The following is a 521,463-nucleotide window of genomic DNA, read 5'->3' on the forward strand; positions in this document are numbered from 1 at the left end:
ATGTTGAATAGAAATGGTGAGAGTTGGGGCACCTGGATGGCTCAGTTGGTTAAGTGTCTGACTCTTGATTTCGGCCCAGATCAGGATCTCACAGTTCATGAGATTGAACCTCGTGTTGATTCTCTCTCTTGCTCTCTGCCCCTCCCCAGCTCACTCACTCTCTCTCTCTCTCTCTCTCTCTCTCTCTCTCTCTCAAAGTAAATTCATAAACTTAAAAAAAAAAAAAGAAGTGTGAGAGTGGACATTCCTGTCTTATTCCTGATCTTAGAGGAAGAGCTCTCAGTTTTCACCATGGAGTATGATGTTGGCTGTGGGTTTGACATACGTAACCTTTATTACATTGAGGTACGTTTCCTCTATATCAGCTTTGTTGAGTTTTTATCATAAATGGATGTTGAATTTTGTCAAATGCTTTTTCTACATTTGTTGAGGTGATCATATGATTTTTATCCTTCGTTTTGTATCCTGTGAACTGATTTGCGGATGTTGAAACATCTTTGGATCCCTGGAATAAACCCTACTGGACGATGGCGTATGACCCTCTTAATGTATTGTTAAATTCAATTTGCTAATATTTTGCTGAGGATTTTTGCATCTATGTTCATCATGGATATTGGCCTGTAAAAATTCCCTTTTTTTTTTTGTAGCGTCCTTATCTGGTTTTGCTATCAGGGTAATGCTGGTGTTGTAAAATATGTTTGGAAGAGTTCCCCCCCACCTTCTCTTTTTTAGAAGAATTTGTGAAGGGCTGGTATTAATTATTTTTTGAACGTTTGGTGGAATTCATTGTGAAGCTGTCTGGTACTGGACTTTTGTTAGAAGGTTTTTGATTACTAATTCAATCTCCTTGCTAGCAGTTGACCTGTTCAGATTTTCTGTTTAATTGTGTGTATTTATAATAATGTCTGTAATGGTAGGAAATTATATGCGAACCTGGCTATTATACTTTTCAATTAAAACCTTATGAACCAGGGGCGCCTGGGTGGCACAGTTGGTTAAGCGTCTGACTTCAGCCAGGTCACGATCTCGCGGTCCGTGAGTTCGAGCCCCGCGTCGGGCTCTGGGCTGATGGCTCAGAGCCTGGAGCCTGTTTCCGATTCTGTGTCTCCCTCTCTCTCTGACCCTCCCCCGTTCATGCTCTGTCTCTCTCTGTCCCAAAAATAAATTTAAAAAAATGAAAAAAAAAAAAAAAAACCTTATGAACTGGCCACAAAACATATGCAAAGATATATAATGCCACTAATAGTACAAATATACATATTAAAACAATGTATCATTATGTGACAAACATATTGGCCAAATTAAAAATTGATAATACCAAGTTTGATGAAGATGCACAAAAACAGGCACTTTCACAAACTTGGTAGACAGTGAAATTGAAGGAGCCTTTTGGAATGTGATTTAGCAGAATTTACCAATATTTTATTTTATTATTATTGTTGTTTTCCATGTTTATTTTTCAAGGAGAGAGAGAGACAGAGCATGAGCAGGAGAAGAGCAGAGAGAGAGGGAGACACAGAATCCGAAGCAGGCTCCAGGCTCCGAGCTGTCAGTACAGAGCCCAACATGGGGCTTGAACTCATGAACCACGAGATCATGACCTGAGCTGAAGTCAGACACTTAACCAACTGAGCCACCCAGGCGCCCCAGAATTTATCAGTGTTTTAAATGGGCACACCCTTTGAATCAGCTTTGTACTTCTGGATACCTATCCTAGAGAAAATTCATGCATATGCAATATAGAGACACGTACCCACTGGATGTAATATTTAAAAAATGGAATCAACCGGGGGCACCTTGGTGGCACAGTCGGTTAAGCATCTGACTCAGGTCTGGCTCAGATCATGATCTCGTGTTTTTTTGTTTTGGTTTTTTTTTTAACGTTTTATTTATTTTTAAGACAGAGAGAGACAGAGCATGAGTGGGGATGGGGCAGAGAGAGAGGGAGACACCGAATCTGAAGCAGGGTCCAGACTCTGAGCTCTCAGCACAGAGCCCCATGTGGGGCTCGAACTCACAAACTGTGAGATCATGACCTGGGCCGAAGTCGGACACTCAACCGACTGAGCCCCCCGGGTGCCCCGCATGATCTCGTGGTTTGTGGATTCAAGCCTTGCGTCGGGCTTTGTGCTGACAGCTTGGAACCTGGAGCCTGCTTCAGATTCTGTGTCTCCCTCTTTCTCTGGCCCTCCGCTCTTGCACATGCTCTCTCGCTCTCTCGCTCTCTCTCTCTCTCTCTCAAAAATAAATAAACATGAAAAAAAAATGGCATCAACCTAAATATTGATAAATAACAGAGTGGCTAAACAGAAGTACAATTGATTCGGGGCGCCTGGGTGGCACAGTCGGTTCAGCGTCCGACTTCAGCCAGGTCACAATCTCGCGGTCCAGGAGTTCGAGCCCCGCCTCGGGCTCTGGGCTGATGGCTCAGAGCCTGGAGCCTGTTTCCGATTCTGTGTCTCCCTCTCTCTCTGCCCCTCCCCCGTTCATGCTCTGTCTCTCTCTGTCCCAAAAATAAATAAACGTTGAAAAAAAAATTAAAAAAAAGAAGTACAGTTGATTCTCATTATTCACAGTATTCACAGTAGTCACGTTCTGTAAAGTACTGTGAACACTGAATTAGCAAATACAGAACCAGTGCTCTTAAAGGAAATACGGGTTAGTTTCCTGGGAGCCTCCGCTCACATTTTCTTTCTTTTTCTTATTTTCAGATTTTTTTAAAAAGATTTTTTTTAAGTAATCTCCACACCCAACCTGGGGCTCGAACTCACAGTCCCAAGATCAGGAGTTGCACGCTCCACCGACTGAACCAGCCAGGCGCCCCATGTGTGTTTCTGTTTAAAGACACTTGACTTATTACACATTGCTTAAAAATAATTAATAGCAAGGTCTTTCAATGACTGAAAGCCAAGGGCTTTGGAGGCTAGTTGCCTTAAGTAGGTTCATTTGCCAACATCCTTGTAAAACAAGCCAGTCTAACCAGTGTTGCAAACCTCGTCCAGGTAACCCTTTTCCTGTATGACATTTAGCAGGTAGTCTTTTAAAACCCTTCTTCAGCAGACCTGTCTTGCCTGCAAAATTAACTAGGTGGACGGTGTCACTGATTCATTAACACAGAACGCACAGCCAGTGGGCACTGACTGGAGCCTGAATGAAGCGTATCTGACACATGTATTTTCTCCATAAGGCACATCACAGCCTTCTTCTTTTTTTCAGTTTTACTGAGAAATAATTGTCATACGTCACCACGTGAGTTTAAGGGGCACACAGGATGCATTGATTGACACGTGTTGTCAAATGATTATTGCAATAGGTTCAGCCCCCGTACAGCCTTCTTGATCCTGGGAACGCTGGACACCACTCCAGCCCTACTGGTTTTCATGGAAGAAGTGAAATCAACAGCAGAGGCACAAAAAGACAGGGGCGCCTGGGTGACTTGGTCGGTTAAGCATCTGACTCCTGATTTCAGCTTCGGTCATGAGCCTGCTTAAGACTCTCCCTCTCCCTCTCGCCCTGTGCCTCCCCCGCTTGCATGCGTGCTCTCTCTGTCTCTAAAAAAAAGAAAAAAAGGGCACAGAAATACAAAACTCATGGCATTAAAAAGACTGCCAAAATTTGCGGGCTCTTGTTTGCGGTGTGAAAGCTGAAACAAGGAAGTAGGGCCTCACCTCATTCAGCCTCAGCGGGAGACATGCCCATCAAGCGACTGAAATTGTCCAGTGCTCTGCCCACGTCTCCGTGTGACCCCGGAAGCGCTGGGACTATTAACTTGGAGACTACAAATAAATTTTAGAGAGTAGCCGCAAATTTGCAAACAGAGAATCCGCAAATAGTGAGTACGGGCTGTACCTGTGAAAAGGACTAAGGTAGGTCAGTTTGTGCTTCCAGAAGGACGCCCACGATAGGTTTTTAAGTGAAAAAAGAGAGCCGCGGAACACTACGTACAGAGGTTGAAAAAGCACATCCTTCAGAGGGCCAGAGAGGCGACGTAAACCGATGAGGCTGAGGCGGGCCGGTGGGAGACCTCTGGGAAGAGTGGGTGCCGGAGAAGAGAAGGGCTCGTCCCGCCTGCAGGGGGCAGTCCGCTGCTGGGTGCTACTCCGCGGTTTCCAGGCAGAAGTGAGAGCCCCTGTCGCCTTGTCTTCCAAGTTTCCAAGACTTTCACGAAATATCCCAATTTAAAATGTTGCCAACTAACTTAGAGATTTTCAAAAATGCTCTGTGGGTCAAGCCAACCCTGCTATAAGCCTACAGGCTGCCAGATTGTGGCCCCCCGCGTGCAGTGGCGTTTAGGAGAAAAGTACACATGTGAATAGAAATGTAGGGGAAAGGTCTGGAAGGATACACATCCACCAGACCTTTAACAGTGGTTTCCTCGGGGCAGAGGAAAAGAATGGGATTGTTGAAGACGGAGGTAGGTCTTCATCTTTTCTGTATTATTTGAGACCTTGACCGTGAAAATACAAGTAACTATTAGTACTTACCTACTTTAAAACGAAGAAAAGAACCTGTGAATTGAAGGACCAAAGAAATTGTCCTCTGTCCCCCTACATTGGGCAATGTCAGTGTTCTCTGCCTTGGATTGCCAGCCCTCAGGAAGCAAAGATTATATATATACACACAGTATACATACATATGCACACACACACACACACACACACACGTGTGTGCGTGTATTCTTTTTTCTAGATTTTATTTTTAATTTTTTTTAATGTTTATTTGCTTTTGAAAGAAAGGGGAGGGGCAGAGAGAAAGAGACCCAAAATCTGAAGCAGGCTCCAGGCTTTGAGCTGTCAGCACAGAGCCCCACGCGGGGCTCAAACTCGTGGACTGCGAGATTGTGACCTGAGCTGAAGTCAGACACTCAATCGACTGAGCCACCCAGGGGCCCCTTTAAGATTTTATTCTTAAGTGATCTCTACTCCCAACGTGGGGCTCAAACCTATCACCCCAAGGTGAAAAGTTGCATGCCGGGTGCCCCAGCAGAGATTACATTTTTAATTAGCATTGTTTTCGTTGTTTAGGGAATGTTTGTCTTCAAGGGATGGAAACCCATGGAGAATAGCTCCAGACCAAAAGGGAGATCGGGTGGGAAGGTACAGGGCGACACAGTAGTGTCCAGGAGAAGCAACGAGACCAAGCCCGCAGGGTACTCTGACCCAGTTCGAGAAGCCACGTGGCCCCGGGGCCCAGAGGCGGCCCCGTGACCTCCCGCGTCCGCTGCTGTCCGACATGGGATTCATTCTTCTGCTTGGCGAGTCTGCCTCCAGCGCACGGCCCCAGTGGCGCCTCAGGCCAGGGTTACCGGGCCCTCACGGGGCTTGCAGCCTCAAGTAGGGAGTCTCCAGAGTGCCAGGGCCGCACTCCTGGGAGAGAGAATCTGTGACCGCTGGGTTTTTGACCTGGATCAAAAGTGCCCTCACGCTGCAACCGTTTGTGCAGGAAAAAGTAGAGTCCCGTGGTGTGTACTGGCCCCAGGGACCCGCACCAGCAGGGAGGGCGTTTCTCCCAGATGATGGTGTGGCCCGGGGAGGGACCTCAGAAGGTGTCCACAGGTGCGGCTCCAAATTCCCGGTTTATAGGTATTTGTCAACGCTGGATCGGATAGAACACGCGAGTTCGTCGGGAAGGTAGCAGAGCAAAGTGGCCGAGATCTGGGATTTCGGTAGGGTGACCAGCCATCCTGCTTTGTCCAGGCCCAAGGAAGTGTCCAGGATGCGGGCTTTCCGTCTGAAAACCAGGGCAGGGGCGCCTGGGTGGCTCAGTCGGTTGGGCGTCTGACTTCGGCTCAGGTCTTGTTCTCACGGTTCATGGTTCGAGCCCCGCGTCGGGCTCTGTGCTGATGGCTCGGAGCCTGGAGCCTGCTTCAGATTCTGGGTCTCCGTCTCTCTGACCCTCCCGTGCTCACGCTGTGTCTCACTCTCTTTCTCAAAAATAAGCATAAAAAAGAAAACCAGGACAGTTTTTAAGCATTTCCCGGGGTGAGGGACAGTCACTGCTAAACCAGGAGAATCCCAGCAAATCAGGATGAGTTGATCCCCCTGGATTTTGGAGTTAGATCCAGTTTTGAATCCCGGCTCAGCTGCCATAGCCGCGTGTGACCCTGGGCAAGTCATTTCACCTCTTCCACCTTGGTGTCCTCCTTGTGGAATGAGGACACTAAGAGTTGCCACCTCACAGAAGAAGAGAAACACCCGGCCAGTGCTCAAAAACACGTTTAGGTGATTGAAGAGTACACACCGTTAAAAAATGGCAGTAAAACGAACAGGTCTCACTCCCACCTCTGTCCCTCAGGCCACACGACCCCAGTTGCCCTCTTCAGAAGTAACCAGTCTTAGTGGTCTCTACTTTTACAGAGAAAGTCTATGAATGATAGAAACGTGTTTACAGATATATATTTTTTTAATGCTTATTTATTTATTTATTCATTCATTCATTCATTTTGAGGCGGGAGGAGCAGAGAGAGGGAGAGAGAGAATCCCAAACAGGGTCCACACTTTCAGCGCAGAGCCCGACGTGGGGCTCGATCCCACGAATCCTGAGATCATAACCTGAGCCGAAACCAGGAGTCGGGCGCTCAACTGACTGAACCACCCAGGCTCCCTGGTATATGGATCTTTTTCACTCCAATGTTGGTCGGCGGGACGTACTGCTTTGGTGTTGGCTTTTTTTTTTTTTTTTCATGCTGTACTATATCTTGGAAGGCAGTCCACACCAGAACGTTTAGATTTTCCTCACTGTTGAATGGCCGCATAGTGTTTCGTGGCCTAGGGATGTCCTAATTCATTTAGCCCGTCTCGTACTGACTGACGTTTGAGATGCTTCCAGTTATAAGCAACAATATGATACTATCTTTATATACGGTGCACGCACAGAAGTGCGTCTGTAGGATTAATTCCTAGAAGTGATGCTGGGTCGAAGGAGCTGCTGTTACCCTTAGTGTCAGTCTCTAAGAAGTCACATACTGAATCCACTCTTCCCATCTATCTTTATTTATTTTTTGAGAGAGAGAGACAAAGTACAAGTAGGGAAGGGGCAGAGAGAGAGGGAGACACAGAACCTGAAGCAGGCTCCAGGTTCTGAGCTGTCAGCACAGAGCCCGACGCGGGGCTCAAACTCACGCGCCGTGAGATCATGACCTGAGCCCGAGTCAGACGCTTAACCGACTGAGCCCCCCAGGCGCCCCTCCACCCTCCCTTCTGCAGGCAGATACTAGCTATTCACCTGATCATAGAGATCTATGTCCAGTGTGTTTTGTGTGTAAGAAATCAGTTAAGCCCTGGTACTGACAACTTGGAAAATTCTAGAACACCTCTGCTACTTCTCCTCTCCTTTCAACACCGCCCCTTCTTTCCCCATCCACATCGGCATGTGACTTCATTCCCGCGACGTGCGTCGGTGGAGATGATGTCTGAGCCTGGGTTCCTTAGAGAACAGAATCTGAGGCGAGGTTTTTATACCAGGCTGTGTGGGAGCATCTGTTCCCAGGGCCGCAGGAGTGATGAGGAAAAGGGAGCACAGCAAGGGAAGGAGAGGAGCAAATGTGAGAGCATGCATCACTGTACTGGCCACAGCTTTTGCAAACACGATTGCTTCCTGTGTCTCACAGGATGTCTTTGAGAAGCCGAAAAAAAAAAAGCTGTATCATCTCTGAGCCTGGGGCGGGGTGGGGGGTGGGGGGCCGGTGTGGGGAAGGGGCACAGAAGGGAGGATCCAGCCATCTCCAGGCTGCTCAAGTCCCTCATTAGTCAACGTTTGCCCCTGCAGGGTATTAACCTCTTCTCTCTTAGGAGTTGAGCAACCTTCCTCCTCCAGGAGTTACAGCAAATGCTAGAACCCAAGGCAGCCCCCATTGAGGCTAGAACCCGCGAGGCAGAACCAAATGCTAGAACCCACGAGGCAGAGGGCGGAAGCACGGATGCTGGTGCGAGGCCGGGCACGGTGGGTTCGGTGGGTTCGTGCCCTCCGGTGACTCGGAGCCTGCGGCAGCCACAGACCAGGTTGCTGCTCGCATCCTGGCCGGAAAGCAAGGCCAGTACGGGATTTCAGTGACACATAAAGTGAGTTTGGGGCCCACGGGGGCGTTGCCATATTTCGCTGCCCCTGATTACCTTATGGTGGCATCACTGAAGTCAGGATGCACCTTACAAGTGACAGCATGCCAGAGTTTAACAGGCAGTTTTGTTCCCTCTCTTAGCGGCACGTAGTGGCGTTTTAGATGAAAGACGGTAATTCATTTGGGCTGCCGCGTATCAGCGTGTCTCTTGATATCCCGGGCGCAGAAATGTTCTCACAAAAGAGGCACTCCCATCTCCTGTGGGAACGACCCATAAAAGGAAGAACGATGAGCAAATTCATAAATCAGGGACCTCGGATCTCCGTCGTTGGTAATAAACATTCACTCTAAGTAATATGACCATTTGTGGCTTACAGGTATCAGTGCTTGATAACGTTTGTCAAGGTCAAGTCCGGGCTGTGAAAGGAAAGTTCTTCCCTGCATTCATGGTGAGTAAAGGCTTTAATGAAGGCAGAGCTCCATGCTGAAGATTGACGCCTCATTCACCTTAACAAAAGTACGCTAACAGCAGGAGTCTGTCCTTCTTTTAAAAAGTGTGTATTTACCCAGTATGCTTCAGGTTTGTACTCATATTAGTATCCTAAATTGTGATGCTCTAAAATGCGTGTTTAGAGTCTAAATCCTTTATATTCCTTTTTTTTTTTTTTTTTTTTTTTTTTACGTTTTGAAAGACAGAGAGCACAAGTGGGAGGAGGGCAGGGGGACAGAGGATCCTAAGCGGCTTCCACACCGACAGCAGCGAGCCTGATGCAGGGCTTGAACTCACGAACCGTGAGATCAGGACCTGAGCCGAAGCTGGACACTTAACCGACTCTGCCACCCAGGTGCCCCTAAATCCTTTATATTCCAAGCGTGGTGTTTGAACTAGCAGTGTGGGACAACAACCTGGGAACTTGCTAGAAATGCAGACTCTCAGACCCCGTCCTAGCCCCGTCTGCTGAATCAGAATACGTATTTAATATACAGGCTCCCACATCAGCTGATGAGTGGATAAGCAAATAAAGTCTGTCCACACAATGGAATATTACTGAGCCATAAAAAGGCATGAAATACTGATATGTGGTATGGCATAGATAAGCCCTGAAAACATTATGTTAAATGAAAGAAGTCAGACACAGAAGAGCACATATCATATGATTCCATTCATTTGAATTGTCCTGGATAAAGCAGATCTATAGAGACAAAAAGAAGATTATTGTCTGCCTAGGGTATGGGCGAAAGGGGGCATCGGAGTCACTGATGATGGGTGAGGGATTTCTTTTGAGGAATGATGGAAATGTTCTGGAATTAGATAGTGGTGGCGTTTGCCCAACATTGTGAATATACTAACCACCACTGAATTTTTGAATTTATGCTATATGAATTTTATTTCAAAAACATTTTTTAGGGGCGCCTGGGTGGCTCAGTCGGTTGAGCATCTGACTTCGGCTCAGGTCATGATCTCACAGTCTGTGGGTTCAAGCCCCGTGTCGGGCTCTGTGCTGACAGCTCAGAGCCTGGAGCCTGCTTCCGATCCTGTGTCTCCCTCCCTCTCTGCCCCTCCCCCACTCTCACTTCATCTCACTCTGTCTCTCAAAAATAAATAAATGTAAAAACAAAAATAAAAAAAAACAAAAAACATTTTTTAAATGAAGCCAACCTAACATATTGCCTGCAACCTTTAACAAATCTTAGATTTCTTTTGTTCCCACAGGACAGGAAGAGAAAATGCTGCTTAAGTCACTTTAGTAGAGGGGCACCTGGGTGGCTCAGTCAGTTAAGTGTCCAACTTTAGCTCAGGTCATGATCTCGAGGTTTGTGAGTTCGAGCCCCGCGTCGGGCTCTGTGCTGGCAGCTCGGAGCCTGGAGCCTGCTTCGGGTTCTGTGTCTCCCTCTCTCTCTCTGCCCCTCCCCTGCTCATGCTCTGCCGTTCTCTCAAAAATAAGTAATCATTAAAAAAAAATTTTTTTTAATTATTCCATTAGAAAGAAATGTTCCCCGAGTAATACAACATGAAAATCTTATGGCTTTATTTTGGATCATCTATGGAAGTAATGTAAAGTAAAAGGTTCCCAGTAAATAAAGTGCTATGTTAACATCATTAAAAGTGGGGGGAGGAAAAAAGCCAAAAATTTAAAAGGCATTTAAAAATAGAAACAGGGGCGCCTGGGTGGCGCAGTCGGTTAAGCATCCGACTTCAGCCAGGTCACGATCTCACGGTCCAGGAGTTCGAGCCCCGCGTCGGGCTCTGTGCTGATGGCTCAGAGCCTGGAGCCTGTTTCTGATTCTGTGTCTCCCTCTCTCTCTGCTCCTCCCCCGTTCATGCTCTGTCTCTCTCTGTCCCAAAAATAAATAAACGTTGAAAAAATAAAAATAAAAAATAAAAATAGAAACAAACAAACAAAAAAACCAAAACAAAACACAAGCCTTCCCCCCACCCCAGGTGATTCACGTAGCTATTAAGATTTGGGAAGTGCTGCTCTACATATCATGCCCTTGACTGCAAGACCCCCATGTCCTTCCTCACCCTCGCTCGGAAAACTCTTCCCTTTCCTTAGAGGCATCCCCAGATGTGACACTACTCCAGTTGTTAGCTTGGCCAGCCCACACCCTTCTCCGGCTGCCTGTGCGGTAGAGGCTGTTGGCCAGGTAGTGCCACCCCCCGGGTTAGGAGGGGGCCCCTCTCCAGTCCTGGGTTGCGAGGCATCCCTGCTCCCCGGAGAGCACGGGGCTCCAGCTGGCCCCGTGGCTGGGGCCCCAGCCGGCCCCTGCTGAGCACAGCTCTCTGAGTTTCTCGGTCTGCCTTCATAAGTGGCTGAAAAACACACCAGGCACCAAACTGTTCCCCGCCTTGTCCTCATCGCTTCTTCTCACCAGGTACCTCTGCCCCCAAATCTCCACTCTCCTTCTTGAAACAAAAAAGTAAAGGACCTCGGATACCGACACATATAAGAACATCAAATGGAATGAGGAAAGAAGGGAAGGATTTCCCCTTCTCCCCAGAGATATCTCAACTGTAGCTTCTGCTTGGGCAAAATTTTCTAGCACGCATGCACAGACACACACACACACACACACACACACACACACACACACATACACAGAGAGAGGAAAGATATGTAGCGAAATATTAACAGTGATTTTTTTTAGTGGGTGGTAGGATTTATCTATTTCTCTGTATTTCTGACTTTTTAAATTTTTTTAAAATGTTTTTATTTATTTGTGAAGGAGAGAGAGACAGAGCATGAGCAGGGGAGGGGCAGAGAGAGAGGGAGACATAGAATTCAAAGCAGGCTCCAGGCTCTAAGCTGTCAGCACAGAGCCCGATGTGGGGCTCGAACTCAGGAACTGTGAGATCATGACCCGAGCCGAAGTCGGACGCTTCACCGATCGAGCCACCCAGGCGCCCCTGTATTTCTAATTTTTTTAAAAAATGAATGCATCTTACTTACATAATCATAAAAATAAAAGATTTTTTGTTAGAGGAAGTAAGAAACTCCCCATGGTGATGGAATATGTGATTTCAACATGCGTTTTCAAATAGAGAATTTCTGTCTTGCAAAAATTAACTTTAGGGTCACAAAGTCTTCCTCATACGATTCACAGTACACAAAAAAGTCTTTTATGAGTGATGTCGGGTTACCAGAGACAGGAAACAAAGTTGGTTCCCGGATCCTGGAAGGAGGTTGTGCGGAAGCCCTCTGGAAATTTCAGGCCCTCCTCCAAATGAGAACACATCTTTACAGAAGATATACTGTCTCCTCTGTAAAGAAGGAGTTTAGGAGAATTACCTCATTATCATACCAGTTGGTCATAATCCCCGCCTGATCCTTTTTATCACATTAGGTATAGATACTTTGTTTTGAATCTCTACCAAGAAGGAGTTGAATTGGTTAATTCTCCTGGAAGTGGTTCAGTTTAAAAGGGTTTCAAGTAATTTTGCTCGTTTGTTATTATCGGCAAGATCAAAGCTGCACATTTTGTTTCTAATTGTATTCTCTTTTAGGTGAATTATCTGAACGCTTTACAGAAAGTACATTTAACTGGATAATTCTAAAACACGGCATTAAAAACTGAATAGGGTCATTGAGAGAGATTTGAAATTCAGATGAGCAAAAGCTCTTCTTAGGTTTGTGTACACGTCCATGGATTTTTTTAAGCAGAAATGGTGCGTTATTGGGGAATTTTTAAATTTCGAGTGTCTGACCTTTGCCACTCAAACTAGCTTAGGCAAGAAAGGAATGTGCATTGACTCATAAAACAAACTTAAGGAGAAGTCAGGGTTATTTCTGGCCTCAGTGACCAAAGACTCGAAGGCTCTCAGGACTGTCCCCCAGTTTTTGCTCTCTGCTTCCAGCTCTCTGTGGTCCATTCATGCACTCAGACTGCAGTTCACCCGGCAGGAAACATGGCGGCCCCTTCCCCCAGCCTCCCGGCCTCCTGGCCTCCCATCTTCCCCTGTGGGAAAAGGTCTTTTTTCTTTGGTTCCAGATTAAGAAGTGCCAGGGAAGGTTCCTGACAGGCTCTGCTCGATACACCAGCACACTCTGACAAACTGTCATCGCAAGGTGGCACAGGGCTGTGACTGGCTCAGTCTGGATCAAGTACCCACTTCTGTTTTTTAGTATAGAGTGTAATGTTTATTTATTTATTTTGAGAGAGAGAGAGAGAGAGAGAGAGAGAGTACAAACAGGGGAGGGGCAGAGAAAGAGGGAGAGAGAGAGTCCCAAACAGGCTCTGCGATATCAGCGCAGAGCCCGACGTGGGGCTCGATCCCACGGACCGCGAGATCATGACCTGAGCCGAAATCCAGAGTGGGACACTTAACCGACTGAGCCGCCCAGCCGCCCCTCGAGTACCCGCTTCTAAACCAAACCCTGTGACGGAGGGGAGGGTCATGCAAGGAGAGGCCAGCTCATGTCTGAACCATGGGTGCTGTTTCCTCAAGAAAGATCGGGTGCTATTTCTTGTAATACCCGGGACCAGTGAGCTAGTAGACAAATGACAAGTGTTCACCACATACAAGTGGGATCATATTTGATGCACCTGTTTTGCCACATTTTTTTTTTTACACATCTTTCATTTTTCCACGTTCTGCATTAGTTCAATGCTGACAGCATTTAATGGTGGAACAATATTCTATTCTGGAACCCGGACGTGATGACTGGAAGCGACCAAGACAAGGGCCTCCCACTAAGGTAGGCAGAGCAGAGAGACAGAGGTCATCTGACTCCTTGCTGGCCCTCCCAGAGTGGCTGGACCGGTGCTATTTCCACGCTTCTTGATACCTGAGAAAAATAGCCCCTACAGGCTGAACGACAGTAGTCCCTTACACACAGCCAGGCGCAGTTCCTTAGAGAGGGGCTCCAGGCAGGCTGGAGCCATTAAAAGGAGGCCAGGGAGTTTATCACCAATGGGAACAGACACAGGACAGTGCTAAGAACCCCAAAGAGACTGAAAGGGAAACTGAAATGAAAGAAATTGCAGCCGGGGAAGGGGGGGGAGCCTCCGACTTCGGCTCAGGTCATGATCTCACGACTGGTGAGTTCAAGCCCAGCATCGGGCTCTGTGCGGTCAGCCTGGAGCCTGCTTTGGACCCTTTGTCCCCCCATCCCCCCACTCCTCCCCCACTCTCTCAAAAATAAACATTAAAAAAAATTTTTTTAATGAAGGAAACCTATTAAAAAAAGAAAGAAAGAAATTGCAGCCTGTTTCTTTTTTGAACTGTTAAAGGAGACCGACCCATAGAGCATCCCCGAGTCAACGCGACGTAGTTACAGTAGTGTGGAAATGGCAGCCATGGATGAGTCGGGCAGAAAGAGGGTCAGAAGTAGCACCCTGAGGCTTATGCTGTGTACCATGGAGGGTTTCAGAAATCTCCAAGTGCTCCCAGTAAGGGTGATGGGACAGGCTGAAACTGAGAGCCGGGAAGCCTCCCGAAGGGTCACCCTGTGGCTGAAGACCCGTGGCCAGGACTCCAGGGCAGCGGCCTAAGCAGGCACCGGAGAGAACAGGCCCCCGGAATTGGACGGGTCAGTGGCGATGAAATGAGTAGAGAGGCCAGGAGAGATCTGGTGAGTGAGCTGTGCGTGGGGTGAGCCGGAGTCGGTGGAGAAGGTCAGCTGGAGAACTGGGGTCCCTTCCCCCTGTGCGCCCCCTGCTCCCCAATAACATCTTGGGAATGAGTAAGTGGAGAGGACGCCGTTGGGGGAGACAGACAGCTTTCAGAGGGAGTTTGAACTTTAAATGGACTACGATTTGCCCAAATTTAACTATTTCAAACCCGAAAGAGAATGTTCTTTTTAACCAGTAAGCTGAAGAGCTGCCCAGTAATGAGAATCTTCTGAGGAATCTTAGTGCTGTCATGAAGACTTAAAAAAAAAAAAAATGTGTACTAGGGCGCCTGGGTGGCTCAGTCAGTTGAGCATCCTACTCTTGATTTCGGCCCAGGTCATGATTCCGGGGTTGTGGGATCGAGCCCCACGTTGGGCCCCATGCTGAGTGTGGGGCCTGCTTGAGATTCTCTCTCTCTCTCTCTCTCTCTCTCTCTGTCTCTCTGTCCCTCTCTCTCCCCTGCTCATACTCTCTCTCTCTCTAAAATAAAAAAAAATTCTTTTTTAATTTGTACCTCTGGGTCGTGCCGTGTACATTGTGACTGTCCCTCCCCGCTTCCCCATACGTGTAGATCTCTATTACAAGTTTCCTTAAAGAGGTGCCACAGGAGTTTGACAGAGTGTCACAAGGAAAATGTCCTAAAGGCCACTTTAGTCCTGTGGTAGCCGGTCTCCAAGGTGGCCCACTGATCCATGCTTCCTAGTATTCATGTCCTTGTCCCACACCGTACCAGGGGCGGTCTGCATGACCAAGGGCATTTGGCAGAAGGGACGGTATATCACTTCCAAGATTAGGTGAGCCTCTGCTTCTGTCAGATCGCTCATTCTGGGGAAACTGGCCACCATGTTGTGAGGAGAGGCCTACGTGTGAGGAGACAGCCTGTGTATGTGTGAGCTCGGAAGCAGATCCTCCAGCCCCAGTCAGGCCTTCAGATCATCTGCAGCCCCAGTCAGCACCTGGATGCAGCCTCATGACAGACCCTCAATTAGAGACAGCCAGCTAAGCTGCTCGGATTCGCGAGCCACAGAAACCATAATAAATGTTGTTGTAACCCACGACGTTTGAGGGGTAATTTATTATGCACCAATAGATGATATACTCCCTCCCTTAGAGGGAGTTAAAGCACCTGCTAAAACTCTCTTTTCATCCTCCATGAAGTCTTTTCAGCTTCCCTCCCCTCCTCCATTTCCATGCTGCCACACCTGTAAGCACCCAACTCCTAATAGGTCATGGGCCTGCTCCAAGTAGCCACCCGGGGTACATGGCCTCATTTCTCTATAGGCTGATTTTCTCATGAGGCCGAGCTTCTCCTCTCCTTCTTCTCCCCACACATCTGATAACGATGAATAAAATGCTAAGAGAGCGAGGCTGGGGCAGAAGGAACGAGGCCGGAGGGAGAGGCAAGGGATAGCCATCAGCCAGATTCAGTGACTCTTCATTTACCTGCCCTCCACACGCCCTGATGATCGGTTGAAGAGCCATAGAATCTTCCTGATGGCAGAATACCAGAAAGACCCCTGAGGGGTCTGGAGATGCCTCTGATTATCCAGGTCCTGAACTGTGTTCTGTTTATGGGAGCCTGGCACTCCCTAGGTTTCCAGGGTGTTCCTTGCTGTTTCTGGGTTCCCATGAGATTTCAGTTTATCCCATTTCCATCTAACTAAAATATATCTGCTGAGCAAAACCAGATGTTTGTTTATGGTGGGCAGAATTCCCCAAAATGCTATTGTGGTCATTTTGCAGCTGACTACAGTTATATAGCAAAACAATTGAGATGCACTAGCTATATGGAAAAAAAAAAAAAAAAAGAAAACATTATTTGGTATTTGGTGTATCTTCTATGGTTTCTCGCCTCTGTTGGCCTGTGAGCTTCAGGAAGGCAATGGTCACATGTGATTCCTGTGGGTAACCACAATGCGCAGAACAGTCTGGAATGTAGAACGTTCCCAGTAAATATTTGTTGGAAGATACACCGTACACATTGAAGGAATGGTTGAACTAGCGCTTAAGGAGGCCTTCACATTGCCCCTTGAGCTGGTAATTCTAAGAATTTTACAGTCCACCACAAAATGTTCTTCTTCTTCTTCTTATTATTTTTAATAATATTTTTAATTTCTTCTTTATTATTATTATTCTTTTATTATTATTTATTTATTTTGAGAGAGAGAGAGAGAGAGAAAGAGAGAGAGACAGAGCACGAGCGGGTGAGGGGCAGAGAGAGGGAAACCGCATCCAAAGCAGGCTCCAGGCTCTGAGCTGTCAGCACAGAGCCCCACTCAGGGCTCAAAGAACCATGAGACCATGACCTGAGCCAAAGTTGGACGCTTAACCAACTGAGCCACCCAAGTGGTCCCAAAATGTTTCGGGTTTTTGTTTGTTTGTTTGTTTTTAACGGCACTGAATGAATCAACAAATCGGGTAGACAGGTGCGTTTTCTTCGTTGTAAAGAAAGGCTTCTATTATTTTTTAGGTAGGGGCTTGCCCCAAGTGAGCACTGGTTCTCACATAAGGTCCAGGAGGCTCCACAGTTTGGAACCCAGGACACCTTTCCTAGGCGATAAGACACCCAGGCCAGCCTCCTCTGGCTATGAACAGGTGTGGTAACCGATGGAGAGGAAATTGCGATGCTAATGGAAGGGGGCAAAACGTCTGTTTTCCGCTAAAGGCTTCTGCTTGGGGTTTCTTAATGCACAGCCTCAGTTGCCCAGGGATCTGTTGGTGGCAGACACCAGGCAGGCTCGGCCCCCCAGGATGGGGAACCCGGCACAGGAGGATCCACAAGGCCGCGGCGATGAGCTGCCCCTCGCTTGGCAAGGGCGAGGTGCCAGAGCGCGGGAGACGCCGCCGTTGGTACAAGGCTGCTCGGCGGCAGTCGGGTGAGGCCGGGTGGTTCGCATCTGCAGATCCCTCTCCGGGCGTGCAGTCTCCGGACCCCGCCCTCTCACCTCGGGAGAAGCAGTTCCCGCGGTAGGGAGAACTGGGTTTTGCACTTGGCACCGCTGGGACCTGGGCATCCCCGGACTCCGAGTCCTTTGAAGCGGTCTTGTTCGAGACTACATTTCCCAGAAGGCCGCGCGGAGATTGAAAGCTGCACCAGCCTATGGACGGACAAGGCTTCTGGTCGCCGAAACTGAACAGCCAATGGCAATGAGACAGGGGCGGTGTCTTCCGGCTGCGAGCGGTCGAGCGCAGAGTCCCACCTGTGTCCCCACAGCCCTGTCACGAATCCCGGTCGGGTTCGAGAAGGGACCGCCTCGGCTTTGTGGGCCGGGAGCGGCTCGGCGGTGGAGGACTCTCACTTTCTGCTCCATCCCGGAGCCGGGCCGGTGAGTGATGCGGGGAAGGAGACTGCGGCGGTCGCCAGGGAGCTGCAGAGGGGCGTGGAGGGGACTCGCCCGCAGCCGCGCTGTGGCCCCTGCCAGGTCGCCGCGCTCGCCTTTCGGAGCCCGCGGGTGTCGCTGAAGAGTGAGGAGAGGTGGCTGCGGCTTTCTGTGCCGTCGTCGGGATAGCCCATCCTCTTGATCAGTCTTCCCGCTCCTCGGTCGTGGTCCCCGGGCTTCGGCGTGCCTTGTGACCCTGTGACCGCGGCGCCCTGATTAGGGCCTGCAGCACCGCGAGGGGGGTGGGGGTGGGGGACGAGTGCCGGTCCCACCCGTGCCGTCATGTCCCTATTAATAAACCCAGCGAACAAACCGGTGCCGCTCACGATGGCACTTAGTCACAGCACCTCGGCGCTCCGGGAGCCTGCGGGGTCACCTGCGGGGGGTGGGGGTGGGGGGACGGGAGACCGGGTGGGAAACAATGTTTCCGTGACCGTGGCTGTGAACTCTCCTCCCCTCAGTCCCGCTGTCTCCTGCAAGTGGGCCCGGCAGTTGTGTCTCCTCATGGATGCCGAAATAAAATGTATGCTCAAAACTTATTTTCAGTTTTTACCTCCTAATGACATTCCTTTCATTTGTTGGGGTTTTAAAGCAGAGAGATGAAATGTTTCCTTACGGTTTTTAGGTCTTTAAAAACTCAGTACTTTATAAAGGACCGAGAGCAATGTGTGTAAATGCATGAGTATTTCCACGGAAAGTGCAAGAATATTCTAGTAGTAGCCAGGTGCTTCGATTGGTGTGACAAAAGACGAGAAAGAGGAAAGCTTCCTCGTTCCAGTCTGGTCCATCCTCCACTGAAACGCAGGAGTTTTTGTAGTAGATTCAGCTGGCTGACTTTTTTCTATTGGAAACTCTTTAAGCCACCCCTCCCCCCCCCCCCCCCCCCCCCGCAAACACACACACGCGCGCACACACACGCACACACACATCAAAACAAAACAAAATTCCATTTCTTTGTGACTCCTACTGCCTTTTACAGCACATTACTGTAAAAATGGTACCCAGAACTTTTCATGTTCTGTCTGATCTGTTCCTTGAGGTTGACACCAAATCTGCAAGCCAGGAAAAGTCAGCTGTTCTCATAGCTAATACGGGTATAATTAAATCCACAATTTCCTAGCTTGCCGAGGAAGATGTAGCTGGAGAGCTTTTCGCAAGATCAAGTCCCTCCCCCCAACACCTGCCTACTCTATCCTTTGTTTATCTTGTCCATCGTGGACAATTTGTTCCTCAAAAGGTTCATGTTTCTTGTAGCTGCGTTTGGGAGCTCCAGGCCTCACTTAGTGATGTGAATGTTGGCCAAGGGAAGGATTATGTAAAAACAGTAAGGAAAGCAGCCCTTCTATGATTGACAGAATTTATCTCCGAACTAGTCTATTCCGGGGTGGGGGAGGGGCTGGGGTCTTTGGGTATACTGGTGGCACCGGGGCGGTCTTTTGGTTTTGAGACAATGGTTAGACTATCCAGAGAGCTTTTGATGCATACTGAGTTCTCCTGCTTTAGGAACTGATGACTCTCAATGATGTGGCTGGGGACTTCAGGGAAGAATGGGTTACCCGGACCCTGCTTAGAGAATGCTCTTCAGGGATACCACCCAGCACAGTTACAAGAATGGGCTCTCCCAGGGTAAGGATGCTACTACTCTCCTTTAGGTTTAAGACTTAGATCACGTGAGGGGCACCTGAGTGGCTCAGTCGGACAAGCGTCTGACTTCGGCTCAGGTCATGTTCTCACGGTTTGTGAGTTTGAGCCCCACGTCAGGCTCTGGGCTGACAGCTGACGGCTCGGAGCCTGGAGCCTGCTTTGGATTCTGTGTCTCCCTCTGTCTCCCCCTCCACTGCCTGCATTCTGTCTCTCGCATTATCTCAAAAATAAATAAACTTCAAAAAAAAATTTTTTTAAAGACTTAGATCATGTGAGAGGGCCCAGGTCTGAGTGGTCTCTAGGGACGTTGATCTCTTAGAGCTAAAGATCTCTGTGAGATCTTTAATAATTGTTGCCTCCCTAGCAGAAAAAAAAATAACTTCCTTTTTTTTAATGACTTACATTTTTATGGCACTTTATGGTTTGCAGATATCTTTGATATTTATTGTTTAATTAGTATCTCACCATAGGGGTCCCTGAGTGGCTCAGTCGGTCAGGCGTCCGACTTCGGCTCAGGTCATGATCTCACGGTTTGTGGGCTTGAGCCCCGCATCAGGCTCTGTGCTGACAGCTCAGAGCCTGGAGCCTACTTCGGATTCTGTGTCTTCCCTCTCTCTCTTTCTCTCACTCTCTCTCTCTGCCCTTTCCCTGCTTAAGCTCTGTCTTTCTCTGTCTCTCAAAAATAAATAAATGTTAAAAAACATTAAAAAAAATAAAAGTGTACTAATATATACTCATTGAAGAAAAAGACAAACAAAATGAAACCAAAAGTCCCACTCTATCCCACTTCTGAAGAGTTACTGTCCTTCCAGCCGTTGTCCTAAGCACAGATATAATTAACAAAAACAAAAGAGAAAAAATTGGGATCATACTGTAAATTCCGTTGTGCACCTTACTTTTTTATACAATACATTGTATTGTAATACATTCCAACAACAATAACTGTTTTTCTATACATTGCTTCAGAATAATCACTTAGTATTTTATTGTATGGAATACAATAATTTACATTAGATTGAACCATATATTTGACCACTTTTAAGCCGCTTTTTAACTTATACAATGGCAATTAAAAAAAATTGTTTTTGAAGTTTATTTATTTATTTTGAGACAGAGAGAGAGCACACTCAGGGGAGGGGCAGAGAGAGGGAGAGACAGAATTTCAAGCAGGCTGCACGCTGTCAGCACAGAGCCCGACTCAAGGCAGGAATTCACTGTGAGATCGTGACCTGAGCCGAGATTAAGAGTTGGACGCTTAACCGACTGAGTCACCCAGGCGCCCCTACACTGGCAATTTCATATGGCTTAATCAAATATAATTATTCCTTTGTCATAGGACATTTAGGTCCTTTCCAGATCTTTACCAGTATTGTGATGAACATCTTTTAGCTGTCTTTTTTTGGGGGGGGGGGGGCGGGGAATATGGTTTCTTAAAGTATAATTAGTTAATAATTAGGTAATAGATCTCTTGCACAACTTTATTTTTTAACTTTTTTTTTTCATTTCCTTAGAATTCCCAGAACTAGAATTGCTGGGCCAAAGAATAGATATCTTTCTATAGTATTTGATATTTTTGCCAAATGCCTTCCAAAAAGATTGAATTCTTTATTCCTACAAGCATTATATGAAAGCGTCCATTTCTATACATCCTACCTATCATGGTAGGATAATTTAAGAGTCTGGGTTAAATACTAGTGATAGCTAACATTGAAGAGTTCCCACTTAATCCTTACAACAATACTAGAAGGTAGGTCTTATCATTATCCCTATTTTATAGATGATGACCCTGAGACAGAGAGTTTAAGTAACTTTCCTGAGGTCACACAGCTAGTAAGAGGAAGGGTTAAGATTGACTCGTGGACAATATAACTGAAACTTGCACTCTTTTCCTCTACATTGTATTGCCTAACTGTATCATTGTTTTAATTTGAATTTTTCCGGTTAATGGTAAGGTTAAAGATTTTTCATATATTTATAGATTGCGTGTATTTGTGTGTGTGTGTGTGTGCGCGTGTGAATTGCCTATTTATGACCTTTGCCCATTTTTTTTTTTCTTACAAGTGTTTGTCTTTTTCTCATGGTTGTATCTACTGCTGCCTTTCTGGGAAAAGTTTAAAGCCCGACATTAGAGTTAACTTCCTTGATTCTTTCTAAGGGTGAGGTCTTGGCGGCATTGTTTCTGAGAAAATTCTCTCTCTATCTGAATTTAGCCTTGTGCCTTCAGAGGTGAATTATTGTGCTCACTCTAGAGTTTCTGTCACCCAAGTCTGGTGTCTGTGTGTGTGTGTGTGTGTGTGTGTGTGTGTGATGAGAGGAAAGGAGCTTTTTTCACAGCCCCTTGGGGAGATAATCTGTTTTATTATTCCATCTCATTCTTTCACTGAGACCAAACATACATTAGCATCTCCCTGGGTGTTGTCCTCTGCTTAGGGAAGAAGGAGGGCTTGCCTTTTGGTCAGGCTTTGTATGGCTGGTTCCGATTAATATGCTGTGTTCACCTTCCTGTATAGGATTTCCAGACCAAGTGTGATTTCCCAGCTGGAGCAGAAAGAAGAACCGTGGACGCTACCGCTCCAAAATTTCGAGGCAAGAAAGATCCTACGGGAAAGTCACACAGGTGAGATGTGACTATTACGAGGTGGGAAGAAATCTAGCCCTTGCTTAGATGAAGAATTTGGAATGCTGCCATAGACATCTGTTCTCACTTTTACAGGTTTAAGTTGGACTTCTTGGGCAGTCAGTAACGGACCAAATAAAGTCTTCATTTTGTTCATTTATTTAAAAAAAAAATTGTTTTAGGGGCGCCTGGGTGGCTCAGTCGGTTAAGCGGCCGACTTCGGCTCAGGTCACGATCTCACGGTCCGTGGGTTCGAGCCCTGCGTCGGGCTCTGTGCTGACTGCTCAGAGCCTGGAGCCTGTTTCAGATTCTGTGTCTCCCTCTCTCTCTGCCCCTCCCCCATTCATGCTCTGTCTCTCTCTGTCTCAAAAATAAATAAACGTTAAAAAAAAAAAAGAAAATTACATTTATTTATTTTTGAGAGACACAGAGAGACAGAGCACAAGTGGGGGAGGGGCAGAGAGAGAAGGAGACAGAGTCAGAAGCAGGCTCCAGGCTCTGAGCTGTCAGCACAGAGCCCGACATGGGGCTCGAACTCATGAACCGTGAGATCATGACCTGAGCCGAAGTCGGACGCTTCACCGACTGAGCCACCCAGGCACCCCCCCCTTTTTTTTTAATTAAAAAAAGTTTATTTTTGAGAGAGCGTGAGTGGGGGAGGGGCAGAGAGAGGGGGACAGAGGATCCGAAGCAGGCTAGGCGCTGACAGCAGCGAGCCGGACGTTGGGCTTGAACTCACGAAGCACAAGATCGTGACCTGAGCTGAAGTCCCTTCATTTTATTTTTTTTAAGTAAACTCTTTGCTCAACATGGAATTTGAATTCACAACCCCAAGATCAAGAGTCGCAGGCTCTACTGACTGAGCTGCGCAGACGCCCCTGAAGTCTTCATTTTATTTTTTTTTTTTATTTTTTTTTTCAACGTTTATTTATTTTGGGGACAGAGAGAGACAGAGCATGAACGGGGGAGGGGCAGAGAGAGAGGGAGACACAGAATCGGAAACAGGCTCCAGGCCCTGAGCCATCAGCCCAGAGCCTGACGCGGGGCTCGAACTCCCGGACCGCGAGATCGTGACCTGGCTGAAGTCGGACGCTTAACCGACTGCGCCACCCAGGCGCCCCTGAAGTCTTCATTTTAAATAAGCATTTCACTTTTGTCTATACTATAACATCTTTGAAAGGAGTCGCCGGATTTGGACAATACGTGGCATATACTCTTGAAGGATATCAAGGTTACTTCAAGAGTCATCTTAAGGGGCACCTGGGTGGCTCAGTCGGTCAAGTGTCTGACTTTGGCTCAGGTCATGATCTCGTGGTCTGTGAGTTCGAGTCCCACGTCGGGCTCTGTGCTGACAGCTCAGAGCCTGGAGCCCACTTGGAATTCTGTGTGTGTCTCTCTCTCTCTGCACTTCTTCCGCTCACACTCTGTCTCTCTCTCTCCCTCAAAAATAAACATTGTAAAAAAAGGATTCATCTTAAAAAGGGTTTAGGAATTTAGGTTTTGTAAGCTTGATAAACTTCACCGAGTTCATCTGGCTGGTTCAGTCAGTATAGCCCATGAGTCTTGATCTTGGGGTTGTGGGTTCAAGCCCCACATTGGGTATAGAGACTACTTAAAAATAAAATCTTTGCACCAGCAAAAGCGGCTGTATAATATAGATATGATAAAATAGATGGGATACGCCAGCCTATAGTATAAAAATAAAATAAAATCTTTAAAAAAGTAAATAAAACTTTTCACAAGGTTTAAAATCAGAGTAGTCAAATTAAGTGTAGTCTGTTGCAAAACCACTAATCTCAGTCTTCCTCGCTGCTTTCTGATGTTTTTCCCGATAATTGGTTAACTTGTGTTAATTTTTCAGACTTTGAGAATCAGGTGACCAAACTCAGTCGGGACATTTCAGAAGCAGCAGAACGGTGTGGAACATCCTCAGAAAGGGCCAATAAGGATATTTCTCCTCCTCCTAGTTGGGGAGGAAACTGGGAGAGGGACCTTGAGTTAGAAGGGGAACATGGGACCCGCCCGGGAGAGGGCCAGCCGGAGCCCTTTCCACAAGGGAAGGATTTAAATGAGCTCCTGGACGGATACACAGGAAAGAAGCCCGTGTGTGCAGAGTGCGGGAAAAGCTTTAACCAGAGCTCCTATCTCATAAGACACCTACGAACCCACACTGGCGAGAGGCCTTATAAGTGCATCGAATGTGGGAAAGGCTTCAAGCAGAGTTCAGACCTTGTCACCCATCGCAGAACGCACACGGGAGAGAAACCCTACCAATGCAGCGGCTGTGAGAAAAAATTCAGCGACAGCTCTACGCTCATCAAACATCAGAGAACCCACACAGGCGAGAGACCCTACGAGTGCCCCGAGTGTGGGAAGACCTTTGGGCGGAAGCCACACCTCGTCATGCACCAAAGAACCCACACGGGAGAGAAGCCCTACACGTGTCTCAAATGCCATAAAAGCTTTAGCCGAAGCTCAAACTTCATCACCCATCAGAGGACCCACACGGGCGTGAAGCCTTACAGGTGCAGCGACTGTGGGGAGAGTTTTAGCCAGAGCTCAGACCTGGTGAAGCACCAGCGAACTCACACGGGAGAGCGGCCCTTCAAATGCGCAGAGTGCGGAAAGGACTTCCGAGATAGTTCTCACTTTGTAGCGCACATGAGTACCCACTCGGGGGAAAGGCCTTTCAGCTGTCCTCACTGCCGCAAAAGCTTCAGTCAGAGTTCACACCTGGTCACGCACCAGAGGACACACACAGGTGAGAGGCCGTTCCAGTGTGACAACTGCGGGAAGGGATTCGCCGACGGCTCTGCCCTCATAAAGCACCAAAGGATCCACACGGGGGAAAGACCCTATAAATGTGGCGAGTGTGGGAAGAGCTTCAACCAGAGCTCCCACTTCATTACCCATCAACGAATCCACGCAGGAGACAGGCCCTATCGCTGTCCCGAGTGCGGCAAAACCTTCAGTCAGCGTTCCCATTTCCTCACACACCAGAGAACCCACACAGGGGAAAAACCTTTCCACTGCAGTAGGTGTGACAAGAGCTTCCGCCAAAAAGCACATCTCTTATGCCATCAAAACACCCATTTGATCTAGGAAATGATCCGCTGCCCCTGCCAGATTTTCATTTCTCTTGTCTCCAAGTGCTCCATGTAGAGAAAACCTGAACCTGGGCATCAGAGGCTCAGGTTGGGCCCCGGTCTGTCCTCTGTCTTCTTCCCCGCTTTAATGGCAGAGATAAACTCATAGGCACCAAATAATATCCTGAACACAAAAGGCATTCCTTCAGTGTTTTTGACTGACCTTAGGGGTGAGTTTGACGGTTGATGCTTGGTAAGTAAAAGAGAAGTGAGATAAATGTGGCCACATTATCACCGTTAGTGAATAATATTTGAGATCTTATCATAAGCCCTTAATACCGTATAATGGCTGGCCCTTAAAAGTCTCTCGGTACGAAGTTGGTTGCGTTTAACTAGCCTTATCACTTGATAAAGAATCCGTTAGTGCAGCCCCGCAAGCCCAGAACTTGCCAGAAATGAGATTGCCACTAGAAGATTTGGGGTGTGAACACAGAAAACAGAAAACACTCTCCCAATCCAGGGCTGTGCAGGCATTAGTCACCAGATGTCTCATTGCCATGACGAGGCAGAATTCTTGAAGAGGATGTTTGTGGTCCTGTCATTTAGAGGCTGAAAGAATTTCAGAAGCTCTTTGTACAGCCGTGTATGAGGTACTCCCACTGGAGGTTTGCTGTCATCTGAGGCACAAATATCCCGTGATGAACAAGCCCAAGGGACCTGGAAGGGGACTATAAAACTATGGAAGCAACATTGCTGTTAAATATTACCGGGATCCTTCCTGGCATTTAGCTGAAGGAAACAACTCCTGTCTTTGAATCGCCTGGGTCATTGGCCCGTGAGTTTTAAGTTACTGTGACTCCCTAATTTTTTTTTAAGAGTCATTCATTCGATGCACCAGTACATTTCTGTATTTAACTGAAATAAATTGAGGGAAGGCAGTGTGTTGGAAAGAACACTGACTTCCTTGAGAAGGTGAGGTGTTTGAGACCCGGCCCTGACATTTAATTTGGCCGGACTTTACCTTCTCTCAGCCTCTACCTTACCTACCTCACAAGATTGTTGTGAGGCTCTAATGCGCACACATGCACACACACACAAGCACTTTGTTGTTAAATTATAAAGTAATAATGTGTCTAAAGTTCAGTGTTGCAAATGTCTTCCCTCCAAGGAACTCTGGCTAATATTTCCCAGGCGTCCCATTTTCTCTCATAGTAACAGACTTCTTTCTCTACCTGTTGAAAACCTAAGGCCCGAAAATGCTAAGCAACTCCTCGTGGGTCACCTAGGCGACACAGAGCCAGGATCTGGCTGCGAGTCTCTTCTTTAACAACACAGAACAGACCAGTTCTGACATTTGTTAGAGTGTCTCTGAGACATTACGTGTAGGACTGGCCGCCCCATGTTATCTGCATCAAACCGTTTTGAATTTGGAAACGATGGAAGGATGTAGCCTAAGTTCCAGGGAACTTTACAGGACCCTGTGCTGGAGGTCCTTGATCGTCATGGAGTGAGAGTGGAAAGGCAAGGACAGGCACACGTGGCTTGGGGCGGGGGGCGGGGGGGGAGTGGTTCACACTCTTAAGGTTAAAGTGGTGAGCCAAAGGTAGTCTTCTGAGGCTCCCTATGGCGATACGGACTAAATTATTACATGAGCCTTGGGACACGAGTTCATTCCCTTCCGTTATATGGAATGCTGCCTGAGTGCTGTCACTCGGGGCTAGGACAGCTGATAACAGAAGCTCTTTCTTTGAAAGAATAATTAGATAATCGACCAGAAATAAAAACTCCGGTGAATCCAGTGCAGCGGTTCTCAAAATGTGAGCCCAGACCCGTAGCGTTACTGTCACCTGGGAACTTGCTAGAAATGCACATTCTAAGCTCCCACCCCAGACCTGCTGAATCAGAAACTCTAGGGCTGGGGCTCAGCAATATTGTTTTCATAAGCCCTCCAGGCGATGGTGATGCATGCTCGGGTTTGAGAACCTCCTTTAAAAGGTGTCTCTTCTATTACACACAGCCACAATACTGGAAAAAAAAATTAACAGTGATTCACAGTATCATCAAATATTTCAGTCAACGTTCACATGTCCCTAACTATCTTATGTTGTTTTGTGTTTTTTATTGTTTTGTTGTTGCTGCTGTTGTTTGTTTGAATCAAAATCCAAATAAGGTCTCCATAGCGATTGAGGTGGTATTTTCCTTACAAGCCTTGATCCGAAGTTCTCCCCTTTCTTCCTCCCTCTCTCTGTTCTTGTAACTTCCTTGTTGAACAAACCTGGTTGTCCCGTGGTGCCTCCCACAGCTCTGCGTTTTTGCTGATTCCATCCTCTGGGCCCTTTAAAGCGCTCCTCCAGCCTCCTAATATTGGCATTCGGATCTGTAAACATGATCAGATTCAGATTTGAGGGGGGGCGGGGGCAGGCAGGAATACTCCAGAGTGATCTCGTGTCTTCTACCAGGAGGTACACAGTGCTGTTTTGTCTCAGATATTAGCAGCCATCAACACGCCCTTGATTCATTTGGGTTTGCCAAATGGTGAGGCTTTATTTATTTCTATCACTTATTCCTTCTTCGTTTATTAGCGGGAATGCTTCCATCAACAGCACTCCCTCCTCTCAACTCTCTGGTTTCCCTGAGGTACAGTTTGTATAGCAACAGCACACCCACTGTTTTATTAGAATTCCTTCACTCTTTAAATATCGCTACCTGCATATCAGCCTCCGTGCCCTAGATTTCGAAGCTCCTTCCGTGAGAGGCTGTTTCTGACAGGACATTTATACACGCATAAATCTCACTTTTCCAGTGGACTCCTTTGGTTTTTTTCCAGCCTTCTTCCCCGCCAGTTTGTCTGGTTCCCCGTGAAACAGTGCGCTAAAGAGTTCAGTAAATACGTGAATGATTCCTTAGGGACGGACTGTAACTTGCCAATTCATACTTCCCATCACTATCCTGGCCTGAAGCAGGAGAGGCAGCCACGTCCCCGTTAGCAGGGAATGATTTTACATCCCTTTTATGGTACTATGAGAGTATAGCATCTTCGCTCATTTTATCTGCCATTTTATCACTCGTTGTATCTATCTACCCAAGTTTTATCCTGAATCCAATACGATCCGTTGTTAAACAACAGTAATAATTTGTAAAATTGCGATGGGAAGGTAAGGGAAAGCCTGGCTGGCGGAGGTAACGGGTAATTTATGTGAAGTCCAGGGGTACATCCCTCCAGGGGGAGAGTGCTTTGTCCAGGGTAGGCTGTAGAATGAGGTATACAGAGGTGAGCATCATATCCCTCAGAAGTGACATCCTGAGAATTTTGCACTGAGTTTATGGAAGGTGTCTTGGAAGGGTAATCCCACAAGAAGGAGCCAATTAGGGACTCAGAGGGACGCAAAAGCTACATTATTAAACACAAGCAGCATAACCCTGAACCCTGCCAGAACTGCGATGGGCACACATTGTCTGCAAATGACACGTAGGGGGCAGGATGTAGAGGCGACACAGCACCAGGGGGCACAAGAACCAGTTTCTGGTTTGGGTGCAGTTAGTTACCAGCCGACGGTCCTTGGACAGGTCAGCTGATCACCGTCGGCTTCAGTCCATCAGTTCAAGCAGAGAAAGATCCTTCCGGCTGCTGCACTTCACACACCCGGGGCTCTCGGAGTGCCCAGCACCGTCCACCGCGGGGCACGGGCTCTTCTGTGAGTGCTTCTTCGTGCTCTGGGAGGAGGAGAGCTAGGGGCCATGGCCTGGGTCTTTCTCCATCTCCCACGCCTCAGCCCTGCCCCGGTCTGGCTGGCTCAGTCGGTGGAACTTGCAACTCTTACTGGTGAGTTGCAGCCCCACGTGGGGCTGAGCAGAGCGCATCCAGAAAAACAACAAGCAACCCCCCCCCCCCATTGCCGCCAGTAGTTAGCACATTACCTCCAAACCAAAGAGCTCTGCAGGCTCCAGCCTCTCCTATCTCTACTTCCTCCCAACGGTGTTTGGTGGACACCACTGGCTTGTCACATATTAAGTCTTTTTCTAGTACCTTGTTTCTGATGATGTGTATCTACAAATGTCCTGTCCAGTAAGATGTGAGCTCTTGAGGGGCAACATGTGACTTGCTTTGTGGCTCTGCCCCCCTCCCCCCCCACAGAGCCATGAGCAGGAAGACTCAAATACTATTGGTGAGAGTTGAGGTAAGTGACCTTCCGTATTTTCCCTTTGTTTCTACCCTATTATTACTGGGCCATTAGCTTCTTGCACACACTCCATACGTCCTCCCTCCATCACTTCAAAATGCACAACTCCCTACGTCAGACCTCCATCTCTCCTGCCACCTCTCAGCTCCAAACGACCACCACTCTCTTTTCTGAATTCCTGCCCTAGGCTCCTACTGATCTCCCCGATTTTGTTTTTGCTCTAATTCCTTCTCACAGAAACCAAAGTGATTGTTTAAAATCCTAAATCAGGGGTGCCTGGGTGGTTCAGTTGGTTAAAGCATCTGACTCTTGATTTTGGCTCAGGTCACGATCCCCCAGTTCGTGGGCTTGAGCCCCACGTCGGGCTCTGTGCTGACAGCGCAGAGCCTGCTTGGGATTCTCTCTCTCCCTCTCTCTGCCCCTCTCCTGCTTGCTCTCTCTCTCTCTCAAAATTAAAAAAAAAAAAAAACTTAAAAAATAAAATCCTAAGTCTAATCACATCACCTATCTGCTTAAATAAAGCCCACAGCTTCCCGTTGCTTTTAGTATAAAGACCCAAATCTTTAACCAGACCTACAAGCCCCCCCTTGGTCTGACACCCCCAGCCTCTTCTGATATCACCTTCCTTCTCACCCACTGTGCTTTCGCCTGCCCACGTTCCCTCCATTCCTTGATCACAACAAGGTTGTGTACGTCTTAGAGCCTTGGTCCTAACTGATCCCTCTGCCTAGAATGTTCCTCACCCAAATCTTTGCTTGGATTCCTATTTGCCAACCAGCTTTCAGCCTGAAACTCACCTTCTTGCAGAGACTTTCCCTGACTGTCCCTATCTAGTCAGTCTTCCTCTCCCAGTGCCCACTATCCCATTGCCCTCTCTCATTTTCATCAAAGTCCTTACACCTGTCTGATATCTTCTCATTTATTGTTCTGGTAAAACTCCATATTAGGAGGGAGCCACTTCTCTTGTTTCCCCGTCTATTGCCCGCACCTAAAAGAGTGCCTGACATGTGGTAGGCGGTCAATAAATGCTCACTGGTTGGATGGATGGATGCACACTCACAGGCAGGGATCTCACTGTGTTGGAAAAGTAACAGCACGAGACGAAGGTGGACAGAGAAGGTAAGTGCAGGTCACACCGAGAAAGCTCTTAGTTGCCAAATTGAAGATTTCAGATGTTATTCTCTGGAGAAGGGAGTGCTGCTAATGGTCCGGTAGAGGCCAAGCAAGATCAGCAGCTGAGGAAGTTTGATTTGACAGCTATCTGTAATTTACATTACCGAGAGAGAAACTAAAGGCATTGCCGGAATCTATGGTATAAAGTGTTTATAGCACAATGCCCAGCCCACACCAAGTCATCGTAGGTGGTTATCATCATGACTGAGCACCATGGCAGGCGCTGGGAGACACCAAAACAATAAAGCAAGATCATTAAATCTTCTTCCTACCTCAAAATGAACTCTCCTAGACCCTATTATATTTCTTTCTTCTTCTTCTTCTTCTTCTTCTTCTTCTTCTTTAATCAAACTTCTACTCACATGTAGTTATTCTCAGGCTCTTTTAATAAGGTTTCCCAGCCCCACCATGCCTTTGGCTTAGATTCCTCTTTCTCCCTTATTTGCTCTATTTTGTTGGTGCCAAGTTACATAGCCACTGCCTCTACCCTGCTTTTTCTCTGTTTAAATTTGTAAAAGCACCATGAGCTTTCTTTAAAATTTTCCAGAAATACAGAACTACCCAAAATAATAAATAAATAAATAAATAAATAAATAAAACAGGAGGGGCGCCCGGCTGGCTCAGTTGGAAGAGCGTGCAACTCTTGTTCTCATGGGTGTGAGCCCCACGTTTGGTGTAGAGGTTATTAAAAATAAATAAACCTAAAAAAATAAAATTACTGGTCCCTGAGCATTAAAAAAAAAAAAAAGGAAATCCCTTGTCTCTTCCTCATTCCCTCCCCCAATTTCACCACCCAGATTTCAACTCTGTAATAGCCCCACATGCCACATCCTGTTTCTAGCTCCTCTTCTCCAACCCTACTGCCATCATCTGAACTAACAGGATGGTTTTCCATCTGGTCTCTTTAACTTTTCCCTTCACTTCGGCTCAGCAAACATTTACTGAGGGCTTACCACACACCAAAGCCTACACTAGACCCTGGAGGTATAAAGACAAGACAGTGAAAGAGGTCCATGTTGAAGAGCTCTTGAACTTCAGGAAGTTACTGACTCTTTCTGACCCTTATCTCCTTATCTGCAGAATGAGGATAATCCCAGTGCCTTCTTCATGGGGTTGAGTGCTGATCAACGGGATGACACACAGAAAACTGTCTATACAGTATCCGCTTTCGTCTGCCCCATAAATGTCAATGACAACAACGATAAGGATGATAATCTTTGCCTTGGAGGAGTTTATCATTTAATGGGGAGACTTGAAGAATAAGAATTTTCTAGGGGCACCTGGCTGGCTCAGTGGGAGGAACGTGCAACTCTTGATCTTGGGGTTGTGAGTTTAAGCCCCATGTTGGGTGTAGCAATTACTTACGAAAAAAAAAAAAAGGAAATTAAAAGGTAGGAGTAGAGAGCTGAGCGACTGAAGTGTAGGAGCTTGGACTCATCCTCTAAGAATACGTTTCAAAGCATGAGCCAAGGGCACCTGGGTGGCTCAGTCAGTTAAGCGTCTGACTTTGGCTCAGGTCATAATCTCATGGTCTGTGAGTTCAAGCCCCACGTCAGGCTCTGTGCTGACAGCTCAGAGCCTGGGGCCTGCTTCAGATTCTGTGTCTCCCTCTCTCTCTGCCCCTCTGCCACTTGCACTCTGTCTCTCTCAAAAATAAACATTAAAAAGAATTTGTTTAAATAAAACAAAAAGCATGAGCCAAGGCTCACTTGCATTAGTAACATTGGGGGTGCTTGTTCAAAATACAGATTTAGTGGCCCCATCTCTGACCAACTTGGTAAATTCACACTATGGAATACTGTACATCAGAGAAAATGAACAAACTGCAGTTACATGCATCAACACAATGAGCCTCAGAAACTCACTAGTGAACACAAAAATAGGACAAAAATACACATAGAAGAGTCAAAAAGCCATAAAGATGAACACAGGAAATATTAAACAATATATTGCTTGAGCAGTAGGGATAAACATAAGTTATAATGAACAGCAAAAGGTTTATGAATACAAAATCCAGGGTAGAGGTTAACTGGAATGGGAAAAAGAATGTTATATTTCTATTTCTTTTTTTTTTTAAGTTTTTTCAATGTTTATTTATTTTTGAGAGAGAGAGACAGAGCATGAGGGGGGGAGGGGCAGAGAGAGGAGACACAGAATCTGAAGCAGGCTCCAGGCTCGGAGCTGGCAGCACAGAATTTGATGCGGGGTGGAACTCACGAACTGAGAGATCATGACCTGAGCCGAAGTCGGACACTTAACAGACAGCCACCTAGGTGCCCCTAAGTTTCTATTTCTTAAGCTGGGTACCGAGCACACAGATTTTCTTTTTATCATAATTCCTCAAATTAATATGCATCACTTACATACTTTTTATTTATATTTCACAAGGGGGGAAGAAAAAAGAAACAGGAAAACAGAACAGTTTTCCAGAGACTGACCTTTTCCACTTAAATCTCATAAAGTTAAGTTATAGTATGAGGGAAAAAAAATAAAAATAAAAAAAGGGCATTCCAAGCACCAAAGGCTAAATAGACACTAGGCCAATCCCCACCATTCTTTCCCAATCACACCCTCATAATTTCCCATTTTTCTTTCAGCTAAAAAAAAAAAAAAAAAAAAAAAAAAAAAAAAAAAAAATTTCCTATATGTATAAATTAGTGAAAATAAATGTCCAGAAGTTTCTAGGCCCACCTTCTATAAACAGCCAAATGTGTACCCCTGTCTAAATGAAGATACCCTGCTACATTGGTAGTGCTCTTCCGAACAACTTTTTTCCCCCAGAAAAAAATGTTCCCACCTTTTAGATTATTTCCACAGGGTGTGAATATTTTTACAGCTCTGATTAATTGCTGCCAAATAATTTTCTGAGCAAATTGTACCAATTTACAATGCTATCAGCAATAAATGACTAACAGTTTTACTACACCCTTATCCTTGAGAAACATTTTGCTAATTTAATAGACATGATTCTCACATATTGTTTTCATTTGCATGCATGTCTTTGATTGCTAGTGAAGTTATGCCTGTGTTTCACATGTTAACTTCTTTCTTGTATTTCTTCTGTTGTCTGTCATTTGTATACTTGGGGTATGGGATCAGGATCAAAAACTTGACTACTGGGGCGTCTGGGTGGCGCAGTCGGTTAAGCCTCCGACTTCAGCCAGGTCATGATCTCGCGGTCCGTGAGTTCGAGCCCCGCGTCAGGCTCTGGGCTGATGGCTCAGAGCCTGGAGCCTGTTTCCGATTCTGGGTCTCCCTCTCTCTCTGCCCCTCCCCCCGTTCATGCTCTGTCTCTCTCTGTCCCAAAAATAAATAAACGTTGAAAAAAAAAAATTAAAAAAAAAAAAAAAAAAAAACTTGACTACTGAAGGGGTACCAGGCTGGCTCAGTTGGTAAAGTATGAGCCTCTTAATCTTGGGTGGTGAGTTTGAGCCTCATGTTGAAGGCAGGGTTTTCTTTTTTTTATTTTTAAAAAAAAAATTTTTTTTTTCAACGTTTTTTTTATTTTTTGGACAGAGAGAGACAGAGCATGAACAGGGGAGAGGCAGAGAGAGAGGGAGACACAGAATCGGAAACAGGCTCCAGGCTCCGAGCCGTCAGCCCAGAGCCCGACGCGGGGCTCGAACTCCCGGACCGCGAGATCGTGACCTGGCTGAAGTCGGACGCTTAACCGACTGCGCCACCCAGGCGCCCCGGCAGGGTTTTCTTAAAAACAAAACAAAACAAAACAAAACAAAAACTTGACTATGTGAATTTGAGAAAATCACTTTTTTTTTTTTAAGTTCATGTATTTATTTTGAGAAAGCGGGAGAGAGACAGAGCCTGTGAGTAGAGGAGGGGCAGAGAAAGGGGGAGAGTGGGCTCGATCCCACAAGTCACTGATTTTTTTTTCCTGTCTTCTTCCCTCCCTCTCTCTACTATACTATTTTTTTTCCACTTGATATGTTATACATGTTCATTTTAGAAATATCAGAAAATACAATTAAGCAAACAAAACAGGTAAAATCACCCATTATTCCGCCTTCTAGAGATCAATACCATTTAATACATATCTTTTTAAACCTTGCTGTAACAAAAGTAGTCACAAATGTATCACCTAACCTTTCTGAGCCTGTTTCCTCTTCCGTAAAAAAGGAATGAATACTTGCCTCTCAAGTTGATGATTACATGAGCTGGTGTACGTGAAAATGATTGATAAAGTTCAGGATGTTATATAAATTCAAGTTGCTGCTATTAGGACATTAAATACTCTTTGCTAAGCAGAAGAAAGACACTTCGTTCCCTGAACGCAGCCCGCCCAGCCAGCGCAGTTTTTTCTCTCCCTAGAATAACTTCCTGATGCAAGTATTCACTCTATTTTTCAAAAAGTTCAATATGTGAGATCTAGAAAAAATATAAAGGGTGGTGCAAAGAACAACAATGTACTTACCACACAAATTAATAAATAAAATTTTAGGGGTGCCTAGGTGGCTCAGTTGGTTAAGCATCCGACTTCGGTTCAGGTCATGATCTCAAGGTTGGTGGGTTTGAGCCCCAAGTCAGGCTCTGTGCTGACAGCTCGGAGCCTGGAGCCTGCTTTGGATTATGTGTCTTCCTCTCTATCTGCCCCTCCCCCGCTTGTGCTGAAATAAAAACGTTAAAAATTAAAAGAAAAGAAAGAAAGAAAGAAGAAAGAAAGAAAGAAAGAAAGAAGAAAGAAAATTTTACCCATACACATACACATAACGGTTTCTGTGAACATCTCCTCAATTACAGTCTTTCCTTCCCTGAACCTCATTCCACTCTTCTGAATTTGGTATTTCTTATTCTGTGATATTGTGATTTATAATAAGAAATAAATATTTAGTCTTCATCCCCATTTCAGGCACAGAGCTTCCAAAACTCATGAATTTCCTAAGCAAGCTTGAAGAGTGATAAATGTGTCTTTTCTAATGTTAATGAATGACCTTTGGAAAGCAAGTCCCTTTGGGGGCTGGTTGCCAATGGAGCCAACCACGTGGTCAGAGAGTTGGAATTTTCAGTCCCACCCCCCTGAGCTCTGGGGAGGGAGAGGTGCTTGAGTTGAAGCCACAGGTGACTACCAACAATTTAATCAACCGTGCCCACATAATGAAGCCTCCATAAAAAATTAAAAAAAAAAAAAAGTGGGGTTTGGAGAACTTCTGGGTTGGTAAATGCAGGGAGAGGGCAGGAAGAGGGCACGGAAGCTCCACGCCCCCTCCCCAAGCCTTTCCCTCTTGCCTCTGTTCCGTCTGGCTGTTCCTAAGTTATACCTTTTTATAATAAACCATTAATCTACCAAGCAAAATGTTTGAGCAAGCCACTCTAGCAAGTTGACTGAATTTGCTAGAGGAGATCCCAGGAGGTCCTAGCTGATTTATAGCTAGTCGTTCAGAGAGGCACAGGTAAACAACCTAGGCTTACTGGTCTAAAGTGGGGATGGGGTGGGGCAGTCTTGTAGATCTGAGTCCTTTACCTTGTGGAATCTGATGTTGTCTCCAGGTAGATAGTGTCAGAATTGAGTTGAATTCTCAGGCATCCTGCTGGAGTCCAGAGAATTGTTTGATGGTGTAAGAATGCCATATGCATATATATATATATATATACACATATATATATATGCATATATATATTTACATAGATTTTTTAGCTTTTTTTTTTGCTTATTTATTTATTCTTGAGAGATAGAAATCATGCAAGTGGGGTACGGGTAGAGACAGAGAGACAGAATCCCAAGTAGGCTCCACACTGTCAGTGCAGAGCCTAATGCAGGGCTCAAACTCACGAACCATGAGATCATGACCTGAGCCAAAGTCAGACACTCAACTGATTGAGCCACCCAGGGGTAAAATCATATATACATTGGTTAAAAAAAATTTTTTTTTTATTAAGTAAACTCTACACCCAACATGAGACTCAAACTCATGACCGTGAGATCAAGAGTCACATGTTCTCCCGACTGATCCAGCCAGGCACCTCTACATAGAGATACTGATATAAATCCCTAAGCAACATATAAACTTGTTTAAACTGGTTTGTATAAACCAATGTGTAAACTCAGTTTGCATAAATTTGCTTAAGTTGTATATGAATGGCTATCCCCCCAGGTAAGTATTCTGTACTTTCTCCCTCTTCAATATTGTATTTGTGAGATTCATCCACGTTGGTACATGTACTTCATTCATTTCCCTGATGAGCATTTTGGTATGTCTCCTTGTGTACATATATAAGAATTCCAGAGAAATATATATATATATATATATATATATATACATACCTAGAAGTGGAATTCTGAGGTCATATGGTAAGCGCACATCACATCTTTAAATAGATATTGCCAAATTACCATATTCTCCAAAGTGGTTGTACTAATTTCCATTCTCACCAATAATGTATAAAAATTTCTTTCACCATTCTTCCTTGTCAACCCTTAGTTTTGTCAGACATTAAAATTTTTCTGGTCTGATGGGTATGAAAAAACATCTCATTGTGTGTGTCTATGTGTGTGAGAGAGAGAGAGTGCAGGAGTGGTGGAGAGGGGCAGAGAGAGAAAGAGAGAGAGAGAGAGAGAGAGAGAGAGAGAGAGAGAGAGAATCTCAAGCAGGCTTCATGCTCAGCACAGAGCCCAATGCAGGGCTTGATTCTATGACCTTGGGATCATGACCTGAGCCAAAATAAAGAGTCAGATGCTCAACCGACTGAGCCACCCAGGCACCTTGACATCTCATTGTGGTTTTAACATGCATCTCCCTAATTAGTAGGGAAGTTGAACAGCTTTTACAAGTTTTTTGAGTATTGGGGTGCCTGGGTGGCTCAGTCAGTAGAGCATGTGAGTCTTGTTCTTGGGTTTATGAGTACAAGCCCCACATTGGGCATAGAGCTTACTTAAAAATTGAAAAGAAAAAAAACCCCATAAAACAAGTTTATTGATTGTTCATGTTTCCTCTTTAGTGAATTCTATGTTCATAAATTCTATGTTCATAAATTTAGGGCCCCTTTGAAGCACTCCCTTTCTATGAAATATTTCCAGATCTTCTCCATCTGGCAGACAGGATCTCCTTTCGATCTCTCTAACCCTTTGTATATCTTGGGTTTCACTTACTTTATTTCATCGTGTGTACTTGTCTAAAGGACAGAGACTACCTTTAACTCAACTTTATGTCCTTGTTAGTACCTAGTGCAAAGTAAACATTTCATGAATCTTTGTTGAACCAAATCACACTCCTCCCCTGCTTATAAAGTCTTAAATAATTCCCTATTGTCTACAGGAGAGCACTGGATCTCCTCATTGTAGAACTGAAGACCCTTACGTGAGCTCTGGCATTGACTCTCCTTTCTTGTCTCTTCTGGTATGACCCTGCCTTTTGCCCCAGATACTGGAGTCTTCATCCACAATGAGGCCCCTGTCTACAGATGTTCAGCTTCTCTCCCTGCAGCCAGGATGACATATGGATCCCACCTGTTTTAGCCACCCATCAGATTATCTAAAACACAATCTGGGAAGTCTGAAGCCAGAAGCTTGCTTTTACTCCTGAGCATGGCTCTTGCTCTGAATCTATCATTTGTGTACTGAGTACATACATCTCTTTATCTAGGTGACTTGGGTTCAACTGATGGAAACCCAAAACACTTAACTTCAGCATCTAAGCCTTGAATTAGCACAGCCTGTCCTACCTCTTCAGAGTCCGAGGTGTATCACAAATAGAATATATGAATACATGCCCATCCCCACATTGTATCTCTCCACCTTATTCAATTTAATTCACTAAACACTCATTGCACACCTGTTACATCCAGACCCAGCCCAAGGTGCTGGGGATACGGCATAAACATGACAATTCTCTCAAGAAGCATATGGAAGAATGCCTGGATGGCTGAGTTGGTAGAGCCTGAGACTCTTGATCTGGGGGTCGTGAGTGTGAGCCCCGCATTGTGTATAAAGTTTAATTAAAATAAATAAGATCTCTTAAAAAGTTTTTAAAAAAAAAGAAACACATAGAATAGTTGGGGGAAACAGACCTACAGACACATCGTTTTCAATGCAAAGAAGAATATGAGTGGCACCTGGGTGGCTCAGCTGGTTGAGCATCCGACTCTTGATTTCAGGTCAGGTCATGATCCCAGTGTTGTGGGCTCTGAGCTGAGCCTGGAGCCTGCTTAAGGTTCTCTCTCTCTTCCTCTGCCCCTCTCCCCTGCTTGTGCTCTCTCTCTTTCTCTAAAGAAGGAGCAGAAGGAGGAGGAAGGAGGAGGAGAGGAGGAAGAAGAAGAAGAAGAAGAAGAAGAAGAAGAAGAAGAAGAAGAATCTGAAACCAGAGATGGGCTATACTCCTGAGCATCAAGGAAGGCTCCATGAAGGAAGTAAGTGTCACTTAGGGCAGTTGGTATATAAACGAGTAGGTGAATACAAGGCCTGATCTTGAAATTTAAGCTTTGTTTGAGCTTCACATGCGAATTCTGCTACATCATAAGACACTCTGATACATGAGGGTGCTGCCAATGAGTCCACTGAACTGAACAACACGATTGGTACTTATGGTTCAGAGAACCCAGTTCTATACTGTGAGGAACAAGCTGGAACTTGGCCATTTTCTCAACAGGCTGGATGTGGGTCAGTTAATTAGTGTCTGAGGGAGGAACATGGCTACATGTGTCTGTGTCTCATTTTTTTCCGTGACAGTCTTTATCTATGTTTCAAGTCTCATGGTACTTTACATTGCTCTATTCTAGCAATATAAGTGGTGGTAGAAATGTTGCCGGTTTGCCCATAATCTCACGAAAAGGCCTTGTAAGATTTTCTGTACTCTGCTTCTGGAGGGGTCCATAGCAAATCAGCATTCCTCCAAGAATGTGAGCATTCTGCCACCTGAATACCAAACTTGAATGGGGAGTGAAAAAGGGAGAGGTGATTTATAGCCCTTCTCACCCAAAATATCCACTGATTACCCAACCAACAACCCATGGTCTCTGAGGAAAGAGGAGGTCACAGCCTCTACAAAGATTGGGCATATTTCCAAAGAGGTTCCACTTGGACTTCTTGAAGCATCATGTTGGCTTCTGCTCTTTGGGAAGAGTGAGGCATCTAGGAGGTAAGTGGGGCACATATGCACAAACACATGGCCATACACAATACATTTTTATAATTCCCTGGCTTTGTTTACAGTTTTTCCAACTTGTGCTTTAACTTTCCACTGGTTATTCCTTGGAAGACTTGCTTAAATAACACCTCTTCTAGGAAACCTTCCAACATCTAGTAAAAATCAACTGCTCTCAGGGCTCTTGGCTGGCTCAGTTGGTAAAGCATGTGACTTTTGACCTCGGGGTTCTGAGTTCAAGCCCCACATTGGGTGTAGAGCTTACTGTAAAAAAAAAAAAAAAAGGCAACTATTCTGTGCTTAGCACTCCTCAAATGACAATTTTTTCCCTCCTTCCTCCCTCCCTCCCTCTTTTTAAAGTAGGCTCCATCCCCAGCGTGGGGCTTGACCTCACCACCCTGAGATCAAGACCTGAGCTGAAATCATGAGTCAGATGCTTAACCAACTGAGCCACCCAGGCACCCTCAAATGATTTCTTGATGTCCAAAAGCTCCACGAGAGTACTCTGTCATGGCAGTGCTCATGATGTTCTTGGTGGATGTGGCCTCACAAATCTTTCAACTCAGTTCTCTAGGTAGCTACTGCCACAGACAGGGGTTGGCACATCAGCAGATGAGTGTTCACATACATGGGCTTCGGGTCAAGTGCAGTTTGAATTCTGGGTATGTCACTGTAAGTGTAATCTTTGGAAAATAAGGTAAACTCTTTTTTTTCTTTTTTTAGTTTATTTATTTATTTTGAGAGAGAGAGAGACAGAGCACATGAGAGGAGACAGAGAGAGAGAGGGAAAGGGAATCCCAAGCAGGTTCCACACTGCCAGCATGGAGCCCGATGTGGGGTTCGAACCTCCGAACTGTGAGATCATGACCTGAGCAGAAGTCAAGAGCCAAATGCTTAACTGACTGAGTCATCCAGGTGCCCCAAATTAGTTAACCTTTCTGAGTCTGTTTCCGTATCCTTAAACTGTCTTGTAGGCCTGTTGTGACGATCCAAAAAGATGATTCATGTTAAACATTTAGAATTGGACCTGGATGGCACTATTACAAGTTCACTGTTGTACCTAGTGACCTACTGTCATCGCATCGATGTTTAAAAGGCAGGCCACGAGAGAACCCTGCCCGTGCAGGCTTGTCTCAGGATCCAGGCCTGTGAGGAGGGGGCTCCTGTTTCAATGACCTCTTTTCTCCATACTTTGATCTGGGTACCTTCTGAGCTCATGGTTCCTATGTCTCTTGGTAGGTCCTTATAGTTATCCTTTGTCTTTAGCCTTGAGACAGCAACAGTAATGTCTTGCGTCCTATTCTAACCCCAACCCGGAAACCAATGCCCCAACTCCATTCTGGGCTGACTTCCTGTCTTCCTCCCACAACGTCCGGGTCTCTCTTGTCAGTTGTCCCTCGGCCAGGACACAGATGTTCACGAATGTTTCTCAAAGGGTTTCCAGAGGGAATGAGGCATGTGCAAAAAGTGAACAAACAACTTCTCAGTGAGATGTTGTTTGTAACTGGGAGGTGGAGTGAATGGTAATTTGCCAGAGATTTTAGAATCAGAAAGACCTAGACCACTGGATTCCTAACTCTGAATCTTACAACGTTGAGCAAAATAGCTAACCTATTTGTAGCTGCTTCCTCATTTATAATATGAAGATAATAATATCTTTCTCATAGAGTTATGAAGATTATATAAGAATATATATATATACATACACACACACACACACACACGGCCTAGAACATTCTGGAACATAGTAAGTTGGTAAATGGCCTCAATTATAAACAGGTAGTTAAAACATTTTGCTCCTGGGGCACCTGGGTGGCTCAGTTGGTTAAGCGTCCAACTTCCGCTCAGGTCATGATCTCACAGTACGTGGGTTCAAGTCCCGTGTCATGCTCTGTGCTGACAGCTCAGAGTCTGGTGCCTGCTTTGGATTCTGTGTCTCCCTCTCTCTCTGCCCCTCCCCAACTTGGGCTTTTTTATCTCTCTCAAAATAAATAAACTTAAAAAAATTAAAAAAAACACAAAGACCCGCTTGATGCTATAGTGCAATTTGCTGCATATGATTCCTTTTGCATTTCTACCCTTAGTTTACCCAAGTTGTTTAGGCTATAAGAAGACAAAGAAATCAGGTCAGTCAGAGATCAGATTGAATACCCATTTATTATTGGATACATCTGTGCAAAAGACTCATTGAATATATGGAGTCAGTCCTGTTGGAGAGGAATAGGGTGCCCAGCTAGCTCACGGTCCATTTTATGCAAGATTTTGTCATCAGCATATTTAGTAAGACCACCTCATTCCCCTCCACATACACCCAATGTCTTTGGGCATATGCGTTAGTTTTCTATTTGTTTTTTTCTTTAATCTTTATTCTTTTTTTTTAATGCTTATTTATTTATGAGAGAGAGAGAGAGACAGAGACAGAGACAGAGACAGAGACAGAGTGTGAGCAGGGGAGGGACAGAGAGCAAGGGAGACACAGAATCCAAAGCAGGCTCCAGGCTCTGAGCAGTCAACACAGAGCCTGACACGGAGCTTGAACTTGTGAACAGTGAGATCATGACCTGAGCAGAAGTCAGACGTTTGACTAAGCCACCCAGATGCCCTATAATGTTTATTTATTCCTAAGAGAGTGCAAGCATGTGAGGGGCAGAGAGAAGGGGAGACAGAGAGAGAGGGGGACAGAGGATCCGAAGTGAGCTCTGTGCTGACAGCAGAGAGTCCGATGTGGGGCTTGAACTCATGAACTGCAAGATCATGACTTGAGAGCCAAAGTCAGACACTTAACTGCCTGAGCCACCCAGGCATCCTGTGACACGTGACCTTTAAAAGTGTTGAGGAGCTATAGCCTCAGATTTCCAGCCTCTTTCAGAAGATGCTGGTATCTAAAACCCTGTGAGCTCTCACACAACATAAGGGACCAAAGCAGTTAAAAGTGTTCCTGTCTGTCCCTGGGAATCCATCAATAAATGAATAAAAAGCAAATCTTAAAATTCCGACAGTAAAGATGTCACGTTTGTTAACTATTCATGCTGAGTTTAGTTACCCAAATGTCTGTCTTTGAGGAGTTAATGGTCTGTTTGGGAAGACGGATAAGTAAATAATTAATTGTAATTCCATGAACTAAGTGCTATAATGGACTCATATAAGGTTGCAGACTTCCTGGAATCAAAGACACCTTTGCTTGTGGGATTGCATCATCAAATTCCAACAGCCTTTTGGGACATTTAGAATATCCTAGGGGTGCCTAGGGGCGTTGGTAGAGCATGTGACTCTTGATCTGGGGGTCATGATTTTTGAGCCCCACCTTGGGGGTAGAGTTTATATCATCATCATCAGACTATCCTATCAAATGTATGTTTTAAAAAACTTGATCCACAACAGCATACATTTATCCCTGGAATTACTTACTTAGCCTCTTCTCTAAACCAAAGTTGGAGCCAAGCTTTTTGTGAAGAGTCTAACTTTATTTGGATCCATTTAACTATTCCGAAAGAGTGGATCTGTCATTAATTCTGGCGTTGACAGTTCTTTGATCTTTTCTGAGAAATTAATTAAGATTGCACATCTGCAAGCAATGATAATTATGTTACTTTCTCATCCACTTCTTATACTGGTAGCTGGCTAGTTTTTTGTTGTTGTTTTGTTTTTTATTATTTTTTTAAATGTTTAGTTATTTTTGAGAGAGACAGCATGGGCTGGGGGAGAGAGAGAGAGAGACTGAGAATCCAAAGCGGGCTGTGTACTGTCACTGCAAAGCCCAGTGTGGGGCTCAAACTCACGAACTGTGGGATCATGGCTTGAGCCGAAGTCAGTCACTTAACCGACGGAGCCACCCAGGTGTCCCTGTGTTTTGGTTTTTTAAATGACTGATTGTAAGTCCTATCCTAATTTCAGAAGTATTAAAATGTGAAAAACTTGGAAGTTCTTTGTGAAGACGTGTGGTTTCTAGAGTCCTTCTGGGAAATGAATGAGGAAGTGATTAATTTTGCCTGGGGGGAGGAGGTGACATGTAAGTTAGGTCTGGGAAGTTGAGTAGCAGTTTCCCAGGCAGATAAGGGGGTTAAAGGTATTCCAGGTCAAGAGAAACTTCTATTATGGTGCTTATCTGAATCTGTCCTGTTAATATTACTCCATTCCCAGGAGTCTATAAATTCCTTGAGCTTATGAACCAATTTTATCTCCCAAAATGGCCATTTGGCTAATTATTTTGTAATTTATTATTTTTTAAAATTTGAATTCAAGTTAGTTAACATACCACGTAGTATTGGTTTCAGGAGTAGAACCCGGTGATTCATCACTTACATACAACACGCAGTGCTCATCCCAACAGGTGCCCTCCTTCGTGCCCATCAGCCACCTGTCCTCAGTGCCCATCCCCTGTCCTCCTATCTGCCTCCACTGCAGCAACCCTCAATTTGTTCTCTGTATTTGAGTCTCTTATGGTTTGCCTCCCTCTCTGTTCTTATCTTAGTTTTCCTCCCCTTCCCCTACGTTCATCTGTTGTGTTTCTTAAATTCCACACAGGAGTGAAATCTATTTGTCTTTCTCTGCATGACGTATTTCACTCAGCATGATACACTCTGGTTCCATCCACGTTCTTGTAGATGGCAAGATCTCATTCTTTTTGATCGCCGAGCAGTATTCCATTTGCATATATACCACATCTTCTTTATCCACTTGTCAGTCGATGGACGTTTGGGCTCTTTCCATAAATTGGCTATTGTCGATAATGCTGCTATAAAATGGGGGTGCATGTGTCCCTTCAAATCAGCATTTTTGTATCCTTTGGATCAATACCTAATAGCGTAATTGCTGGGTTGTAGGGTCGTTCTATTTTTAATTTTTTGAGGAACCTCCATCCTGTTTCCAGAGTGGCTGCACCAGTTCGCATTCCCACCAGAAGTGCACAAGGCTTCCCTTTCTCTGCATCCTCACCAACATCTGTGGTAATTTAATTTTTTTTTAATGTTTATGTATTTTTGAGACAGAGACAGAGCGTGAGCAGGGGAGGGGCAGAGAGAGAGGGAGACACAGAATCCGAAGCAGGCTCCAGGCTCCGGGCTGTCAGCACATAGCCCGATGCGGGGCTCAAACCCACGAACTGTGAGATCATGACCTGAGCTGAAGTCGGATGCTTAACCGACAGAGCCACCCAGGTGCCCCTGTGGTAATTTAATTTTAATTCATTTATTTCATAGCTACTAACTTTATTCATATTTATTCTTACTGACAAAAGAGTATTTTGAGTACCTCATCATAGAAAACTTGGTTAATAGAAAAAAGCAAATAAACAAATTCCACAAAATCCATTGTAACTCCACTACCTGGAGAAACTACTGTTAATATATTGATGTGTATGCTTCAAGGCTCTTTTTTTCTATTCATATGCACATCTATATGTATTTATTTCTATACTTAAAAAAAATTTTTTTTTAACGTTTATTTACTTTTGAGACAGAGAGAGACAGAGGATGAACTGGGGAGGGTCAGAGAGAGAGAGGGAGACACAGAATCTGAAACAGGCTCCAGGCTCTGAGCTGTCAGCACAGAGCCCGACGCAGGGCTCGAACTCACGAGCTGTGAGATCATGACCTGAGCCGAAGTCGGACGCTTAACCGACTGAGCCACCCAGGCGCCCCTATTTCTATACTTTAAAAAAAAATATTTTAATGTTTTATTTATCTTTGAGAGAGAGAGACAGAGTGTGAGCAGGGAGGGGCAGAGAGAGAGGGAGACAGAATTCGGAGTAGGTTCCAGGCTCTGAGCTGTCAGCACAGAGCCCAATGTGGGGCTTGAACTCACCGATGGTGAGATCATGACCTGAGCTGAAGTCAGACACTTAACTGAGCCACCCAGGTGCTCTTATTTCTATGCTTCTAAAGCAAAAATGGTATCATAATATATTTATTGGTTTGCAATTTGTTATTTTCATTTAGGCATCATATTAGAAATATTAGAAATACCCACCATCAGGGGCACCTGGGTGGCTCAGTTGGTCAAACATCAGACTCCATGTTGTTTCAGATCATGATCTCACTGTTCGTGAGATCAAGCCCTGTTATCAGGCTCTGTGCTGACAGTGCTGAACCTGCTTGGGATACTCTCTCTCTCTGTCTTCTGTCTCCGACCCTCCAAAGCATGTGGGCACGCACACTGTCTGTCTCCACAATACACAAACATTAAAAAAAAAGAAGAAGAATTAAAAAAAATACGAGTCACCAAAAGATTGACAGCATTGCCTAGCCAGCCTCCCATTGAAGGAAACATTGCCCAGCTCTTAGTTTTCTATCCTTACTTGGCTGTATTTCCCGACCGCAGCTAAATGAACCAAAGGATTGGCATCTGATTGAAGGGCAGGCTACCTGTGGGCGATCAGAGGCATACCTGGGAGGTGGAAAGATGAGCTGGGCCAATCATGCCACTGGGTTATGGAATTGGGCAACTGAGACTATGCTCAAAGGAGCTGATGCCGTAAGGATGTCATGGCTTTGAATTAAGGCCATGAGAAGCCAAACAAATAGAAGTCATAGTTGTGAAGGAGCAGAAAAAACTAGAATGGAGGAGGCTGGTTGTCAAAAAGAGGAGGGGGGGGTGGTAAGAGCAGACCTGTAGAGAAGCAGAGATGCTCAGAGGAACAGAGCCATGCCTTCAGCCTTCCACGAGTCCTGTTTTTCTCTTGCTGCAGTTCTAGTCCATATATATATTCCTGGTAGCCAGTCAAACGTGACCGGAACCACAGGTTTTCGCTGTTAGGGGTGTCTAGCATTTCATTGTGTGGAGGTGCCATTGCTGATTTCAAAGCCTAATGATGGGCATTTAAGACATTTCCATAAGCGTATTTATTGCTAATTTTTGCACCTTAAAAGTATTTTCACTATGGGGCATCTGGCTGGCTGAGTCAGTAGAGCACGTGACTCTTGATCTTGGGGTTGTGAGTACCAGTCCCGTATTGGGGCAGAGCTTACTTAAAAAGAGCAGGAAAGAAAGAAAATAGTTTCATTTTGATAAATTTCAAGAGAGGAATTCCTTGGTTGAAGGGTAGCTGCCTAATGCCAATTTGGACTTCAGAAAGATTGTATCAATTTACAGCCCAAGCAGCTGTGTAGGAGAGTGGTTGCTTTGTCACTTTTTGTCAACAGTATCAATGAAAACAAATAAAATATTGCTACTCTGATAGGTGAGAAGTACTAAGTGGCCAAGGATGGTCTTCATGTGCATTTCCCTGAATCTCAGGTTTATTGACCAGGCATGGGGGCTTTGTCATTAGACTTGGGGTTTGAGTTCCAGCTCTGCCTCTTCCTACGTGGCTTCAGTTGAATTACTTAGTTCTCCACTTCTCATCTGTAAATTAGAGATAATAATAGTTCTTTCCTTTCCTTTTCTTTCTTTCTTTCTTCCTTTTTTTTTTTTTTTTTTTTTTTTTAAAGTAAGTTCTACTCCACTGACTGAGCCAGCTGGCACCCCTAGGAGTTCTTTGTAGAATTATGAGGAAGTTCAGAAAAGAAAATAAATACAAAATACTTAGTCTCAAAGCCTCAGTAGCTTTCAGTTAGTATAATTATGAAGAATGGCTTAATTTGTGAACATCAGATAAAGCTATGTGAGATATCTGAAATTCAATGGGAGATTGATTTAAATACCTGTTAGAATTGCATGTTTCTAGGAATAAGAAAGGACTCACAGGGGGTGTCTTGTTGGCTCAGTGGGTAGAGCATGCAATTCTTGGTTTTTGGGGTCATGAATTCGAGCCCCACCTGGACCTAGAGCTTACTTAAAAAAAAAATGCCTGAGCGTATTAGGTTCATAACCTTTATCATTAGAGATAAAACACATTTATGTATTTGGATTCCATCCATTCCAAAGGTCTTTAGGATTAAAATGAAAACATAGGTAAGTGTTTTAAAAGCCAAGACATAGAAAATAAAATCCAAAGGTAAACTGGATAGGACTTGCTGGTTTCTAAGGGTAGTCAGAGGAATAGATAACAAGTTTTCAAATCTATAATATAGAAAACAGCTCAGAGTGACAGTTGGCACAATGAGAAAAATGGTTCTGAAAGTCTGAAGCTCCAGGAGTTATATCTAATGGAAATCTCTGATCAAAAGTAATCTTGGGGCTCCTGGGGTGACTCAGCCGGTTGAGCGATCAACTCTTGATTTCGGCTCAGGTCGTGATCCTACGGTTGTGGGATCCAGCCCCTCGAGGGGCTCTGAGCTGGGTGGGGAGCCTGCTTGGGATTCTCTCTCTCTCTCTCTCTCTCTCTCTCTCTCTCTGCCCCTTCCTTGCTCGCAGGCCTGGGTGGTGCACTCTTTCACTAAAATAAAATAAAATAGGGGTGCCTGGGTGACTCAGCAGGTTAAGTGCCCAACACTTGATTTTGGCTCAGGTCATGATCTAAGGTTTGTGAGTTCAAGCCCCGTGTCAGGCTCTGTGCTCACAGTGGAGTCTGCTTGGGATTATCTTTCTCTACCCCTCCTCTGCTCATTCTCTCTCTCTCTCTCTTTTTCTCTCTCAAAAATAAAATAAAATAAAATAAATTTAAAAAGTAATCTTAATTAACTAGGTTGGAAACTTTCTTAGCAGCTATGTACCTTTCAACTCAGAGAAGCTTTCAAATTAGTACAGAAAAGCTTAGTGGGGTAAAAACTATGGGACTAATATGTTGGGGTTAAGAAGAAATATGTGCAGGGGCACCTGGGTGTCTTAGTCGGTTGAGTGTCTGACTTCAGCTCAAATCATGATCTCACAGTTTGTGAGTTCAAGCCCTGCATCAGGTTCTGTGCTGACAGCTCAGAGCCTGGAGCCTGCTTCAGATACTGTCTCCCTTTCTCTCTGTCTCTCTCCATCTCACGCTCTTTCTCTCTCTCTCTCAAAAAAAGTAAACATTAAAGAAGAAATATGTGCATATTTCACATTTTATGCACTTGGAATGTTTAAGAAAATTTGGCTTATTACAGTGACAGTCTTATATGTCTACTGGATTAGTTTTAGACTTAAGATTGTGAGTTGATATCTTACTAAGTTTGCACGTGGAACTGGGCTATTTAAGAGAAATTTAGATTCATTTTTTTGTAAGTTTATTTAATTTATAAGAATTGCTAAGCATTGACAATTTTCTAGGTTAGAAAACTGAATAAATTAAATGGGAAACCAAATAAATTAAGTTTATAGACATAATTTTAAATGATCGGAGATGTTGAATTAACTAAGTTTGTAAATGGGACCAAAAAGTATTCAAAGTTTCTGAAAAGTGATTGGTAAAATATGCTAGGTTTAGAATAATAAAATTTGTAAGCTGAACTTGACAATTTTAGAAAGAACTAACTTTTGAATTTGTAATAATTAAACCTTTGCCTGTTTTTTTAATTTTTTATTTATTTTCTTAAGTTTATTTTGAAAGAGAGAGAGAGCATGAGTGGGGGTGGGGGGAGGAGAGAGAGAGAGGGAGAGAGAGGGAATCCCAAGCAGGCTTCTCGTTGTCAGAGCAGAGCCTGATGCTGGGCTCATCTCCCAAACCCATGAGATCATGATGCTAGCCAAAATCAAGAGTCCAGCGCTCAACCAACTGAGCCACCCAGGCACCACCCTTTGCTTGTTTTTTTAATGGAAAGTGTTTTGTTCTAGGTTTTCAAGGTCCTCGCTTTAATATTTTGAAGGAAGAGCAAATAGATGAAAAAAAGGCTAGACCAAAAAGCCTGGAGTCAGGTTATGAAGGGGCTTATTCGGCATGCTAAGGAACTTGGACCATATCCTGAAGGGAATAATGAGAAAAATGTAAAAAGGAGGCATGCAAAGGCATTTGCACTTTAGGAAGGACACGCTGGTGACAGTGAGGAGTGAGTTGGCCAAAGAGAAAACAGAGATGGTGACAATCTAAACAGTATAATCACAATGGGGATAGAGACAAAAGCAAGACACTTCAGAACACTGGCTGGATGTGCGGTGTGAGGCAGGGAGGCTGGGGTGTCCTGATGGCCAACAGAGCACTTCTATTAACAAAGACTATCGTAGGAACAGAGTCAGTGTTCAACACGTTAAATTTGAAGTGTCTGCAGGATTCACAGGGGAACATGTCCATTACACAGCTGAAAATACTGAGTCGGGTCTTTTACAGAGCCTGGTCTGGAAATGTACATTTAAAGCTCTTCAGCAGTTGAAGGTGAGTAAGAATAAAAATACCCAGAAAGAGTGCGTAAAATGGGGGGGAAAAAAACCCAGAAGGAGTGGGCAAAAAACAGAAGAGGCTAAGAACAGAATTCCAATGAATACCAATATTTTAAGGGCAGGCCACAAGCTGCAAGGGGAAGAGGCATCCTAAAAAAGGGCAAAGAATCCCCTGAGAAAAGAGGAACTTAGGAAGAACAGAGGCAGGGGAAACTAAGAGAAGGAGGCTTGGACAGTCTCCTGTTTTAGCATTCACTTCTCAAGTACGCGGTGTGTGTGTGTGTTGAGGGGGGGGGGGGTGTTAAGCAGTTCTAATCTGGTGACGAGGGGCGAATCTGGAGAGAAGACTGAGGCCAGGCTGCAGGGCTGTGCCTCCCTTATGGCAGTTTGGGTCTTGCTTCTGTTCCTCAAGAACACTTCGGGTCCCTGCAAAGGACGCCTTCCTGGAGCGCTTTGGTGCAAAGGAGTTTAGCTCCACCGGCAGGGGAAAGAGGAGGGGCCATGGTTTTTATTTCAAGCCTTTTTTTCTTTTTTTAACTTTTATGTGCTTTTATTTAACGCTGAATTTAATCCCGGTCCATAAGCTTTTGTTTCTTCTGGAATATCTTTTTCTTCTGCGCAACCTCCTCTTCTAGTTTAGGAACAATATGCTCTGTTTCAGTTAGGCGGCGTTTTCTGTCCCCGAGGTGCGGTCGGGGCGGTGGCCGGCAGGGCAGGGCTCCAGGGCGGGGGACGCCTTTCCAGCGGAGCGAGGAGGACCGCGAGCGCCGGGGACGGGTGGGCTCCGCCCCCTTCCTTCCGCCTCCAGAGGGTGTTACCGCCAGGGGCGGGGATTGGGCGGGGCTGAGCGGCTCGGGCTCCGCCCCCACCCCAGCTCCCTTCGGCGCGGCAGGGCGAGGCGCGGCAGGGCGGGGCCGGAGGGGAGGGGTCGGATGGGGCGGGGCCGACGGGGCGGGGCGGGGCCTCGGGGAGCAAGGCAGCCCGCGCACTCTGCAGGAGCCGCAGCTGCCGTCGGCCGCGCCTTCAAGGTCTCACCGCTTCCTCAGCAGAGACCCGGGCTCGGCCGCCATGTCCGCCACGGAAGATGTTGACGGACTGGGCGTGGTCCGGCCGCACTATGGCTGTGAGTGCGGGGCTCTGCGGCGCGGGGGCTTCGGGGCCGGGCTCGCTGCCTCCCAGGCGCCGTTTTCCCGGGGGGCTCGGGCGGGCGGGCGGGCGCGGCAGGGCGGCTGCGGGCCGCGCGGACCCGGAAGAGCCGGCCGGGCCGGGCCGGGCGGCGGGCGGGAGGGGCGGCGAGGCGCGCGACCTGGGCTCGGAGGCGGTGGCGGCGGGGACGCAGGCGGCCCTCTTCGCCTGAGCCCGGGCGCCGCGACGCGAGGGGCCCCACCCAGAGCCTCCCGCCTCGCAGCGCCGCCGAGATTTGGGGGAGACGGCCTAGGGTGAGGTGGCAGGAGGCCGGGGCAGGGCGTGTCCCGGAGCGCTGGGCTCCGCTCGCGCTTCGCGGGAAGGCGCTGCCCCGGGTGCCGGCTGCGACGTGGACCGGGGGTCGGGACCTGCGGGGGGCCCCGGGCCAGCGGAGACGTGCGGCCCGGGGCGGGCCACTTCACCTTGCTCGGGCTTCGTTCCCTGGTCAGACTTTCAAAAATTAAAACAGAGAGAGAGAAGAAAAAAAAAAAAAAAAAAGAAAGAAAAAAAGAAAAGAAAAAAAGAACCCCTGTGACTTCCTCATTTTTCCGAACCTCGTTTTCTGTAGCCGTCCAGGGGACGGCACTGAACTTGTAGGCGGCACAGCTACCGCTGGCCGCAGGAGGGTCCTTTGGAATCCCGAGATTTCGTTTTTATTTTCTCTTGTGAGAGTAATGGTCCGTTTTTAGGATAAGTTCACTCAACAGTTATGTGTGAGGGATTGTGTCACGTTTGTGAAATTAGTGAGTAAGAGCTGGCCCTGCCTGCCAAGAGCGTCTCAATCAGAGAAGGACAGGTGTACAAGCTAATGATAGTGAGGTGTAATAGAGATAAAAGATGCTGAGCCAGCCGGGCAAAAGCAGGAAGGTGGATGTGGAGGAGGGGTGGGGGGCAGGCAGTAAGAACACAGGTGGTGACACGTGAACGGAGCTCTGGCGGAGGCTGCGTGAGGTTGGGCAGCGTGGGGTCACAGACAGTACACGGTGGTGGGGGGAGGAGGGTCGGGCAGAGGGAGAAGAGTTTCCAGAAGTAGTTGGGGCCAAATTGGAAAAGGCCTTGAATGCCATCCCAAGGAGTCAGGAGTCGATGCCATACCCCGGGTGCCCATGAAGTTGGCAGATTTGAGACAGACTGCCTGGGTTGGAATCCAGGCCCGGCAACCGCTTATTAGCGGTAGAGCTAAGGGCACCCAGCCTCAGTTTCCTCATCTGTAAAATGGGAGTGATAATCAGAGGATTGTTGTGGGACTTCCGTGAGAGAATGCATGTAAGGCGTTGAACATAATTACCGCCACTTAGTTCTCAATGACTGCTGCCTTGGGTTATTAATAAACAAGGGGAAAACAACACTCTCAGCTCTGTATTGGGAGAGAGTCTGGTAGATAGACCAGAACAGAGTTGGGCCAAAATCTCAACTCAGTATTTGTCAAGTGACAACAAACTTGTACTAAAATTTCGTACAAGTCTATACGATGACACTTTTAACAAAAGGGTAAGACGAATGTAGTTGAAACTCCCTAGTTCCTGTTTTAGGAAAGTCCTCGTAGTACATCTGGCCATCCACACGTCCACAGGTTACCCTGACCTGCTGGGTGACTAACAGGAATTTGATGCCGTGGCTTTCTTTTATCTGTCAGAAAGGTTACAGATTCTTGTGTTTACATTCTTCCTTTCATGTTTTAGCTGTCCTGGATAATGAGAGACTCACTGCAGAGGAGATGGACGAAAGGAGACGTCAGAATGTGGCTTATGAGTACCTTTGTCATTTGGAAGAAGCGAAGAGGTAACGATTGGCCGGCTGCAGAGAAGGGAGCTGTTGTGAACAGATAAAGATCTCTTTGAATATGTCCTAGGTGTGACTGTCGGAGGCTGGTAGTTTGAAGGAATAAGTATAGGTAGGGTATTTATTCACGGGAACAAGTGGCCTTGATAGCAGCTTATCGTGAAACTCTGATGGGCGCTTATGTATTCTGAAAAATTCCCAGATCTGTGTTTGGTTTTATGCGTATCGTGCGTGTTTTGGGGCACTACGAGCTGTAGGGGAGAATAGCAGTTTGTGGGGTTTTTTTCCCCAAACTTTTCTTTTGTGTGTGTCTTTTTAAGCAGGCTCCATACCCAACACGGGGCTTGAACTCAGGACCCTGAGATCAAGAATCACAGGCTTTATGCTTGAGCCAGCCAGGCGGCCCAGAAATAGCATTTTGGTTTTTTTTTGAAATAGCATTTTTTGAAGTTTAAAGTTCTTAGCCTGGTGTTTCACTGGTTTTGATTTATATATGAATTGGATTCATTTTCCTCTTGGTAGGACTCTGGGGAAAGGTCCACCGGTTTGGCAGTATTCAAAGTTTACCGGAGTCCCCATCCTCTGCATTTTTTGAGAAGTGAACGTATAAGGGCGGTTTTCCCTTTTCAGATGCTGGGACACCTGGTGGTCTTACTCTTAGAGTGTCTATTTGCTATCAGTGGTTCAGTTTTGTTTTGGTGCTGGTATTCCTTTGCAAGGCCCCAGGGCAGATAGATATAATTACAGATCTTGTTTCCTACATGTGAGCTTTGGTGGAAAAGGCCAGCATGGGGTAATGAAAGGTATTTGTGAGCAAAGTCCAATGAAAATCAAGGATGTTTCAGTAGTGTTAATAAACAAGAGTATTTTTGTTTTGTTAATTCTGAGGCTCTTAAAACACTTTTAGGAAAGTCCAGAGAACAATACAACAAACATCCATGTGTTCCTGAAGTTACAAGTGTTAGCCTTTCAGCTCTTTTCCTTTTCCTCTCAAAAGACATGGTCCCTTTTGTGCCCCTCCCTGGTTCCGTTGTCCTTCTTCCGTCCCTGGGACTCTCTAACAGCATTCTGAAGACATCTGAATCCAGGCTTCTTTGCTGAGCTTAAACCTCTTCCTTTAGACTGGGTACAGGGGGGCGGTTAGTGGGATTTAGGTGGGGAGAATGATAATAACACTTGTTTTTCTAAATAGAAGGTTAGACAGCAGGAAGTGAATATGTGATTAGAAAAGAGGAGGGGCGCCTGGGGGCTCAGTCGGTTAAAGGACCCACTCTTGATTTTGGCTCAGGTCATGATCTCGGTCCCGAGATAGAGCCCCACGTCAGCTCTAAGCTGAGCGTGGAGGCTCCTTGAGATCCTCTCTGCCCCTGCCCTGCTCGCTCGCTTGCTCTCTCTCTCTCAAAATAAATAAACTTAAAAAAAAAGAAAAGGGGATGTTTCTCATATGAAGTGTGTAAGGGCCCCATGGAAAAAAAAGATTAGGTCCCTGTTACTTAAACTGCGCACTAGATCTAGTTTTGGAAAGTCAAAGAATTTGAAAGCCACAGCTGGAATGAGAGACCATCCTGTGTCTCTGTTGCGGTGACCTGGGGATGAGAGGGAAGAACCCCAGCTCCCTTCCTTCCTCCATCCGAAGCAGTTCTGCTTTTGTTTTAAACTTGGGTTTCCACAGTAAAATTCCCTTTTTACAGAGCGTCTTGGCTACCACCCCCTTGCCACCGCTACTCTAGTTCAACGCCTCTTCCACTTTAACCATTTCATGTCAGTGAGGAAGCTGAAGCCTGAGTCTGCATGGTCTACTTGTAGTTTTCTTGACTGAAGATTAGTTTTTTGAAAGTCAGTCGTGCAGTGGTTCTCAACCAAGTGTGTGCATTAGGTCACCCGGGGAACTTAAAAATACAGATATCTCGGCCTTACCATAGAGACTCTGATTCTGTAGGTCTGGAAGGTCCAGATACCTGTATATCTTATTTAAGGTTTATTTATTTTTTGAGAGAGAGAGCGAGCAGTGAGCATGGGGTGGGGGCAGAGAGAGAGGGAGAGAAAGAATCCCAAGCAGGCTCTGCACTGATAGCACAGAGCCTGATGCAGGGCTCGAACCCATGAACTGTGAGATCATGACCTGAGCCAAAATCAAGAGTCGGACACTCAACCGACCGAGCCACCAGGTGCCCCTACACCTATATATTTTAAATGGTTCTGGTGGTTCTGATGGGCTCCCCCTTAGTTGAGAAGCAAGATTTTTTTTTTTAATTTTTTTTTTTTAACGTTTATTTATTTTTGAGACAGAGACAGCATGAACGGGGGAGGGTCAGAGAGAGAGGGAGACACAGAATCGGAAGCAGGCTCCAGGCTCTGAGCCATCAGCCCAGAGCCCGACGCGGGGCTTGAACTCATGGACCGTGAGATCGTGACCTGAGCTGAAGTCGGACGCTCAACCGACTGAGCCACCCAGGCGCCCGAGAAGCAAGATTTAAAATAGTTTTAGAGCTCTGCGTTATGATAGCCTGACGAGAATGGTGCTTTCTATCACATTTCCTTCTTTGCGTATTCTGTCTGCTCATTTCCATCTGCTCTAGGGCCGTTCTTTTCTGTCGGGAGTTTTCCCTCAACCCTGAGATCCAGAGTCAGACGTTTAACCGACTGAGCCGCTCAGGTGTCCCTCTGAGGTGTTTTTTCCAGAATAGAAAAGTAGCCCATTTCCTTTAACATCCATGATCACCTGCAGTGTTTTTTAGTTGGCTACTTTTGCATACTTAGGAAGTGACCGAGGAAGTGAGACATTGGTGATACTCTTTATTTTTTATGCTTCGGGTTATAAGGGAGGGTATAATCGTGGCGTATTGTCCTATTGGCCTGGCATCGTGGAAGTGTGCCTGATTTATTTTAGGGAGGCAATCCCAGGATGCGGTGGTGGTTGTTGTTGAAAGCTTTGATTAGAAAATCAAGTTGGGAGCATGTATTTATTTAGATTTTACTACCAGAGGGGGCTAGGAAGAAGCCTGGGGTGCTCTGCAGAGAATAGAAGACTGGGATCCCTACTGGCCGTATGAAGCGGCTGCTGCCACCCTTAAAAAGTGTTTGAGGTAAACCACGGACAAATCACATGCTCTCCCGTCGTAGCTGGGGCTTTAGCTCCCGTTGTGTTTTCTACCCTGGTGAGCTGGGCTGTCCCCGTGTGCTGTTGGCGCCCCACTTTCCCCTCTAGCGCAAGCCCAGTTTTCCTTTTTGGATCGGCCCCCATCCTGTTTCCTTCATAACCTCCACCCCTCCTGAGTTGGAGGAGCCCCAAGGTCTGGAATTTACACCCCTTCCAAGTCCAGGAAGAAAGATCAGAGAGATCCAGGAGAGAAAAGGTTTCCCTCTTCGGTTCTATTTCTAGTACTGATACTCCTCCCCCTGGAAGCTCCACCTTCAAGTACAGTGGCTCCATTGTGTATCCCAGGGCACTCCATTTTCTCCCGTACCTGTAACAGAGCTCTTCCCTGGGAAGAGAGGAGATTGTGTAGAGAGGGTGAAGATGAATGTGTGGAGACAGGGAGTGTAGGGGTGTTTGTAGAGAAATGAGGGTGTGCCGTGGGTTTATGTTTCCCTGAAAGGTTAAGTGGGAAAATTTAGGAGTGATTCCGTAAAAGTGTGCACCTAGAGTGATTGGGAGTAAGAAAATAGATTCTGCTTTTCCCTATTTTTTGGAGAGTAGCTTTAATATGGAAATTAAGTTACTATTTTAATGAAATATCTGAGGATTCAGGGCTTTTTGTTACGAGCTGCAGAACAGACCAAGGACTTGAAATGTAGGTTTATTTTTTAATTTTTATTTTTAAAACAATTTTTGATGTTTTTATTTATTTCTGAGACAGAGCATGAGCAGGGGAGGGGCAGAGAGAGAGGGAGACACAGAATCCGAAGCAGGCTCCAGACTCTGAGCTGTCAGTACAGAGCCCGACGCGGGGCTCGAACTCACAGTCAGATCATGACCCCACCTGAAGTCGGACGCTTAACCGACTGAGCCACCCAGGCGCCCCAAAATGGGGGTTTATTTTGATCTTTTGCCTGTTCTGATTGTCTTCACATTTGTTTGGTCTGTGGAATAGCTGTATGGTAGAGACGACTAGCATTTTCACTTAGTTGAGAGAGGCGAAGTGTAAATATGTGAGCTACACTAGGCGCTCAGGTCTTGGAGAGGAGAAAGTGATACAGAGAAGGATCAGAATGTTCACGTGAACAGACCCAGGAAGAGAACATATCAGGCCGGGCAGGACGCGTAGTCTGCAGTGAGGAGAATGTATAAATGGAAACAGGAGAAAATTCAGTTAGTTTAAAGGTCACAGGAAGAAAGTTAATCCCAGCACTCTCTGGGGTTGAAGGTTAAGGGTCCCTTCTTTCAGAGGCTTGCTGTAATGCCCTTTCAAGACCTGTCATGGGCCACCTTTCTCTTGCTGTGTCCATACCCTACCTGAAGGGGCAGGGCCTGCCCCCCCCCCCCCCCCAAAACATACCCCCAGCCCCGTGTAGAAGGGAAAGCAGGGCTCTGGCTGGTTGGAGACTGGCAGAGACTTCGCGTTGTTAACAAGAGCATGGCACTAAACAGGCACTCTTCCTTCTGTAATTTAGGGGAATTGAAACAGTGTCTTGGAAAAAAATCAGTTCTTGAGAACAAATTCTCTTTTGTGCATATGACTTTGTTGTTGGGATTGAACATTTTCTAGGATGGGCTCTTTAGATCTCTACCTGGGAGCAGAATTCAGTAACATCTGGATATATCCAGGCTGGCACACCATGATCATGAACGCAAGTTAAAGATATTTAAGATTGGGCAAGAAAAAAAAAAAAGGGTAGGTGAGGGGATTCAGAAGAACAACACCTTGCCCATCAGCCTCTACAATTCTCAAGTGGAGGAATATCCCTTCATTTTTTAGGAGGTTGGCCTATGTTTTCCTTTTACAGATGGGAAAACTAATTTAATTGCCTCATGAGACCCTCTGTGAGTCAGAGGGTCACATAGATATAGCTGCTTAATGGCACATTGGGACTACAAGCCGGGTACATTCATGTATTCATAATTAGCAAGGTGAAGTATGGGGTGGGATTTAGTCTTGACTCTGAAAATGATGATACAGTTGGAAAACCTCACTTCTATTTTCTGAAACTTACCTTGGTGTACCTGCCTTGGATAGACTCAGAGGTAAGAAGTTGGTTGCATTTAAAAGTGCCTTTGTTAAAGTTGTTCAAACTAAGAGTGCTTTTTGCACACACGGAAGGATTAGTTCCTACTGTGGTCAGAAAAGCATTTTACTGCTTTTTACCCTCTGGTGTAGCTGAGACACTCAGCAAAATTTACAATGAAGAAATATGGAGAGTAATCTGGTATGTATTAGGCAGTCAGCTATCTTTGGTACTAAGAAAAGTCATACTACTGTAATCTCATAATACTTATAATTAATTAAAACAGACATTTAAAAAACCTGAAACATTTGGGGCACCTGGGTGGCTCAGTCTGTTAAGCGTCCAAACTTCAGCTCAGGTCATGATCTCATGGTTTGTGAGTTCAAGCCCCGCGACGGGCTCTGTGCTGACAGCTCGGAGCCTGGAGCCTGCTTCAGCTTCTGTATGTCTCCCTCTCTCACTGCCCCTCCCCTGCTCATGCTCTGTCTTTCTCTCTGTCTCTCTCTCTCTCAAAAATAAACATTAAAAAAAATAAAACAAACAAACAAACCTGAAATGTTTTAAAAAACTTGGCTGTTGGGATACGCGAAGTGAAAAGAGTGAGGATTTTCAGTTTGGGCAGGTGTGATTTCTGATTCTGGTTTAGCAAGTTGTTTAACTTGAGGGAGTGAGCCTAAATTTGTGCTTTGCAGAATGGAGATACTACTCATCTTCTGGAGGTGCTGTGAGGGCTTAAGTGCCTGGCATAGTGGCCGAAATGCAGTGGACACTGGGTAAATGTATTCTTTATCCTGGCCCTTGGGGCAAAAGCAGATTTAACATAAAGGTGATGAGGCATTAGTAAACTTTTCTGGAGAATTTTCTGGGCACTTTCAAAGTCCTAAAGGTTTGTAGCCTTAGTTTTTTCACTTCAGATTTAAGCTTGTGTTTCACAGGAAACTCCAGAAATAAGAAGATACCTCTAGGGAGTCAGGGTGGAGGGTGTGAGAAGACTTTTCCTTTTTTTTTTTTTTTTTTCCATTAAATGTTTATTTATTTGAGAGAGAGGGAGGAAGAGAGAGAATCTCAAGCAGGCTTGAACTCGGGGCTCGAACCCACCAATGGTGAGATCATGACCTGAGCCAAAACCAAGAGATACTTAACTGACTAAGCCACCCAGGCACCCCAAGACGTTTCCTTTTTATTTTAGTGCTCTTCGGTAGATTTAAAATGCTTTTTACGATGATCATGAATTTTATAATAAAGAAAAAAGAAAGGGCCTGAGTAAAAGGAAAAGTTGTAGATAATTTTTAGATAGTTGTATTCACAAATTTAGATCTTTTAATTGCTATATCTTAATTACTATTTTCAGTGGTTACATAACATTCATAATTTATTTAGGCTTATTCCAGTTTAAAATGATATTGCTTTGATTGCTGGAAAGTTTAAACATTTTTCCCATGTACTTGTTTATCAATTTTATTCACATTGTGGATGAGGTTGTCTAATAGAGTCATGATGTTAACTTTCATAAGCTCTCTTGTAATATGGTCAACCTCCTGTTGCATTTGCTACCAATATTTTCTCTTGATTTGCCATTTTGGTTTTTCACTGTACAGAAGTTTTATTTTTTAATTTTGTTAAATTTCTTTAAGATTTTATTTTTAAGTAATCTCCACATTCAACGCGGGCCTCAAATCTACAACCGTGAGATCAAGAGTCACACACAATACCAACTGAGCCAGCCAAGTGCCCCTGTACAGCAGTTTTCAATTTTATGCAATTCAAATGTTAGTCTTTCTCTTTGCAATTTCTTTGATCAATTCAAAGCCATAGTTCAAATTCTCCAAAGCCGTGCTAAAATGTGAAGTCTTATATTGTTAGCTTTTTTCAATTTAATGCTTAATTTTTGTTAGGAATCTAAGTCTTTAAATCTCATGGTGTTTGTAAATTATTCTGTCATTTTAGGGGTGCCTGAATGGCTCAGTCAGTTAAGCATCTGACTCTTGATTTGGGCTCATGATCTGATGGGTCATGGGCTCGTGAAATCGGCCCCTCATTGGGCTCTGTGCCAATAGCACGAGTCTGCTTGGGATTCTCTCTCTCTCTCTCTCTCTCTCTCTTTCTCTCTCTCTCTCTCCCTCCCCTCCCTTTCTCCCCCTCTCTTTCTGCCCCTCTCTCTCTGCCCTTCCCCTGCTTGCACCCTCACACTCAAAATAAATAAATTTTATGCAAATTATTCTGTCATTTAAAAAAAAATCCCTCTTGTTGCCTTTTTAAAAAAATACTTATCTTTTTTTTTTATTAAAAAAAAATTTTTTTAATGTTTATTTATTTTTGAGACAGAGCATGAATGGGGAAGGTCAGAGAGAGAGGGAGACACAGAATCCGAAGCAGGCTCCAGGCTCCTAGCTGTCAGCACAGAGCCCGACGTGGGGCTCCAACCCACAAATGAGGTTGTGACCTGAGCCAAAGTCGGACGCTTAGCCGACTGAGCCACCCAGGCACCCCCAAAAATACTTATTTTTGAGAAAGAGAGCACGAGCTCACACAGGTGAGGGAGGAGCAGAGAGAGAGGGGAGATACAGAATCTGAAGCAGGCTTCAGGCTCCCAGCTGTTAGCACAGAGCCCCACGTGGGGCTGGAACCCACAAACCTCGAGATCATGACCTGAGCTGAAGCTGGGTGCTTAACCAACTGAGTCACCCAGGAGCCCCTAAGTTATTCTGTCACCTAAAAATAATCTTTTTACAACCTGTTAGCAATCGATGTCTACTTTGTCAAATATTAAATTAAGTACAGTTCTATTTCTACACTCTTTATTCTTTTATGGTAAACTATATTTCATTTTTCTTGAGAAAATGTGTAGAACTTAGGAACATCTAAAGCTGGCTTGATTTTAGCTCCATGACAAATGACTTTTTTCTGTTTTGTTTTGGCCTCACAATTTTCCATGATTTGAAACTTGTGGAGTTCTTCTTTCTTAAAGTTTCCTCGAGTTATATGTTAGAGTTGATGTTGGCTTAGTAATTTTGCCTGTAATGTGAAGACTCTTGATTTATATTATCTTTCTGGTTTGTTTGTTTTTGTTTTGTGTTTTGTTTGTTTTAGCTCTAAGGAGTTGTACCTTTAATAATTAGTTCTGACTCATTAGTTCCGTCTTGGGGTACCTGTTGGTAGGTTAGATCTCTGTAGTTTGTTTTATGGCTATTCTCCATTTTGTCTGTTTATGTTAAATCAGGACTAGATACGTGTCCCACATCTATCTTTTGATTTACTGGATTTTTCTACTGTCTTGGTTTTTTCCCCTTTGGTTCTGTTAATGGTAGTTTCTTTGTCTTATTGCAGTTTTCATTTTGGATTGTTCATTTCTTTTCCCTCTCTATTCTTGTTAATAGATTTAATGGTCTCTAGTTCATGGAGAATAGTGTGACACATATAGCATTCTTTTCAGGTGGAAAAAAGGAGGCTGGAGCCAAGAGTTGGGTTGAATACTTTAGCAGTTCCCCTTAGTTTCAGTAAGTCTCAGAGTGGGTGTGACCACAGGAAACCAGTGTTAAGAGGCCAGCTAACTGTATAGATTGCTCCCCCATCAAGATTGGGAAAGTCTAATTGGGCTAAGTGGGCTATTTATTTGACTGAATTTGGCATTTATTTCTTCTAGTCTTAGAGTCAGAGTAACAATCGTGTTTGTATATTTTAATGTTTCCAGTGAAAGAATAGGAAAAATGTATTTGGGGGCCTAAGTTGGCATGTTCTAGGAATTTAATTTTCTGGCTTTGCATGATGACCCGTCTCTGATTTCTGCAGAATTTCTTCTGCTTCACAGTTTAGCGATTTGGGGATATCTGTTGGTAGCAGGACCTATTCTGAACATTTTTAAGCCATGTGGTATTTGATGGCTTCTGGTTATTTCCAATTGAGACTGCTAAATAACCCCCTCGCAGGAAGTATTTGTGTAAGAAAGTGCTGGTAGGCAAAGTGAGACCATTCGGAAGTGATTCATATGACTGGGACTGTTTGTTTAAAATTTGGGACCTGGTTGCTTAGAGACCATATCTTTGAGCAAACTGAGTGAAGTGCCACTCGAGTGCACAAGTTCTGTGTCCCACCTGATCCAGTCAGGACTGTGCCGCTTGGTTTTTCTTCGAGATGAGCTCCTGCTATTCCGATTGATCCCTGTGCTTTGACAGAACATGAATCAAAAATCTTAAACATATAAATGAAAGATCTGGTTAATGTTTTATTTTGAAGAGAAAGTTTGCTTGCTTAAGCTTGAATGTTGTTTTGAAATTTTTTTCTTAAAATTCTATGTTGGGAAGAATTGTTATTTTACAATAAGGCATTTTATTATAGAAATCTCAATACTTCAAATACTTTTACAACAGTTAAAGGGAAACAAACACCCCCCTCCCCCCCCAAAAAAAACCCAAAAAAGCAAAACCAACCCAAAACTCAAGCCTGCAATTTGCCAGGAGATCATGATATAAAATATTTTGTCTGGGGCATCTGAGTGGCTTATTCGGTTAGACCTCCAACTCTTGATCTCCGCTCAGGTCACAATTTTGTGGCTCCTTTGGTCGAGCCCCACGTCGGACTCTGCACTGACAGTGCAGTGCCTGCTTGGGATTCTCTGCCTCTCTCTGCCCCTCCCCTGTTCGAGCTCTGTCTCTCTTCTGTCAAAATAAGTAAATAGACATTAAAAAAAAAAAGATGAAGAACATTGTTCTGTCTGCCCCGAGATCGAGATCGTGGTGTTCCTCTGCCTTTTCACTGTCATTATCAATACCGTGTATTGAGCACTTATATGCGAGGCGCTGTGCTAAGCACTTGGTATGCATTAGCTGATTAGCTGATTCGGGTGATTAGCTCTTCTTAAAGAGGTGCTTATTCTTATCTGCATTTAACAGAAAAGAAAGCAAAGCTTGGAGAGGCTGACTTGCCCGTCTAGTGAGTGGCAGAGCCGGATTTCAGTTCTGGCAAGTGCCCAGACCTGGCAAGTTTGCTGCTGCAGTACCACTGCTTCTAAAAATAATGACAGCGGCAGTAACTGCCTGTAATTAAGTACTTTACACACAACATTACTGCGAGATGGGCATTATTTTTATTTTGAAGAGGGGAAAAAATGAATTAGTATCGCTTGTCTGCTGGCCTTGTAACTGTCTGTGGGGTTCAAGCCCAACTCGACACTAGTGCTGTTGACCTCTATAGGCACAGAAGGGGCGACATTGAAGTCCACCATTAAGTCAGCTGGTTCCCACAGGTGTTAATTGCCTACCTGTCTGATGGGCAAGCCTGCCCACTTACTGCAGAGTCTTTTGCCTGCCACTCTGACTGTGTGAGGACCGTTCTCTGATTTGTCCCGTAGCTTTGTGTCTAACTAGTGTTGGACTTTTTTATTTTTTTTACTTTGTCTTATACTTGTTTTATTTACTGAAGAGCTAAAGATAGTGATGGACGTACATAAGTAGCTGTTAAATGTTTGTTGATTGGTGAAAGATTTATTCATGCTAATAAGAAATGTAGTGGGGCGCCTGGGTGGCTCAGTCGGTTAAGCGGCCAACTTTGGCTCAGGTCACGATCTCACACTCCGTGAGTTCGAGCCCCGCGTCAGGCTCTGTGCTGACCGCTCAGAGCCTGGAGCCTGTTTCAGATTCTGTGTCTCCCTCTCTCTCTGACCCTCCCCCGTTCATGCTCTGTCTCTCTCTGTCTCAAAAATAAATAAACATTAAAAAAAATAAATTAAAAAAAAAAAAAAGAAATGTAGTAAACATAGGGGTGCCTGGCTGGCTCAGTCGGTGGAGCGTGCAACTCTTGAATTTGGGGTCGTGGGTTGGAGCCCCACGGTAGGTGCAGAGATTACTTAAAGTAAAATCTTAAATACAGCAAATGTAAAATCTTAGCTAAGTGATTTTTATAGGTATCTGTGATAAATGTGTATGTTTAACTTTTTTGACCTAACTCCCGCTCGGTAAGATGATTTCTTTGGAAGGGGGAGCGGTTACAGCAGAGGTGATGTAGTTGAATACGGTGACTCTGGGGAGGCCAGAGAGTTCTGGTTTGGCTTTCATGTTCATAACCTGGGATTTGCTTGTGATTCCGCCTAGAAAGGCATGTCTTCTTCCCCATTGCTTGTTTTTTACATAATGACCTCATGCAGACAGGAGTGGCAAATTGGATTGGAAATTGCCTCGGATCGTTTGGCAAGAACTGTATTTTTTGGTGTTGTGGGTGGAGGAAAGTCCTGTCTAAAGGCCTCTATTTCTTCTTTACTCAGAATACCTTCCTGTTGACTCATTGGAAATCATAACGAAAAGCAGAAGGAGCATTGGAGAGGCAGCTGCCAGCCCAGGGCTTGGCTTCTGTTGGGGCAGATGTTTGGGAACTAAGAGGACTCTGGCTTTAGGAAAAATTGTGAGACTTTTATAGTAGAAGGGAAGTAACTATTATTGTGATAGGTATTATCCATAAGGTAGAAATTATCCACCTGCTTCTAGGGATTATTAATCTGCAACATAAAAAACAAGGTATATATTTTAAAAATTATTTATTTTTGACAGGGGGAGGGAGGCTTGGTTGGGGAGGGGCAGAGAGAGAAGGAGATAGAGAATCCCAAGCAGGCTCCATGCAGTCAGCACAGAGCCCAATGTGGAGCTCAAATCCACGAACCGTAAGATCATGACCCGAGCTGAAACCAAAAGTCGACACTCAACCGACTGAGCCACCTAGGAGCCCCAAGATATTTTCTTGAATAGGGTTAGTGTTCCTACAAACTGAAGCAGAAGGAACTAAAGTACAAAGGAGGGAATGAGACAAAATTAGAAGAGGAAAAATTGAAAAGAAGGAGGAAAAAACCTGTGATTATTGAAGATAGAAAAATGATATAAAAATAAAATTTAAATACAAAAAAGCCTTACAGAAGAGCAGATCATTTCATTACAGATAACACATACATATCAGATGACCTCTAGATAAGCTAAAAGGAAACAAAAGTTACTTACTACTTGCCAGGACTATTGTAACAAAATGTTTTTCTGCTCTGAAGGCATACTGTTATGTCATTAGTTTGGACAATGCTTCTTAATCATTGATTGAAAAGGTGGTGCCCAGCAGTGGTTTGACCTTGGGGATTTCCTTTAAAAACTTGAGAAGTCCCACAAAAATATTCTTAGCCAGATTTTAGTTTTTTTAATTAAAATTTTATTTTTAATCATTAAAAAAAATCAATAATACATGAACATGATACTTAGAGGCTATGCTAGGATATATAGTGAAAAAAAAGTCTGTGTCCCAGCCATTCCGTTTTTCCCCAGTTGGAACCACAGTTATGAATATGTGTCTTTCATTATTCAATGCATATAAATCCTAGTCACTTATTTCCTTGTCATATTCTGCTTTCCATCTCATAACTGACTCCACATGAGTACCTCATTTTTGTCTTCACAGTTGCATACTTTTTCAGTGTATAGATTGAACCTACCAGTGCATATTTTACCCCAGCTTTTGCTATTATAGTGTTGTAGTTAGCAACTTTGTATGTATGTCATCTCGCACTTGGGGGTATTGTAGGATAAATTTCTAAAAGTGGGATTTTTAAGTCAAAGGGAATGTGTGCATTTAGTTTTTTTTTTTTTTAATTAAAAAAAAATTTATTTTTGAGAGACAGAATGTGAGCCAGTGAGGGGTAGAGAGAGAGGGAGACACAGAATCTGAAGCAGGTTCCAGGCTCTGAGCTGACAGCACAGAGTCTGACGGAGGGCTCGAACTCACAGACCGTGAGATCTTGACCTAAGGTGAAGTTGGATGCTTAACCGACTGAGCCACCCAGGTGCCCCAGTTTTGATAAATATTGTCAATTTGGTCTGGAAGTTGTACCATCCGTAATGTATAAGAGGGCTGCTTTACCCATAATTTCATCAACCTGCAGTATTATAGTTTTTTTAATATTTGAGAATTTCATAGGTGAAAATGGTGTTTCATTGTAGTTTCATTTTCAGATTATCTAATTCTGAGTGAAGCTGAACAACTTTTTTGTTAATTTAACTTTTTTTTAAATTTATTTTTTTAAGTAAGCTCCACACCCAGTGTAGGACTTGAACTTACTACCCTGAGATCAAGAGTTGCATGCTCTACTGACAGAGGCAGCCAGGTTTCCTGAGGATCTTTGTTTAAGAGCCATTTGTATTTCCTTTTCTGCCAACTGTTTTGGTAGAACCCTTTGCTCATTTTTCTGTTGAGTTTTTTCTTACTGATTTGTAAGAGCTGTTTATATATTGAGGGGATTGATGCTTTGGATGCTACATGTGCTGAAAAGAATCCAGTTTGTCCTTTAAGTTTGACTTTAAGGTTTTTAAAATAATTTAGAATTTCATTTTATTATTATTTTTAACAATTTAGAATTTTAAAACATGTTTGATTTTATTAATTTTTTTTTTTTTAACGTTTATTTATTTTTGGGACAGAGAGAGACAGAGCATGAACGGGGGAGGGGCAGAGAGAGAGGGAGACACAGAATTGGAAGCAGGCTCCAGGCTCTGAGCCATCAGCCCAGAGCCCGACGCGGGGCTCGAACCCACGGACTGCGAGATCGTGACCCGGGCCCAAGTCGGACGCTTAACCGACTGAGCCACCCAGGCGCCCCAATTTTTTTTTATTTTTAGATTTTTGGCTTTATGTCCTTTTTAGAGTCATTTATACCAGTGCCATACAAAAACATTCCTCTGTGTTTTCTTCTAGTATTTTTAGGATGTAAAGAGTTTTAACATGTAACCCCTTGATCCATTTTGAATTTTTTTGGTATGAGGACTAAAGTAGAGATCCTGCTTTATTTACTTATTTTCTCTAGATGTTTGGATAATACATATTGAGCATCAACAATGACTCTCTGATGAGATGTTATGTGTAGTTTGCCTTGCTGTCTAGTCTTTGAATTGAGATCTTAATTTTTTTTCAGAACAAGGCAGGTTCAGCTGTTGAGACTTATTTATTTACTTTAAAATTTTTTGAGATTTAAAAAAAATGTTTATTTTTTGAGAGCGCAGGTGGGTGAGGAGCAGAGAGAGGAGACAGAGGATCCAGTGTAGGCTCTGTGCTGACAGTAGAGAGCCCGATGTGGGGCTCGAACTCATGAACTGGAAGACCATGACCTGAGCCGAAGTCGGATGCTTAACCGAAGGAGCCACCCAGGCTCTTCCAACTGTTGCGATTTTTGAAACATAAAAATACCATTTTAGAGAAACTGGCTAGAATTTTCCAGAGTACTTTGAAGCAGGTTGTATTATGCCATAAACGACTAATCAGTGTGTAATGAAGTTGGCATTGAGAAAACAGGTTTTGGATTAACAGCTTTGGCATACAGACTGTGATGAGATGAATCAGCTTGCCAAAGTAACGCAGTTTATTCTTTGTGTTAAAGGAGAATACAGTTTGGGATTTGGAAACTGTGGCTGACTAGATTTGACTGGTGGGTTCTATAGGCTTTTTATCGTGGGTTGTAAGTTCCGAATCTCAAAGGGAGAAGAGAGTGTAAGCAGGATTTCTCACCCCTCGTTTCCTCTCAGACTCTTCTCACAGACTTTCTTGCTTAGAACTAGTGTTCCAGAGTACACTGGTTTGGGAAGCACTCTTTTTGTTTCAGAATAATGGATTTGAGGGACTATTTCAAGTGAAAATTTGGAACATGTTCCTGGTTAGTTCTCAACTGTTATAGGTTTTATCTGTAGTTTCTTTCTGTTCTTTGAGTTCTAATGTTGTCAGCTTAGAGAGCTTAAATTGAAGCCATTACTGTACTAACTGGGTAGGTATAATTGCTAAACTGTCATCAGTGATCTTTAAGGCATTGTGCAGAACTGGAGTGTGGTTTTTAAAAGTGGAGGAGGGTGGGGCACCTGGGGTGGCTCAGTTGATGGAGCATCTGATTATTGGTTTTGGTTCAGGTCGTGATCTCATGTTGGGCCCTGTGCAAACATTACAGGGCCTGCTTGGGATTCTCTCTCTCTCTGCCCTGCCCTCGTGAGTGCATGTGTGCATGTGCATTTGAGCTTTCTCTCTCTCTCAAAATAAATAAACTTAAAAAAGTAGAGGAGGGCAAATGTATTAATTATTAAAAAGGAAAAGAAGATAATCATAAATTCTAGTCTAACGAATTAGTCTGGGGCAGAATTCCTAGCATATTGTCAAGTAGATGAGCACTTAGGAAACAAGTGATGCTTAGGAGTCAACCAGGGCTTTCTGAGACAAGCTCTGTCACATTAAGATCATTTCCTCTTTGACGACAGCGTCACCAGATTGGTGAATCAGAGAAACACAGTAATGTCTAGATTTCAGTAAGGCATTTGCAAGTGTGTCTTGTGATACATTAGTGACAGGTTTGACAAATGTGGACTAGATTGTAAGGTAATTAAGATTTGTAGCCAGTTGAATAAACCATATTCAAAAAGAGCTGCTAGATGAGGAGTAATTGCTTAATGGGCGCGAGCTTTCTCTTTGGGTGGTGAAAATCTTCTGGAATTAAAGTCATGGTGGTTGCACAACATTTTGAGTATATTAAAAAACACTGAATTGCATACTTTAAAATGGTTAAAAGTGGTGAATTTATGTTATATGAATTTTATCTCAATGATAAAAGGAGCTGCTAGGTTTTAAGTTCAAAGAAAGCTCTCTAGGGCATGTTACAGATAAAACATTTTTCTTGGGGCTTATCAGTGATGTGTATTGATTAAATTTGAGTTTGGCTTGTTGCTGGAGGGATGGTTAATACACTTCGTGACAAGTTCTGCATTCAAAATACCCTGAATCTAATGAGATTTAATAGTAATAAATGTGACATCCTATATTGGGGTTCAAAAATGGAGTGTTTAGGTACAGGATAGAGTAGCAGCATTTATGGCAATAGCATTAGTAGGAAAAAAGAACACAATGAAACAAATCTGTGTTGTTTACCAGTTCATTAATAGAAATGTGGTATATGTCCCTTTGTCCTCTGTACTCATCAGAGGCTAACAAGTTCATCTTCAGGTCTGGAGGCCATACCTTAAAAGGGACCTTGATAGTCTAGAGCAAGGGTGATAGTTGTGTGATGGGATTCTTTCACACCCACAGCAGGCATTGCTGATAGATCAGAATCCTTAGAGAGTGAGGAACCCCATCAGTGGGTGTTGGTGCATTGGTTGAGACATGGTTATTGTTCAAGGACTCGTGCATGTTGAATCAGCTTGACCAGGATGGTAAAAGGTCTATAAATTATGATGTATGAGAAATCCTTGAAAGGACTGAGAGTATTTAATATGGAGACAAGATTCAGGGGGACTATAGAAACATAGAATCTCAGAAGTGCAATCTTTCACCCAGTATAGGAATTCATTCAACTGTTAACACTTTGCCTATTATTATTAAAAGATCTGAAATATGGAAGAGGGGTTCAATTTATCATGTGTGGTACCAGAGGAACAGAACCAGGCAATGGAAATCTGCATAATTTGAGGAAGAACTTTATAGCAATAAGAAATTTCAAAAAAATAAAAGATCTGCTTTGGAAAAATCCATGTTGCAGAAGATTTTCAAGCATAGACTATGTAACAGTTGATGGAAGATTATGTTCTAACCTAAGTACTTTCTCGAGTTACTTCAAACAATTTTTATTTTCATCTCCTGTGTTATTCAAAGGTTTTGGTTTTTTTTTTAATGTTTATTTTTGAGAGAGAAAGAGAGAGAGAGTGTTTGAGCAGGGGAGGGGCAGAGAGGGAGACACAGAATCTGAAGCAGTCTCCAGGCTCTGAGCTGTCAGCACACAGCCTGATGTGGGGCTCGAACTCACAGACTGTGAGATCATGACCTGAGCCGAAGTCAGATGCTTAACCTACTGAGCCACCCGGGTGCCCCAAAGGTATTTTTATTTTAAGTGATAACATTCTATTGCTCAATTTTTTTTTTTTTCCCTTGGCATGGTTAAACCAGTTGGGAAAAGCACTTCCAATAAAATAAAACAGGTAGAAAGCATTTGTGGTTCCTCATTGTGCAGGACTCTCTAATATAGAACTGGAGAAGATGGCAAATGGCAAATGCTTATTAACCCAGTCCTGTCCATAGGGGCGTTACAGATTAATTGGACAGATAGGGCATCACCATTTGAAAAAAAAAAAAAAAGTTACCTAACATCAAAGGTTGGAAGGTCTAACTAATGTCGCAAGACAATATAAGATTGCCAGTGAAACGATGCAGTTAAATGTGTGAGAGTTTAGATGAGGGAAAGATTATTTTATGGCTGAGCTTTGCAAGATAAGCTGAAATCAGATAGGCAAGAAGGGAAAGCAGAAATATACACATTTTTTGTGTTCCTTTAGAGGTGAGACTGCCTTTTTCTACTTTTCGGTACCCAGGAGCACTCCTTCCACAGTGCTTTTCACAAAGTAGCTGCTCAGTAATATTCAGTTAAGTTGGTGCAAAGCTGTGTGGAGCGTGGGGTTGGGGTGGTTAAGAGAATTTCAGCATTGTGGGATGAGAGCTTAGGATGATTTTTTTTATTATTACTTGGTTATAATTGAGACCAGTGCTATGGTCCTTAAGCAAGAGGGAAAGAACAGTTTGTTATTCAGCAGTTATTTTTTGAGCACTGTACTTGAAAGGTAAATCAGAAAAGGATTCCACCCTTAGGTACTTAAATAACTATATTAAGAGATAAAGAGGTACAAAGTGCCAGTGGAAAGTTTAGAGGAAGTTTGGAGGAAGGAGAGATTATTTCCAAGGGTAGATCATGGAAGAGTGCATGGAGGAGGTGACTTTTGAAAGTAACATTTGAATTGTCAGATGGGGAAGGCCAATCAAAAAGCTCTTACCAAATCTTTATTCTTAGTAGTCGTCTCCATCCTTAGCTTCCCATATTACAGCTTGATGACCCCTCTTTACGAACTCTCTCAATTTCTCTGGCCCTAACAAATTTATCCCATCTTATTTAACATGGCAGCTTGACCTTCCCTGTAGCAATGGGAGAAATATCTTTCTTCCTAAGACTCCATCTTCTATGTGTGGTCTGGATCATATTCCTTTTTGTCCTCTAGGGTTCATATTCCAGGATTGTTTTCTTTTCTTTTCTTTTTAATGTTTATTTATTTTTGAGGGGGGGAGGGGCAGAGAGAGAGGAAGACACAGAATCTGAAGCAGGCTCCAGGCTCTGAGCTGTCAGCACAGAGCCCGACGCGGGGCTCAAACTCACAAGCGTGGGATCATGACCTGAGCTGAAGTCATTCGCCTAACCAACTGAGCCACCCGGGCACCCTTTCCAGGATGGTTTTCTTAACTATAACTTAAACTTTTTCCTGTTGATTCTTTTCTCCGAAGCACATAAACATCCTCACCCACTCCAGATCTATTCCCTTAATACTAGACCCTCCTCTGATTATTGTATTATCCCTTCTTTTGTTCCTTCAGGAAGAACTTGTCTTTACTCCCCGTACCCACTTCTTTATCCTAACTTGTGTGGGTGTGGTTTGTGTACCCTTCTTTCCCCTACCGGATTTCTCTTGCTGGAATGACTGATGACCTAATTGTTGTGTCCATTATAAAATTTTCAGTACTTCTCTTAATCTCTGTGGCATATGACACTCTTGTCCATTTCATGAAATTTTCTTCCTTTTAAATGGGTATCTTTTTATACTTTTTGAATTTTGACTTATGTATATATATTGCCTATCTATGAGTAAATTCAGGGGCCCCTGGGTGGCTCAGTCGGTTGAGTGCCCAACTCTTGATTTTGGCTCAGGTCACGATCTCACAGTTGTGGGATGGAACCCTGCCTTGGGGCTCCACACTGTGTGTGGAGCCTGCTTGGGATATATTCATCCCCTCTCTCTCCTGCTCTCTCTCCTTCCCTCTTCCCCACACCTTCTCACCCTCCCCCAACCCCCACAGTCGATCTTTCTCTCTAAAATAAAAAATTAAAAAAAAGAAAAGAAAGTAAATTCAGGTAGCATCCACCTCCTCCAGGAAGCACCCACCACCCTTACCCTAGGTCTGAGTCAGGTACTCCTCTCTTGTGTTTCTACCTGTCCCTCCCCACCCCTGTCTTTATAATATGTTATAAATGCCTTATACTTTTCTCTTCCCTAACATACTGTGAGCCTCAGAGGGCAAGGATTATGTCCTTAATGATTAAGACAGTTAACCCGTTCTCCTGACATGTTCTCACTAAGTACTAGGTCTGAAAATTAAGTTTCAGACCTAGTACTTGCTCTACAGGCTCTCCTTGGTCTCCGGGGCTCTAGCAGCTGCGGCAGTAGGCTGAGATGGCTGGCTCAGAGCCTCGAGTTTGCAAGGAAATGGGTACCTGTCTTCCGCCTCCTAGAGGACTCTCACCTGTGTCTTTCCCCAAGTTCTGCTCACGGCCGGCCGGCAATGACTAGGCTGCAGCCGGTGAGACTTAGTATCATCTAACTCAGTTTGAAGATTTTGTGTTCATTTAAGGTTAAAAGGTCTTTCACGCTTTGTGATACGTGGCAGAGATGGATGGGTAGATCGAACATGGTAATGTTTCGCCAGGCTCTGCATCTGAGGGTGTGGTCTGGGAGTCAGCAGTTAATCCTGTTAGTGCAGGGACTTTTTAGAAAAACTTCTTTGAAGTAATAATTTACATGCCATAAAGGTCTCCCATTTTTTAATGTACAACTTAATGAGTTTTAGTAACTTTATCGAATGGTGCAACTGTTACCATAGTGTAGTTTCCATCACCCCAGTAAGAATGGGGACTCTTGAAATATAACAGTTAGACGTCTAATTTTGACAAGTAGACTTTACATAACTTATCCAATTTAGCAAAGACTAAAATTATTTGCTCAGAGATGTTTAGGTTAAATAAGTTATTACTGAAGAAGAATGGCCTCCTGGGTAGCTCAGTCGGTTAAGCATCTGACTCTTGATACCAGCTCAGGTCATGATCTCACAGTTCATGGGTTTGAGCCCTGAGTCTGGCTCTGTGCTCTGAGTGCAAAGTCTGCTTGGAATTCTTCCATCCCCTCCCCCCCCCCCCCTTTCCCCTGCTTGTGCACTCATTCACTCTCTAAATAAATGAATAAGAGAAGGAGGAGGAGGAGAAGAAAAAGTTTCTTTTCTGTTTCTCATTCATTCCTATAGCTATTCAGATTGGCTTAATTTATACTCAGAAGTTTCTTTTAAAGCAGATACTATCAAGGTTTCTCACGTGCTTGCGTGGCTTGGCAAACAAGCCTTTATAAATCTTTCTTGCCTGGATTACTGCCAGTACTTCTTAGGACTGTGTATCCTTACCCATTCCTCCTCCTCACCCTACTGCTTAGAGTGATCTGTCAAGTTATATCTGATCATTTCATTCCTGTTTCAGATCCTTCAGAAGGTTTGTGTATTCTCTTCCCTTGGCCTATGACTTGTTCTCCCCACCTAAACACTACCCCCCCCCCCACCCCCCAGTCATTCAAGACCTAAATGTCATTTTCTCTGGGAAACTAGCCCTAATTCCCTTCCTCTTCAGGTGGTGAGTTCTTTATCGAATACATTAGTTTCTCTCAAGACTTGTTCCTGCCACACTGTATTATAATTACTAGGTATTTCCAGTGCCTGGATGGTGCTTAGATAAGTTAGGGTCTTAGTAGAATCCTAATTGCAAGGAAAGACTGCCCAGCTTGGGAGGTTTTCAGCCGCGAGTAACCCTGGCATGAGGGAGCATCTGCTCTGCACGCCGGGTGTGGTAACCGGAGGAGCGGAGGAGCGGCTCCTGGAGGAACTGAATCTCAATGGTGTGGAGCGTCAGTTCCGGCATTGGTCTGTTCCCCTTCTGTATTGCACAGAGCTGGGAAACCGCTGAAGTCACGTGCTCTGCAGAACTTGTTCAACTCGTTTCCTCCTCACAGACCCCTAATTCTGAGTCCCACCCTGATTCTTGCCTCCATATGCTCTAGGTCTGGGCTTGTTTTAGGGCTTACCACACTAAGAATTCTCTGAATAGTGATTTCTTTGTCTTGCTGCAGGGGTGGAATGGGTAGGGCCAAGTATGAGGTTCCTGTGACAGTGCGATCATAGGACAAGGTAGGCAGGTATTAGGCAGGTTACTAGGTGTCAGACTCTAGAAGCAGGTTTATTTCTGCAATCTAGCTAATTCGTGCATGTACTTGTAACACAGATACACGGCTACCGTTACTTAGAGTCTGTGCTCTCATTTGATCTTCAGAACAGTCTTATGAGACTAGGTGTTTTTGCAGACAGGAACCCGAAACTCAGAGAGGTTAGTTAGATTACTAGTCATTCTTGCTCATTCTTATTTCCTTCCTTCATTTCTCACGGAAGAAGTGGGTATGTTCCTGTCTATAACGAGCTGCCCCCTGTACTGTTCAGAACCTTGCCTTCTTTATTTCTTGTGTCTTTAGTCCCCTGTGCACTTGTTCCTTTCTTGCGGCCTGCAAATAACTGCCTCTTCGTGAGTCATCAACAGAGAGGGGATGCCACCACCTCAGATCTACCCTTTCTCCATTCCTCCGATTTCTCTTACTTCTTCAACTTCCCGAAAAAGAAATGTACTTTGGCTGTTTCTAGTTCCCCACTTCTACTTACTTTCCTAGTGTAATCTCACTCTTCATGCTCCACCACTCCACCGAGGTCCCCGTGAGGATGGGGCCTGCTTCCTTGTTTGCCGCGTCCTTTTCTCTGCCGTTCACCTCTCTGCAGCTTCCTGACAAGTTGTCCTTCCTTGCTTGCCATCATGTGATTCTGCCACGGTTCTCATTTTAGTGACTGTTCTCTCTTTGTAATAGTGCTGGTGTTCTCTGAGGCACAGTCGTGACCATTTATTTACTTTTTAAGTTATTTACTTAGTTAAGTAATCTCTACTCCCAACACGGGACTCGAACTCATGACCTTGAGATTAAGAGTCACATGCCCCTCTGACTGAGCCATCCAGGCAGGCGTCCCTTGACCATATTTTATTTTGCTCAACGTCTGATTCTCTCGTGAGCTCTTCCACTCCCGTGGTGCCCCTCTTCACACTGGGGTCTCCAGCTGGGCCTCTGTCCTGAGTCTTTCAGACTTTCCACTGCCTGTAGGATGTCACCACCTGATGTCCCGTTCTTGTTTCAAGCTGAACATGTTTCCGGCATGAATTTATCATTCTGGTCTTGTGTCCCAGCCTCGTCGGCTGGCAGCCTCTTTCACTTAGCCATCCGCGCCACAGGTCACCAAGTCATATCTTAAAGTGAAGCAACCCTTTGCCTTTTATGGAAGTTTCTCAAAGTTTACTAATGATGGTACACGTTGCCAGATTTCCTTCTGGAACAGTGCAAGAATGTGGGGTTTCCCCATGTATTGGATGATAAGTTGCTATTGTCCCTTTTTATCTTTGCCAGTCTGATAGCCGAATACGGCATTATTGTTACTTTAATTTGATTAGTAGTGAGATTAAGAATTTTTCCTATAATTACTGGCCATTTGCATTCTTTTTTTTAATTTTATTTTTAATTTTTAAAAATTTACATCCAAATTAGTTAGCATATAGTGCAACAATGATTTCAGGAATAAATTCCTTAGTGCCCCTGACCCATTTAGCCCATCCCCCCTCCCACAACCCCTCCAGTAACCCTCAGTTTATTCTCCATATTTATGAATCTCTTCTGTTTTGTCCCCCTCCCTGTTTTTATTTATTTTTGTTTCCCTTCCCTTATGTTCATCTGTTTTGTCTCGTAAAGTCCTCATATGAGTGAAGTCATATGATTTTTGTCTTTCTCTGACTAATTTCACTTAGCATAATACCCTCCAGTTCCATCCACGTAGTTGCAAATGGCAAGATTTCATTCTTTTTGATTGCCAAGTAATACTCCGTTGTGTGTGGTGTGTGTGTGTGGTGTGTGTATACATATATATGTATATATGTGCGTATACATGTATATATATATACATATACATATATGTCTATACATACATGTGTATATATATACATGTATACACACCACATTTTTCTTTTTTCTTTTTAAATTTTTTTTTTTAACGTTTTATTCATTTTTGAGACAGAGAGAGACAGAGCATGAACGGGGGAGGGGCAGAGAGAGAGGGAGACACAGAACTGGAAGCAGGCTCCAGGCTCCGAGCCATCAGCCCAGAGCCCGATGCGGGGCTTGAACTCACGGACCACGAGATCGTGACCTGAGCCGAAGTCAGCTGCCCAACCGACTGAGCCACCCAGGCGCCCCCACACCACATTTTCTTTATCCTTTCATCCACCGATGGACATTTGGGTCTTTCCATACTTTGGCTATTGTCGATAGCGCTGCTATAAACATGGGGGTGCATGTGTCCTTCAAAACAGCACACCTGTATCCCATGGGTAAATGCCTAGTAGTGCAATTGCTGGGTCGTAGGGTAGTTCCATTTTTAGCTTTTTGAGGAACCTCCATACTGTTTTCCAGAGTGGCTGCACCAGCTGGCCTTCCCACATTTACATTCTCTTATGAGTTGCCTGTTTGTGTTTCTAGTCCATTTCTCTGGAGGAAATATTTGTTATTTTATTTATTTCAAGCATTTAAAATGTACATATGCAAAAAAAATGTACATATGCATGTAAAGATTATAGATTATTAATTCCTTGTAAAGATTATAGGAGGTTATTAATTCCTTGTTATGTGTTGCAGATTTTTCCTCCAGTTTATCTTTTCTTTAAGAAAATACTTTATTGCCTTATAGACGTTTAACTGTCTTTTTTTTTTTAATTAAAAAACATTTTTTAATGTTTATTTTTGACAGAGAGACAGAGACAGAGCGGGGGAGGGGCAGAGAGAGAGGGAGACACAGAATCTCAAGCAGGCTCCAGGCTCCGCTCTGTCAGCACAGAGCCTGACACAGGGCTTGAACTCACAAACCGTGAGATCATGACCTGAGCCGAAGTTGGACGCCTAACTGACCAAGCCACCCAGGCACCCTTGAATTCTTTATGTTTTGGATATTGACCTTTAAAAAAATGTTTATTTATTTTGAGAGAGAAAGAGAGAGCATGCAAGCAGCAGGGAGGGGCAGAGAGAGAGGAGAGAGAGACTCCCAAGCAGGCTCCACGTCGCCACTGCAGAGCCTGATGCTGGGCTTGAACTCACAAAACTGTGAGATCATGACCTGAGCCAAAACCAAGAGTCGGTCACTTAACCAACTGAGCCACCCAGGCGCCCCCGGATATTAACCTTCTATCAGTTACTTTCTTCAGTTTCATAGGTTGTCTTTTCATTTTGTTGATGGTTTCTTTTGCCTCTGCAGAAGCTTTTAGTTTGGTGTAGTCCCACTTTTGTTTATTTTTGCTTTTGATGCCTTTGCTTTTGGTGTCAAATCCAAAAAAAAATCATTGCCAAGACTGATGTCAAGGAGCTTAGATCCAATATTTTCTTCTAGAAGTTTATGGTTTCAGGTCTTAGGTTTCAATCTTTGACCCATTTTGAGTTGATTTTTGTGTGCAGTGTAAGGGATCTATATGTAGATTTATTTAAAAAATTTTTAAAACAAAGGGCACTGGGCTGGCTCCGTCGGTAGAACATGTGACTTGATCTCAGGGTTTTAAGTTTGAGCCCCCACATTGGGTGTAGAGATTACTTAAAAATAAACTCTTAAAAAAAAAAATAAAATGTACTTATTAAGCCAAATTAAATGCTTATGTTTTATAAGAAAACTCTATCTGAGTTGAGAATCAGTGGTGGGTTAGAGTTAAACTGAAATACTTAAAACCCTATTTAGTGGACAGGAGGTGGAGAGATACCAGCCTTTTTCCTGGGAGGGTTATCTGACACTTTGCCGTGTTAGGCTGTCCTGTGGAGCTCAGCCCTGTTAGGCTCTTGGAGTGACGTGGTAAAAGCAGTCGTTTACTGAGGGAGGATTCTTAGCTAGGAATCAGGGTCTGGTTATTCTGCCTTTGCTGCTAGCTAGCAGGTGACCTTGGGTAGGCCTTTCTCTACCTTGTAAAATGAGGGGCCTGTGCAAATATGTATAGCCTTTGGGTAAGCTTTTGGACGATAAAAAAACGTTTCTTTAATGTTTATAATTTTTTATTTTGGAGTTATACTTCTAAAGTCCTTTCCTTTGGAATTAATTGTAAATACAGGAGAACTTGTGTACAAACATGTTCCTTGGAGGATTATTTAATAGTTGAAAATATTTGGAAGTGACTAAGTGTTCAACATAGGTGACCAATTAAGCACTTGGTAGAATTTTTATGTAACTTAGTCTTCAGAAATTATATAATAACATGGAAAATATTCATAAAATATTAAGAAATGTCTAATAAGTTTTTCTAATAGATATGTATTATTATATTAAAAAAAAAAACACCCAAAGGGATTTGCCCTAGAAGTGCTTTAAGTTCCTGGCTCTCGTCTTGTGATTCTGTGGTTTAGTGGCAGAGGGGGAAATGTCTCAGATGGCTGTGGAGGGCAGACAGGAGAGTTTGTGGTATATTCTTGGGACCATGGTAGAATCTAGACTTCTGCTGATACTGAAAATGGCAGAGTAACGTAGCACCCTGCTTCGGGCTCTTAACTTTTCAAAGCGGTTTGGTCCTGATTCAACTTACTTTATTCTCAGCCACGAACCACGTGGTACTGTCGCGAAGCAGAGTCCACCCCACGTGTGGTGACTTGGAGGGCAGTGTTGGTTTGGGGCCGGTGGAGAGACGCACTGCGTTTTGCCCTCCTTTACCCCTTTTCACCAGCTCACCGTCGGCTCTTCCGGCCTGGCATCATGTGATGCGCACCGTGTCCTTGACCGCACAGAACTTCTGAGCCTTCCTGTGACTCAGGACTGTCCCCCAGGGAGGGGCCGGGGTGAAGGCTTGGGGGGGACCTTGCGGTGGTCCTCCTTTCACTCTGATTTTGGTGTGGTCGTCTCAGGGGACAACCAGAACACCTTTGGAAACTGGCTCCGATTCGAGGCAAAAGCACACACTGTGCTCTTCGTCTGTAGTCTTGTATGTGTTTACTGTGTTTGGAGGAGAAAATTAAGTACTTTTTTCCTCGGCCCATTACATGGTGAAGGGCTGGTTTTGGCTTAGACTACCATTGTTCTAGGTTTGTTTCTGTTAATGAGAACGCAAGTTAGACTGTCCCCTGAGAGCGGGGGCTGCCAGGAGGCATTTGCCACGAGCTTTTTAGCAGTAAAATATCGGAGGGCCGATGCTATGAGATGTGTCCTTGGGCTACAGCTGCTTTCCACACCGGCGACCCGCATTCTTTTTCCACATTGCCCTTCTGGTCTTGGGGCTCTTGCGGAGGTGTAGTTTGGGTTTTGCAACGGTTACCAGTTGGTATCTAGTTTTAGTTACTGTGACAACTCTTCTGGAAAACTCATTTGTTCCCCCTGCCCCCGACCCCATGACCTTTAAGTTCTACTACCTGAAAGAAAAGCCAGAGGTGAAAACTTATTATCATCGAGTAGGGGGAATAATCACAAAATTCCCCGGCCATTCCTATACCCAGCCAGTATTTATTTACTTAAGCACATATGACTATTTATAGAACCTGAGAAAAACAAGGAAATTGTTGCTTTTCCTTGTCATTTTGTAAAAATTCTGAGCAATAATCTCAGTTTGGAAAGATAGAATTAATACAAGAAAGCTTATTCTGAATTATAAAAGGAACAGTTTATTTAAAAAGCAACAATTTACAGAAGTATGATAAATCTAAGTGTTGTATATCCTTGAAACAATTTTATTAATACAAAGAATTATATAAAAATACATAGATACATGTACATATTATGTGGCCTGTTTTTCTATTGGTACATTAGTGTTTTCATGTAAATTTTCACGGGTATGTGTGTGTGTCTATAAAGTATGGGATAGTTAAATGTTTCTTCCAATTTTACTTGGCTTTTAATTTAAACTTCTGTATGTCAGTGAACATTATAAATGCTTCATTTTTATGTTGTCCTGCTTGGCAGTAAATGTAGTTTTTACTTCAGTTGGCTATGTCTTTCAATATTTTTTTTTGTCTTTTCACAATTTAACACTAGTAAAATAGACCAGGCAACAGCCAGTGTCTGGGGAGTTTTTTACCAGTATGTGGGGATACCAGAATGTGGGGATAACATTGGCTGTGTAAAATTTGAGTAGAATAATTTTACACACACACACACACACACACACACACACACAAATAAAAGTAAGCTCTATGGCCATTGTGGGGCTTGAACTCAGGACCCAGGTGCCCCAAGTAGAGTAATTTTAAATTAGGGGTTTTTAATCTGGAGTCTGTGAAATCTCTGAAATGACGTATTAAATTTAAGTACATGGCAAGGTAGACTCCATTTTTTTCTGGGGAGGGATTTCCTTAGATATTCAAAGGATTCTGTGACTTAAAAATGGTTTAAAAAAACCATTGCCTTAAATGATTTTTAGTTACCTACATTTCTGTTGGCAGAAAATATATGCAGATGTGCTTTATTTTATCTTGGGCCTGTCTGACATCTCTGGAGAGGTCTTCTAGGGGAAATGTAACTTTCTTTTCCTTTCCCCTTGACAGCTTCCTCCCCCCATCCTCTGAAAAACACGAATTAATTTTTGCTGCTTCCATTGGCATTTCCTTCCCTATTTTAGCTGAGATGATTGGCTATTCATGTAACCCCAAAACAACCTCAAAATCTGAACCTAGAAATTCACTGTGGATTCTGAAACTGGAAAAGAACATCAATAAATTTAAATTTCTGAACAGTTGACATCATGGCTTCAGTTATAAATGATTTTTCTTAGGAGTTCTGCAGGAATACCTTAGGGACTGAGGGTTAGAGCCCGAGGTTCCTGGGCAGTTGGGGTGTGAGGAGCCAGGTGTCTGCTGTGATGGGAGAGGGGAGCCGTGTGGAGAAGAAGGTGGCCGTGATGCTTGGGGTTTTTCGCAGTTTCCTCGCCTCTGAGATCTGACTGGGTCAGGACAAAGATGTGGGTGCAATTGGATCTTAAAGGAGTATTGCTTATGTTGAACTTAAACTCCTCCAACAAGAAGGGAAATGAGGCTCAGAGTCTCTTAAGGAAGAGCTCAGACCTTCCCTCTCTTCTCATGTCCTCTCCCCTTTTGTGCAGGTGGATGGAAGCATGCCTCGGGGAAGACCTGCCTCCCACCACAGAGCTGGAGGAGGGCCTTAGGAATGGGGTCTACCTTGCCAAACTAGGAAACTTCTTCTCTCCCAAAGTGGTGTCCCTGAAGAAAATCTACGATCGAGAGCAGACCAGATACAGGGTGAGTCCTTCTTCGCTCGGTGCTTTAATTTCCATAAACTTAGGAGAGAAGGTTAGTGGACTTTATCCTGTGTAAGAGTTATTGAGAAATATGTGTAGGTGTGTTTATTCCGACAAAATAAAGCATCTGGCAGAGTGGAGAAAAGGGTGCAAAGTCGGAGTAGTAAAAGATGGCTATCTGTATTTCTGATATAATTCTTATGATGGTGTGTACCTAGAAATCTTCATGGTCCTTGATGGATTTTTCATTTCTTAAAAAGTAGAGGAAGTAACTAGGGGGGGATTACTACTTTAATCTTCACCAAGCACTGAGATTTGTTGGCAAACTGAAAGCAATAGCAACTTTAGGAAGAAAAGGTCCCCCTGGAGTTCAAGGTAAATTGGGAAAGCAATCCAATTTCAGGAAATTGAGGTACATGAAAGGGTTTGATTCCTGTGGCCCAGGGCTCTGAAAAAGAAGACTGCTTGGTTAAGTTGGAGTGTTGACAAGGACCAAAATCTGTTGTGGGGGAGCTTTCCCATGAGCTCCTCTTTGGAAAAGGATGAGCATAAAAGGTGGAGGACTGAAAAACCAAGAGCAGATGGAAGCAGGGCAATGATAGGAATTGGGCCAGAACCTGGAATGAACCAAGGATGAAGACAGAATCAAAAGAGATTTTTACGTTTTATGTTTAAATTCAAAGGACGACAGGAGTGTAGGCAGACCAAAATTGACATCCCAAAGAGAAACTTTCCTTTTCTGAAGGCAACTCTGTTGAGCGGCGTACAGTGTGGGACAGAGCAAGAAGACACTTAAAGAAGAGTAGAGACTGTATAGCAATAAAAATAATAGTCCTGCCCCTCCTCCCGTCTGGAGAGTGAATCTTGCTGAAAAATAGCAGACATAGAGGTTTAGAGGGGGATATTTGTATGTGTAGTATCCAAACCCTGATTAATATGTTTAATATGTCAGTCTGTAAGTATTTTCTCTCTGCCAGCCACCACACTGAGTGCCTTATGTACATTTTCCCCTTGTGTGTTTACACCAAACACATACAGTGGGTGTTACAGATGGGGAAACTCAACAGGGTGAAGTGACTTGCCTAGTGTCACCAGTAGACGGCCAAGCCGGGAGGCGAATCCAATATAATTGGACTCCAAAGATCATGTTCTGTAAGGCTCAACTCTACAGGAAGATTCCCTAGATGGTTCTATTTTTTTTTTAAGATTTTATTTTTTTTAAATAAATCTGTACACCCCATGTGGGGGTCAAACTCACAACCCTGAGATCAAGAGTCATATGTATGCTCTACCAACTGAGTCAGCCTGGCTTGGCTCCAGGTAGTTCTTAAGTGAGGGGAGCTGAGATTTGGGTTTTGGGGAGTAGAATCTTAACACAGTGCTTTAGACAGACCTTAAATGTAAGGGGACCTTGCAAAGAGTCTTTATTTAGTATTTGCTTCAACATTGCCAACAGTGCCTAATTGTCTCTTGTTTGTTCTAGGCAACTGGCCTGCACTTTAGACACACTGATAATGTGATTCAGTGGTTGAATGCCATGGATGACATTGGATTGCCAAAGGTAATTTATGTGATATTCAAGTTCGGGCTTAGATAAGGTTGTTTTGGCATGTAGTTGTCATTCTACCTGTAAAATTATTCTCAATTGGATCTTTGGTGATTTTCTTTCTTTCTTTCTTACTTTCTTTCTTTCTTTCTTTTTTTTTTAAGTACTAAAGGATCTCTTTCTTCTGTTTGTTTTAGGAAATAGTTTTGTTTTTTTTTTCTTTCGTTCTTTTTCTTTATTATTACTCATTCCTGCTTTACCTTACCCTAGAGAAATTCCCTATGATGTCATTTACTTTTACTATATCAAATTGTAGACTTAGATTAAAATTCATGTACCATGAAATCTACCTTAAAAAAATTTTTTTTAATATTTATTTATTTTTGGGGCGCCTGGGTGGCGCAGTCGGTTAAGCGTCCGACTTCAGCCAGGTCACGATCTCGCGGTCCGTGGGTTCGAGCCCCGCGTCGGGCTCTGGGCTGATGGCTCAGAGCCTGGAGCCTGTTTCCGATTCTGTGTCTCCCTCTCTCTCTGCCCCTCCCCCGTTCATGCTCTGTCTCTCTTTGTCCCAAAAATAAATAAACGTTGAAAAAAAAAAATTTATTTATTTTTGAGAGACAGAGCACAAGTCGGGGAGGGGCAGAGAGAGGGGGACACAGAATCTAAAGCAGGCTCTAGGCTCTGAGGTGTCAGCACAGAGCCTGACGCAGGGCTTGAATTCACGAACTGTGAGATCATGACCTGAGCCAAAGGCAGATGCTTAACCGACTGAGCCACCCAGGAGCCCCCAAATCTACCTATCTACCTTTTTAAAGTATATAATTCAGTGTTTTTTTTTTTTTCCCACAAAGTTGTTAAATTAAAATTTGACTTTAGGAAATATTTTAGAAATGTCATTTTCCAGATGCAGAATAATCATATCTGCAAGAGAACATAATGGGTTATTATTTTATGTTTCAAATTGTAGAGGCAATATAATAACATGTACTTCTTATATCTTGTTTTGGTGATTTTTTTTAAACATTTTTCTTGAGGTATAATTGCTAGACAGGAACTGCACATATTTAATGTGTATAGTGGATGAGTTTGGAGTAAGTGTACATCCTTGAGTGTTCTGCTCAGGAGTTTATTTAGCATTGCTGTTAGATTGCTGTCTGCTGTCTCTAGACCCCCCCCCCCCCCCCCCCTTCCGTGTTGAATCCATAAAGCCATGCTGTATTGTCAACTCTTAGAGGTGTGGACATCTTTTTTTTTTTTTTTTTTTTCTTTTTCTCTTCCATATCTTTTGACCTAAGAATTCTACTTCTAGGAATTTATCCTTCTAGTAAATCAGACAAGCCCAAAGAGATGGATATGTAAGATTTTTTTTCAGCGTTGCTTAGGATAGGAAAAATTGATAGCACCCACATATTCCTTCACTAGAGGTATTAATTGTATTGCAGCCAATCATACACTAATACAGCCATTAGAAAGCATGATGTCAATCTGTATTGGCAAAGGAAGTTGTCTGTGATGTGTTAAGTTGGGGGGAAAACAAAACAGGCTAAGGTAAGAGTTTGTGTTTTGGCTAAAGTGAGATTGCTATTTTTATGGAAAAGTTAATATTCTTGGGAAAAGTCTATAAGGAGATAGTAGTTTTCATTTCTGTGAATGGGATTAAGGGGTGGTTTTTATTTTCTTTATAATTTCCTATAGAGTCTAAATTGTTGTAACCAGAGAAAGATGAAGAAAAAACGGGAGATGGGGAGTACCAGAGAGTGACTAGAACCACTCAGGAATGAACATTTGATATTTAGCGTTGTTTTGCACATCTGTGTCTTGAATTGAGCTCAATCCAGAGGCAAATCTTTGTAGAAGACTAGCTTTTGTCCTCTTTTTTTCAGAGCCAGATACTGAACTTCTGTTCCTCACACTGGTGGGTTTGAGAATTAGGCCCCACAAATGTCAGGAAAGGCAGTATGTCAAGTTCTTACACCTACTTTGCCTTTCTGTGCACTTGTATCTTCTTGTGTCTGTTTTTTATGTGGTATGCCCCATTGGCAATGATGACTTAACCTTTATAAACACTATTAAAAGCTTTGTTAATATGTGCTATTATGAGTAGTATTGTTACTACAAAATGCTTTTTTTAATGATTTAATTTTACTACTTTTTTTTGTTTACTAATGGTAGTATGTTATCCTGGACCACAATTGCACCAAACATAGAATTCCCCAAAGGCTTTCAAGGACAACAGGGTTAACCATGGCTATCAGCCTTGAAATGTCCACCCTACATGATTTAGGTCCAGAAGACTTGAGTAATGTGGACTAATGATACTTAGCCTAAAAATTGTTGTCCATAATAAAAGGTATGATATATAGTTGACAATACATACATAGAGTGATTTGGGGGATGTTCTTTCCTAATCTCTTCATATGGTATAAGTAGGCTAAATATAGAAACTTAAGGTGATAAAGCTTTTGGTTCTTATCCCTTTTGTCTCTTTATTATGATTGGTCCTCTTGGCTACCTCCTCCAGGAAGTATTTTGTGGTTTTGACTTTGATTTTTAAATTGTTTTAAATCTGTTCAACTAGTGCTGTCTTCCTTATGTGTTCTATCCTAATGGTGGGCGTCCATTGCCCAATGGTGGGTGAGATGCAATCCTTATTTTAGCTACATTCTTTCATTCTCATGGTTTCAGTTATTTTGAGGACTTTGCTATAAGGTAAACACACTGTCTTCAAATGGCTGCTGGACAGTTCTCCTTGGATAGCTTTTTACTAGCTAGAATTCCTCCTATCTGAAAGTAAACCTTGCTTTTTCCCCAAGTGAACCTCCCTCCTCTATACTAAATGGTAGCCTGTCTTCATTTCCCCAGTCATCCCGTCTCAAAATCTTAAGGTTACCTTGGACTCCTAAATGCAGTTATTCCCCAAACCTTCCTCATGTATTTGAAATGTTTCTTTTATCCGTTCAAACTGCTTATCAGCCTGCCTCCTTAGCTTCAGTTTCTCCACTATTCAATATATCCTGTATCCTGTCTCCAGTCAGATCTTACAGAGACTCTGTTTTTATCCTTGGCTCCAGAGCTAGGACTTCTCTGTGGCCCGCATATCAAGTTCAAACTCGTCTGACGTTCAAGGTCTTCTTAATCTGATATATCCTACCCTACCCAACTGTATTGTTCTATTACTTTCTAAAATATGGTCTGTACTTTTTTTGGGAAGGGTGTCTCACCGTGACCGTAATGTTCACCTTTCAGGAGAAGACATCTCAGTCTTGGGAGGTGAGCATGTAGAACTTGAGAAATTATCAAAAAAGAGGATTCTGCTACATCCTATGTCTCAAGGGGGGTGGTTCTTTCTAGTTGAGAGCCATAGGTATTGTGAGAAAAGCATGAAAACAAACACCATGTGTTAAGGACTCTAATATAGATACAAGGTGCTGCAGTACTCTTCCTATTGCCTTAGTTAAGCCCTTTTACTCTTATCCAGATTCTTCTCATTGCCTCATAATTCAGTCTTTCACTTCTCCAAACCACTATTACTCCTTCTCCCCCTAAGTTATAGAACGAATTATATGGTGCCACATCACCATGAAGATAGGTCTTGAAATTGAAGATTACTCCCAATCTAAACTTGCCATGTTCCTATTCAACCTCATTCATTAATTCATTAAATATAGAGCCACTCCCATGACCTTGGCTCTGGGGTTGGCATTGAACAACATAGACCTGACCCTTGCCTTTCATGTAGCTTGTAGTCTGTTGGAGGAGTGAAACATAATAACACAAGTAACTGATTATTTGTGGTAAGTGCTACCAAGGAGAACCACCTATCTTCCACATTCCCGTACGTGTCCTCTGTTCCAGATACTTCGTCTGTGTATCTTTTCACTTCTCCCAAGCATATAACACATTTTTAAAAAGATTTTATTTTTAAGTAATTTCTACGCCCAACATGGTGCTTGAACTCACAACCCTGAGATCAATCAGTCGCACGTTATGCCAACTGAGCCAGCCAGGTGCCCCACATACAACACATTTTAATTTTTTGTAGTTTTTTTCAATGTCTAAATGTAGTAGTTTGCATAATTGAAAGCACCTAAGGAAATGTTCATTGGTTAGCTACTACTCAGTCTAGGCATGGTGTATAGTAACTGGGAAGATGGTAGTCCTTCAGAGCTTCCTACATTTGCCAGTGATTGCAACTGGATGAGAGCTTGGTGTCATCTGCTTGTAGCTGAGTCGGCAGTAAACAAATCACTTTCACATACCTGGTGAAATTCATTGGGTTGACCAGATGAGGCTTTTCCAACTAGTGCTTTTTCTGTTTTATAGGATTTTGTTCCTTGTATGACTTGTGATGAATTAATTGTCTGTTCCCCCTAACGAAATTACTTGCTGAATGGCAATAATGTTTGCTAACTGTTCTGTTTGTATTGTTGATGATTGGTGAATGATCCAGTAGATGGATACCTTACTCTGCTTCTTTTATTTCTCCTTAGATTTTTTACCCAGAAACTACAGATATCTACGATCGAAAAAATATGCCAAGATGTATCTACTGTATTCATGCACTCAGGTAATCAGATTTTCTTGGTAAAATGAACAGTGTATGTGGATACAGAGAACAGATTGCTGAATTGCCAGAGGTGGGGATTAGGGGGTAGGCGAAATGGACGAAGGGGGTCAAAAATTACAAACTTCCAGTTATAAAATAAGTAAGTCCCGAGGATGTGACGTACCACACAGAGATTATAGTTAATAATAGTGTATTGTATATCTGAAAGTTGCTAAGAGGGTAGATCTTAAAAGTTCTCAGTACAAGGAAAAAACGTCAGTAACTGTGGTGGTGGCTGTTAGTGGCACTTATTGTGGTGAACATTTCACGGTATATGCATCTATTGAAGCATTGTGTTGTATAACCTGAAACTAGTATTATATGTCAGTTCTCTCTCAGTAAAAGAAAGCAGTTTAGGAACAACATCTGAATAGAAGATACAGCTTTTTGTCCATGGTGTGATGAAAAAGTTTTGCATCAGCTTCAGAATTTTCAAATAGCATAGGATACAGTTGTCTTAACGAAATGGTGAGAAACAGCTGTGTTTTTCTAGGAAGTAGAGAGAAGGGATTTATTCCCATAATAGCAGATAATTTGGCTCTGAAAACATAGGATAGTGTTTCATTATTGATCTACTGTTTCTGTGAGCTGTGCATTTTAGTTGAGATGCAGTTCCTTTCCTTCTCATTAAAATTTATTTAAAAAATTTCTTGAAAATTGCAAAAAGTATATACATTTCAAAACTTTCATTGTTTACTATTTCGTTGCAGGCCAATAGCTGAATTAAAAAATGCCCTGTGTTAATACTTTAGTAGTATAACTAAATTTTGTCAACATCTTCAAATAATGCCAGCAAATATCAAATGGCTGATTTTTAATTTAGTTTTCTAGGTCCTCACCGAGCCATTTGTTCAGTAATTTTTATGTCAAACAAATATGATAAATAGGAACTGAAACTAAGTATATTTTTTTCATAATTTCATAATAAATTTGGAAGATGATTTAATTTCAGGTCCTTGGCTCTTGGAATCAACAGAGTACTGTATTGGAAGGAAGAGGTGGTTTGCGTGGAGAGAGGGGTGCGGTTGGGTGGGAATTGGAGGCAGTAGTGTGGTGAGTCAGAGGGCTACAAATTTACGTGATGGCCATAGGGCTAAAGTAGAAGGTGGAAGAAGTAAGTGGGCCATGAGTATGGGGTTTCTTTGCTTGGGCTGCCCATTTTATTTTATTTATTTTATTTTATTTTATTATTTTTAAGATAAAGTTTATGTATTTTGAGAAGAGAGAGCAAGTGAGCAGGGAAGGGGCAGAGAGAAACAGAGAGAGAGAATCCCAAGTAGGCTTTGCACTGCCAGTGCAGAGCCCGACATGGGGCTTGAACTCACGAACCACAAGATCGTGACCTGAGATGACATCAAGAGTCGTGTGCTTGGGGCGCCTGGGTGGCGCAGTCGGTTAAGCGTCCGACTTCAGCCAGGTCACGATCTTGCGGTCCGTGAGTTTGAGCCCCGCGTCGGGCTCAGGGCTGATGGCTCAGAGCCTGGAGCCTGTTTCGGATTCTGTGTCTCCCTCTCTTTCTGCCCCTCCCCCGTTCATGCTCTGTCTCTCTCTGTCCCCAAAATAAATAAACGTTGAAAAAAAAAAAATTAAAAAAAAAAAGAGTCGTGTGCTTAACTGACTGAGCCACCCAGGCGCTCCAGTGGGCTGCCCATTTTATAAAGCATCCTGTATGTGTGCTTAATAAATACTAATGATGTATATAATACATGTATAATATTGACCCATGAGAAGCCTATTGTCTCCAGTTTGATTGAACATGGGCCAGACCCTTGGTATCTCTGGAATAGTCTGAAAACTACAAAAGAAAGACTATAGCTGAGGACTGGTCGACGTGCCACACACTCTTGTGCCTTAGGTTATTCTGTTTCCGTTGCCTGACTGCCCTTTACTCCCTGGTATAACCCATGCTCCTCTCCAGCTGCCACTGTGGAATGCCACTGTTCGTTGATACCTTCTTTTCCTTTTTCTCCCTCAGATGGAATTAGCTCCTTCCCATCTTTGTGCTCTTCTAGCATCTGCACATACCTCCTCCTTCAAGTATAGGGCTTTTATACTGTACTCTGGTTATTTGTTCTTGTAGCTGACTTTCAGAGGACTCCTTGGGGACAAGGACTATTTCTGTTATTCTTTATCTTTGTGTCTCTAGTACTTAGATGCCTAGCATATAGTAGGTAGCCAATAAATGCTTGTGGTCACAATCCTACGTTATAAAAAATCTCCCTTCCCCCTGTTCTGGCTCAAGGGGATATTTTATACCCATAAATGAAAAAAGGAAATGGTTCTTTCTTTTTATCAGATGACTCTTCATGTTTATCTCAGTGTATCCAGTCACATTTTAATTGAATTCCCACCTTCTTGGTGATGTTTTGGATTTCCAGTGACTCCAGCTCATTCCTTTGTCTAAACTCCTGTGTTTCTTGGTTTCTAAGTTATATATTGTTTCTTTCATGTGTTTACTGTCTTTCTCTCTCTTAGGTATTAGCATCTTAGAGACAGGGGTCATGCTTTATATTTCTTCCCCACCCCCACCCCCGCAAGGTACATAGCATAATATTGGACAAACAAGAACAACATGAGAATTTTTAAAAAATGTTTAGGAATGGGTGGGATCTAGGGGAATGTTCAGATTGCAGTGATTTCAAATGTACGGGTCTGAGCCAAAATCAGATTAACTCTGAGTACTGTGACTGGCTGTGAGTTACGTGAGGTCTGTGTTGATAACCTTGTGAAGGTTGTACCTACAATGGGTATCTGAACTTGGCAGGCAAGAGGCTGAGCTGGCGGAACTCTCTGCGAGTTCTGCAGCCATGGCCTTCTGCAGCATAACCTGGGTCCTCAGCCCTCAAATTCTCTGAACTAGAGATGAAGAAGTAACTCTGCCTTTCTCATGATGGAGTCAGAATCGGGAAGGAAGGAAGTCTGCTCTTGTTTTTCATTTCTCTTCAGTTTGCAGCCCATGCTTGGGAAGTATACACAGAGCAATGTGTTCTGGTTGGTGATTTACGATTTCTTTCCTCCCTAGAGTGTTTTTCCTGAAGTGCCGTCAGCCCTTGCTATATAGGCACTTAACACCTGCCGGGAGCCTCTTCTTTACCATATAGGACAACAGTATCGAGGCAGATTCCTTGCCTCACTGTGAGGGGTGAGGCACTATCTCCCTTTTGTATCAGTAGCAACAAAGAAGCATTATCTCCTTGTTTCTTGACTAGCGTTATTCCAGAGATAGTCCCTGTATTTAGTCCTGCTAAATTACTTTTCTGGATTACATTCCACCCTCAGATAAGACCCTAATTCATTATTATTTTGCATAGGTTTGTATACTTCATTTCCATTTCCTCTGGTGTTTTATCTTTCTAAGAACTGATTTGGAGGTTAAATGGGCCCATAGTCATATATCCTAAATTCAAAAGAGATGTAAAAGCTGAAAGTTACATTTAAGTTTGGTTCAAACAGATTTGTTGGTGAAATCTGATCAGAATTAATTGAGGTTATTTAGAATATGTATCTACTGACTGTGATTATGTGTATGTTTCTCTTCAGAATAGTAGTGTTTTTGTTTAGGGGTGCTGCCTCAAGGCTTGCTGGGGATGTCTTCTAATACTGTATATACTTACATAAGCAAACATTACATGATACTATATATACTATAAAACATTTCTAGTATCAGAGAAATTCTAATCAGAGATCAGGGATCGTGCTGCACTAGATTCTGTTTCCTGTCAACTGCTGTGTTTGTATTTAAGATCTCTGCGATCAGCCTAGTGACTTCCTCCAGGTTACTCTGTAGTCAGCAAAGATAATAGGAATCCCAGTAGGCTAACATAATCTCCTTCCCCCTATTGCTGTAAAGTAGAGCTTAAATAGGAAAAAAGAAAAGAAAAATAAACCTGAGCTCAGTACAAACTAAACATTGTAGGTGCCTAACAGTTATTTGTAAAAGTAGGCATGGGAGAATAGGAGCAAAGATTGGAAAAGGGGTGTTTACTGGTAGGACTTTAAAGGTTCAGCTTTTAGGTTGAATATTCTCTGTTCTGTGCAAGAGGATCTGAGTGGTCCTTGTGATTATATTCATAGCTCCACCATCTCCTTAAAATATTCCTAATCATTGAAATGAGATAAAAGAAAAGATGATGCCTATGTCTTAGCTTCTCCTCTACTTTATTTGTAGCAGCTAGCGACATCGTAACTTTAATTTACTGTTGGAAGACCTTAAAAACGAATTCGCTCCTTGAGGCTGTTAAAATGACACTCTTGCAATTTCTTTTTTTTTTAATTTTATTTATTTTTGAGAGAGAGAGCACGCGCGTGAGTGAGCAGAGGAGGGGCAAAGAGAGGGAGACACAGAATCCGAAGCAGGCTCCAGGCTCTGAGCTGTTAGCACAGGGCCCGATGTGGGGCTCAAACTCACGAACTACGAGACAGTGACCTGAGCCAAGGTCGGATGCTTAACCAACTGAGCCACCCAGGCGCCCCAGACGTTTGCAGTTTCTTAAAGTATGGCAGCCTCTTTCCTCTTTCAAAGTAGAAATAAAAGAGGAAGAAACTCCTCAAGAAACGTATTCTTACTAATTTGGAATGCAGGTGGGACATATGTGGGAGAAACAATACATATAATGAGGACATATTACAGGTGTAGAATGTTATTGGCTAATTGGGTTTGGAAAATTTGTTAAATAGAGTTAAAATCTTCTGAGAGAGGAACTTTGTATAGTTCTATTTTGAGCATTTTACTCTAAAGAAAGGACTTAATCATATACGTATGGTTCATACTTGTATTTATCTTAGAAAATTATTAGCTACTCTGAATGCATAAATTTGAATGTGTTTTCAGAATGCTTGACTTGTTTTTTTTTTTTTTTTTTTAGATTATACATGTGAGTTTATTATATATAATTTAAATTCTGGTCAGTTATGTGAATGCAATGTGTATGATCCATATTTGTGTTCAGATAATACTGAGCTTTATGGATTTTTTGCAAAAACTGGAGATTGTTCTATTGTGTTTATGATTTGTTTCTCAGGGTGTTATATTTATTCCCTTATTGCTAGGCTGTCAGTGTCTTGCCCATGTCCATCCCTGTCAAGCACCCTTCTGATTTACTGATTCTGATCTGCTGGGTCCTTAGAATCCACTTAGGCTAACTCAGGCTTATAAACATTTACTTATCCAGCTATCCGTCTATGAAATATAAATATTTATTAAGAGGTTCTGGGTAGACATTGGTGAACAACTTACTGTTCCTGCCTTCATGAAATTTGAAGTCTACTAGATTTTTTTAAATTTAAACAGTAAATATATATAATATTTACTGTAAGACTCATAAATTACCTGAATGAAACTTTTCCATCAGTGATATAAATTCAGTTAATTTATTAAAAAAATTTTTTTTGATGTTTGTTTTTGAGAGAGAGAGAGAGAGACAGTGTGAGCAGGAGAGGGGTAGAGAGAGAGGGAGACACAGAATCTGAAGCAGGCTCCAAGCTCTGGACTGTCAGCACAGAGCCCAATGCGGGGCTCGAACCCATGAACCGTGAGATCATGACCTGAGCTGAAGTCGGACGGTTAATCGACTGAGCCACCCAGGCGCCCCTGAATTCAGTTTAACTAAGACTTTCTATTTGAATCATTTTCATGGGACTTTTCTCAAATATCTTATTTTACTTAAAGCTTATTGATCACAGGAAGGTAAACAAAAGTGAAGATTCTCCACTTAGATTAATTACATCCACATGTATGTCAACATCTAATTATACACTAGATTTGTACCAGGACTGGGACTTGAACCTGTGTCTTCTGACTCCCAGTCTGGTGCTTTTTGCATTGCATTATGTGACTTTCTAGGACAATGTTATGTAAAACTGAAAAAAGGTTCTGAGGTAAAGCATGGTAACTGCAAAGGGGACTATGGTAGCATGCAAGGAGTCTGTGTTCAGAATGTTTCTGTTCTTTATGTTTGCTACCTTTCCCCTTCAGTCTAAGAGCAGCAGCTAGATGCAGTGGGAGGCCTAACTCTTTTCTGCATATCGTGTCTTCTAGTTTGTACCTGTTCAAACTAGGCCTGGCTCCTCAGATTCAAGACCTATATGGAAAGGTTGACTTCACAGGTAAGGAGTTGCAAACTTGGCAGGAAATGCTTGATTTATGTAGAAATAGCCTGGAGAGTCAACAGTACCAATCTTAAAGACATAGGGCTTTAAAAACACTCTGGCAACAGAGATCAAAGAAGGATAAGTAACTTATTTCTCCTGGTGTGCTGAGAAGAATGCTAAAGTTGGAATTTTAAACTCTGTTCTCTCGTTTCTGACGTGAGTATGATTAGTGAGTGTCCATTTTCCTATATGTAAAGTGGGAATAGTATTAATATATAACACAGAAAATACATAATACCGTATTAGCATCTAACATGAAATATCCATGCATGGTGAAAACAGTCTTTTCCTTTGCTTCTCGCAAGTCCCTACTGTGGGCAAAGCAAGGGGTATGCTATGGGGACTGAGGTAATGCAGAGGTGACAATTAAGTAATTAAAAAATTTACCTTATTTACCTTATTCTTTGTGTATTTGCTCTAGTAGATGCTTGCTTGAAGAGATGGGGGCCTGGGGAGAAAAAGAACATTGGTCATATTGGTTAGGGGCAATATAGATTCAAATCTTTTGAATTGGTCATTATTTTGTAGGCTTGGGAATTTTAAATTGAATAAAACTTTTATCTATGATATTTTTCCTTCTAGGGAAGTTGTTCACCAGACCTAGGGCAAAGGGCCAAACCTCACATGTTGTTTCCTTTATCATTTGGTTTCCTGCCTTGGAAGGAAAATTGTTTAATAGCAGTAGTGACTTGGTGTGTGAAGACCGAGAAGGCTGGCTGGCCTGTGGGTCACTTGTTGTTGAGCTCCTTTTAAAGCTGCTCCATTCATAAGTTCATTGTAGAAATGCCACAAGTAGCAGTTTTGAAAAACTATTTTCTGTAGGGCTGTTCTCATGTTCTAGTTATTTTTGATGTTCTTGATAATAGTAATAACAGTATCTACTCAATGTACGTTATGTGCCGGATGCTCTGTTAAGTGCTTTCCATAATTATCTCATTAAGTCATCGTATCAACCCTATGAGGTAGCTACCACTTTATCCCATTTTGTAGTTGGGGATGCGCCTTCCTTCTCTGAGTTATGGAAAGGTGCTCAACTTGCTCACCTGGGTCTTTATCCCTTCCTGCAGAAGAGGAAATCAACAACATGAAGATTGAACTGGAGAAGTATGGGATCCAGATGCCCGCCTTCAGCAAGATTGGGGGCATCCTGGCTAATGAACTCTCAGTGGATGAAGCTGCATGTAAGAAGAGAGAAATTTTGTGGGTTCAAATGGGATTGTTGCTACCACTTTCAGTAATGAATACTATTGTGATGGTCTTGGAATTAGGAATTTTGCTAGCAAGTCAGTAGATGTAGCTTTTTTTTTTTTTAAGTTTGAGAGAGAGCACGAGTCGGGGAGGGGCAGCAAGCCAGAAAGGAAGAGAGAATCCCACTGTCTGTGGGTCTTAAACCCATGAACCATGAGATCATGACCTGAGCCGATGTTGGATGCTTAATCGACTGGGCCACTCAGGCGCCCCAGTAGATGTGGTTTTAACACTGCTGCCATCTTCTGTGCTGTTATTTGGGAGTAAGTGCTTGGTTCTGATGAAAATGAAAGCATTTAGAAATTGAGTTCTACATTTCAGCCCCTCTTTGAGTGTCTTATTTTTTTTAATGGTACTTACATGATGATTAAGGGTGAACATTTCCATAACGTACACTCCTTGCAAGGCTCTTTTATGAATATTTCCCTGTGGGATTCCAAACTCAGCCTCCCAGACATGGATCACAGGCAGAGCTGTGACTTTGTGCATCCGAAGGAAGAGACGAGGCTTACGGGATTCAGGGCGCCATTCCTTCAGCCCCAGTCATTGTTTCTATCGTAACGAGCCTTTCTCTGCAATAGGGGGTTGTAATGTTTTGTATGTGTCGTGTACGTCCCTTGCTGTATATAACTTCTGTGTTCTATGTTTTGAAATTTTTTTTTTTTTTTTTTTTTTAGTGCATGCTGCTGTTATTGCTATTAATGAAGCTATTGACCATAGAATTCCAGCTGACACGTTTGCAGCTCTGAGAAACCCCAACGCCATGCTTGTAAATCTTGAAGATCCCTTGGCTTCCACTTACCAGGATGTGCTTTATCAGGCCAAACAGGAGAAAATGACAAATGCTAAAAACAGGGTAAAAATGGAACGTCTGTTCTTTCTAGTTGATCGATATTGTTTCATTGTTCTCTATAACTCCATTTTTAAAATCAGTTTTCTTAAAGTATGATTTACATACAATAAGATTCGCTCATTTTACATGCATGGTTTGACGAGTTTTGACAAATGTATATGGTTACAAAACCATCATCCCCAAAGTCCCCAGGTCCCTCTTCATAGTCCGCCTCCACTACTCCTTACCCCTTGCCCTTGACCCCAAGCAACCTCCAATCTGAACAGATCACTGTATTTGCCTTTTTAGAATTACATATAAATGATAATGGATTCACACAGTATGCAGTCTTTTGGTATTCGGTTCCATTTTGACTTTTAATCTTGAATTTTGTACAAACTGATGAGAAGTTCTGACATCTGGTCTTAGGGTGTGCCCGTTCTGCTCGGGTCTGAGGCAAGGATGCAGGCTCACAAGGGGGCAGGACGGGCTTCACCCGTGCTTCCTGCTCAGGCTCGTGTTCTCCAACTCTGGGAGAACCTTCGGGCTTGTCATTAACAAGCAGATCTGCTTTTTACGTTTTTAGTTGATATTTCTGTAGCGTCCCACAACTTAATGAAGTTGTGCTTCATTAAGGATTGCAAGCCACACCCTTACTCTTTGTTGTCTTTTGGTGGGGGAGAAGTGCAAGTATGTTGCTGTGGGTCTTCTTAGAGACCTGAACTGATCTGTGACTTTTTTACTCATCTTCAGACAGAAAACTCTGAGAGAGAAAGGGATGTTTATGAGGAGCTGCTCACTCAAGCTGAAATTCAAGGCAATATCAACAAAGTCAATAGTAAGTATGTCCCTGACTCAGGTACCTGGAGAGACGTTACAGAACAATAGGAGTGTTGATCTGTTCTTGTACCGATGACATGGTTTGAGTTTATTTATCAGTGGATTTGTTTAGGAACTATTGCTTATTACTGTTTTTTTGTGTTTGTATATCTTCTGTTTTAGCTACTGTTGTCCTCAGGTGGGCCCTCGCTATTCTGTTTGCTCATCTGTCTGCTGTAGCTTCTGGACTTGCCTTGTTGGCTAATTTCACTCTCTCACCCTGTGTTAATACACTTTTTAAAAAATCGAAATAGTGACTTTTCCTATTTTTAAAGTAATATTTTTATTTTCTTTTCAGAGAGTAATACAAGCTATCCAGAAGTAAACAAAAAATACACAGAAAATTAACCCCTCATCCCCTAGAAATAACCACTATTAGCATTTTTTATGAATATCCTTTTCAAAACATTTTTAAACAAAAATGAGATTAAAAAATGATTTTTGTATATATGTGTTACATTCTTTTGAGAAACTAATTTCTTGAAAGTGTCACTTTCACTTTATCACTCTTCTGCTAAAGAACCTACATTATTATTTGCTGGACAAAATGTAGACCCCTAGTCTAGTGGAGTTCTGTATTTTGTATTTTATGCATACTACTCTGTACAAACTCATCTGCCTAATTGTCTCCCATATTCACTCCGTCCATTTCATGACTCATGAAGGAGTCCTGTTCTGGAGTGGCTCAGACCTGGGACTTGGTCTCTTGGCCTCTTACTTAAATTTTTTTAACGTTTGTTTATTTTTGAGAGACAGACAGACACACACACACACACACACACACACACACATACAATCTGAAGCAGACTCCAGGAGAGAGAGAGAGAGAGAGAGACATGCACATGCACACACACACACACACACACACACACACACACACACACAATCTGAAGCAGACTCCAGGCTCTGAGCTGTCAGCACAGAGCCTGATGAGGGGCTCGAACTCAAAAACTGAGATCGTGATCTGAGCCAAAGTTGGACACTTAACCGACTGAGTCACCCAGGTGCCCCTCCTGGCCTCATTAATAGCACCTGTGGCATAAGTCGTTATGCAGATGATGAGATAATGTGTGTAAATTACATGGCATTTAGTAAGTCCTCAGTAAACATTAACATTATTATAGCTTTTGCTAATGGGGTAGTCTCCTCACTCTAATGGCCTCATACCTTATCTCTTAATCTGATTCAAATTATACCCATCATTCAGGGTCCAGCTCGATTCTCACCTGCACCCATTCCATCTCTCCCACAGCATTTATAGACCACACGATTTTGTACTCAATTACATATTGTCTTATATTGCTTGCCTTTGTTTCTGACATCTCCGTAAATTCCTTAAAGTACAGATTACTTATGAGTTATGCTTCTTTTGAGATCCCTGTAATTCCTAGCATAATGGTTACATTTGATTTCAACCAGACTTGACCTTGTTTTGCTAAAGATAATAATAATAGTAATAGTAATTCGTGTCCTCTTTGTTCATTGGGAGGCCCTAATTTCTCTCTTGAACCAATACTCTGAATAACTAGAGAGACTTTATTTATTTATTTATTTATTTATTTATTTATTTATTTATTTATTTATAATTTGAGAGAGAGAGAGCACAAGCTGGGGAGGGGAAGAGAGACAGAGAGAGAGAATCCCAAGCAGGCTCCGTGCTGTCAATGCAGAGCCCTATGCAGGGCTTGAACTCACGGACTGTGAGATCGTGACCTGAGCCATAATCAGGAGTTGGTTGCTTAACTGACTGAGCCACCCGGGCGCTTCTAGAGAGCCTTTAGAAGTTTTTAGCAATTCCATATGATCAGAAACTCTTAAATCCTGACCAGGAGTATTTGTATTCTGTTGCATTCTAGTTCATTTGAGATAATGGTTTTCTGAACAGAGTAATAGTTCCATGCACGTATGAGTGATGTGTTGTCCTGTATCTATATGAATATTTAGGCCAGCAAATTGAACTAGAGTGTCCTTTTATACTTAGTTGTGTGAGAAGAAAGCGCAGCATGTTTCCTGCTGCACACGGTGCATAACAGTCTTTGTGTCACTAAGTTTTTTTTTTCTGTATTGTTTAGGATTTTATAACTGTGGTAGCTTGACTTGGCAAAGTGTATGAGAGTCTATTATAAACCTGTGAGGGAAGAGCCACAGTATATGTTTTTAAAGTGTTCCATTCAGGGCCGCCTGGGTGGCGCAGTCGGTTAAGCGTCCGACTTCAGCCAGGTCACGATCTCGCGGTCCGGGAGTTCGAGCCCCGCGTCGGGCTCTGGGCTGATGGCTCAGAGCCTGGAGCCTGTTTCCGATTCTGGGTCTCCCTCTCTCTCTGCCCCTCCCCCGTTCATGCTCTGTCTCTCTCTGTCCCAAAAATAAATAAAAACGTTGAAAAAAAAAATTAAAAAAAAAAAATAAAGTGTTCCATTCATATTCTCATGTGGTCAGAGGAGCAAAATAATACGAATTCCTTCAAATAGCTTTCAACGTGGTACGGATGATAAATGTGCAAATGAGTAATTTCAGGGCAACTTGCTTAGAACAAAATATCAAAGCTTGTATGAGATGCATCATAAAATAAAGAAGGGAATGATGACTTCTCGTTGGAGGTTTGTATGGGAAACTTCTCTGGATAAATAAGGCAGGATTCCTCATAGAGGCACAATCTTTTCTAGTCGTAGAACCAGTCTGAAGCAAGAGAAAGTTGTATGCTAGGAAGATACAGGAACTTTAGGTCCAGAATTATCTTAACATAATTTATAGATAAGATTCTTCCCCTAAGGCTGTGAGAACCAGCAGTGAAGTCAATGCCCCAGGAGAAAGCTGCAGGCCAAATACTTAAAAATGAGAAAAAGTTTTTGAATAAGGAAAAGTGATTAAAGCTTAGTGGAAGAAAATATTTAAATAATGTTCTAAACTTTATCATCTTTATAGTATAAATGTTAGTAAATGTTTATTTAAATATTTACATATTTATGTAGTAAGTTTATGCTTCCAGTAAAAGCATAAGTGACTAGATGCGTTTGTAGATAGGTAATCTGAGATTCTACTTTGCAGACCTAGAGAAAGCCTGGTAGTTACCTGATTTTGTTTATTTTCTGTCTCCATTCCTGTAAAAGTTCCACAAAGATAGAGATAACTTGTTTTGTTCAAAACTGTATTTGCAGCATAGAGCAGGTGCTCAGTAAGGGTTGAAGGAATGGATGGTTAATTGGCTAATGGTCACATAGACCTGTAGCCATGACTGAAAGAGCCATCACCTTGGTGTGGTAATGAATTACTGAATTGCAGGTGTATTCATTGGGAAGAAGTGGATAGTCTCTTAGGAGTCTACAGTGAGACCACAAATCCATTGAAATTTAAAATCTTTTTCTTTTTGACACCTTATATTAATTTTTTATAATGAAAACATTAAAAATTTATAAGTGCTGCTATGTCCCAAATATTTTGATTTTTAGGATGTTATTATTGATTTGTTTTGCTACTTCGGTGATAAAATCAGTTCAACTGCATGGAGGGAGAATTCTTCTCTCTTTTAAAAATAAGGAAACTGAAAATCGTACAGTAATTATCATTTTCCAGTGGTTATTATTTCTGAAATCAGAAAGTACTGTATTCTGACTTCCAACCTAATACCTTATCTATTTTACAATATGCAGAGTGCTTTTGTGTACATTGATTTTATTTAATCTGAACAATAACACTATGGGGAAGGTGTCTTTATTATTTTCAGGTAAAGGAACATCTAGGTTTTCACTGCCAGATGTAAAAGACCTTATGTGACCTCAGGTTCTGTGACTAGAAGTAGAGAATATCGAGAGGGTGTAGACAGCGCCTTCCATTCCACATGGTCAGACCACCTTTGCTCTCTGGGCTCTGACTCCTGGGTGGAGTGTGTTTAGGAGATGGGGGATAATGAAGGGATTCGGACTGATGCTATAAAGAGGAACTAAGGCTGTTTCTCCTGGAGTAGACTGTCATGGGGAAAGAGGGACTGGATGTATTCAAGTGTCAACACTAGGGTGAAAACTTTAATAGTTTTTGTTTTGTTTTGTTTCTTAAAACAAAATTGCCCAAAGATGTAGTAAGTTGCCATGGGAGAAACTTTCTCCTGTGTGGTAGTTTAGGCAACAATTTGGCATTTAGAGGGAATTTAGACACGAATTGGTTTGTACTGATGCCTCTGTTAGTGCTACCCGTAGTGGTGCCAGGGTGTCTACATCTGGAAGCTTTTAAGTAGGCCTGAGGCGTGGTCCAGGAATCTGTTAACTCTGATGAACAGCCCGGCTGGGGCCCCTGGACTTGATGCCTTTAAGGTTCTCTTCCAATGCCAAGATCCTGTGCTTCTGTGATATTCCAGAATAAAGGCCATCTGAACTATATTTCCCTCATCTGAAATTGAGATTGGTTTGGGGGAGGGAAAAATACTCTAGACCGATGTTTACAAAGTGTTTTCTTAAGCTTTGGTCTTTTTTCTTCCTCAGCTTCTTCTGCATTAGCAAATGTGGATCTGGCCTTGGAGCAGGGCGCTGCACTGGCCTTGTTCAAGGCTCTGCAGTCCCCCGCGCTGGGCCTTCGAGGGCTCCAGCAGCAGAACGGTGACTGGTACCTCAAGCAGCTCCTGGGTGATAGACAGCAGAAGAGACAGGTAAAAGTGTCCTGGGTCGAACCCGCAAGCTTTCACATGTAGCCATTCGAATCCTGTATTCGATCCTGTATCGTTTAAAGATATTTATGGAGGCTTTTTCCCCTATATAGTATCACCCATAGTTTTTAGTATAACTTTTTCTCCCGCATATAAATGAAGGATTTTATTTATTGAAAAAAAAATTTTTTTTTTAATGTGTATTTATTTTTGAGAGAGAAAGAGTGTGTGAGCAGGGAAGGGGCAGAGAGAGAGAGAGAGAGAGAGAGAGAGAGAGAGAGAGAAAATCCAAAGCAGGCTCCAGGCTCCGAGCTGTCAGCACAGAGCCTGATGTGGGGCTCGAACTCACGACCCGGGAGATCATGCCCTGAGCCAAAGTTAGATGCTTAACCAACTGAGCCACCCAGGTGCCCCTAAATGTAGGTTTTTAAAATATCCTCAAGTGGGGTGTCTGGGTGGTTCAGTTGGTTGAGAGTCCGGCTCTTGATCTCAGCTTGACTCTTGATCTCAAGGTCCTGAGTTCAAGCCCCGTGGTGGGCATAAAGCCTACTTAAAAAAAAAAAAAGTCCTCGGGGGCGCCTGGGTGGCTAGGTCGGTTGGGCATCCAACTTCCACTCAGGTCATGATCTCACAGTTTGTGAGTTCAAGCCCCGCATTGGACTCTGGGCTGACAGCTCAGAGCCTGGAGCCTGCTTTGGATTCTGTGTCTCCCTCTCTCTCTCTTCCCTTCCCCAACTTGTGCTCCGTCTCTAAAAAAAAAAAAAAAAAAAAAAAAAAAAAAAAAAGTCCTCAGGTAAAATACACATTGTTTTTAGCTGTCTTTTGCTTTTAGAGTTGTAAATCTTCTTAAACACACCCACCCTCCGAACCTGACCACCCTTTCACTGAAGCATCCTTCTTAATCCCCCAGCTAAATGCCATTGGGGAAAACTTGAATCTTTTTTACATTCTTACTTCAGGAATTTCTACTTAAAAGAAAACACACGTCACTAGTTTCCTCTGGCCAACACTGGGAAAGTACTTAACGTGCAGTAAAAGTACACTGTGGAATTGTACTTAGTGGGTTTTTAGAACAAATATGAGTGGCTTTCTTTTTGTCTGAATGAGGACAGTGTACATTATACAGATTCCCAGCATATATCAGCCAAAGTCAATAGCATTAATGTGCTAAGGAGTCTATAAACATCTCATCTCAATATTTTGATGCTTCTCACAAACTATTCTTTTTTACATGTACTGGTGTCTGGAAAGTCACTCTACCCCAGATTTGGCAAGGGCTTTGGCTCTACCCAGGGATGCTACTTTGCACGTAGCCTGAAGCTGTCACTTAGGCCTCTGGTTCTTTGTCCCTGTGACTGCTGTTGAGATACGACAATTATAAGACCTGGAGGCATAGGCATGAGAATCCTTATATAAATGTTCTTTGCTTGGGGCGCCTGGGTGGCTCAGTCGCTGAGAGTCGGTGACTCTTGATTTCGGCTCGGGTCATGATCTCGCAGTTTTGAGATTGAGATTGAGCCGTATCAGGCTCTACCCTGACGGCTTGGAGCCCGCTTGGGATTCTCTCTCCCTCCATCCCTCTCTTTGCACCTCCCCCATGTGTTTGTGCACTCCCCCTCCCTCTCTCTCTCTCCCTCTTTCTCTCAAAATAAGTAAATAAACTTAAAAGAAAAACCAAGTTGTTTGCTTTTCTTAGGGTGGCCAGGCGGATCCCCTGCAGAAGGAGGAACTGCAGTCTGGAGTGGATGCTGCCAACAGTGCTGCCCAGCAGTATCAGAGAAGTAAGAGCCCCCCCTGAGAGGCCGAGTGGGGCTGATGTCACAAGGGGCGTCTGAGGTCAGATTCCGTCACTCCTCGCCCCCTCCCCAGGCCTGCTCGCCATCCACCACCGGGTGCCTCTGGCGGCGGCGGCTCCCCTGGTTTTCAAAGCAGAGCTGAGCCCGTGGAGGCTCACTCGGGCCGGGAGGCACCTGACGGTTGGGGGAGGTGAGACTTAGGGGCTTGATCGGTAAGATCTGGACGGTGGAGGAGGGAGGAGAAGGAGAAGGACGCTCCTAACGTGAGAGAGGAAGGAAGGACACGCGAGTAGAGGTATAGAAGGTGAGAGAGGTCTGGAAACAACGGTGGTTCGAATAACATTTTTGTACGTGTTTGGAGCCGAGCTGTGTAAGATTAAGGCTTGGAAAGACCGGAAACCTTTGCGTGGCAGCTTAAGGAGCTGGTCCTCTACTTGCCGGGCTGCAGGGGATGGAAGAGACGTTTTAGAAAGATGTTTTATAAATTGGAGTGGAGGGAAGATATGGGTGAGGGAGAAGGGAGGCCACCCTTTGAAACAGCTTCGTGGAGATACAGTCGGCCTGGCCTCCGGTTCACCTTCATACAAAGGGGGAGCCTGTTCCGTAAAGATGAAATTTCCACTTCAAACATTAGGGCTGATAGTTTATCCACAGAATGTAACTTTCTTCTGTGAAGACGACTCTCCTTCCCCTTGGGGCTTCCCACGCCAGCTGCATTTCTCACCTGTTTTCTACCAGGATTGACAGCCGTGGCAGCGATCAACGCCGCCATCCAGAAGGGTGTTGCTGAGAAGACGGTTCTGGAGCTCATGAATCCCGAGGCCCAGCTGCCCCAGGTGTTTCCATTTGCTGCTGGTCTTTATCAGAAAGAGCTGGCTACCCTGCAGCAACAGAGTCCTGAGGTAAGTCAGCTGAACCTGTCCTGCTTGTGAGCAAAATGGAGTGGCCATGAACTTGATACCTGCCCCTTGGAGTCGTTGGCAGAGCCTTTTTTTTTTTTTTTTTAAATTAAATAAACCAGAAGCTTAGACTTCTTATGCCTTTATTAAACTTGTAACCTTGCTTGGTGTCCAAGAATGTCTGTCCTCCCCTTCTCCCCCTCCCCCTCTCTGTACAGCATAACCTCACCCATCCTGAGCTCTCTGTCGCAGTGGAGATGTTGTCATCAGTGGCCCTAATCAACAGGGCGTTGGAGTCGGGGGACATGAACACCGTGTGGAAACAGTTGAGCAGTTCCGTGACAGGCCTTACCAATATTGAAGAAGAAAACTGTCAGAGGTGGGTGCCCAGAGTGGCAGCTTGAGTCCATCAGACGGCTCTTACTCTGTTGCTGGTCAGCACCACTCCCGTTTTCAGGCATTGTGACCTTAGTGTGATCTTTTCTTTTCTTTTTTTTTCCTGTTTTGATTCACTTTATTAACTGTTATGCTGGACGACTTATTGTAAATTACCTATTATCATGACATTCGACTCCTAAATATATAGATATGCTTATCTGGAACAATGAAGGTACTTATTTTGTAGCCACAATAGTGCTGTCTTCTACGCTGACAAAAGCAGCACTTCATCTTTAGTATCTTCTAAGCCTAGTCCGTTTTCATGCTTCTTCACTTGTTCCAAAACTGTCCTTTTCTCCTGGTCTCTTCAAACCAGGATCGAGTGCAGGACCATGTGCTACATCTGACTGTTGTATCCCTTAGGTATCTTCTAATCTAGCGTGGTTCCTGTCTTCATGATGCCGAGTGGTTAAAGAGCTGGGACCAATTTGTATTAAATGTTCTGTCTTCGGGTTCTGGTTGCTTCCTGATATTTGGCTTATTCCTGGAAATTGGAAATTACATCCAAAGGGTTGTCAAGATTCAAGTCAACATTTTTGGTGATGTGTGTTTCATATCTCTTAACTAGAGGCATATAAAATCTATTTGTGTCACCGTTAGAAATACTAAGATTGATCATTGAACTGGGGAGACAACTTATCCCTCTAATGTATATTTATGTTTTCCCTTAGCATAATCTCTTTTTGTACCTTTGCACCATCAAAATATCCAGTTCCCCTTTAACCATCACCTAGTGTTTTTAACTCTGGTTGATAGTTCTTGTTTAAATCAGTACTTAATATTCAGTAAGAGTTGCTTAATGGTGATATCCTTTTTTTTTTTTTTTTTTTAAAGTAAGCTCTACACCCAACGCAGGGCTTGAACTCACGACCCCAAGATCAAGAGACACACACCATACTGACTGAGCCAGCCAGAGACCCTTAATGATATTTTGTTAGCTGGTGTATGGTCTTTAGGAATTGGTTGAGACACTGCCTCTGGTTATTAGTTGGTGATACCTGGAATTTAGAACATGTAACAGACTGTTAAGAATGAATGATATCCTGGGGCGCCTTGATGGCTCGTTTGCTAGAGCGTGGGCTCAATCTTGGGGTTATGATTTTAAGTACCACATTGGGTGTAGAGATTACAAAAAGAAAAAAATAAACTTAAAAAAAAAAAAGGGAAGAAGTAGTGATGCCTTTACATTTTCACATTTTGTTGAAGGTAACTCCTCAGTCCCAAAGTTTTCCTCCAGAGTATGTCAAACTGTTGGGATACATTAGCTGTCTTTGTTCCTTGGATAATTTGTTCCCAGTCTTCTCATTCCTGTCATCTGTGACAATCCTGAAGATTCCTTTTACTTTTCTTTTCTTTTTTTTTTTAATGTTATTTATTTTCAAAGAGAGAGAGAGAGCAAGCAAACATGCATACACACAAGGGAAGGGCAGAGAGAATCCCAAGCAGGTCCCCATGCTGACAGCACAGAGCCCAATGTGGGGCTCGATCCCATAAGCCATGAGATTACGACCTGAATTGAAACTAAGAGTTGGACGCTTGACTGACTGAGCCACTCCTGAAGGTCCCTTTTCTTATGTTGTCCTTCATTGTCTTTTTTGTTGGGGGAATGAGGCAGGTATCTCGACGAGCTGATGAAACTGAAAACTCAGGCACATGCAGAAAATAATGGATTTATTACATGGAATGACATTCAGGCTTGTGTGGACCATGTGAATCTGGTGGTGCAGGAGGAACATGAGAGTGAGTAATCTATTTAATTATCCCCTCAAATAATGACACAATTAAAGATGGTGTGATTCCACGACCTGATTCTGAACACTAGTCCTAGAAAGATTTTTGGAAATTGGATGTGTGTGTGTGTGTGTATCTCAAAAAGCTAAGGTTAGATGTTGTTTTCAAAACCTCAGGCAACTGCTACAATTAGGTGTGTGTGTAACAAAAACTAAAATATTCAGGTCGTCCCTTGAACATGATCTTTTATTTTTAAACGTTTTGTAACAAGTAGTTCTGACGCTAACTAACTACCTGGAGTTAGGTCATCTTGCGTGGGTGCAGGGGACAGTCCTCCTTAAGACTCCTCTCATTTCAGACACCAGTCACAAACTCTAAGGAGTTCCCAGGTCACCACGCTTCTGAACAACTGGCTATAAATTCAGAGGTTCCCTCAATCTCCCCCCCCCCCCCCCCCACAGGTTCAATAATTTGCTAGAGTGCCTTGCAGAACTCAGGGTAAAGCCTATGTTTATGATGATAGTTTTATTATAGAGTATACAAATCAGAAGTGGTCAGAAAAGGAGACCTGTAGGGGGATGTCTGGTAGGGTCCCAAATGTGAAGCTTATGTGTCCTTAGGATGTGTGTCACAACCAGGGAGGCTCACCTGAGTGTGGGGTGTCCAGAGTTCTTAAGGGGCTTCGTTACCTGTGAAGGATTGGTTGTTGGCCATGTAACTGAACTCGGTTTCTAGTCTGCCTCCCCTCCCTGGAGATAGGCAGGCTGGGCTGATACCACGATATCACACGGCTCAAAGCCCCAGTATTTTGATCGCGGGCTTGGTCTTGCCGGCATGACCAGCCCCCGTCCTGAGACCATCCAGCGGGCCCGCCTGGTTCGCATAGAAAGACTCAGGTGTGGTCCTAGAAGCCCGGCAAGAATAACACAGATAATCCTACCATTTAGGAAATTCCAAGGGGTTCAGAGGCTTCATCTCAGAGACTCAGGTCAAAGGTCAACCACATTTTTCTTCTACCACCGAGCCTTTACAGAAGTAGTACAGCTGCCTGAGATACCTAAGGAATGAATGTTTTTAGTTTTAATTCGTTCAGTTTGTATTTCCTGTAAGAAAAATGCCGTTGGTTAGTGAGAAGAGCCTTGCTTTGGGGTGGGGAGCCCTCGGGTTGGATCTGCCGTCGGCCACCTGTTTGCGGTGTGATCTTGAAGAAATCTCTAAGCCTAGTCTTTTCTTACATAAAGATGTTGATCAGGTGACTTTTTAGGATTCTTTGAACTCTGACGTGCTGTGAATCAAAAATGGTTTTGATTACACATTGCAAAGTACTTGAAAGCTAGATTATTAAAGCCAGTTTCGTGAAAATTCTCTCAACTTTTCAGGTAGAGCAATTAAAAATAAAACAGAAAGACTTGAGGTTTCAGTGGCAATATGGATACCAGGGAGTTTACTTTAAATGAAACAAATACTAAAAAAAAATTAAATGCTGCTTAATATTATAGGTGTCAAGTTATGATTTGAATCATAATGCTTGGGTGGATTTATGATTAATTAGATTTGTTTAAATAATTTGTTAATTAAAAGAAAATAACCTTTGTCCCTTCATATTTAGGGATTTTAGCCATTGGTTTAATTAACGAAGCCCTGGATGAAGGTGATGCCCAAAAGACTCTGCAGGCCCTGCAGATTCCTGCCGCTAAACTTGAGGGAGTTCTCGCAGAAGTGGCCCAGCATTACCAAGACACGCTGATCAGAGCAAAGAGAGAGAAGGCCCAGGTGAGTGGCACTGAAATTGTTCTTTTCCCTTCAGAGCACTTCATCCCTCATCCCTTCAGAGACAGAGAAAATCTCTCCCTTCATTTCCTCAATGACTGTTTTCTGGCACCTTTGCACTCAGAGCACTGGAGGGACACGAGACGTGACAGTGCATATTTGGGTGTTTTTGTGGTTCTCTGTTGTTGTAGACACATCTCTTGTGTCTCTTTAAGTAAATTCTGTGTTGAAACGTAATGCCAAAATTGTGTAAGTTACGTAAGTTGCGTTAGTATATATGAGAATTAAAAGTGGCATAAATTTTCAAGAGCATACCTGTGTAATTGGTACTCAGATTATGAAAAGCTTAACGGAACTGTCCACCCCATCCTTTTCTGTCCTTGTCCACCCCCCACTCACCCACCTGCTGGTAACCACTATCTTGATTTTTAATGCCACGGTTGATTTTTGCCTGTATTTGAATTGTATTTGAACTGCCTGTAAGTAGCATTTTATACTTTCTTGTATCTGGTTTCTTTTGCCCAACATAATGTTAGTGAAATTCATCTGTGTAGCTGCAAGACGTATGAATTTGTTCATTCTCATTGTTGTGTGCTATTCCATCACGGGGTTATATATTCATCGTTGGTAAATTTGGGGTTGTTTCCCATTCTTTGGCTATTGCAAATAGTGCTTCTATGAATATTTTAGTACATGTCTCTTGGTAAATATATGTATCATTTCTATTAATTAGGTGTACATTTAGAAGTAGAATGGATGGGTCATAGGGAATACACATAAGCTTTAGTAGATAAATGCCATGTTTTTTATAATGGCTTTACTGAGATGTAACTCTCCTACCATAGATCTCACCATTTCAAAGTGTACAATTCAGCGGTTTTTGTTCTGTTCACAGAGTTGTGCAACCCTCTCCTCAATCAATTTTAGAAGATTTTTGTCACCCCAGAGAGAAACCTGGCACTCATTAGTCACTTCTCATTTTCCCTTAGTCTCTCCAGCTTGAGGCAACCAGCAGTCTGCTTCTGTTGGTGGATTTGCCTCTTCTGGTCATTTCGTCTACATGGACTCATACAATATGTGGTCCTTTGTGATTGGCTTCTTTCATTTAGCTTGGTTTACCCAAGTTGTAGCATGTGTTGGGAGTACATTTCTTTTTACTGTCAAATTATGTTCCACTGTATGGCTGTACCACATTTTACTTATCCATTCATGAGCTGATGGACACATAGATTGTTTCTACTTTGTGGCTATTAGGAGTAATACTGCTATGAACATAAAAGTTTTTGTGGGTGATTATAACACACCTTTTAAAAAGTTTGTCTTACCTCTCAGCTAGGTTGTTGACGGAAATGGACAAGATTTGTACCTCTTTTTATCATGTTGCTGAGTAGGAAGTTTCTTTGTATATAGTAGGCCCTCAGATGTTAGTTGCATGATTAAGACATAATTACTTCTGTTTTTCTAATTGTGATGGATCTCCTTTTAGGTTCTTCCTAAGTAATAACAGTTACATAGGGGGGACCACACCTTTCTTTTCTGACTGAGAGGATCCCTACCGTGAGGTCTGGTAGCAAGCAGAAGAACTAAAAGAAAAATCTTTTTTTTTTTTTTTAATTTTATTTTTAAGTAATCTCTACACCTAATGGGTGTCTCGAACTCACAACCCTGAGATCAAGGGTCTCTCTACTGACAGGGTCAGCCAGGTACCGCCTCCCCCCCGCCACCCCAAAATAAATTTTTAATTTAGGGGGTCACATTCTTTCTGGGAAACCAAAGGTGGAAAAACAGACCAGAACTTTTGTGTTATTGAGGCTTTTGTATGCTCCCGCTGATGGAGGCTCTGTAAGCGTGGGCTGGGATGAGGGGTCGTGGCTAACACTGTAATGTTGATTGACCCCCTTTGATTGCATTGTCAGGAGAGTAGTTGGCATTACCGTGTCCTAATCATATAAATACGGCAAGTACCAGATTTCACTTAAGAGGCACATCATGGTGCAGAATGTCAGTGATCTGAAACACAAGTCCTATTTTGTAGTCAGGAAACTGAGAAAAAGGGATCGGATCTAATGTGATAATTACTTGGGTGAGAAGCGGTTGTAAATGGAGTTCTCTGTCTTTGATATTAATTTTGGACCATTTGGACCAGAGCTTCCCAAACTTGGCTGATTGTGAAAACACTTGAAAAGTCATTTTATTTTATTAAAAAAATTTTTTTTAATGTTTATTTATTTGTGTGAGAGAGAGGGAGACACAGAATCCGAAGAAGGCTTCAGGCTCTGAGCTGTCAGCACAGAGCCTGACACGAATGAAGCATGAAATCATGACCTGAGCCAAAGTCGGATGCTTAACCGACTGAGCCACCCAGGTGCCCTGAAAAGTCATTTTAAAAATACAGATTCCTAAGCTTTAACTCTATTCCTGATTCAGAATATCTAACCCGGGGCCTGGCTGCCCTGATTTTGTGAGGGCCAGTGGTGGTGGCGTTTCTTTTTGCTACCATATAAGTCCAGAAGGAATCTTAGATCTGCCTGACAGAGGAGTGGGCTTTGAGAGAATGAGCTAGGGCTGGTTCCCTAAAAAAGGAAACCTCTAAAAAAGGAAAGTCACTGGAGCACCCAACTTGTACCTGCTCTCACATGCTGTGAGCCTGACTGCTCCTTTTGTTTGGGTCGTGGGAGTTAAAGTTTTAGAGGATGTGACTAGAGTTTGAAGCATTTCCTTTTGCAGGGGAGTAACTTTCAGGATCCATCAAAAGGGGAGGAAGGGGGGCGGAGTTAGGGGAAAATTTGCTTGATAGTGCCAGGCCCAGCTGTGTAGACAAGTATTTGGTGGAATTGGCTTTTTTTAGGCCTCAGCTTAGCAGTTCCTCTGAGCCATTTTTGGGAGTGGTTTTAAAAATAATCATCTGGGTTCTAAAATTAGCGAACAAAAATCTTCATTTAAATTTGGTCTGTAGTTCTCTTGTGATATCTTTGTGTCTGGTTTTGGTATCAGGGTAATACCGGCCTCAAAGAATGAACTGGGAAGTATAACTTCCTCTTCTAGGTTTTAGAAGAGTTTCTAAAGGACTGCTGTGATTGTTCTTTAAACGTTTGGTAGAATTCACCAGCGAAGCCATATGGCCGTATGTTTTTGTTTGTTTGTTTTTGTAGAATGTGTTTCCACGTCTGTGTTTGTTATAGGCCTATTCGGATTTTTTTTCCAGTATTCTTTATTCCTCCTTCCCTTTCTTGTTGCCCTCTGGGAATTCTGTTTTGCATATATTGATATTATTAATGGTGTCCACAGGTTTCTGAGGCTTGATTCATTTTTTCTCATTCTTTTTTCATAACTGTTCCTTAGACTGGATATTGTTCCTCAGACTGTAAATTTAAATTGACCTATCTTCGGGCGCCTGGGTGGATGCCCAAATGGTTAAGCATTTGACTCTCGGTTGTAGCTCATGTCATGATTTCATGGTTCGTGGGTTTGAACCCTGAGCTGGGCTCTGTGTTGACAGCGCAGAGCCTGCTGGGGGTTCTCTCTCTCTCCTCTCTCTCTCTCTCTCTCTCTCTCTCTCTCTCTCTCTCAAAATAAGTAAAATAAATAAACTTTAAAATAAATACACAAACAGACCTGTCATCTTCAAGTTCGCTGACTCTTTCTTTTGTGTGATCAAATCTGCTGAGTCCCTCCAGTAAATTTTTCGTCTCAGTTATTGTACTTTTCAACTCCAGAATTTCATTTTTTAAAAAATAATTTGTTTCTTTATTGCTATTCTCTGGTAAGATACTGTTCTTATACTTTAAGTTCTTTAGACATGGTTTCCTTTAATTCTTTGAACATATTTAAAATAGATAATTTAAGTCTGTTTGCTTTTTTCCCCTGTTTGAACCATGCTTTCCTGTTTCTTTCTTCTTTTCACTTTGGTAGTTTCATAGAATTTTATTTTTTTCTTGTTATTCCCTTTTTAAATTTTAATTCCAGTATAATTATATTATATTATATTATATTATATTATATTAGTTTCAGGCATATGATACAATGATTCAACAGTTCTGTACATTACTCAGTGCTCATCATGGTAAGTGTACTCTTTAATCCCCATCATCTATTTCACCCATACCCTCCACCCATCTCCCCTCTGGTAACCATCTGGTGTAGTTAAGAGTCTTTTTTTCTTTTTATTCATTTGTTTTGTTTCTTTTTTTTTTTTTTTTTTTTTTTTAAATTTTTTTCAACGTTTATTTATTTTTGGGACAGAGAGAGACAGAGCATGAACGGGGGAGGGGCAGAGAGAGAGGGAGACACAGAATCGGAAACAGGCTCCAGGCTCCGAGCCATCAGCCCAGAGCCTGACGCGGGGCTCGAACTCACGGACCGCGAGATCGTGACCTGGCTGAAGTCAGACGCTTAACCGACTGCGCCACCCAGGCGCCCCTCATTTGTTTTGTTTCTTAAATTCCACATATGAGTGAAATCATATGGTATTTGTCTTTCTCTGAGTGACTTCACTTAGCATAATACTCTTTAGCTCTATCGATGTCATTGCATATGGCAAGATTTCTTTTTTTTTTTTTTAATTTTTTTAATCTTTATTTATTTTTGAGAGAAAGAGAGTAAGAGAACAAGCAGGGAAGCAACAGAGAGAGAAGGAGACACAGGATCCGAAGCAGGCTCCAGGCTCTAAGCTATTAGTACAGAGCCTGATGCGGGGCTCGAACTCATGATCTGCAAGTTCATGATCTGAGCCAAAGTCGGATGTGCAACCAATTGAGCCACCCAGGTGCCCCAGTTTCATTCTTTTGTGTGTGTGTGTGTGTGATTTTTTAAATTTATTTTTGAGACAGAGCATGAGCAGGGGAGGGGCAGAGAGGGAGGGAGACACAGAATCTGAAGCAGGCTCCAGGCTCTGAGCTGTCAGCACAGAGCCCGACACGGGGCTGAACTCACAGACCGTGAGATCATGACCTGAGCCAAAGTCAGACGTTTAACTGACTGAGCCGCCCAGGCACCGCACCACCCCCCCCCCCAACTGATTTCATTCTTTTTTATAGCTGAGTAGTATTCCATTTTATGAGAATACCACATCTTCTGTATCCATTCATCTATTGATGGGCAGTTAGGCTGCTTCCATTATTTGGCTATTGTAAATAATGCTGCTAGAAACATAAGGGTGCATATGTCTTTTCAAATTAGTGTTTTTTGTATTCTTTGGATAAATACCCAGTAGTTGGAATTATTGGATCATATGGTAGTTGTATTTTTAATTTTTTTCAAGCAAAACATCTCACATCTTTATTACTGAACCAACCTACTGGTGCAGAAGCAAAGTAACAGAAGAATCATTTCCTGGGTAAAACATGTCTATTGTTCAGGTAGTAATGATGCTTATAGAGTGACAGGATATGAGCAGCATAAATATGTATGCCATCTCATGTGGAATTCCTTACAGACCCAGCTTGGTTCTTCTCCAGTGCCTCCTCTGGGAGTTGTACCTGATTTTATTACCAGTTTTCATCCATCCTGGAAAAATGGGGAATGGAATGATTCTGCATTTGTCTCTTGGCCAGGAATTGCTTTATCCTGAGAGTCTTTGAGAAGACATGGTGAGGAACTGTCAACTGCACATACCATGATGGTGGAGAAAAGGAGAGAGCTATTTTTAATTTTTGAGGAACCCCCATACTCTTTTCCACAGTGACTGTATCAGTGTGCACTCCCACCAACAGTGCACAAGGGTTCCTTTTTTTTCCATATCCTTGCCAACACTTGTTTCTTGTGCTTTTGATTTTAACCATTCTGACAGGTGTGAGGTGATATCTTATTTTGGTTTTGATTTGCATTTCCCTGATGATTAGTGATATTGAACATTTTTTCATGTGTCGGCCATCTGTATGTCTTTGGGGAAATGTGTCTTCCTGTCTTCTGCCCATTTTTAATTGGATTGTTTTTTGGGTGTTGAGTTGTATAAGTTGTTTACATATTTTGGATACTAATGCTTTATCAGATATGTCATTTGCAAATATCTTCTTCCATTCAGTAGGTTGTCTTTTAGTTTTGTTGATCATTTCCTCTGCTGTGCATAAGCTTTTTATTTTGATGTAGTCCCTTGCCTGTTGTTTCCCTTGCCTCAGGAGCCATATCTAGAAAAATGTTGGCTATGGCCAGCCCCTGTCAGAGAAATTACTGCCTGGGCTCTCTTATAGGATTTTTGTGGTTTCAGGTCTCACATTTAGGTTCTTAATCCATTTTGAGTTTACTTTTGTGGATGGTGTAAGAAAGTGGTCCAGTTTCGTTCTTTTGCATGTAGTTGTCCAGTTTTCCCATCAGCATTTGTTGAAGAGACTTTTTCCCATTGCATATTCTTGCCTCCTTTATTGAAGATTATTGACCGTGTAATCGTGGGTTTATTCCTGGACTGTCTATTCTGCTCCATTGTCCATGTGTCTTTTTTTGTGCTAGTACCATACAGTTTTGATTCCAACAGCTTTGTAGTATAACTTGAAATCCTGGGTTTGTGATACCTCCAGTTTTGTTTTTCTTTTTGAAGATTGCTTTGGGTATTCAGCATCTTTTATGGTTCCATATAAATTTTAGGATTATATTAGTTCTGTGAAAAATGTTGTTGGTATTTTGATGAGGATTGCGTTAAATCTGTAGGTTGCTTTGGGTAGTATGGACATTTTGACAATATTAATTCTTCCAATCCATGAGCATGGAATGTCTTTCCATTTGTGTCATCTTCAATTTCTTTCATCGGTAGTTTTTGAGTTTTCAGAGTTCAGGTCTTTTATCTCTTTGGTTAAGTTTATTCCCAGGTATTTTATTATTTTTGGTGCAATTGTAAATGGGATTGTTTCCTTAATTTCTCTTTCTGCTACCTCATTATTAGTGTATAGAAACGCAATGGATTTCTCTATGTTGATCTTGTATCCTGTGATGTTACTGAATTCATTTATCAGTTCCAGCAGTGTTTTGGTGGAGACTTCAGGGTTTTCAATATATGATACCATGTCATCTGCAAATAGTGAAAGTTTTACTTTTTCCATATCAATTTGGATGCCTTTTATTTCTTTTTCTTTCTCATTGCTATACTATGTTGAATAAAAGTGGTGAGAGTGGACATCCTTGTCTTGTTCCTGACCTTAGGGGGAAAGCTCTCAGTTTTTCACCATTGAGGATGATGTTAGCTGTGAGTTCTTCATATATGGCCTTTATTATGTTGACACATGTTCCCTCTAAACTTACTTTTTTTTTTAACAGTATGTACTTTTAAGTTTTTATTTATTTTTGAAAGAGAGAGAGAATGAATGGGGAAGGGGTAGAGAGAGAGGGAGACAGAGGATCTGAAGCGGGCTCTGCTCTGAGCCCGATATGGTACTCGAACTCCTAAACCATGAGATCATAAACTGAACCACAGTCAGATCCTTAACCAACTGAGCCACCCAGGCACCCCCCTCTCAACCTACTTTGTTGAGGATTTTTATCATGAATGGATGTTGTACTTTGTCAAATCTTGCTTTCTTGTTTCTTTGCATGTCTTGTAGTTTTTTTGTTGAAAACTGGACATATTATAATGGGGCAACTCTGGAAATCAGAGTCTATCCCTTCCTCAAGGTTTATTGTTGTCTTTTGTTAATGTTGTCTGTTTAGTGACTTTCAATCCTGTTGCGTCATAAGTGGCCACTGAAGTCTCTGCTTAATTAGCTAGAAGTCATCTAATGGTTAGGCAGAGTATTTTTTTTTTAAGTTTATTTATTTTGAGAGAGAGAGAGGGACAGAGAGTGAGGGACAGAGAGAATCCCAAGAAAGCTCCACACTGTCACCACAGAGCCTTACGTGGGGCTCAAACTCACAAACTGTGAGATCATGACCTGAGCCAAAATCAACAGTCAGACGCTCAACTGACTAAGCCACCCAGGGGCCCATAGGCAGAGTATTTTTAAATGCCTAGAACCAATAAAGCTCCCAGCTTTTGCTGAGGGCCAGTGTGCATGTTGGGGTGCATCTTCAACACTCAGCCAGGTACTTTGCAATTCTGTCTTACCCTTCACTTCATGCTTGCCCAAAACTTCAAGGTTGGCCAGAGGTGAGCCCTTACAGCCTTATCGGATCTTTTCTGAGCATGTGCACAACTCACAGATGTATTATGGCCTTCTGGATTCCCATCTCAGGAGTATGTCAGAGGCTTCCAAAGCTCTCTGTGGACATCTCGTTCTCAAATTTTCCTTTTTAAGCTTTTTGGTTAGCTTACTGTTTGCCTTAATTTTTATCCACTGCTCTAGACATTTGTGATGTTAAACAAGTGCCTCTTACTGTTTTTGATAAATGCCCCTGGAGAAAAGGCTGTTTGCACAGGGCATGCTCTAAGTCAGTTCAGATGAAGACAGCCTTGCTTGGTCTTCTAGGGATCTACCTACCAGGTCAGCTAGTGACAGTTCTCTGGGAATAGAAGGGGCTCTGAGGGAGGTGTGTGTGTGTGTGGTGGGGGAGACAGATGGAAATGGGGCCATTTGAAATGCCACAAAGCTCACAGTTGTTAATGAAATTCAGCGGTTATTCTTGAACAAACTGATTACTGCAAGCATTTGGTCAATTTACGTAGTTTTGAAAAAGTTGCCTCTGATGATTTTTGCCAGTGTTTTTGTTGCTTTTATGGAGGAGAGGATTTTCAGAAGTCCTTACTGTACTATTTTCACTGATGGTCACTTCTCTCTCCATTTAAATTTAGTGTTTTTGGAATACTTGTTAAAGTAGATTCCTAGTCATTGGGTAGTAATATCTGCATGCTAAGACATGGACATCAGGGAGTCTCCAGGGCTCCTTTTATAATTACAGGTGTGAATGACTTGTAACTCTCTGTTCTGCTCCCCCCGCTACGGTGTGTGTACATACATACGTGCACGTGGCTAAAAATCAGCTGGTGTGCACCAGCGCAACTGTACCAGTTGTTGGAATATTGAGATACTTTTGTTTGGTCCGCTGCTGCTGCCCCGACAATGTGTGCCACCCCCTGTTCTTGCTCTTTCCCTGGACTTTGGCTGTGCAGCAACTAAAGGATTAATACCCAGTCCAGCGGGCCATAGGACTGCTCTTCGGATTGTTGAGTGCTTGTGTTGCGTTGTTGATGCGTGTGTTGTATAGATGCATGTATGTGTGTGTTGATGTGTCTATATATGTATGGCGTAGTTTGTGTGTGTGTGTGTGTGTGTGTATATGTGGCATGGTTTGCATGTATGATGATAAGTAATATCTCAATGTTATTTAATATTAAATTAATATTCGTTAATAATTTAATAATATTTTATTTGTCGTCACACATGCAAATCATGCCCCATGTAACAGGAGAGACTTAAGGGGTAAGAAGTGCCCTATGGAGGTGTGTGAGTTTGTGCTGTGCACACACACACAGAATGGCCACTCTTTGCCCCTTCTCCCTTTCCTTTCCCCATATTTACCTACAATCATTGCCCACTCTTTTTGGTTCTTATTTCTGGTTTCTGTCTCTTTACCTCTTCTGAATGCAGCCAGTGTGCAAGTGTCAGCCTTGTTAAGGGGCAGAATTTCAGTATATTTTATGTAGTATTTTCACATTAAGTCTTTTATCTCGGTATTCTCCACGGTATCTAGCCTAGAGTTTTAACTCTCTGCTCAATGATTTGTGTTAATCTTGGATGGTCTCTTTAGAGTGTGTGGGGGCATCTGGGTTTTTTGTCATCTTATTTGATCTGATGGGAGCTGAGAGAACCTGTCCTTTCCTTACACTGGGATGAGGTGGTGTGTGTCTCTTTCCTCCTTCAGTCCGGTGACGGCCATTCCTACACCATCTTTCCCTGCCACACCCGACACACCCATCTGTTCCCTTCTCTCGCTTCCGCTTCCGCTGCTCTCGCTTCCGCTTCTCTCGCCCGCCCGCCCGCTTCTTAGGGGAGTTGATTGTTTTGCCTTAGTCTGCCTGGGGCAGAGAAGGCACAACTCGGAATGGTCAGAATTCTTGGTAAGTTGGGCCTTTCTCTGAATGCAGGAAACATTGTGCCAAACCTCCCAGCTCTGTGTACAGTAGATTTCTGCTCAGGGGTATCTGATGTGCGATTAACCTAAAAGTGAACCAAAAAGGACCTGGTTCTGTGGGAATACTTTTGTTTTTATGTGCGACGACTTTCAGGCTACCTCTTCTGGAGATCACGCCTCCAGCCCTCTAGTGTGTGATTTCTCAGTTTACGTTGTCACAGACCTGGAGCTGACTCACCATATTGTCTCCCGTTGAGACTATTGCTTAGCATTTCCAGTATTTATTGATATGATTTTAGGGGGATCGTGTGCGGCCGTTTTGTTTTCAGTACCAGAAAGTGACTAGTGGAGGGAACGTACTAACTTCTGAAGCTCTTAGGTGATATGTTCATGCATTCTATTTGTCCGTGTACTCATTTCCTTTCCCCAGTGTCAGTTTCTGAAAATTGGGACAGCGCCTCTTAAGATTCTAAGCCCAGCATTTACCTTAATTTGCTTAAATGACCCTTCTTCCTAAAACTCTGCATTTGAAAGGAATACATCACAGCTTTCAATGTCCCATGGCTTCCTTTGGCTTTCTCCTGTCACCAAGGTGCTTTGGCCACTGCCTCCGCTCTGCTGATTGAAACATTGTGTCTCTCTCCACAATAATGTGGGAGGAAAGGGAAGCTTCCTCTGAGGTTTTGCTAGACTGTTGGGCCTCCTGAGGACACTGAAAAGGTCTGCTTTGCCCTGCTTCATCTGGCAGCGTAATTGTAGTTCCTGCTCCCAGTTGTCTCATTGGTGCCTTGACAGGTTATATTTACACCAAGCACTTAGAATGGAGTTTTGATCTGCTATTTACCCCAAATGCTGTTAGCTCAAGCCTGAGAAACAGTTAATTTTATTGGATCTGCCAGGATCACCTCAAACATGACTCTCTCAGCCTGGCCACTGAGAAGTGTCTTGCCTTTTCTGGAGAAGACTGCTGTATTAATCTTCAGTATTGGTGCTTTCTATTAAGACTTTTGGAGACATTAACAAACAGAGGACCCTCACTGTTGGGAGACGGTTGAAACTTCTGTAACCTCAGTATGACCACTGAAATCTAAGTTGGTATCAGAGGTTTCCAGTTCTGACTCTGACACTGACACAGGTGGATATGGTAGAATCTGTCCCCTCACAGCAGTGAGTACCTGGGGCTAATCCCTAGTGACTTGCCCAAGTCACAGAGTGTTAGCCAGATTCTTGGAAATTAGAAGATACTGGAGGACATTTCTGCCAACCCCAGTCTGTTTGACATGTCTTTCAGCGCAAACGATTGCCAATAAGCTACTTAAAAAAAATGTCTAAGACTTACTTAGAAAGAGGGAAGCAAGCCACCGGTTTTATTTCCTATCAATCCCCAGTATTCAACCTGGACTGCACTGTGGACCAGTGAGACTTTTGTTGGCCATGCTGAGCAAACTAATCACTGTTTATTATGTTTCTGTGTGGAAATGTGTTTTTAAGTTTCCAACAACTGACGTAACGTTCAAGGTTTAGAATATAAGCTGGGGATAAGTTTAGATTGCCTGTAATGACTCCTGGCTTTACCTGTGGTGAAGTCTGGCAATCTTAAAAACAGCAGTCATAGAGAATATTAACTTCCTTTCAATACTGATGTCAAAGGAGCCTTCTAAAAAAGTACCACATGTTCCTATTCGTGCCGTGGCCCTCGTCGCACTAACGAAGTCCCAGGTCCCTTCCCAGTTTGGTCCTTTGCCGCTCCTAGCTGCTCGTGACTTCCTGAGCCCCTTGCATCCATGTTCATGTAATCCGTCCCCTGCATCTGAGGCATGTCTCATAAGCTTTGACCAGGTTTCGATGCCCAGCCTCTTCCAGTTGGCCGTTCGATGTGTCTTGTATGTTTGGAACTTCTTCTGCCTCTAATTGAGTCTCAGAAGTCCGCTTGATCTCTTGTACCCTAATGTCATGACTCTGATACTGTTTTGCTTTAATGGTGTGTAGGAAACCCAGGATGAGTCAGCGGTGTTATGGTTGGATGAGATTCAAGGTGGAATCTGGCAGTCCAACAAAGACACCCAGGAAGCACAGAGGTGTACGTATGGGTGTTTTATTTCTGTTTCTGTGGCGGGGGGCGGGGGGGGAGGTGCGGTGTCCCCTATCCCAGTCTTCCAGCTTGATAGAGAGCCGGAGCGGAGCAGGGGACAGTCTGCCATGGTGACGTAGTGTGTGCATTTAGACACTTCTGAACTATTCTTGTGACCCTTGTCTTCTGGGATAGTTGCCCTCGGAATCTATGCCATCAATGAGGCGGTGGACAGTGGTGATGTTGGCAAAACACTGAGCGCCCTTCGTTCCCCTGATGTCGGCTTGTATGGAGTCATCCCTGAGTGTGGTGACACTTACCAGAGTGACCTTGCTGAGGCCAAGAAGAAAAAACTGGCAGCAGGTGAGTTATTGGGAAAGAAATCTGTGCCCTGAAAGGAAGAGCTCGAGTCTCTGGGGGCAACTGTAGGGAAAGGTGTCTTAGTCCAGAAGCTTGGAAGGTAGGCTTGTTTTAAAGTCCCTGAGGAGGTAATGTCTCTATTTAAAAAACAAAAAAACACCCCCTCCCCTGCAAAGGCAGCTGTGTTAAAAAGGTCAGTTTCTGAAAAGGCAAGCAAGAAGGATCAAAATATTTGACTAGTTGTCTTTCATAGGGTGTCATTAGTTCTGATTACCTAATCCAATAGATGCTAGTTAAAAGTAGTTAATCTTCAGAAGGAGGGGGAATAAAGGTAAGATTTTTCATCCCATTGCATGGCCTTTTTTTTTTTTTATTAACTGGAGAGGCTGAATGGTTGCAAATCTTTTTATCAGATTAGTTTTCTGACGTGCCAAGTTCTTACATGCAGGCTTTAGAAGGAATAAAGTTAGTCAAGGTTAGTTCCACAATTGGACTTCATATTTTCTTTTTATGACGTTGAAATGAATGAGCTGAGACATTACAAAGCCATCATTTTGGAGGGACTCAGGATGCCCCTTTACTCTTAGAGATATAAGAAACAGGGTTTTGGAATGGTTCTATTTAGACTGTTAATGCAGCCAGAATAACCCTGCTGTTTTAGACGTAGGAGTGTGGGAAGTGTGGCTCTGGGTTTCTTTTATCTTTCCTTTATTTTCTGTCAGGAGATAACAACAGCAAATGGGTGAAGCATTGGGTGAAGGGTGGATACTATTACTACCACAACCTGGAGACCCAGGAAGGAGGATGGGAGGAACCCCCAGACTTCGTGCAGAACTCAATGCAGCTTTCTCGGGAGGAGATCCAGGTAGGTCACATTTTTTCCCAAGAGAAGAAGCTGAGAGAATGTGTTCTAGAGCGAATATTAATGAGGAGGATGGGACCTGTGGTTAGAAGCCCTAGACTGAAATTAAGGCTGTGGAATGAACTATTTGGAGTAGGTTTTTTTTTTTTTTTTTTCTAGTGGTTGGGAATGACTAAAGGCCTAAATTAGTAAGACCTCTGAATTGTAGAATTAAGTCAGATAAATTGTGTGCTCACTAAAGAAAACTTGGATGATCAGGGAAAAAAAAAAATGAATAGTTGCTCTGACTCCTCATTAAATGCAGTAAATATTTTTATTATTATTTAAAAAATTTTTTTTTCAACGTTTATTTATTTTTGGGACAGAGAGAGACAGAGCATGAACGGGGGAGGGGCAGAGAGAGAGGGAGACACAGAATCGGAAACAGGCTCCAGGCTCTGAGCCATCAGCCCAGAGCCTGACGTGGGGCTCGAACTCACGGGCCGCGAGATCGTGACCTGGCTGAAGTCGGACGCTTAACCGACTGCGCCACCCAGGCGCCCCAATATTTTTATTATTAAAAAAAATTTTTTTTAATGTTTATTTTTGAGAAAGAGCATGAGCAGGAGAGGAGCATAGAGAGAGGGAGATGTGGAATCTGAAGCAGGCTCCAGGCTCTGAGCTGTCAGCACAGAGCCTGACGCAGGATTCGAGCTCAAGAATTGCGAGATCATGGGGCGCCTGGGTGGCGCAGTCGGTTAAGCGTCCGACTTCAGCCAGGTCACGATCTCGCGGTCCGGGAGTTCGAGCCCCGCGTCAGGCTCTGGGCTGATGGCTCAGAGCCTGGAGCCTGTTTCCGATTCTGTGTCTCCCTCTCTCTCTGCCCCTTCCCCGTTCATGCTCTGTCTCTCTCTGTCCCAAAAATAAAATAAACGTTGAAAAAAAAAATTTAAAAAAAAAAAAAGAATTGCGAGATCATGACCTGAGCCAAAGTTGGAGGTTTAACCGACTGAGCCATCCAGGCACTCCGTCTACTTCTAGTTTTTAAAGTGAGCCGATGGGGCGCCTGGGTGGCTCAGTCGGTTGAGCGTCTGGCCTTGGCTCGGGTCATGATCTCACGGTTCATGGGTTTGAGCCCCTCATCGGGCTCTGTGCTGGCAGCTCAGAGCCTGGAGCCTGCTTTGGGTTCTGTGCCTCCCTCTCTCTCTGCCCCTCCCCTGCTCATGCTCTGTCTCTCTCTCAAAAATAAATAAACATTAAAAATTATTAAAGTGAGCCGCTAAGTTTGTGGTGCTTGTGTGTAGGAGCCACGTATCTTGTCCTTGATGAGCTGTTGAGCACTTGTGACATTACTTGGTTCTGAGCTCATGCTCATTAAATTGGAATTGTCTAACGAACATTAGAGAGGACAAGGTATTGAAGGGAGATGTTCTGAGCTCCTATAGGTCATAGTTAGACATATTTTTCCCCCTCCTTATTTGATTATTTTCTTTTACAGATTTAAATTTTTTTTTTTTTTTTTTTTTAATAATCTCTACCCCCAACATGGGGCTCGAATTCACGATCTCACAATCAAGAGTCAGACGCTGTACTGACTGAGCCAGCCAGGCACCCTGATACACTTATTAACAGGCACAAAGATTCCTGGAGAGAGAGGATGGTAAAGGCCATCTGTTTCTGTTGGGCAGTATTTCCCAGGTCCTGTGTAGAATACTAGTATATCTACATGTGTAAAAAGCGAAATGGTCCTGTTATTCAGAACGCCTGTCAGAAGGATGAGTTTCTGTCTTGTGTTTGAAGTTCTCCTCTTACCTCCCTGATGTGTGACCTTTTCTGTTAATGATTTCACCGTGATGGAATGTAATGAAATCCCTTGAACTCTGTGTCAAGTGGGATATAAAGTTGTATCAGAGACTGTCCCTTCCTAACGTTCCCAGTGTGTGCACGCAGCTGGGAACCGAGTACTGACTGCAGGGGGAGGCAGACAGACGCGGATGCTCTAGAAACAGTAACATAGAGACTACGTAAGGAAGCAGTTAATTGTGCTCTGGACAAAGAAGGCACAGATAACATTTCAGCGGGTGCGGAAAAGAGGAAAGGACTGTGTGGGGAAAGGCATCGAGGACTGGAGGAACATGGTCCATTTTACAGGAGGATGAGTGGTCCTCGTCCCGTTAAGCAGCCTGTGGCCAGGGTGGGGGTGCAGGTCAGGTCAAGTTTCAAAGCCCTAACGTGTTGTGTTAAGGAGGCCAGACTGCATCTTAACTTTTTTTGAGTCATGCGCCTTTGATTATTATATATATTGTTGTTATATATATAATCATATTACATATGATTATATTGTATTATCATTAACCTCCACAGAGACACGCCTATGTAGTGTTTTGTAGATGGACCTAACTAGAATTTTTTTTTTTTTTAAATTTTTTTTTTCAACGTTTATTTATTTTTGGGACAGAGAGAGACAGAGCATGAACGGGGGAGGGGCAGAGAGAGAGGGAGACACAGAATTGGAAACAGGCTCCAGGCTCTGAGCCATCAGCCCAGAGCCTGACGCGGGGCTCGAACTCCCGGACCGCGAGATCGTGACCTGGCTGAAGTCGGACGCTTAACCGACTGCACCACCCAGGTGCCTCCCTAACTAGAATTTTAAACCAGGAGGGATGTTGCTTCACTTTAGTGCATGACCTAGCCTCCCTAAAAAAACCCAGAAACATAGTGACCATCAAATTGGATTCTCCCGCTCTCCATTTCCTGCACTTTCAGTGAATCTGGTTTCTTTTCTAAAGCTTATTGTTCATCCTGTCCCTGATTTCATTCTCCCCGTTCCTCACACACCTTGTACTCCTTCTCCTCTCTCAGTGCTGATTATTCTGACATGTAACCTGGATCTGTGCTTTTCTGAATTCAGTGTGTGTGAGTGAGAGAGGGAGAGACGGGCGGGAATTCCCCAGGGATCTTGCGTAAAGTGGAGACCGATTCTGTGGGTGTGAGATGGGGCCTGAGAATCTGCATTTATGACCAACTCCCAGTGATGCTGATGCCATCGGTCCAGGGGTATGCTTCTAAGTAGGAGCCCGCATACATAATCGTGGCGTTTTCACTCTAACAAAACAAAACAAAACAAAACAAAACAAAAAAACCACAATATTTTTAAAGCCTATGGAATATTCCTGATTTGGTCTTGCCTATACATTTTTCATGTTTCTTCTTGCTGAATGCCTTCCGACTGAAGGTCATTCTGCCTCTCGCTAATTCATTCTCCATCACCATTCACTTCTTTGCGCACAGCAATACAGTTTCCTATCCAGCTTTTACTTTAGTAAAAGCTTTAGAGCATATCGATAACCTTTTCGTTGCCGAGTTCAGTTAGGAGCTGTCCTCGTATTTGACCTCTTACTCCGTTCTCTTCCTTGAACTCACAACCCCCTGGGCTTCTTCACTACGCTTCTGTTCTGCTTCTCCCACTTCTGAGGGCCCGTCTTCATCTCCCTTGCTGCTGCCTTTTCTGTCCCTCCACTTGAATCACATCTGAATTCCACTGGCTTCCTTCTCTTCGTCTGCGTGTTCTTCCTCAATGGCCTCATTCGAGCCCGTGGCTCCAGCTCTCTCCATTGTGCTTGTGAACCCCAGGTCTTGTACTTCCAGACTGCAGTCCTCACCGCCTGCTCTACCTTTCCATTTCCAATCCAGAAGTCCAGCAGACACCTCTAACATAGTCTCACAGAAAAACAGGCTGAAATGGTAAATAAAGGTATATTTTAGGGGTACCTGGCTGGCTCAGTTGGAAGAGTGTGTGACTCTTGATCTCCGGGTTGTGAGTTTGAGCCCTGCGTTGGGTGTAGAGGTTACTTAAAAATAAAAAAATCTTTAATGTTTATTTTTAAAACTTTTTAAGAGAGAGAAAGAATGAGCAGGGGAGGCACAGAGAAGAGGGGGACAGAGGATCCACAGTGGGCTCTGTGCTGACAGCAGACAGCCTGCTGCAGGGCTTGAACTCATGAACCATGAGATCATGACCTGAGCCAAAGTCAGACGCTCAACCGACAGAGCCACTCGGGTGCCCCCAAAATAAAAAACTTCTAAAAAAAACCAAAAACCAAAAAGTGTTTTTTTTCCTCACATAAAATAATTCTGGAGTCAGGTAGTCCAGCAAAGGTGTGGCGACTCCCGCATGCCATCTGTTCCCAGGGTCTGTCTTTCTCCTCTGTCATTCTCAGCACGTGGTTTCCACTCTCAAGGACCCTGTCATCTGGAATGATGGCTTGGAGCTCCAGCCATCCAGTTACCAGTTCAGGCAGGAAGTAGGAAGGGAGAGAGAGCAAAAAAGGCCTGATGCCAGCTGTCTGTCTCTCTCTCTCTTTTTTAATGTTTATTCTTGAGAGAGCGAGCAAGCACAAGCAGGGGAGGGGCAGAGAGAGAGGGGAACACAGAATTCGAAGCAGGCTCCAGGCTCCGAGCTGTCAGCACAGAGCCCATCGCGGGGCTCCAACTCACGGACTGCCAGGTCATGACCTGAGCCGAAGTTAGACGCTTAACTGGCTGAGCCATCGAGGTGCCCCTCTCTGTCTCTCTCTTAAGGAACTTTTCCAAAGGTCTTCACAGACTACTGCTAACACCACATGCACTGCCTACACCCCCAGCTCGTGTAGTCTTTTAGCTGCACATGTTGTTGGCCAGAGAAAACATGCCGAGGCTCTAAGATCAAGGAGAAGGGGAACGTGGATTAGGCAGGTCACCAGGTGTCCTCATCGTTCCTGCTGCTGCTGCCCCCACTCAGAGCCGGGCCGCCTCTCACTTGCATCGCAGCAGCAGTGTCCTCAGTCACCCGCTCACGCGGCCCTGCCAGCTCCTCTGATAACAGTGCTGCTTGTCTAAAAATAAGTCTGATGGGGGCGCCAGGCTGGCTCAGTCGGAAGAGCACGCGGCTCTTTATCTGGGGGTCATGAGTTTGAGCCCCACATTGGGTGTAGAGTTTACTGAAATAAATATTTTTTACAAGTCTGATGGCTTTATTCCTCTTTTGAAAGTTTGCTGGTTCTCTGCTTGTGGTCACAGTCCATACACTCCAGGCTACCTTTCTAGACCATTTGCAATCCGGACATTCCCCTGGTGTCCTTCCTCTGCTCTGGCATTCCAGGGGCCTCTGGGACTTGGTACCCAGCCCTGTGTTAGCACCTGCACTCCGTCTTCTTGTTAGCAAGCACAGTTACCGGCAGTCAGTGCTGGGTGGGTGAGTGAGTGAAGGAGATCACATAGGAGGAAGCAAGATCATATGTTTGTGACTTTTATTTTTTGGATGGGAGAACAACTCGGCCTTTCGTTCCCACTGCCACTTAAAGATCTAGGACAGACTTAGAAAGCCGTGAGGGTTGGCGTGTATGCTGTGGATGAGAGTTTGTGTCCATTTTCTCCTATGTATGTCTTCCCCTGTGACCAAATGTTTTTCAGAGCTCCATCTCTGGGGTGACTGCTGCATATAACCGAGAACAGCTTTGGCTAGCCAACGAAGGCTTGATCACCAAGCTGCAGGCTTGTTGCCGCGGGTACTTGGTTCGACAGGAATTCCGATCCAGGATGAATTTCCTGAAGAAACAAATCCCTGCCATCACCTGCATTCAGGTATCCCAGCGTCTGTTATACAGATGGCAAGTGGGCTTCTAGAGCAGGGGTAATGAGTGGTCAGCTCTTGAGATCAAGTGGGCTTTTTGCCCCCTGACCTCTTCCTGGTCTCTCCCTTTTTTGACAAGTATTTTCTCTTTGTTACTGCTACAGTCAGAACGTTCGGAACTTGCTGGGTGGTTTTAGGGGTGAGCGGTCCAGTCCAAAAGCCGTTCTTGGGCACCTCAGTATCTTCTAACACTGTTCCTTTGTGTGAGATTTGAGTATTGAGCAAAACAGCTGTGGTATTACTGCAGTGACAGGGCAGCCTGGTGTCCTGGGAAGAATTCGGAATTACGAGTTAAGGCCCCAGCATTTCCGGTAGTGGTGAACCCTGCTAAGTTTATTTCCTTGTTCGTAGATGGGAATACTAAAACTTCTCTTCCTCACCTGATTTGTTGTAAAGAGCCAGTATGGGGACCTGTGGGGGTGCCCTTCAAAGGTGTGAAGTGCTGCACTAACGTTAGGAGCGTGGAAGTTAGCGTGCTGTCCCGGCGGAGGCACGACCCACACCCTCATTCCCCAGCACTGGAGGGCGTGGGCCTTTTTAAAGCTTCATCGTGAATCGCACACGGGTAGTCTATCAAGATGAGATTTGAACATCCGCTGATTCTTGGGAAGTAATATGTCAACTGTAATGTTTGATGGTTTCAGTCGCAGTGGAGGGGATACAAGCAGAAGAAGGCGTACCAAGATCGCTTAGCTTACCTGCGTGCCCACAAAGATGAAGTTGTAAAGGTATGGTAGCCCGACAGGGATTCTCAGTGTGGGGCATGAGTGATAGGTGTTGAGAAGAAGGACTGTTCTCATTTCCAGGATCTCTTTTCCACAGATTCAGTCCCTGGCAAGGATGCACCAGGCCAGAAAGCGCTATAGAGATCGCCTGCAGTATTTCCAAGACCACGTGAGTACCCTCGGTGTGAGGACCGGTAGAATTAGTTTTGCTGTATTATTGGTGGACAAGCGAACAAAGGAATTTCTTCTTCTTTGTTCCTTAGATAAATGACATTATCAAAATCCAGGCTTTTATTCGGGCAAACAAAGCTCGTGATGACTACAAGACTCTCAGTGAGTAACTGTGCTCAGCAGACAAGAGTTGAGGCAGTGGTTGAGAGCCATCGGGTTCTGGGTATTCTCCGCGGATCTCTTTTCTGGTCTTACAGGCAAGGCTTGGGGGTGGGGTGCTGCTTGTGACATAAGCCCCTTTGCTAACCCCGTGGCTTGATGTTTTGTTGCTTGCTGTGTCAGCCTCTGTCATGGCGTAGCGGTAGCATGACCAAGAACACTGTACTTGCTGACTGTCCTTGCACATCTCACAAATAAATAACTTAAGTGTGAATAGAGTTGTTTTTTTCCAAACAATGCTGACATTTCCTCAAGATTTAGAACTTTTGCTGGTAAATCTGTCCCGTGTCTGACACATATTTTCTTTCTGTCAGTCAATGCTGAGGATCCTCCTATGATTGTGGTCCGAAAATTTGTGCACCTGCTTGACCAAAGTGACCAGGATTTCCAGGAGGAGCTCGATCTGATGAAGATGCGAGAAGAGGTCATTACCCTCATTCGTTCTAACCAGCAGCTGGAGAATGACCTCAATCTCATGGATATCAAAATCGGGCTGCTCGTGAAGAATAAAATCACACTGCAGGTAGGCCCAGCGCCATCCATGGCCTTGCCCCCCCTGCCTCCCCCATTCTGACTTGCAGAAGGGTGGACGCTGGCTTTCTTCTCAGCTAATGCCATACATTCTTTAAAGTTACATGAGAAATGAAATGATTCTTTAGCAGAATTTAAATAGAGAAAAGAAGATAAAAACCATCCCATGATTCCACCACCCAGTAATCATTTTGTATCCTACATTTTCACTTAATATTAGAGCATAAGATGCTTCCCATGTGATAAGTAGTCATAAATAATTTTTTAATGTTTATTTAAAATAATTTTTTTAATGTTTATTTTTGAGGGAGAGAGAGAGAGACAGGGAGAGGGAAAGAGCGTGAGTGGGGGAGGGTCAGAGAGCCAGAGACACAGAATCTGAAACAGGCTCCAGGATCTGAGCTGTCAGCACAGAGCCCGACATGGGGCTCGAACTCCAGAACTGTGAGATCATGACCTGAGCCAAAGTTAGACGGTTAACCAACTGAGCCACCTGGGTGCCCTTAAAATGTTTTATTTTTGAGAGAGAGGGAGAGAGCGAGTGAAGGAGTGGCAATGAGTGAGGGGGCAGAGGAGCCAAAGTGGGCTCTGCTGACAGCAGCAAGCCCAGTGTGGGGCACAAACTCACAAACTGTGAGATCATGACCTAAGTCAAAGTCAGATGCTCAACTAACTGAGCCACCCAAGCGCCCCATCATAAATATTTTTAATGGCAACAGCTATTTAACATTTAGGTTGTTTTTCTAGTTTGTAGTACAAATAACCTTACAGTTAATGTCTCCGTGAATACGTAGCTTTTATGGTATTTGATGCTTTCCTTTAAGGTAGATTTCCAGAAGGGCGCCTGGGTGGCTCAGTCGGTTAAGCATCCGACTTCAGCTCAGGTCATGATCTTATGGCTCATGGGTTTGAGTCCCAGGTTGGGCTCTGTGTGACAGCTCAGAGCCTGAAGCCTGCTTTTGATTCTGTCTCCCCTTCTCTCGCTGCCCGCAGCCCCCCCCCCCCCCCCCGCCCCAGCTCATGCTCTGTTTCTCTCTCCTTCAAAATTAAAAATAAACATTAAAAAAAAAAAATTTCCCAGATGTTGGGTTTCCTGAGCCAGTGGATATTTTTATGGCTCAGGTTCTCTTCTCTTCTCTTCTCTTCTCTTCTCTTCTCTTCTCTTCTCTTCTCTTCTCTTCTCTTCTCTTTTCAAGATTTTAAGTAATCTCCACACCCAACATGGGGCTTGAACTCACGATCCCAAGAACAAGAGTCGCAGGCTCTACTGACTGAGCCTTCCAGGTGCCCCTATGGTGTAGGTTAATAGGGAGGTGGAGGTAGGAGTAGATTGACTGGTGTGATGAAAGCAGGGTACAGTGTCGTGATTCTAAAATAGTTGATGGCATCTGCCAATGCAGCAGACCTTCCTGCAAGTGTTTTGGGGGCTTTAGTTTTTTGATTTACATGTATGTTTTTGTTTACAGGATGTGGTTTCCCACAGTAAAAAACTTACTAAAAAAAATAAAGAACAGTTATCTGATATGATGATGCTAAATAAGCAGAAAGGAGGTCTCAAGGCTTTGAGCAAGGAGAAGAGAGAGAAACTGGAAGCTTATCAACATCTGTTTTATTTATTACAGGTGAGTGGTCCCTGGAGTTGGTATTGTAGGCTTTGGCTTACTTTCCCACAAGAAAACCTTAGCCATAAATCTCAGAGTATTTCTCATTTCCACTGAGGGGTGAGCAAAAGGCTGTCTTCTTTGTTCCTTATGTACACTCTAAACCTTTAAGTTTAAAAGAACATGAATATTTCTGTCAGCCTTTATATTATCTAGAGATTACTTATCTCTTGGTTTTATTTCAGACCAACCCCACCTATTTGGCGAAGCTGATCTTTCAGATGCCCCAGAATAAGTCCACCAAGTTCATGGACTCTGTAATCTTCACCCTGTACAACTATGCGTCCAACCAGCGAGAGGAGTACCTGCTCTTACGGCTCTTTAAGACAGCCCTCCAGGAGGAGATCAAGTATGAACAGACTGCTGCTGGGCATGGAACCCTGTCCCACTGCCATCCATACTCATACTTTGGGATTCAGGCCTCCCCGTACCTTTGCTTTGAACTCAGTTAACATTATGATCTGTGTGAAATACTCCAGAGAAGCTCCCCCCGACCCCTGCTTTTTTTTAAAGTTTATTTTGAGAAAGAAAGAGTGTGAGCAGAAGGGCAGAGAGAGAGAGGGAGAGAGGATCCCAAGCAGGCTCCGCGCTGTCAGCACAGAGCCTGATGTAGAGTTTCAACTCACAAACCATGAGATCATGACCTGAGCCGAAACCAAGAGTAAGAGGCAGATGCTTAACCAACAGAGCCACCCAGGCGCCTCGAGAAGGTTCTACTTTTTAAGTCACTAATATAAAGTGTTGCTGCTTTGAGGAAGTGTAGAATAAGAGACTTGCTAAAGCGATTTTAGGAAGATTCTATATTAAAAAAATTTTTTTTAATGTTTATTTTTGAGAGAGAGAGAGAAACAGTGCAAGTGGGGAAGGGGCAGACAGAGAGGGAGACACAGAATCCCACGTAGGCTCCAGGCTCTGAGTTGTCAGCATGGAGCCCAATGTGGGGCTCAATCCCATGAACCATGAGATCATGACCTGAGCCGAAGTCGGATGCTCAACCGACTGAGCCACCTGGGCACCCCGGATGATTTTATATTAAGATATGATTTTTCAAAAGCTGATCCGAACATGAAGATTTCACATTTTTATCTAAAAAAGTACCCGTTCATGTTCCCATGATTGAGTTTGCAAGCAGCAGGCTTTCCTGGGTTTAGGTCAGTGTCAGTAAATGTTTCTAGAGAAAGAGCACATACCTCTTTCCTTCCAACTATTTCTTGGAGATGGGGTCTCTAAGTAGGAACTTGATCTTTACATTGATAAAGTCTGTGATTATTTTAAAATGAATTTGTATTTGATGTTTTATAGGTCAAAAGTAGATCAGATTCAGGAGATCGTGACAGGAAATCCTACAGTTATTAAGATGGTTGTGAGTTTCAACAGAGGTGCCCGGGGCCAGAACGCCCTACGACAGATCTTGGCCCCTGTTGTGAAGGAGATTATGGATGACAAATCTCTCAACATCAAAACTGACCCTGTGGATATATACAAATCTTGGGTTAATCAGATGGAATCTCAGACAGGAGAGGCAAGGTATGGTAACCATAACACCTTTTTCTTTTGTTTCCATTATTTTGTTTTTTTAAGCAGCTAACTTTTGATTTATAAACTGATAATTATTCAGGTAGTTTTTCCCTAGAAACTGCTTAAAATGTTGACCTCATAATTGATTCACTTACTTGGCAAATATTTACTGAGTGCTTACTATGTGCCAGGCACTGTGTTAGACATACACACAATAATGGATGAAACAGGCAAGCTCTCTGCCCTCTGTTCATTGTTACTGTGTGGGAGAGACAGGTACATAGAAATGAAATCACAAATTGAGAGTTTTACATTACATTCAACTATAATGGAGGGTACAAGACAGAGCTAACTTGGGTAGAGTGGTTGGGGAAAGCCTCTCTGAGAAGGTGAAATTTCACTTAGCTCAGGCCTAAAGGCTAAGATCGTGTCAGTCTTGCCGAGAGCTGGCTGCAGAGTGTTCACGTCTGAACGCTCTGAGGTGGAAGGAGCTTGGGGGTCTGGGACCTGAAGGGACACTGGCCGGACTAGAGACGCAGTCAGATGGGACGCCTTATCGGAGGGAGATCAGTGGGTCTGGTTAAAGTGGGGGAGCTTGGCGTGGGGCTGCCTTGGAGTACTGGGAGTGGGCTGGACTAGCTATGTCAGCGTAACTCAGGGGACTTCTCTGCTGGGGCAGTAGTTTGACCACCAACAGCAGTGCCTCCAAAGAAAGGTGTGCCAGTAGAATGTGGGTCATGCTGGAAAAGTACAGTTCAGAGAGGCAGCATGTTTCTGGTTTTATCTGGTTTGGGTGAGCACTTTGGTCCAGGGTGCTTCTTCCTGGTGGTCGTGGAGTCAGGTTAGATCGTGTGCAAAGATCTCTGGAGCTTAGGAGGGGCTGTCTGTATCCTCGCTATCCAGAGTGTGGTCTGTGGACCAGAAACCGGAAAGCACCTACGGCTCTCTCTCAGCACACTGTTTAGTTCAGCCGGTGTTGTTCCTAGCCAGACTTCCTCAGTGAGGGGAGCAGTGTGTCGATTATATCCTGGCCCAGGCTCCTTCCCTTCTTGGACTGATTTGTACACTGGCACCAGCTCGCACTTTGAATGGTGCTGCTCGGTATGCCACTACTTTCCGGGGACCTGGCCCCCAGGCAGAGAGGAAGGTGCGCTCTGGATAGAGAACTGAACGCTTTGCTGACTCCGAGAAAGGGCTTATCCCCTATTGGGATCATTTGGCACCTGATCTGTGTCTCAGTGCTGTGCCAGTCTGTCACCAGGAGGCAAGTTATTGCTGGGTGTGATGAAAAGTCCATTTGTGTTTGGCCCTGGGCACCTGAGGCTCAAATCTTGGAATGTGGTTGGCCGACCATAGGGCTGGACTGGGAAGCTTTGCCTGCCGCTCGGGCCACCCCTAGAGGACAGGCCACCCCTAGAGGACAGCCCCGTGGACACTGGCTTGGGGGTACTGAGCTACCCCTTCTCACAGTGCAGGAGGCAGTCCATTTCAGGCCAGAGCTCCACGAGGCGTGTCTGAGGGTTTTTCCCTTGTGAGTACCTGGGAGAAACTGGTGTCTTATTTTGTTTTTCCAATGGAAATTGATTTCAACATACTTTTGTGCTGCTGCTAACTGGGGGGTATAAAGGTGCAATGGGAGCCCGTCCTGTCTGCAGGTCTCCTGGATCCTTGAGCTTCGGCCAAATATGTAGCAGGCTGGGACCTTGCCCCTCTTGGGAGTGTTCGCCTCTGAAATCTCAGAAATTTAGTATTCTCTTCTCTGCCCACACTCATTGTGTTGAGCACCTTTATTCCGTTTGCTCATTACTACGTTTTATAAATGTCATCTGCACATAAAGTTACAAATTTTACTGATATAAAAGATGTATAGAACATATAATTTACAAATAATAAAACCTACGATACTCATATAAATTCCACATAGCCAGTTGTTTCAAACACAATGTTTTTTTATTGATTTTTTGCTCAATTCTTTTGTTGGTAGTCTATTTATATTTGTAATTCAGCCACAATTTGACAAATGGTGTTGTATCCCTATATGCTTGTATCTGTTTGTTATTGCTCCTGTGACAAATTCCTACAAACTTAGTGGCTTAAAATGATAGAAATGTATTCATTCCCTAGTGGTTCTGGAGACCAGAAATCCAAAATCCATATCTGTGGGCTGAAAGCAGGGTGTCGGCAGGGGTGTGCTCCCCCTGGCCGCTCTGGTGGGAAATCCGTTTCCTGTCTCTTCAGTTTCCAGTGGCTGTTGCCATCCTTGACTTGTGGCCGGACGGATCGCTGTGGTCTACCCCTGCGGTCACGTGGCCTCCTCTTCTGTGTGTACGAAATCTGCCCCTGCCTCTCTCTTGTTAGGACACTTGGGATTGGATATAGACCACCCATATAATCCAGGACAATCATTACTACCCTTTGACCTCACTGACGGCACCGGGACCTTGACTCCCACATTTCATTCTTTTGTCTTTCAGCCCCTCCTGTCCTTCCCAGTTAAGCCTAGCACGTCTATTTTCCTGCCGCTTTGTTCGGACTCGGTGCCCTCCCCTGAGGGATCTTGTCAGCTCCTCAGGCTCCAGTTCCTATATGTAACTGTCACTTCCTTCACCAGTACCTAGGACGTCACCAGGTGCCACTGGTTGTGTCTCCCTAGTATCTCTCATATCTGTTCCCTTGGTCTGCACTGCTGCCTCCTTGCTCATGACCTCATGATTTCTTGATCGGGCTGTGGCACTAACCCATCTCTTTCATCAGTGGCTGTCCATCTTTAATTCATTCTTCACGGTGGGTCAGAGAAATCTTCCTCAAATTCAGATCGCCTGTCTTTCAATGGCCCTCAGTGACTTCTAGGAAAGTGCAGACCTCTTAGTGTTACGTATATTATGTACAGCGCCCTCCACAACCTGGACTCTCTTCACCTGCTCACTTCTCCTTCTCTTCCTTTGCTTTGCATTTGATCTTCTTTCCTGGAAGACAAGTTTTTCTCCCGTTTTCCTGAGTTCAGGTGTCCCTTCCTGTTGGTATGTGTCTCCCACCAAACTAAGAGCCTTGGGAAGCTGTCGTGTCTCATACCCTTTTTTTTTTTTTTTTTTACCCTAAGGGCATATCATAGCGCATGGCACATAGTTCTAGACACTCAGTTCACGGCTAGGACCTGGGTTCAAATTCTGGCCCCACTATTTATCAGCTCTATGAGCATGAGCAGCTTCACCTGATCTCTCTGGGTCTGTGAAAGACACAGTCCTGCCTCAGGCTGTTCCTGGCTGTTGGTCTAACGCATTTGGGGATGATTTTTGCTTTCCTAGCAAACTACCCTATGATGTGACCCCTGAGCAGGCTTTGGCTCACGAAGAGGTCAAGACACGGCTAGACAACTCCATCAGGAACATGCGGGCGGTGACGGACAAGTTCCTCTCAGCCATCATTAGCTCTGTGGACAAAATCCCGTGAGTGCCATCAGTTCTGACCCACATAGGTCGCGTGTTACTGCCCTTCTGCTCCCCAGCTGCTCTCATTAAGTTTTGTCCATCCCACAGTTACGGCATGCGCTTCATTGCCAAGGTGCTGAAGGACTCGTTACATGAGAAGTTCCCAGATGCCGGTGAGGATGAGCTGCTGAAGGTAAGAATCTGAACGCTGGCACCGTCCTTGCCCGTTCAGGAGTCCTTTGAGGTAAAAGGACTTTGAGGCCCAACCTTAGACCTTCAGGAAGTGCGTGAGCATAGTTTCTGGCAATAGCTCGCATCGGTTGTGAGCTCTTGAAAGTAATTTTAAATAGTAAATGATACCTCTCTCAGTACCTGTAGAGTTGCTCTATTGTTTGGCACATAGACCTCAAACAGGTAGACAAGGTGGATTTTCCTGTCTTCAGATCAATTTCTCCAAGTCCTGTCTTTTCGCTGAAGAGTTGCTCCCTCTGCTGGTAGCTGGGCGAATGGCAGCAAGCACCATGGTTTCTGCTAAGGCTGTTACTGAGAACTCTTTCTTAACTTGGCTGTGCTCCTCCTTCCCCACCTCCCCCCACCTTAATCTGAACGCTTTTTTCTTCTCTCTCCTAGTTCTGTGCTTTCCTACAGTGAGGCCTCGATTCTAGACTTTCTATTCAGGTGAATTAAAATTTTTTTTTCTTTGAATGAAACTCCAGGGGAAGTGCTGTGACTGTCCTTGAATCCTTCTGTGGAGGAGATGTGTGTTGAGTGACTTTAATTTCAGAGGCATGAACTTGTCCACCATTGAAGTCTGCAGCATGAGGCTGATGGGGTTGGGCAGACTGCACTGTGCTCACTGGGTCGTTAGCTACGTCTGTCAGTTTCTCTGAATGAAAGCCCGTCTATGTGAAAATAAGCAGTAGTGCACGTGGGTGACAGCAGCCTGTTTGCTGCCATGATATGTGAACAAAGGATATCCTAGATCCCTTAGCAATAGACTTTAAGTCTGTCGTTTTTACCTTCTGAGTCTGCTCTTCCGTTGTAGTGATTGTCAGCTCTGTCCTTATTTTCTTTTTCTCTGCATCCAACCAAGGGATGTGCGGTTGTTTTAGGTTCAGACCTTGAAAGAAAGTGTGTGTGCGTGCATGCGTGTGTGTGTGTGTGTGTGTGTGTGTGTGCATGGTGTTTATTTTTCCTTACAGGACTGCCTTTTCTGGTTTTCTTTGCTAGCAAAATCATTTGTGCCTTACTGGGTGGAGTGGTTTTTAACACCCGTCTTTCTTCTTCGTCTGTTCCCAGATTATTGGTAACTTGCTTTACTATCGATACATGAATCCAGCCATTGTTGCTCCTGATGCCTTTGACATCATTGACCTATCGGCAGGAGGCCAGCTTACCACAGACCAACGCCGGAACCTTGGCTCCATTGCAAAGATGCTCCAGCATGCGGCGTCCAATAAGATGTTTCTGGGAGATAATGCTCACTTAAGCATCATTAATGAGTATCTCTCCCAGTCCTACCAGAAATTCAGGTAGGGGGAAAGGAACAGGGTACTTGAAAGGTCCCGTGGGCATGTTTCTCTCTGTGAGTGTCCGGACAAGATTAAATACCAGAACTTAGCTTCCCCGGGACTCTGCCATATCGAGGGATACATGTTTGATGTGCTCAGAGCCCTTGGAGGTGATGAAGAGGGTTTTGAGCTGTTAAAATGTATTCCGCTGACATAGACTGCACTTAACATAAAAGCAGTAAATCCTCATTTGGCACGGGTTACTTTGCACTCAGAGAAGAAGCGGAGAGTGCCTTTAATATTTGTAAGTTAAACAGCCAGTTGTGAGTTCAGGGCATCGTCTCAGAGATAAATCTGGTTTGCCTAACAGCCTGGGTGTTTTCAAACTGCTTTAAATTATGGTTGAGCGGTTCTTGTGGGTGGAATTAAATTGGGTGGAGGGAGAAGTTGTTAAAACCACCCGCCCCAAGGCTGTGAAGCGGAGCGGACGTGTGCAAGCTTCTCTACAGTCCTCGGCCTTGACTGGCTTCTCTTTGAACTCGTCGTTGTAAAGGTTTGTGGGATGTCCTCTCGCCAGCTTCTCACGTATGCGTCACTCGGGGGTCTGCCTCTCGCATTTATTTTCAGACGGTTTTTCCAAACTGCTTGTGATGTCCCAGAGCTTCAGGATAAGTTTAATGTGGATGAATATTCTGATTTAGTCACCGTCACCAAACCAGTGATCTACATTTCCATTGGTGAAATCATCAACACCCACACTGTAAGTATTTTTTCTTTAATTACTTAATTTCATCGCTCTGTCCTTAATTTTAATTGCCTTCCCTAGATGCTGCTTACCATCTCTGGAGAGCCAGATAACTCGCCTTCCTTTGATCTTACTGACTTCACATCTTCCTTATTTCTCTTTTCTTTGCATACTAACTGTATCTACTGAGTGTCTCAAAGTGACCCCAGGCCCCCTGCGTCAGAGTCATCTGGGCTGATGGTCACAAATGGAGTTCCTGGTCCCCACCACAGGCCTGCTGAAGCAGTCCCCATGGGTGGGCTCCAGAGTCTCCACTGTGAGCGCCGATCTAGGGACTTGATAAAAAACTGTGTTCACTGTTCCTTTGGTTTATCCTGGCCCTCTGTGTTATTTTTCTAACATCTAAAATACCCACTTTTTCCTCTGTGTCCCTTAGGTGCTCCTTTTATTCCCCCCAGATTTTTATAATTCGTTCCTTTCCCCATTGAGGGTATATAGAACAGGAAATGAGAAAATACATAAAATGTAAAGGAAATTTCAGGTGATATCCCTGGGGCATCCCCGAGGGTGATAGCGTCTTGAAGGCTTTGCTTGAGTGTCTGTGAGATGATGACAACATTGATCTGATGCACTTTTCTCTGAATTAAGAGATACTGTCTGCTGGACACATTAAGAGTGTGAATGGGAGTCATTTGCACTGGCTGTACGGTACATTGATGCCTTTGGATATTAAAGTCGATGGGGTTTGTTACTCTCTTCCTGTGCAGGGTACATTTAAGTCCCTTCTATCCACAAGGTTAAGAGAGTGCCAGTATTTCCTTTCCATGCATTATCCATAAGTCATTCAGCAGAGGCCTGTGTGATGCTTTATATGTTATAGTTTACTTGGGTTAGTTTGCTGAGGATTGGCCTGTCAGTTCTTTGAATGGGGGAGCTTTGTTATCTGACCCCTTCTGTGCTGTTTGGCATTGTTGGTGAGGCTGAGGGCTGAGGGGCTGATGTTGTAAATGGACTTGACTCCTGGGTGTTCCACACAGCTCCTGTTAGACCATCAGGATGCCATTGCTCCGGAGCACAACGACCCGATCCACGAGCTGCTGGATGACCTGGGCGAGGTGCCCACCATCGAGTCCCTGATAGGTAAAGCTCTGACCTAACTGCCCAGAAGGTGACAGGGAGGGTGACGGAGGGGTGCTATAATTGCCACCTCGTCCGTTTCTGTACTGTTCCTGCTCCGAATGTACATTCAGGAAGAAAACAGATATGATCGATCCCTGTCTTTGAGGACCTGAAGTCTAGTGGAAGAGAGAATTTTAAATGTATATATTATACACATAATCCTATAATTATAAGTCCTATAAAGGAAATGAGCAGAATATTTTGAGAGGGAATTACCGTATCATAATTACTGAAATGAGGGGTGCCTGGGTGGCTCAGTCGGTTAAGCCTCTGACTTTGGCTCAGGCCATGATCTCGCGGTTTGCGGGTTCAGGCCCCACATCGGGCCCTGTGCTGACGGCTCAGAGCCTGGAGGCTTCTTCGGATTCTGTGTCTCCCTCTCTCTGCCCCTCCCCCCTCACTCTCTGTCTCTCTCTCCTTCAAAAATAAATAAACATCAAAAAAAATTTTTTTTTTTAATAATAATTACTGAAACGATTTGTCAAATATTTATGAAATTATTTTATTAGGGATCCTTTGCTTTTATCATTTGGCATACATTTCCTTTTATTTTTCAAAGGTATCCTTGCCACAGTGTACGTGTTGGCTTATTCAAGTATCTTCTTAGACCCACATTCTCTTTTCTTTGTATTCGTGTCTCCTCTCCACTATCTCCTCCTTTGTTATACTGATCCTCTCTACTCCCCCCAAAACCACAGGAGAGAGCGCTGGCAATTTAAATGACCCCAATAAGGAGGTGCTGGCCAAGACAGAAGTGTCTCTTACGCTGACCAACAAGTTTGATGTGCCTGGGGACGAGAATGCAGAAATGGACGCTCGGACTATCCTGCTGAAGTGAGTATTGGAAGTGGGAAGAATGAGGTAAATATAATGCGGTGATCCCTTGACCTTGCCCTGGTGAACATGTCTGCTTGCTCATACCGGAAACCATCGTCTTGGCCTTTTAAGCCTGTCGTAATTATGGTCACCTTATCTATTATACATGGCACAGGACTTACCTGCCTCATTTCCTCAGTAGTAAGACGCTGAAGTGACATTTATACCTTCGAAATCCTGACCCTGGTACCCACGCCATCATTGTCACGTAGATAAGCCTGAGGCCTCGGGTGCCTTGTGTTCACGGCGGCCCAGCGGGACCTGTCTGAGGTGGTGTGTGTGCTGCCGCTGCTCAGGGCCATTGGAGAGGAAGTAGGACATTTGGTGACGTTTCAACCCTTCCCCCGTCTCCTTTCAGCACGAAACGTTTAATTGTGGACGTCATCCGGTTCCAGCCAGGCGAGACCTTGACTGAAATCCTAGAAACCCCAGCCACCACCGAACAGGTAAAACTTAGGGGTTTCACATACGACGACAAGGCACACAGATGCTCCCGTGACGGGTGCGTGCCAGGGTTGAGGAGGTGGGGAGCCAGGGGCTGGCAACGCGGGGCTGGACTGGAGGGCGGTGGTGGTGTGGGCCTGCTCAGAAAGTCGTTGGCTCCTAAACTGGCACGCAGATGCTCTGAGGGCATAAGGCTCGTGGCATGTATGTGCGGCCTTGTGTGTGGCTTTGTGTTTTAATTTAACTGAGGCTGAGTCAGTGAGTCTGCCTAGTAATCAAGTGAATATTACATCCTTAGAATTTTGTTAAGTGCCTTAGTAGATAAAGTACAGAATGTGGTTCTTAAACTCAGTGAACTCATGATCTACTTGGGGAAATGTGGTGTATATACCTGAAATAATTAGAAAACTATTAAAAATTGACTGTGCTGTTGGCTATAAAAATGGCAGAAATTGAGGAAAGTGGCCAGTGAGGAGCAAGCCGTGAGGAAGAAGGGGAACTGGAGCCACACTTGGGAGGCGTGGATAGGATCTGGGTGTGCACGTAAGAGAAGAGGCATCTTGGGCCAGGGAGTCCACACAAACAGAGGCACGACGTGACCTGATGGACAGGATGGGACCAGACCGACTTATCTAGAATGCAGGTGTGGGTGAGGGTGAGTGGTGAGGAGTAAGACATGAGAACAAACTGTGTAGAGCCCGTGTTTGTCACTGGAGAGACACGGAGTAGAGAGCTTTTGTCACTCTGGGACCATTTGATACTGATCACTTAGGCAGTGCTAGCCAAGCAAACAGGACTTGAGTAATCTAGGTCCGGGATGGACTCCCAGGCCCACGTGGTTGGGGGGGCGGTGGGGGCGGATGGCTCGGCATCGGGAGGGGATGATGGGGCACTTCGTGCTTAAGACCCCTCTTTTGTGTTTGTAAGATGCGACAAGTCAAGCCATTTGTTTCAAATTTTGAGCATATGAATTCTTTTTGATAAACGACAGTTTACTCAGAAGCCCAAATATAAAGTAGGAAAAATTGGAGCTACTCAGCACCAGGAATAGGGCTGGGGCTCTGGGTTCCTGCAGGAATCCCTTAAAGCTGCACATAGGACTGTTTGAAAACCATTGTTTTTAATGAAGTCTCAGCTTTTTGATACTGTGATTGATTACTGACTAGCTGTGTGTGAGGGGCAATAAAGAATCATAACCAACACCTGCGCCTTGTTTAACCTGGAAGGAAGTTTCAAGTAGGGAAGGTGGAACCAGCCTTCAATGAGAGCCTACTGGTAGTTTGGTGGTTTCACCTGGGTTCTTTCATTTACTCCTCCCACTGTCCCTGTGAGGGGAGTCTTTTCATCCTTATCTTACAGAAGAGGCTAAGACCCTTGAGGTCACATAACTTGTCCAAGATTGTCTGCTTGTGGTGGCGGAACCAGTTTGGATCAGGTTCTTTCTGACGCCAGGGTTTATGTTCTTCACGTTGTGTGATGCGGGGTGGTCTTGACGTTAGCAAGAAAGGGCATACCCGGAGAGGGGATCGCTCCAGTTTGGGAGGAATTACAAGCCATTCCAAATGTGAGCATCCTGGCACAAACAGTTCAAAATGCAGCACCAGAACCTTAGCCACAAAGATGTGGGATCCGTAGCATAGGGACGGTCACTCAAGTATTGAGAATGAACAGTCACCGAGAAACTACCAGGGGTCACTTAGAGGTACCAAACTTGTGCCCGGGGCAAGGAGAGAACGTGCAGGGTACAAGCAAGGCGACAGCTAAGAAAAGGCACTGGATTCGGAGGAGGGGTGGCGAATTGGCCACGAGGGCAGAGCTGTAGAGCCACACTGCAAGGAGCTAGAGAAGGAGGAAGACACCAAAAGAATGGGCCAGCGGTGTGAGCCATGTCAGGCAGGGACGTAATGGGCAAACGCTGAATGTCAACTGGGAAAGAAGAATCATCGGAAGGACTGCTCCAGATACTGGCATTCGTACCATGCTTGAAAGCGAAAGGAAGCCTTCAGCATGATCCAGCCTGGACAAGGTGGCAAAAAGAGTCGGCAAGAATTTACCAAACGCTGGTGTTGCATGGGTGTGTTTTTAACATTCACCAATGAATGAAGCTGTGTTTCAAGTCAAATTCAATGGCTCCCATGTCTCAAAATGTGATAGGAAAAAAACGAGGGATCTTGGAGCCACTTGGAGCCCAGTCTCCTAACCGTATGTGAGAATCCAGGGAAGAAGCGCTACGAGACCGTGTGACTTCATCGACGCGATCTCTTCTAGGTGTGCTCTGTGCAGGTTCTCTGTCAGTTGTCAGAGGGCAAGTTTGTTCCCTCCGTTTCCAGAATGGAGTTTCAGGGCTATGTAAATTCAGGTGTGGATATGCTGTATAAATTCAGGTTTGGGATTAGTGTGGTCAACATGCCAGCAACTTCTTTTTCTTCTCTGTATCTGTAGGAAGCAGAACATCAGAGGGCCATGCAGAGACGCGCTATTCGTGATGCCAAGACTCCTGACAAGATGAAAAAGTCACAATTTGTAAAGGAAGACAGCAACCTCACTCTTCAGGAGAAGAAGGAGAAGATCCAGTCAGGTTTGAAGAAGCTAACGGAGCTCGGGACGGTGGACCCGAAGAACAGATATCAGGAGCTGATCAACGACATTGCCAGGGTACTGCTTGTGGGGGCAGTGATGGGCTGGCCGTGGACAAAGCTGTCTCGGGAGCTTGTGAAGAGACAGCAGCTGTTCAGATGACAATATGCCTTCAGGGCACAGGCAGATTAGTGTCCCCTGCGCTGGGGAATTGGTTCTGAGTTTCCCAACATGAGGACCTTGCTGCCCTTTGATGATTTACTCCATGGCCTAAATCAAAAGGGAGAAGGCCCTAATTAGAGCTGCCTGTGTGTTAATTTGTCTTTGGCCTTAAAGAATTCCTCCAGATCTTTTTAATGATTACTATGAAATATAAATTCACATCACGTTGGTCATGCAATTCTTGATTTGTGTGAATCTTCACAAGTAAGGGGCTCTGGTGTAGGCTGAGAGCGTAGGTGTTTGCTGCTGGTAGAAATACCGTGCACATCGGGGAGCTTGATCATTGACACGGTAAAATTATCTTTTCTTCCCTCTCCTGCCAACATACTTAAGAGGTTTAAGTCAGCTTCACAGGTAAATTCAAAGAATGTGGAAGTCTGTAAAAGTAACACATCTCCCAGGCGCCTGGGTGGCTCAGTCGGTAAAGTGTCCAACTCGTCAACGTTTATTTATTTTTTGGGGACAGAGAGAGACAGAGCATGAACGGGGGAGGGGCAGAGAGAGAGGGAGACACAGAATCGGAAACAGGCTCCAGGCTCCGAGCCATCAGCCCAGAGCCCGACGCGGGGCTCGAACTCCCGGACCGCGAGATCGTGACCTGGCTGAAGTCGGACGCTTAACCGACTGCGCCACCCAGGCGCCCCTACAACTCTTGATTTCACCTCAGGTCATGATCTCGCAGTTCATGAGTTCGAGCCTCGCATTGGGCTCTGTGCTAACAGTGAGGAGTCTGGTTAGGATTTTCTCTTTTCCTCTCACTCTCTGCCCCTCCCCTGCTCATACACACATGGACATTCTCTCCCTCTCTCTCTCAAAATAAATAAACTTAAAAAAAAAAAAAAGTAACATGTTTCCGTACCTCTAGGTACGGGAGAAAAAAATTGACGGGATCTGAATTTCTTTACTAATTTTTGAACTTCAGTTGCTTCCTGTTAAAGCCTGGTCATGCAAAATGGGGTTAAGCACTAGTGTGGATGACTCAAGAAGAATACGATACTGATCATTATTGTCCTAACTTTAACAACTGTGTCTTAGGATATTCGGAACCAGCGGAGGTATCGACAGAGGAGGAAGGCCGAGCTGGTGAAATTACAGCAAACATACGCTGCCCTGAACTCGAAGGCCACTTTCTATGGAGAGCAGGTGGATTACTACAAAAGCTATATCAAAACCTGCTTGGATAACTTGGCCAGCAAGGGCAAGTGAGTATGTTTTGTAAAGAGTCAACGTCAGTGGGGAAGGAAGGAGAGGCAGCTCGAGTGACCTTGGAAGGTTTTACCTTAAAACACGCTGGGTCTATTTATTGCTCTCATTCTTTTATCTTGTTTCTAATTGTTGGCATGATTTCCTAGATCCGTTTGTTGTTGTGTGACGTAAATAAATAACGTAGGGGGTATTTCAAGGATGCTTACTTCTAAGCATCCCTTGTTCCAAAATATCTTCGTGGCCCTAGAAATGAAAGAATCATGGAAGGAGTTTAGTTACTGCTCCCCAAACCCGCATGTGCCTTCAGATCACTCAAGGAATATGATGGACATTTCGATCCTCTGGTCTCTCTCTACACCTCTTGGGGACAGGATCCCAGACCCCAGCTTTCTTCCCAGCTGCCAGGGAGGATCTGATGCAGCCTTCCTGGCGCGGCCACAGCCAGCATCATGCCCATTTTATAGGGAGGGAAACTGAGAACCCAGAGGCGTGAGGTGGTAGTTGCAGGCTCTATCTGTAGGGTTGGTTTACTTTGGACTTCTCACTCTTCAGTGTAAGAATTTTCAAACCTAAGAAAGGTTGAGTGAACAGAACAATAAACACACACCCTTCACCCAGATTGACCTGTTTTTTTTTTTTTTAATTTTTTTTTTTTTTTCAACGTTTATTTATTTTTGGGACAGAGAGAGACAGAGCATGAACCGGGGAGGGGCAGAGAGAGAGGGAGACACAGAATCGGAAGCAGGCTCCAGGCTCTGAGCCATCAGCCCAGAGCCTGACGCGGGGCTCGAACTCCCGGACCGCGAGATCGTGACCTGGCTGAAGTCGGACGCTCAACCGACTGCGCCACCCAGGCGCCCCCAGATTGACCTGTTTTTAACATTTTGCCATACCAGCCTCCCTTCTCTGGCTTGCTTACTCTTCTCCCTGCCCTCTGGCTGTCTCTTTCTTTCCCTCCCTGGAAGACCAAGGTGAGGCAGGGCTGATGTGCTGGGGTGAAAATCAGACCCACCTGACCCAGCTTGCAAAGCTGGCTCTTGTGACCTTTGGACATGTCCCCATCGTTCTTCAAGCACTTACTGACTTTCTATTGTACAGTTGTAATTTCTATACGTGTTGTAGTTCCTTCCATAGCAGTTACTCCCTTTTATGCCGGTACCAGCGTTCCTGCCCATTTCTTGAGACCCTTCCTTTGGGAGTCCCAAATCCCTGGTTCTCATATAGATCTCTATTCTTCCCTCACTTACTTTTGAAAATCCCTTTTATCTTGATTGTCCTGATCAAGAAAAGGTCTTAAGGTCTGTTTCTTTCTCCTTGTTCCCACTCCTCTGTATTTGCTACACTGGTTTAAAGTCTTTATAAAATTACTTATTCTGAGATATGTTTATTTTTTCCCTGCACAGCTGAGGGCCTTACAGGGACTCCTTTGGGGTTCAGTACAGTTCCTTTAGGCTAGCGTTAGAGTGCTTCACACTTGTAGGTACTGAGGTGTTGAGAGGAACCTGGACAGATGACATGGCCTGTCAAATTTACATGGGTTTTCAAATACAGTTAAATTAAAGGCCAAAGCAATTTAGTGATGTTTCCACTGTTTTGCAAAAATATTACTCAGGCTAATCCTAACACTTACTGGCCATTTTAGAATCCATATGTTACTTAGGCTAGTGTAGGGGAAGTCTGTTTTCTGGCCTCCAATCCATGAATTACCAACAGACTTGTAGTTACTGATAGAAAGTGACGGGATGTGATTTTTTTGCAGGGTCTCCAAGAAGCCTGGGGAAATGAAAGGAAAGAAGAGTAAAAAGATTTCTCTGAAATACACAGCAGCCAGACTGCATGAAAAAGGAGTCCTTCTGGAAATTGAGGACCTGCAAGTGAACCAGTGAGTAGTTTTTACTCTGTTCTGTATCTTGATTTTGTCTCTACATTGATCACACCTGATTCCCTTTATTTCTGGATGGTTGTTTTCATATCTTCTATTTACTTATATATCTATTTGGGTGCAGCATTCCCAATGCTCAGAGTTAATTTGTCTGTCAGAGAAGGGAAAGTGTTACTTCTCCTTTGTTGTGGAATATTTGCCCCAAGCCATGTTTGCACCTACTTATGTTAGCCCCATCTTAATTTTTTTGCTCTTTACCTTTTTTCTTTTCTTTTTCTTTTAAATGTTTACTTATTCATTTTGGGAAGGGGGATCCCCAAGCAGGCTCCGCACCGTCAGCACAGAGCCCGACGTGGGGCTGAATCCCATGAACTGTGAGATAACGACCCGAGCCAAAATCAAGAACCCGATGCTTAACCAACAGTCCCCCAGACACCCCAGTTTTTCCTCTTTAAAGCAGGAAAACATTTTGTATTTCTCCTGTGTCTCAACCAAGAATAAATAAGAACAAGAAGAGGAGTTTACTTTATTCCACCTGAGGCTAGGAATCAGGGCCTTCCCCTCATTCTCCTTCCTGGGAAGGGCCAGCTCGCTTTGTACAAGGTTCCTGGATCTGGCCTGGCTGTCATTAGCGGGCATTTATGGAGTACCTGTTCAGTCAGCCCTGTGACCGTACATAGCTGAGCTTTCTGATTTTGTGTCTGTTAAAACAATAACAACTTTGTTTAAAAAGAAAAATTTTTCTGATCCTAAGGTGATATGTATTCATTATTGAACTTTGGAAATTGCTAAAGCATAAAGAAAAAGAAAAAAAGCATTTATCATTTCACAAGCCAAAGATAGCCACTGAAATAATTAGTGTATGTTCTGTGCCTCTGTTCACAGCAGATTATCTAACTTCCCACTTATTTATCTACCTATTATTTTTTTAACATATGTTGTGAAAATAGTCACATATCCAACTTTTTTCCCATTATATTTTGAGAAATTTTCACATTCTTTGAAAGCATCCTTTTTAATGGCCACACAATGTTTCATATTGTAGTTGAAATTTAACCATTCACCTGTACGACGTTTAAGTTGATTTTACTTTTTACGTTATTACACTTGCGGTATGTCTGTCTTTATATGTAAATCTTTGGTTTTACCTCTAATTATTTTTTTATCATAGATGTCTAAAAATGGAATTTCTGGTCAAAGTATTAAAATTATTAAGTTATTATTATAAAAAGTACAAGACTTAAACTTTACCATCGTAACCGTTTTTAAGTGTGTAGTTCAGTAGCGTTAAGTGTGTTCACGTTGCTGTACAACAGCTATCCAGAATCTTTTCATCTTACCAGACTGAGACTGTACCCACTGGACAACAGCTCTCCATTTGCCCCTCCCCCAGCCCTGGACAACCACCCTTCTACTCCCTGTTTTCATGTATTCGACGCCTCCAGGCATCTCATATAAGCCATTGTCTTTTCGTAACTGGCTTGTTTCACTTAGCTCAGTGACCTCATGGTTCATCCATGTTGTGGCGTGTGACAGATTTCTTTTTAAGGCTGAATAAAATTCCACTGTACATATACGCACCGCATTCTGTTTATACGTCCGTCGGGGGACTTGTGGGCTGCTTCCACCTCTTGGCTACTGCGAACAATGCTGCTGTGAACATAGAAGTGTAAACGTCTCTTTGGGATCCTGCTCTCCGTTCTTTTGAATCTATACCCCAAAGCAGGATTGCTGGATCACATGGTAGTTTTAAGTTTTTGAAGAACTGCCATACGATTTTCCATAGCAGATGAAAAAATTTATATATATATATACATGTATGTATATATGTATATCGCCAAAGAATCTGCAGTAGTGTCAGAAATGTATATGGAAGCGCTTACTTGCCTATTTCTTTCCCATTATTGAATAGTAAAGTAATTTTCAATGGTTTTGAATTCAGTAGTTAAAAGATAGTATCTGATTTGATTTGATTTTTTAATTTTTTAAAACATTTATTTTTGAGAGAGAGAGAGCATGAGTAGGGGAGGGACAGAGAGACAGACAGATGGACAAATTCCAAAGCAGGCTCCAGGCTCTAAGCTGTCAGCACATAGCCTTGCGGGGCTCGAACCCACGAACCATGAGATCATAACCTGAGCCGAAGTCGGACGTTTAACCCACTGAACCACCCAGGTGCCCGATTTTAATTTTTTAAAGAGAGCTTTTTTTGAGAGAGAGAGAGAGCGTGTGCGCAAGCAGGGGAGAGGCAGAGAGACAGACAGACAGACAGACACACTCCTAAGCAGCCTCCATGCCTAGCAGAGCCCAACTTGGGGCTGGATCCCACAACCCTGGGATCATGACCTGAGCTGAAATCAAGAGTTGGACGCTCAATTGACTGAGTCACCAGGTGCCCCTAGTACTCATTTTAAAACTTGACATTTCTTAGAGTCTAGTTGAGAGTGTGTGTGTGTGTGTGTGTGTGTGTGTGTGTGTGTGTGTGTGAGAATCGTGGCTTATTTGTATTTTCTCTGGTCGCTTTTCAGTTGGGGACCTTGGTGTTTTTGAGGTTTTTTATGTGAGCACTTTATGCACCTTTCAAGTTTGTCTCACATTTATTGTCTTTTCTCTTCTTTTTGTCATTATTTTCTACTGTTCAAATGCCAGCCATTTTTTTTGCCTGCCTTCTTTTCAATTTGCTATGATAGGCTTGGAAACCAAATAACAAAGCAAACTGGCTAAAATAAAATTGTTTATCACGTGAAGTACCTTTAAGGAATGACCCCAGAGGACCTCCTGTCGAGTAAGATGTGCACGTTCTAGTGTGTGGATTTCATGACCTCTCTTACAGCTTCTCCGTGGCCTGTTTTGCATCATTCATGATTCTCGGCTCTGTTCCTAGTAGATGGGTTTGCTTCATAGTTGAATTCTAGAAATCTGGGCTGATGTACTTTGATCACCCAGGGAACAACACATTCCCGCCTTCTTCCACTGCCATAAAATTTCTGGGCATGTAACATGTTGAGAGTGAGTGACACCTTAAGAATTTTCAGCAGTAGCAGGTGTATCTTTGGCAACACTCGGTTCATTTATATCTATAGCACCTCCTGTCATGGTTCTTTTTGTCCCGACCCCTTTTTCTTACATACTTCTTGTAATCCTCAAACATGCCTGCATTGATACACACACCTTTCATCCCTCTCCTTCCAGGCCAGTTTTCTGTTGATTTTCCTTTTACCGTTAGATTTCAGCAGTGGCCACAATGAAGGCCAAGAATTCCTATGACATCATGCCTTCAGAGACCATCGTGGCATTCCTCACTGGTTCCTCTTCTGTGGTGTGCGAGGGCTGCAGGGAGAGATTGCCGGCCTCTCCCCAGGTCTCTGAGCAGGTGGCACGTAGAGTAGCAGCCCTGCGCTCCTCCACCCGCAGGAGTACTTGGACCTTTATGCTATACCCCTTTTCACTCTTGAAGATTGTCACTCTCCTTTCTACATTTCGTGGAATACTGTTCCCGAGAACGTAAAAATATACCCTTATGATGTTATGTTTCAACAGGTTTAAAAATGTTATCTTTGAAATCAGTCCAACAGAAGAAGTTGGAGACTTTGAGGTGAAAGCCAAGTTCATGGGCGTTCAAATGGAGACGTTTATGCTACATTACCAGGTGGGTGTGCGCCCGGCAGAACCGAGAACTCTGTAGGTGAGGTGGTTGTGCTCTCGTCAAGGCAGGGAACCCGTGTGGGGACGGCCGTGCACTGCAGCACTGAGCTGGGCTCCACGCGGGAGGGAAGGAGCCCAGGGGCCCTGTGCTCTGGTGCCCCTGGTCTGTAGTCCCCAGAAAGGTCTGGCGGGTACGTACGTCTCCCAAAAGCTTTTACCTCAAGCTTCTATTTGTGTTGCCACTAAATCCAACTGGTACCTTGACCTTGAACAAAATGCTTAAGTGTTGATAGTAGAAAATTGTAAGCCTACTCAGTAGCTTGAACTCTTTTCTCTCATTTTGACTTGATACAGGTGCTTACATGTGTATTTCTGACAAGGCATGTGTAAATTAGATCTTTGTAAACAATCCCATTTTAAATTCGGAAAGAACTTTGCAGTGAATCATTTTATAACATAATTTTACCTAATTTTTATGTTGAAATATCTCCAGTTTTTACGCGTGAGAAAAGCACCAGGCGCCACGAGGCCTCCTGGGCGCCGCCCTGAGTCCCGCAGCTTTGTGTGTGTCCCGGTCGGTTCCGGCCCCTTCCCTCCTCCCGCCGGCCCCTTCCCTCCTCCCGCCGCCCGCTGCTGCGCTCCGTCGGCCTGGCAGGCGCCATCTCTGCACGCGCTGACCCTGCGTCCGCTCCTTTATTCCCCGTCATTTACACGAGTGGGGTGGGGGGGCTTTCACATGTGTTCCCACCTCCGAGCCGCAGCAGCCCCAGCCGGTTCCTCCTCCGCCTCCATTGCCCACAGAGATGCCTCCGTTGACTCGGTCGGCTCTTACCTCCCACCCCCCCAAACTGCGAGCTCCCCAAGGGCCCGTAGCGTGTCTTTGTTTCCTTCTCAATGCTGAGAGGCCCTCTGAACACGTTAGCTGAGCAGAAGTGCGAGGGTCCTGGGAGGCACGCGCTCTAGTGCTTACACAAACGGACATCCTGTCGTGCCTTCAGTCTCACCAGACCTGTGCGCGCCTCAGGTAGCGCGTTCACTCGCGCACATTCACAAAGTATGGAGTGAGTGCTGGGTGCGAGGTGTCACGCCGGGTGGGTGACGCGCCAGGGCCTTCGTTCTCATGGAGCCGCTAGGGTTTTTCCAAAAGATGAGTACGTTGATCTTTTGGGCGCTTCTGAGCTCTTTGACTCTTGCTTTCTCATCACCTCTGTTCTGAAGTTTATGGGCAAGACCCCTCAGGTTTCCTAAATTTGCTCTGGACAGAGGAGGGTGCTGGAAAAAGGGGCTTTGCACTCAGATCTGCCTCACTCCGGCCAACTCTGTACTGTGGGTGAATCATTGAGCATCTCTGAGCCTCATCTTTAAACTCGGGATAATCACACCTATAGGATTTTTATCAGGACTTAAAAAGACATTAACGTGTTTACGTGATGATGAGCGCATAGTAGGCACAGTGCACATTTTGCCCTTTTCCCTCTTGCCTTCAGAATTTAAAAGCTTTCTCATGTGAAATAGAAATTAGGACTCTACCATTGAGATGGCCATTGGTGGCCTTACCTTGTTTTCAATGATTATTTTATCAGAGACTGAAATGCCTTCACCCTCTCCAGGTGACCCATCGCTTAGACAAACTAGAGACACGTTATTGTAACTTTGAAAGAAGTATGTGTGATCAATGAGCCTGCTGCTTTTTCTTTCCATGTTTTGTGCGTTTGGATATGAACCACACGAGTTCTTACCTCCAGTTGTACCAGAAAGTTCTGTGGACCAGTGTGCCCTGTTCCTCGAGCTCTTGGGGTGGTTGTGCAGTGAACAGGCCCGTCGTGGGGCACTTCTTTCTCTCACCATTTCACACCTGTCATTCCTCATTCCTTCTGGATCCCTCCCTGCGCCGTGGCGTTTCTTGTTCCACAGACTTGATTAACTGTCAGAGTGTTTTTCCAAACAGGACCTGCTGCAGCTACAGTACGAGGGCGTTGCGGTCATGAAATTATTTAATAGAGCTAAAGTAAATGTCAACCTCCTGATCTTCCTTCTCAACAAAAAGTTCTACGGGAAGTAACCAGTCGTTGCCGCCAGCCCAGAGGGAGGAAGGGAGAAGCTCCTCACGGCCGCCTTCCTCGGGTCCTTCTTTACTCAGTGGAAGCAGAGGCCAGCCCTCAACAAAGCCTCAACTCGATGCGCTCCCGACACCGCGTTTTTAGCTCTTCCCGCTCTCGTGGGACGCCTGCTGCCCATTTTTCATAGTGAAATTGTATTTCAGGCTTAGTCTGACCCTCCTGTTCCTTCATTTTCCTCTGTCACGTAGGAAAGAGTGGAACCCCCGCTAAAATCTCTCTCCATCGCTACGGTCCTCGAGGCTGCATTGCTATATCGTAAGCTTTGGTGTTTGTCTGAATCAGCAACAGGGTTGGTGGGATTTGATTTCTTGTTATTTGGAAGCGGGAGCATCAGCGCTGGTGATGCACATGCTTATAAGGCACACAAGTAAGATGTCGGGTCATCTAGAATTAGTAGGTTGTCGTTTAACGGTGAAGTTCCTTTACATTTATTTCCATCCCGACGGTCACGTGGAAGGACACAGGGGCTCACTGGTCCTCCTCTTGTTGTCCTGTGTGTGCAAGAGCTAACAGAAGTCACTGTTCTATGTTGAAAGGAAAATTTCTAGCAAAGAGGAGATACGGTTTTTAAATTTCACCATTAAATTGGAGCAGTGCTGTTGGCATAGCTCTCTCATCGGTGGATGGGACACTCCCACTGATAAAACCCAGCTCTCTAGGCAAATTCACAGTGCTCTGTGGTGCCCGCTCGACTCTGTTTGTGCACAGAGGTGGGCTCCGTTCTGGAAGGCATCCGTTCTGTCCCTATGGCCAAGGGATGGGCGAGCCCTAGTGTAGAATGTAATTGTCTTCAAAACTGTTTTCTATCTTGAGTGCCTTATTAAAGTGTAGATTTATTTCTTAAAATGTGGGTGATAGGAATTTTGAAGATTTATATAATGCTTTAAAAGCCTTTAGAATACTGTAAGAGAAGGGTTTTTTTAAAAATTGGCTTATCTGTATATCTGAACTCTTAAAACTTATAGCTAAAACACTAGGATTCATCTACAGGGTTGCAGGGAGATAATCCTGCTTTAGACAGACTGAGTCAAAAACGAAACCAGCCAACTGATGTTAACTGGGTATTAACATCTTCTTCCCATTTCTTTCTCTTGTCCTGCTGCCCACACTGTGCCTTTATTTTAAGAGCTCCCATTTTCTGGGTTTAGTCAGAAATAATTCAATTCTAAACGTTGAATTTAGGAAACTTTTGTTATCAGATAAAATGTCATATACTTAAAGCAACAACAACAACAAATTGTTTATCCGGGAAAATATATTAGAAATCATGCTACTACACCTCCATTTACCCCGATGTTTCGGTTCAGTATTCTTTTATCATAAAACATAAAGTTTAACAAAATAAACTTACATGAGAAAATTTACTGCTGTATATTGAAAGCCAATAAACTGTTTCGTTAATAACAAATTATGTGATGTGTCCCTGTTACAAATGGAAGCGTTGGAGATGTGTTTTTCACGGGAGACTGTGTACCCGGTCAGGCCCACCGTTGTGCAAATCTAAGTCGTCCGATTCTCCGCACGCTGCAGGCGGGGGAGAGGTGCCGTGGCCGGAGACTCCACACCAGCCTGACCTTGTTTTCTACTGTATTCTGGAAGATCAGTTTTTAGGAGACCTTCTCCTCAGATCAAAAGCAGATACTATTACAAGTAACGTCACCTCAAAAACTGGGACCAAAGTGTCAAGTCTTTTACCTTAAAAGGATGCCCATCCCAAATGCTTGTTGGGCCTCAAAGGCCACATGCATGACAGACCGCGAGCAAAGTTTACAACTCCCGTGATGAAATACGATGCGTCAACTATTCGTAAGGATTACAGGGCCCTTGATGCAACTTCTAATGCAAAATGGCACAAAATGCACTTGCAGATTTTGCTGGCGGCCGTGTAGAATTACGGTTGCAACAGCATCGAGAGTGCCCCGGCTGAACTCAAGTCAGGCTCTGAAACCTTGTAGCTCTTCCTATTATTTCTGCTTATTAGCTGTGGCGCTCTCTGCCCCGTCCCTCCTCCTCCCACCTTGTCTTCCACCGGCTGTCGTGACATTTATCATGAATTTACTTCCAACGATTTGGACTGCCCATCAGATTGCTGCACACAATTGCCTTTGTATCTCTGTACGAAATAAAAGGTCATTTGTTCATGTTTGTGTTTATTTTTCTCAGTTTCATTGTTAGTAGTTCCTGTTCGACAGCGTTGACTAGAGCAAGATGTAATGATTGAAAACCACCACGGTCTCTCTGGGGGAGCCAACCCAGGTTATCTATCAGATGTCTTTCAGAATTATCTGAAAGTGGTGTTTAACATGGGAGTTGAGCCTTTTTTAAGTAATAACTGCTTACAGTGGCCTGGACCTGAGGAGATCTGGGGGCGGGGAGAACACACCGTGTACCGCCTCTGATCGGCTGACGCTCAGAATCACTGGAGCCTTTGCCACTATCCTGTGAACCCCGCACACCGGGTGTGGGCACGCAGTCACAGGAGACCCCTCAGGGGCCTTCTCTGCTCCATCTGAGTGCCAGAGGGGACTGGGGGAAGTCGCGTCCGGACAAAGTAAATAGCAAAAGGGGAATCACTTAAAAATACAAATATGTATATACGCATCCTGTTGTGTTTATAAACTGTGGCCAGACTCTATTGGGAAATTAGGGACTAGGAAAGAAGAGGAAAAACAGAATCATTCTCCAGTAAACCAGTGAAAAATGGGAGATGATGGCGTGTGGGGGACGGTGATGCCAGAGCAGGGCACCCCAGCCAGCGGCCTCCGGGGGCGCCCCTGAGCCTCCACTGTCTCAGCCTCTGTCCTTGAAACAGCTTCAGCTCTACCGTCCTCCTGCCAAGAAACCAAGGGAGCTAGGTGCTTATCAAGACATAAGATGTTAAATAAGGAAACCACACAAAGGGAAATAGTAGGAAGGGAAGCGGGTACCCCAAGCGACACAGGTAGACGACGCGTGTCCCCGGAGGCCTCTGCAAACCCACGAAGAATTTGGCACAGCTGCATCCCTCTGCAAATTTCAAACTTGACAGTTCCTTTTTTTTTTTAATGTTTAAATTACGAAGTATATAATTGTCAACATACTGTGAGTTTCAAGATACAAATTATTTCGCTTTTAAACCTATAGAACAGAACCCCCGGTCCTTTTTTTTTTTTTTTTTTACACTCCATGCTCACCACAGTGAGTGTGGTCACATCTGTCACCATACCCTATTACAATCTGTTCCCCACGCTGTACTTTCCGTCTCCATGACGGACTCTAGCAAGTTTGTACCTCTTAATCCCCTTCATTTCCCCCCCCTCCCGCCACCAATCTGTTCCCTGTAAAAGTCTGATTTTTTTTCTTTTCTTTATTCATTTGTTTTCTTTAGACTTCACATGAGTAAAATCATAGGGTATTGGTCTTTCTCTGATTTATTTCACTTTGCATAATACCCTGTAGGTCCATCCATCTTGTCTCAAATGGCAAGGTGTCATTCTTTTTATGACTGAGTAATATTCCTTTGTATATACACAGTATCTTCTTTATCCATTCGGTGGACACTTGGGTTGCTTCCATAGCTTGGGTATTGAAATAATGCTGAATAATTGAATAATGAATTCTGGGTTCTCTATTCTGTTTCATTGATCTATGTGTCTATTTTTGTCCCCCTATCCATTTTTTAAACTTTTTTTAAAAGTTTATTTTTGAGAGAGAGAATGGGGGAAGGGCAGAGAGAGGGGGACAGAGGATCTGAAGCGGGCTCTACGCTGACAGCAGAGAGCCCCATGTGGGGCTCAGACACATCATGACCTGAGCCAAAGTCAGATGTTTAACCAACTGAGCCACCCAGGTGCCCCCCCTATCCATTTTTAAAGGTACAAAAAAAAGTTTAATTTTTTTTATGTTTATTTTTGAGAGAGAGAGAGCGAGTGAGGAGGGGGAGAGAGAGAGGGAGACAGAAAATCTGAATCAGGCTCCAGGCTCTGAGCTGTCAGCACAGAGCCCGCTGACATGAATTCATGAACTCATGAGGGGCTCGAACTCATGAACCATGAGATCATGACCTGACCTCCTTGTCAATTCAGACCTTCCATGTTTTTCCTCTTTAGACTCATGTTTCCATTGCACTTCCCTCAGATTTTTATCCTAACATTTAAAGCATAAGTCTTACTTTTTATTATTCTGTCACAATTATCTAAAAAAATAAAAATGTGTCTTATCTAAGGCTGTTAATGCAATCCAGGAAAATGTTTTGTCATTATAGTTCTTGTTAGTGTACATTCGATCCAAGTCATGTATTGTCTTGACTGTTGTAAAAGTAAGATATTTGAAATGCACTTCTTAGATAAATAAAGAATTAAAAAAAATTTTTTTTTTAATGTTTATTCATTTTTGAGAGACAGAGCATGAGCAGGGAAGGGGCAGAGAGAGAGAGAGAGGGACACACAGAATCCAAAGTGGGTTCCAGGCTCCGAGCCGTCAGCACAGAGCCTGACGCGGGGCTCGAACCCACAAACTGCAAGATCATGACCTGAGCCGAAGTTGGACGCTCAACCGACTGAGCCACCCAGGTGCTCCTAAATGAAGAATTTTTAAATGAAAGTTTAAGAAACTTATGGATAAATGTTACTACTTGTCAGAATGAGATAGAGGTCATGACCAACTCTCTTCCTATTTTTTATTTTTATAAATGTAAGCTCTGAGACTCTTTGCTGTCATAATAAGCATATGAAAATGGAAGGTGTTTTGTTACAGCGATGTTATCTATTTGGGGGGACTCCTTAGTTTATCCTAAGAGTCTCAATGATTTGTAATAGATAATTAGAACATGATTAGGTCTTCCAATTTTGTTAAAAGCCAAAAAATTTTACCTGGTGTGGAAAAGAATTTATTATTCAGTCATGAGACACATCATCCACTTTCTCCAGACTTGGGAAGTAGACAAGGAGCTTTACTAAGACTTTTTAATAACTATGAATTAAACTCTTAACCTTTTGACTTAGAGACAACTTATTTAACCTAATATGCTAAAGATGCTTGGGGAAAATGGAAGTATTTTAATTTTCCTTTACACTATAATTTTTTAAACTTTTTATTAGGGGCGCCTGTGTGGCTCAATTGGTTAAGCATCCAACTTCCACTCAGGTCATGATCTCATGGTTCATGAATTCGAGCCCCATGTCCAGCTCTGTGCTGACAGCTCAGAGCCGGGAGCCTGCTTCAGATTCTCTGTCTCCCACTCTCTCTCCCCCTCTTCTCTCTCTCCCTCTCTCTCTCTCTCTCAAAAATAAACATTAAAAAAATTAAACTTTTTTGGGGCACAAAAACAGATCAGTAGAACAGAACAGAAAACCCAGAAATGGACCCACAAACATATGGCCAACTAATCTTTGACAAAGCAGGAAAGAATATCCAAAGGAATAAAGACAGTCTCTTCAGCAAGTGGTGCTGGGAAACTGGACAGCGACATGCAGAAGAATGAACCTGGACCACTTTCTTACACCAGACACAAAAATAAACTCAAAATAGATGAAAGAACTCAATGTAAGATGGGAAGCCATCAAAATCCTCTAGGAGAAAGCAGCCAAAAACCTCTTTGACCTCAGCCGCAGCAACTTCTTACTCAACACATTTCTGGAAGCAAGGGAAACAAAAGCAAAAATGAACTACTGGGACCTCATCAAAATAAAAAGCTTCTGCACAGAGAAGGAAACAATCAGCAAAACTGAAAGGCAACTGACAGATGGGAGAAGATATTTGCAAATGACATCAGTAAAGGGTTAGTATCCAAAATCTGCAAAGAACTTATCAAACTCAACACCCAAAATACAAATAATCCAGTGACGAAATGGGCAAAAGACATGAATAGACACTTCTCCAAAGAAGACATGCAGATGGCCAACCGACACATGAAAAAATGCTCCACATGACTCATCATCAGGGAAATACAAATCAAAACTGCAATGAGATACCACCTCACACCTTTCAGAATGGCTAACATGAACAACTCAGGCAACAACAGATGTTGGCGAGGATGCAGAGAAAGAGGATCTCTTTTTGCGCTGCTGGTGGGAATGCAAGCTGGTGCAGCCAGTCTGGAAAACCGTATGGAGGTTCCTCAAAAAATTAAAAATAGAACTACCCTACGACCCAGCAATTGCACTGCTAGGTATTTATCCAAGGGATACAGGTGTGCTGTTTCTAAGGGGCACATGCACCCCAATGTTTATAGCAGCACTATCGACAATAGCCAAAGTTGGAAAGAGCCCAAATGTCCATCAATGGATGAACGGATAAAGAAAATGTGGTATATATATACAATGGAGTATTACTCGGCAATCAAAAAGAATGAAATCTTGCCATTTGCAACTACGTAGATGGAACTGGAGGGTATTGTGCTAAGTGAAATTAGAGAAAGACAAAAATCGTAAGGCTTCACTCATATGAGGACTTTAAGATACAAAACAGATGAACATAAGGGAAGAGAAGGAAAAATAATGTAAAAACAAGGAGGGGGACCAAACATAAGAAACTCTCAAATGCAGAGAACAAACTGAGGGTTACTGGAGGGGTTGTGGGAGGGGGGATGGGCTAAATGGGTAAGGGGCATTAAGGAATCTTCTCCTGAAATAGTTGCACTATATGCTAACTAACTTGGATGTAGATGAAAAAAAAAATTAAATTAAACTTTTTTTAATTAGGGAAAAGTAACATACAAAGAGGGAATAGTATGATGAACTCCAATGTGTCCCCTAGGTAGCCTCAATGATTGTCCACACATAGTCAAACCATTTTCCTCTCTAACCTCCCCCTAAATTCCCCTGGTGTTATTTAAATCCCAGATACAGCATCATTTCAACCACAAATACTTCAGTATGTATCTCCACATACATACATAGTAGGTATCTCTAACATATCTCTAACATATTGTTTCTAATTAGGGAGCCATTGTGTCTGCAGGAGACATTTGGCAATATTTGGAGATATTTTTTGTCCTAACTAAGGGGATGCTACTGACATTTATTGGGTAGATGCCAGGGATCCCGACTAATATCTTAACAATGCACAGGACAGCTTCCCTCAACAAAGAGTTATCCAGTCCAAAATGTCAATAGTACCGGGGTGAGAAATCTCAATCTTTACATGTAAGGACTTTTGAAAAAAATCCCCAAACCATTATCATACTTAAATAATTTAAAAAATCAGACATGGAATGCTTCCGTTTCCCCATCTTGTACTTGCTCAAATAGTTCATATGTTTGAATCAGGTGCCTAACAATGTATACATATTACATTTACTTGACAAGTCTTTTAAATCTTTCATCTATAAATTCTCTCTTTTCATTTTTGAGAGACAGAGAGAGACAGACCGTGAGCGGGGGAGGGGCAGAGAGAGAGGGAGACACAGAATCCGAAGCAGGCTCCAGGCTCTGAGCTGTCAGCACAGAGCCCAACGCAGGGCTCGAACCCACGAACCATGAGATCTTGACCTGAGCTGAAGTCGGACGCTTAACTGACTGAGCCCCCCAGGCGCCCCACTCGCTCTCTTTTTTAAAATCTTATAGTTTAGTTGATGTTGCTCCTGTAGAATTTATACATTCTGGATTTCTTATATCTTTGTGGACCTCACTCAGTTTCAACCTTTTGGCAAGAATATTTCAGAGTTTTTATTACATCACACCACCGACTTACCTTTTCATGATGTAAATAAAGACCGGTCAGTGGGTTCAAAGTTGCCCATTTGACATATTTTTTTAAATAACTTTCCCATCAGCTTTTCATCACATACCCATGGATTCAGCAGCCACTGATAATGACGGCCTAGATTTCTTATTTTACTGGGGGTTGCAAAATGGTGATATTCCAAATCTATCATTCCTTCTTCATTTATCAGTCAGAATTCTTCTAAAAATAATTTCCTGTCATCAACTATTTGGTTACCTTGAGGAATATTCATACAGGAAAAGATGATAAATACTTGTTTCTCTCTCTTTATTTACTGGTTTCCCCTGACACCTTCCAAAGATGACCGCTGAGGGTTTTTTGGGTTGTTGGGTTTTTTGGGTTTTTTTTTTTGTATTTTTAAAGTCTTTATGACTCCTGGAGTTTTTATAAGATTATTTTTATGTTTATTTATTTTGAGAGTGACAGATACAGCGCAAATCGGGGAGGGGCAGAGAGAGAGGGAGACAGAGAGTCCAAAGTAGTGTGGAGCCCGACGCGGGGTTTGAACCCATGAAACCGTGACGGATGCCCAACCAATTGAGCCTCCCAGGTGCCCCGAGTTTTTATAGATTTGATGTCTTTCAATCCACTGTAGGTTTTTTGTTTGTTTTAATATTTATTTTTGACAGAGAGACAGAGCATGAGTGGAGGAGGGGCAGAGAGAGAGGGAGACAGAATCCAAAGCAGGCTCCAGGCTCTGAGCTGTCAGCACAGAGCCCGACGCGGGGCTTGAACTCACAGACCGCGAGATCATGACCTGAGCCGCAGCTGGACGCTCAACCGACTGAGCCACCCAGGTGCCCCTGTTCGTTTGTTTTTTAAATGCTCAAATTGTCTCCTTTGCTGGTGGAAGTAACTTCACGGTGACAGCGATTGTTGTCACTTTTGGCATGACCCCAGTAGCCTTTGGTAGCGCCTTGCTTTCTGGGATATGTTTCACTTTCATCTTGTTTTTCTCACCACAGACCTGGAATCAACCGTTTCTCCAGGGAGCCCTGGCAACTTTTAGTGGGAAACAGAAGTAGGGAATACGGTCTTGGTGCTGGGAAGGCTTATGGCCCTTAGGTTGCCGTTGTTTCTAAGCTTTTTCAATGAAGTAGTTACTTTTGTTTGTTTTGTTTGAATAATCTCTCTGTTCAACGTGGGGCTTGAACTCACGATTGTGAGAACAAGAATTGCATGCTCTACAACTAAGCCAGCCCGGTGCTCCAATGAAGTAATTAATTTGTTTATTTTTAAAAAAAATTTTAATGTTTATTTTTGAAAGAGAGAGAGAGAGAGAGTGTGTGTGAGCAGGGGAGGGGGAGAGAGGGAGACAGAGAACCCAAAGCAGGGTCCAGGCTCTGAGCTGTCAGCACAGAGCCCAACTTGGGGCTCAAACTTGTGAACCACGAGATCATGACCTGAGCCAAAGTTGGACCTTAACAAACTGAGCCACCCAAGTGCCCCTGAAGTAGTTACTTTTAAGAGAACATTTCCTGGGGCACCTGGGTGGCTCAGTCAGTTGTGCATCCAGCTCTTGGTTTCGGCTCAGGTCCGAGATCTCAAGGTCATGATCTCTCCTGGTCGTGAGTTCTGCCCGGCCTCAGGCTCTGTACTGACAGTGCACAGCTCGCCTGGGATTCTCTCTCTGTCCCTCTCTCCCTGTTTGTCTCCCCCTGGCATGTGTGTGTGCTCTCTCTCTCTCTCTCTCTCTCTCAAAATAAATAAACTTTAAAAAAAGAGAACATTTCCTGAGTTCATAACAAGTTTTTAAATAAAACACTTTATATATATATATATATATACAGCCTTCTGAAAGGGAAAAATTAATGCCCTGATTAGTAGCATTTGCCAATTCCGTGGGGTCAGTGCTTCCCCGTCACTGATTTCAAGCTTGTTGACACTGGTCACTGAACGCAGACTTTGGAAGAGAGGCTGACCTCAGTTCTAATGAGCTAGGACTAAACCACCAATCTTATTCCAGGAATAATTGGGAGTAGTTATGGATTTTAAGAAGAATGAGAAGTATTCAGATGTGGACTTGAGACCCACGGAGGAGGAATGGGGCTAAGAAGGTAAGACTCAAGACAGCGTGGGTGAGGTATGTTTCGTGTGGCCCTGCAGACCCACTCTCCGCCCTCACTTTCCTCTGTGCCCTGGGAAGCTGGCCACATGGTCTGGGGCACTGTTTCCCTCCAGCTTCTGCTTGTGTTTGGCCCACAGCGGGCATCCCAAGGAGACTGGAGGTCTGGGGGAAGGCAGGGTTAGTTAGGACTTCTTCTGGGTTACCACCAGGGCCTGCCTCTCCCTACCAAAGGCCAAACACCCACCCTCTGCCCTCGGCAGTAAGCAATCCCTCCCCAGGGCCCTTAGGGCACAGAGTGCTAATGGTTCCTGCTCTAAATAGCAGCAGGGGAGCCTGATCCCTAAACCCTGCCCGCTGTCTTTATTAACTTTTCTCCAAATTACCAGTTTGTGTGTGCCATCTGTTTCCTGCTGGGACCCTGCTACACAAGTGGACCAATTAAGGCCTCAATCAGCGAGAGATTGGGTGGCCTGAATTGGATAATGAGCGTTAGTATGGACAGATGTGAGTGAATTCTGGGGATAGTTAGGAAGTAGAGGTGACTTACTGGCGGTCGGGCACATGAACCCTGTGGGACGGGGCCAGGCAGCCCTCCGCCTGAGTTATTCACCATCAGGAGTGTTGGGGAATGGGGAAGCACTGTGTTCCATCATCCCACCGGGCGGGCAAGTCACAACGGACGTCGGCATATCAAAACCACGGGAAACCTGCTTAACTTCTTGTTACCGAGCTCCCCGCAATGTATTTGACATCGCAATCCGACCCCTTACGTTGCAGGAAACTTCTGTGAAACTCGTGTTCCTTGGGCCACACTCTGAAACGCTAAGCTTTTAAGAACTAGTAAATATTACTTAGGAAACAAAAAAGCAAAGACGTGAATTTGTGTCTCACGTTTGCTAAGGAGTTTTAGATTCCATTCTATATCTCAAGTTTGGTAAAATTATTGCTTGGACATCGTTGACCTTAAATTGTACATATTGATTCTCTATTTTGCCCCAAATTGCCTAGGAAATAACTCTGATATGAGTATGTAAGCATGTGTACTTGAGAAAGATTGTACTTATTCATAGCCACTGGCCTTTGCCTCTGGAGAAACACATTCCCAATTCCAGACGCAGAGATCTGGAGGGCGAAGGAAAAATCTGGAGGAAGGTGTTGAACAGACACATAATAGAAAGGATGACACGATAGGAGTTGAAGGGTCGCTCCTCTTATAAAAAAGCCAGCTAAGAAAGAATGACCTTTGGAAAACAGAGCTGGTGCTCAAACACCTGTTTCCATGAAAAGAAACTGATATTCCTTAGGAAAATGGCTGATTCTGGGGCTGAGCAGAGAAGTGCTAGATAAGCCTAGGTCATCTGGCTGTGTCCAGAAGAAAAACAACAACGACAACTAAAAAATGGATGGGGACATGTTAAAAGGACACAGAAGCCAGCTTGAAGGTCAAATCTGGGATAATTTAAGTACAAAAATAGTAACAGCAATGGATCATATCCTATTGGATAAAGTGAGAATTCATGAGCCCATTCTAAGATAAACAAATAGGGAAAGGGCAAGAATCATCAATGGAGGCTAAAACTAGTGGGTGCAAGTTGGATAGTGAGGTATTTATCTATTCTCAAAGTCTCTCCCTTCAAGAGTCTTATTGATTACAGAGGGAAAAATTAAACTTGACAGTGGAGGAAACTGGCAGACCCCACCTTCATCAAATGATCCAAGCTTAACATCAGTAATGGGACAACTTGACATCATCTGCCTCCTGATGGACAAATTGAGAAGAACACAACATTGTCCCTGTGGTATTCCTGCCAAAAATGCATAATCTGAAACAAACCATGAGAACATGCAAGATGAACCCTAATTAACAGACATTCTACACAATAATGGACTCGTCACTTCAAAAATTTCCAAAGTCATGAAAGACATAAAAATTGAACAACTGTTCCAGATGAAAGATGCCAAGAAACATAACTGAATATAGGGAATGATCTTAGATTTCCATTTCCCATAAAGAATATTACTGGGAGGGGAACCTGGGTGGCTCAGTCAATTAAGCATCTGACTCTTGGTTTCAGCTTCGAGCCCCATGTCTGGCTCGGTGCTGACAATGTGGGGTCTGATTGGGATTCTCTCTCCCCCCCACCACATAAATAAATAAACTTTAAAAAATAAATTTATAAAAAGGAATATTAGTGGGTAGTTGGTAAGCATTCCAATAACATCTGTAGATTAGATAACAGTACTATATCGATGTCAATTTCCTGATTTTGATAATGACACTGTGATTATGTAAGAGAATATCCTTGTTTTTGTGAAATAAACAATGAAGTATTTAGGGATAAAGGGGCACATACCAACTTACTCTCAAATGGTTTAGAAAAAACTATAGAGAGAGAAAGAAATGATAAAGTAAGTGCAGAAAAATACTTAGAGGATCTGGGTAAAGAATATATGAGGGTTTTTTTTTAATTTTATTAAGTAATATCTGCAGCCAAGATGGGGCTCAAGCTCACAACCCCAAGACCAAGAGCCGCATGCTCTACTGACTGAGCCAGCGGGCGCCCTAAGAATTCTTTATTTTATTGCAATTTTTTTTTCTTTCTTTCTTTCTTTTTATAATGTTTGTTCATTTTTGAGAGAGGGAGAGATAGAGGCATGAGCAGGAGAGGGGCAGAGAGAGAGGGAGTCGCAGAATCCGAAGCAGGCTCCAGGCTCTGAGCTGTCCGCACAGAGCCTGATGTGGGGCTCGAACTCACGGACCACGAGATCATGACCTGAGCCAAAGTCGGACGCTCAATTGACTGAGCCACCCAGATGCCCCTATTGCAACTTAAAAAAAAGAAAGTTTATTTATTTTGAGAGAGAGATCACGCATGAGCAGGGGAGGGGGCAAAGAGAGGGAGAGAGAGAATCCCAAGCAGGCTTTGCACTGACAGTGCAGAGCCTGATGTGGGGCTCAAACCCATTAACCATGAGATCACCACCTGAGCTGAAACCAAGAGTCGGATGCCTCACCGAGTGAGCCACTCAGGCGCCCCTGCAACTTTTTTATAAATCTGAAATTATGTAAAATATAAAAAGTTTTAAAGAAATGAGGATCTTTACGTGCATCAGGAATGATTTTGGCTGCAAGAAAGGAAAGCTGACGTCTAGTGATTTCAACAAATTTATTTCACATAAATCCAGAGGAAAACTAGGTGCTGGTTAAGCTATCCAACAATGGCAAAGTTGTTTTTTGTCTTTCTGAATGCTGAATTTGTTCTTATGCTTTCTCTTTCCATGGTGGCAAGATGGCTCCAGAGCTCCAGGCATCACCTCTGTGTTCAAAGTATATAGAAAAAGGGGTTAGCGGTGGCTAAATGTGTTCCTAGTATCTGAAAACCCAAAGTTTACCTATAAGCTTTCCACGAGGTTTGCCCTTACGTCTCAATAACCAAACTGGACATGTTGCTGACCCCCCAGATGAGGGAGGCTGGGAAGGGGCATCTGCCGCTCTGGTCTCTGCAATAGAAGATTGGAGGGAATGTCTGCCAAACTAAGAAGCTGAATGCTTTCAATTTGAAAACTATAGACCATATTAATTCTTGGACCCATCCTATGATTCCATTCTTAACGGCAGCATTTCTTAAGGTTTGACCCCCAAACCACCTGTAACAGAATCATTTGTTACAAAGGCAGAATCCTGGGCTACAGTCCAGTCTGTAAAAGTCATAATCTCTGGGGATGGGATATAGGAATATAAATTTTAAACAGACACCTGGGTTCCAACAGAGTCATAGACAAAGGCAAACAGAAAACAGTAACATACCTAGAAATACTGGGTAAAACATAACAAAATCTGTAATGCATACTTGAACTCACAAGAAAAGAACATTCTCAAGTGACTAAAATAGTAAGCATGTGGTTATCTCTTCCAGCAATCTAGGAGTTTCGAGTTAAAAAAAAAAAATCCACACTTTATTCAGATTTCCCCAGTTTTTTCCTATTATCCTTTTTCTGATCCAGGACTTCACATGACATTTAGTTATCACATCACCTTAGGATCTTCTTGGCTGTGAAAATAGGAGTTTCGGGTTTTAATGCCCAGAGAGTCCCAAGCCAGGACCCTCAGGTCCTCAGGTGTGTTGGGAGAAGCAATCTTCCTGAGCATCCTCGGACATTCTGGTTGGTCATGCCACAAATGCAAACCTCTGATCCTTCTTTACTGGGCATTTCTCAGGGATGTGTTTGCAGCTAGCAACTCTGAGAGATCAAGTAATGCCTTCTTCCGGCACAAAGAACAGGCTCGTTCTGTTGTAACAGAACCCACTGTATGTGCATCACCCCAGTGGGACTTGATGGGTAAGGGGAATTGACACAAAAATGATGCTCATGCTGCTTGCTGTGTGGTGTCTCTCACTCAGGAATCTCATGCCTGCTGTCAGAATCCATGAAACAGTAACAGATTACTGCATTAGCTTGTAAGCAGGGTAAAATTTCAGCCCAAAAGAGTGAAATCTATCCACTGGCAAAGTTAACAAAGAAGTTTGGCTATTTCTGGCTGGGCTCCAGGGGAAAACAATCCCCTTAAGAAACCAAAAACTTGGATCTATATGGGCTTAGGGTCTGCATTTATAGTATCCATGTAATGAAATTCCCATGTCTAGTAACTGATTCTCCTATAGCTAATGGAACAAAGCAAAACTACATTTCGGTCATATCCCCACTCCCCAGGATTCCCACAGGAAAAAAATAAAGCCCCCTAAAGATGAAAGCATAGCTAAAAACTTTAGGAAACAATTCATCATAAGCAAGAGTGAGAGGATATAACAAATAGAATCAGAGGTCCCCACACTTGTGCTAATAGAACTACATGCTGAAAGAGAATATAAAACTAGCATAAAGGCATGAAAGAAGGAATGAAAAATAAGAAAAGAACGGACTCTAAATAAAGATCAGCCAGATTTGAAAAGATTAGATGGGAAAACATAGTTCTTAAAGAAGATAAAACTCAATAGACAGGTTAAGCAGCAGGTTAGACAGAGCTGAAGAGAGGAGTCAATAAAGTGGAAGATAGATCTAAGGAAATTACCCAGAATGTAGCACAGAAATAGAGTGGGAAAATATGAAAGGGAGGTAAAAAGATATGAAAAATAGAATGAGAAAGTTTGATATACATCTAACTGAACTTCGAGAGGGAAAGAATAGAGAATATAGAGAAGAAGCAGTGTTTGAAGAGATTTTTAGAAAAATTTCTAGAACATTTGAAAGGTGTGTAGCAGAGTCTTCCAGTTGTTCTTCAGTATATGTTCTCCCCTCATCTAATGCTATGGTCCTTGGAGTGAGGTCCCAGAGCAGGCAGCATCAGCATCACCTGATAGCTTGTTAGAAATGCACATTCTCAGCCCTATCCAAGATCTACTGAATCATACATTCAAAAGTGGGGCTCAGGAATCTGTGTTTTAATAAGCTCTTCAGTGATTCTGATGAATGCTAGTTTGAGATCCACTGTTCCATTATAATAGATTCCTGATTTTTAGCTGGGCAAATGGCTTTCTTGTATTTAGGTGTGGCCATGTAAGTTCTGTTCAATGGGATGGATATAAAAAGACGTTAATGTAGCAGCCTCTGAGAACCTGCCTCAAGAGACACAGTGCATATGCCCTTTTCCCCATTCTCACGTTCCTCTATCTTGTTCTTAGAATGTTGGTGCCACCATCTTGCACCATGAAGTTGGCAAAGCAATAAGATAAATACCTTGACTTCCTTCCTTCCTTTCATTTTCTTTCTTTCTTTCCTTCCTTTTCGTTTCTTTTTTTTCTTTTCTTTTCAAGTGAGCTCCATGCCCAATGTGGGGCTTGAACTTGCAACCTCAAGATCAAGGGTCACATGCTCTACTGACTGGGTCAGGCCAGTGCCCTAATAATACCTTGAGTTCTACATGGGAGAGAAATAATCTTTCATTCTGTTTAAAGTCACTTTTTGGGAGATTTTCTGTTAGAGCAAAATCAAATCCTTATACAGGTCTTCAGACCGAAATATATTGAGTTCTAAACAAGATAAATAAAACAAAATCCACAACTCAGCATCTTGTAACAAAACTATAAAGTAACCAAGACAAAGAGAAAGATTATCTACAGAGGAACAGAAATGAAGGTAACAGCACCAGCCCTGGCACCAAAAGAAGCCAGAAGACTTTTTTTAAAGTCTTCGAAGTTCTGAACCTTCAAATAACTGATACCATAAATCCTGAGCAATTCTCTTACAAACTTTATCAAACATGAAAAGGTATGAGAATAACTTAGACCAGGTTCAGCAATCTACAGTCACTGGGCCAAATCTGATCCACTCTCTGTTTTTATAAATGAAGTTTCATTGGAATCCTGCCCTGTGAATTTATTTATGTGTTGTTTATGGCTGCTTTCCTTCTTCAATGGCAAAGGTGAATAGTTCCAAGGAGATAAGACCCTATGGTCTGCAAAACTTACAATACTTACTGTCTGGCCCTCTGCGACGAGAAGTTTGCTGATGCCTGACTTAGACAAAGGAGACATCTTAATGACTGTGAATTCCCAGTGTTTTCCTTCTGTTCTTCATAGGGAGATGCCCAGGTGGCTGTGGTCAGCAGGCCTGAGGAGCTTCAAAATAAAGCTCCCAGGTTTGTAATTCCACTTCTGCTGGAGCAGCCACGTGAGCATCCGGAAACAACTTGGCTTACGGCAGCACACGCCGTCTAGGTCCTGATTCTGGGTCCAGGTTCGGGTCTTGAAATTACTTTTTTTTTAGGTTTATTTATTTATTTTGAGACAGAGACAGAGAGCATGAGCAGAGGAGGGACAGAGAGAAAGACACAGGATCTGAAGCAGGCCCCAGGCTCTGAGCTGTCAGCACAGAGCCCAATGAGGGGGCTCGAACTCATGAACCGCAAGATCATGACCTGAGCTGAAGTCAGATGCCTAACTGACTGAGCCAGCCAGGCACCCCCAGGTCTTGAAATTATTGGGGTGTCCAACTTATGCCCCCTTTCCTTGCCTGTGCCTTAGCTTTGCACTTTTGTCCAGGTAGGGGCTTTCTGCTGGAAGACCTGGCCATGGCCCATCACACATACATCAGTTGTGAGTGACAAAGGGGAACAAAGAAAGCTGAAACCAAATGCCTGAGAGTCATGATTTACATCAAAGAATCTCAGAGAGTGGACCAGAGGCACTAGAGGAAGGGAGGGACAGGGCTGAAAACACAAATATTGCTTGAAAGCGTGTGCAAGGAGTAATTAGACACCCAGATCCCCTCCCTGATTGCTCAAAGCTAAGTGATGACTCCTTTCCTCCGTGACCGTGGACAGGAGGTTATACTTCTAGGGAAACTGAGCCAAAGAGATTCTGAACTTTGGGTAAGGCAAAGAAAAAGCTGGGAGTGAGGTGCCATCTGAAAATGGGTAAAGAGCAAGCCACATCAAATGGTGAGACACTTAGGTCTTTTTTCCCACTTGGCGCTCAGAATGCAGCAGCCAGGCTTATTGTCCTGCAGGGTAGACTGGAAGATTCCTCAGGTGGGAGGAACTGAGTGTGTAAGACAAAACAGAACAAGACAAAACCGATCCTAGGGATACTGTTATCTGGGGGACAAGCAATGAAAACTCTGGGTTTCTCTCAATACCCTACAGCGAATTCACAAGTCAAGAAGCCCAGCACATGCACACAGAGCTTACAGTCAGTTGTTTAAAACTAAATGGCATTCATTCCTTTTTATTTTTTCCTGATGTTAATAGAAATACATACTTCTTTTTAAAAATGCATATCATTTAGGGCCACCTGGGTAGCTCAGTCGGTTGAGCGTCCGACTTCGGCTCAGGTCATGATCTCATGGTTTGTGAGTTCGAGCCCTGCGGCAGGCTCTGTGTTGACAGCTCAGAGCCTGGAGACTGCTTTGGATTCTGTGTCTCCCTCTCTCTCTGTCCTTCCCCCATTCATGCTCTGTGTCTCTCAAAAATAAAAATAACCATTAAAAAATATTTAAAAATGCATATCATTTAGAAATGTGTAGAACAGGGGTGTCTGGGTGGCTCAGTCAGTTAAGCATCTGACTCTTGATTTTGACTCAGGTCATGATCTCATGGTTCATGAGTTCAAGCACCAAATCGGGCTGTGTGCTGACAGCACGGGGCCTGCTTGGGATTCTCTCGCTCTTCTCTCTGCCCCTCCCTGCTTTCTCTCTCTCTCAAAAATAAACAAACCAAAAAAAAAAAAAAAAAGAGAGAGAGAGAGAGAGAGAAAGAAATGTGTAGATCAGAAGATAATTTTCCCAGTAGTCTCTACATCCCCAAAGGCAACCATTGTTAACCATATGTTGATATGTTTAGACGAATTTTTTTTCATTTAAATATAACTGGTCCTGGTTTGATTCCTGTGACAAAGGCCAAAATAACAAGGCTTTAAACAAAATTGATTGTTATCTTTCAGTCACATAATGCTCTAGAAGGAGTCCAGAGCTAATAATTGTGGTTCCACAGTGCTGGGGTCCCAGGTCCCTTTGCTACCATTGTTCTGTCATTCTCAACACATAGTTTTTATCTAATGGTCTAAGATAGCTCCTCCCAATGTAGTTACTGCAACCATATTCCAGCCAGTGAGAAGTGGAAAGAGTCCACTCTCCTTTTATCAAGTAACTGCTAGAGAAAGTTGCCTGTATTACTTCTGCTCACCCTCTATTGGGTGAAACATAATCACATGACCACACCTATTTGCTAGGGCCACCCTATTGGGTGGAACATAATCACATGACCACACCTATTTGCAGGGGAGAGTGGGAAATGTAGTCTTTAACTGGCTTTAGTTGGGTGAAGCTGTGCCCAGCTAAAGGTCAGGGTTTCTTTTAATAAAGGAAGCAGGGGAGACTGAGTATTGGGAGATAACTAGCAATCTCTGCTACAGAATACTTAAAAATACATATTCTAGGGGCGCCTGGGTGGCGCAGTCGGTTAGGCGTCCGACTTCAGCCAGGTCACGATCTCGCGGTCCGTGAGTTCGAGCCCCGCGTCGGGCTCTGGGCTGATGGCTCAGAGCCTGAAGCCTGTTTCCGATTCTGTGTCTCCCTCTCTCTCTGCCCCTCCCCCGTTCATGCTCTGTCTCTCTCTGTCCCCCCAAAAATAAATAAACGTTGAAAAAAAAAAAAATTTAAAAAAATACATATTCTAAAACATTTTTATTTCCAGAAACAAGGAATTATACATATTTAGCATCTCTGTCTAAATTATGAATTTAGAGTAAAGGATCACCAGAGATTTGGGGAAAGCCTCTCGATCGAGATCAAAGTGAACAAACTACAAAACTGACCTCCGACAAGACAGAGGCAGACAATGTAAGGAGTAGAAGAAAATGTAAAAGCAGAAACAAACAACCTGTAATTAATAGCACGTCTATGAAATGAGTACAGGATGCTGTTAGAAAAGAAACATTCGGAAACCAGGAAAAAGCTCTTAGAAATTAAAGAGATAATCACAGAAATAAAAGTTGAATAGAAGGGTCAGAGGATAAAGTTGAGAAACCGTATCAGGAGACAGAACAACAACAACGAGATGAAAAGAAATAGAAAATAGAAGAAAATTGGAAGAGCATTGTAGAAGACCTGTTAGCTGACTGATAGATATTCCAGAAAGAGAGAGCAAAGTAAGTGAAAATTACCAAACAATAAGACAGGTTTTCAGAACTGAAGGGTGAGGTGTCCGGTTTCTGCACACGTATCGCCGCCCTGCACGGCGGACAACGAAAGCTCCACACCAAGGCACATCGTCATAAAACATCAGCACACTAAGCCTGCAGAGAATGGGGAGGGAGACAAAACAAAAATAAACAAACAATACCGGCCCTCAAAAACCAGGTCAGCCACAAAGAAAACAGAATGTGAGTGGCCTTCTCAAAAGCAACCTGAGAAGCGAGAAAACAGTGAAGCAATACATTCAGAGATCTAAGTGAACAAGACTTCCCCCGAACCAGACTATTCTTAGCCAAACTGTCAATCAAATAGGAGAGTAAAATGAACACACACTCGGTTGCAAGGATTTTATCTTTTCTGTACTCTTTTTCTCCCCCCCGCCCCCCTCAGGAAACTATGGGAGAATGTTCTCCACTAAAATGAAGGAGGATGTGAAGCAGACCACAACCCGGGGTGTAGGAAGCAGGTCAGAGGACGGGGGATGACGGGATGGAGGTGAGGACAGGGCCAGCACGACAGCACTCAGTAGGCCCGTAGAGCAAGCAGTCCGGGCGGAACAAGAGATCAAAGTACTCCGGGAGAGAAGTTCCCCCCCAGCTGACCATTCACACCCACAGTGATGTCTTCCACTGCTCTGTTGGAGAGTTTGGGAAAGAGTCTGCAATGGGTTGATAGAAATGTAAGCAAATAAAAAGCAGAGGCCGTGATTACCCCCCCCCCCAAAGTATAAAAATGGAACTATAGTACACTATGTAAGCACTTAGTGACTTACCAAAAATGATCATATAACCACATTGAAGGAATGGGAGCAGGGAAGATCATATTTTTGTTGAGCATACAAAATAGCCAGGGCATCCTTTTCCATAACAGAAAATAAATACTTAATATCTAAAACTGAAAACAAAAATCACAAAACAGCAGGACAAATTTATTTCCAGTGGGAATTGGGAATTGCTTCTTTTTAAAATTATGGGCCTTGTTAAACTATTGCTAAACAACTCACGTGTATTTATTTGATTAAGGGATTAAAAATGATCAGGCTAACCATAATAAGGATAGAAATGGAATAGGATATCTTCCAAATCAGATAGGAGAAATATGGAAATAAAAACCAGTCATTCAGGGCAATAAAAGGGAGCTATGGTGGACAACTGCCTTGGTGAATCGGTGATGAACATTGTGGAATTAGTTCAATACCCATTCCGACGTCCAACTGTGCCTTGCTGTATTTCGAAAGCTGGGATTCTGGATGCCATTTTGGCTCTTCCAATCAGATTTTCTCTCTGATTTGGTTTGTAAGGCGCAAGTGAAGCAGGGTCTGGGTGTGTGCTGTTTCTGTTTGTGAGGACAGCCGGGGAGGTGTCTGATTTCTCTTCAGTGGAGTCTTATCATCACAATAGCTGTACAGGTTCAGAAGCTGGCAGCCGTAGGGACAGCTTTCCAATTCAGTAAGTAGCTTCCAGATTTCAGACGGGGCAGTGGCTCTTCTGGTGGCCTGGTTCTGCTCTCAGAGACTCAAAGTGGCTCCCAAAGTCACTCCTGAATGGCCAACCTAGAATCTTCACCCTCCAGAGAAATCCTTAAGCCATTTTATACCCTAGAGTAAATCCTTTTGTACTTAAAGTTTCCAGAATGAATTCTGTTCTCTGAAACTGAACCCAGACAACATTAACAGGAAAGCAGAAAGTAAGAAGAAAAAGTACGGTAAATACCACAAAATAAAACCGAAGAATTCAGTTACAATTAAAATTAATCCAATCATAACAAAACAAGCTAAGCTCTAGCTAGCAGAGATATAGTCTCATACTAAAAATTCTAAGCAATCCAGCTATATGCTCTGAGACACGTGAAAAACAATGAAATACTACTACACAGCAGTTAAATCATAAACGAATCTCAAAAACATAATAGGAAACGACAAAGGTTGCAAAAGACTATATTCAGCATGATGTCATTTTTGTAAAACTAAAAAACAGAAGTTGGTACTCAGTGCAGTTGGCAGATTCACGTATCATACGTAATAAAACTATAAAAACATGAGTAGAATGATACGCACAACAGCGACTAGGGAGGAAAGAGAAAGAATAAGGGTGGGGCTTTAGTTAGGGCTAAATTTATCTTTCTTTAATAAACACCAAGCAAGTGGAGCAGAGTGTTTTAGGTTTGATCTCGAGTGGGGGGCGTGGGTGTCGTCAATACTATTTTCTGTACTCGTCCGCGTGTCTCCAGTGTTGCCTGATTTACAAAACACAGCCCCACTCAGCGCTGCCCATATTCTGCAGGGCGACGTCGCGGGAGAGCAGCTGCTGGACGGCAGCAGAGCGGGGACAGCGGGGAGGCCGGCACCTGGCTGGGGGCGGGGAGACTCGGAGGGAACCTGGAAGAGGGGCGCGGAGTTTGCACGCGGGCGGGGACGGCGGCACCAGGGTGCGCACGTCGCCAGGTGGTTTTACAAACTGAGGTGCGGAGTTGGTGGCTGTCCCTGCGCGCGCCCGGGGGGACCGCGAGCGGAGCCCACCGAGGGCGGGCGTAGGCCCCGCGGCGCCGGAGCCGCTGGAGGGAACGCTCGGGCTTCGGGCGCCCAGTCGTCTCTCCCCACCCCACCTCGGGGGGGCGGCGGCGGCGGCGGCGGGCAGGAGGGAGGCAAAGCGGCGGAACCGGGGTGGGGGTGGGGGGGCAAAGGGTGCTGGAAGCCGGTTCCCAGCCAGGATGGGAGGCCAGGCTGCCCCCCTCCCCCCACCCCCCGCGCTGCAGCCCGCCAGTCACGCCGCTGCTCGCACGCGTCGGCGCGGGTGTGCTTTGCAGACGGGGTTCGCTCCGGGGCGCCGCGGGCCGCGGGCCCGGGCCCGGCCGGGAGCGCCGGCTGCAGCCCTCGGGCGGCGGGGCGGCGGGGCGGCGGGGCGGCGGGGCGGCGGGGCGGCGGGCGGGCCGCGGCGAGGGCGGGGCCGGCCGCGCGGGGGCGGACCTCGGCGCGCTCCCGGCCGCTCGCTGGCTGTGGGGCCGCGGCGGCTCCTCTGCCGGGTCGCGCCGGAGGACGGGCCTTCGGGCGGCGGCTCGGGCGGCCTGCGGACGGACGCGCGGGCCGAGGCGCAGGCCCCGCGCCCGCCGTCTCCCCCTCCCGCCGGGCCCCGGGCCCGCGCCATGGCCGCCTCGCCGGGCTCCGGCAGCGCCAACCCGCGGAAGTTCAGTGAGAAGATCGCGCTGCACACGCAGCGGCAGGCCGAGGAGACGCGGGCCTTCGAGCAGCTCATGACCGACCTCACCCTGTCGCGGGTGAGGGCCCCGGGGCCCCGGGGGCGCGGGCGGCGGCGGCGGCGGCGGGGCCGCGCGGGGGAGCGGGGCCGGCGGGGCCGGCGCGGCCGCGGCCTCGGCGCTTCCCCCGCCCGCCGGCCCCTGGCGCGGCCCCGCGGAGGCGGGAGGGCGGCGGCGCGAGGGCGGCCTGAGGGGGAGGGCGAACGGAGCCCCGGGAGGAAATCACCAACGGCTCGGAGGCGGGCGGCGCGGCTTCGCGGGGCTCCGCACATCCTCCGCCAGCCAGCGCCTGTGGCCGGCGGGGCGGGGAGGGCCGCGGGGCCCGGGGAGGGGTGGGGGAGCCGCGGGGGTGGGCCCCGGGGAGGGGGGGGGCGCATCGCGTGCGAGGGAGGCTTTCCTCTCCGCTCCGCGGAGGTGCCTTCTCGGTCCGCTGTACTGCGCTCGGCCCGGATGTGTTAGGAGGACTGGCAAGGTGCACGGCGTCGCTGGTGACGGAGGAGGGTCCAGGAGGAATGAGTAAGGCGCGAGCCGGGACAAACACCCGGAGGTTGGGAAACTGCGGAGTGAGGCAGTGGAGGATGGAGAGCCAAGAGGAGTGTCCGCGCAGGGCCGCGGGGAGGAGGGTCCGCGGGAGCCGGCCAGGCCTTGAGGCCCCCGAATGCTGACCTTGAAGGACCATCGCGAGCACCGCGGAGGATCTACAGATGCGGGGCGGGCTGGACGCCGAGCTGGGGGCCGAGCGGCTGCGCTGCGGGTCCCCCGCTCACTTCAGCTGCAGACACGTTGTTTTTTTGGCCAGTACGCTGTTTGGGAAAACTTCTTGAATCTGTTGCCAGAAGTTTTTAATTGGGACGTTTTCATATCGAACCAATCTTTCTTTTCTTTTTCTTCCTTTCTCTCTCTTTTTCTTTCTCTTCCTTCCTTTTTCTTTCTTTCACTCTTTTTCTTTTTTCTCTTCCTTTCTCTTTTTTTCTATCTCTTCCTTTCTTTTTCTTTTCCTTTCTCTTTCTTTTTTTCTTCCTTCCTCTCTTTTTTCCTTTCTTTCTTTCTCTTCCTTTCTCTCTCTTTTTCTCTTTCTTTTTCTTCCTTTCTCTTTCCCTTCCCTTCCTTCCTTCCTTCCTTCCTTCCTTCCTTCCTTCCTTCCTTCCTTCTTCCCTCCCCAGTCTCTCCCCTCTTTTTCTTCTTTCCATTTCTGTGTATATTTCTATTTCTTAAAAAATTTTTTTTAAAACATTTATTCATTTTTGAGAGAGAGAGAGACAGAGCTTGAGTAGGGGAGGGGCAGAGAGAGAGGGAGACACAGAATCTGAAGCAGGCTCCAGGCTCTGAGCTGGCAGCACAGAGCCCAACACGGGGCTCGAGCTCATGGGGCTCGAACTCATGGACCGTGAGATCACGACCTGAGCTGAAATTGGACGCTTAACCAACTGAGCCACTCAGGTGCCCCTCTGTGTCTGTCTGTGTCTATGTCAATTTAAAATTAGGAGACCTGGTAGCAGTTATCCTGAATCCCCATATGACATCTATCGGCTGGAGCTGGGTGGTGGTTGCCCCTCAACTGGGGCACAAATTCTCGAGTTGGTCAGGTTCACACCACACCCTGTCATGAGCTCCCACACCAAAGCTGGGTGTCATTTGCCACTTACCATATTTTTTATGGTGTTTTCTTTTAGTGAGGCGAAAGGGAAATGAAATATTTCTTATACTTACATTTTTATGCTAAGAAAAATATGCAAAGAGAGAAAGAAGGCCGAGGGTTTCAATAATTTTTTTTCTCATGCCCTGGCCAGCTTCCCTCGTTTATTATCTGCCTGGTTTCCACAGGCGTATACATGTGTGACCTTGGTTAGACTCAGGAGTGAGCATGATGAACTCAGAGCCCGTGGAGAATGGTTGGGTGAAAGCTGAGGTTTACTGCTGGGATGTGTGTGTTATGTGTTGTTTAGATACATAAAGTGTGTGCACAAATACATGCCCTCTGCATGTCTGTAGAGCTAGAGTTGGTCCAGTCTCTCACCCAGTTCATGAATCCTCTTTAAAGCACTCCTGATAGGGGTGCCTGGCTGGCTCAGTTGGAGCCTGCGACTCTTGAACTCAAGGTTGTTAGTTCCGGCCTCACATTGGGTGTGAAGGTTACATTAAAAAAATAAAAATAATAAAAATAAAGGGTTCCTGATAGATGAAGCCATGAGTAATGTATAGACTCTTTTTTTAAAAATGTATTTATTTACATATTCACGTATTTATGTATTTATCTACATATTTACAAGTTTATGTATTTATTTTGAGAGAGAATGTGCATGCACGAGCAGGGGAGAGGCAGAGACAGAGACAGAGAGAGAGAGAGAGAGAGAGAGAGAGAGAGAGAATATCCCAAGCAGGCTGTTTGCTGTCATCCCAGACCAGACCGTGAGATCATGACCTGAGCTGAAACCAGGAGTCGGATAGTCAACCAACCGAGCCACCAAGGCATCCCTGTATAGAGTTTTTAAGGCAAATATTTTTTCAAAGGACCTCCATGTTCATTTAAATGAGTTTGGTTATGTTACTTAAAAATAATTCAAACATAAACTTGTACATAAAGTCCTTTGATTATAGTTGTGGTTCAATCATAACTAAAAGATGTGCACAGAACAGATTCACTCAGTGTTAAAAATGCAATAAATTCAAATTAACATCATTAATTTGATGTGATAAATTCTAATTTGCCAAACTCACTTGAAGCTCTCAGTATGAATATGATGCTAACCCCTAATAATTCAGATTTTCTTGGGTTAAACGAGGCTGGTCAGGTGTGCTCCATGGGATAGCTCAGTTCACCCACTACTTTCCTCTGTTCTGATCACTACAAAATTATGATGTCACTTTTCCCTTTACCTGGGACAGTACATCATGTACATGTTAGTTCCTCCTGTGTTCTTTCTCTGCTATCAGTTTTCACATAAAGTAATACTACTTGGGTTCACCATGTTTATTTTTTTTGTATATTAAAAAAAAAATTATAAGTAATCTCTATGCCAACCTGGGGCTTGAACTCACAACCCTGAGATCAAGAGTTGCCTGCTGTACAGACTGAGCCAGACAGCCGTCTCAGGTCCAATGTGTTTATAACACAAAGGCAAATGATAACACTGGATTTGCTGGGGGATATTTGCTTATTTAAAAACTTTAAGGATTATTTTCATAATGAAATTCACAAAACTGAACACTTCTCATAGGGAACTCTTAGATTCCCGAAGTATATGTCTATAAACCTTCAAGGGTCCAAAGAGCCCAGGTGAAGAAGAATCCATCTAGTTCATTATCGGTCACTGGATGACAGATGTACTGACTTTCCCATGGCATGGCATTTCCCATTTTTCCATCAGCCCATGGCAGAATGGATAATCGATGGAGGTACTCTTTCCTCTCTGAGCCTGGGCTGCTCTTCAAGGCATTCTCTGCACAATCAGAGCCAGTCCTTCAGAGTTGGAGTTAAGTCTTAATTTGCCTCGTCGGTGGGATAGACTAGATTATGGAGTGTTTTTCACTCTAGCTGTAGGGGCTCGGCCTTACTAGGAAGCAATGGGAATATTTGGAGAAGAGAATGCTATGGGAGGGTTGCTTTAGTCGCAGCCCTTGGGATGGTAGGAAGGATTCACACGTGGATCCTGGTATGCCTGGAAAGAGACCGTTCCTTTTTTCATTCATTCGTCAGTACTGGAGTACCCGCCGTGGCTGATGGGGTGGGGGGTGGAGGCTAAGACTTGGCACCTTGCTTCAAAGGTCTTATTAATTTGTTCATCAGATGCTTATCGGATCCCTGGTGTGTGCCAGAGATTAGGATGGACACAGGGCATATCATGGCCAGCAAGCAAAACACAGTCTCCTCATGGATTTTAGGGTTTAATGGAGAAGATATTCCTGTGACAAGTCAGGACACGTTTTGATGAATATGGCAGAAAGGGAAGCAGGCGTAGCTGTGGGAATGGATGGTAGGGAGTCCTCACCTCTTCTAGTGGCCTAAAGGATTAGTGGGGTTGGGGTAGCCATTTGAGGGTATGTGCTTGTGTGTTGAGGGAGAGAGAATGTTTCAGGTGTAGGGAACAGAGGCCCAGCGAGGGGACAAAGATGGTGATCTGAGCTGAGGCATTCACAGGGAACAGATTGTAGAGACAGGACATGAGACTTGATCCTAAGGACAATGGAGAGTCAAGGAAGGGGTTGACGTAGGGGCGATTTGCGATGCCTCTAGCTCCAGGATCGTGGGTAGGACAGCGGAGAAGGTGGCAGAGAAAGCATTTGGAGGTCATGATAGTCCAGGAGATGTGATGATGGCCTTGACACTAGGGGAGAGCAAGAGGAAGGCAGAGAGGTGAACAGATCGATACTTTATAGGAGCTAGAAATGACCAGATTTGGCAAATGGACGATCCCCAGCTTTCAGACTTGAGCCATTTCCGGGTATCCTCTAGAAAGGGGGTCAGCACTGGTGGGAGCAGACGCTTCACTGTCAGGAGATGGTGAGCGTGAGGTGCCTATGAAGCACGTAAGTAGAGATGGCCCCGCAGGCCGTTGTTTACATGGTCCTGAAGCCACATGAGGAGCTCCGAATAAGGGGGGGAAGTCTGGACCAGTGACTGAAGTATGGGGACCTTTGGTGTGTAGTCGTAGGAGTAGATTCAGCCGCCTGGGAAGAATTTCAAGAACACTTCTTGCAAATTGGTGAACTAAACTCTAATTTGACCCTTGCAAGGGTAGAAAGGTGTACATGTGCCCAAATGTGTCTTTTTTTTTTTTTTTTTTTTTTTTGAGACAGAGAGAGACAGAGCATGAACAGGGGAGGGGAAGAGAGAGAGGGAGACACAGAATCTGAAACGGGCTCCAGGCTCTGAGCCGTCAGCACAGAGCCCGACGCGGGGCTCGAACCCACGGACCGTGAGATCATGACCTGAGCTGAAGTCGGACGCTTAACCGACTGAGCCACCCGGTGCCCCATCTTTTTTTTTTTTTAAGTTTATTTATTTATTTTGAGAGGGAGAGAGTGTGTGCACAAATGGGGGAGGGGCAGAGAGCAAGGGAGAGAGAGAGAATCCCAAGCAGGCTGTGCCCCAACGGTCAGTGCTGAGCCCAATGTGGGGCTCGAACTCAGGAACCGTGAGATCGTGACCTGAGCCAAAGTCGGATGCTTAGCCAACCAAGCCACCCGGGTGCCCCCAAGTGTGTTTTAAAAAAAAATAGTAATCAGGAGCAACAGTGAATATTGGCATTTGACATCAAAGTCAGGATGTTGGCTTCTTTTGAAAAATGAAATCATCTAATGACACTCCCCCTACGTTTCTGCCTGGAGCCCCGCCCGCAGTGGCTTCCCCCAGCAGAAGGGGCATGTGACGTACGTGCTCCTCAGTTTGCCACCATCCGCACTGCTCCCTGCGGTGCCCCTCCCAGTGACCCCTGCCGCTTCACCTCTCTTCCGCACTTGGCACCTGCAGGCGTTTGGGGTTGTGAGGCCTGCTGTGGAGGGAGACGTGGACAGGCCCAGAGAAGCCCAAGGAGCTTAAAGGGAAGGTGGGGGAGGGGAGCCAGCAAAGAAGACGGAAGAGCAGCCAGAGGGGGAAAAGCGAGAATGTCAACCAGCTGAGCCCGGTGCTGCTGCCTCGGTCTGACATGATGAGGGACGCGTCGTTTGGTCCAGTCAAGCGGGGCGGTCGCTGGTAATCTTGGCGAGGGGCCCTGCATTCACGGGGTGCTGGTTGGAAAGGAGGCTGGGAGACACTGAGGACCAAACGGAAGGAAAGAGGCCTGCAGACTTGTTCCAGAAGGTTGACTTTGAAGGACAACTTGTAGTTTTGACACACCGCAGGGTAAACACAGCCCATCAGCCTGGAGCGCTCGTTTAGTTTGAATGTTGGGGGAGAATCATCTTTGTGTTGAAAGCAAACAAATATTGGACGTGTTCTGTAAGCAGTGAGGCCTCTAAGGCGGAGTAAAGACTAGACATACTGGATTGGGGCTAAATATTGAGCGCTGTCTGTTTGCCAGGTACTGACCGTGCTGACGCCTTTACATTCGTTATCTCGGATGGTTTTCGCAAAGACCCTATGGGGTGCGTATCCAGAATATCCTTTATTTTACAGATGAGCAAGCAGGCTCGAGAGGTGCGGTTGCACGGCTGGTTAGTGGCAGGGCTGGGGTTTGGATGTGGCCGCTCCGCTGAGTGTGTCCTCGACTGCTTTCGTCCCCCATCCGGAGATGTCATTGCACTGGCAGCCTGTGTCGAAAACACTTTCCCCATTGAACTGCCATGATCCTTTTGTCAAAAATCAACTGGGAAAAAAAAAAAATCCGACTGGCCAGATACCGTGTGGGTCTGTTTTCGGACTCCCTCTTCTGTGTCGTTGACCCGCACATCTCTCTTCTTGATAGTAGCACTCCGCCTGGGTGACTGCGGCTTTGTAGTGAGTCTTGAAGTGAGGTAACTTCAGTCTTCCAACTTTGCTCTTTACAAAAATTTTTTTTAATGTTCATTTATTTTTGAGAGAGAGAGAGAGAGACAGAGCGTGAGTGAAGGAGGGGCAGAGAGACACGTGCACACACACAGAATCCAAAGCAGGATCGGGGCTCTGAGCCATCAGCGCAGAGCCTGACATGGGGCTCAAACCCACGAACCGTGAGATCGTGACCTGAGCGGTAGGATGCATAACTGACGGAGCCACCCAGGCGCCCCTACTTTGCTCTTTTGAAAAATTGCTTTGGGGTGCCTGGGTGGCTCCGTCGGTTAAGCGTCCGACTTCGCCTCAAGTCATGATCTCACATTTCATGAGTTCGAGCCCCGCATTGGGCTCTGTGCTGACAGCTCAGAGCCTAGAGCCTGCTTTGGATTCTGTGTCTCCCTCTGTCTCTGCCCCTCCCCTGCCCATGCTCTGTCTCTCTCTGTCTCAGAAATAAACATTACAAAACTTTTTTTAAATCGCTTTGACTACTGTAGGTTGGTCATTTGCACATCCATAAGTTTTCGGATTCTTTTGTCAGTTTCTATAAAAAGGCCTGCTGGGCTTGTGTTTGGGATCGATTGTTGGGAGACTTGGATCTCATTTCATGTAGACATTGAAGGGTAGTCCACCCAAGTGTGTGACTGTAGGCTAAGGGTCGCTGACTTAAGTTACAGGGTGAGGCATGTAGGGAAAAGGAGTGGAGGAGCCAGGAATGAGGTAAGTGGTAGCCGATCTCGGGCCACAGTCGAGGAATGGTAGGGTGCCATGAGGTCTTGGGCAAACAGGATAACCCAAGCCCTGTGCGGGGGGAGCAGCCACTTCTCAGCTGCATGCATTGTGGCCACGCAAGAACGTACACTCAGCGTTGTTTGATCTTCCAATCAAGAGAAGTTGGGAATCCAGATTTTTAAACAGTCTTCCAATGGGAAAATGAAAGTTTAAAGCATCGAGTGGGTCAGTATCCTGTGGGTCAGCCAGAACTCCCTAGGCTCAACGTGGCCTCTGGCCTGCCAGTCTGTGACCTCTGCCTTAGGCTACTCATTCTTTGGTGCTCACTTTCGTTATTAGTAAGCATTATGGTGTCGAAGACCGTCTCGAAGGTTCTTTCTAGGTCACTGACTCTATATTTCAAAAGAGGAAAATAGTCAAGTTACTCAAGGGTTTAGGAGGTAGTTGAGAACGTCAACAATGATAATACTTTGAGAGGTTGTCCGTGGCTTTACATTTTCTATCCCCCGTCACCTCTCTTTTCTCTCTGTGAAGGAGACAGCAGAATAATTTACCCAGCCAAGTGGGGGCTTCAGGTCACACAGGTCTTTCAACTCCAACCCCGGTACTCTCTTTACTGTGGCGCAAGTCTCTGAAGACCCTAGAATAGGCACTTGGGGATGGAGCCCACCCATGGGAGGCTGTGAGAAGGCCTTCAGCTCAGTGGAAGGCAGGTCTCCAGCTAGATTCAGAACTTAGCCTGTCGCAGTGCTAAGGCTTTCGTGTAAGAGTCAAAGCCTTTGTGAGAACTCTCTGGAGGCAAGGACTTTGGCATGTGTTCATCTTAGTAGGACAGTGCCTGGCATGGTGACCCACACAGTGAAAAGTTTTTGTGTAAGCGAATAAGTGGATGGATTGATGGAAGAAGGAATCAAAGGCTTTAGATCAAGGGGTCCGAGAGTTTTGTCTAGAGAATATCAAGGAGAGAGAGTCACGTGCTTCTGGTAAGAGTTTCGAGAACGTTAAGATCAAAAGCAGAGACTTTATTCTTGTAACTCAGCTGATGGATGGAAAAGGCTCACTATGTCCTTCCTCCTCCTCATATTTGGCTCTCAGATCTGGGTTTTGATGAAAAGATTGCAACTGCTTCCCAGTGCAGTATGTTTGAGAAGGCAGATACTGTGGGTTTAAGGAAGTTAAGGCCACCAAGGGGTTTTGTATGCCTTTAAAACTTCCAACCAGATACAGGCTTTTATCTTTTGGGGATGCATATTGAAATATGGAGCGATACGACGTCTGGATTTCTTTCCGTGAGGGGCGGCACGGGTAGTGGAGCTGGCAAAGATAAATCAAGACTGGACATAAGATAATCGTGGAAGCTGGATAGGTGGGGTTTCATTGTACCCATCTCTATTTTGTATATATTTGAAATTTTTTATAATAAATATGAAAACCAAACAAAATCAGAGAGCTTCATAGGGCCAGTGATGCTTTTTTTTTTTTTTTAATCTTATTTATTTTCAGAGAGAGAGAGAAGAGAGTGAGCGAGCAGGGGAGGGGCGGAGACAGAGGGAGACAGAGAATCCCAAGTGGGCTCCACACTGTCAGCTCAGAGCCTGACGCGGGGCTCGAACTCATGAAATTGCGAGATCGTGACCTGAGCCAAAATCAAGAACCAGACTCTTACCTGACTGAGCCATCCCGGCGACCCCCCAGTGGTGCTTTTGATCCATCAAACTTCACTTTTCTCTGAGCTTGTAAATAGTATGATCATCGAGAGAAATGAACAATGGAAGGGACCACAGCACCTAGAAAAATGTGGGTTTTGAGATAGCTATAGCTTGGCCTCTTCTAGCTGTGTGCCCTCAGGCAAATGGTGAACTTTCCTAAGTCTGGGTCTCCAGGTCTGTAAGAGCAGGATAATACGAGCTTGGTGGTTGTGGGGAGCGTTAGGGATGAAAGGAGCAGAGCACCTGACGACAGCATCTGGCTCATCGCAAGGGCTCTTATCTGGCTCTTTTCATTATTATCAAAGGGCCTAATAATGAAAGGGTAAAAAACCTGCTTGGGGGTTCCCACCTACTGTTTCTTCCCTATGTGAATTCTACGTGCCGAGGGTTCTACAACCTCAAAGGTCATTTATTATTTTAGAAACAGAACCTTAAAGACCAAATGGGACCACCTTGGGGTTTCCAAGAACTGTAACCAGTTCACTGCCTTTGGATATGAAGCAAGGAAGAGCTCGCAGAAGGAAGTGAAAACAGTGGGGTGCCATTTGATAGCTGTCGAATTTGCCTTCATCTTTGCCCCAGTTAATGACGATCTTCAGTGTTAGTGAGTTTTCTTTGTGATAACCTGTTTCCTCACATATACATGGGTACACCCCTTGGGAAATCATTGTGGCATTATGTATCGAGAGCCAGCTAAAGGCCCATACCCAGAGACTTAGTACTCACTCTTTGGCATGTGTTCTAAAGAAATGATGCAGAAGAAGAAATTCTATATGGCTGTTCAAAAAGATTAATATCGCAGAAAAGGGGTGCCTGGGTGGCTCAGTCGGTTGAGCGGCCGACTTCGGCTCAGGTCATGGTCTCGCGGTTCGTGAGTTCGAGCCCCGCGTCGGGCTCTGTGCTAACAAACACCTCGGAGCCTGGAGCCTGTTCGGATTCTGTGTCTCCCTCTCTCTCTGCCCCTCCCCTGCTCATGCTCTGTCTCTCAAAAATAGATAAATGTAAAAAAATTTTTTTTTAAATATCACAGAAAAAAGTTAAGATGTAGGCATGAAAGATTGTGGCTATGATTACCGCTGTGCAGCTATTATACATGTAGAAGGGAAAACAGCTAATGAGTTAGAGTCACTGAGTGTGGCTTAGATTTCCTTTAAGAAATTCTTTTATTGCCGTTAAAGATTGTGCCTGCACACCTACACACGTACTCAAAGGCCTTGCAGAGACCTCACTATCACGGTGCATGGGACATTTGGAACGTGGGTAAATTCTTCCCCCAAAATAGGCTAATCAAAAACCGGAAAGTGGGGTACCTGGGTGGTTCAGTCGGTTAAGCGTCCAACTTCAGCTCAGGCCATGATCTCACAGTTTGTGGGTTCGAGCTCCGCATTGAGCTCTTCTGCTGTCGGCACAGATCCCCCCCCCCCCTCTGTGTGTGCCCCTCTCTGGCTTGCTCTCTCTCAAAAATAAATAAACATTAAAAAAAAAAAGAATTTTTTTAGCGGAATTTAGTGGAATAATATTTAAAAAGAATCAGAAAGCACTGGAAACCTGAAGATTTCAGGTAGGAAAAGGTAGAAGAGGAATCGAAACCAAGACTTTCACTCTTGAACCGTTTTACTACAAAACACCGCACGTCGATGCTCCTCTCAGATCTTTGCTGTCCTGTCTCACCCGTCTTGAAATCTCTTTGTTTCCAGGTCCAATTTCAGAAGCTTCAGCAGCTCCGCCTTACGCAGTACCACGGAGGATCCTTACCAAACGTGAGCCAGCTGCGGAGCAGCGTGCCAGAGTTCCAGGTACCTCCAGATACTTCCTTTCTTCAGGCTGAAGCGAGTGTGTAAAAAAAAAAAAAAAAAAAAGATAGATAGAGGTTGTCCTTACAAAGATGAGATCTTGAAGGATGCAGTTCAGTGTTCTTCTGGGAAGTCGACCATTCTTTTTCCTAGTTCCTGCAGCATGAGATAGTGTTATCTCACGGGCCAGCGGTCTGAGGCTGCCCTGTCCGGTAGAGACATGCTGTGAGCCACATGCGTAATTCAAACCTTTCTAGGAGCCACGGTAAAGAACAAGAAACAGGTGTCATTAATTTCAGTATTGTTTAAATGACTTAGTTATTTAACCAGTATATCAGAAATGTCACGTCAACATAGAAGCAGCACAACAAACACAAAGGAGATATCTCACGTTCTTTTTGAAATCGGTCTTTGAATCTGGCGGGTGCTGTATGCTTACAGCCCATCTCTGTTCAGACTCGCCATAGTTCACTGCTTTCATGTGGTGGTTTTCGGCCGTCTTGGACGGTACGGATCTAAGGCACAGATACGTGGTGTCTTTTGCACTTAGATTAGTGCGAGGTCATAGGGTGCTTCAATCACTCATATCCAGTGGAGAGTCTTGTACAGAACAACGTGGAATTGATACTTCAGACAGTGGTGTGGGATGCTGTTGTTAAGATCCAAGTGAGAATTACTTAGGTACCCTAGTCTCTGAGAAACCAGAAGCCTGTCGTTCCAATTAGACAATTTAAGATTTGGTGTTCAAGTTGGGATCTAAACTTTAAGACAGAGCATACGTTGATTTATTTGAGCGACTCCCATTTTCAAAGTGCTGTCGTCTTTCTTTGTTGTAAAAGCCGGGCTCACTGGTTTGATGATGTCCCATAAGGCAAAAGTATTCTTTAAAATGGAGACTTCCATTTGATCAAATGGGAGTCCTAATAGGAGTTCTTAAATATAATGGTTATTAGAAAAAGTATAATATGACCGTATTTGTGCCTTATTACACTGGAGTCTTGTCTTTACCATATTGATATGGAATCTCACTGTAGTGTTGCCTGTATTTGGGGATCTGCCTCTATAGATCACATGCTCTTCTACATGGGCCTACTGGATCATTCGGTATCCAGATAAAGCAGATCTCTGCTTTATGCTGGATTTCTGGCTCCTGAAATCGTCTTTGTCGAGGTTTGCTGTGTTTGAGATCCTGATTTTGTGGTACTTTGTAGTCAACTTAAGAGGAATATAGAACTTCCCATCCTGCCCCTGCCCTGTTGCAAAGGGGAATGAATGGGATGAACTAACAGCCCTTGACCCTCTCAGGATTCTTTCTTTGGATACTTTCATTGCTTTGAAACAATCACAAATTTACAGAAAAATTGGAAGTTCAGTACAAATAACAAAAAAAATTTTTTTTCATGTTTTTATTTTATTTTTGATATATATATATAGAGAGAGAGAGCGAGTGTGTGCACAAGCAGGGGAGGGGCAGAGAGGGAGAGGGAGACACAGAATCCGAAGCAGGTTCCAGGCCCCGAGCTGTCCGCACAGAGCTCGATGCGGGGCTCAAACTCATGAACCGTGAGATCATGACCTGAGCCGAAGTCCGAGATTCAACCCACGGAGCCACCCAGGCGCCCGCACTTTTTTATTTTCTTTTTTTTACCCCTTGAGAGACTAAGTTGTGAACCTGATGCTCTATCAGCCCAGAGTATTTCACTGTGTATTTTCCTGTAAGCAAGGACGTCGTCACTCATAACCCAAACAGAGCCATCAAAATCAGAAAATTAACAGTGGAATGTTATTACCGCCTGATCCATAGACCCCGTTCACATGTGGTTTCACTGCATGGCCTATTACGGCCCTTCCTAGCAGAAGGATCCAGTCCAGAATCACATGTGTGTAGTTATTGTCCTCAGTCTCCTTCAGTCTAGAACGGTTTTTCAGTCAGTCTTTTATCTTTGACATTAAAAATACGTTGTTTTTTTTTTTTGACTTTTGTGATCTGGCCACTTTTGAAGACCATTAGCCAGGAATTTCGTAGCATGTCCCTCATTTGGGGCTTGTCTGATGTTTCTTTGTGATCCAAGTCAGGTTATGTGTCTTTGGCAGGAGTGGCACAGAATGATGCTGTTACTGTGTCCCCTTGAGTGGGTGATTTTCTTTCGTCCTACCACTGATGGTGTTCACTTCTATCAGTTAAGGTGGAGTTTGTCCCATGCCTCTTTGCATTAAAGTTACTCGTTCCCTTTGTAATGAACAGACGCTTTGTGAGGAGATACCATGTCCTCCTTATCAGGCTTCCTTACATCTTTTTATTTATTTCTGAATATCCAGTTTTGTGGCTTCTTTAATTCAGTGGGTTAGTCCGTAACTATTAGTTACTTTGATGCCCGTATCATCCCCGGTTAGCCCAGTAGGAGCCTTCTTCCCAGGATTCTTGACAAATTGAGAAGAAAAAGGAATCCTAGGAATACAGATTTCAAAAGAAAACAGGTTTGTTTTAAGTAGGCTCCACACCCAGTGTGGGGCTTGAACTCATGGCCAGGAGATCAAGAGTCACGTGCCAACCAGGTGCCCCCAGATTTTTTTTTAAGTAAGCTTTTTTGAGGTGTAATTTGCCTACAATACGATTGGCCTGTCTCAGGCATACAGGTCTGTGTTGTATAATCACCACCGTAGTCAAGATACAGAAGAGTTCCATCATCCCCCAGAAGTTCCTTCATGTCCCTTTGTAATCTGGCTCCACCCCCCACCTCCAGCCCCTGGAAACCACTGCTCTGTCGTTTAGCCTGTCCCAGCGTGTCCTATAAAGGGAATCAAAAGTGTGTAATTTTACAAGCTCTTCTTTCGCTGAGCAGATCGCATTTGGGAAGCATCCACATTGTTGCATGAATGAGTTTCCTAGAGCTGCCATGAGCTGGGGGGCTTACGACAGCAGAAGTCTAGTCTCTGAGTCTGGAAGTCTGAGATCAGGGTGGTCGGTTGGGCCCTGCTCTCGGAAGGCTCCAGGGGAGAATCCTGCCTTGCCTCTTCCTAGCTTCTGTTGGTTCCTTGGTGTCCCTTGGCTTGCAGCTGCTCACTCCAGCCTCTGTCTCCTTCCCTCTGACCTTCCTGTTTGTAGGTGTCTCTGTGTCCAAAGCTCCCTCCCCCTTCTCTTTTAAAGACACCAGTCCCTGGATCAAGGGCCCACTCTAATCCAGCATGATCCCATTGTAGTCTGATTTTATCTGCGAAGATTCTGTTTCCAAATAAGATCACATTCACAGGTACTGGGGATTCGGGCTTGAGCATATCTTTTCAGGGGAACATAATTAACTCCCTGCATTGCGTTTATCTGGAGTTTATTCCTTTTTATTGCTTTCTATTCCATTATATGGGGGCGCTAGGGTTCCGTTATCCTCTCATCGGTTAACGGGCGTTTGGATTATTTCCACACTTTGGCACTTGTGAATAAAGGTATTCACGTATAGTTTTTGTGTAAATACCTAGGAGTGGAACTGCTGGGTGACATGGCACGTGCAGCTTCAACCTTATAAGAAGCTGCCAAACCGTCTTACAACGCGCCTGTGCTGTTTCACATTCCCACCAGGAGGTACAAGAGAGAGCCCCAGTGGTTCTGCCCTGCTTTCCAGCACTTCGTACTCCAATATTTCAGGGGGTTGTTTTTTGATTGTGGGAAAAACCCAACATAAAATTTACCATCTTAACCATTTTTAAGTGTCCAGTTCGAGTACAGTGTCATATATACAGTGTCAAGTATATTCACATGGTTGTGCAGCCAATCTCCAGAACGTTTTCATGTTACACAACTGAAGCTCTGTCCCCATTAAACCACCACTGCCCACTCCCTCCTCCCCGGGGCCCCCGTAACCACCACTGTCCTTTCAGCCTCTGAATTTGAGTGCTCCGGGCGCTTCGTGTCAGTGGAATCCTACAGTACTTGTCTTCTCCCGACTGGCTTATTTCACTTAGCAGGTGTCCTCAAGGCTCATCCGTATGGTAGCACGTGACAAGACTTCCGTCTTATTCAAGGCACGGTAGCATTCCATCGTATGTATAGACACGTTTTGTTTATCCGCTCACCCGTCACGGACATTCGGGTTGCTTCTACCTCTTGGCTACTGTGAATAACGCCACTGCGAACATTGGTGTGAAAATGTCCCTTAAAGACCCTGATTTCACTTCTTCCGGGTGTGTCCTCAGAAGTGACCTTGCTGGATCAGATGGTAATTGGATTTTAAATATCTTGAGTAACAGCCATACCATTTTCCACCGTGTCCGCACCATTTTGCGTTCTGCCCAGCAGTACACGAGGGGCCAGTTTGTCCACATCCTCGCCAACACTTGTCCTTTTCTGTTTTTGTTTGTTTGTTTAATAGCGGTCGTCCTAATGGGTGTGAGGTGATGGAAGTTCAGTTTAAAAGATTTTTGTCGTTCTAGTGCATGTGTTGTGCTATCTTCTTCTTATTATTTCTTAATGTTTATTTTTGAGAGAGAGACAGAGTGCAAGCTGGGGAGGGGCAGACAGAGGAGGGGACAGAGGATCTGAAGAAGGCTCCCTGGGCTGACAGCACAGAGCCCGCCACTGGGCTTGAACTCGCCAACCATAAGATCGCGACCTGAGCTGAAGCCAGATGCTCAACCAACTGAGCCGCGCAGGCACCCCAAACTTTTGCCTAATTTTTAACTTGAGTTGCTCATTTCCCTATTACTGAGTTGTGAGAGTTCTTCGTGTTTGGATGCCGTTTCCTTGGGAGATACGCATTTGCAGCTATTTTCTCCCTGTCTGTGGCTTATCTTCTTTTCCCAACAAAGTCTTGAAAAGCAGAAGTTTGTTTTTTGTTTTTTTTTTTAATGTTTATTTGTTTTTGAGAGAGAGGCAGAGGCCGAGCAGGGGAGGGGCAGAGAGAGGGAGACACAGAATCCAAAGCGGGCTCCAGGCTCTGAGCCGTCAGCACAGAGCCCAACACGGGGCTTGAACCCGCGAACTGTGAGATCGTGACCTGAGCCGAAGTTGGACGCTTAACCGACCGAGCCCCCCAGGCGCCCCAGAAGTTTTTAATTTTGATGAAGTCCAGTTTATCAGTTCTGTCGTTTTATGACTTATGCCTTTCGTGTCTTATCTAAGAATTATTTGCTTAACTCAAGGTCACAAAGATGTTTTCCCTGTGTGTGCTTCTGGAAGTGTTATGGTTTTGGGTTGTACACCTAGATATTTCAAGTTAATTTTTTTTTTAACATAGTACAAAGTACGGTTGAAGACCACTCTCTTTGCCCGTGGGTGTTGAATTGCGCCGGCATCATTTGTGAGAAGACTTTTCTTTCCCTATCGAATTGCCTTGGCATCTTTGTTGAAAATCGATGGACCATATATGTGTGGGTCTCTGTTTCTAGACTCTATCTTCTGTTCCATTCATCTTCATATTCCTCATTTTGCTAATGCCATACTTTTTAAAAAATTAATACTGTAAAGATTTTATTTTTGAGTAATCTCTACGCCCAGTATGGGGCTTGAACCCACAGCCCCACGATCAAGAGTTGCATGCTCTACTGACTGAGCCAGCCAGGCCCCTAATACCACGTGTTCTTAAAAAATTGAGGTATAATTGACATGTAGCGTTATATTAGTTTTAGGAGTAGAATGTAGTGATTTGATATATGTATGTGTTGTAAAATGATCACTACAGTAAGACTAGTTCATTTCTGTCACCAAACAGAAACAAAATTTTTTTTATAATGAGAAATTAAGATTTACTCTCTTTAGCAACCTTCAAATCAGCAATACAGTTTTATTAACTGTAGTCACCATGCTGTACATCATGTCTTCATGACTTTATTTTACAACTAGAAATTTATACCCCTTGAGCTCCTTTACCCATCTTATCCCCTCCTTCCCCTTTTTAAGATTCCGTGTATAAGTGGGATCCTCATACCACACTCTTTTTGTTTTTTTTTTTAATGTTTTTATTTTTGAGAGAGAGACAGAGCATGAGTGGGGGAGGGCCAGAGAGAGGGGGAGACACAGAATCCGAGGAGGCTCCAGGCTCCGAGCCGTCGGCACAGAGCCCGACACGGGGCTTGAACTCCCAAACCGTGAGATCATGACCTGAGCCGAAGTCGGACGCTCAACCGACTGCGCCACCCAGGCACCCCCATACCACACATCGTCTGGATTGAAAGCCTTACCTTTACAGGCAGGCTTGGAATCAGGTAGTGAGACTCCTACAAGGGTGGTTTTTTTTTTTTCCCCCAGTGTTGTGTGGTTTATTGTAGTTCTTTTATCCACACAACTTCAGAGTCAGTGTGTCGATTTCTACAAAGAAAGCCTGCTGCGATTTTAGACGGGATTGCATGCGATCTGTATAGCAGGTTGGGGGGAGGGGGGAAGTGACGTCTCAATAATAATGAGTCTCCCAATCCATAAACGCGGTACAGAAGCACAGATTTTGATTCAAGTTAAGTTGCTTATAATTATTTATTTAGACACAGTCCTCTCCCTCTTATGTTTATAGATCACTTTGGAGTTTCCCAAATGTTTTCACATCCATTTTTTTACTTGACCTTCACTGCATTAGTTTGGTAACCACAGTACTATTTTAATATTGGTGACAGACCAATTTTCTGTCCTAATGGAAGATCTAAAAGCACATTCTTTTCCTTTAGCCCATTGGGCCCTTTTGCAGGGGACAGAAACTTATCAGATGAGTAAAGCAAACCTAGCTTCTCAGGCTGCCTTCTGATGATCCTCAGCGAGGGGTGGGCCATCAGTCGGGGGGTGGGGGGCTGGCTAGAGTTACAGCTCTGGGCAGGGCCTGTCGTCTGTGCACTGAGGGCAGAGAGAAGGAGGTGGCATCTCTGAAGGCTCGGGATGTGTCTCCGGGTTAGGGGAGAGCCAGCCATACTTCAGCCTTGAGCCAGCCTAGCCTGCCTCACAGCTAAGGCACCTGCTGGTGTGTGGCCCGATTGTCAGGCAGCTGCAGAGAGAGAGCTGGCTATCCGGGCGTAGTTATAGCCTCTCCCAGCCTCCATGCAACCTGCCTCGTCCTTTCAAACTGTATCACTAAAAACTCATGGCGCTTTTTACGTTCCTGATCACTACATTTTAACAAAATTGCGTCATCTTGTTGATAACTGAGGGTCTGTAAGTTCTAGCTAATTTAGGGAACAATCTGGTAGCCAAAGGGAGAAAGCCATGCCGCGTGGCAGGAGAGATGTGGAAGGCCAGGTCCGCGCTGGTGATTTTCTTGAGGCCTGCTGCCCATGTGAGAGCATATAATGAGGCCCAGAATGTGCACAGTAAGTGTGGGAGAAGACCAGAACTTAAACACTCTTTGGCTCTTAGTTCCATTTTTAAGGCTTTCTTTTCTAATTTTTATAAGATTCTTTAAAAAAAAAAATGACTGGCAAAAGATACTATTATCAAATTCCAACAAATGGAAAACATTAGTAGTAATCTTAGTCCAAAAATACTGTTGATAATAGCCAGCATTTATTGAGGGTATGCTCTGGACCATACACTTCATTAAACTCTGCCTAGATAATTTAATCTTCACAAAACCCTTTGGGGCTATTGTTGTCTGGGGGCTCATCTCATTTTTCTAGGAGTTTTTGCTTTTCTGTTTTTTAATGTTTATTTACTTTTGAGAGAGAGCAAGAGGAACAGAGGATGAGCGGGTGAGGGGCAGAGAGAGAGGGAGACACAGAATCCGAGGCAGGTTCCAGGCTCTGAGCTGTCAGCACAGAGCCCATTGCAGGGCTCGAACCCCTGAACCGTGAGATCATGACCTGAGCTGAAGTCGGACGCTCAACCGACTGAGCCACCTACGTGCCCCAGGTTCACTTTCTTTTTTTTTTTTTTTTTTTAATTTTTTTTTTCAACATTTATTTATTTTTGGGACAGAGAGAGACAGAGCATGAACGGGGGAGGGGCAGAGAGAGAGGGAGACACAGAATCGGAAACAGGCTCCAGGCTCTGAGCCATCAGCCCAGAGCCTGACGTGGGGCTCGAACTCAAGGACCATGAGATCGTGACCAGGTTCACTTTCTTAAAACACTTCCATTAGGGGGGCGCCTGGGTGGCTCAGTCGGTTGAGCGTCCGACTTCGCCTCAGGTCACGATCTCATGGTCTGTGAGTTCAAGCCCCGCGTAGGGCTCTGTGCTGACAGCTCGGAGCCTGGAGCCTGTTTCAGATTCTGTGTCTCCCTCTCTCTCTGACCCTCCCCTGTTCATGCTCTGTCTCTCTCTGCCTCAAAAATAAATAAACGTTAAAAAAAAATTTTTTTAAACACTTCCATTAGGGAAGATTTCAATCATATTAAACAGTCATATTTGCATGTATCTTGATCCCATGTGAAGAGCTGTTGGCCTGAGATGATTTATACTTATTTATAAGCTTGTATTAAATATAAAAAAGAAATGGTTGCCTCAACTTCCTATGGCTGGTTTTCTGAATCTGTAGAATGTATCCAAATGAAATTGTGGACAGTGTTTCAGTAACTTGGTATTAGTTTGGACAGGCAGACAGGGAGTTATTTGAAACCTTTGCATCGCTCCCTTTAGCAGTCTTGTAGCAGCTTTTGAATCCTCCTGTGTCCTCATGTAGAAAATCCAGTCCTGTCCACGTATTTGAATTCCAGACCTCGAGAGCCGCTTCTTGGAATTTCAGAGTAATACCATAAGTAGGGTATAGGCGTCAGCATGTAGCATCTGAAACACCATCACTTTCTACAGCCAGACTCAGCTCTCAGCTCTGCTGGCTCTTGTCCTCCACACTGAAGGCTGTGAGGGCCTGAGAGGACCCAGGGGGGCAGAAGCGGGTTTGCATGGAGCACTGAGCTCTGCCTGCCCACCCCATGGCACGAGGGACTCTCCCAGCCTCCGGAGCTGAACTCCAAGCAGGTGAGAAGCTAGGTGGTGAAATAAGACGGATTGATGCTGAGTCTCCTCGCAGATAGCGGAGGGCGGGACGGGTAGGTGCACATCTTGTAGTCCTTCGTTCCGAAGGGAAGAGCTGAGGTTCCTCGATGCCACCTTGAAAGCTCTGGAGGGGCTGCAGACCACCGTCCCCGAGTCCCCCTAGGCACATCATACAATTCCCTGAACCCTGTGATGGTAATGACAGTCACTTGATAAGAGTTGGTACAAGGATTCGATGAATGCAGAATGAAAGCAGAAGGGCTTTGGAAACTGGTGTCCAAAGCTCCCGTCGGTCATTGACACAAGTAGTGCTTAGGGGCACTTTTGAAGGAGGAAGTTTGTACTTACGGCTTTCTACTCTTTTTGTTCAGACCTCTTCTTACTTCCTCTCCCCACACCCCCAGGGCCCACGCTCTCCAGGTATGGTGGCTCTTTACCTTTCAATTAATGAAGATGAGATAACATTCAGAGTCCAGTTTCTCGGTCACACAGCCCCATGGCTGGTGGCTGCCGGGGTGGTGGGAGTGTCCTCACGCTGAGCTCTGGGCCCCAGTCTCGGCCCAGCCCAGCCCAGGCTTCCCCTTCCCCTCCCAGCCCAGCTTCAGAACCATCCTCCCGCCCTCCTTCCCTTCACCAGCCAGTCAGATTTCTGTGTCCTGACTCAAGTGCTTACTTGGATCGTAAGAAAAGCATTCTGATTAAGTTGCATACCAAAACAAACTCAGCCTCCTCTGAGTCTCAGAGGCACATGCGTTTCAAAAGAGGATGCTTGCGGGGGCGCCTGGTGGTCCGGTCTCGTAAGCGTCCCACTCTTGATTTCGGCTCAGGTTGTGATCTCATGGTTTGTGGGTTCGATCCCCGGGTCGGGTTCTGTGCTGACAGCATGGAGCCTGCTTGGGGTTCTCTCTCCTTCTCCCTCTCTCACTGCCCCTCCCCTGCTTGATCTCTCTCCCTCAAAGTAAACAAATAGACCCACCCGGGACGGCTTTGTGTTCTCCTGTCCCCTCTCCCCTCCAAGAGAGGCGTTCACTACTCTTCCTTTTCACTTCTCGTTAACTGACAGGCCGATAAATGGTAAATAAGTTCAGCACGTATTTCTTAAGTACCTGCTACGGGGGCGGAAATAGAACACGTTCTGTTTGAGGTGCAGGAAACCAGCTTTGTGTCCTGAGGGCTGGTGGCCTGCACGGGGCCACCGCCCCTCCCCCCAGGCAGGCCGCCTGGCCTCGGCCGTGAGTGGTCCACGTAGGGTGAGGTCTTGAGTCACAGATGAGGGGGTGTCCACGGAAGCCTCGACGCTGCCCCTTGTACCGCCTCTCCTTCTTTAGACAGTCTGTCTGTGTCTGCCTTCAGCCCCCAGCGCCTCGTAGTTCCTGAGGGTCCCTCATCGGTTCTTTTGCCCCCTGGAGCTTTGGCAGCGACACGAGGCGTGAATGGGGCCGCCCGCCGGCCTCTGCCTCCACTGGGTGCTCCCCAGGAGAAGGCTCCGGTGGCGGGAGGGGCCTGCGTGCTGGGCTGTGACCCTGGGCACGTCCTCAACCTCTCTCAGCCTGCTTGTTCACGTGGAAAATAGGGACAGTCATGTTTACCTGTAGATAACGGGGGGCACGGAGGAGACACCAAGGGATTTGGGAGCTGGAGTGAGCTAAGGATGTAGAGATAAGTGATTCCTTCCCAAGCCACTCACCAACCTGTTCGTCACAGCCCCGTGGCTTCTGTGGCACAGTCATCAGCTCCAAAGTTAAAAGTGAGAGGCAGTTTTGTTCCCAAGGTCATAAACCTTAGCCAGTGCTGCTCTTGGGTACAGCATGCTCTCTACCAGCCATGAAACAATACCCTTTTATCCCAATACCAGCAGATATGACAAGATAGGGCAGTGACCTTCTGCATGAGAGTTAGGAGACATTCACACGTTATTTTAGCGTGTTTTATTCCCAGGAAAGATTTTCACTGATGACCAATATCTGTTTTATGTTATGTCTTAGTTTCTTTTTTGGAGAATGGCAATTTTCTGACCTGGTCCCTAAATTCTGCTTAGGAGTCCGTACCTCAAACTACATGCATTTTGCAACCATGATTTTTGTTTGTTTGTTTGTTTTTTTAACTATCTCCGTGTTGGATTTGCTCACTGGTTTACCTTTGACTTCTGACTCCCAAAAGCATGTTCGCCTCTTCTGCTTGAGGAAATAGTGAGACACACAGAAAGGGGCTTGTTTAATAGCTTCGGAATGCGCATCTGCCCCAAAATAGGAACTGTGACCAAGAATATAGTAGCTGTATTTTTAATACAGATTTGGGCAATACTTTTCCCTTCCTTTTAATCTAACGCTACGTATTGAATAGTGGACTTAGGAAGTGAAAGAGGAAAGTAGACAACTCATGAATCTCTAGCTGTCGGGAACGGAGGTCTCTGAAACCGTGCACGGGGCTGGGAACCACCCACCGAATTACAAACATCTGCATCCACAGGCACTCGAACAAGGAGTCTGGAGCAGTGCCACGTTCATTCCGCCTCTCATATGCTCCCGGTTATGCACGGCCGGGAGGGTCAAGCATAGCACGGGGGCTCCAAATAGCCCCTTTAGAATGCACTTGTATACCAGTAATTTAAAGTTTCCATGCCAGAAAAGTTGCAAGAGATGAGAACTTCTGAGAATCCATCTGTCGGATGAAACCAATGAAAAGCTCAGTGAGGACTAAACGTGCCAACATGAGGTTTGTTTACAAATTCAAGCTTTAGGGCAGGGCTGCCTGGGTGGCTCAGTCAGCTGAGCATCTGACTCTTGATTTTTGCTCAGGTCATGATCTCATGGCTCACGGGTTCGAGCCCTGCATCGGGTTCTGTACTGACAGCTTGGAGCCTACTTGGGATATTCTCTCTCTCTCTCTCTCTCTCTCTCTCTCTCTCTCTCTTTCTCTGCCCCTCTCCCGCTCATGTGCACCATGCTTTCTCTTTCTCAAAATAAATAAGTAAACATTAAAAAAAAACTTTAAAAAAAAAAAAAAAGGCTTTAGGGCAATACAGAGGCTACACGGTACGATGGCCGGAAGGCCAGACTCTGACTTTCAAATCTGGCCTCTGCTGCTTCCCAGCTGTGTGGCCTCGGGTGGATCATTTAACATCCCCCCCCAACTCCCCCCCCGCTCCGCCTCAGTTTCCTCAGCTGTGCAGGGGGGATGGCAGCAATGCTAACATCAGAGTTTTGCTGTGAGGAATAAATGAGTCAATGTATCTAACAGTCTTAGAGCAGAGCCCAGCGCACGGGGACCGTGTGGGGGAGTCTGACTCTCAGGATTGTCCCTGCCACCACCACCACCACCCCCGCCTCGCCCCCGCCCCGCTGTCCTCGCCTCTGGAGCTGCTCCTGTACCATGGGTGTGACTTCCGGTCCTGCCACCTGCCAGTCCTGTTCCAGCCTCCTCTCCGTTTCTGCGCAGGGGGAGTGGGGGTGGGTGTGATAGGACCTCCCTCAGCGGGTGATGCTGAGCCTGGAATGTGCCCCTGTCACTGTTGCTGTTGCTCGGGTGGCTCCCGGCCTGGGCGGCTCTCCGCACTGCGAGATGTGTCACAGGTTAACTTGTTCTTACTAACAGCTAAAACTTACAGGTTTAATTTGAGTCGGGAAAACGTATTTTTAGAAAGCCATTAGAGCTATGTCCAGGTTATCCCCACTGTATCGTTATTGCTGTTCATTCCCGTTTTGGGAGGTGGAGAGTGCCCACAGGAGGCTGCACTGCGCCCCCAGGGTTGGGCACGGCCCGGGGACACCGGTTGGAACACGGGTCCCTCATCCAAACACTGAGTGTCCCGTGTGGGGGCAGAAAATGTGTTTGAGAACCGCCGGTCACGGGGTGCTGTGCCTTCTGCCACTCTCATGTTTCTGCTGTTCCATGCGGCAAAACTCTGTTCCCGTTGCTTGCCAGACTACAACCCCCACAGCCAAGCCTTCTTATCCTGTGCAGACATACCTCCGTGCAAGGAAAATACGTGTTTGACTGTTGAAATCACTTTTCCATTATAGTAAACAGCTGCTGTAACTTGCCCTGACTTTATTCATTAATTAATATTTACCGAGTGCCTGTTATGAATGAGGTATTATCGAGTTTATGAGGATAATTGAGAAAATGTCCATTTAAGCAGCTTATAACTAACTAAGCTTGATGGACAGATCACAGATGCAAGGACTACAGCTGAAAAACATTGATTCTGGGCTTCCTTTTCTTCTTTAGCTTCCATTTTTAAACTTTCACATTCAGGAAAAGTAATACATTGTATCCATTTACAGCCTGTTAGTCTTTGTTGTTCATTATAAAAGTAATACATGCTCACTGCACACAATTTGGACAATATGTAAAAATTAAAAGGGAACAGAAAACATATTTCATCAACAAAAATTACCACTTTAATGTGGTTTTTTATTTTTTATTATTATTCTTTTCTTTAATGTTTATTTATTTTTGAGAGAGACAGAGACAGAATGTGAGTGGGTTAGGGGCAGAGAGAGAGAGGGAGACACAGAATCCGAAGCAGGCTCCAGGCTCTGAGCTGTCAGCACAGAGCCTGACGCGGGGCTCAAACCCATGAACCGTGAGATCATGACCTGAGCAGAAGTGGGACACTCAACCGACTGAGCCATCCAGGCTCTCCTTAATGTGGTTTTTTTAAGTTATTTTCAGGGGCGCCTAGATGGCTCAGTTGGTTAAGTGTCCGATTTCTGTTCAGGTCATGGTCTCGCCGTTCCTGAGTTTGAGCCCCATGTCCGAGCCTGAAGCCTGCTGCATATTCCGTGTCTCCCTCTCTCTCTGCGTCTCCCCGCTTGTGCTCTGTCTCTGTCTCTCAAAAATAAATAAACGTTAAAAAAAAAAAAAAAAGTTACTTTCATGCAACTTGTACATAGGTAATATTCTCTATATTTATATCCTGTTGGGTTTTTTTTTTCATTTCAGCCATTATGTAATCATTATTTCCCTATGTTATTAGAATACTTTATAATTTTAATAGCAAAATATTTCATCATATATGACTTACGACCACTCCCCCTATATGTTGGGCATTTGGGTTGATTCCAGTTTTTCTTTGTTATAAGCAATATAATAATAAACACCTTGGTGTATGAGTCATCTGTATTTGTGATCGTAGATTTCCAAGGGGGAATTACTCAGCCAGGGTAGAAATATTTGTAAGGTTATTAATATATGTGGCTTTGTTGCTTTTTGGCACAGAAATTTAACCTGACAGTTTTTTTTTTTATTTTGCTTTGAATATTCATTACCTTAACTGTAAGAGATCCTAAGCCTTTGCACATGCTGCATTCCACGTGTTGACTGTTCCACAATGACTCCAAAGTTCACGACATAAAGTAGTTTGCATATTTACTGAAGCACAGAGTTAATCACATGGGCCTTGGGGCTGGTGTGGCCCAGTCGAGTCCCTTGGCTGTGAGTGACTGAGGCTGCCTGGCTCCTGTTTGATCAGGGCTTCATGGTTCTTTGCAAGTGCTCTTGTACATTGCTTTGTAAATTTATTTATTTTTTCATATGGAGAACTTTTGTGAAAACTGAGATGGCTGTTCACTTATGGCATACAAATGTGCATAGACTATCTGTATCAGAGATACGTGACCCAAGGCAACACCCAGGAGTTTGCACAGATATTTCCATATTAACAAGTGTGAAGTTTTGCAAAGGCCACTCCTTTCTAGTTGGTTGGTATAGTAAGTACGAACCTCTCATTTCCGGGAAAGAAGTGTGATTTCATCTTCAGTGCAAGCTGAAGAAACTATGCTCTCTGTAATAACTCACGAAGTGATTCTATGTATCTTTATAAGAAAACGTGAGGGGCGCCTGGGTGGCGCAGTCGGTTAAGCGTCCGACTTCAGCCAGGTCACGATCTCGCGGTCCGTGAGTTCGAGCCCCGCGTCAGGCTCTGGGCTGATGGCTCAGAGCCTGGAGCCTGTTTCCGATTCTGTGTCTCCCTCTCCCTCTGCCCCTCCCCCGTTCATGCTCTGTCTCTCTCTGTCCCAAAAATAAATAAAAAACGTTGAAAAAAAAAAAAAAAAAAAAAAAAAGAAAACGTGAAAGTAAATACACAGACGAAATCCTCAGACAAGGAGCCGCTTCGGAGATTGTCCCCTTCCTTGCTTTAACTTTAGAAGAAGTTCTTTCTTTGTGTTTGGGTGGGAATATCTTATCGTCCAGCTAGGAAAGAGAGCGTGTGGAAAACAATTTCATCAACGTCGAGGACTCTGAGAACAAGCGCAGCGAAAGAGACCTCGCTCAGGCCAATCACGCTAATCTCTGCTTAACCTTGCACTGGTAAGCGCCAGCCTCCCAGGCCGCGGGCCAAGAGCGGCCTCCCCCTCACCCCTCTGTCTGGGCTCTTGCTCCCTGAGGTCGCTTCCACCCCCCACCCCGCCCCTCCCGTCTGGCTCCCACAACACTTCTGGCGTTTGTTTAGCAGGCTGCTGAAAAACTGGCACCCCTCACCCTTCTCCTCCTGGGACCTACCTTTCGCCCCTCCCCATGCGGGTCCCAGGCACATGCAATGTGGGACCTCCTTTTGGAGAGACTTGGGTTTTTGCCCCCCTGGACCTTTCACAGAGGGATTGGCCTGGTGGCCTGCCCATGTTCAAGGTCTCGAATCGGTGTGTCCTACCCCAGTGTCACCTGATGATGTGGCTGTTGATGCAGGTGGAGTCGGGTCTGTCTGCGTTCTGGCTTCGGTCCCAGGCTCCCGGGCCACCTGCCCCCTGACTAGCCAGCCTGTCCGCCGTCTCTAGGACCCAGCCCCATCTGAGGCAGAGGGACTGAGGCCGCCTCCCACTCAGTAATTTGGCTTCTAGTCACCATGTTGGCCTCGTGCCTCAGCTCGGATCACTGGACTCTTGTCTGGTTCCTGGGTGCCAGAATCCCATGGTAACCTGCTCATATCCCTGTGCCTTGTTTTTTATCAGCTTCCCTCCCGGGGACTGAAGTCCTGCCCTGAAACACAGTGAGCGATGCACTTTCCTGATTCTGTCTCTCTGACTGGATTCCAGAGCGCCCCGGATCTCTCATTGCTCTGCAGGGCCTGTGGTCAGGAAGCCTCCGTTCTGGACACTTGCCCCAGCAAATGGCAACTCCATTCTTCCAGTTCCTTAGGCCAAAGCCTTGGAGTCATCCTTAACTCCTCCTGGCGCGTCCCATCCCACATCTGAGCCTTTGGCAAGTTCTTGGTTCCACGTGGAAAATATATCCAGACTCTGACTACCTTTGGTCTAAGCCACTGTCATCTCTGCCCTGGGTGCCTGCAAAGAGCCTCCTGCCTGCCTTCCTGGCTTCCGTCCTCGTCCCCTTCCACTTCTTCTCGACAGTGCCATCTGAGTGGCCTGTGTAAAATAGGGGCCGGGGCGCCTGGGGGGTGCTCAGTCAGTTAAGCCTCCAACTTCGGCTCAGGTCATGATCTCACCGTTCATGGGTTCGAGCCCTTCATCGGGCTCTACGCGGACAGCTCAGAGCCTGGAGTCCGCTTCGGATTCTGTGTCTCCCTCTGTCTCTGGCCCTCCCCTGCTCACGCTCGTGCGCTCTCTCTCTCTCTCTCTCTCTCTCTCTCTCTAAAATAAACATTAAAAAAATTCTTAAAATTGGAGCGAGACCCTATCACTTGTCTTTCTAGAGCCCTCCGATGGCTTCTCCCCTCACTTGGTGTAGAGCCAAAGAGCTGAGTGCAGCAGGGCCCTGAAGGGCCCGCTCACCTCTCTGCCTTTACCCCCTGCACATCTGTGTAGCTCCTTCCTCGCACTCTCCTCTCGAGCCACACTCACCTTTTCCTCGGCTCCTTGAAGCCTCTCTGGGATCTCTCTGCCAGGAACACTCCCCCCCCCCCCCCCCCCCCCCCGCAGCGGCATGGCTCCCTCCCTCCCATCTCGGTCTTTTGGCGCTTTGCTGTGGCACCTCCCATCCTCCCATCCACATCCGCCCATCCACGAGGCCTCCTCTCTAAAATCACAGCCCCCTCCCCGCCCCTCCCGCTCAGCCTTTTCTCCTTCTTACTCTCCAACATACTGTGTGTTTCTGACATTTTACCTTCCAGATATCCTGTCTCCTCACCAGTCTGCAGCAGAGCGTAAGCTCCGTGCGGGCAGGGCACTTCGGTTCACTGTCTGATTTCCAGAGTCTGGAACGGTGCCTGGCCAGGGGACGAGCTCACTGACTGTCTGTGGAATGAATGCGTCCGAGAGTTGAAGATTTGCCAAGCGGCAGCACCAACCCCTCCGCTCCGCCTTGCATCTGATATGCGTTATCCCATCCCGGCTCACCGTACCCTTGGGCGACGGTCCTTTTGTGACCCCCATTTTGCCAATGAGGAAAGCTGAGTCTTAGGCTAACTGGCCTGACTTAAGAGGAGCCAAGCTGTGACACAACTCTCCGGGTGGGGGCAGCACGTCGGAACAAACACAGACTGTTGTTAGAACTGTGTTCGAGTCCCAGCTCTGTCCATTACTGGTCGAGGTAGAAGCTCCTCAAGCTTGAGTCCAGTTATGACATATGGACAGTGGTTCTGTCTGTTCGGGAGAACGGTTGAGTGAGATCCGGGTATCTTCATAGGCACTTTCTCGATTGGTGGCCGAGGTTGATATTTTTTTCGTGTATTTATTGGCCATTCGTTCTTCCTGGAGCTTTCTGCCCATCATGTTTGCCAACCTTTCTTTCTCTCTCTCTCTCTCTCTCTCTCTTCCTTGTCAGGTTGCAGTCGTTTGTACGTTAGAGATACATGTTGTCCTCTGTGTTACGAAGAGTTTCCCTCCCACTAGCGTTAGTCTTTTAATAATGTTTTTGGAATACTCCTTTTATTCATATAGTTACAAGTCCAGTGTTAGTGATTGGGCCAGTCAGTGAGAATACAGATTATTCATTCAACAAATATTTACAGAGTGCTAGAAGCTTGGGGGCTGCTCTTTCAGCTGGGACAGCTGTAAATCCTTTCAGTTTTCAGTCTGCGTCACTGACGGTGGCTCTCAGCTTGGGTTTTAGCAGATTCTTGAAAGAGAATGTGTTTTCTCCGAGTCGAGGAGACCCAAACATTTCCCAGACTCGGGCCGCATAATCAGAAATTTCAAAAGAGTTCTGGAATTTATGGGCTGGGCTCCAACGGGTCAGGCATACGTTGTCTTCTCTGTGGGCTCTCCCCCGCCCTCCGTGCCACCAGACGGCGTGAACCGGGCGGCTGATGAATACCTCAGACGTCCCCCCTGTGGGCCGGACCGCAAGGCAGCCTCAGAAGCTGGACGCACGATTCACACAGTCTGAACCCCAGCGGCTCTCGTGCAGTCGTGTGACGTTAACGGCCGGACGTCCACGCCGCCCACGCACATCCTCGCGGGCCTGGCTGCCCGCCCTGCAGACCTACTGTGAGTCTGAATCGCGAAAACACCTCGACGGTCACCTGGGCCCCGGCTCCAGCTTCCGTTTGTGGGGATGTCGGCCCCTCCGCGAGACCTGTCCTGTCAGCTGCCTGCGGGCTCAGCACAGCGGGTCCCTCGCAGACCTTCAACACCACGCGAGCCCTTGCTCTGAAGAAGCGGCTTCGGGAAGGCTCCTCCGCGAATCTCGACAGCCTGCCGCCCAGCGTGGCACAGCAACCGCGGTGCTCGCGTTCACGCCGTGTCCCAGCACGGGCGTCCAGGAGTCAGGCCGTGGGGACCTGGCTGCCGGGGGCGCCGCCGGCCTAGCCTCGGGACCGCAGACGAGCTCCCAGACCTGACCCTGCCTCAGCGCGCTCGTCTGCCACGTAGCCGCTCCGTGGTACCTCCTAGAAAGTTGGCGTGAGGATTAAGTGAGTTAACGCGTGCGTGTCCCTAGAACCACACCCAGCACGTGGTTATTGCTCGATAAACGGCGCACAGTTCCCTCTGCGCATCCTCCCGTCGGGCCAAGTTCTGGTGGCCGGGCCTACTGGCCTTCTCATTCCACTCCGGCACATTGTTGGTACCACGTTCCTCTGTCTCCCTGCAGGCACCCTGCCTGGGGCCGGAGACCTAAGCTTTAGCTATTTTTGTCAAGCTTCTTAAATTCCAGACAGACTGGTTAGATCCTACCCATTCTCTGCCGCCTAGATGAAAACACATTTACTGAAAGTCTTCCCTGGGCCCGTCCTGGGGTCAGCCGGGCTGTGTATCGATGAGGGAATCCCCGGAGAGAAGGCAGGCCTGAGGGGGTGGGGGTCTGAAGGGGGGGGGTGCAGAGCTGGGGCCAGGACACGGCCCCCTTACCTGGATTCCCTCGCGCTTTGGCTCCACGTGAAGTTCAGGTCGGATTGATTCCCTCTCCTCTCCAGCCTGCCCTTGGACCCCAGGTCGTGACAGAGGGGGGGAAATGCCGTGTGTAGAGCAGCGCTGTCTCTAACTAAACTTACACGTTCTCCCATCTTTGGAGGGGCGCTTCGGTGGCTCAGTCGGTTGAGCGTCCGACTCTTGGTTTTGGCTCTGGTCATGATCCCAAGGGTCTTGAGATCAAGTCCCGTGTCGGGCTCTGTGCTGAGCGTGGAACCTGCTTGGGATTCTCTCTCTCTTTCTCTGTGCCCACCCCCGCACCCTCTCTTGCGCATATACACACATTCTCTCTCTGGGAAAAAAAAAAAATTATAAAATAAAATAAAAGAATAAAAAATTAAGTTCTCCCTTTTTTTTGTTTTGGCTGTGGAGCCCGCCAGAGTTTTGTCCCAGTTCCCTGCAGTTTCACAATCGGGAGCCAGCATCAGCCCCTCTGTTATGAAACAACCAGTTTTCGTACTTAAAAATGAGGCCTTACTTGTTTATGGTTACTTTGGACGTTTTCCAGGAGTCACGATAACATCTGTGGAAGATTCTACACCGCCCATGATGCCAGACACCGAAGTGGTTTCCCTGTTCAAAGGCAACAGTCTGTGCTTCAGGGAACTCCCCGGGAATGGGACTCGGCTGCCTGGACAGCAGCGAGCTGGCTAAGGCCTGAGCCCTCTTCGGTCTTTCTACCCCCAGCCTCCTGGGGGTGTCACGACCGCAGAAAGCGCTGTCTCCGCCCGTTTTCCCCTGCGGCCTCTTCCCCGCGGCAACCGCTCGCTCTCACGCCTGTTTGTTGGGGTGCAGGGGAGACCCTCCCGCGCCGGCCGTGATGCGCCTGGTTCGCCGGGGTGGCGGTGGGCGGGAGGAGAGGACCCACGGCCACCGAGTGCCCGACCAGGCGTTGTGTGCCCTGTCTCGCTTAACCCTCCCGCCGGCCCTCTGGCATAAGCGTTACTGTCCCCGTTTTACCGCTACTTAGACAGTAATGTGCCCAAGGTCACACAGAAGCTCCATGACAAGAGTCGGGATTCAAACCCGGATTCACCTTTCCCAGGCTTGTGGTCTTTTTGCAGATTAAACACAGACAGACACACAAAATCGCTCTGTGTTCAGTTAGGCAAAGTGGCCTATTCTCTCCTTTTCTCTCCCTGGACGGACGCCCTTTCCTAGTTGCCTGGGGCTATCAGATGTGCAGGTCAGCGTGACCCTTGCTTGGCTCCCCCCTTTGTTCGCTCCCTCGGCCACCTGACACGTCTTTTTGCTACTCTAATCCCGCTTCCAGGGCTTCCCTGACTATCGAGGAAACCTCTCCTCAGGTTAGCCTTGCTCCCTGCTGAACTAGGATTTTCACCCTGGAAATTGGTCAGGAAAGGCCAGTACTGGGGCATTAAAACCAGGGTGGGGGCGGTCGGCGGTTGACAAAGAGTAGGCAAGTGGGGCCCAAAAGATTGGAGTCCGTGGGGGGGGGGGGCGGGGGGTGGCCAGTAGAGCAGACGTGGCCCCACAGGTTGTGACTCGCAGTCCGCTGAGCCTGCCAGGATGCCTGTGGCCTCAGGAGCGCAGGGACCTGAAGTTGAACTAGAGGTTGTGTTACGTCTTCTTAGTATCTCTCGCCCACCATCTTGTCTCTGCGGAATTGCCCAAGAGAGGCTTTCAACTAGTCTGTGCCTGTTGGGTCTCTAAGTGGTTTTGGGGGGCGTTAATTTAGCATTAATGAAGTTAGAGCCATCATTTAAAAGGTTTGAGCCAGCTTGTAAGTTAAAACGTCACTCAGAACAAAGCAGCGAGAATATTAAAGGACAAACGTTCATGAGAAGCCACTCCTGCCCGTAACGGACGGCTCGAATTCGGAACAGAGATGGACTGCTGGTCCCGGCAGATGAATCAGAGTTCTCAGGACCAGGATAGACCCTGTCTCTCTCTTGACGCAGTACTCGGACTTCATAGGTCAGAAAGACTGACAAGCGAGAAAAATTAGGTAATTAGTGTAGTGTTACTCGGTTCGTATAGTAAGTGCCTGGTGCTAGACTCAAAATCTGCTTACTCAGTGGTAAGTTTTTCAACCACTTGATACCATTTCACTGACACATTTGCCCCTTGTTTGTTTCTTTTTTTTTTTTTTTAATGTTTTTAATTTATTTTTGAGAGATAGAGAGCAAGTGGGGGAGGAGCAGAGAAAGAGGGAGGCACAGAATCCGAAGCAGGCTCCAGGCTCCGAGCCGTCAGCACAGAGCCCGACGCGGGGCTTAAACTCGCAAACCATGAGATCATGACCTGAGCCAAAGTCAGATGCCACCCAGGTGCCCCTGCCCTTTGTTTCTGAATGTAATGGAAAAGGAAACTTACTTCTTCTGTCCCTTTCACCCTCTCCCCCCCTCCTTCCCTTCCTCCCTCCCTCCTTCTCTCCTTCCTTCCTTCCTTCCTTCCTTCCTTCCTTCCTTCCTTCCTTCCTTCCAAACGGAATTACCACTGTTAGTATTGGTGCTGCTCCCAGTCCCACTGTTGATGAAAATGTACCGAATTTGTACCATATGCACCAGGTACTATGACTAAGTGCTTTTACACACGTTATTTAATCTTCCTGGTACCACCCCCTCCCCCAGAGGTAGGTTCTGTTACTTTCCCTGTGTATGGGGGACACAATGAGGCTAAGAAGGATTAAGCAACTTCCTTAGATCACACAGCCGGACTAGAGCCAGATTTCAAGTCTGGGCTCTTTGATTCCGGAGTTCACGCTTGTAACCACTAGCTATCCTGGCAGTTTTTGTTGTGTCGTTCTTTCGTTGAATCAGTAAAACAGAACACTTTTTGTCTGAATGCAGAAGTTAAAACCTGTTGAGGAAATTCAACTAGAGTTATTTCTTGAAGAAAAAAGAAATCATTTCCTGATTTCTTCGTTTGTTAGCCCCATGACCCCATTAGGGCCGGGCCTAGTGGCTCTCTCGCCTTCGCAGACCAGAGGCAGTGGGAATCCTTCTGTGGGAACTTCTGAAGCTCTATGCAGGGCCAGGCTCTTGACCATCCTCTTTGGTTCTCTCTGCTCCACATCTGGCCTTTAAGCCTGTGGAGCTGACCGTCCCAGCTGCTGAGTAAAGACGGGCTCCAAAGGCCCCAAGACTCGTCTCCGCAGATACCGCGGGCGTCCTTTCCTTGATCCCGATCTGCTTTTACTACAAAGTCTGTCCTGTCCGTTGTCAAAACTTTGGCTTGGAAACGGCAGCTCTCAAGCTGTCTCTGACCCTTTGGACTTGTTCGTATTTGCCATGGGTAGAAAAACCAGGAGGTAGGAAATTCAGCCAGCAAAGAAATCTTCGGGAGTACGTTTGTTGTCGCTATAAGCCGTGACACGTGGCTTAAAACATGAATGACGTACCCGAGACAGGAGTGGTTAGCAGATGGACAGAGGGGCTAGACGGCTTGGGGTCGAAGCCTCCTCTGCACCCTCCATGAGCTTTGCACCATTTCACAGGGTCGTTGTACCGTTTAAATAAGATGGCACATACGAAGTGCCTTGTACCCTACCTGGGACATTGTAGGTGCTAATAAAAGTTAATTGCTATCGAAGGCATAATTTAGCCTTTTTGCTCCTTACGTCAGGGAGAAATTTTGAGTTAATACTCAGGGCTGGTGAAGGAATTCGCCCTTGTGTGCAGTCCCACAGCCATCGTCAGTTGGTAGATGCCTTTTTGAAAGCAGTTCAGGAAGGAAGAGTGAAGATATCCAGCATGCAGAGTGTTAAGATAGCCTCACTCTTTGATGAATTCTGCTTATGGGACGCCATCCTGAGGAAGTATTCCAAGGTAGGGAAAGAAAACTTTAGGCCTCACGATGTTGCAGGATTACTTTTCATTGTGAATCACGGATCTGAGTAGCGTATCGTGCACCTGCTCAGTACAGTTTAAAATTTTTCCTGGAAAGGATGGAAAGGCTCTGCAGCTACGTAGGAGCAGGTTAAGCAAAAAATGTAAAAGGAGGTAGAAAATTGTACACACCCGTGGCTACAGGAGACCACGGAGTTTTCTTTCTTTTTTAAAAAAAAATATTTCCCAATTTTTATTCCTAGTTGTACGTGTTAGTGTTCCTCTTCAATATTTGGAATTAACAGAACATTTCTTCAATGTTTTTAATGTCTTTTTGGGGAGAGGGAGAGACAGTGCGAGCGGGGGAGGGGCAGAGAGAGAGGGAGACACAGAAGCGGAAGCAGGCTCCAGGCTCCGAGCCATCAGCCCAGAGCCTGACGCGGGGCTCGAACTCACGGACCGCGAGATCGTGACCTGGCTGAAGTCGGACGCTTAACCGACGGCGCCACCCAGGCGCCCCTTAGGGGGGTTTTTAATAGCAAAACTTACTTTGTAAAGTTTTGAGTGAGGGGCACCTGGGTGGCTCAGTCCGCTGAGCAGCCAGCTTTGGCTCTGGCCATGGTCTCATGGTTCACGGGTTGGAGCCCAGAATTGGGCTCTCTACTGTCAGCGTGGAGCCCGCTTCAGATCCTCTGTCCCTCTCTCTCTGCCCCTCTCCTGCTAATGCTCGCTCTCTCTCTCTCTCTCTCTCTCACAAAAATAAACATTTTGGGGAGCGCCTGAGTGACTCAGTCGGTTAAGCATCCAGCTCTTGATTTTAGCTCAGGTCATGATCCCTGGGTTTGTGGGAAACCCCCCCCCCGGGGGTACTCTGTGCCCACAGCCTGGAGCCTGCTTCAGAGCCTCTGCCTCCCTCTCTCCGCCCCTCCCCCACTCTCACCTGCTCCCTCTCTCAAAAATAAATAAACGTTAAAAAAATTAAGATAAATAAACGTTTTTAAAAAATAAATAAAATAAAAAATTTTGAATGCAATATTTGAGGAACCCCTGCAGGCCCCGGGGAACACAGTTGGAGAATCACTGAAGCAGCCTGCCCTTCCTTCCTATTTTAGACTGGAGGGTCGAGGCCAGGAGGCCCCAAGGCAACAGACATGACAGAAATACAGAGGGTTTCCTTTCTCCTTGTAATTACAAAAGTGTATCAAAACCTGTGCCTTCCCTTTAGGAAAAGTTTAATTATCTTTTTCTTTCTTTCTTTCTTTCTTTCTTTCTTTCTTTCTTTCTTTCTTTCTTTCTTAGTTTATTTATTTTGAGAGCAACAGAGACAGCATGAGTGGGGGAGGGGCAGAGAGAGAGGGAGACACAGAAGCGGAAGCGGGCTCCAGGCGCCGAGCCGTCGGCACTGAGCCCCCTTTTTTTAACCCCATGAAAAGAAAGAGCAGTCTCAGAATGGCACCTGTCAGAAAGACCCTGGAGACAAATCAGCTATGTCCCAGCAGCTGTATGAAAACTCTGTAGGCTGGGGGCATCTGAGGGGCTCAGTCGGTTAAGAGTCCCACTCTGGCTCAGGTCATGATCTCAGGATTCATGAGTTGGAGCCCCGCGTCGGGCTCTGTGCTGACGGCTCAGAGCCTGGAGCCTGCTTCCGATTCTGTGTCTCCCTCTCTCTTTTCCCTTCCCGTGCTCCTCCCTCCCTCCCTCCCTCCCTCCCTCCCTCTCTCTCTCGCTCAAAAATAAACGTTAAAAAAAATTTTTTTTTAAATGTAATAATGAGCAAAACAGACACTAATCCCATGCATGGGTCTCATCCTCTCAAGCTCTAATCTTGGGCCGGGGGTAGTGAGCCATGAGGCAGGGCTCTGAGGATTCACTGGCGTCTTCTGTGGGTTTCTCTTCAAACTCAACCTTCTCTGGGAAGACCCTCTATGGGGAGGCAGGGGAGGGGTGTGTGGGCATCACTGTGATCTCTTACTCTTGACCTCACTGCTGTTAAGGGGCGTCCTCAATGAAATGCTTCGCAGTTTCCTCCGGAACACATACGTGCATTACATTAATGTTCTAACGCTTCTTTATAATGGGAGGTTAGGGAGTAGAACAGTAAGTTTTCGAAAGGAACCCAGTCGGCTGTAAACCAGTCAGTAAGTGCAGAGCGAAAGTCCCCAGGGAGGAGAGGTGGGTGAGTCACAAGAGATGATCTGGGATGTCTGTGGTCTGTTGTACACAGTGCTTGATTACCAAAACAGTAATCTTTACTTTGGCTTATAAAAGCCTCATGTTTTCACAGGGTGCAGCGAAACGTTCTCTACCCAAAACAACTGTGTCCCGGGGGTCTTGTCAAAAGGTCTGGCTTGGGAATACAGCTACGAGAAAACACGCCCGGGGAACGTAACTACTAGAGGGATGCTGTGGTTGTGTTTGGACGGCAGGACTGTAATTCCCCCTTCGCTCTTCTGTGCTAACTTGTCTGTGATGTGGTTATGTTTCCTTTGCAGTAAAAGGCCAATTTGACAAGTACTTACCGAATACCATCTATGTGTCAGACTTGATGCTGGAGATGGGACAGTGACCCAGACAGGCATGGTCACTGCGTGGCCAAGCTTCAGCCCAGTGGGAGAGGTAGATTGTGAGACCGTGTGAGGAACCCAGGGTGGAGGAGTTCACAGAGTGGGCCGGACGCATCTGAGTGGTGCCCTAAACCCAGGCGGGGGGTCGGGGGGAGCACCAGGGAAGGCTTCCTGGAGGAAGAGAGGTCTGAGCTGGGACCTGAAGGCCCTGGAACTCATAGACAGGGTGGGCGGTGTTCCAAGCAAAAGCAGGAGCGTCTGGCAAAGCTGAGAGGCAAGAGAAAGTGTATCCTGTGTGGCAAACTGGCAGGTGGGGAGACTGGAACAGAGATTGTGAGAGCAGGAACCATATCATGAAGGACCTTTCTTTGCCTTTTTTTTCTTTTTTTAACTTTGAGAGAGTGCATGCTAGAGCGGGGGAGGGGCAGAGAGAGGGAGAGAGAGAGAGAATCCCAAGCAGGCTCCCTGCTGTCAGCCCAGAGCCCGCTGCGGGCCTCAGACTCACCAACGCAAGATCATGACCTGAGCCGGCATCAGGAGTCAGAGGCTTAAACGACTGAGCCCCCCAGGTGCCCCCGAGACCAGTTTCTTATTGACACATTTAGACTGTATCCACCTTTTCACTCTTAGGAAGGAACACTGCAGTCAGCTTTCTTTTTTTTTTTTTTTTTTAACGTTTACTTATTTTTGAGACAGAGAGAGACCGAGCATGAACGGGGGAGGGGCAGAGAGAGAGGGAGACACAGAATCGGAAGCAGCCTCCAGGCTCCGAGCAGTCAGCCCAGAGCCCGACGCGGGGCTTGAACTCACGGACCGCGAGATCGTGACCCGGGCTGAAGTCGGACGCTTAGCCGACTGAGCCACCCAGGCGCCCCTGCAGTGAGCTTTCTTAAGAGTTACATGTCTCTTCGGGTATTTATATAAGGGTGTCTATAGGATACATTCCTCGAAGTAAAATAGCTGGGGAAGGAGTGTTTGCACATTTAAAGTTGAGGTAGATGTTGGAAAAGTATTCCCTGTACAGATAACATGTTTTGCTCCCACCAATGTCACGAGAGCGTTTCTTCATAGCCTCTTCACCACGGAACGTACCCATTTTTACACTCGTAAGAAACACATGAGATTTCTTGTCTTTACTATTTTGTTTTACATTTTTTAACATTTATTTTTGAGAGAGAGGAACAGAGCGCGCGTGGGGGAGGGGCAGAGAGTGAGGAGACCCAGAATCCGAAGCAGGCTCCAGGCTCCGAGCTGTCAGCACAGAGCCTGACGTGGGGCTCGAACTCACGAACCGTGACATCATGACCTCAGCTGAAGTCGGACGCTTAACCGACTGAGCTCCCCAGGCGCCCCTCATTTTTACTGTTTTTAAGTGTACAATCCAGTAGTGGTTAAGTATGTCCTATGGTTGTAGAGCGGATCTCCAGACTGCAGACTGTCATCTTGCAGGACACTTTGTACCCGTTAAACAACCGCACAACCGCTCCCTGTTTACCCCTCCCCACCCCCACAGCCACCAATCTATTTGTTGCCTTTTGAATTGGCCTCCTCCAGGTAACTCACAGAAGTGAAATTCTACAGCACTTGTCGTTCGGTGCCTGGCTTTCTTCACTTAGCACGTCCTCAAGGCCCATCCAGGTTGAAGCGTGTGACAGGAGCTCGCTCCTTTTGAAAGCTGAATAGTATTCCTTTGTACGTACGTGTCCCACCTTGTTTCTCTGTTCATCCATCCGTGAATGTCTGAGTTGCTTCCCCCTCTTGGTCTTTGTGACTGCTGCTCCCGTCAACCCAGGCATGCAAATAGCTCTTCAAAATCCTGCTTTTAATTCTCCTGGATATAGACCCAGAAGCAGGAGTGCCGGATCATGTGAGGATTGTATTTTACATTTTTTGAGGAGTGACCGTGCTGTTTTCTGCACTACCTTTTATAGTCCCACCAACGGTGCAGAAGGGGTTGAATTTCTCCGTATCCTCACTGATACTCATTATTTTTCGGTGTGTTTTTTGGGGGGGGGGCGGTGAGGCGGGGGCGTCGGAGCCGTCCGAATGTGTGTGAGGCGCTCCCTCCCTGTGGGTACCCGCTACGATTTGTAGTTCTTTAATCATCAGCGATGCTCCGCTTCCCTCCATGTGCTTGTTGGCCGTGTGAGTATCGTCTTTAAGGAAATGTCTGTTGCCTGTTCAAGCTGTATCCGTCTTTTCAGTCTTTGTCAGCCTCATGGGTAAAAAATGGTATCTTGTTTTATTTGGCATTTCCTTGATTATGAGTGAAATTTATTCATTTATTCAGCAAATAATATCGAGTGGCCCCCCCTGTGTGTCCGGCACTGTTCTAAGGACGTAACACAAAAGCCAGGTTGGCCGTCTCTTTACGTTTCTTTGGCCGTTTGTATTTCCTGTTCTGTAGGCTGTGTTTTTAAGTCTTTGCCTGTTTTTCTGTTGAGTACTTTATTTTTTTATCAGCTTCTAAAAACTCTTTGTTATATATTAAGGAAATCGGCTCTTTGTGTATTCGTTTTCTATTACTTTGTAACACATTACCACAAAATAAAAATTGCCTTTTATGGGGCGCCTGGGTGGGGGGGCTCAGTCAGTTAAGCATCTGACTTCAGCTCAGGTCATGATCTCACCATTTGTGGGTTCGAGTCCCGCGTCGGGCTCTGTGCTGACAGCTCAGAGCCTGGAGCCTGCTTCAGATTCTGTGTCTCCCTCTCTCTCTGCCCCTCCCCTACTCATTCTCTGTCTCTCTCTGTCTCAAAAATAAATAAAAACATTAAAAAAAATTTTTTTTAAATTGTCTTTTATTATCTGACAGTTTCTGTAGGTCAGAAGTCTGGTTACAGCTTATTTGGACTTTCTGCTTTTGGGTCTCCCCAGGCTGCAATGCAGATGCTCACTGGGGCTGCGGTCTTATCAGGGGCCGATCGGGGAGTGTGCTTCCGTACTCCTTCAGGTGGTTGGCAGAATTCATTTCCTTGTGGTTGCAAGACAATAGCATCACTTTAAAAAAGTTTTTTTTAAGTTTATTTATTTTTGAGAGAGAGAGGGGGGAGGAGGAGCAGAGAGAGAGGGAGACGGAGGATCTGAAGCCGGCTCTGTGCTGACAGCAGAGAGCCCAGTGCGGGGCTCACACTCATGAACTGTCAGATCATGACCTGGGCCAAAGTCAGACACTTAACCAACTGCACCACCCAGGTGCTGTACTCATATTTTGTTTCAATGCTATTTTTACTTTGGAGTTAATTTTGATGTGAGATTTGAGACAGAGGTCCCCCGTCTTTTCCTCTATGATTAGTCTCTTGCCTCAATTCTTGAATAACTTATTCTTATATGGTTCTTCCTGTTTCCTTGCTTTGTTCCACTGATATGGCTCGTTATTCCTCCTCCATTCCACATCAGTATAGTTACTGTGGCTTTATAATATGGTTTTAATTTTAATATTTTTTTAATAGATATATTCATAGGGTGCAAGATTAAAGATGATCGAAAGAGTGTGCAAGAAAAATAGTCCTTCTGTCTCTTTTCTAGACAGTTCATTCCCCAAAGGCAGTCAGTGTTGTCATGTCTGTTTATTCTTGCAGGGATATTTTTAGACATCAGCAAATGTGAATGCGTAATCTACTTTATCCCACCCTTTTACCCAGAAGGTAGCTAACCTACACATTTCTGTACCTTGCTTTGTTCAGCTAATATGTCTTGGAGAGCTTTCCATATCAGTTCACAAAGGACATCCTTATTCTTATTATTTTTTTTAATACTCTTGTTTATGGATCTGTTTATGGGTCTACCGTAATTTCTTCTACTAGTTCCCTAATTATAAACATTTAAGTTATTTACATACTTTTTTTTTTAACGTTTATTTATTTTTGAGACAGAGAGAGACAGAGCATGAACGGGGGAGGGTCAGAGAGAGGGAGACATAAAATCTGAAACAGGCTCCAGGCTCTGAGCTGTCAGCACAGAGCCTGACGCGGGGCTTGAACTCACTGACCGCGAGATCATGACCTGAGCCGAAGTTGGCCGCTCAACCGACTGAGCCACCCAGGCGCCCCATTTACATACTTTTATCAAATATATACACTGTGTTTCAGTGAACAACTTAAATTTTTTTTTTAATATTTTTTGAGAGAGAGAGAGAGAGAGAGAGAGAGAGAGAGAGAGACTGTGAGCAGGGAAGGGGCAGAGAGAGAGGGACACACAGAATCCAAAGCAGGCTCCAGGCTCCAAGCTGTCAGCACAGAGACTGATACAGGGCTTGAGCCCATGAACCGTGAGATCATGGCCTGAGCCGAAGTCGGATGATTAACCGACTGAGCCACCCAGGCGCCCCAGAATCTCACTGTTTTAACTGATTTTTGCAGCTTTATATTACATTAAAAAAAAAAAAAAAAACCTGGTAGGGTTAACTCACTCTCATGCTTTTTTTCAATGATTTTTTTTTTTTCCGGGCTATTCTTGCATGTTTATTTTTCCGGGTGAACTTTAAAATCAACTTGCTGGGATCTTTTTTTTAAAAAAATCCTGTCATTAAGGGGTTTTTACACAGCCGAATAATTTTATCAGATTTGTATTGTAGGAAGATTACTCTGACAGCCAGGTGGAAAACTGGCTTGGAGGAACCAAGATTAGAGACAAAAAGCCCAAGTGCAAGGTTGTTGCAGGAATCCCGACCGACTGACCGGAGTGGAGGGACAGGGCATTGAGGAGAGTGGTGGGCTTGGAGGCGTCGAGAAGGCCGGAGTGGCCGGACTCGGAGATGCCTGGGATGGGAAGGTTTGGGGGAGGTGGGGGGAGGATGAGCCCAAGCGTCGTCCTGGGTCAGACAGCTGGGTGGTGCCATTTCCAGAGATTCAAAACAGATGAAATAGGGCTGGTTTGGGAGGAAGATGACGAATTCACTTCTAAACATGTTGAGTTCGAAGTGCCTGTCCCCGGGGCTGTGGAATACACACTTCCGAAGCCGTGCAGAGTGCTCTGGGCCAGAGAGGCAGAGCTGTAGGACAGCCGTGAAGAGTCCCCAGCACCTAGACGATGGTCAGGAAACTGCAGAGAAACTGCCAGAGAGCCAGGAGGAGTCACAGGGAGCCCGAAGAATGTTTTTAAAAGAGAGTAAATTGTCACTAATTTCAGACACCACTGAGAGGTTGAGCAGCTTAGGAGCTGAACGTCTAGTTGGATTTAGCAACAAGGAAAGCCCACGGATATGTGGGGAAGAGGAATGTCAGCGGAGTTGGGGCTGCGGGGTGAGTGGGAGTTGAGGAAGTCCTGGGGGTGACCCCTTCATCTTGAAGCTTGGCTGCAGAGAGGAGACACGGGCGGGCAAGCCAGTAGAGGGGCGGAGGGGTGGCATCCTCTCTGAGGACCAGGTAACACTGAGATGGTTGTAAGGACCGAGGGAAATCAGCCAACAAGAATGGTCTGAGAGAGAGTGATCCCGGTACAGCGTTGGAATATGTTCTCTGACAGTTTTGACTTTTAATTTTGTGGGGTTTTCTAATATTTTTGTTTGGCTCCTATTCTTACATTTTTAGAGTGTAGACAAAGAGCTCAGAAATAGGAATCGGGTTTAGAAATGTAATTGGAGGTGGGGGCACCTGGGTGGCTCAGGTCGGTCCGTGAGTTTGAGCCCCTGCGTCGGGCTCTGTGCTGACAGCTCGGAGCCTGGGGCCTGCTTCGGATTCTGTGTCTCCCTCTCTCTCTGCCCCTCCCCTCCTCACACTCTGTCTCTCCGTCTCTCAAAAGTAAATAAGCATTAAAAAAAAAATGTAAGTGGAGATTAAGTTTAAAAGCGAAGTACAGAAAAGCGTACAAGTATGCCATTTATGTAAAAAAGGAGCAGAAGTGATATGTATTCCTATTCGCTCTGCGTGCGTAATCCGTATTTGGAAGGAGTCACAGGAAACTAATCAAGTTACCCATTGGGCGGTGGGAACTGGATAGAAAGGCATCTTCACTGTCCATCTTCATATTTCTTATTTAAGAATGTGAACATATTACTTAAGTCATTTCATCTAAGCTGGTTGATTTCTTTAAAAACAACGGTTCTGGCAGAGCCTGAATTTTTAGTGAGTGATGGCTCTAATTGTCTGTGATTCAACTGTTCGTCCACATCCGCAAACCACTAAGAAGCAAACTCTTGCTTTGTGCTGTGAGGTGTGGATCTTTGCTCTTTCTCCACTCTTCCCCACAGGAAACCAGCACCCTTGGGGAAGTGGACAGTCCCGGCCCTTGGGTCAGGAAAGAGGACTATGGCCTGTCACCGCCTGGCCCTCTTAGCCACAGCTTGACCAAATGCACTATTAAGGTCTTGCGCCCAATTCCACCGTGGGCAGCAGGGAGCAGCTCTCCTAGAATTCAATCAATTCTGACACTGCCTACCTGGAGACAGCATCAGATCCCACAAGATAGGGGCTCATTCCCACCGGACCGCCCCCCTCCCCCCCGTCCCCTGCACACCCTTCAGACGCCAGCTACAGGTTCGGGTCCCCAAGTTACCTACAACTTCTGTCCAACTTGGCCACCAGTCAGAGGTTCTTACGACCTCCTCCCTCTTTGGATTCAGTTAACTTGCTAGAGCGGCTCCCAGAACTCAGAGAAACGGTACTTACGCTTGCCGGCTTTATTGTAAAAGGGTATGGTAAAAGATACAGATGAACGTCCAGAGGGAAGAGAGGCACAGGGCCAGGTGTGTGGGAAGGGGCACCTTCTCAGAGCGCTTCACTCTCCCCAGGTCTCTGTGTATTGAGCCCCATCCTTTGGGGTGTGTACGGCAGGTTCCTTACTAGGTACGATTGATTAAATCATTGGCCGCCCGTGACTGATTCGACCCCCAGTCCCTCTCGGCTCCAGGGAGATGTGGGAGAGCGCTGAAATTGCCAGCCTTGTAACCAACCACCTGGTTGATTCTCTGGACAACCAGCCCTCACCCTCGGGTGTGTTCCAGAAGTCACCTAATTAACATAATAAAAGACACCTTTGTTGCTCTCATCAGTTAGGAAATTCCAGGGAGCTCTGTGTCAGGAACAGGGATGAAGACCAAATATTTATTATAAATCACAATATCGGTTATAAACCTGGCTGGTAGGGAGAGGAAAGGAGAAAGGGGGTCAGTCATTATCCTCATTATGCTGATACAGGCAAAAGTCTCACACTGGCTCTCCCCCTTCCCAGCCGTAGCACATCCAGGGACAGTCCTGTGACTCTCCGTCTCTCGGTGATCATTCTAAAACTATTCCAGGAGAAATGAAAACAGAATTTTTAACGAGATATGTGCACCCCCCCCCCCATGTTAATTGCAACATTATTCGCAATAGCCACGATGTGAACACAGCCCTAATGCCCATTCACAGATGGATAAAAAGATGTGGTCCATATGCATAATAGAATATCGTTATGCTAAGTGGCATAAGTCGGAGAAAAACAAGTACATACTATACCACTTCTATGTGGAATCTAAAATAATTAAACTTGTGAAAAACAATTAAATGGTGGTGCCCAGGGGCTGGGCGTGGGGAGGCAAGAGTGATGGTGTTTAAGCCTGTGAGCTGTGACAAGTGGTACATAAGCCATGGAGCTATACCTGCAGCATAATGAAGGTTGACAATATTATACTGCAGTTATTATTAATATGACAGATACCGCCATAGCAGCGGTCATGTTACAATGTATAAAATGTATCAAAGTAACACGCTGTATGCTTTAAACTTACACAATGTTAGGTATCACATTTATTCAATAAAAAAATAAAAAGTAAGCGTAGAAAAGAAAAGAAAGTTTTACCTGGAACTCCAAAAATTTTCAAAAGATCTCAGAAAACTTCCCAAGAACAAACAAATAAAATACACAGAAAATGGAAGAAGAAGAAGAAAAAAAAAACCTGTAGCTCTGCTGAGTACATTTCATTGTAGTTTTATAGCAAATATCTGAATTAGTGCACTGGTTAAACATATTTTACTTTTAATCTCTAGTTTTATAGTCCATGCTGATTGCACACCCCCCACTATAAAACATAAGATGAAATACAAAAAAAAAATCTCAAAATGTTGAACCCCCACAGAAATAACCAAGTTCACTGCTAGTTTTCCTAATCCACTTTTTAGGGTACCAGATACCGAAGGATATGTTTATTTATTTATTTTTAATGTTTATTTATTTTTGAGAGAGAGAGAGAGAGAGAGAGAGACAGAGCGTGAGTGGGGGAGGGGCAGAGAGAGGGAGACCCAGAATTCGAAGCAGGCTTCAGGCTCCGAGCTGTCAGCCCAGAGCCCGACGCGGGGCTCGAACCCACGAACCAAGAGATTATGACCTGAGCTGAAGTCGGACACTCGACTGAGCCACCCAGGCGCCCCACCGAGGGATACGTTTAGTTAGGGCTGTGTTAATGGTGCCTAATCTGAGTCAGTGGACCCCACACTGGATCGAATCATTAGCTTTATTAGCTTCATGGCTGGCCACTCAGTAGCTCCCCAGGCTCCCTTGGGTTGGGCTCTGGGAACAAAATGGGACGTCCATCCCGCCTCTTCCCAGAAGTGAGGCCATCTGAGCCTGCATGGGCAGGGCCAACCTGGCTGGGGCCTCCAGTCCCAGGCCAGCGCTGGAGGAAGGCCCACCTTCCCTGTAGGGGACAGACCCTGTGCGCTAAGGTTGGAAGCTGTGGGCTGTGGGTGCTGCCGCAGGCGGGGAGCGCTGGGCCCTGTCCAGAGCCGGGGAGAGCGCCTCTCCGGCAGTGGGGGGTTTCCCTCCCCTGTCTGTAGGCAGAGGCGGGCAGTTGCACAGAGGAAAAGCCTTCTTTTTACGAGCCCTGCCAAGCTTTCTGTTCGGTTGACAAAGGGAACGCCAAACCAAGTTAACTCAGTGTCTCCCAACACTCCGCCCAACTCACTTGCGGTTCTAACTCACATTAAGTGAAGAACTTGCCCGCCACCCCCACCCCGGATGTTCTCTTCCACTTTTGTGGCTTGCTTCCTCCTGGAGAAGAAAACAGCCCTACGATGATGAATGTTTGGAAGCCTCTCCTCTGGGCCGATTCCCTGCAGAGAGTCCCCCAGGGACGGTTCGCAGCTCAGCCTACGGGGAAACATACCAGAGCCCCGAGGCCTGAGCGGGAGTGGCTGGCCTGGGAAAGTGGGGGTGCCAGACTCCCGAGGGGCCGGTAGTGGCTGCGGCTGACCTTCCCCAGCGCCCCTAACTCTTGTGACTGAGAGTGCGGACGGACGGACGGACGGACGGACGGACAGGACACTGCGGGTGCCTCTTCGTGAACAAGTGCCCAGATGAGGAAAAGTACCCTGCGCTCTTTGAAATCGAAAACAGGATGTCTTTTTTTTTTTTTTAATCCGTATGCTTTATTTAGAATTGCCATGTGCTGTTAGAGCTAACTAAATATACCAGATTGTTTTATTCCCCCCCATTTTCTCATGATACTTTTCTAGTTCCTTTGTGAAATTATAGACCTATTTTGTCTTTTTAAAGTCATGTAAAAACAGTATTTTAGTAGTCATTTTTGCTGGCTGCGTGGTCGAAAACCTAGCCTCTTGCATGCATAGAAGCTCTTGGAGGTAAAGGTAAAAAAGGCACCCTTAATGTATTACAGGCCCACAATATCGACTTTTAAACAATTGAACTTTTAATTTGGAAGTTTTTTTTTTTTTTTTTTTAATTTTTTTTTTTTTTTCAACGTTTATTTATTTTTGGGACAGAGAGAGACAGAGCATGAACGGGGAAGGGGCAGAGAGAGAGGGAGACACAGAATCGGAAACAGGCTCCAGGCTCTGAGCCATCAGCCCAGAGCCTGACGCGGGGCTCGAACTCACGGACCGCGAGATCGTGACCTGGCTGAAGTCGGACGCTTAACCGACTGCGCCACCCAGGCGCCCCTAATTTGGAAGTTTTAAATGTACCCAAAGTAGGAAATAGAGTCATGAAGCCTCCCCCTCCCCCCCCCGTGTGTATACTCATCACCACTTTCATCGTTCTGTCCAGTTTTACGGAGATACAGCTGACATGTCACATTACAGTAATTTCAGTGTGCAACGTAATTTGCTGTCCATATACGTTGCGAAATGGTTGCCACGGTAAGTTTAGTAAACATCCATCACTTCACAACATTTTGTCAACTTTGTTTTATTTATACCCCCCCCACACACGCACACTTTTTTTTTTTTTTAAATTCCAAATAACAGATTTCTTCTAGGCTCAGGGATGTGTCTCACCAGGTTCAGTCACAGTGGGGTGTGTGGTGTGGCTCAGGGCGCAGCTGACTGAAGGGGGAGGGGAGGAGGGTGGTGGGTAGGGGCAGGTAACGGTCTACTTGTCACCTCCTTTCCCTGAGGCAGAAAGAGGCCCCTGATGGGCTGCAGCTAGGCTCAGGCACCTTGACCCCTTTCCTGCTTGATCTGAAGCACCCACCTGACCAGTCTGGCCACCGAGGACCCCTGTGGCCTCCCTCTGCTGGCCAGCTGCTCTGTCTCCCGTGTAACCTGCCTCTAGGCCGGCCTCCTTTGCCCCGTCCCTGCTCACGTCTTAGCTCGCAGAAATAATTCTTCGTATCGTTGTTGTCCTCAGAAGAGGCAAACCCGCTTTTTCTGGAGGAAATAAATGGGCAGACCCAGTTTACCTAGAACTTCCCTCTTGGGTCGTGATCGCATCAGCAGCAGAGTTCAAGGTCAGACTGCACTCAACAGAAGCCCTCCCCCCACCCCCATCTCCACCAAACACGCCACACCAGGCAGGAGGGTGGGGTGGGAACGGGCAGTGTAAGACCTCTCCCTTTGTGGGGGCTGGTGGGGCATTTCCTGGAGAGATAGGAAGGTGCCTTTAGAGGCTTGGCATCTGGTTAGCCCTTGCCATGCCCGTGCTCATCCCTGAGGGTCTGAGGGGGGCGGGGGGATGCTTCACCTTATTCTGGAAGATTGTAGCCATCCACAAAAGCAGAAAGGACAGAATAACAGGCTCCCGTACAGCTGTCACCAGTTTCAGTAGCTTTCAACATTCTGTCACTGAAACTTTCTGATCGTGCACCCTAGCAGTAAGAGTGTTGTAGCCCCAGTCTGGGTGTCTTTGTTTGTTTGTGAGTTACATACACATACACACGTTTGCAGAAAGCAGAGTGGAAACAGCTTCCAGTGTCTTCTCTCTCCCCTGTGCACATCCTCTATACCCCACCCCCACCCCCCACCGAGAGGCACACACTCTGGTCTGGAGCCCAGTTATTTGGAAACATAATGACAAACAGAGCAGACATGTATTGGACCCCACTGTCACGGACACTGGGAACTGAGAGGGAAGACGCTGGGGCGGGGGGGGGGGGTGGACGGCAGGATGACGGGGCTCAGTGCATCTGTGGGACGTCATCCCCCCCCCCCCCCAGATGAGGCGCGTGCGCAGCCGGGCCAGGACCCTGACCCATCTGTCCCTTCCTGAGCAGGAGCCCCCAGCGCGAGCCCCGGGCTCCACACTCTGGGTGTGTTCTAGGCTTTGCTGTTTCGACAGATTATTTTGCCTGAGGTCACTTTGGTTGGTTTCCTTTTCTGTGTGTGTTTGGACCTTTGCCGCCTTAAAAAAAGGTTTTGTTTCTGTCGTTTTTTTTAGAGTAATCCTTTAGCTTAGTTTATCTTAATAATTTCACTCCCCTTTTACCTTTCACTTCACAATAAGGACGAGGAAGGGGCCACACGAGGGCCTCGGGTACAGCGGCAGGTCAGGCGTCCGGCTCTGCCCCTTCGTAGCTTCCTTTCCCCTGCGCCGCGGGGTTCACTTCTTCCTTCGGAGATTGCATCCCAAATTTGTGTGGTCAAAAAAGGCACAGTCTGCATGTTACAAAACAAACACACACCAAAAAAACCCCAACAGTGATTCAGGGGCTCTGAGGGTCAAGTGACCCTTCCAGACTGGATAAGACCAGCCCGAAGACGGTGCAGAGCTGGCCGACTGCTGAAGTGACCGTGTTCCCAGAAGCTAGGACCTTCACAGCTTGGTGGACTCGGGACCTCGGCCTCTGGCACGTTTCTAAGCGTCAGCTCCTGCCCGTCACCATGGAGGGCGAAGGAAGGGGGTGGGGGCTGCTGTGAGGCAAGGCGAGCGCAGGTCTGACCCTGCAGATTTGTAAACCATTTTGATTTGCTCTGTAAGGAGTGTGGGGTTTTTTTGCTTGTTTTTTGGGTTTGGTTGGTTGGTTGGTTTTTCGATGGTGATATAATAGAGTCTCTAATCCAGCCATGAAATCCCTTTTATTCTCTTCAGCTTATAAGGTAGAATGAAAACGGTCCATTTAACCCCAAGGCAGTGAATTCATAGTCTCTTCTCTGTTGTGGGCAGGCCTTCAGGGCTCCCTCTCCTCCTCATGAGAACCAAGGGGGGTGCGGGCTCCAATTGTCCCCCGCTGGGTTCCCAGGAGAGGCGCGGTTGTCCTTTTGAAAAGAAGAGGCCGGTCACGTCTTCCATTATCGGCATCGAAAAGCCCCGCCAGCCCAAGGAACCTTCCTCACCCCCACACTCCCCAAGTCTCCACTCTTCCCAGGGCAGCAGTCTGTTCAGGCCCAGGGGCCAGTCTTACGTGCGTTTACCACGAAGCGACGTGAACTCACAGACGGAGGAATTTAGAAGGACTAAGGAAGCATTTCATCCTATCGGAGGAAGCTGTGGGATGGTCGGTAGAGAGCCTTGGGACTTTCAGCTAACCTCTTAGCCCACGGGAAGTTAGACACCTGCCCCAAACACCTGCCCCAAACGTGCTGGTCCCATGAGCCAGGTGTACGTGTTCTTTATGCTGCAAGATGGTCAGATATCTTAGCAGTGTTGTCATTCTTAGCTCTTCAGTAGATTTACAAGAACATAATTTTGTCTGGAAAATCTCTCAACAAAATCTTTTTTACTTTTGGGGCACCGGGGTGGCAGTCAGTTAAGCGTCTGACTCTTGATTTCGGCTCAGGTCATGATCTCGTGGTTCGTGGGGTCGAGCCCCACATCAGGCTTCACTGTTGTCAGCACAGAGCCTGCTTGGGATTCTTTCTCTCTCCCTCTCTCTGCCCCTCCCCTGTTTCTCTCTCTCGCTCTCTCGCTGTCTCTCAAAATAAACATTTGGAAAAAAATCTTTAACTTCTTTTCTGTAGTATGCCACACTCGCAAACCTGATTTCACGTAGGCTACTTAGCAGAGGAGGCAAAATGGCGAGATGTGGATCAGGATCCTGAGTTCAGGCTTCCAGCTAGTTTGTCACTAGCTGCATCACCTTGAGAAAAATCACTCCTCCTTCTGGATGCTGGTGTCTCCCATGGAGAAGGAATGTGTGGAGTTGGGGTGCACTGTGGCCAGCACCCATTGGTTCTTACCTGTGAAGCTCACCCTAATGAGCTGTCAGCCATACACCACCTCCCCTCCTTGGGCTCCTCCCACCCTGCTCCCGAGAGCGGGTGGCCCCACATATCAGGGTCAGGTGTGATGCAAGACCTGAGGGGCCCCCTCGGGCTGCTCCCCTCGAGGGTTCCTGTTTCTGCCACTGAGATGGGTGAGGTTGCCACCGAGTAACCCCTGGTTTAGGCAAGCGGACTGTCCTCGTCCTTGTCCGTGTCTGTGTCATCGGAGCTGCCGGCCCGGACGTGTTTCTAGTGTTGACAGTGGTGTTCTAGAAAAATCCATGCTGCTCTTGTGGGAGTTTTACCTTTTTTCCCTTCGAGCTGTCGAACCGAAAGCTGTCTTACGTAGCCTTGTTTGTGTGTGAGTACCGATGGTGCAGCCCTTTGTAACGATGCTGAGTTACAGGATCCTGGATCAGGCTTGTCGAAGGAACCACATACGCTTCATCCTGGGACTCTGCATGTTTTAAATACATTTTTTTAAAACGTTTATTTCTGAGAGAGAGACAGAGTGTGAGCAGGGGAGGGTCAGAGAGAGAGGGAGACCCAGAATCCGAAGCAGGCTCCAGGCTCCAGGCTCCAAGCTGCCAGCACAGAGCCCGACGCAGGGCTCGAACTCACAGACCGTGAGATCTTGACCTGAGCCGAAGCCACCCAGGTGCCCCTTCAGTACATTTTTTTTAAATGTATTAACACTTCTGACAATGCAAGAGCATACAAGAACATACTTGCATTTAGAGTCATCCAGCATTTAGAAATTCCTGTTTCACTAGAGAAAATTGGCAAATTCCAATTCTCCTGCTTTTAATAACATTGTGTAGAAATACAGCCGTAAGCTAGGATTGATCTTTGTTGCAAGAAAAAAAGAAAAAAAAAAAGCGTGGCTTGGTCTTTCACACATAAAGAATATACTGTAACATATATAGAACATGTGTGTATATAGAATATAACGTAGGATACTTTTAATAATGATCATCCCCTTGAGGGGACAGTGAACAGCTCTCCAGCTCTCAGACTTGAGCTCAGGTCACGACGAAACAAGGGCTTAGTAGGAGTCTGCTTGTGGTTTATTAGTCACGTGGAAAGATCTGGGGTTTGTGATTAACCACAAGCTCCACGCTGTGCCAACAATACGGTACATCTGCTAAAAGAGTTAATGCAAATATAGGTCACGCTGATAGGTCAATGGTGCCTACTGACAGGAAGTAATTTTCCTCCTAGGAAAGGTAAGGAAATTCACCTGCAACTGCTCAGCCAGTCATCTCTGGCTGCAGCTTTCAGAGGCGATGTGGGCAGCAGGTGGGCGCCCACACCCACGAAAAGACACCTAAATGAGCTCTTGGTCCCGGGGGGGGGGGGGGGGGGGCGGTGGTGCACTGAGCCCGCCGTACTGTCTGCCATTGGCCCTGGATTTCTGCCCAGAAACGCGCAACTCTGCTTCCTCTGGAAGATTCACACGTTCTGTTTCATCTCAGCCAGCCTCGACCCCCCCAGCAGCCATCCTAATACCTGCGTCCCTGATCTAATTTGCCATCCACATAGAGGTACTTTCACAAGCAATCGGGGAGCCTACAATCCTGCAAAGGGAGGAGGCCTGAGGGCGAGACTCTCTGTAAGTGGACGTCCCGTTCTCAGCAGCACCTTGAACTGCTTGGGGTCTGCCTCCTTCCCCCCACCCCCCCACAAAAGGCCCAACGACAGAAAGTAGGCAAGAGTCGACTGTAGCTGGTCTCCTTGCCGACTCAGGAGTCACCTTTACCCCCGACCCCCAACGCAAACCCACCTCGTTGCCCTTCGCTGTCGAGGTCCGTGGAACCTTGGAGCTTGGGCTGTGCTCCACCCTCAGTCTGCCTTCTGTCAAATTTGGCGACTTAAGCCCAGAATCCACCTTTCCCCTGCCTTGTGTTACCGCTCGGTCCTTCCCTCTCACGCTCAGCCTCTGCCAGTTAGGTCCCAACGTGGAATGGAATTTGATAGCTGGCCCCATCGCTGCTAAGGTTCCCGTGTGACCCTCCCGGTGCCGAACCTCATCGTCGGGCCATTGACACCAGCCCCACTGCATTGTCTCAGGCTGCCACCAAGAACGTGGCCACCCACAGTGTGCCCTCTCCACCTGCTTCCTAGTGCCTAGAAAGGGGTGGGGGGAGCGTGGTAAGGCGTGTGCTGGTGCAGGCCCTGGAGAGGTGACCGGACCCCCCTTCTGTGTGTGTGTGTTCCTGAATAAAAACCACCAAGCTGTCCCCAAACAAACAAAAAGGCAAGGAAGCCCAGCTAAATTTTGAATTTTCCCACCACGAATACTTGAAACGTTTTTGGACATCGGCTCAACACCCTCTTGGGTGTTGCCCTGGCCTTGCTGGGGCCCTCAGCACGCACTCGGTCTGCCTGCGGGTAGTGTGGCCCTGGGGCCCCCGCGGCAGGGGGAGGGGCGGTTGAATGCGGAGGCACAGAAACCTTCTCTCCTTCGTTTAGTGTCTGGGTCCCGTGTCCTGAAACAGGATGGTGTTTGTCAGAGCCCAAACCCGGGTCCATCCTCAAAACAGGTGCCAATTTCCCAGGTTCTTCTGACTTGAAGGAAAATCGGACTCTGCACATCACTGTAGCCTCTCTCTGCTGTCACTGTCATATTAGCTTTGTTGTGCTAACAACCACTCCCAAAACTTTGGGATTGGGGCAAGCTTTTTTTTTTTTTTTTTTTTTTAACTCCTCTTTGTTGCTGGGGGCTCTCCTGGATAACTGAGGCTGAGGGAGCATCCCTCTTTGGGTCATGGAATTCTCAGGGCAGAAGGAAGAGAGTAGGAGAGTTTCTATTTGGACAAATGTATATCACGTCTGCTCCCGAACCGTGGGCCGGAGCCAGTCACACAGAGCCCTGCCAGCATTCTGTCTGTCCAGCCATTCATCCCAGGCTGTAGCTTTTAGAGGTGACCCGGCATGGGCAGCAGATGGGTGCCTAACAAAGATCTAGGTCCTTTAGGGATACTTTGGGAGGCTCAGAGTAGTGGGAAGGCCCCTACCAATGGTGTTGCCCGTGCTGTCCATAAAAGGACTCTGTGGGGTGGCCTCACCTTTAACAAGATGCTTCCCAACACCCAACCACCTAGACATCCATCCTCCTTCTAATGCCCAGTGTTCTTAGTCTGCTCGGGCTGCCCTAACAGGATGCCACAGACTTGGGGGGGGGGGGGGAGGGCCACTGACACAGCAGAAATCTCTTTTCCCACAGTTCTGGAGGCTGGACGTCCAAGATCGAGATGTGGGCAGGGCGGGTTTCTGGTCAGGCCTCTCTTCCTGCCCTCACACGGCCTTTCCTCTGTGTGTGTGTGTTCCTGTGGTCTCTTCCCCTTAACAGGACACCAGTGCTATTAGATGAGAGCCCACCTGTAGGACCTCACTTAACCTACATTTCCTTCTGGGTCCACATACAGTCCCTCTGGGGGTTAGGGCTTCAACCTGTGCACTGAAGCAGGTGGGGGAGCAGTTCGGCCGGTAAGCCCCAGTGCCCCTGGGATAAGGCAGCTTTCACGTGCATCATCTAATTTCGTTTTTCTCAGCAAGCCTGTGAGGAAGTTATCAGCAGCATCACGTCCACTTTACAGATAAGAGAGAGGGGATGACTGGCTGTTAAGTAAACGATTCTGGACTGGAACTGTTTCTTTGACTCCAAAGCACATGTTCTTGAATTGCAGCATGGGGTGTGGGCCTCCTCAACATTGGAAGTGAAATACTGTGCACCTGCTGAATTAATAGCTCTAAGGGTTACATACACAGAAAATAGGTACAGGAAATAGACCACAAGAATGTATGTGCTGTGTGGGTACAACCCACGAAAAAAAAAAAACTATGGATAAAACTTGAAAAGGAACTGAAAGCACGAAGCCCTTGGCCTTCAGGTTCTTTTTTGTGTTAGAGTCCACCTAAGAGATACATTGTTAAATAACAGACTCTTAGCTCTCAGCAGGCACAAGGCCATAGTGTTTCACAGGCTTCCTCTTCTTGAGTCTGCTCAGCAACCCGCCCCCCCCCCCCCAGCTTCCCACACAGAACACCCGCTGAGCTCATGTCATGAGCAAGGCAGGTGCCTGTGAGTCCAGAAGGCCGAAAAGCTCAGTGTAGTTTGGAAGAAGACGAGCTGCTATAGGGGCAGGGGGCTTCAGTAGTGTCACGCTGAGCACGAGAAGAAAATATCCAATGTTGGCAGAGACCATCCCCTGCCCCCAAGCTGAGTCTAGGTAGCAATACAGGATTTGGGCCCATGCATTTGGTGACTGCAAAAGAGGCGAGTATGAACAGCAAGTATGTGTGTAAGGAAGTCTGCCAGACGTTCCAAGAACTCTCTGCTTTTTTGGAACCCCTTCTAGAGGCCCTCAGCCCCACCTCTGTGGGCTGGTCTCCGTACTCCGAGACTCCTAGATGAAAGTGTGTTTCCAAGGACATGTAACACCACTCAGGTGAATATTGGTCCTATTACCAGAGAATCCTCCCTTTTACCCTGGAACAAAGTCATCTGTCCCTCGTGTTCCTGTGTAAACAGGTTTTGAAAACCGTGTGATGTGGGTGTGCGTCCTCTTGATTAACAAGGTATTTCAATTTGTCACTCCCTGGAAGATTATGCTGTGTTGTCTGAGATCAGCACCCAGCTTACCCATCACAATGGCTGTTTTTCATGCCCTCAGAAGTTGTTCCTCACAAAGATCTCTTTGTTTTAGGAGATGACAGATTTGGGTTGAAAAAGAGATTAGACGGGACACCTGGGTGGCTCAGTCAGTTGAACGGCTGACTTCGGCTCAGGTCATGATCTCGCGGTTTGTGGGTTCGAGCCCCGCGTTGGGCTCTGTGCTGACAGCTCGGAGCCTGGAGCCTGCTTCGGATTCTGTGTCTCCCTCTCTCTCTCTCTGCACCTCACGCTCTCTCTCTCTCTCAAAAATAAACAGAGAGAGAGATTAGAACTCTTAGACTCAATTAATTTAGACATTGTATCAGCCTGCTCTGGAGAAATAGGAGGCTTTCCCAAGTCCAGTGTGAGAAAATCCATGTTTAACAAAGAAAAAGTAACCACCAATTCTTAGCTAAAAGAAACAGCTCCCCTATAAAAACACCCTCTGTTATAGGATTCCTTTCAGAGCAAGCTATTTATACATGATTCAGTTTAGATAAAGAAAACCTGCTTTCGTATATTTCACAAACACATCCATCCCTTGTGTAACGTTATATATACACTACGCGCACATCATATATGTGATACAGTGGTCCAGCCTAGTGTTTGGCCTTTGACAACCAAAAAGATTGCCTTTTATGATGCCAGTCTCAAAAATGTTAAGAATGTACCCCCACGGCACCTGGGTGGTTCACTTGGTTAAGTGTCCGACTCTTGATTTCAGCTCAGGTCATGATCTCTCATGGTTCATGAGTTTGAGCCCTGCGTCGAGCTCTGTGCTAACAGTGTGGAGCTTGCTTGGGATTCTCTCTCTCTCTCTCTCTCTCTCTCTCTCTCTCTCTCTCTCTCTGTACCTCTCCTGCTTGTCTGTCTCTCTCAAAATAAATAAACTTAAGAAGAATGTACCCCAGCCTCCCTTAAGAAAGGATTTCGGATTTATTGACCACGGGTTTATCTTGAATCTGTTTATATTTTCATTTGTGCCATTTTGGGGAATAATGAGTTGCGCATTTTCAACTTGTGTTGAGGTAGCATTCTTTTCTCTTTCCTTAACTGAGGGGTTACAGACTCAAACGTCTAACGTAGTCAGTCAGTCGGTGGTCTGGTGTAAGCATTAAAAGCACGAGAACGGGTGTCCCGCCTACAGAGAGCAGCCACTCTCGATTTCAGTCCATTCTGCCACATGGGAACGTGGGACTGGCGTGGCCTGGGTGTTCAGATTTTTCCCTAGAAGCCTCAGACCTGAATTTTTAAACATTGTCAATTCAATTGGAAATTTAAAGACCCTGTGCAAAACAAATAACCCACAGTCTGTAGGTATTCCGGTTTATTTCTGGATACTGTATATCTGTATTTCTGGATACTATGTATATATATTTCTGGATGCTGTATCTGTATTTCTGGATACTATGTATATATATTTCTGGATGCTGTATCTGTATTTCTGGATACTGTGTGTGTGTGTACACACATTTCTGGATACTGTATCTGTATTTCTAGATACTATAGGTATCCAGCTCACCTCTGTCTGAAATAGACCTCTTGCGTTTCAAGCATACTTCTGAGTGTCTGGGATGTGATGTATGAACCTGTGGTCCTGCCTCGTAACTGTGACAGCTTTTAACATATCATCAATTTGGCCTCTATCTTAACACACTAAAGACCGTTTTCAGTTATTCTGCACCCCTACAGAAACAGCCCCACGTGCTCCGTGACTGTGTTTACCTTGACTCGAGGCACAGTCCTAAACACTCGTAAAAATCCGAATCTGCATTTCATCTGCCACCGCTGCTGAGGGTGAGTGTGGCGATTTCATGGTCACAGGCCGACTCCTCTCCCTTCTTTCCGCAGCCGTCCCTGCACCAGGCTGATAGCGCCCGGGGGACCCGCCACCATGGGCTGGTGGAGAGGCCGGCCAGGACCCGCTTCCACGCGCTCCACCGACGGTCTGGGGACAAGCCGGGACGACAAATATCCTTTCTCGTTGTCTGAGGGCAGTATGACTTCTGAAATGTTTGAAAGGTTTTCAAGGTTTCTCTTCCCTACAGTTCCCCTTTGGCCTCCAAGCCTTCGTTTTATCTGATGAAGGGAGGCAATAAAAACAAACGAGTTGGAAACTAGAAACATCTCTGCAGCTGAAAATTGGAAAGATCATCGCGGGTGTTTACTTGATGAAAACGGTGATAAAGCGGAGTCGGGTGACGTAACTGGACATAAGCAGAACCTGTAACCCGGCCCTGTTGCAAGGCCGCCTCAGGATTTTCTTCCGAGGTCAGCCAAGGCACAGTTAAACCTGACTTTGAACCAGGTTAGAGAGACCTGGTCTATCTAGCTAAAACAGACATGTGGGAATCTGGCTGATTTTTATTTCTGCTGACCTGGGGACCCTGCTGTGAGAACTTACAGAAGAAAGTTCATACGATCTCCTATTTATGCAGTTCCAAGCTCAGTAAATGACGCCTTACGGTATAAAGTTAGGAAAATTCTTATGCAGCACTTACGCCAAGACCTATGCTGTTAAGTAGGAATGAAGAAGAGGAGATTTCAAAGTCCCCTGATAGCTTTGTTTTTCAGGGGCCGGGGCTTAGGCAGTGGGCGGGGTGGTCACCGCCGGGCCACCGGCGTTGTGCTCAGGGCTTCGAGGACACAGTTTTGTGGGAGAGGACATGGAAGCAGCGTGCTGGGAGGCCCTGTGCCCTCCCTACGCTCCCCCCTCTGGGGTGGAGGAAGGCACAGGAAGGCGGGGTGCGTGTCACTGCACAGCTGGTTCCTGGCAGTGATGGTAGAGCTGGCTTCTCGAGAAACCAGGAAGTGGGGGGAGGGCACGCGTGTTTGCTGAGCACCTACCCATGCCAGGCACTGCGCCGGGCCATTTCTGTGTCATTCCGTCCTCAAAACTCACTGAGTAGTTCATGCGTTTTAACCCGCATTTTCCAAGGAGGAAGCTGAGCGTCGAAGTCACTTGTCCCAGATTCCCGCTGTCGAGGTTGGATTCAGCCCGGGTCAAGCGGACTCCGGGCCTGGGCCTCTCCCCTGCCTCCAGCACTCGGTGGGTTGGCCCCCGGACCCCCTCCTGCTGTCAAGAGAGGCCCTGTAGGGGGGGTTGTAGGACACACACAGGGGACACGCTTCTCCTGCCCCCGGGCTTCCTCCAGCTTCCTATCTGGAGGCAGGGATAGCGACCCCAGGGAACGTTCCCGTCTCCCCTCTCTTCTGCCCCCAAGGGACACACCGCGGACACAGGGTCCACAACAGACCCTGACTTCTAGTTTTATGTATTATGTGACTGCTGTCAGGGAGGGTGACGGTGACAGCTGATTCTGCGGGTTCCCTTCTGGAACACGTAATAGCCCTTACGCAGAACGCAAAAGGGAGAGGAGAATCCAGACGAGTCTTCGGCTCATGTGCTCACGTGTGGGAGGAGCATGTACACCAAACCCTCATCGAGACTGCTGAGAATTTTCAAGCCAAAGACTTCTGAGTGTTTCTTTGCTTGATTTAACAATATGTCTTTTTCCAAAGTCTTGATTCTCTTTTTCTCCTATAGGTGTTCTCTGTAAATAGTATAATACATACATGACATATTCATAGCCATATATATAAATACCTGTATGCTTGCAACTATCTCAGAGCCTTTTTACAGCAAGTATGGTCTAAGTATATACACATGCTCACAGCTCTTTTAACCAAGGGAATAACTTAGAAGAGGAGGGGATTGAAGGAAAGTGACAGAGGACAATGTTCATTCACTTAAAAACAATGAGGGGCTCCTGGGTGGCTCAGTCAGTTAAGCGTCCGACTTCGGCTCAGGTCATGATCTCACAGTTCGTGAGTTTGAGCCCTGCGTCGGGCTCTGTGCTGACAGCTCGGAGCCTGGAGCCTGCTTTGGTTTCTGTATCTCCGTCTCTCTCTGCCCCTCCCCTTCTCTCTCTCTCTCTCTCTCTCTCTCTCAAAAAAGTAATAAACATTAAAAAAAATTATTTACTAGTGTCAGGCCCCGCTGAGACACTGCAGGCATAATGGCGAACATAATTTGGTCCCTGTCCTCATGTTGCTTAAAGTGGTCACAGTGCAGTGTGGTGAGCTATCGTCGAGGCAGCTCATAGGAGGGGCGGCCAGGACCAGTGATGGGAGGCTGGAAAAGGCATCCTTGCGGTACGTCTGAGGCTTGCAGGATGAGCCACCAGTAAGGGGATGATGTATTTGTGTACTCAGCAGAGATCTACAGAGTCCCTTTTCTGTACAAGTACTGTCCACGCGCAGGGGACTGGGTGGTGGAACAAGGCGTGTCCCCGCGTTGGTGAGGTTTTGGTCTGGGGGAGGTGGTGGACAGCAAACAGGTAAAGAAATGATTAAGGAAGATAATGGCAGAAGGTGGTAGGTGATGCAGAAAGAGGGAGGCAGCTGGAGAGGGAATGTTCCAGGAAGACGGTGTATCTTGTGCAGAGTCACAGAAGGGGAGACCACACCATGTGCTCAGGGGACTCGGTCTCCTCCCAGGTGATTTACCACGGGGTGTCACTTGACCCCATCTATGGGTCCCCTTGTGAAAACAGCAGCAAATACAGGTCACCTTCAGAGGGGAAGGGAAGCAAAAACTAAATTAGTGCACAGATAGATTAAAGTTCATCACACAGTACATGTCTGATCCACAGGTCGTGAGACCCCTCTCTCTGTTCTCTTCTTAAGCACAACCTAACTGGGGTCTGGGGACTGGGCATCTGCTGATACAAAAAAATTTTTGAGCTCAGGCCGGTCCGTTAATGGACAGCGTGTCTCTTCTGCGGAACCAAGGGGCCGTGAGCTCCTAGTGAAATACAAGAGAGGGATAATTATATGTCGAAGGTACTGACATAAATCAGAAGAACTTGGGAGAAAGATTTCATCTTTCCTTTCGTGGCCACATTCAGTTGATTTTGAAATAACTTGCTTAAAACAGTGGCCTTTCACACAGGGTCTTCTGTTATCTCCTTAATGTCTGTCTCCCACTTCTGTCATTTGAAAGTGTTCACACCAGTTTGAACCTTTGTTAGGACAAAAAGAAAAGGAGAAAAACGTATCCAGAATTCTCTTCCTGCAGCTGTTTCTTGGCTTGGAAGTTACTTCAGCGCGGCAGACTGGCCTAGACAGGGGTTCAGTCCTATGATACAGGGATCTCACGTGAAACGGACATTGTTTAACGAATATTCTGGCTTCCTCCCCGAGTGGGTAGCAAGCAGGGCACCGGCCTGGGGACGTTCCTCGTGCAGTGGGCAGCTGTGGCTGGGGCCTGGGCTTGCGCACTCAGCTTAGGGGCTCTTCTGCGTGTCCGCGGCCGCTGGTTTCTGCAGCAGCCCTCTTCCCTCCTCAAGGGCAGCGGACGTGGGTCCCACTCGCCGTCCGGTCACGTTTCTGAACAACTAACGTGAATTTGCGGCACATATGATCTTATCTTAGACTTGTGGGTAACACATCGAGAACGCAGGGGACATGCTGGAGAATCATGGTAAACGCCTTCCTCTAAAGGTGCTTTTAGAAAGAGAGAAAAATAAGTGTGTGGAAAATTTCTGATTTATGTTCCCAACAAGGCGCAGGAGTGCATCGCATCTGGGAAACTAGCGTGAGTGGTCGCGAAGGGATGCCTCAAGACCTGCCAAAGTTAGGAATGGCTTTCCTCTTTGGAACAGGCCTTGCTTTGAGTCTGTTCGTACAACGAGATGAAAGTTTTAGGACATTGGCGTATAGAACACGGTTTCTTTGACATACTCGGCCTGTTACATTTGAGGAAACGCTACTCCGCTCCGCCCCGCACCGGCCCCCAGGGCTCTGAGAAGGCTTGCAGCTAAAAAACTTTTTCTCTTCACCCGGGACTAACAAAATGCATTTGATCTGATCACAAAACCCAACTTTTACCTAACACCCACTAGCGATTTCCATCTTAAAGGACAAGGAACGGGCTGATGTTTAGAGCTTCTCAGGAGAAAATGTTCAGACTTCAAAATTCCACATGCGACCTGTCTGTCGCTCGTGTGCCAAGGAGAGCAGCAGAAAGATGTTCCCACGCACGCAAGGACTCAGAAAGATCCCACTCGGATTCTCTCTGTGACGTTGGACTCCAAGATGTTTTCTAGCAGGACGTAGTTGGAGGCAAAACAGGACGAGAGGAAGTAACATGATGGCGAAGACGTGGTTGAGAAAATAGGAAGGAACCAGACTGGGACCGGCTCTGTGTGTTCGGTCTGACCCTGGGAGTCGTCTTGCGGGCGGGTTCCAGGAAAGCAGACTCAGAGTCCACTCGCCCGGCCGGCTGCATGGGAGGTCCTGGGCCTGCCCCACAAACCGCCCCCTGGTAGAACCCTGAGCTCCAGAGGCTCGGAGACAAGATGGCCAGCCTCCAGACTGCCTCTAGAAGGCTCTTCCTGAGCCCTGCCCCAGGTGCGCTTACCACACGGGAACAGGAAGCCGAAAGGAGAAGCTGGGCTGTGCTCTCCAGCCACAAGGCCAGCAGCACAGCAGAGACAGGGTGGATGCCGTGTGGAGCTTCTGAGGCTCAGTGACCCCACCCATGGGTAGATGGGCCACCAGATGTCCTGTCTTATCAGCAGAAGAGCTACTCCCCTTCCTTTGGGGAAGAGTGAGTAAGAAGCTTCCCTGTGACACTGCCCATGTGGAGGAGGAGGAGGGGAGGCCTTTGGTCAGCGGACTGAGGCAGGGACACGAGGAGCTTCCTCTCCAGATCCACAGGCATGTGGGGAGCATGTCGGTGGGTTAAACACGGTGGATGGGCGAGAAAAGGAGCAGACGCGAGGGAGGAGCGGGAGTTAGTGTCCAGGTGGAATTTGAACATGCTTTTGGTGGCAAAGCCGAGCAGGCGGTGGGAAACTGGGGCTTGGCACGAACTGTCGGCGGCGGGTTTGGGGGGGGGGTCCCTGGACTACAGGTGCCCAATGCCGGTTGGAGTCAGAGGCCGGGGCAGGACTGACGACCCCCCCCCCGCCCCGCCCCCGGTGGGCTTGGGTGGGCCCGGCTCTGTGTCCTTGGGCACTCCTCCCCGAGTGTCTCCAGCCTCCCACGCTGCCCCCATGGCGTGATGCCCAGCAATTCCGAGGCCCTTGTCCCCGTCCTGTCCCTTTGTGAGCAACATGGGCTGAGAGGCTGTGAGGCCATGGGGCTCAGGGAGCATCAGGATTGGAGGAGGAGGAGGAGTAGGAGGAGGAGGAGGGAGCAAAGGACCTGAAAAGGAGTGCGTGGGGCGGGTGTGCCAATAAAAAGGGGCACACTAATGTGGGGACCTTTTAACCTAGGCTCACCAGGGGTGATGGCCGAGGAGCTGGTCTGGCTCGTTAAAAACCCTGCTGCTGGCTGCTTCTCCGTTGGCAGCTGGTAGGCACCACGGTCGCTTGTTGAATTAATGGTAAATTCAAGTTGACCAATAAGGGTATTTCCCCATCTTTAGGTTGTCCTGTAGGACATGTCGGTGTGGTGGACTAGTCAAAGCCACCTGAATGAAAGCTCCTGAAATCTTAAGAAGACTTTTCTGGGCTTGCCTTCGGTTGACTGCAGCTTCGTGAGCCAGTGACGTTAGCGTTTCTCCTGATGCCCAGCAGCTCTTGCGTTTTTAAACGGCCAATAAATGACATGTGCCAGGGAGAGCTAAGAATGCTCAGCGGTCACATCGTTTGAGTTTTGCTGGCCCAGCCTCATCGCATCAAGAACCCCAGCCGGGCCCGGTGGTGGTGTGCCTGGGCCCTGGCCCCTTGGGAGGCCGAGGAGGGCACGGCCGGAGCCCAGGGCGGCCGACCGGTGGGGCGTCCACGCGGACTTCTGCATCAGGGTGGCGTGGGGCTGGTGGGTGGGGGATCACCTGTCAGCAGCCGCCGCACCCCAGCCTGGGCGATGCGGTGAGAACCCCTGAAAGTTAATTTCAGGAAACCACTACACGTCCATGCTGTTAACATGCATCAGAAAGGTTAACGTGCTGACTCGAACCTCACCATTGAGGTAATGCGCGCTTGGTCATTCTGTTACCCTTAAGCCTCCACGTGCTAAGTTGTGTTAGCGGCACTGCCTCGGGGACTTAGGACGGCAGGGTACTGAGAGAAACGGGAACCTTCTGCTTCCTGACGTTCCGCTTCTCCCCACGGAGATCCATTGAAGTCTGCAGGAAGCGGAAAGACAGATGCCTGCAGGTGGGGAGACTCGGTGCCTCCTGGCCGATGGCTCGGTCCACCAAGGCTCTGGTGGTTTTCATCGGTCAGGGGGCCTGCCTCCTTTGTGCTCGCCTCCTGTGGCGTATTCTAGCCTGCACTTCACAGGCACGAAGCCCCATCGTTGAGGAAGTGTCTCCCTTTTGAAAATCATCTCTTACCGTGTGGACTTAGGTTCAGATTAAGAAATAAGCTAGCTGCAGATGACAAAACAAATACAGAGAGTGGACCTTGTGATCATAACGCCCCTCCCGGCCACAGGGGCCTTTCACACCCAGTCGTTCATCGGGGACGCCCAGGCCAGGCCTGCGTGATGGGGGCCCCCTCCCCTTCCTCCTGAGCCCACGCATGTGGTGGCTGCTGTATAGAATCATTACAGTTTGTAGCAGGAGGTTATTATGATTAAAGATGTTTTGAAGAGACTGTTCTATGGGTGTAAATGAACTAAATTAACTAAACGCCTCTACTGCCCTCGGTGTGGATATTGTCGCATCACATCCGTTTCTCTCTGCGTCTGGAATATGTCCCAGGGCACCATCCCTGGAAGAGTACAGAATTTAGAAAACGGAGCCCCCGACAGCCCAAGGAACTTACCATTTCTCCATAAATCTAGTGCAGCTCTCTTCTGGTTGTAAGTGACAGGAACCCTCAGCTTGAAAAAAGGAAACTTACTGACTTATGTCCCTGAAAACCCAAGGGCACTATCCAGGGGTTCGCACAACAGCCCTGAGACTGTATCTGCTACGTGTCCCCTGGTGGGTAGGGGGATCCCACCTGTCAGTCTGTGTTGACTTCCTGGGTGGATGGGCTTTGTCTCCTTGCAGACTGACGCGGCTCTTGGGCTCATCACCCCAACTGAGGGCACCCTTTTTTTCTCCTCCGAGGCACTCTCTGGCTTTGTTTATGTCAGGAGCCCATCCCTGACCAATCACTGTGGCCGGGGGTATAAGGTACCTTGACTGGAAATACTGAGCCTTGGGACAGAGGGGCTTCCAAAGAATGGCAGCCTTACCAGGTTTGGGGTGAAGGGTGGAGGCAGTTCTTGAAAACAAAAGACGCTATGCCAGCCAGAAAAAAAAAGACAGACCCCACACATGAACCATACAGAGACAGCACTTTCCAGAGGCAGTTGTGGAGGGAAGGCCTGGAGGAAGAGCGATGGGTGTAGAGAAACAGATGAGAAGCAGAAACCCTGTTGTCTGACTCTCCATGATTCTGGCGTCTTCTTTCTGCTTCAACTTTCCATTAATTTTATTTTCCTTTATTAAAAATTCCACTTTGATGGTAGTACTTTCGGAGCCAGTTACTCCTCACAGCCTCTGGATGAGAGTTGGCCAAGGTAAGCAAGCCGTATTTAAAAAATGTCTTTACTGTTTATTTATTTTTGAGAGAGAGAGACAGACAGCAAGCCGGGGAGGGGCAGAGAGAGAGGGAGACACAGAATCCGAAACAGGCTCCAAGGCTCTGAGCCGTCAGCACGGAGCCAGACACGGGGCTCGAACCCACGAACCATGAGATCATGACCTGAGCCGAAGTCGGACGCTTAACTTACTGAGCCACCCAGATGCCCCAGCAAGCCGTATTTTAAAAAGATATGATGGGCACGTGTTTGTCGATGGCTCCACTTAATTTTATCCACCTTGAATGTTGTTGTAGAGATTTCTAGTATAAATCATGGAATTTTGTTTTCTCTTACAAAACTTAGGTCCTCCACGAACAATCATAGGCTTATATGGAAGTCTAAGATGAAAAGTAATTTAAAATAAACCTAGATCTTCATATTTTTTTAAATTTTTTTTTTCAACGTTTTATTTATTTTTGGGACAGAGAGAGACAGAGCATGAACGGGGGAGGGGCAGAGAGAGAGGGAGACACAGAATCGGAAACAGGCTCCAGGCTCTGAGCCATCAGCCCAGAGCCTGACGCGGGGCTCGAACTCCCGGACCGCGAGATCGTGACCTGGCTGAAGTCGGACGCTTAACCGACTGCGCCACTCAGGCGCCCCTAGATCTTCATATTTAAACAGAAACGCACTTGGAACACATCTACCAATGGAATGCTCTGATTTGGTATTCTTCTATTGAAGACACGGAAAAATAGGAAAAATAAACACCTTTGCTTGGGGTGTCCTCGTAAGCCATTGGAAGGAAAGAAAGATTTAAGAAGCTTCTAAAACTGTAATTTACACAGTGGATTTGATTTAGACTCTCTGAGTATTTTCATATACAAAGGGCATATACAAAACAGAATTGAGTATTTTCGAGTATAGCAGGCAACAGAATATAAAACCAACTGAAAAGATTGGCGTATCCACTGTGTATGCGATATCATTTTCAGGTCACCGGGTCAGATTTAGGAGACACTTGAAGTGTACATATCAAAAAAAAAAAAAAAAAATCAGCTCTCTGTGTTGAGGTCGACTCTCCATCTGCTCTCCGGGCAAATCCCGACTGAGCACTTCACCGTGAATAACATAGTCAGGACCTGGGAACTCCGCTAAAGATGAGTGATGGCGGGCCCCTGCCTCCTTGGGTTGTCACCTGCCCTCAAGAATTCTGGGATGCAAGTCGTGGGATAAATACAATACTGCGTTTTAAATCATAAAAAGGTGTCTCTAAACTGATTATTTTGCAAACTTGGATCCAAGAAAAAATGTCTTCAGCTTCCCAGAGCCCTGGGATTAGTTGGATTGACGTTTTCATAAACTGGGCAATTACAACAGTTAACGTGTTCCTCCTCATGGCCGTCTACACGGGAATAGCATTTTTGCATCCAGGACGGCCAGGGCGCCCCCTCTGCAGACACGCGGGATGTGTGCTGGGCAAGACCTCATTTCCCCCAGAGAGGAGTCGGCCATAGAATCTAGAATCGAACTATCTCAAAGGTGCTTATAAATCCCCTTTTTAAAACAAAACCAAACCTCCTTATGTGCCCAGCCAGCTAACCCTGTTCTCGTGGATTTGTGGTAGTTTTTATCATGGAGATCAGGGATCCTAGGAGGTGGAGAGATCACTCAGTCTGACCTCCTTTTAACACCGTTGAGCAAAATGACCAAGTCATGGAGCGTTTGAAGTGACTTTCCCTCAGGTTGTGCGGCCAGGTGAGAAGAGCCAGTTCTCAAACTCAGGCCCCGGGCTCCCCTTTGCTCCTGTGGATTGAACATCTTTTCTTTTTCTGTCACTCTGGTTTTTAAAGGCAGCAGCATCCTTGGAAAGAAGAGAAGCACCCTGGGTTCAGGCTGACATCTGCACTTAACAGGTACCTGGGTTCATTGCTAGTAGAAATAAATTTCCGAGACCAATCAATTCGATTGTCCTGCTGCCCTTGATATATTATCCGGTGGCCAGAGGATATTCATATCAGATGTGTTTATATGAAGTATTAAAAAAATGTCAAAGGCCTAAATCTCCCACCATTTATCGAATGTCTGCACAGACAGCACAGGGTACGTAGACAGTATGAGAGCCCGAGGTCCAAGGCGGGGCCGCGAGATTGGCTCTTACTGTGCGACCTCGAGTAAGTTATTTAACTTCTCCGTGCCTCAGCTTACTCACCTGGAAAAGGGAGATAATAATACCTGTATCAAGGGATGGTTGTGGGGATTGAATAAGGTACAAGAAACACGGGGGACATTAGCATTCAGCCAGAGTTGGCTTGGCATCGCGATCACTTTGGGCTGGACTCCAGCGGTAAGTGCTCTCCGGGGGTCATTTTTTTTTTTTTTCAATCCTGACAGCATTCTTCAAGAATGAATATTATTTTCTGTTTTAAGAGATTAAGTGACTTGTCCAAGGCAGTTTAGCTAATGTGCGGTGGTACTGGGATTTAAAAAAAAAAAAAAGTTTCCAGTGCAAAATACAAAACATACACCAAAGAGAAAAGAGTGATGGGAAGTCCCTGTGCCCACCCTTCGGCTTCGGCCCTCATCGGCCCGGCTCCTTTCTTCGGAACCCCCTCCTCCCACCCCCGTCCCGCCACCCACTAGACAGAGTATCACACAGGTAAATATCTCTGAGAGGAAAGGTTGGTAAGAACCTCTTTTAAAGAAAACACAACCACAATGTCATTGACAAAATTAACAGTGATTGTAATACCCAGGCTACCTTCACACTTGCCCAGTTGTCTCTCTGCATTTGACTGATGTTCTCTTGAGCCTCTTTGACTCTGTAAAGGAGCCAGAATCCAAACCGAGGGGTCTCTGACCCCGGGGGGCACGCTCTTCCTGATGCATCATGCAGCCTCCGAATCTCCTGTACCCCCGTCTGAGCACGGCACCGCCACGGTGCCCAGTCAGGCCACACGGCTTTACTGGCCATGTGAGGCTCTCACCTGGAACAGACCACAAGGAAACATCTTAGGCTAATTGGAGGTCTCTCACAAAAGGCAGGTAGTTTGACAGTTGGATAAGTAAATAATTGTCTCTTAAGAGTTAAGCTTATGCAGCCCCTGGAACCGTCTGGGAGCATTTCAGAAATTCACTCCAGATCAGTGGTTACCAAACTTTCTGCCTTAGGACTCCTTTACAGTCTCCAAGACGTTAAGGCCCTCAAAGAGTGTTTGCATAAGTGGCTGTGTCTGTTGACATCAGCCTATCGCTACTAGACGTTAAATTGGGAGATTTATAAAAGATACTTGTGCACTTAAAAATAACAAAGTAGCAATCACAAACTCATCACGTGTCTATGTAAAAAGATGCCTTCTTCTAAGAAGCACAGTTACATTTTCTAAACCACAGAAGAGTCCGCTGAGAAGAGTGGCAGTGCTGTGCCTTTTACAAACCTCCCCGAAGATAGAGATAGCGGGTCCTCGGCCTGACCCCACAGCTGCCATGTTCCTGACGAGAGCAAGGGCAGAAGGGCAAAGAACATGTAGTATTATTTTCAAAGTCGTCTTGGCCTTGCATTCTCCCTGGAAGGGCCGGAGGAGCCCTGTGGTAGGTGGCCCTTCACACAGGAGTTATTCTCAGATGGAGAGACTCTGGTGCAGAGAATGCACAGGTCCCAGCGGTCTTCTGAGTTGCAAGGGGGAACAGGAAGCCCCTTAGGAGAGGCGGTGAGTCCAAGGTCTGCGTTGTCGGAGTAGACGATTACGCCATTAGCCTCTAAGCGCAAGACTGTGCAGGCACAGACTGCCATCTTTTTGGGCGTGGGAGATCCTCAGAGGCTGTGGTTTGATGTGAGGGACTTCAGGTAGGTTCCAACTCCTCATCTTAACAGATGATTGTAAATTCCTCATTCCTGCCTTCTCTCCTGTGGGTAATTTTCAGCAAAGAATATTGCCTTCTTACTAAAGACAAATGGATTTTCAGCCAGACTCTCTCCTCCTCCCCTTAGGACCAATTCTGATTCCGCCCTTCACACGAGTGCCCTGAGCGCCAAGCCCCAGGACCCTTATGGAGGAGGGGGCCAGTCGGCCTGGCCTGCCCCATACATGGGTAAGACACAAAGGCCCCTGCTAACAGCCTCTGTGCTTTCTCACTGTTTGGAATGACACGAGCTCCGGGCTTTGGCCTTCATTCACCTTCCTCCACCACTTGAACCACTCTGATGCGTCTTCCTGTTCCCGTCTCTTCCTCTCTCACCTGCCCTGGCCTACCTGGACCAACACCCTTGGCTCTGTCGCCATTTCTGTGGAGCCGTCCTTGATCTTCCTCCCTCCGCCGACCCACAGCTACCCATGTCCTTCCACCCCAAGTTCCTCCCTGCACATGCCTGTCTTGGCACCTGTCACCTGACTGTCTTTCTCATGGGTGTGCCTCTCCCCCTCTGCTCAGTGTGGATTTCCTGAAGTCGGCATTTTAATGGTCTTACCTCCAGCAGGGTGCCCAGCACACGGGAGCCCTCGGTGTTGGAGAACTGTGGAGAAGTTACACAGTGGCTCGCGTGCATGGAGCACTGGGCTAGAAAGGACTCTAGGTGCTGACATCCAACCTGCGGGCTTCACTAAGACACTTTCCAAGCCTGCCTTTCCCTCTGCGGTTGATAATCTAGTAGGAAAAATGGTGTTGAATTACCTGTTCCCTGTGCAGATTGGCTCTTGTCCACAAACGGTTAGGGCCGCGTGTTTGGTCTTAAAACAGGAGCATGAGCATAAGTAAATCTTGGTCAAGATAATAGCAGCTTTTCTGGTTTTCTTTATTTTTGAGGCCATTTAAGCCCTAGATAGTCTCTGTTCCTTCCAAGGAGAATGTCCAAGGTCTTACTTCCTTGCACACGGTAGGGATGGGATTAAGTTAGTAATAATCGTTGCTGTATTTGCTCCCTTGGTGCAGTTCAGAGATGGCTGCATTTGCCCAAACGTTCATTTACGTTTCAAGTGTCAGGTGGTTGAGAGGTGGTCTGGGCCACGAGGCTGTGTCTCCACCCATGGGAGTGTGAGCGTCAGGCTGGCGGTATGGTGGGAACTGGACGGGAGTCCGGTGCTCACTGCCGAGGGAAGTGGGGTGCACGGGAGATGCGGTAGTTTGGCTTCAGGAGAGGCATTGATGGGAGCAAAGAGAGGAACCCCAGAAAGGCAGAGGCTGTGATCAGTGGAGGTGCCAGGAAGTACAGCAGGATCCTGGTCTCCCTGAACCGAGAGGGAACCAGATTGATGGATTTTCGCCCCGGAACCGTGAATAACGAGCTGCATCTCTGCCCCTGCCGTTCCTTCATTTGTGTTGTCGTCCTCTCTGCAAAGTTTATGCTTCCGCAGAAAGGGCCAGAATCCTCGAGACAAGAAGGAAATCGTGGGTAATTTTAAGGAAGGAGCCTTTCAGGCCTGCGTGCAGAGAGGAAAGAAAGTAAGTGAAGGAGGCCATTAACTGAGTGAGGTAGCCCTGGGGGGGGGGGGGGGAGAGGTTGTCCAGGTCGGTCGGAGGGCAGAAAGGCAACAGAATGGAAACATTGATCGTGGGAGACAGACCAAGAAAGAGCAGAATTTCTGGGTTGACCTGAGAATCAAGGTGGTCACTCGTTTGCAGATCAGCAGGTAAAGATTGTTGGGCCCTCGTGGCTGACAGCTAGGGAAGGTGGGCTGACCTCCCAGCTCGAACCTCCGAGCTGTTTGCCTGCTTCTCTGCAGCAGCCTTGCAAGAATAGCATAGCTCAGAAACACATCCAAATAAGGATGTGTTTACATGGGAAAGCCAGCGTGTTTAAAGTATTCTTCAAGTCTCCAAGGATGGGGCTTATTTCTGGAGAATTCTGTTTGTTGGTGGGAGCTATTTTAAATAGTTTCGTGTATTTTCCCCCTGTAATTCATTAAAGTTTTTTTCATTCTCTTTTCCTTTTGGATTTTAAAAATATCAATTAGCTTTGCAAAAAGGTATTTCTTATTATAGGACCAACCAAATAAAGTAAAGGTTTAAAAAGTGATGGGAAACTATAATTGAAGCCCAGGATTTAGGCTCTGCAGCAGACACAGTAATAAGTGCTCTTTCCCTGGGAATCTTCCCCGAGCATAATGATGTAGCCTCAGTCCATGTTTTTCTTTGTTGGTTTGCTTTGCAAGCTGATAAGGGAGCATCTGCTCTTACGTAACTACATAAGCAATAAACTGTGATCCATCCACGAGCAGGAGTCTGTGTCCCCAGAGGAAGAAGCCATTAGTCTGATACATGGCTTTGCAATTTTCATAATGGTTATTGAGTTGCGTGACAATTAGGCGTCAACAGTAAGTGGTTGATGCGAATGACAGAAATAAACTTACACAACCAGACAAGGTTCTTACAGTTTCTCTCTTCTTACTTAATTATCCAGAACCTACGAAGAGAAGCGTTGACCATTTCCCTGGCAGCAGGTGCACTTGGCCATTTCACACGCACACAGCCCGGCAAGCAGAAGGGCTCCGTGTGAGCCTGGCTCGGTCTCCTAGCCTAGGACTGTCCCCTAACTGCCCTCTGCTCCCTCGCTCCCACGTTGCCGTGGAGGAGGGGGCTGGAGCGGTCCCTGTCCTTTCCGGGACCCAAGAGTGTGTGGGAATCATCTTCCGTGCACCCACAGCTATAGATAGATGCTGAGTTGTACCAGCTTTGGGAACTGCAGCCCTGAGCCCCTCCCCTGGGAAAGAGGCATGGCTTGGACCTCCGGTGGCCTTTCAGCAGGCAGATGCTGTGACCCGCTCAGTTAAGGAGAAGGTCTCAAATGCAAATAACCCTGAAGGAAGTGAGCCCCTTAATGACCCTTTGTGTACGCAGAGGAGGGAGAGGGGGAGGGCACAAGCATCCCAGATCTTAAGAGGGTCAGAAGGTGTCACCCAGGCAGCAAGAGGGCCAGGACGGGGAGGCTGAAGGGACCCACCTCCTGCTGCACCTGCCACATCCCTGCTCAGCAAACACAGCCGGTGCCAGGAGTTTAGATTTGTCCGGCATGGGAGCGGGCAGAGGGGACGTGGTCTGGGTTGCATTTGGGAGGTCAGCCCTCCGTGGCTCCGAGGCCTTGAGGGTTCCCGGAACACAGATGGAGCCGTGGTCGTTGCCGTCCCCTGTGGGACCGATGTGGGTGAGTGTCCTCTGTTTCCAGATGTTCAGTCACAGCGCGTTCCCTTTTTTAGCGTTAGCGCTTTATTTATAGTTGTATCCTAGGGCAATTTTTTAATCCAGTAATAAAAAATCCAGGCTTGGATATTTTGGTTCTGTGTTGGGTTGGCGCTAACATCCATTACCGCCACCCCCGTTCTTGCTGTTACCTGAAGCCGCGAGCCTGTCGCCCGTGATTTCCCCCATTCCCACACCCCTCGCACCGTTCAGCAGCCAAGTCCGGGCCGTTCCGTCCTGCAGTGAGCCTCAGAGCCACCTCCTTCTGTCCTCGCTGCCCGGGCCCACTTCCTGCTTGCCTGGACCGGTCTGCTGGTTTCCCGCCCGCTCTCCCTGCCTTGGGGCTTTCTCCTTCCCAGCCGTCCCGCTCTCCCGCTGCTAGAACCCTCTCTCCAAAGCCCGGCTGTGATCCCGTCACTTCTGATCGCTGCATCACGCCCGTAACTGGCAGGCTCCTTCAGTCCAGCCTCATCCGCCACTCCTCCCACCTTGTGCTCCGGCCATTCTGGCCCCTGCTGTACACACTGGCCTTGCCTCTCCTTCCCACTCTTCCCTTCTTCCCCGTCTCTTCCCCACCCTCCCCTCCTTCCCCTCCTCGTCCCGTCTTCACACTGGGGCATCCCCTTCACCCTCACTCCCCAGTGTCTAAATCCCTACACAGAGTCCCAGAATTTGCAGGCAGCGTGATCTTGGGGCTGCTAATAGTGACTGCCTCATAGGGCCGCTGTGAGGACGGCATAGGGTGCCTCACAGAGCTGGGGAGCCTGGCACATAGTAAATGAACAGTAATGTTGGCTCTTAATATCATCATCCTTGTCATTATCCTTCATGGGCCTAACTCAGATGCCTCCTCCTCCAGGAAGGCTTCCTTCTGTTTCAGTGGTACCAACGGGATAGCAGAGGGGTGATGTCTGCTTGCCACTCCGTCTCACAAGGTAGCCCTCAGCTCCTCATGTACGAGGGGGAGGTCAGCCTTCCTAACGGAGCCCAGGGTGGCTGGGGTCTTGATGACGAAGAGATGTTGCAACGTAGCTCGCCAGATTGCCGATTCAAGCTTAGCTTATTATTTGTAATGGGATAGTCACTGCTTCCCGGTCAGAATGGTCAAGTTACCGGCCCTTTCTCAAGATGAGGGTCCCCAAGGAAGCCAAAGTATGAATCAGAAGTTTCTCTCCCCTCCTCCTGACGCTGCTGATTGAGAGCCACACCCTTTGTCTGTCTGCACCTCATTTCCCAGTGCTCTCTGCTCACCTTGCTTTCCTTGGACATGTCACATGGAGCTTAGTCCAGCTCTAGCCTCGTCCGAGTCCCTAAGAGAGCAGGCGAGGACTGTCTGTGGAGGGTCCTCGGAGGTGATCTTTAAAACGAGATTCCTGGGCCCATCCTCACACCCTCTGCATCAGTCTTCGAGACAGGCCCAGGAACCTGCATTTTAACGGGCTTACCCAACTCTTGGCGTGCACCAAAGTAAAGTCCTGGGTCACTAACCTAGATTCTGTTTGCGTGGGCTGAGAGGGGTTCTGTCTTTATGAGTGAGCTTAATTTATCCACCTGTTAGCGCTCCTGGGGATTCTCAGCGTTGCCCCCCTGCCTTGGGCCCCACCACGATGGGCCGTCTTCTACCTGTTTTGGAGAACTTGCCTCCTTGTTCCGACTTCTCCCCTCTGCCCTACCATCTGGCCACGCCTAGCGCTCGCCAGTGCAGGAACTTGATGAATGCAGGTTGAATGAATGACCGTCAGACATTTCCTTGAAGCTGCAGAGGCTCATCAGGTTAACTGATAGGTTGAGCTTTCTCCAGAAACTTAACTAAACTTCACGCATGTAAGCCTCTTTAAAGACTTAGCACTTAAAACTTTGTCCCGATTTTATACCAAAAACTCAGCGTGTTTCATTACTCCAAGGAGCATGGTAACGTATCATTCTTGGCATAGTTCGTGGGTTTTCACTTAGAGCAATGGGAAATACTGTATTTTGTCATCTGCACTGTATTTTATGGGTTAAAAATGCTGGATTAGCCAGAATATATTCCCAGTCAAATTTTTTTAAAACTTTGTGAATAGTTGTCACATACACTACTTAAATTGACTGAGACTCCAGGTAAATTTCTTTTTAAAATAACTTGACCCCCTTGTAAGCAATACTTATATATGTATGTAAAAATATATAAAATATATATATAACAAGGCACAACATGGAACTTCCAGTTTGTCCCTCTAGATACATGTGGTAAGTGTGGAACAGTCATGTGGATTTTTGGATTTACCTGCCCTTCCCCCACCGCACCCCACACGTGGCAACATTTTGATCTTTATTTCTTTGTGATTTGAATAGAGGTTCTCAGTCTTTGTACATTGTCTTTCTTTCAGGATAGAGGCAGTTAAAAACAATTAAGACGGAGATAATTTTAAAGGAAAAGGAAAGTAGAAAGGAGCCAGCTTTAGACTTAAATAAATCCTGTCTATTTTAATTTTAGTATAAATGCTAATGCACCTTGGGAAGAGCATCCGTGTACCAAAACCACCTTTTTCTATTTCAAAATTCTATTTTCTATTTCTATTTTCTATTTCTATTTTCAAAATTCTATTTCAAATCAGAAAGAGTCACTGATTCTTGGCTAAATAAAATTGGAAGTACCACATAAAAAAAATTTTTTTTTTTTCCTTCCTCTCCCACTAGGTTTCTGTGATGGTGAGAACGACGTACACGGGGAAGGTATGAACTGATTTCACCTACCGGTGCCGAGCGAGATGCTAACCGCAATATCTATAGCCTCCTTTCCACTCTGAACTCTTCACAGTCCTGTGTCCAGGACTTCCCCAAATGCTGACACGAGCCACGATCAAGGGCAGGAGAGAGGAACCATGTAGTAGTTAGGTCACAGAAGTTGTAACCACATGAAAATATTAATGAATCAGTCACTGAAACCACTAGTTGTCTAAACACTTTGTTTCTCAGCTGTCTCTTCGTATCTAGAAAGTTTTGCAAGTTAAGGCACCCGGCTGGTGCCTTAACTTAAGGCCCACATTCAGGGTAGAGATTACTTAAAAATAAAATCTAGAGGGGCGCCTGGGTAGCTCAGTCAGCTGACTGTCCGACTTCGGCTCGGGTCATGATCTCACAGTTCGTGAGTTCAAGCCCCGCGTCGGGCTCTGTGCTGACAGCTTGGAGCCTGGAGCCTGCTTCAGATTCTGTGTCCCCCTCTCTCTCTCCCCCTTCCCCCTCACCCCGAGGCTGTGTCTCTCCCTGTCTCTGAAAAATGAATAAACCTTAAAAAAAAAACCCACTTTTTTAAATAATAAAATAAAATCTAAAAAGAAAAAGAAAAGAAAGTTTTCAACAGATGCAAATAACAATGGGAGGAAAGACAAACTGATTGCAAAGTGAAATTGCCAGTTTTGCAGAAGATACTGAGTTTCATAAAGCCATTTGGAGCTGGCAACCTGACGGAGGAGGGCGTGACCCAGTTCATTTATTCACTGAGCACCAGGCGCGGTTTTCTTTCTCTAAATCTTTATAACCTGAACCTTAATTTGACCAAATAAGCTTTTCAAAAGAGAGTGGCTCGAATAACAGGATTAAGAGGGACACCCTCCCACCCCACCCCCAGCCCCCACCAGGAACGGTGGTTCACCCTGGAATATCCAAGCCGAAATGGCAGCTGTGTCCTCATTCTCAGGATTTATTCTGCAAGTTTGGTCTCTGTTTCAAGTGACTTCTTTCTGGGGCCTCTTATCCTCGGGTGCACAGACTGTCCTGGTGTGGGGCCACGACAGTCACGCCAGAGCCCCTGTAGCCACGGAGACCCAACAGCAGTTGTAGCTCTGAGCTGTCGCCAGGGCCTCTCGGGTCGAATCCCCTTCCTGACATCAGATCCCCCAACCCCCGGTCTCCCCTGGCCAGACCCAGGACGTTAACATCCTCCCTGGTGTGGAGCTGGCTGTTCAGTGGCTCTGCTTCAAACCATCTGGATTCTCAGTTCCCGTCCACCTGCCGCCCCCACCCACCAGGGAGCAGCCTCCCTGCCGCCTTCCATGCTGGGTCCCTCTTCTCTTTACTGCCCTCATTTCGTCCCTCCTGGGCCACTGTGGCCTCTCCTCACCCCGCCAGCTTCCATGCTCTCCTTGCCCAGCTTTCAGGGCCTCCCCTCCCCCAATGTGGCCTCAACCTTCTGAACTTTATTTCCCGCCACTCTTTTCTTACACCGTGCTCTGTTGAGAAGCGTATCTCCATTCCGCAGTTGCCCGCCATTTCCTTGCTTCTGGGCCTTTTTTCCTCATCTCATCTCTCGGGAATGTGTTTTCCTGTGCCCCCAAAGGGCTCCACCGGGTGCCCGGCTGCAGAGGCCCGCACTGTCTGTTCCCTGTCTGCACGGCAGCCCCCCGACGCCCTGGTTCTCACGGGCGGCCCCTCGCTGCACCTTACAGTCCAGGGCCGAATCCACGTCTCCCCAGGGCTGCCCCACAGCAACGCGCAAAACCCCTTCTTCAGTAGCGAGTCAATACATAACGTGTCCTATAAAATCACTTTTTTTGCAAAGATGATGAATTTGGCCGAGGGTGGGATGGCCACCTTCTAAACATCGTGAATATGCTTTTTCCCCCCCTTTAGTGCTTTCTTTCCCTGGCCCGCTGAAAGAAGAGAATCTGCTAAATGTTCCCAAGCCTCTGCCAAAACAGCTGTGGGAGGCCAAGGAGGTAAGCGACCGTCCTCAGCCGTGTGTGTTGTCCCCGGGTATTTGCACGCCCGGCGTCGGTGTGAAGTCCTGCAGTAGGGAAAATAGGAGGAATTGAGACAAAAGAAGAGAGGGTGTCAGGGGACAGAGATGGACAACCGTTGGGGATGATGGTTTAAACGAAACTTACAGTTGTGTTGGTGACCTGGTACAGTGATCTCCTGGCTTACGGTTTTCCTGTGAATGTACTCATTCCGAAAAGCCTATCCGTCCTTCTCACCTCAGTCCTGTTCCTAAAAGCACAGACACCTCGTTGCTGCTAGTCATGGGCACATTTTCTGTTTTATAGCCAAACCTCTTCCCTGTCACCAGCTTCGGCCCCCTTTCTTGAATTCAGGGTATTTGACCTGAGTTCTCAGGGGAGTCAGTGAACAAGTCCTCTGTTTTGTGATTTCTGTGAGCCTCTGAGTATTTGCATGCACAGCTGTGCTAGCTGACGTCCCGCCGTGGCGCTCGCTGTAAACCTCACTGCGGAAGCAGGGCGTCCCCGGGTACTTGACTTGGCCTTTCTTCCCGCAGGGAGGCTGTGTTGCCTTTGAAAGAAAACAGTTTGTCTGTGCTGGCCACGGGCGAGACTCTGTTACCACTGCCTGTGCTGACTTAACTCTCCCCACCTGTTCAGGGTCCCCTGGTCCAGTTTTAGTTTCTTCTGCCAAATGTATCGAAGTCATCGTTAGCATTAAGGGTGGGCTAGAAAGGGCTTTTTTTTTTTTTTTTTTTTTTTTTTTTGGTAAAAGCAAGATGTATGTGATGTTTCACCTTTTTTTGGATGGAATTTAAAATTCACATACTTAAACATAGGAGAAGCATCCGCACTGTCTTTGTGGCTGTGGGAGGCACAGGCGGGTTTGGAGCCTTTTTTCAGAGGACACGCGTGGCTTCTCCAGCGGAGGGGTGGCGATACCCACTCTTCCCTGAGCCCCGGGGACTGCTCTCTCTGGAGCGCCGTCCTCACCATGGTTCTTGTGGCCATGTAGCACTCTGTAGATCGTTTCTGGGACAAGAGTGAGTCAACGGCACATTCGGTTTTTTTTCCCCCAACATCTGTTTATCAAGCCCCTACTGCCAGGCATCCTAGCTGCCGGGATAGATGCTACAATGAACAAATAAAAATCCCTGCCCCCTCTCCCCAAGCTTCTACTGTAGTTAAAATATGTATTTTTTCTGATATTAATTTCCTCCTTCTTCACCCTGTTTTGTTTTCTTTCTTCTTTTCTTGTGAGGCCAGTTGGAAAAGTAATGTTTATTTAAAAGCTCTCTATAGAAAACATAGGGTTTTTAAAAAAAAAAATTATTTATTTTTGAGAGCGATAGAACATGAGTTGGGGAGGGGGAGGGGCATAGAGAGAGGGAGCCACAGACTCTGAAGCAGGCTCCAGGGTCTGAGCTGTCAGCACAGAGCCCGACGCAGGGCTCGAACCTGTAGACCGCGAGATCTTGACCTGAGCCGAAGTCGGACGCTTAAGCAACTGCGCCACTCAGGTGCCCCAACATTGGCCTTTTTGAAGGAAATAATACTCCTCTAGAAGATAAATTAACAAGTGAAAAATCAAGAAACTTGGCTGTGGGGCGCCTGGGTGGCTCAGTGGGTTAAGCATCCGACTTTATCTCAGGTCATGATCTCACGGTGGTTTGGTTCGTGAGTTTGAGCCCCGCCTCGGGCTCTGTGCTGCCAGCTCGGAGCCTGGAGCCTGCTTCAGAGTCTGTGTCTCCCTCTCTCTCTGCCCCTCCCTCGCTCATGCTCTGTCTCTCAAAAATAAATAAACATTAAAAAAACTGTTTTTTTAAAAAAAAGGAAGAAAGTTTACTCATGTTCTGCCTCCCCCCGTGCCGGGAAAAGTCTAGTCAGAACAGAAACGTGTGCCGTGCGTGCGAGGATGCTCCCCAAAGCGCTGGCTCTCCCTGCACTGACTGGGGCCCCAGGACACTGACAAAGACTCTTTTAAAAAACTGGCATCTGACTTCGCAGTGCGTAAGCCCCAATTACTGTTGTCTCTCCCCAGATTCAGTCCCTGTCAGGGCGCCCTCGGTCCTGTGATGTTGGAAGCGGCGGGTAAGTAACGTTCTGCCCGTTCACGGCTCAGAGACTGTACCCTAGGTTCTGCCGGAAGGAGAGCCTCATTGCTTTGTCACAAAACCCTGGAAAACTTCACTTACCATGTGTAAATGGGAAGTCTACTGAATTTGGTTTTTTTTTAGGAACAGCAGCTCCCTTTGGTACTCACGTTTCCTTTGTTTAAAGTCATCAAGTTGCATAACTGCAGTAACAAGTAAAACCGCCCTAGATGCGCACGAGAGTAACACAGCCGAGCGTTCGTTGGTCAGTACCCGGCTCCGCTGTAGAAGCAGAAGCCGAAGGCCCGTGGCATTGGGGACCGTGGCCAGGGAGGGCGACAGCGTCCGTCAGCCTGGGGGCTTCCTTGCGCAGAAGGCGATTGAGAGTGTGTCCCTGAGCACCCTTCGTGCCACTGAAAGACACGGTTACGAGTGATCCGTTTCACGTGAGGCGCATTTTACCGCGGTTTAAAAAACTAAGCGGAAGATGAACACGTAGGAGAAATTTGCAACTACGAAAAGAGTGTTTTTGAAACCACTGATTCGCTGGTGCGTTTAGGGGCGTACAGCTTTACTCCCTAAAAGATTTGAGACAGCTCTCAAAAATAGGTATGGTACCAACATTAATGCAGGAAGTTCATGAGGAGATCGGGGCTGCGGACGAGCGGGGAGCTGGGAGGGATAATGAAGCCCCCACGTCAACAGGCGCCCCTCGAACTGGCCCGCGAGGTGGGGTACAGGGTGCACACCGACGGAGCCCTGGGGACCCGAGGGGCAGGGTCCTCACAGAGCCCCCCAGGGCTGTCCCACCGCTTCGAACCAAAATCAGCTGAGAAGCAGCGACTCTTTCCGGGTCTCGAAATAATGTGGTGTGAAAATGGGACCCTTGCATGATCTACCTGAGGACGAGCACACATTTCAGAGTCTGTGGACGGAGTTAATCAACCTCAGGCCATCCTTGCATGTTATTTCCCCAACAAAGCTTTCTATGTGTTTTTCACGGCAGTTCATTCAGGGAACTCCCTACGGAGTCCCCGGAGTGCGGACTTTATTTCTTTCTCCCCTTTTCTTTTTTGGCTAAACCTAAACTCGTGCAATTAACAGTCCACCGAGCTGAGCTGAGGATTGACCTTCTCTTCAAAAAGTCAAAAAGCCTGGCAGGACACATACCTGGACGGAAGACCAGCACACCTGGGGTGCAGGACGTCCCTGCAGATAGGGGGCGATGTGGTTTTTATGGAAAGGGCTAAGATTTTCTTCAAGAGCCAGTTTTGGCTCACCCCTCAGACAACTGAGGGATCAAGACTCCAAAGGCCCGCGTTCCGGGAACGAGGCTGCGAATTGTTGGCCGCCTCCCCTCCCCCCCCACCAGAGCTTTAGAGCCGGCGTTTCGCAGATAAAGAGTGTTGTTTTCTTGCTCTTGTGTTAGAGGCGGGGTTCTATTCAGTGACTCTTAGTCATTCAAGTATTTATTGGCCCCCTAATTGTAGGTGCTGGGGTAGAGCAGTGAACAAAGCACATCAAGTCCCTGCTTCTCAAGGAGCCGATGCTCTAGAGGAGACAGACGGGCAGGGACAGTTAGGCAGATAAATATGTCATGTGTTGGTAGGCGCCAGGAGGAAGAAGGCAAAGGCAGATCGGCAAGCCCCTCCTTGGCCGAGATGCTGTGTGACCCCAACCTGGGAGGAGCCGAAGGGGGACGTGTTCCAGGCAGAGGGGACAGCAAGTCAGAGACCCTGAGGCAGGCGTGTGCCTGGAGAATGCGGAGGCTGGCGTAGCTTGCGTGGGACTTGAAGTCAGAGTGGAATCATCAGAGGGTTTTGAACTAGGGATACTGTCACATGCCTCATATCAGATTCAGGAGAGAACTCGGGCCGGGAGTAAGTGTATTTGGAAAGTTACAGCTTGTATTTCTCTCAGCCAGAGAGAAACTGTTTTGAATGTCACCAGTGACCTGCTTCACACTGGCCAGTGATTTTCCCCATCCCTGTTACGAGCCGCGGGACCCTGCCTTCCGCCCTTCCTCCCACTGCAGTCCCTCCCCACCCACCCCCACCCCCACCCCACGGGTCTCTCTTCTCTCAGCCCGAGAGCCCGTCTGCTCTCAGGGTGATCAGCTCTGGGTTCCCAAGCTCCTTTTCCTAGACCTTGACCTTTAACCCTACGACCGGTGTCCTGCATCCAGCCCCCCGAAAGACAAGGTTTCCCATTCAGTTTCTCTACCACCAAAATTACCTTTCCCCCTCATCCGTCACATCGGACACCTTTCCTTCTTCCCCATTTCTTTCCAAGTCTCCACAGTTAACCCCCCTACCTGTCCCCAGAAAGGGAGGCCACCCAGAAGGAACGCTCAGCTCCCCTCCTGCCCGATTCCCCTCACCAGTCTGTTCTCGTGGGATCAGAGCCGTAGGTGCCCCCTCCTGTTCAAGGTGATCACCTTACCCATGCCCTGGCCCTCGTCCCCACTGGGCTCTCCGAGGCCTCTCCCGCCTGCTTGCCCTTCCCTCTCCTGAGTGTTTGGCCCTTCCCAGCCCTTCTACTAAGGTTTTCGGTCTACATTTCAATGTACTTACTAAGGAAGCTACACTGAAAAAGCCCTTCCTTAGCCCCGAGTTCCCTTTCCGTTCCTTCCCTCCCTCCCTTCCTTCCTTCCTTCCTTCCTTCCTTCCTTCCTTCCTTCCTTCCTTCCTTCCCATTTCCAGAATTCTTAGCCACACTTTTGGAAGAGTATTTACTGTTGAGTCTTCCTTACGGCCTGTCCATTCCTCAGCCTACTGTGGCCTGGCCTCTGCCGCCGCTGTTCCTCAAGAGACATCCCTAGTACACATCCTCTTGCACTGTGGGGACTCCGTGTCTAAGACAGAATTCGTTATCGTCCCCCGAGCACCTACCCTTACCCCCGGTGTGCTCATGCACCCCAGTGTCCCTAGGCCGGCATCCCCGGGCTGGAAAATCCGGAGTCCTTCTCGAGGACTGCTGCAGGTGTCTCCAGACTTCATCCATGTCTCTCCATTCCCACATGCTCTCCCTTTGTCACCTGGGACTACTCAGCAGCGGCCACCACTGACCTTGCTGCCCCCAGGCTCTGCTCCCTGTGCGTCCTCCCTCCCCCGTCTATTAGCCACACTGTCCTCAGAATGATTAGGTCTCCCCCTGCCCCCCCACCGAGCCTTCCACTGGCTTCTTGTCTGTCTGAGCCTTGTGCGCTCTCTGCCTACCTATCCAGTCCCGCCTCCTATCGCCACCGCCTCTCCTGAACTTGACCTTCCTGCTGTATTTCCTGCGGTATCTAAATTCCTTGGGCACACTGTGTGGTTTCACGCTTCCCTGCTTTGCCCAGCCTGTGAACTCTGCCTGAAATGGTTTTCCCACCTAGATGCTCTGAATTCCTGGGCCTTCGAACTCAGCCCAGGAGCCCCCTGGGGAGTCCCCCCCCCCCTGCTTGCTGGTCATCCCCTCCACACCTTATGCCACCAGACTCTGTCACTGCACTACAGAATTGTGTTATATGGCTGCTTTGTCTGAGTCTCTTGAGGCCCGAATGCCCATGGCTGGTCCCTGGGAGGTGACATGTTGACATTGCCTTCCACTGCTCCTGGCTAACGGCGCCTTCCTCCAGCTGTTCTCCTCTTCAGCCCCACAGCTCTCCTCCTGGTCAGACCTGGACCACACAGGAGCCACCTTCTTTTTTTTTTTTTTTTTTTTTTAATTTTTAATGTTTTCATTTATTTTTGAGACACAGAGAGACAGAGCATGAGCAGGGGAGGAGCAGAGAGGGAGGGTGACACGGAATCCAAAGCTCTAGGCTCCGAACTGTCAGCACAGAGCCCAACGCGGGGCTCGAACTCACGAACCGTGAGATCATGACCTGAGCCGAAGTCGGACGCTCGACCGACTGAGCCCCCCCAGGCGCTCCCACACAGGAGCCTTCTAACAGGCTCTCCCTGCCTCAGCGTCTGCTCCCTCACGCCGTCCTCCACATTGTGACCACGGTGGCACCTCTGAGGCGGCATTCTCCAGCCTACGCTGGCCTCCCTACTTCTCACAGTCCCTGATCCGGACCCTTCAGAACAGCACATCCTCTCACCCCTTGTTCACTTCACTCCCCTCCTGCCTCATCTGCTACCCACCCCTTCCCGGCCTCTGCTCTCACGCCCTGGCCACGCCGCTTCCCTGAAGCGTGAGCACCCTGCCCTGTGCTCGGTGAAGGCTTCCTTCCCCCGCCCATCCTGACAGTGACAGCTCCCGCTTCTGTGTCCTCAGTGTCACGCGTCCCTAACGGTCCTCCCAACCCCTTATCGGCCCAGGCCTCACACGCTTCCTTCCACACTGCAGTCGCTTGCTTTACTGCCGGTCTGTCTCTCCCGCCTGCCTGTGAACCCCAAGCGCGGTGCCCCTCAGGCCTGGGCTGGGCAGCCCCTCCCGGAGCCCCACACTTTAGAGGCCCCACTCCCCTGGAGTCTGGCGTCCCAAGGGGCCCCTGGGGGACGCACCGCCTGCCTGAGGGGCGGGGTGGAGGGATGTGGAGTATGGCCGGGGCTTGGCCTGCAGGCTGGGATAGCCCCACGGGTGGCCCGCGGTGAGGAGCGGGCTGCGGTGGCCGGAGGACGACACCCCCCGTGTGTCCCCGTGTGGAACTTCAAGGAACCGGGCGATTCTCAGCTTGGATCTGGCTTTCCAGACTATCAAGAAGGTGTCGTTTTCCGGGACAGTGTAAGAGTTCGTTCACTTGATTCATAACTTTTAGGAGTTTAGACGCACGGTCCGTGGGCCTCCATCTGAGCTCTGGCTCCAGGCCTGCAGACGTCAGGGGTGAGCCTGGCGGCGAATCCGCTGGCTCGGCTCGTCCTCACACGGCCCGCCCTCAGCCCAGCGCCTGGCACGCGGTGCCCCCCCACCCCCTCCCCACCCGGCACGTTACCAGCAGGCGAATGCCAGCATGTCTTTCTCACTTCAAAACTTACGAAGATTCTAACTGAAAAAATATATCTTAGAAGGTACCTGTTTGATGCCAGCGTTCTTTTCGTTTGTTTGTTTTCTTGTCTTTTTTTTTTTTTGGTGGGAAAGAGACTTCTAAAATCTAGCAAAAAGAACTCCATAAATATAAAGCAGTGCCTCACATTTTGTATGGGGCTTTATAATTTTCAAAGAACTTTTGCACCCACAGTCCGATCTGCTCTCGGAAGATATTTCTGTAAAGTGGGCATAGGTGATGTCCTTAGTCTGAGTTAACAGGTAAGGCGGTTGCCCTTCAGAGAGGTTAAGCCAAGGATGCAAGTTCTCAGAACGAGGGAGAGTGAAAGCCCACGACGCCGGGGCCTGGGTGTTTGATACCCGCTGCCTTTATTCAACAAGCATGTTCTGTTCCCCAGCAGCCAAATGCACTTTAGAAAGTAATCTCTCTCTCTCTCTCTCTCTCTCTCTCTCTCTCTCTCTCTCTCCCTCTCCCTCTCCCTCTCCCTCTCTCTCTTTATTTTTTTTTCCCAGTGCTTTTCCACACAACGGCCAAAACATAGGCCTCTCCCCTTTCCTGGGGACCCTGAATACCGGGGGGTCGCTGCCAGACCTAACCAACCTCCACTATTCCGCGCCCCTGCCGGCCTCACTGGACACCAGCGACCACATCTTTGGTAGTATGAGTGTGGGGAACAGTGTGGGCAACCTGCCAGCCGCCATGACTCACCTGGGCATAAGAAGCTCTTCCGGTAAGTGCCGTCCGCTCACCGAGGGCTGCGCCCGTGTAGGTGCCCAAGTGGCTGACTCACAGGTGGCCCCCAGCCAGGCGGCCTATTAGTCGTTCAATGAGAATGACTGTATCCGACTTAGAGATAGTTACATATCGGTTCTGGTAGCTCTCGACCCCTGCCGACGTTTCCCTTTGGTGGTCTGTTTCTGCCGGGTCGGATGGGCTCTAGCACACTGGACTAAACCTTGTCCTCTGTCGTCCTCACCAGCCCGGGTGTCCTGGGACTGGGAGAGTAGGATGGGAGAGTCCAGGAAAACAAGTCCTTTCCTTTCTGTGTTCACTGAACAATGTCTGTGGCTCTTAATCCACGTATGCTGGTGGTTTATAATTACGGCTCTCTCTCTAGATCCCTCTAATTTCCCATGGGATTTCAAAAGAGACTACTTGGAATTTTATTTTATTTATTATGATTATTATTATTATTTTAATGTTTATTTTTGAGAGTGAGAGCGTGAGCTGGAAAGGGGCAGAGAGAGTGGGGAACAGAGAACTCAAGTGGCCTCTGCTGACAACAGAGAGCCCCACACGGGGCTTGGACTCGTGAACCGTGAGATCATGACCTGAGCCAAAGTCGGACGCTCCACCCAGGTGCCGCAGAGAATATTACGAATTTTAGAAAATTTGTAAGGGATACGACGAAAATATTTTATACTAAATAGATAAATATATTAAATAGAAATCTACCCCAGTTTAAAATTATTGGTTCAAATCAGAGGTGCCTAAAGATGCAGCATATGGCTATATTAAAATGTTGCCATGGTGGGCGGGCGGGGGGCGCCTCAGTGGTTCAGTCGATTGAGCCTCTGACTCCAGCTCAGGTCATGATCTCACAGTTCGTGAGTTCAAGCCCCACGTCGGGCTGTCTGCTGTCAGCGCAGAGCCCGCTTCAGATCCTCTGTCCCCCTCTGTCTGTGCCCCTCCCCCTCTTTCTGTCTGTCTCTCCCAAAATAAATAAATAACTTTAAAAAAAAAGGGATTAAAAAAAACGTTGCCATGATGAGACTTGGGTCACTGTACAAGTTTGAGGGCCCGCAGCTCAGATCCTATGTTGGAACACGACTGAATTTACTTGAACCTCCACAGACGCTCTTGTCCATGCCTGAGGCAGGTATTGACCCCGTACTCCCAGTGGCGTGGTCCACCCCTCTCGCTGTAAGGGTTCCCAAGAACTGTGGTGTGGACCGTTCACCCTCTGGAAGGGCTCCCCAGTGACTGTGGTGTGGACCGTTCCCTCTGGAAGGGCTCCCCAGTGACGGTCCACCGGTGGGAAAGGGCCTGCTGGTTCACGCAGGTCAGAATTCACCACTCAGAGGAGAGAAGTCCCCTTTAGCTTGGGCAGCTGGAAGCTTCTCTAATGCTCGTAGCAGTGCAGCCATTGTACCACAGAATTTTAGAGTTGATTTCAGAGATTATTACCTTTATTTACGTACTTAGATCATTTCATTATCTTGCTGCTCTACTTTCGTGTGCTTGCTGAATTCTGGAGGTACAAGGGCATCTGAGGTCACCTAAACAAAGCAGCATCAGCACTTAGCTCTGTGGGGTCTTGGGGCAGCCGGGGCAGCCCTTGACAGTCTGCTTCAGCTGCAAGTCCTGTGTTCACCACCATCCTCTGTTTTCCTCAAAAAAGTATTATTTTGTCCAGAACATTGTCAGACCCGATATCAAGTATTTATATAATTTCTAGGTACTCCTTAAAATGCATGTATACAAGGCTGTACGCGTTTTTTTAAACATCTTGAGCTTTCCCTCTGAAAGAGTGGATTTGTTTTTTAACCTCAGTTCACATCTTTAGCCCTGATTCTTGAGCCAGCTGGATCTCTGGTCTTTCCATGGAGACTTGCACTGTGCAACAGCTACGTAGGGTTTATCAGAGACGCCTTCCCTATTTAAAAATTTTTTTCTATGTTTTTATTTTATTCTTGAGAGAGAGAGACAGAGTGTGGGCAGGGGAGAGGCAGAGAGAGAGGGAGACAGAATCTGAAGCAGGCTCCAGGCTCTAAGCTGTCAGCACAGAGCCCAACGTCGGGCTTGAACTCACAGACTGCGAGACCATGACTTGAGCCAAAGTCAGACACCCAACCGACTGAGCCACCCAGGCGCCCCTTCCCTATTTTTTTTTAAAGTTTATTTATTTTCAGAGAGAGCATGGGGGAGGGCCAGAGAGAGGGGGAGAGAGAGAATCCCAAGCAGGCTCCGAGCTGTCAGTGCAGAGCCCAGATACAGGGCTCGAACTCACGAGCTGTGAGATCATGACCTGAGCTGAAACCAAGAGTCAGACACTTAACCAACTGAGCCACCCAGGTGCCTCTATTAAAAAAAAAAAAAAAAAAAAAAGCATTTTCCAGCAAAGAATGCTTTGTCATTGCTGAATTATAGTAACTTTCATCTAACACCGATTTTTTTTTTTTATGAACATAAAAGAACACACAGTTCTGCTCACCCCACCTGCCAATACCAGAATGATGGACTGAACTTTGAAACACGGCATTCCCATTTGAGATGCGTGGTGGCATTGTTAAGTCACGGAGCCAGAAAACTCTGTGCCAGGCCTGGCAGGACGCAGGACACGGTCCTGGCCTCATAGAACTTAAGCCCCAGAAGCCTGTGCCGTGGAAGTGCCTTTTCCCAAACTCTCTTGCTCGTGCTAAAATTCACTACCCTTCCCCCCAAATGACACAAAGAACCAGCGAAAACGTCATTTTCCTTGAATTGGAATAGACTGCCCTTAAAGATTTCTGGGGAGCTGGAAAAGCAAAGAGAAAGCAGGAGACACGGGAGGGGGTCCCTTCCTGTGATCCTCTGGGGTGTCCAGGGTATGGACAGGGTCCCCGCCAAGGCAGCGCCCCAGAGCCATGACTCTCAGTGAAGGGATGCTCTCTGAAGGCAGCACAGGATCCGGGCAGGTGCCTGGGACAGCACGTTCGGGGGCTCTAAACAGAATGTGTGTGCAGCCCTGGGGTCTTTTGGCCTGGTTGTGGCTGAGCACACACACACCCCTGGCCTCTGTCCAGCCCGCCCAGCGGCCGTTTCCACGCTTCCCCGGGAGTACGACTCACTGTCACCCTGCGGCCACCAGCTCTCAGTCCGAGTGGATCTTTCCCCACCACGGGCACGTCGGCCACCAGTGCGCTTAGGGGAGCCGCCAGGAGCTCCCCACGGGCAGAACCGGCATCGAATACGGATAGTAGGAAGTGAAGCTTTCTTTCACCTCAGGGACACGAAAGATTGTGGCAAGTGACGTGTGACTCTGTTGTCCCGCAGGCCTCCAGAGCTCTCGGAGCAACCCCTCCATCCAGGCCACGCTCAGCAAGACTGCACTTTCGTCCTCCCCGAACAGCCACCCACAGACACCCGCGCCCAGTGCCTCTGCCCTTCACCCTTCCCTCCGGCTCTTTTCCCTCAGCAACCCGTCTCTCTCCACCACGGCCCTGAGCGGCCCCTCTCGGCGGCGGCAGCCCCCGGTCAGCCCCCTCACGCTGTCCCCCGGCCCCGAAGCGCATCAGGGTTTCAGCAGACAGCTGTCGGCCACCAGCCCGCTGAACCCCTATCCCGCCGCCCAGGTGAGAACAGACTCTCGGCCCCGCACGCTGAGGCACGCAGGGCCTGGAGTCGGCCCACCCTCCCGGGCGTAGACCCCCAGGTCTCAAAGGCAGTCGGCCCTCTTGCACGTGAGGCGGGAGAGAGCAGAGTGGGAATAGCTCGGCGCTAATCACTCCCTAATGGCACATTTGTTGTGAGGATCACGGTTTCCAAACGCACAGATTGCAGGCACTAACTCACAAAAGCTGGGGTTTGGGGAGAGAGCTGGGGTTTGGGCGAAGAGAACCCAATGCAGATGTGTCTAGGATGGGTAGGGGAGACCAGGTGGGGGTTTTTTTGTTTTGTTTCGTTTTTTCTTTTTTTTCTTTTTTTTTCTTTTCCTTTCTTTCTCTCTCTCTTTCTTTATTTTATTTTATTTGATTATTATTTTTTAAATTTACATCCAAGTTAGCATGTAGTACAACAATGATTTCAGGAGTAGATTCCTTAGTGCCCCTTAACCATTTAGCCCATCCCCCCTCCCCCAACCCCTCCAGTAATGCTCTGTTTGTTCTCCGTATTTATGAGTCTCTTCTGTTTTGTCCCCCTCCCTGTTTTTATATTATTTTTGTTTCCCCTCCCTTATGTTCATCTGTCTTGTCTCTTAAAGTCCTCGTATGGGTGAAGTCCTATGATATTTGTCTTTCTCTAATTTCGCTTAGCGTAATACCCTCCAGTTCCATCCACGTAGTTGCAAATGGCAAGATTTCATTCTTTTCGATTGCTGAGTAATACTCCACTGTGTATGTATGTATATATATATACATATATATGTACATATACATACATATATATATACATATGTATATACATATACGTATACGTATATGTATATATATACACATACACACACCACATCTTCTTTATCCATTCATCTATTGATGGACATTTGGGCTCTTTCCATACTCTGGCTATTGTTGATAGTGCAAACATTGGGGTGTCTGTACTCCTTTGAAACAGCACACCTGTATCCCTTGGATAAATGCCTAGTGGTGCAATTGCTGGGTCATAGGGTAGTTCTATTTTTAATTTTTTGCGGAACCTCCATCCTGTTTTCCAGAGTGGCTGCACCAGCCTGCATTCCCACCAGCAACGCAAAAGAGATCCTCTTTCTCCACATCCTCGCCAACATCTGTTGTTGCCTGAGTTGTTCATGTTAGCCATTCTGACAGGTGTCAGGTGGTATCTCATTGTGGTTTTGATTTCTATTTCCCTGATGATGAGTGATGTGGGGCATTTTTTCATGTGTCGATTGGCCATCTGGATGTCTTCTTTGGAGAAGTGTCTATTCATGTTTTTTGCCCATTTCTTCACTGGATTATTTGTTTTTTGGGTGTTCAGTTTGATAAGTTCTTTGTAGATTTTGGATACTAACCCTTTATCTGATATGTCATTTGCAAATATCTTCTCCCATTCCGTCGGTTGCCTTTTAGTTTTGCTGATTGTTTCCTTCTCTGTGCAGAAGCTTTTTATTTTGATGAGGTCCCAGTAGTTCATTTTTGCTTTTGTTTCCCTGGCCTCCGGAGACGTGTTGAGTAAGAAGTTGCTGCGGCCAAGATCAAAGAGGTTTTTGCCTGCTTTCTCCTCGAGGATTTTGATGGCTTCCCATCTTACGTTTAGGTCTTTCATCCATTTTGAGTTTATTTTGTGTCTGGTGTAAGAAAGTGGTCCAGGTTCAGTTTTCTTCATGTCGCTGTCCGGTTTTCCCAGCACCACTTGCTGAAGAGACTGTCTTTATTCCGTTGGATATTCTTTCCTGCTTTGTCAAAGATTAGTTGGCCATACGTTTGTGGGCCCATTTCTGGGGTCTCTATTCTGTTCCACAGATCTGAGTGTCTTTTGTTTTGTTTTGTTTTTAATTTTTTTTAACATTTATTCTTTTTTTTTTTTTTTTTTTTTTTTTTTTTTTTTTTTTTTTGAGAAAGACCGAACACGAGCAGGGGAAGGGCAGAGAAAGAGAAAGAGGGAGACACAGAATCTGAAGCGGGCTCCAGGCTCTGAGCTGTCAGCACAGAGCCCGACATGGGGCTCGAACTCACAAACCGTGAGATCATGACCTGAGCAGCTGAAGCTGGATGCTTAACCAACTGAGCCACCCAGGCTCTCCCAGGTTGGGGTTTTAAAATTGGTATGAAAAATGACCAGTAACTGATGCTGTAAGTACTTTAAGCCACAGGGGAAAGCCAAAGAAGACATTTAATACCTTCCTGGAGCTTTGATACTGGATTAGACCTCTTCCCTAATTACACCTACAGATTGGAGAATTAGTACTTTTATTGTTCATGAAGTAACAGGTATATAGTAAAGATGAGATCTCTGTAAAAGGCCCCAAATAAATCTGTCTAGAAGGAGGCACATCTAGGGGCGCCTGGGTGGCTCAGTCAGTCGGATGTCCGACTCCAGCTCAGGTCACTATCTCACTGTTCGTGATTTCAAGCCCCGTATTGGGCTCTGTGTGGACAGCTCGGAGCCTGGAGCCCGCTTCGGATTCTGTGTCTCCCTCTCTCTGCCCCTCCCCCACTCACACTCTGTCTCTCAAAAATGAATAAATGTTAAAAAAAAATTTAGAAAGAGGCACATTTTGAAGTCACAAGCCTGTTACGAGAGTTTAGATGCCAAAATGTCATATCTTGACTTGTTGACTTTGTTTGTATTTATTTATTTATTTATTTATTTATTTATTTATTTATTTATTTTACTTTGTTTTTATTCTAAGCTCTCAGGGCAGTTCTTACCATAATCACCAATGACTATATTTTCAACCTATGGCTCACTCCCTGGATACATTGTGACATCATTTACTGCCCACCTCACCATAAATGAGTCATGTTGAGCAAGGGGGGGTTAACAGAACCAGTTACTACTCACTCTTACATGAGTCATCCCTTTGGGGAGAGGGAGAGAGGGTATTTCATAATTGTTTTTTTAATGGTTCTGTTTATGTTATCGGATTGCCTTTAATTTTCAAGATCATTTTATGGGATATAAAAAAAGAACACTCTTACTTTCTTAACTACATTTTAAGGAGACTGTAGAGGAGAGAGCCTTCTGTTTTAGGTGTTTTCATTTGTGGTGTGCTTAATATTTTGATTTTTTAAAAATTAGTGTTATCCATGCACATGGTTTAAAAAGTCAGATAGTTCTAAAGGGCTAGTTGGGAAATAACAGTTGCCTTCCCCTCCCTGACTGACCACGTTTCTTACTCCCTAGAGATGGTTCCTTCCAACCACTGTGACTTTTTTTCACGTTTATTTATTATTGAGAGACAGAGACAGAGTGTGAGCAGGGGAGGGGCAGAGAGAGAAGGAGACACGGAATCCCAAGGAGGCTCCAGGCTCCGAGCTGTCAGCACAGAGCCCGATGCGGGGCTCGAACCCACGAACCCACGAACCGTGAGATCATGACCCGAGCCCAAGTCGGATGCTTAACCGACTGAGCCACCCAGGCGCCCCTCCTTCCAACCATTTTAGCTGATGTCTTTGGTATAACCATGTTATTTAATGCTTGTTTCGTTCTGGACTTCTCGTGTTAGGTTCTATCTGATGACATCCTCCCATGGAGGGAGGATTAGGAGATAGCTCTCTCCCCAAACCCCACGCACCCACACACGTATTTCCTACCCACCCTCCTCACACCCTGTGCTGTATTGTAATTTTAATGAGAGCAATATTCGGTGTTTAGTGCTTTCACAGTTATAACAGAGCAGTCAAGGGGCGCCTGGGTGGCTCAGTCGGTTAGGCATCTGACTTGGGTTCATGTCATGATCTCACGGTCTGTGAGTTTGAGCCCCGCGTCGGGCTCTGTGCTGACAGCTCAGAGCCTGGAGTCTGCTTCGGGTTCTGTGTCTCCCTCTCTGTCTGCCCCTCCCCTGCTCGTGCTCTGTCTCTCTGTGTCTCAAAAATAAATAAACACTAAAAAAAAAAAAAAAGAAAGAACAAAATGAACGTTTTTTTCTTCACCCGGGAGTTAATAAATGTCTTACCTTTTTGTTAGTCTGGTTTTCTGTGTACGTATCATTTATCCCATCCCGGCTCTTGGGGCCTGGCTAGATCTCCTGTCAGTACTTTGAAACACAAGCCCTCCAGTAGCTCCCCAAGAAGGAGCACATGTGGTGCTGGCGTGACTTAAATATGCCCTTAAACATGACAGGTAGAATACCCGTCATTGAACACATAATTGGTTAGATACAGAATTGAAATCTGAAATAATTTTCTCTTAACATTTTGAAGATACTAATTCATTGCCTTTTGGTTTCTAGAGTTGCAAGTGAGAAATCCAGTGCTATCCTGAGTCTTTTTTTTTTTTTTAACGTTTATTTATTTTTTTGAGACAGAGAGAGACAGAGCATGAAGGGGGGAGGGGCAGAGAGAGAGGGAGACACAGAATCGGAAACAGGCTCCAGGCTCTGAGCCATCAGCCCAGAGCCTGACGCGGGGCTCGAACTCACGGACCGCGAGATCGTGACCTGAGCCGAAGTCGGACGCTTAACCGACTGCGCCACCCAGGCGCCCCTTGAGTCTTAACACTTCACACGAAATCTCCTTTTTTTCCCGCCGGGGGCTTGTAGGATTTTCTTTTTGTCCCCCAGGGTTCTGAAACTTGACGATCGATCATGTGGCTTGACATGAATCTGGGTGTTTGGTGGGTTTCCTCAACCTGGAGACTCTTACATTCCTTCATTTCCGGGAAATCCTCCCTAATTATTTCTTGGATGGTTTCCTCCCTTTGATTTCCCTGTTCTCTCTTTCTAGAACTCCCGTTGTGTGAATGTTGGGCCTCCCATCCTTTCCGTCTCACGCCCCCGTTGTTCTCTCTCCTCGTCTTTTCACCCTGCTCTCTGGGAGAACTGCTCAACTTTATCTGCCTGCTATTACGCCAGGTTTTCATCTCTGCTCTCATACTTTTATTATCTTATTTTACTCTCAGTTTATTTATTTATCTTAAGGGAGAGGGAGAGAGAAAAAAAGTCCAAGGAGGGCGCTGCACTGTCAGTGCGGAGCCCGTCATGGGGCTCCAGCTCACGAACTGTGAGATCATGACCTGAGCCGAAATCGGGAGCCAGACGCTGAACCGACTGAGCCCCCCAGGAGGCCCTGCTCTTGTACTTTGAAATTGCCAAGAATTCTTGTTTGTTCTCCGAATGTTCCCCTTTACAGCATCATACTCCTCCCGTGGACACAATCGCAGTTTTTCACCCCTCTGAGGTTTTCAGTGGTAATTTTTGTTCCAGTTTCTTTTATTTTTTTTTGTAATAGAAATCCTCCAAGTGGCCTAAAAGTAGAGAATATAGCGTCCTGAATCTTTCTATGCTCATCATCCAGCCTCAACAATCATCGGTGTGTGTGTAATTCTGTTTCAGCCACATCCCTACTTTGAAAAAAATGTATGCAGAGATACCTATCACAGATATTTTATTACACGCGTTTAATAGATGAGGGTTTTTTTATAGCCTAAACAGTATAATGGTAATTTTGTTTTTCATGACTGCTTCTTGTGGCACAGATTTCTCCAAGTTTCTTTCCTTTGTATGTCTGCCTTAGTCTCTGACTTCCATTCAGATGGTTTCCTCACAGACTTGTGGTCCTTGGCCCTCTGCTCATCTTTTTTTTTTTTTTTTTTTTTTTTTTTTTTTAATATTTATTTTTGAGAGCGAGAGAGCAGGGGAGGGGCAGAGAGAGAAAGGGAGAGAGGAATCCAAAGCAGGCCCCGCGCTGTCAGCATAGGGTCTGACGTGGGGCTGGAACTCACAGACTATGAGATCGTGACCTCGGCTGAAGTCGGACACTTAACCGACTGAGCCAGCCGGGCGCCCCTCTGCTCCTCTTTAAGAACAGGACACAGAAATACTGATTGGAAGCCCTGTGTAGATGGGTGGGCTTGGTGAGTATGGTCTTCACTGTAGACTGGTCTAGCTTGGCCATTTACGTGGGGGATCCCTGGTGTCGTGTAAGTGTCATGATGTTCTCTCGGGCTGGCCAGATCCCCAGAGGACGCTGGCATACGCCCAGCATCCCGTCTTCCGAGACCCAAGCTGGGGAAGAAAGGGGGAAGCCTCAAGATGCAGTAGTGAGCTCTCTTGAACCCTGTGTTTTCAGTAGAGCGCCTCACCTCCTGGGTTCTGCTGTGCCTTGCGGTCCCTCAGCCCGGTTCTCTTCAGAGCGCTGTCCACCGCCCCCCCCCCCCCAGTCTCCCCACAGGCCAGGGCTAAGCCCACCCTTGCCTTGCACAAACTGAGGGGATCCTTCTGGATCTTCACCCCTGCTTCCTGTTGTCCCCCAGCCTGCCACAGGGACCCTGTGATGGAAATCCGGCTGCCTCTTGGTTGGTCCCCACTGCCTCTGGTCTTTCTCAGCTCTGATAAGCCAGTGCCTGTGCGTCCATCTGCTTTTCGTTCTCCGAATTTTGCTGCCACTTTCTTCCCTCCCGTTTTCTTCGTCCCTGTGTTGTTTATTATTCTGGTGTTATTTCTTTTTAAAGTGTTAATTCACTACTGTTTCCTGTTGGTCAATGTTGTTCTAGTGTTTTTAATAGAGTTTGGGGAGACAGCAGAGATAAGTTATTTTTTTTTTCCCCATCTTAAGCCAGAAGTTATGGCTTTAAAAAAACAAACATGATTTTCACTGAGGATGCTGGTTAAATTAGCAGGTGTTTGGTTCTGTTTTGTCTTTTTTTTTTTTTTTTTTAAGACACGAGAAATTGTCACTGAATGGGAACTGTTTTGTGGGGAAGTGAGACTTAAGGTCACTTTGAAGGAGCAGAAGTGGGAGCCTAGCACAGCGGGCCCAGGGGAAGAAGAAGTTGGGCTTTTCTCTCGCTTTGACGGCTCCTAATCTGAAAGGATTTACCACTAGAACTGCCAACCAAAGCTAATTAGTGGCTTTGTTTTACAGATGGTGTCCTCGGATCGAAGCCCGCTCTCCTTCCTGCCCACAGACGCTCAAACCCAGGTGTCCCCGCCACCCCCTTACCCCACCCCCCAGGATCTCCCCCAGCCCCTCCTGCAGCAGCCCCATGCCCAGGAACCCCCCGCTCAGCAGCCGCAGGTGGCCTCATCCCTGCCTCCTTCTGGCTTCCAGCTCCTCTCCGCCCAGGTGGGTCCTGAACACCGGTCGGGAGGGAACACTTAGTTTACCCCGAGTTCCAAGCTAAACGTTCCCTTCCTTATTCCAATAAGGGTTCACCTGTGACCAACTTCTTCCCGGATGTGAGCTTTGACCAGCAGTCCATGAGGCCAGGCCCGGCCTTTCCTCAACAGGTGAGTGATCACCCAGGCGTGCCTCTTCCTTCGACCAGGAACCGCACTGTTGAGCCTTTTCAGGGTGTAGACTGAGCTAGCTCGGCCATTTTCCTGGGGAGTCTCTGGCATCCTGGATTAGGTGCTCCACTGCCCTGGGTTCGGGTGTGTTCAGTGGCCGAGGGGACCTGGAATCTCCCCTAGCCCTCAGGTGCTGGTGCCGGCTGCCTTGTTTAGTGGCCGGCCTCTGCAGAAGCGGGTAGGAGACGTCTGGTGACAGTCTAGGCACAGACTTGTAGCATGGCTTATGGCAGAAGGGACCACCACGGTCCACTGATCTATCCTGCTGAGGAGACTGAGACACAGGAGGGTCTCAGGTGGGACCAAAAAGATCTTTTCTTTTCTTTTTTCTTTTTTAAATTTAAAAGAACGTTTATTTACGTATTTTTGAGAGACAGCATGAGTGGGGGAGGGGCAGAGAGAAAGAGAGGGAGACAAAGGATCCCAAGCAGGGTCCATGCTCTCAGGGCAGAGTCCACTGAGGGGCTCGAACCCACGAGTTGTGAAATCATGACCTGAGATGAAACCAAGAGTTGGAGGCTTAACTGACTGAGCCACCCAGGTTCCCCTCTTCTTTTTTTTCTGTAAAGACTTTTTTTAAATGTTTATTTATTACTGAGAGAGAGACAAAGCATCAGCATGGGAGGGGCAGAGAGAGGGGGAGGCACAGAATCCAAAGCGGGCTCCAGGCTCTGAGCTGTTAGCACGGAGCCTGGCGCGGGGCTCGAACTCAAAAACTGCAAGATCGTGACCTGAGCCGCAGTCGGATGCTTAACTGACTGAGCCACCCAGGCACCCCTTCTTTTTTAAAAAAAAAAAATATCTGTTTATTTTTGAGAGAGGGGGGAAGGTACATACATGCATATGCAAGTGGGGGAAGGTGCAGAGAAAGAGGGAGAGAGAGAATCCCAGGCAGGCTCCATGCTGTCAGCACAGAGCCCGATGTGGGGTTCGATCCCATGAACCATAAGATCGTGACCTGAGCCAAAATCAAGAGTCAGACGCTCAACTGACTGAGCCACCCAGGAGCCCCGCCTAAGATATTTTCATTCAACCACTTCCTTTTGCTTTTTAGGTTCTCCCTAACGATCACTTAAAATATATCTAGATTTTATAGTGTTAAGTGTGGATTGGGCTTAGAATGGGTTAAGAAGAGAAGGGTTTGAGCATTTTACAGATCTTTTTTTTTTTTTTTTAAGATTTTTACAATGTTTTTTATTTGAGAGAGAGAGCGTGAGCACGTGCAAGTAGGGGAGGGGCAGAAAGAGGAAGAGAGAGAATCCCAAGCAGGCTCCCTGCTGTCAGCGCAGAGCCCGACAAACACAAAGACATGGGCTCCATCCCAACAAACCGTGAGATCATGATCTGAGCGCAGACCTGGAGTCGGATGCTTAACCGGCAGAGCCATCCAGGCGCCCCTACGGGTCTTAATAACAATTACAACAGTAAAATAAATAAATAACAGATGTTTCCCGAGTGGGCCATGGTAAAGACTCATGGCAGAAACCAGTAGTCCCTGCCTTCTCATTTTCTGAAGAAGCCGGTTTAGTTTATGAGTCAGAGAGTCTCCCTGAAAAATGATAGGAATGCATACTTTTGAAAGATTTTTAAAAAGTTTGGAATATGCATTTCTGGAAAGGCACTGGAGACAGTGTCCAGTTCTGACCAGTGCTCACCGAGGCTTGCTCATGGAGGGGGACCTGCCTGGGGTTCCTTCACCTGAGAAGGAAAGGATATCACCTCCTCATTTTTCTAGAAACCAAAGGGGGAAAGAGTCCATTGGTCACGTCACTTCCTCGGTGACACCTGGAACCTTTGAAGGGCTCCCACGGACGGTGTGTCCAAAGGCCTTGGTGTGGCTGGGGGGAGAAGGTGTGAGACCAGAGCTGCTGCAGAGACCATGACTGTTGATGTCTCCTAATGGCTTAGTGGGCCCGGCCGTGTGTGAACGGGGACGAGCCATCCACACTGTGGGCCTCAGGGACCCGCTCCTCCACCCAAGCACCTGCTTGCCTGAGAGGAATATTCTGTGTGGGATCCTAGAGAGAAGGGGCCCTAAGACGGTCTTGCTCTGGGAGCACCTTGCATTATTCTCTCCTTGGAGGCAGAGGTCATTCCTTACAGTGTAACCTTGCATGCTTCCAGGTGCCCCTGGTGGAACAAGGTCCGCGAGAACAGGACGCGTTTCACTTGAGACCAAACCTGTATTCCAACTGCGGGAGTTTCCCAAACACCATCCTGACAGGTGAGCATGGGCCAGCCCTCAGCCTCCTTACCGTGTTCGTTTTGTCGTGCCTTCACACACACCGTCGTAAGATAGGATACACGACATCAGATGAGGCCAAAAATTAAGGTCCCCGGTGCAGCGTTGCCTTTTTGAAACGCAGGTGCCCGGCCCCGGAGACACTGAGCCAGTGGGGAAAGGGCCTGGTGCTCCAAGCCTTTTCCGAACTAGTTAGTTTGAAGTTCAAAGGGAGAAAAGCCTGCAAAAATGAGAGGGTCGTGGAACTGACGGAAAAGCGCGTAGATTCTAGAGCCGCCTGGACGCCTGGGAGTGGGTGGGACACAGGCAGTCACTGTCATGGTGGGGAGGACGACAGGGACGGCCTCTGAGGGGATATCCTCCATTGTGTGTGCCTCTTAACCCGCCCTGTTTTCCCCCTTGCTGCTCCCTCCAGAAGACTCGAGTACCAGCCTGTTCAAAGACCTCAGCAGTGCGCTGGCGGGCATGCCCGAGGCCAGCCTGCACACGGACACTCCATTTCCTCTGGAAGAAGAGCTCCAGATCGAACCCCTGAGCCTGGACGGACTCAACATGCTAAGTGACTCCAGCATGGGCCTGCTCGACCCCTCTGTTGAAGAGACGTTTCGGGCTGACCGACTGTGAACAGAACAGACCAGGACCAGAATTCTTTTCTGAAGGCGCCGAAATAGGACGGCACGGAATGGAGCCAGCTACCCCCCCTGCCCACCGGGCTTGAGTCATCTCGGGCCTCTGACACGGCAGGAGCCAACGCCATGACTCCTGGCTTTGTGACGAGGTCCCGTCTCCTACGCCGAGGCTTATTCTAGACCAGAGAGCCATGCACGGCCTCACCGGCCTGCGGCGAGGGTTATGCTCTGCAGGCCGGCTGACCTGACCGGGAGCCTCCCAACGACTCGGTCATCACCGTGCCCGGTGCGTCTTTTTCTCGGCCCTCTAGTCGGTCCATGTGTACAAGCAGAAAAGAACCCTGTGATGGGGGCGGCAGTCGCCTGGTGCTGTGCCCAGAACCACTGATGTCAGTCAACACTGAAGATCGGGCCCGGAGCGGAGGCGGTTGGGGGCCACGGGCCTCTGGGAGCTGGCTCAGCCACGAGCAACGGTACCACAGCACCGCGAGGCCGCCTCTGCCCTCGCGCTTCTGGCCGGGCACCCGCCAGCTGGTGGCGGGCGGTCCCGGGGCACGGCAGACGGCCGTGATCTCGGAGATGCCTTAATTCCAATATGAAGAATTCTTCCCACGATTTCAAGCACAGACCCGAGTTTCGCAAACTGAATGCTCATTTGTCTTCTCCAAGTATGTAATCTCCTTTCTGCTGCTTTGGGACACCTCTTCCTGTGGACGAGGGGGGAAAGGGAGGACTATTTTATTCAGTCACTGAAAACAAACAAAAGTCCCCTGGTAACGGATGAGCCCGAAAAGAGGAAAGTGCTTCCTCTTGACGGCTGGGGCGGAAAGCACGGAGGGCAAGACACACGATGTCTTCCAGATGAGCTCCAGACAGGTGCCGGCCTCCCCCTCTGCAGTCGGCTGGGAGGGGGTGGCGGGAGGTCTGAGCAGCAAGGTGGGGGGTGGGGGGGGGTTCTCTGTGCCATGGGAGTGTGAATGTAACCCCACTAGGCTGATAGGCTGTAAGCTCCCCGAGTGCAGGGACCGTGCCTTATTCGTTATCAGACCCCTAGTTCCTAACAAGTGCCAGCACTCAGTAGGTGCTCATAACTGTGCATTGAATGCATGAACGGACGAACGGAGGAATGAATGAATCTGCCTCACTACGAGGCAGTCTAATCTTTCGCGTACCCCCATTCCCTGCCAAACCTCAAGGCTTTAGCTTTTTTTTTTTTGGAACACTTGTGCGTGTTCAGCATGCACTTTAATATGCTTTTAACACTAGGTGACCAAATTCACGATGAGACAGGGCACCCCGATCTCCTCGAGGGTGTGCGCCACAGCAGGTAGGTGGAAGCTGTCTTCTGAGTGCCACCGGAACGGCACCGAGCAAACTGGGGCCTCCCAGGCACTGGGACCCCGGGGATCCCGGCCAGGCCCCGACCTCCAAAGATCTTTTTCCTTTCAGATCCGTGTTGTGCTCTAAATTGCTTTCAAAAAAGACCATCATTCTTTGAGATCGAAGAAACAGTCTGCAGTAAATGGAAGGCCTAAATCATGAAGCTATCGTTAGTCGTTAGTACTTTAGCATAAAGTAGTGTTAGCGGATTTCCACCACTGCCGGCCTTCTGACCTAACCCCTGGCCACACGCCTGACGGGTGGGTTTGAAGAGCACCTCTGGGGATGGGCCTGGGCAATGGGGCAGAATGTGGGCATGGCAGGAGGGGCCGGGGAGGAGAGGAGCACTGAAGGAAAGCTGGAAGACGCTGGAACTTTTGCCGGGACAGCCACGGACTTTTCCAGAGACACCGGCAGAGTCGCTGAAGGTTGCTGGACCGCCCCCACCCACAGCAGCAAGACCGCCCTGTGCCCCACGACGAGAGGAGTCCGTAATGGGATCCTGGGCTGTTAACCTCTGCAGACCTCTTTCCATTTCTGTCTCCAGAGGGATCACGTCACCTGCAGTCTTACAAATAACCCTGATGGCACAGCTGCCTCTGTGGGGCCCGAGTCCCCCGCTTCACGTTAGCCCCAAATCTCTGCCGTTGAATTAGGAAATCCACCCAGGGTCCTTGCCTGAGCTCCAAGCCCCATTCCCAGTTAAAACTTTCCTACTGAGGATCTCGGGAGGGGGTGACTCTTTGTTAAAGCACAAGCCTTTTCCCTGTGATGCTACGCCATTCCCCAGCGTGCGGAAGAAGCCGGCTCCGTGCTGCCTGCCCTGTGCCACAGGCCCCGGGAAATCTGACCTGGCCTCTCAGACGGGGATCGGGGATCGGTGCCCCTGTTAGGAGTTTGGTTTTGTTTTTTTTTTTTTAGGTACCAGCATAACCCACTCTTTGCACAGTGCCTTACCCGTGGGGCCGGGGGCCCAGCCCTCTGTCTGCACAGCAGTCCTGCCTGTATAGCGTGATGCCTGGGACCCGCGTGGTGCAGATCCGCCGTCCCTAGGGCATTCTCCCTGGGACGGGTGCAGAGGCTCCCAGGAAAAGTGACTTGTCTGGGGGAGTGTAATGACGACAATGAGGTTTAGCACTGAATTAAATTTGTCCTTAGGTCCACCAGCCCATTCTTTTCCCGTGAAAAGGTGTTGGGCATTATACAACCCACTTTGCTTAGCCAGTGTCAAGGACACCCGCGGACGGGTGTCCCTCCGACCTCCAGCGCGTAAGCCTACGCTCATCGCTGCCTTTGCAACAAACCAGGCGAGGCCCTCGGCATCTGAAGTGGCTGCATACATCAGAATAAACTATCTTCCGATATTTAGTCTTGTTACAAGAAACCGATGGCTGTACTATTCTCATTTATTAGCAGTTAAACAATATAGAACTAAAAACGTATCTGTGTTCCATTTTTTTTCCTCATTTCCATACAGTTGTGGTTTTTAGGACACACGGTGTTAGGAGACACATTTTTTGATCACGTCAAGACCACCATAAATTCTCCTTTGTCCCATCTCACTTCTCCTGTGTGCCGGCCCACGTGCGCATTCGAAGACCTTTCCAGCTCTGACTCCCGTCGGCTCTGTCATGCACAGAGGGTTCCGTTGCTTGGCAGAGGAGCCCTCACAGCAACTAATCAGACTTTCTGCCAGTGTCCTAACTCCCAGGTCCCTTGTTAAACAATATTTAAAGATTGGAATTTGTATAAAGTAGCTTCCAAGTTTTATAATACGTCGTTTTACATCTTTCGTAATTAAAAGCAGCACAATAAGGTTGTATCTGCGCTTGGTGTTTTCCTTCAGCCTCGGGCGACGTGAACTTGGGGAAGCGCCGCCTTCGCAGCTATAGGCCTGTCGCTGGGCTTCCGGGTCCTTGGCTCGGCGGGTCCTGCGTGGGCCCCGCTTGTCATGTGTTCCTAACACGCGCTCTCGCCCCTGTGCCCGGGAGAGTGGGGCCTGAAATTGGGCACGTGGTTCCTCTGAAGCCGTGGGTTCCAAGGGCAGAGGGTGGCCTGGCAGCGCCCCTTCCAGACCCCTGCTCCGGCCCTCACCTAAGACCCCTCCCCTTTGGAGGTTCAGGCCACTGATGCCCCTTCCCCCGGTGTTCCGCTGTCATGTTCTGCCCCCACCCCCAGCACTCCCCTCCTCGCCAAGAGCTTGGGCTCTGTTTTCTGCCCAGCCCTGTCCCCTCCACTTTCCAGCAGGTTTCCAGGCCAATTCACCCCCATGCCCTCTACCCCAGCCATGCCTCCTTCAGACCCATCTCCTCAGTCACGTCCAGGGCTTGTCACAAAGGTGACTCTGCCGAAGGCTTACTCAGAAATCCCGTCTATGGCCCGACTTCCTGGGCCACCATGTCTGCTCTGGTCCACACACACCCTGTCCTTTGACCCCACTGAGAATTCTCTCCCTTGACCCTTCTTTCGGCCTCGCGGGCCTCTCCTGGCTTTCCTCCCTTCCCTGAGCAGTGGCCTCCATGACAGGGTCGCAGCCCTCCTCCTGCTCTGATCCTCGGCCTTTGCCTGCTGGGATCCCCACGGGAGAAGACCAGCAACCCCACTCTGTCCCCCAAGCCGATCCTCTCCTGCCTCTCGGGAGTGTTCCGGACCTCCCCTCTCCAGCCGCCCAGACATTCAGGCCCCTGGGGGCAGCTCCCTCAGCGCCCCAACTGCCGTCCATCCCTCCGCCTTTCCCAAATTACCCCAAATCTCTGTCCCTCCCCGGTACCTTCCCCCGCCACCTTACCTAGTTCTCGCTTGCCACATGGTGGCTGATCTGCTCTTCCTGCGGTAACGTCCCGCCGCCCCAGACCTCGTCCCTCTCCAGACTCTTCTTCCTGTACATATATGCCTTGTCTCCTCCTCACTAACAACAAACAGAAGGAAACAACCCTTCCCCAACCTGGCTTCTCCTTGGACCGTCACCTTGTCTGCTCTCCCTCCTGGAAGAGTTGATCATGCTCTACTCATACCCTTCTCTTGACCCGGCTGCAAACCCCTCTGCCCAACACCCGGTCCCAGCCCCTCTCGCCTGTCCAGTCCCTCTCCTGACCTTTAAGCCCTGTGGCCACTCGCTTCCCCCCCAGATCCTCTCTTTGGTTCTTGTTCACTCAGGTCACATGTCCATTTCCTCCGTGTATCCTCCTCCCTGGCCATCTTTTCCGCTTCAGATCAGCGGTCCCCAGGCCACCTGTCCAGTGCTCCAAGTAGACCCCCACACGCAGCCCCCTACCCCACCCACCTGTTCGCTCAGGTTCACCTGCACCCCACCCCATGCCGCCAGCTGCCTTCGTCCTTCGTGGATCTGTGTGCACCAGCGAGCACCCATAATCACCCTCGGACATCCACCTTCTCCGCGGGAGTCTAGACTGCCAGGACAGGGGCCACACTTGCGCACTAAAGTCCCCTTCTCCGGGCCTGGCATGTAGCAGGTGCTCAGGAAATACTCTCAAACTCCTGTATGCTCCCTCTGAGACCACGGTCTCCACCCTGACAGTAAAGCTGGATGCAAGCCGTCCTGCACGCCCCTCCCCTTCGTTTGTCAGACCCAGCCCGAGTCCCAGGGCCATCTCAGCCTCCATTCTCTCCTCAGCCTCATGGCCTGGCTACCTCCTCACCTCCAGCCCCGTAAGACAGCGTCAACGTGCCTTCAGAAATCAACAGAGTAACGAATTTCACTGTGTGCCTCAGGGTCCCTATCTATAAAACGGGACAATAAGCGCCCTCCCCCCATTTAATAGCGCCGTGGAGGGTAAAATGAACGCACACAAAGGACCTACAATTGTGCCCAGCACCTGACAAACATTCAATGTCAGTCGTTACAGGTATTGTCTGTTGTGTGAATATGCTGCCCTCCCAAAGGCAGGAGGCACAAACCTTTCGTAGCACTGAACTTGTACAATGCTCGCTTTCAAATACGAAATCCTAGTACAGAGAGGAATGTTTTGACCTTATTTTCGTCCTGTTGGCCTAATGAATGCTGTACCCTTGGCAAGTATGGAAATCAAGAAGCCCCTTACATGCGACTATGTCCCAGTGTGGACACTAGATGGAGCTGAGACCATAAGAGTGGCTGTTCCGACCCAGAAACAGCTGGATTGAGCCACCTGACCCTCTTAAATTTAGCCTCTGGACCGGGGTGGAGGCCGTGCTGGTTCCAACTGGATCCTCTGACCGCCGAGTGCACCGAGAGGTCTGTCCAGTGACCACTCAGCCGCGGACGCCAGACACTGCCCACCACACGTCCCTCACGGCCACCTGAACGTAAGGCAGGGCAGGGTGACTTCTTGGGTTTACAAGAGGCGCAGTCACCGGGCTCCAGGCGGGGCACACGCTCTGCGCCCCAGGCCGGGCGCCTCCCACCGGCCGCAGCACGGGCTCCCGAGGCTCAGTTGTGCAAGCGGAGCTCCGGAAACCGCGTGGCCTCGCCCTCCCGCGGTGACCTCGCAGCTGGGGGCCCGGCCCCCACCCCTGCCCCGCCCGGCCACCAACGGGGACGACTTGCGTCCTGACCGCGGAGGGGGGGGGGGGAGGAGAGAGGGGGGAGGGAGGAGGGGGAGGGGGGAGGCTGGGCAGGAGCTCCGGAGCCACCCCCGCCCCATTTCTCTTTTCCAGAAATTATTTTTTTTTAAGGTTTTGTTTTTAGAATAGCGCCCCGCTCGTTATGAGACGCTCGTGTCACACTCAAAAGTACAAACAGAAAATGCTCCAGTGGACACCAGCGCCCCCAGAATCCTCGGCGGCGACCTCTTTCTCCGTCCATTTTCAGAGAGAAGGACAGATGGACGGATGGAAATCTTTCCCAGAAAAGGGCTCCTGCAATGATACACGCTCTTCGGGGGGGGGTGGGGGTGGGGGGGGGGGGGGGGGGGGGGGGGGGGGGGGGGGGGGGGGGGGGGGGGGGGGGGGGGGGGGGGGGGGGGGGGGGGGGGGAAGTACTTAAAGTCAACAGAACAAAAGGAAGCCTGGATGTAACTGAAGACATTGCCCAACTGCAAATGATTGTGCTTCTTATGTTTCTCAATTATTTCCCTAAAAGGAAAGAAAAATACCAAGAGGCTGGATTCATTCTTTAAACATGTTTCCACTGTAGATGGCATCTCTTGACAGCCGGTGATTTGGGACGAGGAAATGAGCTCACCCGCTTCCTATCCCCTTCCCCTCCCAGAAGCCGTGAGTTCTTATTTTTACATTGTCGAGTTCTGTGCTCCTTGCATCCTGTCCTGTAACCATCCTTCCCACCATTGTTTGGCTCAGTTCCGTGCAAGCATATGGGTGTTCTGCTCACGGCCAGTCCTTTCCAAATGAGCTTCCTGGTCCCCTGTTCCCGAGTCCTTCAGCTGGGAGCTCCTCCTGACACCTGGACTTGGCCTTCAAGGACTCTGTTCCCTGAGAGGGTCCCGTCGGTCCCAGCCTCTGGGTTGCGGCTGCCAGGCTGCAGGTCTGGAGACCTGAAGCGCGGCCCAGGGGTAGGTGGATGGTCGAACGGGCTGACGGATGCCCGGTGAAACCGGCACAAATCCCCAGCGTTGGGTCGAGCACTGCACTCACCAAGATGATTCCTTGCTGAAAACCGAGTCTTGAACTTGTATGTGGTGATACACAGTTGAAGTTTTAGATTTTGGAAAGAAGGGAAACAACGAGGGGGTGGGGGTGCAGAGAGGGGTGTGGAATATCGTGTTGAAAGAAAGGACAGGCCAGGCTTCTGGCCCAGGGAACCTCCATGACCATGTTTCCCGTCGCTACCCTCACCCCCGTACATTTCATCCCGTTAACAGCAGTGCCCTCTCCTGTCTGCACTTGGAGAAATCCAACTTCTTCAGTGCCTAGGTCAGATGCCACCTCCCCTGTGAAGCCCTTCTGTGACGTTTGGATCGTTATTTGGCAAATATTTACTTCCCTCCTCTCCCACTGTGGGAATAGTGATGAGATGGCTGATGAGATGTTTAGAGACCAGACGTGGAGCCAACCACGACATGGGCTTGGTGGCAGAGCATGCCTACTTGGGCTTCCGTCATTGCTAGGAGCACAGTTCCCCCCTGCATAGCCCGCTCGTTCCAAAACAGACCTCAACCAAACCCCTGCTAGGAGCCAATCTAGCTAGGCCCAGCCAAACTGGCAGTGGAGTCAGAAGTACATGCTTATAATGTAAGGCATTGAATGAAGGGGCCATTTGTTACGCAGCATTGCTGCGGCGATGGTTGACCAATGCACTTTCTCTGTCCGTTTTCTCTTTTGTGCTTGAGCTGTACTTTGTCCCACAGCTTTACTTTATTAACCCTAGAACTGATTTTGTTGTAGAGTCTGGCTTCCCTCTGGTCTATGAGCAGCTTGAGGCGAGGACGGTGTCTGACACAACTCCGACAACCCGGTGCCCAGTTGAACGGCACCCAAAGTCATCCTTTCCATCTGCAACCTCTCCAGGACAGCCGGTCTCAGTGGAGAGCCCAAGGCCTCTGCTTCCAGGACACATCTGCAAATTTGGACAAGAAGGTTCAAAAGCCCCACACTTTGGTATCCACTGCCAGGGAAAACACTCAGAGCACAGCTGCCCTCACCTGGGAACATTGGGACAACGGCCTCTTTGATAGGCTAAGGAATGGAAACAGGGAGATGACCTGGTAAGTTCATATGAGAGGGGTGGGGACGGGGAGAATATAAACAAAGAACCCTGGAGCCACAGAAACCTTGGAAGGCCAGTTTGCAAGGTGTCCAAGTAACCGGGAGGCAGTGATGGCACAATGGAGGTCTGTCCCAGGGGGATGAACACCAGAGCCAGGGTTCTGGGGTTGGGAGGGGTAGCTGCAAACTGGGGTTTCCAAACTCTGCCCACCAGCATCTTGCCGTGACAACCTAGGTTCCAGCTAGCCTAGTTTCCTTAAAATTCATCATCCAAACCTGGACACTTTCTGAGAGGCAAAGCAGACACTATTCATAATTATGCCAGGACGGGGGTGCCTGGCTGGCTCAGTCGGTGAAGTGTCCGACTTCGGCTCAGGTCATGATCTTACAGTTCATGAGTTTGAGCCCCGCTTCGGGGTCTGTGCTGACAGCTCAGAGCCTGGAGCCTGCTTCAGATGGTGCGTCTCCCTCTCTCTGCCCCTCCTCCTCTTCCTCTCTGTCTGTCTGTCTCTCAAAAACAAATATACATTAAACAATTTCTTTAATCAAAACAATAATCGTGCCAGGACAACGGACATAATCAGGGACGGCCAACCAAAGAGAGACGTGCGGTCAGCCTGTGTTGCAAGGAACCAGACCTAGAGGCAATATTGCTTAGGGGCTGAGCGCATGGGCTCTGGAATTAGAGACCTGGGTTCAAACGTGTCTCTGCCCGTCCTGGCTGTGAAGCCAGGGCAAGTCAGTGGCCTCTGTGTGCTTCAGTCTGCTCATCTATAAAATGGGAATGACGATGCCCACCTCATGGGCTTGTGCCTGCCCCTAGTAAGTGCTCCCTAAATGTTAGCTTGTCATGTTTGCCGTAATTCTTTTTAATAAGTCGGCCCTTTATTACCGGACTTCAGAAACACAGTGAAAGGATTTGTTGAGACCACCAAGCTCACACTCTGAAAGGAGCACTGAACAGAATTTTCTCGGCACGCAGAGGGGTCCTGTCTGAGCCCCCATCTTCTCTCCCTAAGGAACCGGGGGACCGGCCAGTCTGGCCAGGGTGCAGGGGTCATCCTCAGCTCTTTCCCGGTTCCGGAGCCTCAGGACTCACCTCAGAGGATGCTTAGTCTCCACCTGCTCAAAGCCGGGCCTCGTGAGTACCGACTCTTCCTTAACCAGTTTCCACAGGGGCTGCGTTTCCCCTCAGCAAGACCTGCCAGGGCCGGGGTTACTGATGGGGGAGCCTCGCAAGCCAGGACCTCCCTTCCCGGAAGCCAGGCCAACCCAGCCCCAGTCCCCTGGCCGCTCTTGCTTGATCCATCTGGCCGATCGGACGTTCTCTCCCGGGAACCCGAAGCTTGAGTGGGAGAGACACAGAGTCCGGGTGTCATTGAAATTGAGCCACATTCACGGCAGTGCCCCAGAGGGGAGGCTTCCACCGAGGCCCCCGAGCAGCTAGCATTGTGCCTGCTTCTTTGCCTGTTCCTCTGAGCCTGTGCAGCCCCACTAACCTCAAAAGTCCCCGGGAGTCCCCGGGAGTGAGGACTTCAGCGGCCAGCTCTCAAAGACCGAACTCTTGAGGCATAGCGTGAGAATCACTGCAGCTCTGGTCCCCAGCCGGGGTGGCCATCCTGCCCCCCTCCCACCCACCCCCTCCCCCCGGCTCGTGTTGCTGGCCCTGCCTTCTGGATCAGGTGGTGGTGGTGGGAGCTGGCGAGACGTTTCACTTCCTGCTGCAGGTAGCTGTCCCTGGCCTCGCTCCGGGGAATTCCCAGTGTCACATTGTCACACACCTCTAGCCATCACAGACAGTGCTGTCCGGTGCCCCACCTCCCTGCCAAGGCCTGGCAATCTCGGGCTCACAGGACGCTAATGACGGTGCACAGATGAGCGTCCCACAGGCCTGAGGTGGGCTGGCTGCTTGGGTGCAGCGGCAGCGATCAGATGTCTTACCGAAGGACTTTCCAGAAGCTTTAATGTGCCAACCCACCTCCAGGAGGTTGATGTGGCAGGGCAGCATTTCTCAAGCTTATTTAACCCTGAATCCTGTGTTCTGGGCCCACCTTGTGAGCCGGAAGCTCTATGGAACCTGCTGGGAAAGGCGTGGAAACAGGGAGGGATGGGTGAGGGCAGGATGCAGGGGGGAATTAGAGACTTTGAAAGGACCAGACGAAGAGAGGGGAAAGGATGCATCCAACAGGGAGAAAGAGCTCAAGAGGAGGAGAAGGCACCCAGCATTTCCGACATGCCCGTGGGCCCAGGCTCCAAGAAGCCTGAGAGGCCTCTGACCAGTCCGTGAATATTATTATTACATCTACTGGTTACCAATGTTAATAAAAGCAAGCGACCACCCCAGAAGCCGCACCTGAAACTTGAATGGGAAATGGAGATGGGCTGCTGCCCGTGAAGAGCGCCCCCTGGCGTTCTCTCGCTGCCTCTACAAACCTTTACGGGCACCTGTCGTGGGACTTGCTGGCCGGCAGCCTCTGGTCCACAGCTGATTTTTTTTTTTCTTTCTTTCTCCAATTCAAAATAGTCTGCCTGGCCGTCTCGTTTGTGTGAATGTGAATGTGACTCAGTAGATTTTTTTCTTTTTTTGGTAAAATGATCATTATCACTTCCAGGTGATATGATTCTAGACCTGAAAACTTGGGAGAAAATTTTAAAAATATTGGTTTGTTTTTTTTTTTTTAGTATAGTTGACACACAAGAGAAAATCAAATTTAAAACCACAAGAAACCGTAAGAGAAATAAGTTGTACAATTACGTAAGGATTAACGACCGAGAGATTGAATCAAGATGACAGCTTTGCAAAGCTGCCCAATTCCAACCCAACCCTCTAAACGCGACCAGGGATACGTATTTAAAGTCCCTGTCGTGGGGCTAGAAACTGCAGAACGATATCCTTAGTATCAGAAATTATGAAGAATAAAGGATGCTGGAAAGTGAAAGGCAAATAGATGAGACCGAGTTGAAGGAAAAAAATCTAACCTCCGATGTTTAGGTAAAGATGCCTGTAAGAGAGAGGCTGGCTGCAAGGGTGTGCCAGGTGTGGGGAGTGGGGTCCAGGGAGCTGACAAGGGGACAGGCGGGTGCGGTTGAGGGCTTGCTCCTCCCCCATCCACTGCCCCAACAGCTGGCGACCCATGCCTCTGGCAGAAGGCAGAGAGACAAGGACAAACTGGGGGACCAGGATGGGACACAGGGCTCATTTCCTTTGTAAACAATGAGCCCTCTATCAATAAGATAAAGGCCAACACCCAACTGAAAAACTGGGATCAAGATAGAATCAGGCAGTTTGTGGGAAATGAAACATACAAATAACAAATATCCATATGAAAAGATTCTGGACCTCACTCGTCATTAAAGAAATGCTAATTAAGACAAGGAGATACATGTGGCTCATTATTTTTTTTAAACAAATTTTTAATCTTTATTTTTGAGAGAGATTGAGAGAGAAAGACAGACCGTGAGCAGGGTAGGGGCAGAGAGAGAGGGAGACACAGAATCCGAAGCAGGCTCCAGGCTCCAGGCTCCAAGCTGTCAGCACAGAGCCTGATGTGGGGCTCACCATTAGCAAAGATTTCAAAAGAGTGCTCGGGGCTAGTGAGGGTGTGGGGAACAGGCTGATGGGATGTAAATTGGTGCACCCTTTCTGGAGGACAATTTTTTTTTCTTTTTTCTTTTTTCTTTTTTTTAATTTTTTTAAACATTTATTTATTTTTGAGACAGAGACAGAGCATGAACAGGGGAGGATCAGAGAAAGAGGGAGACACAGAATCTGAAACAGGCTCCAGGCTCTGAGCTGTCAGCACAGACCCCGACACGGGGCTCGAACCCACGGACCGTGAGATCATGACCTGAGCCAAAGTCAGACGCTTAACCAACTGAGCCACCCAGGCACCCCTCTGGAGGACAATTTGACATCAGCTATTGAATGGAATTTAATGTACTGGAAGAAAATAGGATAAAATATATTTTTTATATTCTTGGAGTAGGGAAAACCTTCCTAAGGAAGACACAAAATCTAGAAACCTTAAAGGAAAAAAATGAACAGACTTGGCCTCAAAAATTCTTAACTTCTGTAGCACTAGAGACCATATCAGAGATGAAAGATCAAGTACAGGGACGCCTGGGTCGCTCAGTCGGTTAAGCGTCCGATTTCGGCTCAGGTCACGACCTCGCCGTTCGTGAGTTTGAGCCCTGCACCAGGCTCTGTGCTGCCAGCTCAGAGCCTGGAGCCTGCTTCGGATTCTGTGTCTCCCTTTCTCTCTCTGCCCCTCCGCTGCTCACTCTCTCTCTCAGGAAATAAACATTAAAAAAAAAAAAAAAAGAGCAAGTATAGAGAACAGGTGCAACACACATAACCTAAAATAGCAACATGCATAACAACTTAAAATACACAGACTCCCTCCGTAGAGAATCTAAAGCTTTATATTCCAAAATATAAACGGTCAAAGGACACGAACAGGCAAGTCACAGGAGAATTCAAGTGGCTTCTAGTTGAGAAGGGACACTTGTGCTCGCTAGGGGTCAGAGAAATGCAAATTTAAAAATTGAAAATATTTAGTGCTGGCAAAAGGAAAAGAGTGGTTTTGTATGCTGTGGTCATTGTGTGCAGATAGAGTCTTTAGACGGGCCATCGGGCCATCCATCGGGAGAACCTGTCAACATGTAAAATGTGCAGATAAACTTCCAGGAATCTTTTCTTTGGGAATACCCGCTTCTGTGGAAATACCCGCTCAACTGTACGTGGATGTGTCAGAAAGTACAGTAAACCCTTGGTCTGCGAGCATCATTTGTTCCAGAAACATGCTGGTCATCCAAAGCCCTTGGATATCAAAGCGGATTTCTGCATAAGAAATAATGGAAACTCAGATGATTCGTTCCACAACCCAAAAATATTCCTATAAAAATGATTACGGTACCGTAATATAATACAAAATGATAAGAAAATACAAAATATAAAGAAAAATAAACAAATTAACCTGCACTTAACTTTGAAAACCTTCGTGGCTGGTGTGAGAGAGACAAGCGAGAGGAGGGTGATTGTGTAGGACGACTTTCACGATCACTGACGGAATCACTGCTATTGGCCAATGGAATCTTTTTTTTTCGTGCAACTTTAACAAGGAGCCTATCCAATGACCTAGAATGAGCAAAGCATTCTTAAGCTCGCTCTTGTCCGGAAAAGCAAAGGACTGTCCCGAGGTGCTTTGAAGTGACAAAAAATATACTAGTGCCAGTTGTGGGCAGCTTCCAATGTTCTGAAAAATCGCTGATCTCTGCCAAACACCGCAGCCTGAGACCGAGCGTCTGAACGTGGGAGACGATCACCCACAGTCCTGCAGCGAGAGAGAGCGAGAGAGGGAGGGAGAGAGAAGGAGAGAGAGAAGAACCGCTGGGCTCAGTTGTGATCATGTGATATCCCGCGTCACATCCTACTCGCATTGCAAGACACCGCTCATTTGTCAAATTAAAATGTATTAGAAATGTTTGCTCGTCTTGCGGAACACCCACAGAACAAGTTCTTCGCAATCCAAGGTTTCACTGTATGCTCATCACAGAACTGTTCGTATTAGAGAAACAATGGAGAGGATCTAAGGAATCAGAGAGCGAGAAGAGAATGGCGACTTCACTTTTTGTATGTGTGTGTGTGCGTGAGCTTTTTCTATTTAATACTGTTTTAAGTTAATGCCCCAGAGGGGGGAAATGCTCTGTGTCTGATTTTCTGGAAATTATTACAGTGAAATTCCGGCACCTGCTTTCCCCAAACCCCATTCACATGTCCCCGAAATCAATCCAAACAAGGTCTCAGGCACAGCCCAGAACAAAAGAGGAGGAGCATAGCTTAGACTCCGGGATCCTTGTAACCCAGCACCTCCTAATGGGAAGAGAGGCAGAGGTAGATTCCCTTTGCACCACCCCTTACCCCACCTGGCTGGGGAGGCTGATGTCAGGTGAGGATGTGGCCACATCTGCATGGAAGAGGCAGGAGATATCTGGGCTTAGCACTCTGCCCAGCCCAGGAGAGGGACCCAGGACAACAGCCTAATCCTCCGGCATCAGGTTCAGAATAGCTTCGAGGAGAGCAAGGAAGAGAACTCACCCATATCACCCCAAGCCCGGGGACATTTACAGTGAGGTCACGTAGACTCGGGGGCCCAGGAGAACAACCCGGGTACAGGAAGAGCCAAGACGACGGTAAAGCAGGGCGGTGGGTCTTTGCACTGTCCTCCTCCAAACAGCATGAGTGACTCAGCCCTCCCAAGGGTGCCACGTTCTCTCTGCTTCCGCCATTTGGTCTCATCTCACTCGTGACCCCCCCTCCATGTGAGTCCTACTCAGGGCTGATGATCCAAATACCTAACAGCTACCAGAGGATGGGCCCCCGCCAGGCAAAACAGACACCAGCTGTGAACAACGGAAAGAGATAGCAAATTGCCCCCTAAACTCGCTGGCTTAGAACAACAAACGTTTATGATCTCACCCACTTATGGGTCAGGAATTTGAAGCCTCTTAGTGGATGGTTCCGGCTCAGGGTCTCTCAGGAAGTTGTAGTCAAGAGGTTCAGGTGGAGTTACAGTCATTCAAAGGCTTGGCCTGGGCTGGGGCATCTGCATCCAAGGCTGTGGGCAGGAGGCCTCCGTGCCCCGCCCCCCCCTCAGCGGACCTCTCCAGAGGGCCGCTTGAGCATCCTCACAACATGGCGGCTGGCTTCCACAAAGGGACTGACCCAAGAGAGCAAGGCTGGGTCACAATGTCTTTTATGACCTAGCCTCCAAAGTCACACACTGCCACTTCTGCAGTACCCTAGCAGTCGCACAGGTCAGCCATACTCTGTGTAGAAAGGGACGGGCACAAGGCATAAACACCAGGAGGCGAGGATCGGTGAGTGACATTCTGGAGGCTGCTCCCTCTTCGAAATCCTCTAACGGATTGCCGCCCCTTAGAACAAAACACAAATGCCTGCCCGTGGCCTGCAAGGGCTGGCGGGACTGGGGCCCTGCCTGCTTTCCAGGCTCATCACACCCTTGGCCACTTGCGCTAACTGCCAGATGCACCAACCTGTCCCTCAAGGTCCCACGCTCATCCTTCACGGTCTCCACTACATCCGCCTGGAAGCCTCCCTACCAGACTTTGCATGGTTCCTCCTCACCTTTTAGGTCTCGGCTCCAATGCCACCTCCTCAGACAGGTTCCCCTGACCACCTTACCAAAAATAGCCCCCACCCCTGCCTGCCTCTCTCTCACATCACCTCGCGTGGTATCGCCCTCCACGGTTGCAAATGCGTAGCTACGACACGAGCGATGATCCATAATTTACATTTTGTGGCACCGATTCGATGTATTTCCACGTGCAGTTGGTTCCGATGTCTTGCTACGTTTCCTTCATTTCCTTCCGAGACGCCCGTTCGCATCACCCTGTGTTGGCTTCTTCCTGGCACAGCGCTGACCCCTCTCTGAAATGATCCCGTGCGTCGGATTATTGCCCTTCTCCCTTCACGTGCCAGTGAGAGCCCTTGCTTTTAAGCAACAGACTCTTTCCTAGCTAGTTGAAGCTGAAGAGGAATTTATTAGCAGATAGGAGGCACCTCAGAAGTCGCCAGGAGAGCAGAGAACTAGGCTTGGAGGTCATCTGTGTGGATCAGTCCTTGTATGAGCCTGAGTGCGCGTGCACACACACACACACACACACACCACTGTTGCCCGGGTGGGCACTTGAAGCTGGAGACCACCACGGGGATGCCTGCAGCTGGAGACTCTGGGATCCGGATGGATCTGCTGTACTCTCTCCAGAGAACATTCCTCGGCACCTGCCTCTCAGTGTCACTTGGATGCGGGCGCATCTGATGGCTGGCGTCTTGTGTCACCTTCTCTGCTCCATCTGCAAGCGAGGCTGGGAACCTACGTGGCTTCCACAGAGGGAGATGTCAGTTCATAAGGCGGGGCGGGGGGGAAGCCTCAAACCGAGGAAGAGTATGCCGTGGTTCGGGGATGCCGGTGCATTGATGACATATGTCGTGTCCCGTCTACTCTTTCGGCTACTTCTCATCACCAACCCCTCTCTCATCCTCAGACTTCACCAACGACAACACAACCCGACGGCAGGCTGAGAGCCGCTTCTCAAAAAGAAAATAGTTACTTGTGCAAAGGCTGCATGGCTCTGCTCCAAAACTTCAGGGCTTGCTGCCAGCCTCTGACCATCTCGCTCATGTCTTTATTGCCTGCCGAGAGCCCCCCTCTGGGTAAGTGCCGTGAGAGCAGGGCCCTTGTTTCTTACCTCTGTATCCTCGGGACCTAGAACGGTGCCTGGCACACCATGGCGCCCGTAGATGTCAAGTTCATGAACTGTATGCGTGAAGTCCCCTCCCACGCTGAATAAGGCAGAAATGGCAGGGTGTCACTTTCAAGCCTCGGCTCCCGTGGCCCACCGCCCTGTTCTCTGGCTGTTCCCAACTTCAGCTTCCAGGGAGGAGAAGTCCGATCGGTCATCTTGTCTACGTGTGCCAAGCCGTAGATTGTCCGGGGAGGGGGGGGGGTGGCTATCAACTGGAGGCTTCGGGGAGGGGCGTCTGCCTACCACCCCCTGCCTCCGGGGAGGGGAGTCTCACGGCTGCGAGATCCCGAATGTGTGCGATGTGACGCCGTGTCTTGTACAACGGGGTCACGTCATGCCGGAGGATTGGATTCCAAACTCTCCGTGTGAGACTTTCTCCCACGTAGTCAGAGTCACACATGAACGTCCCTTCCGTTACCACAAACCTCCCTCCTGCACCGCGTCACCTACCAAACATGCCCCTCAGCCGGTTATGCTTCGAAGTGGGGACCGATGGCTGTTTCTCTGGGTGAGCACCAGACGAAGACATTGGATTGCCTTATGGGTCGCGTGATGTGAAAAGCACACGTGAGGTGCTCACAGTGTGAGAGACACAGGGGCCCCGACCCACTGAGAAAACCACGCCGTCTTGTGGGCCGTGTGCACCGTGGGTCACAGGAGGTGGGATCTCGGTGCTACCCTGTCCTCCCCTCCCCTCCCCTCCCCTCCCCTCCCCCCCCTCTTTCTGTTTTCTCCTTCCTCTTCCCTTTTGAACACATATATACGACAAGGTTTGTGGTTTAAAAAACAAAATCCATTTGCTCCTATTGTATTGACACATGAATAGAAGAGGAAGAAAATTAATCTGGTCCTGGTGAGAAGGCCCCGAGTGCAGAAGTAAAAGGGGGAAGCAGCGAAATCTTGTTGATAATCCTATTCTCTGAAATAGGTCTCTGACATGAAATGGAAGAAGATTTTAGAAAACAACAATTACCTACCGTCAGGGGCACAAAGGCAGCGCCAGGGGCCTGGGGGCTCTGGTGCCTCAGCCTTGTCCCTGGAAGGTGCGGTTAATAGGGTTACAGGAGGCTGGATTATTACACAGAAGAGAGACAGAGAAACCTCTGTGATGTGTGGGGGAAAGTAATGGAGAGAAGGAAGGAAGCTGAGGAAAGTGCCAGACTTCTAGGAGGAAGTGTGAACATATAGGGGGACCAGAAAATCCCTGAAATTTCTGAATAAATCAAGTGGAACAGAATCAGTGATCAAAACTTGTTTTTTCTGTCCCTCTTCCTCTTTCTTTCTCTTACTCTTCCTCCCTTCCTCCCTTCACTCCTCTCTCTTTCCCTTTGTCTGTCTGTCTGTCTCTCTCTTACACACACACACACACACACACACACGGGCAGAGTTTTGTCTGTTTTCTTCACTGCTGTCTTCCCAGAACTGAAAACAGTGGCTAGCCCAGGGGCACCTGGCTGGCTCAGAGTGTGAAACATCTCACTCTTTATCTCAGGGTCGTGAGTTCAAGCCCCATGTTGGGCCTAGAGCTTACTTTAAAACAACAAAGACAGGGGCGCCAGGGTGGCTCAGTCAGTTAAGTATCCGATTTAGCTCAGGTCATGATCTCACAGTTTGCGGGTTCGAGCTCCGTGTCAAGCTCTGTGCTGACAGCTCAGAGCCTGGAGCCTGCTTCCGATTCTGTGTCTCCCTCTCTCTCTGCCCCTCCCCTACTCACACTCTGCCTCTTTCTCTCTCAAGAGTAAATAAATGTTAAAAAACAAAAGAGAACAAGACAAAAAACCAGTGCCTAGCTCATAGTAAGCCTTTAATATTTATTATATAAATGAACGGAAGACTTTATAATGAACTGAGATGGGTCATCTCACAGTAACGAAAAGCCCACCTAGTCCTCTTGGTGAAATCCCTAAACTTGATGGAAAACAACAAAGACTCTCCCAAATTTCAAACAGAAGAAAAAAAAAAAGGCTAAATCGTTTTCAAAACTCTTGATAACCAAGACGAGCTTTGAACTTCACAGAGCACCAGTCACCGCCTGAGACGGTGGAAGAAAACCCACAGAGTCCTGGAGGGGGTGAGTGGCTCTCAGGACTCCTGAAGCCAGGAAGACAATGGAAGGAAGTCTCCCGATGGGAACGCAGGAAAGTTGGCCTCCTGGGGCCTTGGGGGAACCCAGTGAGCTGTGAAGGGACAGCTCTCCCTCACTCCAGCGATGTTTACGGAGAGCTTCCGTGCACCTGCCTGCCCTGTTCTCCCAGGCCTGGAGTTGCAGGGAGAGGAGGCGGTGGGTCAGCGACAAGTGAAGGAACATGGCCTTGCTGCCGTGATGTCGGTGGGGCTGGCAGGGTAGCCCCACCCACCATGGGCAGCTGCACCGCTGTGACACTGAAGGTCCCTTGGCCCTGGGTGGTGACCCACAAGACAGTCTTCCAAGAACCTGTGATCACTCTGTGCCCCGCCCCCCCGGGGCGGGCTCAGGTCAGGCACCCCTTAACCCTGGCAGAGTTGAGGCGGGGACACTAAGCGGCGGAGGGCTTGACGGCGATGACATCAACAGAGCCCAGCCAGGGTGTTTGTGTTCACTGGACTGTGGGACGGGCAGCCGGCTCCTTCTCCTAGATCCCCAGCCTCCAGGGCTCGGCCCCTAGGAGCCTGGAGCTGCCTTTCGTCCTTCCGGGGAAGCCAGACCAGAGGCGAGCAGTAGCTTGCTCTCCCCTTTCCCCCCGAGCCCCAGCGTGCCAGGGCCAGGGCACCCCCCAACCCTGTCCGGGGGCGACATCACCAGCCACGTGGCAGGAAAGAGAATGGAAAGCAATCCCTGAAGCCCAGGTCCTCGCCTCCCCCCCCCGCCCCCCCTCCCCCCCCCCCCCCCCCCCCCCCCGTCCGCTCTCCTTCCTTCCCCGCTGCTGCTGTGGCCACGTTATAGCCACAACACTCATGTGTACGTCCCCTGTCCATCCTTTCAGATGTATTTATTGCGTTCCCACCATGCGCTACCAGCCGGTAGACAGAACAGCCTCAAATCCTGCTGTTGTGGGGGTTTTGACACCACCGAGATGGTGACCAAGGCAGATCTCTACACCGGTCACCTATTCCCAGCTCCCCGAAGCTCCGGAACAATCATCACGGACGAACCACCCAACCTGTACACGGTAAGAAAGTAAGCAGTACTTTTTGTACCTTGGGGACAAAAATAAAAACCCAGTCACTTAAGTGTCACTCCTACAGCAGCATTGACTTAATGACTAAGAAAAAAAAATACCATTGTCTGAACAAAGAGACATATTTGGCGAGTTTTATTATACTGACTGACATGCTTAATTCCCATCCCTCCGGAGGAAAGGAGGCACTGAGTGCTCCCCCCACCCCCACCCCCCCTTAAAAAAAGGATAAAAATAAATGACCAGAACAGACACAAAACAGCAGCCCCAGCTCCCTTCAGTCCCAAGCACTGTCTGGAGACTGACTCACCCAGGGATTGTACCCAGAGGGATGGAGACCCCTTCACCAGGTTCAGAGAAAATGGTGATGCACCTGCCGATGGCAGGGCCGGCCCCGGGGGCCTGGCCCGAGAGTAGCCAGGACTGGGGGGCAGGGGATGTGTGGGGAGCCCAGGCCAGTCTTCTGTCCCTCTGTCTTCTCTGTCTATGGCTCTGTCTCTTCTGTCGCTCCTTCTCTTACTGTGTCCCTGTGTGTTTGCCCTGCCACCTTCCTGCCTCTCTGTCTCCTGGTCTGCCTGCTGGCCTCTCGGACCCGGGATCTCACATCTGCCTTTCCTCTCTCCCTCTCTCTGCTGAACCATGACTGTTCTTTTCATGACCCTGACATGTCAGGTGCCCCTCCTAACTCACCCCGTCTCCAGGTTCCAAATCCGCAGGACAGAGAGGGGCCGCCCTCCCCACCGTCCCATGGCTCCGTGAGCCCGCGTGCCCACGCGCAGGGCAGGGGATGGCAGGGCCCAGTCTCGCGGATGGTGGTGTGTGTGGAGTTCTCAGATACAGGGGCACACCCTGGGGAGACACCTCCAGAAAGTCCCCTATGTTGCAAACCCCCCAAAAGAGGTGTTCTTGGAAATCCCTGTGGCAGACCCCACGTGTGCTGCTCCCTTTTGCAGAGTTTATAAATATAGACAAATTTCTAAGGCTTAAAAGAGACATATTTCACGTGTGACTGTGAAATAAAATGGTAAAATAGGTCCCTGTTCTACATGATCCGGGCTGAGAGCTTTTCTAAATGCAGCCTGCCGCATTAGCATCTTCGTGGAGCCTCTTCCTAATTTAAAGATCCTATAATTATATATCATGCATTGACATTGCTGAAAATCTGTGTAGAAATGTGGCCCGGGAAGGACCTAACCAAAACATGCCGTTTCCTTGGTTTAAAATGGCCACGCTCATGCCTGGAAAAATCCCACATATTGGCGGAGACAGATCCGGGAACGGCGCTTTTTCCTATGTGCTTTATCAAGACCTCCTTGTCACCTCTTGCTGGAGGACCAGGAAGGGGCGTCGTCAGCCAGGAAGAAACACTCAGAGAAACACAGCTTCTTAAATGTGGGGGCAGTGACAGTTTGTAGGTTTCGGGCACTACAGCCTTGGGGACAGACTGCAGCCGCTCCCAAATCCTGAATGCCCAGTAAGCCACGAAGAGAGGGGTCTACAATCATTTCTTTATAGAAACTACGCGCGGCAAGATTCTCCCGTCCTGAATCACAGGCGGCCTGATTGTTGTTCAAGTGGCTGTTTCTCGTCCAAGGCATTTGGTGGTTCTCCTCCTGTTTCCTGGGCATTTCTTGAAGCTTTGTCTAGTTTCCAGCTGTGCCGCGAGGGCCCGGAGACGGGTGAGGCCGGGGTCTGCCCTCCCGGCCCCAGCGCGGCGGTTCTGATTTGATCCGTTTCACTTTGTTTCCTAATTTAATTTTTTTACGGTAAATATTGGTTACACAGCAACAGTCCCCTAGTCCAGCCCTTCAAAGTTCAAACTCTTGAGTTAGTTCTTTTTGTGTTTACCTCCGTCATTCTCAGTAATAGGCTTACTTGATCACTCATGGATGTTTCCATTTGAACCATCGTGTCCTGATTCCTGACCTCCCGGCACGGAAGAGGTCTTATCACACTGTCTTATCACACCCCCCTCCCCCTCCACACCCCAACACCCACACAGAAACACACCTTTCCCCCTCCCTTGCCTTCCCAAGAGAGTTTGTGCACAATGCTAATGAAATCATTTGTGTTTATATTATTCTGACTGCAGAAGACGCTGTTAATACCCCACCCATCATGGGAAGGGCACCTGACTACTGGGGTGATCAGGGAAAGATTTCTGGATGAAGTTGGAGACCAAAGTGGGAGTTGAAGAACAAGGCTGAGACAGCAAGGGGACAGGACAGCACGGGCAGGAAGTGCAGAGGCCCAGAGATGGAGAGGGGGTGCCGGAGCAGGGACTGAGGGGTGGGGAGCAGTGGGGGAATGAGAGGGAATGTCAGCAGACACGGGAGCCACTGGGGAGTTTGGCCCCGAGCCGTGTCACGATCAGATTGCATGTGGCGACAGGGCCGCCCTGTGTGGAAGGATGGATGGAAGGGGCCCCAGAAGCTGTTCCACTGGGCAAGAGAAGGTGCAGGCCCAGAGCAAGCAGTCTGCGAAAACCCAGGCACCTGGCTGGGGGTGGGGGTGCCAATCATGGGACTAGACAGGAGGAGAAGCCGGCTTCCAAGGAAGATCATGAGCTCCGGTGTGGACACACTGAGTGTGAGGTGTCTGCCGTGGCAAAACGAAAGGAAAAGGCGGGTGGGGAGCTGATGACAGGAAGGAAAGCAAGATGGCGGGAGGCAGTGCAAGGCCTACCGTGACCCCTGACTTGGAACACCTCCCAAAGCCTTTGGCAAAGTCTAATAACCCCATAGTGAGGTGTGATCACACGTGAGAAACCAGAGAAGAGGATGCTTTTTTTTATTAGCGTCCACCTAGTGCAGACAGAGAGACAACGTGTGAGAAACCCACATCCCAAGAGTCCCAAGGATCCCTGGAGATCAGAAGGAACCGGGGGAGGCCTCTGAGTTCTACCAATCGTGATGTAGGTGGTTCACCTAGATTTGCAGGTAGATAGGGAGCCCCTCACTAAATATCTCAGACTGTCACGGAGTGGCCGAGGCCCCCAGGTTGGGGTGGACACAGGAAGAGGAACTGCACGCCTGGGTGGCTTAGGCAGTGAAGGTTAAGGTCTGACTTCGGCTCAGGTCACGATCTCGGGGTTCGTGGGTTTGAGCCCCGTGTTGGGCTCTGTGCTGACGGCTTGTAGCCTGGAGCCTGTTTCGGATTCTGTCTCCCTCTATCACTCTGCCCCTTACCCATTCTCTCTCTCTCTCTCTCTCTCTCTCTCTCTCTCAAAAGTAAATAAAAATTAAAAATTAAAAAAGAAGGAAGGAAGGAAAAGAAAGAAAGAAAGGATGAAAGAAAGAGAAAAAGACAAGAAAGAGAAAAGCAAAAGAAAAGGAGGACCTAGCTGAGCCAAACCCTTTGGTCCCTCCCTGGGGAGGTAGGTCCCAAACGCTGGGGAATGGAGGTGTTTCAAGGAAGAAGAGGCCAAAATGTCCGGTGGCACTGAAAAGCCGGGAATGAAGAGGACCAAACAGAGTCTGTTGGTAGCGGGGCCAGGGAGTTGGGGAGGTCCCAGGGGAGAGTGGCCTCAGTGGGTGGATAGAAACACTCTGACAGGTGTCGGAATGCAGAATGGGGAGGCAACGGGAGGTAAGAAAGTAAGGCACAGAGTAGAGACAATGCTTTCTACAAACGTGGCTTTAAAGATGGTCCAGGAGCCCCGTGGTTCGATTGTCTTCCAAAGGCCTAAAAACCCTGTAATACCGCTATGTAGCGTTGTTGTTTCCTTCTCTATCCGGGAAAAATGATCTATATCTATATCTGGATATATATTTATCTGTTTATGATTCCAAGTCCCACTGAAATCTGTGTTCCCCTTTCACACAAAGGCACATTTTACATCTTTGGTACAGAAGGAACATGGAGTGTCTTCGTAAGTTCCTAGAAAATCTCCCGTCCCCAAATGGTGCCGATTACTGGACGGAGAGGGGCCTGCTTCAATGGGGAAATGGGGCTTTGATTGGACGGGGGTTTTGCTGATTATCTCTGCTTCCAAAAGAGACTATGAAAAGTTCCTGAAGGGGGCACCTGAGTGGCTCAGTCGGTTAAACATTCGGCTCTTGATCTCAGCTCAGGTCTTGATCTCAGGGTCATGAGTTCAAGCCCTGCATTGGGTTCAAGCTCTGTGCTGGGTGTGGAGCCTACCTGAGATAAGATAAGATAAGATAAGATAAAAAATAGGGGCGCCTGGGTGGCTCAGTCGGTTAAGCATCCGACTTCGGCTCAGGTCATGATCTCGCGGTTCGTGAGTTCAAGCCCCGCGTCGGGCTCTGTGCTGACAGCTCAGAGCCTGGAGCCTGTTTCCGATTCTGTGTCTCCCTCTCTCTCCTGCCCCTCCCCCGTTCCTGCTCTGTCTCTCTCTGTCTCAAAAATAAATAAACGTTAAAAAAAATTTTTTTTAATTAAAAAAAATAAATAAAATAAAATAAGATAAAGTAAAATAAGGTCCAGAAAAACCCCCTCCCCTTGAAACAGGCTGTTCGGTGGTGGGCGCTGTGCCAAGTCCCCAGAAGGTCTAGCTGAGAGGAAGTTTTGAAAAACTGCTGTGGGCAAAGGGAATGAAGAGGGAGAAGAGATTCCCAGGGGAAATCTATTGGGGGGGCAGCACAGGGAGTGGGGGGCGGCACCTCCACACTCCCCTTCTTCCGTGGTGGTAGAACATTGAACGGTCACCCAAGGACCAGAAACAAGGGTCAGGATTTGTATGCCCGGCCTGGCCATGTCCACCGTGCACCTCCTTTCAGATGAACGAGGAGCCCCAAACCCTTCCTGGAGGGGCCCGTGCTGCCCGCAGCCTGAGCAGTGCACTCAAAATGCCGAGCTTCTTTCTCTGCACCCAGGGCCACGTTGCCTGGGACTCTGGACCCACTTGGTCAGGTACGTTCCAGCCCCATCGATGGGCCCAGTCTAGGAGGTGCCTCTGTTGGCCTCAGGGCTCCGCTGGGTGAGGGGGTGTAGGATGCTCGGCACTAATAGGGAGATGGCTGTCTCTGCACACAGCATGGTGGTTTTGCATTTGTAATATTCATACGTTGACTTTTTTCTGTATTAGTCTTTTCACAAAGCGTTTGTGAAATATGACCTACAAAAAGGCATATAGAATAATACAGAACGCTCACGTCCCTCTCCCCAAGTGTAAGGAAAATAAAACAAATATTACTAAGAGAGTCGAAGTCCCCAGAGTATCCCCCCGTGACTGCATCCCCTCCCCCTGCCTCAAGGCACCTGCTACCTCGAGTTTGGGGTGTATCCTTCCTACACCCCCCACCATGGCAACCCAGACGGGATGGCCCCACGTGGCCAGTCTTGCTGCGCGGGGGGCGAAGGGTTTGCCTCTCAGCATGGAAGTAACAAACAGGAAGAGAAATCATGGCGCCAACAAAAAAGACATGAAAACTCTAGTGACGGAAATACAATTGCCTGGGGCACCTGGCTGGCTCCATCGGTAGAGCAGGTGACTCTTGACCTTGGAGTTGTGAGTTCGAGCCCTGCGTTGGATGTAGAGATTCCTTAAAAATAAAATCTTAAAACAGAGAGAGAGAAAGAAAAGGAAGGAAGGAAGGAAGGAAGGAAGGAAGACAGACAGCAATTGCAGAGAGAGAGAGAGACCAGAAACTCTCTGTTACTGATACATGGGCTCTGACACAGGAGGGACAAGTCTAGTGAGTGGCCATCTTGGGACACAGAAGCCTGGGAGTGGACAACCCACAGGACACTGGCAAAGAAACGGGGCCTGGCCCGGGACCGAGCCGTCCCAGCTACCCGTGGCCAAGGTCTCACGGATGTCCAGCTGAAGAGGAGTTCCATGAGGCAGCGTGGTGCACCGGTTCCAGAGCCGGCTCAGTGCAGGCTGGCTGGTCGATCACGCTAAGCCCATTCCATGGTGACGGGTTAGTTTCTCCTCCGAGTCAGTGCTCAGATGGGGCTCCCCACCAGCCTCCCATTTGGCTCAGGAAAATAAAATGAAAGCCCTATTGGATTCTTGGGACATCTTGGAGCACTTCCTAGGGGACAGATGAATGAGAGGCTGGTGGTTGACATTTAACTACAGTTCCAACTTTATCAAATGTCTCCTTGCAATATGTCCAAGCCAGCCTAGAACTGGACTGGACTTGGTGGCCTGAGGGGCCGCCCGGCCTTCAGGCTGTGCTCCTAGCCCCTCTGCCCACCCCATGCTGGGCACAGGCCACCTGCCTGTATTGCGAAATCAGTTGCCTGAGATCCTGCCAAGGGTAGTTTTCTATTCAAAGCATCTTTCTCCTCTTTGTTCTTTGTATAGGTCCCATGGTATGGTAATCGGCTTGAGCTGCCATGACAAAATACCACAGACTCCGTGCTGTAAACAACAGAAATTTATTTCTCCCAGCTCCGGAGGCTGGAAGTTCAAGATCAAGGTGCCAGCAAGGTAGGTTTCATTATAAGGCCTCTTCTCTTGGCGTGGAGGTAGGGGGCCACCCTCTCGGTGTGCTTGCCTGACCCCGTCTTTGTGCTGCGTGCAGGGGAGGGGGAGGAGGGAGAAAGAGTGAGGTGTTGTGTCTCTTCTTACAAGGACATCAGTTCTGTCAGATTAGGGCGTCACCTTTACGACTGCATTTAACCTAAATTACACTCTAAAGACTCTATCTCCAAATACAGTCACATGGGGGTTAAGGTTTTAACGCAGGAATTATGGGAGGACACAACCGAGTCCACAGCACATGGACACCCAACAAATGCTCAGAATCTGGTCTGCCACTTCACAGAGAATAGAAAGAGTCAACTTTCTGTAAGTGTTAGAAATGTTCTGTATTTGTGCGGTAGTTACATAAGAGTGTGTGTGTGTGTGTGTGTGTGTGTGTGTGTGAGTGCGCATAAATTATTTGAGATATATACTTAAGATTTGTATGCTTAACTGTATGTATGTTACACCTCAACAAAAAACATTTGTTAATGAACACACACGGAAGAGAAGAGAATCCAATTAAATCCGCGAGGCCTTTGGGAATGAAGAACGTGCCCAGCGTGTCCTTAGGCTTGAAAGTGACACCAAGGAGTTACCGTGCAGGAATGGAAGGAACTTAGCCTTTATTGAGCATTTTGTTTTGTCAGGGTAGTTTTGGCTATAGGAAAGGGAAGTCCACACACTGTGTCAAGTATAAAGAGTCTTAGGTTTTTTTCTTTTTTTTTTTTTTTTTTAGTTTTATTTATTTATAGAGAGAGTGTGTGCGCATGTGCAGGCGGGGGTAGGGAGAGAGAGAGGGAGAGAGAGAGAGAATGCCAAGCATGCTCAGCACCGTCAGTGCAGAACCCAACACGGGGCTCAAACTCACGAACCATGAGATCATGACCTGAGCCGAGATCAAGAGTCAGACGCTCAACCAACTGAACCACCCAGGTGCCCCTCAAGTATGAAGAGTCTTACATGAATACAAAAGACTCTGAAGGGCCAGGGCTTACAAGGGATAGAAACTGGGTTATTCCCTCATTGCTAACTCAGTCTCTCTCTCTCGTGCACTTTCTGCCTATGCCTGTCTATCTACCCCACACCCCTCTTTGGATCTGTTTCCTCTCCTTTCTCTTCATGGTTCCAATATGGCTGCCACAGCTGTTTGGTCAGTACAAGTCTCCCTCCTCAGTTCCTACCATCAACTGTTCTTTCCTTTTTGCCTCTTAGGTCAACCACCTGAGAAGGGCTCTAGCACACATTAAAAAAAAATTTTTTTTATGTTTATTTATTCTTAGAGAGAGAAAACATGAGCAGGGGAGGAGCAGACACAGAATCCAAAGCAGGCTCCAGGCTCTGAGCTGTCAGCACAGAGCCCAACACAGGGCTCGACCTCACGAACTGTGAGATCATGACCTGAGTCCAACTCGGACGCTTAACCGACTGAGTCACCCAGGGGCCCCGACTCTAGCACATGTTTTTGAGCCAGTGTCCACATGTAAGTTAGAAGACTGCCGTTGGGTCCAATCATCTGCGACAGGAAGAAGGAGGCCGTGTGGCACAGTTTGAAGTTACGTAAGGCCCAGGTCCTGGGTTAGAATAACTTGGAGAGGTAGGCAACAAGAGATACCTATCTCAAGAATGTTAAGTGCTGGGGTTTTAAGAATTTCTCTATTTTCTTGTACTGTCTTTGGTTTGGGCATCAAGGGAAAGCTGGTCTGAAATAATGAGATGGGAAGTGTGCTCACCTCTGGAATTTTCTGGAAGAGTTTGTGTAAAGGTGGTATTCTTTCTTCCTTAAATGTTTGGTAGAATTCACCAGTAAAGCCATCTGGGCCTGGAGTTCTCTTTGTGAGAAGGTTTCTTTAAGCTACAAATTCAATTTCTTTCATCAATATAGAGCTATTTGAGTGATCTCTTTCTTCCTGAGTTGACTTTGGGAGTTTGAGTCTTTCAAGAAAATTGCTCATATCGTCGAAGTTATGGAACTGATTGACATAAAATTGTTCCTAATATCCTCTTATTAGCCTTTTAATATGTGTACAATCTGGAGTGGTACACCTCTCACATTCTTGATATTGGTAAATTGCGTTTTCTCCATTTTTCTCCTGGTCAGTCTGGCTAGAGGTTCATCAATTTCATTGATTTTTCTCAGAGAACCAGCTTTTGGTTTTGTTGATTTCCCCTATTATTCTTTTTTTCTATCTCACTGATTTCTTCTTTGATCTTTATTATTTCCTTTCATTTGCTTCTTTTGGATTTAATTTATTCGTCTTTTTCTAGTTTCTTAAGGTAGAAGCTGGAATCATTGATGTGAGATCTTTCTTTTCATTTTTTTTTTAAGTTTTTACACTTATTTTGAGAGCGAGGGAGAGAATAGGGGAGGGGCAAAGAGACAGGGAGAGAGAATCCCAAGCAGGCTCCGAGCTGTTAGCACCAAGCCCTATGTGGGGCTCGATCTCACGAACTGTGAGATCATGACCTGAGCTGAGATCGATAGGCAGGTGCTTAGCCAGTTGAGCCATCCAGGCGCCCCTCTTCTTTTCTAACATAAGCATTTAGTGCTGTGAGAACACAGGTCCTCGATGACAGTCTGTGACTTGAGCACTGGATCAAGTCTCATCTGAGGCCAGCCTAAATCCAGACCACTGGTTCTCAACTTTGGCTACACATTAGAGCCACCTGGGAAGCGTCAAAAGCTACCCATGCCTGGGCGCCACCCCAGGCCAATTAAGTCAAAATCTTTGGGAATGAGCTCCAGAATGGATACTTGTCAAAACTCACCAGGTGGGTCTAACGGGAAGCCAGGATGGTGAATCACCACCACACCAGGCTAGCGCTTCCCAAACTGTCTGTAACAAAGGCAGTTTTGTTTTTTGATTCCAGTTTTATATTCCTATTATCTTGCTGACTGGTTCTGGGCAACATACAATAAAAATGAACCATATGGCTTCGAGAAGTTTCCCTCACGAAAAGTGGGACTTCTGTTGCCTCTTAAATCCAGGTGTTCTCATTATCCTTAATTATTATCAACAACAGAGGAAAGGAAGTTTGTCGAAACACGATTATGCCCAAAGTCAGTTCAACAATATAGTTGTATCTCACTGTGGAACAACGGACAGTTTGTGGACCATTCTGGTCCACGGACCATGCTTTGAGTGGCACTGTCGAGATTTCTTGATTGTATGAGCCAATAACTTCTTTTGATTGTTTAAACTTGAATTGGGTTTTTGGTTAGAAGAGGAAGCTTCCAGAGGCGCCTGGATGTCTCAGTCGGTTACATGTCCCAACTTCGGCTCAGGTCATGATCTCGAGGTGTGTGAGTTCGAGCCCCGCGTCGGGCTCTGTGCTGACAGCTCGGAGCCTGGAGCCTGCTTCGGATTCTGTGTCTCCCTCTCTCTCTGACCCTCCCGCACTTGCCTTCTGTCTCTGTCTCTCAAAAATGAATAAATATTTAAAAAAAAAATTTTTTTTTAAAGAAGAGGAAGATTCCAGCTGAAGTACCCTACCACAGATGTATCCATCTATTTTGTTCACACATTATTCTCTCTTTCCCACACAAGAGCTGCAACCATCCCAGAGTATGTATACAGTCTTGGCTTGCTTGATGATGACTGTGTGATTACTATGTAACCTCACTGTGGCTCACTTTCTGGAGCTCAGCCAAGAGGATACGAACTTTCTTTTCTCTTTTATTCTTTTTATTATTCTTTTTATTCTTATTCTTTTCTTTTTATTCATATTATTTCTTATTCTTTTCTTCTTCTTTTTATTATTTACTTGTTTAAGTAATCTCTACACCCAACGTGGGGCTTGAATTCTTGACCCCGAGATCAAGAGTCACAGGTTCTTCTGACTCAGCCAGCCAGGCACCCCCCCACCCTTTCCGCCGTTGTTGATAACGCTAAACAAAACTGAGGACACCCAAGTTTGAGAGGTAATAGAAACACTGTTTCTTTTTATCTTTTATTTAAAAAAATGTTTTTGTTCTTTTAAAAAAGCTTTTTAATGTTTATTTAATTTTGAGAGAGAGAGAGCCCACACACGCACGCACCAGGGCACAGGCTCCTGAGCTGTCAGCACAGAGCCCGACGCGGGGCTCGAACTCACACACCATGGGATCACGGCCTGAGCCGAAGTCGGGCGCTTAACCGACTGAGCCACCCAGGCGCCCTATATTTTCTAAAGGAAACCTCTAGAAGGCACAGGATTGTGGATATGGATTTCAGCATATTGGCATTATTTTTCTGACCCTCAGATCATCCCATACTTGAGCAGAGAGCTCCTTCAGGTTGGCTCCTGTGTCCTTTCAACCCATCCTATTGTCTTTGGTACCTTCCTTGCTTGACTATGCCAGCCTTGGAATAACCATTTCTCAGAATCCCTGGCTTCTTTCAGTGGAGAGTGGTATTTAAAGACTAAGATGTAGGCAAGACATTATATATATATAGTTGACCCATGAAATAATGTAGGGTTAGGGCACATTGACCCTTGCACAGTCAAAATTCCACGTATAACTTTTGAGTCCCCAAAAACTTAACTGCTAATAGTCTACTGTTGACTAAAAGCCTTGCCCATAACATAAACACTCAATTAACACATATTTTGTATGTTATGTGTATTGTATATTCTTTTCTTCCAGTATGCTAGAGAAAAGAAAATGTTATTAAGAAAATCATAAGGAGGCACTTGGGTGGCTCAGTCGGTTGAGCGTCTGACTTCAGCTCAGGTTATGATCTCATGGTTCATGAGTTCAAGCCCCGTGTCGGGCTTTGTGCTGACAGCTCAGAGCCTGGAGCCTGCTTCAGACTCTGTGTCTCCCTCTCTCTCTGCCCCAACCCCAGTCATGCTCTGCCTCTCTCTCAAAAATAAATAAAACGTTAAAAAAAATTTTTTTTTTAAGTCATAAGGAAGGGGCGCCCGGGTGGCTCAGTGGATTAAGCATCCGACTTTGGCTCGGGTCATGATCTCATGGGTCGAGCCCTGCGTCGGGCCCTGCCTGTGCTGACAGCTCAGAGTCTGAAGCCTGCTTCGGATTCTATGTCTCCCTCTCTCTCTGCTCCTCCCCTGCTCATGCTCTGTCTTTGTTTCTTTCTCTCTCTGTCTCAAAAATAAATAAACATTAAAAAAAATTTTTAGAAAAGAAAATCATTAGGAAGAGAAAATACATTTACAGTACTGGCCTGTGTTTGTTGAAAAAAGTTTGTGTATGAGAGGACCCACACAGTTTAAATCTTTGCTGTTAAAGGGTCAACTCTACACTTTTTAAACACAGAAATCACATGATTTTTCAAAAGCTCTGTTTGTTTTTTAAGTTTATTTTATTTATTTCGAGGGAGAGAGAGCACAGGAGAGACAGAAAGAGAGGGAAAGAGAGAGAATCCCAAGCAGGCTCCACACTGCCCGCATGGAGTCCAATGTGGGGCTTGAACCCACAAACCGTGAGACCAAAATCGAGAGTCGGAGACTCAACCGCCTGAGCTACCCGGGTGCCCCTTCTTTGTTCGTTTTACCATAACTAGAGATCTTTTCATTAAGTCAGTCAATGACCTGAAACCATCAAGTCGCTTGGGCTCAGGGGCTGGTTTGGATTAGGGCAGTTTCTCAACCTCAACAGCATTGACATCTGGGGCATCGTGGACACTGCCCTGTGCATTGTAGAAGGTTCAGCAGGATCCCTGCCCTCTGCAGGCTGTGACAACCAAAAGTGTCTCCAGATGTTGCCAAATACCCCTTGTGGTGGCAAAACCAGCTTGAGGACAGGCCTGGGAATTCTACGGAAAGCGTCCTGGAACAAACTAGAAAACACATGGCCCCCGATGTGGCACGTATGCCTCCTGCCTCTGTCTCCCCCACGGGGCTAAGCGGGATCGTGGCCACAGGATAAAACAACACATTATGGGAAGCAGTCCGACCCGCAAGGAGTCATCGGCACGAAAGTGAGGACCAGACGTCACGTCACGGGCAGCACCACCCGGAAGCCACATGTCGCTTCTTGCAAACTTTGCTGAGACGCCGAAGCATCTCATTGAACTGACTCAAGTCCGGAAGATTGCTCAAACTCTCGTTCCCACCAGCTCCTTTCAACGATCCCCCTGTTTAAGATCTCTCACTTTACTGTCACCGAGAGAAAGTCCCACTTAATTCATACCAGATGCTCAGTGAGTCGTCATGAATCAATGCAACATCATCCCAAAACCAGCAAAATGAGTCATAAGGACAAACAGGACTCTCTCTCTCTCTCTCTCTCTCTCTCTCTCTCTCTCTCTGCAAAACAGTGACTAAATTAGTGTTTTTCCCCTTTGGAAAAAAAAAAAAATTAGGAGGTTAAGAACTGGCTCAGGGCCCTGCTTGCGTAACCCGCGTGTCAGCGGGTGTGAAATGGTTAAACACACGTCCCCAGGGAGACCCCGTGGGAGGCCTGCAGCTGCTCCAGGCAGGCGCTGGCTACAGGAGATGAGAGATTTCTAGAGCGATTCTACGGGGGGGGGGGGGGGTGTCCGGCGACCCCCGAGACCGTTTTGCAGCATTCTGTTTCCATCCGAGACTCAGAGCATAGGAATCTCCATCCGGGAGGACGGGGCTCTTGGCCACCGTGAAAGGCCTTCCAGGATGTGAGCGCGGACCCCTCCTCCTGACAAGCTCCTGAGAACCGAGCCCCGTTTTCTCCACCTGCCTCTACCTCCCCGGCTCCTAGGGACGGCACTCTGATGGCCTATGCGGGTCAGAACTGCGGGCGGGGGAGGCACTGGGCCCCCCTGGGCACTTTCTCCAGGGCCTCTGAGCCTTGAGTGGAAGGAGGAGGAAGAGAAAGACATGTCCTTGTAATGAATGGCTGGATGAGACTATCCATGGTTTCTGCTTCTGGGTCCCCACGGCCTCCCTGGTTTCTGTCCTTTTCAGAGTCACTTCTTCAACTTTCCCTGTCATTCTGTGAGGGCCACGTCCTTCCGGTGAGCCCCCTTTGTGGTCACGGCCGGCGTCTGTTGCTTTCCCCCCACAGCACCAAGGCAGGCCCTTCTGTGAAGGCCCCCGAGCCAGTGCTCCGTGACGTTTACGAGGTGCGGAGACAGGTGTCCCCTCGATGAGGCAACGCAGGAGGAACTGAGGCGGAGGCTGCCCTGCGGTTACTGGCTCAGCCCTCAAGGAGGACCCGCGCACGGATGGGGGCCAGTGAGGGACGCCTCCGGCCACAAGAGAGAACGAGCCTATTGACAGGGAGGAGCCCGGGCCGCTCCAGGTCTTGCCAGCACTGTGCTGGGGGCCGGGGCACATGGGCGCCGCCATCGAGCCCCTTGAAAGGCTCCTGCCCTGGGTGGAATCTGTCCTGCTTCCCCCTTGGGGCCTCCATTCCCTCACCAGTCATCTGTCGTCTTCTCTTCCGTGTTGTTTGGCAGCCTTACTCCGCGTCCCCTCGCTCCCCCAGTCCTAAGGTAACTGTTTCAATTGTCCATTCGTTGCGGTCCCCGTGGCCTTCCCGTCCCCCTCGCTGCCAGCAGAAGACGAGTTTCTTATTCCACAGGAAGAGTTTCAACCATCATACAGGGACTCCTTCAACTTCCCAACACAACACCTGCACCCCCTTCCCCTCCGTGCTGCCCGGCCTGTGCGTTGTAGGATGGGTCTCAGCGTCCCTGGCCTCTGTCTGCTAAATCACCTCCCCCTACCATGAGTTATGACAATCAAAATGTCTCCAGGGACGCCTGGGTGGCTCAGTCCGTTAAGCGTCCTACTTCGGCTCAGGCCATGATCTCGCGGTTCATGGGTTCGAACCCCGCACTGGGCTCTGTGCTGAGCTCACAGCCCGGAGCCTGCTTCCGATTCTGTGTCTCCCTCTCTCTCTGTCCCTCCCCCACTCGCGTGCACGCACGCGCCCGCGCTCTCTCTCTCTCTCTCAAAAATAAATATTTTTAAAACTTCAAAAAAATGTCTCCAGACATTGCCAGATATCTCCTGGTGTATAAAGTCACGGCAGGGGAGGCCCTTCGCTCTGGACCAATCACCGGTCACTCTGTCTCACGCTTGTGGCCCACATCTGATCCACAGGAAGCACACACACTTGACCAACTTTCACCTACGTCTCGAATAGAGCCCTTCGTGAGGGCCCAGCTACTGACAGACAGCCATGGCCACAGCCACGGCCTCCCCTGTGGCCTTCCAGGTGTGCCTCGGGTACCCCTGTGTCTCCCCGGCTCCAGGGTCCACCCTTCAAGGCCCGCAGATGAGCCCCCTCCACTGATCTGAGAAAAGAAAAAGCACACCCCCTTCTCCCACAGGGGCGGCTTGGGTGGGCTCTTCCGTGCAAGCCTCTCCTGCAGGTTTCCTGGTTCCTCTGCCTGGGCCTATCCAACCTCGGTATAATCTGGAGGTGGGCGGGCAGTACGTGACTCAGAACTAGTGCTCTGACATTTCCCGTCCCCGCCCTGCTCAGGAGCGCCGGCATCCCACGTGGAAGTCGGGGAGCGGCCGCCCCACTTGTCAGGGGCCTCAGCCAGCGTGAGGCAGAAGGAGCTATTAGCATCCGTGGGCCCGTTAGAGGGGCCTTGCCCGCTCTGCTCTGGATTCTTTCTCCCTCCTGTTTATTCAGCCCCCTCCTCCTAACCGGAACCTTTAAACGTGTTCAAATCTCTCCCCAAATTAAAACAAACAAACAAACAAAATCAAAAACCGAAAAACCTGCTTTGACCCCGAGGCTCCTTTGCAGCTACCACCCCGATTCTCTCCTCCCCTTCAAAGCCAAACCTGTGAAAAAGCTGTCTAATCCATTGTCTCCCTGTCCTCACCTCCCCCTCACTTCCGCCCTCAGCAGGCCCCCCAAACAGGTCCCGCCAGAACGGCCATAATCCCTGCAAGGCTGAGCCGAGGCCCAAAGCAGGAGGCCGGCCTGACCGCAGCCAGGACTCTGGCAGTTGGGCTCAGCAGCTGGCAATGGTGACAGATGGCCTTCCCGAGGGTTGTGAGCAGAACCGCAGACGATAGACTGGAACTTCTGAGCAGTTCCAGAAAGAATATCTGGCCTGGAGTCCTGGGAATGTGCCAACATCTCCTTGCCCTCATTGATTCATTCCTTTGTTCTCCCTCCCCCGGGTCTACTGTCTACGGACTGTCACTTGTAACAGAGTGCCGCCCCCAGGCTCTCTCCCGAGGTCCAGAAGGTGCTGGGCTCCATTGGCCCAGTGATGGTCCCCACGTGGGTGCCCTGCCGGCGTCTCAGACACCTCGGATTGCAATTTAAAAATGTGTCCTTGGGGCACCTGGGTGGCTTAGTCGGTTAAACATCCGACTTGGGCTCAGGTCATGATCTCACAGTCGGTGGGTTTGAGCCCCGCATCGGGCTCTGTGCTGACAGCTCGGAGCCTGGAGCCTGCTTTGGATTCTGTGTCTCCCTCTCTCTGCCCCTCTCCTGCTCATGCTCTGTCTCTATCAAAAAAATAAACGTTTTGGGGCGCCTGGGTGGCGCAGTCGGTTAGGTGTCCGACTTCAGCCAGGTCACGATCTCGCGGTCCGTGAGTTCGAGCCCCGGGTCGGGCTCTGGGCTGATGGCTCGGAGCCTGGAGCCTGTTTCCAATTCTGTGTCTCCCTCTCTCTCTGCCCCTCCCCCATTCATGCTCTGTCTCTCTCTGTCCCAAAAATAAATAAACGTTGAAAAAAAAAATTAAAAAAAAAATAAATAAAAAATAAACGTTTTAAAAAATAAATAAAAAGAAATAAAATAAAATGGAAGTTTCTTGGGGGGGCTTGGGGGGCTCAGTCAGTTAAGCGTCCGACTTCGGCTCAGGTCATGATCTCACGGTCCGTAAGTTTGAGCCCCGCGTCGGGCTCTGTGCTGACAGCTCAGAGCCTGGAGCCTGTTTCAGATTCTGTGTCTCCCTCTCTCTGTCCCTCCCCTGCTCCTGCTCTCTCTCTCTCTCTCTCTCTGTCTCAAAAATAAATAAACATTAAAAAAATAAAAATGTGTCTCATTTTTGTTGAATTTAAGAAATATAGAAAATAACCTAAGTTTGTCTTTTTTCCCCAACCTGAATTAGAAAGGGATCGGCCCACACAGAGGATATTGGACAGAACACGAGCATTCGGCCAGGACCTAGAGACACCTAGCACAGGTGATGAGTTGTGAATAGCCTTTCTTTACGCCAATAAGGAAACTGAAATCAGACAAAGAGCTTTGATTAGCTGATTAATCAAGTTGGAGCTAGCTCCCAGCAAAGCTAAATTTAACTATGCCCTGTTCTGTATCCCAAACTGCAGACTTCCTGTGTTGTGATTTCTTCCAACTCAGTGTAATTGGAATGTTCCGTCTGGGTGATGGGTAGAGGAGGGGATCATTACACTGTTCTTCTGTGTGTTTGAAATTTTTCCTAAGAATCTAAAAAAAGAAGTAACATCTCTCTGTGTGTTTTACAAAAGTAACGAGTCTGTCTTAATTGGTTGCTTGGTGATTATCTGCGGTGTAATCCTTAACCTCCTGGTTTGAGAGAATCGCCTGGACCCATGAACATGCTTTCGCAGGACATCATGTGATGCGAATCATGTCACTGTGCACCAAAGTTGCAAATGACATCATCAACGAAGTATTTTTCTTTGTGTTCCTTTTCCGCGTGCTTCCAACCATATGTGTCTATAAATGCGCGTGCATGTGTGTGTGCAGGAGCTCGTGCACGTGCGTGCGTGCGTGTGTGTGTGTGTGTGTCTGTGTGTGTACTTTGAGAGTTTCTGAGCAGGGAGGAAGTAGTTCAATCTGCTTGTCTCCGAGCAGCTGTTGGCTTTTAGAATAAAGAAGGGTCTCTGCCTCATTTCTGATTCAGATGCCGCATGAGACTTGCTCTCATCCACCGTGTCTAAATTTAAACGCCTGTCTTCTCCCTCCCAGAAAACTCAGTCCCCTTCCCTGTAACACCATAGAAAAAAACTTGGCTTCCCGTGGTGTTTAGGTTAGACCTGCAAGAGAAGTTTAAGTGTTGGGGGCAATAAAGGTCCAGAAGAGTACGCAGACTGGAGAAGAAACCTCAGAAAACGCAGGTCGGAAAGGCAGCGCCCGGACCCAGCAGCTGAGGGCATCGCTGGGGGGCATCTAAGGGCTCAGCCCTCCGCTGTTCCAACCATCACTGTTATTCCCTCCCAGTTTTCTCCCCCTCCCGTTGTCTTCCATTCAGCAGAAAAAGACAATCTCTCTTGACAAAAACTTGAGCCGCTCCACATTACCAGTTTGTATCTTTCACCTACTTCGTTTAAAGTTTCCTTCTGATACACAGTGGTCGCCCCTTATCCACGATCAGATACATCCCAAGACACCCCCCCCCCCCCAGGGGGTGCTGACAGCACAGATCGTACCAAACCCTACAGGTCCGATGTTTTGTTTTCTATACGTCCATAACTCTGGTAAAGTTTATAAGTTAGGCACAGTAAGAGATTCACAGCAACAGCTAATGATAAAAATAGAACAATTATGGGGCTCCTGGGTGGTTCAGTCATTTAAGCATCCGACTTGGGCTCAGGTCATGATCTCGCGGTCCGTGAGTTCGAGCCCCGCGTCGGGCTCTGTGCTGACATCTCAGAGCCTGGAGCCTGCTTCGGATTCTGTGTCTCCATCTCTCTCTGCCCCTCCCCCGTGCCTACTCTGTGTGTGTGTGTGTGTGTGTGTGTGTGTGTGTGTCTCAAAAATAAATAAACATTAACAAATTTAAAAAATAGAACAATTATAAGCATACACTGATAAAAGTTAGGTGAATGTGGTCTCTATCTCTAATATCTTGTGCCGCCCTCCCGCTTCTGCCTGTGATGGTGTGAGATGATAAAACGCTTACGTGAGGAGATGAAGGGGGGGTGAACGACATTGACATTGTGACATAGCGTTAGGCTGCTACTGACCTTCTGATGGGCATCATCCGCTTGCGGACCATGGTTGACCACGAGTAGCTGAAACCGTGGAAAGGAAAACTGCAGAAAAGGGGGGGGGGGGAAACAGTTGTAACTTCAAACATGGAACACCTGTAAGAAGAGTGTAAGGAACCACCACAGAGCCTTTAGGGGGGCCTCACTTTTTTTTTTAACTGAAGTACAGTTGACACAATGTTACATTAGTCTCAAGTGTGACAACATAGTGATTCAGCATCTCCTTGCCTCATGCTGTGCTCACCCCCAGTGTAGTTACCACCCATCGCCACACAGTGCTATTACAGCACGATTGGCTTTCCTCCCTTTTATCCCCGTGACTTACTCATCCCGTAACTGGAAGGCTGGGCCACCTTCTCTCCTTTACCCATTTTGATCATCCCCCAAGCCCCTTCCCTCTGGCAATCATCCTTCTGTTCTCTGCATTTACGAGTCTGTTTCTGCCTTTTGTTTGTTTGTTTTGTTTTTTAGATTCCACGCAGAAGTGAAATCATACGGCATTTCTTTTTTCTGACTTATTTCAATTAGCATTGTACCCTCTAGGTTCAACTACGGTATCACAAATGGCACAATCTCGTTCTTTCTAAAAAATGGCTGAGTGATAGTCCTGTGTGTGGCGGGGGGGACACCACGTCTTCTGGATTCATTCACCTGTCGGTGGACACTTGGGTTGATTCTCTATCTTGGCTGTTGTAAATAATGCTGCAATAAACCAGGGGTGCGTGTATCTTTTTGAATTAGTGTTTTCGCTTTCCTTGGGTATGTACCCATTAGTGCAATTACTGAATCGTACAGTAATTCTTTAACTTTTTGAGGAGCCCCCATACTGTTTTCCGCAGTGGCTGCAACAGTTTGCGTTCCCGCCCACTGTGCACAAGGGTTGGTTCCTTTTTCTCCACATCCTTCTCAACACTTACTGTTTCTTGTGTCTTTGATTTTAGCCATTCTGACAGGTGTGAAATGATATCTCATTGTGGTTTTTGTCTGCATTTCCCTGATGATGAGTCATTTTGAGCATGTTTTCATGTGCCTTTTGGGCATGTGTGTGTCTTCTTTGGAAAAGAAAACCCGTCTATCCAGGTCCTCTGCCCATTTGTAATCAGATTATTTGTGGGGCTTTTTAGTGTTGAGTTGTAGCAGTTCTTTATATATTTTGAATAGTGGCCCCTTATCAGATGGATTGTTTGCAAATACCTTCTCCCATTCAGTACCTGGCCTTTTCATTTGAGGATTTCCTTCACTGTGCAAATGCTTTTTATGTTGGTGTAGTTCTGATTGGTTTTTTTTTTCTCTTTTGTTTTTCTTGCCTGGGGAGACATATCTAGAGACAGGGTGCGATGGCTGATGTCCAAGAAATTACTGCCTGTGTTTTCTTCTAGGAGTTTTATGGTTTTATGTAGCACATTAGGTCTTTAATCCATTTTGAGTTTATTTTTGTGTGTGATGTAAGAAAGTGGTCCGATTTCATTCTTTTGCACGGAGCTGTTCAGTTTTCCCAGCACCGTTTATTGAGACTGTCTTTTCCCCCTTGTATATTCTTGCCTCTGTTGTTGTAGATTCATTAACCATGTAGTTGTGAGTTTATTTCTGGGCTCTCTGTTCTCTTCCATTGATCTATGTGTCTAAATCCACCCTGACCTCACTTTTCTTCTCTCTCTCTCTCTCTCTCTCTCTCTCTCTCTCTCTCTTTCTAAGTCTTTACAGGGTTTATCAATTTTATTCATCTTTTCCAAGAACCAACTTTTGGTTTTCTCTATTTTTTGTTGGTTTTCTATTTCACTGATTTCTACTCTTGTTTTTATTATCTGCTTTCTCCTTGTTACTTTGGGTTTAATTTGTTCTTTCTCTAGCTACTTAAGGTGGGAAGTTAGATCATTGACTCAAAACTTTTCTTCTTCTGTACTAAAGCATAAATAAAACCATAAATATTCCTCTAAACATAGCTTTACCTGCAAGTATGTTGTATTTTCATTCTCTTTTAGTTTAAAAGATTTAAAATTTTTCCTTGTGGATTTTTCTTTGACTTGTGAATTTTTTAGTAGCACGTTGCTTTGTTTCCAAATACCGAAAGCTCTTCTAGATTTCTTTTTGTTATTATTTCTGTTCAAAAGAAAACCACAGGCCCAAAATAGTATCACTTAGGTTAAGGTCCTAAGGCAGTAAATTGAGACTTAAGCCCTAACCCATCTGCAATTTCTCCCCCCCAGAAACGTAACCTTTAACAAGTCAGCATGGAGAGTTCCTGATCAGCACTGGGAAACTCACCGACAGATTCCTTCCCTTCGCCTTAGGAGGGTAACCTTGCCTGAAAGAGTGGATTCTTTGCTACTAATTTCCTTTTTTCCACTCCCGCTCTACCTTTAAAAACCCTCCCTTTTTCTGTACCCCTGTGGAGCTCCCCTCTACTTGCTAGAAGGAGCGCTGCCCGAAGCATGAATCATTTAATGAAGCCCATTAGATCTTCACATTTACTTGGTTAATTTTTGTCTAACCTTTATAATATAATTCCATTGTTATCAGAGAACATGCTCTTTAAGATGTCAATCTTTTAATACTATTTATGTATTTATTTATTTATTTATTTAATGCTCTAGCGTATGGTTTATCTTGGGGAAGGCTCCATGTGTCCTTAAACAAAACCAGCATATTCTGCAGTTACTGGGCAGAGCGTTGTGGACACAGACGTGGACAGAGTTGATGAGTGAGCACATTATAGCCAGCGAGTGGCCAATAGTTCTGGAGACACTGAGTTTAAAAGAAACAAACAAACAAAAAACTTGTTTGGCATATATCTTTGTTTTGGGAGTTGCAAATCTTCAACTGAATAGGAAATTGAAACAGAAACCCAGGATCACTCCATAGCAGTCAGGAAGAACAGAGTCCCGACAGCCCCTGGGACCGCTCCTCATAAAGCTCAGAGGACAGCAGTGGGCCTTTCCCTGGCAGCTCCTGTTTGGATCAGGGACAAAGCCAGAGGCGTGATTACTCTGCCCCTCTACACTCCCCTCCCTGCCTACACTGCAGCAGATTTCTTTCTGCAGTAATGGATTCAAAGCCAAAGACTTTCTGCAATGTTTCAGGACAGTTTTTTCTGGTGGACTTTGATGTGCATCCCTACGTAAGGCCATATACACGGCAGCATGGTTTATAGAGATGTTGGTTTCTCAGGTTGGGTTCCCAAAAGCAAATATTGAGACGGAAGTCGTGCGCACACGGTATTAAGGAAGTGCTCCGGGGAGAAACAAGGGAAGGACTGGGGGAAAGACATAGGAAAGGTAAGAAGCCATCGAGAGTGTGATGTTGGCCAAGCACCAATAGAGACGGGAGTTCTGAAGAGTAAAGTATGCCTTGGAGTCTGTCCCTCCTCATGCCCCTGTGCCGGTCAGTAGTAGCCCCAGACGCAACTTGGAGGAGGCGTGCTTAAACTCCCAGGCAGTCCTGGCAATCTTTGTGTGCTGGTGTGCAAAGCAGCCCAAGGGAGAGCCTCTAACTGTCACAGATAGAAACCAGTGGAAATGAAGGGCACAGAAGCCGGAGGGTCACAGAACAGAAATGGTGAAAGGGATTGTGCTGTTGTGATTTATAATAAGAAATAACACATATTTGGTCTTTGTCCCTGTTCCTGGCACAGAGCTCCTAAAATCCTGGGGATTTTTTAAGTGATGAGAGTGATAAAGGCGTCTTTTAAAGCTATGTGAATGAAGCGACTTGGGAAGCCCCTGGGTCTTCCTAAGGGTGGGCTGTGGCCAGGGGAACCAACTTTGTGATGAGAGGGTTCAGTCCCACCCCTCCCCGTCGACCTCCATGCAAGGGTTGGAGGTTGAATCAACTGCCAATGGCTAATAATTTTATCCATCGTGCCTGTGTAATGAAGCCTTCATATAAACCCAAAAGTATGGGGTTCGGAGAGCTTCCAGGTTGGTGAACATGTGTAGATTTGGGGAGAGTGGTGCTCAGAGAAGCCATGGAAGCTTTGCACCTTTCCCCACACCGTGCCCTGTGCAGCTTGTAATGCCCCCGATTTCGAATCCGAGAGACCACCAAGGAGCCGATACCGATGCAAACGCACGAGGGTTTATTTGCAAGCTTGAGCTTGGGCCCAACTATACCTGACACAGCGGAGCAGGGACTTGGACCCCTAGGTTAAAAGGCGTAGCAGTTTTATAGGGGCCAGTGGCCAATGAGATTGTAACACACACAGTAAGTTGCATAGTCATGTCAGTCCACACGCAGGTGGCCAATTGAATTACAATTTACTCTACAGTAACTGTTCGAACTAGCCTATCACTCTGGTCAGAATTGGCGTGCAAGTTTAGCGGGCAAAAGGCGGGGTTTACATTCTCTGGCGGTTAGGGGTTCTGCATTCCTATTTGAGCCGGTTTCCAGTAAGGGTGTGCTCAGCGGCTTGACTAGGATGGGGGAGTGTCTTAAGCAATAAGTAGGTCATATGGGGGTTATACATGAGACGGTGGGTGTAGCACAAAATGGAGTTAGTCTTGCTCTGCTTGTCCAGGGGTGGGGGATTTTTGTTAAATTCCTTGACTCCCACACAGTCTTTCTGAGTTACTGTACATCCTTTTATAATAAATTGGTAATTGGGGTGCCTGGGTGGCTCAGTCGGTTAAGCGTCTGACTTTGGCTCAGGTCATGATCTCACAGTTTGTGGGTTCAAGCCCCGGGTCGGGGTCTGTGCTGACAGCTCAGAGCCTGGAGCCTGCCTCACTTTCTGTGTCTCCTTCTCTCTCTGCCCCTCCCCTGCTCGCACTCTGTCTGTCTGTCTCTCTCTCTCTCAAAAATAAACATTAAAAAAAAATGGTAATCTAGAATGTTTCTTTGAGTTCTGTGAGCTGCCCTAGCAAATTAACCGAACCCAAGGAGGGGGCCATGGGAGCCTCCAGTCTATAATGCTCGGTCAGACGCCCCAGGTGCCAACTTATGATTGGCATCTGAAGAGTGGGACAGTCTTGTAGGACTTCACCTTAACCTGTGGGATCCGATGTCATCTCCAGGCAGAGAGTGTCAGAATTGAGTTGACTTGTAGGACAGCTGGTGATGCAGAGAATCACTTGGTGTGGGCAAAAACAACACAGGTTGGAATTGGAATCAGAATCAGAGGGATCCAGTAGATACAGGCAGAGTCGCAACAGCATTTGCTATCTTAGGTCACTTACGAATGGAAGACCTTGACAACCTTTTAAAAAAAATGCTTTGCACCTACTTTAGTAGAATGGCATTTAATATATGATGTTTTTAAAGCGGGTGCCCCTGGAAGTATAGCGGGAAGTTTTATGGCTCAACCTGTTAATATTTCAAGACGAGAAAGTCTTGTCTCTTTGAAAGCTATGCGTCTTATACTTGCCAGAACTAAGGGCAGGATCTAGGCTGTTTGATTCAGGTATCTGCACATACCTTGGACAATTTAGTTTTCAAAATCCTACTTTGTCACTTTACCCCCCCCCCCCCCCATGCTGAAAGTCTACAGTGACTTACTTGCTGTTTCTGAGAGGCTTCACAGACTTCCTTTTCAGTACGACCTCTAAAGTGTGTGTCCCATTATATTAAAGGACAGGGGTATTTACATCTGAATGTGAAACCTTCCACAGCTCTTTGATGACAATAGTATATTATATTTTGCATAGGGTGATATTTCTATATATCCTGTAAACATACATTCCTATTTATGTGATCAAGACTTCTTCATCTGGATGAAATGAAACAGAATAATAGTGTTGTGGGTTGTGCCTTCCATTGTATGCTTTTAAAATGGCAGGCACAAGGGGCGCCTGGGTGGCTCAGTCGGTCAAGCATCCAACTTTGGCTCGGGTCACGATCTCGCAGTTCGTGCATTCGAGCCTTGCGTTGGGCTCTGTGCTGATGGCTCAGAGCCTGGGACCTGCTTCAGATTCTGTGTCTCCCTCTCTCTGCCCCTCCCCTGCTCACATTCTGTCTGTCTGTCTCTCTCAAAAATGAATAAACCTTAAAAAAAAATTTTTTTAATGGCAGGTATGATAGCGCTATGATCCACAATGGAACATGTCAAAACACATCAATAACTTTATCAGACTTCTTTGTCACACCCCCTTTATGCATGTGAGCCGTCCTGGATCATGTGAGGGAAATGAGGGAGAAGATTCTTGGACGCCATCAAGTGGCCATCTGGGGAATACCCAGGGTGAGCTGGGTGAAGACCATGGGGGCCTGGTTTGGAGCAGAGCAATTTCCAGGGGAGATGTTGGAGGAGCCTGGTTGGTGGGTGAGGAAAACAACACGATGGCCTGAGAGGAGAGAAATGGTTGCAGCAGCCAAAGCATTTCCAGCGGGAGCATCTCACAAGGTTTCTTCAGAAGACAGTTGTGAGGCATAACACGTCCTTAATCTAAAGACACTTGGAGATTTATTTCTCTTCGTTGTTTTCCCAATTGGCCATAAATATGAACAACCCCAAAGTCATCTGGTGTCAATAAAAATACTGGCAAATTTATTAGAAGACTAGTGTGTTGATGAAAGCAGTCAGCCCATCGCCTGTGCAGACGGCAGACATCAAAGGGGACATTACCCTGCCTCACGAACTGAAACCAATGAACAGATCCATCCGTGTAAAAGATGACAGTAAAATGTCTTTGAGGCCATTACAGGCTCTGTCCGGTGAATGGTGCCTACATCAGTTGAAAACCCGATGTATCAGGACCCCAACAGAAAAGAGGCGGCACAGTGGAAAGGGGACATTTCAGAGAGGCTAATGGAGGGATTACAAAAGTTGGAGCAGGGTTCCAGAAGCCAACAGGGAGGGGAGCCAGCAACAGAGGGAAGCTACCCTCATACCTGGAAGGGCAAAGGGAAGGGGTGGTTATGGAAACTGCTCTCTATCCCTCCACGTTGATCTGCCGCGGATGCAGGCCATCGGCAAATCCAACTTCCTGATTCAGAGAGGAGTGGACAGTGGACCTGAAGGGCCAAAGAGAAAAAATCTAGTGGACTCAACTTCGCTTTGGCTTTAAAAATTAAGAGCATTTTATTGAACAAGATTCCCTGAGGGGGGAAGGCTCCGTGGTTAGTATAATTGGGGACGTCACGGAGGACCCAAAGTCTTTCATCTGTCTCCTCTCCTCTCCCCAAGCTAGATTCTGTCTCAGTCACGAGAAGGCTGCTGTTGCTCGAGGTGCCACACTCAGACCCAACAATGATCAGCAAAAGAGGATGACTCTTCCTGGGGGTCTATTTTTGGGAATGAGGAAAGCTTTCTCAGAAGTCTCCCCAGGAGATCCTCTCTCTCCCTCTCTGTCCCTTCCCCACTCATTCGTTCTCTCTCTCTCTCCCTCTCAAAATACATAAATAAACCTAAAAAAAAACCTACCACCAACAAAAAAAGAAGTCAGAACTTTATCCACACTGAACAATCTCGTCTAGGGAAATGATACCCAACTAATCAAAATTTGCCCCCGAGCCAGTTTCTAGGGGAGGCGGGAGGTACACAGATGTTTGCACGAAATCAAGATTCTGTTAACAAAAAAGAGGGGAGAAACGTTGTGTGAAGGCACACAGAGGGGTGTACAAAAAGCAGGAGCACAATTATAAGGTTTTTTTAGTATATTGGAATTGGAGATAAAGGTGTGGGCTTTGCTTGGGCGCAATGCGGAAGGGTAATGTGGCCAGCTGAGATACATAAAATGAATACTGACGTACTTAGACAGCAGGTAGGGATTATAGTTTGGTTTTGAGAAGGAGTTCTGTACCTGAAGTGGAGCAGCCCCCTCGCCACTGAGAGAGGAGCCAAGACAAAAAATGGAAGAAGGTTCCAACCACACAGATGTCCCGGTCACAGAACACAGGCTGGAGGCACGTCGGGAGCTACCAACCGCATAGAGAACTATAATAGGCAGGAGGGGAGTTGTCCCCGTCAGTCTCCGTACAACAAAGGTACTTCCCGCCCCCCCCCCCCCATGGCAAAAGAATGATTCTAGTAAGAATCAAGAATAATTAATGCTGGGGCCGGCAGGACTTGTTTAAGGGAAGAAAAAGCCTTTTAGATTTTTAAACCTAGGAAATCACTTAATGTTGTTAGCTTGAGTTCGATGCAATAGAGGTTTTATAGTTGAAGCATAATTTAATATTTGCTGTCATCAAAAGCCAGGCGTGTCTAAGAAGGTATGCATTTGTAAAATTGTGGTGAGCGCAGGTCCCCCCGAGGATGGCTGCTTCCTTAGAAGAAAGTGAGTGTCTCCCTCTTCCTGATTTATCATGTCCAAGTAATGGGCTGGGGACCAGCATAACTCTAATTTATTTCAGAGGTCTGGTGGCCCTTGAGAGCACAAGAAGACAGACAGATTAAGAAATCTCATTTGAGGCCTTTTAGTGAGGGGGAGGCCAACAGACGGCTGTTCACATATTGGATGAGAACGGTTTCCAGGAAGTGTTATGCTATTTAAATCACTTTTAAGACTTAATGCAGGAGTTCCGGGCTGTAACTGTGGATGAAACACGTACATCTACATTCATTCCCTCTAAAACCCTTATTAAAACCATAGTAAACGGATTTTTTAACAAACTACAATAAATCTACAAGGACAAGGAGAACAGAGGAGACAATGGTAACACAATTTTGGAGGCCAGACAACAGAAGAGGGATGGTGATTGTCTTAGAAGATCCAAGCGACCATTCCCGAGCCAGAAGTGGGATTCGGTAAAAACCAACGCAGTTTATATTATACCACAGAATCCTAAAAAGGAACAACCACCAAAAGAACCAGGAATCCCAGGAATTAGGAGCGAAGGAGGGTCTAAAATAATGAGGATTGGGTAGAGCAATTTGAGAGCGCTTAGATCCCTGGATCTCCTTACCTGCTGGTCTCAGTTTCCCATCGGCACGCTCATTCTGACCATATTTTCTTTTAGTTCTTTGGAACGTAACTTTCTCTTACATCTTTGGACATACTTATACTACTTAGAGTCTTTGCTAAATCCAACATCTGGCCCATCTTGAGGTCAGTTTCTACCGACTGTTTGTTGTTTTTCATCTGGGTCACATTGTCCTGTTTTCTTGCCTGTGTAGGGATTTTAGATTGCTTAGTGGCCCCTGCGGATGATAGCCTGGAGGTGCTCTAGGTTCAGTTATCTGCCAGACCTCCAGGATCTGTTTAATTCTCAGCCCTGTAGCAGCCTCTCGCCGGAAGCCCCACGTAGTCTTTCCCTACACACGTGCGTCCCAGCTGTCAGCCAGCGGCTCACAGGGGACCTCCCACAGAGATTTCTGCCCCCCACACATGAAGCGGCGTCCCTTCCAGTGCCATGACCTGTAGCTTGAAGCTGCTGCGGCAGCCCTGGACTGTGATCTCTGCTTCCTCAACACAGCAGGGCACCACCGTGTGCCACAGTGGGGTTGGAAACCTGTTCCCCAGCAGACAGCCAAGACGATTTGGGGGTCTATCTCCTGTTCCCCCTCTGAGATCACTGTCATGCACTACCTGTCGTTCAGAACCCGAGAATGGTTGCTCGTATCTTTTGTCCAGTTTTACGGTTGCTTTATGGCAGGAAGGCTAATCTGGTACCCGGATAGACACCATCACTGGAACCCTTCCAGGATGTATTTTTATTTTCTTGTTATATCCTCCCTCCTGCCCTTCTTCATCCATTTAAGCCGGTTCTCTGTTTATTGGCTCAGATGAGAGATGAAGCGGTAATGAGAGGAGAAAACGATACAGTAGGCCCCCCTTATCCGCGGTTTCGTTTTCCACGGTTTAAGTTATCCACGGGCAGCGCAGTTCAGAAGCAGAGGGCGTAGGCGAACGCCACGTCAGGGTGCTTACGTCACTCACCTCCCTTCACCTCAACATGTAGGTGTTTTATGGCACATCCTCACAGGAGGAAGGGCGAGAACAGTACACTAAGGTATTTTGAGAGAGAGAGACCACATTCACAGAACTTTTATTACAGTGCATTGTTAGATGGCTCTACTTTATTATTGTTGTTGTTAATCTCTTACTGAATTTATAAATGAAACTGTATCCTAAGTATGTATGTATGTATGTAAAGGAAAAAATAGTGTATGGGTTCAGAATTATCCGTGGTTTCAGGCATCCCTTGGTGGGAGCGGTTTGGGAACATACTCCCCAGAGATAAAGGGTGGGGGGATCCTATAGTCCCAAAACAATAGTTTCCAGGGGCCTACACCTATTAAGAAGACAGAATTCTAGGGGCAAATGGGTGGCTCGGTCGGTTAAGCGTCCGACTTCCGCTCAGGTCGTGATCTCACTGCTCATGAATTCGAGCCCTGTGTCGGGCTCTGTGCTGACAGCTCAGAGCTTGGAGCTTGCTTCAGATTCTGTGTCTCCCTCTCTCTGCCCCTCCCCTGCTCATGCTCTGTCTCTCTCTGTCTCTCAAAAAAAATAAACGTTAAAAAAAAAAGAAGAAGAAGAAGAAGAAGACAGAATTCTCTATGGAGACCAGATAAAAAGCCCCTCACGCAGAGGAAAAATAGATGAGGAATTAATTTGTGAGAACGGTGATGAGATGGGTTCCAGAAAGAAAGGCCAGGGGCCCTGCTTCCCGGGCAGCACCCCAGGGAACACGATGGCAGAGAAGACACTACTGTCTAGGGTGTCAGGACAAGCTGTGCCCCAGGCAGCCCCTCTAAGACCCCCAGGCCCTCGTCTGGCACCATAGCGGCAGAAAGATCCCCATGGCCCCCAAAGTGGGAAGGGAAGTTGAGGAGAGAGTCCTGAAGAAGGCGCATGTACAGGAACAAGATACTTCTGGCTGACTCCGGGGAAACATAAGGACCACCCACCCTCCCCATGTTGGTACAACATGAGCCTCTAGAACACAGGTACCATTCAGCAGAAAGGAAAGAAGAGCCCCGATTCCTGAGATTAATTTGCTGTCACTCTAGCCAGTTGGGAGCCCAAAACATAGAATTATCTCAAAATAAAGACAATATTGGGGCACCTGGGTGGCTCAGTCGGTTAAGCGTCCGACTTCGGCTCCGGTCACGATCTCACGGTCCGTGAGTTCGAGCCCCACATCGGGCTCTGTGCAGACAGCTCAGAGCCTGGAGCCTGCTTCGGAGTCTGTGTCTCCCTCTCTCTCTGCCCCTCCCCCGCTCATGCTCTGTCTCTTCTCTGTCTCTCAAAAATGAATAAATATTAAAAAAACCTTTTTTTTAAATAAAGAAAATACCATTTATCACACACCTGAGTTGGTAAACTGAGATTCATGCTATGATAGGAAAAACCACCATTTGTAAGGACTTGACAGAGCACTTTATATCCATTACCTCATTTAACCTCATTTCATGTGATGGGAGTTCACGACACGTGACAGGGCAGATGTCCCCAGTGGGCATTTACTCTGTGCCAGGCCTTATGCTAAGGGCCTCGTGTCACTTAATTCTCATCCTAATCCTGTGAGATGTGCACCACCACCTCCATTCTACAAATGTGAAAACAAATTCAGTTTTTAGAGTCGAAACTGCTAGAAGCTTTATTTTATGTTACTAGATCCAGGAGGCTAATAGGGGAATCTACAATATGATTTATAAAGTGAGTTTCTTTATAGTTTAAATACACAAATTCCGTTTTATTTTCTACAACAAACGTTCTAAGATTAAAGGAATGAATAATCTTCTTAGCCAAATATTATATTCTTTGCAGTTAACATTGTTCTTGCTACTTTATCTTTCTGTACTTTCGTTTGGATATTTCCCATTGGCCCGTTTTCAAGTTTACCAACCTCTTGCCTCTGCTGTGTCCAACTCTGCCGCTCAGCCCATCGGAATTCTTTATTTCAGATGTTACATGTGTCCATTCTGGAATGTTCCTTTGGCTTTTACAGATTCCAGTTCTCTGTTGAAATTCCCCATCTGGTCACCATTTTGTCCGTTGCCCCTGCTATTTTCTTTAACATATTTAAATAGTTATCTTAAATCCTTGACATCCAGATCAGATGTGGGTCCACTTTTGTTGGCTCATTTTTCCCCTCTTGATGATCAGGTGCATTGCCCTGCTGTATCAGTTTCCTATTGCTGCTATAATAAATGACCACAAATGTAGTGGTCTAAGACAATGATGATTTATTATCTTACAGTTCCGGAGGTCAGAGGTCCAGAATCAGTCTCGTGGGACTAAAGTCGAGGTATTGGCAGAGCTGGTTGCTTCTGGAAGCTCCAAGGAAGCATCCAGTTCTTTGTCTTTTCCAGCTTCTCGGGGGACCTGCATTCCTTGACTTGTGATCCCGTCTCCCCATAACTCCAACTTGCTGCTTCTAGCTTAGTGCCTCCTTCTACTGACTACGACCCTCCTGCTTCCTTATAAGGACCCCTGTGCTTTTATCGGATCCCCCTGGATAAACCAGGATAATGTCTCCATCTTAAAATCCTTAATCACATCTGCAAAGTCTCTACATTCACAGGCTCCAGGAATTAGGACAGACATATCTTGGGGAGGCCAATGTTCAGTCTACGATAACCTGCTTTTTTGATGACTTAGAATGTTCTATTATATGCCAAATATTGTGTATAAAAGAATCACAGAAGTTGAAGTTAATTATATTTCCCCCGGAGGGTTTACCCATCCTCCGGAAGGCAACATAGCTTAAAGGGATGATGCCTCAACCCAATCAGAATGGAGCTGAGTTGAAGTGAGTTGCCACTTTAGTTAGGCTCTGTCCACCCCTGTTTTTAATTGCCATGAGAATGAGATCTGCCTTGTGTTTCTTGCAGGCCCTTCCCTTTAGCGGGACTCAGCCTTCTAAACACTAAGAGAATGCAGATCTTACCCTGCCTTTCCAGCCAAGGCCCCAGCCAGGCCCTCCCCTATCCCCTGCCCCAGTCTACCCCAGCACTTACCAAATATCCCATGGGCAAAAGAGCCTCATATCTAGATTCTAGCCTGTAACAATAGCCTGAGTGGCCTCAACAGTTCAGTGTAAACCAAGCCCAGTCGTTAGCCTATGACCAGACTTCACAAATGACCCAGGGAAAAAATGACCAACAATCCCAGCTCACCCAGAATGGGCTCTTCCTTCTCTGTTTTCCACTGCTCTTTGATGTCTTTAAAAATATGATTTGTCGGGGAGGGGTGCCTGGGTGGCTCAGCTGGTTGAGCATCCAACTTCGGTCAGGTCATGATCTCCCGGTTCGTGGGTTCAGGCCCCATATGGGGCTCATGGAGCCTGAGCCTGCTTTGGATTCTGCGTCTCTGTCTCCTCTGCCCCTCCCCCACCCCGCGTGCGGGCGCACGCGCGCTCTCTCTCTCTTTCTCTCTCAAAAATCAATAAATGAACTTAAACAAATATATATGATTTTTGTAGCTTATCCTTCCCCCCCAATTGCTGCAGCAGGAATGACGACGTACTGATACCTACTACATCCTACTCCGAGACAGAAGTTCCTTGTGGATAACACCGAATATTCTGGAAGAACTTTGCAGTTATCACTGGATATCTCAGAAAGCTTCCTGAATCTTCTCAGCAAACATAACACAAGGCAGGCTGTGTATACATAACCTTAACTTTACTTATTTACTTTTAAAATTTTATTTATTTTTTTAGTAATTTCTACACCCAGTGTGGGCCTCAAACTCATGACCCTAGATCATGGGTTGCATCTTGATTGACTGAGCCAGCAGGCACCCCTAACCTTAAATTCAATTAAGATCTTGCTTCATCTATTTGGTCTCTTAACTGTTAATGTTTTTTACTTTGCTCCTGAGTGATTAGGAGTGGAAATATACTTATCTTACTAGGACATACTTTGAAAATTCAATGTTGTTGATGTAATAGGATTTGTTCTTCCTAAGGTTTATAAAATACCATTGCAGCCTCTAGTTTTTGTATTTTTAGAAGTCTGTATTTAATACTATGAATGGGTAACACTCTCAGCTGTGTAAATGTCGAAAGATAGAAAAGGATATACAGAGAAGTCTTTCTACGATTCTTTCCTCCATTTACTGAATTACCGTTCCACAACAGGTATCTTTGATTGTTAGTTTCTTATCAAAAAAATTAAATGCATCTGCAAGCCGATACATAGAAACACTATTTTCCCCTCGTATTATTACATAAACAGTAGTATATTATGCCTACTAGTTTGCACCTTGCAAATTTTTTAAGTATGAAAGGAACTTAACAGCTCATGTACTTGATTGCACTGCAGGACCCAGGGCGTCGGACAATCCAATCAGAACCCAGTTTCTTTCCCTAGCTTGCCTGTACCCTCCTCTGTGGCGGTTTTTTCCCAGGCTAGCTCCCACTCCTCCTCCACCTGGTGCCCCCTTCGCAGTCCCAGCTCCAAGATGACACCCTAACAGGTTGACAACTCCACCAGAAAGGGGACACCTGCGGTGCTCCCAGTACATTCTAGCAACCTACCGGCTGGAACCACGGGCCCATCCCTGAACCAATCACGGAGGCCTAGACAGCGGGAGATGCTGATTGGCCAGGAGGAAGTCACGTGACCGCCTCTGGGGCTCCAGGCGTCAGAAGCCATTCCCACAATGGCCAGAGCCGCGTGGCCTGGGAGTCGGAAGGGGTGGCTCTCCGAAGGGATATCAAGATGCGGCGAACAGAAGGTCCTCCATGGGTGAAAACGACAGATGTTTACCGCAGAAGGTTCTCTTTTGTTGCCTTTGGGGTTTTTTGGGGGGGGGAGCTTTTTCATGCCTGGAAGCTCTTATGGTATGCCCAACACACACGTGGCTGCGGTGACACACTAGCGTCTTGGAGAGTGTCCCAGCGTGCCCCAGCGCTGCTCAAACCGTTTTCCTGGATTCTGTATTTGTGTGCCTGACATCTCCTAACCACAGGCCCGCCCGAACAGCCAAAGTTGTTTACATCTCGCGTGCGATGCTGCTTTTGCAAGCTCTGAAAGTCCTACTCAAACCCTCCCGCCTGTCCTACGTCCACACCCACAGGCCCCTCCTTTATATAACCCTCGATCCCTTGCCAATATTTCCCCTGCCCTAGATCAACCCAGGGTTTGGGGCCAGACATCTAGGGACAGCCCCTATACCCCCAATCCTGCTGGAATTATTCAGACTAGGACTTTTATCAGGTAAACATTCAAAAGCAAAACAGAGGAGGTGGGGGTGGGGGGTGCGCAGGGGAAGGTCTGGGACAGCCAGGAGACAGGGGAAAAAAAAAAAAAAATGAAAAACGTTACCCATCTAGAGATACAGCTGTCTGGCTGTTCTGAAAGATTTTTTTTAAGTTTATTTATTTATTTTGAGAGAGAGAGAGAATCCCAAGCAGGATTGAACTCACAAACTGTGAGGTCATAACCTGAGCCGAAAAACAAGGTCTGGCTCCCCTAAAAGATTTTAAGAGGAAAAAAAAGATGTGTGTTGGGAATCCTCCAAGAAAGGGACAGGTTAGGTTGTGGAAATATTGGGGCTCTTCTCTCTGTCTTTCCTCTTACCAGCTGGAGACAGAAACTAGAAACCACTCTTTTGGGCAGCTAAAAGCCTGAAACAGGAGAGAAACGGGAGGCAGAGAAAAAAGAACAAAACATCCCTAGATGCAGAGGAAGAAAATAAAAGGTAACTAAATAGATTACGTATCTATATAATATTTTAACACAAATGTATAATAGATACTTTACATATGTATACATGATATCTAACTAAAAGACATTTCCTTAATTTAACCCAATTGGAAATCCAAAGTTTATGTACAAGAAACTTACATACTAAAACAATTTGTATAACAAAAAGATAAAAACAGTGCTGATTGTCTTTTGTGTGTCTGCAGCCCAAGCTCTAAATTAACTCTAGCAGTTGCAAAATGTACCAATTGACAAAACTTTATGGTTTTAATACTGGGGCTCAAATTGTAGTTACAGCCAGAGATTCCACTAAACTTAAACATCGTGCCTGCTATAATCTTAAGAAAGTAATTAAATATAAGCTAGAGAAAAAAAAAACAACAAAACAACCTAGGAATGTCTCACTTTATAGCCTTGCCTAAATTTTCCATAGTCAGAATACCCATTGCCCTAAAAATATGCCATATTGGACACACACGCTCTAATGCAATCAACAATAAATTAAAACTAAATCCTTGGCTGGGGCACCTGGGTGGCTCAGTTGGGTAAGCGTTTGACTCTTGATTTCAGGTCAGGTCGTGATCTCGTGTTTCGTGAGATCTAACCCCGCCCGCTGACAGTGCAGAGCCTGCTTGGGTTCTCTCTCTCTCCCTCTCCGTCTGCCCCTCCCCTGCTCACTTGTGTGTGCTCTCTCTCTGGCTCTCAAAATAAATAGACATTTTTTAACAACCCAAGAAACTAAATCTTTAGCAGTTGCAGATTGGCTCGATACAGTGGACTCCAGACACCCCTTAGTTAAAATAGCTATTATGGCCCAATGTAAGTTACAATAGGGCCTTCAAGGATTAAAACCTAATTAACAAAGGGGTGATTATGCCCACTGCTTCTCCATTTGACAGCCCAATTTCGCCTGTTTCTTAAACCTGGAAAAAACAAAAGGTGCTGTATCAGTCAGCTTGGGTTGTCATAACCAAATACCACAGAATGGGTGACTTCAATAGCAGGAATTTATTTTCTCACAGTTATGAAAGCTGGGAAGTCCAAGATCAAGGTGTTGGCTGATTCAGTTTCTGGTCAGGCCTCTCTTCCCGGCCTGTAGGCCTTCTCACTGTGTCCTCACGTGGCCTTGCGTGTGTGGTGCAGAGAAACAGAAATCTCTCTCTTCCTCTTCTTGTAAAGCCACCAGTCCTGTTGGACTAGGGGCCCACCCTCATGACCTCATTTTTTTTTTTAAACATTTTTATTTATTTTTGAGACAGAGAGAGACAGAGCATGAACGGGGGAGGGGCAGAGAGAGAATCGGAAGCAGGCTCCAGGCTCTGAGCCATCAGCCCAGAGCCTGACGCGGGGCTCGAACTCACGGACCGCGAGATCGTGACCTGAGCTGAAGTTGGACGCTTAACCGACTGAGCCACCCAGGCGCCCCTCTCATGAACTCATTTAATCTTAGTTGTGTCCGTAAAGGCCTTATCTCCAAATACAGTCCCAGTGGGGGTGGGGCTTCAATGTATCAGTTTTGGAAGGAGACTAATATTCAGTCTACAGCAGGTGACTCGTGGTGGATTACTGCATCATTAATGCTCTGGCCCTCATATCCAACATCTAATATTATTAAAATTACTGAATCTAGGGGCACCTGGGTGGCTCAGTCGGTTGAGCATTTCAAGTCTTGATTTTGGCTCAAGTCATGTTGCCAGGGTCATGGAATTGAGCCCCGAGCGGGGCTCTGTGCTGAACGTGGAGCCTGCTTAAGATTCTCTCTCTCTCTCTTTTCCCCCCCACCCTCCCTCCCTCTGCCTCTTTCCCCAACTTGTGCTCACTCTCACTCGCTCTCAAAAATAAATTTACTGAATCTATCCAGTCAGTAATGGGTTTATATTTTGCTCTTATAAATGTGGCTAATACACTACATCGAGTCCCCATTTCAACAGCCTCTCATCTGTGCTCTGCCTTCACCTCTGAGGGGACACAACGTACCTTTTCCAGGCATGGGGAGCCTCAACAGATTTGCCACCGCATGCAGTCTGTGCAGATAAGATCTTCACCGTGTCCACCAGGAGCACAGGTATGCCATGATGACATCTTTCTCCAAGGAGACTCATCTGACACACTCATTGCAGACATATAGTTCCTGTACCTTTTAGTCCTTTGGGGGGCTGGTGGCAACATACTCCTCATTTACAAGTTTTACTTCCAAATTAAAATCAGCAGGCACTCCCATTAATGCCCTCAGAAACCCCTTCACTGTAGAGTCTTTGGCAACCTCTTCTTATGCCTTCTGGAGTTTCTAGACTACTTACGATGGCAATAAGTTGCTCAAAGGCTTGTGATGCAAGAAACGAGCCCTCTAAGCCTCACGCTGTACGCTACTAAAACAATGATAACTGGCTACACACTGGACTCGCCTGGGAATAGAGGCTCTCATAGACCCTGAGGCTGTGACCTTCCGTATCCAGCTGGGCCACCCATTGTGCTTTGGGTCATGGAGACTGACTCCCACAAGACACCTGCCTCATGACCTGAGATCATGACCTGAGCCGAAGTCAGGCGCTTAACCCTATGAGCCACCCAGGCACCCCTTCAACATCATGTTTTTAATACAGTTTGCAAATTTGACAAAAATATTATTAGAGGGGCACCTGGGTGGCTCAGTCGGTTGGACAGCTGACTTTGACCCAGGTCATGATCTCGCGGTTTGTGAGTTCGAGCCCTGCGTCGGGCTCTGTGCCGACAGCTCAGAGCCTGGAGCCTGCTTCGGATTCTGTGTCTCCCTCTCTCTGCCCTTCCCCTGGTAGTGCTCTGTCTCTCTCTCTCTCTCTCTCTCCCTCAAAAATAAATAAATATTAAAAAAATTTAAAAATACATTATTAGAGGCCAAATATTTCAAGTCTGGTTTTTTTTGGCTAATGCCATATAAATGGAAAACCGAGTTATGGGCTGGCCTGGAAGGACTCCTTATACTTCCCACCTGTTCCTCTTTTTCACGCTCATAGTGAAATGTTCTGAAAATGTTTCCTGTGTTGTTTCAAGCAACTTAGGCCCTACTTCCTGAAAGTCTCCGCTACTGTCACCTGAAAGTTTCCTTGGTACCAGACAGCCACAGGGCCAACTGTTCTGTGTTTTGTTTTTTACATTCTGTATTTGTCCTTTTGACATCTACTAAACACACTGCCAAATGAAGAGCCAAGGCGTGATTGGGTGGTCCTACTTTTTCAAGCACAGAAAGTCATATCAGAAACCCTGCAGCCAATCTCAAGTCCCTAACACAGCCACCTCCTTATCTGACTCTCCTGCACTATGCCAATGTTTGCCCTGGACGAAATCATTTCAGGGCCAGGTACTAGACATCTGGGAACAGTCCCCAAGCCTGGGGCCTTCACACTTCACAGGATTATTCACACTAGCCAATCCCAAGCCACTTTCCCTGCCCTGGCTTGCCTTCCCTGTACGAACCCCGATTAAGTGTCTGGCTTAGGTTTCTCCTTGCTCCTCTCTGCGTCCTGACCACACCTGTTGCTTCCCCACGTGGCCCCGTGTGGCGTGCTTCCTCCTCTCAGGAAACACAGAGTAATAAAATCTCTCTGTGTCCTCACTCAGTCACTTCTATAAATCAAAATTTTACAGGTTCAATGGAGACAGTTCAATGGAGAACTGGCCACTGCTCAGTTCTCAGACCCAGAATACCAGGCTCGTGTGCATACCTGTGTGTCCCTGTGTGTGTCAAAGTGTATAGGACATAAAATTTAACATTAAACATCTTACGTGTACAGTTGAGTGACGTCAGTTACATTCACAGTGTTGTGCAACCATCACCGGCATCCATCTCCAGACCTCTTTTATCATCCCAAACAAATTTTACCTGTTTAACAGTAACTCCTTATTATACCCTCCGCCCCAAACCCTGGTAACCACTACTTTACTTTCTGCCTCCGAATTCTGGGTACCTGATGATAGTGGAATCACACGGTAATTGTCCTTCTGTGCCTGGCTTATTTTATTTAGTGTAATTTCTTCAAGGTTCATATTGTTACATGTGTCAGAATTTTATCCCTTTTTAAGACTGAATAATATTCCATTGCCTATAGATATCATATTTGTTTATCCACTCATCTGCCAATAGATGTGGTTTTTTGGCTATTGTCAATAACACTGCCATGAGCATTGGTGTACAAATGTCATCCTCCACATAACAACCAAAAAGAGCTTTCTAAAATCTGTTCAAGTTACTTGTGTTTTGTTTTGTTTTGTTGCAGTTTTATACCTTTATTTGACAATCAGCGATTAGCTCCCATCCACATTACTGGTCTGTAGATTTTTGAAAGTGGTGACAGGTACATAGGCAACTAACGTATAGAGCTGTATCGGTGGATCTTCATCCTCGTTTTGTTTTCTAGCCTACCGCACACGGATACGGTGTGGAACATTCCTTACACCTTGTGGCCCAGACAGCTTTGTTGAGCCTGGTGTCCATGTGTACATCTGGAGTTTCCATCTCCCTCCTGGAAAATTTCTGGATCTCTTTGAGTACCCGAGGGGCACGCTTCTTGAACTCCACTCCATGGATGTGCTCGTGAATGTTGATGATGTGTTCTCTGGTCAGTACCTCGGTGATGGCAGAATGGCCCGTCTCCTTCTCACCACCCTGCTATGCAGGAGCCATTCTGCTGGGCCCAGGGTTGGAAAGGAACTATCCAAGTTACTCTTCTCCTGAAAACCTTCTATAGTAAGTTAAACAACAAGGAGATACCATTAAACACCCTGCAGAATGGCTAAAATGAAAAGGATTGCCATTTCAATGTTGATGAAGATACAGATAATGGGACACTTACACAGTGTTAGTGGTAGTATAAAATGATACACCCGCTTTGGAAACATGACTGTTTCTACCAAAGGTAAATACATGCTTACGCCTATGGCCCAGAAACCCTATTCCTAGATACTGTTTACCCCCAAGAAGAAGTAATGCATACGATCACAAAAGACTTATGTAAAAACGTCCACAGCAGTTTTATTTATGATAGCCAAAGGGAAAAAACTCAAATGTCCATCATTAGATGAGTGGATAAATAAATTGTAGCATGCTCATACAATTGCATACTGTTAATAAAAGAATGGTTTTTAAAATCAAGTATAATCATGACTCTTATAAAGACATAAAATAGGGGCGCCTGGGTGGCGCAATCGGTTAAGCGTCCGACTTCAGCCAGGTCACGATCTCGCGGTCCGTGAGTTCGAGCCCCGCGTCGGGCTCTGGGCTGATGGCTCAGAGCCTGGAGCTTGTTTCCGATTCTGTGTCTCCCTCTCTCTCTGCCCTTCCCCCGTTCATGCTCTGTCTCTCTCTGTCCCAAAAATAAAAAAAATAAATAAAAACAAAAAACAAAAAAAAAAAAAACGTTGAAAGACATAAAATAAACACATGTCAAAGGTTTTATTTGACTCATTAATTAATGAGATCCAGAAAGATAGTACAAAGGAAAATTCAAAGTACCACACATATATACTATAGAGAAATAATGAAATACTTTACAAATAGATGCAAAACTGGCAGAACTGATCAAATTGACAATAATTAAATGCGTTCCTCTGGACACAATTTGCATTTCTATAGACAAGAACCTGTCTTTAAAACAATTTAGAGATGTTCTTTATCTCGAAGACAATGAAAGGCATAGAGCCTACAAGGGATCAGATACCCCTGAGGGTGTGCTAGACAACACCTTATTTTTCACTGGACAAAAAGGATTTTGGGGGCCATTTCACAGTTTTCACAAAATTAGTAATAAAAGAGAATGAGTCTCTGGTACATACAATATAAATAAAGCTCACAGATACTATGTTGAGAAAAAAAAAAGAGAGCAGTTACAGAAGAATATACGCTGTGTAATACCAGGTTGCTGCTGGGGGGAGAGCGAGCTGGGAAGCTCCACAAGGGAATCTTACCAGGTGCTGGAAACGGTACATACCTTGATCTGGGTGGTGGAGATCCATACATATACACGTATATGTAAAATCATTGATTTCACTTAATATTATGGCACCAGGCTCTCCCCTATCCCACTTGTCGCCACATCCAACAATTGCCACTTACCTTTAGGGTGAAGTCCAAACTGAGATCTGGTCCGTTTCCTCTCGCGTATCATCTCTCCATATTGCTCACTTCCCTGCCATTTCTTCAAAGGTACCTTATTGTCGTCTTTCCAGTTTCCTGGCCTTTGCTTCCAAATCATACCTCTTACTCATCTCTCAGAATCCCACCTAAAGCTGTCACTCTGTGGATGTGTCCTTCCTAAGTACTCCCATAATATGATCACTATTTCTATCGCTTTTGTCCTCAATGTGCAAGTGTCCGCCTCCTCCACCGACGTCTACGTCTAACATCCTGTGCGCTCCATGAGAAAGTTCTCAAGAGCTTAGCACAATGACTGGCACTAGGGAAGGCAGAAATGTGAAGGACAATGAAGAAAAAAGCTAAAGGAGAATTCAGGCAGTGTGTGGCCCAGGCAATTTCAGCTGGGTTTCACCTCATTGAGTTCTGAGACGACCCTATCATTCTGGGTAGTACCCTCCTTTTGAGTCTAAGTGTACTCAGCTTTCTCTTTTGGTAGATTTTTCATACCTTGTACCTTGTCTCCATCTTGCTTCCTATTTGGCCATTTGGCTATTAAAAACCTGCTTTTGCTTTTTCCTATAGACAGTAATTTAACAATAATGTGTTTTGTTTGACTGCGGTGTTATTTTTGTAGCATTTTAAAATCGGCGGATTTCACACATAAACACGTTTTCAATTTTTCTTAGAAGAGAAGGGAAGTAAGGAAGGGAGGAAAAGTAGAGAGGGAAGCGGAAGGGTGGGAGGAAAAGAAGGAAGGGAAGGAAATTAAAAAAAAAAAAAAAAGATCTGGCATCACAGAGCCCACAGTCGCGCGTGTCAACAATCAACTGGAACAGCAGCATGGCTTCTCACTCAGGTACCTCACCTGCCCACCGAGGCATCTGAGTTTGAGATCCCTTTCCCCGTCAATGACAATTTACAGTCGCTCACGTATTGGGGCAGAGGCCAGCTCTACAAGGGGGTGGAGAGCAGAATCCCCCCAAGTCTCACAGAGACAGCGGATAAGAGCCAAAGAGGCAGGGGTGCAGAGCTTTGACCTGGCCTGTGGGAACTGCCAAGTCTCAGGCTCCTCTCAGTTCCGGGGTTTTTCACCCCAGCTCGCTTCCAGGCGCCTGTCTTCTTTAAAGCCTCCTCCGACGCTAAGAAACACAAGGACAACAAAGATCCCGACAGTGCCGGAAGCCCACGTTGAACCACGGTCACCTGACCTCGGATCTCAGACTCTGATTGGGCGTTGGGAACACGCGGCCCCAGCAGCCCACGGGGGCGGGGACAGGTACCACGGGGCAAGGGCACTGGTCGGTCTCCTCAGGAAGCAACCAATCGGAATCGGCCGGCTTCCGGCGCGAAGTGAGCTGGCGCGCGGCGCGGGGGCTGCGGCGGCGGCGCGGGGAGTTTGGACCGGGGTTCCGCCCGCTGCGAGCCTGCGGGAGAGGTGAGTGCGGCGCGCTAGAACTTGACAGGACTGCGGGCCCGGCACCGCCCAGCCCAGCCCCGCTCCCGGCGACCCGGCCCGGGGCCGGAGAGGAAGGTTCTCCGTTGCCCGTCCCAGTTGGGCGAGGCCCGCGGAGCCCTCTGTCGCGGCCCGTAGCCCGAGAGAACGCGAGAAAAAGCACGCGTGTTCCCAGACGGGGAAACAGGCCCGGGGGTGGGGCCGGGATCGCCCCCGGTGTCGGTGGAAGAGCCGGCCTGGCACCCATTGTGTTCTTGTTGGTGTACTCCGGTACCTACCACAGGGCCAGGCACACTGCAGTCTGTGGATGATGCCAGCCCAGTCCTCTGGCACTTCCCCCGTCTCCCCGGTGAAGACCGAAACTGTACTTTTTCTCGAGCTTTCCACGGTCACGAGCCGGGCTACTGTATTTTGGGCGTACTGTGTGCCACGTGCCTGGGACCCATTTGCTTACAATTGTAGCCCCACAATACCTCCGCAGAGGGAGGTGGTTAAGGACACAGACCGCATCACTTTTCCTGGCTTCGAATCCGGGCTCTTCCACCTACTAGTTCTGTGATTGTCCACTCGTCATTTAAACTAAGTGCCTCGGTTTCCTTCTGTCGTGTAGGGGGAATCATCTCTTCTGCACCCTGGAGGTTTTGTTAGGATTAAGTGGCTTAATATATGCAATAAATGCTCCAAAGGGGACTTGCTACATGGTAAGGGTTCTATTACCACCATCACCCGGAGAAGTAGGTAAAATTGTGCTCATTTTTGACAAGGAGAATCTAAAGCACAAAGAGCTCGTCCCTGTGTGGAAAGAGCTGCCTGACTCCCAGGCATCTGCCACAACCCCAGGCTTCCTCTCATAGTCCTCGCCTGCCCTCAGGTTACTCGGAACTTTGGGCACCTATTGGCCTGAGATGGAGCAGGCACCTGACAGCTCCTGGTGCCACCAATGTGGATAAGTAGCATTCCTGTGCCCCTGTCAAGGTTAAGGGACAGTAATGGCAGAGCCTGGGTTAGAGGTCAGAAATTGGGAGAGAAGGCGGAAGTATTCCATATGGGAAATGAGAATAGACCTAAATTGAGTAAACATTTTGTTAGCTAGGCTGCTGTCAGAAAGTAGCTTATAGGGGCGCCTGGGTGGCTCTGTCAGTTAAGCGTCCAAATTCGGCTCAGGTCGCGATCAAATGGTTAGTGGATTCAAGCCCCTCCTTGGGCTCTGTGCTGACAGCTCGGAGCCTGCTTCGATCCTGTGTCTCTGTCTCTCTGCCCCTCCGCTCATGCTCTGTCTCTCTGTCTCTGTCTCTCTCCCCCCAAAATAAATAAACATCAGAAAGCAGCTTATGGTCTCCTTGGAAGAAGCGAAAATTTCTGGGTCTTGAGTTCCTTTCATTGGCAGTCGTGATGATGATAGCTACCACATACGTTCTGTATCTTTGTTTTTCTTAATTCTTTTTTTTTTATGAGAGAATGATGGAGGGGCAGAGAGAGGGAGTGAGAGAGAGAGAGAGAGAGAGAGAGAGAGAATCCTAAGCAGACTCTGCACTGTCAGCGCAGAGCCCGATGTGGGGTTCAGACCCACCAACCGTGGGTTGATCATGACCTGAACCGAAATCTAGAGTCAGATGCTCAACCAACTGAGCCACCCAGGCACTTCAGCGTTCTATATCTTTTTTTTTTTTAATTTTTTTTTTAACGTTTATTTATTTTTGAGACAGAGAGAGACAGAGCATGAACAGGGGAGGGGCAGAGAGAGAGGGAGATACAGAATCTGAAACAGGCTCCAGGCTGTGAGCTGTCAGCACAGAGCCCGACGCGGGGCTTGAACTCACGGACCTGAGATCATGACCTGAGCCGAAGTCAGATGCTTAACCGACCAAGCCACCCAGGCGCCCCCAGCGTTCTATTTCTAATCCACTGACTGGGAAAGGTAGCTCTTGCCTTCATTTTACTGATAAAGAAACCCAGAGTTAAAAAACTGAGCAAAGCCCATAGTGTTGGATGTGTAGTAAAAGAACAACATTCAGATAAATCATAGGCATCCACTTTGGGGCAGTCAGTATTATCTGTGAGGAGGGAGGGAAGAGAAGGAGATGAGTGGAGTGAATGATGGATGTGTGTGATTTTAAATACATCCAAAATGTTTTATTTCTTTGAAAGAGAAATAGGACAGAATTTAACTTCTTAAATTTGGTTGGTGACTACATGGGTGTCAACTTTTTATTGTATGTTTGAAATTTAAAATGAAAAGGAATATGTATAAAAGTTAAACATAAATATATTAATACTAATTTTAACCAAGGGGTGCCTGGATGGCTCAGTCAGTTAAGCATTGACTCTTTTTTTTTTTTCAACGTTTATTTATTTTTGGGACAGAGAGAGACAGAGCATGAACGGGGGAGGGGCAGAGAGAGAGGGAGACACAGAATCGGAAACAGGCTCCAGGCTCCGAGCCATCAGCCCAGAGCCCGACGCGGGGCTCGAACTCACGGACCGCGAGATCGTGACCTGGCTGAAGTCGGACGCTTAACCGACTGCGCCACCCAGGCGCCCCAAGCATTGACTCTTAATATCGGCCCAGGTCATGATCCCATCATTCGTGGGATCGAGCCCCAAGTTAGGCTCTGTGTTGATAGTGTGAAGCCTACTTAGGATTCTGTCTCTCCCTCTCTCTGCCTCTCCCCTGCTTGCTCTCTCTCGAAATGAATAAATAAATATTTTTAAAAATACTAATTTTAACTAAATAGATATTTTAACATCAATATATATTTTTTATATTTTTATGTATTTCTTTCCTTTTTTAATGTTAATTTATTTTTCAGAGAGAGTGAGCAAGAGCTGGGGAGGGCAGAGAGAAGGGGACAGAGGATTCGAAGCAGGCTCTGTACTGACAGCGGAGAGCCCAGTGTCGGGCTTGACCTTGTGAACTGTGAGACCATGACCTGAGCTGAAGTTGGATGCTTAACTGAGCCACCCAGGCACCCCAATATATATTTCTCTTAAGGGAAAAAAGGATAGAACAAAGAGGTCCAAAGTAATTGCAAAATACTCTCGGGAGCTAAATGCTGAAAGCCCCAGTGGGTCTCCATTGCCCGTAGTGGGATCCCTGAGGTTTTTAAATTTTTTTTTTTTCAACGTTTATTTATTTATTTATTTATTTATTTATTTTTTTAAATTTTTTTTTCAACGTTTATTTATTTTTGGGACAGAGAGAGACAGAGCATGAACGGGGAAGGGGCAGAGAGAGAGGGAGACACAGGATCGGAAACAGGCTCCAGGCTCTGAGCCATCAGCCCAGAGCCCGACGCGGGGCTCGAACTCACAGACTGCGAGATCGTGACCTGGCTGAAGTCGGACGCTTAACCGACTGCGCCACCCAGGCGCCCCTATTTATTTATTTTTTTGGGACAGAGAGAGACAGAGCATGAACAGGGGAGGGGCAGAGAGAGAGGGAGACACAGAATCGGAAACAGGCTCCAGGCTCTGAGCCATCAGCCCAGAGCCCGACGTGGGGCTCGAACTCACGGACCGCGAAATCGTGACCTGGCTGAAGTCGGACGCTTAACCGACTGCGCCACCCAGGCGCCCCAACCCCGAGGCTTTTAAACAGTCTCCAGCCACCTGCTATGTGCCTCAGACTTGGTACCAATAGTGCATAGACTACCCTTCACATCTGCACCCTGTCTGGAAGGTTTCACCTGGGCTCCAATTCAATGTTCTTTGGAAAGCTTCTCTACGATTTTCTTGAGTTTTTCCTTCATCTGGGAAGCCATAGACTCACCCCTACCTCCTTTTTAAATTGAGGTATAGTTGAAGCACAATGTTACATTAGTTTCAGGTGTACATCATAGTGAGTTGACGACTATATATTAGCTCACCACAAGCATAGCTACCATCTGTCACCACACAAGGCTGTTACAGTACCATTGACTATTGCCTAGGCTGTACCTTTCAACCCCTAGACTTAGTCATTTCATTACTGGAAGCCCGTACCTCCCACTCCTCTTCATCTATGTTGCCCATTTTGCCCATGTCCCTCCCTCCTCTCTGACAGCCGTGAGTTTATTCTCCGTATTTGTGTGTCTGTTTCTGTGGGAAGTCACATTTTGTGTTTGTTTGTTTTTTTAAGTCTTATTTATTTAAGTAATCTCAACACCCAACGTGGGGCTCGCACGCACAACCCCGGGATCAAGAGTTGGGTGCACTTCCTACTGAGCCAGCCAGGTGCTCCAGGAAGTCCTAGACTTTTAAGAAGAAACCTTTTCTCGTGGGACTTACTTCACTAAGTTGTAATTATTTGTTGGCATGTCTGTTTCCTGCCAGCCTAGGAGCTCACTGAGGGGAGTAATTATGTCTTGCCCATCTCCGTACTCTAGTGCCTAGCATGATGCCTGGCATTGAGTGAAAAATACAAGTTGAAGTCAATTTGTGAAAGGTCTTGGGGTTATGACGTGGAATTTGTTCTCTAGAATCACAAGGAACTATTGAGTGTTCTTTGTTTAAAAATTCCTGTATCTTGGGGCGCCTGGGTGGCGCAGTCGGTTAAGCGTCTGACTTCAGCCAGGTCACGATCTTGCGGTCCGTGAGTTCTAGCCCCGCGTCGGGCTCTGGGCTGATGGCTCAGAGCCTGGAGCCTGTTTCCGATTCTGTGTCTCCCTCTCTCTCCGCCCCTCCCCCGTTCATGCTCTGTCTCTCTCTGTCCCAAAAATAAATAAACGTTGAAAAAAAAAATGAAAAAAAAATTCCTGTATCTTAATGAAACATATTTGCAATATCCAGGAAAATATTACAGTCATAATCGTGTCTTTAAATCATATCAGCTATTTTCCTTTTTCATGAGTTCTTTACAAATTTTAGCTATGCAGCTTTCTTAGCTGTAAGCATAATGCACTCATGATTTAGTCTTTTGTTTTCCCAATATTAAATTATTCCATGCAGCTACTCAGTCTTCATGGTTGCCATTTACCTTATAAATTATCACAGTATTCCACTCTCCTTGATTTAATAGGTATGAAATGTTGCTTCATACTATTCATTACTAGAAAAGTTGAATGTTTCTTCCTAAGTTTATTTAATGTCTATATATTCTGGTGAACTGTGTGTTTATACTCCTGGATCATTTGTTCATGGCAACTTGGATGTTCTTTGTATGGTTTTGTTTGTTTGTTTGTTTGTTTGAGTAGGCTCCAACATGGGAGCCTCATGACCCTGAGATCAAGACCTGAGCTGAGATCAAGGGTCAGACACCGACTGAGCCACCCATGCACCCTTCTTTGTATGTTTGTAACGTTAATCCTTTATTTGTTATTTTTGCTAATTTTTCTTTCTCAAATTTTTTGAGAAAGATACATAATACCCTAGAAAGTACGTAGTATATATAATTTAAAGAATAATTATTAAAAAGTTATAAAGTTTAATTACACATTAAAATTATGTAAACATAAAGATAATTATAAAGTTTCAGTTGCACATAACCATCAAACAGATCAAAAAATAGGTATTACTGGTACCCCAGAAGTGTAGCTCCCTTCATCGTAACTTCCTCCCCACACTAGAGAGAACTATTCTGATTTTGTGGTAATTTTCTTGTCTTCATGGTATATCCTGTGTATGCATCCATAAGTGATATAGTTCAGTCTTGCCTGGTTTTGAGATCTACAAATAGGGTGAGAATTTATGTATTCTACTTTGTCTTGTTTGCTTCAACATTATGTTTGTGAGATTCTTTCATATTGTAGATACAGGTTTTTTTAATTTTTAAAATTATTTTTGGTAAAAATTTATATGATCACTATAGAATATTCCTTTATGTGATTGTTGCTACAGTTTATCCATTCTGTAGTTTGTTTGTTTATTTTTATCCTTCCTGCTTTGATGGCATTTGGATTGGTTTCAGATTTTGGCTATTGATGTTGTTGTAAATGTTCTTGTGCATATGTCCTCGGGTGCGTGTTCATGAATTTGTACATATAACTCAGAAAACTACTGGGTCAAAGAATATGTGTACCTTTTACCTTCCTAAAGGCCAAATTGTTTTCAAAAGTGGTTGCACCTCCCTTCCACCAGTGTGTGAGACTTAACCATTGTCCCACATCTTTGCTAATATTTGATACTGTGTTTAAAAAAATGGTTTTTTATGTTTTTATTTTATTTTTGAGAGAGAGCACGAGTGGGGGAGAGGCAGAGAGAGAGGGAGACAGAATCTGAAACAGGCTCCAGGCTCTGAGCTGTCAGCACAGAGCCTGACGTGGGGCTCAGACTCACGAACCACGAGATCATGACCTGAGCCAAAGTCGGAAGCTCAACCAACTGAGCTGCCCAGGTGCCCCCCATTTGATACTGTGTTTTTATTTTTGCCTCTTTAGTAGGTTATGTATAGTAGTATTTTCTTGTGATTTCAATCCCCTAGACTATTGTGAAGTTGAGGACCTTAATTGTGTTTATGGACTGTTTCTGCATTTTAAAAGAGCCTGTTCAGGTTTTTTGTCTTTCTTTGCAACTGTCTTACAGGAATTGTTTATACGTTCCATACACTATTTGTCAGTTGTATATATTGCAAATGTCTTCTCTGTGGCTTTTAAACACAGATTTAATAATATGTTGGTCACCCGTTTTTAAAATATCTTTTATTGTGAAATATGTTCTATTTCATAGAGAAAAGTGCAAAGAACACCTGTGTACGAGTTAACATCGCAGGCCTGAGACTAAAGTCCTGCTTGCAAGATTGGTTCTTGGCTGGCGAGTGGGAACTGGGCTTTTGAAACCTCTCCTACGCCAACATGGTTGTTTTGCCCACCTGGAACTCTAACGCCTGCTTTCATTCTGAGAGTCCATGTTTTTGGTGGGCAGAGGGTGCTTCTGGGACCAGCCCCCGATAAAAACCCTAGACTTTGAGTCTCTGACACGTTTCCTGGGGCAGAAATGTTGCACGTAGCTGCGTCTTCATTGAGAGAATGTGCCCTTGTGAGAGGAGAGAGCACAGGAAGGTGGCACCTGGATTCCCCCAGACTCTGCCTGGTGTGTCTTTTCCCCTTGCTGATCTGGCTGTGTGTCCTTAGCTGTTGGTAGGACTATATGCTGAGTCCTGTAAGTTATTCCAGCAAATCAGCGAATGTTAGGGCGAGGTCTCTGGGGACTCCTGAAATAGCTTAATGATGTATTTATCAAAGCACATACCCCCGTACATATGTCTCGGGTAAGAAATAGAGCATAGCTAACACCTTCAGAAGCCCTGTGTGTGCCCTGTTCATCCTCTATCCCAAAGATAATCGTTATCCTGACTTTTGCGTAATCGGTACCTTGCTTTTCTCTGTACTCAGCTGTTTCAAAAGTCTTGGTGCTGTTCTAAGGTAAATGACACATAAAAGATTCTTAAATAATTCAATTTTATTTTTTTCTTTTTTGTTAGTGCTTTTTGTATCTTATTTGAGAAATCCCTTAAAATGACAAGTTCTATTCACTTGAAAGTGACTTACGTGTCTGGAGTGAAGTAGGGTGTAAATTTCCTTTCTTCCCCATGTAGATATCCAGGGTACCAGCACCAACTACCGAAAAGACTCATTTGCTAGTGTTCTGTGGTGATAAATGTCATAAATTGTTATAAATTGTGCACGGGCTTGTTTCTGGGTGCTTTATTCTCTTCCACTGGTCTTCCTGTCCTTACACCATCACCCCTATGTTTTTAAAGACTTTTTTTTGTTTGTGTTGTTAAATCTTTATATGTCTGGCAGGGCAAGCCTTGACCACAGACAGTTCTGTTTCTTTGTGAGTGCAAGTTAATTTTTAAAGAAATTTGTCCATTTCATCTAAATTTAATTTTATTGGCAGATTATTCAGAATCTGTTATGACATTTTTAAAGTTTATTATTTATTTTGAGAAAGAGAGAGGAAGCACGAGGTGCGGGGCAGAGAGAGGGGGAGAGAGAGAATCCCAAGCAGGCTCTGCACTGTCCGTGTGGAACCCAGTTCTGGGTCAGACTCACAAATGGTGGGATCATGACCTGAACCAAAACCAAGAGCCGGCCGCTTAACCTACTGAGCCACCCAGACGCCCCTGAAAACGATGTTTCAATGTCTGTGGGCAATGTAGTTAATTTTAAGTCTCTTCTTTCACTCCTGATACTGATTTGTGTCTTTTCTCTTGTTCTTGCTAAGTGTTTTCACAGAAACACTTCTTTCTCTTTTCTCATCAGGCTTAGTTTGTTTTTATCTTCTAACTTCATTGAATAGATGCTTTCTGCTCATATTTAGCCTTCTTTTCTAACAATGAAGGCTGTACATTTCCCTGTCACTACCTCTTACGTTGCATATCACATTTTTATATGTGGACTTTCATTATTATTCAGTTCCAAATATATTCCAGTACCCATTGTGATCTCTTACTTGATCCATGGTTTATTTGCAAGTATATTTACTTCCAAACATGAGATTTCTTTTTTTTTTTTTAATTTTTTAAATTTTTATTTTTTTTTAAATATTTTTCACATTTATTCATTTTTGAAAGACAGAGACAGAGCACAAGCAGGGGAGGGGCAGAGAGAGGCAGACACAGAATCCAAAGTAGGCTCCAGGCTCGAAGCTGTCAGCACAGAGCCCGATGTAGGGCTTGAACTCACAGCCGTGAGATCATGACCTGAGCCAAAGTCAGATGCTTAACTGACTGCACCACCCAGGTGCCCCTTACATTTTTTATTTTTAAAAAAATCTATGGAAAAGCAAGATCAGTACAGTAATGAAATATTTGCTTAAGTGTACATTTACATTCATAAAAATAGTTCGTATGTTAGGTCGCAAGAAAAAGGTTAGTAATTTCCATAAAGTAGAAATGTTACAAACAATCCTTACCGCTATGCAACAAAATTAGAAATTTAAAAAGAAATTTTAAAACCCATATGGAACATTAAAACCCTTTAATTGAAGAACTATTAGATGTTGGGGCACTTGGGTGATTCAGTCAGTAAACTGTCTGACTTCAGCTCAGGTCATGATCTAAATGGTTCGTGGGTTCGAGCCCCGAGTTTGGCTCTGTGCTGCCAGTGCAGAGCCCACTTCAGATCCTCTGCCCCCTTCTCCCTCTGTCCCTCACCTGCTGGCACCCTCTCTCCCTCTCTCTCTCAAAAATAAACATTAAAAATAAATAAAGAATGAATAAAGAACTATTGGCTGGAAAGGAAATACAAATTGAAATAAAGGATTCCTGAAGACTAATGAAATGAAAACCTAACAAGTAGGATTCTGTAAGATACGTATAAAGTAGTGGTTGGGGGGAAATTTATTGGCTTAAACACATTATAAACTTAGGGAAGAAAACACCTGAAGTAAATTCCAGACTTAGAAAGTTAGAATAAAAACAACAAAGTAAAACAAGAGAAAGCACAAGAGAATAGAAATGAAGATCGAAGCAGAGGTCAATGAGATGGAGAACAGAAAAACGTTTGATTGAGAAATCACAATCTTAGATCTTAGACAGTTTAACAAACCAGGTAAACTAATGCTAATTTAAGAAAATTGGGAAAAATCACAAATACAAAATAACAAACGACAAGTGGGAAAAAAATTTTTAATGATATTAATTTGCATACTTCTGTGTTAAATGAATTTGAAAATTCAAATGAAATGGATAATTATTTAGAAAAATGCAATTTACCAAAATTGATGCCAGCAAAGATTAGAAGTTAAATAACTCAATTTTCATAGCATGTGGTTATGAAAAAACTGTCTCACTGGAAGCAGAAAAACACACTAGATGTAAATGGTTTCACAGAGAAATTCTGTTGAAAATTTTAAGAGTCCAGATAATCCCAGTGCTAAATACATTGTTTCAGATAGGAAATGAAGGAAAACTTCCAAATTCTTTTTTTTATTACTTACTTTGTGTTATTACAATCGTCAGTTTAGTCGTCTTTAGTTGTTGAAGGGCTAACGTGAAATAAAATTTGCCCAGAACTTTTCAGTCTTCTAAGATGTCTTTGGGTTTTGTTTTTTTAAAAACAACTTTATTGATCTACAATAAACTGCAAATACGTAAAGCATACACTTTGATCAGTTTTGCTATGCGGTACCATGACTGCAGTCAGGTTCACGAACATACTCATCTCTCCCAGAAGCTTCCTCGTGCCCCTTTGTAAGAATGAAGAACTCCTGTAGTTCCTTAAACAAACAACAACCCAATTAAAAGTGGGCAGAGGATCTGAATGGGCATTTTGTCAGAGAAGATACACAGATGGCCAAAAAGCACATGGGAAGATGCTCACCACCACTAATTTATTAGAGAAATGCATGTCGAAAACACTAGATATCATCTCACACTCATTAGGATGGTTACTGTAAAAGCAAAACAAAGACAAGAAACAGAAAATAACAAGTGTTGGTGAGGATGTGGAGAAATGAGGATACGGAGAAATTGTGCACTGTTGGTGGGGATGTAGAATGGAACAGACTCTGTGGAATGTAGTATGGCTATTCCTCAAAAAACGAAAAATAATAGAACTACTGTGTGATCTACAAATTCCACTTCTGGGTGTATACCCAAAAGAATTGAAAGCAGGGTTTCAGAGATAGTCGTACACACATGTTCACAGCATCATTATTCACAATAGCCAAAAAGTGGAAGCAACCCAGATGTCTGTGGACAGAAGAGTGGATGGGCAAAATGTGTGAGATCCATACAATGGAATATCATTGAGCTTTAAAAAAGGAAGGAATTTCTGTCACAAGCTACAGCAGGAATAATCCTTGAAGACCATATGCTGAGAAACAAACGAGTCACAAAAAGACAAACACTGTATGGTTCCACTAACGTAATCAAATGGAAACAGAAAGAATGGTGATGATCAGGGACTGGGGGAGGGGGAGGGAGAGAATTATTATTTAACAGGGATAGAGGCTCAGTTTTGCAAGATGAAAAAGTTCTGGCAGTTGGTTGCACGACAACGTGAATGCACTTTATACCACTGAACGGCACGCTTAAAGATGATTAAGATGGTAAATTTTACATTATGTGTATTTTAGCGCTTTTGAAAATAAAGAAGAGGGGCGCCTGGGTGGCTCAGTCAGTTAAGCATCCGACTTCAGCTCAGGTCATGATCTCACAGTTGGTGGGTTTAAGCCCCGTGTCCGGTCTGTGCTGACAGCTAGGAGCCTGGAGCCTGCTTTGGATTCTGTGTCCTCCTCTCTCTCTGCCCCTCCCTCCCTTCCACTCTGTCTGTCTCTCTCTCTCTCAAAAATAAACAAACATTAAAACAATTAAAAAATAAATTAAAAAATAAAAATGAAAAAGAGTGCACGAGCCAGCTTGAAGGAGCTCACTACTCCTAATCAAATACAAAACCATTTGAGCATGAAAATAATGACAGCAATAGATTACAACCCACCAAATACATGAGGAATCAATCCTTACTGATAAAAAGCGAGTAGGGGAAAAGGGAAAGTTCTTTCCAGTAGCATGCCAGCTACAAGAGTGATGGATGGGGCTATGAAAACCATCATTATACGGCCGTACTGTTTACAGTCATACTATTATTTCTTCAGTCATGAGTCATTAGTGGATACTAAAACAGTTACTTTTTTCCAATTATCTTTTTATTATTGATTTCTGGCATAACTACATTTGGTTGGAGAACATGTGACTTTAATCCACTGAAATAGTTGGGACTTGCCTTATGGCCTAGTTCGTGGTCAGCTTGTGTTAAGTGTTCTCGAAAAGAATGTACATCTTGTAGTTGCAAAGGTGGCGTTATTCAAGTCTTCTGGGCGGTTCCTGATTTTTGTAGTTGCTTGTTTTACCAGTTACTGAGAGCTAATTATAAATCTAGAATTATAGTCTGTTTCCTGTCATTCTATCAGTTTTGCTTCACGTGTCTTGCAGTTACTTTATGGGCCATACAAATTTAAAGTTGTTTCTGGTGAATTGAATTCTTTGTCATTGTAACAGTGGCCTGTTTATCTCTGGTAAGGCTTTCTGTCTTAAAATCTGTTTTGTCTGCTACTAATATAAAAACCTTAGCTGTCTTCTGGTGAGTTTTCACGTTTTCTTTAATCTTCTTAGTCACTTTTGAGAGACAGAGCATGAGTGGAGGAGGGGCAGAGAGAGAGAGGGAGACACAGAATCCAAAGCAGGCTCCAGGCTCTGAGCTGTCAGCACAGAGCCTGAAGTGGGGCTCGAATCCACAAACTGTGAGATCATGACCTGATCCGAAGTTGGACCCTCAATCGATTGAGCCACCCAGATGCTCCTCATCTTTTTACTTTTAACCTCTCTAAACAACCCAGTGTTTTGGACATGTTTCTAACAAACAGCAAATACAGTAGTTAGATCTCATTTTTTAAGTTCAGATTGATAAACTTTTTAGCCAAAGTAATTGTTCAGTTTATATTTATTGTAATCAACAGATATTTTGACTTAAGTCTGCTACTACCTTCTTTTGTACTTTGTATTATTTTTTTCCCTTTCTTTCCTTTTTAATAGCTTCCTTTTAAGTGAGTTTTTTTTTAAATCATTTCATTTTTCCCTTCTAGATTTTAAGGTGCATGCTCTGTTTTTATACTTCAGTGGTTACCTAGAAAGCACAGCGTGCGTATCTGTCCTCTCAAGTCGGCAATTAATCAGCACCTCCCACCCCTCATAACACAGAGGCCTTGGAGCATATTAAATCTCTTTACCTCACTTATGTGTCATTACCTTCGGGTATTGTAACTGTTTGGTTTTTTAGCCCTGTTGCTTTGTGCAGTCAAAGTTTGTTTAGATTTAGCCACATATTTCACCACCTCCTTGATTCTTTCAGTCCAGCCATCATCTGAGAACTTACATCTAGGCTCACTTTTCAACTACCTTAAATATTAAATACATCCTTCAGAATCTCATTTAATGAGACTCACTGGCGGCAGACTTGGTTTTGATTATTTGAAAATGTTTTTATTTCATCTTGATTTTTTTTAATAACAAGTTTGACTTGTAATTCACATAGTCCGAAATTCACCCATTTAAAGAGTACAACTCAGTGGCTCTTATTAGATTCCTAGATTTGTGCAGCCATTGTCACAGTTGATTTTAGAACATTGCCATCAGCCCAAAGAGGACCTCCACACCCCTTGCTGTCACCCCCAAATCTGCTCACCGCCACCCTCTCCCTCCTCCCCCCAGGTAGTTACCAATCCACTTTCTTTATACAGATTTGCTTATTTCGGACATTTCATATACATGGAATCGTACCATGTGTGGTTCTTTGTGTCTGGCTTCTTTCACTCGGCTAGTATTTCAAGGTTCGTCATTATTGTAGCATTTATCAGTATTGAATATGTATTTTCAGTTCTTTTGAGTGTATGTCGAGGAGTGAAATGGGTGGTTACTCTGTGTTTAATCTTTTAAAGTACTGCCAGACTTTTCCAACACAGCTGCACCGTTTTATATTCTCAACAACAGCGTATGAAGATTCCAGTTTCTCTGCATCCTCACCAACACTTACTATCTGGTGCTTTTGTTACAGGCAGTTTTAAAAGTAACAGCTTTATTGAGATGTAATTCATATATCACAAGATTCATCCTTTTAAAGTATACAATTCAGTCTCAATTTTTGAAGGACGTTTTTGCTGGGAAAAGAGTTCTAGGTTATTTTCTATCAGCACGTTGAAAATAACATTCTGCCGTCTTCTGATTTTCATTTTTGAAGAGAAATCAATTTTCTATCCAAATGTTGCACAATGATGTATTTCGGTGTGGATTTCTTTTTATCTATCCTGCTCAGAATTTGTTTGCTTTCTTGAATCTGAAGATTCGTCTTTCATTATGGAAACACCCCAGCTGTTATCTTTTCAGGTATTAATTCTGACCCGGTTTCTCCTCTCTTCCTGGAACTAGATTTCTGTCTAGATTTCTGTAATACTTTCTTACCGTACCCTCCATGTCTTCTTACTTCTCGTATTTTCCACCTCTTTTTTCTTTAAGTTTGTTTGTTTGTTTATTTTTGAGAGAGAAAGTGAGTGATGGAGGGGCAGAGAGAGGAGAGAGAGAATCCCAAGCAGGCCTTGCCCTGTCGGCACAGAGTCCGACAAAGTGTGAGGTCATCACCTGAGCCGAAATCAAGAGTCGGATGCTCAACCGACTGAGCCACCCAGGCCCGCATCCACCTGTTTTCTTTCTCTCTCTGTGTGTATGCATTTGTTAAGTCGACAACTTACTATGAGGGATCTTAGATTTTGCCCTACTTTTAAACTAGCAAGCTAGCCTGCTACAGTTTTTTTTATACACACATACGTTCGCATTTATGTATGTACTGACAGAACACAAGACCGGAGACACAGATGGTTTGTTACAGCAACAACAGCCCGCGATATCTCGCATCAGTTCCCCGTGTCCTAAATCCCACAAGGTGAGGTGATAGGGGCTAGATGATACTGGTACATACAGTCCAGCGCATCCCAGCAAAAGGAACACCAAAACTTAGAGACTCTGGGCATTTAAGGGTTGCTGGCACACCTGCACATCCTCCCTCCAGAGAGATTGCTCCTTACCCTAGGATGTGGGCGCATCTCTCCCGGATGGGATGGGGAAGGTGCCTCAAGGTTTATTACCCTGAAATGTAAGGAAGTGTCTCCAGGGAGAGGAAGGAGAGGGCTTTGTCTTTGTTACTGTGGGATGTCGCTGGGGAGATATGACTCTAGATCTCTCTGGAGGGATATGCCGTCTCTAGCTGCCAAAGACTTAACATGTCCTTTGCTCAAAAGACTTGGACCATGTAGGAATGTGACAAATCCCTGGAGACAGATCCTGGACACGTTCTTCTGATTTTCCCTCCCGTTTTCTAAGTACCTCTTCAGTTGTGTGTAACGTGCTGGTAAATCCATTCACTGAATTCTTCTTTTTGGTTATTGCACTTTTCATTTTTAGAAGCTCTCTTGGCAAGGTCATTTTTATAGTTTTCTGGTTACTGCAGATAATTCCAAGCTTGTCTTTGATTTTTCTAAACACAGTAAGTTTAATTGCTTTATATACTTTTATGCCCAATACTGTTTGGCTTTCTTAGTACAACTAATTCTTCTTCCTGGTGCCTTGTTTCCTTGTGTGCTTGGCTGTTTTTTGTCTGTGTTTGCTACATATTGTCTTGAAAAATTATTTGTGGGAATTACTTAAGGCCTAAGGTAAAGGTACATTCTTCCGTAGACATTTTTGCATTTGTTTCTGCTTTGCTTTAGGATGCTTTGGCATTAGGATTGCTTTACTGTAAATTCATGACTCAAAGTTTTAAAAAATTATTCAGGTGTAAAAATTGATTTGAAAATATTCTCGGGCTTGTGGGTTCAGGGTCTCTCCCTCTCAGTCCTTCAACAACTGGTGACTTTCCTTCACTTACAGATACCAGCGATAGAAATGGAATTTAATTATACTTTACCCCTTTGGGGTGCTGGTTTTATAGCAGAACATTTCCCACCCTGGTTAGGCCTTAACTCAGACTTTGTCCATCTTTTCACTCCAAGGCTGTCAAAACTGATATCTCGATTCTCGGAATTAGACATCTGTCTTAGGATAAAAGCAATTTCAGGGCTTTCCGTAACTCTCTGATTGCTCACTTTCATTTACATTTTGGCCTGATAATTTTTTTAACTTCTTATCAGAGATTTGATGTATTTAATAAGTCCTTTTTTTACTCAACAATAATCTAGAGCAACTCTCAAACTTTTTTTATAAAGGGCCAGGTAGCAAATATTTTAGGCTTTGCAGACTAGATAGTCTTTTGTGATAACTACCCAGCTGTGGTGCTAAAGCAGCCATAGGTAGTATGGGAACAAATAAGCATGGTTGTGTTTCACTAAAATGTTTTTTACAAAAACCGGCTGCAGGCCAGATTTGGCCCGTGAGTCATAGTTTGCCAGCTCCAGATCTAGAGTCTATTGCTTACTGAACATCCCAGTAACACTTGTTAAATACTGAATACTTTCCCTATTTTGTTGTGTTTCTTTCATCACACATTAAACATGTTTTAGAGACTAGATTTTCCTGTATTTCTTTTTTTTTTTTTAAGTTTATTTTGAGAAGAGGGGGGAAAGAAGGAGAGCATGTGGGAGAGGGACAGAGAGAGAGGGGGGGAGAGAGAATCTCAAGCAGGCTCCACACCCTCAGCACAGAGCCCAACCTGGGGCTTGATCCCATGAACCCTGAGATCACCTGAGCCAAAACGAAGAGTTGGACATTTAACCAACTAAGCCACCCAGGCACCCTTATTTTTCTTTTTTAAAGACGAGTACCATGACATTTAAATGACTGTTACATTTAATATGATTGTATTTCTTTTTTTTTTTAAATTTTTTTCAACATTTATTTATTTATTTATTTATTTTTTGGGGACAGAGAGAGACAGAGCATGAACGGGGGAGGGGCAGAGAGAGAGGGAGACACAGAATCGGAAACAGGCTCCAGGCTCTGAGCCATCAGCCCAGAGCCTGACGCGGGGCTCGAACTCACGGACCATGAGATCGTGACCTGGCTGAAGTCGGACGCTTAACCGACTGCGCCACCCAGGCGCCCCAATATGATTGTATTTCTAATGCTAGTTACAACCCCAGTGTTACTTAATATTCTTGTCTTGTGCTTTTGTCAAATGAACTTTAGAAGCATTTTTGTTGAGTTTTGTGAAGTATTCTGTGGTGTTTTAATTGGAATTTTGTTAAACTCACGAATTAATTTATGAAAAATTGTTATCTTAATGATGTTTAAACCTTTTCATTGAAGAACATGAAATATTTCTCTATTTTTCTAAATTTTTCTTTTTTTCTCCCAGTAATATTTGGTCATTTTCTTTATATCATGAAGATGTATGTCTTTTGCTAGGTTAATTGGTAGTTTAATACTTCTCATTGCTATTGTTAACTGAATGCTTTTTTAAAAATTGTATTTTCGGGTTAGTTATTACCACTACATGAGAATGCATCTGACTTCTGTGGATTTATATTTATCTTTTATTTAACCATTTTGCTGAAGTTTTAATTATCTATTGTTATGACTGATTTTCTTTGGATTGTGTTGGTATGTAATCATATTGTCTGCATGCAATGATATTTTCATCTATTCTTTTCTAGTATTTCCTTTTTGAATAATTTTGCATTGGCAAAAATGTCCACTGTGAGAGTGAAAATAGGAGAACAGCCTTGTTTTTTGCCCCTATTTTTTCATGGATTCACCCCTATTGTAAAATATACAAGATAATACAGTGGGTCTCAATTTTAACTTCTTTTTTCTTTTTTTTTTTTGTCTTTTGTCTTTTGTCTTTTTTTTTTTTTTTTTTTTTAAGTGGGCTTCATGCCCAGCACAGAGCCCAATGTGCAGCTTGAACTCACAACCCTGAGATCAAGACCTGAGCTAAGATCGAGTTGGATGCTTAACTGACTGAGCCACCCAGGTCCCCTTTGATTTTAACTTTAATTCTGTGTTTTAATGTCTCAGAAGTGGTTTGAGTTTTATCAGATGGCTTTTCAAAAATGTACTAATAGTACATACTGTATGATTCTCTATATATGAATTAGGCAAAACTAATCATTGGTGATACAGTCAGATAGTGGTTACATCTGGCATATATTAACTGGGAGAAGGAACAAGAAAGCATATTGTGCTAGAAATGTTCTGTACTGTGATTTGAGTGTTGCTTTTATAGGCAAATATATAAGTAAAACCATATTGAGATGTTTAAGATCAGTGCACTTTACTGCATGTATGTTTTACCCCAATAGAAATGTATTTTTAAAATCTGTTGATCTGATCATACTGATTGAAAAAAATTTTTTTTTCTGTTTATTTTTGAGAGAGAGAGTGGGCATGTGTGCTCGCACGCAGGAGAGGGGCAGAGAGAAAGGGAGATAGGGGACCTGAAGCAGGCTGTGTGCTGACAGCAGGGAGCCCAATGTGGGGCTCAAACTCAAAACCGCGAGATGATGATCTGAGCCAAAGTCAGGTGCTTACCTGACTGAGCCACCCAGGCGCCCCTGATCACACTGATTTTTATTGATTAAACTGTTAAAATGATATATCGTTACTTTAAATACATTTTTACTATTGATTTTAAAAAGAGAGACCATTAAAAACCCGTGTAATAAAAACAGTGATACAGAAGATCTTTGGGCAAATGGACCCAGCAACCACCTGATACCCAGTAATTAATAAATTTTCCTTCTTGTGGGATACAGTGGGATTACAAGTTTTGACAGCTCTGCTTTCTTAGGTAAGTCATACAGAGCTATGCCTCTTCCCAGAAGAAACTATGTATGGCAATAAATGGAAGAAAACCCACTTTTATAAGATCCTAGTCAAAAGTCTCTCTCTGTCTAGAAATTGTGTTTGCTTGATGTTTGATTTGATTACAGGAGAGAGGTGTTACTTTCCACTGGTGCCCCATCGAGGTGACCTTGAGGTTCATAACGTTATGATTGGCTCCTGCTCTTGCCCTAGAAGGTAGCTTAGCCTTTGAACAGTAACCACATGGAGCTCACCCCCGAAACCTCCACTTCTAGCAGAAGACAGGAAGCAGTGCAAGACATACCTGAATGTTAGTTGGCGCTGAATTTCTTAAGAGCGGTCTTTCTGGCAGTCTGTCCCCCCGGTCCTGAAATAGCCATCTCAAGACAACAAAAAGAGTGAAAGAAAGACTTGACCTAGAGAAAAGGTAGTACGGATTTTGATAGATCCCAAAATAGCAATAGTCTATTTTGATCCCAAAATGAGCAATAGTCTCATTTATTTGAAAGAAGAGGAATTCTGCCTTTAAAAAAAGAAAGAAAGAGAACTTCGCTTCCTTTGTCCTATGTCTTGCTGTTTTCCTGCAGTCTCTTTTTAACCTTTTGTTGTAATAACTGCGTGTCGCAATAACAATGCTTTTCCTGCTAGTGTTCCTAGGACGTTGTCTGACGGACCTGGTTAACTCAGATCATGTGCTCCTTCCACTAACTTCTTACATTTTTGTTTTTGTTGGTTTTTAAATGCTGAAAAAAGTTAACAGTTTATTATAATTTCTTTTATTTAACAACCGAGGAAGTTCGTGGCCACCAGCAGTTCCAGTGCAATTTCAGGGGTGGGGAGAGTTCAGGTGTCTCTGTTGGAGCTGTGAGTGTAGCGAACCGTGTAGGTGAGATCCGCGTGTACTTTTGATAGCGCAGGTGGAGGGATCCCTCCGAAATCGACTTCATTAGCCTCCCGCGCAGCAGACTGTCCAGGGCCACGCAAAGAGGCTTTTGTTGTTCCAGACGTTAGCGTAAGTCCACGACCGTCCAAAGATAGCAGCTTGGCACGTGATGTCAGGGCCTTAAAGGCCATCGTCAGTTTTCTCTTCTCCATCCCTTACGTGTTCTTAGGAAATTCTGCTTCAAATCCACAGAGACGTTACTAGCTTCCTGGTGAGGCCGGGGCGCAGAATCTGCTGCCCGCTTCCGTCTACCTAAGCTTTTGTTTTTAAAATCAGTGTTGCTATTTGTACGTTTCTTAACAGCCAGTGTTGAAGGTAAGGCTTCAATCTTACAATGTTCAAACTCCAAAAAGGTATTTCTCCTGTCACATGTGAATGAAAGTTGCTTGGGTCTTGTATGCTGAGGATCTTATAAATGCTGTGTCCCTCAAATAGTCAGAAGTAATTCTGTTTATTACTACAAATGTGATACTTTTTTTCTAAGCTACTTGTAGAATTTAAAAAAAAAAATTTTCCTTGTGGAGGCGCCTGGCTGGCTCAGTCAGTAGAATGTGCAGCTCTTGATCTCGGGGTCATGAGTTTGAGCTCCACATTGGAGGTAAAGCGTACTTAAAAAACGATAATAATAAAATCTTTTAAATAAAAATTTTCCTTGCAGTTTAATGTCCTTAGACTACTTCTTAGTATCATGACCTGTTTGTTAAATAAAGGCCCTTTCAGTTTCTGGCCTAAACTATTTTTGTTTATTCAAGACACTGTTCAGTTGGGACTCTTTTAATCCTTTATTCTTTGCCATTGGTTTCTTTTAATTCAAAAGACTTTAAGTCTCATTTGCTGGGTGTATGTTTTGTATTCCAGCACTGGATTGTTATCATCCTCTTCCTTCTTTTCACTGATTTATTTATTCTGTCTGTGCATGGATATGGTCTTCTGGTTTATTATGTTTCATTCGGTAAATTTTTTTGCACTGTTGAATTAGTGTTTTGTTTATTGCAATGGCTTAAGGATAACTTCCCCCCTTAAGTAAGAGAAAATTGTGATCATTTTCCAAATTATACTTGTGATTCCTGAGGTGGGTCTTATTCAGAGATTTACTTTAAAGTTTTCTGTGCTCATTGCTTTGTTCCTCTCCTTCAGTATTGTAGAGCCTTTCACTGGTCTCTAGTTTCAGTTTATTCTCCTCCTTTAATTTCATACCACCAATACTTGCTGTTGTTGGTAAATAATTTTGTGTGTGTCAGACAACTTAACGATGTTTTAATGGAGTATACAAAGGAGACCCCTTTTTGCTTCTCAGCATTCACCAATGTCTTCAAAGTGTTCTCACTGAAGGATTTGGAGTAGAAAATTGTGTACTTGCTACCATGCTTTGGAGTATGTCTCTGGCTAAAGGTTGCTACCCTGTAGCAATAACCAGAGTCATGTAGCTTAAAAGTAGGGGCCCCTGGGTGGCTTAGTCAGTTGAGTGTCCGACTCTTGATTTTGGCTTAGGTTCGCGGGATTGAGCCCCGCATCCAGCTCTGTGCTTACATCACGGGATTCTCTCTTACTGCTCGGGATTCTCTCTCTGCCCCTCCTCCGCTTGTACTTGCATGCGCACACGTGCGCGCGCTCTCTCAAAAAGAAAGAAATAATAAAACATTAAAAAAACTAGAAGTAGAGAATAGCCCAGGGTTAAGGCTGCCTGCATGCCAACTATAAATCCATAATGTTATCACTACAGTTATGAAATATTTCATCAAAATTTGTACTATCGAGATGGCTATATACACATATCATCATGCTGCAGAGTAATGTTAGAAATCTCTATTAGAATGCCATGGCTGGTTTTGGGGCACCTGGGGGGCTCAGTCGGTCGAGCGTCCGACTTTAGCTTGGGTCATGATCTCACGGTCCGTGAGTTCGAGTCCCATATTGGGCTCTGTGCTGACAGCTCAGGGCCTGGAGCCTGCTTCAGATTCTGTGTCTCCCACTCTCTCTGCCCCTCCCCTGCTCATGCTCTGCCTCTCTCTGTCTCAAAAATAAATAAAAACATTAAAAAAAATTATGGGGCGCCTGGGTGGCGCAGTCGGTTAAGCGTCCGACTTCAGCCAGGTCACGATCTCGCGGTCCGTGAGTTCGAGCCCCGCGTCGGGCTCTGGGCTGATGGCTCAGAGCCTGGAGCCTGTTTCCGATTCTGTGTCTCCTTCTCTCTCTGCCCCTCCCCCGTTCATGCTCTGTCTCTCTCTGTCCCAAAAATAAATAAAAAAACGTTGAAAAAAAAATTTTAAAAAAAATTAAAAAAAAAAAAAAGAATACCATGGCTGGTTTTGATCCAAAAATAAGTAAGACATGGAAAATTCATAAAAGGATGCGATAGAAACTATGAAAACTTAGAAGAAATATGGGACAAGGTTAAGTAATGATACTATGGACCATTTTGTTCTTAGTGTCTTAAGGCTGGAGGTCTGTGTGCCTCTGCCCCCCACATCAGCTGCTGAGGTTGAAATTCTGAGAGGCAGTAGTGTGACTTCAGTCTTTCTCATTTAGACTGTGAAAGACTTCCACGTTGGATGGACCTTGGAGAGAGCATATTTAAACAAAATACTGAGCCTTTTAAACTAGATGCAAAATGGGGAGGTGCCAGGATGCCTGGCTGGCTCAGTCAGAGGAGCATGTGACTCTTGATCTCGGGGTCATGAGTTTGAGCCCCACATTGGGCATAGAACTTACATTTAAAAAAAAAAAGAAGGTAATGAAACGGGAAGGTGCCTTTGGACACACAGAGACTGTGGTCTTAACATATTCTCTACGAGGGGTGCCTGGGTGACCCAGTCAGTTAAGCATCTGACTCTTTGTTTCAGCTCATGATTTCACAGTTACACAAGTTCGAGCCCCGCATTGGGCTCGCCCTGACAGTGTGGAGCCTGCTTCGGATTCTCTGTCTGGCACTATCTCTGTCTCTCAAATAAACTAAAAAAATACATATATACATCACGAAAAAAGAAATCAGGGCCCTTTGGGGAAATGGCTGATTCTAAGTCTGGAGCAAAAAATGCAGAAGATTAGCCTGGGATATCTTTTCATTCCAGATAGTGAGGGAGCTCGCAAAGACTATTTTAGGACTACTTTAGCAAGGACCATCAAGGTTACGTCAAAAAGACGTAAGAGGCTCCCGCTGGCCAAACATGAAACAATTGGAGAATCAATAAGAACGATAACTGTATTGGACTAAAATATGCCTAAAGTGGGAGCACCTGGGTGGCACAGTCAATTAAACATCTGATTCTTGGTTTTGGTTCAGGTCATGATCTCATGGTTTGTGAGTTCGAGTCAGGCTCTGTGCTGGCCGTGTAGAGCCTGCTTGGGATTCTGTCTCACCCTCTCTCTCTGCCCCTCCCCCATTTGTGTGTGAGTATGTGTGCCCTCTCTATCTCAAAAGATAAACTAAAAAAAAAATAAAATACACTAAATATGTTTAACCTATGAGTTCATAATAATAATGAAAGATAATTGAGCATAATTGAAGGTTGTTAGAAAATCAAGTCATTATTTTGAAAATTAATAAAGGAAAGAATCTAACATCCTGTCTTTCCCACGTGAACTGTAGTATACTAGGTAACAAAATAGTAGATTCGAGAAGGCTTCTCTTGATAGAAATATTCAAGATAATGAAAAAGGAGGGATGACAGGATTAAAATACATCATTTTAGGGGCACCTGTGTCTCAGTCAGTTAAGCATCCGACTCTTGATTTTGGTTCAGGTCATGATCTCCGGTTCGTGAGATCAAGCCCTGAGTCAGGCTCCACGCTGAGCATGGAGCCTGCTTGTGGTTCTCCCTCCCTCTGTTCCTCCCCCGCTCACTTGCGTGCATGTGTGCTCTCCTCTCTGTCTCTCTGTCTCAAAGATCAATAAACATTTTTTGAAAAAATGAAAATAAGGTAAAACAGGGGTGGCTGGTTCAGTCAGAGGAGTCGTGTTGCTCTTGAGGTCACGAGTTTTGAGCCCCACATTGGATGTAGAGATTACTAAAATAAATAAGTAAACTTAAAAAAAAATCAAGTGAAACAGTTGTCAAACATAGTTTATTTTAATGATCAGTGAGTGCATTGTGATTTACGCAGAGCATCATATTTCCATGAGTATCATCTAGTGTTGTTAACCCTTCCTCCTCAGTTACATGGCATTAAATAAAAGTAGGTTTCTGATAAAGATGGAATGGGAGAGGGATTGTAACTATCAGCTCGAGTGAGACTTTTCTTTTAATGTTTATTTATTTGGGGGAAGAGGCAGAGAGAGAATCCCAAGCAGTCTTCGGACTGTCAGCTCAGAGCCGGATGCAGGGCTTGAACTCGTGAACCGTTAGATCATGACCTGAACCAAAATCAAGAGTTGGATGCTTAACTGGCTGAGCCACCCAGGTGCCCTGGAATGAGAATTTTTAAGCCTAGATTTCAGCTCTCCCGTCTTCCTTCAGCCCCAGGAAGAATTTTCGGGTCGCTGAGGCCGTGCGTTACCCTGTGCTGTAGTTCAGCGATTTCACGCTTGTCACACGAGGGATGCAAATCTGCTTGGTAAAGTACTCTTTCAGGCTGAGACTTGATAATGATGAAGTCTGGCCTCTTGCTGGCAAACCGTCGTTCTCGTTGGTGATCCCTTTCTTCTTTTCCCGATTTTCCCCTCGGGCCGAGAACTGCGTTCATCTGTTCTTTGGGTTTTCAGGGTGCCTTCTTCAGTTTCTCACACCGCCCTCCCCGCGCAGCTTCTGCTTGCTCCGCAGACCCAAGCCAGGTCCGGTTTTCCTCCAGATCGTTTCCAAATAATCTCTTCTCTGATGTCTTTTGTGCTTATTTTAGCATTGGGGGAATCCAGGTCATTTTGCTACTTAACTAAGCCTTCAGTGAGTTAAAGATTATACATTTTATTTATTTATTTTGTCTTCAAGTACGTTCCATCTGTTTAATTCCTCATGTCATTCTTATGAGACCAAATTTACATTGTGACATCCTTGCATAATCTCTCCTATCCACTTCCTCCTCTTTGCTGTGTCTTCTGACCATTATGTAACAGGACTACAGATTTCCTAGGCCTGATCCAGCTAATTAACATGCTACTCAGCTCATCCACTGACGGCTTTGTAGCAACTACTTTATTTTTTAAAACAATTAGTTCTTTTTTTTATAACTGAATATCCAACTTCATATTTCCAATATCTTTCATTAAGTCTCTGAGGACGTTTTATCACTCCTCTCAAAGTAGGATATTTTGGTTTAATGACTTTCTATTATATTCTTTTTCTATTTCATTGATCCTGGTTTTTTTACATTAATTAATTGATTTTTTAATTTATATCCAAGTTAGTTAGCATATAGTGCAACAATGATTTCAGGAGTAGATTCCCTAATGCCCCTTACCCATTTAGCCCATCCCCTCTCCCACAACCCCTCAAGCACCCCCTCAGTTTGTTCTCTATATTTGAGTCTCTTATGTTTTGTCCCCCTCCCTGTTTTTATATTCTTTTTGTTTCCCTTCCCTTAATGTTCATCTGTTTTGTATCTTAAAGTCCTCATATGAGCGAAGTCATATGATATTTGTCTTTCCCTGACTAATTTTGCTTACCATAATACCCTCCAGTTCCATCCATGTAGTTGCATATGGCAAGATTTCATTCTTTTTGATTGCCGAGTAATACTCCATTGTGTGTATATACATATATATGCGTGTGTGTGTGTGTGTGTGTGTGTGTGTGTGTGTGTGTGTGTATATGCATACATACATACACCACATCTTTATCCATTCATCTGTCAGGGACATTTAATTTTTTGAGGAATCTCCATACAGTTTTGCAGAGTGGCCGCACCAGTTTGCATTCCCACCAGCAGTACAAAAGGGATCCTCTTTCTCCGCATCCTCGCCAACGTCTATTGTTGCCTGAGTTGTTCATGTGAGCCATTCTGACAGGTGTGAGGTGGTATCTCATTGTGGTTTTGATTTGTATTTCCCTGATGATGAGTCATGTGGAGCATTTTTTCATGTGTCGGTTGGCCATCTGCGTGTCTTCTTTGGAGAAGTGTCTATTCATGTCTTTTGCCCATTTCTTCACCGGATTATTTGTTTTTTGGGTGTTGAGTTTGATAAGTTCTTTGAAACATTTTTTTAACGTTTATTTTTGAGAGGGGGGAGGAGAAGCAGAGAAAGAGAGGGAGAGACACAGAATTGAAGCAGGCTCCAGGCTCTGAGCTGTCTGCACAGAGCCTGACATGGGGATTAAACTCACAAACAGGGAGATCATGACCTGAGCCAAAATTGGACGCTTAACTGACTGAGCCACACAGGCGCCCCTGGTAAGTTCTTTATAGATTTTGTATACTATCCTTTATCTGATATGTCATTTGCAAATATCTTCTCCCATTCTGTAGGTTGCCTTTTAGTTTTGCTGATTGTTTCCTTCGCTGTGCAGAAGCTTTTTATTTTGATGAGGTCCCAGTAGTTCATTTTTGCTTTTGTTTCCCTTGCCTCCGGAGACATGTTGAGTAAGAAGTTGCTGTGGCCAAGATCAAAGAGGTTTTTGCCTGCTTTCTCCTCTAGGATTTTGATGGCCTCCTGTGTTATGTTTAGGTCTTTCATCCATTTTGAGTTTATTTTGTGTATGGTGTAAGAAAGTGGTCCAGGTTCATTCTTCTGCATGTCGCTGTCCAGTTTTCCCAGCACCACTTGCTGAAGAGGCTGTCTTTATTACATTGGCTATTCTTTCCTGCTTTGTCAAAGATTAGTTGGCCATATGTTTGTGGGTCCATTTCTGGGTTCTCTGTTCTGGTCCATTGATCTGAGTGTCTGTTTTTGTGCCGGTACCATACTGTCTTGATGATTACAGCTTTGTAATATAGCTTGAAGTCCGGGATTGTGATGCCTCCAGCTTTGGTTTTCCTTTTCAAGATTGCTTTGGCTATTTGGGGTCTTTTCTGGTTCCATACAAATTTTATGATTGTTCTAGCTCTGTGAAGAATGCTGGTGTTATTTGATAGGGATTGCATTGAATATGTAGATTGCTTTGGGTAGTATGGACATTTTAACAGTGTTTGTTTTTCCAATCCATGAGCATGGAATATTTTTCCATTTTTTGTGTGTCTTCAATTTCTTTCATAAGCTTTCTATAGTTTTCATTGTATGGATTTTTCACCTCTTTGGTTAGGTTTATTCCTAGGTATTTTATGGTTTTTGGTTCAATTGTCAATGGGATCAAGTCCTTGATTTCTCTTTCTGCTGCTTCATTATTGGTATACAGAAATGCAATCAATTTCTGTGCGTTGATTTTATATCCTGCGACTTTGCTGAATTCATGGATCAACTCTAGAAGTTTTTTGGTGGAATCTCTTGGGTTTTCCATGTACAGTATCATGTCATCTGCGAAGAGTGAAAGTTTGACTTCTTCCTGGCCAGTTTGGATGCCTTTTATTCCTCTGTGTTATCTGATTGCTGAGGCTCAGACTTCCAATGCTGTGTTGAATAACAGTGGTGAGAGTGGGCATCCCTGTGTTGTTCCTGACCTTAGGGGGAAAGCTCTCTGTTTTTACCCGTTGAGGATGATATTAGCACTGGGTCTTTCATATATGGCTTTTATGATCTTGAGGTATGATCCTTCTCTCCCTGCTTTCTTGAGGGTTTTTATCAAGAAAGGATGCTGTATTTTGTCAAATGCTTTCTCTGCATCTATTGAGAGAATCATGTAGTTCTTATCCTTTCTTTTATTGATGTGTTGAATCACATTGATTGTTTTGCGGAAATTGAACCAGCCCTGAATCCCAGGTATAAATCCCCCTTGGTTGTGGTGAATACTTTTTTTAATGTAATGTTAGAGACGGTTGGCTAATGTCTTGTTGAGGATTTTTGCATCCATGTTCATCAGGGAAATTGGTCCATGGTTCTTGTTTTTATTAGGGTCTCTGTCTGGTTTTGGTATCAAGGGTAATGCTGGCTTCATAGAATGAGTTTGGAAGTTTTCCTTCCATTTTATTTTTTGGAACAGCTTCAAGAGAATAGGTGTTAACTCTTCTTTAAACATTTGGTACAATTCCCCTGGAAAGCCGTCCAGCCCTGGACTCTTGTTTTGGGGGAGGTTTTTGGTTACTAGTTCGATTTCTTTGATGGTTATGGTTCTGTTCAAATTTCCTATTTCTTCTTGTTTCAGTTTTGGTAGTTTATATGCTTCTAGGAATTTGTTCATTTCTTCCAGATTACCCATTTTATTGGCATATAATTGCTCACAATATTCTGTTATTATTGTTTGTATTTCTGCAGTGTAGGTTGTGATCTCTCCTCTTTCATTCTTCATTTTATTTATTTGGGTCCTTTCCTTTTTCTTTTTGATCAAACTGGCTAGGGGTTTATCAATTTTGTTAATTCTTTCAAGGAACCAGCTCCTGGTTTCGTTGATATGTTCTATTGGTTTTTTGGTTTCAATAGTATTGATTTCTGCTATAATCTTTATTTTTTACTGTCTTCTGCTGGTTTGGGTTTTATTTGCTGTTTTTTTTCCAGCTCTTTAAGGTGTAAGGTTAGGTTGTGTATCTGAGACCTTTCTTCCTTGTTTAGGAAGGCCTGGATTGCTATATACTTCCCTCTTCTGACCGCCTTTGCTGCGTCCCAGAGGTTTGGGTCTGTGGTGTTATCATTTTCATTGGCTTCCATGTACTTTTTAATTTCCTCTTTAACTTCTTGATTAGTCCATTCATTCTTTTGTAGGATGGTTTTTAGTCTCCAGGTATTTGTTATCTTTCCAAATTTTTTCTTGTGGTTGATTTCAAGTCTCATAACATTATGGTCTGAAAATATGCACAGTATGATCTCGATCTTTTTGTACTTGTTGAGGGCTGATTTGGGTCCCAGTATGTGATCTATTCTGGAGAATGTTCCATGTGCACTCAAGAAGAATGTGTATTCTACTGCTTTAGGATGAAATGTTCTGAATATATCTGTTAAGTCCATCCAGCCCAGTGTGTCATTCAAAGCCATTGTTTCCTTGTTAATTTTCTGTTTAGATCATCTGTCCATTGCTGTAAGTCAGGTGTTGAAATCCCCTACTGTTATGGTATTATTATCAATGAGTTTTTTTATGTTTGTGATTAATTGATTTATATATTTGGAGCATAAATGTTTACAATTGTTAGGTCTCCTTGGTGGATAGACCCCTTAATTATGATATAATGCCCTTCTTCATCTCATGTTACAGTCTTTATTTTGAAGTCTAGATTGTCTGATATAAGTATCGCTACTCTGGCTTTCTTTTGGTGACCATTAGCATGATAGATGGTTCTCCATCCCCTTACTTTCAATCTGAAGGTGTCTTTAAGTCTAAAATGGGTCTCTTGTAAACAGCATATAGATGGATCTTGTTTTCTTATCCATTCTATTACGTTGTGTCTTTTGATTGGAGCATTTAGACCATTGATGTTTAGAGTACTGAAAGATACGAATGTATTGACATTATGTTGCCTGTAGAGTTGGAGTTTCTGGTGATGTTCTCTGGTCCTTTCAAGTCTTTGTTGCTTTTGGTCTTTGGGGTTTTTGTTGTTGTTTTGTTTGTTTGTTTGTTTGTTTGTTTGTTTGTTTTGTCTTTTCTCCCCTCAGAAAGTCCCCCCTTAAAATTTCTTGCAGGGCTGGTTTAGTGGTCATGAACTCCTTTCATTTTTGTTTGGGTAGATTTTTTATCTCTCCTTCTATTTTGAATGACAGCCTTGCTGGATAAAGAATTCTTGGCTGTGTATTTTTGTGATTCAGCACATTGAATATATCCTGCCCCTCCTTTCTGGCCTGCCAAGTTTCTGTGGATAGGTCTGCTGGGAACCTGGTCTGTCTTCCCTTGTAGGTTAAGGACTTTTTTTCCCTTGCTGCTTTCATGATTCTTTCCTTGCCTGAGTGTTTGTGAATTTGACTATACGATATGCCTGTTGATGGTCAGTTTTTGTTGAATCTAATGGGAGTTCTCTGTGCTTCCTGGATTTTGATGTCTGTATCTTTCCTCAGGTTAGGAAAGTTTTCCGCTGTGATTTGCTCGCATAAATTTTCTACCCCTTTTTCTCTCTCTTCATCTTCTGAGACCCCTATGATTCTGATGTTATTCCTTTTTAATGAGTCACTGAGTTCTCTAAAGATTATATATTTAAAATTTCACCATTCGTAAAAAATGTCAAAACAATTTATTGACCCAAAAAACCTTAATTAATCTGGGAACAGTTGAGACAGTGCTCCACCCCCACCCCTAAGGAATACTATGATTAATGTGATGTACATAACTCTGCTGATAGTTCTTTTCCTCACTGTTTAGGATCATGGCTGCTATTCCCCAGAATAATCTACAGGAGCAACTGGAACGCCACTCAGCCAGAAAACTTAATAACGGATTAAGTCTTGCAAAACCGAAATCTTCGTAAGTATTTTGGCCGTCATACAGACACTGACCCACAGTATCATACAGATGAGATCTCTTCCCTTTCCACCCTTTCACTGCACATCAGGAAATGAAGCTGAGAGGGCCAGTGACTCTCCTACTTTGCAAATTAATGGTAGAACATGTTTTAGCAGCACCAGGTGCTAAATTGTTCAGTGACTTTGCCTTGTTCCTGGTGCATAATGCTTGCTCAGTGAATATTTGTGGGATGAATGAATAGTGAATCCTATAAATTTGGGCAAACAGGTATTTTTAATATTTTAATATAATTTTATATCCATTCCAAGAACAGTTTATATGGAAATGACAGCTCTCCAGTTCTGTTCTCTCCTCTAAGCTAGACTCCAAACTGCTTGTAGTGATACTTAATTTCTCAACTGTGCCTGTACCAAGACTAGACACTGTTCTGGGCGCTGGCTTTAAAGTTACCATTGACCTTCATGTCACTAAACCTCACAGACGCCCAGGATACCTGTCTCTTTTACTTGTTTTTCAGATTTCAGTGGAGCCTCTTTGGGTTTTGCCTCTTTTCCCCTTCCCCATAAAACTTGTATCAGAATGGCAACAAGTTGCCACATATGAGTTTCTTCTCCTTTTCTTTGATGCTGTCCCCTCCCACTGGAGGTGCTGCTGGCTGAGGATGGCCAGCCTGAGAAATAAAGTAGTGGGAATGGCCCCGACACTCTCAAAACTGAATAATTAGCTTCTGCGTTAGAAAGATCAGAGCGTACTGCGGTGCCCGGGTGTCTCAGTTGGTTAAGCGTCTGACTCTTAATTTCAGCTCAGGTCATGAAGTCACAATTCATGAGTTCAAGCCTGGCATTAGGCTCTGCACTGACGGCGTGGAACCTGCTTGCGATTCTGGCTCTCTCTCCCTGTCTCTGCCCCTTCCATGCTCACTCGCTCGCTCTCTCTCTCTCTCAAAATAAATAATATAAACTTTAAAAAAAAAAGAAAGATCAGCTCATACAAAATAAAATTTAAGTTACCTTACACATTTAAAAACCAGAGAGGGAACAGGTTCTTTGATCACTTGTGATATAGTTAAGGTGAGTTGCTGTATAAATCAGGAACAGATTTTAGAGTTTTGTATAGTTGGTGTGTTTGTTAAAACTCGTCAGTCTAGGGGCGCCTGGGTGGCGCAGTCGGTTAAGCGTCCGACTTCAGCCAGGTCACGATCTCGAGGTCCATGAGTTCGAGCCCCGCGTCAGGCTCTGGGCTGATGGCTCGGAGCCTGGAGCCTGTTTCCGATTCTGTGTCTCCCTCTCTCTCTGCCCCTCCCCCGTTCATGCTCTGTCTCTCTCTGTCCCAAAAAAATAAATAAACTTTGAAAAAAAAAATTAAAAAAAAAAAAAAAACTCGTCAGTCTAATTCGGTTTTCCAATTATTTTTCAGAGGTTTCACTTTTAAAAAGAAAATATCTTCAGCCAACGATGTATCTGTCACTAGCGTATCAGTAGCAAAAGCACCTGTGTTAAGTGATAAAAGCGTTAATGTTACTGAGACCCTTTCCTTTAGTGAACCTTCACCTCGTATCACAAGTCAGCAGACAAGGGTCAATGACTTTAAAAATGCTCCAGCAGGACAGCAAACCAGGAGAGCTGTTTCAAAACCATCATTGCCAGATTTGCTGCAGGTTCCACGGGGAGTTTTTTGTAATACCCGGAACACATCGGTTGTAAAGAAATCCAGTAATGCTACTTTCAAGAAATTAGAATTTAGTTCTTCATCAGATTCTTTTGTTACTGTCGATGATTGGGATGATATGGATGACTTTGATATTTCTGGAAATTCAGAAGCATTTGTTACACCGTGCAAAAGTCACGTTGTAAGAGTAAGCACTGCTCAGAAATCGAAAAAGAGCAAGAGAAACTTTTTTCAAGCACAGCGATCTCAAGCAAATACAATAAAGGCTGATGTGACTCCGTCCTCCTCTGCAAGTGAGCAAGCACGTGTGACTAAGGAACAGAACAACTACTCGGAATGGTTAAGTGACGACGTGATTTGCATTGACGATGACCCTATTCCCGAAGAGCTTCTAGGTGGAGATGCTCAGGATGGTCACCCTGTAAAAACTCACTTGGGAAAAGAAAGAGGTAAAAATTATATTTTATCTCATTTTAGTATGTTGATTGTATTAATTTATTCAAAGCCAGGCGTTGGGAACTACAGCAAGGAGATACAGTTGTTTTCCTTAGGCCCTTTGGAGGAACTTACTGAACAATGTGTTGGCCACGTCTTGAGGCAGGACCTACAGAAAAGATTTTATTCTGATAATATTATTATATAAACACGAAAAATAGCTCTATAATTTTACTTGTGAAGAAAATAAAGTCCATAGAGGTTAAATGGTTTCTTAATGGTCTCCTGGCTAGTTGGTAGAATTGGGATGTGGAACTAAGCCTTTCTGTTATAATCCCTTTATGGCTTGCTCCCATCTAAAATTAATGTGGAATATGATCTAATTATGCTATTGAAGTTTTACACATTCAAATCATTTTCTGTGTAGCTGTCATAATTATTAGGTGTCCAGAACCTACCAGCTAAGATTAGCCATATGTGGAAGTACCCGACATACGAAATAGGTATAAATACGAGACCAACACTTTTAGATACCTGAATCCCATCAAGGTTACTAGCGGCCGAGAGGGGACGGAGAAATGATCGACAGCAAGCAAAACTAAAGTCTAATCAAATGCGTTGCTGTTCATGGAGAGAAAATTGGGTAAAAGGTGAATTAGAAAGAACCGTGTGGCATCGTTATCCCACACAGTCAAGAGAGAGAGGGAGAAACACTGAATCTGGCAGGACGCAAGTGACTAGGACGCCTTGGCGGTACGGTCAACCGCGTTTGTGCACTTATCATACTGACTTGTTCTACTTCCCTCTTAAATAAGAGCGAAAGAGCAAAACGGAAGTGCCGACGCTCAGTTGGGATCTGTAATTTACCTGGAGACAGACACAGAAATCCTTAAGCAGATCTTTAGCCTCATTCCCACATTCGTTGGACTTAACCCGGTTGACTCAGTAATTCTTCAGGAAGAAGCAACAACCCCCCCCCCCCCCCCCCCCCCCGCGCCCAGGTGTGGAAGGAGGGTGCCCTCGCCTGGTGTGACTCGCCCGGAGTGCTCACTCGAGTGACGTCCCCGGAGTGATGAAAGTAACCCATGTCCCCGGTTTTACTTTAGAGAGTAGCGAAAAGAAGATCTCGGAAGAAACGGAATTACATCCAGTTGAGAAGTCTCCGTGTGTTGAGCTCAACAAAGAGGATTACGATGCAGATTTCATTCCTCCTTCTCCAGAAGAAGTCACCTCTGCCTCTTCTTCCGCTTTAAAATGTCTCAGGTAAAACAGCTAGTTCATAAACATTGTTTATTTCTGGGATGTCTGAAACAATTCTCTTTAGCTTGGTAGCATCTGTATAGATTTATATCCTGCTTCTGCACAGTTTATATCTCAATGAAAGCGTCAGAAAATCCCTCTTTATACATTTTATTTAATTGATGGCATTCTAAAGCTGTAAACTTCCATTACTCTTAATTACACGGGACCTCCGAACAGTTTTATTGAGTTGATTTTTACAGGCGGAATATATTCCTAAAAATACTATATTTCCAAACTCAGACCTGAAATGACATAAAATGAACTCATTTGGAAAGTGACTTAGTAAATAATATGCCCTTTTTTCTTTTTCTTTTCCTTTTTTTTTTTTTCGTCTTGCAGTATAGAATTGACCATTGTATTTGTCATTCTCTGAATTCTAGTAAATCGGTGACATGGTTGTGGTTAATTGGTAGTGTGGGAAAAAGATGGTACATATAGCCCATCAATAGCTTAAAAAACTAATAGTCCACATTGCCTCTGTCTCCCACCCAATCCGGACCACAGTCCAGTTGAGTGACTGTGCTGTTAATCAATATTTTAATGAGAGCAGGTCCGTCTAGGATCCCACCTTCATCAACAAGGAGGTGTTTGCCTGCATAACCTCTTTCTCTGGGGTTGTGTTTTCACAGGTGGGTTGGGATGTTTGAAGAGATGGGAAAGGTCACAGTGTCATTACTGTTTGATGACGAAACTAAAAAACTGTAAGAGCTGCCCTGTCCTCTTCGCCCTTCCCATAGAAATTCAGACAGAGCTATAGGAAGTGGAGGAACTGAGCGAAAGTTCATATGGAGCGTAGATTCTAAACCAGATTCTCCTAGAACAGTGAAGCAGCCAAGGCCCGGGGAGGAGCAGGCGTTGCCTGGGATGGTACATTTAATGGCAGATGGACAGAGATCCAGTGTAAGCTGTTCCCCGGGCCAGACCGCTTCCCGTTGAACGCCTGCCTTTCTTTCCTCTATTCATTAAAAAAGTGTGTGTGGGGCGCCTGGGTGGCGCAGTCGGTTGAGCGTCCGACTTCAGCCAGGTCGTGATCTCGCGGTCCGTGGGTTTGGGCCCCGCGTCGGGCTCTGGGCTGATGGCTCAGAGCCTGGAGCCTGTTTCTGATTCTGTGTCTCCCTCGCTCTCTGCCCCTCCCCCGTTCATGCTCTGTCTCTCTCTGTCCCAAGAATAAATAAACGTTGAAAAAAAAAATTAAAAAAAAAAAAAAGTGTGTGTGGCCCAGATGACACTGCAGCCTGTTTAACGGGACACTTGCAGTGCTGCGGTTCCCTCAGACCAGACATTCTCTTTACCCGTGTTGAGTTCTGATCCTTCTCTGCATGTGTGTGTGATTTTTGCATTGCTGTAATCAACATGTAACTATAATGTTTTATTCTGCTGCTTTGCTCTTAACGTTATTTTAAAAACATTTTCCATGTTTCTACGTAGTCTTTATCTTTATTCTTTTTAATGGCCACATGATCTTTTGAGTTGTCATACCATGGTTATAGGTTGTTCGCAGTTAGAAAATGTTTATTTCCAAGGTAATTCCCAGCGTAGATTCTCTCTCTGTATTTTCCATTGCAACCTCAAATATATATTTGTATATATTCTAAAACCAAAACAGAATGTTCACAGACAGTACTCTCACCATGGGCAGTACACACATAAATTTTCTTTTGTATTTTATCTTGTTTTAAAACACTGCTTGTGACTTCTGAGTTAACTTCCAAGGTGGAACGGTCGGATAGTGAATAACCAAACGAGAAACATGTTTTGTATCTCCTGTGTGCCTAAACCTCCTTAGCTGGCCCCCAGACTTCTGCCTTCAGGTCCCACGTCACCTCTTGAGCTCTGTCTCCAGTTATGCCCGTACAACAGCTCTAAGTTCCAAAGAGCTAAATGAGACGAACTGAAAATCCAGAAAACATTGCTAAAAATAGAATGTCTTTCCTTTGATTATATTATCTTTTTTTTTGACATTTATTGATTGATTGATTGAGTGAGTGAGTGAGTGACATAGAGAGACAGAGCACAAGTTGGGGAGGGGCAGAGAGAGAAGGAGACACAGAATCCGAAGCAGGCTCCAGGCTATGAGCTGTCAGCCCAGAGCCCGACACGGGGCTCGAACTCACGAACCGTGAGATCATGACCTGAGCCGAAGTCAGATGCTCAACCGACTGAGCCACCCAGGCGCCCCCTATATTATCATTTTTTAAGACTATGTAAAGCATAGTTATTCCTCATTGTTTGATTTATTTAGAAGATTGCATTCTAAAATCCTGCTTTAGGTACGTATAGTGATTCCTGAATATCAAGTAAAGAGAATTGTCTTTATTGTCTCCCCTCATGGTCCGTCACCTTTCCCTTACCCACCATTCAAGGTTTCCTCAAGTCTCCCTCCTTGGCAAAGCCTTCTCACGTTCCAGAAGGCACTGTATTTCCATGGTACCCTCTCTAACACCATTTAGCGTGCATTTATTTTGTTTCAGGTATTTCTTGTATCTAGTCAGACTGACCACGTTTGTATGTGTTGATAATTTTCGTATAATCTACATGAGTTAATCTTACGTACAGATAAATGTATTAGCCACGCTGGCCTAGCAAGAGAATCTGGAAAAATGCTTTGGAACCTCAGAAGAGAGGAATGTTAATAACTACGTGCTAGAGGAAGCAGAAGAGTAAGACTTGGACCGGGCCTAGAAGAAAAAGTGTGATTTGGGTGGGAAGAGATTAGATGGTGGGTTTCCCAAATTGAGAGGAGAGCGAGGCAGAATCCTTCAGGCAGACGACGCCGGGCTTCTGTGAGGAGTGGGAGCGATGCCATGTGATGCCACCTGGGGTTACTGAAAGGACACCTTTGGAGGTAGAGGTGAAAGGTCTCTTGGGGCCAGAAGATGGGAGACTTTGAAAGCCAGCCAAAGAAGTTCTAGAATGGAAGAGACAAAAAACATGTTTCTCTGTTCTGTTCCATATTGTCCGGCCAGTGGTGGAAAAACATCACAGAAAGAATTATGCATTTGGTCTAAGTCTGTATTATGGTTGGTTTTATATTTTTTAATTTGCAGTATATTAAAGGACCTTGACGCCTCTGACACAAAGGATGGTCCTAGCACATCAGAGGACTTGGCAAAACCCAAGGAGACGACAATGTGGCAGCCTGATCAAGAAACCGGCACAGACTATGAGGGTACAAAAATTATTTTAGACACAGCGCGTATTTTAACTGCTTACGTTTGAAAACAAAGCGTGATTATATTTTTAACCTGTGGCTGTCTAGCATGAGGTACATGAGATGGCTCTCACACAGAGCCAGGCCCCCACACAGAACCGGGCCCCCCCCCACAGAACAGGCCCCCCACACAGAACCGGGCCCCCACACAGAACGGGCCCCCCCCACAGAACCGGGCCCCCACACAGAACAGGCCCCCCACACAGAACCGGCCCCCCCCCCACAGAACCGGGCCCCCCCCCACAGAACAGGCCCCTCACACAGAACCAGGCCCCCCACGCAGAACCGGGCCTCCCCCACAGAACAGGCCCCCCCCACAGAACCAGGCCCCTCACACAGAACCAGGCCCCCCCCCCAGAACAGGCCCCCCACGCAGAACCAGGCCCCCCCCACAGAACAGGCCCCCCACACAGAACCGGGCCCCCACACAGAACGGGCACCCCACACAGAACTGGGCCCCTCCCACAGAACAGGCCCCCCACACAGAACGGGCCCCTCACACGGAACCAGGGCCACACACAGAACCAGCCAGTCCTCCACACAGAACCAGGCCTCTCACATAGAATCGGGCCCCCCGCACAGAACCAGGCCCCTCACAGATCCAGCCAGTTCTCCTCACAGAACTGGACATCCACACAGAACCAGGCTGTCACACAGAACTGGGCCCCCTACAGGACCGGGCCCCCCACATAGAACCGCCCGCCCCTGGGTGCTGTGTAGCCAGCATCGACTTCGACAACTCAGAAACTTGTGTTCTCACAAGATAATTCATACTGTGTTTTGAAAACACTATTGGTTAGAAAGTCATTTCTCATACTGAGCCGGAATTTGTCTTCCTGTAACTTTAATCCTCGTGAAATAAGTCTAAAGTTCTTAGAAGCCTCTCCCCCGACCCCACCCCCTGCTTTTTTTAGGGCTAAATATTGTCAGGTCTTTTAACTCTTTTTCCTAGACCTTACATCTTCCTGATTCTCCCTTGTGTGTACTCTGGGGTTTGCAGCTTGATGTCCATGCAAAGTTTAATACTTTCTGTTTATTTGATGTTTCTAATTCATTTTTAAATTTTCTATTAACTAATACAAATAATCTAGATGCACTACAAGATTTTGAAAAGCAGCAGCCTCCTTTCCTGCTCCTGATTTCTATTTCCCAGGGGCTCTGTCAGTCTGGAGATCTGTGTCCTTCTGTCCTGGAGTTTTTTGGAATTTTTCTTTTTCTTTTCTTATTTGTTTTCTCTTTTCTCTTTCACTCTTCCTGGAACTTCTGTAATTTGGATTTTAGGCCTCCATGAGTTATCATTTCTATTTTCCACTTTTTGCTTCTCTGCTTTCTGGGTGGTTTACTCAATTTTATCTTTAACTCGTCTATGGGATTTTTCCATTTAATCAAGCCGTCTTCCAAGAGCACTTGTTTTATTCTCTGAATATTCTGTAACATGTTGTTCTGGTCTTTTTTTTTTTTTTTTTTTTTTTGAGAGAGAGAGAGAGAAAGCGCATGCACATGATTGGGGAAGGGCAGAAAGAGAGGGAGACAGAGAATCCCAGGCAGGCTCCATGCTGTCAGCACAGAGACAGATGCGGGGCTCGATCCCACAAACCATAAGTTTGTGACCTGAGCCAAAATCAAGAGTCGGATGCTCAACTGACTGAGCCACCCAGGTGCCCCTGTTCTGGTCTTTTCTAATGGGTCCTGTACTTGTGGTGTGTATGTGTGCACACGCATGAGCATAGTGGTGTGTGTGCAGGCATGTGTGTGTCACACGCACGTGTGTGGTGTGTGTGTGCGTGTGTATTGTATGTATACGTGCATGTGTGTAGCGTGCACGTGTACATGCACGTGTGTGGTGGTGTGCGTTATTTCTGTTTCCTCCAAATTTCTTTTTCTTTATTTTGGTCTCTGAATTTATTGTTAGGGAAGTCCCTGAAATACCTGATGTCCTACTAGGACACTCTTCTGGGTGTTTGACAACATCAACTAGTTTAATCCTCACAGTGGCCTTGAAGGCAGTTTCTGTTATCCCCATTTTACAAATAAGGACACGAGGCCCAGGAGAATTAAATAGAACTACACGTGGTCGTGGAATTAAACAACAGCAGAGCAAGGATCGAAATCCAGCCGTCCTGAGGCTCTTGAGTTGACACCGGTAGCCGCCACGCTGTGCTGTTCTGTGGCATTGTTTCGCTGATAAAATGGTTGACTAGGACGGGGACAAGGACCAAGCCATATGGAATGTCTTTAGCGGTCTCTCAGGTGACATCAGTCCATTCATCCCTTCTTGCTCAACTTGTTTCACATCTGCCTCCAGACTGTGTTTCTCTCCCTTGTCCACGCGGGGGGGCGGGGGGCTGCTGCAGAAGACTCGGTCATGTGGCTCCGCAAGTCCAGGGTCTAAGGCAGCAAGAGAAAGAGCCTGGGACGTCAGCTCTAGAGTGACGCGGTCCTCGGGTACAAAACCCTGTCTTTTCCTACTGGCTGTGTGATTATGGCAAATTAGTTAAGCTTCTCTGAACCTCAGTTTCTTCTATAACATGAGACCGGTATCTTGCTGGGTATTTGTCAGGATTCAAGGTTAAGTGCCAGAGTACTGTAGGCCTTCAGTAAGTGGTAGCTGTTATCATCTGCCAGTCTAGTAATCCCTTCAAAGAAGGAAATACATTAAGATTACTGGTTTATTTACATGAACTCTTGCTAACTCTATAATTGTTTCCTCTCCTCTTGAAGCTCACAAAGCAGCCATTTGATAACATGTTCTAGAATTTTGCCTTGAATTAACATCCACATCACCGGCCTGTAGCTTTTGGCAATCTGTTTAGAATTCTTTTTTTAATTAGAACAATGTTTGCTTGTCTTCACTCTTCCACCAACTAACTGTCCTATTCACTGGATTCCTCACATATCAGCGGGATCTTCTCTGCGGCTTTGCTTTGTATTCTGAGGTGTAACCTGTCTAGACAAGAAGACTCGAGCTCCTTTTCACTGGCTGTATCTACCTCTGAGCCTATCTTGGCTTTCATTTCCTTCAGACCAGTGTTTATTCTCCTCTTTCCAATCTGATACCCGGTTCGCCATGCAGAGAAAACACGCAAACACGCAAAATGGGGACTCAGCAATTCCACTTGACCGTCTCATACCGCACGTCCTTATTCGTGCCTGTCTCTAGTAAAAGTCCACTTTTCCCAGTCACTGTCGCAAAGATGCTGGTCCCCTGAGCCTCTGCCTGTCTGCTCTTCCCCGCCCTCCTGCCCCTCAGAGCCCGTGACTGGCTGTCCTCCGTCAGTGGTTTCCCGGCAGTCGCGTTCTCTTCTCTGCACATTCTCTTCCTCTTACTTGTCACATTGTCTCCTGAGAACAGCTTCCTCTGCAGCCCACCTAAACCGTTGATTTCCTGTTTATTTCTCCTGCTAACCTGAGGCCTTAGGGGTGGAGGAGGCATCTTCCTTGCTTCCCATTTCTACCCCGACCCAGGCTTTTCTTCCTTCATCTGAAGCCTCACCTCCTTTGACATCCTTTTTCTTAGTTATGTAACGTAAATTTTGAAAATGGGAAAATTGATCAGGAATCTCTCTCTCACACCTGCTTGCCTCTCTTCTACCCCATGTCTCCATCTCAGTCCCCCACTCCTTTCCATGTCTGTTTTCTGCTGCCCTCGTGTTGGTCTTCCTTTCAGGCTGTGTTTCCCTGTGTGGTGGCGGAGGACGCGGCCACCAGCAGCCTGTGCAGCTTCTTGAAAAGAGAAGTCTCCTTTTCCAGTCACAGAATTCCCGGACCTGTTTCTCTCTTGAGCTGCCTTACACCAGATGCCCACCGAGGGAGAGGGGCAGGGGTCTCCCCAAAGAAAGTCTAAGTCTGTTACCACTGAAAGGAAGTGTGGATGCCAGGCGGATCAGAACAGCAGGCGGGGCTCTTGCCTGTCCAGCCCTGTGTGATATACCTTCTATGGGCCTGGTAAGATTTACCCCTGAGGTTAGTTAAAAACTTTCCTAAATCGATCAGCTTCTGTAGCTTACAATGACGTAGGTTACCCTAAGCGAAATAGTAAGAATTAACCTGAAATGAAACGATGGTCACACAGTTACGGGCTCTCATGATACAGAATGGAGATGACGTGACTTCAGATTATTTCACAGGCAGATAATAGGGCAACACGTGGTAGTTTACAATCTTGTTTTTAAACTACTTCAGATTGTACGTGCATGACTTATAAGATTTTAAGTCTTTTTCAAGGAAAAATATTGACAAAATAAAATTTTATAGCTAGACAGACCAGTTTACAGCAACAGCTTATTCGCGTGATGGACCACATCTGTAAATTAGTTGATACTATTCCTGACGATGAACTGACAGCTCTGGATTGTGGACAGGAACTGCGTCAGCATCGGGACATAAGGTATCTTACGTTTTCTTCTGGAATATGTATCTGATTGCCTCCCACCAACCTAAGTCAGAAACACACGGGGCAGAATTTCCAGGCATTCTGGCTGGGAAATTGAATAGGATACTGGTCACTCTGTTTTGTGCTTTAAACTTACTTATTTATAAATTTATTTGTTGTTTTCAAACTGCCTCTTTGGAGATTGAGAAAAAGAGACTCTTTTTGCCACAATGTGGGATGGAAACTAACGATATACTTGTGCGGCCTACCGTGGTAGACTACTCCCATCGAATGTGGTGTTGTGTTTTCTCTTCAGAAGGAAGCTCCTGGCCGACGCCGACTCAAATACAAGCGGCGCCCGTGTTCTTGGTTCAGTGTGGAGGTGCTGGCCCGAGGCGCTTGGTGGCCCCCCGGAGGACATGGCGTCTCTTTCCTCTGCGGAGGCATTTTCAAACAGTGATTCCTGTCCTACAGGAAGTTGTGTTTTTGTTAAGGAGTTACATTTTCCACACCTTCCCTCAAATTCCAACGCTGCTAGGGAATGTGTCCTGGCCACTACCCCAGGAAAGACAGGATTCTCAGCCTCCACGAAGAATCCCTTTGAAAGACCGTTATTCAGTCCCCATTTACAGAAGTCCTTTGTAAGTAGCAACTGGGCTGAAACACCAAGGATAGAAAAAAGAAATGAAAGCTCTTATTTCCCGGGAAATGTTCTCACAAGCACGGCTGTGAAAGATCAGAATAAACACACTGCTTCACTAAATGACTTAGAAAGAGAAATCCAGGCTTCCTGTGATGTTGATAATTTTGACATAGATGACTTTGATGATGATGATGACTGGGAAAATATAATGCATAATTTAGCAGCCAGCAAATCTTCCACAGCTGCCTATCAACCTATTAAGGAAGGTCGGCCAGTTAAACCAGTATCAGAAAGAATTTCTTCAGCCAAGACAAACTGTCTTCCATTGGCATCTGCTGCTCAAATTAAAAACTCAGAGTCAATTCAGAATTACACTGGTAAGTTTAAAATAAATTGATGCTTATATTTTATATGAAAACATAACTGTCCAAAATCGGAATTGTGTGAGAAAAATGATAGCACATCGTCCTTGCCTGAAAAGTACATTGTCTCTATGCACATTTCTGCTGATAATATGAATTACAAATCACTGTTTCAGAAGCAGGTTGCTCCTTTGTCTCTGCGGCAGCTGTAGTCTTATACAACGCGTAATTATAACCTATTGTAGTAAAGCTCTAAAGTCATTACAAATGTGCTTTGCCTTTAAATTAACATCTTTTGGTCCCTAAAACAATAAAGCTCATAAGGGCCAAGTTTTTAATGATTTAAGGGATGAGTAAAAAGCAAAGCTGAATTTATATGTTAAAAATGTTATTGTGTATTTTTAGAACTCTGATGATGAGAACTGATCAATTTATAAAGTAGAGAAACATGTCTTCTGTCTTAAAATATTAGAATGCAGGGCAATCTAAGAAAGACACGAAGTCAGAAATTCCTTAAGTCAAATTCTTTCTTTGGGCCTAAAATCCTTTTAATTCATTCAACAAATATGTATTGAGAGCCATTCCGTGCCATGTTCGGTGTCAGGTTCTGGTAAGAGGTGAAGAACAGGTCATTCCTGTCCTCTTGGAGCTCCCAGTTTAGCAGGAGAAGTTTTGGGAGGAGTGCAGTTAGCCACTGTAAAGGCTGCAGAGAGAAGCCAAAATTAATTTGAAAACCTTACGTCAACCGTATAAAGTCGCCACAAAGTGTGTTTTAACTGGAACAGGTTTATATGTGTAAGGTTTGATAAAGTACAGCCTTCCCTGTTTTTGCCATCGCTGACTTAACACCATGGAGGTCGTTCTCATAGTTATGCCGTTGACCTTTAAAATAACCATTAATGGATTTATTTTTATATCATGTTAGAATGTGTCATACTTGATGCTCGCAATTATCGTTGAGACAGTCGAGTGTTGGGATTAGAGAGGCTGCCCCAGCTGGCGTGAGCACCGCTTGTCCTCTGTGCCAAGCAGGGGGGCGGACGCAAGACACACGGTAGCAGAAGAACCAGGAGAGCCTGAGATGACTCCGAGGTTTCAGACCCGGCGACTGGGGATTCTGTGACACCATTAGCAGAGCAGGGGAGTCGGGAGGCAGAGCAGATTGGGAGGAAAGCCGAGGGGGGCTATTTTAAGACTTGTTGAGCTTCAAGTGTTGGTAAGTCGTTTGGGTAGAAATGTCTTGCAGACTTTTGGAGATGCGCGCAGGGCTGGAGCTTAGGAGGGCGTCAGCGGGGCGTTACGGAAGAGATCTGGGCGTTCTGTGCACACAGGTGATGTTGAAGATCAGAGGGCTTCGAAAATTCTAGGAAAGGATGGCTGAAGAGCCCAGTCCCAAGGGTCTGCAAAGACTCCCACAGTTAAGGGGCAGGTGGAGGAAGTGGAGCCAGGGAAGAGAATTAAAATAGAAAACCCATGATTGTCTTGAAGGTCAAAAGAGCAGGAAGCAGGGAATAAATGCAATAGTTAGTGGTAGGTGCTACCGAAAAACCAAGAAAAAGGCTGAATTTGGCCCTCCGGACGTCTCTGGTGGCTTTAACATTTGGTGGGGATGAAACCCTGATAAATGGTTAAAGAACGACGTGCTGCAGGGAAATGTATGCCTTGGATTACGCGGCAAAGGGTAAATGCTAAAACTGACTTGTTAACAATAATGCACTGATTTTTCTTAACATCGATTATTTTCTCAGACAAGTCGGCGCAAAATTTAGCATCCAGAAATCTGAAGCGTGAGCATTTCCAAAGTCTTAGTTTTCCTCATACAAAAGAAATGATGAAGATTTTTCATAAAAAATTTGGCCTGCATAATTTTAGAACTAATCAGCTAGAGGCGATCAATGCTGCGCTGCTGGGTGAAGACTGTTTTATCTTAATGCCCACTGGTAGGTATTTTTAGATGTAAATTGGCAGGAGTCCATTGGCAGATGTTAAATGAAAACCCTTTCATAGAAGTAAAATGAACACCCACACGATATTTCTGTCATTAAGGGACCTCTGAACCTCCCATGCCATCGTGAGAAAGAGTATTACTTCCGTCCTCTGTTGACGCGATAACATTTAGACCTTTCAAGATGTTCATGTCAAGGCTGCTTGTGTTGAATTGATCTAGAATTTTTCTTGGGGAATTTCTCTCTCTCGCCCTCTCGCCCTCTCGCTCTCGCTCTCTCTCTCTCTCTCCTCTCTTTGGTCTAAATTAGTCTGGAACATGAATAAAAAAAATTACCACCAGAGACCTCGACCATCTCTGGCACTTTATTCGCCATGTGACCTTGGGCGAGGCACTTCACCCCCAGCCCCAGTTTCCTCGAGTGTGTGGCAGGGGTGATAGAAAACTACCTACTTCACAGAATGTCCTGGGGATTAAATGAAAAGCATTTAGCGTGGTTCTTCCTTGGCCTCAGTGTTGAAGAGATCTAGGACTTTCCGTCGTGTCCAAGTAAGAATATTAAAGATGCAGTCTGGGTAAGAAGCACAGGAATCGGAGTTGTGGACTTAGATGTAGACTTCCCTCTGCCTTTTACTCAGCTCGTCTGTGACTTTTAGTAGTTAGTTACAGCCATCGTTATAAAAATTATGTTGACCGAGCTTTGGAGTTTTTTTCAAACTGATTTTAAAATTTAGACGACACTGATTTAATAATCAGCATTTCTTATCTCATTAACTTGTTCACTCTGTCTCATGCTTTGACTTTTTGGTGTTTCAGAACTGAAGCTGGAAAGGACCCTGACAGTGATCCAGTCCCATGGTTTCAGGGCTTTTCATGGTCCTCTTTAGGGTTTGGGGGGCCTTTTTAAGGGTCTTCCCATCCCAATTTCAACCTCTTGATTTATGCAGATAAAGATTCCAGATAAGGTTTCTCTTAGACAAAACAGACAAAAACAAAAACCAAAAAACCGCCGATGTAGTACATTTTGCAGGTGATGACGTTGAGGCGCGGAGAGGTTGGATGCACATCTAAGTCAGACAGCCTGTAAAGTGGCAGAATAGAAACGAGAACTCAGCTTCCGGATCTTTCCTTGACATTTACACATATACACCAGAATGAAATGTACTTACTCCACGTGCAAAAGAGGGGAATGTGGTGGATAGTTCTTAACAAACAAACAAACAAAAACAGTCGAAGGCCTAGAAACTGCCTGGCATGGGCTTCTACCATTAGCGAATGGGAGAGGTTGAAAATCAGAGACTAATCGTTTTAGTTATCCTTAAATGTGTACTGATTGTCTCACCATTTTGAATTGGAGCTACACAGAGAGATGGGGACGCATCTCAGAATTTGTTTCTCTTCATCTTCTGCTGGCACACACAAGCGTAGTTCTACCTTTCTTTGATCTCAAAGGAAGATTGGGAATATTTCCTTACCGATAAAAGAGTACAGCGAATAAAAGCTCAGATTTTAAGCGTTGAAAGGTTCTTACTAGTGATTTAAAAAACTGAGATCCTGAAAGCGCTTTCTGGATCATCAGAGAAATATTAAACCATGTTCACCATGGTCTTTAGTGTTGTATATTTTATCACATTTTAACTCTTTAAAAATTGAATGTTATCTAAAGTAATTATTTTCACCCTAATACTGTGATAGAGTACCCCTTGTACTGCATTTGGATTTCTTTTTTTTTTTTTTTTTCCAACGTTTATTTATTTTTGGGACAGAGAGAGACAGAGCATGAACGGGGGAGGGGCAGAGAGAGAGGGAGACACAGAATCGGAAACAGGCTCCAGGCTCTGAGCCATCAGCCCAGAGCCCGACGCGGGGCTCGAACTCACGGACCGCGAGACCGTGACCTGGCTGAAGTCGGACGCTTAACCGACTGCGCCACCCAGGCGACCCTGGATTTCTTAAGTAGACTTTTAAAGCAATTGTCTTGCATTTCAGCTTCCTGCCCTGATCCCTGCTTTTGCCTTCACGTGTACCTACATAAGGTGTCCTGATAATTTTCACACACTTAAATTGTCTAAATATTTTGGCTCATTCTAATATGGCAAACTGTTGGCACCATGGGGACTATCACTTGGTGTCCTGTTAATTACTTTTAAATATTATTCTGTGATTTACTTTTTAACTTTTGCCTTCATGCTCTCAAGATAGAACCTGATAGGTTTTGTTTGTTTGTTTTGTCCTTTCAGGAGGTGGTAAAAGTTTGTGTTACCAGCTCCCTGCCTGTGTTTCTCCTGGGGTCACCATTGTCATTTCTCCCCTGAGATCACTTATCGTTGATCAGGTCCAAAAGCTGACTTCCTTGGATGTAAGTTAAAACACTACCAATTATAACTAAAAAAATACCCATAAAAACATGAAAATAGTTATATGTCAGTACTCTGGGTAACACCTTTTTTATTAAGTAGTTCCTGGATTATAAGAATCAGTCAGCAGTTACGCACATGAGCGAGTCTTTGAAAATTCTAAGGAGATAACCTTCTGTAGTTGAGTCTAGAAAAATGTACTTTAGCAAGAACGTTTAACCTGTGTTTTGCTGATGTGAATTTCTTGTACTAAATGTGAGGCTTTCTTTTATTCCTGCGAGATAAGCATACTGGCTGGTCCCTTAATACCTTAAAATGCATCACGTGAGCGCCCTGCCCGCGTGACCCTCCTCCTCTTGGCTGTGGTTGAGGAAGTATATGAATGCATCCTCCCGAATCCCACATATTTTCGAGGTTATGAGCCGCCATCCCTCGATACCACTGGTTTGATTTTTCTTCCCAAGAATGTCTTTGTGCCGTGCCAGTCACCACCGTGCAGCCATCCGTGATGCTTCCTGTGGCCCTTCCAGTGTCCTTGTGTGGGAAAATGCTGGAGATGCCTTTACCTACGCCAACAAGAGCCGTACATTGGGATGGGAATCTCCGGGGTACTGAGTTCATATTTACAGATAGGAAAAGTAACAGCAGTAAAGAAAATAGAAAAAAAAGAGAGAAGGAAGTAAACAATGGGAATATTTTGACTTATGCTAAGAAAAGTTTTCTTTTTAAATATGTGCCAATTATTTAATTATATTGAGACTGTCTCTCCTTTTGACAGGTTTGCTATGTGACTTGTGAAATATTTATGAAACTGAAGGATAAATATATGCTTAAGTCAGATTAATGTATAAAATATAAATTGTTTACTACTTTTATACTTAGATTCCAGCTACTTATCTGACAGGTGATAAGACTGACTCGGAAGCTACAAGTATTTACCTGCAATTATCAAAAAAAGATCCAATCATAAAACTCCTGTATGTTACTCCTGAGAAGGTTTGTATTGATGTCATTATTTTAAAAAAATGATACTAGAGCTGTGTTAGGAAAACAATCTGGTTCTCCGCCCTGAGTAGGGAAACACCCAGTTTCCCTCCTGTGTCTTCCTCCTTTACCATCACATAGAGTATGTCACTCCTGGTGACCAAATGTGTAGAGGTTTTTCCTCACACCGAGCTCTCTGTGACCCCAGCAGGGTGTCCTGCAGTTTAACTCAATTCTGACGTGGTCTACACAGACAGTGTCAGATACCGCAAGTTAAGGGATCGGCTCCCCAAGATGGTTCCCACCCTTCTTCAGATGCCAGTTGCAAGTAGAAGGTCCCCAGGTTACCCACAGTTTCTGTCCAGTTTGGCTAACAAATCGGAGGTTCCCGTGACTCCCTCCTCAGGTTGGATTAATGTGCTAGAGTGGCCCACAGAACTCAGGGAAACACGCTTACCAGTTTGTGAAAGCATATGCTAAAGGCTGCAGATGAACAGTCCGATGAAAGGTCCACAGGGCGGGGACTGAGAAGGTCCTCGGCACAGGAGCTTCTGTCTCCAGGGAGTTGGGAATGTGTGACCCTCCCACGTTGGCGGACGTGTTCACCAACCTGGAGGCTGGTCGAACCCTGCGCCATTGGGACTTCATGGCAGCCTCCTCATGTAGGCATGATCAGTTATTAACTCCATTTCCAGCCCCTCTCTCCTCTCTAGAGGATGGGGGTGCTACTGAAAATTCCAAGTTTCTGATCATGGCCTGGTCTTTCTGATGACCAGCTCCTACGCAGAAGCCATCTAGGAGCCCACCCAGAGTTGCCTCCAGAAAACAAAAAACTCTCCTAGTGCTCTTGTCACTTGAGAATTTAGAAGGGAGTGGCTCCTGGGTGGCTCAGTCGGTTGAGGATCTACTCTTGATTTTGGCTCGGGTCACGATCTCATGGTTGGGTTCATGGGATCAAGCCCCAGTCGGGCTCTGCCTTGACATCTTGAAGCCTGCTTGGGATTCTCTCTTTCCCTCTCTCTCTGCCCCTCCCCCGCTTTCTTGCTCTCTCAAGTAAATGAACTTTAAAAAAAAAAAAAGTCAGACACGTAACCAACTGAACCACCCAGGAGCTTAAGACAAAAGACAAGTCGGATGCTTGTCAAGACATGGATGCCAGATGTGGTCATGGCTACTGGGAGGTCACTGCTTCTAGGCCCTGTCACAGGTCCATATGTGCATGTGTGCATGTGTCCCCAGACAATGTGTGTGCCTGCAATATACATCTGTAACCCTGTTACCAGTGTAAACGTGTGGTGAACCTCAGTGCTTGCTAAATGTAGTGAATATGCTAGAAGGTCTCATTTGCAAGTTTCCATTACTCCTGCTAATTCTCTTGGTACATTGAAGTTAAGTGCTCATTTATGTGGAGGTTGTTGTAATACAGCTTCAGTTGTAGTGGAGCTTGAAGACAGCAAAGTCTTTAAGGTGATGTGGTGTGTAATGTTTTCACATCTCTAATGCATATACTTCTGGTCTAGGTGTGTGCGAGTAATAGACTGATTTCCACTCTGGAGAACCTGTACGAGAGGAAGCTCTTGGCACGTTTCGTGATTGATGAAGCACACTGTGTCAGTCAGGTAAACACCGGCTTTTATATCTTGAAATATCAGTAAATACGTACTGCCAATGGTCCGTATATTTGCAGAATAGAGAAGGGAACAGTGAATTATTCTATCTCGCTGAAGAATAAGGTGGTTCTTGATACAGTGAGCAGCATTTGCTGTTTATGTAAGAAAGATGCAAATAGTCTGAAAAGCAGTATTTTCTTTCCAACTAGTGGGGGCATGATTTTCGCCAAGATTATAAAAGAATGAATATGCTTCGCCAGAAGTTTCCCTCTGTTCCAGTGATGGCCCTTACTGCCACAGCTAACCCCAGGGTACAGAAGGACATCCTCACTCAGCTGAAGATTCTCCAGCCTCAGGTGTAAGTTGCTGGAAGTCATGAATTTAAAAACCCTGGGGCATTGGTTCCCACAGTGCTGCACATGAGAATCACGTACCGAGCTTTAAAATCCTGGTGCACAGATTGCACTCGATGTCAATTAGATCAGAATTTGGGGGGCTGGGAGCCTTTATGTTTTTAAAAATCCCCAAGTGATTCCAGCGCTCAGCACAATTTGGGAACCAAGGCCCTCGGGCTTTTCTTTACTTACTGAAATTAAAACTATCCTAAATACCTATTTTGGAAATAGGGACGAAGTATGTACTGTACCTGTTAATAATTTATGGGATCTGTTACCGTCCTGGTAGCGAATTATCTTTGATTTATCTAATTTCGGCTCCTACGTATTCTAGAGTATACATCAGGAAATAATCGGATGACCCTGCTTTGTCGTTTTCCTGAAGTCCCAGGATGTTGAAAACAGTCCAGAAACTGTGTATATGACAACGTTTATACTTTGTTTTCATCTCAACAGCAAAGTGCTTCTTTTGGCCACCAAATCCATAATCACTGGTAATGGAAACCACTGTAAACATTATCTCCACATATATAGGTTGTACTGGATCGTCTCGTACCTCTGTGTGAGTTTGTGGACAGGTGCATTCTCTGATAGGCTCATTCACTCAGCAAGTATTTACTTAACAGCTGTTGTGTGCCAAGGTTAAAATATTTTTCCCTTCTAACTTACTGGTGGGTCCTTTGAGTTTGAAGAATGCATGAAGGAATGACTAGTATATTGGGGTGAATATTTAAAAGCACCTCTTTTGTTCCTTTGGAAATAAAGACAGTGAGCTGGCTCTGTCAACACTGTCATCAGTAAAAGCAGCATTTCTCAGCAGGTTATGAGAAGAACCAAAAGGCCATGTGGAGGGTGTGAGGGGTCAGGAGAGGAAGAGAGCTGTAAGGACCTTTGCAGATTAAACTGGCATTCTTGAGCACACAGATCTTAGAGTCCTCCAAATTTTGTGTGTGAAGTCACAAATTTGGAATGGAAGGTTTTCATTTAGTCTCACTGGCAGGAAGGATGTTTGTGTAGAATTTGCGGGACGGGGAGATTTTGCTTCCGTAATTGATATGCATTACATTATTTTAGGTGTCATACTTCAGGTTCTAGTGAATAACTTACATGCTAGAGATTTGCTTCTTTAAGTGCTACATTTATCTGTGAAAGCTTTTTTTTTTTAATAGGCAAATGTTTTTCGCTTTTTTTCCATCAATTTATACCAGATACAGCCTACCATTCTTCTAGGCTAGTAATATTAATTGCTAAATCCATGTAACTAACATTGTGTAAATTCAATTCACTTTTTGAGTAACTTTTTGTAAGTATAGAATTTGTCATTTTTGTTTGAATAAACATTGCACATATGTATTTAGAGACAGACACCTTTAATATCTTTTCCTAGTTTTGTGGGGAGATCAGCCTAGAAAAGCAATAGATTGTACATTTCCTGAGTCTAGCATGTGGTGCCCTGTGCATAATTGGCACTCAGTAAGAATGAATAAATGGAACATATGGAGGAATTTTGGTAAATGTGGGTAAAATATGAAAATTTGGGCAAGTCTGTTGATTCCTTAATATATTTGGTACTTCTATATTTGGGAGGGTTTAAATCTCTTAGTGGAAGTAAAAGATTTTTAACAAACACTTTCTGGTACATTTTTTCCTGATCTTTTTTGCCAGTAGGCCCCTTGTTTGGATTAAATTTACCCAACGGCTGCTGCGTCACGGCCCTGCTGAAGGCAGGTGTCCCCAGAGGTGGGGTCATGGCCCCCGTGCTCTTCTCCTACTGCTAGTCTGTGGTAATCTTCTTCCTCTTTGGGAAATACAAGCGTGGATAATAAAATAGACTTTATTCCTTTTCCTTAGGACCTTAAAATATAAACTGAGAAAGAGAAGAGAGACAGCCATGTATGGACAGTAGGTACAACAATGATATTAGAATCCAACAATAATAACAGCTAATAGTCACGTATGTAGCCTATACAATGCGCCAGTTACTGTTCTTGACATTTTATGTGTATTGACTCATTTACCCACACAAAAGGCTTCTGAGGTAAGTTCTCCTGTTTTCCTCACTTTGTGGATGAGGAAACTGAGGCACATGGAAATTAAATAATTTAAACAAGGTCATATGCCTCACAACTGTGGGAGTGAAGAGACTTCAACCCAAACAATCTGGTTTTAGAGCCCTTGAAATACTTTCTAATAAATTGCAGAGTGAAGTAAGTGGTAATTAGAGATGTAAATTATGACTGCAGGAACTCAGGAAGGCAAGATTGATGATAACCCAGAATAACAACTCCTTGTTAATGAGGCGGGGGTCAGATAGGGTTTCATATAAAGGAGGAGGGCTTTGTAGGATGAGTAGTCTTTTTTGTAAGCAGCTGTAGTGAGATATAGTTTACATACCTTGAAATTCACCTAGTTAAAGCAAGCAATTCTGTGATTTTTTTTAGTTTACACACAGGGTTGTGCATCCCGACCGCTATCTAATTTTAGAACATTTTTGTCTCCCTTGAAAGAAACTCCATACCCATCAGCAGTCAGTTCCCACTTTCTCCCATCTCCCCAGCCCTAGACAACCACTAATCTGCTTTGTGTATTTATAGGTTTTTGCCTCTGCTGGACATTTCATATACATAGAATTTTACAAAACATGGCCTCTTGTGACTGGCCTCTTTCACTTAAGTGTAATGTTTTCAAGGTCCATCCGTGTTGTAGCGTATATCCGTACTTCATTCTTTTTTATTGACAAAAAAATGTTCCAGCGTATGGGTACTCTACATCTTACGTACTCATTTATCACGTGGTGGATATTTGGGCTGTTTCCACGTCTTGGCTCTTAGGAAAACTGTTACGAGCGTCTGTGTCTGAGCTGTTGCGTGGACATGCGCTTCCATTTCTCTTGGACGTATATCAAGCAGGGAATCGTTGGGTCACATGGTAACTCTTTGTTTTACTTTTTGAAGAGCTGCCAGATCGTTTTCCAAAGCGGCTGCACCACGTTACATTAACTTCAGTGTGTGTGTGGGGGGGGTGCAGTTTCCCCCCACCTTCCCCTTCCCCATCCATGTCACCATGTGTCTTTTCAATGATACCCATCCTACTGGGTGTGAAGTGGTGACATTTTAACAGGTGGAGAGTGAGAATTCAGGGCTGAAGTTCCTGGCATCAGAGTCCAGATCAGATCCAAGGAGCGGTGAATCATCTGTAGGATAAGTGGAGCAACCCAGAGAAGGGCCAACCCCGGGAAGGAGGCTTGATCCCAAATCGTGGGGGGGGCCTTGGCGTTTTGTGATGCTGAAGCGTGTGGACTTTATCCTGTGGACAGCTCGACCTGGGAAGTGGTGACCTGAATCTGATGGTAGAACGATGACCCTGGCAGTGGAACAGAAGATGGAACAGAGGAACAAGAGATCAGAGGCAGGACGGCCCGTAGGAACCCCACCGTAGCGTTCTAGGAGAGAGGGGACGGTGGTGGAAACGGGGGAAGAGGACGGAGGGGACAGGGTCAAGGGAAAGCACGGTTGCATCCGTAAGACTGGCAACCAGTGGCGTAAGAAAGGTGAACAGTGGAAGTTTATGTTAGTTTCTGGTACCATTGACCACGGACATGCAGGAGAGGGGGTGGAGGATGGGATGGGTGGTGAATGTGATTTTTAGATCTGTGGTGTGGGGGGTGTTCAAGGGGTAGTAGAGATGGCCGCGTCCTCGGTCTTCATACTTTCTCTGGTCATAATGTGCTTCCTGAAAGAACTGGAAAACTGTACCCCTTGTATATTTCTAACCAGACACCAAGAATGTTTCAACACGAGTTTTAAATAAAGAGAATGAGGTCTATCGTAAATAACATTTTTCAATAAAATTGTTACCTAGCCCTTTTAAATGTATCCAGTAGAATATGAATATAATAGCAATTTTATACCTACTTTCACTCACAAAACACATTAAAATGTTTAATTTTACACGTCTTTAAAAATATCTTTAACAGATATTTTACATCTTTCCTCTTCCTCTTTGAATTCATATTTCTCTTCAGTTTTCCTCACAGATTTTTATCCTAAGGTGATATATTTTTCTGCATGAAATCTTGTTTATCATACCTATAAGAAAAATATGTATACAAATATATGTATATAAATGAAAAGTTGCTTTTAAATTTCCCATACTAAAATTTTCTTCCAGATTGAATTATTATAATGATTAGTTATATATAACTGATCAGAATAGACATTTTTTCAATTAGCTGATACATCTGTGGATGAATTGACTCCGTCCATATTTCTTGTTTTCGTAGATGTAAGCAGTGAGAACTGTTACTCACGTAAACTTGTAGATGGGAATGGAAAGCATTTTATTTTAGCAGCGACACTCAATTATTTGAGTTTTTTCTGACGTATATGCCCAAAATTACATAATGATCTGTCATCAAAAATTATTTTTTATGATCTGTCAGCTGACAGCTCAACTAGGTCCTTTAAATTTTGTGAGAAGCAAAGACCTGTAAACTCTCTGACTGGCAAAATAAGTCAGATCATGACTCACTTGACTTTTTCTGGGAAACATACTATAAAAAAGTTTTACCAAGATTTATCTAATGACCATTGCATGTTGTTGTTCCTCCTTCACTTAAATGAGTCTTGTATCCAATATATTTGGAAGAGTTGGGGAAATCAAAACGCTGTTAGTTTCAGTAGGCCTTTTCTAATACATTTTGACGTGTGTTTTTATTGTATGATACACTTTTAAATAACAGCCTTGTCAGAACTTTGTGGCTGCCAGTTAGCTATTTCAGATACCGGGACATGACTCTGGAACGTAATTGGCCAAGCCAGTGTTCATTGCCAAACCAATCACCTGCATTAAAGTTATTTCCATTTATTTAAAGGGAAGAGTCTGTCTTTGTTTCTCAGTTCACATGAACTATTTAGTGCACATTCCCATGACAACTATCTCAGCTTCAAAAGCAACTAGAGCTTGAGCACAAATTGATTCCATTTCCCGACACATCACTTAAAATGACAGGAGTTTGATACCCTGGACCTAATCATAGTTACCATGTTAATGTCAGTTGATATCAGTACTCCCTCGGTGAAGATACAATGGAATCTCAAGCTTTTTTTAAAAAAAGTAAAATCTTTATTGAGATACAGTCAGGGTGCCTGGCTGGCTCAGTTGGTGGAGTATGTGACCCTGTGTCCTCCAGGTCATGAGTTTGAGCCCCACATTGAGCAGAGCCTACTTAGAAAATAAAAATAGATAATTGACACATCATAAAATTCACCCATTTAAAGGCTAGAATTTAGTAGGGTTTTGGTATTTTCACAGAGGTGTGCAACCACCCCCCATATCTAAGTGTAGAACATTTCTGTCACCCCAAAAAAGGAAGCTAGCACTCATCAGCAGTCACTTCCCATTCTTCCCATCTCGCGTGTCCATCATCTCCCCCCGAGCGGTGTTTTCAAGGCTCATCCGTGTTGCCACATATAGCAGGACTTCGTTCCTTTTTATGGCTGAATGATCTGTTGTGTGGGCATTCCACATTCACTTACGTATTCTTTAGTTGATGGGAATGGTCTCTAACTGAATATTTGGAAATTCCAAACATCCCATTTTCCAACAGGCCAATAAGACAAACTCGAGCAGACTGTTAGCATTTTCATCAGAGCACATGGTGCACCTGCTGCATTTAGTCAAGTGGGCCATGTGCTGGACTTGGGCAGTCCTTTTGCAGTAGAGATTCTTGTTTTGGTTTTGAGTTTGAGGTCTGCAACTCTATTTCCTAATCTCATGTCACTTTATTACTTTTAGTAATTTGACTAAGTTAATTAGTTAAACATTTCTAAGTTTTTTTCAATTATGTCACAGGTTTTTAAACTTTTTCAGATTACGTGCCAGTTTCTGATCACTGCTTTATTGAGAGGTGGTCCATGTATCATACAACTCTCCCATTTAAAGTGCACAATTGAGTGGTTTTTAGTATACTCAGAGCTGTGCAGCCATGACCACAATCAATTTTAGAACGTTTTCATCACCCTGCACAAAAACCCACATCCATTAGTACTCACCCGTCTCCCCCTCACAGCCCCCTCAGCCCGTGGCAACCACTAACCCACCTTCTGTTTATAGACTTGTCTATTGGGGGATATCTCCTATAAATGGGATCATGTGATCTGTGGTCTTTTGCGAGTGGTTTCTTTTACTTAGCACAATGTTTTCAGAGTTTATTGTTGAGTAATCTTGTTTTTTGTCTGGGTACGGCACATTTTCTTCATCTTTTGGTGACTACTGGTGGTGTTTCCATTTGGAGCTATTACAGATCGCCCTGTTCACATACAGGTTTTTGTGTGGCCCTGTTTTCATTTCTGTTGGGTCTGTACCCAGGAGTGGAATTGCCCAGTTGTACCGTATCCCTGATTTTCACCTTTTGAAGAACTGCCAGACTTTTCCAAACATCCCCACCGGCAGCATAAGTTGTCTCTTTTTTGACCCCGAGCTCCTTTTTTTTTTTTTTTTTTTTAAATACATAACCATTGTTGTGCAGTTCCAGGTTACAGTGTAGGTAACAAGACACTTCTTGACGGTAGTCATGATGTCAGCGTCATGCTGGTGGGGGGGCTCCTGCACCATTCCCAGCCTGCGCCCAGAGTAACTCAAATTAAGTTTTAACATTATCTACATCATTGGTACTCCCGGGCCGTTCTTTTTATGCCATCATTTTATCAGGACTGTGGTTTCCTTTGCTGTGGCAGTGATTATAAATAATTGACTGAGAACGATCAAAACAGTCCATGGATGAGGCAGTCTTTTACCTCCTGCCTCCACCCCGCCCCCGCTGTGATCCACTACCCACCCGTTCTTTGGCCATTTCAAGCACAAGAAGGGAGGACTCCGTGCTCTGTGCACGTGAACAGCCTAAGAGGCAGGTTCAAAGTGCCGGTTAGCAGCAGTCTTGCAAGGCTCCCAGAGTGCTGCATCCTGTGACAGCAGCCAAGGGCGCTACGCTTTACTCCCAACACGAATATGGACTTGCAAATGGAGGACCCGCAAACTGACTCGTTTGCGGTTGTTGTCTTTGCTGATGTACCTTTAGAAGATCTTTGTGAAGTTGGGGTACGCGTACCCCTGTTTCAGACCACTGGTTGAGAAAGAAGTTGGATGGCGGTTTAGAAGTGTGAGGAGAAGCCTGAGTCGGGGCCGGTAGGGCCGACACTCAGTGCTGCTTAAAGAAGGCGATGCGGGGAGGAGGGAAGAGGCCCCCACTGCAGGAGCAAGCGTAGGAAGCAGAGAAGGAGACAGAGAAACTCGAGGGCTCAGCGGGGAGGGAGCAAGCCCGTGGACCTGAAACGGTCGGTGCCAGTGGAGGCTTTCAGGGACGATGCCGACGACACGGAGTGACAGAGGGGCCAGAGAGTGAGGTCTGAACGGAGACCAGCGCACCCCCTGCAGGCAGCCCCACTGCTCCCTGGCCGTCTTACCTGCAGGGTGGTCCCGTCAGGAACGCGGCTGCCCCCCCACATGGAAGTCATTCGTTCGTCCTAAAACCAAAGAAGTTGATCCTTTGGAGCCTGGGTTAGTGGGGGAGTCCCTGCAGGGCCCGGGACCCCTTAACAATCCCCTCACCTTTCTTTAGTTTTAAAAGTTTAGGGGCCCCTGGGTGGCTTGGTCGGTTGGGCGTCCGACTTCAGCTCAGGTCATGATCTCACGGTCCGTGAGTTCGAGCCCCGTGTTGGGCTCTGTGCTGACAGCTCAGAGCCTGGAGCCTGTTTCGGATTCTGTGTCTCCCTCTCTCTCTGCTCCTCCCCAGTTCATGCTCTGTCTCTCTCTGTCTCAAAAATAAATAAAAGTTAAAAAAATAAATAAATAAAAAATAAAAGCTTAGATACGGGGGGGTGCCTGGGTGGCTCAGTCGGTTAAGCGTCCAACTTCAGCTCAGGTCATGATCTCACGGTTTGTGGGTTTAAGCCCCACGTCGGGCTCTGTGCTGACAGCTCAGAGCCTGGAGCTGCTTCGGATTCTGTGTCTCCCTCTTTCTGCCCCTCCCCCACTCTCACTTTGTGTCACTCTGTCTCTCAAAAATAAAAACACAAAATTTAAAAGCTTAGATAAAACAATCTTAGTAGCATGGTAATGGCAAAAGCCAGAATGGAGGTGACGAGAATTGAAATTGGATGTGTGGTCAGTTGGTTGGGGGCGTGAGTGTCTTCTGAGAAATTTGCCACTGGCGGGCAAGGCAGAGGTGAGGTGCCACCCGCAGGGGAGCGCAGGGACAAGAGAAGCTTCTGCTGTTGGGGGTATTGGTGGCCCTAGAACATATTCACAGACAAAGAGGAAGAATTGGCAGAAGGGCCTGAGATACAAGAGCAGAGAGAATGGAGAAATGCCCCCTGAGGAAGCAGGAAGGAGGAGGCAGGTGAGCCAGCAGAGAAAGGGGGCACATGTGTGTCAGAATCAGCCCATGCCCTTTGGGGCGCAGAGCACAGGGCAGCGATCCGTGATCCGGAGGGCTGTGGCTCCCGCTGCTGCCCTGCAATCAGCTCTTTATGTCCGCCATCAAATTTGGGGAACGTTGGCAGCCTAAAGTGTGTGTTTTCTCTGTGATTTTTCAGTTTTATCCACCTCTGCTTATAATTGACCTCGTCTTAGGGACCAGGCTCCTGACTCACCTGTCCTCTCTACGTGTTATCTTCCACAGCCCTCCTGATTCCTTGTCATCTCGTCCCACAGACATTTGTTCCCTATCACCGTTCCCTCCGCAAACACTTAACCTGACTTCCCCTCGAGCGTCGTGTAACGCAAGCTGCCAGGGACCATCATCCGCTTCAGGTGGCTTGATCATTAGGCTCGCATTGTGGAAAATCAGTGTTTGATGTATAAAAGTGAGTAAAACTATATTTTCTCTTAATAACAAAATTTTCTCTTTGGGGCTTCTAGGTTTAGCATGAGCTTTAACAGACATAATCTGAAATACTACGTGTTACCGAAAAAACCCAAAAAGGTGGCATTTGATTGCTTAGAGTGGATCAGAAAGCATCACCCACGTGAGTACATGTGACAAATTATGTCTAGAAGTAATAAGTAAATATTGTGGTATTCGTACCACGATAGAATGTGTGTGTGCATGTTAAACATCGCTTTTCCCATGACAGTAGCACTAACTAGCTATTTATAGAACAGCAAATCACAACTGCCTCACTGCTGGAAATTGTAAAATCCCATTTGGTTTGATAACAATAAACCCTAAGAAGAAGTATATGAGATGACTCCCCCCCCACACACACACCCGTGCTATAGTTCGTGGTTTCGGCGTCTCTCCTCTGGCCCCTGTCGGTATGGATTCTAGCAGTCTCTGTGTTAGGGGCTTCTCCCGAGGGTCTGCCTTGGAGTTCTGTTACCTAAGATGAGAGATTGCGAAACTCGTGGTAGTTTTCCACGTAACCCCCCTGCTCCTTTCCCAGAGAGAATTGTTCTTGGTGACCACCTCTAGTTCGTGTTTTTAAAATTAGTGTACGTGTTTGTTTGAGCAAATCAGACCGTGCAGAGAGGTGGACCAAGAGGTCATCTGTGATTTCCCTTCCAGACCCCCTTGTCCCGGGTGGCGAATACAGATAGTCAGCACGTTTTTGTCTGCACCTTTGGCTCTGCCACGGAGAGAGGGCTTTTTCTTTAACGCCTCTCATTTTGTGGTTTTCAAAACGACACATAGAATACGTGCTCCTTGAAGAAACCAAGAAAGCAACAAAAAGAAAGAAGCAAAAGACAAGAGTCACCTCAAGACAAGTCGCCAGGACCATCTGGGGTTTACTTCCCTCCAGCAGTTGTTTGTGTGTGTTTCTTTCCATTAGCGTACTGTGTGTGCACTTTTTCTACCCTTAACCCGCTCTGTACCTTGAACATCGTCAGGGTTCTTCAGAAAACTTAGAAACCACTTAATAATTACGGTATAGTTTTTTTCATGATGTCCTTTCTTAATTAATCCCCTAATGGTGGCCATTGAAGTTTCTCTAATTTTCAAAAGTAGAAACAAAACTTTTGGCAGAAGCCGTGGTACCCCTTTCTTTCCTAGATGAGTTTCATAGAAGGAACGGGGTCAAAAGGCAGAAGCATTTCTAAGGCTGATGCACATTGCCTCACGCTTTCCACAATGTTCGTGGAAGGGTGCCTTCCCGCTGCATGGCCAGTGTGAAACAGAGCCCGGGCTTCCTCCAGGCCCACCTAAGGAGTCATCTGGGGGCAGAACGGAAGGTCCCATCCTGTCTTCTCCAGTGCGTGTGAATTCGTCGCTTGAATCACTCTACGTCTGTGACCACCCTCTACTCTAGCAGTACCCTGGAGGTGTGCTCGTGGTGCACATATTTCTACGAACACAATGAAAATTGTGTTGTTATTTACGATAAAAGCTCTGTTTTGGTTTCTCGGCAGATGACTCTGGGATCATCTACTGCCTCTCCAGGCGAGAATGCGACACAATGGCTGGCACTTTACAGAAGGATGGTCTCGCTGCTCTTGCTTATCACGCCGGCCTCAGCGATTCTGCCAGGGATGAAGTACAGCACAAGTGGATTAATCAGGATGGTTGCCAGGTAACATTTTCTATAATAAACAAATCAAGGAAATGATCTTTTATAGGACACGAGCGAACGTGCACACACAGGATGAAAATTGTTTTTACTTTAAAGACAGTAAACATCGGGACGCCCGGGCAGCTCAGTCGGTTAAGCATCCAGCTCTTGATCTCAGCTCGGGTCATGATCTCATGGTTCGTGAGGTCGAGCCCCGCATCGGGCTCCTTGCTGACAGTGTGGAGCCTGTTTGGGATTCTCTGCCTGTCTCTCTCTCTGCCCCTCCCCCTGTTCATGCTCTCTTTCCCTCTCTCTTTCAAAATAAATAAACATAACTAAATAAAAAATAAATAAATACCATAAACATCAAAAGAAGACTGAAATTTAAAAACATCTTTTTGAGACTTCCAAAGTTGCTTTTTCTTAAATAAAAAAAAATTTTTTTTTATTCAGCTATAACTCGCCCTTTCAGAGTTTACAAGTCAGTGGTTTTTAGTATATTCACAAGGTTGTGCAACCACCACCACTGTCTAATTCCAGAGTATTTCATCATCCCCAAAATAAACTCCATACCCATTAGCAGCCACTCCCCATTCCTCCAACCCCCCAGCCCCTGGCAACCACTAACCTAACCACTGCTAGTCTGTCTCTATAGGTTTTCCTGTTCTGGACATTTCACGCGAGTGAAATCATACAGTATGTGTTCTTTTGTGACTGATTTATTTAGCATAATGTTTTTAAGATTTATCCACATTGCAGCATGTATCCGTACGTTATTTCTTTTGTGGCCAGGTAGCTTCCATGGTAGGGATATAGCCCAGTTTGTCATCCATCCATCAGTTGGTAGACATTTGGTTGCACCCACTTTTTTGGCTATTGGCGCATAATGTAATGCTTCTGTGAACGTCTGTGTACGTGTTTTTGTGTGAACACGTTTTCAGTTCTCTCGGGTGGGTACCTAGGAATGGAATTGCTTAGTCATACGGTAACTCTACGTTTAGCTTTTTGAGGAACTACCAAACTGTTTCCAAAGCAGCTACAGAATTTTACACTTTGAGCAGCAACGTGTGAGTTTCCAGTGTCTCTGCCTTCTTATTATTACCCATTTTTGTCTTTTTTACTGTATCCATCCTAGGGGATGTGAAGTGGCATCTCATTGTGATTTTAATTTGCATTTCCATAATAACTAATGGTGTTGAGATTTCTGAGATGACCGATTTATCACCCAAGTGGATCAAGAGGAAGACAACTAAGAACACTCTAGGCATCTCCTGTAGCAGCAGATGCCGGCCTTGGATAGATCTTTCTCAGTAACATCGATGACTTTGAGGAAAACAACTAAATAACTTTTTTAGCCTATGAAGTTTTCAGGTCACAAAAAGGGAAATTACCCTGAAGATTTAGAGGAAAAACATCTCTCAAAAGTATTTTCTAACGGAAAACAGAAGAAATCTTAGAGTATATTAGCCTAGTGTCCTTGGAAAGATGTCAGAAGACTTGACTTATATGAACCAGAAGCACTCTACCATAGGAAGATCACAGGCTGAGATGAAGGCACAAATAAAAATGAAATTTATCCAGATAAGAAAATGCACGAAAGGCAAAACAAATAGAATTATGTATCAGGACACAAATGGTTCAGATCAGTGCAGACATTTGCATCAATGAGGTAGCGAATAACTTGAAAATGTGAAGGAAAGAAAACAGATTAAAATTAGGGGAAAAAAGGAAAATGGTATTTGTTGGTGTCAGGGCATCCGCCTAAGAATAATCAGTGTGTCCAAGAAGGAAATCAGGATAGTTGGGATACAGATACAACAGGCAGATGTGTTCTAAATGAGTACATAAGAAATATTTAACAAATTTAAAGGCTTTATTTCCGTGTCACTGGGGGAAAAGGTAAATGTAGACATAGTTCACCGATTAACGAAGAGCTAAAAGAAATTACATTCACCAAGATAAAGAAATAAGATACTCTACAGAAACCAGACAGACCTGAGACTGTTTCACTAAATAACAGAAGCTGGACACGCAGTCTTCAGAATCAGAGAAGGGAAGCCTGGGACCGAAGAATTTCACAGCCAGCTCATTGTCATGTGTGTTGAACACAACGGAAGGGCACTTTCAGATTGTGAAGTCCAGAAAGTGGATCGCTGCCTTATCGTCAGTGAAGTAATCACAGATGCCAGTCCTCCCTAACTTGTATATTTCACCAAAATTCCAGTGGGTTTTCTTTTTTTTTTTTTTTTTAATTCCTTTGATAAACTTTTTCTAAAGTTTGCCTGGAAGAATATCCCAGTTTAAATAACCGAAGGAATTTGGCAAGAAAAGGAAAACACATGAACACTGGCTTTGCAGTACATCACAGACACATCAGTGACACAGAAGTCCAGAATTCACCTGGAAAATGTGTAAAAATAGCGTGTGGCAAGGAAGGCACTGAAAAATTAAAAAAGGAGGGTGATCCAACCAGAGGTACCACTTACCTGCTGGGAGGGATTGTTTTGGATCCTCCTATCAAAATCACAGGTAAGTAAAGCTATTGGTATTTTTAAACGTAGGAGCCCTGGCTGGAAGAGAACCTGAGCTTAAAAAGAGCTCAAAAGGAAGGAATTGATAGAAATGATTAAAAACCTAAATACCTAAACACTTGTACGTTGGTGAGCAAAATTAAAGGCAACAGCAAACTGGGGAAATAATGTCTTCAGCAAATAAAACATCCCATAGAGCGTGTAAAACTTTGATAAAGACATGAATCTCAAATAGTAAATTGTCCCACGCTATCAAGAGACATCGAAAAGGAGCTGAGGGTGCTTGGTTGGCTCAGTCCGGTAAGCATCCGACTCTTGACTTTGGCTCAAATCACGATCTCATGATTCCCAGGTTCGAGCCCTGCATCCGGCTCTGTACTGACAGTGAGGAGCCTGCTTAGGATTCTCTCTCTCCTTCCTCTCTCTCTGCCCCTCCCTCACTCACACACGCACTCTCTCAATAAATAAATAAACTGAAATTTTTTTTAATAAAAAATGAAAAAAGGAGCCAGCAAAGTCTAAGCACAAATGTATTCCAAAGTGCAACTTTGCTAATTATTAAATCCAAATTTAAAAACAGTGAGCGACCATTTTCAAGTCTGGTATTAGCAGACTTCTATTAACTGTTGGGGTCGATGCTGTAAGAGGCAATTTCCTACAGTGCTCCTGAGAGCCTTTCTGGAAAAGAATACTGTAGACTGTACAAGAGCCTCAGATCTGAAATATGGGCATGGAATTTACATGGCTGTTTTTTTACATTTTTTTTTTGTTGTTTTTTAATTGAAGTATAGCTGACAGACAATATTATATTACTTTCAGTTCAGCACAGTGATTTGACAATTGTACTTACCACTTCTCACCATACAAGATTATTGCAATGTTGTTAACTGTATGATAGTGTTATATAAACAGCCTAAATGTGCTGAGAGAGTGACTGGGTACATTATAGAGCATTCCTGACATTGAAAATGGTTTGTGAAGAATTTCATAATGATTTGAAAATGTTCAAATGTCAACGATGGAAAAACGTAGGGACAAATAGAATCCAGAAGTGTGAGATCTCAACCATAAAAAAAAAAATTGAAGGACACCTGGGTGGCTCAGTCAGTTAAGCATCTGACTCCAGCTCAGGTCATGATCTCACAGTTTGTGGGTTTGAGCCCCACATCGGGCTGTGTGCTGACAGCTCAGAGCCTGGAGCCTGCTTGGGATTCTCTGTCTCCCTCTCTCTGCCCCTCCCTCGCTCACTCACACTCACTCTCTCTCTCAAAAGTAAATAAACTTTTTTTTTTTAATTAAAAAAAAAAAGAAAATTGAATAGAAAAATAGGTGAGAAAAAAAGCCAAATATTTTCAAGTTCTTTAAATCTCTACGTATAGTATAAGTATTCCACAGTACACATGCATACAGATAACGTATTTGTATATATGTACATAAAACACTTTGATCAAAAATATGGGTTTAAAAAATTGGTGAGTTTTTGTTTGTTTTCAGACTAGCTAATCCTTACCGTCCAGGTATAATAATACAGTCACTGGACAACCTTGATCTTGTTAGATTTGTGAGATAGAATAAAAACTTCATTGTTTTTCTTCACAAAGAAATTATTATAGTCTGGCGTTTTAAGAGCAACACAGGAATAAAGAAGGAAGTAACAGCTCGACTAAGCCAGTTTTCCCAGTGACAAGGCTAAAGGCTTTCAGGGGAAGTCGGCTTCAGGGTCACCTCCCTGGGAGCCTGCAGACTGCCCCTGGCCCACCCCTCGACCTCAGGAGACCTTGACCTTGGGAGACTTGCCCTTGGGAGCCCCCCTACTTGTGGGACCGCCGCAGGCCATGCCCTGTGGGCCTGTGGGCTGCCACCCCACTCTGCACAGCCTCCCCACCTGCTCTCAGCCACTCGAGGCTCCGGCAGACTTTCTCTCTCCAAGGACATTTCCTTCGATAAAAGTGCCATAAATCTGGGGGGACGACTAGCCTGTAGTTCAGGCCGCAGCCGTCACCAGTGTGGACAAACACGCCCGTTTGCTATCAGCCTACTCCACCGCGTGCCGTTCCTCTCCCTGGTGCCCAGTGACCGAAATCATGTCATCGGCCTCCGTCTGGCTACCAGGTAGTTTGGTTGCTTTTGAAATACTGGTCTCGCAGCTTTATTTGTATAATATAATTTTGCCTGGAGATGTAATGTTTTTGGGTTAATAAGCCCTAAATTTGCAACTGCCATGGTTATTCTTGACAATGGTTTTTTTTACTAAAAATCAATTTATGAAGCTCCTGAAGTTCAACTGTCACCTTGGTTTTCCTAAGTAATTTGCATCAGCCACGATGCACGGTCTCCAGTCTTTTTCTTTCCCCCCAATATAAGCAGCTCTCAGACTTTTACCCATGTGAGTTCCAATAAAAATTTCACAAGTTTTTACTTTGAAATCAGCTGTTGAGGAAAAGAAGCTGGTGTGTGATTGATCAGCTGCTCCCACTAGGGAAAAACAGATGGTAAACACGGGCACAGGTGACATTGCCACGGTTCCTGAAGCATCAGAGGCACTAGCAGTGGTCATCACCCTGGAGCTCCTGAGCGACCCGATCATGACCATGACCTCGGTGCTATGGCTGTGTGGGCAGTGCCCCTCATACCTCCATATCAAAAACATAAGAGAGGGGCACCTGGGTGGTTCAATTGGGTAAGCATCTGACTTCAGCTCAGGTCAGGATCTCACGGCTCGTGGGTTGGAGCCCCGCATTGGGCTCTATGCTGTCAGCTTAGAGCCTGGAGCCTGCTTCGGATTCTGTGTCTCCCTCCATCTCTGCCCCTCCCCCGCTTTTCTGTCGCTCTCAAAAATAAACATTAAAAAAAATTAAAATTAAAAAAAAGAACAAACATAAGAGAACTAGATGCGGCAGCACGTTCGGAGGTTACTGACTGCTCTTGAGTCTGGCCCCTTACGTGACAATACCAAATCCATGAGAAAGTGCCTGCCACCCCACCACACGAGCCTCTCTTTACCTTTTTGGGTCTCAGTAGTAATTGCAAATTATCAATATGAAGATCTCACATTTGTCATGCAAAATAATGGGACCAACTTAAGAAACTAGATTGTTGTTATATATTTTTTTAAGTGGTCTGCCAGAGTTGGGAGGCAGTAACCAACCCCTGGGTTACTTTGAGTTAGGGTCGCTGCTTTTGGTGTAGAAGAAGGGAACTGCCAGTGTACCAACCTTTTGGAGAAGTGGTCGGGGTTGAGGACAGTCCTCGAGTGGAAGAGAAGGAGGTGCCTTGCACAAATGAAGAGCGACGGTGAGGATAAATACTTGGATCATGTCGAGGTGAGCTTCCTGTTGCCCAAGCTAACTAGCAAAAAAGAAGTAGACCAAGCAATAAAAGGTACTGCAGAGAAGGCGTTGGTTCAGGTTTGGGAGAGATGAGGATCCTGTCTGTCTGCAGCCAGATGATATTCCTTCTAAGACGTCTTCTGACCTGAGTAGAATGGCTGCCATGTATCTGGTAGATGTGGACCGAACTCCCGTTTACACGCACTATTTTGACATCAGTTATATTCCATCTACTGTGTTCTTCGATGGGCAGCACATGAAAGTGAATTAGGGGTCTCCTGATCACACTAAGTTTGTGGGAAGTTTCAAAACCAAGCAAGACTTCATAGATGTGGTTGAGGTAATTTATCGAGGAGCAGTGAGGGGAAAGCTTATTGTCCAAAGTCTTACTGATCCCAAGAATATTCCCAAATGTGACCTTCTCTATCAAGACATTTAGCGCATTCACTACTGTCAAGGTTGAAGAAAAAAGCACATCGTGAAACAGTACCTGAACCCAGCTGTGCCATTTTCCTGGAGTCCTTCGGACGTGTGTTTAGCGTCCCAGCGGAGAAGAGTGCTGACTTGGGTAGAAAATACCCCACCCCCAAGCAGAAGACAACGCTGATGACCGCAATGAGCAGTGATGCTTAAATGTCTGTTCCTTGCAAACCCCAGAGCAGTCAAGATGACTGGGGTCACTTTACCCAGCGGGATTTTTGAAAATTTATATTGTGCTTCTCTTTAGTCCTTAAGATGATACAGAATCCTTCTGAACATTGGCTAGTATATTTATGTTGATTTTGATATACAAGTAAGATAGGAGATCACTTCCCGTAAGAACAGAAGTACTTATTTTTTACCCTAAAGGAGGTACCCACACACATAGCCTCACCCTCACCTGTTTCTCCACTCATGTATTTGTCTCATGCTCTCCTGTCTCCAGTCCTTATTATCTCAGTTTCTCTTGGAATAAATGATTCTCTACCGATAGGAGAAAGGAAGGAAGGAAGGAAGGAAGGAAGGAAGGAAGGAAGGAAGGAAGGAAGGAAGGAAGAGAAAGAAGGAAAGAAGGAAGGAAGGAGAAAGAAAAAAAAAAACTAGATAGTTGTATAGAGTGCATTTTAAAGTAAAATAGAGGATAGAGCTTTTAGAGGCATCTGTGATTAAAATGTGTCTTTAAGTCTGTTATGAGTCTAACAGGCTTTTGCTCTCCCATCAGGTTATCTGTGCAACAATAGCATTCGGAATGGGGATTGACAAACCCGACGTGCGATTTGTGATCCACGCGTCTCTCCCTAAATCCGTGGAGGGTTACTACCAGGAATCGGGCAGAGCGGGGAGAGATGGGGAAATATCTCACTGCCTGCTGTTCTATACCTATCATGATGTGACCAGACTGAAGAGACTCATCTTGAGTAAGTCAAGCCCCGTTGTAGAGACATCCTGTCCTTTTCAGCCTCGTGATAGTAATCTCCTCCTGCTATTGTGGTACTTCTGGTCCAGTTTCCTTCAAATAGTCGTAGAAAACTAGAAGTGTTTATGTAGATATGGAAATTTTACTTCAGTTCACTTTTATTGCACAAGTATTACACGCTTGTCACGTAAAACTCAAATGATGCAGGCGTGCGTATATGGACGTGCATGGGGCAGAAAATTTCCAAAGCATGCTTGTATACAGTTCTAGTCTAGGAAAGAACCCCAGCTGTTGGTTTCCTTTGTCCTTCCAGATTCAATCTCTGCATGCGTCCTTGCATGTAACACATGTTTCAAACACGCAGAATGGTAGAATGGAAGGAGTAACGAACGCTCATGTACCACCAGGTTAAGAAATAAAACCCCCCGTATGTCCCTCTCCTGTCTCAACCCCCCACCCACCCCCCCATCAGAGATAAGCAGTATTTTGTCTTTGCTGTTTACCCCTGCCAAATGCATGTATTTTGCAATGTGAGTGGGATGTGCCTGTCCTACGTAGACGTACGGCGACCTTACTGTTTTCATTCTACGCTAAGATGTAGCCACGTGTGGTCTGACTACCTAGAATTCCCTAGTACGGTTTATTCCAGGTCTACTTAACCAGTCCTCTTTGAATAGAGACCTAGATTATTTCTTGGTTTTCACGTTATCAGCAGTGCAACATCGAGCATTTTTGTACGGGTATCTTTGGGCGTTTGTGCGCTTGTGTACATAGGATACGTTTCCAGACTTAGACTTGCCGGGTCAAAGCGGATACGTACTTTAGAGTTTTGTTATGCCCTTTGCCCGTTTTTCTATTACGTTGTGCTCGTTAAATGTATTTCCTAAATAAGTTTTCTATTTTGAGACTGCTTTTGAACGGACCCCGCCAGAGATACTACATATGGGATGTGACACTTACCAGGCACCGTGCCAAATATTGTATCACCTTTTTTGCTCATAGTCCCTGGCTTTTGAGGCAGAGTTTGTCCGATGAAAAAAGGGAGCTTCATTAAGGTTTTGCAACTTGCCCCCGGGAGCCCCCATGAGCAGCAGCAGCAGTAGGATGGGGGGCAAGTGGAAGGACAGTGGTAGCGATACTGACAGAGGGCATTGCTTGGCACCCGCCGTATGCTGCCACCTTCGCTGCTTGATTATACCCCTTCGCTCAGGCTGCACGACAAGCCTGACAGGTGCTGCCATTTCTCCCCTCATTTCACCGACGAGGACGTGAGACGCGAGCCGGTAAGCGGCAGCGCCCTGTCGGGGCCCGGGTCTGCCTGACCCCCAAAGCCCACGCCCCTTGCACTCTATGTAACAAGACGATTCTCAGTGAAAAAAATGAAACTTTTAAGCTCAGTGTGTCCATGTGTGTTTTGAAACAGAACCTGTATTAAGTTAGGTCCAAACAGTTTAATAAGCATTTAAAGTCTTAAACACTTAGCAACATTTTGGAAAAAAATAGTACTCGTAAACTAGAAGAACAAATTTTATTTTCTTTCTTAACTAACCGCAGTTGCTTGCCAATGGTAAGTATGTGTGCGTCATTCTCAAACCTTGAAATTAGATTAGAAGCTGCTACCCTTACTTCCTGTTTCACACGGGTTTTCTGGAGGTACTTGTTTTTATCCCAACAGCCTCCAACACTTCAGTTTCACAGAGATGAACATGGGGCGGCCCCGCAGACTAGCATTTTGTGTGGTGCCAGGAGATGTTAGGTACTGCTGTGTTTCCCTGACATTTAAGATACCCCGCAGTATTCACCGCAGCACCCCGGGGCTCCTCAGCACGGTTCTGGAGCCACTGGCTTAACTGCTTCCATCCCAGATGCCCAGGGAGGCGTGCGGCCCGCTGCCATAGTTCCATCCGTGCTCTGCTGACTTTGGACGTGCAGTCAAGTACATGAGTGTCTGATAAGTACAGTAAAGTCCAGTCAGATTTTCATTGTTGGGAACAACGAAGACTTAAAAAAAATTGTTCAGCCACTCTTGATGACAATCTTCATTTATTCCTATAAAACTAAAAATTTGAGGGATAAACATACTCAGTTGATTATACTATAGAATGATGTTATGTTGATACATAATGGCTACTAGTAATTTTATTTCATTTAAGATTTAAAATTATATTAATCTATTCTAAACATTTTTGTAGTGTTTTCTTCTGTTTTTCTACTCTAAGAAGTGTCTTTACTATGTGCTTCACCTCTTTCAGTGGAGAAGGATGGAAACCGTCATACAAGAGAGACTCACTTCAACAATTTGTATAGTATGGTGCACTACTGTGAAAATATAACAGAATGCAGGAGAATACAGCTTTTGGCTTACTTTGGTGAAAATGGATTTAATCCTGATTTTTGTAAGAAATACCCAGATGTTTCTTGTGATAATTGCTGTAAAACCAAGGTAAAATGAGAAAGTTTCAAATTCTTTGTAATTCAGGAAACTGCTAGGACTTTGTTTTTTCTTTCTTAATTTAGCCAAGTTAGGTTACCATACGTGGGCCCTTGGGGACTGAACTGGGGAAGGTGGCTTCTTTCCCATAGTAATTTGGAATAGAAACATTTAGTAGTAATTCTGTGGAATAGTTTTCAAATTAGAAGCCTATGAAAAGTTTACTGGACCTGTCCAAAATGCTAAGGTTATAGATGTGTACCAAAGGTTACAGAATATTTTAGAAATATCGTTAATCTGTAGATAATCCAAAAAGATCTGACATGTACAGGTAGAATATTTATTTTTTTATTTTATTTTTTATTTTAAAAAAAAATTTTTTTTCAACGTTTATTTATTTTTGGGACAGAGAGAGACAGAGCATGAACGGGGGAGGGGCAGAGAGAGAGAGGGAGACACAGAATCCGAAACAGGCTCCAGGCTCTGAGCCATCAGCCCAGAGCCTGACGCGGGGCTCAAACTCACGGACCGCGAGATCGTGACCTGGCTGAAGTCGGACACTTAACCGACTGCGCCACCCAGGCGCCCCCAGGTAGAATATTTAAATCAAATTCCAATTTATATTGGAAGAACTCCTTTTCAAAAGAGTTATACTAACTAGTGGACCGTGCATTTGAATCAGGTCAATTACGTTATTCTATAAATTGGTTATTTAAAACCTATAAAGAATGAATAGCAGTAGCTTCTAGATGAGTTTGCTATTGTCTGTCCTAAAAATAACTGTGGGAAGTTGTTAAATTCATTCATCAGGTACTTTATTTTACCTCTCATGGTGATTCTGTGTTTTAATGTCTCTGTACTTAACAGAGCATTTTCACATTATTTGAAATGTTGGTGGGCTCCCGGGTGGCTCAGTCGGTTGAGCGTCCAACTTCGGTTCAGGTCACGATCTCGTGGTTCACGAGAGCCAGCCCTGCGTCAGGCTCTGTGCTGACAGCTCGGAGGCTGGAGCCTGCTTGGGATTCTGTGTCTCCCTCTCTCTCTGCCCCTCCCCTCACTTATGCTCTGTCTCTGTCTCTCAAAAATGAATAAACGTTAAAAAAATTAAAAAAAAAAAAAAAAGAAAAGAAACGTCTGCAAGGTGCTAGGGATTCACAGATGAACAGGGTGTGGGCCAGTTCATAGACTGGAGGGGGACAGACAGACGTGGATTCACATAATCGTGATACCATGTGAAGAATAAAGTAGTTACAAAGTTCTGCAGTGCTGGCCAGAGCAGAGGGTGATATACCCTCCCTTGGGGTGGAATTGTGGATCGGCAGCCATCTCCCCCCCCGCCGCCCCTGCCTCAGCCTGCCCCCAGCCTTCCCCTGTAGATGCTGCCAATCACTTCTCGTTTAGCAAATATTTGTTGAGTGCCTGCTCTGTGTCAGGCGCTGTTCTAGGAGTTTGGGATGCATCACTGAACAGGATATAAGCATCCTTGCCCTTGTGGGGCTTACGTTCTAGCAGAGGGAAGCTGAATACAAAAGCATAAGTGCGTGTCAAGCACAGCAGTATAAGGAGTCAGGAGTGGCGGGTGGGGGGCACAATGCGGTATTGGGTAAGGTGGCCCAGGGACGTCTTATTGCAAAGATGCAGTTCCCTGGATGTGGGCATTCTTGGCCCCAAGGTGGGGCGGGGGGGCATACCTGTGCATTGGGGGGATAGTGGGGGAGCCCATGTAGCTGAGCAGGGCCAAGAGTTAAGGGGAAAGGAAAAGGCAGGCCAGAGCAGCCAATGGAGGGCCGAGTAACTGGAGGCGTGGTGTGACCCTCCCCCCCACCCCGGCCAGGACATTTGGGGCAGGACGTTTGGCAGGATGGATCAGTTAGGTTTATGGTATATTGAGTTAGGTGTGTCTGTTGATTGAGGAATTCTGGAAAGAGGCTTGTGGTACATAGGGATTTGGGCATATAGGTGGTATTCGAAGCCACGTGCGCAGATGAAATCTTCCGGGATTTAAGTTTAGACCGAAGAGAAGAAAACCAAACCTCTGAGCCCTGGGACATTAAGAGGTTAAGGAGAAGAGGAGGAGCAAGGAAAGGCGACCAAGAAAGAGAGGTAGCAAGGTCAGAGGAAAACCAAAAATACGCCCAGAAAGTGGTTCAGAAAGGAGGGTGTGCGAGCCGCTCAAACCCTGCCGCTAAGCTAAGCAGGGAAGGGACCAGGAAGACGCCACTGGATTTAGCGCCATGGGAATCGAGGCGGCTTGCAATTTGTTTGACCAGTTTCAGTAGATGGGGGCAAAACTGGAGACGGTGAATACAGAGAACTCTTACCAGTTGTGCTTCAAGGATGAGCAGAGAAACGAAACAGCAGCTGGCAGGGGAAGCAGCCCGTGGCTGCACTGATAGGAATGCACTTGTCCAGGATGAAACGTTGACACGTGAGGAGAGAGGAGAGAACCGCTGGAGCAGTGTCCTTGAATAGACGGGGGGGTGGGGGGGTGTCTAATGTGCAACTCGAGAGATTGGCTTTAGGCAGGAACCTAGAGAGTTCATCTGGAATAGCAGGAGGAAAGAGAAGGCCGTGCAGGACTGGCGCCGGTGATCGATGCTGTGAAGGAATCTGCAAAAGCTCTCTTCCGGCTGCTTCAGTTTTCTCAGTGAAGAAGCAGGCAAGGTCGGCAGCGGCCAGGATAAGAGAGTGATTGAAGAGCAAGCAGAATGGGAAGTGGCCGGCTAGGACAGTTCGGCGAACTTTATCTTAAAGGGCCAGAGGAAATCCGTCAGGCTTTGTGCGCCTCGGTATCAGGGTCTCTGTCACAGGTGCCCAGCTCTGCTTTCTTAGCCCCAAAGCAGACATAAACAATAAATACATCGATTTTTCCATGGCTGTGTTCCGGTAAAATTTGATTTATAGAAACCGGCATCCAGCTCGTAGGCCACAGTATGCCGACTCCTGCTCTAAGAGAGCAGAGGAGTGATAGACTGGGGATGTATGATGATCACCTGGCCGCGGTCAGGGTCCCCCTGAGGTCTGTGGCCATTTGCTGAAAGCGCAGACATTCAGCGTGGTTGCCGGTGTTTCTCCAGCCAAGTTCAGCTACTGAGGTACTGTCACGGAGTGGTGAAGAATTGGATCTACTGTGTGTCAAGCAGTGAATGTGATGAGGTGGCCTAAGGGCCAGGGAGTTGAAGTTATGTGGACCAGTAGTATTGTAATGACCGCTGTGGAATTTAGGCTGAGTCAAGAGATCATCTGATGGGAACCCGTGGATGGGCAGGCCCGGTGGATTATTAGGCTCAGAATGTACTAGATGGCGTGAGGTGGCAGTCGTAGAATGAAGGGGTTGCTGTTATTAGTGAGGCCAAGGTGGTGGGCATGACCATGGACGTGAGCAGCTGGCATTCACAGAGGACAGGGTCACTAGGGCAGAGGAGATCAGGATGCTAGAGGCCAAGGTGTGGGGGGTCATCTGTCTGCTGAGTCACCAAGAATCAAGGCAGGAATGGTGTGGGAGGGGAGGACAGGGCCCTGTTTCATGATGGTCCCAGACAGAGCCTCAGAATCACCACCAATTTTTAGAATAAGACAAGAAACCTGTTTGTCTTGAGGTTGTTAGACTGCAGCAGATGAACAAGGGTTAGAAGGTAAGGGGGCTGCATAGACGGAGGCCAGGAGCATGATGCCACTTTTGAGAACAGCGGGTGGTTAGTACTGCGAGTTTACAGAGCCAGGATAGATGAAAGCAGACAGGTCCTGTGGTAATGGGGGCTTAAAAAATTAGGCCTCGTTGGGAGACCAGTGAGGAGAAGGAGAGAGCAAACTGACGAGACCATTAAAAGTGTTGACTGTGCCATCAAAGCCCCAAAAGTGATCAGAGGTCACCATCCAAGTAAATGCCGGAGCACTGTTCTAGAAGGTATGAAGGGTTTGAAAAGAAGGAGACAACAGTCCCACCCACAGCATGCTATCGGCTAATTGAAAGATGAGAGGTATGTCTGTAACACAGCAATAAAACATACATAGTGGGGTGCTAATTGTTCTAGACACAGGGTCAGTATAAGAACTTAGAAAAGATAGGGGCGCCTGGGTGGCGCAGTCAGTTAAGCGTCCGACTTCAGCCAGGTCACGATCTCGCGGTCCGTGAGTTTGAGCCCCGCGTCGGGCTCTGGGCTGATGGCTCAGAGCCTGGAGCCTGTTTCCGATTCTGTGTCTCCCTCTCTCTCTGCCCCTCCCCCGTTCATGCTCTGTCTCTCTCTGTCCCAAAAATAAGCATTGAAAAAAAAATTTTTTTTTTAAAAAAAAAGAAAAGAAAGAACACTTGGAACTTGGGTTTTGGTCTTGGTTTTGGTGTGGAAACGGTTTGTTGTGAGACTACCGTTGTTACTATTAAACCCTAGCAGTCTAGGTTATCATCTTAATTACACCGAAAGTAATCTGTTTTTATTCATAGGATTGTAAGACAAGAGATGTGACTGATGATGTAAAAGATATTGTAAGATTTGTTCAAGAACATAGTTCAGCACAAGGAACACAAAACAAACCCCCTGCAGGTCCTTCTGGGAGATTTACTATGAATATGCTGGTCGACATTTTCTTGGGTAAGTTCTCTGTTTTATAGTTGCAGTTACGGCAGTTGAAATTGAACATCTACAGAAATCATCTCAAGTACGTGGAAAAAAATCTCTTTTGACTGTCTTGTAGAACTTAAGGATTTCAGAATAAAACTTCTTGAGTAACAAAAGAAATTCAGCTTTTATGAATGATAACAATTATTTGTGTAGAATTTATATGTTACTAAGGTGAGGTTTTCACATTCAGAGAAGCAAGTAATAGGGCAAAGTGGGTACAGGGGATTAAGAGGTACAAACTTACAGTTAGAAAATGCAGGGGCGCCTGGGTGGCTCAGTCGGTTAAGCGTCCGACTTCAGCCGGGTCACGACCTCGCGGTCCGGGAGTTCGAGCCCCGCGTCAGGCTCTGGGCTGATGGCTCAGAGCCTGGAGCCTGTTTCCGATTCTGTGTCTCCCTCTCTCTCTGCCCCTCCCCCGTTCATGCTCTGTCTCTCTCTGTCCCAAAAATAAATAAACGTTGAAAAAAAAAAAAGAAAAGAAAATGCAGATGTCACGGGAACAAGAAGCACAGCACAGGAAATGTAGGCGATACTGTTGTAAAAACGTCGTGTGGTGTCAGTCGGTGTCATGGCGGGCGGAGCATAATGTGTATAGTTGTTGAATCACTATGTTGTACCCCCAAAACTGATACAACGTTGTATGTCAACAATACACCAATAAAAACAATAGGAATAATAAAAATAGATACAAAGAAAATATTAACGCATATACAACCTCATCTGAATGAATGGACTTTAACTTGCTTGGAGAGTCGCCTGTTGAGTGACTTTCATTTCCGGACGGCAGCCTGGGCAGAAGTATCTGTCTTCTTTTTTTTGTTTGTTTTGAGGCCCTATCAAAATAATAGTGTCGAAATAAAATGGGGATTTGATTCACAAGGGCATCGGTAACCAGAGAGAGCCCATCGTCAGATTCAAGATTTTTCAAATCTTTTAGGGAACGAATGGAAGTATGTTGATGAGCGGAATGAAATACAATAAGCCACCGTGCAATATTAATGAAGGAGAGAGTCTTAGGTGAGGAGGGCTCTCAACCAGGCAGAACTCCCATTGTCAGGAGGCCTCAGACTGAGTCTCCAGGTCCTGGGGGTGGGAGTGTAAGCAGAGGAGCCACAAACAGGAGGGGGCAGTTAAAGTCGGCCCACGAAAGAACTCCATCAAAAGCCAGCCTGGAATTGATCCCAAAACAAAAATCAAGTGCCCGAGGAATAGAAAGGCAGCTGAGTTAGGGGCCAGAGCCCCCAAGCGGCATTTGGGGACCACCCAGCCTAAAGCAAACCTGCAAACTGGATATCTCTGTTCACTGGAGGGATTTAGGGGGAAATAGATACAAAATAACGGGGGGCAAACCACTTCAGAAGTTTAACCTGATCCCTGAAGGTTAACTACAACTGGACAGTCAAAGGAGAAACCAAGTAAGTGTTTGACCCTGAGTATAGAGACAATTTACAAAATAAGTAGTAGCTTTAGGGAGAAGGGAGGGCAAACTCATAATTTAGTTTCTTCACAAAGACTTAAGTAATAATAGAACGTTATGGGAAAGAAACAAAGAATGAGAAAGAGCTGTTAAAAATTCTAAGTGATTGACATAGTAAATTTAGTGGAAATGTTGGAAGGTAAAGTCAAGAAAATCTTTTAAGACTTGAGCAAAAAGATACATGGAAAATATGAGAAAAAATATAGATCACTCCTTAGGAGATGTGAAGTCTGACAAAATTTTTGAAATAGAATTAGAAGGAATTATCAAATTTCCCTGAATGAAAGAGTAAAATATAAAAAGCTTTCAGATTAAAATGTCCACCAAATGCCAAAGGAGATGCTTTATGAGATTTAAGGATACCAAGAGTATGGGGCACCTGAGTAGCTTAATCGGTTGAGCATCTGACTCTTGATTTCAGCTCAGATTAGGATCCTAGGGTCATGGGATCGAGTCCAGCATTGGACTCTACGCTGTGTATGGGGCCTGCTTGGGATTCTCTGTCTCTCCCTCTCTTCCGTCTCCTTCTCTCCCTCTCCCTCTCTCTCTCTCTCTCTCTCTCTCTCTCCCTCTCTCTCTTTCCCTCCCTCTGCCCCTCTCTCCCCAGCTTACTCACCCTCTAAAAATAAAACAAATCTTATTTAAAAAAAAAAAAAAAAGGATAAAAAGAATACCAAGAATAAAGTGATGTTGGGGAAGAAAAACTTTTCCTCCACCCTGTTAGATTTAATGTTTGGGGGCCTGTGAATTAAACTGACAAAAGACAGATTTAATCAAAATGTGGCTCAAAGGGCCTATTAAAATTGGGGCTTAGGGGTGCCTGGGTGGCTCAGTTGGTTGAGCATCTGACTTTGGCTCAGGTCACCATCTCAGGGTCTGTGAGTTCGAGCCCCACATCAGGCTCACTGCTGTCAGCAGTCAGCCTGGATCCCACTTCAGATCCTCTGTCCCCCTCTCTCTGCCCCTCCCCTGCTTTCACGCTCTCTCTCTCTCTCTCTCTCAGAAATATATAATCATTTTTTTAAAATTGGAGCTTATATACCGTCTTAATAGGGGAAGGGGAAGAGGGGAAAGGACACTTAAAGGAAAACAAATGTTGGGGGTGTTTTTGGAAAGATGAATGGGCCCTTAGAATAGAAGAGAGGGAGATAAGATAGTTTTGTGACGATGTTTAGGAGTGGTATGGAGGCTTCTCATCTCCAGTGATAAAAACCGGTCTTCTCTGGTTACTCCCAGGGAGAGAATTTATGACATTGGAGTTTTGGGGGGAGGTCTCTGCTTTTTACAGATAAGAGATTTCAGGAACTCAGATGCCTTCTGCTCAAGGTAATTTTTATGCCGCAGTGGCATATTCTGGACCCCTTCTGGAATATGCCACAGTGGCATATTCTGGAAAGAAAGAAACCAAAGCCAAACTGGCATCAGATTAATGTCAGCAACCCTAGAGACTAGAAGGCAAAGAAGTGATACCGTAAACAGGGAAGCCGACCCATGGGTCCGGGGGGAAGAAAGCCCAGATCCACAGCTGTGAAGCAGGTCCAATGAACAGTCTGTACAGATTGTAACAGAAAGTCAAGAAAAACAGGTCCCAAGCAGTGTAGAGAAGGAATAAGAAATGAAAATTTTTGAGAACAGTGAAGGACGCATATTATTTCTCAACAGAAAGAGAAAGGCAGTTAGAAATTCCATGGGAAAGATTATGGAAAGAGAGCCAAGGTCAAATATAAAACAAAGGAAATTGTCACACGATTTTGAGTCATCGATAAAATGTACCGAAAAAATGATCCATTTGTCTGGATGCAGTAAACATTCTCCGGAGGGTTACGCAGGAGTCAGGACTTTCTTAGTAGGGACGGAAACTTTGCTGACAACCTACAACGGTTAGAGGCAATGTACAGACTTCAACGTGTGGGGCGCAGGACAGGATGTGTTAATCTTGATGATATAAAAATATAAGAACAGTAAATAAAAGAAAGTACTTGGAATACTCGAGGTATTAATAACCTCCGAGGTAGAAGGTAGAGGGAGTAGCCAGAAGTTCTATCTAAAGTTAGAAAATAGGGGCGCCTAGCTGGCTCATTCGGTTGAGCAGAGTCCGACTTCGACTCAGGTCACGATCTCACAGTCTGTGAGTTCGAGCCCCGCGTTGGGCTCTATGCCAACAGCTCAGAACCTGGAACCTGCTTCGGATTCTGGGTCTCCCTCTCCCTCTACCCCTCCTCCGCTCATGCTCTGCCTCTCTCTGTCTCAAAAATAAAAAAACATTTTAAAAAAAGTTTTTTAATAAATAAAGTTAGAAAATAATCAATACATGAACCAATACTAATGTATAACTAGCCAAATCTGGGGCAAGGGAAAGTGAGAGGTAAAAATGAGATAAAGCTTTATCTTTCACAGTGGGGGTCAGCAGCTAAATTGTCAGGCAGTGGCTCTGGCTGGTGGGATGACAGCAAGAGTGAGGGTTGCCTGTGGAGGTTGCCACCAGAAGAGCTAAAAGCAAAAGCTACTTAAAACATGACTGCCTGGGGCGCCTGGGTGGCTCAGTCCAAAGAGCTCCAAATCGGGGTTGTGAGTTGAAGCCCCACACTGGGGGTAGAGATTACTAAAAAGAAAGAGAGAGAGAGAGAGAGGGGAGGGGAGGGGAGGGGAGGAGGGGGAGAGGAGGGGGAGAGGATGGGGAGAGGAGGGGAGAGGAGGGGAGAGGAGAGGAGAGGAGAGGAGAGGAGAGGAGAGGAGAGGAGAGGAGAGGAGAGGAGAGGAGAGGAGAGGAAAAAAAGAACAATACAAAACATGATTGCCTTCCAGAAGAGAAGAGGGTGGGACTTAGGAATGCTGGTCTTCATTCTAAACCTTTCTGTACTATATTTTATTTTTCCCACATGTGTGCCTTACTTTAATTCAAAAACCAGATAAAACAATTAATAGGTGTATTTATTTTTTAAAGCATTAATAGCTGAGGGGCGCCTGGGTGGCTCAGTGAGTTTAGCGTCCAGCTCCATCTCGGCTCAGGTCACGATCTTGCGGTTTGTGGAATCGGGCCCCACCTCCGGCTCTGTGCTGCTGACAGCAGGGAGCCTGCTTGGGATTCTCTCCCTCTGCCCCTCACTGACTCACGAGTGTGCACAAATGCCAGAAAGGGAGGGAGGAAGGAAAGGAAGGAAGGAAAGAAGGAAGGAAGGGAGGGAGGGAGGAAAGGAAAGGAGGGAGGGAGGGAGGAAGGAAGGAAGGAAGGGAGGGAGGGAGGAAGGAAGAGAGGAAGGAAGGGAGGAAGGAAGACAGGAAGACATTACTAGCCTTTAGGAAGGTGGTTTTCTCATTTCCTCATTTGTTCCTTCTGAACGTGCTTGTTCCTCAGGACCAAAGCTGCTTTTCAGGCTGATTTTCCCTTTGTGGATTCTTGCCTTCTAGTTTGGGCCTCTTTCGGTGGGTCAGGAAGAACAAGGAGTTGCAGATAAAATAATTGATTTTTTTAATGTTTATTTATTTTTGAGAGACAGAAACAGAGTGCAAGCCGGGGAGGGGCAGAGAGAGGGAGACAGAACCTGAAGCAGGCTCAGGGCTCCGAGCTGTCAGCACAGAGCCTGTCTCGGGGCTCGAACTGACAGACCCACAAGATCATGTCCTGAGCCAAAGTCAGATGCTTAAACGACTGAGCCACCCAGGTGCCCCCAAACTGCTAATATTTTAACATGTTTGTGTACAACCACTTACTTATCATACTGTACATATAATTTATATCACTTCTGTATCAGATATATAAGCATTTCTTAATTTTTCTTTTAAAGTAGTTTTTAGTAATATATATGTTGTCATATTGATAAAATGTATTTTTTTTTAATTTTTTTTTTCAACGTTTATTTATTTTTGGGACAGAGAGAGACAGAGCATGAACGGGGGAGGGGCAGAGAGAGAGGGAGACACAGAATCGGAAACAGGCTCCAGGCTCTGAGCCATCAGCCCAGAGCCCGACGCGGGGCTCAAATTCACGGACCGCGAGATCGTGACCTGGCTGAAGTCGGACGCTCAACCAACTGCACCACCCAGGCACCCCAAAATGTATTTTTTTAAGTAGTCTTATTTAAGGACATCTTTTTCTGTTGTACTTAAGGATGCAGTAAATGGTGTTTTAAATACAGCTTCAGCTATATCTCTGCACCTTCCATGTAAATTCCTAGATTACTAAATCAAACATTTTTCTGACATACTCAATTTCTCATTAGCTCTTACATGTTATTAAGAAAGTTGTGTTTCACTTTGCTTTTTTTTTTTTCTTTAAATTTATTTATTTTTTTAATAACCTCTACACCTGGTGTGGGGCTCAAACTCACAACCCTGAGATCAAGAGTCACATGCTTTTCCAACTGAACCAGCCAGGTGCTTTCCTCCCTTCCCCCCTTTCAAAGCTTACTTATTTTTCCTGCTTCTTAGCTATCCCCAGCACTAGGGCTGGCCCATGTCACCCAGCCCACCGATACCAGAGCGGTGGTCTGATCTGCAGCGCGACATTTCAGGGATACAAAATCACCTGAAGAAAGAAAAACTTGAATCATTGAGTATATATGACCAGAAGCCATCTGACATTTACAATGTAATTATTTGAAACTCTTAAAGTAGAGCTAAAGCTTTACAAAGTAACTGTTAATTCTGATTATAATCAGTGTCACAAGACTTCTTAAGTAGATTGTTATAATAAAGTTGTGTTTACAATGAAGACATTAATAATTACAGCAGATTGGATTCGAAACCCAGGACCCAGCCCAGTGCGGTGCTCTCAGCCAGAAGGAGGAGGAGGGAAGGGTGTAGTCTCGTGCCCTGCTGTGCTTTTGTTTTACAGTTTGGGAAGGCTTCCTCTGTGAGGGTCACAAAAAATAGAGACTTAAATACTGGGATTGTGAGAAGTGCTTTCAGGACAGGACCAGAGATAGTATTTATCAAAATGATTGTCCACATTTTTTTGTAACTGGATCAGTAATGCACAGTTATCCTGATGTAGCACAGTGATACAAAGTGCTTAAAGTTTATATAAACTCTCTCTGATTTCTTTGCTCTAATGTAATGTTATAAGCTATAAATGCCACAGCCTAAAACGATAAGCTTTATTTTGCTGCTGGTTTTGGCCAATGCAGATCATAAAAAGATGAGGAAAAGTACATACAACCATTGAAATTTTAGAGTTCTACTCAAATATTCCCATTTTATGGAAACGGGTGTCTCTTTGTGCCATGGGTTTTCCTGTGGAAGAGATTACCTACCTCATTTATCCAGACTGTCACATAAATGACTTTCTCAGCCTCTCCTACTGGAGGCTTCTGACGTACCTATATTTACTAATCTAACTTCTCGGGCCTTCCTTACCAGGGAGTAAGAGTGCAAAAATTCAGTCGGGGATATTTGGAAAGGGATCTACTTATTCACGACACAATGCCGAAAGACTTTTTAAAAAGTTGATACTTGACAAGATTTTGGATGAAGACTTATATATCAATGCCAATGACCAACCAATTGCCTATATGGTGCCAGGAAATAAAGCCGAAACTGTACTAAATGGGCATTTAAAGGTATGGTATTTTAAATGTTTATTTTACTTTATTACCTTACAGTGAGTGGGCAGAAAATATATTGCCGCAAATTAAAAGCTCTTTTCCAAAGCTTATGGATACTAAATTTCTATATGCTGTCCTATGTGAACGTATTCTGTTCCTCTTAACTTGGAAAGAGATCTTAAAATTGAACCCAAGTAATGTAGTACCTGTCAAAGTGAATTCGATGGGTTGTCTGATCTCTGAATCATCCTGTATTCGTTAGGTAAACATTTACTAAGAAGCCGTTCTGTGCTAGGTGCTGGAGATGGACAGAGGAGAAGTGCTCAGCCCCTGTTCCCAAGGGGCCTCCAGTATCTACTTGGCATAACCGAAATACAAAAAACCAAAAGCCAAAAAATGCAGTTAAGGATTAAACGAAGCCTATATTTGGATACAAGCACACGTGTCCCCACTCCTATGATCACTTTCTTTCTCACAAAGGTAGACTTTATGGAAACAGAAAACTCCAGCAGTGTGAAGAAGCAGAAAGCTTTGGTGGCAAAGATGTCTCAGAGGGAAGAAATAGTTAAGAAATGTCTTGGAGAACTGACGGAAGTCTGCAAATCTCTGGGAAAAGTTTTTGGCGTCCATTACTTTAATATTTTTAATACTGTCACTCTCAAGAAGCTTGCAGGTGGGTATGTGTGAGTCTTCTGTTATGTGGCGTAAATTAATAAGCCAAAAGTTAATCCTGCTATGGAACTTTTTAAGTGCACTGATATAGCTCCGTTTATTTTCATTATTTAATCTCTAAATCGAAAGCTCAGGTATGGAAACCAATTTGATAATAAATTTCACATATTGAAAAAAAGAGAGAGACTCTAAATAATAGAGATCAGACTAAGGATAGATAGATAGATAGATAGATAGATAGATAGATAGATAGATAGATAGATAGCTCAGAAAAACAAATGTAGGATGAAATACAGCCTGTAAGGTACATATAATACTTTGTTATTCAGACATACAGTATAATTTTAATTTTATACTTTTTCCTCTAATGCCAGACGTTAGGATGTGGATATTTATAATCTCTGCCACCAGCTGTCACTCGTTGATTGTGTGTCCATTATCTGCCCACTTTATGATGTTTGGCCATGTTATGTACAAATGCCTTTGCCATGAGGAGCTAAGTTCCTTATGAAAAGACATTATGTTTTATGCTTCTTTGAACCTGGCCCTAGCACACTGCTGGTCTTTAGTTGAAAAAAACGTGCTGACCTGAGTTATTTCCATAGCTTCAGATCCTAATAGGATTGCTCCTGTAAAATTAGGCGTCCACATAGTTGACTGATGAGTGTACATTACCTTCTGGACGCTTCCTTCATAAAATCCCATGATCAACACCTTCTCTCGTTTCCATTCCTGTTCCTGCCACTGTAGGTCATGACAGCATTTCATCAACTCTGAGCCACCGTCTATGTTAAGACACTGCTATTTTATAGACAATTAAGGAAGAGAAAAAATGTGCTAATGAAGTGGTGACATGGTGCTTTTATTGAAAGAATTGTTTTTTACTTATTTACATATAGATTTTTATCATTATACAATTCTCTGCATATATGAAAAATGCATAGAATCAAAGCAAGTTGATTTCGGTACTTGTAAAAGTTCATATTCAAAGCCTGACTCTTCGGAATCAGTTTCTAACTCAGTCGTCCATGTCTTTCGTTTGCCCTCGTGTCATTGAGAATGTTTGTGACGTGGTCTTTTTTAGCATGGTCCACTCTTTTCACCAGTATTTTAATCAAAACCCGTGTCACCCACGCTGATTTGATGGTGGCGTTTCCCTGATGATGCCAGAGAGCATCAGCGGGCGGAGGCACATCTCAGAAGCACGAATGTGACCCTGCTCTGTCTGCTCTGGGGGACCTTCTGTAGGGCATGCGAAGCGCTTGGCTGTTGCTTGCAAGAAGGTACAGAACCGTGGCCATTTCCTCAAAGACAGATAGTTGTTTTATTAGTGGCAAATCTGTTCCCCGTTACCTGGAGCTTCTCTGCATCCACAGTCACTTGTCCTGTGCTCTCTGGTGGACATCTCATGGGGCAGGTGAACTGCACACATGCTGACAGCCCATACAGCCATGACCAGGCCTCACGTGTGCAGGCAGCAGTAGGCATCTGGCCGTCAGCACTTGTAAGCTGCACCTTGACCTCAGGAACGCCACAGCGTGGAAAAGTGTGTGTCTCAGAGTTGATGGAATACAGCATTTTGTTGGTAGGCTCTTAGCGTAGTTTCCTCCCTGGCCTCCTTAACTCCAGAGGCGAACATTCTGCACATTTTAATCTTCCACAAAGTCGGCCGATAACTCCAACATCTTTCTAGAAAAGGTACAGATTCTTTCAAGGGTCTGCATTTCTGCTTGCCGGTCCAACCTCGTCTTCTGCTAACCCTCCGTGATCCTGCTGGTCTGCCCCTTATCCTCTCGACATAGGAATGATGTGAAAATCACAGATTTGAGATCTGCCCTTTCTTTCCTTTGCTCAAGTTGAATAGTAGGAATGATCTCCTCCTCCCTTCCCTAGCCCCGTGCATCTATAAATCCTGCGGACCTAGCCTCTGCAGTGTCCCTGGATCCCCCTCTTCCGTCCGAGTGCACCGCCACACTGTGGCTCCCTGCGCCCTTGCCTGCCCCTGCGGTGGCTTCCTCCAGGCTCCCAGGTTCCACTCTTTCCCCCACAGTTCATTTTCCATGCAGCAGCCAGAGCGATTTTTAAAATGACGGGCTTGGGGCGCCTGGGTGGCGCAGTCGGTTGAGCGTCCGACTTCAGCCAGGTCACGATCTCGCAGTCTGCGAGTTCGAGCCCCGCGTCAGGCTTTGGGCTGATGGCTCAGAGCCTGGAGCCTGCTTCCAATTCTGTGTCTCCCTCTCTCTCTGCCCCTCTCCCGTTCATGCTCTGTCTCTCTCTGTCCCAAAAATAAATAAACGTTGAAAAAAAAAAAAAAAAAAAAAAAAAAAAAAAAAAAAAAAAAAAAAAAAAAATGACGGGCTTGTCCAGCTACAAGGCTGATGTGCCATCTGTCTGCAGAGGACTCTTAATGGCCCGCTTGTTCCAGTCCAAATACTTGCTTCACCCCACCTGCGGACGGACTGGAAGAAGAATGGGTTTGGGTTGGGGATGGAGTAAGAATTCATTGACGGCCTCGGGTTGGATATGTGTGTCTAAAGTGCAGGGGAGAAGTCAGAGCCGGAAATGGAAATGTGGGCGTCCTCCGAAACAGCATCAGTGTTGCAGCTAGACAAGTCTTTGTTGTGAGAACAGTGGACGACAGCAAAGTGTGCCTCAGCTCTGAGACCCGCTGCACAGGTGCCCACCTCCCGTTTCCCCCGCCCCGTGTCCTGCGCTGTCCCCCACCGTCTGCCCAGATTCACGCACCTTTGCTGCTGGAATTGCATGATGGGCTCCTGTCCTCTGGGCCTGTCTGCCGCCTCTGTTGGCACTAACTGCCTTTCAGAAAATTGGCCCGGGTGCCTGGCGCCCTGCAGTTAGCTGGCACTTGACAGACATGCGCTGAATGAGCGAATGAGCACGAATTCAGTGGCTTTTCCATGGGTGGTCATTTAAGTTCCTAATTTTATGCCCATGCACAGAATCTTTATCTTCCGATCCTGAGGTTTTGCTTCAAATTGATGGCGTTACTGAAGACAAACTGGAAAAATACGGTGCAGAAGTGATTCCAATATTGCAGAAATACTCGGAGTGGACATTGCCAGGTGCAGTATATAGCTAAATACGTTTTCTAAAAGCCTGTTTTAACGTGAAGCACCGCATGTCACTGAATTAGAATTTTGTGGTTTCTGGGTTGTGTCAGTGCCTCCTACACCCTGTCACACTGACGCTCAAGTGCCCAGAGCAGCCCCCGGTGTTTGTGATGTGCCAGGCACCTCTTAGGGGACACTGGTGAGCCCCCCGGGGAGTGCCAGTCCTTGGGCCTGGGAATAGGGCCCAGAGGAGGACCTTTGGGCCCAGGAGTTCTGTTCTATTAAAGGCAAGAGCCCAAGGAAATCCAAATCTGCCACCATCGCACTCTGCTATCCCTGGCAGGCCACAATAACCTCGTTGTGCTTGGTTTCCTTATCTGCGGAAGGCACACGTTATCTGACAAACATGTGGAAAGATAAAATTCAGGAGTTTAAATGTTTGGGGAAAATGAACGTGTAATTGGAATGCTAGATAATCTCATCGTTACTGGAAAGAATCTGCCCAAGCGAGCTTGTTGTTAGCAGACGATCCCGAGGATGTGGCCTGTCACGTCGCCCCTCTCCTTGTGAACCTCATCACTGAGCTACCAGACAGGATTAACTGGGAGAAGATCGGCACGAGGCAGGTTTTGTTATAGGAGATGCCAGTTCCTCTGCCCTCCTCCAGCATATTGCCATGCAGTGAGACACAAAAGACAAGCCAAGTTCAGTGTTTTTCCTGTTTCTGTAACAAATGGCTGGGGGTTCTTCTCAAGGCTAATGGAAAAGATTAGCAGGATGAGAAATGAGTGAGCCTGTGTTTCAAGTTCTGTCTCTCCTCATTCGTTTTTTAGCCATTAACAAAATGCCGAGAAGTGGGATTTTTAAAAAATTCCTCTGCATGGTAATTATTCCATTAAGAGCCTTGCTTTGAATACTGGTAGGAACTTAACATTTGTTTAGTGTAGTAACTTGTCTGGAAGGGGATTCTTGCCCACATAAGACGGGCTGCTCTGTGGAAACAGCCCACAGTGTGGTGACGATCGCTCCCACTTACTGAGGGACAGACGCTGTGCCAAGAGCTTTGCCTGTTTTGTATCATTCAATCCTCAGAACTACGCCCATTTCACAGCCTTTTTATGTCCAAGTCCCACAGCTAGGATGACGGGACGACAGCTTTGCCAGAGCCTCGCTGCCTCCCCGTGTGAACCAGTGTTGGACGGATGAGGAGGCCCGGGGATTAGGGCCCTTCCTGCCAGGCAGGAGGGTGGCTGGAGTGGCCAGGAAATACCTTCCTTCAGAAAATGGAGCTGGGGGGCACCTGGTGGGCTCAGTCGGTAGAGGCTGTGACTCTTAACCTCACACTCTTAACCTCAGGGTCGTGAATTCAGTCAAGCCTCACATTGGGCATGGGGCCTAGTTAAAACTGAAAGAAAGAGGAAGAAAGGGAGGGAGGAAAGGAGAAAGGGAAGGGGAGGGAGGAAGAGGAAGGAAGGGGAAGGAAAGGAAAGGAAATGTAGCTGGGATCCCTATTGACCTACAGAGAGGTTTTATGCTTTTTAGGCGCCTTAGGATGCCAGTGCTTGTGGAAATAGCCACCTTTTTTGCAAACTGGTGCTTTCATGCAGACCCATTTCCCGCATAGTATATGAAATGTTTACAACTATAACGTAAAGAAGTGGTTTGTGACTTTAAAGAATATAAATGGGGCCCAGGGTTTTCTGACACTCGTTCACTAAGTAACCGTTCAAAGATGAGGTGCAGAACATAGTTGGTTATGTTTCTCTTCCATTGGGCGCTTTTTCCAGCACGTGTAAAATGGTAAATTGGTCTTATGTAGCACTCCCTACTTTTCGAAGAGCTTAACGGGATTAGCTGCCCGAAGGATCACAGGGACGAAGGCCATACACAACAGAGTATGAGCTAGACCTGACGTCTCTAGTTAAGTTCAGGAGCGTCACAAACTTCTGGGGCTCCCGGCTGGCTCAGTCAGTAGAGCAAGTGACCCTTGATCTCAGGGTTGTGAGTTCAAGTCCCACATTGGGCATAGAGTTTACTTTAAAAAAAAAAAAAAAGGTATCTCAAGCTTTTTTAATGAATTCTGATCTTTTTGCTTTAAAAGTAAACTTCTACTGAGGACTTTGGGGCTCTGTGACATGAAAGAGAAATGTTCAGTTCTTGCAGAATTGTTGAACCCGTGTGGCAGGAGGACACCCGGGAAGCATCTGGGTGTCCGCCAGACCGCACCCCTGTGTTGTGTCCACAGGGACCATCAGCGCACCCGGGCCAGCACAGCGTCGCGTGTAAACGTCTGCCTTGTCTGCTTGCAGCCGATGACGGTTCCCCCCGGGTGAGTCCGGGCAGCAGCAGAGGCACCAGAAGAAATGCCCCTGTGGAGTCCGATGAGGAAATGCCCGTATCTTCTCACTACTTTGCAAATAAAACCAGAAATGAAAGAAAGAGGAAAAGGATGCCAGCCTCCCAGAGGTCTAAGAGGAGGAAGACTGGTGTCGGTGGCTCCAAAACAAAAGGGTACGTCCGTCCTGCGTTGCGGTCTGTGGGGTGGCGGGTCAGGGAGGAGCGGCCAGAAGCGGAGCGGCCCCGGTTCGCTTTGAAGCTCTTATTAAAACAGACTGTCACTAAACGTCGCCTCTCCAGTTAATGGGGTGATGATTAAGGTTTGAGCCAAAACAGAAACATTTGTTTCAGATTTTTTTTAATCTCTACTCCTAAATTGATTATCGCCTCGGTTTTCTAGTCTGCATGAACATCTCCCGTTTTGACATTACCCTGGGGGGGGTGGGGATTTTTTTTTATCAGTGCTCTTCTTAAGGGACTTTTCCACCTAAAATATTATAAATCATATACTGGCTGAGTAAACAAAGGGTTTTGTTTTTTATGACCATCAGTACCCGCTATGCCACTTTTACTGCTACAGAACGTGTGGGCCTCCACCTGGCAGTCCTCCACGCTCCCAGTTTGGTTATACCTGGGGAGAGCCAATCTCCCACCTTTGCAGGGTAGCAGAGAAGAGGCCACAGCAGGTGAACCCAAAGGTCATGTAAGCCAGGCCTCTAAGGGCTGTGTCTCCCCTCCCCCACACTTGCCTGGCCCCTGGGCTGGGATGCGTTGACTTTGGGGTGCTGTCTGCACGCCCGCAGGGAGTCGGGTCCTGGGTGATGATCTGTGCAGTGTCCTTATTCTTGGTAATTGCACTGGTCCTGACAGGGCCTTCTTCTGACAGCCTCTGCCTTTTTGCCTTGTGGGTAAGTAAGGTCTGGCGGGACCGTGACCTTCCCATCAGTCTGGAGAACCCGGCCCCCAGCTACCTGCACATTCTAACACAAAGGGCTTACAGAAAAGAGGGAACAAGTCCTCAGTAAACTTTTACAAGCTGTTGTGTTTTTCTTTGCAGTTTTTCTACCTCCTTTCCTTCTGGGTAATAAAAAACAAAACTGGGCTGGGGGAAGAGGAAGGAAGGCAAATGTTACCAACTTGTCGTTTTCCTGTTAAGTCCATAAACAAGCATCTTGTACATGCTAATCCTTCTGCCAGGGTACAGAAGTTAAAGGCATTAGTAAATGTTACTTTAATTTTGTGGCTTTTAGTGCGCAAGTGACCAGCAGATGTTCTTTGGTGGGGACATTTTCGTACTTTCCTCATTTACTCCTCCGTTTGGGGAAATAGCCATTTCCTCAGGAGCTCATGGAGTAGAAGGAGAGTGTAAAAGGCATCTGGTCTAGACCCCTGGGGTTTATGACAAGGGGGAGGCTTGCGTGAGCCTCTCCCCAGCCCCGGGGCTCCAGGTCCCAGGTAGGACTGGACTCTGGCTGGCCCACGCCTGCCCCGAGCACCCTCATTTCTGCACGTCACCCACGGAGATCCCTCACACATGATTATGATCTGACCATTCTTACTTGTTCGGACAGAGCACCCCATATTTCAGTGTTCGTTGCCCTTGGCTCCCTTTCCAGTTTTCCCGACTTCTGTTTATAAGAGTGAAGCACTTTGCCCTGTGGGTTAGAGCTAATCTAAGAAGAAGCCGTAAAACTCACACTTACCCAAAAGCCAGTACCAGTTTTGATGCTGGTTGTTAATTAGCCTGCGTGTTTACAATGGGAGTCTTTTCCAATCCCTACTGGCCAAAACCACGGAGTTTTGTAACTTTTTTTTTCCCCCCGCCCTTGTAGCAGCCTCGAACGTGTGCTTCATTCTCCTCGTTTGCGCTAAACTGCTGTGATGGTTTCCCAGTCTCCAGTCTGCTCACCTGGCTGGGAGTCTGCGCAGCAACAGAATACAAGTGGCTCTTTGCCAGAGACCTTAAGTCCCCACCCCGCCCTCAGAGTTTTACATCTCCAGAATAACACACAATGAACCGGTTGTGTTCCGGGCCCTCTGAGTGGGAGTAAAATGGATGGCCCGGGTGAAATGGAAACTGCTGTTGGCAGATTCATTCTGTAAATCAACATAAACAGCAGGTTTTCGCTCAGGGCTTAATTTCTCAGCAGGAAATCAGCGTAGGGAAATTTAAGGCTGCTTCTCTGCCGGTGGAGCAGATCTTTGCCAGTTCTGCAGAAAAACTGCCCTCCAGCAAGAGTTTAAAAATGTGGAAAAACCACTCTTCACCCAGCCCTACCAGGATGTCCTTAGACCCTGGCCCCCAAATTCAGAGATAGGAGGCCACTTGGATACCCCGATGCCATGGAATTACCTCTGGGCATGGATTCAGCGTGGTTACAAGCCATGGAAAATGCCCGCACAGGGAGAGGCTTCTGCTGTTATCCTTAGTAGAATGCTGGCTCCCTGACCCTTTCCTTTGGTTTCTTTGTGGGGAGAAAAAGAAAAGCTGGTATCTTCGGGTCAGTGAGGGAAGTGAGGTGCGGGAAGGACTCTGTAATCGGCTGGGGCAGGGCTCCTGCCTGGTTCGAAAGGCAGCAAGCAGGAGGTGAGAGTGGGCTAGAGAGCCGGCTGCCGGTGACGTGGCCCTGACACGCACGCAGACCCAAGCGCCTCCCCGGGGAGCCACATCTGCAGCCTCCCCCTTGTGGGTCCGGCCGGGAGGAGGCCCCTCTGTGCTCTGGTCACAGCCCTGTGGGCAGGCACTCGCCCACGCAGCTACCTTTCTGGGCAGCCACAGTCATTCCAGAGTGTCTGTTGTCCGGACATTTGGGACCTTAAGCCGAAGTATTCTCGCTCCCTTCACTTGGTCAGAATAGATTAAGGAATGTGGATCCGGGCCGTGTCGTCCAGAGGGAAGGTTTGACGATCAGCGGTGAAAGGGGTGGGTGGGGGCAGGCACAGGAGGTCTGTCCATCTCAAGTCACAGAATTAAGAAGACAAGAACTAAGACAAATACAAGGCAAGAGTGTGTGAAGGGCAGTAATCCTTCATTCCTCGAACTGTAACAGAAACTTCCTTACAGGGGCCCCTGCGGGCAGCAAACGCACAGACACGGAAGACCAAGGAAAATCATGGACTGATTATATAGGTCCGCACAGGTTAAGAGCAAGAAGACTGTTCGCTTTTGGTTTTATTTAACATTTTCGTTTTCTTTTCTTTGTCACGTTTTAGGGGGTCCACCACGTGCAGAAGGATATCTGCTAAAAGTAAATCCTCCAACATACTTGGACCCCGTTCGCCTTTGCCTGGTCCCCAAGCAGCACCAGGAGCCAGTAGAAAATTGGGGATTATGGCTCCACCAAAGCCTATAAATAGACCGTTTCTTAAGCCTTCGTATGCATTTTCATAACAACCAAATCTCCATGTACATAGATCTCCTTTCTCGTTTGTCAGCGTCTCACCATCTGTGAACATAAAGCTGTTAGTTTTGTTGTACCATTTGTAATTTTTACCCGTAACTATTAATATTTAAATAAATGCTTGGGGTGACAGTTCTTATTTTTAAAATAAACGTTTTCTTTTGAATAAGCATGATTTGCCGCCACGGCAAGCCTTGTGGCCGTTGTTTCTCAGAACGTCTGAAGCAGCAGCTGAATCATCTCAGAGAGATTCTGAGCACGACATGAAAAACTGAGGCCGCAGGAAGAGACACGCGTGGGACACTGTGAAAGTGTGAAACTGCAGAAGGAGACATAAACAAAATTAAAAGACAAATGACAGAGAAAATAGGAAAAAAAATATATGACAATGTCAATAATACAGAGTGCCTATAAATCATTAAGAAGAAAAAAAGAGTCGGTAGAAAAAAATGAACAAAGGATGTGAGTAGGCTGTTCCCAGAGGAAATACAGTAGCCCACAAATATGGGGAAAACACCTAATCTCCCCAGTTAAAAATACAAATTAAAACTGGGGCACCTGTGTGGCTCGGTTGAGCGCCCCAGCTCTTGATTTCGGCCCAGGTCATGATCCCAGGTCTTGGGATCGAGCCCCACATCGGGGTCTGCGCTGAACGTGGAGCCTGCTTGAGATTCTCTCCCTCTGCCCATCCCTTCAAATGAAAGTAAATAAATAAAATTTCAAAAACATATAAGTTACATTGCCAACCGTGGAGAAGATCCCCAAATCTGGGGTCAACAAGAGAATGGTCATTTTTTGGCAGCTCTTTTCTGCCTGTAGGTCTTGTCCCTGTGCTTTAATAAAATCACCTCTGTGTACCAAAAAACAAAGAGAATCGCCTTTTTTTTTTCCCCCCTGGCACAAAAAGTGGTTTTTTGGGATTGTTGAGAATGGTCAAACATTCTCTTGGTAAGAATATAGGAGCTGTTTATGTTTAATAGTAGGGAGACTTGACTTTTCAAGACCTTCCATTGATAGGCTGAATGGTCAGAAAGTTGGTTTTTTGGTTTTTTTTTTTAATGTCTATTTTTGTTTTATTTTGAGACCCAGAATCTGAAGCAGGCTCCAAGCTCTGAGCTGTCAGCACGGAGCCCAACGTGGGGCTCAAACCCACAGACGGCGAGATCATGACCTGAGCAGAAGTCGGGACGCTTAAACCAACTGAGCCACCCAGGTGCTCCTGGTCAGCAAGTCTTAAAGTGGGATTTTAACTCCTCTTTGGAGCTTTAGTACCTCATTTTTGGAAACCTCTTGTTTCTTAGCTGTAAGTAACCTTGGTGACCCGTTTGGTGTCCCAGTTTCTCTCCTTGATCTCCGGAGGGTTGGGGGTGAGGAGGCCTTCTTGCCTGGGACAAAGGTTTTGAAGTCGGAGTTGGCTGGTTAGCCATGTGGCCTCCACCTGCTGGCTCAGCACTGAGGTGGACTCTACACCCACCCTGAGAGGCAACCCTGGGCTGCACACCTACTTCCTGTTTCCTTGACTGCCACCTGGGGCTCTGGCTGCACGTTTCATGGAGGAGACTGGCCAGGCAGGAGTCTGCCGAGGGCCGTACCCTATTCTCAAGACCTCCCCGGAGCTGACATTTTCAGAGAAACCGTCTTTCCAGCAAGCACTGACTCCAGTAGCCAGCAGAACCTTCTCGGGGTGAAGAAAGGAAACCGAGGACAAAGGAGCCAGTGGCTGAGGCTGCTGGGACAGTGTTCCCCGCATAAGGCCACCTTGGAGTGTGGGCGACGCACGAGGGCGTCTGGCGGGTCACACCCTTCCACCTGTAGCAGCTTCGGCTTTGGGGAGTGGGGGGTGGCCTCTGCACAGCGCCGACGCCACAAACGGTGGCTCACTTCCTGGTTCCGACCTCACGCATTCGTTCCTTCGCTGAGGCTGCTTGTGCCCAGACAGACACAGGAGACCGAGGTGTCTGAGGGAGCGCCCCTATCTCCGGAGGTTCCCAGAGCGATGGACACAGCCGCAGGAGCGGGGAGCTGAGGCGGACAGAGCCGACCCTGACCCCCACCTCCCAGCAGGAACCTGAGGCCTGGAGACGTGTGACCAGCCCAGGGTCCTATGGCAGAGCGGCACCCTGCACCCAGCCCTTTAAAAATTCTGGGTTGGAACAGGCTCCTTCGCTAACTCCAGCCCCAGGAACGGGCACAGAAAATGCAAGCAGCGTCCTCCTTTTCTGCCTCCAGCCTTCCCGGATCCCCTGCGGGGAAGGCGGCTGCTTCCACACGGGGGCAATCTCAGGACGACAGGAGCACACAGGCTTTTTTGTGCTCCTGGCGGCCAAAGAGCCGCTGTCCGCAAAGCTCCTGGGCCCTGGTGGGGCTTCCACGTGCACAGAAGCCACCACGGCCTGGAAGGAAGGTAGGGGACAAGTCCGCCAGAGTCCCACCCTGCTCAGATACAGGAAGCTGTGAGGGCAGGGCCAGAGTCTGGGCTCTACCACCTGCCGCCGTCAGCCCTCTGGAGGACACAAGGATTGGAATCCGACTCCAGCTGTATACACACCCTCGCTTGGCTCTCCTGCCATGAGGACCCCGAAGAGCTGACAGGTCCTTGCTTACTTTTAAGGACCGGGACCCCACTTCTTCACAGGAGGAGAACAGATCAGCAAAGCCCACTCTATGCCAAAGGCTGTTCCAGGAATCTTCACGTAATTTAATTCTTTCCTTTAATCCCTCCGACAGCCCTGAGAGGCAAGCACATGATATTAGAGCTTTTTGTATGCAGAAACCAGAATTCAGAGAGGTTATATAATTGCCCGAATCCACACAGCTAGGAAGTGGCCGATAAGTAGGGTAACATGCACCCTGGTTTGCCCTGAAGAGTCCCAGTTTACATTTGCTGTCCTGGTGTAATTAAGACCGCTCACTTTCATTCTGGAAAGTGCTCCAGTTTAGACCATAAACCGTAAGGAATCCAGGTCTGTGCTCTTTTCCCTGGACAATCCAGCCTCCTCTCCCAACCCCGATTTTCCATCCAAAGCCCCGAGGGCCACCTGCCACCACCTGCTAAAACACCAGGCCCCTGGGGGAGCCTGCGGGCATGGAGCTGCAGAATTATCAGCCAGCACAGCTGACCTGCGGTTTTTCTCCAGAAGCGAGAAGAGGAAGCAGAGGCCGTGCTCCAGGCCCGCTGGCTCTTCCGAAGAAACGGCGTCTCCTACGACTTGGAGCTGCTCCGAGCCCCCCAGGCCCACCTACCCCGTGTCTCTCCTCTGAGCAGCTGCCAAAGCGGGCAGCAGCCACAGACGGGTCTCATCCAACCTCGGGCTCCCACCCTGGCAGAGGCCTCTGGGCAAGAGACAGTGACCCCTGGGCCCCTTGTGAGCATAGGGTGGAGTCCCCAAGAGGCTTCGGCAGCCACTTCTCCCTCAGTGCAGCTGCCACGGCCCCCACATGGCCTCCCAGACGGTTGGAACAAGCCAGCTGTTGGGACGCGCTCAGGGGAACCCAGCCCTGACCAGACCCCGCTCGGCGCTTCAGTCCGTGGGCTCAGCCCTCTCACGGTGAGGCAAGGCCTCGACGTCTGCAGCTGCGCACTCATTGTCCTGTTCTTTCCGCCTGCCCCCCCCACCACTGGCCTTCCTCAGCCAGGCCCGTGCTTCCTGCTGGCTGGAAAGAAAGGCGAGGGAACCAAACCCCACAGTGGTTGGGGTGGCTTCTGGGCCCCTGTCCTCCTGGTTGTTGGGGGAGGACAGAGGACAGGATAAGGGGGTAGACAGAAGTCCAAACTTGAGTCCACAGAATGCTGGGAAGGGGAAGCATCCCCCAGGCAGGGATGAGGGCCTGAGGCTGGGCCTTTGGTGTCCTCACAGCCTGACTGCGTGGTTCCACCATCCCACAGAGGGTTCGGTGGCTGTCAGTGACCATCGGTGACTCAGAAGACCTAGACCTACTCAGGATGCTGGAGTTCACCCCAGTGGGCCTCTGCCCCTTTGGGTCCCACACAGAGCCTGGCACACGCACAGGCTGCAAGCGTCAGCCTGTCCTGGCCCCATGTCCTCAGTCACTGCCAGGAGCCTTGAGGCCCCACAAAGGTCAGGCCCTGGCCTTTTGCCCAGCTCTGGGTCAGAGTGGTGCACGCAGGTCCCTGCCTCCCACGGGAAAACTCCCTCCATTGGGCAGAACCCAGAGCAGTGAACCCCAAAGTAGAAGGTAGGGGGGTAGCTGCGAACCCTGACCCAGCAGACCTTCGCTGATTTAGGAAGGGTCCAAAGAGCCTGCCTCAGACTGAATCCCAGCCGGGAAGGAAGTGTGTCTGAGGAGCCGAGGCCTCTGGCTGGAGCCCTGCCCGGTCCCAGCACCTTGGGGCCTCCCCAGCGAGGGACCCGGAGCGTCTCGTGACCCTCGGGAGGCTGTAACCCAGCTAACCTCAAGTCAGAAGCGTGAGTGTCTGCGGCAGCTGTGGTTTGACAGTTAGTGCCAGAGAGAAGTCGCCCACGCGAGCCTCACTGTCTGCACGTGTGCAAGGCAAGAACGGGGACTGTGGTCCATCTGTCACCGCCGGCTCCTCCGCGCCCAGCTGAGCAGCCCTGCCCCTTCCACGCTAGGTGAGTGACCTTTGCAAGCCCCGTGGCTTCTCTGAGCCTCAGTTTCTCACCTACACAAGAAAGAAAGGGACCGCCTACCTGGTCCCTGCGTCCTAAGGTGGTGGTGGGCACCCCTGTGGTCAGATACTCCACAAACACCTGCTGGCGGGAACACAGAGACTCAAGCGTGGCCCCGGCCCTCAGCAGGGTTCAGTCAGTGAGGGACAGATGCTCTCACGGCCCAGGAGGAGGAGAACAGAAGCAGTATTGGGGCAGCTGGGGGAGCCCCCCCAGGTGAGGCCTAGTCCAGTCCAGGGGACACAAGAAGTGAGGCTCAAGCCCTGAAAAAGGAGTAGGAATTCAGAACAGGAGAAGGAGGCCCCTGGCGAAAGAGCTTGGAGGTGTGACAGGGTGTAACCTGACAGGGGACCTGCCCAGGCTCAGGACAGGCTGAGGGAAGCGGAGAAGCCAGCCCGGATGGTTGCCACCGAGGGGCGTGGCCTTGTGCCCAGGGAAGGCACAAGGGGAGGGCTAGGATCTGAGCTGACCACAGGGTCAGGAGAGCCCGGAGCAGGTGAGCTGGACGCCAGCAGACGCACAGTAAGGCTCTGGCTCCAGGGAGAGACTATGGCAGCTTCCAGGGTCACAGGTCACAGGAGCGATCCCACTGGCCAAGCAGGGGAAATGGGCAGGGAGAGGGGTTGCCGACGTGCTCTGATGACATCCCGGCGAGATGGCACGTCTGTACGGTGATATCAACAGTACCTACCGCCTGCAGGCTGGAGGTCACTCTGTTGCCCGAAGGGCCAACTGGAGGCCCCTGGAGCAGGCCCCACCTCAGCCCCCTGGGCTCCAGATCTCCCACCATGTGTGGGGTGTGCGTGTGCACGTTCTCTCTCCCACGCTGCCTCCCCCAAGCTTGGCAAGTAATCCTTCAAAGGCCACACACCCCCCACAGGAAGAAATGCAGCTCTGTGCTAATTTATGTTTTATCGAAGAGCATGTGGTGAATGCCCTGGGCATTGGCCTGGAGAGTCACCCACAGTGGTTGTTGGGGAACAGATGGGGCCACCGCCTCACGGGGAGTCCCTCCCGTCCCACTGCCCAGCCTGGGGCCACAGGGCCACACCAACGCAGGGGGCTCAGAAGTCCTCGCCTTGGAAACGATAGCTCTTTTTTCCTTGAAAGCAGGCTACAGAGCAGCACAGGCTAAAGAGGGGTGCGTGTGTGTAAAAAAGTTGCTCATCAAATAGTAAAAGTGGCCAGATTGAGGTGATTTTTACTTTTCTGACTTGATTGACTTTTACAACAAGCTCTGTATCATTTTTATAATCACATAAAGCAAGGAGACAGCCGCTTAGCCACCGTGGGGTTCAGCTTTGCTCCAGAAAGGCTATGGGGGAGGACCCCCGTGGATTAAGAACAGGCTCTGGGGCCATGGGCAGCCACCCCCTCCCAGGGCCAAGCCAGGCCTGCTCACGCCAGTGGTGTGGGACTTGCATGGGGTGGAGGCTGGAGTGGCCACCTAGCCTCCAGGTCACGGGTCCCAGGCTCTTGCAGCCCCACGCGGGTCCCCTGTACCTCCTCCTCTGCTCTCTTCCTCACCTTCTGGGAAGGGTGACAGGGCCAAAGAGCCCCCCCCAGGAACCCACTCCTAAGCAGAAAGTGACACTTTGCCACCTGACTTCAAGGGGACAAGTGCCCAGGGCTGGGTCACCTGCTTAGGTGACCTCAAGGACCACAGCAGGAACTCCCACTCAAGGAGCAGGTGCTGCACAGGGGATGGGGGAGGGGGCCCTTGTCAGCCTGCAAGGACCCCCGCCACACAAGTCCCCATCACTTCCAACATAGTCCTTAGCTTAGCTTTGTGCTTGGCCCCAGACAGGGGTTTTGGCCAGAGGACCTGGCACACAGCAGTTGCCTAATAACATTTGTTGGACAGGAGGTGGATGGATGGATGGATGGATGGGTCATGGGTGGATGAATGAATGGGTAATAGGTAGATGGATAGATGGATGGGTGATGGGTAGATAGGTGGGTGGGTGGATGGATGGATGGTTAGATGATGAGTAGACGGATGGATGGGTTATGGGTAGATAGATGGATGGATGAAGAGGGCCACTGTAAAGTCACCTGCCTAGACTGCCCTCTTCATGGGAGGATGGGGTAGGAGAGTGGGGACAGGGGCCTAGGGCTTGCTGAACCTTAGACTCCCACAGTCCAGTTGGCAGTTCCGGGCCTGTGGAGCACAGTGGCAGACCAGTCCCTAAAGGCTTCTTCCCTCACCACTTCTGGATTCACCAAGACAAGTGGAAGCTGGCTTTGGTTTTCACTTAGGTTCCCTTTTGTGTGTGTTTACTGACGTTTTTGGTTGTTAGTGTGTTATTCTCAAAGAGCTAGCCGATTTCCCCATTTATTGATTTGGCGATGCATCATTCATCATGTGCTAAGATTTGTACGATCACCAGTGTCTGTTTCTAGCCCCCTGTGTATCTGGTGTCACTCACGTGTGGGGCAGGCTTCAGGGAATGACCAAGATGCATAGAGGGGTTGGAATTCAAATTTCAGTCATTCCTACTGGTGTCGGGCTCCACCTTCCAGCTGAGAAGGCAGAGGCTTAGGCCAGTGGTTCTCAACAGCTCCAGCATCATTGGAGGGCCAGTTAAATCTGTTTCTCATTCAGAAGATCTGGGGTCCGAGGGTCTGCAGTCCTTTCAAGCTCCCCACCGTAAGGCCAATGTTGCCAGTCACCCCCAGCCCACATTTTGAGAACCACTGGCCTCAGGTAGAGGAGACGGTGCCCTGAGGTCAGCCCTCAGGGTGGATACAGATCTCAGCTGCTGGGAATTTTAGCTCTGGGCCTTGGGCAAGGCATTCTCCTCTCTTTCTCTCTTGGTTTCCCGTGATGGCTAGGCTACCTCCATCCATGTTGTTGGACGTGCCTGTTGGGTGGGTCAGAACCGTCTGGAGGGTGTTTAAGAAGGTGGCAGTGGAGGGGTGCCTGGGTGGCTCCGTCAGTAGAGTGTCCAACTTTGGCTCAAGTCATGATCTCACAGTTTGTGAGTTCGAGCCCCGTGTCAGGCTCTGTGCTGACAGCTCAGAGCCTATAGCCTGCTTCGGATTCTGTGTCTTCCTCTCTCTCTGCTCCTCCCCCACTCATGCTCTGTCTCTCTCTGTCTCAAAAATAAATAAACATTAAAAAAATTTTTTTTTAAAGGTGACAGTGGAACAGCCTTGTTTGGTGGGAGCCCTTTGTAGACAGGGGTCTGGTGTCACAGGAGCCAAGGCTCTACAGCCCCTTCTGGCACCGAGGGACACCCTAAAGAGTGACTCGGCAGCAAGGAAGCAGGACGGCCATTCCCTGTAGGCACTTTGCAGGGTATACTGAGGGCAAAGGAAACCCCCTTAGAAATTGTGGAAACAAGTGTGAGCTGACATTTCCCAGGCCTTGCCAGCCTGTGGGGTCAAATGGAATCACGTTACCACCCAAAATTGCCTGAGAGTGGAGTTCTGTGTCCCGGCCAGGCCAGGCAAATGCCACTTCATGATACGGTCCACTGGGGACTCAGACAAGGGAGCTGGGGCACCAGTGTGTTACAGAGGCCTTCCAGAAAAACACCATTTCGGTGTTGACTTGAAGCCTGCTCTCTGCCCAAACCCAACAGGATCCAGCCGAGCTGGAAACAAAATAGGCTCAGAACAGAATGGGGCCCGGCGTCCCCTGGTGGTGAGTCTCATCAGCCCGTGGGAAGGAAGACTGTCAAATGGCTGCTGGGTCAGAGTACTTGAGGTCAGAGGCCAGTCAGGTCAACTTATTGTGTGACCTTGAGTCATTTACTTAGCTTTCCTTCGCCTCAGAGCGCTCCTAATAGCATAACCCTGTGGGACTGAGCGTGAGAAGGACTTCACAAGATAATGCATGAGCCACCCACAGCACGGTGCCTGGCACCCACTGAACATGGGCGTCGTCACCGTGGCGTAGACCCGCTCTGCGTATTTGTCGTCTGTGGTGTATATTTGTGCCAAAGTTGACTGCAGAATAGTCCAGACATCATTCTCACTCAGTGGGCTCGGCCATTTTCAACCTGATCCTTTCATAAAATCGTTCTTTCAAACCAAGCTGCCTCCTTGAAGTATGGCCTCACCCAGCTATCCAGCCATCAGAAGCATCCAGATTCTGGGGTCCTGGAGATTGGCAGACAGCACCCCGTAACATAGGAGGCCTTAATCCAGGCCAGGAACCCCTGGAGAACCCAAGGAGAGGTCAGAGGGTGTATAATCTCCTAAATTATAAGAGGGTTTTGTTTTGTTTTTTTAAATATTCATTTATGTATGTATGTATGTATGTATTTAGAGAAAGAGAGAGCGTGCAGGCACATGCTAGTGGGGCAGGGGCAGAGAGCAAGGGAGAGAGAATCCCAACAGGCTCCGCACTATCAGCGCAGAGCCTGACTTGGGACTTGAACTCACGAACTGTGAGATCATGACCTGAGCCAAAACCAAGAGTTGGTCATTTAACCAACTGAGCCACCCAGGCGCCCCTCCCAAATGGTCAGGTTTACGTTTGTAAGTCGCAGATTTCTGGGAAAGAGGCCACAACTTCAGAGAGGCTGAAGTCCTTTCCAGCACCCCGCCCCCCACCCTCCTTGCCTGGACAGGATAGCCACTCCTCGGGACACACAGGGATCAAGGCCCCGGGGCAGAGATGGGAGCAGCTCAGCCCAGCCTCTCCTTCCTAGAGAGTCAGGCTTTCTCCAAAGGGGGAGGAGGGCTCACTCGCCACAGTAAGATGGTGAGAGGAAATTCGGAGTGTAAAATCCCAGGCAAAACTGGGGGACGATGGCTGGGGGTCACAAGAGGCGCGTGCGGCCTTGTCCAGGAGGCGGGGCCCCGTCACAGACCCGGCAGATGAATAGCACAGTGGGATGGCCAGGCAGCCTCGGAGCCAGCCGGATGTGGAGGGATGATGGGAGTCTGGGTTGAAGCTCAGACAAAAGTGGTTGGAGGACTTTCTGAATGGGCTGGGTCTGGGACCTTGCACTCATCAGCCACACGAGCCCTTAACTTCTCGTTTCCTTGGGGCCAGAATCCTGGTGGTAGCTGCCTGGCCCATCTTCCTCTTGGGGTTGCTGTGAAGAGTCAGGAAGCCCACGAATGGGGGTGATGTGTTCGGCCCGGGGCCCCTGAGTTTGAATCCAGAGCCGGCCCTCCCTCCCGGGGTTCCCCTGTGTCCCCTGCCGTGTACACCCTCAGCGCTGATTCACACACTGCCCGGGACGCACCTGGGGGCCGCTGTCGGCCCCCTTCTGGTAAGGGGGCTGGGACTGAGCAGTAGAAGGGACGGTGGTGGCAACGATGGGGGTTGGGAGAGGGGGAGGGGAATTGAGCAGGAAAAGATCAGAAGCGCCCCCAGAGAGAAACGAAATTGCAGCCCTGTGGTGAACGGTGAGATTCCTTTTCCTCATCACCTCACCGAAGAACTCCAATGAAGTATTTCTTGTTACCTTGTGGAATAGATCTATTTTGGGCTCAGTGGCTCCGTTACCCGAGCGCCTTGCTTCCCGTGTGCCTTTGCAGGAATTAATCCTTGCCACAAGCCCATGGAGAGCGTCCTGGTCTTTTCCCAAGCCAGCTGAGTCGTGAAGGGCCGTGGAAGGAGTAAGGGGGTGGCCCCGGGATTCTCCTCAGGCTGCCTGATGTCACCAGGCTGGTGGGGCCTGATGAGAACAGAGCCGGGGGCCAACCATACCCAGTATTCACCGAGTGGCTCACCCCAGCTGCCCTGGCCCTCTGGCCGAAGGGTGAAGCCGCACTGCCCAGTCATGGCCCTAACTGCTCTGGCAGCCCCTTCCCCTGGCAGATGGAGGAACCCTCTCAGAAAGGCCTGACCCGAGCCCTCTCCAGCACTAGTCCCAGATTCCCCGCCTTTTCTGTTGCTGCTTCTTCACCAGGCCCTCTGCACCTGCTGCCTGGCCCTAGGCCATCACCGGGCCCTCGGCTCAGCTGCCAGAGCAGTGGGTGGATGGCGGGGCAGGCATGAGAGGAAGTGGGGCCACTCCTTCTGGGAGGGTTGGGATTTGATAGTGTGCCTCCTGGGGCGACCACCCACCGCCAGGGAAACTCATGGCCAAAGTTTCCCAGAGCAGGGCCACGATCATTTCCTCTCTTTGAGGCCAGTAGATGGGAAGGGGGTTCCTCCTGCCGCGGACAAAGGCCTTCCTGCCCTCAGAGGTGGGCTACCTGATCCCCAGGCCCCAGGTCTGGGGTTGGCATTTCTACTTCTTCAAACCTGCCTGTTGCTAACTTGCTGTATGATCTTGGGCAAGTCACTTCCCCTCTCTGGGCCTCAGAGGCCTCAGCAATAGAACAAGTGATCCAATTTGCCCACCCACTTCGACATTCTAAAACCAGGAAACATTCAGACCCACGTGATTTCACATAATCAGAGCCGTCTTCCTTTAATTTGACCAAAATGCAAATGGCCCTGGTAGATGAGTCAGCAGGTCTTACCCCCAGGCCTAGACACCTTCATCCCTCTGCCTGGGGAGGGAGAGGTCCCATCCAGACCCAGGGAATCAGCTTCTCTAAGCCTCGGCAGCAGGATCTGGAGCCTGGCATGTTTAGGAGGCGGCCCAGGAGGGCAGGCTGAGGGGAGAGCTTGGGCTCCCCTCCCCCATACGGACAACTAACAATGACAGTTTATGAAAACAATGACCCACAAACCAAGAAGAGTCTCCGGCTGCCTCCTCCAGGACCTTCCACGGCGGGAGAAGGGCACACCCCCGGCTGGGTGCAGAGTGTTGGGGGGGCGGCAGGAAAGACCAGCCCCTGCCTGCACACTCGGGCTACCCAGAAGGCGGCTGAACACCACGAAGGCCACGAAGCCCTCGCGGCTGTCCCGGCGGGGACGCAGGCTGGTTCCCGTAGGACACAGGACTTGGGACTTGCTCTAGTTAACCATGCAGATGAAAAGAACTTGCAAGGCCACCCTGCCAACTGCCAGGAAAGGGAAGGAAATCACATGAGGGTGCAAAAGCCAAGAGGGAGCAGGGGCCCAGGATCAAAGGCAGCTGCCACGAAGCCAATAGCCCCAGGCTGGAGGAAAGTGCATGAGCATATGAATCAGATGGAAGAATAGACAGTCAAGGAACAACATCAGGGCTTGCAAAGCAAGCTCAAGACCAGAAGACCGACCGACATGGAGAACCTGAACAGGACCCCTGCACACCTAGAAACCGAGTCATGACGTAGCACGCACATCTGAAAAGCAAACTAACAGCACAGAGAAAAAGTCAAGATCATCACAGTGAAGTCAGAGAAAAAGGACAAACCCCAACAATTAGAGATTGGAGCCCAGACCTTCCAGCGTGGAGGGATCGGGGTCCTTGAAGTGGATTATCCGACAGCAATGCGGAAGAATGTTTAGACATTGAGGGGACACAAGAGAGATGCGGTATGGTCAGCATCAGGAACGTGCTGACTCGGGCCGAGTTAATGGACTCTAAGGATAAAGGAAACAACTGTTCAGGTGCCCAGAAGGAAAAACCAAGTCACGAACAAGGGGAGAAAAAAGTCAAGCTGGCCTCACATTTTTCCACAGCAACATTCAATACGAGAAGACAGGGGAACTTGGTCTTCAAAGGTGTGTGTGTGGGGCGAGGGGGGGCCGAGAATATTACGCCCAGTGAGGTTGTTCAGATTTATAGGCAACACGGAAAGGATCAGGGGAAAACGGCACCCTCGGGCTGCCTTTGGGAAAAAAAAAAAATTACTCAGCAATGAAATCTAGCTGAGAGTTAAAAGGGTCAGTGTTTTTGAAGGCAAAATCATGCCTCTGATACAGTATAAAATGAGCACCTGTCAAAAATTGTATTTAACTCATTAAATAATTAGGGAACAAGCAATATGTTCCAACTGGTTTAAAGGAAAATTAGAACACCCCCGAAATGAATTTACAGACGGGTGCAAAACTGATCAGTAGCCACAGGGCATCAATCAATTGCATTCCTCCAGACAAAATGCATTTGCGTTTCTAGGAACCAGAATGATTTGCATTTTCTACCACCTAGATTTGCTCAGAGGTGACGAAATACAGGACCCCCGGGGGTGAGTGGCTTTCAAAGTCTCTCTCAATTTCTCTTGGTACAACTAGGAGATGACTCCAGGTGCAAAATCCAGGGACATAATATGCTTTAAAAAAAAAAAAAAAAAAGGAAAGGAATCTATTGAAATGCAGGACTGAGATGAAATACTAGGAGAATTATGGTTGCAGAACAGAATTTAAGTGTTAGAAACCTTGACAAAAGGAAAATATTAGGATCAAAGTCAGGAACCCAGGCAAGATGCGTAAGGGAAGTGATCGCCTTTTGCATCCCAAGGAATGATTGAGCCTGCCCAAGTGAAGCATTTATTATTTTTTTCCCCAAGACTCCAATCTCTTGATGAATTTCATAATCTTTTCTCTTAACAGGAGAGAAGTTCATTATGAACCAATATCTCTGTGGAAAGTAAAAACTTCTCTAAGATTCAGCAATTTTTTAGCTTTTTTTTTTTTCTGCTCAACTCAAGTAAAATTGCTTTTAGTTTTAAATCTAACATGTATGGTACAATCCCATCTTTTAAAATTATTTAGACCAGGAGCTCCTGGGTGGCTCAGTGGGTTGAGGGTCTGACTTGGGCTCAGGTCATGATCTCACGGTTCGTGGGTTCAAGTGCCACATCAGGCTCTGTGCTGACAGCTCAGAGCCTGGAGCCTGCTTCAGATTTTGTGACTCCCTCTCTCTCTGCCCCTCCCCCACTCACGTTTTCTCTCTCTCTCTCTCTCTCTCTCTCTCCCCCTCTCCCTCCCTCCCTCCCTCTCTCTTTCTCTACCTCTCAAAATAAGTAAACATTAATTTTTGTTTAATTATTTGGACCTATTTACCTACCTAAATTCTTTATGTCTCCAAAGTTCTCTGTAGATGACATTTCCCCAGATGTCAACACTGGATGATGAGCCATATTAAGCATCTGCTTTGTGTGGGGGGGGAAGTTCTAGGTGATGGGAATACAGCAGAGAACAGAACAGGTAAAGACCCTTCCATCAGGAAGCTGGCCTTCTAATGGGGGTGGGAGGGGGGCGTTGCTTCCTTCTTTGTGCTTTTCTGTATTGCTTGTTTTGTTTGACAACGAGCATGTATTATTTTTATAAAAGCAGCGGTCATTACCTTCACACACACACACACACACACACTTCAGATGATTCTTCTAGACAGCCAGAGTTGAGGACTGCTACATTTCATTTGAGCCATTGACACTCTAGTGTGAATTACATTTTCAGGAAGACAGTGTGAGGACCCAGAGGCTCTGCGGGTCCCAACCCAAGCAGCTAAATCCTCGGAAAAACTGAAGAGGTGAGCTGCTCCCCGAGGAATTCAGCCTCTCTGGCCTGGAAGAACCATTGAGCTTGTCTCCCAAGCCCCCCTTGCCAGGGGTTCCTGTCCCTGTCCTAGGATCCTAAGCCAGTGAAACAGATGCGTGTTCTAACTGGCACTGGACCCAGGCAGCTGGGGGCCCAGCCCAGCCTTGACGAGTGTCTGGGACAAGCCTGACAGCCAAGGCTCTCCTCCTTCCCGACTTGGGAACCCCATCTGACTCCAGTACCCTCATCTGCTCTCACTTCTTGGGTGGAGCCCTGACTCCTGCCCTTTTCCATTTGCACCCTTACTTTAGCCCCACTGGCCTAAGCTCCCCTTCCCCACACCCCCGGGCCTTTGCACATGCTTTCTCCTCCACCAGAATCCCTTTCCCACCTGCCTTCCCTTGCCCCAGATCCCAGGTCTCTCCCCTGGAAGCCTTCCTGACATACTCCCAAGCCCAGAGGGCAGGCACCCGCCACCGGCTATGAGCTCCCCACAGGCCAGCAAGCATGGCTCTCCTCGTTCCTGTGGCCTAGTGACCACATAGGGTCACGGTCAAGTCTTCCTCTTGAGGTCGTCGAAAGGAGTAAAAAGTGCACATTTCTATTTTAAGGTTTGTTAAAAGAATGCCGACGAGTGTGAAGGAGGAGGGGGAAGTGAAAGGGGGAATCATCAAGTCAGGAAGGGAAGGGAAGTAATAGGAAATGGGGAGAAAGGTCTCACTTTCCTGGAGCCAGCTGAAGGTCTGTGGGGGCTGCAGGGTCAGACAGGGCTGAGTCCCAGCGGGAGCTGCCGTCTCGGCCCCCCACACCCCCCAGGGCCTCGGGAGGCACCACCACCCAGTGTCCACCGTTCCCACAGAGCCCCCCAGATCACGCTCTGCTCACAGGGCAAGTGAGCGCGTCTCCAGGGCAAGTCCCAGCACCAGTGGTGAACTGAGGTCACCCCACCGCTAGCAGTGCTGGGGGGGACCTCAGGGCAGGCAAGGACGAGGGCTGTGGCTGTCACCACCGTGTGGCCTGACGTGCCTCCTCCGCCCTCAGAAGTAGTGGCGTGAACTCTTCCTCTCAGGGGCGTGTCGTCTGCTGTGGGGGCGACCTGGGGAGCCCAGCCCAACACCCGAAACACTCACAGAGCATGTGACAGGCAGGGCACATCTCCTGCCAGCAGACGACTCGCAGCGCCTCCCTGAGCCCGGCCCTGCCCCTGCCTGCACCCCTGTCTTTCCCACTAGGCAAAATTTAACTTTGTTAAATGCTTATTTATTAGAGAGAGAGAGAGAGAGAGAATGAGTGGGGGAGGGGCAGAGAGAGAAGGAGTCAGAGGATCCAAAGCAGGCTCCTTGCTGAAGGCAGACAGCCCAATGTGGGGCTCCAACTCAGGAATCGAGAGATCAGGACCCAAGTTGAAGTCGGACGCTTAATTGACTGAGCCACCCAGGCGCCCCATATTCACCATTTTTTTAAGTTTATTTATTTTGAGAGAGAGAGAGAGAGAGACAGAGAGAGAGAGCATGGGGGAGGGGGGGGCAGGGAGAGAGCATCCCAAGCAGACTCCACTCTGTCAGCGCAGGGCTCGATCTCACAAACGGCGACGTCATGACCTGAGCCTAGATGGAGTCGAGTCAGAGGCCTAACTGACTGAGCCACCAGATGTCCCAACCTTGATCTTTTTTTAAATTTTTTCAACGTTTATTTATTTTTGGGACAGAGAGAGACAGAGCATGAACGGGGGAGGGGCAGAGAGAGAGGGAGACACAGAATCGGAAACAGGCTCCAGGCTCTGAGCCATCAGCCCAGAGCCCGATGTGGGGCTCGAACTCACGGACCGCGAGATCGTGACCTGGCTGAAGTCGGACGCTTAACCGACTGCGCCACCCAGGCGCCCCACAACCTTAATCTTTTTAAGGGCTCTTGAGGACTCTGCTGAACGGACACTCAGGATCACCAACCCCCTGCTGTGGCACATGCAGGTTATTTCCAGCCTTCTGCAAAGCCGAGCAGTGCCGTGAGGACATCCCTTTGCACGGCGGTGTGTGGAGAATAAATCCTCCAAGGGCTCTGCGAGGTCCCACAGGTGAGATGCCGGAGGATGCAGATTTTCGAGGAGGGCCCCTCACCAGGGACCGACCGAGATACTCCCTCCAGAGCCAGCCAGCTCCCAAGAGCGGGTTCCCCAGAGAGAGACCGCTCAGGAACCCCAACAGGTGTTCCTTTTACAGGCGGATCCGTTGTTGTGGTTGTCCTTGTCGTTGTTTTGGCCGGGGGGGCAGTGCTGGGCTCCAGCCCTAACTGCAGAAGGTACAGAGCTGGTCTGGGCAGGTGGTTATGCAAATCAAACAAGGAAGTAGGGCTCAGGGGAGCAGAAGGGTTGGCTCTGGGCTCCCTGCCAGGGAAGAAGCTGAACTAGGCTCATCCCCTCTCCCTGCAGGAGGCCTGAGGGGTTCAGCAAAGGGCCCACGGACCACCCACTCCCAGGGGAATGGGTCCTGCCATGGCCCTGGCCCCTCCGTTCTATCCCCTGTGTTCCTAGAAGTCCCTACAGGGTGTCTCTGTTGAGCTCAGAGTCCAGTATGGACAGATACTATAATAGGACGGCCGTTTCCTTCCCCTGGGCCCAGGCTGGCATCCCGGTTGCCCACCACAGTGCCCACCAGTGATGTAGGAACGTCCAATGGGGCCTCCTTGGTGCCTACAGCTCCCGGGGCGCCCATCCCAGCCCCAATCCCTCAGCGTGACACTGTCTCCTTAACCGTGAGTTCCGGGACAGCAGAGTGGGTCACAGGGGCCCAGCAGGTGGCAGCTGCCCAGTGCTGCCTGTCACTGAACATCCTGACCAAGTCACACTGGCCGGGAGCTGCTGGTGCCTGGCTGGCTGAGGGCCCCCCACCCCCACCCCCGGCAGGGCCTGTCCGTGGGAATGACGAGAAACAGGGTTCCTAGCCAGAGCTGCCGGCAAAAATCAACGAGAGGGAGCCCACCCCAGAGCCTCAAGCTAACCAGGGCCTGCAGGCCAGTCCAGGTGAGGCCGGAGGAGCCCAAGCCAGTCTCCTTCAGATGCTGCATCCATCTCATAGCGTTCCAAATTGGAGATGCCAGTTTCTTTGCTTTTTTTTTTTTTTTTTTACGTTTATTTATTTATTTTGAGAGAGAGAGCATGTGCGTGAGGGAGCACATGAGTAGGGGAGGGACAGGAAGTGGGAGAGAATCCCAAGCAGGCTCCACACTGTCAGCACAGAGCCCCATGGAGGGCTCAAACCCACGAACCCTGAGATCATGACCTGAGCCAAAATCAAGAGTCGGATGCTTAACCGGCTGAGCCACCCAGGCGCCCCTCTTTTGCCTTCTTTTGAACATTTCAGGCCTCTTTTAGCAAATTGATTTAAGGCCGCTTGCACCTAGGATTGGCAATTCTGATAAGCATTTGTGGAATCCCCCCAGGTTTCAGACACAAGGCTGTTGTGTCCCTGCTCGCCTCTGTTCTTGGTGAGCTTTGCCTGCATTTGTGCACAGAATGAGCTCATTACACAAAGTGGCCTGTGCTCCCCGATGAGTGAGGGATGCCTGCCTCAACGGCAGTGTCGGATGTGATGGATTCCACCACAGAAGTGCATTTAGTTCCCCTGCACACACACCAATCAAGGTGACACCGAGTCATGCCGTCCCCGGTTATATGCACATCAACACTTGACAATTGATCACCAGCATGTTTTCATTTGACTCCAGCTGCCCCCACCTCTCATGAGTCGGGGCTGAAAAATTCGCCCATTTCAGCAGCTCCTGATGGTCTGGGCTGATAAGGATCCGGGTCAGGCTACCTGTTACTCACTGCCTGGTGCTGAGAACAAGCTTCCAGGTCTTTGCACATGTGTCTCTCTGCCCAGGGAACCTCTTATTATCAGCCCTTAAAAAAAGACAGACTCATGACTGTCATATAAAACTGAACATGTGTTAAAGTTTATTAAACTCCTAAATCAATGGGGGAACCAGGCACATGGTATTACCAGTTCACAAGAGAATCTGAAGAACAGGCACAATTATCGATCAGGAATATTAAAATGAACACGCAAATGAAGGCAACACTGGGGAGGGAAGTCAGTTGGTGTTCTATGAGACGGGCCAGAGTCCACAGGTCTGTAACAAGAATAATTTTGCATTACTTATCTGTAATTTGCAGAGTTGTAAAATAGCCCTCATAGAATGGAATCAGATAATCCAAGAGGTGTTCCCCAAGAGTCAAGATAATGCATCGCTTTTCCACAGGTGTACAAATACTTCCCTGCAATCCCGACCACCGGGCCACTGAACCCCCATCTTGTCCAGGAGGCCCCCCTGGCTCCCAGCGTGGATGGTGCCATCCACTGGACTCCTTGAACTTTTTTTTTTTAATGTTCAGTCCCTTGAACTTTTTTTTTTAATGTTTGTTTACTTTGAGAGAGAGAGAGAGAGAGTACACACACACACACTCAGCGGAGAGGGGCAGAGGGAGAGAGAGAATCCTAAGCAGACTCCATGCTCAGCACAGAGCCTAACTTGGGGTTTGATCTCCTGAACCGTGTGACCATGACTTGAGCTGAAATCAAGAGTCAGATACTCAACTGACTAAGCCACCCAGACACCTCTTTCTTTTTCTTTCTTTCTTTCTTTTTTCTTTCTTTCTTTCTTTCTTTCCCTCCTTCTTTCTTTTTCTTTCTTTCCTTCTTTCTTTTTTTTCTCTTTCTTTCCTTCCTTCTTTTTTTTCTCTTTCTTTCCTTCCTTCTTTCTTTCTTTCTTTTTTTTTTGGGAAGGGGAGGGGCAGAAAGGGAGAGAATCTTAAGCAGACTCCTTGCTGAGCTCGGAGTCTGACATCAGGCTCCACCCTACGATCCTAGGATCATGACCTGACCCGAAATCAAGAGTCACATGCTCAACTGACTAAGCTACCCAGGTGCCCCCAGTCCCTTGAACTCCTTATCACACTGTTCTGTCTCCCCCATCGGTCTTGTAAGATGCTTAAAATCACCACTTGTGTCTACCTCTGATTGCGAGGGAGCACTCGAGGTTGAGTAGATGGTTGAATAGATGAATTAATGAGAGAACAAAGGGGTAACGGCCTAAAACCAGGGGGTCGTGGAGCACCGCTGTAAGACAGGCAGAGACCTGCAGGTTGTGGAAGTGTGTTGGTTTCGAGATTGATCTTACTAAGGGCCCCTCGGATAATACAGCCCCGAGAGCAAACAAGCTCAGAAGTACTAGGTTAAACACGAACGGGTTGTTTGCTTCTCCCCTTTCACCACAGCACTTCCGACAGCCTCTACCGTATCGAAGTCCCCCGTGAATGTCTCAGAAGGAGCGGGCAACATCCCGGCGTCTTCCGTGCTTATCTGATGGCGAAGCAGCTCTTTAAAAATGAAGGAAAGATGAGGGTTCTGGAAAATTCACAATGAGAGAGACCAATTTAATCCAACCCTCCTGATTTATGGAGTGGTGCAGACGTCATTACTGCCTGTGTCAGAGTGCCAGCCCCAGCGTTAGAGCTCCTGTGTGGCTTTCGACAAGTTCCTTAACGTCTCCACACCTCAATGGCTCCATCCATAAAACGGGACTAAAGGGGCACCTGGGTGTCTCAGTCGGTTAAGCGTCCGACTTCGGCTCAGGTCATGATCTCCCGGCTTGTGAGTTGGAGCCCCGTGTCAGGCTGTCTGTGCTGACAGCTCACAGCCTGGAGCTGCTTTGGGTGCTGTGTCCCTCTCTCTCTGCCCCTCCCCCGCTTGTGCTCTGTCTCTCTCTCAAAAATAAATAAACATTAAAAAAACATACCAAAACAGGACCAGAAAGAGAAATCGCCTCAAAGTGGCTGGCGGGGGGCGGGGAGGAGGTTAAATGAATTTCTGGGAGGAAGACTTGCAACATAGAGCCTGGCACAGTCTGTCCTCAGTCAGTGGTAACTGTGTCACTATTACTTATAAAAACACGAGGTGCCATTTATTGACTTGTCTTTGTATCATCTTGCTTGACCCTCACTTCAGCTGAGACCAGATGAGGAGGATAAGGCCAACGAGGACAGCACGCTCGGGAGGTGAACTCACAGGCCCACAAGGCCCTGCAGCTGGCAGGGGGCCAAGGTTCTCCGACCAGGCATGAAGCCCGAAGAACGAGCCAGCCAAGGGCTTGGCATGAAGTAGGTGCTTAGTAAAGACTGGTTTCTTCTATTCCTTCCTCCTTCCCTTCCAACAGCCATCTGGGCCCCCAGTCAGGAGGTCACCTCTGGCCAGGGCTGTGGTAGGACAGACAGAGCCCCAGGCCGGGCCTGGCCTTCTCCCCCACCAGCTGAGGTGCCCCCTTCCATTTCTTCTTCTCCTCCTCCTCGCCACGCCCCCTGCCTCTGTGTGCCCGCTCAGTTATCTGGTGACTCGAGGACCCCGGGAGTCCCTCTGTTCTCCTCAGCCACCCTGGTGACAAAACAAAGGAGGAGCTCAAAATCGGCCTTGATTCAGTGCATGAAGCCCGTGGCCTGGGCTTGAGTGGCCCTGCCAGGCCACCTGGGGCCGTCCACGGGCGCCACACAGACCCACACAGGGCCCCACGCCAGGCCCGGCCAAAACTGTCGCCCCAGCTGACGGCTTGCTCAGGGAAATGACTCAGCCCGAGTGCTCAGATGCCCTGTCCACGTTTTCTGAACTAAAGGTGTGTTCATAACAACTGGGGGTGATGAGCCAGCAGCAGGCTGTAAACAGAGCAATGATCTGGTTGAAACGCCCAGGTCCGAGCCCCCGCCCACAAGCAGGGCCTCCGAGGTTGTCAGCTTCTCCACAGCGGTGCTTCCTTCACGCCCAGGTGGGGCCACGGGCCCCTGGGCTCGTCCTGGCAAACAGCACAGACTCCCAAAATAACGTGGAGACGCGCCCAGCCGCATCTGTAACCCAGGAGGGAAGCGAGTGACAGAGCCAGACCCGTGGCCTAGACGCCTGCTTCTGTCCTTCCCGGATGCCCCGGGGCCTCCTGTGGGACCGGAAGCCGTCCATGAGCCAGGGTCCTGGGACCAGAACTCTGGGAGGCCCAGCCCTGAGCTGGAGTTCGCAGGGCAGGGAAAGTGTACCTCGCCTCCCACAAGGACAGTGCCGCTGGGGGGGTGTGACACAGGTGCCCTAGAACAGCAAATGGTGTGAAACAAGGAAGGCGGTCCTCAATCCTCCCGGAGGATTCTAGAGCTGCCAGAGGTGAGACAGCACGGCCTGCTCATTCACCCTGCCCCCACCCCCGCTCTTCCTTCCGTCCCTCAGGGCACTTTGGGAGGCCTACCTGTCAGCCGTACCCCAGGCTTACCCATTCCATCCTCTGCCCAAAAGCCAAGCAGTCCTCTTCGATCCTAACTTTTCCAACCCACGGCAAGTCCCGTCCACCTTACCTCCAGCCACTTGGCCGCCGCCACCCACGCCCAAGCTGCTCGCCTCTCGCTTGGACAGCCACCCTGCCTCGCTGGGGTCACCTCCTGACCCCTCAGCCTTGGCCTCTAAAATCCGTTCTCCACTCATCGGCACGACGGTGCCACACCATCTTTCTGAGGCCCCACCCACACCCCACCCGCCTTCTGGGCCTCCACCAGATCCTGTCAGCTATTCAAGCTTTTTAAAGAAACTGAGCACAGCAGCTTTGGCATCAGGCTATGAAGAGATGAACTGAACAGGAGGAGAGCTCAGAGGCACAACCATGCATGAAGGAGAACGTGTGCTTGTGACGGAGAGACACCACCAACGGGTGGGGAAAAGACTCATACGTGGTGTTGAGACAGTTGTGATCCATATGGAAAAAAAGTAAAATTAGATCCCCACCTCAAGCCACACACACACTCCAGGTGGATTCAAGGCTTACCTGTGAGTGACAAAAGTTTAATACGTTTAGAAGAAACTCCAGGAGAATATTTTTTAAATTAATTAATTCATTTTCTTTTTAACATCTACATCCAAGTTAGCATCTAGTGCAACAATGACTTCAGGAGTGGATTCCTCAGTGCCCCTGACCCATTTAGCCCATCCCCCCTCCCACACCCCCTCCAGTAACCCTCTGTTTGTTCTCCATATTTATGAGTCTCTTCTGTTTTGTCCCCCTCCCTGTTTTTATATTATTTTTGCTTCCCTTCCCTTATGGTAATCTGTTTTGTCTCTTAAGTTCCTCATATGAGTGAAGTCCTATGATATTTGTCTTTCTCTGACTGACTAATTTCACTTAGCACAATACCCTCCAGTTCCATCCACATAGTTGCAAATGGCAAGATTTCATTCTTTTTGACTGCCGAGTAATACTCCATTGTATATATACCACATCTTCTTTATCCATTCATCCCTCAAATGGGCTCTTTCCGTACTTTGGCTATTGTGGATAGTGCTGCTATAAACATGGGGGTGCGTGTGTCCCTTCAAAACAGCACACTTGTATACCATGGATAAATGCCTAGTAGTCCAATTGCTGGGTCGTAGGGTAGTTCTAGTTTTAATTTTTTGCGGAACCTCCATACGGTTTTCCAGAGTGGCTGCACCAGCTTGCACTCCCACCAGCAGTACAAAAGAGAACTTTCTCCTCATCCTCACCAACGTCTTTTGTTGCCTGAGTTGTTCATGTGAGCCATTCTGACAGGTGTGAGGTGGTATCTCATTGTGGTTTTGATTTGTATTTCCCTGATGATGAGTGATGTGGGGCATTTTTTCATGTGTCGGTTGGCCATCTGGATGTCTTCCTTGGAGAAGTGTCTGTTCATGTCTTTTGCCCATTTCTTCACTGGATTATTTGTTTTTTGGGTGTTGAGATTGATAAGTTCTTCATAGATTTTGGATACTAACCCTTTATCTGATATGTTGTTTGCAAATATCTTCTCCCATTCTGTTGGTTGCCTTTTAGTTTTGCTGATTGTTTTTGCTGATTGTTTTGCCAGTATTTCTTCACCATGAAGAAGTTTTTTTTATCTTGGGGTGCCTGGGTGGCACAGTTGGTTAACCATCCAACTCTTGATCTTGGCCCAGGTCATGATCTCACAGTTGGTGAGTTTGAGCCCTGCATCAGGCTCTGTGCTGACGGTGCAGAGCCTGCTTGGGATTCTGTCTCTCCCTCTCTCTGTCCCTCCCCTGCTTGTGTGCTCTCTCTCTCAAAATAAATAAATAAACTTAATAAAAAAAAAAAAAGAAAAAAGAAGTTTTTTTATCTTGATGAGATCCCAATAGTTCATTTTTGCTTTTGTTTCCTTTGCCTCTGGAGATGTGTGGAGTAAGAAGTTTCTGCAGCCAAGGTCAAAGAGGTTTTTGCCTGCTTTCTCCTCGAGGATTTTGATGGCTTCTGTCTTACATTTAGGTCTTTCATCCATTTTGAGTTTATTTTTGTGTATGGTGTAACAAAGTGGTCCAGGTTCATTCTTCTGCATGTCTCTGTCCAGTTTTCCCAGCACCATTTGCTGGAGACTGTCTTTATTCCATTGGATATTCTTTCCTGCTTGGTCAAAGATTAGTTGGCCGTTCGTTTGTGGGTCCATTTCTGGGTTCTCTATTCTGTTCCGTTGATCTGAGTGTCTGTTTTTGTGCCAGTACCATACTGTCTTGATGATTACAGCTTTATAATACAGCTTGAAGTCTGGGATTGTGATGCCTCCTGCTTTGGTTTTCTTTTTCAAGATTACTTTGGCTATTCGGGGTCTTTTCTTGTTCCATACAAATTTTAGGATTGTTTGTTCTAGCTCTGTGAAGAATGCTGGTGTTGTTTTGATAGGTATTGCTTTAGGAGAATCTTTTTATGACGTCAGGGGAAATAATTATTTCTTTTTTATTTATTTTTACTTTCTAAATGTTTACTTATTTTGAGAGACGGGAGGGGCAGAGAGAGAGGGAGAGAGAGACTCCCAAGCAGGCTCCGCTCTGTTAGAGTAGAGCCCAACACGGGGCTGGAACTCACAATCCAGAGATCATGACCTGAGTCGAAATCAGGAGTCACACACTTAACTGACTGAGCCACCCGGGAACCCCCGATTTCTTTTTTAAATAAACTTTTTGTTAATTAACAACATGCATAAAGAAAAGCGCATGTCGTAAGTATGCGGCGTGATAAAATTTCACAAAATGAACCCAGCTTTGTACCCAGCACTCAGGCCGTGAAAATAGGACACAGCCAGCAACCTGGAAAGCCCCCTCATGCCTCTCGATAAGGAAGACTATCCTGGGTACAAAAAGTATCAGCCATAAAGGAAAATATTAAATGAGTCTGATAACATTTACATTCAAATCTTCAGTTCAACACAAAAACATACCACAACCAACACGATAAGATAGGCCCACAATCTGGGAGGAGATGTTTATAATACATACAACCGACAGGAGATTAGTTTCCAGGACATGTAAATGACTTCTGCAAATCAGAATAGACAGACAACCAACCCAACCGAAGAGTCAGCAAAAGTTGTGAGCAAACGCCTCACAGAAAAAAAAAAGTCCATAAGGCCAACCACAGGAGAAGAGATGCTGTTCCTTACTGATATCAGAGAAATGCAGATTACAACAATAGCAAGATATTCTGTCTCCCCCATCAGATTGGCAAAACTTAAAAGAAAACAAACAAGGGGCGCCTGGGTGGCTCAGTCGGTTAAGCATCAGACTTGATTTCGGCTCAAGTCATGATCTCACGTTTTGTGAGGTCGAGTCCCATACATCAACTCTCTGCTTGGGATTCTCTCTCTCCCTCTCTCTCTCTGCCCTTTCCCTACCCATGCGATGCTCTCTCTCAAAATAAATAAATAAGGGGCTCCTGGGTGGCTCAGTTGGTTAAGCATCCCACTGCAGCTCAGGTCATGATCTCGTGGTTTGTGAGTTTGAGCCCCGCATCAGGCTCTGTGCTGACAGCTCAGAGCCTGGAACCTGCTTCAGATTCTGTGTCTCCCTCTCTCTCTCTCTCTGCCCCTCCCCTGCTTGAACACACACACACTCTCTCTCTCTCTCTCAAAAAATAAACATTAAAATAAATAACATAAATAAATAAACTTTAAAAAAAGGCAAAAGAAACAAACAAAAAACTGCTGCTACCAAATGTGGACCCCAGCCTCAGACGTGGCTGGAGGAGGAGATCGGGAAGGCCCCCTCCTCTCTTAGCCCCGTGGTCACTACGCTCCTTTGCTACAAAGCATCCGGCAGCGCCCGTGGCCCCTGACCTCTGACCCCAAGCTCGTAGGGGTCTCCCGTTCAAGGGAACAACTGTTAACTGGCCTCATAGAGTCTGTGGGCCAAGAATTGGGACAGGGCCCAGAGGGGAGAACTGTATCTGTCTGCCACACCTGGGGCCTCAGCTGGAAGACTTGAAAGCAGAGGCTGGAATCCTGAAAGCCCTTCACTCCTATGAGGTGATTGATCAGCAGAGACCTTGGCCTGGCATTGGCCAGAGCCTCCGAGAGGCCCTGCCAGGGACTTCCTGGCACCGTGGCAATGGGTTCAAAGGTCAGGAGAGACTTGGGGAGAGAGAGGCTGAATCCTTATTATCTTTACGACCTCACTGTGGAGGCCACACACCATCGCTCCCGCCACAGTTTATTCATCAAGGCAGCTGCAAAGACCTGCTCAGTTTCAAGAAGAGGGACTGACTCCGCTTCCCGTGGGCGAGGTTTCAGGCCACGTGGGACTGAAGAGATTTCTGTGGCCACTTTTAGATGGTAGACATAGGAAAACCCTAGTATTTAGAGCCAGGACTGAGTTGGGGCAGAATCACAGCACCCTGAAGGCCTCTCAGGGGAACCAGAGGCAGGGAGGCTGCGAGGAGGCTGCCGCACGAGGCCAGGCCTTTGTGAGGAGGGGCCGCTGGTTAAGAGGAGGGGACAGAACTGCAGGTGAGGCCACTGATCACTTCAGCTCGGTCACCAGTGCGGCAAGTCACTGTCCTCCTTGGGGCTTACCTGTATTACCTACAACATGAATGAGATGAAAACATTAAGGCAGGAGGGCTCCCGTTCTGTTGTGGACCCTTTGAGAATCTGGTAGAAGGAATGGAATGCTCCCCTCGGGGGAAGACAAGTGCGCCCAGGCACAGGCATAAAGAGCTAGCCCAGGGGTGCCCGGGTGGCTCAGCCGTTGAAGCATCCGACTTCGGATGCACCTGAGTGTCTCAGTCGGTTGAGCGTCTGACTCTTGGTTTCAGCTCAGGTCGTGATCTCACGGTTTGTGGGTTCAAGGCCTGCGTCACACTCTGTGCTGTTAGCGTGGAGCCTGCTTGGGAGTCTCTCTCTCTTCCCCTCTCTTTGCCCCTCCCCTGTTAGTGCCCGCACACTCTCTCTCTCAAAAATAAGTAAATAAACATTTAAAAAAGAAAAAGAAAGAAAAGAAAATCTCTTCAGCTGAAGACCTCCCCTTGATCTCATTGCCCCTAGTGGGGTCACGTGAGCAGTCCAGCATCAGTGAGGATGAAGACCGGAGGGTTGGCTCACGGGTTCTCAACCAAGGGCCAGAACTGCAGCTCAACAGGGTGTTTGGAAATGTGGGAGGGACGTTTCAGGTTGTCACAGTGGTCGGTCCTTTAGTGGAGGCGGGGTGGGGCACCGCAGCACAGGGAACAGTTGTACCTGAAGAACGTTCCCCCGGAAAGGCCACGAGCATTTTCAACTCCGAAGCTCTTGTGGTGTCTAGAGTGGAAGCAATGGAACAGAAAGGGCTGGGAATGTGGGCCAGTCGGCCAGCCCAGGGGTGTCTGCGGCCACCCTCCCCTCACAGGCTGCTGCTAGGGGCACGGGTAAGTGCTCAGGCCGATGCACACGCAGATGTTAGCATCTGGAGAGCGGGCCCGCGGCCAAGGCAGAGAGAGAACCAACTGTAGGACCAAGAGGTGATGTGTGCGGGACACACGTCTCCGCTCATGCTCTCGTTTTCCTTGGAACTTCTTGCCTGGCCCTCAGGGGGCCGCCCAAAGCGTCACCACATCCTGCTGTGTCATGCCACATCCTCCGGTCAGTCCCCAAAGGGACCCTGACTCAGCAGCAGACACAGTGGGGCAGGTAAAAGGAAGTGGGGGAAACGTCACCGTTACCATGTCCTTCTGCCTGGCCCAGTTCCCGGCAGGCAGGGAGCCGCCACCCCCCTCCCTGGGGTGGCGGGGGAGCCCAAGCTATGGCTCGGCCAGCGGGCCGGCTTGGTGGCTGCCAGGACCTCTGTCACCTCCGGGATCAGAGGGCTGGCTCTGATCCCTGAGCCAGAGGGAGGAGGTGTCTCCCCAGCCTGAGGGACGGAGAACCAGATCTCACCCTTTGGAGGGGTGGACCCGGCCCCACTCCTGCCTGAGGGTCCCCAGCCCCGGGCGGAGGGGGGGTGCGTTGACAAAGTCTGCCCCCTGCTCAGAGCGGGGGCCTAAACAGCCGGGCCCCGTGGACACTGTTTATTTCTTTATTTTATTTTATTTTTTAACATTTATTTATTTTTGAGACAGAGAGAGACAGAGCATGAGCAGGGGAGGGGCAGAGAGAGAGGGAGACACAGAATCTGAAGCAGGCTCCAGGCTCCGAGCCGTCAGCCCAGAGCCCGACGTGGGGCTCGAACTCACGGACCGCGAGATCGTGACCTGAGCCGAAGTCGGACGCTCAACCGACTGAGCCACCCAGGTGCCCCTCCGTGGACACTGTTTAAAGGTAGCAGGTTTTGTTGTTGCTACCCTGATGGTAAAAGCAAATCGTGTTCACAGTTGAAAAGGTTGAAAGGCGCGGGGAAGAAAATAAAAATCCAGCCTCAAGCCCGTCACCCAGGACAACTGCCCTCAGCCTGTTGGTGTATTTCCTTCTAGTTCTTTTTCGGTGCGTGTATATGAACTTCATTTATCTGTACTATTTTATAACCAGTTCCTTTTTTTTTCTTTTAAAAATACAGTATGGGCCAGGGGCGCCCGGGTGGCTCCCGTCGGTTAAGTGTTTGAGTTCAGCTCAGGTCATGATCACGCGGTTCATGGGTTTGAGCCCCCGCATTGGGCTCTGTGCTGACAGCTCAGAGCCTGGAGCCTGCTTCCAATTCTGTGTCTCCCTCTCTCCCTGCCTGTCCCCTTTTGCACTCTGTCTCTCTCTGTCTCTCTGTCTCTCTCTCTCTCTCTCAAAAAATAAACAAACATTAAACAAAATTTTTTAAGAAAATAAAATTACAGCCTGAGCCATATTGTTGTTTGAAAACACGATACAGACAAAAGGCACAGCCGGCTCGTCCTTCTCCCACTCAGTGCCACCAAAGTTCCCATCCCAGCATTGCCCGTGTGACGTGGGTGGGCACAAAGGAGCTGAGGTCACTGAGGAAGGGCCCTTGGGAAGCCAGAGGTAAGGAGAGTCACAGGCCTCTCCTTGCCAGAACCTGCTTCCAAGCAGGAGATTCCCTGACCTACCTACCCGGTCCCCAGCCAGCCGGCCACAGGGGGAGTTCCCTCCACGAATGTAAGGGGCCCTTTGTCTGCAGCTCTTGCCACAGACCGTGGGCACCAGGGGCAGCCGTCTGGGGACTTCTGGGCCGCTCTGCAAATCCAAGAGAAATCCATTTTCTCACCCTCCAAGCTTGGCCAAGGTATATCAGTTCCAGTGACTAGAGAGCCAGTTGTCAGGTGGCCTGTTTCCCACAGGACGGTGTGGGTCACAGGCTGGGCTCTCACAGCTGGACAAGTCCTCAGGTAATTCCAGCTGCCTTCTTTCAGCACCTGCCATGTGCGGGGCATTGTGCCAAGCATTTTATAGAATTAGTCCATCCCATTCTTGTGACATCTCGGCAGGGAGGTATCATTATCCCCATTTAATGGATGAAGAAACTGAGGCTCAGCAAAGTTAAGTCATAGGTCAGCTTCCTCATCGACGGATCAGGCATGTGAGGCCAAGAGAGCAGAGACGGCCTGCCCAGGATTGGCACCACCCTAAAGCAAGTCCTGTCCCCTGGACTGGGCCAGGCTGCCTCTGTCTGAGGGTCCTGGGCAGTTGGCCCCCGACACAGGCCAGGGACTAATGTTCAAAAAGACACGTCCAGCCAGCAGCCATGTTCTGGGCACTGAACCTCCGCAACACCTGCCCACCGCAGCCCTGCTGACCCAGGGAGCCCAGAAAGTCCAAATTTAATAAGGCCAACCCAAGCACCCTGGGATTTCACATTCTGCACTTGGTGGCAGATAGACCCGGAATGCTTTCTTCCACTGGGCACGGGGACATACACGTGTGCCGTGTCTCCCGCACCAACTGTCCCGTCACAGGTGACAGCTTCTGGGTGAGCAGGGAGAAGACCAGCGCTCCGGACCCACTTCTCCCCACCAGCATCCAGCGTGACCTTGGCCGGGTCTCACTCCCTCTCTGAGCCTCGGTTTCCTCATCTGAGGCATCCTAACCCCGTGATTGTCGCACGGCAGGCGAGGTGAAGACAGTTCTTCGGCTCCTCCCTCAGGGACGACTCTTCTGCCAGCGGAGAGCCGCTACGTTTTCATTCCGCGTGCGGGCTCCGGTGGGTTAGCGGTGACCGGAACATGGTAGAGAGAAGGATCCCACGGCCTTTTGGCGACGGATTAGCTGGGTCTGCCGCGAGCAAGGACACAGACGCAGGGGGCGGGTGTGCTGTGCGTTTGCCGTACCTGTGATCCCCCAAGTGTCCCAAGTGAACCCTCAAGGAGTTCCCCGAGTGCGCCCCACGGGTGACGTGCCCCAGTAACCCCGTTTCTGTGCAGATGGACTCCTTGGAGAGATTACGCAGCTCTTGAGAGGGGATTTTGCCTTGGTGCGTGTTTCTCGTAGCCACTTCCTGTCTCAGATAACTGGTTCTCCAGTACCTGCACCGGGGTGTATCCGTGAAGTCACGCTCCCTTTGATCTCTTCGACGCTGGGGACTCCTGTCATGGAGAACAGGGCTTTCGGGCCACCTCCTTTCCTGGCAGTGCCCCCGCTTCTAAATGCCCCCATTACCACTTCAGCTCAGGTCACGATCTCGCGGTCCATGAGTTCGAGCCCCACATCGGGCTCTGTGCTGACGGCTCAGAGCCTGGAGCCTGTTTCAGATTCTGTGTCTCCCTCTCTCTCTGACCCTCCCCCATTCATGCTCTGTCTCTCTCTGTCTCAAAAATAAATAAACGTTAAAATAAATAAATAAATAAATGCCCCCATTACCAAATCTCGCCATCCCCCCATGACCCGTTCAGGGCCGACACGCAAATTTGGGCCTGGTTTCTGTGGCTCACGTGGTCTCTCCAGTGCCGGAGCTCCAGACATCATGGCTGGTGGCTGGGACGTGGCTGGTGACGGGGGGATGACCTGACCTATCTCAAATCAGTCCAGCCGGTGAGCGTCTGGACCGGCTTCCGTCCACCTTTGTCACCATTTGCAGGTCTCTGCCTCCTGGGGCAGTCTTGTTTGGCTCCGATAGGTGACTCCGCTCCACCCTGTTTCCCAAGCCTTCTGGGTCAGAGGGCTCCCCACCCGGTGCTGGGCACCAAAGGGAAAGTCCTGTGCTGGTCAGTGGCTCTAAATTGCAGAGGACGCCTCTGAGTGGCAGAGAGCATTTTGCAGAGCGTAGGAATCTCACCTCCACGCAGCGCGCACCGTCCCGCAACTCGTCCGGGAACGGGTGCTTAGTTTGCACTGAGACGTCTCCAGAGATGGGGAGCTCATTGGAAATGATTGGAAATTCTAAAGCATCTTCTCTTTCTTCTTTGTGCCTTTATGTAGATTCAGGTTTTCTACCACGATGAATGAAACCATTCATTCACCAAATATTAATATTTTATTTATTTTTGAGAGAGAGAGAGAGAGAGAGAGCCAGTGGGGGAGGGGCAGAGAGAGAGAGAAAGAGAGGGAGACACAGAATCCGAAGCAGGCTCCAGGCTCTTGAGCTGTCAGCACAGAGCCCAATGTGGGACTCGAACCCACTAGCAGTGAGATCATGACCTGAGCCGAAGTCAGACGCTCAACCGACTGAGCCACCCAGGCGCCCCTCATTCACCAAGTATTTATGGAGGGCCTACTGTGTGCCAGGCACTGTTGTAGCCCCTGGGGATAAGCAGTGAACAAAACAGACAAAGCCCCTGCCCACATAGAGCTGACAATCTAGTGAGGGAAGAACGGCAATACATCAACCCGTAAGGAGAATATAGAGTATGTCCAGTGGTGAAAAGTGCATTGGAGAAAAATGAAGCAAGGAGAGGGGGATGGGAGCACGCATTTGCATGTTAACATACTGTAGGCAGTGAAGGCGATGGTCGAGCAAAGCCCTGAGAGAGATGAGCATTGTGCAAGAGAAGTCCAGCTGGAATGGCCAGTGCAAAGGCCCTGGGGTGGGAGTGCTGTTGGAGGGACCGAGAAGTAGCAGGGAGGCCAGTGCGCTGAAGCCAAACGAGCCAGGTGGAGAACTGGGAGATGGGACCTCGGGAAGGCACAGGGATGTCTTTGGTGATGCAAGAAGCCAACTTTTTTAAATAGGAAAGGGTTGGTGGGGTTCTAATAGAAGCTCAAACCCAGATGAAAAGAATGCCCTGATCCAATCCTGGCGAGCCAAGTGAAGACCGCACTGGGAGCCGCACGATGGGACCAGCATTTCTGGAAGTCACATGGTGCCTGGCCCATCATCACCTGGAGCCGAAGAGATGGGGCAACTTGGTTTTACAAGCAATTGTATTGATGTAGGGAAAATGGAAAGCAAATGACTGTGTGATTTGGTAAGAGGCTTCACAGAAAGGGCTGGGCTTCGATGGGCCTGGCTGGGGGGAGGGAGAAGGTATCAGTGTTCTCAGGCCTGGGTCTGAGGAAGGGGGCACAGGTGGGCGTGGAATGGTACCCCCGCCCACCCCCACCCCACCCCCCCAAGCCGGCTGCCTCAGGCCTGTGAGTGCCTCTCAAGGAAGAGTTTTTGGCAGAGGGTGGGAGTGTCCAGACACGGAGAGGACCCAGGCATTCGTTATGTGAACCTCAGAGTGAGTCAGCCCCAGCAGCCTGACTGTCCTGATCCTTGGGAACCGAATCGCCAGCCTGGGACAGCAGTTGAGGGGGACTCCAGTGGCTCGTCGTCTTCATCAGCAAGCTGTTCGTGCCTGTCGCCAGCAAGCTGTGAAGCTTAGACCTGCTCCGTGACCTGGTACCTAAGCGTGGGGGGAGGGGGGGTGGAGGAAGGGGGGAGGCTTCCTCTGGGCCTACCTGAGCGCCCTCTCACCTGGACTGGGAGCTGCGGGGAACAAGGTCGGGCTGGGACAGGGAGAGAACAAACACGCGGTGGCAGGAGGGGCGGGGGTTGGGAGATGAAGCAAGTCGGGGCAAGAGGAGGGGGGAAGCGGAAGGCCACCGGGAGGTGACGGCCACAGAGTCTGCGTCTTATCTTGGGCACTGCCTGGGCCCTGCCCGGCCCCAGCCCAGCAGAGCCGGCTGGGGACTCTAAGGCACATTTAGAACTCTCAATCCGTTCCTTCGCCAGGACCTGACAAAGTGTCATTGTTACAGTCACGGACATAGATCGTTTTCTTCCAAATGGTATTTTTGGCATCTGTGTGTGTGTTCATTCGCTCTGATACCGAGAGAGGGGAGGCAGGGTCACGTAACAGGCTCGGCGCGCAGAACTTCAGGGGGACGGTCCCTTGGGAGTCTAGGTCCCATCAGGGACTGTGACCACCACATTCCCCTTTTGCCCTCTGCTCCAGACCCCCGTATATCCTGCTTCACCCAGCCCAGCAGGGCCTGGCCAAGGTGAGCACTTATGCCCAGGATCTGATGGCAAAGAGCTTAGGAAGCCCCCTGCGCCAGCCACCAGCCCTTAGAGTGGTCACTGGGGCCAGCCTGACACGGGTTCAAACTTCTGACTCCACACTTCCTGTACACGTGACCTGGAGCAAGTGATTTAATCCCTCCAAGGCCGAATGTTCTCATCTGTAAAATGGGTAGTGCCTTCTTGATGGGGTTTTTGGAGGGTTACGTAAGACTTTGTCCAGCATGTAGCACAGGGCCAGCACATAGCAAGTATCAGTACACGTTGGCCATTATGATTATTTTCATCATCGTTACTGTCGGCCTGACCACCTTACGATCTCCTTTTGACACGGGATTTCACTGCCCGAGTTTGCATTTGTGTTTATGATTGTATTGGCATCCAGCAGTCCTTTTTAATTGCTGCTGGCTAACAAGAAAAGAACAGAGGCGGATTTAATGCGTCAATGATGCGTTGAAGCCAAGTGAGGGCCAAATGATGTAACAGCCCGCTGTGTAAACAGAACCACTGCAGTAATTCAAATAGAGAAAAGTAGTGGGAGAACTGAGTCACGCCCAGCACAAGGCGGCGTCCCGTAGGCCTGTCACAGCCGTGAGGAGGCCCGCTCTCATTGGTCCGTCCCACGTCCCTGCAAGCGGCCATTGGTTTCGGCCCAACGACATCATCCTTCCCTTTAGACTGATGTTCATTCTGAATTGTATTGGGTTTGTAGACTTGTTTATGTTTATCATGTGAATTTCTCCAGAGCGTATATCGCTAGATAGAAAACAAATTGTTATATGCTACCTTTTGATTAAAAAAAAAAAAAAGAGTACAAGCATACATATGGAGAGAGCGATAAATGTGTATGTATTTTTTTTTTTTTTCAGGAAGAAAACACTGGAAGGATAAATCGGATCCAGTCAAAATTGGTACTCGGGTGTGGAGGGGGACTACACAGTAGGGGCAGAGGTAGGGTTGCTTTATGTGTATTTTTCTGTACAGCCTTGACCTTTGAATCATTTTGGATTGATGGTTGCATAAGAACTGGGAAAAGGAGGGGTGCCTGGGTGGCTCAGTCGGTTAAGCGCTGGACTTTGGCTCACATCAGGACCTCACAGCTCGTAGGTTCGAGCCCCATGTCAGGCTCTGTGCGGATGGCTCAGAACCTGGAGCCTGCCTTGGATTCTGTGTCTCACTCTCCCTCTGCCCCTCCCTCGCTTATTCTCTCTCTCTCTCTCTCTCTCTCTCTCTCCCCACTTCCCCCACCCCAAAAAAAGACCTGGAAAAAGGAACATGTACCTAATATAACAAAAATAATTTATCTCAGTCACCACTGGGGAGGCTGCAGGAGGGTCTGTCCCAGGAAGGCAATGTGCAAGGGCTCAGATTGGAGGCGCGATGTCGGTGATAAAGATCCCCGTTGCTTCCCAAGAGAACGATCTTCCTAGAATCCTATCTGGAAGTATTTCTTCTCTCTCAACAACTCGCAGGTCAGGAAGATCAGCCCCGGCAGGACTCTGATGAGAAAGCCTGGAAAGCACGATGCTGCGGCCGGTGCGGGGACATGGTCTCTGAGGGGCAGCTAGCGGTCTGGCCCCCATGTGGCCAGATTGCCAGGTGCCCCCTGGAGAGCAGTGCCCGCTAGTGTGCCTGAAACGGCCTCTACAGCCCCCAGCCCCCCAGCAGGCATCAGGGTGTGGAGTGGCACCTGCCAGCAAGGCCCGCCGGCCTCCCTCAGCTGGTCCATTCGCCCCAGTGGGCTGCCCGCATATTCTGCGGTCCAGAAGCACTGCCTCACTATCCGCTGATCTCTGGCCTTGGAGGCAAGAGGTCAAAGGAGCAGGTGGCTTATAAAATGGGTACAAGGCACCTTGTGAGCCACCCGGGGACCAGACCACACCAAAGGCTGCTTTGAGCACAGACAGCAGCGTGAGGAGGCTAGCAGCTCTCCTGGCTAGAGGAGGAAAAGGTCATCTGTCAGCTCCCAAACAAGAGCTGGGGTGAGGGCAGAGATTTCATCCCCAAAAGCCTGGTTTGAGGCCCATGTGGAAGCATCAGAAAAGCATTCCTGGGGCGCCTGGTGGCTCAGGCGGTTAAGCATCCGACTTCGGCTCAGGTCATGATCTCATGGTTTGTGAGTTCGAGCCCCGCGTCAGGCTCTGGGCTGACGGCTCAGAGCCTGGAGCCTGCTTCCCATTCTGTGTCTCCCTCTCTCTCTGCCCTTCCCCCACTCGCGCTCTGTCCCTCTCTGTCTCAAAAATAAATAAACATTGGAAAAGCATTCCTGCCTCGGAAGGAAAAAGGAGGCCGCTTAATCCCAGCAGCCAGTGCATCTGGCCAGATGCTGTGCAGAGCACTCTGCAGGCGTCACCTGATGAGCTGGGTAGATTTTTGTCCCATTTCACAGATGAGGACACTGGGGACCCAGAAGGTTGCGTAATTTGCCCGGGGGGCGTTCAGAGCAGGATTTGGACTGGTAATCAGCACACTTGGAAGGTCTCCTGCAATGTTTGTGTGTAGGGGGGAGGGCAGCTCAGTAGCGGTACACACATTCCAGAAAGAGCCACAGGTACTACGGGCAGGATACAGGCAAACGGGCCTCGTCCAAGAAAGAGTCAAATGTGAATCACAGCTGAACCGCCCGCACCACCACGCTCGAGGGAACCAGCGTCTGATTCAGCCGTGGTTCACCCTCTTCTAGAGGCAGATAGCTGAGTGGTTTAAGTGTGGGGGCTTTCCGTTACGGGTCCCCAGGTTCAAATCCTGGGTCTCCCTCTTCTTCACTGTGACTCCCAGCAAGCTGTCTAGGCCTGTTTCCTAACCTGTAAAACGGGCATAATCATAGCCTGCCTCAGGGTCGTTCTGAGCAGTAAATGAAGCAATTAGCATAAAGCGCTTAGAGAATCAGCAAATGAGTGCTCTGTAACTTCCCAGTGTTAACCCAAAGAAACTTTTCTTTTTTTTCATAATTTTTTAAAAATACCTTTTTTTTTTTTAATGTTGTTGTTTATTTTTGAGACAGAGAGAGACAGAGCACGAGCAGGGGAGGGGCAGAGAGAGAGGGAGACACAGAATCCGAAGCAGGCTCCAGGCTCCGAGCCGTCAGCCCAGAGCCCGACGCGGGGCTCGAACTCACGGACCGCGAGATCATGACCTGAGCCGATGTCAGACCCGTAACCAACTGAGCCACCCAGGCGCCCTTTCCCAAAGAAACTCTTGTTGCCAAGTCACCTGCTAGGATGCCCACGTAGGTATGGTTTAGGAGGCGGTACCTGAACCCACCCAAGTAGGTGGGCAGTGGGACCCCAGGCCTAACAACCCTGGCCAACCTGCCTAAGTGCTGGTTTCTCACGGTGATGAGTGACAGACACCCCGTCTTTCCCAGGCTTGCACCGAAGCCCACAAACCCGCTTACTGAGTTACGAAAGTCGCTCAAATTCCCCAAGGCAGTCCCCGACCTCACAGGTAACGTGGGAGGGTCACGGACAGTGCCTCCTGGGCTGGGCTGTTGTGGGGCTCCCCCTCTGAACCCCTATGTGGCTTCTGTCCCCACCATAGAGAACCTTTCAAAAGGGTAAATTAGCAAAATTCTCCAAAATCTGTCCCGTGCTCTGAGAATTCAATTCAACACCCTGACTAGCCCACCACCGGGCTCCATGACCCAGCCTGGCCTCCCCTCCCTTCTCATCTCTTCTACTCTGACTGCTCCCACTGCACCAAGAAGTGTCTGCTTTCCAAGCGCACGAGCTCATGTCCAGGCCTGTCACCTCCTGGTTTCCTTGGCCTGGGATGCCCTCTCTCCAGATCTCTACATCACTGTGTCTTTCTTTTAAATTTTTTTTTTTCAACGTTTTTTATTTATTTTTGGGACAGAGAGAGACAGAGCATGAACAGGGGAGGGGCAGAGAGAGAGGGAGACACAGAATCGGAAACAGGCTCCAGGCTCCGAGCCATCAGCCCAAGAGCCTGACGCGGGGCTCGAACTCACGGACCGCGAGATCGTGACCTGGCTGAAGTCGGCCGCTTAACCGACTGCGCCACCCAGGCGCCCCCATCACTGTGTCTTTCTTGAGCCTCGACTCAAATATCACCTCCTCCAAGAAGCCTTCCCTGACTACCCCAGGGACAGCAGACCACCCCCTCCCCCAGGCACTACCGCATTACCCTTTTCATTACTTGTGTTCCAGAGTTTATGCTGCTCTGAACTTCTCTTGTAAGTGCTTACTTACCTGCTGTCTGCCTCCCTCACCACAACTGGAGCCCTGGAGGAGGTCCTGCACCCAGCACGTCCACAGTCACCATCTGAGGGATAACTGAATGAAATGCCTGGTGCACAATCAACCCTCCACACACAGGTCTTTACAGTCCCAAGAACTTATCCCCACCCCAAGCCCTCTCCTCTCTCCCTGGCCTCTCTCACAGGCTCTTGAGAACCTTGCTTGGAGGTCTCCGTCAGCTAAAAAGCCTCTCAAACTGTCAGCCAAAGGCCCCTCACTGTTTGCCCCCCACGGCTCTCCCTCCTGGGCATCTCCAGGATCTTACCCGGCCAAATGCATCCCCTCGGGCATGAGCCCTGGTGCCTTTCATGTGCAGCCGCCCCCATAACAGTTCTCGGCTCCCCCGGTGTACCGTGTGCCCCAGGGAGGGATAGCACCCACCCTCCTGCAGGTATTAACTGACTTTTTCTGGAGCCAGTGTTTGCTTTAGGGATTAAAGTTAGTGGAGGAGCCTCATCTGCTGCCTTCCTGGCAGCCAGCGCTAAGTTTGTTATTTTATTTCCCAAGCCCCTGATAATACGGTTCCAGACATGTTGGTTTGAGAGCATCGTCCAACGGAAAAACCAGTGCCTCCTCTGAGCCAGGGGACAAGCTCTAGCTGACTTCACGCCGGCTCTCCCTCCTTCCTTAGGCCAACCTTGAGGCCCGCGATTGTTTTCTCCTTTTTCTCTGTTTTCTTCTCAAGAGCTGCATTGCTCTTAAGTACCCCCCAGTTTATCTGGCACAGTCAAGGAACGGGCTACTGCACATTAGTCAGTTTTCCAAAATAATGCCTTTCAAGCCCTGAAACTTTAAACAATGAAATACATTTTAGAAGCAGATTAATTGACATATGATTGGCACATGATAAACTGCACGTATTTAAAGTGTACAACTTGATCCATTTTGACGTCTGGGTACACCCATGAAACCATCAACGCGATCAAGGTAGTGAACAGATCTGTCCATCACTCCCAAACTCCCTCTCGCCCCTCCCTGCCCCTCTTCCCCAAGCAGCTACCGATCTGCTTTCTAAACACACATTGAACGCAAAGCTGTCTCCCCCACCCCACTTCCCCACCTTAGTAAACAGTGCAATCGACATTGTTGCTCTCCCTGCTCGGCGTTATCACTAACGTTCCTGAAAGCCACGGTGCAGAAATACCTGGGACTGTTCTGAGCACGAAATGACCCCATTGATGCATTCCACGCCGGACGGTTCGGGGTTTGGCAGTTTTCTCCCTTGCTGCCTGCTGTCTCGGGGTGTAATACCCGCGGACAAGTCCTGCTGCCTTGCCCCTGGAACACCAGCCGGCTCCCGTGCCAGCTCGTTCCTAGCTCTAGATCCGTGGCTGTCTGCTGGGGGGGTGACTCTGCCCCTCAGGTGACCTTGGGCCATGTCTGGGGATGCTTTTGGGGTTGTCATGATGGGGTGGTGGTGCTCCTGGCACCTAGTGTTTAGAGACCAGGGATATTGCCAAACATCCTACAATACACAGGACAGTCCCCGCAAAAAAAGGAACGATCCGGTGGCCCCAGGTGGAAATAGTGCTGAGGTTGACAAACCCGATTCTGGATGACAAACTAATTGGAAAATTCAACAAGTCATGAAAATTGTTTGTTGGTGGTTTTTTTTTTTTTTTCAAATTTTTATTTAAAAAATTTTTTTTAACTTTTTAAAAAAATGTTTATTCATTTTTTAGAGAGGTGGGGAGGGGCAGAGAGAGAGGGAAACACAGAATCTGAAGCAGGCTCCAGGCTCTGAGCTGTCAGCACCGAGCCCAACTTGGGGCTCGAACTCATGAACTGTGAGATTACACCCTGAACCGAAGTTGGACAATTAACGGAGCCACCCCAACAAAAACAAACTTTTTTGTTTTTTCAAGAGAGTGCATGGGGGAGAGGGGCAGAGGGAGAGAGAGAGAGAGAGAGAGAGAGAGAGAGAGAGAGAGAGAGAGAGGAGAGAGAATCACAAGCAGGCTCAGCACCGAGCCTGACTCGGTTTGATCCCATGATCCCATGGGGTTTGATCCCATGATTCTGGGATCACGACCCGAGCCAAAATCAAAAAGTCGGATGCCCAACCAACTGAGCCACCTAGGCTCCCTCAAACATTTATTTAATTTCTAGTTAGTTAATTGATTGTTTTATTTTTCTGGACCAAGAGGGAGAAGGAAGGGCAGGGATTGGTGGCGACTGCAAAGCCAGGGTTGGGGGCAGGGTGTAGATTCTTGAAGATGCTGGTGCCCTCAGGCACCTCCTTCTAACCCTCGCAGATGTCACTGGCTTCCTGAGGACAAGCTCTAAGGGACTCAGGTGCAAGGCACCAGGGCCCTGCATTCAGCAGGTGCTCAATGAATGTCTGCCAGACTAGATTGCATCCAAAGCACATATTGGGTGCCCAATTGTGGGTAGCATCGGCTGGGCACTGAAGACAAGGAAGAAGACACAAAGTAGGCAAAGGGAAGCTATCAAACCGGTAAGTGACTTCGGGACATGGCAGAGCCACACAGGCAAAGGTAAGCGCAGACCCACCCCAATAACTGGGAAAATGAGAAGGGCCGGCCATGCTGTGATCCTGTCCCAGCGTGACCAGATATGTCACCAACAAATCGTTTCCAGCTCCTCCCCCCACCCACAGACACCCTGTTTGCCACCCGTCATATAAAGGAGGTTTTCCCAAAGTGGTTTAGCCAGAACCGGATAGGCCCTGCCCTGTGACCAGATAGGAGGAACCTGGCTGTTGCCCTGGCAGCATTCGAGATGGACCCCAGGTGTTCTGGCGCTAGATGGTGAAGTATGGGCATGCTTTATTCAGTTTTTCATGACTTAAAGGTTTAATTATTTCATTATAAGAAGTTACTGGAGACATTTCTGAAAAACGCAGGTAAGCAGAAAGGAAGAAAACAGAAAGCTCTCAAATCCCGCCCTTTCAGAGAAAATACCAATTAAATTTTGTCGTGTGCCCTTCCGTGTATTCTAAGAATGCGGTGTGGACATCTTGATTAAAACCAGGTGTGGGTGCTGCTGTCTAAGGCTTTGAGGTGCCTGAGAGTGGGGAGGAGGTTTTGAGAGGGGGGGACCCCCAGAGCATTCCAAGGGGACATGGGCGAGCCTGGGTGGGTGCAGCCAGAGGACTGAGGTTGCCCTCCAGGAGCCTGGCAGATTAGCCCCAGTTGAAAGATGAAGAGAGGCCCGGCTGCCTGCCCCCCTCCCACCCCGGAAGGTGCAAACCCGTTCACAAGCCCCTTCCTCGCTCAGGCCTTACCCATCAGGCCCTGTTCCCCCTCCCACCCCCTCCCCCACCCCTCCCAGGCCTTCCTGCTCCCGACTGCCGTCACATGGTGCTACCAGGTGTATAAACTGATAAACTGTGACCCAGAGGCCCTTGGGCTCTTAAGGCCCTAAGGGGGACTTGGGCTTCAAGGCGCAGTTTAGCTCCCTCAGGCCTCGAGGCCTCAGATAAATGGTTGGGTGTGATAAAGAGAACAATACTTGCCCCCAGAAACTTGTTTCGGGGAGATAAAGGGAGAAGTGGGCTAACAGTCACCAGCTGAGACAAGCTGGGATTCTCTCCCAGAGGGCTCTCACTCAAGGAGAGTGGCTTCTTTTTAGCGAGAGGACAGTTGTACGTGAAACTCCCAAATGCGAGGGGGACTAAGGTAAAGATGCTGGGGGCGACGTAAGAACAGGTGCTCACTGGCTCAGTCCTCTCCTCCCTCCGCCCCCAAGTGATGCACCTCTGAGCAATACCTCAGGGCCCAGGCAGGGTAGGAGAGGCGGGCTCTGCAGCCGTCTGGGTCCGGGGCCAGCCCCTCCTCCCCCCTCCACCCCCCTGCTGCTCCCCTGGGGCCAGCCTCCAGGATGGGTGGGGCACCCAGAGGCGGCCAGCGTTGCTTGGTTTCTGGCTTGACCTTTCTTCTAGGCAGGAGGACAAGTGGGAAAAGGGCACCACACTGGGGGACCTCAGAGGCTCCAGGCTACCCGGGGCCAGCCCTGTCCCTGTTTCCCCTCAACAGGGTTCTCTTGCTCACAGACTGAGGAAGAATCATGACTCACTTCCTGCCTCAGTCTGACTGCACAAGTATTGTTCTCCCAAACGTGGCTGGTGCTGGTGGGGCTACCCCAGGGTGGCCCGGATCAATCTCAGCTTTTGGGGAGGGAAGTTCCCACTCCGAGAGGGAGCCAGACAGACAGCTCCCGGCCCGACTTCCGGGACCTCACGTTCTAACCCGAGTGTCCGGTTTTGGCAGCATTTGCTAGGGTAGCCGAGTGGCGCCTTCGCGCGTGAATTGAATATCATCTCCATCCTACGGAGGTCGAGGAGCAGTCTCTGCCCATCCCTCCCTGCTCCCTGTGAGATTACCTGGTAGCACAGTACATCCATCCCAGTAAATGGAGGCTCTGAGAATTAAGGAACTCGTCTAAGGTGGCGTGGCATAAAATGACTGCTGTGGAAGGGGGGGGCGGTGGTGGCGGGGCGCCTGGGTGGCTCAGTTGGCCCAGCTTCTGACTTCGGCTCCGGTCATGATCTCACGGTTTATGGGTTCGAGCCCCACATCGGGCTCTGTGCTCTGAGTGAGGAGCGTGCTTTGGATTCTCTGTCCCCTCGCTCTCTGCCCCTCCCCCACCTGCACTTTCTCTGTCTCTCAAAATAAATAAATAAAAACTTAAAGAAAAAAAATAGTGCCTCAGGGATCTGGACCCAGGCTGACATGCCACCTAGTTACCTTAGGGATATTACTTGACCTCTCTGGGCCTCAGTTTCCTCTTCTGTAAAACGTAGACAGCGCTACATAAAAGGTGCCAAAGGAAGATGTATTGTACCCACCTGGTGGGGTTGGTGGTGAGGAAGAAATAAGTTAACACATGGAAAGAGCCGAGAATAGCACCGGGCTCACAGTAAGCGCTTGGTGGTGTATCTTTTCGTCATTACCCCCCCCCACGCACCCCCCACCGTGTTCAGGAGGCCATGGGGTGACACTGAGCTGCCAGGTAATCTCAGCAGGAATGGATGGGCAGAGGCTGCTCTTCGACCTTGAAATAACCCAGCCTGGGGAGCTCTTGGCCACATTTCCCCTCTTTTCTTTCTCAGCTCAAGCAGTGGCGGCCTCAGCCAAGTAGCACAGACGTTTTCTAGGGCAGGGACCCAGGGAGGGAGAGAAGCCGGTTGGTATATTGCAAAGTAGCTCGGTTTCAGGCTCCACCAAAGCCCCAGATCTCGTCCAGGCTCTGGGGCCTGCCAGCTGGGGGCAAATTATTTAAACTCTGTGCTCCTCAGTTTCCTTATCTGTAAAATGGGATTACCAATGTCGGCCTGGAAGCATTATGTAGATTAAATGCTGTACGGAAGGAGATAATAATGTAAAGTGACTGTCCTGGTGTCTGGCAGGCGGTTGGTGTTTGAAAAAAAAAAAAAAAGTTAAAAAAAATTAAAAGGCGTGGGCTGACTGGTTCAGCTTATCCACCTGTCTATATAGATGCAAACAGTCGTGACTCTTCTAACAGTAGGCCTTGGGAAGGTGTGCCCCATCTCGGTGAAGTCTGACCTTAGGGGGAGCTACCCCAGGTGGGTCACCGCAGGACACTTAACCGGGTCATGCCCAAATTCAATTCGTGGCTCAGGAATGAGGCAGTCGTGGCGTGGGGGGTGGGGAGAGGGCCAGCTCCCCCACAATCCAGCCGAGACCGAGCTCCGCGTGCCTCCTCAAGCCCGCGGCAGCCCGCGCCCAGGGTTCCGAGTTCGGGTCTCCGCGGCCGCCTGCGCCTGCCCCGGGAGCTCGTGGCGCGCAGAGCCGAGCCCGGCGGCGGGAGCGCGGGCGGCGGGGCCGGGGTTGGGGGTGGCGGGGGACGCGCCCGGCGGCCGCCAGGGCTTTGGGATCGCCGGCTCCACTTCCTACCTGCCCCTACCGGGCGCCGGAGGCAGCGGCCGCCCCAGAAGGCCGCAGGGCCTGGGCTCGGGGCCCGGGGCCCGGCGCCCTGGGCGCGCGGCGCCGGCGCTCCGCACGCGGGCCGGGGCGCGGGCGGCATGGGCGGCGCGGCGGGCCGCCGGCGGCGGCGGCGGCGGCGGCCCGGGAGCGCGGAGGTGGCGCCGCGAGGGGGAGGGGCGCGGCGGCGGAGGAGGAGGAGCCCGGGCCGCCGCAGCCGCTGACAGCCGCCGGAGTAAACAAGCCGCGCCGCCGCGGCCCGGCCGCTGCCCCCGCCCGAGCCGGAGCCCGAGCCCAGGCCGAGCCCTGCCCTGGTCGCCGGCCGGGCCGAGGCCGCCCGCCGCGCCTCCCCGCCTCCGCGCGGTGACGCTGCTGCTGGGCGCGGGGACGGCGCCGAGCCCAGGCCCCCGCCGCCGGGCTCTCCGCTCGGCCGAGGGGCGCCCGAGCCGCCGCGGCGCTCGCCTGGAAAAGTTACCCGCCCGGGCTCCCTCGGGTAAGCAGGAGGGCGCGGGGCCCGGGGAGGCGGCGCGCCGGGGCGGCCGGGGCGGCCGGGGCCCGGAGGGAGCTGGCCGGCCTGGGCCGCTGTGCGCGCGGAGCGGGCTCCGCGGCCCCGGCCGGGGAGGGTCGGGGCCGCCCTGACCCGGGCCCCCAGGCCCCGGCCGCCCGCCCGGCTTTCGGAACTGGCTCGGGGGCCGGCCCGAGGGTGGAGCCGCGGGGAGCAGGAAGGGCGCCGCGCAGCCCACCTGAGCGCGCCGGGCCCGGCTCGGCCCCCGGCCCCCGGCCCCCGGCCCCCTTCCCGTGCCGGTACTTTTCCGCTTGGGGCCGGGGCGAGCCCTCTGACCTCAGGAAGCGTCTGCGGGGGCCCCCGCTGGGGGCGGGATGGGGAGAGAATTCCAGAGGCGCCGGGTGCTCCCGCCTCCCCGCCGGCCGCCGGGGGCCGCCGCCGGCTCGCCCACTCCGCGGCCCGGGAGGGGAGGAAGGAACAGCCGGGGCCGCGGGGACCGTTCCCGGCCCGGCCCCGCCGCCGCCCGCGCACCTGGGCGACGGAGACTCAGGTGCGGGTTCCGCGGGCTCCGGGAGGCCGGCTCAGGTAGGTTCCGGGGCTCCCTCCCGCCGAGGCCTGGCCCAGGCCCCTGCTGCCCCCGTGGGGTGGCTGGACTGCGGGGCCGCCCGCTTGCCAGACAGGTCCGACAGCGGTCACTGGTCAGTACCTGCTGTCCCCGAGCCCCTGGGGGTGCAGACCCTCGGCCGCGGGAGGGTGTTGGGATTCTGTGTTTGATTTGGGAAGTGCGAGGAGAACCCAGGTGCTGTGGGCCTAGTGAGGGCTGGGCAGCTGCGGGCCAGGTGTGTGGACAACAGCATAGGAGGGTAGCCAAAGCTGGCCGCGGCTCAGAGCAGAGCAGAGCAGCCCATATTGGACTGTTTCCTATATTGAGCTTCCACATAAAATTCGATTTTCTAAAATGGATTATATGGCTTTAAAAAAAAAAAAAGTTTGTAAACCTCGGATCTAGCAGTTTTTACCACCAAGGAAACTGAGGCCCACCAAGGAAACGGAGAGAGAAAGTGACTTGCTTGAGATCACACAGCAAATGAGTCGTTGAGCAGGGACTGGAAACCAGAATTTCAAGAGAGCCTTTCAAGTTGCCTGTAACAGGCCCTGGCTTGGGGTCTCTGCTGGAAAAGAGAGACTGGATCGGGTTTCCCAGACAGCCCCTGTCCACACCAGAGCCTCAGTGCCTGAGCACCAGCAGCCCTGCCTGGGGGGTAGGCTCAGTTTGATGCTTCAGACTGGCTGTCTGTGTCAGAGGTTCCTGGGACCAGAGAAAGGGCTTTGCCTGAGACCACAGCCAGAAAGAGCACTCCCGTCTCTGTCTGTGGCCACGGCCCAGAGCCGAGTCCCATGTGAGAGGGCATCACGGGAGGCTAGAAATACAGCAAGCCTCTGGGTTGAAGCTGAACTGGGACTCATAGGGTGAGTCAGAGTCTGGGATGGGGGTGGGGAGAAGCCCATTCATTCATTGTTCTCAGCGCCTGCTGTTTGGGGAGGGGGGATCTTCCCCTCATCCAGGATGCTGAGCTAGGGCTGTCTAGGGGCTTGGGGGCTCCACGGGGAGCTATATCCATCCACCCCGTGGCGAGGGATGCTGTGCAGAGGGAGGCAGGCCCTTTCCTGGGAGATTGTTTGGTTGTGCCTGAAGCCTGCTTTCTTTTTGGGTGCTGCAGGGTAATTAAATAGTTGGTTAATCACCTCTAACGTCAGCCAGCTGCAGCCCCATTCACCGTGTGCTGGAAGCTGGGTCTTGGTTTGGGGGCTTCAGCAGGGCTCACGGCACTGTGGTCGGGGGCAGCTCCACTTGCCATCTGGACCCAAGAGGTAGCTCTTGCAACGGCAAGAAGGGGGAGAAGAGGCCTTGTTTCTATCTGGCTCTGCCCCCCGCCCCCCCCCCCCATCCTCTGTTAAACGAGGGGCTTGGGATCCCTTCACATGCTGGGGCCTATGTTAGGCCACCCCACCATTGCTAAGACTGGCTTTGTGGAACTTGGAACTCCAAGGCATCGTGGGTCTGTGGCTTCCAGGCCTGTCCTGGAGCCCCATGGACTCTGCCCGGGTTGAGGAGGGGCTGTGTTGTGAGTGCCCCCTGCCATCAGCTGTCAGGTTATTTTTGTGTAAACTGAAAATACCCTGGGAATTGTGTGTTGAGTCCCTCCCAGCCTGCAGGGTGGGACTGCAGGGGGACCAGCCAGGGAGGCCAGTTGTGGCAGAGGGTAGTCAGCCCCTGGAGAACTGAGGCTTCCCGGTGGTGAGGGTGGTGAGCGAGTCTGCCCCGCTCCCCACGGCCTGGGGGAGCTGTGGGGAGCTTCCCTTTTGCCGCCTGGCAAGAGTGGCCTCCTTTGGGGCTGGGAGTGGTGGGGGCATCCGGGACCCTGTGGGCAGGCTCTCTGCTCTCTGAGCTTGGCACTGAGACAGGATACCCCCAGCAGCCCTGCTGGGGCCTCCCCCAGCTTCTCCCCACCCCGGGGGCTTGGCTTCTGGCTAGTCAGGGGCCCTTTGTGGGGACAGTTATGTGGCCCCGGGCAGAGAGGTCCCGCTGTCTGTTTGCTGAAGGAGGAAAAACAACACGCAGACTATTGATTCAGCCTCACCTTGGCGCTCCTGGCTCAGCAGCCAGTGTTTGCCCTGGCTGCCTGGGCTCGGATTACGCAAGGCCGGTGGGCGTGGAGTTCGAGGGGGCTGCTGGGGGGCCTCTGCGCCCAGGCCTGGGCAGGGCTGGGCGGCCCCAGCGTTCCCCAGGAAACAGCCTGAAAGGAGTCTGGGTCCCCGGTTTTGCCGATGGCCACCAGTCTGGAGTCTGTCCGTGGAGGGAGGTGAAGCCACTGGGATCCCCTGTGCTCAGCCCCCAAAGCCCCATCCCTCCTGTGGTCGCCCACTGTTTCTTCCCAGGGGCTGTGGGGCTTTGCAGGTAATTCTTTGTGGCTGGGTCTGCTTTGCTGAACCAAGAAACCCTGGTGAGCCGGGTAGACACCCCCCCCCCCCATTCAAAAAGTTTGAAAAGCCAACATTTTATTTCTTTGTACAACGTACCTAGGTAATTTGGAAAATCTACAATGATACAAAGAAGAAAATAACCATTACTTGTAACCGTCACCATCTTGAGAGAATCATTGTTAACGTTTTTGCATGCAGCCCTTCCAGATTTTGTTTTGTGGTTCTATATAAATATACGCGTATAAATAGTTATTTAAAAACAAAATGGGGTCATGTGTGCGTACTGCTTCATAACCCATCCTTTTCGCTTTGATTGTGGTGAACATTTATTCAGTTGTTGTTTCTGATTCTGAGTGACTCAAGCTTGATACACTTCATCCCACTTCCATATTCTTGTGTGGAGAGAGGCTGAGGAGGTGTGCGTGTGTGTGTGTGTGTGTGTGTGTGTGTGTGTATGGGGGGCCCGTCTGGCTGGCTGGCTCACCGACCTTGGGGGGCTGGATTTTCACCCCTCTCCCCTGGGCCCCTTTTCAAGCCTAGATTGTGCCATGGGGTGGGAAGGCAGCTTTAGCACATGGCCGGGGAGGCACTGACGGTCTTCCCCTCTTCCTCCCTTGTCCCCCCTCAGGGCCGGCAGCCCTCCTCCCCTGCCCACAGCCCTGCCCTGCTCGGCCCCATGCCCCCGCCAGTCAGCCCCGGGCCACAGGCAGCAAGCAGGCACGTGGGAGCCGAGGCCCTGTGACCAGGCCAAGGAGACGGGGGCTCCGGGGTCCCGGCCACCTGTCCCCCCCATGGAGCTGAGGCCCTGGTTGCTATGGGTGGTAGCAGCAGCGGGAGCCTTGGTCCTGCTGGCGGCCGATGCCTGCGGCCAGAAGGTCTACACCAACACCTGGGCTGTGCACATTCCCGGAGGCCCAGCCGTGGCTGACAGCCTGGCACGAAAGCATGGCTTCCTCAACTTGGGCCAGGTAGGCGCCCTCACTGCCCGCTGGCCTGGGCATACGACACTGCCGGGGGTGGGGTCAGTGAGGGCAGGGGTTCAGGCACCGGGACCAGGAACTGTGGGGCTTACCTGGGTAGCAGGCGTGTTCTGGGTGGCGAGGGGGATGGGAGCGGTGGCTCGTCCTGCCCTTGGGCTTCTGACATAGGTTGTTTGGAGAGCCGGGGTATCCCAGGGAGATAGAGTCCCTCTCTGTCCTTTGCACCTCCTTGCCGGGTCCTGGGCAGGCAGCAGATGCCCTACCAGCCCCTGCCGCCGTGAGCCTCCCGTGAGCAGCCGGTCGTCCACCCCCATCCGCTCCCTCCCCGGGGGACTGACAGATGGAAAGCCCAGCTCAGTCTCCCTGCTCTGTTGCAGATCTTCAGCGACTATTACCACTTCTGGCATCGAGCGGTGACAAAGCGGTCCCTGTCGCCTCACCGCCCGCGGCACAGCCGGCTGCAGAGGGAGCCTCAAGTGAGTGCGGCCCCAGCCCTGCTTGCCTGCCACCCTTCCCTTCCTGCTCTCTGGAGCCGCTCCAGTCCTCCGCCCACACCATCCCTCCCTCCCTGCCTCCCTCCCTCACAGGTACAGTGGCTGGAGCAGCAGGTGGCAAAGCGAAGGACCAAACGGGATGTGTACCAGGAGCCCACGGACCCCAAGTTTCCCCAGCAGTGGTACCTGGTACATTGCCTCCTCGGGGCCTGGGCCCTCCTCTCCCCACTGCATCCATCCAGCCCCCGAAGGGTCTCGTGGGAGGGCAAGGCTGACTTTGAAGCCTTCCCTCATTCTTCCTCCTCCTCTCTACGGAGCACTGTCTCCCTAGCGCTTCCTGCTGAGCCTGGAGTTTGCCCTTCCAGAGTTTTTTACGCTCCCATGGAGCCCAGACAGCCAGTGGCAGTGTTTCAGGAGAAGGGGGCGGGTGGAGAAAGAAGTTTTGGGGGTGGTGAAGGGATTCTTCGGGGTACCCCTAAGCTCACACGGCCAGCCGCGTCTTCTAAGTGCTGGGGTGACGGGGGTGGGTGTCCCTGCAGTCTGGCGTCACCCAGCGGGACCTGAACGTGAAGGAGGCCTGGGCTCAGGGCTACACGGGGCACGGCATTGTGGTCTCCATCCTGGACGATGGCATCGAGAAGAACCACCCAGACTTGGCAGGCAATTATGTGAGGAGGTGGGGGGGGAGGCAGTGACCCCTGTTGAGGGGTGTCTCGGGGCTGTCCTGCTGTGCCAGTGCGGTCAGACCATTCCTGACGACGGCCATGTCCTCTCCAGGATCCCGGGGCCAGCTTCGATGTCAATGACCAGGACCCTGACCCCCAGCCTCGGTACACACAGATGAATGACAACCGGTAAGAAACGGCAGGTCCCTGGCCTCCGCCTCAGTTCTCCTCTCTGGCACTGAGGAGGCAGGGCCGGGCCTGGGTTAAGACACCCCCTCCGAAGAGGCTGAAGTTTCTGTTTTGCTCAAAGCCGAGGTGGCCACAGAGTGGAGAATGTGGGAGGGGACCGTGCACACAGGCAGGACGGCGCTCTTGGCCGGAGGGGTGGGCCGACCCGTCCCGTTCCTGAGGCCTCACCTGCTCTGTTGACCGCTAACATCCTGCTCTTGGCCCCTGACAGGCACGGCACACGGTGTGCGGGCGAGGTAGCCGCGGTAGCCAACAACGGCGTCTGTGGCGTAGGCGTGGCCTACAACGCCCGCATTGGAGGTGGGTGTGGGCCTTGGCCACCCTGTCCTTTGGGAGGGCCCTTCGGGTGGGACTTTCTCCACCCACTTCCCATCTGACCAGTGCCCGTCACCTTCCGCCTGTGGATCCTTTCGGCCACATGGCTATTCCTTAGAGGGTTCTCGACAGCTCAGAGAGCCGAGCTGTGGGACAGAATGAATGTTTCTCAGCCGGGGCCTCCCTAAATCCTCTCCACCCCCTCTGAGTCCTTACATGGCAGGCCTTGGTCACCACACTCCTCCGGGAACCCGGAGGCTCGTTTTAAGCCAGGGTGTGTGGTCGAGGGCAGGGTGCACTCTTTTTGGTTTTTTCCCTTCCGGGTCTTGTCTAGGAGAGGCAGAGAGGCAGGCCAGGGGGTTAGGGGCTTGGGGTTTCCCAGCACCAGCCTCTGCCCTCCCCCTGCCCGTCCTGTGGGTACAGGGCTGGGGGTGCTCCAGGGGGTGCCCCTGGCAGCTAGACCCACGCAGCATCCCTCTCCCCACCCCCCTCTGCGGCCAGGGGTGCGCATGCTGGATGGCGAGGTGACGGACGCGGTGGAGGCGCGTTCGCTGGGCCTGAACCCCAACCACATCCACATCTACAGTGCCAGCTGGGGCCCCGAGGACGATGGCAAAACCGTGGATGGGCCTGCCCGCCTGGCTGAGGAGGCCTTCTTCCGGGGGGTCAGCCAGGTGAGGTGGGGAGGCCAGGCCCAGCCTCTCGGGGGCAAGCCGGGCGCTGTCTTTCCCATAGCTTTCTTCCTGTGTTTTTTGGTTCCTGTTTGTTTATTCTTGTGTCAAATTGTCATTTTTTAAAAAGTGTTTTTTAATGTTCATTTATTTTTGAGAAAGAGAGGGAGAAAACGCATGAGCAGGGGAGGGGCAGAGAGAGGGGGCGGGAAGACACAGAATCTGAAGCAGGATCCAGGCTCTGAGCAGTCAGCACAGAGCCCGATGCGGGGCTCAAACCCACGAGACATGAGATCGTGACCTGAGCTGAGGATGGACGGTTAACTGACTGAGCCACCCAGGCACCCCCAATTTTAATCTTATACAAGGCGTATTTATTACAACGGTGAAGGACTAGAAGGGCAGAAAAGGGGAAAATGAGTAAAGATGACCCATCGCTCCAGCCTCTGGGATCACCACTCCGGGCACTTTGAGTCGTAACCTGGGTCTGTTTTTCTGCACACAGGGGACACACTTGTATATGTATCTGACCCGCCAGGGATCTCCCAGGCTGCGGGACGGTGTTGGGCGTGTGCAGAGATAGGCCCTTGGGAATGAAGCCCCAGCCTCCCCAGTCTCTGGCAGCACCTTCCCACCAGGCCTCCCTCCCCCAGGCCCTGTCTCCGAGTGACCCTGGCCCGTTCTGTTCACAGGGCCGCGGGGGTCTGGGCTCCATCTTTGTCTGGGCCTCGGGGAATGGGGGCCGGGAGCATGACAGCTGCAACTGTGACGGCTACACCAACAGCATCTACACGCTGTCCATCAGCAGCGCCACGCAGCTCGGCAACGTGCCCTGGTACAGCGAGGCCTGCTCGTCCACGCTGGCCACCACCTATAGCAGCGGCAACCAGAACGAGAAGCAGATCGTGAGTCTCGCCCTGGGTGGGGACCCTGGGAAAATGCTTGCCTGCTCTGCCCCGGGGCCCACTTTCCAGAACTTGTGCGGCCGGGTGGTCGTGGCGGGGGTATCGTGGAACGGGAGCTGGCGGGCTCTCTGAGACTGGGCCATGGGGCTGTCTGAAGCCCCTGAGAAGTGTAGCCTCTCCCCAAAGGTATGCGTTGCTCTTACTGGTCCCCAACCTCCAGCTCCACCCCTTGTTCCTTGGGAAACCGAGGCCCAGAAAGGGCCGGGCATTGGCCTGTTCACAGCAAGTTAGCAAGGCAGCAGCTGGGACCGTGTGTTAGTTCCCAGGGCCTGTGGGCAGAGGGAGGGCAGGCAGATGGCCCCTCTTAGTCCCTCCACCCATCACATTGTCCTCCTGGTAGGTGACCACGGACTTGCGGCAAAAGTGCACGGAGTCTCACACGGGCACCTCGGCCTCTGCCCCCTTGGCAGCCGGCATCATCGCCCTCACCCTGGAAGCCAAGTAAGTGGGTCGGGCTGAGGAGCAACCCTGTCCCCACCAGCGCCCCCTGCAGGGCAGCCTTTGGTCTGCAACTTCTTTCTGAAGAGGCTGAGCCCTGGCCTGTCCCTCCCGCCTTTGCAGTAAGAACCTCACCTGGCGGGACATGCAGCACCTGGTGGTACAGACCTCGAAGCCAGCCCACCTCAATGCTAACGACTGGGCCACCAACGGCGTGGGCCGGAAAGGTGAGGACAGGGTGGCCCAGTGCTCCAGACTGGGGGAAGGTCGGGGGAGCGCCGCCTCCCGGCTGACCCCACCTTCCCTGCCCCGCAGTGAGCCATTCGTACGGCTACGGGCTGCTGGACGCAGGTGCCATGGTGACCCTGGCCCAGAACTGGACGACCGTGGCCCCCCAGAGGAAGTGCATCATCGACATCCTCACTGAACCCAAGTGAGGGTTGGATCCTGGCTGGGAGGGGTGGGTGGGGCCCAGGGGTCACAGGGGGTGCAGACCCTCCCTGCTCTCTGCACAGGGACATCGGGAAGCGCCTGGAGGTGCGGAAGATGGTGACCGCCTGCCTGGGGGAGCCTAGCCATATCACGCGGCTGGAGCACGCACAGGCCCGCCTCACCCTGTCCTACAATCGCCGCGGTGACCTGGCCATCCACCTGGTCAGCCCCATGGGCACCCGCTCCACCCTGCTGGCTGCCAGGTGCTTGCTCCCTCCCCTGCCCAGTTTGTCCTTTCTCTCACACTCACATGCGTTCCTTCACGCGTTCACACCCTTCCTGACTTGTCACACAGTCTTAGTGGCCACCACGTTCTTTTCAGTGGGGGCGCTGTTGGCATTTTAGGAGGCCCGGTTTTGTCCTATGGGGCTGTCCCCACATTGCAGGAATCCCTGGCTTCTACCCTTTCCATGCCGGGAGTGTGCCTTCCCACGTGTAGCAAGCACCCTTGCACGTTTCCAGAATCTTCTGGTGGAGGGCATCTGGCCCACTGAGAAACAGCCCCTATGGCCCCTACAGGCATTTCCAGCCCCGTGGGGTCCGCGTGTCGTGTACGGGCCATGTGTTGTGACTTTGGCGCCCCCTGGCTGGGTCTCCCCGGGGCCTCTGAGACAGCCGTGGGCACCCTTCTCCCCCAGGCCACACGACTACTCCGCAGATGGGTTTAATGACTGGGCCTTCATGACAACCCACTCCTGGGATGAGGACCCCTCCGGCGAGTGGGTCCTGGAGATTGAAAACACTAGCGAAGCCAACAACTACGGTATTGGGGATATTGGAGGGCTCAGGGGAGGGGGACGAGGAGGAGAGCTGGTGGGCTCTGGGATTCCAGGTGCCGTGCTGGTGCCCCCTAACTCTTGCCTCCCCGCCAACCCTGGACTAGGGACACTGACCAAGTTCACCCTCGTGCTCTACGGCACGGCCCCGGAGGGGCTGCACGCGCCTCCCGAAAGCAGCGGCTGCAAGACCCTCACGCCCAGCCAGGCCTGTGTGGGTCAGTAGTGGATGCCGTCGGGGTCTGGGGGCCTGGGGCTTGGGGGGGGGTGGGCAGAGGGTACCTGTCCTGAAGCCCAGCGCTGGGAGGAAAGGGGGTTTGGAGATACCCGGGCATGAGTATGGTTCCAGGGCCGGAAGCTCCCGGGGGCCCACGGTGACTGCTCGGGGCAGCCGTGTCTGCTTAGCTGACGCCCCCCTTCCGCCCCCTGCCGGCAGTGTGTGAGGAAGGCTTCTCCCTGCACCAGAAGAGCTGTGTCCAGCACTGCCCGCCAGGCTTCACCCCCCAAGTCCTCGATACACACTATAGCACCGAGAACGACGTGGAGATCATCCGGGCCAGCGTCTGCGCCCCCTGCCACGCCTCGTGTGCCACCTGCCAGGGGCTGGCCCCCACGGACTGCCTCAGCTGCCCCAGCCACGCCTCCCTGGACCCCGTGGAGCAGACCTGCTCCCGGCAGAGCCAGAGCAGCCGCGAGTCACCGGAGCAGCAGCCGCCCCGGCCACCCCCGGAGGTGGAGGCCGAGCCCCGAGCCAGGGCAGAGCTGCTGCCCTCACACCTGCCCGAGGTGGTGGCCGGCCTCAGCTGCGCCTTCATCGTGCTGGTCTTCGTCACCGTCTTCCTGGTCCTGCAGCTGCGCTCGGGCTTCAGCTTCCGGGGGGTGAAGGTGTACACCATGGACCGTGGCCTCATCTCCTACAAGGGGCTGCCCCCCGAAGCCTGGCAGGAAGAGGGCCCGTCGGACTCGGAAGAGGACGAGGGCCGGGGCGAGAGGACCGCCTTTATCAAAGACCAGAGCGCCCTTTGACGAGCGCCCACTGCCTGCCCCTTCAAGCCCATCCCCTCCTTGGGCACTTTTTAATTCACCAAAGTATTTTTTTATCGTGGGACTGGGTTTGGACCCCAGCTGGGAGGCAGGAGGGGCAGAGACTGCTTCCCGCCCTACCTTCGGGCCGCCTGGCTGCCTGAGGTGGGGCCTCAGGACCAGCTGGGAGGCAGGGGAGGGCCTCACCCCACCTCCAGCACCTCTTCCGTGTGGAGGAAGCAGTGGAACGTTTAGGGCAGCTTTCCAAGGTCCAGGCCCCAGTCGGAGTCCCTGCGGAGCGAAGCGGGTCAGCCCGTTCGGGCTTCCTGACCCGGGCTGCAGCTCTCGTCCCTTCCCTGTTCCTCTAAAGCAATAATGGTCCCCATCCAGGCAGCAGGGAGGCTGGCCTAGGGGGTATTTGAAGGAGGAGGCCACCTCTCCAAGGGCTTTTGTATCCCCGACCCTGTCCCCCACGTCTGGTGAGCCTCTTGAGGAAGCGGTGATCAAAGGAAGGGACCAAGGAAGGCAGGTGCTTCCAGGGCGAGCATGCGTGCACGAGAGGTTGTGTCCCTGTGCCCACCTCCACCACAGCTGGCTGCCCACCGAGCGTGGCTGGCCCGACCAGGCCCCCGAGCCAGCATCCTGACCACCCTACCTTCTCGGGGCCCCCTCCCCTCCCGCCAGGGCCCAAGTCCCTGTTTTCTGAGCCCGGGGGGCTGCCTGGGCTGTTGGCACTCACAGTCCCGGAGCCCCTGGGTGGGTGGTGGGGGGGGGACGGTGGCCCAGCCGGCCTCTCCCGCCTCCCACCCAATGCTGCTTTCCCCTGTGGGGATCTCAGGGGCTGTTTGAGGATATATTTTCACTTTGTGATTATTTCACTTTAGATGCTGATTTTTTTTTTTTTTTTTGTATTTTTAACGGGGGTAGCAGCTGGACCACCCACCTTCCCACACCCACTGTCCACTCTGCTGTTCCCCCGGCTACCCTGGCCCCAAGGTGTGGGGGGCTGCAGCATGTTGCTGAGGAGTGAGGAGTAGTCAAGCCCCCAAGTTCTGAAGAGGCAGGTGGACAAGCCAGGTGGGCCCTAGGAAAGGGGGTCATGGTGGGAGGAGCAGGCTGTCATCCGTGTTTCAGGTGGGGCTCATTGTGCCAAGGGCTCATGGGTCACTGGTTCTCCAAGTGCCAGGGGTGGGCAGGCGGTGGCACTGAGCCCCCTCCAACACTGTGCCCTTGTGGAGAAAGCACTGACCTGCCCCCTTAAGTCCCCCTCTTCTGACGTGCCTTTTGCACCCCTCCCATTAGGACAATCAGTCCCCTCCCATCTGGGAGCCCCCTTTTCTTTCTCTCCCCCAGCCTTTCCTGGCACCCACCCACCTGCCCAGGGGTGTCCCCTCGTCTCTCATCCCCCCACCCTTGTGGCCAGCCTGGCTAATTTTGTAAGATACTGGGTTGGTGCCCAGTGATTTTTTTTTTTCCTTGTAATTTAAACAGGCCCAGCGTTGTTGGTTCTATTTAATGGACACGAGATAATGTTAGAGGTTTTAAAGTGATTAAACGTGCAGACTATGCAAACCAGGCCCGGTCTCCAGCGTGGTGATGTTCTTCCTAGGATCCTGAGACTGCATCTGGGATGGGGACAGAGAGTGGGGCCAGTTAGACGTCCCACGGGCCTCCTAGCTCTAGGGCCCCTTTTGGGCAGCAGTGGGCTGTGGAAGGAGGCAGCAGCTGGAGACCAGCCCCAGGGCATGGGGGGAGTGAGCCCTAAGAGGAGGACAAGCCAGCCCTTCCAGCCCCGGGGGGCCTGGTCTCCAGCAGGGAGGAGAGTTAATTCCCGTGTGGCCCCCTTGCTCAGGTTCTCACTTAGCTGTAGGGCGGAGGTCTCCGGTGGGGCCTGACTGAACCCAGATAGATTGCTTCTGCTGGCCCTGTCGGGCTCAGGAAGCTCCATACCTGTCCACTCTCCAGCTCCAGTGGAGCAACCCCTGGCAACCTCCCCCCCCCCCAACGCCAGGCTCCCCTCAGGACAAGACCCCTGCCCCCCCTCTCTGGGCTAGGGGAGTGGTTTCACCAGGACCTGTGCGCCAAAAAGGAGGCCTCTCCTCGGGGATATTTACTTGGAAATTTTATTCAAATGGAGGCTGGCGCCTGAACTCTCCTTGGGGAATCCGATGGGGTGGGGAGGCCCGGCCCAGGCCTCCCCCTTCCCCTCTGGGCCGCCCTGGCCCCGCGCCAGGCCCCCACCGCGCACCGGCCGCTACCCCGGGCTCCCGGGCACTGCCCAGGCCCCGAGGGCGCCGGCAGGCGGCTCTCCGCGGCCATTCTTCCCCGGCCCCCTCCTCCCTTCCGTTTCCGCGGCCGCAGTGGCGCGCTGGGCAGGGGGCCGGCAGGCGTCGGGGGCGCCGGCCCTCCCGCCCGCCCCTTCCCCTTGCAGGCCCGCCCCGGCCGGCCGACTGAAACCGCGGCAGGAGGAAGCCGAATCAGGAACTGGGCAGGGTGGCCCGGGCCCAGAGTCATCCCCCTGAGGCGTCCTCGGCAGCCCCGGAGCAGCTGCCCGCGCGGTAACTCCTGCCCTGAGGCTCGGGGGGTGTTGGGCGGGTGCCGGCGCGGGCGCGCGGTGGGGTGGTGGGGCAGGGCCCAGCCAGGGGTTCGGGGACGGGGGACGCCGGACCGGGTGGGACCTGGCGGAGGGGCAGGGGTACCGGCAGGGCTCAGACCGTGGCTGCCTGAAGCTCCTCCACCCCCACCCCTGATGCCCCCCTCCCCCAGCTCACGGAGCCCCTGGGAAGGGCGCTGGGTAGAAGGGCCTGGGGAGGGAGGGGACCCCTGGCGCCAGGCCTTGGCCCGAGACACAGGAAGCAATGAGGGCCGGTCTCAGGCCAAGTTGCCATTTTGTACCTATGGCTGCATTTCAGCCGGAGAGCACCCCACCTCCTGTGTGTCTGCAGCTCCTCTTCCCCCAGCAGCCCCCAGCCCCTCTGCCCCACCCCTCCATCTCCAGCGGCTGCCTTACCCCATGGTGGGCCCTCTCCTCTCTCTGTCCCCAGGACGGCACTATGGGCTTCTCTTCCGAGCTGTGCAGCCCCCAAGGCCATGGGGCAGTACAGCAGATGCAGGAGGCTGAGCTGCGGTTGCTGGAGGGCATGAGAAAGTGGATGGCCCAGCGGGTCAAGAGTGACAGGGAATATGCAGGGCTGCTGCACCACATGTCGCTGCAGGACGGCGGAGGCCGGGGCACAGGCCCCTATAGCCCCATCAGCCAGGTGGGGTTCCGTGGGACCCTAGTGCTCCTCACCCCCTTCCTGCCTTCGTCGGAGAAATCCCCACGGGTGTCCCTTATGTCTGCCTGCCCCCTTCCTTTCCCCGAGCCCACTGGGGAGGGTTGGAGAATCGGGCAGGCCCAGGCTTGGGAGCCATTGTCCCCTTGCTCCCTGTCTCGCCCATCCCGTGTTCTAGTCCTGGGCCGAGATCACCAGCCAGACGGAGGGCCTGAGCCGGTTGCTGAGGCAGCACGCGGAGGATCTGAACTCGGGGCCCCTGAGTAAGCTGGGCCTGCTGATCCGGGAGCGGCAGCAGCTGCGCAAGACCTACAGCGAGCAGTGGCAGCAGCTCCAGCAGGAGCTCACCAAGGTGCGTGCGTGGCCCTGAATGTGTACCGCCCAGAGTTTGAGGCTACAAGGGCCGGTTTTGCACACAGGACGCCCTGGATTCACTGGGGAAGTGGAAGTCCCTGACCACAGGCCTACCCCAGCTTCCGTCCCTCCTCCCTGCATTTGGGCTGGCCTGCAACAAGGCCTCTCTGTGCATTTTGTTACCTGACCACATGCCCGAGCAAAGGGCTGGGAGTAAGGGTGGGCCATCCAGCCACCACCCCCCAGGCACAGGGATCTGTGACCCACCTCTTGCCCTGCGCCGGCTGGCTCTGGGGTCTGAGAGACAGCAAGGGGAATCGGGGCTAATCTGTCTGCCCTTGGCCTAGGTGGGCTCCTCCCAAGGCACCAGAGACACCACAGGGAGCAGGGTGGCCCCCTGACACAGTGGTTTAAGACCAGGGCCGCAGAGTCGGCCTGTCAGCATTTGAACCCTGCGCAGCTCCTGGTCTGGAGGCTGTGTGATTGCAGCTATTTGTGTAGGTGCTTCAGCCTCCTGATTCAGTGTGCTGGTCAGCACTGCGGTGCCACACCCCTTCCACCTGCGCCAAACCCAGCCTTACCGTGGACCCACAGCGGCCCCTGGTGGCCAGTGTCCACCTGCCGTCTCCCCAGAAGCACACTGAATTCAGCGGTCGGCCCATTTGTGTAGGTACTTTTACTGGAACACAGCCGTGCCCGATTGTTTGTTTTCACATTACCTATGGCTGTTACAGGGCTCTAGTGGCAGAGCTGAGTGATTTCAACAGAGACTGCTTAAAGAAAAGGTTCATCTGGTCTTGACCTTAAGCTGTTACAGGCGGGGAAACTAAGGTTTAGAGGAAAGGGATAGAACTTACCCAGAGGATCCCAGTGCGTACACAGGGGAGCTGGGGATAAGAACTTTGGTCTTGGCCATCCGTTGTTCCTGCACCAGGAACGTGATTTATTGGACTCGGTGCAAAATGAAAATGAAACGCGGGGCTTCTTGTGGAAAAATTGGTAAGAATTTCGAGATAGCATCAACAGAGCATCAGACCCAGCACAGGGCCCTTCTGAGGGTGGAGTTCTGTGCCGTGACTCCTCAGGCCACACGTGCCCACAGCCGGGTCCTGCCTGCCCCCAGACACCCCTCTAGGTCAAGGAGGGACAGGTGGAATCTGCCAGGCCCACCTCTCTGCCTCCCCCAGGGGCCTGTCCTTAACCCAGGTGCTCTCATCCTAATGTCAGCGGCAGAGGCTGGGCTCCAGAAGCTTCCTGGCCCCTCCCAGAGGAAGGACTTGGATGTGCTTCCTGCCTAGACTGCAGGGCCCGTGTGGGGCTTCACCTCCAGCAGGAATCTCCTGTGCCCTGGGGACCTGCCACCCCACACTGGCCTCTCCTCTCTCCCCAGACCCACAACCAGGACATCGAGAAGCTGAAGAGCCAGTACCGAGCCCTGGCACGGGACAGCGCCCAGGCCCGGCGCAAGTACCAGGAGGCCAGCAAGGGTGCGCGGCTTCCCTTCCCCGAAGAGAGGGATCCCCGAGCCAGCCATGACCTATGCACAGGTGCCCAGGGAGTGGGGCGTCCCCAGGCCTCTGGGCCGTCACCCACAACCCCTCTCCTCACCCGGCAGACAAAGACCGCGACAAGGCCAAGGACAAGTATGTGCGCAGCCTATGGAAGCTCTTTGCTCACCACAACCGCTACGTGCTGGGCGTGCGGGCCGCGCAGCTGCACCACCACCACCACCACCAGCTCATGCTCCCTGGCCTGCTGCAGTCGCTACAGGACCTGCACCAGGAGATGGCATGCATCCTGTAAGCCCGCACCCCAGCCCGCCCGCCCCCTTCACAGCCCGAAAGCCCTGCCGCCAGGCCCGGAGGCAGGGTCCAGAAACGCGTCCGGTGACAGTGGCCGCGTCACCACGGGAGAGTGGGCCCTGGGCTGAGGTTTGGAGCCCGTCAGCTCGTATCCGGATGCCGTTATTCCAGGATCCCTTACTGCAAGGTTTGGTTAAATTTATGGAGCCCTGCTCTGGGCTCTGGGGTACAGCAGAGACCAACGGAGACCAAAAACGTCTGTCCTTTGGGATCATTCGTGTTACCGGAGAGAGAAAAGAAAGTCACTACAGTGGACGGTGTGTGGAGGCAGTAAGTGCTGTGGAGAAAAATAAAACAAGGAGAGGAGTTTGGGGGGCTGGGAGGATGGACAGCTTTCAATAGAGTGCTTTGGAAAAGCCTCCGGTACTGGAGTGAACCAGGGGGATGTTTGGAGAAAGACCATTCCAGAAAGAGGGAAGAGCAGGTGCATAGGCCCTGAGGTGGGAGAGTGCCTAGAATCCAGGAACAGCAAGGAAGCCAGCGCATCCTAGGCAGAGTGAGGGGAGGGCAGAGCCGGACGCCAGCCCAGATGGGTCCAGGGGTTGGGGGGCTACTGGGTGACACGGGGTCCAGCAGGCCGTTTTGAGCACTTTGGCTCTGCTGTCTTAAGGATAGGCTTTGGGGCGCCTGAACAGGGCCAGGGCGATGAGGCGGAGGCTGCTGTGGTCATGCAGACCACGGACTGTGGCCGCTGGGCCAGGGCAGCAGTGATGGAAGGGAGAAGCCCTAAGTTCCCGGGTGCACCCTGAAGGCGGAGTGGAAGTGAGGTGTGAGTCGAGGGTGACCGCAGGATGACTCTTGGAAGATGGAGTTTCCGCCACCTTACGTGGACAGGGAGGGGAGAAACGGGTTCAGGAGATAAGAATAGGAGTTCATGTTTCAACTCGCGGAGTTTGGGTGTCTAAGAGATGTCCAACGAGACGTTCGAGCAGGTGGATGGCTGCGTGCGGCTAGAGCCCTGGGGAGGTCCCGGAACTAGACACGGAGATGTCGGGTCAGCGGCACGTCAACGGCCTGTGCATGTAGCGGAGCCCCAGAGCCGCAGCTGTTGGGCTGGCTGCCCAGGACAGATGTGATTGTGCTCGCATTCACTGAGCGCTTCGGTATACCGCCCTCTGTGCACACGTGCTCTCGTTGGGTCACAACGCCCAGCGTCCCCAGTGTCCACATCGGGAGGCGAAGATAAGAGAGACGTTGAGTAATTTGTGTGTGGTCATTTGGCTGGTAAATGATGGAGGGAGGGGTCAACCCCAGGGCTGACTACTCTAAACCCAGTGTGGCAGGTGAGCTTTCCGGCCTCACCCAGCCTGAGGCCGCACTGACCAGCGCTCCTGTTTGGGGACAGGAAGGAAATCCTGCAGGAGTACCTGGAGATCAGCAGCCTGGTGCAGGACGAGGTGGTGGCCATTCACCTGGAGATGGCTGCAGCTGTCGCCCGCATCCAGCCCGAGGCCGAGTACCAAGGCTTCCTGCGACAGTATGGGTAAGCCCCTCCTTCCTTCTGCCGGGCACCAGGGCCGCTGGCCCGTTCACTGACGGGGCACTGTCCCCCTGAAGGTCCACACCTGACATCCCACCCTGCGTCACCTTTGATGAGTCACTTCTCGAGGAGGGAGAACCGCTGGAGCCCGGGGAGCTGCAGCTGAACGAGCTGACCGTGGAGAGCGTGCAGCACACGTGCGTGGTGGCCCGGCACCGGGCCGGGCTGGCCGGGGTGGCCAGGGGCAGACGCCGTCTCCGCGGAGCCGCAGCCTGCCTTGCTTGGCTCTGCGGGGATGCCTCCGTGGGGCACGGGACACGGCTCTCACACGGCCCTTCCTCCGGGCACAGGCTGACCTCGGTGACGGATGAGCTGACCGTGGCCACCCAGACGGTGCTCAGCCGGCAGGAAGCGGTCGCTCAGCTGCAGCGCGAGCTCCAGAACGAGGAGCAGAACACCCACCCCCGGGAGCGGTGAGTGGGTTCGCCCACGCAGCCTCCCCGCCCCCACCTCCACACCCCTGTCCTTGGGCTAGAGGCTGAGCCCCGCCCCCTCTCTCCCGCCTCCCACCTGGCCCCGCCCACAGGGTGCAGCTGCTGGCCAAGAAGCAGGTGTTGCAAGAGGCGCTGCAGGCGCTGCAGGTGGCGTTGTGCAGCCAGGCCAAGCTGCAGGCCCAGCGGGAGCTGCTGCAGGCCAAGCTGGAGCAGCTGGGCCCTGGCGAGCCCCCGCCCGTCCTGCTCCTGCAGGATGACCGCCACTCCACGTCGTCCTCGGTGAGCCGCCCGCCGCCATCCGCTGCCGCCAGCCACGCCTGCCCGCTCGGGGCGCGCTCCTCATGTTTGCCCTCCCCCTCCCCAAGCCCGGCCACCCGCTGACGTCTGTCCCTGGCCCCAGGAGCAGGAGCGAGAAGGGGGAAGGACACCCACCTTGGAGATCCTTAAGAGCCACATCTCAGGAATCTTCCGCCCCAAGTTCTCGGTGAGTGGAGCCTCTGCCCCTCTCCACGGGGTGGCCCGGGCCGGGCCAGGGGTCTCAGGCATGTACTCCCTAAGCCCCTTCCACCAGGGTGTTTGGGGTTAGTCGCTGGGTTGCCCTAGAGAGGAGGCTCTGCCCAGAGGAGTCTGCTTTTTTTTTTTTTTTTTTTTAACGTTATTTGTTTTTGAGAGAAAGAGAGCGTGAGGGGGAGAGGGACAGAGAGAGAGGGAGACACAGAATCGGAAGCAGCTCCAGGCTCGGAGCCGTCAGCACAGAGCCAGCCGCAGGACTTGAACCCACAAATGGCGAGATCATGACCTGAACTAAAGTCGGACGCTCAACCGACTGAGCCACCCAGGCGCCCCAAGAGGAGGCTACTTTTATCGGGGAGTCCCTCTCTTCCCCGAGAATCTGGGCTGCATACGTCCCCAGATCTTGCCGGCCTGCACCTCCTTCTCCTCCACCCCCCTGTGTGCTTCAGCCTTGTTCCCCCCACCCCCACCCCCCACCCCCACCGGCTCTCCCTGCATTGGGACAAGTTGAGCAGCTGGGGCCTGGAGGAAAAGGCAGAAGCCTGCTTTGAGATGAGCCAGCGTGGGCATCCCCTCCCGGCTCTGCCTCCAAAGTCATTTGCTCGCTTCGGGGGCTCTAATGCCAACAGGTGGTTCATGAGGATGAGGGGCATATACGAGAGAGAGACCCCCCCCAAGCCCCGGCTGACCCCTGTCTGTCCTGGCGGCCTCCCCTGACAATCTGGCTGAGTGACCCTTCCTCGTTCCTCCCCTGCCTCTGCCAGCTCCCTCCACCCCTGCAGCTCGTACCAGAGGTGCAGAAGCCCCTGCACGAGCAGCTGTGGTACCACGGGGCCCTCCCACGGGCAGAGGTGGCTGAGCTGTTGACGCACTCTGGGGACTTTCTGGTGCGCGAGAGCCAGGGCAAGCAGGAATATGTGTTGTCGGTGCTGTGGGACGGTCAGCCCCGCCACTTCATCATCCAGTCTGCTGACGTGAGTGGGGCCTGGACTCCAGCCTTCCCCGCCTCGCTACCCCTCTCCGCGCCCCCCCCCCCCCCCCCCCCCCCGCCGACCGCACCCAGTCCCTGCAAGAAGCCAGACACATAAATCCTCTAAGGAGGGGCTGCGGGCCTGTGGCGCAGCATCAGAGAGCACATTTTCTGGCGGCCCTGCCTCCCGTCCCTCCCTCCTGTCCCAGGGCTCAGGCCCCCTCAGCAGTGGGGGCTGTTGACCTTGCCGCCCGCCCCGCAGAACCTCTACCGACTGGAAGGAGACGGCTTTGCGAGCATCCCCTTGCTCGTCGACCACCTGCTGCGCTCCCAGCAGCCCCTCACCAAGAAGAGCGGTATTGTCCTCAACAGGGCTGTGCCCAAGGTGAGCCCGTGCCACCAGCGTCAGAGCACGAAGGGCTCCCGGGGTCCTGTCTGCAGACACGGTGCCAAGTGATTCTGCACTCGCCAGGGGGCCAGCCGCCCTCTAGGCTTGGAATCTCAAGGCCCCTTCCGTTCCATGGGGGACACACACAGCTGACGTTCCCCTAGTCAGGGCACCCGCCCCCGTTTTTCAGACCAACAAACCGAGGCACCAAGAAACGAAAGACATTGTGTTGGTGGGGGATGATGTCCGGTCCCTTGCAGGGCCCAGCACGCATTCCCCTCACTGACTTCGCCCCCCCCCCCAACTCCTCCCTTCCCCAGGACAAGTGGGTGCTAAACCACGAGGACCTGGTGTTGGGTGAGCAGATCGGGCGGGTGAGTTGAGTGTTCTACCAGCTTCCTGTTGTCTGGTGTCTCCCTCCTCTAGCATCGCTGTCTCCCAGACCTCGGGCCAGGTCAGCCCTAAACCTTGGCCTCAGGGAACCTTTCTGTCTTCCTGCCTCAGTCTGAGTGCCAGCTTGGACCTCTGATTCTCCACCTGGCCATCGCCACACACCATCCCACAGGAAACAGAGGGAAAAGTACCTACCCTGGAAACTTCCCTGGGGGGTGGGGGGGGTCCTTCCACCAGAACCCTCCAACCCTCAACTCCTCCCACCACCCCCAGGCCCTTGTCTCTTCAGCTCGCTCTTATGTGCATGGGGAGACATACTTTGTTCATGTGGGCTGTAAAATACACGCTAAGGAAAAAAGTCACTTTCTTAAAACTCAGAATGTTTTTTCAACCCAAGCGGGAAGTGATTTTTGGGTTTTCTGGGTCACTGCTAGGTGAATGTGGCGAGTCAGAGGTAACCTTCTCTGCCTGTCCCCTGTGTGCCATCTGGGTTCCCCACCCAGGCAGAGAACTCCTAGAGAGCACGACTGAGCCGTCTTCAGCATGGGGACAGTGAGTGCAGGGTGGGTGGGGATGAGGTGAGGACAGGTCCCCGGGAGTGAGGAAAAGGAAGACTGATGGTCCAGGGAAGACTGATAGGAACTCGAGACCCTTTCAGGGGAACTTTGGAGAAGTGTTCAGTGGACGCCTGAGGGCCGACAACACTCTGGTGGCCGTGAAATCTTGTCGCGAGACACTCCCACCTGACATCAAGGCCAAGTTTCTTCAGGAAGCAAAGTAGGTGGTAAAAGAACGATCCCATAATTCCGCACGCAGTGGGTTCGTCTGGGCATGGCAGGGGGTAAACTTGGACTTCGATGGGAGTGTTTAATCCTCACGCCCCCATGCAGATGGGACCCCCCCCCCACACACACACAGTGTCCGTGACCACCCGAGGTCACATCTCCAGGTCTGCTGGCCTCAGCGGCCAAGCTCTCCAATTCCGCTGCCCTCTCCCGCCCTCCCTCAGTCTCCCTGGGGCTCGGGGGCTCCCGCGGTCGGGGAAGTGAACGTACCAGCCCCCGAGGCGGGCTCCTAAGCGGCAGTGCCCCCTAGGATCCTGAAGCAGTACAGCCACCCCAATATCGTGCGTCTCATCGGCGTCTGCACCCAGAAGCAGCCCATCTACATCGTCATGGAGCTCGTGCAGGGTGAGCCGAGGAAGCCGGGGTGGAGGCGCAGGGAGGGGGGTTGCCCGAGGCTCACCCAGGCTTCCCCTGCCCACCGCCAGGGGGCGACTTCCTGACCTTCCTGAGGACGGAGGGAGCCCGCCTGCGGATGAAGACGCTGCTGCAGATGGTGGGCGACGCGGCCGCGGGCATGGAGTACCTGGAGAGCAAGTGCTGCATCCACCGGTGGGTGAGGGGCGCCCCCCCCCCCCCCCCCCCCCCCGCCTGGCGCAGGCCGTGCTGTCACCCTGCCGCTCCCCTCACGGCAGGCCCCTGCCCCAGGCGTGGAGTCAGCTCGTCCTTGTGGACCAGGAGCCACGGGGCGAGGAGCAGCTTGGTTCACGGCTGTGCCTAGAGCGGGGCCGGGCACGGGGGCAGGTGCCGCCGGGGCCCCGGCTCAGTGGCCCTGCCCTGCCTCGCCCAGGGACCTAGCTGCTCGGAACTGCCTGGTGACGGAGAAGAACGTCCTGAAGATCAGTGACTTCGGGATGTCCCGGGAGGAAGCCGATGGGATCTACGCGGCCTCAGGGGGCCTCAGACAAGTTCCGGTGAAGTGGACGGCACCCGAGGCTCTTAACTACGGTATCTGGGCCTCCGGCCGGGGGCAGGGGGCCAGGCTGGAGGGGGCCTCACTCTGGCGAGCAGACATGGCCGGGCCACCCACGCCTCGCCTCCCCACAGGCCGCTACTCCTCTGAGAGCGACGTGTGGAGCTTCGGCATCTTGCTGTGGGAGACCTTCAGCCTGGGCGCCTCCCCCTACCCCAACCTCAGCAATCAGCAGACCCGCGAGTTTGTGGAAAAGGGTAAGACGTCCCTGCGGGATGGCAGCTCCGGAGCCACGCCCTCTTCTCCGGGCCGCGGCTGGGTTCCTCCAGGTCCCCGGGCCACCCACTGGGGCAGAGCGAGAATCACCCTGTGGCTGCCACGTGTGTGCGGGACCAGCACTGTCTAATTTACTCTTCATAACTTGGGAGGGAGGGGCTTAATGTGTCCCTCTTACAGATAAAAAAACAGGCTTGCGGGGGCACCTGGGTGGCTCAGTCAGTTAAGCACCTCTCAGTTTCGGCCCAGGTCATGATGTCATGGTTTCCTGGGTTCCAGCCCTGCGTTGGCTCTGCACTGACAGTGCGGAGCCTGCTGGGGATACTGTCTCCCTCTCTCTCTCCCCCTTCCCCACTCTCACCGTCTGTCTCTCAAAATAAATGAATAAAACTTAAAAAATAAGTAAAAAGAAAAAAAAAGAAAACTGGCTTGCAGAGGTCACACAACTGGCACACAGTGGGACTGAGGTTAGACCCTCTGTCCTTGGAGCCTTTGAAGAGTGGAAACTCAAGAACAGTGCATCTTTTTTTTTTTTTGTTTTTTAATTTATTTTTGAGAGAGAGAGCATGAGTGGGGGAGGGACAGCGAGAGAGGGGGACACAGGATCAGAACTGGGTTCTGCGCTCACAGCAGTGAGCCCCATGCGGGGCTCGAACTCACGAATCGTGAGATCATGATCTGAGCCAACTGAGCCTCCCAGGTGCCTCGAGAACCGTGCGTCTTAGGCCACTCCCATTGCTCAAGGTGTGTCCCCGGGGGCTGCTGGGGTCCTCACGCCAGTTCCTCGCACCCCGTGTGCTGTGCCTGTCCCCACAGGTGGCCGCCTGCCCTGCCCCGAGCTGTGCCCCGACGCTGTGTTCAGGCTCATGGAGCAGTGCTGGGCCTACGAGCCCGGGCAGCGGCCCAGCTTCAGCGCCATCTACCAGGAGCTGCAGAGCATCCGAAAGCGGCATCGGTGAGGCCGGCCCTGCTTCTCAAGCCGGCGGCCTCGACAGGCAAGATCGTACCTCCTCCCCAGTCCAGCCCACACTGCCGGATGGCTCCTCGCAGCCCTGGACCGAGCCACTGGCGTCCATGCTGCGGGCATGCATGTAGTTCGCTGGGCTGTGCGGTCCCGCTCCTGCCCGGGGCTCCCTCTCCAGATGGAAATAATAAAACCACTTGTGCCCATTGAATGCTCTCGGCATGTGCGCTCCTCTGGAGGGCAGGTCTTAGGAGTAGCTGGCCTCTGCTGTGGCCACGGGGAAGGCAGAGGACTGGCAGGGTTGACGGGGCAGAACTGACGTGGTCTGGTCGCCACTGGATGTGAGACACGGGGAACGGGGAGAGAGATCAGGTGACGCACAGGCTTCTGGCACAGGGCAGCGTCTTGCCTGAAACCGAGTCACAGACAGAGGAGCAGAGCTGCGGAAAGAATGGGTAGTTTGGAGACGTTGCATTTGCGGGGCCTGTGGGGATGATGAAGTTTTGGGGTGATTGGGGTTCATGGGGTCCGGAGCCGACGGCCAAAAAGGAACTCCTGAAGATGTCTTTGGTGCAAATAGGTGATTTTATTAAAGCACAGGGACAAGGACCCATGAGCAGGAAGAGCTGCACTGGTGGGGAGGGGGTCAGGGATAGAGTAAGTCTAAGGAATTTTGGAAGCAAGGTTTCCAGGGCCTTGAGGGCCTAGCTGTTGCTAGGGAAACGCCATTTATTATCATTTAATAAAACCTGAGTCCTGAGACCCTTCAGATGTATATTGGGGGCCTTAAGCTTGGAGTAGGATTACCAACGTATATCCTGGGGCGGTTGAGATAAAGGAAGTAGACTTAACAGGATCCTTGACTGAGGTTGAATGTTAAGCTCACGTTCTCTTTTGCCCCCAGCAAAGTGTCATCATGGAGACAGCTGAGCTTCTAGAGGAAGGTCACTCTGCCGGTTTCAAGGACTTGTCAATGGGCTGTAGGCAGTAAGGGAATTTCGTTTTTCATTTGCCTTAGTTTCCCACATCGCCATGGCAAGCACTTAAGCCCCTTTCCTTTGGTCTTGGGTAGCTGGGAGTGTTTGAGGAATATCACATACTCCACCCTCCACCTGGCGGGGGACGAGTGCCAGCCCGTATTTTGCCCTCAGCTTGCCTCATGCTCCCTCCTCAGGGATGTGGGTGTGACAAAGAAGTCTAGAAGCCCAGATGGCAGCAGAGGCTGGCAACTGACGTTTGAAAGTCATCAGCTGATGTTAGGAAGGAGCTGACACTGTGATGCGTGCAGGGGAGTCAGGCAAAGTGAATTTCCCTGAAAGGAGACTGGGGTGACTGAAGAGAAAGAAAATGCTTCCCAGGGAGTTCATCTACTAAGACGACTCTACTGAGCGGCGAGGTAGCAGAGCGGGAGCCCTCACCTCCTCCTCTAATGCTAGAAAGTCCCCCGTGAAATCTATAAAATCATCTGAAACTTCGTGAGCCCCGCGTCAGGCTCTGTGCTGACAGCTCGGAGCCTGGAGCCTGCTTCACATTCTGTGTCTCCCTCTCTCTCTGCCCCTCTCCTGCTCACACTCGGTCTCTGTCTCTCTCTCAAAAATAAACATTAGAAGAATTTTTTTAATAATAATTCAAAAAAAAAAAAAAAAGACAAAAAAGTACAAACTGAAAAACAGTAACCAGGAAAGGTCTCTAGCACCAAAGAACAAAGCAACAAGAACTTTGAGGTAAAACGGCCAACCCTCCAGAAAGTGAGACAGGCGTTGACCTCGGTTTTCAAAGGTGAGAAAAGCACAGTAAGTTGTGTAAACCAGAGGAAATCAAGGGAGGATGTGATTACGAAAAATACTAAGAAGTCAGACTCTATCCATGGGAAGCGGTAGAAAGCAGAACCGAGGCATTTCTGCTCCTGAGTAGGATGTGGTAGGTCTCCGCAGGCCGCTGTTCCCGTTGCAACAGCGAGGAGGAAGTGAGATGAGAATCATCACCTGTGGGAGTCTGAGGCGTGGTGGAAGGAATAAGAACCGCATGAGCAAAATATCAAGGACGAAAGAGCCCCTCCAGGGGGAAGTGATGATGGCGGTCGCTTTCTTCTCCGAGGGCCTCGTTGATGTGGGGCCTCTCTGAGGATCAGCATTGCCCTGAACAGGGAGACTCTCCTGGGGAAAGAGGAACGAACCGTTTCTGGTACTTGGAAGGACTGTGCCCTGGGTTGGGCGCTGGAAGAGCCTGGAATGCAAAGTCAGTTTCCCCCCACGGAACGTTTGCTGAGGTCTGGAGCACTTCGGGCAGCTGAGAGGAGCCTGGGAGGGGGCTGGAAAGGCAGGCCCCACAGTCTCGAGGTGCTTAGAGGGAGGGGGGGCTGAAATATTAACCGCTCAAGACTGGCCAGATTGTGAGCCTGGGTGGTTTGGAAGGCTGAAGAGCTAACCTCAAAATCTCTGAAGAGAATTCAAGGGACTAGAGAGATACAGGCTGGCCAGGCTTTCAACGCCAGATCCAAGAGGACAACTCCTAAGGGACAGGGACAGCCCAGAGGAGGATTGAGTTTTACCAGAACTGTAGCTGTGCCCTAACTCTGCTCAATGCTTGATTCCATCAAGGGGACTGACTCCCCTGGGGTGGGGGAGAGAAATAACATAGTCTGAAGTCCCTACCCTTTTTTTATTTTTTTAAGGTTATGTATTTTTTATTTTATTTTTTATTTTTTTAACATTTATTTATTTATTTTTTATTATTATTTTTTACGTTTATTTATTTTTGAGACAGAGAGAGACAGAGCATGAACGGGGGAGGGCCAGAGAGAGAGGGAGACACAGAATCCGAAACAGGCTCCAGGCTCTGAGCCGTCAGCACAGAGCCCGACGCGGGGCTTGAACTCACGGACCGTGAGATCATGACCTGAGCCGAAGTCGGACGCTTAACCGACCAAGCCACCCAGGCGCCCCTGTATTTTTTATTTTAATTCCAGTATAGGGGCACCTGGGTGGCTCAGGTGCTTGGGTATCTGATTGTGGCTCAGGTCATGATCTCACAGTTCGTGAGTTCAAGCCCCGCGTCGGGCTCTGTGCTGACGGCTCGGAGCCTGGAGCCTGCTTCGGATTCTATGTCTCCCTCTCTCTCTGCCCCACCCCTGCTTGTGCTCTCTCTCTCTCTGTCTCTCAAAAATGAATAAACATAAAAAAAAATTAATTCCAGTATAGTTAACATGCAGCATTAAAGTAGTTTCAGGTGTACAATATAGTGATTCAATTCTATATATTACTCAGTGTTCATCAGTCTACCCTTCTTTTATACCCAACATGTAACGTACAATCAAAAAGTATGAAACATGCAAGAAAGGGGGTAGAAAATGGGACCAATAAACAGGAGAAAAAGTAAACAATAGAAGCAGACCCACAGATGATACAGATACTGGATTTGGCAGATGAGAATTTAAGAACAACTATGATTAATATGTTAATTGGATAAAGAGGCAAATAGCCACAAATATAAATAATTTTAGCAGGGTTGAATCTATTTAAGAGGGGCGCCTGGGTGGCTCAGTCGGTTAAGTGTCTGAATTCGGCTCAGGTCATGATCTCACGGTTTGTGAGTTTGAGCCCCACATCAGACTCTGTACTGACAGCTCAGAGCCTGGAGCCTGCTTCAGATTCTGTGTCTCCCTTTCTCTGCCCCTGCCCCACTCGTGCTCTGTCTCTCTGTCTCTCTGTCTCTCTGTCTCTGTCTCTCTCTCAACATAAACTTAAAAAAAAAAAAAAGAATTGAAGGACAGGTGCCTTGGTGGCTCAGTCAGTTAAGCATGTGACTCGATCTCAGTTCAGGTTTGATCTCAGGGTCATGATTTCAAGCCCCAGCATTGGCCTCCATGCTTGGTGTGGAGGTGTGGAGCCTACTTTAAAAAAAAGAAAAGAATTGGGGTGCCTGGGTGGCTCGGTCAGTTAAGCATCTGACTCTTGGTTTTGGCTCACGTCATGATGTCACAGTTCAGATTCTCTCTGCTTGGGATTCTCTCTCTCCCTCTCTGCCCCTCCCCTGCTCGCTCTCTGCCTCCCTCTCTCTCTCTCTCTCTCTCTCTCTGTTTCTTTCAAAATAAATAAACTCTAAAAAAATTTTTTTTAATTAAAAAAAAAGAACCCAAGGAGCAGGTAGAACCAAATACTGTCATCTCTGAGATTACACACTCCTTGGATGGGTTTCATAGAGACTCATAGGACTGCAGGATAAAATCACAACCATAGGGATTGGACACACCAGAAGACAGAATTCACGAACTCAAAGATAGATTAATAGAAGGTGTCTAAACTGAGATACACAGAGGAAAAAAGAATGGAGAAAACAGGCTAAGAAACACGAGATTCCAGTATATGAGTGATGGAAGTTACAGGAGGAGAGAGCGGTTAGGACCAGAATAAACTGGAAATGACCCAAATGTGTCTCTAGCAATAAAAGCAGACCACTGATGCATGTACCAACATTGATAAATCTCAAAGACCTGTTGAGTAAAGAAGGCAGATGTGAAAGGGTGCATTCTTAGGATTCCATTTTATCAAGTCGAGGAAGAGGCAAAACGAAGCTAGAGAGCAGTCAGACTCAAGCTCATGTCTGAGGGGTACTGACAAAAAGGGGCGGGAGTGTAGGGGAACAGCCCCACCCTGGTAGCCTTTACAACTTTACACATCTCCATGTAAGTTTTGTAGGTGAAACTTGAGGAGTTTGACTTGAGTCAAACTTGAGCCCGATTCCTCCTGGAGCAAGGGGACAGAAGCAGCCGGGCGAGGAACCTCCCCAGCTCCCGTGTGGGGGGCTACCATGAGGCTATTCCCCTTCCCATCTTTCTAGTTTCAGTCGAGTACAGGGCTTGCCACTGGGCCCCCTCCTCCCGTAGAGTGTAGGCCGCACAACTGCTTGGCTGGAGAAGCACCTGGGTGGCTCGGTCGGTTAAGCAGTTAAGCGTCCGACTTAGGCTCAGGTCGTGATCTCACAGCTCGTGAGTTCGAGCCCCATGTCGGGCTCTGTGCTGACAGCTCGGAGGCTGGGGCCTGCTTTGGATTCTGTGTCTCCCACCGCCCCCCCCATCCCTCCCCCACTCACGCCCTGTCTTTCTCTCTCTCTCAAAAATAAATAAACATTTTTAAAAAGTATTTAAAAACAACTGTTTGGCTGTAGTTTAGAGTTGGCTCCTTAGCCCAGAGCGACCTACCACCATACTGCGTGTCCCGGTGCCGTTCTGTGGAACTAGGGATGTGAGAAGCTGGCACCACGCTGGTCTTTCTTTTATTGTGTGAGTAAAAAGCTGTCTGGAGCCCTTGGAGCTTGTCATTTCCTTACTGTGTGAGTCTATGGAAGTGTGGTGGTCTTTGAGCCACGTGGCTGCAGTCGTGGCCCTTGTGGGCCTGCACTTACGGACTGCATGACCACTTGGCCAATTTGGCACTTACTGTGGGGCTGATAAGGTCACAGTCTCTCTTTAGAGAAGAGACAGGCCTCCGTGGACTGTCAGGTCAAGTATGGGAGAAGAATTATGGTGGACCTAGGGTCCACTTCGTGCTGAGGTGTTTGGTGACACCAGAGACAAGTGGTCTTTGACCATCATCCCCGATCCCAGATAAGCTCCATTGGTGTTTAGAGTTTGAAACCAAAGAGAAAGTTCTTTGCAGAGCTGAAGAAAGCACACGGTGGTTCTTGCTCCCCCTCTTACTGTGACTACAGATGGAACACTACCGGGAATCAAGGGCGGTCACTCAGAAATGCGCCGAGATCCACTCTTACAATGAGTGAGAAAGGAGGGAAATCAGAGATTTGGGCGAAGTCCAGGGAAACCATAGAAGCATGACTCATCTGACTAGCAAATGAGGGTGCTATAAGTTCCACAGGCTTATAAGGAACGGAAGTCATTTGGGTGCTTAACAACTGACCCCACGCTCCAAGCCACCCTGGCCACAACCGTTGAGGCCAAAGCTATGGATGTGGAGAAGGAAAATATAAAGATAAGTCAGGGCTTGCTGCAATGGGCCTTTATAGCTACGACAAAATGGTGGCCTATCCAAAATGAATTCCTGTCACCGGATAAGCACCCTCAGACAGTGTTGGGAGAGGCTATCCCTTCCTTTTAGTCCACTGTACCCTTGGCCTGGATTCATGATGGAGATTGTGAATGGTCAGATAACAAAAAAGTCACCCAGAGTCAGACTGAACGTTTGCATGACTCCCACCAGGCTACAGGAGAAATGGGGTCTTCTCTCTCTGGAGATGTCTCCAGGAAACTAGTAGGCTACTGTGCAACCATTTTTCTAGAATGGAAGCCTTGGCAAAAGCCAAGAGGATGCACCTTAGGCCAAGGTAGGAGAAGGAAAGACCAGGCCGTTTGGGCCTGGTTATTGTGCCAGGAGGTCCCTGAAGAGGAAGGTGATGATCTTCCTGTGACAAAAAATTCTCTCTCATGATTAGGCTCTGGGATGGCCATGGGACTTAAAGATTTGGGCCAGCTTTTTTCACTGAGCCAGCTTTGGTGTTTCCTGTAGGCAGACAGGAGGAATACCAAGAAAGCCTCGACCTCCCCACTGAGGTTTTGGCTATTTGGACTATAGTTTGACCCAACACTTTCAGCACTATCCCTGACCCCCATCAGAGACAAACTGGACTAGGTTGGGGGGCCAAGGTCCTTTCATCCGCAGGGGAGACCAGAGGCCCTATGCAGGTCAAGGTGAATTGGAGAACTGACAGCAACTAAAATCCCCAAAGCTGCCTGGCCCTCCTGGACACTGTGGCCCGGCCATTGTGATATGGGGACATTCCTGCAGGCATGGCTGAAAAGCTTACCTTTACTAGGTTTGGAAACAGCTCTCCAGTTGGACGGTGGGTTGACATCGTTTTGGAGTCGGCCCTTTTTTTTTTTTTTTTTTTTAATTTTTTTTTTTTCAATGTTTATTTATTTTGGGACAGAGAGAGACAGAGCTTGAACGGGGGAGGGGCAGAGAGAGGGGGAGACACAGAATCGGAAGCAGGCTCCAGGCTCTGAGCCATCAGCCCAGAGCCCGACGCGGGGCTCGAACTCACGGACCGCGAGATCGTGACCTGGCTGAAGTCGGACGCTTAACCGACTGCGCCACCCAGGCGCCCCTGGAGTCGGCCCTTTTGAGCCAACACACACCCAAGTGGTGGTAACTAACACTGTTGAATGTATCGTGGGGGTAGAGGTTTCGGGTATGTGTGTTACTTCTCTTGATCGTAAGATATGGTCCAGGTGGGAAATGTCACACTTAGGATGGTGGTAATAGGGCAGGGACAAGTGGTCACCTCTTCTAATGTGGCCAAGTGGTTACCATGAAGCAGAGCAGAATAGGGGGATGAGGAGGGGCACTAGTAGATTTAAGGATGCTCAAGGAAATGATATCTCCTTCTAACAGCCCTACGTGGCCACTAAAAAGGGCCACTTGCTGTGGTGACTCACAGATTATTACCTGTCACGGAGCTCACTGCACAGATTGAAGACCCCTGTCATGGGGGTGGTGGACGTTGCTTGCTAATGCCTTTTTAGCATTCCATTACATCCGGAGGGTGAAAATCATCTTGCCTTCATTGGCTGGGGTTACAGTACGCCCTAACAGCGATGCCACAGGACTACCTGAGTGCCCCTGTGGTTCCCCACCAGTCCCAACTCCTGTCGGGAGAGCATTATGGCCACAGGTTGCGTGGAACGTGTGTCCCCTGTTCACAACCCGTGGAAAGCATAATGGTTATCTTATGTGTCAACTTGGCCCAGCCATGGTGCCCAAATACATGGTCAGACATTATTCTGGATGTTTCCATGAAGGCTTTTTTGTTTGCGGTTAACATTTAAATGGATGGACTCTGAGTAAAAGCAAATTTCTCTCCAAAATGTGGGTAGACGTCATCCAATCAGCCGAAAGAGAACAAAAGACTGACCTCCCCCACGCAAGAGAGAATTCTGTAGCAGATGGCCTTTGGACTTGAACCACAACTTTGGCTCTTCCCTGGGTCTCCAGCCTGCTGGTCTACCTTTGAGATTTTTTTTTTTTTTTTTTTGGACCTGCCAGCTTCCATGATCACGTGAGTTTATTTCTTTAAATAAATAAACAAACAAACAAATACACACACATGCACACACACATCCATACATCCTGTTGGTTCTTCTTTGGAGAATCTTGACTAACTCAGGCTATCTAAGGGAAAGGACCCTTTGATCATGAACAGCAGTGGAACCCACAAGCTGTTTAGAACTGTACCACCCAGGTAAGAACTATAGTCAACTGGATCCATTATCACACAGGACATGGCAGGCCATCTGTGACCCATGGCCTGGCTTATATGCCTGGACTAATATGCCTGGACTGCTAGCTACCCAGGAGAGTGACAGAACTCTGGGGCATGTATTCCGGGGCACCAAACCTGCCTGGTCATGACAGATAGACTAGATGGGTCTCCTACTTTCTGCTCAGTGGTATTGTTGGGCATTGACTGCCATAGGCAGCTTTTCCCCATCTGCCCGCTAGGTGTGGCCATACTGTTTAAGGACTCCTAAATGGGCTGTGTTGTATATTTGGGTTCTCCAAACACATCCAATTAGACAATGGTGCTGCCTTTATAGTCAAGAGCGCTCAGCGGCAGGTAACTGCCTGAGGCATTTGACAACATTTCATGCCCTGTATCACCAACAGGTGGCAGGTGCCAATGAAAGATGGAATGTACTCTTCAAGGAGAAACTAAAAAAGATAAGTGCACAACCAAAGCTCAGCTCCCGCTGGAGCACACCCTTGAGAAAGGCAGTGTGGAATCTAAATGTGACAATTCCAGGAAAGGGTTGTTCTCATTCAAACAGTGTTTATAAGCTTGAGAGGGAGAAAAGAGGTCTCAACTGGTTATAAGAGACCATATTTAGTTCCGCCGTATTCTTTCTTTTTCCCTCTCGTGCCTACCTCCAGGAAACCAGACTACTGGAATCTACACTTGCAAAAAGAGCTGGGGGTGGGAGATTCTAACCAGATGACGCTTCTCCTACTGCTGTGGTTACGCCTGCGGACATTAGGCCTATACTTACCTACCAAACACTAAGCAGTAGTTTAAGTGGTGATGGACGATTCTATTACCCTGGGCTTCGTGCTGGCCAGTCAAGGCAGCATATTCATGGTTGCCAATACCTCTTGCTGCACTTGGATTAATGAATAAGGGAAGGTGACGTGGGGGTCCGTGGGTGGCTCAGTTGGTTTAACAATTCGGCTCTTGATTTCGGCCCAGGTCGTGATCTCATGGTTCGTGGATTCAAGCCCTGCGTTAGGCTCTGGATCCACGGTGTGGAGTCTGCTTGGGATTCTCTCCCTCTCTCTCTGCCCCTCCACCCCTCAAAAATTAAATAAATTAATTTTTAAAAAAGTGGACTGATCTACTTCTCAACTTACAAACAGAGTGGTTCTAAGGTTGATCCCCAGGGGCATCTGGGACATGGTGGTTTGGCTCCGAGTAGGGAGTCTGGCTGTGGTCTAACCCCCAAGTGAGCCTGACCATCCTACTGGGAGGCAAAGCTGGGTCGTGCTCATCGAATGTTATCAAATAGAAAGGACTTGGTCCAAACTCCCGTCAGTACAGTTAGCTCTCTGATGGAGTGGCTATGCTCCTGAAAATAATTCTTAACTGGACACATGAAAGGCTGGGGTGGCAGGAAGCCTTGTTGTAGGGAACAGCTCTGACACAGTGTCCCAATGACTTGCATAGCTCCCTATAGGCCACGAAAGTCAGGCTTGACCACAGTCCCACCCAAGTTGTGGCAGAATGCATTAGGAGTCCTCCTGCAACATGCAGCCTTCGATTCCTCCTGCAGCACGAGGACATAAGCAGCCTGGTGAGGAGCCACCCTGCCTTGTGGGGACACTGCCACAAGGCCATCTCTCATCCCTCCTCCTAGGTGCATCCTTCAATTGGTCCCTCCCTCCATTAGGGGGCAGCTGCAGGCCACGAAAGTGTCTGCTTGGCTCCTTAGCCACAGAGAGTCCTACCACCACATGGCCTATCATCTGGTCCCTCCAGTTCCCTTTGTCCTCTGACCTGGGAAAGTGACACCATGTTGGTCTTGCTTTTGCTGCCTGTATGAGTAAAAAGCTGGGTTTGCATCCATTGGGGCTTGTGGTCTCCTTACTGGCTGAGTCTACAGAAATGTGGCAGGCCAACCTAGTGGCTTCAGTAGCAACTCTTGTGCCCCTGTTATAACGCCACCATGCTGTGCTTAGGGACTGCTTAACCTCTTGACAGAGGGGAACATTTTGGGGATGATGGGAATTTTTTTTTAATGTTTATTTTTGAGAGAGAGACAGAGACAGAGGATGAGTGGGTGAAGGGCAGAGAGAGGGAGACCCAGAATCTGAAACAGGCTCCAGGCTCTGAGCTGTCAGCACAGAGCCCGACCTGGGGTTCAGACCCAGAACAGCAAGATCATGACCTAGGCCAAAGTCGGATGGTTAACCGACTGAGCCACCCAGGCACCCCAGGGAATGTTTTGTCTTGATCTGGGTAGTGATTATACTAGTGTATACAATTATCAAAACTTATCCAGCTGTAGACCGAAGACTTGTGCCAGAAACTGTAAATTATACATCAGTTAAAAAAAACTCAAAAAAAAAATCATTAGAGAACAAACGGACTCTTGAAAGTTATGATTGCCAAAATGAAAAATTCAGTAGTAGGGTTGGGAGAGAAATTTCCCAGAACACAGGGCAAATCACAGAGACACAGGGAATGATGAACCTAGCCTAAGTCTAACACCTGAGAACCAGGGATTCCGGTTCCTAAATAAATCTAGAAAAATGTCTGTGGTAATAAAAGAGACAGAGTGAAAACAATGAGATGACAGTGTAAATCTGGCTAATCAAACAAAAAATTGTGTAAGCAATATTCACCAGTTTGTAATTGACAGCACAATCCTTTGGGGGAGCAATAGAATGCCAAGTATCATCAGGCACACGGGTCTTTAGCTTTTGCCCAGGAAACCTCACTGCTGGGACTCTGTCCTAAGACAGTTAACATAAAAAGAGAGCAGATGTGGAATTCATGGAGATATTCACTGCGGTAGGGGTTTTGATGCTGCAAAAGTATGAACCACCCAGACGCCACGTAAAAGGAGAAACACCACGAAAATGATGTCTTTCTCAAGGGGTGGCAAGTACGCATAGGCATCGTGATCGCACCCACGGGCGGCAGCACCCCTTGGCCTGAGAAGCGTAACTGCATCGGATTAAGGGGACGTGGAGCAGAACAGGCGAGTCCGGAGACCGGGCTTCACTGCTCGGCGGATGAAATGGAGGAAGAATGTTTCTACTACTGCTTGGCAATGCGCTCACGCTAGTGAGATCGGGAAAAATGAAGTTACGCGCCCCTCGCGAAGGTGTCGCAGCGAGCCGAGGCCGGGCCCGGGCTGCGGCTGCGCACTGCGGCTCCGCTGCCGGCGCCCGGGGCCGGAAGCGGGGACCGCGCTGGAGGGGCCGGCCGGCGGGCGGGGCCGGCGCGGAGGAGGCGGGGCGGGGTCGGCGCAGCTGTCCCCGCCCCGCGCGCTAGTCGGCGGGAGACGAGGGGGGCCGGCGCGGGGCGGGCGCAGCAGAGCGCGCGGGCGGCCCCCGGCCCCGCGGGAGCGCGGCTACGGCGCGCGGAGCCGGCGGCGACGGCTGGGCGGACGCCCGCCTTCGCCTGCGTCGCTGCCTCCGCGCGGGCCGCCGCCCCCGGGGATGTGAGGGGCGCAGCTCGGCCGGCGGGGCTCGGAGGCCGGCTGCGGACGGTAACGCGCCGGGCGGACCCGTGGTGGTGGAGGGGTTTCCGTCTGACTCCGGGCCGCGGCCGGGGTGGGAGGCAGGAGCGCGAGCGGCGCTTGGGCTCGGAGGCGGCCCGGGCTCCCGCACCCGGCCGTTGTCGTTGCGGTCCCCGGGGTTGGGAGGGTCGGAGAGGGCCTCGGCCGGGAGGGCCAGGAGGGGGCTGGGCCGGCGGGACCCGGCGGCAGGTGCCTACCCACCCTGTGACCCAACTCCCTCCCCGCAGCTCCACCCACTCTGGCCTAGACCCAGCCTCCAAGGGCTAAAAATATTGCCCGGAGGCTCCTGTGCGGAATCAGATCGCGCTAAGTAGGGCAAACGGCGCAGAGGCGACAGAGCTCCTCGGTCCCGGGGCCGGAGCAAGTCTCCGGGGCGGCGGTTCCGCCCACGCTCGGCTCAGCACCTAGCGGCCTCCCTCCACCCGGCAGGCAAGTAGGCTTCCGCGGGCGGTGGTAGCGGGCACTGGTCTTCTGAAGTTGACCCACAGCGGGGCAGCTGTGCCCAGCCTCCCCGTAGCCAGGGGACATTCGGCACCAATCACTGCTGGCTTCCCAGGGGGTGCCCCGAGTGCTGTATAAGCAAAGGCCGAAAGTTACCCACTGCAGGAATCAGAACCGGCCGGGAGAAGATGCAGGGCCCTCTTTATGTTAGAAATACAAGCCACTGCTGCTGCCTTTTAAGCTCATTATGTTTTTCTTAATGAGAGAGGTGCTGTGCCAGGCACTCTTTCTGGTGAGTATCAGTCTGATCCAAGAGGGCAGGGAGAAAGGCTTCCCTGTCCGTTTCTTTAACTGGATGCCAGTTTCTTCCTCGGGAACTAGAAGCACGTGGCCAAGGAACCTGGACACTCACCTCCTTTGATTGGCTGTATCTTTCTTGTAGGCAAGCGATGCAGAAAGCTGGTTAGAATCAGGAGGTTGTGAGGTGAACTCTGGAGGCAGAGCTGGGAAGTTTGTTATCCGGTCGTGTTTTTTATGGCATTAGCCTGGGAGACAGCATCCTCTGTACCCTAGGGGCAGAGCTCCCACCAGGACCAGGCAGGACCAGCTTTACATACTTGGCTTTCTGTGTCTCAGCCAAGAGAGTAGGATCCCGGTTGGGTCAGGATCCACAGCCGGTGTTGGGATTTGGGGCTTAGAAACTTGCTTTTTCTTTGGAGTCAGGCAAATAGGTGTTCCTTGAGAGTAATGCTCAGGCACGCACTGGGGCATTTGGTGGAAAGACCAACAAAGAGATTTTGTCTGCCGGGGCTGCATATGGTGTCCCTCCCTCCTGCCAGGTGTGTGTGGAGGCCAGTATGAAGCTGAAAAAGCAGGTGACAGTGTGTGGGGCTGCTATCTTCTGTGTGGCCGTCTTCTCGCTCTACCTCATGTTGGACCGAGTGCAGCATGATCCCACCCGTCACCAGAATGGTGGGAACTTCCCCCGGGTGAGTCATGCCTGGTTGCTAATCTCTTCGTGTACCAGTCTCTGAGCTCAGGCTGAGAGTCCGTGTCAGCCCAGGACAGGAGGGTTTCTTCCCAAAAGGCAGATTTTCCAGAAGCCCAGAGATCAAAAACAGTGATGGCAAAAAGAAAGAAGGAAAGGAAAAGGCGAACTGCCGGCTTGTCCTCCTGAATTCTTGGCAGACATTGCTAATGGATTGCAGCTTTCGTTCCCACTAAGCCCGGATGCAATCCTTGTCAGCACAGCGCTCCTGACAGGCCACACTGGTTGTTGAGAAGAGGCACGCAAGATGAAATCTTTGCCATCCACGAGCCAGGGAGTGGGGGCACTCCCAACCCCAGCGGATTGCAGTTCTCTGTAGTGATTTGCACATCTTTCCTCACCGGACCAGAGCCATCCAGCCCCATAGGCTCGTGGTTCCGCCTTCAGTTGGGGAGGGAAGGACCACAGGCCCTGGGTGGTGGGCCCCATGCAGAGATCCTTCCTGTGGCACAAGGAGCCGTGGGTGATTGCTTTCTGGTCTTTCGGCAGAGCCAAATTTCTGTGCTGCAGAACCGCATTGAGCAGCTGGAACAGCTGTTGGAGGAGAACCATGAGATCATCAGCCACATCAAGGACTCTGTGCTGGAGCTGACGGCCAATGCGGAGGGCCCGCCCGCCATGGTGCCCTACTACACGGCCAACGGCTCCTGGGTGGTGCCGCCAGAGCCCCGGCCCAGCTTCTTCTCTGTCTCCCCCCAAGACTGCCAGTTTGCTCTGGGGGGCCGGGGCCAGAAGCCAGAGCTGCAGGTAGGGGTCAGAGCCGGCAGGGACCTCTGGTGGCTGTGGATGGGCACTGAGCTACTCTCTGGCCTGGCAGATGCTGACTATATCGGAGGAGTTGCCGTTTGACAACGTGGATGGCGGCGTGTGGAAGCAAGGCTTCGACATCTCCTACAGCCCGCACGACTGGGACGCCGAAGACTTGCAGGTGTTCGTGGTGCCACACTCTCACAATGACCCAGGTGAGGACCCAGCAGGGCCCCGGGGGCCGGGCTGTGCAGAGAGCTTTGTGATGGGAGAGATAAGGGAGGGGCAGAAGATGCTGGCATCCTCAGGGTATCCTGTGCTGGTGCCCTAGGCTGGATCAAGACCTTTGACAAGTACTACACTGAGCAGACCCAGCACATCCTCAACAGCATGGTGTCCAAGCTGCAGGAGGACCCCCGGCGGCGCTTCCTCTGGGCGGAAGTCTCCTTCTTTGCCAAGTGGTGGGACAACATCAACGCGCAAAAGAAAGCAGCCGTGCGAAGGCCAGTGCCCGCCGGGGAGGCATGGGAAGGCTGGCCTCTGGGCCCTGGACTGGGGGCCAGAGCAGCTGGGTGCCACACTGTGGGTGGCAGGGGGAGGCAAGGGGAAGCAGGGCAGAGGGGAAAGGGCATGGTGGAGGGGCCGAGAATGAGAAGGCAGGGACTGGTGTGATGGCCACTGGGTCACCGGTGTCGGGAGAAATCAGAGTTAGGTGCAGGCGTACGCACAAGCCAAGAGGGAGCGTGGGGCCTGGTCCGGAGAGAGGCAGGGCCGGGACAGCATGGAGGCTGTATGGAGGGAAAGGAGAGTGCCTGTTTGTTCTGTTGGTCCCGGGTGTGGTTGAGCGGGCTCAGTAAGGCCTGTGCGCACAGATCCCCGCATCTTCTGGTTGGCGGGACTGGGCAGAGCATCCCTGCCCCACGCTGAGTGTGAGTCCTTCGCTCCAGGCTGGTGGGAAACGGGCAGCTGGAGATTGTGACAGGAGGCTGGGTGATGCCGGACGAGGCCAACTCCCATTACTTTGCCCTGATTGACCAGCTCATTGAAGGACACCAATGGCTGGAGAAAAACCTCGGTGAGTCTGGGCTCAGGAAGGAGAGTCTGCCCCTGTAGCTGGGCCAGGGAACAGCAGGGGCTGGGCACAGGGATCGGCAGGGGGGTGGTTCCTCTCTAGGCCGATTCCACCAGGCATGGGCTCAGTATGATGGCAGGAAAGGAGCTGGGTCCCCAGGACCTGAACCCCTCAGGACCTCTGGCTTCCGTGCCCTCTCAGGAGCAACCCCACGCTCTGGCTGGGCCGTGGACCCCTTTGGACACAGCCCCACCATTCCTTACCTGCTGCGCCGTGCCAACCTGACCAGCATGCTGATTCAGAGAGTGCACTATGCCATCAAGAAGCACTTTGCTTCCACCCACAGTCTGGAGTTCATGTGGAGACAGAACTGGGGTAAGACCAGGTAGGGTGGAGGGTCACAGGAGTAGTGCTCACTGTGGGAGGGAAGGGCAGGGTATGAGGGTAAGACCCACGTCCTTCAGAGCAGACCAGCAAGCACTTGCACAGACCGCCAGAAGTACTGTCCCCCTTCCGGTTACATTGGGGATCGGTCACATTGACCTCTGGCCTCTGCAGAGCCCCCCCGTCTATACTGAGGGTCTGTCCTGGGAACTGTGGGCTCCAGATCCCTCCCTGTGCCCCTTGGCCTGCCCGTCTTCTGCAGCCTTAAGTCTGGTCCAGGCCTCACCTTCTGTCAGAGCTGCGCGTGGCTGGAGCAGATCCCCACCCTCCTGGCATCTCCGTGACCCGCTCCGGAGGCTGCCTGCTGGTGGCCGACTGCCCGGTGTGTCTTCTACAGACTCGGACTCCAGCACAGACCTCTTCTGCCACATGATGCCCTTCTACAGCTACGATGTGCCCCATACCTGTGGCCCGGATCCCAAGATCTGCTGCCAGTTTGATTTCAAACGCTTGCCTGGTGGGCGCATAAACTGCCCCTGGAAGGTGCCGCCCCGGGCGATCACAGAGGCAAACGTGGCTGAGAGGTATTTGCTCCCGGCCTAGGCTGGGCCATTTTCACTCCACAGGGGAGCCAGGAGACCTGGCCTTGGTGTGGGCTCTGCTGCACGGGGGTGCTTCTGGTTGTACGTCTGTAAAATGGCAGGCGGGGGCGGTGGGGCTCAGGTGGTGAGTTCAGGTCCACAGCCGCTAAGGTGGCGGCTCCTTCACTGAGCCTCCCTGGAAAGCTGGAGCAGCTCTAAGGAACCACCTTTTCCAGAATGGTTTTATTTCCCCAAATGAGTGTGTTTCCCAGCGTCCTAACAAACTGCCAGAGCCGGTTGACCGACTCAGAAGTGAATAATTCTTTAAAAAGGTAAAGTTTCTTGTACCATGTGGCCTAATATGCCTTCGTTTACTGCAGGCATCTTGCCTTAGCTTGATTAGGCCAGGATCCCCCAGTGCTTGTGGACCATTCACAACATGTTCGGTCCTGCCCAACAGCCCCCAGCATCAGAGAAAGCACACCTGTCCCCCTGGGGGGTTGTTAGGGACCCCTGAAGATGTCTCTGTGGCTGAAGTCCGCCCCCGCCTCTGCCCACCCTGGAAAGAACAGATTACCAGTGACCTGAACCGTGGGTTGGCTGGAACCCACTAGCCTTGAGAATATAACAAGTTGAGCTGGTTTTCATGAGGCAATACTCTGATTTCCATGATGTCCACGAGGTGAAGCATGTGACCAAAAGGGAAAGAAAGTGGTCTTTTGTTTCTGAAAGCCAGAAATCTAAATGCAGATTCCAAGCAAGAATCCAGGACTATTAAGGGGTGATTTTTCTTCAAGCAGCAGCCGTGATCAGATGCCAGCCCAGCTTTGCAGAGAGCAAGTCATGAGAGTAACTTCGTTTTCTCCTTTGAAAGGCTTACAAGGCTGATAAATTAGAGGGAAGTGGTATTCTAGGAGTCCTCTCTTGAGAACAAAGTAGGGAAGCACAAGCTGGATCAGCACAGTTAAGCAGCTTAGGGGCAGGCTGACCTACAATACCTATAACATGCCAACGACTGGGTTGGTCTAAATGGAGAAAAAGCTTTAATGAGATGCTACAAGGTTTTGGTTCCTATTGATTTTACCAGTAACTTCGATGAAAAAGAAAGTGACAAACGTGTGTATATAGTTCCTACTGTGTACCAGGCGCTAGTCTGAATTTATTTATTTATTTATTGTGGGTTTTTTTTTTTTTTGAGAGCAAGAGAGAGCACAAGTGGGGGCGGTGCATACAGAGAGGGAGACACAGAATCCGAAACAGACTTCAGGCTCTGAGCTGTCAGCACAGAACCCGACTTAGGGCTCAAACTCACGGACCGTGAGATCATGACCTGAGCCAAAGTTGGACGCTTACCCCACTGAGCCACTCAGACGCCCCTACCAGGTGCTGTTCTAAGTACGTAGCAAATACTAATTTATTTAGTTCATTTTAACTTTCATAACATTATGATGGTAGGTACTGATGCTATTCTCATCTTATAAAAAACCGAGGCCTAGCAAGGTTAAGTAGCTTAACCAGGGTCACTCAGCCAGTACATGTAGAGCTGGTGTAGTATGGTTCTGATTTTAGGTCTTCAGAGCTGTGCTCACTTGTGGGCAAAGTGAAGCTGGGGTGTCAGAATGAGGACCCCCCCCCCCAAAAGGATCAGGATCCCAAAAGATCTCAGTAGGTTGTGTGCGACGTGGGTCGAATCCAACCAGATAGGATTTATCGGATGTAAATGTAAAGTTCCATCCTTAGTCTCAGGAAAGAGAACAGGAAAGGGTCGGGATGGGGAGAAAGGCCCTTGCCGAACCTCTCGTGTGGGAAACCCTCGTGGTGGCCGAGGTCGGCACTGGTATGACCGTGGGGCTGCCGGAGACGCTCCCGTACACGCACGCGGCACACCGGGCTGGCCGAGGTGTGTGTCCCGCCTTCTGTTTGCCGGTCGGCCCACCCCGGAGTCCCGCATCAGTGCCAGGCCCCTCACCCTGAGGGACGTGGGCAGAAGGGTGGCTGGAGAACCGCTGGTGATGCAGGGGTGGGGTGGGGGGGGGGAGGGGGTGCCGGGCTTGTAGAGCCTGAAGGGAGGCACAGGGGAATGCGGCACGTCTGTGGTGTGTGTGAAGGACCCCGGGGCAGGGGCGTGCTGTTGTGCATGGTGTCGGCCTGGAGTCCGGGAACTGCAGCCGAGCATAGGAAGACCCGGGCCGCCCCGCTCCCTTCCTCTGCGCCGAGCCTCTGTGTCGGCCCCGCGCCCTTCCGCCCGCAGGGCAGCGCTGCTCCTGGACCAGTACCGGAAGAAGTCCCGCCTGTTCCGAAGCAACGTCCTCCTGGTGCCGCTGGGGGATGACTTCCGATACGACAAGCCCCAGGAGTGGGACGCCCAGTTCTTCAACTACCAGCGGCTCTTTGACTTTCTCAACAGCAAACCTGACCTCCACGTGCAGGTGTGGGGGCACGGGAGGGGGGACGCTGAGCTGGGGAAGGGGGAGGCCCACGGTGCTGCGGCCTGGCCCTTCCCGAAGGCGCCGTGCTCCCCGTTCCCGACTCTTGGGCAGGGTCTCCCTTTGGTGTGAGAATTGCTTGCCGGCTCCCGGGCTTGGCGTGCGGTGGGAAAGGGTGGCGTGTAGTGATCGCAGGTGGGGCGCGTAAGCAGAATCCTTGCCCCTGGCACTGGGCTGCAGCACGGTGGCGGGGGAGGGGGGCTGACAGGTCCCAGAAGACTCCGGAACTGATGGAAGCGGGTTTTTGGGGTCCCCACAGGCCCAGTTTGGCACCCTCTCTGACTATTTTGACGCTCTGTACAAGAGGACAGGGGTAGAGCCGGGGGCACGGCCCCCAGGGTTTCCCGTGCTGAGCGGGGATTTCTTCTCCTATGCCGACCGAGAGGACCATTACTGGACAGGCTATTACACTTCCCGGCCCTTCTACAAGAGCTTGGACCGGGTCCTGGAAGCCCACCTGCGGTGAGACTCCGCCTTCCGCCTTCCTGGCTGGAAGGAGTAGAATCGGCTGTGGGATTTAAGGAAGGGCTGGATCGGCTCCGAAGGCCCTAGGAAGGCTTGGAGACCAAGGCAGGCAGAGACGTGGTGGAAAGAAGGGAATGGGGCTTGCTGAGCGAGGGCGGGCCTGGGAGTTGCGTGGGCAGGAGGCTGACCTCTGTCTCTGGGCAGGGGCGCGGAGATCCTGTACAGCCTGGCTGTAGCTCACGCGCGCCGCTCTGGACTGGCCAGCCAGTACCCGCTCTCCAACTTCGCCCTTCTGACGGAAGCTCGGCGCACCCTGGGGCTCTTCCAGCACCACGATGCCATCACCGGCACTGCGAAGGAGGCGGTCGTGGCAGACTATGGCGTCAGGTGGGGGCCCTCTCCTGCTCCCCGTCGGCTCCACACCCTTGCCCGCTGTCCCAAAGAAAGGCCGGGCTGGCGGTCAGGGGGCAGGCCTACCGGTGAGGTGCGCAGTCTGTGGCCGTCTTCTCCATGGTCCCTCTCCCACCCCCTGTCCCCCGCAGGCTCCTGCGCTCCCTCGTCAGCCTGAAGCAGGTCATCATCAACGCGGCACACTATCTGGTGCTGGGGGACAAGGAGGCTTACCACTTTGACCCTGAGGCTCCCTTCCTCCAAATGGTGAGCCCCCTCCTCCATCTGCTCCGGGCGCCCTCGGGCGTGTGCGGCCCCATCCAAGAGCAGTGGTGTGAGGGTGTCGCTCTTCTTTTCCTTCCCTGCCCTGGGGTGAAGGATCTGTGCCCAGGGAAGCTGGTGGTCCACATCCGGGACAGGTAGGGGAGGAGGCAAGACTCCGAGCCAGGCCAAGGCCCGTGATGGTTCTTCCCTTGCCACCCCCTTAACTCCAGGATGACACCCGCTTGAATCACGATGCCCTGCCGGAGCGCACAGTAATCCAACTGGATTCCTCGCCCAGGTGAGCCAGACCAGGCCAGGCACAGAGGCGAAGCCACTCTGGCTTCCGACACCGTCTCTCCCCCTCACCTGCCCAGATACTCTTGGCCTCTGTTTCTGCCTCCGTTGCCCAGGAAAAGCCTGCCTGGGTGAGCCTGCCTCTATCTGCAGGTACGTGGTGCTGTTCAACCCGCTGGAACAGGAGCGGTTCAGTGTGGTGTCCCTGCTGGTCAGCTCGCCCCGGGTGCGTGTCCTTTCTGAGGAGGGTCAGCCCCTGGCCGTGCAGATCAGCGCACACTGGAGCTCTGCCACTGACGTGGTCCCTGACGTCTACCAGGTAAGGTGGGGGCCCGGGAGGTGGGCCCCAGCCCTCCGTGCTCATCCTCGGCCTCTCCCCGGGGCCTCCCTCTGCCTCGTGACACCCGCCTCCTGCCCTCCTGCCTGCGCCCCAGGTTGGGGACAGCCGTCTTGGGGAGAGGGGTTGCCCAGAGGACAAGCACTGTTGGCATTTGGGTCTGTCCTCGAAAGGCAGGTGAAGTTTGATAAACTATGATAATAGTGAGGATGGGGCCGGGGTGTCGTGTTATTTCTTCGTTCATCAAGTGTTTATGGAAAGTTAATGTGCGATTGCCATTTCATAGTTTCTCAAATAGCATTTGAGACTCCTAAAAGTCTGACCCGAAGCAAGTAATGTCACTTCCACCTTCAGAGGAGGGGACAGAGGCCCCAGCAGGTACAGGGATCTGCTCAGACTTTATCAGTTAGTAAGAAAGCCCCAGGACTAGAATCCCGGGCCTGCATCCAGAACTGGTGCCCGTGCTGTGGGCCGCGCTTCCTCACCCTTCCTGTGCCAGCAGGTGTCTGTGCCCATCCGCCTGCCAGCCCTTGGCCTCGGCGTGCTGCAGCTGCAGCTGGGCCTGGACGGGCACCGCACCCTGCCCTCCTCTGTGCGCATCTACCTGCACGGCCGGCAGCTGTCCGTCAGCAGACAGGACGCCTTCCCTCTACGCGTCATTGACTCTGGCACCGGTGACTTCGCCCTCAGCAACCGCTACATGCAGGTCTGGTTCTCAGGCCTTACCGGGCTCCTCAAGGTAAAGGGCCAGGGCGGGGAGCCGAGGAGGGTGTGCGCGGCGGTGGGGCGGTGCTGAGCCAACACCCGACTGACGGCGGGCCTCGGAGCGGGCCGTCTTGGCTCCGGGCTGAAGGCACGGGGAAGCTGGGCTGGCTCCTTGGGGAAGTTCGTCCGTGCCCTCCCAGGGGGCAGGCCTGACATGCTGGTGTGGGGCCAGGGGTCAGGGCTGTGTTTCTTGGCAGAGCATCCGAAGGGTGGACGAGGAGCAGGAGCGGCGGGTGGACGTGGAGTTCCTCGTCTATGGCACCCGCACGTCCAAAGACAAGAGCGGAGCCTACCTCTTCCTGCCTGACGGGGAGGCCCAGGTACCCTAAAGACTCCTCAACACCCCCGCAGGCCTCGGGAGGCCCCGCCAGCGGAGGGCACGAGGAGCCCCGTGACCCGAGGCGGTGAGGCGGAGGGGCACGGGCCTTCCTCCAGGACGGTGCCTGCTGCCAGGGCCCTCGCGGGGGCCGCCTCCGGGAGGCGGGGTGGCCGAGGAACGGCTGCGGGGGGCTTGGGCCGGCCCAGCCAGGGGTCTCGGGCGGAGGCCTACCGCCAGAAGTACTTCCGCCGAGGCTGGGCCGGTGCCCCCAGGCTTTGCCTTCCATGCTGCGGCTTCAGCTGCCACCTGCTCTTTCCCCAGCCCTACGTCCCCAGGGACCCCCCCGTGCTGCGTGTCACCGAAGGCCCTTTCTTCTCAGAGGTGGTTGCGTACTACGAGCACGTTCGCCAGGTGGTCCGGCTCTATAACCTGCCAGGTGAGCCCTGCCGCTCGGAAGGTCCGAGGGGCGGCGGGGGCTGCAGGGGTGTGCGCTGCTCTTCCTTTTGCTCACGGCTCATGCGTCTGTTCCCAACAGAGGGATCGTTTGCTGTGGGGTCACGGTAATTCTCTGAGAGAGAAGGTCCTCCAGAAATGCGGGCGTCGCCGGGGGTCTGGGCACAGCCTCTCCCTGCCCAGTCTCTCCGGCCTCTCCATGCTCGCCCTTTGTCTTTGTGCCCAGGGGTGGAGGGGCTGTCTCTGGACATGTCGTCCCTGGTGGACATCCGGGACTACGTCAACAAGGAGCTGGCCCTGCGCATCCGCACAGACATTGACAGCCAGGGTGCCTTCTTCACGGACCTCAATGGCTTTCAGGTGATTTTCGGGGCCCCGGAGAGCACATGCAGCAGGCACTGGGAGCGGTCTGCCCTGAGGGAGGGGGAGGAATCAGAGACGAGAGTGATCAGAGACTCCTTCAGACTGGGGACCCGTTGGTCCCACATGGTGCCTGGATGCCTGTGACCTGCTGGCCTTCCCCTCCCAGGTGCAGCCCCGGCGCTATCTGAAGAAGCTACCCCTGCAGGCCAACTTCTACCCCATGCCGGTCATGGCCTACATCCAGGACGCCCAGAACCGCCTCACCCTGCACACTGCACAGGCCCTGGGTGTCTCCAGCCTGCACGATGGTGAGCGGGGCAGGAGCTGGTACACAGAGTGATGGGTGGGGTGGAAGCCCATCTGTGCCCCCGGCCTCTCCCCTCAGCGGTCCCCACCCCTACCCAGTCCACATCACCTCCACGCCTGTAGAACCATTAACAGCAAGCCGTTAACTCCCGCCAGTCACACACGGGCATGGCAGGAGGGCAGGCCACTGCCGTCACCCTCGCCCCTAGCGGAGGCAGCCTTGGAGGTGACGGGGGTGGGGGGGGGGAGGCTGGGTGCCCCATTGGATCCCTTTAAGAAGCATCACGGTATTGAACAGTTACTCTCCTGGTCAGGGATGGGAGTGGGGACAGTTGAAAAAGTGCATGTGATGTTATAACAGCAAAGAAGAAAAACATATGCTGTTTTTATTTATTTATTTTTATTTTTTTATTTTTAAAAAATTTTTTAATGTTTATTCTTGAGAGAGAGAGAGAGAGAGAGAGCATGAGCGGGGGAGGGCAGAAGAGAGGAGGAGACACAGAATCCACAGCAGGCTCCAGGCTCCGAGCTGTCAGCACAGAGCCCGACGTGGGGCCCGAACTCACGGACTGTGAGATCATGACCTGAGCCAAAGTCAGATGCTTAACAGACTGAGCCACCCAGGTGCCCGTATTTTTTTTTTTTTTTTAATGTTTATTTTTGAGACAGCATGAATGGGGGAGGGGCAGAGAGAGAGGGAGACACAGAATCGGAAGCAGGCTCCAGGCTCTGAGCCATCAGCCCAGAGCCTGACGCGGGGCTCGAACTCATGAACCGTGAGATCATGACCTGAGCTGAAGTCGGATGTTCAACCGACTGAGCCACCCAGGCGCCCCCATATGCTGTTTTTAAAAGAGAGAATGGCATTTTTAAGAATTCAAACACGGGCATGAGGAGTGCTGGCCTAGGGCTGGGCACGCTGGGCCAGCTGAGGTGGCTCCTACGTCCTCAGAGTAAAGTGAACGCTTTGCTCTTGGTGGCCTCTGAGGCCTTCAGATGGTCCGTGTTTGGGACAGAGCCTTTGTGCAGGGCTGAGCCGAGAGGCTTCGCCCGGGGGTTGGTGGCTGGGGCAGTGGAGGCCTGACCCCCTGCTGCAGGAGTGTGGCTCTGATCGCCCCGCTGTCAGGCTCTGCCACGGTTCTGTCTACGCTGTCGACTGCTAGCTGAACCCCACGGGATTCTCTCTGCCTTTCTGGAAAATAGCGTGCTGAGAGATTATTGTTATATACGCACGGGTCCGTTTTAGGACTTTCGGATATCTTTCCAAAAAAGGATTGCTCAAGATACAAATACATAGGAACTACAGAAGTCAGAATGTCAGGCTGGGGAGATGGTTAGGGCCATCTGAGTGGACGCTCTCAAGAGATTCTTAGAAAAACAGGTGCTGGGAAAAATCCTCACCCCAACATATGTCTGCTTTGCGGCCAGCCCTTCTCCAAGCGTATTTTATGAAGAAAGCACAGGCGGTCATCTGCCATCCCTTTTCCCCAGGGTGACCACAAACGACACCTGATTGGAGCTTCTGTCTGATTTGCCATCTGCCTGTTCTCTCCGCACTCTCCTTGTGACGGACGAGGCGGCAGAGCTGGAGTCTTTCCCAGCCTAGGAGGAGGGTGGGAGGGCGCGGGTTCTAGTCCCAGCAAGCTCTGCCCCAGCTGCCCGGACCGGGGCCGCTGCAGCAAGCGCTGCTGGCTGGCGATGGCAGTTTTGTGTTCGCTGGTTTACTCTGTTCAAGTGGCCAGTGCGGCTGGCGATCGCCGCCCGAGCTCCCAGGTCTGTTCCCCCTCCTCGGGCACGGAGCGTGGGCGGTAAACTGCCAGGGTCTGCTTGCTCCCTCCGGCCTCTTTTGTTTCCTCTTCTGTGATACCGGCCCTTCACTCGGTCCCCTTCCAGCTCCAGGCCCCCGCTCCTCCTCTCCTGAGTGACTCCGCTTGAGGCTGTAGCTCCCCGGGCTTTTTCCTCGGGGCCTGTGGTTGGGATTCTTCCAAAGCCCAGTATCTGCTTGGGGCTCACGGTGAACTTCCCCAGGCCAGCTGGAGGTGATCCTGGACCGTCGGCTGATGCAGGACGACAACCGGGGTCTGGGCCAAGGGCTCAAGGACAACAAAAGAACCTGCAACCATTTCCGCCTGCTGTTGGAACGGCGAACCCTGGGCAGTGAGGTAAATTCTGGGCCTCCCTCCCGGGGAGCCAGGTCAGGCTGGTCCCTTGGGCGGCAGAGCTAGAGGCGGGCGAGGGGTAGCGAGAGTAGTGCTGCTCCTGGGGTGCGGGGGGTCAGTCTGACGCTCTGCTTCTCCATCTCCGGCAGCCTGGCACCTCCCTTCTCCCACAGCGTCCTGTCGCCCGTGCCCCCGAGCCATCTCCCGCCTTCCTCTGTGCCCCCTCCCCGCCGCCATGTTCTCTGACCCTCTCTGCTCCAGCCCCGTTCATCTCATGGCTTTCTTTGCCCCCACCAGCCTGGCTTTTTCTCCAAACTGGCAGCCATGTTTAGGGGCTTGATCTTTCACAGCAGCAGGAGCGATAACCGAGAGGTAAGGGCCAGCCACGGGGGGTCAAACTGGTACTGGCCAGCGGTAGCTGGACTCCGAGCCTGCGGAGGATGGAGCCTGCCACCCAGCCTCCCTGTCTGTGGCTCAGTCCTCACCCACCAAGGAGCTACTACTGATCACCCGCTGTGCTTTAGGGCCCGAGAGGGACACAGACTCTGACACTGACCCTGCTCTCCAGGACTTCCCTCAGGAGTAGGGGTGGGGGGTAGGCTATGTGCGTACAAATGAGGCAGAAGTAGCTTGGCTGGTTAGTAGTGGGAGAACGTTGTGAGCCAAGGGGATCGAGGACAGGTTCTGGGGGACATGTTGACCAGGCACAGCTGTGATGGATGGTGTCTGATGTAAACACAAGGACTGGGGCGCCTGGATGGCTTAGTCGGTTGGGCTTCCGACTTCGGCTCAGGTCATGATCTCACGGTCTGTGAGTTTGAGCCCCGCGTCGGGCTCTGTGCTGACAGCTCGGAGCCCGGAGCCTGCTTCGGTTCTGTGTCTCCCTTTCTCTTTGTCCCTCCCCCACTCATGCTCTGTTTGTCTTTGAAAAATGAATAAACCTTTAAAAAAATTTTTTTTAAAAAAGCACAAACTAAGGCAGAGGGAGACCACGTAAACAGGGAAGAGTAGTGAGTTCACTCAGCTAGACCACAGCCGCTAGTCCAGCGTGGTAGCTTCTAGCCACATGTGGTTATTTAAGTTAATTAAAATTAAATATAGGGGCACCTGGGTAGCTCAGTGGGTGAAGGATCCTACTTGATTTCAGCTCAGGTCATGATCTCAAAATTGTTGAGTCTGAGCCCTGTGTTGGGCCCCACTCTGACAGCATGGAGCCTGCTTGGGATTCTCTCTCCCCCCCCCCCCTCTGCTCCTCCACCGCTCACATTCTGTCTCCTTCTCAAAATAAATAGACTTAAAAGAACTAAATATAATAAGTTCAGTTCTTCAGTCATACTGGCCACATTTAAGTGCCCAGTGGCCACAAGTGGCTAGCAGCTACTCTATTAGTGCAGGTATAGCTTATTTCTATCTTTGCAGAAAGTTCTAGTGGCCGTTGCTGGGCTAGCATGGGGTCAGGGTTAGGTTGGGGCAGACTAGCGGGCCCAGAACGGCTGGCTGTGGGGTCTGGACTTTATGTTGGAGGCCAGTGCAGGATCTGAGCACGGAGGGACGCTGTCGGACTCTGCCCTGAGCTTGTCCATCTAACAGTAGGGATAGGGCGGATCTCCAGGGAGCCTGGAGGCAGGTGATACTTTACAGGCTGTTCAAGCGGGAAATGTCGGTGGCTTGAACTGAGCCGCGGGAGGGAAAGGTTGGGGGTGGGTGTGAGGATACTGCCGAGATGGGGAGAGATTCTGGGCGATTGGAAGGAAGGTGGCACTAGGGACAGAAGTCCAGAGGACAGAAAAGTGGCCGCCTTGGGGGAAGTGCAGCTTAGGCCTGTGAGTGTGGCATACAGGGCAGTCACCCAAGCGGCCGCCCCCGGTCGGAACAGCTTGGGGAGCACTGGGCCCGAGGATCGGGGCTGGCACTATGGGTGTGGGGCTGGACCCGGAACCGCAGGATCACTCAGGGTACTTGCCCCGTCCGTTATGGGCACACATCTGTCTGTCACCCGTTCTCCCGCACTGAGGATCTGCGATGGGAGATGGATGGCGCTCACAGGGCGTGTGCTCACGTTAGTGTGAAAGCAGAAACCCCCAAGGTAGAGGAGACGTGTCCCCTGTAGGTTGTGGGAGATGGGAGTGACCACACGTGGAGGGTGCTGGAGCCTTCCAGACGCTTCAGGGAAAGCTCTCTGCCCCTTCGCCCACATCTCGGCCGACCTTGCAGGTCCAGGATGGCCGCACTACCAGCTACCCATCCCTCCTCAGCCACCTGACCTCCACGTACCTGAATACCCCCGTGCTTGCGCTGCCCGTAGCCAAGAGGCAGCTCCCGGGCCCCGGTCTGCGCTCATTTCATCCCCTGGCCTCCTCCCTGCCCTGCGATTTCCACCTGCTTAACCTGCGGACGCTGCAGGCCGAGGTGAGTACCCCGCCCCGCTCCGTACCTCCAGGACCGGATTCTGGCCTTTCCTCACCCACACTCCTCCTGGTCCTGGTCCCGGTGCGGCCTCGAGGGCAGTGCCGTTGCACCCGCGAGCGCTGAGCAGCACCCGCCCCCACCACCCCTTCTGTGTCTGTCACCCAGGACGACGCCCTGCCCTCGGCAGAAACCGCACTCATCTTACACCGCAAGGGTTTCGACTGCGGCCTTGAGGCCAAGAACTTGGGCTTCAACTGCACCACGAGCCAAGGCAAGGTGAGAGGGGCCTGGTACAAGCAGGAACACGGTGCGCCGGGGCACAGCAGGCCTGGGGCTTGGGAGACTGCGGTGAGGTGGGCAGCGGAGAGAAAAGGGAGCAGCCGTTGATGAGTGATTTCAAAGCAACTGAGGCCTGGCTGGGGCACGTTCTGTACAAGGCATGTGCTCCGTGAGTAGGGGCCACGGCCAGATGCAGTGGAAAACATCAGATATAAAAATCCAGGGGCGCCTGGGTGGCTCAGTCGGTTGAGCGTCCGACTTCGGCTCAGGTCATGATCTCGCAGTTCGTGAGTTCGAGCCCCACGTCGGGCTCTGTGCTGACAGCTCAGAGCTTGGAGCCTGTTTCGGATTCTGTGTCTCCCTTTCTCTCTGTACCTCCCCCGTTCATGCTCTCTCTCTCTCTGTCTCAAAAATCAATAAAGGTTAAAAAAGTAAAAAAAAAAAAAAAAAAAAAAAAAAAATCCAAAGCCGTCATGCTGCGGCTCTGAAAGCTCTGGTCATGGTTCAGGCAGGCGCTGACAGGTGCCCCCGTGTGCCACGGCCCATGCTGGGCACTGGCGATTCCGGAGTGGACCTAACACAGTCCCTGTCTTCAAGGAGTTCGCTGCTCAGTGCAGTGGTTCCTACCCTGAGGTCTGTGGATGGGCTTTGGGGTTGAGCAGAGTGAGCCCCTGGCCCGAACACAAGCTCTCGTGCATAGCTGGGCACCGTGCTGCCCAGAGGGGCCAGAGCCTCTGTGAGGTTCTTAAAGAGGCAGCAAGTCATACAGAGAAAAGAGCTGTGTCACATAACGTGTGAACACCCAGCACAGCCCTGTGCCATCTTTTCTCTCCACAGGTGGCCCTGGGGAGCCTTTTCCACGGCCTGGATGTGGGTTTCCTGCAGCCAACCTCCTTGACGTTACTGTACCCTCTGGCCTCCCCCTCCAACAGCACTGACATCTATCTGGAGCCCATGGAGATTGCCACCTTCCGCCTCCGCTTGGGCTAGCACTTCCCGTGGCCTGAAGAGAAAGTTCATCCACAGAGACTGCCTCTTACATAAGGTCGGGTTGGACAAACCAGATGGGTATCCTGTCCCGATCTACCTCTCAGAACTGTGACAGACTGGGCTCTGCCCTCATTTTCTGTTTCTCGTTGCTTCTGTGTTCGGTGGCAACCCCAAACCCGGTGTTGGGTAGACAGGGCAGATGCTAGTGAGATCTTGGCCAGAGGGTCCTTGGTCAGAGTGGGCGGTGCCAGCCTCTGCTTTGGGTTGTGAGCGGCACCCATTGGGCACAGGCTCAGGCACCCACCTTTCTCCCAAAATGCGATGGAGGAGAAGCAGGGTCAGGAAAGATAGGGGAGGCTGAGTGGGTAGGAGCCCAGCGCCAGGGTCACTGGAGGTGGGAGCTGGTTCTGGGTGGGGGGGGTCCTCTGGTTACGTAGGGACTGGATGTCCTGATGTGAGCGGGAACTGAGTGATGGCTGGGTGGGGACCCAGAGTTAGCAAGGTGGAGGAAGAGGAATCTCCACTTTCTGTGATGACTCCACTGGGAGGACTCCACGCCTCGGCTAGCGGCTGTGGTGCGGCAGGAAGAGACCATGCGTCCCTAGAGACCATGTCATGGCTAGAGGTCATAGCACACTTCAGGTACCAAAACCCCCATCTGGCCCCGGGCGCCTGGTCCGTGTGTTGATGTATGAGATGGTGGCAGGGACGTGGGGGCGTCTTCCGTCCTCGCTGACGCCTCTTCTGTTCCTGTACTCTGTACACCACTGTCCTCGAGCCCCTTCCCACCCTGGGGGCATCTGGTCTGGCATACTTCCTTTCCCTGGAAGGAAAATGAAGCCTCCAGTCCACCGCCCCTCCCCATGAGCGTGAGCAATTTGAGAAGGCTTTCTGCTCCGTCCCTACGGTCAGGCCATGGAGCTTCAGCTGTGGTACATGCTTCTACAGAGGGATTTGGATCCTGGCACAGGGACTAGGGTTATGTAGAGTGAATTAGGAGGCAGTATGTCTGTTCAGCAGCCTTCATTCAGCTTCGATTAATAGAGCAAAGGTTTTGACGGTCTCTATAGATGCCGAAACAATATTTGGTAAAGTTTAAAATCTATCCCTTGTTAAAAATCTTAGTTAAGACTACAAAGAAACTCCTAATCTAGATTAAAAATCTCTATCAGAAACCAGTTAATGACATTCGAAAGAGTCAGACACCACAGGCATTCCTATAAAAGAAATTAGCCAAGGACATACTATTATTTAGCAGGGTCCTGGCACCATAATCCCTACAGTAGAGCAGGCGAAGGAGAGGAAGTTACTACTGTCGTTATTTGGAGACAACAGAATGGCAACCTATAAAATCTACGAGAATCAGCTGGAGACCTAAGACCATTCTGTAAGTGGACGTAAATGATAGACATCATGCTCCTGTAAGGATTTCGGTTCTCTCCAAATCAGTCCATAAATTCGGTGTGTTCCAGTGTGATTGAATACTTTTGGAATTTTGATGAGTTCTAAAGTTCATTTGGAAGAGTAAATACATGAGAGTACTAACAAATTCTGAATGGTGGTGAGTTGGGGGTGGGGGTGGGGGCGCCGAGGGGAGGAAAGGGCACATGTCCCGTGGCATTGCCCCAGGGACTCTCAGGCAACCACACATGGTCCGTGTGACCTGGTGTGGGATCGGAAAGACAGACTGATGGAACCAAAGTCAGAGTCCAGAAGCAGACCCAGGTAGATGGGAATTTAGTGGGATAAAAGGATTATTTGAAGTGGGGAAAAAGATGGGTTGCTTTAAATAGTACTTGAAGTCACTGACTATCAAAGTAAGAGATCTGTAGCTCACAGTTTCCACAGAAATTAGTCCCAGAGAAAGGAACAAAAAAATTAAACTACAAAATTACTGAAGAAAATACAGGGTATTATTATACCTCTGGTGTGGAGAGCTGTTCTAAACATAACACAAAACCTGAAAGATGTAATAAGGGAAAATATTAAACAGATTTTATTACCAAAAAATACTGAAAGTTTTATGTATGACGGAAAACATCAAGGTTAAAATACAAATGACAACCTGGGAGAAGATGTTTGCCACACCTCAAAAACCGGTGAGTTAATCATTTTGGGTGAAAGCTTGCTTTGGGGTCCTCAGAGAAGGTCCCCTGGGCCTGCTGGGCCCCTACCTGAATATCAAGAGTCCTTCCAGATCATCCAGGGCTGTTGGCAGCTTCAGGCCAGGGCACACCGAATCCTTTCTGTATCGCTATGGAAGAAATAAGATTATTGATGTGAGGTGCTCAGCAGAGTGTCTGATGCACAGAGGAGCTCAATAAATAGGAGCTATGATCTTACTAGTAAAGGATGCTAAACAGTTATAGCAGGTGTCAATTACTCGTATAAGATGGCTTATAATCACATGATAAGGGAGACTGTGTGCCTCCTCGGAAATGAGCAAAATAAAGGCTGTTTATCTTTGGATATCTTAGATGTACCATGAAATCATTTATCTGCCAGGAACAATGTTTAATGCTACACACTGGCCTTTTTAAAACGACCTAGCGTTCAAGGTATGGTCCGGGATCACCAGAAATACTTGTTTCAAGTCCGGCTTTTTGGCCTCTCCTCACTAGGGCTGCTCCTTCAGCCTGGACGTAGGACTGAGGGCCTGTGGAGCAGAGACTAAGACTCGCTAAGACAGATCTGTAACAGGAACAAGAAACAAACGTTCCTGTAGAACGTCGAAGAACGTAGAAGGAAAAAGCCGATTCCTGGGCACAATCTACTGAAGTAATTTCCGGGATGGCAGTCAAAGGATCTACTTTTTTAACAAGCTTCCAGGTGATTCTTTTGCACACATAATTTAGAAATGGGCCTGTGATTTTAAGGCACGCAGCCACCCTTTACCACCACGTGCTGGCACTGAGGCCTCAGTTCTGAGGGTCGTAATCATCATCAGAATCCGGATGTGACACAGAAGCAACTCAACCACCGGAAATAGCATTCTGTTCCTCCCGGGAACCTTCCATGCACTTAGAACTTAAAATACAAAGTTCTAGCCCATTTCCACGAAGAGAGGACTGTATGCCCAGTTGGAACCATGGAAGGGAGACTGAAACTAAGAACCCAGTCCTCCCATGCAGGTTGAGGCAGGCGCAGGTGGTGCTCTGATTCAGCTTGCCTAGGAGGTGGGCACAGAGAGAGAAACCTGTAGAAAGAGTGACCTCTCTAACCTCCGAGTTCACCCGCCTACCCCACGGTCACCGAGGTCAGCTAACTGCACTCATGTGCTCGCAGAGGGGGGAAGTCCCAGTCTGGGTAGCAGGACTGAAGCTTACCATCCAAAATAGAGCACCCTGGAAAACATGTTTGTTTTTCACTGGCAAAAATACGTACAAATAACAAATACCTCAAGGACGAGAACAGGCACTGGGGGAGGAGACCAGATCCTTCAAACCAATTTTACATAAAGTCCACGGGAAATAATTCAGATCTTAACAGTTACCCGGCCCAAGTGCGTCTGCAAAGAGTCTCTGTCCATTATGGGGCCTGACCTTGTACCTTCCTAACCGAGAGGAAACCTGATCTGAAAGTCCACTCCGGGCACAGGAAACCCTCGGGGTTGGAGATGAAGGCTTCCCAGCGTTTGGAATGTGACGGAGTTGAAGACTGAAAACACAGCACCGAGTATGGAAGCCTCGAGAAGCTCTCTCAGTGGAGGAGGAAACAGTGACAGTGACAGTCCCTGTCAGCCTGCCTGGGGACTTGCACTCAAACCAGAGGAGTGAGTGCACCTACATCTGCCTCCTCAACTCCTAATGCCTACGAATGGCAAGTGAGATATTTACAATGCCAAAGCAGAGAGTAAAATGGGAGGAACTCTCCTTTGACCAAGAATGGAGAGAACAGCTACAGGCCTGAGCAGACGGGAAGCTCGCAGCTCGAGACAAAGCCCAGCAAAGGGCAGCAGCACTGGCACAGACAGGGCACCAAGACTAACCCAGGAAGGCCAGAACCAGGCTGAGCAAAGAGCAGAGGAAAGCAAAGCAGAGGCTGCCAGCGAAACATGACAAAATAGAAGCGACCCCAAACAATGCTTTATGGAAATACAGTCTACATATGGGATAAACACTAGGTTCTGTGCAAATGGTATGGGGACTTTTGTGGATTTGGAAAACGGAACTAAGGAATCTACTTGACCACACCGCAGAGATAAAAGGAAAACCTAAGAGAGAGGTTAAGAAAGATGGCAGATAGGGGCGCCTGGGTGGCTCAGTTGGTAAGCATCTGACTTCAGCTCAGGTCATGATCTCACGGTTCGTGAGTTTGAGCCCCACATCAGGCTCTGTGCTGTCAGCTCAGAGCCTGGAGCCTGCTTCAGATCCTCTGTCTCCCTCTCTCTGTGCCTCCCCCATTCTCTCTCTCTCTCAAAAACAAATTAAAAAAAAAGAAATATGGCAGATAGATTTAGAAGCATTACCGTAATGTTTAGTAGCTCTTTTAGGAGAGACTAGTGAATAGGGAAAAGGAAGCCTTCAAAAGGAAAGTGGAGGCACGCTTCAGAAACGAAGAAAGACAGGTGTGCGTCCTTGTGGTGAAAGTACTCACGCAAGTTCCAAGAAAGGTACATTAAAAAAAACAATCCTCACCTACATATATTACAAATAAATCCCTAAAAATCAACCAGATTTTTAGGAAAGAAACTCCATGAGGAAAGACTATCAGATGACAGCAGACAGTTAGCAACAGTGAACAGGGTACCTGAAGACCAGGAAATAGTACATTCACACTTAGAGAACATAACCACTAACTCTGGATTTGGTATTAGCTACACTGTCATTCAGAGTGAGGGGGAAATGACATTTCAAACATCCAAAGGCTGAGAGTTTGCAGTGTGCAAAACTTCAGTGGAAGAAAAAAGGTGTACTTGGGGGGAAAAAA

General features: G+C 47.8%; 7 protein-coding genes, 3 long non-coding RNA genes and 2 pseudogenes across 16 annotated transcripts; 10 read left to right on the forward strand and 2 right to left on the reverse strand.

Moving 5' to 3' along the window:
• The first annotated feature begins 17,328 nt into the window (after positions 1-17,328).
• On the forward strand, positions 17,329-27,080 carry ZNF774 (zinc finger protein 774). Of its 2 annotated transcripts, XM_043554694.1 has the most exons (5): positions 17,329-17,496; positions 18,012-18,073; positions 19,054-19,176; positions 21,705-21,811; positions 23,673-27,080. In XM_043554694.1, exons 3-5 carry the CDS (start codon positions 19,070-19,072, stop codon positions 24,911-24,913), a joined length of 1,455 nt encoding a protein of 484 aa, XP_043410629.1. In that variant the 5' UTR covers positions 17,329-17,496; positions 18,012-18,073; positions 19,054-19,069; the 3' UTR covers positions 24,914-27,080. The 2 variants fall into 2 exon arrangements, with proteins under 2 accessions (XP_043410629.1, XP_043410627.1); XM_043554692.1 differs by lacking the exon at positions 18,012-18,073.
• Positions 27,081-50,417: 23,337 nt separating this feature from the next.
• IQGAP1 (IQ motif containing GTPase activating protein 1) lies at positions 50,418-153,093 on the forward strand. Its single transcript, XM_043553895.1, has 38 exons — positions 50,418-50,630; positions 52,375-52,474; positions 80,673-80,829; positions 82,312-82,389; positions 86,865-86,941; positions 93,018-93,085; positions 94,198-94,311; positions 95,056-95,234; positions 95,964-96,048; positions 100,562-100,725; positions 102,419-102,503; positions 103,257-103,420; positions 103,636-103,796; positions 105,471-105,595; positions 107,196-107,359; positions 119,339-119,429; positions 119,616-119,783; positions 120,503-120,645; positions 126,073-126,243; positions 126,937-127,020; positions 127,115-127,186; positions 127,281-127,350; positions 127,722-127,930; positions 129,405-129,560; positions 129,785-129,948; positions 130,902-131,126; positions 134,423-134,563; positions 134,654-134,738; positions 135,845-136,077; positions 136,684-136,816; positions 137,839-137,941; positions 138,679-138,814; positions 139,215-139,302; positions 141,743-141,955; positions 143,135-143,301; positions 145,065-145,187; positions 148,728-148,836; positions 150,781-153,093. Exons 1-38 carry the CDS (start codon positions 50,576-50,578, stop codon positions 150,892-150,894), a joined length of 4,974 nt encoding a protein of 1,657 aa, XP_043409830.1. The 5' UTR covers positions 50,418-50,575; the 3' UTR covers positions 150,895-153,093.
• Positions 153,094-173,418: 20,325 nt separating this feature from the next.
• Positions 173,419-274,152, forward strand: CRTC3 (CREB regulated transcription coactivator 3). The gene is made up of 15 exons (XM_043553896.1): positions 173,419-173,687; positions 184,274-184,372; positions 229,797-229,916; positions 237,409-237,470; positions 239,327-239,389; positions 241,465-241,565; positions 247,326-247,361; positions 249,258-249,343; positions 251,385-251,434; positions 256,924-257,141; positions 260,447-260,745; positions 267,655-267,855; positions 267,939-268,019; positions 270,204-270,303; positions 270,737-274,152. The coding sequence occupies exons 1-15, from the start codon at positions 173,556-173,558 to the stop codon at positions 270,943-270,945; spliced, it is 1,857 nt and encodes a 618-aa protein (XP_043409831.1). The 5' UTR covers positions 173,419-173,555; the 3' UTR covers positions 270,946-274,152.
• A 9,759-nt stretch (positions 274,153-283,911) lies between these two features.
• Positions 283,912-297,655, forward strand: LOC122467527. The gene is made up of 3 exons (XR_006293000.1): positions 283,912-287,229; positions 290,285-290,470; positions 296,757-297,655. It is a non-coding gene; the product is annotated as an uncharacterized LOC122467527 (long non-coding RNA).
• A 30,645-nt stretch (positions 297,656-328,300) lies between these two features.
• On the reverse strand, positions 328,301-331,628 carry LOC122467528 (annotated as a pseudogene).
• Positions 331,629-331,729: 101 nt separating this feature from the next.
• On the forward strand, positions 331,730-422,253 carry BLM (BLM RecQ like helicase). Of its 2 annotated transcripts, XM_043553897.1 has the most exons (22): positions 331,730-331,868; positions 361,342-361,443; positions 362,860-363,560; positions 364,653-364,809; positions 367,896-368,017; positions 372,314-372,446; positions 372,748-373,451; positions 375,185-375,376; positions 377,622-377,740; positions 378,621-378,734; positions 380,243-380,341; positions 380,542-380,690; positions 389,647-389,753; positions 391,135-391,295; positions 398,336-398,531; positions 400,783-400,973; positions 405,403-405,550; positions 412,416-412,615; positions 413,081-413,273; positions 416,233-416,355; positions 418,653-418,854; positions 421,894-422,253. In XM_043553897.1, exons 2-22 carry the CDS (start codon positions 361,346-361,348, stop codon positions 422,069-422,071), a joined length of 4,287 nt encoding a protein of 1,428 aa, XP_043409832.1. In that variant the 5' UTR covers positions 331,730-331,868; positions 361,342-361,345; the 3' UTR covers positions 422,072-422,253. The 2 variants fall into 2 exon arrangements, with proteins under 2 accessions (XP_043409832.1, XP_043409833.1); XM_043553898.1 differs by lacking the exons at positions 416,233-416,355; positions 418,653-418,854; positions 421,894-422,253 and having other exon boundaries at positions 331,748-331,868; positions 413,085-413,210.
• Positions 396,613-398,106, forward strand: LOC122467531 (annotated as a pseudogene).
• A 976-nt stretch (positions 422,254-423,229) lies between the features above and the next one.
• LOC122467533 lies at positions 423,230-443,443 on the forward strand. The gene is made up of 3 exons (XR_006293002.1): positions 423,230-426,673; positions 437,959-438,126; positions 442,058-443,443. It is a non-coding gene; the product is annotated as an uncharacterized LOC122467533 (long non-coding RNA).
• LOC122467532 lies at positions 439,978-443,548 on the reverse strand. Its single transcript, XR_006293001.1, has 3 exons — positions 443,437-443,548; positions 441,347-441,457; positions 439,978-440,183 (listed from the first exon to the last, which is right to left on the reverse strand). It is a non-coding gene; the product is annotated as an uncharacterized LOC122467532 (long non-coding RNA).
• Positions 443,549-465,132: 21,584 nt separating this feature from the next.
• Positions 465,133-477,025, forward strand: FURIN (furin, paired basic amino acid cleaving enzyme). The gene is made up of 16 exons (XM_043553901.1): positions 465,133-465,384; positions 469,010-469,349; positions 469,739-469,837; positions 469,949-470,044; positions 470,395-470,523; positions 470,633-470,709; positions 470,981-471,069; positions 471,586-471,758; positions 472,448-472,660; positions 473,061-473,161; positions 473,282-473,385; positions 473,474-473,591; positions 473,674-473,853; positions 474,289-474,413; positions 474,534-474,644; positions 474,863-477,025. Exons 2-16 carry the CDS (start codon positions 469,173-469,175, stop codon positions 475,450-475,452), a joined length of 2,382 nt encoding a protein of 793 aa, XP_043409836.1. The 5' UTR covers positions 465,133-465,384; positions 469,010-469,172; the 3' UTR covers positions 475,453-477,025.
• A 655-nt stretch (positions 477,026-477,680) lies between these two features.
• FES (FES proto-oncogene, tyrosine kinase) lies at positions 477,681-488,384 on the forward strand. Of its 2 annotated transcripts, XM_043553899.1 has the most exons (19): positions 477,681-478,007; positions 478,494-478,709; positions 478,903-479,076; positions 480,469-480,565; positions 480,694-480,877; positions 482,286-482,423; positions 482,498-482,617; positions 482,771-482,893; positions 483,007-483,193; positions 483,315-483,398; positions 484,192-484,401; positions 484,660-484,782; positions 485,106-485,159; positions 485,837-485,955; positions 486,274-486,368; positions 486,449-486,572; positions 486,811-486,968; positions 487,068-487,190; positions 488,026-488,384. In XM_043553899.1, exons 2-19 carry the CDS (start codon positions 478,503-478,505, stop codon positions 488,166-488,168), a joined length of 2,463 nt encoding a protein of 820 aa, XP_043409834.1. In that variant the 5' UTR covers positions 477,681-478,007; positions 478,494-478,502; the 3' UTR covers positions 488,169-488,384. The 2 variants fall into 2 exon arrangements, with proteins under 2 accessions (XP_043409834.1, XP_043409835.1); XM_043553900.1 differs by lacking the exon at positions 484,660-484,782 and having other exon boundaries at positions 477,739-478,007.
• An 11,398-nt stretch (positions 488,385-499,782) lies between these two features.
• MAN2A2 (mannosidase alpha class 2A member 2) lies at positions 499,783-519,003 on the forward strand. 4 transcript variants are annotated; one of them, XM_043553902.1, is made up of 25 exons: positions 499,808-499,952; positions 500,210-500,411; positions 501,263-501,412; positions 501,961-502,218; positions 502,289-502,433; positions 502,550-502,721; positions 503,166-503,293; positions 503,492-503,665; positions 504,072-504,258; positions 506,507-506,684; positions 507,001-507,203; positions 507,411-507,593; positions 507,749-507,863; positions 508,091-508,158; positions 508,308-508,473; positions 508,994-509,230; positions 509,454-509,576; positions 509,897-510,011; positions 510,255-510,388; positions 510,558-510,699; positions 512,726-512,859; positions 513,154-513,228; positions 515,071-515,265; positions 515,431-515,541; positions 516,382-519,003. In XM_043553902.1, the coding sequence occupies exons 3-25, from the start codon at positions 501,281-501,283 to the stop codon at positions 516,532-516,534; spliced, it is 3,528 nt and encodes a 1,175-aa protein (XP_043409837.1). In that variant the 5' UTR covers positions 499,808-499,952; positions 500,210-500,411; positions 501,263-501,280; the 3' UTR covers positions 516,535-519,003. The 4 variants fall into 4 exon arrangements, with proteins under 4 accessions (XP_043409840.1, XP_043409837.1, XP_043409838.1 ...); XM_043553903.1 differs by having other exon boundaries at positions 500,230-500,411; XM_043553905.1 differs by lacking the exon at positions 513,154-513,228 and having other exon boundaries at positions 499,783-499,952.
• Positions 519,004-521,463: the final 2,460 nt, after the last annotated feature.

The sequence above is a fragment of the Prionailurus bengalensis genome, chromosome B3 (genome assembly GCF_016509475.1).
Source record: "Prionailurus bengalensis isolate Pbe53 chromosome B3, Fcat_Pben_1.1_paternal_pri, whole genome shotgun sequence".
In the NCBI taxonomy this organism is placed as follows: domain Eukaryota; kingdom Metazoa; phylum Chordata; class Mammalia; order Carnivora; family Felidae; genus Prionailurus; species Prionailurus bengalensis.

Bases quoted from the DNA above. Each gene is read 5' to 3' on its own strand.
- ZNF774 (XM_043554694.1), top strand. From the start codon at position 19,070: ATGATGTGGCTGGGGACTTCAGGGAAGAATGGGTTACCCGGACCCTGC. The intron at 19,177-21,704 runs GTAAGGATGCTA...CTTCCTGTATAG, and splicing joins CAAGAATGGGCTCTCCCAGG to GATTTCCAGACCAAGTGTGA. The intron at 21,812-23,672 runs GTGAGATGTGAC...TTAATTTTTCAG, and splicing joins CCTACGGGAAAGTCACACAG to ACTTTGAGAATCAGGTGACC.
- IQGAP1 (XM_043553895.1), top strand. From the start codon at position 50,576: ATGTCCGCCACGGAAGATGTTGACGGACTGGGCGTGGTCCGGCCGCAC. The intron at 141,956-143,134 runs GTACTGCTTGTG...ACTGTGTCTTAG, and splicing joins TGATCAACGACATTGCCAGG to GATATTCGGAACCAGCGGAG. The intron at 148,837-150,780 runs GTGGGTGTGCGC...TTTTCCAAACAG, and splicing joins CGTTTATGCTACATTACCAG to GACCTGCTGCAGCTACAGTA.
- CRTC3 (XM_043553896.1), top strand. From the start codon at position 173,556: ATGGCCGCCTCGCCGGGCTCCGGCAGCGCCAACCCGCGGAAGTTCAGT. The intron at 249,344-251,384 runs GTAAGCGACCGT...GTCTCTCCCCAG, and splicing joins AGCTGTGGGAGGCCAAGGAG to ATTCAGTCCCTGTCAGGGCG. The intron at 251,435-256,923 runs GTAAGTAACGTT...TTTTTTTCCCAG, and splicing joins TGTGATGTTGGAAGCGGCGG to TGCTTTTCCACACAACGGCC.
- BLM (XM_043553897.1), top strand. From the start codon at position 361,346: ATGGCTGCTATTCCCCAGAATAATCTACAGGAGCAACTGGAACGCCAC. The intron at 405,551-412,415 runs GTAAGTTCTCTG...CTTCCTTACCAG, and splicing joins GCTGGTCGACATTTTCTTGG to GGAGTAAGAGTGCAAAAATT. The intron at 418,855-421,893 runs GTACGTCCGTCC...GTCACGTTTTAG, and splicing joins GGTGGCTCCAAAACAAAAGG to GGGGTCCACCACGTGCAGAA.
- FURIN (XM_043553901.1), top strand. From the start codon at position 469,173: ATGGAGCTGAGGCCCTGGTTGCTATGGGTGGTAGCAGCAGCGGGAGCC. The intron at 473,386-473,473 runs GTGAGGACAGGG...CCTGCCCCGCAG, and splicing joins CAACGGCGTGGGCCGGAAAG to TGAGCCATTCGTACGGCTAC. The intron at 473,592-473,673 runs GTGAGGGTTGGA...CTCTCTGCACAG, and splicing joins GACATCCTCACTGAACCCAA to GGACATCGGGAAGCGCCTGG.
- FES (XM_043553899.1), top strand. From the start codon at position 478,503: ATGGGCTTCTCTTCCGAGCTGTGCAGCCCCCAAGGCCATGGGGCAGTA. The intron at 480,566-480,693 runs GTGCGCGGCTTC...CTCACCCGGCAG, and splicing joins GTACCAGGAGGCCAGCAAGG to ACAAAGACCGCGACAAGGCC. The intron at 485,956-486,273 runs GTAGGTGGTAAA...AGTGCCCCCTAG, and splicing joins AAGTTTCTTCAGGAAGCAAA to GATCCTGAAGCAGTACAGCC.
- MAN2A2 (XM_043553902.1), top strand. From the start codon at position 501,281: ATGAAGCTGAAAAAGCAGGTGACAGTGTGTGGGGCTGCTATCTTCTGT. The intron at 508,159-508,307 runs GTGAGCCAGACC...CTCTATCTGCAG, and splicing joins CAACTGGATTCCTCGCCCAG to GTACGTGGTGCTGTTCAACC. The intron at 515,542-516,381 runs GTGAGAGGGGCC...TTCTCTCCACAG, and splicing joins GCACCACGAGCCAAGGCAAG to GTGGCCCTGGGGAGCCTTTT.